This window comes from Vitis vinifera, chromosome 6, assembly GCF_030704535.1.
Source record: "Vitis vinifera cultivar Pinot Noir 40024 chromosome 6, ASM3070453v1".
Lineage (NCBI taxonomy): Eukaryota > Viridiplantae > Streptophyta > Magnoliopsida > Vitales > Vitaceae > Vitis > Vitis vinifera.
This window is the reverse complement of record NC_081810.1, coordinates 20,007,869-20,581,635: the sequence shown is the minus strand read 5'-3', so window position 1 is coordinate 20,581,635 and position 573,767 is coordinate 20,007,869. Positions and strand designations below refer to the sequence as shown.

The 573,767-nt window shown below is 34.5% G+C and overlaps 28 protein-coding genes, 2 non-coding genes and 1 pseudogene across 52 annotated transcripts; 17 read left to right on the top strand and 14 right to left on the bottom strand.

The window, feature by feature from the left end:
- Window positions 1-6,208: 6,208 nt before the first annotated feature.
- LOC100244768 (ABC transporter G family member 15) lies at window positions 6,209-16,412 on the bottom strand. Of its 2 annotated transcripts, XM_003632215.4 has the most exons (9): window positions 16,065-16,412; window positions 15,646-15,719; window positions 9,822-10,283; window positions 9,448-9,570; window positions 9,114-9,251; window positions 7,660-7,950; window positions 7,276-7,548; window positions 7,062-7,169; window positions 6,209-6,892 (listed from the first exon to the last, which is right to left on the bottom strand). In XM_003632215.4, exons 1-9 carry the CDS (start codon window positions 16,387-16,389, stop codon window positions 6,536-6,538), a joined length of 2,151 nt encoding a protein of 716 aa, XP_003632263.2. In that variant the 5' UTR covers window positions 16,390-16,412; the 3' UTR covers window positions 6,209-6,535. The 2 variants fall into 2 exon arrangements, with proteins under 2 accessions (XP_003632263.2, XP_010651815.1); XM_010653513.3 differs by lacking the exon at window positions 7,276-7,548 and having other exon boundaries at window positions 16,065-16,411.
- Window positions 16,413-26,719: 10,307 nt separating this feature from the next.
- On the bottom strand, window positions 26,720-32,359 carry LOC100267086 (ABC transporter G family member 15). The gene is made up of 9 exons (XM_002274073.5): window positions 31,868-32,359; window positions 31,159-31,238; window positions 30,041-30,502; window positions 29,749-29,871; window positions 29,141-29,272; window positions 28,636-28,920; window positions 27,975-28,247; window positions 27,770-27,877; window positions 26,720-27,354 (listed from the first exon to the last, which is right to left on the bottom strand). The coding sequence occupies exons 1-9, from the start codon at window positions 32,121-32,123 to the stop codon at window positions 26,998-27,000; spliced, it is 2,076 nt and encodes a 691-aa protein (XP_002274109.2). The 5' UTR covers window positions 32,124-32,359; the 3' UTR covers window positions 26,720-26,997.
- Window positions 32,360-60,465: 28,106 nt separating this feature from the next.
- Window positions 60,466-71,467, top strand: LOC100248187 (transcription initiation factor IIB). The gene is made up of 7 exons (XM_002277643.4): window positions 60,466-61,041; window positions 64,278-64,302; window positions 69,405-69,534; window positions 69,619-69,749; window positions 69,892-69,980; window positions 70,874-70,950; window positions 71,021-71,467. Exons 1-7 carry the CDS (start codon window positions 60,683-60,685, stop codon window positions 71,152-71,154), a joined length of 945 nt encoding a protein of 314 aa, XP_002277679.1. The 5' UTR covers window positions 60,466-60,682; the 3' UTR covers window positions 71,155-71,467.
- Window positions 68,440-68,511, top strand: TRNAH-GUG (transfer RNA histidin (anticodon GUG)). The gene has a single exon. It is a non-coding gene; the product is annotated as a tRNA-His (tRNA).
- A 4,144-nt stretch (window positions 71,468-75,611) lies between the features above and the next one.
- LOC132253891 (secreted RxLR effector protein 161-like) lies at window positions 75,612-76,376 on the bottom strand. The gene has a single exon (XM_059737236.1). It carries the CDS (start codon window positions 76,374-76,376, stop codon window positions 75,612-75,614), a length of 765 nt encoding a protein of 254 aa, XP_059593219.1.
- Window positions 76,377-102,700: 26,324 nt separating this feature from the next.
- On the top strand, window positions 102,701-108,581 carry LOC100258526 (uncharacterized). The gene is made up of 10 exons (XM_002274303.5): window positions 102,701-103,795; window positions 104,282-104,412; window positions 104,561-104,623; window positions 104,772-104,861; window positions 104,940-105,105; window positions 105,488-105,677; window positions 105,969-106,804; window positions 107,192-107,803; window positions 107,897-107,962; window positions 108,253-108,581. The coding sequence occupies exons 1-10, from the start codon at window positions 103,208-103,210 to the stop codon at window positions 108,358-108,360; spliced, it is 2,850 nt and encodes a 949-aa protein (XP_002274339.2). The 5' UTR covers window positions 102,701-103,207; the 3' UTR covers window positions 108,361-108,581.
- Window positions 108,582-109,798: 1,217 nt separating this feature from the next.
- Window positions 109,799-115,457, top strand: LOC100253387 (putative disease resistance RPP13-like protein 1). The gene is made up of 2 exons (XM_002274339.4): window positions 109,799-115,149; window positions 115,376-115,457. Exon 1 carries the CDS (start codon window positions 110,817-110,819, stop codon window positions 115,098-115,100), a length of 4,284 nt encoding a protein of 1,427 aa, XP_002274375.1. The 5' UTR covers window positions 109,799-110,816; the 3' UTR covers window positions 115,101-115,149; window positions 115,376-115,457.
- A 37,784-nt stretch (window positions 115,458-153,241) lies between these two features.
- Window positions 153,242-157,025, top strand: LOC100260228 (zinc finger CCCH domain-containing protein 53). Its single transcript, XM_002274451.5, has 9 exons — window positions 153,242-154,507; window positions 154,798-154,980; window positions 155,071-155,250; window positions 155,342-155,460; window positions 155,537-155,803; window positions 155,898-156,060; window positions 156,206-156,406; window positions 156,502-156,584; window positions 156,712-157,025. Exons 1-8 carry the CDS (start codon window positions 153,567-153,569, stop codon window positions 156,533-156,535), a joined length of 2,088 nt encoding a protein of 695 aa, XP_002274487.1. The 5' UTR covers window positions 153,242-153,566; the 3' UTR covers window positions 156,536-156,584; window positions 156,712-157,025.
- Window positions 157,026-161,922: 4,897 nt separating this feature from the next.
- Window positions 161,923-164,395, top strand: LOC100243073 (uncharacterized). 2 transcript variants are annotated; one of them, XM_010653515.3, is made up of 3 exons: window positions 161,923-162,149; window positions 163,841-163,883; window positions 164,024-164,395. In XM_010653515.3, the coding sequence occupies exons 2-3, from the start codon at window positions 163,853-163,855 to the stop codon at window positions 164,254-164,256; spliced, it is 264 nt and encodes an 87-aa protein (XP_010651817.1). In that variant the 5' UTR covers window positions 161,923-162,149; window positions 163,841-163,852; the 3' UTR covers window positions 164,257-164,395. The 2 variants fall into 2 exon arrangements, with proteins under 2 accessions (XP_010651817.1, XP_002278089.1); XM_002278053.4 differs by lacking the exon at window positions 161,923-162,149 and adding an exon at window positions 163,206-163,653.
- A 1,401-nt stretch (window positions 164,396-165,796) lies between these two features.
- On the bottom strand, window positions 165,797-167,053 carry LOC100249993 (glucan endo-1,3-beta-glucosidase-like). The gene has a single exon (XM_059737262.1). The coding sequence runs from the start codon at window positions 166,676-166,678 to the stop codon at window positions 165,830-165,832; it is 849 nt and encodes a 282-aa protein (XP_059593245.1). The 5' UTR covers window positions 166,679-167,053; the 3' UTR covers window positions 165,797-165,829.
- A 3,595-nt stretch (window positions 167,054-170,648) lies between these two features.
- On the bottom strand, window positions 170,649-172,557 carry LOC100265368 (glucan endo-1,3-beta-glucosidase-like). The gene is made up of 2 exons (NM_001397830.1): window positions 172,395-172,557; window positions 170,649-171,764 (listed from the first exon to the last, which is right to left on the bottom strand). Exons 1-2 carry the CDS (start codon window positions 172,468-172,470, stop codon window positions 170,806-170,808), a joined length of 1,035 nt encoding a protein of 344 aa, NP_001384759.1. The 5' UTR covers window positions 172,471-172,557; the 3' UTR covers window positions 170,649-170,805.
- A 10,227-nt stretch (window positions 172,558-182,784) lies between these two features.
- On the top strand, window positions 182,785-184,397 carry LOC132253904 (trafficking protein particle complex II-specific subunit 130 homolog). The gene is made up of 3 exons (XM_059737261.1): window positions 182,785-183,079; window positions 183,768-183,858; window positions 183,974-184,397. Exons 1-3 carry the CDS (start codon window positions 183,020-183,022, stop codon window positions 184,147-184,149), a joined length of 327 nt encoding a protein of 108 aa, XP_059593244.1. The 5' UTR covers window positions 182,785-183,019; the 3' UTR covers window positions 184,150-184,397.
- A 12,642-nt stretch (window positions 184,398-197,039) lies between these two features.
- On the bottom strand, window positions 197,040-199,176 carry LOC132252562 (glucan endo-1,3-beta-glucosidase-like). Its single transcript, XM_059737624.1, has 2 exons — window positions 198,933-199,176; window positions 197,040-198,155 (listed from the first exon to the last, which is right to left on the bottom strand). The coding sequence occupies exons 1-2, from the start codon at window positions 199,006-199,008 to the stop codon at window positions 197,197-197,199; spliced, it is 1,035 nt and encodes a 344-aa protein (XP_059593607.1). The 5' UTR covers window positions 199,009-199,176; the 3' UTR covers window positions 197,040-197,196.
- A 5,716-nt stretch (window positions 199,177-204,892) lies between these two features.
- Window positions 204,893-230,078, top strand: LOC100256902 (uncharacterized). Of its 4 annotated transcripts, none has more exons than XM_010653518.3 (11): window positions 204,893-207,589; window positions 213,921-214,160; window positions 214,771-214,900; window positions 215,006-215,158; window positions 215,299-215,531; window positions 215,690-215,768; window positions 218,603-218,809; window positions 220,791-221,026; window positions 225,918-225,996; window positions 226,075-226,212; window positions 229,253-230,078. In XM_010653518.3, the coding sequence occupies exons 1-11, from the start codon at window positions 205,134-205,136 to the stop codon at window positions 229,454-229,456; spliced, it is 4,155 nt and encodes a 1,384-aa protein (XP_010651820.1). In that variant the 5' UTR covers window positions 204,893-205,133; the 3' UTR covers window positions 229,457-230,078. The 4 variants fall into 4 exon arrangements, with proteins under 4 accessions (XP_010651820.1, XP_010651821.1, XP_010651822.1 ...); XM_010653519.3 differs by having other exon boundaries at window positions 204,894-207,589; window positions 215,302-215,531; XM_010653520.3 differs by having other exon boundaries at window positions 204,894-207,589; window positions 215,699-215,768.
- A 456-nt stretch (window positions 230,079-230,534) lies between these two features.
- On the bottom strand, window positions 230,535-245,473 carry LOC100251769 (uncharacterized). Of its 2 annotated transcripts, XR_786105.3 has the most exons (14): window positions 245,211-245,466; window positions 242,848-242,945; window positions 241,012-241,094; window positions 240,755-240,881; window positions 239,940-240,003; window positions 237,314-237,411; window positions 237,129-237,213; window positions 234,559-234,682; window positions 233,461-233,562; window positions 233,252-233,316; window positions 231,219-231,300; window positions 231,055-231,134; window positions 230,844-230,969; window positions 230,535-230,732 (listed from the first exon to the last, which is right to left on the bottom strand). XR_786105.3 is itself a non-coding variant. In XM_002274645.5 (13 exons), exons 1-13 carry the CDS (start codon window positions 245,411-245,413, stop codon window positions 230,912-230,914), a joined length of 1,269 nt encoding a protein of 422 aa, XP_002274681.2. In that variant the 5' UTR covers window positions 245,414-245,473; the 3' UTR covers window positions 230,535-230,911. The 2 variants fall into 2 exon arrangements, 1 of the variants encoding a protein (XP_002274681.2); XM_002274645.5 differs by having other exon boundaries at window positions 230,535-230,969; window positions 245,211-245,473.
- A 5,191-nt stretch (window positions 245,474-250,664) lies between these two features.
- LOC100249922 (ubiquitin-conjugating enzyme E2 20) lies at window positions 250,665-252,675 on the top strand. The gene is made up of 6 exons (XM_002278528.4): window positions 250,665-250,984; window positions 251,130-251,157; window positions 251,799-252,026; window positions 252,134-252,197; window positions 252,306-252,365; window positions 252,459-252,675. The coding sequence occupies exons 1-6, from the start codon at window positions 250,872-250,874 to the stop codon at window positions 252,497-252,499; spliced, it is 534 nt and encodes a 177-aa protein (XP_002278564.1). The 5' UTR covers window positions 250,665-250,871; the 3' UTR covers window positions 252,500-252,675.
- A 108-nt stretch (window positions 252,676-252,783) lies between these two features.
- Window positions 252,784-259,833, bottom strand: LOC100244787 (uncharacterized). The gene is made up of 7 exons (XM_002278564.5): window positions 259,449-259,833; window positions 259,234-259,353; window positions 255,417-255,911; window positions 254,325-254,464; window positions 254,107-254,227; window positions 253,260-253,400; window positions 252,784-253,124 (listed from the first exon to the last, which is right to left on the bottom strand). Exons 1-7 carry the CDS (start codon window positions 259,527-259,529, stop codon window positions 253,044-253,046), a joined length of 1,179 nt encoding a protein of 392 aa, XP_002278600.1. The 5' UTR covers window positions 259,530-259,833; the 3' UTR covers window positions 252,784-253,043.
- An 8,404-nt stretch (window positions 259,834-268,237) lies between these two features.
- On the bottom strand, window positions 268,238-277,470 carry LOC100263580 (hexokinase-3). Of its 2 annotated transcripts, none has more exons than XM_002274723.4 (9): window positions 277,021-277,470; window positions 274,926-275,076; window positions 274,651-274,833; window positions 274,143-274,217; window positions 271,930-272,085; window positions 271,722-271,820; window positions 271,519-271,646; window positions 269,082-269,163; window positions 268,238-268,975 (listed from the first exon to the last, which is right to left on the bottom strand). In XM_002274723.4, exons 1-9 carry the CDS (start codon window positions 277,290-277,292, stop codon window positions 268,550-268,552), a joined length of 1,572 nt encoding a protein of 523 aa, XP_002274759.1. In that variant the 5' UTR covers window positions 277,293-277,470; the 3' UTR covers window positions 268,238-268,549. The 2 variants fall into 2 exon arrangements, with proteins under 2 accessions (XP_002274759.1, XP_010651825.1); XM_010653523.3 differs by lacking the exon at window positions 277,021-277,470 and adding an exon at window positions 275,162-276,961.
- Window positions 277,471-285,120: 7,650 nt separating this feature from the next.
- LOC100253300 (uncharacterized) lies at window positions 285,121-291,914 on the bottom strand. Of its 2 annotated transcripts, XM_002274786.5 has the most exons (4): window positions 290,812-291,914; window positions 290,579-290,728; window positions 288,526-288,711; window positions 285,121-285,505 (listed from the first exon to the last, which is right to left on the bottom strand). In XM_002274786.5, exons 1-4 carry the CDS (start codon window positions 291,841-291,843, stop codon window positions 285,425-285,427), a joined length of 1,449 nt encoding a protein of 482 aa, XP_002274822.2. In that variant the 5' UTR covers window positions 291,844-291,914; the 3' UTR covers window positions 285,121-285,424. The 2 variants fall into 2 exon arrangements, with proteins under 2 accessions (XP_002274822.2, XP_059593605.1); XM_059737622.1 differs by lacking the exon at window positions 285,121-285,505 and having other exon boundaries at window positions 288,310-288,711; window positions 290,812-291,893.
- A 1,526-nt stretch (window positions 291,915-293,440) lies between these two features.
- Window positions 293,441-298,882, bottom strand: LOC100854476 (uncharacterized). Of its 8 annotated transcripts, none has more exons than XM_010653524.2 (9): window positions 298,859-298,882; window positions 298,227-298,274; window positions 297,958-298,027; window positions 296,337-296,427; window positions 296,192-296,253; window positions 294,934-295,250; window positions 294,812-294,845; window positions 294,598-294,729; window positions 293,441-293,968 (listed from the first exon to the last, which is right to left on the bottom strand). In XM_010653524.2, the coding sequence occupies exons 1-9, from the start codon at window positions 298,859-298,861 to the stop codon at window positions 293,778-293,780; spliced, it is 948 nt and encodes a 315-aa protein (XP_010651826.1). In that variant the 5' UTR covers window positions 298,862-298,882; the 3' UTR covers window positions 293,441-293,777. The 8 variants fall into 8 exon arrangements, with proteins under 8 accessions (XP_010651826.1, XP_010651827.1, XP_010651828.1 ...); XM_010653525.3 differs by having other exon boundaries at window positions 298,365-298,864; XM_010653526.3 differs by having other exon boundaries at window positions 298,648-298,861.
- A 1,040-nt stretch (window positions 298,883-299,922) lies between these two features.
- On the bottom strand, window positions 299,923-321,023 carry LOC100243048 (magnesium-chelatase subunit ChlD, chloroplastic). Its single transcript, XM_059737619.1, has 15 exons — window positions 320,669-321,023; window positions 318,171-318,349; window positions 310,471-310,555; window positions 310,077-310,393; window positions 309,749-309,872; window positions 308,344-308,436; window positions 305,760-305,855; window positions 304,277-304,414; window positions 303,864-304,061; window positions 302,831-302,986; window positions 302,239-302,346; window positions 300,888-301,022; window positions 300,454-300,615; window positions 300,248-300,368; window positions 299,923-300,151 (listed from the first exon to the last, which is right to left on the bottom strand). Exons 1-15 carry the CDS (start codon window positions 320,912-320,914, stop codon window positions 300,066-300,068), a joined length of 2,244 nt encoding a protein of 747 aa, XP_059593602.1. The 5' UTR covers window positions 320,915-321,023; the 3' UTR covers window positions 299,923-300,065.
- A 13,971-nt stretch (window positions 321,024-334,994) lies between these two features.
- On the top strand, window positions 334,995-393,838 carry LOC100265341 (nuclear cap-binding protein subunit 1). The gene is made up of 19 exons (XM_003632204.4): window positions 334,995-335,312; window positions 335,444-335,503; window positions 341,880-341,936; window positions 345,976-346,047; window positions 354,206-354,268; window positions 367,837-368,013; window positions 368,593-368,724; window positions 370,192-370,258; window positions 370,536-370,735; window positions 374,093-374,163; window positions 376,144-376,228; window positions 376,685-376,753; window positions 376,920-377,038; window positions 387,842-387,980; window positions 389,649-390,149; window positions 391,583-391,882; window positions 392,592-392,770; window positions 392,892-393,003; window positions 393,519-393,838. Exons 1-19 carry the CDS (start codon window positions 335,229-335,231, stop codon window positions 393,627-393,629), a joined length of 2,598 nt encoding a protein of 865 aa, XP_003632252.1. The 5' UTR covers window positions 334,995-335,228; the 3' UTR covers window positions 393,630-393,838.
- Window positions 393,839-397,291: 3,453 nt separating this feature from the next.
- LOC100260139 (DDT domain-containing protein PTM) lies at window positions 397,292-426,798 on the top strand. The gene is made up of 11 exons (XM_010653184.3): window positions 397,292-398,892; window positions 399,007-399,621; window positions 400,593-401,766; window positions 402,471-402,756; window positions 402,860-402,984; window positions 403,526-403,986; window positions 406,569-406,597; window positions 415,322-416,041; window positions 416,196-425,393; window positions 425,495-425,639; window positions 426,354-426,798. The coding sequence occupies exons 1-9, from the start codon at window positions 397,481-397,483 to the stop codon at window positions 417,026-417,028; spliced, it is 5,655 nt and encodes a 1,884-aa protein (XP_010651486.1). The 5' UTR covers window positions 397,292-397,480; the 3' UTR covers window positions 417,029-425,393; window positions 425,495-425,639; window positions 426,354-426,798.
- Window positions 426,799-427,294: 496 nt separating this feature from the next.
- On the top strand, window positions 427,295-437,536 carry LOC100255039 (uncharacterized protein At2g37660, chloroplastic). The gene is made up of 9 exons (XM_002274936.5): window positions 427,295-427,626; window positions 432,503-432,615; window positions 432,758-432,811; window positions 432,908-432,992; window positions 433,237-433,342; window positions 434,259-434,345; window positions 434,495-434,592; window positions 436,581-436,690; window positions 437,204-437,536. The coding sequence occupies exons 1-9, from the start codon at window positions 427,302-427,304 to the stop codon at window positions 437,267-437,269; spliced, it is 1,044 nt and encodes a 347-aa protein (XP_002274972.2). The 5' UTR covers window positions 427,295-427,301; the 3' UTR covers window positions 437,270-437,536.
- Window positions 437,537-437,870: 334 nt separating this feature from the next.
- On the bottom strand, window positions 437,871-454,063 carry LOC100267105 (phytochromobilin:ferredoxin oxidoreductase, chloroplastic). Its single transcript, XM_002278956.4, has 9 exons — window positions 453,793-454,063; window positions 452,293-452,412; window positions 451,352-451,446; window positions 440,365-440,458; window positions 440,156-440,287; window positions 439,883-439,987; window positions 438,682-438,732; window positions 438,440-438,608; window positions 437,871-438,222 (listed from the first exon to the last, which is right to left on the bottom strand). Exons 1-9 carry the CDS (start codon window positions 453,976-453,978, stop codon window positions 438,182-438,184), a joined length of 993 nt encoding a protein of 330 aa, XP_002278992.1. The 5' UTR covers window positions 453,979-454,063; the 3' UTR covers window positions 437,871-438,181.
- A 4,057-nt stretch (window positions 454,064-458,120) lies between these two features.
- LOC104879671 (F-box protein At3g07870) lies at window positions 458,121-459,077 on the top strand. The gene has a single exon (XM_010653362.3). It carries the CDS (start codon window positions 458,121-458,123, stop codon window positions 459,075-459,077), a length of 957 nt encoding a protein of 318 aa, XP_010651664.1.
- Window positions 459,078-460,867: 1,790 nt separating this feature from the next.
- TRNAF-GAA (transfer RNA phenylalanine (anticodon GAA)) lies at window positions 460,868-460,940 on the bottom strand. The gene has a single exon. It is a non-coding gene; the product is annotated as a tRNA-Phe (tRNA).
- A 986-nt stretch (window positions 460,941-461,926) lies between these two features.
- Window positions 461,927-463,846, top strand: LOC104879642 (pentatricopeptide repeat-containing protein At2g13600). Its single transcript, XM_010653188.2, has one exon. It carries the CDS (start codon window positions 461,927-461,929, stop codon window positions 463,844-463,846), a length of 1,920 nt encoding a protein of 639 aa, XP_010651490.2.
- A 10,249-nt stretch (window positions 463,847-474,095) lies between these two features.
- On the top strand, window positions 474,096-515,846 carry LOC100261898 (protein CHROMATIN REMODELING 5). 4 transcript variants are annotated; one of them, XM_059737615.1, is made up of 31 exons: window positions 474,096-474,373; window positions 475,357-476,149; window positions 476,321-476,388; window positions 481,862-482,308; window positions 486,125-486,349; window positions 486,510-486,593; window positions 493,174-493,233; window positions 493,346-493,449; window positions 493,697-493,748; window positions 494,158-494,221; window positions 496,713-496,806; window positions 496,920-497,007; window positions 497,166-497,300; window positions 500,596-500,787; window positions 500,974-501,041; window positions 507,013-507,106; window positions 507,251-507,375; window positions 507,463-507,526; window positions 507,832-508,044; window positions 509,051-509,293; window positions 509,376-509,486; window positions 509,657-509,743; window positions 510,002-510,181; window positions 510,434-510,514; window positions 510,634-510,870; window positions 511,148-511,303; window positions 511,423-511,600; window positions 511,715-511,896; window positions 514,111-514,470; window positions 514,561-514,654; window positions 514,742-515,846. In XM_059737615.1, the coding sequence occupies exons 2-31, from the start codon at window positions 475,453-475,455 to the stop codon at window positions 515,251-515,253; spliced, it is 5,295 nt and encodes a 1,764-aa protein (XP_059593598.1). In that variant the 5' UTR covers window positions 474,096-474,373; window positions 475,357-475,452; the 3' UTR covers window positions 515,254-515,846. The 4 variants fall into 4 exon arrangements, with proteins under 4 accessions (XP_059593598.1, XP_002275100.1, XP_059593599.1 ...); XM_002275064.4 differs by having other exon boundaries at window positions 474,096-474,475; XM_059737616.1 differs by having other exon boundaries at window positions 474,104-474,373; window positions 476,324-476,388.
- Window positions 515,847-518,651: 2,805 nt separating this feature from the next.
- Window positions 518,652-522,666, top strand: LOC100261927 (serine--glyoxylate aminotransferase). 5 transcript variants are annotated; one of them, XM_059737613.1, is made up of 7 exons: window positions 518,722-518,792; window positions 520,077-520,144; window positions 520,397-520,625; window positions 520,855-521,139; window positions 521,258-521,624; window positions 521,708-521,918; window positions 522,314-522,666. In XM_059737613.1, the coding sequence occupies exons 3-7, from the start codon at window positions 520,421-520,423 to the stop codon at window positions 522,449-522,451; spliced, it is 1,206 nt and encodes a 401-aa protein (XP_059593596.1). In that variant the 5' UTR covers window positions 518,722-518,792; window positions 520,077-520,144; window positions 520,397-520,420; the 3' UTR covers window positions 522,452-522,666. The 5 variants fall into 5 exon arrangements, with proteins under 5 accessions (XP_002279236.1, XP_010651495.1, XP_019076254.1 ...); XM_002279200.5 differs by lacking the exon at window positions 520,077-520,144 and having other exon boundaries at window positions 518,652-518,792; XM_010653193.3 differs by lacking the exon at window positions 520,077-520,144 and having other exon boundaries at window positions 518,664-518,792; window positions 520,400-520,625.
- Window positions 522,667-551,789: 29,123 nt separating this feature from the next.
- LOC100263673 (V-type proton ATPase subunit B 2-like) lies at window positions 551,790-552,503 on the top strand (annotated as a pseudogene).
- Window positions 552,504-573,767: the final 21,264 nt, after the last annotated feature.

Sequence of the window (573,767 nt, the reverse complement as noted above, 5' to 3'; positions counted from 1 at the left end):
TTATTTGCCTAATGAAAAATTTTCTACAAATATGATATATGTAAAGAAGAAACTAACGGAGTCATTTATAATAAATTTTGGTCTAGTACTTTCTAATATTATTGAGCTACATAACTTTCTAGTACTAATAAAATCAATTTTTGAGTTTAAATTTATTTTTGAAAATTAATAAATTTCATATATCAATTGATTTGGAATTTATTTACTTAATGACAAAATTTAGAAAAGTTAAAAAAAAAATAGAAAAATATGTGTAATTCAAAGGAAGATCACATGTGAAAATTTTTTATATTGGTATTGAATCGAAGACACAAAAAAGAATGATATCATGTTTTAAGTTTATTTGTTTTTTTTTATAATTTTTTTAATTTTCACCTTTCTTTTTTTCTTTTGTCTTAAAAAACATATGAAAACAACTTTTACTTATTATCTAAAAGTTATTCCTTATTTCATTTTGTTCTCAAAAATTAAAAATAGAAAACAATAGTCAAACAATATTATAAATTTTTAAAAATAGAAAGTTGTTTTTAATCATACCGTCAAACAAATTAATCAAATTTAATTGAACTTCATCGAGATTTGGAAAGCTTTATATATTCTAATTCTTGCTAGGTCTCATTTTGGAGGGACCGCGTGGGGGATGTTATGGATCAGCTCCATCCTCCTTTTTATTTTATTTTATTTTTTAGGGGATTATAATTTTGGAATTTGGCATTTGTGGCTGGATTACGCATCCATCATTATCATGTCACCGGCCTGATCACATGCCTAGACATTTTCTCTGGACCACAAGGATGAAAGGTCCCTCTGTAAGGATGAAAGGTCCCTTTGCAAAGATGTTGGATGTCCTTTTATATAGAAAGGTTCGTGTTGCCATTAATAACCACGTTCGACTTCTTAATTGGACTTTTGAAGTAAGATATTTTTCATGAAAAAAAAATTGTATGATAAAAATAAATAAAACAATAAGAAAAATATACAAATAAAATTATTTATATTAAAATATTTGAGGATACAATTTTTTGTAATAATATTCTTTGCAAAAATTATTTACTTTAATTCGATCACTTTGACCCCGACTCATAGGATGACAAAGAAAGTATTTATTTGAATTCAAAGTTTAGTTAAGGGTTTAACATGATTTGTTCCTTAATGATTTTGTTGAACTCTACAGATGGTGAAGAGTATGCATGTAGTATTTCATGCGTGTCCTTGAATTTACATCAACATTTTATGAAACATTTTTCTCCTTATGAAATCTTTTTTTCAATCATTTTATGAAGTTTTTTCTTTTCATTTCTTTTAGGAAGGTTACCTTTTTATTTATAAGTGAAGTTAAAAAATTATATTTAAATTTCTTTTTTATTTTATTGTTTAATTCAAAGAATTTGATTCATTGATTTTAACGATTTATCTCCTTCATTTAAGAAATTTTCCATTAAGATAATGTTATAACCCAATCACCATGATAGTCTGCTATATGATGGGAGAGCAGATCCATAAAATGAAGGTAATATCATTTACTTGCCACCAAAAGATCACTATACCTCAATACTCAAGGACAAATTGATATATAGAAGGACTACTTATTGGCATGGTGATGCTATCAAATAATAACATAGAGCCCCATCCTATAGAAGGAAAACGACCCGGAGCCAAGGAAGACCATGTTAAGCAATTGCTGCGCCCAAGAATTGATAAGTGTGAAACGTCAATGACTGAACCACCACCGGTTGTAATGGACCAATTTGAGGAAGGTAGTGAACGACAAGTGTTCCTAGGTGAAAACCTAGTTGTTGTGGAGAAACAACATTAATGTTTTCATTAACAACACTTGTATGTCAATAATTATATTACCATTATAATTTGACTTGATTTAAAGTATGTGGTCAAGAAAATACTACTGAAAAGTGATAATTGCTTTAATCCATATAATGTCTAATTAAGCTTATAAACTTGCTTCTCTTACATTTCCTTAATACATCTTAGTGATTGCTAAAAAAAAACTTCTTCAAATATACCATATAAGAAAGATGAGTTAATATCCATTTGGTAATTTTTTGACCTATTGAAACCTATAAGTGCAACTATCGTGTGAATGGTATATGGTTTGACAACCATATAAACTTCAAAATTAATCAATACAGTTTCTGTTTATAGTCTTTTGCTACTAACCTTGTCTTAAGTCAACCAACCTTATATCATTTTATACTTTATGTTAAACACCCACTTTATATTATTTAATTGGATTCTTTTCATGTATTATTTTTCCCCATTAATTGTATTTCTTTATTCTCTATTTGAACCCACCTTGCCTCTCATTACATGGTGTTTTTTTGTATGAAATTGGGTCATAGTATATAAATAAATTAAAGTTAACTAAACTATCATTAGTAATTTCTTAATCTTTCATAATTTCATAATCTTTAAATGTGTAAAAATAATATAAGAATGTTTTAAACATCCTTGTAATTCAAACTCTTGTCCTCTATTTGTGAAGAAGAATTTCTAATAGGAGAAGATTAATGTGCTTGATAAAGGCATATTTGCCATGGAATCATTCAAATGCCCATTATCTTCTAGAAACTCTTTCAAGTACTAGAACTCTTTTTTCCTCATTTTTTTGTTTGTTTATATTTTCTTACGAGTCTATGTCCAAATTTCATCCTTTAAAAACTGAAAATCTCAATCACTTTCCTTATTATAGCTAACAAAAATATAAAGTTGGCTTTTATCATGGATCTCCGCTCTTCTAATATATGGGATTAATATGTAATACACCAAAACTATGAGAAAGAAATATCTAGATTTTATAGTCTATACCATGATTTCTAGGATGTTCTCCCAAAAATTGCTTTCATAAGTCATATTGTAAATATGAATATTGTACAAGCTAAAAGGCATTTAGAATGGACTTGACTTTAACCATGATTCTTACACTTTTCATACTATTTTTGTTTTCAATTACTGTTCAGGTGTATAACTAGCTATCAACTACCATTGAATTCCTTCCACTTATGATATAATTATAGAATTTATTAGAGTTATATTTTTCTCTCTAGCATATCTCAATATTTTAATATTACAACCATTTTGTTTTTGACTAAATTTTTTTCACTTCTTTAAACTTGCCAAAAGCATTGGAATTTTCTTCTAATGAATAAATCCGAGATTTTCTTGTAAAATCATTTATAAAAGTCAAAGTTTGTTCTGACAATGAGATTTTACTTTAGTAAAGTGACGTATATTTGTATGCGCTAGCTCTAAATGTTTGTTGTTTTTCTTTTCTAGATTTCAAATTAGAATCTTTCTAAATGTTTCTCCTTCATAGACTAGTGCTAATGTTTCCAGACTAAAATTTTGACCTACAAAAATTAAGATGACTAAAATAAAATCTTAAAATCAATTGTTATCGTTCATTATTCAAACTTAACCAATTTTCCTAGAGAATCATAGGAAACATCATATTCTTATCCTATCCCCCTTTAAGATATCTTCTTATTTTTTACTTAAAACAGTGCAATTTTAGATAACACTTTTGTTGTGGCAGAGGAGAATAATTTTACCATAATGGGGACCTCCTAAGTCCCGAATAAGAAAACTTATCTATATGACAGCTCTGCAGACAAGAGATGAATGATATTTACTTTTAGAGCTTGAGCAAGCAATGTTGTGTTGCTTTTAGAACTCCAAGAAGTAAGATTCTTGGCAAGCAAGATAACAAAACTGTTGTCGCCTCGCGTATCCGATGGTCCACGTTGCTGCTATATGGATGGACACGTGATTCTCAACACACAAGGGGTTCTTGATTCAGTGGTTGCACCTGCAAAAGGCATCCGGACAGGGTGTCCGGACGCACCCTCCGATGGTTTTATTAGCCATGGTGAGAAAGAGATATATAAATCAGTTGGCTTTTTTCTAGGTATCAAGAGGTTACCAGGAGATCCCCTTTCTTCTTCGTGCGAAGGTATATATATCCAGCTTCAGGGGTACTGTTCCTCTCATTAATGGTGAGGAGATCTTTTCTGTTGTGATGATGACAATAGGTGTTAGTAGGAGCACTATCATCCTATGAATGGCTGTCAGAGACTATGGTAGGTGATGCGGCCGTCAGAGATCGTGGGAAGCGATTATGCAGAATGATCGTGGGAAGTGACTTGCTGTCACTTCCTCTTGTCTTCTCATTCTGCAGGTGATGGGATGTGGGCCATGGCTGCTTGTTGTGGTTGCGTGTAAGACTCGCTTTACTTTAATTGACCATCCAGAAGATTTATATCCGGATGGCTCATGCTGACTATCCGGATGTGTTGTGGAGACTATCCGGATGTGTACGCTCTGCCAGCGTCGTTTGCTCTTCCTTGGATAGGAGAAGATGAAACGTCGTTTGCCTTTCCTTGAGGCGGTCCGGATAGGATGTCTACACCATGCATATCCTTAGGGGAATCCGGATAATGATGGTCCGGCTGATAACACGTGCCACGCGTCACTATGAGCTGCGTGCCACGTGTTTCCCAAGGGGAGGGGTCCCTACAAAAACCAATTGTTGATCTTCGAGTATGACGACAACCATCCCCAATCAAAATCGAAGAAGGCATGGAGATGATAATTGCTTGAGGAATAACTTCGTCGTCCATGATGAAGAGTACCTTCATGTACTGCAAGAGAAATCTGGCTGCACGGAAAAAGCTTCTCCGTTGGGGACTGCATGAATTGACAAATACAATATTTAACAAGATAAGCGAGGCCAGGTTGTTTAATGTGAGAAGCAAGTCTGTCATATAGTGAAGGATTAGAAAATTTTATTCCCATTTTGAGAAAATTTTTGTCCAATATTCACTGGAGTATCTATAATGAAGAAGACTAAAATCTTCATTGAGAACTCCTGCAATTTATGAAAGAATGGGTTAAGGGACTTGGAACCATTTCTTGTTTTGATTTGTAGCTAGCTAGCTTGTCCTTTTTTGTAAGTATTAGGTCTTCAAAATGTCTTAAAACATAAATTTTCTCTACCAATAAGTTGAGACATAATTAAATAGACTTTGACATATGATGTAAACTTGTGCTGAATTAGAGATCAATTATGAAAATTGAATAATAATAGCAATAATCTTATTGACCTCCCATACTTGAATTAGGTCTTGAGCTACATGACTGAAAACAATAGCATCAATCTCACTAACCATGCCAATTTTGTCGTTCTCTATTTCTAGGCTGGCAGACAAATGGTGTATCTAGTCACACCATGACTAGTAAGATGTTCGGTTAATCTTCCAAACAATTAATGACTGCTTGTGGTCATACGTGTTTCATTTTGGCACCATACACAGGTGTCCCTGTGCTTTATCTTTCTGATTTCAATTAACTTTTGTTAGTGAGCTGATCACTACTTCCCACCAAATTCATGTACTTCATTTTAAGATGTAAAGAGTTGATATATCAAAGGAATATGGATGTCTCCTCCACTATTTTCGTACACCAAATTCCAGCCTTTTCTTTCAAGATTTTTTTTTTTGGACCTCATTCACCTACCTACTGGGTCCAAATTAAACACTGCAATTATAGTAGCTAGATGACTGTCTTAGGATCTAAGGTATACTTTCCCATCTTTGACATGTATCTTTTGTTTCTGTCTAAAACAATTTCAGATAATATTTGATTTCTTAGGGAAAAATGTAATAATGTCATCAACATATATAGGTAGAACCGTGATAAAGCCATCGTGGCAAAGCCTTACTACATCTGGAACCACAATGAAGAGGACGTCAACTAACTAGGTAAAAACAATGCTGTTGGTGCTTGCCATGAATTGTATATTTTTGTAATTTTTTTCCAAAAATGATTAGGTCTAAATGAGTCTTCATAACCAGGTGGTTGATCTATATAAACTCTCTTTAAGAAAAACATCAGGAAAAGCATTCTTGACATTAAGCTAATGAGTATGCCAACTTTGAACTGTGGCAATAGACAAAACTAAAACGGATAATGATTGGTTTGATCATCGGATTAAATGTATGAGAGTGGTCATTGAAAGTCATTATAGTGGGTACGTAGAATTGTTTTTCAGTCAAGTTCTCTTTAAGATATGGCTTCCTTGAATGCCTCATTGCCAGATGATCATATGGTAAACTTTGTCACTCTTCAGTTAACAATAATTATCTATTTGCTGTGGAAAAATCAATTCTTGAGAGCTAAGATCTAGTCGGCCACATAGTTGGAAAATATCTACAGTTTTGTACAACTTTCTTTTAAAATAAGGAATAAGCAAGGTAATTGGCCTAACTCGCTTTGAAATATTCCAAACATTTTCCCCAGTATCCATCCCTAAAGAATTACAATTAAGAGATCAAAGTTACAATCCCTGAAAGCTTAAAACTCTTAAGCAATTGGCCATCATTAATGTATATCAACCTTATTTGGGCAAGAGAATCCTAATATGCAATTCGTTGGTGACAAAGATCATCTTTGTGTGTTATAAGCAGCTGCCATAAAATGTAACAATTGCAGTTTCTGACTCAATATGTTTCTGTTGCTGCTTCTAGGCTAATGGAGAGCTAAGGCCCTCTTGAGAAGACAGCGAATGAGGAGGATGGTGTCTTTTGGAAGGGCAAGAAGGCTTCTTCTTCACTGAAGACTTCTTATCGAGATGTTGCAGAATTTTGTTGGCATGAAGTGTCCAAAACAATGGTGAAGCTCGTTCCTTGAGCTTTGCAATAACCAAGAAGAGAAGTCTATAAGAAATAAAAATGACTAGAATAGCAGTCAAGTCCCACCATTTTGAATGACTTAATGGAATTCCAAGCATAGTTCGCAATACCACCTCGCCTTTCAGTTTTGGGGTACCCGGTATTATAGGATCAAACTCAAGCCCGAGTAGAAGATTCTTGTACACTCCCTACATTTTACATTGTAACATTAACTATGAATCAGTGATTAGGCTATGTTTTACAGATTGAATAAGGAGAATAAACATCCACACTTTTAAGCTCTTGAAATTTCATTCTGTTGCCAAATTAAATCTTTAAAAAAAAAAATGTTGCAAGTTTGTTTACTTAAAGAGATACCTGCACTGCCCATGCCATGAAACTGATATATGAAATCGGGTAGCGCAAGAATGGCTTAGGAATATCGTCTAAACTTCGGTAATACCCCGATGCCAGCATCATAATGCCCTGCATAGAGAATAACTAGTCAGGGGATGGTGATAAACCAAAGAAGACGACGAAAAGAAAGAAGCCGATTATCAAATTAAACAGTTAGAAAGTAGTTGTTTCTTACACTGAATCCAACACCAACTACGATTCCCATCATATAGTTGGGAACCAAAGAAGCTACAACCATCATGCAGCTTTCTACAGTAGCCATGCAGCTAAGCAGAACAAGGCATAGGTATATATAATAATTAAATCCAGATCTAATCTTCCCCATGAAAAAGACAATTGTTATGGTAGCAAACGAGGTAACAAACAAGAAAGGAAACGAAGACAGGAAGTTTGATACAATATACACAGCATTTCCATAATGCCGGTTGAGCCTTTCTCTATTGAAAACCTGTTTTAAGAGAAAAAAAAAAAAAAGACTAACGATACTGAAGAAGAATATTACAGTATGTGTTAACTGGAATCATTTTGTTCTCATTTTTCCTATAAAATGATAGTCTACCTTTATTTCCTCTATGAAGGAAGGGAAGCCTCCGACTGCCATGATTGTCATAAACCCCGTTATGAAACCGCCACAGTTTACCCGACTCATGATAGCAGTATATCCTGTACTAGCGCCAACATCATAGAAGACGGTACCAACACATATTGATAGGACAGTATAGACTAGTATCCTAATCCAGTAGTATCCCGCATCTCTTGACATGTTCACAAAAGACCTTTGTGTTAGTATCAAAAGTTGCTTCTGCCATCCTGCTTGGCTCCCTCCTTTTTTTTCTATCTCAAGTCCATCCTACAGCAATTAAAGTTTTGAATATCATAAGAAGCTAAAAAGGATATATATTAGCAAAGAATACATTAATTGTAACAACTCAATCTCACCCAGGTAGATATTATCCACTCGGGCTATCTCCCATGTAGATAATGGAGTGGGTGGTTTTAAATGGTATCAAGGCATCAGGGTGTAGGACTGTGAGTGACTTCAGGACTCTAAGTGAGTACTTTGAGTATTCTAAGTGACCCTACATTCCTATGGAACAAAAGGATTGTTGTATCTGCATGTAGGATAATTGTGATATTCCATGTTAGCTATGAAAAGAATTTCCTCAAAATGCAATGAACTCCTGTATGTGCAGAAGTATTTTAAGGCCGAGTAAGTCCATTGAATTCAAAACGGATAATATATATATATAATTGGGAATGAGTTTTTATGTTAATGGCTAAATTTTTTTTTTAAGATAATATTTGTACAAGAAAATCGATTACCCCATATCTTCTAGACTAATCGGTTTTGTACAAAATGTGAACTCTGCTTGTAAGTGACAAGGCATGCTATAAGGCATGACACTGAACCTTCTATTAACATTGTTGGAGTTAGGTAGTGACCAGGCTAACCCACTTATACCTACACTCAAATAGGCAAATCATAGATTCTGATCACAAATTATAGAACTCGGTACCTCTACATAGTCAGGGTCATGTTCAAACTATCAATTTTCCTAAAAACTTAAGCTTTTAGCTAATGGACCTACAATGTATACAAGCCTAATAGACCTCCTTAAACACCACTTTGTATTTAAATCAAAATACAATCTAGAGGATAATTCTTCAAACACCAAATAGCAGAAAGAATGTCAATCATGAAAGAAAAAATGAACAAATATATATATTTACACTGGGAGCTGCAATTTGCATCTTACTAATCCATTTGGTGGGGTTCTTGTAAGATCCCATCTCCTTTTTATTCTTAAAATATGGTTTTCTATAAAGGATCTTCCAATGTTGAGAATTTTTTTTTTCCAGAAAATATGTATATAATTATTGTGTGTGTGTGTGACAACCGTTTATGTTTCTTATTTGTTTGTCCATGTTGATCTTTTTTCATGGTTTATCTGCAGAATTTTCCACTGTCTCCACAATTTAAACCATTCTTAAGCTCATAGTTGAAGCAGTTACAATGACGGAGATTTCTCTAATCCTGGATCTTGCTTTTGTTGCATACTTGGAGCACTTGTATTTCTCAACCAGTGTAGCTTTGATATCTGCTGTTGCCATATTCATCAAAGGATCTGATAATTTTTTTATTTCCTGTGACTACAAAAATGAAAAGTGTGAGTTTAATCAAAGAAATAAACCCAAAAAAAAAATCAATGAGAATTTACTTCTAAAATTTTTTTTCCAGATAAAATGTGATGGTAGTAACTAGCCCATTTTGCAGGCTGCCAAAAGCCGCTCACCTTTTTTCACATGTTCAACAAGAAAATAAAGAGTTTTAAATCTAATTACATACATGTGGTTTGTGAGATCCCATGGAAGTGTTCCTGATAGTGTCAAAGCTCGAGTTAATACAGCGAAGGAAGTGATCGGATGGATTTCTTCGACTTGGACATGGAAATCCGGCCTCCGCAAAGAACTGTAAAATTTAATATTCAGCATGTTCTTTTAGTACTTCAGTTCATATCTATGGAGAATATTGTTCTTCATAAAGGACTTCATAAATTCTCCATTTTAAAGCTGTAAAATCAATTAAAATACTCACTATACCTATATAGTTTCAAAGATATCAACAGGGTTTTCGAGAAAATGAAGTTCTGAAAGCTTTTTCCATTCCAAATTGTAAAAATAAAAATTGTACAAAAGATCATAGTAGGGCATTTTTGGTACCTCCACAGCCCTTTTAGCTTCTCCATGGTAGACAGTTTCGCCACCAGATAATAAAAGAAGGTGATCAAACAGAGCAAAAACTTCACTACTAGGCTGGTGAATTGAGGAGATGACTGTTCTTCCATTGCAAGCAGTATTCTTAAGAGTTTGAATTATGAAGTAGGCTGAGGCACTGTCAAGGCCACTAGTGGGCTCGTCGAGAAACAAGAGGCGGGGCTGTGTTAGAATCTCTAATGCAATACTAAGCCTTTTCTTCTCTCCACCGCTAATACCTCTTATATGCCAGTTGCCAATAAACCCATTAGCACAATTTTGAAGTCCCATTTCCAGGATTGTTTCCTCTACAATGCCATTAACCTCTTCTTTAGTCATGGTAGTAGGGAGTCTCAGATGGGCTGAGTAAGTCATGGTTTCTTTCACTGTCAAAGTTCCCAAAAGTACATCATGTTGGGTCACATAAGCCTGAAATATATAGTTCCAAAAATGGATGAGAGAGGGATGAATGAAACTAAATTTTCTTTTATAACTTTTTTTTCTTAATCAAAAGACATTGAAATTACCCCTTTTAGTCTTTTTCAATCTCAAGTCATCCTACCCAAGAACCATAAGATTCCCCACTTTCCCCTTTTCTCCTCCATCCTCTTCCCATACCTCATCTCATATTGTCTCCACTCTTTTCATTTTTTTATCCTACCTCACATTTAAAAAAAAAAAATTGAAAAAAGAAATGGGATATTAATTAATTCATCAATGGAAATGGAAAATAGTCTATTTTGTTCTAGTTAATTAGTCCCAATTTCATGCTCACATGGTCACATATCTTTGAGACTAAAAAGAATGAGATGTTCTTTTTCTATTAATCCAACTTTTGTTTACCCACCACATTTATCTTTAAATCTTGGTTCAAGCCCTTTACTGCCAAATGAAAGATGGTTTTTATCTAATTACATTTACTAGTTTTAATTTTTCTCTTTTCTTTCTCTACTCCATCATTCCTTAATTAATTCCCATATGTGAGTCAGATTCTACCAAAAATGTGAAAAGTTGTTAAAGAAAAATAAAGAAAAATCCATGCATGGATGTAATGGTGGAGCCAAGATTTCAATTCAGAGGGAGCAACTTCTAAGACATGTAAATTTTGTCAGTTATAAAATACGTGGGCTTTAGCCCAATGGCCCTATCTCTTGTCAAAAGTTTCAAGAGGACACCTGCCCCTAATCAGTCTTCATTTTAAGCTTTTGTGGTACTTAATTATTTTTTTTCAATTTAAATTTTTTTGTTGGTATGAACATTTTGTTTTAGCTAGTTTCTTGATTTTGCTTTTGTAATAAACCTTCTCTTTTTTTTAGATTTTTGACTTGAACTAATAAAATTTCATATTTAATATAATGACTCTTGTCCAATTTAAATATTATAAAATTTTAATTAAATTTAAGTTGTGTTTGAATTTATTCATGGTGCATATGAGATTTGTTTTTATTATAATTTGGTATTTCCTAATAATTTTAACAACTATAAATTATTAACATGCGTGAACAACTAAACAAGTACTAATTGAAGAAATAATATGATCTTGTATTGATAATGCTTGTAGGCTATAATTTAGATAAGGACAAAAATATCTAATGGATGCTCTAATTAAGCTAATCTTATGTACAACATTTTGGTCAAGAGTCATGCTCTAATTCTTTGCTCTAAATGGACTTCCTTTTTGTGTGCATGTCCCATTTTCAAAAATGATAAATAAATAAGAATATATATATATATATATATATATATATATATATATATATATATATATATATATATATATATATATATAAAGGAGAGAGATTTTATGTCCTTAGATAAGATATTCTAATAGACTCCCTAAGAGGACACACTCTCTAATTCAAATTTGGCCATAAATTAATTTTTGCCTCATTTGCCATCCATTCTTCTCAATTATGTCAATAATCTAGAGGTAGTTTAATAAATCAACTTAATGATTTAATATAACTTAATAACATAATTTAAATTTTTAAATAGATTAAACTTTTTTGGTTAGTATTAAATTAAAACAGTTAATTTATTATTAATCCTAAATCATCTTTACCTTATTTGCCCACAAAGTAAGAGTATTTTAGAATTATAATTTCATATCTATAACTTATTTTTCATAATAAATATTTTATGATCATCTTATGTATTTACAACATTTTAAATATGAATGTTTTGTTAATAAATTTATTCCTTAAAATTAATAAAAATAAATATGAATTGAAATCAATAAAAATAAATATGAATTAAAATCAATAAGGATAAATATTAGTTAAAATTAAAAATGGTAAATATGCCAATTTAATGACATAAAATTTAGTTAATTTTAACAAAGTAAAATAATTTAATTTAAAATTATTTTAAATTATTAAATAATAAATATTAAGTTTTATTAAATACCCACTTATTATCATCCTTTTTTATTTATGCGCTTGCATCTCATGTCCTGGATGTCCACAATCTTTAGTGAATTTTAAAGCAGTTTAAAGCAAAACAAAATAAAATAAAACCCTAACAAAAATCTTTAAGTATCATGAGCTAATTTAGGAGAACTTTAAAATTAGAGGATCATGTGGCCCTAGATCATGTTAGTGCTTTGACTTCATAGGTTCTTGGAAGGAATAGGCAAATTAAATACACTAATGTTAGTTCAATGTTTCACACCATAAATTTTGATGATCTCCAAACAAATTGAGGTTAATAATTTAATCAAGTGTTTAGATTGTTTTTGAGCAAGGCATAAGGTTAAAAAATCATTGTTTATAAGATAAAATAAAAATTAAAAAAATTTGAATTAAGGATGAAAGAGCATGCACCATGAAAGTTTAAGTTATATTTGTTTTTCACTAAGTTACGATTATATGCATGTTTTCAAAATCACTTTGTCTTACAATTTTTAGAAAATTCTTATCCGATTGGATTGTAAGGTATCTTAAAATTTAAAAATTAGATAAATTAAGGATTAACCAAAAATAACCTATCATCTATCATGATTAAAGCTCAAATGGTTATCAAGAATCATATAAAGATCAAAAGTAGTCGGTCGTTCTTGATTTGAAACTTAAAACTTGAAAATTTTTAAAATAAGAAAATTAAAGGGCATCAATTGACCAAGACTGAAAATGGCAAGTGGTTGGTAATAGATAATAGTCACTAAGCGATTAAGGCAAGACTTGACTATTTGAGGTACTAATCTACCAGTAATGCAACCAATTGATTTGCAATCTCTCAATGATCTCCTATAACATTTAATGACTAATTGAATAATCAATCATCAACCAATGTAATTATAACTTGTATCTAACTACTATTTTTAGGTTAAAATTTATATTTAAAGCTTGGAGAATTCATTTATAATTTTACCAACCATTGAAAATCATTGATATTATTTAGAAAAGAAATTTTATTTCATTATTTGAGTGCATTTACTCTTAAACTTGTGAAATTTATTTGGTGCAAGTTTTGATCCTAACTACCCCTTTTATCATTCTTAATTCCAAGCTAGTGGTTACAATCTTAGCAATCATCCGATCAACTAATGTAACTTTAACTTGTACCTAACTACTACTTTTAGCTTAAAATTCTTATTTAAAGCTTTGGGAATTCATTTATAATCTTACCAACCACTAAAAATCATTTATATTATTTAGAAAAGATATTATTTTTAATTATTTGAGTGCATTTACTCTCAAACTTGTGAAATTCATTTAGTACACCTTTTGATCCTAGCTACCCCTTTTATCATTCTTAATTCCAAGCTAGTGGTTACAATCTTAACAATCATCAAGTCAACCAATGTAACTTTAATTTGTACCTAACTAATACTTTTAACTTAAAATTCCTATTTAAAGTTTTGGGAATTCATTTATAATCTTACCAACCACTAAAAATCATTTATATTATTTAGAAAATAGATTATTTTTAATTCTTTGAGTGCATTTACTCTCAAACTTGTGAAATTCATTTAATGCACCTTTCGATCCTAGCTACCCTTTATCATTCTTAATCCTAAGCTAGTGGTTACAATCTTAATCAGAAAACTCCTTTGGTGTACCTTGAGAGAGGAAGATTTGATTAAGTGCAAGGGATCACTTAGAAACGTGTAAATGCCTATTGCAACCTTTAATCTAAAAGTCAGAAGAATTCAAGGGTTTTGGTTAAAAAGTTACAAATTTAGTAGAGTCGCCTCATGTTTGGGAAGAAGTATAAGGGAGTGGACAAGGGTCATTATTAAACTCTTATAAAAGCTTTGTTCACATCTCTTTCTACCTATATATATTTTCTTTCATTGTCTCAATATTTATTGGCGGTGACATCAAGGATCATCAACTGCATCAAATATTTTGCAAAATTAAAATTTAACCAACACTCAATTCACCTTCTCCCTTTCCCTCTCCTCCTGTTAGGAATATACTTAAGATTGAATTAGTCTTGATTTCACTACTAATTACCCTTAACTACTAATATCATATCAATAACAAAGACAGTTGTCATTAATAAAAAAGGAGAAAAAGGAAAAAAAAAAATGATTTAAGTAGACAAAAGGCTAATGTAGAAAATGAGTCATTTACATAATGGAGGAGGTCAAAATAGAACAAAGGGTATAATTGAAGAATCCATTGTATTTTCTAAGTACGATAATTTTTTAAAATCCAAGAAAACTTAAGATACCCATTTTCTGGCATAAAGTTTTCCAAAATCCCAAGATGATTTTTTGAAAAAAAATTCCAATTATTTTCTTCATCAAACTATTTTTTAAATATTATGTTTTGAATTTAATTTGAAAAAACACCAAACACAAAACCCTCCGGAAGGATTTAGGAAACATCTAATTTTGTGGACTAGGAATTGGATACGTGGGCGTTCCTTGAACATAAATTCCTAACTAGTTTTCAGCATTTAATTTAATGCTGAAAATGATTTTTGTTTTATTTTATTTTATTATTTTTTGTGTGTACTACTTTAACTTGGTATTGAATTAGGTCAACGTTGGCATATTGAATTGTGGGGTGCATGGCATCCAATCTTTTCTCTTCCTTTCCATTTCTTTTAGCTTTTTTTCATTTCTTTTTTAATGCCAAATTTTTGAAAATTAAACTACCATATGTCTCACACCCTAATACAATTACTACAATTAGGAATACCTAATGACTTTGAAGCAAAGGATCATTTGAAAAACAATTTGTTGTAGAAACATATTATATGTACCAACCATCTGCTTAGAGCATTTTGAGAAATAATTAAAAATATAAATAATATTTTTTTAATATTTTCAATTATTTCTCAAAATGCTCTAAGCAATATTATTTATATTTTCAATTATTTCTCAAAATGCTCTAAGCGGATGGTTGATACATATAATATGAGTATATAATATTTTTATCAAGAATAAGTTAAAAAAATTATTTTTTATATTTAGGTTTTAAATAAAATTTTACTCATAAAAATAATTGAGAATGATTTATAAGAATTGTCCTCAAAAAATTATTTTTTGATCATTTTTTAAAAAATATTATCAAATAAATCCTAAATATCTATAAAAATAATCATTTCATTCTTCTTTACAAAAATTACTTATATGATTTATTACATCGTTTTACAAAGGACATGAACTTTATGAGTTCATTAATGCAATTAGGTTAGGTAGTGTCAGTGTAATAATATGGCATTAACTCCCATACCTATTATTTTGTATAATTTATAACTTCCTACCAACATGAAATTCAAAAATTTGTGTCAATTTGGATTCAAAATTCTCATTGATAAAATGTTCAGGGTTACTTACAATACCACCATGCAGCCTCCTTTGCCCATTAATACGAACACTTCCTGTCATGATAACATTTCTTGATAGTCTACCTGTGACATGTAGAGGAGAAATCTTTTATTCTTCCTTTAATTTTATTTCAAACATCCTTCTTATAATTATATATACATAGAAAATTTTCTTAAAAAAATTGTTGAATTCTTATCTTAACACTAACTCCGAATTAAACCCCGAGAATTACTCTAATCTCTTTTATAATAATTTAAATATTATTTCTCGTATGGAAATAGAAAAGAGCATTTAACTCTTTTACATGTCTCTAATCAAACAAATTCATCAATACTAGAAAATATGTAAAAATAAAAAGAAAAAAAAATTACAGAAGATACTATTGTATTGTATCTATCATTGCACAGAAGAAGAGAAAAAGAACAAACCTGCTAATGAATCAAGAAGAGTAGACTTTCCGGATCCAGATGGACCCATAACAGCCATGATCCTACCAGGCTCGGCATACCCAGTAACTCCATGCAGCAGCCTCCTGGTGGCTCCACCCCGAAAGCTTGGCACCACCACTGTTAAATCTTCCCAAACCAAGTAAGCCACCAACCTCCGGTGATCATGATCACCTCCTCCATTACCACCAACACCGCCACCATCACCACCACCACCATTGTCGCCTTCCACTTCTATCTCCATGCTCCTGCAAAGGATATTCTGCTGCAAAGTGAAAGAAGATAAGCCAGAATTTATATCTAACATGTGGTCAAGTTCTAAACCATCTTATCTTTAAGGCACCCTTTATACGTGTACAGTTAAATATTGCTGAAAAGTAGTCAAATCAATATATGGATATGGATGGTATTTAATTTGAACATGTTCATGCACATTGAGAGTTAGTAGATCCACTGAAAAGTCTTTGTCCAAGGCCAGACATAGCATAGCAAGGTCACGAGATGCTATACATTCAAACCTACCACTGGTTTCCCACCGACAAAGTACAATATTAGATGAGATAAATTGTATTTGGGCTATATCGTATTTGGAAAAACATGTCAATCATTTTTATTTTTTATTTTTTCTAATACAAGTTAAACAAGGCTAGCTCTTTCAAAGCCCGATAATAAGAGGACTAGATAGGCCAAATCAAATCATCCATGAGACTAAAACTAAACTCTGATATTATATTAAATTTGACATAAAAAGCTTATTATATAATTATAAATTAATAATATGCATATCAAGTTTATTAGATTATAATCCATGATAATGAAATATGATATACCAACTAGGGACTTCTCTTGTATGTATCCATACTTTTTTTGCTCCATGTTTATCCAATAATGCCTTCTTCTATAGACCCTTATTTTGTTTTTCTTTTCTTCTTATTATCTATATATCAATTGAGTGATAAAGGAAATTAAACTGTCACATATACGACATTCTTTAGGGCTTCATGATTGTGATACATTCATAGGACTCATATATAGTACCAAACATACATAACAAAAATACAAAATAAACTAGCTTTAAATATAAAAAAGTAAAAGAAAAATATATATCATATTTTCTAATAAGAGGAATAGATAGGCTAAACGAAATCATTTATGAGACTAAAACAAAACTCTAATATCATATTAAATTTGACATAAAAAGGTTTTTGTGTAATTTTAGGTTAATGATATATATCAAGCTCATTAGATTATAATCCTGGATAATGAAATATGATATACCAACCCGCAAAAAGACAAAAGATCAATAAATTAATGACAAATACTAAGGAAAAAATCCTATATATATAACCAGGAATTGAATATTGTTTGCAACTTGAAGGAAAAAAATTGGTTATGTATCAGTATCATTTAAATGTATTTTGGAATGTATAGGACCTGATGACATAAATGTTGATGACAGACCATATCAATGAGAGTTACAGGCAACGACACAGTTGTTCTAAGACCCATCACAATGTACTACACGCAACATAAGTATTAATGATAGATCGTATTAATGAAAGTTACAGGTAACAACAAAGCTATTGTCAGGCCACCACAATGTATAGTGACTCCTCAAATGCATTAATTTTATTATTTAAATTTTTGCTTTCAGGTGACTTTACTGAAATTTGTATTTCTTTTTTCTTTTTCTTTTTTACAAACTTATGGTAAGAAAATGATTACTTCTCTTAACACAAAGTGAATGAGAAGAAATTAACCAATCTAAAAATTATAATTATATATATATAAAGAAAAAGAAAAAAGAAAAAAAGAAAAAAAAGAAAGAGTGAATATCCTTAGATTTTATTTTTATATGCATTAAACCATCTAAAAATACAAGAAATTTCAAGTCTTTCTCCTCAAAATAAGTCATTATCCAACCTTGTATTCGTACTTCTTTTTAATATTTAAAAAAGAAAAGAGAAAAGAATTAAAGAAAACATTCCTTACCTACTCTTAAAATTAATAACTTCTATCAAAGCATCAAACATCACACTACTTAGATGTATTGGATTTATTAATAAATATGGATGTTAAACCCAAATTCCAACACAGCCAAACAAATCATATACCAACACATATACAATATAAAAATTAATCTATTATCTAAGGGCAGAGCAAGAAAGTGATTGATGGAGGCATTATATGAACCCATCGGGGCAAAATAGCATCAAACTTCTAATATAACCTGGTGTTAAGATAATTAATTATTGGAAAACTTAAAGTCAAAGTTGGGGGGTTTGAATTTGTCTCATGTTTTATGAAGAATTTCTTATAAAGTTAGGAAGTCTTACCTGTAGGGAATTAAACCGAATTCCCAACCCGTGAGAAACAAAAAATTAGAGAAAAACACACGCCAAAGAAAAACAATCACACGCACAAGACAGTATTTGCATGGTTCGGCAATTTGCCTACGTCCACGGAGTTGCAGGGATATCACTATTATCAGGGAAGAATACAGAGTACAATATAGTGGCTACAATATTCTCTATATATATATATAGCACGACAACCCCACCATACTAAAAAACCCTAATTACAAAAGATGGTTCCACAATGGGCTAAACGGGCCCAATAGGCCTCAATAAATCTCCCATTAAAAAGCCATACAATATTATTTGGGTCGGGTCGTTAAACTGGATCAAACAAAACTAGGCTCCATAAAGCCCAACATTACCTACTATTGGAATTAATAATTTTGGTTTTTGAGAATTAATCAAGTTTAAAAAAAATGTAAATATGTGATTTAGTATTATTAGAAGTTATATTTTATGGAGAAATAAAAAATTTAATTTTAAAAAATGTAATAGTTTTAAAAATGTATACTATGATAAAAATAACATTTTGGGAATTAAATATGTTTGGGGATATGTATAAAAAGAATTAATATGATGAAGTTGTAAAATAATAATAATAATAATAGCAATGCAAAATTAAAAATAAATAAATAAAAAGAAGGAATGCCACTACCGGCAAAAGGAATAAGAAAAAGGAAAAAATTAAAAACAAAACGGAAAGAAAGAGGTGGCATGAAGTTGTGGAAGTGGGGAGATAACAAAAGAAGAAATAGAAGAAAAAGAAAGGGGAAGAAAAGGTCAACGGAGGAACCAAGAAAAAAACAAGAGGCCACGTACCATGGGACTTCTGACTGATCAAACGTATTCCGTTTGGCTTGAAACCTTATGAGGATATTTTATTTCATGTGGACAACATTAAAGGAGTCATAATTCAAAGTTAATGGTTGGAATTTCGGTTTATCCCTAAAATTTTTATTTTATACATTTTGAAAAAAATAAATAAAAACCTCATACATATTATCGTTGTGAGATTAATGTATTTATATTTGTGATTTCTACATGTCATTTGATATATATTTGTTTTTAAAATTTTATTTTTTGTTAATTTATGAATTTTCTATTGATGAAATTAATGAAATAGTAATTCATTGAGAAGAAAAATTATTTGTGTTAAAAGTTAAGTCGATTGGATTATATTTGAAAAAAAAACTAGTCTCTTTTTGGATACTGTGGACCCTGTATTTTTGTTCATGCGCTTTCACTCGATTGCGAGCTCACTTTTTTATTTGATGAAAAATATGATTTTTATAAAAGATTTATTTTTGTTATTTTTTTAAAGGGTAAACGAAATAAAAAAGAAAACCCTAAATATGACTCATTATTTTGAAAATGTGGTCTGTGAAAAATCAAATCAGGGTTCGGGGGTCAAGTTACCTATTAGGAAGGTATAGTAAAGACTGTAGCACTCATGAAAGTCTCTAAAAACCGGTCTCTACTAATGAGATGAAACAAACATGACATTTGACTAGAAGATCAATAGATACCAATGAAATAATCAAATAATAAAACGAATCATGCATAAGAATAAATGAAGTAAGAATGAGATCGTACCTTAGCAGCAATTAATAGTGCGCTATCATGGAAACAAGGTTAGCTCAAGTATAAAATCATCATATGCATATCAAAAAGTAAAACAAAGATTAAGTAATATTCCTTAAGCATAACAACTAACAATCAAAAGAGAAAACTCATATGTAGGGTCCCCACCAAAGCCCAATTGATTTTACATGAACCAATCTCATAAATTTCATTGTTTTTGGAGTTACGAAAATCCATTCATGCTTATTAAAAATCAAAGAAAATGAAAAAATTATTTTAAAATCAAAGAAAATTTGAAAAAGGGGCTTACCTAAAAGGAAAGGCAATAAGTTTATTTAAAAATAGGATTTTTAGGGACTTAAAATCTTAATGAATGATGAAAAGTGGTAGAATTAAAAAATATTTGAAAATCGGAGTGAAATTAAAATTATTTGAAAGAAAACAAGAGTTTTGAAATTTATTTGAAAATTGAGATCTCTAAAATTATTTGAAAATTGGAATTTCGAAAATTAAAATTTTGGGAATTAAATTTGAAAGAAATTGGAATTTTGAAAATTATTAGAGAATTGGAGTTTTGAAAATTAAATTATGAATTGGAATTTTGGAAATTAAATCTGAAAGAAATTGGAGTTTTGAAAATTAATTCAAAATTTGGAGTTTTGAAAATTAAGTTTATGAAAATTGGAATCTTGGAAATTATTTGAAGATGAAATTTTAAAAATAAATAAAATAATAATAATAATAATAAACAAATGTGAAAATTGGAATTTTGGAAATTGGAAATTAAATTTGAAAATTAGAATTTTGAAGAATTATTTAAATATGGAATTTTAAAAATAAATAAATAGAATAGAATAGAATAATAATAATAACAAAAATATAATGATTAAATAAATAAATGTGAAAATTGGAATTTTGGAAATTGAAATTAAATTTGAAAATCGGAATTTTGAGAATTGTTTAAAGATGAAATTTAAAAAATAAATAAATAGAATAATAATAATAACAAAAATATAATGATTAAATAAATGAATGTGAAAATTGGAATTTTGGAAATTGAGAATTAAATTTGGAAATCGGAATTTTGAAGAATTATTTAAAGATGAAAATTTAAAAATAAATAAATAATAATAATAATAATAATAATAACGAAAAATATAATGATTAAATAAATAAATATGAAAATTGAGATTTTGGAAATTGAAAATTAAATTTGGAAATTGGAATTTTGAAGAATTATTTAAAAATGGAAGTTTTAAAAGTTAGATTTGAGGATCAGAATTTCGAAAAATTATTTGAAAATTAAATTTAAGAAAAGGGAATTTTGAAGAATTATTTGATAATAGAATTTTTTTGAAAATTAGATTTGAAAGAAATTGAAGTTTCGAAAATTTATTCGAAGGTGGTATTCTTAAAAATTAAATTTTGGAATGTTTGAATTTTTGGAAAATTAAATTTAAAAATTTGAATCCTGAAAAATTAAATTTAAAATTAGAACCTTAAAAAATTATTTCGGGAATTGAATTTTGAATAATTAAATTTAAAAATGGAAATTATGAAAATTAGAATTTTGAAAAATAGTTTGAGAATTGGATTTTTTTATTTTTTATTTTGGAAATTAAATTTAAAAATTGGAGTTTTGAAAAATTAAATTAAAAATTGAAATGAAAATAAGATTATTTGAAAAACCCGAATTTTGAAAATCATTTCAAAGAGAATTTGCGAAAATAAGACTTGGGCGTGAGGATAAAGAATAATAAAAAAAATAAATAAATAAATAAATGAATAAATAAATAAAGGCACGTGGGCAATATATGGTGTTGTTTTCCTAACAATAATCATTTTTTCTATGGCCATTTCCAAGTGTAAACAGGGTGGAAAATTTGGTGGTCTCTTTCAAGTGGGTCCAATAGCAACTTTATTGTGGTCATCAAATTCAAGGAATATCAATTAGCTTCCATTCCAGTCAGTGAACCAAAAAAGCCATAATATCTAATAAATGCATTTCCAATGGCAGAGTCCACCGGAAAACCCTTGAGACCATTTCCTTGAATGCATTTCCCATCACTCCAAGCTTCATGTCCTCCAACATCCCTCGGGACTCATTTTTTTTGGTATTAAAGTCAAAGAAATCATCACCTCACAGCCTTTCCAAACACCGATGCCAGCCATGTCTATGTCATCTGACCCATAATCCACCTGTTCACCTTCACCATCCTCATTACCAAGGTCTTCCCAAACGCACTCAGTGGATTCCTTTAGTTTTTCAACTTCATGCTAAGAGCCGCATTCCGTAACAGAGGTTCTCCATTAGCTATGTCGGGAAACATAAGTATGAAGGAAACCAACTCCCTTACCTCAAACTTAATGGATTCCAACCCATTAAAGTCACTAGAGCTTCACAAATGCATGAAGGCTTCCCACATTTGCAAACTAAGATACTCGGAAAAAAAAAAAAAAAATCAATGTTTTAAAAACCGGACCGGTCATTGAACCAAAAAAGTTACCGGTTCACGGTTCACTGGTCGGACTGCCAGTCGAACCGCTATCGAACCGGTGACGTTATAAATATATATTTTATTATTTTATATAATATAAAAAATTAATAAATTAATAAATTCTATGTAAATTTTGACAACATCTACTTTGTTTATTGAGTAATTTGAGTTTTGTCACAAAATTTTTTACCTGTAGAAGTCATCAATTATCATATATGATATTTATAACACAATATAAGATGTTATACATTCATAATGTCAATAAACTCAATATTTATCAAATAATCAAACCATTACTATCCTATAATAACCAAATTATCAAAGAGTTGTTAACTTAACATATTGTCCATAACAAATAATACAAATGTCAACCATAGGTTCACAACACTTAAATAATTACTCAAAATAAAAACATAACATGTCAATGTTTGAATATTCATGAAGATTTTTGCATACTAATAAATATAAAATTCATGTCTTCATTTATTTTGGAAATTGGAATATGGAGATTGAAAATGAGCATTTGGAAAACCAAAAAAAAAATTAAAATAATTTGAACCGGTTTTTTTCCCTCAAAACCGGCCGGTTCGTCCGATTCACCGGTTGGACCGCCGGTTCAAGGGTTGGACCGCCGGTTCAAGGGTTGGACCGCCGGTTCAAGGGTTAGACTGCCGGTTCAAGGGTTCAATCCCGGTTTGGTCTCCATTCGGTCTAATGACCGGACCGAACCGGAACGATGACCAGCTGGCAGTCCAACCGGTAGGACCGGCCGGTCCGGTCCGATTTTTAAAACCATGGAAAAAACACACACAAAAAGACTGATGCATTGTAGCTTTCTTACGAATATCCAGAATAGGATCAGCCTTAATGCTCAACAAGAGCAAACCTCCTAATAGTGACATCACAAACTTCTCCAAAAAAACTAGAAATAGGGGAATGTAGAGAAAGAGCAAAAGAAAATAGGAGCAGAGAATAAAACATTCACAAAATATGCATAACCCCTTTTCCTTGTTTTATCCATGGGTTTATAAATGGTGGGGAAAGAGTAACTAAGACCACATTTATACATAAGCACAGAAATACGATCCCCAGGGCATAATGTAGTTGAAATGGAATCAGATTACTCTCACACTAATCCAAGGAAATGAGAGATAGGTAACCAACATCCATCTCACAAACAAAAACCAGCAAATGATACCCAAACACAACACAGAAAGTAAGAGAAAAGTGATATGAAATAGAACTAGGAGTCCATGACAAACCTACTTGAGTGTTCCTTTCTCTGCCCAACTCCTCCTTCCTCTGCCTTCTCTGACGGCTACTCCTTCTATCCCGCCTCTTTCTTCTCTTTCACGCTTCCACCCGTTCCCCTTCTCCAGCCATCATCTTCTGAAGCTTCAACCACCACCCATGGCCAATCATATTCAAGGCTACGCGTCTTATGTATGAAGCTTCATGAAGGCCGATCCCCCACTTGTCGGCACTGCTAGCTCCTCCGGGTGGTGAGAAAATATCAAAATATCCTTATAATGTTATTAATAAAAGCAATAAAAAAAACTAATAGCATTTGGTTTGCAAAAGGGTCTACAAATACATATTAATATATTTATTTTTCCTTATTTGAATTTTGATTATATTTTTTCCAATATGGAAATATTTTATTTTGAATATTGTATTATTGAAAATATGTATTGTTTTTAGTATATTTTAGAAAATATATGCGACATTTCATAAAATTTTGTACACAAATATCTATAATTTTTAGAGATTTCAAATTAATAAAATAATATTATTTTGATTTTATGACATGAATGTAAGAAAAAAAAATTGATTCTAGCATGCATATTTCAATTCCATGTTTGATTAAAATAAAGATTTTATTTTGATATATACGAAAACTTATACAAATATGTATAAAGTTTATATTTGATTTATAATTGAATTTTCTAAAGACAATTTTTAAAATCTTGACTACAAAATTTCTTTTTTGAACATATGTAAAATATATGACTTAGTGATCATATAATTAACAATTTGATTTTATATGTCAATTTTCTTGTAACATATGTTTTTCCATGTTGGAAAATTTTTGAGTTATATATTATTACATGTTGTCGTGCATAGTATTCTTATTAATGTAATAATTTTATTATTTGAGAATAATTTTAAAATTACAGTAAGTTTAATTATTATTTTAAATATGTTTTATTATATCATTACATATATATTTTTAGATAGATGTGTGATGTTTTAATTATAAAAAAAAAATTGAGTTATGGACAAATTGCAAGATGTTTTAGATCTTGATACACTCCCTCGAAAATTTGATCTATGAATTACTTTTTACAAATTAATTTAAATTATAATGATATTTGAATAAAAATGATCTATTCATCATTACAATTAAGGGGATTTGAACCCCAAATTTAGGGTTCACCTGCTTACCACCTGAACTAACTTGTCATTTGATATATAATATGCAATAAATATATATATACTTAAACTCATTATATAAAGAAAATATTAAAAGAATATTTTAAAGAGCAAATTAATTATAATTATTTTATAATTAAATGCAAAATCTATTAATTAATTACCAAAAATATAAAAATTATATAATTTTCTTCATAATGTTTTTAATATCATTAATAATTAATTAAATATTAAAAAATTATATATATATATATATATATATCATAATTTATTTTATATTGTTTAATACAATTGAATTAAATGGATCATATTTTAATACTAATATATATTTTAAAATTAGACATATTATAATTAAATATCATAATATTAGGTATAATTTAATAATAAATATACACTTATAAAATTCATATTTTTATTGATGCATACGATATTATTATCAAATATGATAAATCATATTATACATATATCAAAATTTTCAATAAAATAACTTTAAAATGTCTATTATACTTCTAATTATATTATTATGAGGTTTTCCTTACATTTTCATGAGTTTTTAACAATTTTAAGCTTACCGATATTTTTTTCCAAAATATCCGCCGATATATCTCCGATATATCTGTAAAATCGAAGTACCGATATATCCGTGATTACCGATATTTTCATCCTTGTATATAACTTTAAATTCTTTCCTAAATATTTTTTTTTGTTATATATATTATCATTATTTTTACACAATTTATTAAGTCGAGTCATCATCAATCATTAATATTTTTTGTTGATTTTAACTCTTCCTCAATAATAAAATTTATTCAATTCTATAAAAGTGAGATTTTTATGACACATTTTATGACTCGTCATTTTAATGAAATTCTTGTCTCATTAATTACACAACATTGATAACAAACGATAATATTATATAAGGTAATGAAAATAAAAACTTGGTTATAGTCTCCAAAAGATCTCACACTATGTTACTATCAACATTTGATTCCATGCAAATGATACTTTACATTATATTAGATTGAAAAGAATCTTGGAAAACCAACTTAGTTCTTCCTGCGTAAATAATGGTGCATTAACTCATTGTAAAGTCACATGGACATATATTATAAAACCAAAAGTTTTACTTGGTGACTATCATATTTATACACCGAAAAGGTAGTTTTTGAGTCCAATTCAACCTAAGTTCACTAACTTTTTCATATCTAAGAAATGATACCATGCAATGCAAACATTTGAATTAAACTTTGACATAATTATTATATTTTTTTGATAAATAAAACGTGACTAATCCTTACATATACATCATCAGCCCCTAACCACAAACCAAAACTTGTTCCATTATTTAAGTTTGGAAAAATATAAGGCATTGAATTAGTATCAATCTTGCAAAGTTCAAATTTGGATCATTCAAAATATATGATGAAACTTAGATTATTGAACGGGGTACAAACTTATTGATCATGGTACAATTTAATAAATAGAACCAATACACAAAATAATAAGATTAAGGTATAAATTAATAAGATCAATCGTGTATAAGGTATAAAGAAATAAGATTTGGGTCTAAAATAATGAACCCATACTACACATTTAACACTAATTGGTTGTTGATTCTTTTCAATAGGTATCAAATTAAAACTATAGCCATAATAAATCCTTTATATCAAGTGCAATGATCGGGCCTGGACCTAAAAATTGCTTTGTTTTCAGTTCTGTCATGTCCTCCTATAAGATATACAGATCCATCTTTTTCATCAAGCAAGAATACACACATCAACACGTGTCTCTTATATAGAAGTAATCAACTTTGTATCTTTGTTCTATTTTGGTCACAGGCTGGGAGTTTTGATCACCAGATTTTCTTTGGCACAACACCCCCCAGTACCCCAGGGGCTGTGATTTATGGTGTAATAACAGGGAGATTTATGGGGTTTACAAGAAAGATTATCTTTCTACAAGCAATAAATAGTAAGCTCATAAACTAATCAATACAAACAAACCGCCAGATAACGGTTATAGCTTGTAAAGTATAGGTATGTCACACTAGGCGATTGGGGAGCTGAGACCCTCTTGAGAAGACAGTGAATGGAGGGCCTGGTGTCTTTTTGAAGGAAATGAAGGCTTGGTATGGAATGAAGGCCTGCGATTAAGTTGCTGCAGAGTTCTGTTGCTGTGAAGTGTCTGAAAGTATGGCCAGGCTCTTTCCTTGAACTTGAGGATGAGGAAGAAGATGAGTCTGTAAGATATGAGAATGATAAATAAAGCAGTCAAGTCCCACCACTTGGAATGATCCAGTTGAATTCCGAGCATGTTTGTGATGATTTCTGAACCCTTCAGTTTGGGGTCACCAGATATAAGAGGTTCAAACTCCAGCCCAATCAAGTCATTCTTGTATGCTCCCTGCATTTCACATTACCACAGCAGTGAGTTCAAGATATATGAGCACTTCTTTTTCCAGGGCTACATGGCTTCCCTTACCATTTTTGGTTGTTTCAATGGAAGATGTTCCTGATTTTCTTCCATGGTTAAAGATATAAGAGTCTATTTAGGAACTGTTTCCGAGACTTGAAGGCTCGTTAGGTAATTTTTTTTATAGAAAATAATTTTTTGAGAACTTATTTGTCATGGAGACATGACTTTTCCTACCATTTTTTGTTGCTTCTCTGGAAAATGATTCTAGAGAATGACATTTTTCCATACTCAAACAGATGGTAAGCAATTTTTTAAGAAATTGTTATGAAAACAGGAAATCTATCATCAAAAACTGTTCTTCAATAAAAGTTTCTAATCCCCTCGTATTTTTCCATGGAGTTACCTGTAGTCCCCATGCCCCATAACTGATATATGAAACAGGATAGCGCCAAAAAGGCTTGGGAAGATCAGACAACAAACGGAAGAATCCCGAAGTCATCATCATGATTCCCTGCATTGACAGCCAAAAATGATGTTAACATATCTAAAGACTGATCCTGAAAATGAAAAATATGAAACTCATCAAGGAGTTCAGTGTTTCCACTTACAATAAGTCCAGCCCCAGTTATGATTCCCATCAAGAAATTTGGGACTAATGAAGCCACAACCATCATGCAGCTCTCAACAACAGCAATGCAACTAAAAAGATTGAGGCAGAAGAACACATAATGAGAAAATTCAGACCGAAACTTCACCATGTAAAATGTAATAGTCCCTGTAGCCACTGAAATTGCCACCAAGTATGGGAATGAAGACAAGAAGTTTGATAGTATAAACACAGCAACTCCATAATGCCCATTAAGCCTTTCTCTATAGAAGACCTGTATCAAAAAAGAAACATGAATCAAAACCTTAACTTATCGATTTCATCCCTTCAAAAGTTACAATAAACTATATGAGGTGGATAAAGATGTGAGAAAGAATAGTTGATAACTAATGGAGTGAGGGGCTCGTGGTTGAGGATGCATATACAAGTAGGAAAACATGAAATGTTTTAAAAACCCAATAATTGCATCTGATTTTTGTTCTCAATAATATTCTCTATTTATAGTGGAATGATTCTCTCACTCATATTAGATTGAATCATGTTAAAAACTTATGTACCTTTGGGTGGGTTGTTTTATCTTTCTGTTTTTAAACTAACATTGTTTGCATTAAAGCTTTTACCGACACAACATGTATGAGTACTTTTTTAGTAAGATTGTGTACCTTCATTTCTTCGACAAAGGACGGGAAGGCTCCAATGGACATGAAGGTCATGAAGCCTGATATGAATCCACCACAAGCACACCGAGCCAAGATTGCAGTATAGCTAGTGCCAACATCAAAATAGATAGTACCCACACAAATTGACACTACTATGTAGATCATTAACCTCAGCCAGTAATATCCAACGTCCCTAGACATGTTCAGAAAAGATCGCCGTGTCAATGTGACAAGTTGCTTCCACCAACTCGCTTGGCTCCCACTTTGTGATCCAGGCACAAGTCCTTCCTGCAATTCATGAACTCGTTCATAAACCATTTTCATGACACATTAATAAGAATGTTTTTTCTTGAATGATACACATCTGAATGTTAAGCAAAATATAGGTCACTGGTTTAGGAGCTTATAGTTCAATGAAGTGGTAGCGATCTATAGTTGTATTACATTAGGCATAAAGTGAACATGCTTAAGAAATGCAAACAGAATAGAATAAGGTTCAAATGCTTACAGAAGTTGATATTTCCCGAATCCTCTCCCCTGCCCGTCTTTGATACTTTGAGCCCCTGTACTTATCTGCAAGAATTGCTTTGATCTCTGCTGTTGCCAATTCCATGACAGAATTTGATGATTGCTGGATTTCCTATAAAAACCCGGAAATTAGTAAGAATCATGTTCAACATACCAAATAAAATAAAATATTGTAAACTTAGGATCTGAAAGGTAGAAACTATGCTGTCTTTAGTAAGGCATGCATTACTATTAAACACATTTTTGACATGCATAAATGAAGGTGTTTTTTTTTTTTTTCTCTTTTTTTCTTAATCTTTGGGAGTGAAGTTTGGTTGATGAGAAAATTGATGACCCATGAACCCTATTGGAAAAGGATCTGAAGCCCTCATTTGGCTCTGTTCTCGGATAACCAGCAAGTAAACAGTTGAAAAAAATTGTTGTATTACTTGTTTTCTAGCAAAATATTCAGAAAGCAGGGTGTTTGGTCTCTAAAGTACTGTTCTTCAAATACAAGACAACATGAACAAATGACTGAAAATGCAACCTAGTACAAAACAAAGAAAACTGAAAATTAGCATGGTATATATGGTGAAAAATAAGACATACACGAAGTCTTTGAGATCCTTTGAGGGTGGCTGTTACAATGTCGAAGTCTGAATTGATACAACGAAGGAAGTGATCAGAAGGACTTCTTCTGCTTGGGCATGGAAAGCCCGCTTCGGCAAAGAACTGTAAAAATTCAAAACCAAAAATTAGATTAAAATCAGACTGATACAACATCTAAATCTTTATAAAAAAGTCTTAAAACTATATATTACAAACATTAAAAAGATGTGCCAAGCTTTATAATTGTTATCAAAACTTTGATTATTTCAAGTTGATAATGATGTTTGCGTACCTCTAAAGCCTTTTTTGCTTCTCCAAAGTAGATTGTTTCACCACCAGAGAGTAAGAAAAGGTCATCAAAGAGGTCGAAAACTTCACTACTTGGTTGGTGAATTGAGGAGATAATAGTTCTTCCATCGCGAGCAACATTTCTAAGTGTTTGTATAACGAAGAAAGCTGAGGCACTGTCTAGGCCACTTGTAGGTTCATCAAGAAACAAAAGACGGGGACGCGTAAGAATTTCAAGGGCAATGCTCAATCTCTTCTTCTCTCCACCACTTATACCTCTTAAATGCCAGTTCCCAATCAGTCTATCAGAGCAATCTTGTAGACCCATTTCCATGATTGTTCCATCTACAATCCCATTAATCTCTTCTTTGGTCATGCTAGTTGGAAGCCTCAAATGTGCTGAGTATGTTATGGTTTCCCTAACTGTGAGCGTTCCCAGCAGTACATCTTCTTGGGTCACATAAGCCTGATTTCTCAAAACAACAACAAGGGCAACAAGAAAAAAGTTCACACTACCTGCAGAACTAGAAGAGAAAAGGAGAAGCAAAGACATGGCCATTTCACAAATATTGCACAAGTTTTTACAATGACTTTTTCACATTTTTTTTAAACTTCAAGACTGAGAAATTAGTACTCTCTTTTCAGTCCTCTTTCAGGATTAGAAGTAATGCAAAACCAAAGTTTGAAACTGTCCTGTTCTAATTTCTAGTTGCCCAATTCAGACTCGTAAAATTCTGTTCATATTAGCCTTCTTAGCAATTTTTAGAGTCATTCATGGGTCATTTTATACTAGAGGAAGCAGTAATTGCTGAAAGAAAAAGCCAAATGATCGGTGGCCTCCCTTCTTAAAGTTCAGTGTGATCACATGACGGTCATTTGATTACTTGTCCTATATAGCTGATATTTATTAGACTACTCAATTTGATGTGGAGGTGTGGATGCTTACAAATTGGACATGTTCCCACAGTGGGAAAGTCGGTATCTAGGAGAAACCTCTCTGGAAACTTTTGTGGATTACCCTTCTCCACGATATATATATATATATATATATATATTAATCTTATCTGAAACTTTTTAGGAACTGGAAAGACTTGATTTGCAAGAATACACAATCACACTTACAACAAATCCACAGTCTAGCCTCCTCTTCCTCCCATTAAGAAGAACATTTCCAGTCATTATCACATTTCTTGAGAGTCTACCTGTGAGAAGATTCAAACATCAATAAACCCTTGAATTAATCCAAGTATTTTAAGTGAATTACAACTTACAAGAATCCATATCTTCCAATCAAGACTAATTTGATGTACAAATCTAAAAGCAGACACACCCACACAACTAGCAACATCTGTTTCGTCTTTTAGGGGGACAAATTAGAGAGAGGCCTCAAAAAAATTTGTAAGTTCTCTTAGAAAAAATATTAGGTGATACTTAAATAGTAACAAAAGAAACACCTTTTTCTATTAACCTGGTAAGAGAATTTTCTCAGTTGATCATAATTGAGGAATGGTATTCCTAGGGTAACAAAAGACCCTAGATTTTTCTGGTTCAAGAAAATTTTCCTTCCTGATTTATCAGCTCTCAATAACCAAAAGGAAAGAATTCGGTTTTCCTGGAAAAGGAAAGGAAAGGAAAAAATGGTCACCTCAATTTCACCAAGACTAAAAAAGAAGCTACTGTATTTTCTAAAAAGGCCAAAACAGGTGCCCTTGACTACGCACCCAAACAATTTGCTGTGATGTAGGGTACAGGGATATGCCATTCCATTTGAAAATAAAACCCAAGAAAAACCTTTCTTGGCAACCAAACGGAAAGGGAGATAATTCCAAACCTGCTAGAGAGTCAAGAAGAGTGGATTTCCCAGAGCCAGAAGGACCCATAATGGCCATGATCCTACCAGGCTCAGCATAGCCAGTTAGCCCCTGAAGCAACCGCTTAGTGGGTCCCTTCCCGAAGTTTGGCAGCACCACAGTGAGATCCTCCCACACCAAGTAAGTTCCTCCCTCATGAGCTCTGCCTCTAGACCACCCATCCTCCACTTCCACACCGTCACTGCCACCACTGGCCATCTCTATCCCCCTCCCCATGTCCAAAGAAACAACAACACTGAAGTACACAACTGTGGAAGACAGGAGATGAAGTCCTACTGGAAGCCCATATACAGAGCTAATACTATGATAATTCGTGAATGAGTGATTGAGCTGTCACCAAACAACCACTCATCAATGCTATCATGAATGGGGCTACATGCACAAGAAAGAAGGAGAGCGAGAGAGAGAGAGAGAGAGAGAGAGAGAGAGAGAGAGAGAGAGAGAGTTGGTTGGTGTTGGAGAATTAATTTGGGTGCATGTTTGAAAAAGTGGAATAGCAGTTGCAATGCTACTGCCATTAAATGCCCACATGGGTCATGGGCCTTGTTGGATATGGGTGTCGCTGGCGACCTGTTGATCTTGGATTATTAGAGACGGTGGTGGCTGTTGGAGAATTAATTGGGTTAGAGGTTGAAACTATAGAATTATACTTGAAATAAATTTTAATGGAACAACAAAAAAGTGTCACAATTTTGCTTGAAATTTTGATCGACCATAAAATAATAATAATAATAATTAATCCCACATATACTAAATTTGATTTTCTAAATAATCATATCACAAAATAAACTTATGTATATAATGAAATTTAGGCAGTTAAATAAGGGTATAATCGAATAAATTAAGACATAAAATTATAAATAAATGAGATTGTGATATAAATAATAGAAACTAAAAATATATATATATATATATATATATATATTATATTATTTGATTAATGATATATTTTTTATAAATATAAAAAGAAACATATTTCAATATTACAGTCAAGCCCTGTGTATATATATATAAAAAATTAGGTTTCTTGTTAATCATAATTTGAAATTCTATATAATTTTTGTAAAGTACGATGATATCAATACCTTTAAATTATGGATATTTTGATAAAAATATAATAAAAAAATTACGGTACATATTTTCATTCTCACCTGAGAGCATGTTTGAACAAAGAACAATTGCAGTTGCAAAGCAAGTAGGCCATTGAATGCTCACATGGGTAATGGACCCTGTGCAATATGGGTATCCCCTTGTGTGGGACCGTATGAGTTATCTCGGATCATTAATCAAATTTCGTCGTCGGATTTGTCGTTATCACAGTGGAGCCAACCAATCTAACAGTATTTGATTTGGACCAAATAAAAAAAGACAAAAGAAAATGGCGGTGTTATTTATGCTCCAACCAAATATATTTTCCTAAATTAAATATTTTGAAGCTAAAATTTTGAAGTCCCATTTTTCTTCCCTTTGCGTTTAGTGGTTTTGTCTTCTTTTGGTAAAGGAATTAATCACCTACCCTCTAAGGAAAAGAAAAAAAAAACCTTTATTTTCTTTTAGATTTCAAATTATAATGATCACAAAGCTTATAATCATTGCAATCCCCCATTCATACATGTGTGTTTCTTGCATTTTGACAACAAAAAAAAACAAGTACTATAAAATTGAAAAACCTATCATCTTAAAATGTGTTTGATAGTAATTTTAGAAATTATTTTTAATATTTTTAACACTTAAATGATAAAATTTTTGAAATATTAAAAAAATTAAAAATACTTTTTAAAATCATTATTAAACAGACTCTTAATAGAATTAGTCATAATCCCAAATAATAATTATCAAGTAATTCACGTTTAAATAAGTTGAATGCGATCAATCTTAATAGAATAATTAAGTTCAGTTTAATTATACTAGTTGATAGTAACATGTTACTTTTAATTGAATAGAAAAAATTCAAATATTTTTCTATTCAACCAAACAACACATGCTACCTTAATCAACCTTAATAGGATAAATAGTTTTGGATGTATCTTTTTAATATGTTATTCTTTAATTTGTACCAGGTAATTTGTCAAAAAAATAAAATCATATGATAATATAAAATTAAAAGCTACTTATAATTAAAAGAAATTGGTGGTGGGTGCCAACTGCCAAGTCAATTTATGAGATGACCCATTAAAAATCTACAACTACAATGCTAAGTGACCTCATCTAACATTCATAAAAGGTGGTCTTTTCATTACGTTGAGGCCCAGATATTTAGGCTTGATAGCAATTAATAGTGCAAATAAAAGTCCAAAGAAAATGTGTGCTTGTGTTAAAGAGTGGTTGCATGATCCTGATTGAAAGTTTGTTGTTCAATAAATGCCTTATTCCAACTCCTAACCACTGAAAAAAAGAAAAGAAAATTCAACCCCATAGCCTAAGAAAAAGATTATGGGCCTAAAAGCATATGAAAATGATGTGTAATCCCATTTTGAATTTCTGATGCAGAAAACCCTGTCATTTTTCTTATGTTGTATCAAGTTTTTCAGGCCGAAGAGAACAGAAAGCAATAGAGATTGGGCCGGGTCAGGTCAACCAGCATGGGCATCCAACCCCACCCATATGCATATAAGTGGGGTTGGGTGTGACCCATGAACAAAATAATATCAAGAAGCATGTAGGAATGTGTTTATTGTACTTCAGATTTATTAAGTGACATTACTCCAAGTATACCTAATCCCTTAAAGGCTATAGCGGTGTGATGTATTAACAAAATAATATCAAGGAGAGGATGCATGCATGTGTTCAATGTACTTCAAAGTTATTAAGTTATATTAGTACAAGTATACCCAACCCCATAAAGGCTATACTTGACTTCATATAACTTCATCACATCTTCACACTATTGTAACTTCTTTAAATCCAAACAAAGATGAAAAAATCGAGTCATTTCGACAATATATTGCCAAAATATCGGATTTCAGTTGCTATCAAAGCAAAATATGCAAATATATATGGATGTGGCGATTTTTTAGCTTATTTGACCTTGAGACGAAATGTTCAAGCAAAACCATTAGCATCTATTAGAGTAAGGTAATGTTTTTTTTTTTGGGCAAATAGAAAAAGTCAAAATATTTGACTTTTTTTATTTAGTCAAAAGTAATTTATTAACATCAACTAACAAAACTAAACTAAACTTATTGATGACAAGTTCATTTTAATTATATTGGTTAATATCAATAAGGTACTTTTAATTTAATAGAAAAAACCAAATATTTTAACTTTTTTTATTCAACTAAAAAACAAACACCACCTAAGTTTATTCCTTGATAATGAATATGCACCAACATATATATAAAAAAGAACATTAAAGAATATTTTATTAAATAAATAAATTATAATTATTTTATTTTTACATTTTTTTCTTAAAAGGTTTTTTTTATATAATCTATATATTTATTAAATATAAAAATATATAAATATTTAAAAAAAATATTTGAGATCATTGAATGCATTTAAATTAAAATGAATCATAATTTTATGTCAAAATATTTATCCATATTTCTTTATACATCTAGTTATATCCATAAAAGAGATACTAATGTATATGTGAAAATCGATATTTACATCTTTGAATCCGATAATTGATTAGTAAACGTATGTGTCCAAGGTATGATAAAATAAAATCTTCCTCTCATACAAATATTTTTCTATCTTAGGCTAAACACTTTCTTGGACAGGCCTCGAAGGATGAATTATTTCATATCCATAGCTAACATACTTAAGCAACAATCATTTCTTCATTTTTCTTAATGGTCATATAGCACACATGATATGATCACATGCTACAAAGAAATACAACTATTCATCTTACCTAAGTATCAACATATTGGCTAAAATTTGTGACATTTGAATAATGATATGTCCAGTTTGAAAATATATTTAATATTAATAAAATTTTATTTAATTTAAATGTATTCAATGATGTAAAATAAATAATAATAAATGTATGATTTTTTTAATATTTATTTTTTATATTTAATTAATATATAAATGATATAAAGAAAGAGTTGTTGAGAAAATTATCATGGTAATTTTTTGTAATCAATTAAATGAAATTTAGAAATAAAATAATTAGAATTAATTTATTTATTAAATAATTCTTTTAATATTTTGTTTTTGTGATGGACTCCTATGTATATACTTTTGTGCATACATATCATTGAGGGTAAATTTGTCCTAGAGGGTATCAAAGGTTTACTTTGAACCTTTGTCATCTTAGGTTGATTCCTCACTCCCAAGCTAATTTCAATTTTACTTTTAAGGCTTTGACGAGCAAAGAGGGGGCGTTGACCAAACAAATGAGAGGAGAGGCCCTTGTTGATCAAGCCCACATGAGTGCCATTTAAATTATGTCTCATTTTAGCTCATTATTATAGAAACTATGAGGACCACTTGTATGAGAAAGTTGGTCGTAGAAACTATGAGGACCACTTGTATGAGAAAGTTGGTCATAACCTAAATATATACTTTTAATATTGTATGTGTACATGCTTAGTCAAGTTTGAGGCATATGGAATAAAGTAAACTCATCATAAAAAGAAAACGATAGTGTAGACCCCCCTTGAGGCTGCGAAGCAGGGGGGGAGTTTCTTTGTTTTTTTCTTTTTTTCTTTTTTCTCAGGCGGCTGATGGGAGGTTGGCTCGGGCAGAGGAGTGCGGCGGATGGCAGGAAGCAACGGCTGGCTTACGGAGGAAGACAGGAACAGAAGAAAAACAGTGGAAAAGAAAAAGAAGAGAAGAGAGGGAAGAGGAGGGGGGAGAGATCTCTGGGAGGGGGATACGGACGAGGGCAGAACGAGGTAGAGGGGAATCCAGAGAAAAAGGGGAAGCTCGAAGGAGGAGAAAGGAGAGGTACGGTTACCATGATCCTCTAGATTCATTCTATGTATATAATCTTCTCACAATTTTTTTTTTAATAGTTCCAATAGATCACCTGATCATATGTTTTAGTTTCATGGTTCACGTTTGAGTTAGGGGTTGATTATTGCTATCTCTTTCATATTTTTGGGTTGCTTTGAGAGCAATGAAGCTTCGTTTTAGCATCCCCCTCCATCATGCTCTGATATGCCCAGCTCCATTTCATCACCATTCCACGTTCCATGCATGACTGTCATCCCCGCACACCCTCCTCTACCTTTCTCTCTCTACACCACAGCATGCACCTCAAACCTTCTCGTCTTAGCATGGCCATGCGTGGCCACCTCTTGCCCATATCCACGCCTTCTTCAAGCCCATCTCTCTTTCTCTCTTTCCATCTCGGAGCTCCCTCTCTGGCCGCCTCGTACTCGGTGAGTTTCTACAGACAGGCGTTTTCGAAGACATGAGCTGCAGGGGTGGTCTTTCCGCCAAAGCCGACGCCACTATTTCCACCGCTGTTCCGGCGCCCGAAGTCCCCCACTCCGCGCCATTCCAGTCGACTATCTCCCTAACACCGAGATCCATGCACGCAAGCCACCCCACTCCTCACCTTTTCCCTGCATGCGCCGCGTCGATAAGGCGCCTACTCACCTCACCAGACGCCATCACCCGCTTCGGCCATGGCGAAGGACCTCACAGCCACCATGCACACGACGGAAAGTGGCCTCATGGACGCGACATCTGTTATGGTAAGGGACGTCATGGACTTGGGGAAGCAGCTCTCGGCGGCGCCGGTGATGGCAGTTGTGGTCATCCAGGTCTTGGAGGGGCACGACAAGGGACACACCGGCGAGGTAAAAGAAAATGCAAATGGTGGGGAAGGGCAGTGCATTCACGAAGATGGGTGTCAGTTGGGCCTAAGTTGGATGGTGCAACTCAAGCCCATGAGTGACCTTTAAGAGCCCCTTTCCATTTTTGGGCCCAGCCCAATAGCATAATCTCAATGCCCTTAGGCCTATTTATGCATTTGTGCATGACCCTTTATCTCACGTGACAAATTTAAAACCCTTCAAAATTCCGTTTTTCTTTAAATTTCTGAAATTCTAATTTTATATTAATTTATTTAAATCATTGTTATTTTATTTATTTATTCTAAAACTCCATTTTTATTCTATTCTTTAAAATTCCCGATTACCGAATTAAATTTCGAAAATTTCCATACTCACTTTAATTTATTTAATCACTAATATTTCATTCATTTATTTTTAAATTCCATTTTTAATCTATTCTTTAAAACTTTCGATTTCTGAATTAAAACCCGAAAATTCCCATACTCACTTTAATGTATTTAATCTCCAATATTTCAGTCATTTATCTCAAAATTCCATTCTTTAAAACTTTCGATTTCAAAGATTCCAAAATTCACGTTTATTTATTTAATCATTATTTTCGTTCCATTTTAAACAATTTATTAAAGTTTTCGACTCCCAATTTTAATTTTTAATTCCGAAAATTCCAATATTCATATTAATCTATTTAATTATTATTATTTTATTTATTTACTCTAAAATTCCATTTTAAACAATTTATTGAAATTTTTGACTTTCCGATTTTAATTTCTAATTCCCAAAGTTCCAATATTCACATTAATCTATTATTTTATTTATTTATTCTAAAATTCTATTTTAAACAGTTCATTTAAAACTTCGATTTCCGAATTAAATTTCTATTTCTGAAAATTCCAATATTCACATTAATTTATTTAATTATTATTATTTTATTTATTTATTCTAAAATTCCATTTTAAACAATTCATTAAAATTTCCACTTCCGATTTTAATTTCTAATTCCAAAAACTTCAATATTCACATTAATCTTATTTAATTATTTTATTTTATTTATTTATTCCAAAATTCCATTTTAAACAATTTATTAAAATTTCCGACTTTCTGAGTTAAATTCCTAATCCCGAAAATTCCCGTATTCCCATTAATTTATTTAATCATTAGTATTTTATTTATTTATTTTAAAACTCCAATTTAAATCAATTCTTTAAAACTTCTAATTTCCGAATTAAATTCCTAATCCCGAAAATTTCTGTATTCCCATTAATTTATTTAATCATTAGTATTTTATTTATTTATTTACTTCAAAACTTCTGATTTCCGAACTAAATTCCTAATCTCGAAAATTTCCGTATTCCCATCAATTTATCTAATCATCAGTATTTTATTTATTTATTTACTTCAAAACTCCAATTTAAATCAATTCTTTAAAACTTCTAATTTCCGAATTAAATTCCTAATCCCGAAAATTTCTGTATTCCCATTAATTTATTTAATCATTAGTATTTTATTTATTTATTTACTTCAAAACTTCTGATTTCCGAACTAAATTCCTAATCTCGAAAATTTCCGTATTCCCATCAATTTATCTAATCATCAGTATTTTATTTATTTATTTACTTCAAAACTCCAATTTAAATCAATTCTTTAAAACTTCTGATTTCTGAATTAAATTCCTAAACCCGAAAATTCCCACATTCTCATTAATTTATTTAATCATTAGTATTTTATCTTTATTTACTTCAAAACTCCATTTTAAATCAATTCTTTAAAACTTCTGATCTGCCAATTAAATTCCTAATCCCGAAAATTCCAATATTCATATTAGTTTACTTAATCACTAATAGTTTATTTATTTGTCTCAAAATTTTATTTTAAACAATTCTTTAAAATTTCTGACTTCTGAATTTAATTTCCAATTTCGAAAATTCCAGTATTCCCATTCATTTATTCAATCATTACTTTCATCCTTATTATTATTATTCCATTTATTTATTTGTTTCAAAATTCCATTTTTAAACATTTTCTTTTGAATCCCAATTTTCGAATTTAATTTCCGATTTCTAGACTTCTAATTTCTTTCAAGTTTGACATCCTAAAATTCCAACTCTTAAATTTAATTCTCAAGACTCCAATCTTCAAATAACTTTCGAGACTTCAATTTCCAAATAAATCTCAAAAATCCAATTTTCTCCCGAACAGTTTTAATTCCACTCCGATATTTAAATAATGTTCTATTTCTTTTAATTTATACACAAGCAAGAATGATGAATCTTCATAATTTCGAAATAATGGGATTCGTGAGATTAATTCATGCAATATGAATCGGGCTTTGGTGGGGCCCGAAATATGTGATTTCCTTATGACTGATTGATTGATTGATTTATTTATTTTGTTTGATTTATTCTGTCCCTTGACATGCGCATAATTTTATCTATTCGTGATTCACTAATCCTGTTTCATGATAGCGCATTCGTGACTAGAGGACCAGGTACGTATCCACTCACATTTTGTTCATTCTTTATACATGTTTTGATTCCCATATGTGCATGATCGCTTCGAGTATTCATTGATTTTCTCATTGATTGCCATGTCAGCTTCATTTTATTAGTAGAGACCCGACTTTAGGGACTTAGAGGGGTGCTACGGTCGTTACCGTACCTTTCCGATAAGTAACCTGACCCCCGAACCCAATCCGGTTTTTCACAGACCATCTTTTCCAAAGTAAGGAGTCACACTTAGGGTTTTTCTTTCTTATTTTGTTTACCCTTTCAAAAATAAAACAAAAATAAGTGGCGACTCCAAGTCAATTTTCTTAATCAAATAAAAATCAATTTTTCGAAATAAAATCGAGCTCGCCATTCGAGTGGGAAACGCATGAGCCGAAATGCGGGGTCCACAAAATGGCGACTCCACTGGGGATTTGTTTTTTTAGAGGGTCAAGCTTGAACTTAGAGTGAAGCAAACGTGGCATTTGATTGGACGATCAGTGGATGCTCATCTCTTGATTGTACATTGAGGATTTCTTGATGAATGCTTAGATGTCGTATTCATTTGAGATTTTGGCATGTTGGATTATTGATGATCGATCTTATTGCATTGATTAGCACATTGATTCTGATTTTGGCATGCTTGTTCTGATCACTTCACATGCATACACTCACCACTGTATATCACTCGACTTGACATGTTGATTCTCTGACTTGTAATACTGTTTTGACCGTCTTTGAGCATGATGCTTGTATCACTATTCATCTTGATTGTCGTATTCTCGCTTATCTTGTGTGTATATGAGTGATATATCCTGCTCTGCCTGACTGTGTGATGCATGACTGCCCTCCCTCTGCATGATTGCATGTCGCCTGTCTATGTGGGTTTCACTTCTATCCCCCTACCTCCAAATCTCTTGGTCTCGGTCATTCTTTTCATCTCGGTTCTCACTATTGCAAGTGTGAGACCTTCTGTGTGCTTGCTCTCTGACCGAGCCAGAGATTAGGAGTAGGGTCTAGCGACGGGCTATATCGATGCACGGGAGCATTCTGGAGGAGAGCAACACTTTGGTGTCGATTGGAGTCCGATCATTGAAGACCTGTATAGCCCCGAGCTAGGTTTCATGGATAGTCGTGCGACCAGTGTGTTTCCTCTTCTGCTCTAGATTCTTAGGGTTTTCGGATGCACCCACACCATTCACTGTGCACTTTAGTTGACCATTGAGCGTTGAGAGTTTGAGAGGTTTCACCATAGGAAACCCCCTGGGATGTCGAGGTAGTGCAGGTGTGGAAGTGATGACCACCTTGCATGGAAGCACCCCGTCTTTTTTTTTTGAGGTGTGCAGAGGGTTGCGTACCGCTGGAGGGTATGATCGCTTCTGCTAGGGATCTTTTAAAGTCCACCCATATCCATTTAGAGCCACCTTCACCTTGTAGGTTGAGTCGTAGATCCTTCAATTAGGACTCCCTCCCTACACGTGGGTGCATCCGTGGGCCTTCAGAGTTGGTTCAGTAGTAACAGGTTTGGTTACCTTCGCAGTAGTCTCTTATATATCTGCTCAGGGTTGGATATCGGTTTGTTCGCTTCCAGGCTACCTTTTGACACATTTGGTAGACATTCTTTGTGAAGTTTCCCTTACCCCGCACCTTATCTAGTATTTTCACTATCGCAGGAGTACCGATACGTTCAGTCTGGGATCGACTTCTTGGATTAGAGTTGGGGGTAGATTGATCAAGGTATCAGACCAGTTAGACCAGAGATCAGATCAGAGGGATATGGATTCACAGATAGTTACCGTCGATCAGTTCGCTGAGGCCATGGCTTCGATTCAGGAGGCTATAGCTAGCCTTGGCCGGAGGATAGATGGGCAGCAGGCCCAGCAGGCCCAGCAGGTCCCGCCCCCGGTTGGTGCCCAGTATGACCCCACAGTGCCACCACCTCCTCCACCCAGTCAGTCAGCGCCACAGGCCATGCCGTTCACTCTGCATAGTCAGACCGGGGTTGCCCCGCCTCCCATCACCGTGCCCACCCCGACCTCAGAGGACCCACATGCTCGCATGGATAGACTTGAGCAGGGTTTGAGACAGTTGAGGGCTTCAGACAGAGCCACTACTTGGGAGGGTTTTGATGGAGTGCCGGTAGCTAGCTTGCCGGCTAAGTTCAGGATGCCTGACATTGAGAGGTATACTGGCATTGGTTGTCCACGCCTCCATCTTCGATTATACAGCACCGTGATGAGGGCTCATGGACTGGACGAGCCCCAGATGATTACTCTTTTCCCACTATCTTTGAGTGGGGCGGCCCAGCGTTGGTTTGCATCTCTGGAGGCCTCGAGGCGCCGCACATGGGACGACTTGGCCCAGGAGTTCCTACGACAGTTTTCGTTTAACACTGTCGTAGATATATCGAGGAGAGAGCTCGAGGCTCTTAGGCAGAGATCGGACGAGTCAGTTTCTTCGTTCATTTCCCGCTGGCGCGGGAAGATAGCTGAGATTATCGATAGACCATCAGAGAAGGACCAGATTCAGATGGTTTTGAGGAGCCTGCAGCCGCGGATCGCCAGACATGTGGTAGGGGCCCCGTTCACAGATTTTGGGTCTCTGGTCATGGCTCTGTACGATGTCGAGGACGGCATCTCGAGAGGATTATGGACAGATTCTTCCCCTAGTGATATTAAGGGGAAGAAGCCCTTCGTAGGATCGAGGCCAGCAGATGTGAGCGTTATCGGTTCTTCCAGTCAGAGGCCTCTCAGGCGCCATCAGCCGATCCCCCAGTTTCCCGAGCCTCATTCGTCCTTTGCATCTCATCAGTACAGGCCACGGGCACCTCGTCCAGCTTATGATCAGACATATACTCCGCAAACTCTGGCTTTGCCTTATTATGCCTCCCAGGGCATTGAGAGACCCCCGGTTTCCTACACGGCTACAGGACAGCCATGCTATGCTGCTCAGTTCACTGCGAGACCTGCAGCGCCTTATCCCCGACCCAGAGCTCAGCAGACTTCTGCCCCCTTTGCTTTGAGGGCGCAGAGGCAGTTCTCACAGATAGGCATGCCGTTGAGTCAGGCTCTTCGGAAGCTTACAGAGGCTGGGTTATTGACTACTCTCACCCCTCGGCCACCACCTCAGCCGATTCCACCTCAGTTCAGGATGGATCTACACTGTGCATACCATCAGGGGCCTGGACACGAGACCGATCGATGTACTGCTTTGAGGCATGCCATTCAGGATTTGATCGACCAGGGTTTGGTACACTTGGGTCAGCCGAGTGTGACCACGAACCCGTTGCCTGCTCACACCACACATGCAGTCCCTCCACCAGCCGATGACATTCATTTCTTAGAGTTTGATGAGATCGATGATCACATCCACATGCTGAGTGATGATGATTCAGACCCAGAGCCCATCATGCCAGATGTGATTTATGAGACGAGTGGGGTGACTCTGGGTCCTCGGATGCCTGCTCCCTTCCGATTAGTTCCCGAGGCGGCGCCCGTGCAGGCTGCCACCGTTGAGCCATTGATTTTGCCGCATTACAGTGTCCAGACGCCTTTCATCTTGATCCCGGATGTTGAGGGGGTTCAGGCTCCGTACGTTGATGATTCTCAGACTCTGGACATTCAGTACGTTCTCCGAGGAGGTAGAGTGATGAGACAGCCACCTCCAGCTGCTGTCGCTAGACCCTTAGGGGGTACGTCATCCCAGGAGGAGGTCAGAGTAGAGGATGACGAGATTTTGAGGCAGTTGCAGAGCACTCAGACTCGTATTTCTATCTGGAGCCTTTTAGCGTCCTCCAGTACTCATCGGGATGCACTGACTCGGGCTCTGAGCCAGATCAGAGTTGATACCACGACGACTCCTGAGGGACTCATTCATATGATGACGGCTGGCAGAGCCACTTGTATCGTCTTTTCCGATGACGACTTGCCACCAGAGGGTTCTGGCCACACGCGTCCTCTCTATATATCTGTTGGCTGTTCAGGTCGCCAAGTTCCATCTATCCTTCTGGACAATGGCTCGGCCCTGAACGTATGTCCTCTGGCCACCGCCATCGCTCTTGGGTACGCACCATCCGACTTCGGTCCATCCACTCAGACCGTTCGAGCTTATGACAGCACCCGTAGAGAGGTCATGGGTACATTGGAGATTGAGCTCCTGATAGGTCCGACCACATTTATCACTATCTTTCAGGTTTTGAGGATTCCTACATCCTTTAACCTGCTTTTGGGCCGACCGTGGATTCATCGAGCTGGAGCCATTCCTTCTTCACTTCATCAGAAAGTGAAGTTCATCCATGAGGGCCAGGTAGTCGTCGTACAGTCGGCAGGGGACATGTTCATTTCCGCTGAGCCCGTGCTCCAGATCAGCCACAGTGACGATGATTTACTACTGACCGGGTTCACTTTTGATGAGGTACAGACTCTTGAGTTGGGAGACTTTTGCCGGGACTTCATCGCTATGTCCTTTGACCAGCATGGGAGCACAGTGGTGCTTGATATCATGAGAGGCATGTCCTATCTACCCGGCATGGGGTTGGGTCGACGTCAGCATGGACCGAGCGAGTTCATCACCATTCATGATCATGACGTACCATTTGGGCTTGGGTTCATCCCCACTGAGGCTGACTATCGATACATGGCGCGTTTGCGCAAGGAGAGAGCGAGGGCTCGACTGACCCACACACCTTTCGACTATCCTCTTCGCCCATACACCAGGAGCTTATCTGATTACTTTGTGAGGGCATCGGAGTCACATGCAACATCTGATGGGATCATCGGAGGACTCAGCACCACCCAGGAGGCCGAGCTTCAGCGCCTCGTCCAACGATTACAGTTGAGTGACGGAGCCCCTGGCCCTTCGGCTCCTGTGTTGATTGCTCCTCCTTCCCCAGATCGCACGAGCCTTATGACGCTTTGCTTCCCGGATGAGATCGATGATCACGGGACTTTTGCCGAGATTGGAGACGTAGCGGATGGAGCCATGCCGCGTGACGAGTACGTTGATGAGATGCTCGCGATGAGTTTGAGTCAGACCGAGGAGATGGCCCCGCCGGAGCTCGCTTCACCTTTTGATCTCTTTGGGGTGTCCGTCCTCGAGATCGCCGAGGAGATCCAGGTTGCCCCCACTCCAGAGGCCGTCGAGGATGTTGTCGTTGCTGTTGATTTGTTTGATGGCCCTGTTGGCCTAGTCGAGGGAGCGTCCGACCTTGTGGACCCACCTCTCCCCTTTGATGTTTTATCGGGATTTGTCTCCCGTCATGACTATGTTTCTGACTTTTCATCTATGGATTTGAGCACCTTTGAGTATTTGCTTGTCTCTCATGTTATTGATTTATCTGCACCATCTTCACCCACATCACAGATTTTTGACATTGATGATGAGATTGCGCAGCACGACTCAGACGATGATTCGTCTTCTGCTTCCGATTCAGACCCCGTTGATCAGAGAGTTTCACCTGCTGTAGGGGACACCGAGATTGTTAACTTTGGCACGGCAGATCAGCCTAGGGAGTTGAGGATCGGATCGGATTTGTCTACAGATGAGAGAGATAGCCTCATCCAGCTACTCAGATCCTACTTGGACGTTTTCGCATGGTCCTATGAGGACATGCCAGGCCTTGATCCATCTATCGTCCAGCATCGTTTGCCACTTCTGCCCCGGGCCTGACCGGTTAAGCAGAAGTTGAGACGATTGCACCCTCGTTGGAGCTTGCAGGTGAAAGAGGAGATCCAGAAGCAGCTCAGTGTAGGATTCTTATCAGTGGTTGAGTACCCGGAGTGGCTGGCCAATGTCGTCCCTGTTCCCAAGAAGGACGGCAAGGTGAGAGTCTGTGTTGATTTCCGAGATCTCAACAAGGCCAGTCCTAAGGATGATTTTCCTCTTCCACACATCGACATGCTAGTTGACAGTACGGCAGGTCATTCGATGTTGTCCTTTATGGACGGATTTTCCGGGTACAGTCAGATCTTGATGGCTCCAAAGGACATGGAGAAGACGTCCTTCATTACCGAGTAGGGCACTTATTGCTATAGAGTCATGCCATTCGGATTGAAGAACGCAGGAGCCACATATCAGAGAGCAGCGACCACACTCTTCCATGACATGATGCATCGGGATGTCGAGATTTACGTAGACGACATGATAGTGAAATCCCGAGATAGATCAGATCATTTGGCAGCTCTTGAGAGGTTCTTTGAGAGGATCAGACAGTTCAGATTGAGACTGAATCCCAAGAAGTGCACTTTCGGAGTGACTTCCGGGAAACTCTTGGGATACATGGTCAGTGAGCGAGGCATAGAGGTAGATCCGGACAAGATTAGAGCCATTCTTGACATGCCCGCGCCGAGGACAGAGAGAGAGGTCAGAGGCTTCTTGGGTAGACTTCAGTACATCAGTAGATTCATAGCCAGATTGACAGACATCTGCGAGCCCATATTTCGACTCTTGAGGAAGAGTCAACCTACTGTTTGGGATGACCAGTGCCAGCGTGCCTTCGAGAGGATCAGAGAGTACTTGTTGTCACCTCCTGTTTTGGCGCCTCCTACACCAGGCCGTCCTCTACTCTTATACTTGTCCGTATCAGACGTGGCCTTGGGTTGCATGTTAGCTCAGCTCGATGATTCGGGCAAGGATCGAGCCATTTACTATTTGAGTAAGAGGATGTTAGACTACGAGACGAGGTATGTCATGATTGAGCGTTATTGTTTGGCATTGGTTTGGGCCACTCGCCGGTTGAGACATTACATGACCGAGTATTCCGTGCATTTGATATCTCGCTTGGATCCTCTGAGATATTTGTTTGACAGACCCGCTCTAGTTGGTCGCCTCATGAGATGGCTGGTACTTCTTACTGAGTTTGACATCCATTATATCACTCAGAAGTCCATCAGAGGGAGCATTGTAGCAGATCATCTAGCCTCATTACCAGTTTCTGATGCCAGAGCTATTGACGATGATTTTCCAGACGAGGATGTCGCTGCTGTGACTAGTCTGTCAGGTTGGCGCATGTACTTTGATGGCGCGGCCAACCATTCCGGATATGGGATAGGCGTCTTGTTGATATCCCCTCACGGTGATCACATTCCCAGATCAGTTCGTTTGGCATTCTCGGATCGACACCCTGCCACGAACAACATTGTTGAGTATAAGGCTTGTATCTTGGGATTAAAGACGGCCCTTGAGCTCAGGATTAGACAGATGGAGGTGTTGGGTGACTCCAATCTGGTATTGAGACAGATTCAGGGCGAGTGGAAGACTAGAGATGTGAAGCTTAAGCCTTATCATGCATATTTGGAGCTACTGGTTGGGAGATTTGATGATTTGAGATATACCCATCTGCCTAGAGCGCAGAACCAGTTTGCTGATGCTTTAGCTACTCTAGCTTCCATGATCGATATTCCCGTTGACGCCACTGTTCGACCTTTGTTGATCGAGTCGAGATCTGCTCCTGCTTACTGTTGCCTGATCGATGATGTAGAGCCAGATGATGGTTTGCCATGGTATCACGACATATATCACTTTTTGAGACTCGGTATATATCCTGAGGCCGCCACGGCCAAGGATAAGAGAGCATTGAGACAGTTGGCCACTCGATTCGTGATTTGTGGCGAGACACTGTACAGGCGATCACCTGACGGGATGCTATTATTGTGTTTGGACCGCGCCTCTGCCGATCGGGTGATGAGAGAGGTTCATGCGGGAGTCTGCGGACCACATATGGGAGGACATATGTTGGCTCGTAAGATCATGAGGACAAGATACTTCTGGTTGACCATGGAGACAGATTGCTGCCAGTTTGTTCAGAGGTGTCCCGAGTGTCAGATACACGGAGATCTCATTCACGTGCCGCCCTCCGAGCTGCACGCACTGACTTCACCATGGCCATTTTCCGTCTAGGGTATTGATATCATCGGGAAGATTTCACCGAAATCTTCCAGTGGCCATGAGTTCATCCTGGTCGCCATCGATTACTTCACCAAGTGGGTGGAGGCCGCCTCATATGCGAAATTGACATCAGCTGGAGTCGCTAGTTTCATCAGATCACACATTATCTGTCGCTATGGAGTCCCTCATGAGTTGATTTCAGATAGAGGAGTGCATTTCAAAGCAGAGGTTGACACCTTAGTACAGAGATACAGCATCCGGCATCATAGATCGTCTGCGTACAGGCCGCAGACGAATGGGGCAGTAGAGGCCGCGAATAAGAATATCAAGAGGATATTACGGAGGATGGTCGAGACTTCTCGAGATTAGTCAGAGAAGCTCCCATTTGCATTGTGGGCTTATCGGACTTCTTTTCGCACCTCTACAGGCGCCACACCCTACTCCTTGGTATATGGCATGGAGGCGATGCTACCCGTTGAGATTGAGATGGGTTCGTTGAGAGTAGCACTAGAGCGGCAGATTCCCGAGGCAGATTGGGCTCAGGCTCGATTTGATCAGCTCAATCTCCTAGATGAAAGGAGATTGAGAGCAGCAGACCATGTTCGTGCGTATCAGAGGAAGATGGCCCGCACTTTCAAAAAGCGGGTCAAGCCCAGACCATTACAGATAGGTGACTTAGTTCTGAAAGTCATCAGGGGATTGATCAGAGATCCTAGAGAGAAGTTCAGACCCAACTGGAGCGGACCTTATTTCATCAGGGAGTTGACCCCAGAGGGCGCTGCATGGTTGATGGATTTAGATGGAAACCGATTCTCAGAGCCAACCAATGTGGATCAGCTAAAGAGGTACTATGTTTGAGACCATGGTCGCAGGATGGGTGGCCATCATTTCGGTTAGCCATTTACCTTGTTACTCTCTTTTGATACATAGTCCGTTGCTAGCCCATTGAGCCTCGCATGCGCATTATAGCCTTTCTTTCTTATCGCCTTGCTCACATTTTCGCACCGGGATAGGGGCCCTTTAACGTATGCATGCATTGTTTGGTAGTTTCATGAGCTTTGGACCTAGAGGCATGTTTTTTCTCATTGTCTTTTCCTATCACTACACCTTTGCATTTTCATCTCATCTTATTGGTTATGTTATTCATCTCTTCTTCCTTATCCTATCTACTATCTGTTTGTTTCATATTTCGCTTCACCCTGGGGGGTGATCCTCCTCAGTTCATCACATGGAGGGTAGTCACATCATTTCCGTCATCTATCTCGCGGACACTGATTTAGAGATCCTTAGTTTGAGAAGGTCATCTTGTCAGAGAGAGTTTGTTTGTTATCTTAGCACTTGGGGGTGTGTCCATTTGTTATCGATATCATCTTTGGGGTTCATTTGTTCATGTTCAGGGTACGCGTATTTGTATATATGTAAAAAAAAAAAAAAAATAATAATAATAATAATAATAATAATAATAAAAAGCGCATGTGTGTATGTGCATAGTGTTCATGATCGTTGAGTATGTATGTTGATGTTTAGGGGTCATTTTTATCGAGTATGTTCGTTATTGGGAGTTCGTATGTGAGCTCTCTGAGATCTCATGTTATTTGTATTGCTCCGTCATATCTATCTGTGAGAGAGATGAGTGACCTTCTCCTAAGGACTCCGAGTCATTGTCCTTCCCCTTATTACATTCATTATTGATGTGACTTCACTTCATGTTTGATCTGAGTCGATCACTACCTTTCTTCACATATCCATTGTTTCGCTGTCGTTTTTATCGTTGCTTGTGATTCATCTCATTCCCTTCACATCTTATTCTCCCCTTACAGCGACCCATCTCGGGTTCGATACTTCGCATCATCATTACACATATCACTACCAGTTCATTTTGCTTCATTTGTCTCCTTATCGATATCATATTCACGTTAGGCATTCTCAGGTCCATGGCTCATGGGTTTCACTATACGTGTTGCATTTCATATATGAGGGCATGAGTTTTGATCATTGGGTATTTGAGCCTAGTTTCCTTTCATTTATATCACCCTATCACCTTGGCCTACGTTACGTCCCGTGTCTTAAGACCACCCTGAGGCCATGGGATCAGATGTCGTCTTCGGCAGCCTCTACTTGGACAGGTGATTGAGATCTGGTTGATGTTTAGATATCGCCATGCTTCTTCTTCTGGGAGTCGTCTCTTTGATGTGTAGGTCTGATTCAGTTGTGTTCGGATTACCAGGATCGTGAGTTTGATGGTGATTGATTTGGTGTCACCTGATTTTTGACCTATCATACTTCTGGTGCCACACTAGGACATATCCCATTTCATTTGGAGGTTTATGGATCCTCATAGATTTGCACGATCATTATCGCTTATGGGATGCTCACTGAGACGTGGACATGGTCGTTACCTTACGGAGCCCCTGAGATCCATCCAGCTAGTTCCGCACTTCTCGACGCTTGGATGCCATCATGCCTCTCCATCCGGGAGGTCATCTTGGATATATGCGCATGATTCAGTTATGGATTCGGATGACCAGTATTACATGCGCGACGATGGATGATTTCATGACATTTGTCCTTCGGACCTGTCGCGCACCTGATGCCATACTGGGGCATATTCCGTTTCGGAGGATCTTTATGGATCTTCGCAGAGGTCACATGTTCGAGGATAGATGATTCCATGCTATCTGGTCTCCGACCTATCATACATTTCGATGCCATACAGGGGCATATTTCGGTTCGGATGAGATTTACAGATCATGAGGGAGTCGCGTGCTTATCCTTATTTGGCGAGATGTATGCAGAGATGATGATATATTCGCTATCCTCACGATGATTCCTTAGTGGAGCCTATCGAGAGCCATCTAGCCAGGCATAGATGACTTGAGCTTATCTGATTTTTCTCGATGCCACATTGGGGTATATTCCCCATCTTGATTGAGATTTGTAGATTCCCTACTGATTTGCATGACCACCCTCAGTTATGAGATACACGTCAGTTTGATGATTCGATTCCATTTTATCCTGATACTCCGAGGAGCCTCTTTTAAGTCTTTCAGCCAGATCTTACTCTCTGATACAGTCGCGGTTCTTGGACGGAGTTATGTCGAGTGCCTGGATCCCCACGTCACCATCTCAGTAGGGTACATATCAGATCTTTTACGCATCCCCATGGTGTTATTCTCGGGTTATCAAGACGGATCGGGTACATCTGATGCCATACTAGGGCATATTTCCTTCCTTTAGCCATGGAGGCGATCGTTCTCTCACAGACCCGTTATAGCTTTCGTCACTCAGTCGAGAGATATTGTGTTCGCCTCATTGACCATTATTCCTGAGCTCTTCATCGAGATAAGCTCTCAGTGGAGCGTTGATCGAGACTCGTAGAGTCCCTTTCGGCCATCTCTAGCGGTTTGAGATTTGCAGCGACATGCCACACTGGGGCATATTTCCCCCTCATTGTTTCCTTACGGTCTGGCGTTCAGGGCCGCCGTTCATTCACGGTTTACGACATTCAGAGTTATCATGTCACACTTTCAGTTCGGCGTTTAGAGCCACTTCTCTAGTTCTTGTCGTTCAGAGTCATCATCATCACTTTTAAGTTTCGGCGTTCCGAGCCATCATTGTCGCTTTTCAGTTCGGCGTTCAGAGCCATCATCGGTTTTCAGATCGACATTCAGAGTCGCATCTCAGGTTTCGGCGTTCAGAGCCATCATCACTTTTTAGTTTCGGCGTTCAAAGCCATCACCGTGTTTTCAGTTCGGCGTTCAGAGCCATCATCGATTTTCAGATCGACATTCAGAGTCGCATCCTCGGTTTCGATGTTCAGAGTCGTTATCACTTCTCAATTTGACGTTCAGAGTTATCATCATCACTTTTTAGTTTCGGCGTTCAGAGCCATCATTGTCGCTTTTCAGTTCGGCGTTCGGAGCCATCATCGATTTTCAGATCGACATTCAGAGTCGCATCCTCTGTTTCGATGTTCAGAGTTGTTATCACTTCTCAATTTGACGTTCAGAGTCATTATCATCACTTTTTAGTTTTGGCGTTCAGAGCCATCATTGTCGCTTTTCAGTTCGGCGTTCGGAGCCATCATCGGTTTTCAGATCGACATTCAGAGTCGCATCCTCGGTTTTGATGTTCAGAGTCGTTATCACTTCTCAGTTTGACGTTTAGAGTCATCATCATCACTTTTTAGTTTCAACGTTCAGAGCCATCATTGTCGCTTTTCAGTTCGGCGTTCAGAGCCATCATCGGTTTTCAGATCGACATTCAGAGTCACATTTTCAGTCTCGGCATTCAGAGCCATCGTCACTCCTCAGTTTGACGTTCAGAGTCACATTCCTGGTTTCGGCGTTCAGAGCCATCATTATCGTTTCTCAGTTTCGATGTTCAGAGTCATTATTACTCCTCAGTTCGACATTCAGAGTCGTATTCTCGTTCGGCATTCAGAGCTATTATTACTCCTCAGTTTGACATTTAGAGTCGTATTCTCGTTCGTCGTTCAGAGACATTACGTCATTTCTTCTAGCGTTCAAAGCCATGTTTCGCTTCGTTCGGCATTCAGAGCTATGTTTCGCTTCGTTCGGTGTTCAGAGCCACCATTGCTTCTCAGTATCGGTGTTCAGAGCCATCATCGCATCTTTGTTCGGTGTTCAGAGCCACCACTCATCAGTATCAGTGTTCAGAGCTATCCTCGTCGTATTTTCAGTTTCGATGTTCAGAGCCATCACTCATCAGTATCAGTGTTCAGAGCCATTTCATCATTCATTCCAACGTTCGGGGCCATGCTTTGCTTCGTTTGGCGTTCAAGGCTATTGTCCACTTCGTTTCGACGTTCAGAGCCATTACGTCATTTCTTCCGGCGTTCAGAGCCATGTTTCGCTTCATTCGGCGTTCAGAGCCATGTTTCGCTTCATTCGATGTTCAGAGCCACCATCGCTTCTCAGTTTTGGCATTCATAGCCATCACTATTTTCGATTTAGGCTTCCAGAGCTATTACTGTCATCTTGTTTAGGCTTCCAGAGCCATTACTATCATCTTGCTTAGGCTTCCAGAGCCATTACCGTCATCTTGCTTAGGCTTCCAGTGCCATTTTCGTCATCTTGTTTAGGCTTCCAGAGCCATCATTGTCGTCTTGTTTAGGCTTCCAGAGCTGTTATTTTCTAGTTTAGCTTTAAGAGTTAGTTTTTGGTTGGCTTCCAGAGCTGTTATTTTCTAGTTTAGCTTTTAGAGTTGTTTTTTTTGTTAGGCTTTCGGAGCCATCCATCACTGTCGTCTCGTTTATGGCTTCCAGAGTCATCACTGTCGTCTCATTTAGGCTTCCAGAGCCACCATTGTCGTCTTGTTTAGGCTTCCAGAGCTTTTATTTTCTTGGTATTAGTGTTTAGAGTTAGCTTTTCGGTTTGGCTTCCAGAGCTTTCATTTTCTCAGTTTAGTGCCTAGAGTCGGTCTTGTCATCCAAAGTCACAACTCCTGGCGTTCATGTCCATTGGCATTGCGCATCTTACCTTCAGGGTTTTGCATTCGTCCTCGGCTTTCCTCACTTCGTTACCCGGTGCTTATCCCATATTCATCTCGTACTCCAGGGTGGTTCGACCGTTACTCATTTTTGATTTTGATCTCTTGGGTCACTTTTAGAGACATCTTAGAGAGAGATTGGGTCCTTAGTGCAGCCTAGAGGCGTTTTGAGATGCGCTTTTCTTTTAGGGTTAGAGCCTTTGTGTTCATCTGTTGGCTTGAGTGAGTTCTTATTTTGCTAGTGTCCTTTTGGGGGTCTCTTTTGTTCTTCGATAGAGTTCACTTCGTTACACTCACTATTCACACTTTCTTTTCATTTCAGTATTCGTATTCCTTGCACTCGTGAACTCTACCGAAGAGGGGCATATTTGTAGACCCCCTCTGAGGCTGCGAAGCAGGGGGGAGTTTCTTTGTTTTTTTCTTTTTTTTCTTTTTTCTCAAGCGGCTGATGGGAGGTTGGCTCGGGCAGAGGAGTGCGGCGGATGGCAGGAAGCAACGGCTGGCTTGCGGAGGAAGACAGGAACAGAAGAAAAACAGTGGAAAAGAAAAAGAAGAGAAGAGAGGGAAGAGGAGGGGGGAGAGATCTCTGGGAGGGGGATACGGACGAGGGCAGAACGAGGTAGAGGGGAATCCAGAGAAAAAGGGGAAGCTCGAAGGAGGAGAAAGGAGAGGTACGGTTACCATGATCCTCTAGATTCATTCTATGTATATAATCTTCTCACAATTTTTTTTTTAATAGTTCCAATAGATCACCTGATCATATGTTTTAGTTTCATGGTTCACGTTTGAGTTAGGGGTTGATTATTGCTATCTCTTTCATATTTTTGGGTTGCTTTGAGAGCAATGAAGCTTCGTTTTAGCATCCCCCTCCATCATGCTCTGATATGCCCAGCTCCATTTCATCACCATTCCACGTTCCATGCATGACTGTCATCCCCGCACACCCTCCTCTACCTTTCTCTCTCTACACCACAGCATGCACCTCAAACCTTCTCGTCTTAGCATGGCCATGCGTGGCCACCTCTTGCCCATATCCACGCCTTCTTCAAGCCCATCTCTCTTTCTCTCTTTCCATCTCGGAGCTCCCTCTCTGGCCGCCTCGTACTCGGTGAGTTTCTACAGACGGGCGTTTTCGAAGACATGAGCTGCAGGGGTGGTCTTTCCGCCAAAGCCGACGCCACTATTTCCACCGTTGTTCCGGCGCCCGAAGTCCCCCACTCCGCGCCATTCCAGTCGACTATCTCCCTAACACCGAGATCCATGCACGCAAGCCACCCCACTCCTCACCTTTTCCCTGCATACGCCGCGTCGATAAGGCGCCTGCTCACCTCACCAGACGCCATCACCCGCTTCGGCCATGGCGAAGGACCTCACAGCCACCATGCACACGACAGAAAGTGGCCTCATGGACGCGACATCTGTTATGGTAAGGGACGTCATGGACTTGGGGAAGCAGCTCTCGGCGGCGCCGGTGATGGCAGTTGTGGTCATCCAGGTCTTGGAGGGGCATGGCAAGGGACACACCGGCGGGGTAAAAGAAAATGCAAATGGTGGGGAAGGGCAGTGCATTCACGAAGATGGGTGTCAGTTGGGCCTAAGTTGGATGGTGCAACTCAAGCCCATGAGTGACCTTTAAGAGCCCCTTTCCATTTTTGGGCCCAGCCCAATAGCATAATCTCAATGCCCTTAGGCCTATTTATGCATTTGTGCATGACCCTTTATCTCACGTGACAAATTTAAAACCCTTCAAAATTCCGTTTTTCTTTAAATTTCTGAAATTCTAATTTTATATTAATTTATTTAAATCATTGTTATTTTATTTATTTATTCTAAAACTCCATTTTTATTCTATTCTTTAAAATTCCCGATTACCGAATTAAATTTCGAAAATTTCCATACTCACTTTAATTTATTTAATCACTAATATTTCATTCATTTATTTTTAAATTCCATTTTTAATCTATTCTTTAAAACTTTCGATTTCTGAATTAAAACCCGAAAATTCCCATACTCACTTTAATGTATTTAATCTCCAATATTTCAGTCATTTATCTCAAAATTCCATTCTTTAAAACTTTCGATTTCAAAGATTCCAAAATTCACGTTTATTTATTTAATCATTATTTTCGTTCCATTTTAAACAATTTATTAAAGTTTTCGACTCCCAATTTTAATTTTTAATTCCGAAAATTCCAATATTCATATTAATCTATTTAATTATTATTATTTTATTTATTTACTCTAAAATTCCATTTTAAACAATTTATTGAAATTTTTGACTTTCCGATTTTAATTTCTAATTCCCAAAGTTCCAATATTCACATTAATCTATTATTTTATTTATTTATTCTAAAATTCTATTTTAAACAGTTCATTTAAAACTTCGATTTCCGAATTAAATTTCTATTTCTGAAAATTCCAATATTCACATTAATTTATTTAATTATTATTATTTTATTTATTTATTCTAAAATTCCATTTTAAACAATTCATTAAAATTTCCACTTCCGATTTTAATTTCTAATTCCAAAAACTTCAATATTCACATTAATCTTATTTAATTATTTTATTTTATTTATTTATTCCAAAATTCCATTTTAAACAATTTATTAAAATTTCCGACTTTCTGAGTTAAATTCCTAATCCCGAAAATTCCCGTATTCCCATTAATTTATTTAATCATTAGTATTTTATTTATTTATTTTAAAACTCCAATTTAAATCAATTCTTTAAAACTTCTAATTTCCGAATTAAATTCCTAATCCCGAAAATTTCTGTATTCCCATTAATTTATTTAATCATTAGTATTTTATTTATTTATTTACTTCAAAACTTCTGATTTCCGAACTAAATTCCTAATCTCGAAAATTTCCGTATTCCCATCAATTTATCTAATCATCAGTATTTTATTTATTTATTTACTTCAAAACTCCAATTTAAATCAATTCTTTAAAACTTCTAATTTCCGAATTAAATTCCTAATCCCGAAAATTTTTGTATTCCCATTAATTTATTTAATCATTAGTATTTTATTTATTTATTTACTTCAAAACTTCTGATTTCCGAACTAAATTCCTAATCTCGAAAATTTCCGTATTCCCATCAATTTATCTAATCATCAGTATTTTATTTATTTATTTACTTCAAAACTCCAATTTAAATCAATTCTTTAAAACTTCTGATTTCTGAATTAAATTCCTAAACCCGAAAATTCCCACATTCTCATTAATTTATTTAATCATTAGTATTTTATCTTTATTTACTTCAAAACTCCATTTTAAATCAATTCTTTAAAACTTCTAATTTGCCAATTAAATTCCTAATCCTGAAAATTCCAATATTCATATTAGTTTACTTAATCACTAATAGTTTATTTATTTGTCTCAAAATTTTATTTTAAACAATTCTTTAAAATTTCTGACTTCTGAATTTAATTTCCAATTTCGAAAATTCCAGTATTCCCATTCATTTATTCAATCATTACTTTCATCCTTATTATTATTATTCCATTTATTTATTTGTTTCAAAATTCCATTTTTAAACATTTTCTTTTGAATCCCAATTTTCGAATTTAATTTCCGATTTCTAGACTTCTAATTTCTTTCAAGTTTGACATCCTAAAATTCCAACTCTTAAATTTAATTCTCAAGACTCCAATCTTCAAATAACTTTCGAGACTTCAATTTCCAAATAAATCTCAAAAATCCAATTTTCTCCCGAACAGTTTTAATTCCACTCCGATATTTAAATAATGTTCTATTTCTTTTAATTTATACACAAGCAAGAATGATGAATCTTCATAATTTCGAAATAATGGGATTCGTGAGATTAATTCATGCAATATGAATCGGGCTTTGGTGGGGCCCGAAATATGTGATTTCCTTATGACTGATTGATTGATTGATTTATTTATTTTGTTTGATTTATTCTGTCCCTTGACATGCGCATAATTTTATCTATTCGTGATTCACTAATCCTGTTTCATGATAGCGCATTCGTGACTAGAGGACCAGGTACGTATCCACTCACATTTTGTTCATTCTTTATACATGTTTTGATTCCCATATGTGCATGATCGCTTCGAGTATTCATTGATTTTCTCATTGATTGCCATGTCAGCTTCATTTTATTAGTAGAGACCCGACTTTAGGGACTTAGAGGGGTGCTACGGTCGTTACCGTACCTTTCCGATAAGTAACCTGACCCCCGAACCCGATCCGGTTTTTCACAGACCATCTTTTCCAAAGTAAGGAGTCACACTTAGAGTTTTTCTTTCTTATTTTGTTTACCCTTTTAAAAATAAAACAAAAATAAGTGGCGACTCCAAGTCAATTTTCTTAATCAAATAAAAATCAATTTTTCGAAATAAAATCGAGCTCGCCATTCGAGTGGGAAACGCATGAGCCGAAATGCGGGGTCCACAGATAGCCTAATAATACATCATTACAACCTATGCAAGCATAGTGACTTACAATGTGTAATACATCTCTAGCCATAGGTTTAATAAAAAATGGTCTACTACCATCTAATACATAGAAATGTGGTGCACGGTAACCTCCTTTTGCACTATAATACTTTTCATGAAATTGCAATTTATCTCTATATGTTTCGACTGACTTGTCATGGTATTTAGGATTTCTCGTGTAGGTAATTTCTACTCGATTATCACAATATAATGTTATTGATTTAGATCCATTAGTAATGACTTCCATATCCCTTAAAAGTCTCTTCAACCAAATTGCTTCTTACACTGCATCTCAATATATATGTTATAAATTTAACCTCCATGGTTGACAAGGTTTTGCATGTTTGTTTGTTACTACTCCATGAGGTGGCATCATGATCAAGTAAGAACATATATCCCAATATTGACTTGCGCTCATCTACATCAACTTCCCAATCAACATTTATGTATCCAATAAAATGCAAATTACCACCTTGGTATCATAAAGAATAAGTTTACACCTCTTGTCAATGTTTGTTGAATTGCATTAAGTATGTTCACTTTTTATTGTACTTAGTGTTTATGTTCTCCAAATGCTTGTGATATATTGCGATAATGCTAGTGCTACTCATCTTTGTTCTAATCCGATCATTCATTCTCATATGAAATATGTTGCATTGAATTAACATTTTATTCATGAACAAATTCAAAGTGGTGTTTTTCGTGTATCTTATGTCTCTTTCAAAGATCAGTTAGTCAATGTACTTACTAAGCCTCTTCCGTGAGCACGATTTCTCACTCTTCAAATCAAGATTGGGCTCTCCTCCTGGAGCTCCATCTTGCTAAGTCATAATAGAGAAAATAAATTATTTAAATATTCATCCTTTATTTAACTATTAATATTTATTTATTTATTATTAGTTTAAATTAAAATAGAAGTCGATTATTAATTTGAATTAGAATAAAATATAAAACTTGAATTAGAATAGAAGTTTACTATTGGTTTGAATTAGAGTTGGAGATAGAGATTAAATTATAACAGAATTCAAATGTATTTGTTTATAAATATCTACCATCATCAATGATAATGCAATATCATAATTCCCAAAATTCTATTTACATCATTATTTAATAGATATTGATTCGGTAGTAGCAGACACAAACATAACTAACTTATTACACAAGTAACACAAGAATTTTAGTACATATTGATGCTTTTTATAAAGTATTGTTTTTAAAATACATTTTAGTTGCTTTTAAGTTTTAAGTTTTAATTTTTTTTTAAATCAATTAATTTATGAGTCTATGACTCGTGTATAAGATAAATTAAACCTTTAAATTTTGAACTTGTTTGGAATTTTATTGATTTATTTCCTATAAAATATTTTTAATAATTATAATTTTTAAAATATATAAACTTTTACTTTAAGTGGTTTAACTATTTATTTTTTGACCTATTAAAAATTAATGAATTTTAAATATAATATATATAGGTTAAACAAGCCATAATAGGATGTATCAATCACAAACTATTTTGACACAATTAAATAAATATATTTAATAAGATATATAGATTGAGGTATCAAAGTCAAACATGACTTATTTATTAAATTGATAATATATGTTGATTCAATGGATTGTTGTTGAAGTGCTTGAACCGATTGTCTTACCACCAAATTGAATGGGCCTACTAAAAGATGGGGATTTGAACCATGTAAGTATTGTTGACAAATGATCATTGTGCTACACAATCATTTTGATCAATATTATAAAAAATATTTATATATCCTCCTATTCAATTTTTGTCATATAAATCATTTACACAAATATAAATATTTATATATATACATTTATTTTTTTAATAATTATTAATGATAAATATAAAAACAATATGAATTAATTAATATAATAATTTTTAAAATTTTAAAATAAAACATACATAAATATGTAGATAAAATTAAATCTCATAATTTTCCTTTCATATTACATATATCTTTATATTTAAATATTATACATATTCTATTTACTTTAATACATTTATACATTTATATTTATCATTTAATTTAACATATCAAATATAAAAAAAAATCATTAAAAAAATTTAATATATAAATTAATTTCTTAAAATTATTTTTAAAGTTTTATAATGAAAAAACGATAAAATTTCAAAATTAAAATACTAAAAAAAATGTATTGTCTCAAATTTAAAAATATTTAAAAGTATTTTCTAAAAAAGAAATTATAAGATAAATACATAATTTTTATATAGGAGTTTTTATTTTTAATATAAAAATTTTATTATTTTAAATAACCACCAACTACAACTATTAACATTTTCTCTTTGCATGGAAAAAAATTGTTTTTGTATTTGTTTTTTTTTTCAAAAGAAAAATATATATTTTGTTCTCTTCATCTTCATCATTCTATTTTTATTAATATTTTAAAATATATATATATTTTCCTTATATCCAAACATGCCTAAAATGGCAAGAGAAAAGGACCCAGAAAAAAATGAGTTATCCAAAGAGCACACGGGGAAATGCATGAGATATGGAGAATGAATGCAAAGCATGAAATCGAGGAACTTGTGAAATCAAAAGCAAGCCATAAAAATTGAAGAAAAAAAAAAAGAAGGTCGGTGGTATGGCAGAGAGATGATTACAGTCTTTACAGAAACCCAGAAAGGCAAGTAAGAAGGTAATGACAGACACGTATTGCCCAGAGTGCAAGAGGTACACGGAGGTGGTGTTGGACCATTCCGCCGGCGACACTGTCTGCTCCGAGTGCGGTCTTGTTCTCGAAGCCCACTCCATCGACGAGGCCTCCGAGTGGCGCACCTTCGCCAACGAGTCCGCCGACAACGACCCTGTCCGAGTCGGGGGCCCCTCCAACCCTCTCCTCGCCGACGGCGGCCTTTCCACCCTTATCTCCAAGCCCTCCAATGGCGGACCCTCCAATGACTTCCTCTCTTCCTCACTGGGTCGGTGGCAGAACCGCGGCTCCAACCCTGACCGCTCCTTGATTCAGGCCTTCAAGACCATCGCCACCATGTGTGATAGGTTCGTTTGCTTTTCTTTCTTCTGTCTGGCTCTATGGGAAGTGTGGGATTTCTTTTTTCCCCAGGAAAATGTTAGTTTTTGAGGGTTTTGGGGGGGGCCCCGGTGTTCAATTTTGAGTTTTGTACTTGTATTTGTATTTTTTTTTTCCTTTTCTTTTCCTTATCTGTTTCAGCTTGGTTTGTTTTGCCTGAGAAGTGAAAATTTTGCCCATTTTCGGAGGTTCTGTTTGTTCCTATAGAAAATTTGGGAGTTTCCCGGGAAAATTTTTCGTTCTTTGAAGAAGGGTCTTTTTGTTTTGTTTTGTTTTTTTTTTTTTTTTAACTAAAAATAAAAATTCAGTGCCACTGTGTTGTAAGTTAAATTTTGAATTTTGGTTTGTTTCTATATTTAGGCTGCTTTTGTTATCCGAGAAAAGTATGGGCATTTTCTCGGGAAAATGGTAAATTTTGTGTGTGTTTTCCCCTCTGTCGAGGTTTGGTTTGTTTGGTAGCAGAAGTGGAAAATTTTCCGGGAAAGTTTCTCCTGAAAAATGTTAGTAACTTCTCGGAAAGTTTTCTCTTTAGAAGGAAATTGGCGTTGTCTGTTCTTGTTCCAACTGAGTGCCACTGTGTTGAATTTTGAATTTCGTCCCTTTCTCTGTTTCTTTTCCATTTGTTTTGCTAGAAAAACATAGAGCTTTTTTCTATAGAAAATGTGGGCATTTTCAGGGAAATATTTAGTTTTGAAACCGTATTGGTTTTTCTAGTCTTGAGATTGAGTTTCACATTGTTGAATTTTAAATTTTTGTTCGTATCTCTGTTTTAGGCTCGCTTGCTTTGCTAGAAAAGTGGAACAAGTTTCTAGGGAAGCTTCAATGGAAAATTTAGTCTAGTCCTGAAAGAGGCCCCTTTTCTTTGGAGAAGGTTTTGGATTTGAAATTGGCTCTCGTTTTTTCCAGACTTTTCTGTGTTAGGCATGATTTATTTCCCTGAAAAGCAGAAGAATTTTTCTGGAAAAGTTTCAACAGAAATTTTGGGAGGAAAACTCTTTGTTGGAAGGTGAATTTAGAAATGGACGCGTTATGATTATTATTCTTTTAATTCTCCTAATTGATTGCTGCAGTGTCTTGTAGGTTTGATTTTTTCCTCTCCTTTCATGTGGCTTGCTTTGCCAGAAAAATAGAAAATTTTCTCGAAAGGTTTCTTGAATGCTTTGAATTCAAACTTTAATATTTTCACAGGTTTGTTTTCAGTGTTTGCTTTCTAATTCTCTGTCACATTGTGTGGCAGTAAGTTCAGTTTTCTTTCAAATCCTACTATGACTGTTTGCTTGTTGAGAAAATTCAGGGCAAAGAAGAAAACTTGGATTTTGATGGATTGTTTTATGTTGTAAGTTTCAATGTCATTATTTTTTTTTTTTTCTAGTTGAACTGACTGTGAAGCATTGAACTTAAAATTAACTATTTGCTGCAATATTGCACCACAAGAATTGATAGGGAAAAAAAGTTTTGAATTCAGGATAGTGGATTAACTGAGGACCTTTTCTATGTTCCAACTTTTAATTTATTTTCGTGTGATTTCTCAACAATCAAATAGGGGAATTAGTTAATATTAACAATACGTTTATGGTGCACTGACCGCAAGTGCCTGGTACTTGTTCGGGCCAGTTTATGGTGCATATTGTTGTTCATTGCCCCATCTATGTTCGCTTCAGTGTGGGAGTCTATTGTGGGAATGTTTGAGTCTGAAAACTGTTGATGGCATGGCCATCCTGCTATTCATCTAAAGTGAGGAAGCTGACTTTAAGTAACACCTGTCAATACTCTTACTACATGTTTCATTTCACTTGTCAGAATCCCTTTCTCAATAGCAGAGAGATTTGAGAATGCATAAAGGAACTTCCCATGGATTGCCAAGGTGGAGGAGTTGAAGTATCATCTGATAAGCTGGGACAATTTGCACTTCTGTACAAAGACAGGGATTTGGAAATTTAATTGATCATAAATCTAAATTTGAAATTGGTGGATAAGTACTGTTAGGGAAGTTGGAGTGGATAATGAAAGTTGAAGATTACAGTAGTGGCATTAAATGAGTGCAGTGGCAATTAAATGGAGAATAGGTGTGTTTTTCTCTGATATGATTGTAGGCTTTGGAGGGAGGTTTCCCTACAATGGGGCATCCTTTTAGTAACACAACTGTGTAAAGATGGGTAGTGAGCATCAAATCAGGCTTCAAGAGGATGTATGGTGTGATAATATCACTCACCCTTCAGCTGAATTCACTAGCAATTGGATCAGATGAAAATGCTGCAAAAATAATCTTAGTGGCACTGGTGGAATGTCTCATTTCAAAGAAACTGGAAGGTTCATTCTTATGTGTATCCTAGGGAGGTTTATGACTTGGGATGACATGAAGTCTGTTACAAAACCTAGCATTGAGGGTTTTTAGCCAATTCTTTCAATATGTCTTTAGCTGTGAATGATGATGTCATGTTTTCCTTCAATGGTTTTTGGTGACCATGATTCCTTTCAAGTTTTTCCCCTTCCTTTTTTTCTGGTTAGCAGTTAATAATAATTTAGACTGTGGATAGCTTAGTTGAGAAATCAGATGGTTCCTACTTGGTGTGTTCTATGCAAGTTTCATCTAAATCAGTCAAGCATCTATCTCTTACTCTATCTTGTGAAGTTTTTCAAGGAAATTTGAGCTTCATTGCGTTATGTCTCCATCTTTAATAATGGTTATGAAACCATGGTCTGGAAGATCAATGGGAATGTGGGATAGGATCATCTGGAAGAATCACTTTTTGTCAAAAATTCTGTGGGCCATATGGATGAAGAAACTGAAAAAAAAAATTTAAGGGAAAGAAAGCACAGTAAGGAAGTACAGAGTAGTATTGTTAAATGGTGGCCTTTTGTGTTCTTGTTTGTCTCAGGTAGGAGTGTTGATATCCCTTGCTTCCATAGACATTGGAGCTTGTTGTGTTTTCTCTTATTCTTAGGTGTAATTGTAAAGGGGTTATGTTTTTTGTGCTCTCTCCCATCTTTCTTTTTCTTGATGTTCATCTCCTTCATTTTCTTTTGTTTGTATTTATAGATTAATTTTGTTTTCTTTTCAGAAAGAAGAAGAAACTGAGATTAATGTTTTTTCCCCTTTGAAGAAATTTTTTTAACTTGTTAGGTGTTCTTGTTTTTGTTAAAAGATTGCATATTGTGGGTTTATGGCTGCATTTGTAACTGATGCTGTAATTTGCTATTTCAGGTTGGGCCTGGTTGCAACCATAAAGGTATTGCTAATTTCTCACCTTTCACATATTTTTCATTCTCATCATGTGTTGGAACATTCATATTATTTAACTAGAATTTTCTGCAATGTATAAGGCATGGTGTTCTTTCCTGATTGTTGTTTATGCTGTATATCTTGTGTTGGGGGTTTTCCTTGAGCTTTCTATGATTGTATAGTGTGTATTAGGAGTAAAATGAACCCTATATGAGCTTGGCTGGAGTTCAGCCCACTAAAAAGTCAATTCTGGCTGAGGCCAGTTTGAAAGTGTTATGCTCGATAGTGTAAAAGGCCTAATTTGATTGGTCATATATATTGTAAGCCACATGAGTCCACTCTCATGTGGTAGACATGGATTGATAGGCAATAAATACTCTCTTTGAAGGCCCACCCCTTACAATATCAGTATTTGTTGGATTCTTTAGTTGCCTTATTTTGTTTCTTATATGATTCAGATTTTCTCTGAAGGGATTGGTGTTAGGGGCTGATATTAAATGGATCAAGGATGTGTAGGAGTGAGGGAAATCTTGGGAATAAAATTAGCATCTATAGGGTTTTTTCTTTAGTAGGTTTGAAGATAAGCTTTCATCCCAGATGGGGAAAGCTATGCTGAAATCAGAAAATTTTAGTGAAAAGAAGAAAAGGTGAGGATGGTTGGAAGAACGTTTACTTATCCCTAGGTGGCAAGATTACTCTAGTGCAGTCATGTTTATCCCTTATCCTGTTGTATTTTTTTATCTTTTCACAAAGCTCCAATTATAGTAGCCTTCAGGATTCCTGGATTGCTGAGAGATTTTATGTGGTCAGGTGTAGGGAAAGGGAGGAGAGATCACTTTGTTAGGCATTGGGAGAATATCCTTGAGGAATAGAACCCTTCTAAGGAAGTGGTTGTGGAGGTTCCTTAGGGAGAGTGATGCTTTATGGAACAAGGTCATCTTGGGTATCTTTCAAACGCTGATGGATGGGATGTCAACTATATTGTTAGGTGGTTAGATAAATGCCCTTGGAAGGCTATTACACAGGCCTCCTCAGAATTCTTTGTTTGCACTTGTTATTCTGTGTGTAATGATACAAAAATTCACTTTTAAAAAGATATTTGGTTAGGTAATAAATCTCTTAGTGAGTAGTTCCCAAACATCTATAGAGTGTTGAGGTTGAGAAACTGTTATTTCCTCAGTGCAAGTTTCTTCCTCCTTGTCTATATCTTGGAACTTCAAATTTCATCGTAATCTCTTAGCAAGAAATTGAGGGACTAGCTTGTCTAATGGTTGTTTTAGCCATGTCTATTTGTCACTCACTTTTCTTGACATGAGAGTTTGTTCCTGGACATCCTCAAGATTGTTTTCAGTTAGCTTTTTCTTTAATGCTATCCTGACTTTGACCATTTCAGTTCATTTTATTCTTGCATATTTAATTTGGAAATTCAAAGCTCCACCAAAAGTAAAGGCCTTTGCATAGCTTATGGAAAATAAGAAGTTCAATACTAATGACTTGCTCTAATGGGAAAAATCATATAAAGCACATAGCCAGGAATGGTGTGTCATATGCAGGGGGAGTGGAGAGTCTAATAGATCATTTTTTTTTTTATGTTGCCTTGAAGCACTAACATTATGGTGTAGATTACTTTGACTTCTAGGGATTGATTGAGTTCCACCCAGAAGGGTGATGGAAATGTTAATTATATCATTTAGAGATTTCGGTCGACTTTCCTTAAGGCAAGACTTTTTGGTGTATTGTTTGCCTCACTTTGATTTGGACCATTTGGTGGGAAAGGAAAGCAAAAATTTTATGGGACAGATGGACTCAAGAAACAGTTTGAGTTTTGCTTGTTTTACTTCCCGTCTTCGGTGTGGGCTTCTACCAGTGAAGCTTTTACTGATATTTCTTTGAGCCTCATTCTACTAGATGGGAATATGAGTTTTAGAACCATGAGGTTGACTAAGGAGACAGTTTGTGAATGACTACCAACTCCAGTGGGTTTTGTTTAGCTAAATTTTGAGGGATGACAACTCAAGGCATTTAGGGATTGGATGGTTGCTTAGAGATTATTGTGGCAGAGTGTTAAGACATTCTCTAAACTTGCAGGTTGGGGTTTAGCCATTGAGATAGAAATTCTAGCTCTTTTAGAAGGGTTGTTACAAGTGAAAGCTTTGGGTCCCTCCAATTTTCTAGTAGAAGATGATTCCACTACTATTATATCATGAGAACAAGTTTGATGTTCCTTCTCTTGGGCTCCTCGCTTAGGCAATCATGCAATAGATGTGTTAACAAAATATGGAGCTAGACACATGGTTTCTTTTATAGGAGAATTTTTACCTCTGAATTATAGCTAGATCTGCCTTTGTGAAGTAGTGTACACCAGTGTACTTTTTGGAAGGATTTCTCATCATTCTTTACACTTAATATTTCATTGCATTGAAATCATTGTTTCTTATCCAAAAATAAAATAAAATTGAAGATGGAATGTAGTAGAAGAGCAGGTGTAGGAGAAGGAAGAAAATGATGATGAAGATAGAGATGTAGTACTAGAACAGATATAAGAGCAAATTAATAATAATCTCACACTCTGAACAAAGGGTGAAGCTGAAACTCTCAATGTTCAGTAACTGGAAAGCGATGAGTACAACCCTTACAACAATTAATAGTAACCCTTAAATCAAGCTAATCTCAGTCATCAATATATAACCAAAGTAAAAGAAACTAAAAGGGGAAAAATGAAAATAAAAAACTAGTGTCTATATGGGTATACTTTTTATTTTCTATTTTAAAAATAAAAAAATAGTAATAAATTATATTTTTAAAATTTAAAAATTTAAAAATTTGACTTAGTAAAAAAATTTTTATACCTCGATTTTTTTAAATGATTTTTAAAACCATTACATTTTTAATGTAAGCATCTAAGCCTTCTTCTATCTTATATAAAAGTTATTACTATTTTCTAATTTTAAAAACAGAAAATAAGAAGTGTATCCAATGGAACACCTAGTAACTTCTTGCTAAGCTAGGGTGAACATTAAGTGAACATTAACTCATTACTGTAGCATGAATGCAGAATAGTACCCATTACAGTGACTCGTTATTGCATAATAATACCAACTACTTAACTCTTTTTCCCACCAAAGACGGCTTCTTGATAGGCATGCAGTCCACATCCTTGGGTTTGGGCTTCCGAATAATATTTATTTAATCAGTCAATAGCATCGATTAAAATGTTGGAATTTGTCAGTGAAATATGGGGCAGATATCTTGATTGGCCTATGTTTCCATTTTTTTTGCCATTTAGCATGCCTTTTCGACAATATACTGATATTTTAGTGATATTTCGATAATATCGCTGATATTCCGGTGCCATGTCAGCACCTTTTTACCATTTAATGATAAAATTAATTGGGCTGCTAGGCGCATAGTGCAGCGCAGTCCAGCCATCTAAGACTCAATGCTCCTAGGCCTAAATGCGTTCCATCAAGCCACCTGATGCTGTGCCTTATTAAATAAGGCATCTCTTTCCTTTGAAAATCCGATGTGGGATTCTCTCTTGAAGAGAAAAAAACATAAAAAACTGCAAGGGCCTTGGTCCTTAAGTGTGATGCATATGAACCCCCAAATGTGTTTTGTCACTAAAAACGCACATGTAATTTATATATTGAAAATCAATTAAAATAAATTCAATTTTAATTATATTATTATGTATTTTATATAGTAATTGCATACAGGAGGAATATAAATTTATAAATAAAGTTTTTAATATTATTAAATAAAAATATTAAATATATTCTCATTTTATTATTAATGTGTTTTCAAATTCAATATATTATTGTCTAATTTTATAAATTTATTATAAATATATCAATTTCTTCCTTAAAATAACTTCAATGTTATATTGTTGTTTTTTCTATAATTGAAAAGTTTTGATTAATTTTCATTTATCAATATCTTTTGTCAAAATATCCACTGATATTTCCCGATATACCCATAAAATCCAACTACCTATATATCCGTAAAAAGCAATATTTTCATCCTTGGTCAATAGGTCTATAAGGAAAGGAATATGGGTTTACTCTAACCAAAGCTATTGCATCCTTTGTCCTTTTTTGTTATCATCCATATTCTGATCAAGTTAAAGTTTTAATTTTCTCATGTGGTGGCTGTAGTTTAGTGGTGAGAATTCCACGTTGTGGCCATGGAGACCTGGGCTCGAATCCCAGCAGCCACAAGGTAGAAGTTAAATTTTCGAATTTTTAGGTTATCAAAAAAAGTTTTAATTTTCATTTTTACGACTCTCTTTTTGAAGAATATAGTTTGTAGTGCTCATTCTATTGATATTGGAAAAGCCAACTCATGTTTCCACTCCATTATATCAAGTCTCCTCTACTAATAGGAATTTAACTTGGCACATTAAAGGTGGTTCTAAGATGCCATCAGGAGGAAAGGTCAATTGAATGGGGAATGGACTCTTATTTTATTTCAGTGCATGTATATTTATGGGATATCTAAGAATATAATGAACCTCACCATTGGTAAATGAGTTGTGTTGACAAGCCCTGCTTGATGCATTCTTATATCCAAGATTGCAGTGAAGCATTCTAAGAAAGTGTGGCTTATGATTTTGTTCATCTTTCATTTTTATGGCTGATCATGCTTGGCCGAACTATCTTATTCCTGATTTTTTATTTTGTGTGTTTCTTTGACCTCTTTCTGCTTATTGCACGAATAGGAACTTATGGAAAAAACCATTGATTGGAAGTATGGTTGATGGTTTTGATGTAAATTCTTAAGCATTATGCCTATGCTTGCAGATTGGTGTTTAATATTTGCTACTAGTGGTTTGATTGGTCCTCAAATATTAGCGTGAAGCTGCATTCCTTCTTTGAACTTAATCTTATCTTTATCATTTCTCTAAAATACTCTGCTGTCTGAATGTGTTTTGAACTTAATTGGGGATATGTATTTGGTTCCACATGTTTATGTGGTGTTCTTGCATGTCCAAGGAATGATCACTTAAGAAAGTGTTTCTACTTTTGGATGCTTTGTGTCTATCTTGATCTCAACTGAAAGTCCTGGTTTAGACTGGCCATGTGTTGATGTATCTGTGACTTCCATATTAAGGACCTGGCCAATGAGATTTATAAGAAAGTAGAAGATCAAAAGCCCCTCAGAGGAAGAAATCAGGATGCAATTTTGGCAGCATGCATATACATTGCTTGTCGACAAGAAGATAAACCCCGCACTGTAAAAGGTATAATGCAAGTTTCCTAACAATTTGATACTTTGTGGTCATGTCTCTGTGTATGAGAGTATCTTAACATATGATTTCGACTAGAAATTTGTTCGGTTGCCAATGGAGCCACAAAAAAGGAAATTGGCCGAGCCAAAGAGTACATTGTAAAACAACTAGAGGTAGAGATGGGTCAATCCATGGAAATGGGAACCATTCATGCTGGGGACTTTCTGGTAAGTTTTTATTGAAGTAGCTCTTCATCTTTTTTCCGTGTTTCTGGTGTTTGGTATGTAGCATGTGTTTCATCTCCTAAATTTTCTCTGTTGATAATTTGTCTAGTCCAACCACTAATTATTCCCACCTAAAATTTTATAGCGGCGCTTTTGTTCCCATCTTGGCATGACCAATCAGGCAGTCAAGGCCGCCCAAGAGGCTGTTCAGAAATCTGAAGAGCTTGATATAAGGTAGTTTTTCTTTTTAACCTCGATTTTCTTGTTTAGTGCCAAAGATCAGTTTATTTTATGATTTTTTATTTTTTATTTGGTTTTATTTTTTTTATGTATAAAGAACTCTATGCTAAATGGGTGTCCACAACTTCACAAAATCAAATGTCTTTTACTTCAGGGAACTCCCGCTGTCACATGTTTGCCTGCTTGATCTCCTTTTAGCACATGAGCTGCCTGTTTGTGCCCCCCACTATGTATTTGCATTACTAATAGAGGGAAGCTAGTATACTTTTTAAATAAGCTGGATTGTGCTTTATTTTACAAAATTCCACGGTGAATGAAAAATAGATGACATAACATTCACCAAAGAAAGCATGAAGTGTCTTTAAGAAACTAATGAAATTTTGGCTATGCAACTAATCTTTCCAGTCCTTACTGCCTCTCTGAAATACTCTCTATCACATGCTGTCACTCGTTTTTGGTAGACTATAGATCTTAAACTAGTGGTGGCGTCTACACATAGTGCAACATTCCACACACGTGTTTTTAAATTTTATTTCTCAACATTTGCTTCAAAAAAGATGGTTGTTTTTTAAATGGGTGGGGGGAGATGTGATAACTATTTGTCAATAACTATTTATCCCTAGCATTAAAATTAAGGGTATTTTTTAGAATGGAATTGTTCTCGGGATGAAGCTGACCATATTTTCTTGTTGAACAGTAAAAGATGAAATATTCACATGCTTGGGCCTGTGAATGATAGAATTGACTGCCTTTCTTGTGTAGTTAGTTACTTTGTACAGGAAGAAGGTTGGGAGGGGGGGAAGGGGAATTCTGGAGACAATTAAAGGGAGGAAGATAAAGAGTTAGATGGCTTGTACAAACCCTTAAATCTCATTTACCTTTTGTAGGAGAAGCCCAATTTCAGTGGCAGCAGCTGTTATTTACATGATAACTCAATTATCGGATGACAAGAAGCTTCTCAAAGGTTAGCATGATATTTCTCAGTTCTTGTTGTTGATTTTACAGAGTTAATATGAGAAGCCCTATGGGTGCAGATATTTCTCTTGCTACTGGAGTTGCTGAAGGGACCATCCGGAACTCCTATAAGGACCTTTATCCTTACGCTTCCAGGATAATACCCAGTTCATATGCCAAAGAGGAAGACCTCAGGAATCTCTGCAGCCCTTAGAAATATACGCTATGGCATCATTTTTTAATGTTTGATGCTGCTTCGATTCGCGACCTTGACTTGCTCTTGTAGTCTTAATGTAATTAGTAGCGAGTGTTAAATGTATTCTTTGACCCATAACAGCAAGAATCGGTGCCAAGGGATGTCCTATTAGGAAAGGTTTGGGGAAGTTCTGCCCACCCCATGAAGATGCCTGTTGATAGATAGAGGCTGGACATCCTATAGCTCCTAAGTTTATATGTTTCAGTTCCTTTCTTTTCTGTTGCTGATAACATGATTGCCTGTTGAAACAGCTATCTGGTCTTTTCTTTTCTTCCCTAGGCTGAATTTGTTTCCACTCCAGGGATGTTAAGATGCTGATGAATATCTGCCTAGTAAGATCATCTAAGAAAAAAATCCGATTCCAATCTTAAGCTAGGCTAGAGGTAGACCTAGCTACTCTATGCAAACAGGTAAATGGCTTTCTGAGAGTATTGTTCTCTCCATTTGTTTGGGGTATGGTTCCAGCAGTTGCCATTGGTGAAGGACTTGTATCAATATCAGCTTCTGCTTCCTGTGACTTGAATTTTAAGGGTAATTATGCAGAAACTAGTAGACAATTAAACAAGAGTTGCCATCCCTTTCCAATCTCCATAATGATCAAAATCTTGCTCCTGCTCGTGCTCTTCTTCTAGACTTCTGCCTCCTCATCCTATTGAGCATCCATTTACCTGCTTCCGTCTGAGAATATCCCATCCTTGTGTGAGTCTAGAATGGCTGAGCATACGGTAAACCAGCAGTCCCTTCACTCCCACACTAATCGTCTGCCCTGTGATGATAATACACCAAGCCCACTCTCCATTACCTCATAATGCAGTCAATGAGGAGGGCTTCCAGGTAGCTCATATCATCTCTTTGGCCTCCCTTTGTTATGCAAATATAGATCATCATATGATGGATGACTTGGATGTTGTGCAATCGAAAGCTTTAATGTTAATATATTAGTGTAAGAACGTAAAGATAAAATAACCCACACATAAAATACTAAAACATAAGATTTTAATATAGTTCAACCAATCATATTTACGTTCACGGGTCAAAGAGAATTATTTAATTATCTCAAAGAGAATATTATGCAAGGGTGATAATAAGTCATATCATATTAAGGTAAGAAATAATGAAAATTTATTCAATTCAATTATGAACAATTTAATAAAGTTAGCAATTAAGCGGTGCAACTTGGGTAGGTTGATTTAGCCCAACATGAACCCAATCTAAATTTTTGGTAAGTTAACATTAATACTAATTGGCTCAAGCAAAGGTTTCAAACAACTCAGACTTTTACAATATATAATTTTTTTATTATCTTGAAATATTATTATTTAAATTTTAACATAGATATATAGAAAAATTTTATTAAAAGACATTATGGTTGGATTTTGAATTATGTAATATAAGCATAAAAAGTAAATTAAAATTTTAACTTTACTCTTGTTTATCATTTTATTTAATGTTTTAATTATAAAACATTTTTAATTTTTATAATGAAATATATAAAATTTTACTTGGTTAATTGTTTAATTTTTTTAAATGTATGATATTTATAATTAAAGAAAATTAAAATTTTAATAGTTTTAAAATATATATATATATATAATTAATAAATTTATATAGATTAAATGGGTCATATAGGTAAAAAGGTTTTATAATAAAATTTAATATCATAATGATATTTATAATATAAGAAATATTATATGCAATATTTTTTTTTTTATAAAAAACATATTAAGATTTTATTTTTGCTTTTTCCCTCCTATTTTTTCTTTATTTTCTTTTTATCATGTTTTCCTTCAAACCAAACATAATCGTCATGGAACGTTTTTCTACTTCAAGAACAATTTATGAATTTTAAAAAAATAAAATAAAATAAATACTTAATAATAAAAAGGTAATCCTTTATATTAAAAAAATTAAATAAATAATAAATAAAAGCGTCTCTGGTTTGAATAATTCCAAATCTCTTTAGGAGACTGCGTCAATGGAAAATTTAATGTTTCCATAGAAGACCCTAACATAGTTTGGGTAAGGCCTGTCTTCCAATGAAATAATGAGCACCAGCCCATACGTCCAATTAGATTTCAATTTCTTTGTCGTATAAAAATTCAACGTCACTGCCAATTGCTCTCATGATGAAGAGGTTTCAAACCTGAGCCAATGCTCAATGTTGTCCAAGAAACCCACATCAAATTCTTGAGAAGTGATTTTTGAATTAGTTGAATCGAACAATTGTAACAAAAAAAAATCACATTTAGAAAAGACATTTGATAAAATTGAATTCTTATTATTTAATAATTTAAATTTAATTTTATGGGATTCATTGATAAAAGTTAATATTTATTACTTAATGAATTAAGTTGATTTTAAGTTAAAATATATTTAAGTTATTGACTTAAAACTTATTACTTAATTCTTACTTTAAGTATTAAGGTTGTTTGATAAAGTTAACTTCAAATTTATTCTAAATCATCAAATTGATATATTTATTATCATAAATTATAATTATGACAAATCAAATAATAATGGAAGTTGTGGAGTGGTAAAAGAAATTGTGAAAATAATTAAGGCAAATGAGTATAAAAAAATAAAATGAAGATATGAACTTAAAAATAAATTAATTATTTTTACTTATTACTTAAAGTTGTTTTTTATTTGAAATCATAATTATTTTATCAAACATATTTAATTTACTTAATGACTTAAATTAAGTTGTTAAATCACTTTAAATTATTAAATTGGTTTACCAAACATCCACTTTAATTCTTTCTTAAGGTAGTAGATAGGGTGTATAAGAATTTATTTGACCTTAGGGCAATGGTTAAGGTGACGGTTACTTAATTGGAGGTGTTTAATATTATCAATAATTAGTTGAATTTCTTATTATTATTACTTAGTTCACCTTAGATTACGTTTAATTGACTATAGATATGATAGAATATGATATATAGGATATGCTATGTATATTCTAGAATGGACATAATATTTTAAGGTATTATATTCAGATATGTTACATTATGCCTTAAAATAAAAAAAATAAAATTGAAAACATATTATTTTTTTAATGTTTAATATTTCCTTAAAATAAAAACTATATTTCATTCTAATATTTACAATTAAATAGTATAAAAATTTTCATATGTTTACTATTATTTGGAAATCATTTTATAATTTCTAATTTAATAATTGATTTTTATTTTTTACTAATAATATTCATTATTTAAACTTTTAAAATTCATAAATTAAAAATATTATATTATGTTGTTAAATATATAAAATAATTCGTTTGTATTAAATATTATATTAAATAATACATATAATAGTATTATTTTATGGTCTATTTTATACATATTTTTTAAATTCTTTTTTAACTACAAATTAATTTTTTAATCAAAAGTTTTGTTTTACGAAATGTGTAATATAGAAAATTGAGAAAAAAAGAAAAAGAAAATAGCTAACAAATAAGTTTATGATTTATGAGATATTTATATCTCATATCTCAACTAATAATTATTATATCTTATGCATCGAGAATATAATATATTTATTCTATCTCATATTTGATTGATGAGGAGATATGATACATCAATCAAATATAGGACAATATATTATCTCATCCTATCACATGCTATACTAAGCAAATATTAACTTTATCCTACGTTTAGTTTACATGATATGATAAAATAAAATATGCATATTTTAATATATCATTTACAATGAAATATGCATAGCCGACGACACCATTCTTAATAGAGTATGTATATTTTAAATTTTCATTTCCAATGAGATATTCCTAAAAAGAAAAAAAAAAAAAAAAAAATCCTTCCTGTCAGCACCTTCCCAATTAACACATTCAGTAAACAGATATTCAACAAGCAGATTTGTCTCCTCACTTATTGTAATTCCTTGTATATTTTTGGAATATATTTTGCTAAAAGTCATAACTCGTAATCACCCATGATTAGTGATATAAGCAAACAACAAACACAACATTTTTCACTTTAACAATGGTAAGCAGACGATATGCTTTCCGCACATTTTATTGATAAACAAACAGCTTGTAAATAGGCTAATACATAACTGAAAGCAACATGAAAATAGGCACTATCCCACATTAAAAACAAACTTTTATGACTAAGTAAACAAACACACTAAAAACTAGGACAACTCACGTGCAAATTATTTAAATTTCCTCAACAATCCCTTCCTTAAACTGATGTTCCAAACATAACATCCAGTTTAATAACAGATAAACTTTGAAGCTCCATTCCTCAAATTCAAATATTTGAAGTACAAACACCAAGTAGCTTCCTGAACTTCTGAAATGTAGGAAACTTGAGAGACTTGGTTAGAATATCAGCGATCTGATCTTTACTTTTGCAGTAGATAAGATTAATGACTCCATTATTCGTGAGATTCCTCAATTAATGATACTTCACATCTATATGTTTGCTTCGACCATGTAAAACTGGATTTTTTGAAAGCTTTATTGTCAAACTGTTGTCACAATAAATCTGAGTAGGTCTCTCCTCTTTGAAATGCAGCTCTTTAAGGATCTTCTTTAACCAAATAGCTTGACAAGCACAAGCTATTGCAACAACAAATTCAGCTTCAGTGGATGATAATGTGACAATAGGTTGTTTCTTTGAGGACCATGAAACAACTCCAGTCCCCATCATGAAAACGTACCCAGATGTGCTTTTTCGATCATCTAGATCTCCTGCATAATCACTATCTGTAAAACCAAACAAATTTGATTTTTCTCCATTCTTGTAGAACAACCCAAACTCCTTAGTACCTTTCAAGTACCGAAAAATTCTTTTTGCAGCCAAGAGGTGAATCTCTGTAGGATATTCCATGTATCTGCTAATCACACTTACAACATGCATTATATCAGGTATTGTTATCGTCAAATACATTAAACTCCCCACTATTTGTTTGTAAAGAGTGTCATCAACCTTCTTTCCTCCATTATCTTTGTTTAGCTTCATACCAAACTCAGATGGAGTATTTACAGGATTACAATCCTTCATCTGAAACCTGTCCAAGATTTCTCCCACATATTTCTTTTGAGAAATCAAAATTCCAGTAGAATACTGCATCATTTCAATGCCAAGAAAATAATGCATCATGCCAAGATCAGACATCTCAAATTCAGCCATCATGGATTTCTTAAAACTTTCAAACATGGCCGTATTATTTCCTGTGTAGATTAAATCATCTACATATAAGCAAACAATGTGCATTTTTCCTCCATCTTCAATCTTTATAAAAAGTGTATGTTCATAAGGACATTTTTGAAATCCTTCCTTCAAAAAATAAGTTTCTATACGATTATACCAAGCTCGTGGAGTTTGTTTTAATCCATATAGAGCTTTCTTTAACTTATACACTTTATGCTCATTGCCAAGTTTTGCATAACCAAGAGGTTGATCGATAAATACCTCTTCTTTCAAATCTCCATGGAGGAATGCTAATTTCACGTCCAACTAGAAGATAAGCCATGAGTTTCGAGCTGCCATTGCAATCACCAATTTGATTGTATCATGCCTTGCAATCGAAGCAAAGACTTCTTTATAATCAACACCAAACTCCTGCTTGTAACCCTTAGCTACCAAGCATGCCTTGTGCTTGTCAACCTCACCATTCTCCTTCAACTTTGTCTTGTAAACCCACTTTACACCGATTGTCTTCTGCCCTTTTGGAAGATCACATAGCTCCCATGTATCATTTCTTTCAATGGCTGCAATTTCAGCATCCATAGCCTTTCTCCATTTAGGTTCTTTGACAGCCGTTTCAAAAATGATAAGATCACAATCTGAAAACATAGCAAAATATGTAAGTGGGTCCTCACCTTGATCAACTCCAGTTACCTCATGATTAGTCATCCATGCTGGTCTTTTTCGAACACGTTGAGGCCTTTGTGACTCAGTTGCAAGTGGGCTTTGATCAACTATTGGAACATTTTGAGTGACTTCCTCTTCTTGCTCATTCTCCATAGGTTGCTGCCATTTCTCATCATCATCAAAATCTACTGGAATATTTTCTTTAACACCATTTTGTTTCCATGACCAGGTGTCTTTTTCATCAAATACCACATCACGGCTTAAAACAATTTTCATGGTGCTAGGATTGTATAGTTTATAAGCTTTTAACTTATCACTAACACCAAGAAAAATGCATTTTTCTCCCTTGTTATCTAGCTTCCTTCTCTTCTCATCTGGAATATAGGCATAGGCAATACACCCAAAAATTCGGAAATGATTTACAACAAGTTTCCTTCCACTCCATGCTTCTTTTGGTGTCATATTTTGAACAACAAGTGTGGGACTTCTATTCAATATATGAATGCTCCAATTAACTGCTTCAAGCCAGAAACTTTTTGGAATGCCACTTGTTGTCAAAAGGCTTCGCACCATATTCATAATAGTGCTGTTCTTCCTCTCACATACACCATTCTGTTGGGGTATATAAGTTGCTGTAAGTTGTCTCCTGATTCCATGGTTCTCACAAAAATTTGCAAATTCATGTGAGTTATATTCTCCACCGCGATCCATGCGAAAAAATTTTATTGGGTTGCCAACTTCTTTCTCAACAAGTGCTTTATAGCTTTTAAAAGCTACAAAGGCTTCAGATTTTTCTTGCAAAAAATAAACCCATATCTTACGACTATAATCATCAATGAAGGTAATTATATATCTTTTACTTCCATTAGAATTTGGTATTATTGGCCCACAAATGTCAGAATGAACAAGCTCCAACGCCTTTTTTGCTCTCCAAGATTTTACTTGTGGGAATTGATTACAGTGTTGTTTGCTAACAACACATTCTTCACAAAATTGAGAAGAAGCTATAATTTGAGGAAGCCCCGTCACCATGTTCTTTTGTTGTAGTGTTTTCAATCCGCCAAAATTCAGATGACCATAGCGAAAATGCCATAGCCATGCCTCATATTTTAATTTTGCTAAGAAGCACAAATGAATGGTGTTGTGGAGATAAAGTGGGAACGTACGATTCACCGTCATGTTAACTTGAGCAATTATGCCCAACTTTGCATCTTGAATTTGAAATACTCCATCTTTGATAAAAATCTCGTATATTTTTTCTTGTAATTGACCCACACTAAGCAAATTGGTCTTTAAATCTGGCACAAAAAAACATTGGCAATAGTGTGAGTGGAATTTCCTTTGGTTTGAATTGTTACCTTTCCTTTTCCCATAACAAAAATTGTAGAGTTGTCACCAAACTTAACAGAGTTGTGAAATGACTCATCCAAGTCAGAGAATGCCTTCTTTTCTCCACACATGTGGTTGCTGCAACTAGTATCTAAATACCACATGTTTTGTTGAGTTTCTTCATTCACGTGGCATACCATAAAAAAAGACACCTCTTCTTCCTTTTTTGCAAAGTTAGTTTGATCTCCACTTTGTTTATTCAAATTAGTTTGACATTCTGATTTATAATGGCCGTACCTATGACATCTGTAACATTCAACATTGGACTTGTCTTTTGACTTTGATCTATAAGTTGTTGAGTGGTGGCCTCCACGTCTTCTGTCTCTTCCTTGAAATTGACTCTCTTGATGACGATGATGTTGTTGTTGGTTCCCACGATCATTGTTATTTCTGTCTCCTCTACCTCGACCTTTGCCTCTTCCTCATCCTCTATCAGCTCTATTGGGTGTAGAATGATTTTTTGATAAGGCCTTCAATGCTTGTTCTTCTTTTTCCCGTTGGTTAAATTTTTGCTCATGAACCAACAAAGAACCAACATCATTAGCTTCTTCTATAGTACAGAAAACAAAATTAAAGTTTGGTGTTAATGATTGAAAAATCTTCTCAACAATGAGAACATTCTCTGTCTTGTCGCCATGGATCCGCATCTTGTTAACGATTGCCGTCATTCTTGAAAAATAGTCTGTAACTGATTCTCCTGACTTCATTTGAAGCATTTCGAACTCCGAAGGAAGTGCTTAAAGTTGCTGCCTCTTAGCTCTTGTTGTACCTTGGTATTTCTTCTTCATGGAATCCCAAATATGCTTGGTTGTGTCCTTGCAAAGAATGGTTTCCAAGATTGAACGATCAATAGCTTGGAAAAGATAATTCTTTGCTTTAAGGTCCTTTAACTTCAGTTCTTCAAACTTTGTCCTTTGTGCATTTGTCAGCACAACACCTTCTGTTGGTTCTGCTACTCTAGAAACAACAACTATCCAATATTCTTTGGACCTTAAGAAGTTCTCCATGAGCATGCTCCAATGGTTATAGTGACCATCAAAGTGTGGAATGGCGGGCTGTACAAAACTTTCAGAAGCCATTAATTTCACTTTTACTCTCCCCAGAACCCTGCTCTGATACCACTGATATAAACAAACAACAAACACAATGTTTTTCACTTTAACAATGGTAAACAAAGGATATGCTTTCTGCACATTTTATTGATAAACAAACAGCTTGTAAATAGGCTAATACATAACTGAAATCAACATGAAAATAGACATTATCCCACGTTAAAAACAAACTCCTATGACTAAGTAAACAAACACACTAAAATCTAGGACAATTCACGCACAAATTATTTAAATTTCCTCAACAATCAATGCAGAATACCATTTCCACTCCTTTGTAATCTATATCTATTATATACAAGTCATACATGAATAAACAATTCCAATTTTCATCAAATCTTGTTAAGGTATCAGAGCAGTAACTCTCCAACGAGACTTAATCCTTCTCTTTAATTCTTCCTTCCAATCCAACCAAATGGCAACCAACTCAAACAACCTAGAAAGCACCACTCTTGTTACTTATGCAATCTCAAATCAAACCACCTTGATAACCATTAATGTTGTTGCACAGTTGCCATTAAAACTTGTCAGAGGCAATTATGCTTCATGGTGTGCCCAGTTTGATTCTCTTCTTTATCGATATGATCCAGTTGGTTACGTGGATGGTTCATTCCTTTGCCCTCTAGCCACCATCCAAGCCACACCAACATCATCACCTGAACCAAATCCGGCTTACAAGTTATGGATGAGACAAGATAATCTCCTCAGCCTTACAATCATCGGGTCCGTTGATCCCAACATTGTTCCTCTTGTCACAGGAACTAAGTCCTCTACAAAAGCTTAGTCTTGTCTTAAAAAGACCTATGCTAATGCTTCAAGAAGCCAGATTCTTAATTTGAAAACCACTCTTGCAAGAACCAATATGGACACTATGTCGGTTAGTGAGTATCTAATGACCATCAAGCATATGGCTGATGAACTTGCCTTGATTGGTGCTTCCTTAAGTGAAGATGAAATCCTACTGCATGTCCTTAATGGCCTTAGTCCAAAATACAAAGAACTTGGTGTTGTCATGTGTGTAAGGGATACTCCTATTTCATTTGAGGAATTACATGACAAGTTGATTGAACATGAAATCTATCTCAAGCGAGATATGGAAATGAAAGAAATTTTCAATGCCATTGCCTAATACAATCAAAGGACATCGAATAACAAATCACATAATAGCAATTTGCACAACAATAAAGGGAATTCATCAAGTTTTAAGTTTCAAAACTCCAATCAGCTTCAAATAAACAACAAAAACTTCAATCAAGGAAGTAACTCTAACAAGAACTACAACCCACAAGCCAATTGTCATTCCTCCAATCAACCACGAGTGCAATGCCAATTATGTGATCATTTGGGTCATAGTGCCAAAACCTATCGTTCAAGCCTCCCGCCAATTTCTATGAAGCCCAAACATATTGTGTCAATAATAATAGTCAAAACCTTAACAACAATTGGGTTGTTGACTCAAGTGCCTCTCATCACATTACTTTGGATCTGTAGAATTTGGTTATTTATTCAGAATATGGTGGCAATGAAGACATAACCATAGGTGATGGTAACGGTATACCCATAACTCATATGGGTTCTACTACTATTTCTACACCTACTCACAATTTTACATTGAGTGATGTTTCGTGTGCACCATCCATTCATAAAAATCTTTTATTTGTTTCTCAATTTTGTAAACATAATCAAGCTTTTATTGAATTTTTTCCTACTCATTTTCTTGTGAAAGACTTGAGCACAGGGGCATCAATCGTGTGCAAATTGAATCGAGGCAATGTGTATGAATGGCCATCACCAACCATCTCATCAAAATCTTCTCCACATGTTTTCATCACTACCAAAGTATACTTTAACCATTGGCATCGACGTTTAGGTCATCATGCTCTCAAAATTTTAAAAAATGTCATGTCAAGTCATTCATTACCTGTATTTGAAACCACATTTGACTTTTGTAATTCTTGCTTATGTAATAAAAGCCATTGACTTCCTTTTGAGATTTTTTCTTTGACTAGTTCTTGACCTCTTGAATTAATCTACACTAATGTATGAGGTCTTGCACCAGTTATTTCCTTTGATAATTATCGCTATTATGTGATTTTTGTCGACCATTTCACCAAATATATTTAGTATTACAATCTTAAATTTAAATTTGAAGTTCCCAAAATCTTTGATAATTTTCAAATATTGATTGAACGTTTTTTTAATATCAAGATTACCATAGTTTATTTTGATGGAGGGGATGAATATCAAGCTCTACATTCTCTCTTAGTAGATCATGGTATTCAACATCTCATTTCACCTTCCCATACTTCATAACTTGTTGGGATCGCAGAACGTAGACATCGGCACATTGTCAAGATTGGTCTATCACTTCTACATCAAGCCTCTGTCCCTCTTAGTTATTGGTCTGTTGTCTTTTCCATTGCAGTTTACCTCATCAACCGTCTCCCAACTCCAATCCTTCAACACCAATATTTATTCTTCAAGTTATTTTTCACTAACCCTACTTATCTCAAGTTCAAGATTTTTGGCTCATTGTGTTATCCCTGGTTAAAACCTTACACTACTCATAAGTTAGATCCCATAATGCCTATCATTGTCTTGATCCTCACACCAAAAAGATTTTCACATCTAGACATGTAGTATTTGTTGAGAATGAGTTTTCTTTTTCAAAAATTCACTCCTAAGAGTTAAGGGTAATTGAAAATGGGTACTCTGAAAGAGTTTAGATTAATTTTTCCACATATTCTTCACTCCCTCTAAACTAAGAGATTCTCATTCTTAATCTATCATCATCCCACTAGTCACCTTCTTCCCTTGCAAACCAAGAAACCATGCAACCATCTAGCATACCTCATGCACCAACCTCATCTCTGTGCTCGCAGAATGATGACTCTCATCCTCAGGTAACTCAACTTTCATCTCCATATTCTCTTCTACTAGAGTCCAATAGTCCTACTTGCATTATTACCCATTCTCATAACAATATTTTTAAGCCAAAAAACATGGACGATTTTTACACCTACCATGCTACCACCTCACAAACACTTAATGCATTTGAACCAAGATCATTCTTAGAAGCAAAAAATATTCCTCAGTGGAGTAAAGCCATGAGTGAAGAATTTGATGCGCTCTTGAGAAATTCCACTTAGACTCTTATATCTCATCAACCCACATAGAACATCATTGGATGTAAATGGATATTTCGAGTAAAGAGAAATCTTGATGGTTCAGTTGCTCAATATAAAATACGATTAGTTGCCAAAGGTTTCAATCAATGCCTAGGTGTCGATTTTCATGACACATTCAGCCCAATTGTGAAACCCACAACCATTCGTGTGATTCTTACCATTGTTGTCTCAAAAGGGTAGCACTTACGTCAACTTGACATTAATAATTTCTTCAAGGTACACTTGAAGATGAAGTCTTCATGGAGCAATCACATGGTTTTATTGAGCCCCAGAATCCTTCCTGTGTATGTAAATTGAGAAAATCAATCTATGGTTTATGTTAGGCTCCCCAAGCATGGTATAATGAGTTGTACGGGTTCTTACTTGATTTTGGGTTCATTAATCTTCGATTGGATACCTCTCTCTTCATATTTCATCGTAGCAACTTAACTATTTTGTTGTTAGTATATGTGGATGATATAATTCTTACAAGCACTTCTCATGGCTTCATTAATCAATTTGTCACTACCTTAGCCAATCGGTTCTCATTGAAAAATCTCGGTGCTTTAAGCTACTTTCTTGGAGTTGAAGCAATTTCTACCACAGAAGGCCTATTTATATCAAAACACAAATATATTAGAGATCTCCTTCACAAAACCAATATGGCAAGTGCTAAAGAGGTGACCACACATTTATCTTCTAGTGAATCCCTTAAGCTTAATGATGGGTCTCCTTCTATTGATCCAACTCTTTATCGACAAACCATTGGTCCCCTACAATATCTTGTTATTTCTGTTACATGCCCACAACACCTCTGAAGTGCTCCAACACCTCTGACTAAGTCTTCCACACATTTTCCACATTTCCTATAGTCTAGAAATGTGACCCACAACTGCTCTGTAATGGTGGCAAAAACAACGACATGGTTCTAATGGGAAGCCACAACTCTAAATATATTGTTTTGGTCCATGAACTCGTCTCTCAGTTGATCTCTTCTTCAGTGCTACACCATCTTCCATGAGAGATCAGAATTTGGAAAAACCAAGATTTGTAGCAAATAGTGAGTATCATAAAATCAAACATCAATGGTTAGAAGTAATAGCTTATCCTAAACTTTTCAGTTTTGATTCTTATGGTTTGTTTTCATCCATTTTGGATTGTATGTATTCCTTACATTTGGTATCAGAGCACCGAATCTTGCCTCTGCCTTGGTATTATTTTGCACCAGAAACTTAGTTAGTGGTCCATTTCTTCTTAAACGTTAAATTGGTGATGTGGTTATGAGATACAGTCATGATAAACATCATATTTTTATCTCTCAAAATCACTGCTTAAAATACAATACCCTTGCTTGCTGCCGAGAATGTCAAACCCGTCTCGACCCATTACCAAACATTCAAACCACACATCTGGTACATAAAAATAAACACCACATCTACATGAACTTATATGGCAATAGGTAACGGAAACCAGAGAATTTATGTAGTTTGGTAATGGGATCTGGCCTACACTTTGGGTTGGGACTGAGTAGAGTGGTAGGAGTATGGAGGTGGTTGAAGGTTAGTTTGGCTGGAGAGGTAGGGTGTTGATACATTCCCAATTGGTGTCTCAGCTGATTCATGTCCTCTCAATGGTCCCTGACAATGGTGTCATTTGATTCGTATCCAGCTACTTTCCCTTGATTGTGGTCCTCAAAAGGGAGTAATTAACAAAATTTATAACCTATTACACCATGTACTAGGATAGCCTTAGCTAGCATAGCATAGTGGCTCTAGGGTCGTTCACTGGGATGGGTTTTCACTCCACAATTGATATTACTTCAAAGATGAATTGGTGCTTTTTTATTTCAAGGTTAGCTTTAAAAGAAAACATAAAGATTTTTGAAAAAGGATTGGTTTTAAGTTAACCAAAAATAGTAGTAACTGATTTTAATTACAAAGAAAAGTGTTTCTTGGAGTTTAGATCACTAGGCTCAGGTTTCTATTACAAAAAGGGAGTTCCGGTCACTTGTTTCTTTTCCTCGCATTAGAGAATTAACATATAGTTAATTCTCTAATTGGTGTGGTATAGATGTTTCCCCTTAATGGGTTCAAACACTAAATCCCTCTCACTAATGCATCTTGCAATGGCTCATGCCTCTCACCTAGCACTTGCCATTCAAGGTGATCTTTAACCTTGGATTACCCGTCAAAAGCTCGCAAGAGATAATTAATGGATGTCTCCGTGGAGTCCAAAAGCTTACCAAGTATTGGCTATTCTAGAAAATCCTACCTTTAAACCACCTCCCAAAGGCTCGCAAGAGATAAACTAGTGTATCTCAATAAACGGAGACCACTTCCTTTATCAAGTGTTGGCCCAGGTGAATTGAAGGCGTTTTAAGTTAACTAAAAAGATAAAAATCATTAACGAGTTACACTTTCTCTTCATTAAAAACTAAAACAACAAAACTTCCAATTTATGCATGAGGAAACTTACCCGGCTTTCTTCACTCCAAGAGACGAAGAGCCTAGCCACTCATCCTCTGAGGAAAAGTCCTTAAAGTTTGATTGGCTAGAAAGAAAACTAACGAGAAAACAAAAATATGAAGGAAAAACAGAGCAAGTGCTCTATAAAATATATTTCTTCCTTCCACCGATTACATGATGATATGTGTAAAGAAAATTACAAACTATATATAAGAGGTTATTCACCCTTTGTTCTTACTTAAAGACTAAGGAATCCTATGATAGGTGGGTTACAAGGAGAGTTTGGGGATTTAGACATCAAATATCTAAAGCAAAATATCTCAAAATGTCGGTCGCAAATATCGGGAAGCTTCAGAAGAAATTCCACAGCAAGAGGGTTGCGTGCAAGAGGGCTGCGAAATTTCGCAACAAAAAGGACAACATTTCGTAGCCCAAGGCTGATTTCGCAGCCGTGCTAAATTTTCCTTCAGCTTGGAGTGATCGGCTTCTAATGGCTGTAACTCCTTCATTTCAACTCCGAATCCTTCACAGTTTAAAGCATTGGATTTTTGACTTCCTGAGCTTCGAAACGACATATAACATGCATAAATTGAACTGTAGGAAGTGCTCCAAAAGTGGCTTACATGACTGTCATCTAGAATGTTTCATGTTAGATTTCTCTTTGCTTCCCCTCCTTGCATTCCGGATTTGCTTATGGAAAAGGACTTCAAAGCTTCGATTTTTCATGTTTCTGAGCTTTCCATTGTTTTGCCATGGATTCCAAAGAACTCTCCTCAATCTCGGATTGCTTTGGTGATCAATTTACTAACAAAAACACCAAACCTTACACAATGTGATTAGAAATGATTGCAAAGGTCCTTAATATGTTAATTGGGTTAAAAGGTGATAACTACTACTCAAAAGTGTTTAAAAGAGTTAATTACAAGCTATCAAATAGCACTTTTTGAGTAGTAATCAAGTGTGTTGGGGTTGAGACATTGGTTCGCCCATTCCAAGTGGGGAATTGAGCCCCGAGATCCGGGCGAGAAGACTTAGGTGTCTAGGTTCCAAGAGCGGGGAGGGCACCTTGTGAGGCTGTTTTAACAGTGCACCATCTCCTCTCGCTCTCGTCGGTGGAGGGTTAACTGGTTGGCTGGCCCATGCCAAGGTGGGAGATGAGTCTCAGCACTCGAGCAAAAGCTTGGATGGCATGGCTTCTATAGTGGCGGAGATTTGAGGCTGGCTTCATACAACAACGTCCATTTCTCCCTCTCGTCGGTGGAATGATGGAGACTCGATTTCGTTTCTCAGCGACAGAATTATTTATGGGTTTCTTCCTAGTTTTAGTAAGTTGTTGGGCCATGAGGCTCAATGAGGTTGTGTGGGCCAGTTTAGGCCTTTATAACCCGTTTTGCAATAATATTGTTAGGCATGGACCTAGGTATCTAGCCTCAATGGACCTGGATTGTGTTACTATATGAGCTTGGGCATCCAATTACAATCTAACATCCACCTTTACAAATAAAAAAAAAAATTATTATGTGGTTTTTTTATACATGCAAATATGGTTAATTTGTGCTAATTTGTATGTTTGTATCATTCATGCCAATATTATGTTAGTATAAGTTATTGTATGTGTAAATTTATAGCTTTATATGCATGCAATATTGCCTAAATTGTGCTAGATAAATTATCGTTATAACATATAATTTTAGTTACATTTAGTTAAAACTATTTAGCACATTAAGATTCATAAAATGTTCACAAATTAATTAAAATAATTATTTAGTGTGAACAATTAAGTTATGAATAATTCATAAACTTTTTGTGGTTGCTTATTATGTTACTTCATAATTATTCTTAGGTTTTAAGTAGAGCCTAAAATATAGTTTTAATGTCTAATGAACCATATAATTTTAAATAATTAAGGAATAGCCACAACATCTTTAATTATATAAAATTATATATTAAGTGGATAAGGATCATATAATGAACATTAATTATATAAATATAACGATTTTATCCCACAGAGATTTCATTATGTTTATATAATTAATTAAGATAAAATATTAAAATTAGTTTTTCCTAATTTACCCATAGGAGTTAGGAAGAATTAATTTAATAGTTTATCATAAAGCTTAAAGATAGAAGATATCAAACTATTATCATAATAAAAATTAAAATTATGAATTCAGTAAAAATAGTTTGATAAAATTTGTCATAAAAATAATGAATCTGATTGAATTACAGATTTAGCCCACAGACAAAATTTAATAAAATTAGATTCATTTTTAAGCATGTTTTACATTGGTAAAACATGAATTTATTTAAAGCCTCAAATATTAATAAGCTTGTAATCTTTTTGTGTAGTTTTACCTAGCATTTTTGGTATTCGTTGTGAGGTTCCCGAACTCAAGGGAGATAACTTTAAGTTATAGAAGGAGATAGTTCTTCTTCAATTAGGGTGCATGGACATAGACTATGTCATCAGGAACGATGAACCACCTAAGATCATTGATAACAGCACACCTAATCAAATTCTATTGTATGAACACTGGGAGAAATCTAATTGCCTCAGCGTGATGTATATTAAGACTAAGATTAGTGTTGGTATATGTGGTTCAATTGAGCAGCACGAGAATGTCTGTGAATTGCTAAAGGCTACTGACGAGCAATTCATTACTTCGGATAAAGCCTTCGCGAGCACCCTAATTATGAAGTTCACATCCCTAAAACTCACCGGTATAAAAGGTGTACGCGAACACATCATGGAAATGAGAGACATAGTGGCTCAACTGAAGAAGCTCGAGGTAGAAATGTCTAAATCCTTTTTGGTGCACTTTATCCTCAACATTCTTCCGCTTTAGTATGGACCTTTCAAAATCTCTTACAACACACATAAGGAAAAATGGTTTATCAATGAATTAATGACCATATGTGTTCAAGAGGAAGGAATGTTAATGATGGAGCAAGGAGAAAGTGTCATGTCGGTAACACAAAAGAAATGAAAGAAAGGAAAATCTCAAGCCAGTCAGAAAAGGAAGCATCAAATTCCCCCCAAAGCTGACATTAAGAAAGATGAAAAGTGTTTTTTCTGTAAAAATAAAGAACACATGAAGAAGAAATGCCTGAAATTCTAGAAATGGCTTGAGAAGAAAGGTAACCCTACCTCGTTTGTTTGTTATGAATCTAATATGGTTAACGTAAATACCAACACATGGTGGATTGATTCTGGATCTACAATCCACATTTCAAATTCCTTACAAGGTATGCAAAACCTAAGGAAACTAGTGAGTAGTGAACAATTCATCTTATCTGGAAACAAGATAGGCTCACATGTGGAAGCAATAAGGACGTGTTATTTAACTTTAGATGGTGGTTTTGTTTTAGAATTGCAAAGGACCTTTTATGTACCAAGTTTCTCACGAAACTTGATTTCAGTTTTTAAACTTGTACCTTTTGGATATTTCTTTCATTTTTCATAAACATCTTTCAGTTTGACTTATAAATCTGATTGTGTTGGGAATGGTATTTTGTTTGATGGTCTTTATCGCATATTCTTACAAAATGATACCACTTATAATTCATTACATGTCCAAACTGGCTTTAAGAGATGTGTTGTAAATGAAGATGTCTCTACATTATAGCACTAGAGATTAGGTCATATCTCCATAGATAGAATCAAAAGGTTGGTAAATGATGGGATACTAAGTACTCTAGATTTACTGACTTTGAGACTTGTGTGGACTGCATTAAAGGAAAGTAGACCAACAAGTCAAATAAATGTGCTACTAGGAGTTCTGCCATATTATAGATCATACATATTGATATTTGTAGTCTAGACATAGACTCTCATGGTCATAAATACTTCATCTATTTCATAGATGATTACTCACGATACATGTATCTCTACATGTTTCACAACAAAAATGAAGCATTAGATGTCTTTAAGGTTTTTAAGGCAGAAGTAGAGAAATAATGCGGTAAACAAATTAAGATCGTGAGATTAGATAGAGATGGAGAATATTATGGTAGATATATGGAAGATGGACAAGCACTTGGGCCATTTGCGAGGTTTATTCAAAAGCATGGGATTGTTGCCCAATACACCATGCTTAGTTCTCCATACCAAAATGGTGTAGTAGAGATAAGAAACCGAACTTTATTGGACATGGTGAGGAGTATGCTAAGCAGCTCAAAACTTCCTAGATTCTTATGGATTAAATCACTTAAGACGACAGTGTATATATTAAACCGAGTTCCAACCAAAGTTGTCTCGAAAACGCCATTTGAGTTATAGAAAGGTTGGAAACCAAGTTTGCTACATATGCGCATTTGGGAATGCTCGTCTGAAGTGAGAATTTATAATCCACAAGAGAAGAAACTGGACCCAAAGATTATAAGCGGGTATTTCATTGGATATGCTAAAAAGTCTAAGGGGTACAGATTTTACTGTCCATCTCACAACACTAGGATTGTGGAATCAAGAAATACTAAATTTCTTGAATATGACTTGGTCAGTGGGAGCGATCAATTTAGAAACATAGTTTCTGATATTGATCATACAGAGTCCCAACCTTCCACTTCGAATGATAAATTGTTTGTTGTTCATAACACTCTTCAAGTTCAATCAATCACTGAAAACCAACCAGCCATTGAAGTTCCACAAGTTGTTGACAACATTTCAGTAGATCAAGTTGATCAGGAGTTGCCTAACACTTCTGAACAACAAGTTGAATCTCATACTTCCCTATAAGATAATGGTGCAACCTTAAAAAGGTCTACTCGAACTAGGAAGTCAACAATTCCTAGTGATTATGTAGTGTATCTACAAGAATCTGACTACAATATAAGAGCCGAAAATGATCTCGAATTTTTTTTACAAGCCATGAGTTGCAAAGAATCAAAGTTGTGGTACAAAGCCATGAAGGATGAGATGAGTTCCATGAGGTGCAACTATGTTTAGGACCTTGTTAAGTTGCCTAATGGTGCAAAAGTCATTAGTTGTAAATGGGTCTTTAAGACAAAGAAAGACTCATTAGGCAACATTGAGAGATACAAGGCCAAACTTGTTGTAAAGGGGTTCACTCAGAAAGAAAGAATCGATTACACAAAGACATTTTCTCCTGTATCTAAGAAAGATTCCTTACGCATTATATTGGCTTTAGTAGCCTACTTTAATTTGGAGTTGCAACAAATAGATGTGAAAACTACATTTCTTAATGGAAAACTAGAAGAGGAGGTTTACATGAAACAACCTAAAGGATTCCCCTCTAGTGATGGTGAGCAATTGGTTTGCAAGCTTAAGAAATCCATATATGGTTAAAAACAAGTTTCCCACCAATAGTATTTAAAATTCCATAACATAATTTCTTCATTTGGTTTTGTAGAAAATGTTATGGATTAATGCATATACCTTAAGGTCAGTGGGAGTAAAGTCTATTTTCTTATTTTATACGTGGATGACATCTTACTTGCAACCAATGACAAGGGTTTACTTCATAAGGTGAAACAATTCCTCTCTAAAAATTTTGACATGAAGGATATGGGTAAGACATCTTATGTCATTGGCATTAAGATCCATAGAGACATATTTCAAGGTATCTTAGGTCTGTCTCAGGAAACCTATATCAATAAAGTTTTAGAGAGATTTCGGATGAAGGATTGTTCACTTAGTGTTTCTCCTATAGTGAAGGGTGATAAGTTCAATCTAAACCAATGGCTGAAAAATGCTCTTGAAAGGGAACAGATGAAAAACATTCCATATGCTTCTGCAGTCGGAAGTCTGATGTATGCTCAGGTCTGCACAAGGCCTGACATTGCATTTGCTGTTAGAATGTTAGGACGATATTAGAATAACCCGGGTTTGGACCACTGAGAGCTGCAAAGAAAGTGATGAGATATCTTCAGGGAACCAAAGACTACAAGCTTATGAACAGACGGACAAGCAATTTAGAGGTTGTTGGCTACTCAGATTCAGACTTTGCTGGTTGTGTTGATTTGCGTAAATCAACATCTAGATACATTTTTATATTGGTCGATGGAAATATATCTTGGAGAAGTGTTAAGCAGACCTTGAATGTTACTTCTACTATGGAAGTTGAGTTCATATCCTGTGTTGAGGCTACTTCACATGGTGTATGGCTTAAGAGTTTCATTTCCGAGCTTAGAATTATGGATTCTATATCTAGGCCATTGAGTATATATTGCGATAATTCAGCTACTGTCTTTATGGCAAAGAACAATAAAAGTGGAAGTTGAAGTAAACAAATCGACATTAAGTAACTAATCATAAGAGAACGTGTTAAAGAAAAGAAAGTGGTTATTGAGTCCATTAGCACTGAATTGATGATCGTTGATCCTTTGACTAAGGGCATGCCACCGTTGAAATTCAAGGATCATGTAGTGAACATGGGACTTAGTTCCCTTATGTAGTTTCTATTGTACAAACTCTTATTATGATGTTTTTCTCATATTGATGTGCACCTTTATTTAATTTTGAGAAAATTTATCTTCATTGGACCAAGAATGAACAAAGGATTTATTCATTAAGTAATATTGCCGCATAAAGTATAATGTTAAGAAATAAATACACTGTAATACATGGAAGATAACACTCGTTATATAGAAGACTTATCGTCATGATTCATGTATTTGTTACTTAATGCAGATAATTAATGGACTAAGATGAGACATTAGGTTAAAGGTGTGGACCAAGTGGGAGAATGTTATTTCTATTACACGCCCACAACACCTTTGACCAAGTCTTCCACACATCTTCCACATTCCCTACAATCTAGGAACGTGACCCACAACTGTTTTGTAATGGTGGCAAAGGCAACGACGTGGTTTTGATGGGAAGTCAAAGCTCTAAATATATTGTTTTGGTCCTTGAACTCGTCTCTCAATTGTTCTCTTCTTCAGTGCTACACCATCTTTCGTGAGAGATCAGAGTTTGGAAGAGCCAAGACTTGCAGCAAATAGTGAGTATCATAAAATCAAACACCAATGGATGAAGGTAATAGCTGATCCTAAACTTTTTAGTTTTGATTCTTATGGTTTGCTTTCGTCCATTTTGGATTGTATTGTTCCTTACATGTCTATTCTTGACGAGATCAGATATTTCCTTTGCTATTAATCACCTATAATAATTGATGCACCATCCTACTTTATCTCATTGGACAACAATGAATAGGGTTCTTCGATATCTCAAACATAAACTTTTTCATGGGTTATTTATTCGTCGTCACTCTTCATCCACTCTATCTCAAACTTAAATTGGGTTGGGAATCTAGATGATAGAACCTCAACATTTGCTTACATTGTTTACCTTGGACCTAATCCTATCAGTTGGAGTTCAAAGAAACAAAAAAAGTGTTGTTTAATCATCAATGGAAGCTGAATATAGGTCAATTACATCCACTGCTGCAGAATTGAATTGGGTACAAAATCTACTTCGAGAGGTTCATTTTTCATTCACTACACCTCCGGTCATCTATTGCAACAATATCAGTGCTACCTAACTTTGTGCAAATCCTGTTTTTCATTCTAGAATGAAGCACATAGCTATAGACTTTCACATTGTTAAAGATCAATTTTCCAAGAAGGAGTTATGTGTTGTACATGTGCACACCTTTTATCAACTTCCTGATTCCCTTACGAAACCTTTAACTCGAACATCATTTACCTCTCATCATTCCAAGCTTGGAGTTCTCGACGGAACCCCAATCTTGCGGGGGCATGAAATGAAAGAAAAGAATCCTTCCAATCAACACATTCCCAATTAACACATTCAACAAGTAGATATTCAGCAAAAAGATTTGTCTCCTTACTGTAATTCCTTATATATTTTTGGAATATATTCTACTGAAATTCATAATCCGTAATTAGTGCAGAATACCATTTCCACTCCCCTGTTATTTGTATATATTATATATAACTCATACATGAATAAGCAATTCCAATTTTCATCAAATCTTGTTAATTTCATGATATATATCCACTCAAACATGACTTTTAGACTATGTTTAATTGGTAGGATAGGATAAGATATGCATATTTTAAAATATCATTTGTAATAGATATATAGGATATGGATATCTTACGATTTCATTTCCAAATAAGATAGATATGCATGTCCTAAGATATCATATCTAATTGGATAGATATGCACATCCAAAAATATCATATCTTGTTATCCTTGGAAAATATATACAATGGATATGTCATAAATGTTTATTTTTGGTTTGTATAAGAAATAGCAAATGTAATGGAAAAATAGCTTATATCTCATGTCTCAACTTACGATTGTTACCTATCAATATATGAGATATAACTAAGAGATTGGACAATATACCTCACTTATCTTATCTTATGTTTGGTTAAACATGAAATATAATTAGTGATATGATAAATTATCATATCATATGATCAGCCAACCATGAGATATAATATGTAATCTCATCTCTTATCTTATCACATATTTTATCCGGTTAATCAAATATAGTTTGAAGGTAATAGTTACTTAGTTCGAGGTGTTTTTGTTACTTAGTTGACCTTTATTTTATTTTATTTTATTTTTACTTTGTTGGAGGTATTTTTTTCTTCTTACTTAGTTGACTAGAGGGTAAGAGTTAAGTAACTTAACATTGTGGATGTCCGGGTCAGCTTACGTACACCTCGACTAATCCACGAGGCCCTGAAATTAACGACAGGGTAAAACCTTCAGTGGCCTTGAAGAGACTCGAACTGGTGACCATTGGGGAGCAAACCCAAAGTCGGACCAACTGAGCTACCCCTTAGGGTTAGGTGTTTCTATTACTTAATCCACCTTCTTCTTATTATTATTTAGTTGATATTAGTTTATATTTGGTTAACCATATAAGATAAGATAAGATAAGGTATATATATATTTCAAGATATTATATCTTACTAGATATGATATGTAATCTTAAGATATCATTTTCAATAATACGAAACTATTGCATATTATATCTGGGAGATATAATATCCTAAGATATTATAACCTGATACTTATATTTGATTTATAAAAATAATAAATATAAAATAAAATTGAAACATATTATTTTTCGAAGTTTGATATTTCTTTAAAATAAAAATTATATTCCATTCCAATATTTGCTATTGAAAAGTATGAAAATCTTCACATGTTTAATATTATTTATAAATTATTTTATAATTTATAATTTAGTAAATAATTTTTATTTTTATTAATAATACTCATTATTAAAATATTTTTTGAAATTTATAAATAAAAGATATTATATTTTTGTTAAATATATAAAACATTTGTGTATATTAAATATTATATTAAATAAGACATATATTTGTATTATTTTATGTATATGTTATACATATTTTTTAATTATAAATTTAATTTGCTAATCAAAATTTTTTGTTTTATGAAATTAGTAATGTACAAAATTAAGAAAATAAAAATTAAAAAAATAAGAAAAGTGAATTTATCACTTTCAGTATAGGGTTATTATATCCCATGGATAAGAGAGTGATCTAAAAAAGATGTGACATAAGGTCAATTACCCTATGCTTATATTTATACATTTATTTATTGTTTAATGTATTTTTGTTGTTTAGTAATTTATAAAATGATATATTTTTATCATCTTTTTACCATCAAAGTCAACTACAACACACATTAATAAAAAAAAATTTCAAAAAAAAAAAAAAAAGGTTTAGGAAATCAATCTGAATTTGAAACTTTTTGATATGATCTAAACTTACAATTACATGTCATAAACCATAAGCTCCAAAACCTCTCAAAAACAAATAGATGATGAGTGACCTTTCTCTAAGGTCCATGGTGAAATAATGGAGCAAATAAACCTTTCAAGCTTCCACTCATCACAAGTTGGTCACGTGTACCAATTAGAGACCAATAATGCACATGTAGGCAAAACCATAATGTCCAAAAGCAAATTCCATGGCCCCCTAGGCATATGCCCTTTTCCCCATTAATTTTTCTTAATTGACATGCAGGTTGGACACCTACTTTTCATGACATTGATGGTCCATGGTTTAATGGTACTATCCCTTTTAAGTCTATTATGAAAATTTTATAGACATTTTATGGTATTTTTGAGTAGTGTTATTTGTTTTTCAAGTTCAATTTTTTTTTCAAGTGTTCTTCTCAACAAAAAACTTTAGGTCATATTTGGTAATTGTTTTAAACACTGTTTGATAATTGTTTTTTAAATAATTTTGAAAAATGCTTTTTGAGAACAATTTATAAAAATTGTTCTATATTGTTTTTGTAAAATAAAAGTTTGTCTGGAATCTAAAATATTTTTAATCTATTTTTAATATTTTTACATATATTTTAAAATTATTTTTATATTTAGTATTTTATTTTTAATCATTCTCCATACTTAAATAATTATTTTTTGAAAAAACAACCTTAAAAAAAGTGACAACAACTAAAACCAACTAAAATATGTTCTCTCAAAACATCATATTTTCTATTTTTTAAAAATAGAAAATATAAAATAATTTTTTAATTACTAAAAGTATTTTATAATTTTTTGTTTGGGAAAATAGAAAACTATTTTTGAAAACAGTTGTCAAATAGGACATTACGTTATTGAACTTTTATCTAAAATTTTAAATTTTAATAATATTTTTGTATCAATTTTAGTAAAACTCTAAACCTGATAATTTAAGATTAGTTAAATTTAAAAAAAAAGGCTTAAACATTTTTATCTCATTTGAATATAAAAAATTTGAAGTGCATGTATTAATGAAAGACTACCATTTCAAATATAAACGAATTTTGGATTGAGGAGAAGAGGACAAGTTCTCAATATTCATGTCATTGATCTTATTTTCATGGAATTTAAAGTTGACTTGTGAAAAAGTTTTTCAGGGGAAAATTGCATAAAGAAATTAAGTGGTTGAATAAAAAAACTTAAAAAACAAGAATCTTTGTGTGAATCTTTCTCCCTTGATTAAAAAGGCCATAAAAAGTAATTGCTAATTTAATTGAAGAAAAATTATTACTTTCTAATAAAGTTGCTCTCTTGGAAAAAAGAAAATTATGAGTTTTATAAACGTAAGAATCATCTAGTCAGGAAAAATTTAGTCCCAAGAAAAATAAGAAAGTGAAGGAAATGACTTTGGACTGATTCAAAGTCAAGTGAGAGTAAATCATCGAATGAAAATAAGAATAATTAAAATGATTATCTTGCTTTTGTTGCATCTATTAATTTTGTACATGAGACTAAAAAGTGAGCATGAGTATATTGATGAATAGAATGTAAGTTTTCTCGAGAATATTATTGTTGATTATCAAAATCCGATTGAAAAATATTTGAAAACTCGTGTTTTTGACTCACAACAATCTAAAATTGATTTACTTAGTGAAGAAAAGACTAATTATCTTGAGAAAATTAAATTTCTTAAGTCTAAGTTTAATCTCTCCTTGAGACTATTCTAACCGGAGAAATTGAAAATAAAAAATCTTCATTTTCTTCCAATGAGGTTATTCATCCTAGGACTAAAGTTTTAAATTATATTCTTGATGAATGTAAGACCCATAAAGATAAACGAGGTCTAGGCTATATTAGTAAAATTGAGACTCCCACTAGTAGAGGCATAGTATTTGTTAAAGCTAAGGAGGAAACTCCCAACCAAACAATCTCATCTAGCACTTTCTCTTTATGCACATATTATAAGAAATTTGGACTCACTCACAATAGATGTTATAATAGACTCTTTGAGATATATGAGTTTCATTTGAATAGCCTAGTGTTGAGTCTTAACTTTTAAAAAAATCGGATCTTAAATAAAGGAAAAGGAAGAATAACAAACAATAAGCCTAAGAATAAATAAATAAATAAAAACACCCCTAACACATGTCCTGAAGTGAAGCAAATTTGGGTAAAGAAAGAAGATTGCCCTTCACTTTAAAATAAGGGTTTAAAAATGTCTAAGATGTTCCCTTATATTCTCTTAGGAATCCAAATCCTAGAAAATCTTTTGGAGCTTCTATCTCTACTTAGCTCACTACTCCATAGCCTAGGAGGCTTGCTTATCATTTTATCTTTTGTCTTAAAGCTATGTTTTATTCAAAAATCCTTTATTCTCTTAGAATTTTCTTATAATATTTTTTTTTTTTGTGACTCGTAGGGGGAGTTCTTCCTTCTTAAAGGTCAAAAGGTATAGACCTAATGTTTTGTGTTTATTTTGATTCTTATCTCTTCCTTTTGTTTATCTCATTTCTTCTTAAGAGATTTTTTTTTTTTTAATATCACTTTTTACTTACCTTATTAGTAAGGATTTCAATTTCTCTAGTTTTATGTATTGACAATTTTGTTCCTTTTCATTCTAGGATACGAACCTTTTTAGATAGTAACTTACTCTCCATTGAAGATTCAATTTTATTGCACATTCAACCAAGTTGTCATGGGTAAGTCTGAAAATGTTTATTAAAGAAAAGTTAGTTTTTTTAATAAAGAAGGATTGGATCAAAAGTTTTAGAATTGAGATAAATGTCTTTATTAATTTTTGACTAGTTTGAGATTTTATCTTTAAGAAAAAAAAATTTCGCAATTAACTTTTAAAAAGTTGATTTTTTTTTTTTAAGAAAATTCTTTTCTTAATTAATCTTTAGAAATTGATATTTTATTTCTTAATAAAATTTTGTTTCCAACTCTATAGGCTTTGAGGCCCACATGTACCCTACCAAATATGTTTTTGGGTTGGATGCTTCTATGAGAGAAAACCCTAACTTACTCTATAATTCCTTAATATCAGGTTGTTGGAAGGACTTACATCCCCTTAACGTTTAAAGCGAATCCATTAGAGCATTATAGGTATTGCGTTGCAGACATAGATGACGATATAGGTATTGGAAAACAAGTTTTTAGGATAAAATGGTCAAGTAAATTTATATATCATGATCTCATATAGTGGATTAGCATATTATACGTTTTAGGTCTCATGATTTTTTATCTCCACAGTTAGTGTAAAGGGTTTTCATGTAAAAATCTGTCTTCTATGCATGTTGGATTATTCTTTGATCATACTTAATTACTTCAGGATTTTTAATCCTTATATTATAATTTTTAAAAATCCCTTATTCACCCCTCTTAATGTTATCTTATTGGATCTTAAGTTATTCATCCCTACTAGGTATTCCATAAGTAAAATGTACAAACTTTCAAGTTTTACTACAATTTTTACAATTTCATATCTCCATTTTTGGTGTTGGATTTGCAAGGTCAATCATGTCATGCACATATTTGTACATTTATTTATTTCTTAATGTATTTTTTGTTGTTTAGTAATTTATAAGAATCATATTTTTATCATCCTTTTACCATGAAAGTCAATCACAACATACATCAATAAAAAAAATAAAAAAGAAAAAGAAAAAAAAAGTAATCAATTTGAATTTGAAACTTTTTTAATATGATATAAACGTATGCGAACCACAAGCTCCAAAACCTCTCCAAAAGCATATAGATGATGTAACTTTTCTCTAATCTCCATGATGAAATAATTGAACAAATAAACCTTTCAAGCTGCCATTCATCACAAGTTGGTCACTTGTATCAATGAGAGACCAATGCCCATGTATGCAAAAGGATCAAACCCACATAACATAATGTCCAAATTCCATGGTCCCTTGCTCTAAGGACATATGTCCTTTTCCCCATGAAATTTTCTTACATTGACATGCAAGTTGGACACCTACTTTTGATGACATTGATGGTTTATGCTTTTATGGTATTATCCCTTTAATTCTATTATGAAAATTTTATAGACAATTTATGGTATTTTTGAAAAGTGTTATTTGTTTTTTTAAGTTAAATTTTGTTTTCAAATGTTTTTCTCAACAAAAAAACTTTAGGCCCTATTCGAAACAGTTTTTAAAAATAATTATGAAAAATGGTTTGTAAAAACAATTTATGAAAATTGTTTTTTAATCTTTTATAATTAATTAGAAGAGTAAAATGTTTTTAACTTATTTTTAATATTTTTATATATATTTTTAAAATAATTCTTATATCTAGTATTTTATTTTTAATTATTTTACATATTTATATAATTATTTTTTAAAACAAACCTAAAAAATATAAAAATAACTAAAAGATGTTCTTTATTTTTTAGGGAAAAAAATATAAAATAATTTTCTAGTCATCAAAAATGTTTTTCAATTTTTTTGTTTCAAAAAACAAAAAAACCACATTCAAAATAGCTATCAAACAAAACCTTAATTTTTTGAACTTCTATCTAAAATTTAAAATTTGAATAATATTTTTATATCCATTTTAATAAACTCTAAACCAAAAAATTTGAGATTAGTTATATAAACTTTTTAATTAACATTAGACCGTATTTTGATCACGTGCTTTATTAAATTAAATTAAAAAAGGTTTAAATATTTTTAAATTATTTGAATATAAAAAAATTGAGGTGTATTACAAAGACTTCCATTTGAAAAATAAAAGAATCATTGATTGGTGAGAATAAGACAAGTTCATTCACAATCAAATCTAAAACACACAAGTAATCAAGATTCATAATCAAATACAAAAGGAAAAGGAAAGAAAGTCAAGCCACCTCCTTATCAATAGAAAAAGAATCAAGAATCTTTTGAGCCACATATTTAAATGGAGAGAATCTTCAAGCCTCAAGATTCCATTGGTCCAAGAAGAAAAATCAAAAGAGTAGGGTCCCACCAAATGTTCATCCACAACATCATGAATCATCATCACTAAAGGTGGGAACAATACATCAAATCAAAGGGCCCTTGATGGGATGATCAAATGTGGGTCCATGGAAGATGATGGGTGTGAGATGCAGCATATAATGATGATGATAATAATTATAAAAAAAAAAAATTAGAGGAAAATGCCACATCAAATCCCACTTGTGATGTGTCACTTTCAAATGCTAATGTCTTTTGAAGAAAATTAGTGAATGTCTCACCTCAGTTGACGATTATACCCCACAAACCAACTCCAATGCTTCCAAGTTCGACGTATCTTGTTGACTTTAAGTTTTAATTACCCATCATTTAGGCTTTGTTAATATGACTTTCACAATAAAATACCTTGATTAGATTGCTTTTTCATTATGCAGAAGCTAAATTTTCACTGTTCAAATGGGTTTTAATATGTCACCTAATTATTAATTAATTAATGTAAGATGAAAAGGATTGAAAATGCAAAAATTAGGGGTAAAAATACTTTTTCAGATATAGAAAATTGTTTTTAAAATAAAAATATTTAGGACAATAAAAAAATATTATTATTTTTAGAAATATAAAGGAAATTATTATTATTATTATTATTATTATTATTATTAATGTTTGGATGACATGAAAAACAAGGTAAAATATATATATATAGAAAGGAAAGCGTCAATAAAAGGGAAAAATGTGTTTTCTTGCACATGTATAAGAATGTAAAATTAAAAATAGGAAAATGTCAAAAAAAAAAAGATGTTTAGAATTTGATTTGCTATAGAAAAATATCAAGGGAAATATATATATAATGTTTGGATGACATGAAAAACAAGGAAAAAAATATAGAAAGGAAAGTGTAGAGAAAAAGGGGAAAAAATGTGTTTTTATGCACATATATAAAAAATAAATAAAAATAATAAATGAAAAATGTCAAAGACATCTAGAAGAGAAAAAGGGAAAAATGTATTTTTTTTTTTTTTTAATGTTTAGATGACATAAAAAAAACAAGGTAAAAAAAAGTATAAAAAGGAAAAATGTAGAAAAAGGGAAAATGTGTTTTCATGCACACATATGAAAAAAAAAAATTTTAAATTAAAAATTAAAAAAAAATCTTTTAATATAATTCGGCATGTATTCTTAAGTTAAAGTTAGTATATAAGATGGTAAAAAATAATACATATATTATTGAAAGCTATACCGGGATATAAGATGGAAAAAAATAACACGCTTTCAAAATAAAAAATGCATAAAATCCTAATTATTTATAAGTAAATACATTAAGTTCAAATTTTATAAATTTGAATTCCTCCTTCTTCTTCTTCTTTTCTTTTCTTTTTTAAAAAAACTTGAGTATGAAAATGTACTTTTTTTTTCTCTTAAGGAAAACACAAAACATATTTTCTTTCCTTAAGAAAAATATTAAAATTATATACAAGTTTGCATTTGGAAAAAAAAAAAAAAAAGTACTAATACAACTCTCTCCTCTTTTCATTGTTATTCCTTCTTCTCAATCACCTCCTGTCATGGCTTCTTTCCGGTGACCCTTCCAATGATCACCACCATCACAATGGGCACCTTCCAATGCATTCACTCGAAATAAAAATAAAAATACATTTGACAATCAAAAACTATTTTTTTTTGTTAATAATAGAAAATAAAATATTTTTAAAAACATATATTTAATTATTTTCACTTATTTTTTAGAATTATTTTAAAAACATAATTATATGAACATATAAAATGATTAAATACAAACTATTAGACATAAAAATTGTTTTCAAAATATATTTAAAAATATTAAAAATATTTTAAGTTTCCAACTAGATTTTTATTCTATAAAATATTAGAGAACAATTTTTAAAAATTGTTCTAAAAAATTACTTTTTAAAACTATTTTTGAAAATGTTACCAAACAAACCCTCTAAAAACATTTTTATAATATTAACAATGAAGTTCCTGCTACATATTTATTTTATCTTCCCATTCTTTCTTGCTTCCTTTCAACAAGAAAAATAGTATTTTTTTTAGAAATTTAATTATTTTTACCTCAATTTTTCTTTAGAGAACCAAATGAAGAGAAAATTTATATTATTTCTTCATTCTAGCTTTCCTTTCCTTGTTCCTTTGAACAATAAAAATAGTCCTTTTTTTAGAAATTTAATTATTTTTTCCTTGCAGAATTCAATAAAGAAAAATTTTGTATTATTTTTTTAAAAAATTCTTTTCTTTTATATTTCCTATTAGTAATTTTTTAATAACCAAATATAACTAAATTGCATTCAAGTAACTTAAATGGTAAATTTATTAAAAGAATATTAGATTTTATTTGGTAATTATTTTTTAAAACATTTTTTTCTTTCAAAAAAAATTGAAAAACATATTTAATGATATAAAATAAAAAAATAATTTTTTTACTCTTAAAAGAGAAAATACGATGTTTATAAACAAAATCTTTAAGTTATTTTTGCTTGCTTTTTAATAACTCATCTAAAAAATAATTATAAAAATATAAAGAATAATTAAAAATAAAAGTATATATATATATATATATATAAATTATTTTTAAAAATATAAGAAATAGGTTAAAAATATTTCCTTTTTTTCTTTTAAAAAAAAAATCAAAGAGTTGATGTGATTGTAATCTGTCTACATCTTATGGAACAGTGAATCCTTTTTTTTTTTGGGTGTAGGTAGAGAAAAGGGTATTACTTTTACTTTACAAAGCAACGGGTACAAATACTCCACCCAAAGTACCCCTTTTTTTCCACTTTGTTGATTGGATTATGGAAGAAATATAAGAACCTTACTCAAAGGTCATGATAATTAGGTAAGAAAAAGGTAATCAGGGCCGTGAGCAAGGTAATACCCACTGAAAAACAAAGCAAAAAATGGAAGACCCATCAACAGGCTTGACTGCAAATGCCATAATTACCGTAAGAGTTGACAATAAAAAACAACAGAGGCTCTGCCGTAGAGGTAGTTATGATCAAAGAAAATTGTATCTGCAATAACTGCCACCACCCTCTTCCCCACCATGGACCACTCAATCTATCTCTCTCTCTTTTCTCTCTTGGACGGAAGAGGCAGACGCCAAAGCTCTTGTTTTCTTTTCCAAAAATGGCAGTTGGCCCTTTGAGTGAAATTTTATATTGGTGTTTTTCCATCTTGGCTTATTTGATATATGGGGTCACCCAAAAGATACAGAACAAGGAGGTGTTTTTTCCTTTCTTTTTTAATATGAAAAATTGAAAATCATTCATGTGTTTTAGTTGCTGATGAGCTTGTTGTTGTATTCAGCTTTATATGTGGCTTTTTCTATCTGGGTTCTCTAGTAATCATGTGTAGGTTCCTTTTTATGTGGTTCATGTGGGTGTTTCTGTTGAAGAGTTGTTGGTCTGTTGCTTTTGGTTCCTCTTCATGGTGCCCACATGGCTTTGTTCAGCAGAGGAATCGAGAATTTCTGCAGAAAACTGATCGGTTCTGGGAGTTTGAGGAGCAATCCAACAGTTGGGTTGAGGTGAAACTTCCCTTTGATTTGGTTTCTTGTGTTGATGGCAATTGCACCAAGGTGGGATCCATTCATGGGACAAAGAAGAAGGAAGAAGACGAAGAAGAGAGGTTGGGAAGAGAATTTGGTGGGGAGGAGGAAAGGGGAAGCCTGAAGAAGAAGGATGGTCATGGGGGAGGGCCAGAGGAGAATCCTGATGTGGTTTTGCCTCGGAGGAAGAGACTTTCTTTGACCAAAATGTCTGAGACATCGATTTGGGTCACCGGAGAAAGTGGGGCAATCTACGAGAGGTTCTGGAATGGATTGCAGTGGGTGATTGCCCCCCATGACTTACCAATATCAGCTGGTCATGCAGTATCTGTTTTCATCATCAATCAGACGATTCTTGCTCTATCTGAACCTGGGAATCTATATCAGGTACTAGTCTGTAGCAGTTGCTTCAAATTGGAGTTAGTCTATCAGATAAAAGCTTCATTCGAAGTCTCATAGATACCGATAAAAGCAGCGAGAAAAGAATCCTTCATACACCCCAGATTGATTTGTCTCCTTTTACTGATACATTAGTCTAAAGTTAGCCTGAATTGATGTCAAAAATTTTCTGGGTCTGTTGTTCTTGTTACTTTGCTTTGGTTGACTTGCTAAATTTCAATTAGATCCATTCTACAAGTCAATTTTGTTCATTTAATAGGGGGTGTTAGGAAGGTGGTGAATGATAGTTTTTAATGACCTACTGATCCGCCAAGCACCTTAGATGGACAATTCAAAGAAGGACCCATGTTCGGAATCTGTTTGATATGGACCCCCAAGGATGAAAAATAATCCCAATTCACTGACCCCATTTAACTTTACAGATCATTAGTTCTACACTTATAATGATCCATTCTACGGTCTTTTCTTTTGCAGATGCAGCTGAGTGAAAGCTCACACCCGATTTGGGTTGATTTCACACCTACTGGCAATGACAGCACGAGTAAAAAAACAGAACAAGGTTCTGCTATCCATATAAAGTCCGGTGTTGTTTCACATGATGGGGTGTGAGTAAATCATATTAGCTTTAGTATTTTGTTTTAGTAGTGGGTTATATTTACTCGGAGAGAATAGTCAAATTCCAATACTGCAGAAGCTTATCCAGTTGAATATCCCCTGACAAGACCTCCTTTATTTTGCTGGATCGCCGACCAGGAGAGTTTATTTCTGCACAAAGAATGGATCACTGTTAGAACTTAGTGAGATTGAGCCTCCAAGGTAAGACTCACGTAGACAAACAGAAAATGGTGTTATAGCTTATGCTAATGCCTTTAAATTTTGATTTCTAGTATCATTTTACCATGTAGATTCTGAATGGGAAGACACTAATATTCACTTTGATGTTTCTAATGTAAACATAGAACAGGTGGGTACATCATGGCCGGCCACCTGGGGCAGATGTTGCAGCAATAGCCGATGCTGCTAACATCCGACCAGAAGTTGTCTTTACCATAAGGTAATCTCTCTGAGATACATTTATGAAGCAACTTGGAAGTTCTATAATGGGCTAAACATTACCCTCTGTCAACTGCAGCTCTACCGGGGATCTTTATGAATATGATAGGAGCTCAAAGCCATCATGGAAGAAGCATATATGGAAGGAAAAATTGGCACAAGATGCTTCCCTGATGCCATCTATGGCCAGTACTTTTCAAGGCCAGATTGGACTTAATTCCTTATCGCTCTATCTTTTAACCAAGGTACCACAGAAGTACTACTCAACTCATTACAAATTTAGTTTTAGGATTGGAAATTGATTAGCATTGGAGGTGATGCAAAGAATAAGATTGTAAGGATGACTCTGAAACAACATTGTTAGAAGAAGAGGAAGAAATAGTTGGGATGCCAGTTTTAATGGCAAAACATCATCACAAAGATGAGTATGATTGGGAAACATTTGTGTACAATTTGAGTAATGTCCTAGAACGAAATTCAGAAATCAGACTGTGTAATTATACAGGGTAAAATTTGGTTATACTCATTCAATCAAGAATCATGATATAGGGTATGCAGATATCTATAGTCATGACTATCTTTCATATCAACATGACCTGCACTTTTACTCACTAGATTTCTTACCAGGGTGGCAATTTGGTTGAAAGACGACTGCACCAAAGGAAGTGGAAATGGATAGTCCATGGAAGTCCAAAAGATCATCACCTCACATCTGTCACACCAGTTTTCCAAGATCAGTTCAATGAGAAAGTCCTCTCTTTGTTTTTTACTTCATCTGTGGGATATGTTTTTGAGTATCAAATACTGAAGCATCCAGGTGAGTTAAAGTCGGTGTTATGCAGCAAATACTTATCCATTATTTCTTAGTTCTATACTCAGAATGCTGAGTTTTCATAGACACACCTCACTAAGGCAAGCTTTTCAATGAATTCTTTATGACTACAATATACAAAAGAAGATATCGCTGACCATGAAGTTAAATTTTTCTTTTTGCACCTTAAAATAGTGACCGGTATGACTGCTTCACATCCAGGGTTACAGTTTTCTGTTTTACAATTAAAAACTGAAAAAACAATGGTTTGAATGAAAAACCTTCATGTGAAGACAGGTAGTACTCAAGAGAATCAAATTGAACAAACGTGGGTGAGACATATGCATCCCCTGGATGCAAAAGTTGCAAGAGGTATAGCAGGTTTACAGTTTCAAGTTGGCAGGATAATGTTTGTGCTTGATGATGGTAGGCTTGCAGAACTGCATCTATCAGGCCTTGGGGGTGAAAGTTTAGGCCTGGCTCAGGTTAATCTCCGGAGAAAAGCATCAGTTAAGTATGTATGGTCAATTCTAGATGCCCCAGAGACTGAAGGATGGAATGCAGAGTACTGCACAGAAGAACGAGGGCCATCAAATTGTATCACAGGTGTCAGAGATGAGACAAATGATGTGGGAGCCTCAAGGTCAATCACAAGAAGGCGAAAAGGGAGCCAAGAACAGCAAAATTACTTATCTCTAGGAGCATCAGGAAGTAGCCATGCAAAATCTTGGGAAGAATATAGTTACCCAGATAATTGGATCAATACTAATTTCCATCTTCGAGTAATGCATGGAGGGAAATCGTTTTTCCTCATAACAGACAGCGGCCTGATCTTTGAATATGTTTATGCTGAAAATGTATGGCTCTGGCTCAGGCACGAACACCCAACTGCAATGAAAGGTGCACTAGGAAACTACAATGGTAGTTTATTCTTAGTTGATGCTCATGGGAGTTTACTTATCAGAGAAAGGAGCAGCAATGACCTAACATGGACAAATTGCACTTCTATGAGGAAAGGAAGGCAGGTTATTGCAGGCCCACCATGGGACGGAATTCCAGGTAGAGCTATGAAAGCTACAACAGAAGATGCGCTCTTCTTTGTGAGCAAAAATGGAAAATTACTACAGTTCACGGTAAGTTGAAAAATAGATATTCATTAAGCTTATGTTCAGGATCAATTACATCAAGTATTGAACTAGAAAACATATTTAGGTGAAAAAAAAAAAGACAGAAGTGTTATGTTTACCATCATTTTGGAGAATTGGATTGTCTTTCTTTTTTTTTTATTGAAAAATTAAGAAATCATCATTATCATCATCATCATTCATATAAGGTTTTGTAGGAAATAGGAGAAAATAAGAATGCGGTTATGTAGGACAAAAATGTGAATTAGATACGAATATTTACGCTCTTAAGAGCAGTAGCCAAAATGAGAGAGCAAGGTAAAACACTTCCTGTCATTTTTTTCAGCTTAGTGGAACAAATAGATACCGACTGATGAGAAAAATACTGTTGTGCAGGTTGCCCTGAGGAAGTTCAAGTGGAAAGATTGTCGAAACCCTCCAAATACTAAAATTGCTAGTATAGTAGATAAGGAAGTGTTCAGGGAAAACATAGTGTTTGTTATTGGAAGGGATGGGCGGTTATATCAGTATAACAAAGTGACTGAATTGTGGCATGAGCATTACCAGTCTCAGCATTTGGTTCTGTCATGCTTGCCCGGAACTGCTATGAGGTCATCATCAGTATCATTAACAGGCTCTCTTTTCATGGTTTCAGAAGATGGTGGGCTAGTCGAATATCACTGGAGTGCAGTGGATGGGTGGAACTGGATTGAACATGGAACACCTTTCAAAAGTGTGACCCTGGTAGGCTCACCCGGCCCATGCTTTGAAGGTAATCAACTGTTTTTGATAGGTTCAGATGGAAAAGTCTACCTTAGGCATTTGGATCAAACAACATGGAAATGGAAAAACTGTGGTTTCCCATATATGGAAAATATGGCTGCTGAAAAACAAGAAAAGGTAGGACGAAACAATGGTGATGAAGAAATCTGTGTTGATGAAGATTTCGCAGCCAGCTTGGAGGAGGATGAAAACCTAAACAACCACAACAGAAATTGCAACCCAAAGGTTAGTCTATGTATGGATTAATCTGTATCATCTGAAACAATGGAGGATATAACCTCATACAGAGATAAACACTGAAAAAATAATCATATGCAGGTAGCATCAATACGGCCAATTCCATTTTCTGAAGATTCAGTGATTTTCGAGCTAAGAGATGGCAGGGTAAGCAATTACAAACTCAATCCCTTATGGTTCTTTCATTTTCCTAGTAGTCACAAAAAGGAAAAGCTGAATCTCCAATTTAATCCAATTCCTAGATAGGAGATTTGGTACTTAGACATTCAAGAACTTCAGTTACTAATTTTACTAAAAGCTTAGGCTGTTAGAATTTGGACCAACAATATATATCATGCTCTAACAGAAATATTTAGTGTAAAGAAGCATTTGAAATAACACTGTGAAAGTAATAGATAGAATATTTCTGATATCGAAATACCTCTACTTCATGGCAGTTGGCAGAAATGCTAAGGATAGAGGAGACACAATGGGTATGGTCGCGTATTATTGGCACTCCAACAAGCTTATGCATAGCAAATTATTGGACAGCTGTGGCATCATAAACTAAATACAACTTCTCAAATACAAAGCACAAGTTAGGAAAGCTACAATGTACAGACTGCTTATCAATAAAAATTTTGTACAGTTCATGAAAAGAGCCATGTAGGCAAATCTAAACCTCAGATGCTTGTACCATACAAGATTTTGATGTAGAAATCACAACAATTGTAGAACCATAGCTGAATAAATTATCATCCAATACACAAGGTCGTCCACATGATGATGATGAAGTTCCTTTTTGTGTGTGTGTGTGTGTGGAAAAGCCACAAATCGTTATCTGCCCTTTCATTGAGCATATGAATCCTGATAACCCACTTCATTATGTGATTCTGTTAATAAAATCGTATCCTTACTTTTCAATTCAGCCAATGACTTTGCCATAGAAAAGTTATGAAAGTAGTTGAGTGGATCAACTGTAATTCAATTTCAGAAAAGATGTTTGTTAGCTGGGCCTGCAAAGTGATTATCATTTTTGAGTTGCATGACATTAGAGTTATGTGGAGCATAGGTAATACTTAGGAATGATATTGTCGAACTTTATTTGATGTAGCTTTTGCCCCAATTCTGTATTACTGTTCATAACATGTGACATGTTGTCAACATACAGTTATAGGTGATGCTTAATAATTTCATTATCTTTATTGCTGTGGTTGTTGACACTCCGTTAGAATTGAACATTCTGCACAGTTGATTTGTGCTTCAAATTATTGGACAGAAGACAGAACGTATTGACTGCCACAGGCTGTCTAAACACTCGGAGCTATGTCATACTCATCCCTGAAAAAGGGGGAAAGAAAATAGTTGGAAAGTAGAGTAACCATTTAGGGATTTATGTATGCATATGACAGAAAAGTTAATGAAAATCATCCAGTTCAAACCCATGTAATGCCCAAGTTCAGGCTGCTGCAGAGCTCAGCCAGGCCAGGGCTCTGGCTAACCATTCAGATAGAGATATAGATTATGAAGCAATGAGGAATTGGTAATCATGCTAGCTTGACATGTAAAATCCTATGAAATAGGCACTAATTGACAAGCAGGGCTGGCTTCAAGGAAAGAGTCCAACTATGAACTCCTCCAGAATGAGAAGGATGCCTGCATGGTACATCTCCTACTAGGTGGAGGACGAGAACTTTTCCCACCCTTTCCCTGTCTTGCCTTTTTATTAAGCCTAAAACAAAGGGAGACCCTCAGTCTCAACCTTTAGTCAAGGTGGTAAGGGGAACTCATCTTGTTTTGGTTGATCTCCATAATCATAGGAGTCAGCTCCATCTCTCTACTTTTATGGCTTCTGATCACATTATTCAACATGAACTTCTATGGCTTCCTCAAATTCTAGGAAAATCTTGTTGCAACAATTGAATTTAAGAAATTTCAAAAAAAAAAAAAAAAAAAAAAAAACCATTAACATTATTACACACCACTTTTTTTCTGGAATCCGTCCAAAGTGTTTCCAACATTATTGATCAACTTTTCACTAGTATTTACTCTGTAACCTTTTCTGTGTTATTCCATTCCACATGATCGGTGATGGTAAACCCTGGGAATGTAATTCAGAAAATTATTTACTGTTGTGCCTAATATTTTAAAAGTTGGAAGACTGATCTTGGCTTAAAGTGTCTTTGATCCTTAATTTGGGAAAAGAAACAAAACTTTAATAGAAAGAATCAATTTTCAGACTGAACAGAGAAAATTGATACCTTCTAAAAAATTTTGGTAAATACAAACATATATTTTAAGTTCTCTATGAATTCTCTTGAGTTCTTGTTAAGCTATCCCGTGAAGTAAAAGCTTAAACTGTTAGGCAATGGATCACAATGTATACAGGCAAATCACAAATTCTCTATGAACTCTCTTGGGTTCCTGTTAAACTACCACGTAACTTATGTGTCGTAAGATCTTAAGCTACTAGGCTAACACCCTTCCTCACATGCAATAAATAGATGGGGAAATGTTAATAACCAGAGCTAAAGACCTCTAGTTAATTAGAGATTGGATACCATATTAAGCTATCATGTGATATAAAGGCTTGAATTGTTAGGGAATGGACCCATATTGTATACCAGGCTAACAGTTCCAAACAACACTATTGAATCTGATGATGAGGTTGAAAACCATTGCTAATAGATTGCAGTCCAGTGGCATATACTTTTGAGATAGGAAAAGCAAGTTGAGTGCGGGACCAATAATGAATTATTAGGTGGCAGCATTATGATCACAGACTCCTGTTAATCCTACAATTTTTGTGTCATTGTCACTTTTCTTGACCTTTCACCCACCATTCCAAGTTCGAAGTGATGCTCATCCACCTTCCCACCCACCATTATCCAGTCACCCTGAATAGTAGTCTTTCACATTTCACTGGTTTTTCTGGTCGATGTGTACTTTTTCAGGGTTTTGAAGATCAACTTTTAAGCATTCCTAGCACAACATCCCTCAATTCTGATCGCATAGAAGGAAAATGGCAGTGGGAGATGCATTTCTGTCTGCATTTCTTCAAGTGTTGTTTGACAGGTTGGCCTCACCTGAATTACTGAAAATTGCCCAAATATGGAGAGTTGATGTTGAACTAAAAAAGTTGAAAGGAACACTGCTGAAGATTCAGGCTGTGCTCAATGATGCTGAGTTGAAGCAAGTCTGGAATAATGCTGTGAGAATATGGCTGGAGGATCTTAAACACCTTGCTTATGATGTTGAGGATATAGTGGATGAATTTGAAATTGAAGCTCTGAGATGGAAATTGGAAGCAGAACCTCAATTTGACCCAACTCAGGTATGGCCTCTCATCCCTTTTAGTCCACGAGTTGTTTCCTTCAGATTTGCAGTATTGTCAAAGATCAATAAGATCATGGAGAAACTGGAGGAAATTGCCAGAGGAAGAAAGGATCTTGGTTTGAAGGAGAAAACTGAAAGAAACACATATGGAATCAGTCAAAGACCAGCCACAAGTTCTTTAGTCAACAAATCTCGGATTGTTGGTAGAGAGGCTGATAAACAGAAGCTAGTTGACTTGCTTCTCTCAAATGACACAAGTGAGGGTGAAGTCTGCAGAAATGGTGACAAGGTCTTTATAATCCCAGTTTCTGGTATGGGTGGCATTGGAAAGACGACGATTGCTCAGCTTGTTTACAATGAAGAGAGGGTCATTCAACAATTTGAACTGAAAGCCTGGGTTTGTGTGTCTGAAGAATTTGATCTGATGAGAGTGACAAGATCTATTCTTGAGTCCGCCACTGGGAGATCATCTGATCTTAAGGACCTGGGTCAGCTTCAAGTTAGTTTGAAGAAGGTGCTGAGAGGGAAAAGGTTTTTGATTGTCCTAGACAACGTATGGAATGAGAACTACAATAACTGGGATGATTTAATGGTTCCTTTAAGAGCTGGGGCACAAGGAAGTAAGGTTATAGTCACTACAAGAAGTGAAGCTGTTTCATTGATGGTCGGTAGCATTCCATCCTATAATCTGGACGGTTTAACGTATGAAGATTGTTGGTCTTTGATGGCACTACATGCCTTCGCAGGTAAAAGTTCCAGTGCTTATGCAAACTTGGAAGCAATTGGAAAGGAAATCGTGAAGAAGTGTGGACGTTTGCCTCTGGTTGCAAAGGCACTAGGAGGACTCTTGCGCAATAAAGTGCTTGATTCTGAGTGGGAAGATATCCTAAATAGTGAAATATGGAATCTACTGGATGAAAAAAATGACATTCTTCCATCCCTGAGATTGAGCTACTATCACCTTCCAGCACATTTAAAACCATGTTTTGCCTATTGTTCCATATTCCCAAAGGGCTATGAATTGGATAAGGAGAATTTAGTCCTACTATGGATGGCAGAAGGTTTTGTGCAGCAGAAACAAAAGAAGCAGATTGAAGACATAGGCAGAGAGTACTTTGATGAATTATTCTCAAGGTCATTCTTCCAAAAATCATGTAGCAATGCATCAAGCTTTGTAATGCATGATCTTATCAATGATTTAGCACGAAACATCTCTGGGGATATATCTTTCAGGTTGAATGATGCATCAGACATAAAAAGCTTGTGCAGAATTTCTGAGAAGGTTCGTCATGCATCGTATATTCGTAGCCCATATGATGGGATGACAAAATTTGAAGCGTTTTATGAAGCCAAGTCATTGCGCACTTTCCTACCACTGGATGTTCAGCAAAGGTACTTCGCTTGCAGCCTACCGCATAAGGTCCAATCCAACTTATTCCCAGTGTTAAAATGCTTACGAGTCTTATCATTGAGATGGTACAACATGACAGAATTTCCAGATTCAATTAGCAACTTGAAACACCTAAGGTACCTTGACCTCTCTCATACAAACATTGTAAGGTTACCTGAATCTATGAGTACTCTTTACAGTCTACAGAGTCTAATGCTGATTGATTGCTACCATCTGACTGGGTTAGTTGATAACATGGGCAACCTAATTCATCTGAGGCATCTTGACACAAGGGGAAGTTTTAAATTGCAGAAGATGCCAGTGGGAATTGACAATTTGACAAGTCTCCAAACACTGTCCAGCTTTGTTGTAGGCGAAAATGGTAGCTCAAGGATAAGGGACTTGAGGGACATGTCAAATCTTCGGGGAAAACTATGTATTTTGAAGTTGGAAAATGTAGCAGACATCATAGATGTTGTGGAGGCAAATATAAAGAATAAAGAGCATCTCCATGAGTTGGAGCTGGCATGGGGTTATCATGAGAACAATGCCCATTCACAAGACCGAGGATTTGATGAGAATGTACTTGATGAGCTACGACCCCATTGGAACATAAAAGAGCTCACCATCAAATCATATGATGGTGCAAGATTTCCTAGTTGGATGGGGGATCCATTGCTATCTAATTTAGCTAGACTGGAACTCATTGGTTGCACAAAATGTGAGTCCCTCCCTTCCCTTGGCCTACTACCTTCACTCAGAAACCTTGTCATTGATGGAATGCATGGTGTCAAACGTATGGGGCATGAATTCTATGGGGATGGCTGTTCCCTACAACCATTTCAATCACTAGAAACGCTAATGCTCGACAACATGCTTGAGCTGGAGGAGTGGTCTTCTGGGGTTGAAGAAAGCGGTGTTAGAGAATTTCCTTGTCTCCATGAACTTACTATATGGAACTGTCCCAATCTAAGAAGATTGTCACCCCGCTTCCCTGCCTTAACAAACCTGGAAATACGTTATTGTGAAAAGCTGGATTCCCTTAAAAGGCTTCCATCTGTCGGAAACTCAGTAGACAGTGGAGAACTACCTTGCCTCCATCAGCTTTCAATACTTGGGTGTCCCAAGTTGAGAGAATTACCCGACTGCTTTTCATCATTATTAAGACTAGAGATATACAAATGTTCGGAACTGAGTTCTCTTCCAAGATTGCCATTGCTTTGTGAACTAGACCTGGAGGAGTGTGATGGAACGATATTGAGAAGTGTGGTTGACCTGATGTCACTAACTTCCTTGCACATATCTGGAATTTCAAATCTCGTGTGCTTACCTGAAGGGATGTTTAAAAACCTAGCATCACTCGAGGAGTTAAAGATTGTTGACTGCAGTGAGCTTATGGCTTTCCCTAGAGAGGTCAGTTTGCAACTCCTTACTTCTCTTAAACGTTTGCTAATCTGGAATTGTCCACGAATTTCATCTTTACCAGATGGGGAGGAGGAGGAACTGCCCTCTGAGCTAGGGACCTTGGAAATTATGGATTGTAATAACATAGAGAGGCTGCAGAAGGGGCTTTGCAATCTCAGAAACCTTGAAGATTTAAGAATAGTTAATGTTCCAAAGGTCGAGTCTCTTCCTGAGGGGCTTCACGATCTCACATCTCTAGAGTCTTTGATAATCGAGGGGTGTCCAAGTCTCACGTCCCTTGCAGAAATGGGGTTGCCTGCTGTGCTTAAACGTCTCGTGATCAGAAAATGTGGGAATCTGAAAGCTTTACCTGCAATGATACTGCATACATTATCTCTTGAACATTTGGAGATCAGCGGGTGTTCGTCTCTCAAGTCCTTTCCAAGCAGTGGTTCAGGGCTGCCTGCCAATGTTATGCTTAAAGAGTTTGTCATCAAGGACTGTGTGAATCTTGAGTCCTTACCTGAGGACCTACACAGTCTCATTTATCTTGATCGCTTAATCATTGAAAGATGTCCTTGTCTAGTGAGCTTTCCAGGAATGACCAACACTACCATCACAAATCTAAGAACGATGTCTATAGTTCAATGTGGAAACCTGGTGGCCTTGCCCCACTCGATGCACAAGCTTTCATCCCTTCAACATTTGAGGATAACCGGCTGCCCCAGGATTGTGTCCCTTCCAGAAGGGGGTATGCCCATGAACCTGAAGACGTTAACCATTCTGGATTGTGAGAATCTTAAGCCACAGTTCGAATGGGGTCTTCACAAGCTTATGTCTCTTTGCCACTTCACTCTTGGTGGCTGTCCAGGATTGTCGTCCTTTCCAGAATGGCTGCTGCCCTCCACTCTTAGCTCTCTTTGCATTAAAAAACTCACCAACCTCAACTCATTGTCTGAGAGGCTGAGAAACCTCAAGTCTCTTGAAAGTTTTGTGGTTGAGGAGTGTCACAGGCTCAAGTCCTTACCAGAAGAGGGGCTGCCCCATTTTCTTTCTCGTCTCGTTATCAGGAATTGTCCTCTTCTTAAAAGACAATGCCAGATGGAAATAGGAAGGCATTGGCACAAGATAGCCCACATTTCCTACATAGAGATTGATAACAGAGTAATTCACTGAACAAGTGTGAGCTGATTATGTTATCTTTCACCCCCCAATATTCACTTAGGTACATCTCCACACTTCCACTTGTACTTGTTTTGTGTTACTACATCAATATCAATATCTGAAGATGTGTTTAATCTAGAAAATCCTATCCTTCTTTAACCCATCCCCAAGATTTCCTTAACATGGTGTCGAAGTTTTGCTTAATTAGAGATCTCGGGTTGGAGCTTTCTTCTTTGTAATCCATTTATTTGTAATTCATAACTGCTGAGTTTTTTCTCCATATGCAGGTACAGGGTAGTATGCGAGGAAGAGGGACGGTATTAGTCCGGTATAGATTGTGAACTTATTATCTAACAACTTAAGCTTTTAATAATATAATAAAGGCTTATTACATCTCATGTTTGCTTTTGAGGTTCTTGTCTCTTCGATTCACTACCTATAGCTTTGCAATCATTCACTTCATCACAAGGATAAAAATATCGGTAATCATGGATATATCGGTAGTTTAATTTTACGGTTATATTGGATATATCAGAGATATATCAACGGATATTTTGACACAAAATATTGATTGGCCTAAAATTAATCAAAGCTTATGAAAATATAAAACAAAACTCTTATAAATGAAATTAAAAGTATAATAGGTATTTTAAAGTTATTTTATTGAAAAAATTAATATATACCCAACCTTTTGGTTAAGGGGTTCAACTCTCGGGAGTAGCAAAACAACCCATTTTTGAGCTTTGACGCAGAGCGTTGATCGTCAATATCGTAGGGTCTAATTAGAGGTAACTTCAGGGAAGAAATAAAGATTGTACATAACTACAATGTTCAATGAATTAGATTTTTAAGTCATTTAGTGAGAAGCAGGGCACCATCTTAAAAATGTTAATCTCTTCAAACTTGTAATAGTGGAAACATGCAAGAAAAGGAAAATTATGGTATAACTAATTGTTGAAGTGCAATAATGTCACTCTTCAACTCAGAATGGATTACTCAAATGATAATGATGTTGATTGTCATGAAAGTTTTAATCTACCTTCTTTGATTGTTGATTGGTCTTTAAATGAGATGATTAAACTTGATTTAAATATCAGAGTCAAGGATATTGGTTCATGTTATGTGTACGTTGTTTTTAGAAAATAGAAGATCCATGTTTTGGGTTTCTTGGGAATTTGTAAATGGTTTTCTAGGATAACCATGAATTGAACTAGATATAAAAATGGTAAAGTTCACAAAGCATTATTTCACTACCTCATATGGTCTCATCAATTTAGAGGTTATTTAGGAATGATTCTAGTTAAAATGTTTTTAGTTTGGAAGAATTTTTGTTAGTAATACTTCCATTATAAACGTCTTTAAGAAAAATTATTTAATATTTGAATATATTGAAATGGTCACTTAGGGTCTATTTAGTTGTTCTTCTTAAAAACTGTTTTTTTGTTCTTGAAAACAGAAAACATTCCAAAATACGTTTGACAATTATTACTCGTGTTTTCAAATTTGTTTTTTGTGTTCTAAATTTGATGTTTTTGGAAAACAATCTCAAGTTGTTTTCCTTGTTTTCTACCTAAACAAAAAAACACGCAAAAAATCATGAAGAACACACAAAAAAAAAAATACACACAAAAAAAAAAGAAATCACAAACCCTCAAACCCTCCAAAAATGCATCATACAACAAATTGAACTAAATCCTAAATTCACACACAAAGAACAAACCCACAAACCCTTAAATTTGTGTTCTCAATTCTTTTTTCTGTTTTTTTTTTCCAATTTCTTTCTTTAAATGAGAAAATTGACTAACAACAATGTTGGTGATGGTGGCAATCCAATAATCACATGGGGCAATGGAGCTGGGTAAATATGTGTGTGAGAGAGATAAGAGACAGAGTGGGGAAATGGAAGTGATAAGATGAAAGAGGAAGAGAGGAGTGTGGATGCTAATGAGCACCAAACATGAGAGGAAAGAGGAAGAGATGGCGAGAGAAATCTCAGAGGATGAAGAAGGTGGGGATGAAAAAATAATTTCGGGATAAGGGATCAATATGCAAAAGGTTTAAAAAATGATTAAAAAATATTTTTTTATTTATATCTTTTTTTTTCATAAACTGAGAGGAGTTAGAAGAAAATATTAAATTAAAAAAAAAACAAAAAATAACTTTTAAACATGGTTTTTGTTTTATTTGTTTTAAAAAAAATATTTTTTTATTCACTAAACTAAATATGTTTTTATTTATTTTTTAGAACAAAACTGTTATTTAGAATTCAATTCTCAAATATAATTTTATTTATGAAAACATCAAAAAAAAAATTTAAGAATTGTTTTCCGACCAATTTTCAAAAATAGCAACCAAACATGCCACTAACTTTTAAAAACCAATTAACTCTAATCTTTCTTCCAGTTGTAAAGGGTGTTATAATCCGAAGTGTCGGTTGTCCCACCCTAATAAATAATGAGTAATTCAATATCCAATAGTTAAAAAACTGGGTCGACCCATACTTAGCCCATAATCACCTGTACTGGTATTAATTAAGCTCATATTTTACCCACTCTTATGCTTTTGGTTGAAGCATAGACCCGATTGCTATTTACAAACAAAAATAAATAAATAAATAATTAAAGAGCATTCAACCATTTCTTCTCCAAATGCTGCGTTGCGATCGATCGTTGAGTTCAAGGTACTGATCCAATCTCTATTTCCAATTCAGTTAATCGATTTTTAGGTTAGATGCAACGCTTGGCTACAATTGGTTGGATGCTGAGAGAATAATGAGAAACTGAAAGAAAATTTTGAATGGTAAAATTTGTCACGACAATGCAGAAGAAGATTGCACTTTACTAAAAATTCATATGACTTGTTGGCACTTTGGCTTGATTGCTCTAAGGTTTTTGGCTTTGGTTTTTTTTTTTTTTTTTTTTTGGGATTTTTGGCAGAAAAGAAAGTGGGAGACATGACATAGAAATCAAATGTGGTTTTCTTTTATTTTTCTCCATTTTCTTGGTTCCCAAACAGAGGGGTCGGAATTCACTCAAACTGAGAAGCTGAAAGAAATTTTTGAATGATAAATTTTTCACCATCTAGGGCGACAATACAGAAGAAGATTGCACTTTACTTAAAATTCATATGGCTTTTTGGCTCTTTAACTTAGTTAGTTGCTCTGAGATTTTTTGTTTGTTTGTTTGTTTTTTTTTTGTGTAAAAGAAAGTGGGAAATATGAATTAGAAATCAAAATTTGGTTTTCTTTTATTTTTCTTCATTTTCTTGGTTCCCAAACAGAGGGGTCGGATTTCACTTTTGAGTGATTTATGGCTTTTGAATGCTATGGCTGGAAGTTATGATCTAAGGTTGCTCTTTGAGCAACCTTGTAACTATTACAAGTTTGGATTACAGCTCAGAATTACTTTTTTGTTAGGTTGACGGTCTTTGCTATTTGGGAATGTTATCTTGGATAAAAATAGATTTAGTAGTGTGAAATAATTTTTTTAGTTTATATGGTGAGAAAATATGAGAAATTGAAAAAAATTTCACCATGAGGATTTAGGAATTCAGAAAAAATCTACTTTACTTAAAAGTTACATGAGTGTTTAGCTTAGTTGACCCCTATTGTGCGTGTATGTGGTGGTGGTGGGGAAGCAAAAGATGAGAGAGAACATAAGAATGAAAATTGTTTTCTTCTATTGCATTATTTCTTGGAAACCAAATAGAGGGCTAAGGTTTTTCTCTGAATGTTTTTAACTTCAATGGTTTTTTTTATTTTTTGATCAGAAACGAAGAAAAATGTATTAATAGAATAAAAGATACAGGAGAAAGAAAAGATACAAAAGAAAGAGAAGAAACCAAGGGAAGGATGAGAGGTCCTTCTTACACAAACTGAACAAAGGAGAAAACTCCTAACAATAGAACTCTAAAAACAAAGAGAAACCCCAACATTCTTCAAACTTTTTTTTTTTTTTGATAAGCAAGCACAATTCATTAAAGAGACTAAAAACCCCAATGTATACAGAACGTATACCAGGCAACAAAGGCCAAAACAAGCAAAAAAAAAACCAAAAAACAAACCACCCCTCAATTGGAGGCAATCCACTCCAGGAAATCTAAAAGGGAATGCGGCTCCTCTTCCATATACAATTTAGCCCAACCCCATATATTACAAACAAAAGAATATTTAAACCTCTAAATTTCTAAGACCCCCCCCCCCCCCTAAAGGCTAATCTATTCATTTCCTTCCAAACCGTCTAAAAAATGAATAATGGAATGGAATTGAACTAAATCCTAAATTCACACACAAAGAACAAACCCACAAACCCTTAAATTTGTGTTCTCAATTCTTTTTTCTGTTTTTTTTTTCCAATTTCTTTCTTTAAATGAGAAAATTGACTAACAACAATGTTGGTGATGGTGGCAATCCAATAATCACATGGGGCAATGGAGCTGGGTAAATATGTGTGTGAGAGAGATAAGAGACAGAGTGGGGAAATGGAAGTGATAAGATGAAAGAGGAAGAAAGGAGTGTGGATGCTAATGAGCACCAAACATGAGAGGAAAGAGGAAGAGATGGCGAGAGAAATCTCAAAGGATGAAGAAGGTGGGGATGAAAAAATAATTTCGGGATAAGGGATCAATATGCAAAAAGTTTAAAAAATGATTAAAAACTATTTTTTTTATTTATATTTTTTTTTTCATAAACTGAGAGGAGTTAGAAGAAAATATTAAATTAAAAAAAAAACAAAAAATAACTTTTAAACATGGTTTTTGTTTTATTTGTTTTAAAAAAATATTTTTTTATTCACTAAACTAAATATGTTTTTATTTATTTTTTAGAACAAAACTGTTATTTAGAATTCAATTCTCAAATATAATTTTATTTATGAAAACATCAAAAAAAAATTTAAGAATTGTTTTCCGACCAATTTTCAAAAATAGCAACCAAACATGCCACTAACTTTTAAAAACCAATTAACTCTAATCTTTCTTCCAGTTGTAAATGGTGTTATAATCCGAAGTGTCGGTTGTCCCACCCTAATAAGTAATGAGTAATTCAATATCCAATAGTTAAAAAATTGGGTCGGCCCATACTTAGCCCATAATCACCTGTACTGGTATTAATTAAGCTCATATTTTACCCACTCTTATGCTTTTGGTTGAAGCATAGACCCGATTGCTATTTACAAACAAAAATAAATAAATAAATAATTAAAGAGCATTCAACCATTTCTTCTCCAAATGCTGCGTTGCGATCGATCGCTGAGTTCAAGGTACTGATCCAATCTCTATTTCCAATTCAGTTAATCGATTTTTAGGTTAGATGCAACGCTTGGCTACAGTTGGTTGGATGCTGAGAGAATAATGAGAAACTGAAAGAAAATTTTGAATGATAAATTTTTCACCATCTAAGGCGACAATACAGAAGAAGATTGCACTTTACTTAAAATTCATATGGCTTTTTGGTTCTTTAACTTAGTTAGTTGCTCTGAGATTTTTTGTTTGTTTTTTTTTTTTTTTTCTTTTTTGTGTAAAAGAAAGTGGGAAATATGAATTAGAAATCAAAATTTGGTTTTCTTTTATTTTTCTTCATTTTCTTGGTTCCCAAACAGAGGGGTCGGATTTCACTTTTGAGTGATTTATGGCTTTTGAATGCTATGGCTGGAAGTTATGATCTAAGGTTGCTCTTTGAGCAGCCTTGTAACTATTACAAGTTTGGATTACAACTCAGAATTACCTTTTTGTTAGGTTGACGGTCTTTGCTATTTGGGAATGTTATCTTGGATAAAAATAGATTTAGTGGTGTGAAATAATTTTTTTAGTTTATATGGTGAGAAAATATGAGAAATTGAAAAAAATTTCACCATGAGGATTTAGGAATTCAGAAAAAATCTACTTTACTTAAAAGTTACATGAGTGTTTAGCTTAGTTGACCCCTATTGTGCGTGTATGTGGTGGTGGTGGGGAAGCAAAAGATGAGAGAGAACATAAGAATGAAAATTGTTTTCTTCTATTGCATTATTTATTGGAAACCAAATAGAGGGCTAAGGTTTTTCTCTGAATGTTTTTAACTTCAATGGTTTTTTTTATTTTTTGATCAGAAACGAAGAAAAATGTATTAATAGAAGAAAAGATACAGGAGAAAGAAAAGATACAAAAGAAATAGAAGAAACCAAGGGAAGGATGAGAGGTCATTCTTACACAAACTGAACAAAGGAGAAAACTCCCAACAATAGAACTCTAAAAACAAAGAGAAACCCCAACATTCTTCAAACTTTTTTTTTTTTGATAAGCAAGCACAATTCATTAAAGAGGCTAAAAACCCCAACGTATACAGAACGTATACCAGGCAACAAAGGCCAAAACAAGCAAAAAAAAAACCAAAAAACAAACCACCCCTCAATTGGAGGCAATCCACTCCAGGAAATCTAAAAGGGAATGCAGCTCCTCTTCCATATACAATTTAGCCCAACCCCCCCCCCCCCTAAAGGCTAATCTATTCATTTCCTTCCAAACCATCTAAAAAATGAATAATGGAATGGAATTGAACTAAATCCTAAATTCACACACAAAGAACAAACCCACAAACCCTTAAATTTGTGTTCTCAATTCTTTTTTCTGTTTTTTTTTTTCCAATTTCTTTCTTTAAATGAGAAAATTGACTAACAACAATGTTGGTGATGGTGGCAATCCAATAATCACATGGGGCAATGGAGCTGGGTAAATATGTGTGTGAGAGAGATAAGAGACAGAGTGGGGAAATGGAAGTGATAAGATGAAAGAGGAAGAGAGGAGTGTGGATGCTAATGAGCACCAAACATGAGAGGAAAGAGGAAGAGATGGCGAGAGAAATCTCAGAGGATGAAGAAGGTGGGGATGAAAAAATAATTTCGGGATAAGGGATCAATATGCAAAAGGTTTAAAAAATGATTAAAAAATATTTTTTTATTTATATCCTTTTTTTTCATAAACTGAGAGGAGTTAGAAGAAAATATTAAATTAAAAAAAAAACAAAAAAATAACTTTTAAACATGGTTTTTGTTTTATTTGTTTTAAAAAAATATTTTTTTATTCACTAAACTAAATATGTTTTTATTTATTTTTTAGAACAAAACTGTTATTTAGAATTCAATTCTCAAATATAATTTTATTTATGAAAACATCAAAAAAAAAAATTTAAGAATTGTTTTCCGACCAATTTTCAAAAATAGCAACCAAACATGCCACTAACTTTTAAAAACCAATTAACTCTAATCTTTCTTCCAGTTGTAAAGGGTGTTATAATCCGAAGTGTCGGTTGTCCCACCCTAATAAGTAATGAGTAATTCAATATCCAATAGTTAAAAAATTGGGTCGGCCCATACTTAGCCCATAATCACCTGTACTGGTATTAATTAAGCTCATATTTTACCCACTCTTATGCTTTTGGTTGAAGCATAGACCCGATTGCTATTTACAAACAAAAATAAATAAATAAATAATTAAAGAGCATTCAACCATTTCTTCTCCAAATGCTGCGTTGCGATCGATCGCTGAGTTCAAGGTACTGATCCAATCTCTATTTCCAATTCAGTTAATCGATTTTTAGGTTAGATGCAACGCTTGGCTACAGTTGGTTGGATGCTGAGAGAATAATGAGAAACTGAAAGAAAATTTTGAATGGTAAAATTTGTCACGACAATGCAGAAGAAGATTGCACTTTACTAAAAATTCATATGACTTGTTGGCACTTTGGCTTGATTGCTTTAAGGTTTTTGGCTTTGGTTTTTTTTTTTTTTTTTTTTTTTGGATTTTTGGCAGAAAAGAAAGTGGGAGACATGACATAGAAATCAAATGTGGTTTTCTTTTATTTTTCTCCATTTTCTTGGTTCCCAAACAGAGAGGTCGGAATTCACTCAAACTGAGAAGCTGAAAGAAATTTTTGAATGATAAATTTTTCACCATCGAGGGCGACAATACAGAAGAAGATTGCACTTTACTTAAAATTCATATGGCTTTTTGGCTCTTTAACTTAGTTAGTTGCTCTGAGATTTTTTGTTTGTTTGTTTTTTTTTTTTTTTTTTTTGTGTAAAAGAAAGTGGGAAATATGAATTAGAAATCAAAATTTGGTTTTCTTTTATTTTTCTTCATTTTCTTGGTTCCCAAACAGAGGGGTCGGATTTCACTTTTGAGTGATTTATGGCTTTTGAATGCTATGGCTGGAAGTTATGATCTAAGGTTGCTCTTTGAGCAGCCTTGTAACTATTACAAGTTTGGATTACAACTCAGAATTACCTTTTTGTTAGGTTGACGGTCTTTGCTATTTGGGAATGTTATCTTGGATAAAAATAGATTTAGTGGTGTGAAATAATTTTTTTAGTTTATATGGTGAGAAAATATGAGAAATTGAAAAAAATTTCACCATGAGGATTTAGGAATTCAGAAAAAATCTACTTTACTTAAAAGTTACATGAGTGTTTAGCTTAGTTGACCCCTATTGTGCGTGTATGTGGTGGTGGTGGGGAAGCAAAAGATGAGAGAGAACATAAGAATGAAAATTGTTTTCTTCTATTGCATTATTTCTTGGAAACCAAATAGAGGGCTAAGGTTTTTCTCTGAATGTTTTTAACTTCAATGGTTTTTTTTATTTTTTGATCAGAAACGAAGAAAAATGTATTAATAGAAGAAAAGATACAGGAGAAAGAAAAGATACAAAAGAAAGAGAAGAAACCAAGGGAAGGATGAGAGGTCATTCTTACACAAACTGAACAAAGGAGAAAACTCCCAACAATAGAACTCTAAAAACAAAGAGAAACCCCAACATTCTTCAAACTTTTTTTTTTTTTTGATAAGCAAGCACAATTCATTAAAGAGACTAAAAACCCCAACGTATACAGAACGTATACCAGGCAACAAAGGCCAAAACAAGCAAAAAAAAACCAAAAAACAAACCACCCCTCAACTGGAGGCAATCCACTCTAGGAAATCTAAAAGGGAATGCGGCTCCTCTTCCATATACAATTTAGCCCAACCCTAGATATTACAAACAAAAGAATATTTAAACCTCTAAATTGCTAAGACCCCCCCCCCCCCCCCAACTATATAAAACCTTCTTTACAGTATTAGGGAACACCCACTTGACCCCAACTAAGCCCAACACTAAATCCCAAAGCACTCTAGCCACTATACAATGAATAAGTAAGTGATCCATGCTTTCCGCTTCGCAAACACACAAAAAACACCTATTCGAGAGCTGCCAACCTCTTTTTTGGAGCCTATCAAGAGTGAAGATCTTTCCCCAAGTCGCTTTCCACGTGAAAAACATGATTTTAGTTGGGACTCTTCCTACCCAAATCTTATTTTTCGGAAAGTTGACATCCATAGACCTATCCAGCCAGCTGTACGCATCCTTCACTCTAAATTGCCCACTTCCCCCTCCCTTCCAAAAAACTGAGTCATCCTCCCAAGTTATCCTAACTCCTCTCAACGCTAGGAGCAACTCACCTACCAACTCCACCTCCCAATCATTGAAATCCCTTATAAAACACAAATTCCAGCCTCCTTCCCCAACATTCTGGTCCCACAGGTCCTCAACCTTTGCATTTCTATTGGCTGCCAAAATGTAGAGATGCGGGAACCTTTGGGACAGCGTTGCATCCCCGCACCACACATCAGTCCAGAAACTGATTTTATTACCTTTCCCCACATTGAACCCCATTTTGTCCCAGCACCAACCCGCTTCCTTTAGGATCTCCTTCCACACCCCCACACCACACGCACCCACAACCTTTTTGGTCATCCAACCATAATCCTCCTGACCATACTTAGCCTCCAGCACATGCTTCCAAAGGGCCTCCTTATCCGAAGCGAATCTCCAAGTCCACTTGCCAAGAAGCGCTTTATTCATGATAGTAAACTTCCTTATTCCCAACCCTCCATTCTCCTTATCCCCACACACCATATCCCACTTAACCAGATGAGTTTTCCTCTCCATGAGTCCCCCCCCCCCCCCCCACAAGAAGTCTCTTTGCAATTTTTCTAATCTTCTTGCCACATAAATGGGCATACGGAATAACGACATCTGGTACACTGGCATGCTACCCATAGTGCTTTTAATTAGAGTAATTCTCCCACCCTTTGAGATATATTGGTTTTTCCAAAGAGCAAGCCTCCTTCTCATTTTCTCTTCTACCCCATCCCATCCATATGCAGCCTTATTAGGCAGCCCCAGCGGCAACCCCAAATACACAGACGGAAGCTGCCCCACCCTACACCCTAACTCCACAGCCATCTCCTCTATCCTTTGCACCTCCCCTACTGGAATAACCTCGCTTTTAGCCAAGTTAATTCTTAACCCGGACGCGGCTTCAAACCAAAACAAAATCCAACTTAAATTCGTTAAGTACTCATTCTTTGCCTCACAAAAGACAATAGTGTCATCGGCGAAAAGCAGATGAGCAATGTGGACAGGTCGTCCTCTATCACGTTGAATTTTACACCCTGAGATGAAACCCCCCTCCATAGCCCTTCTGATTAGGACACTCAGCACCTCCATCCCCATGACAAAAAGGTAAGGGGACAGGGGATCCCCTTGACGCAGCCCTTTAGAACTCGAAAAGAAGCCAATTGGCGTTCCATTCACCATAACTGAAAATTTGGCTGTGGAGATACACCACCACATCCACCTCAGCCACTTAGCGCCAAATCCCATTTTTACCATGACTTTCAAGAGAAATTGCCAATTAATGCTATCATAGGCCTTCTCTATATCTAACTTGCAAATAACCCCCTTATCCCCTTTCTTATTCCAGTTGTCGATCACTTCATTTGCCATTAGAGAAGCGTCAAGAATCTGCCTACCCTTAACAAATGCGTTCTAATCATGGGAGACTACTTTATCTATAACTTTCTTAAGCCTGTTGGCCAACACCTTTGCCAGCAGCTTATAGAGGCCCCCCAAAAGGCTGATAGACCTGAAATCTCTAAAATCCTCGGCCCCTCCTTTCTTAGGAATCAGCACCAGAAAGGTGTTGTTAATACTCTTGAGGAACGTATTCTGGTCATGGAACTCCTTAAACATCTCCATAATTTCCTCCTTGACGAAATCCCAACAGCATTGCCAAAAGAAAACAAAGAACCCGTCAGGACCTGGGGCTTTATCCCCATTCATTTCCATCAGGGCCGACTGGACTTCACCCTCAGTGAAAGGATCCTCCAGCATCTCTGCCTCTTGCACACAAATTTGATTAAAAGGGAGGCTTCCAATGTCCGCCTTCCACTCCGAGCTTTCGGAAAATTGCTGCTTAAAAGCATTTACAATCCCCTCTCTGATTTCCCGCTCCTCTGTCAATCTAATCCCATTAATTTTAATTCTGTCCATGTGATTAACTCTCCTATGGGCAGACGTCATGCGGTGGAAATATCCCGTATCCCTATCACCTGCCTTCAGCCAAAGTTCCCTAGACGTCTGCCTCCAGTGAGTTTCTTCCAGATCAACCCACTTGGCATAATCCTCCTTGGTTTCCTTCTTACAAGTTAATTCCTCCATTGACAAGCTCCTTTCATCCTCTACTTTGTCCCAATACTCCACTTGCTGAATGGCAGCCTCCTTGTTACTTTCCAGATTACCAAACTCCTCCCTATTCCAAACTTTAAGCTTCTGCTTCAGATCCTTCAATTTCGCCGATAATCTAAAACTGGCACTGCCCCTGACCTCTATTCCCTGCCACCAACTCCGGATTAATTCCTTAAACCCCTCGTCTTTGAACCACATATTTTCGAATCTGAAGGAGGCAGACCCTCTCCTCCAACTACCCCCCTCAAGTAATACTGGAAAGTGGTCCGAAATCAGCCTGGGAAGCCTCCGCTGGCTCACCCTACTGAACTGATCAAGCCAACAAGGAGAGACCAGAAATCTATCTAGGTGAGCCCTTGACATGTTATTCAGACCCCCAGTCCACGTGAATGCACCCCCTTGCAATTGAAGGTCCATAAGGCCTAGATCATCTACAACTTCCGCAAACCTCCTCATAGCTGAAGTTATTCTCCCTTGCCTGCTTCTCTCACCTTGAGCAAAGGTAATGTTGAAATCACCACCTAGACACCAAGGCCCCTCCCAGATTCCTCTGATTGCCCCTACTTCTTCCCACAGCCATTCCCTTTCAAGTCTAGTGAACAGGCCATAAACCCCCGTAAAAGCCCAAATCACCCCATTCATTCTTCAAACTTTTGAAGCGCAAACCGCAATCCAGTTGAGTTGTAAAACACTTAGAGGAACTCCTCTAAAAGCTTCAGTACAAGAAGCCCATAGAGAATAATATAACCGAATCAAATCTCATAACATCTCTTCCGTTCTCCTTTTATCCTCAAAGATCCTATTGTTTTTCTCTTACCACACCATCCAAATCAAAGTAAGGCAAACGATTTGCCAAAGTGTCTTGCCTCTTAATGAGTTCCCCAAGCCTTTAAAAGCAATAACCAACATGTCCTCAAAACTCTTTGGAGGGACCCAAACCAACCCTACTAGATTGAACAACTTGTGCCAGAGACCAATGGTAACAGGATAATGAAGAAAAAAGTGGTCAATCGACTCTCCATTTCCTTTGCAAAGAATGCACCATTAAGGACAGAGGGATTTGTAAGGTCTTCTCAATTGCAACTTATCATTGATGTTTACCTTCCCATGTGCTACTAACCAAGTGAGGGCCTTAACCTTTGAAGGGGTTTTTGAACTCCACAAAAACTTGGTCGGAAGGAATAAGATAGGATTTGAGGCTTTTGACAATGCCAAGAAAAAAGATTTCATTGAAAACAATCCTAACGATGACAAAGACCACGCTCTTGAATCTGCCAAAGAATGAGAGAAAAGCACAGAACTAAGAGAGGACATTAATCTCTGAAGGAGATCAATTTCTAAATCAGTAAGATTGCAGCGAAAGTTAAAATTCCAAGACAGTGGAAAGGAATTGCCAAGGACATTTGAGACAATGAGGTTTTTCATAGAAATAACTCTATAAATATCAACAAATTGAGAGCACAAAGTTTGGTTACCCCACCAAAGATCTTCCCAAAAACGAATTCTCTCCCCATTGCCCACCACTAGGCAGACAAAAGGGGAAAAAACCTGGAAAACTTGAGCAATAGCCTTCCAAGGACATTCGTGTGACCATCTAACCACCATGTTGGCGTCCCATCCATTAGGATGTGTCCCATATATACTCGCAATAACCTTATGCCAAAGACCACTATTTTCTCTAGGGAACCTTCAAATCCATTTCCCTAAGAGAGCAATATTTCTCAGAGAAGTCTTCCCAAAACCCAAACCTCCCAACTCCTTTGGTCTATTAATAACATCCCATCTGATAAAATGATCTTTTATGGGCAAAGACATTATATATATATATATATAAACAAGGGCCAAAAAAACAGCACTCCGAGGTACATAAGACATATACAATTTTTTTTTTATAGATAGAGAAGTATATATATTAAAAAGAGGTGCCAAAAGAACGACTCAAGGTATAGAGGAAATATGCATTCATGGCCAAAAGGCTCAAACAAGAGAAGGATCTACAAAACAGGAAGGGATAGGGATACAACAACACCACCTTGAACAAGAGCCCAACCAATCAAAGGAACTAACTAAAGTTGAAGAGCCATCATCTATAAACATCCTAGTCTTCAATTAAAGAAAGCAAACAAAAAAGCTTTTAGCCTTTGGATCATGTCATTATCTTTCTTGCCTTCCAAACCATCCGAAAGATGCATCAAGGGTCTACTTTTCAAACCTTTTTACACTTTTTGCTCACAAATGAACCATGCCAACCCAAAGTGTCTCTCTAATCAATAACAGAAGCACCTAAGACACACCAAAAAGAGCAAAGAGCAACTCCCATAAAACCCTTGTCTTTACACCATGAATAAGGATGTGGTCTATTGGTTCTTCATCCATTTGACAAAGATAACATTTATTCACAAAATACCACCTTTTTCTCTGAACTTGATCCAAGGTTAAGGTTTTTCCTCACATTGCCTCCCAAGCAAAGAAGTTCACTTTAGGCTGCACCCACAGGCTCCAAATGATTCTTATTGGAAAAAAAACTGAACTGCATTGCTCTAAGGCATTGTAGAGAGACTTAACTGTAAACTTGCCGCTCTTCGTCTTGTCTAAAACACCCTATCTTCCTCTTCCCTATACACTCTCTTCCCTTGCAAACTCAACAGAAATCTCTCTACACAATCCACCTCCCAATCATTGAAAAGTCTTGAGAAATGAGGGCTCTCCCCCGAAGCTGGAATTTTGACTTGTCAATGCTATTGCTATTGCTAAACTCCTTGAATCCAGCACAGAATTCTGACTTGTCAATGCTATTGCTGAAATTTTTGAATTCTAGGTCATTTTGGGCTATAGCCCAAGCTAGAATTTGTATGAAATTAACTATTTGGAAATATTATCTCAGACAATTATGTATTAAAAAAAAATTGCTTAAATTAGCAATGACTAATTTCATCATGGAAATATAAATGTTACCCACAATGCTGCTAATAAATCCTAATGTAAATGGAAGCCTCTAGGAAAAAATGACCAAAATAAAAATAAAAATCTTATCTTAAAAGAAGAAAAGAAAGAACTTTAAAATGCAAAATAAGTAAAATGAATTTAATTTTTCTAGTTATAACCCATAAATAATGAAAAGGTGAATTTATTATATTGTTACAATCAAATAATAAAGATGTGGGATGAGAGGGGAAATAAGTGATGCTGTTCTTCGTCTTCTACAAAGGATTCTGGGTCCTTTTCTTCTTCTTCTACTGTTCATTTTTCCTTTTCAGGGGTTATTGGGTACCCAATGGGAGAGGTGGGTGAGGGAAGAAGAAGATTCTTCTGTCAATCCTTCAGAGAGTAGAATTGGAATATTATAGGGTCCCAAGTCCCTATAATACAGTGAGCCAATTTTCGCAAGTTGTTTTGTATTTCCTCCTTTCTTACCTCCATTCTCACTACGTTTTTGTCACTGTTCTTCTGTTTCATCACCACCTCCGCATACGATCTTTCCATAGCAAGGTTCCCCCCACCCCACTCTGACTGCTTTTGCTCCTTCCTTCTCATGAGGCCTCCCATTTGCTGTAGTTTCTCCGCCATGATCACCCATCCCCCTTTCTCCCCCTTCCCTTTCGGAATAATAATGCTATGCCGTTTCTTCTCCAGATCGACCACCCCCAGCCTGAGGAACAGCCCCGCTTTGTTCTCATTCCGCAACAGGGAGTAGGATCTCCCACTTTCTTTCCACTCCCTTTCCCATTTACCTCCTTTCCCGTTCTTTATACAATGGTCTAGGCTCTCCAAGAGAAACCCTAGACTCGCCGATCCCAGTCTAACCCAAGAAGAAATCCCTTTCTTTTTCTCCCAGATCGCGACCTGTATTTTTCCCTTTTTCTCTTCTGCATCGATTTCAAAAATCTTGGATTCCACGACGAAGCTGATTCTCTCCCTTTTCCTTCGCTTCGTCGCGCTCTCATCTCCCTCATCCCCTCCGCTCTCTCGCTCTCTCTCTCTCTCGCGTTCCCTCATCTCCCTGGGGCCAATAAGAAATTTTGAGCTTATGTAAAGGGGATTTTGAAATTAGGGGCAAACAGAAGATAACATGGCATTGGAGCTGTTGAAATTAAAAATGCTCTGTGTCTAAATTACATTTATAAATGTCTAATGGTTTAGATAGGGATTTCTCATGCAGGAAAATATAGAAACAGTGATTCAGTTATCAAGACCAGCATAATGAACACTTCAATTACTTCTCAATTCGTTGCCTCAAAAGACAGAGTGTTCTGGGGGTGGATCTTTCTTATCTTTGGCAGTATTTTCTTTCTGGGTTTTTTATATGCTGCAGTCATATCCAAACTTCTTCCGCCATCAGGAAATGTTATCATTTCAGCCATTCAAAAGGACAGGTAATGGTTATGTTACATTCACTGGCCATCTCTAGATAAATTATTGAGAATATTTGAAACTCCTCTCAGAGAAGCCTGGCTATTGTTCTGTGATTGTGTGCAATGATCTTGTTTTAATTTTCTACTGTATTGAATGATTGATGTTGGCTTTTTTATTTGTGAGTGGCTGTTTTGGTAAAAGTAATTACTTATAATGAAAGCATTAACTTCTTGTGTTCTTATTTCCTATAGTAGACTTGGATAGGATCCTTTTTTCAATTTTCTCTGTTGTTTTCAATGTAAGTTATCGGTAGGCTAGTAAGAAAACAACTTAAGGATGCATGGAAATGTAATTTAGCATAAACAGGACATTTAGAACAAGAGACTGTTAAGTCAATTCATGTTAAAATTGAAAAACCTGTGACATTATGTGAACTCATAAGGCTGAACCCTTGGCAAGAATTGTACTTCTTTTATGATTCTACTCTATTTGATGAATTTCTATCTTGGAATTGCATGTAGAATGTGATAGAGCAATTCAAATCTTCATGGACAATAAACTGTTCCATTAGAGTTATCATTTTCATTCACTGGGCAGTGTTTCCTCATGTTCTTCAACATACATCCATCTACTGTCTGATGGGAAGTCCATCTCATTCATCTGAACATGTCAGTACTTTTGGGTTCTGTCCACAGTGCCGCAGGAGAGACAAAGTTAAGCACTACTAATCTGATCCAACCTAATTTTTCCTCCTTTCCTATGCTTACCACCACATCCTCCATGCAAGCTAATAGCAAATTCATCATTTCCAACTCTCAGTCATGAGATGTTCCAATGAACCTGATGTTCTACTGATTACAGACCACTAACTCCTATAAACAACTAATGATCAACCACTAACTCCTGATGTTCCCCTGCAGCTTTTCAATTTGCTGCAATGTTGAAAAAAGTATGAAAATCAGGAATTGGCTCCCTATTTTCCAGATTAATTCTTAAGGCCTAAAACTGCTGCAAAGCATAGAAAGATAGAAGGCACAAAACTTATGTCCATTCACCACAAAACAAAACTAGGTGTCATCAACAAAAAGTAATTGTCTAATCTCATAGCATTGAATTCCCCTTCCTCCTATATTAAACCATGGCTGTATCCACCCTCCACCATCCTCATACTGAAAAGCTACTTAAAACCTCCACCACTAAGAAGAGGGAAGGGAATAGGAGAGAGGGTCTTGTTGTCTTAACGAAAACATTTTCATAAAAAATGAGAATATGAGAGAAGGATGAAAAATCCTTCCCTACATTACGAAGCCTAATAAAAATAGAGGAAAGGAAATGCTCTCAAATATACATCAAAAAACTCGACATTGCTATTTTAATCCTTTTGATCTACATGTCAACATCCTATCAAGTTGAACTATTCTATAACTAATTTGCAAGTGTGAGCCCGACCATCAAAGACTTCAGCTTAGAATCCATTGCTTCATTAGCTATCAGAATAGCATAAGAATCTGCTTACCTTCCAGAGACGCATTCTGATATCCTCATACAAGTTTCCTGGCCACCTAGTTGATTATTTTAGCAGGAACCTTGGTCAAGGGCTTAAACATGTTTCAACCAAACTTATTGGCTTGAAATCTTTTAACTTCTCCGTCCCACCTTTTTTTTGGGACCAATATTATGGTCAGAACTGTTATATTTTTATCAAAGCATCTTGTGACATGAAATTCCCTTTAAAAGCACATAACATCCTCCTTACCATCACCCAATCATTTTTTTAGAACATCATGGTCATCCATTGATCTAGATCATCATCTCCCCAAAGATCATGCAACCTTGCTTTGTGGATGATACATTCTAAAAAACATTTCTATTCTACAATTTAAGGTCCTCCTTTAAAATTTCCATCTTGTTAGCCAAAGCAAAGTTGGGGTGCCATTAAGCTAACAGGAGTCCCACTTATTTTAACCAATGCCTGCCTTCATTTAGCCATATATTTTCAGATCAAAAAGGAGTTTTACCAAAATCTCATCCTTCATCTGTCAAGAAGAATAAGAGAATGATCTAAAATTACCCTGGCTTTTTGGTGGTGGGTGTATAGGTTTGTATACCGTGCATAGGTTTGTATACCTTGAGTCGCTTTTTTGGCGTCTCTTTTTATATGAATTTTCTTTACTTATCAAAAAAAAAATATATACCTAAAATTACCCTAGATAGAATGGTCTGAGACACATTGCAAAAATCTTTTTCTACATTCTTCATTAGGCCAATGTCGCTAGGTTGGAACAGGTTCTATGTAGGAAAGAGGTGGAAGAAAGGTTGGTTGGCTGTCACTTTGTGGCTTTTGACTCTTTTCTGGACCATTTGGCGGGAGACAAATCAAAGAGCTTTTGAGAATGTGGAAACTATGGAACAATCACTCAAAGCCCATTTTATGCATAGTTTTTTGGAATGTGTTAGTCATCATAGAGAAGGATCTTCTTTGTCTAAGATGGATGTTATTGATTGGTTAGGTGCCTAGTAAATGTGGGATGGTGTTGTGCCCTTCTTTCGATTTTCTTTTGCTTTGCACCTTTAGTATACCCTTTGTCTACTTTAGCACGTCTTAGCTTCAACATTTTTGTAGTTTCTCTTTTCTTATTTACTAATTTTATTTATTGTGTGCTTATCAAAATAAATAAATCTATCTTTTTCTCTTGTTTCACAGATCATAAACTTGGGCTATGAGAGACATTGTGAGGGATGTCCCTCAAGACAAACTCTTATATATACATAGAAAAATTCCTCATAGCATCATAAAACCTCTTGCAGCCCCCAAGTATCCCAAAGTGCCTTCCTTTCATTCCCCACTACAGGACCATGAACAATCAGACAAAACCATCCCCATAACAAGCAAAGGAAATTACAGAAGCGTGATATTGAAAAAAAATCGACCTGCATCTCCAGAACTTCCACCACTCTTTTATCCCATACCACCAAAACCCACTGCAAACTGCCTAATACCAAGAGATCCCTAACCTCAGAAGTGTTCCACAGCACCACCATTAACCACTTCTTTGGAAACACTTTCCAACTTAGTTTCTTGAAAACAAAGTGGGCCTGCCATCCAAGATCAGTAAAGAATTTACAATCCTTTTTTATTTCTGAAATTTTACAACCCTTTTTTTTTTCTGCGTCATTCAGCCCATTTGACATTTAATGCAACAATTCTAGACTTCATGGATCAATAGCAATAGCCTAATCTTTTTCTTCCCTTAACTTCTCAATTGTCTCTCCCAAGGCCCCCTTTATTATCATAGTTGACCAAGAAAAAAAAGCTTCGGTTATCTATCCATTTTGGAAGACAAGCTCAATTTTCTCTCTTTCAAGCTCTTAAATGCCCCAGTTATTCTTAATCACTTCTATTGGAGTTGTCTTTTCCTCTTGAAATACTGAACAAGAAAGACCTAGAAATTTGTTGAACCCTGTAAATATAGTTAGGTCCATTTTGATGGAGCCTTCTTGCCTCCCACTGCTCCTTGAGATCAACTGAATCTTCCCTACCAACAATAAGTTAGAAGCTTTCAAAAACTCCTTTGTGCTCTCTCTAACTTTGGGCTAAAAAGTCTTTTGACAGTGCCTCTATGTCTATTTTAGATATTATTGATTGGTTGAGCACTTTTTGATGTGAGAGGGGTATTTTTTGTTAGTCTCTCCATTTCATCACCTTTTTGGCACCTTTGTATACTTTCTATGTAGTTTGGTGTGTCCTCTTTTGATTGGGCATTGGTAATAATATTCTTATTTTCCTATCAAAAGAAAGAAGTTACAAGTATATATATCAGCCCCTACTATACTAAGAAGTAGCACCATTCTCCAAAAGAGTATTTTTTTTTCCCAGAAGAAGAAGAAGAAGTTACAAGTAAATATCAGCCCTAAAATACTAAGAAGTAACACCATTCTCCAAAAGAGTATTTTTTTTTTTCCCATCAATTCTCATCTGTCCTCACATTTGGTTTGATACCATGATGTTGATGACAGGGTTACAACCAAATGTCAGCTTGATAGACATTATTAACTCATTACCTAACTGTAAGATTTTAGAAAAATAGTTGCTCAACATAGTATCAAAATTGGGTTTGGTGAAAGCATCCTCACAGTATGTTTATTTTCCCAACCTTATTAAGTCCACATGCAGGCCCAAAGAAGGTTGCTCATGAGGCAGCATGTTAGCATTAGGTTAAAGCCCAAATGTATGCTTGATATACATCATTGACCTATAACAGTTTAAGCTTTTAGGAAAATTGATTATCAAACAAATCTATCAAAAAAAATTGATTATCAAACAAAAAGTAGGACTTGAAAATTTTGACAAAAAATTCTGATGAAAAAAAAAATAACGAAAATGTACTGCTAAAATTTCAATAAGACCAGATAGTTGTAGATTAAAAATGGTCTTTGACTGGAATGGGATATCGATCAAACTTAATCAATAAGTGGGTGTATACTATGGAAATGAGACAAGTGACGAGTGTTGAAAGCAACAGGTTCAGGCTAGTAGCTAAAGGTCTTATCAGAACATGTTGGATGGATAGATTGCAGGAAAGCCTTTACTAGTCCAGCCAGGTGTCTATGATGAAGTTTGAACTCCAAAGTAATCCAGCATGATGCTGCAATTGGTAATTGCAAGAATTGTAAGGAAAAAAAAATAAGGATAGTGCCTTATGTATGCCATCTGAGTTTGGTAAAATATTGTACTAGAGGGATGCTGATGGATTTTGCCTAAAGTGAAAGCATTCTATCTATTAAATGACAAAATGAGATTCTGAGACCTTATTTCTCTCTTTCTAGCTTTCATGTCTATCATTTTTTTATCAGAGCTTTCATGTCTATCATAGCTTATGGGAAAAGGCTTATAATGGAGGATCCTGATGGAAGGATGGCCTGATGGTAAAGCTTGCACCTTAAGCCTTTAGCTCCCTTTTATATTTGGGATAACCTAATTCAAAATACGATGTTTTTAAAAGGAACCAATTGGCATCATTATTGCAGCTGACATATTTTTGGATGGCACTGTTAATTTTTTTTTTTAACTGCATTTTGGCTAGGAATGAAAATTTTCTTACCAGGGCCTAGAAAAAGGGAAATTTCTCAGACAATGTTTTTATCTTCCATTGAGTAATCATTTATTCTGATTTGCATTTCTTGGCCATGGGCTTCAGTTTCTTTAGTTGCACTTGTTTGCATATTTTTTTAAATAACGTTTGAATTGTCAATCTTGTTTTATGAGTTGTGTTCTTCTATCACAGGTACTACTGCTTCTTGGTGCCCTTGACAATTCCTATCCTTATTGTTGCTGTATATTTCCACTGGCTTAGCATGAAATTGTTCAAGCATGCTTGACTGTTTGGGCCCTGTCAGTTCAGAGCAAGCAATCTCTGCTCATACCTATGGAAGGAAAGGTTGCCTGGAGTTTTCTCCTTCTGGGGATCTGTTTTTTTTTTTTTTTTTTTTCACTTTATCCCCCTCTTTCACTTGATCTAATTTCAAGTTTGGGGATGGAAACTTTTCTGGCTGCCAACAGGAATCCAATACATCTATCGTGAAACAGTTCATGGACGGACAGATTAAGGGAAGAGCTTGTGGTAAGCATTGAGTGCAATGCATTGAAGCTTTCCCTACTTGAAGTTAAAACTCTCCCCAGTAAATCTAATTCTAACCTCAAATGGCTTCAGACTTTACTTTTACAGTAAACGTGGCATGGGGCAATTGTAATAAGAGGGGCTTGGTTTGGTTTGGGTGGGTGTCCTGCATTAACTTTTTCCTTGTTGTCAGTGACATGTGCATCATTTATCAGTGCAGTTTGTATAGCTGACAGCAATGTCCTCTGTTAATTATGACTGATACTTGACAGTTTTAAGATCATTCTACATGCTCCCAAATTGTGTTTTGCTTGTATAGTCAAGGAGTAGGCTTCATTTTGCATTCACTTGTGTAGTCATGGAGTTGGCTTCATTTGTATTCCATATTAAGATGTTAGAATTATATGTTAAAGGTACTCTTATCAATGTGATTTCCTGCTTCTTTTGCTGATTTGCATGTTACACTCTTTGGTGTTGAGGCTATGATGAAGAGATAGGAATCTGCATGGCCATTGAAAACGGAATTCCAGAACTGATGGTTACATTTTGTTTGTGTACATAGAATATTGTTGATTCATTATGAATATCGTAGTGCTTAGAGTACCTTGAGTTTTCTAAATGAATATGTATACTACTGTCAATGTGTGACAGGTAGCTCCCGTCCACACTATACAGCACAAAAACATGGTCATGAATTTCCGCAAACTTCCTGTGAAGGAATCTTTATGGGAAAAGGTACTCAAGGTGAAAGAAAATGTCATTTTTGTTCAAATGAATGACCTGGAGCTGTTGCCTCAGTAGCTGTAAGGGCTGTTACAAAGCGAATTTAATTATTTACTCTTTTCTCTTTTCAATACTTAATTGTAATAATATTGTGTTGCTCAATTATTGAAGTGCTAAAGTACAAATTTGATGCCTATCATGTATTGGACCTATAGATGTGTTCCATTATTATTTGAATAGTCTTACTATCTGCATATAGTAAGGTGTTTAAGATGTTTACTGCATAATCAATGTGGCATTTGATATTCATCCTTAAAACTGCCTTTTCAGTTGGTATGCATTCATTGAGATAGATATTTATATAAAGAAAGTCCCGGAGTCATGCACATGTGAAGTCAATAGGTGAAATATTTAATGCATGAAAATGATATGGAGCAACACTGAAAAACAGTAATTAAGATGGCATTGACGATTGTCAGTGCCAATTTGCAACTACAAAGACTCTGTAGGTGGTTGGTACAAAACAGGTGCTAGATTGATTAGTCTTTTCTTGGTACCTGGGTTGGTTTACCCAGCCCAGCAAATGAGAACTACCATTCCCAAAGAGGGAAAGAATCAGTTAGAGCTGCACTTCCTGCCCTGATCCCACCCTGAAGTTGCCCATCAAAGGCTGTCTTTGTTGTCAGCATTTTAACTTGCCTTCATCACCATTTTAACTCTAGGAAACACCAATATGAAGTCAAGGATTTTAGAGCCATTATTTTGCTTCTTTATTTTATCTTTTTCCCGCTGTCCCTTTTCAGCACTCCTTAACAGAGAGAGTTCAAAGTCATATGATTGATTCTAGTCTTTTAGAGACTCTTTATCAGTCTTCAGATCCTAATCTTTCAAGGCAGATAAGTCCAAGCTCCTTTCCTTTTTCTTTTCAGGGCTTCTTTTGCCCAAATCTTCACAAACTTGTTAAGGCCTTCATATTTCTAAAATGACAGAATCTTTGTCAGGCTGAAACTCATCCTACTGTTATAGATATGGTAAATTTAAGAGCTGTAGTTATCTTTCCCTCTTTCTCTCCCTCGCCCATGTCAGTATTATTTAAGAGACCAACCTAAACCGCCTTTTCCCTTTTGGTGGACCATGTTCCATGTTCCCACAGCTCATAGGGGAAAACAAAAATGACATTTCAGCCCTGAGTATGTGACATTGGTTTCTCAGAGTAGGGTCCACCAAATCGGGTTATTGGATTTGCTGCTATTACATTATGAATGTTCTTTAATTTTCGCCCAGCATTGTAGGCCCTTTCCTCCATCACTGAAAGTGACTCTCGCAACACCACTTCCTTCTTTGAAGATAGTCCTAGTGGGGGCATCTCTGTATATGCATTTATGTTTCTTGTGTTGATTATTCTGCTAGAGCTTTGAAATTATGATTCAATTTAAGATCGTTGGAACTGGAAATCTCAAGATGAAAGAGTCCTGAGAAGTGGGTGCAGTATAATATTATCTTCTCTTTGGATTTTTCTTGTTTTAGTGCCTTAGCATATCTCCTGTGTATTTGAGTTCCCTCTGAGGTGTCGTTCAGTGGCAGTGTCCTCTGACAATGAATAAGTGGTTTTAAGTTCGAGACTGGAGGAAGACTCATAACACCCAGGGGGGGTTTGCTTTACTGGCAATTTGGATAAATGTGTCAAGATTGATTCCTGCTGTTGTATGTGTTTGCATAGAGGTATACATTGATGTTTTAGAAGTTGTTTACAAAATGCTTTAGCTCAAACTATGTTGTTGATATTGCCACTTGAGTTTGTTCTTAAAGTCTGTAGTAGTAGTGGTAGAAGTTTTTGCAGGACAACTCTTAAGAGGAAGTTGGAAAAGACACTTCACAGCTGTAAGATTGCTACAAATGATCCTGAAAACAACACTCCTATGGGGTTGTGAGGCGGGTGGCTCCTCCTAACATGGGTCCCCTTCAAATTTAGTTTCCTTTTCTAAAGTGCTAGGAAAGTTTTTCTTTGCTTTTAGAAACAACAAAGAAGGCAAAAGCTATTTAAAAATATCAGAATTATCTTGTTGACACTATTATGAGCTTGGAAAGTAATGGAGTTTAGAGCAAATGAGTGGATGAAAGAATGCATAATAGAGTTTTACGGTAAAAATTAAAATGTCAAGGAAAATGATTTTTTCATATTTGGTTTTATCGTGGAAAATATATAAAAAAAAATTATATATATTTAGAATTATTAGGAAATTTATATGTTTTCAAATTATTTAATCTTGATATAAAAAAGTTAAAATAAATTAAATAAGTTTGAAATAATATATAAAAATAATTAATTAAATTTAAATCTATTTTTATTTTCATTTGCTTTTATTTTTTCTCAATACTTTCTTTTTATCACATTTTCCCTCAAATTTTTCAAAACCAAACATAGCCTTAAAGAATGTTGCATAGCTACCATAATTGAGCATGGTTACATTATTTATATATAGAATCGTTTTCAAATGATCAAGATTAGTCACAATCTCTCCATGATAGGAAATAATTGCATGTGAACTAACTTCTAACTAGCTATAATTAGCGACGTACTTAAAATGTCATTTCATCCCTTAACTTCTCCCCTCAAGCTCATTGTCTCGGAAGAAGAATGAGCTTGGGTCTTGTGTGAAGAAATGAGTTTAGGCAAGGTTTTAGTCATGATGTTTGCAATATGATCTAGGATATGGTGAACAACAAGAATCTTTTGGGTCCCGTTCTCTAACAAAGTGAGAGTTTCTACATTTAAATTTTTAAATATAGAATAGGATTGATTGTAAGATAAGTTGCATTGATATTATTTTAGAGAAGTAATAGTGATTGAGTTAAACGCAAAGATAACTCTTGCAAAATATATTGAATCCACTTATATTCAACTATTATATTTGCTAAACCTTTGGTATTGAACTTCAATTGAAGATCAAGGGACAATCTTGTGCTTGTTGGAGGGTCATGAGATGAGATTGGAACCAAGATAAACATAATAACTCCACTCAAGGATAAAATGACTTATATCAAGCCTTGTAATATTGTATGACAATAGAAAGACTCCTATGATTTGTAATATCCAACAGGGAATTACCCTCATTTAGGGAAATTAATACGCTAGATGACATGGGTGTGGGCATAGGCTTTGTAAGAAGCATATCGACCTTTTCTAATAAATCACAAAAATACTTGGCTTGAGCTAAGTGTCAAACCTAATATGAAGACCCTCATTTGAAAGGGAATTACCCTCATTTAGGGAAATTAGTGCACTAGATGTCATGGGTGTAGGCATAGGCTTTGTAAGAAGCATATCATCCTTTCCTAATAAGTCACAAACATAATTGGATTAATTAAGTGTTGATCCTAACCTTAAGACCTCAATTTCCTAAAAAAGTAATTCAGCTGACTAAGAACTTATAAAGCAAATTCATCATTGAGAGAAGAAATGAGCACTTGAATAAAGAATTAATTATTTCCTATAAATTGAATATCATCTACATAGACAGGTATAATGATGATGTCAATATGTTTTTTGTAGACAAACATAGAAGAATTTCATTTGGAACCATGAAAACCCCATCAAAGGAAAAACATACTCAATTTCATATACCAACCATGTGGAGCTTACTTAAAACATACTCGATTTATTGGAGCATTGTTTGAAGAACTTGTTGGTTCTATATAGAGTATAGGTGAAATCATGTTTGTTGTTGAGTCATTCATTGTTGCTACTTTTCGGAAAATTGGCCCTCATATGATAAAAGAGTTTAGAAAAAATGAGTAAACGAAAGAATGCAAAGTATAGTTTTAGAGAGAAAGGTGTGTAATAAAAGGGATGATGCATAACTACCACAACTAAGAGCAATTATATCATTTATATAGAGAGAGGTTTTTAGATAATCAAGATTGGAAACAATCTTACCACAATAGAAAATAACTACATATGAACTAACCTCTAACTATCATCATAACTAAAATACACATTACTCCATCTCCTAATAGAAAGCAATGGAAGTAGGATCAATCTATAAAATGATGAACCCTAGGAGTTAGTATGTAAAATGATGAACCATAATTAATAATATAAATGACACAATCACAAGATGATTCATATGATTCTTTTTATGATGATGTTGTAAATATGATGAATGATATTATTGTAAATATTTCAATATCACTCATCCAAACCTTACTCATTTTCTGTAATTCAGTTCTTTTTTTTTTCTTTTGTTCCTTTTCTTTTCTTCTCCTTTATCTTTTTCCTCAATTTTTTTAATACTAAAACAAGAAAAAAAACATGTCCTTTTTTAATCATTCCATTTGTTAAAGGGATTGTGAACGAAATTACTAGTAAAATAAATAATACGATAAGGATAAAAAAATCTAGGAACAATTACATTTTTGGCAGAGATGAGGTGATAGTAGCTTTAAAGGGTAGATATTTTGCATAATTGTTATGAAGTCCATGAAATTTTTTGAACAAAAATGTCCTTTATCATTCACACAGAGTGATATTTGCATGTTTTTCTTGAGCATCATAATTTGTTTTCGATGTCAAACCATTGAAATATTGTTTAAACATGTATATATATATATATATATAGACAAGACACTTATACTACATATAATAGGTATTTGTACTAGTTGTACCAGATCTATACAAGTCTGTCTATTATGAATATATTTATGTGTTTTTATAAATGTTAATAAAAATATGAAAATCTCTTATATATTTAATATAATTATTTTGTACAAATGTAAACATATGAAAAAAAAAATTATATTTAGCATTTTATGCATCTGTGTAAATTAAGGGGACATGATATGAAGTTTATATAGGGGAGGGGGCAAAACAACATTTAGCCTAATGGTAGTTGTCTATTTTTACTCAAAATCTTAAGTCAAGGATCAAATCCCTTCTCTTATACATCTTTTTTCCAAAATTTCAGAGGGGACATTTGCTTCTGTTAGGCACAAAGTGGCTCCACCCTGTGTGTAAATAAAATTTCTACGGCACAAGGTGGCTACACCCAGGTGTGTAAATAAATTTTTAAGTAATTTGGTGAGGAAAACAAACAAAGAAAATAAGATATAAAAAAAAAAAAAAAAACCCATATGCATAGGTGGCTCCACCCGTGTGTAAATAAATTTTTAAGTAATTTGGTGTGGAAAACAAACAAAGAAAATAAGATAAAAAAAAAAATACCATATGCATAAATTTATGATCTACAACTTTGTACATGTTTTATACTATTGTTATTTAATTAAATTTTTAAAAATAAAAAAGTAAAAGAAAAATTCAATAATAATAATAATAATAAAAAGTTATATATATATATATATATATATATATATATATATATATATATATATATATGTCTTATACGGTTGTTAATTAAATTTCAAAACTAAAAGATTTACAAAATTTTAGAATAAAAAATACTAATTGAACGATAAATTAAGATAAACATGTTTTATACCGTTTTTACTTAATTAGATTTCAAAAATAAAATTGTAAATTTAAAAATAAATATAAATATAAATAATAATGGAATGTTAAATTAATGAAAAATTAATTAAGATAATAGTTGCAACTTAAAAAAAAAACTATATGAATATTAGTAAAAATAATAATAATAATAATTGAACCTTAAAATGAAAAATAAATTAAAATAACAATTGCAAGTTGAAAACAAAATAAAACTATATGAATATTAAATAGATTTTGAGATTTTTTTTTTTTTTTTGTAATTTTTCTTGAAAAATCTGAATATATTAATTATCATAAATACTTGATTGTCCCTTTTTTAAAAACCCTTTTAAGGGTATTTTGGGTATTTTCAACCGACAAAACGAGTTTATATCCTGCCGAATAATTTACCAAGTTCCCCTACCTCTTTAGACCAATTATCCAAAATTTGTACCCTTTAAAGTCATTAAAGCCATTATCAACTCCATCTCCCCCTTAAACATAATCATGCAAAAAATCTTTCTATTAGGCATAATCAATTATTATGAGCATTGAATATTAACCATAAAATTGAGTATGCTTTCAAGTATGATAAGACAATAGATGTTGAAAGTTATGGTGATAATCATCCTAGAGTTGTGTAATAAAGGTTAAAAGCAAAGGGATAAAAAGTAATAATTTGAGAGGAAAAAAAAAAGTATATCAATAGTATTATCATTATAATATGATAATATGATGTAAGATATTATTATTTTCCATGATTTATTTTAAGTCTCTCGTTTGAGAACTTAGGATTTTTGAAGAACTACAAATATCTTTTATTAATATTTGAATGTTAATTATATAGTTTTGTCATCATTTTCCAATCCATCTCAAATATGACTTTATTAATACCTAAAAATTTGACTTCAAACATTTATTGCCTTAACCACATGGGAAAATTTGATTGTTGAATTTGCAATGCAATGAGGGAGATGAAATAGAAAATATATTCATTCCTAAAACTTTAGAACTTGTTTAATAACTGTTTTTAAAAATAGTTTTAAAAAATAGTTTTTGAGAACAATTTTTTAAAATTGTTTTTTGATGTTTTGTAGAATACAAGTCTTTTTTAAAATCCAAAATGTTTTTAATATTTTTAACTATGTTTTAAGAATCATTTTTACATCTAGTATTTTATTTTTAATTATTGTACATATTTATTTAATTATTTTTTAAAACAACCTTTAAAAAATAAATGAAAATAACTAAAAGATGTTATTAGAAAATATTATATTTTTTATTCTTAAAAATATAAAATATAAAATAGTTTTTGATTGTCAAACGCATTTTCCTGATTTTTTTTGTTTTGGAGAACAGAAAATTATTTTCAAAAATAGTTCTCAAACATACCTTTATATTCTAGAAATATTTCCATTTGATATTTGACCACTTCACCATTTGATATTTGACCACTTCATCATTAGAATTGTATGAAAGAAGCAACTTAGTAAGGAGATGGAGAGGAAATAAAATAAAGAGGTGGGAAGGAAATGTATAGAGAACACTTTTTAGATTCCTTCGTTCAAATTGTCCTTTTTTTTTTCCTTTTCTATAATTAATGTTTTAAATTCTTAAATTAATCTTCTAATTTTTAAGGATAATTCGAAATTCAAAAGATTGATTAATTAATTATAAATTAAATAAAAAGTTTAGATTTCTATGTTGATATAATGAAAATGACTTGGCTCATTCATACCTTCAAAAATTAAACTTCATTTTTTTAATTCATTTAAAATAAAATAGTATAGCAATTATTAATTTTGAATCATTATTATTATTTATTTTTAACAAGATAAATCAATTATGCATTTATGAGAAGCGATGTTAATATCCATATTATTGTTTATATTTTATTTGTAATAATACAATTACTTTTATTTTTAGTAAGACTAGAATTAAATTCAATTTATATTATATAAATTGAATTTAAAATTTAAAATAAATTATTTTTAAAAATAACTTATCCGTTTTTGGTTTTTTATTTTTTGAAAAGTATTTTTAAAACAACTTGCATTAAAGGAATCAAACTACCTCATGCAACATAAGAATTAAAATCTCATTTAAAAGTGAGATTTCATTTTCATTGAAATAATTTTTAATTTATACCATTTCTATTGTGACTTAAATTATCCAAATATGAGAATAAATTAAAAAAGAAATAAGATATTCATTCTCATTATTTATTCTTGTGTACCATTTCTTTTGTCATTTGAATTATCCAAACATGACCTAAAGGAAATAAAGTATGGAGTTGTATCGAGAACTCTTTTTAGATTCTTTTAATCATTGCATGTTGAAAAGCTAAATATCATAAAATAAAAAATACAAAAAGTTGAAGTTAAAATCAAAGTTATAATTTTAAAAAATATAATTTATGATTTTATTATAATATTATTATTCCTATTTTATTAAGACCTATGTATTTTTAAATTTATTTATAATTATAAAATTACTTTTATTTTTAACAAGACTTTAATTAAATTCAATTTATATTATATAAATTGAATTGAATTTTTTTTTCTTACAAAATCAAATAAAAAATTATTTTTAAAAACAATCTATTCAAACTAGTTTTTGGCTCTTTATTTATTAAAAAATATTTTTAAATCAAAATACCTCATAAATTCTAAATGGGATTTTATTTCTATTTAAATCTTTTTTTTTATTCAATTCCGCTTCTCACTTGAATTATCCAAACATCAAATGGATGAAAAATTGAGATATTAATTCCCATTCTTCATTCCCCTTAGTGAACATGGCCAAAGGAAATGTATAGAGAACGCTTTTTAGATTCCTTTTGATGTTGATATTGCACCAAATTCATCAATATTTAGATTTTATTTTATTTTATTTTATTTTATTACCCAAAAGTTAAAATTGAAATCAAAATCATAATTTAAAAGATAAAATAACTTCTTACATAAATTAAAATATAACTTAAACAAAAAAGTATTATTTTCTTATTTCGTATTAATTTCCTTTTTAAAGTCATAAACATTTTCAACAAAATTATCCAAACAAATATATATATATTTTTTTAAAGCTTAAAACAATACTTATGACTCCCAATTTAATAATGTCCTAATAATCAATACTATGCAAAAATAATTTAAGAATCCATCCAAATGATTGTAATCACTAGTGGAGCCAACTTAAGCCTTGGAGGGGCACATGCCCCCCTTGAAAAATAAAATCAAATAGTGGGGTAGATTCTTTTATCTCATGTACAGGAGAAAAATACAATCTAATACTATGGAAAAAAAAAAAAAAAAGGAAAACTCTAATGCCTAAAATTAGGGGAAAACAATTGGGCATTAGACCTGCAAAAATACCATGATGTAACATAGAGACCCTATTCCTCAATTCCTAAGTAGATTTTGTTGGATATTTGCCTTGTCCAACTTTTTAGAAAAAGAAGAATAAAACAAAAGGCTTGTCTACACTGTTGCCTAGCAGACTTGATTCTTTGTCTTGTCACTTGTTTTGTCATATTTATTTTTTTAAAAAATTATTAATATTTTAATTTTAAAAGTATATGAAAATTTCACTACTTTTTTTTTTTTTGAATGAAAGAGACCGTGTTGGTCTCAAAACTATAAAAAGGAAATTTATAAGATTTTTATTAAATGAAAATTTTAAACTTTTTTTTTTCTAATTTTTTTTAAAATTTTAAATCTTGCATGATTAAAACAGTGTAATCCTATTTTTTGAAATCAATACAAAAAATAAAACACAAAAATACACAAGATTTACAATGATTCATTCTTACATCCACTTGTAGGTAAATCCTAAAATGTTTAACCCCTCGGGTTTTCCTTTCGTGGTTTTTTTATTTCTTTCAATATCCCAAAATATAAAACTCTATCTCAAAGTTAGCTATCATAAACATAATATAAATAAGATAATCAAAATATGGTGTAAAATCTTCAAAATACCCTAACTTAAAATACCATATTATTAGGATGATTAGGCTCCACACATCTTAACATACACAATTTTTTTTAATACTAAAAAATAAATAAAAGAAATATTTCCTACTTATTATTATAATTATTACTTAAATAGTTCCTACTTATGGTTGATTATTATTATATTAGCCAAAGTTCTTTTGGTTAAAATATGATGGGGTGGCAGATTTATGTCTTATGTGGCTACTAAAAACAAAATGATAGGTGAGCAAATTATGCCCAAAAAAATGATAAGACATAAAAATTTATTTATTTTAATTACTTTTAGCTCTAAATTATGGGGCCCACCCCACAAGCCCTAGATGAAAAGTTCTGCCTCTTTTGATAGTAAAATCCACCAATAATAATAAAATATATTTTGGCAATATTAAACCAATAATAAGAGCAAAGATCCAAGGTGGGTCCTTGCCACTCTGTGGGTGAATTATAAGTTTTAACTTTTGCAAGTGATTGATTCCCCTAATTATTATTTTTTTTTCTAGGAGATTTTTATAACATTTTTGGAAATATCATTAAAAAAAATTAAACATTGGGTGATTAAAAATTAATTTTAATTATTGAATTCACTGATAAATTTTATTGGTTGGCTAATAAATAGAGCAATATTTTTACATAATTAAAAATTTTGGAAACAATTATGTTTTTTATCTTTATTAAATTTGATTAAGAGTTGATTTGAATATGTTTGCACCATGCAAAAGGGAAAAAAAAAAAAAGAGCTTAAATTCTTTTATTTGTTTATCATAGAAAATATTAAAAAATAAAATATAATGAAAATGGTTTTTTTTATCAAATTTCTATTGTTTATTTTTTTATTTTTCTCTTTTTTTTTTTATAAAAAAATAAAACATAATAAGAATGATTTGAAAACTTACACATTTTCAAAATTTTAGCTCTTTATTTAAAATAAAAAATAATTTGAAAATTATGATGATTTTAAATTTGTTCTTATATTTTTCCTCACTTTTTTTTTCTTTCTATTTTTCCTTTTTCCTCTTTATTTTTCAATGTTTGTACTTCCCTTAAACTTTACATACCCATGGAAAGACTCAAACTCCATTTGAATCCCAAAAAGCATAAAGAGAAGGATAAAATTATAAAAATTATTTAAAATTTATACTCTTTCAAATTCTTCATTCTTCTTGTGAAAAAACCAAAAAGATAAATTAGAAAAGCATGTAAAGGTATTTTTCTTTGATTTTAAATTCATTAACTTTTCTCCTTTTTTTTCTTTTTTCTTTACCTTTCATTATGTTGTGTTTGGTTCTAAAAAATATTATAAAAAAAAAACTATAGAAAATTATTTTCTCATATTTAATTGTCTTATAGATAATATAAAAAATAAATATAATTAAAACTAGTTACAAATTAATACATTTTTAAATTATTTAATCTTTATATCGATAAATTAAAATAAGTTAAATGAGTTTAAAGTAGTAAATAAAAATAATTTATTGACATTAAATCTATTTCTTATCTTCTTCCACTTTTTCTTTCCTTCTATTTTTACCTTTTATTTTCTTACTCTTACATTTTCCCTCGAACTTACCAAGAACTAAACATAGCCTTAAACTTTTCCCGAATCAAACCTAAACACAAGTTATCACTCTTCCTGGTTTGCTACTTCCCATTGATTCAATCCCCATCTCATGATGAGGCCACGGCCCCAGTTGGGCTTTGCCTAGCCTCATTTTCTCAATTCAATCTTTGATGGGTTTGGTTCATCTCACCCTCACTGCAAATTCAGCCCACTAATCTTGTTGGATAATGATTGATTAGTCATTTTTTATGAATATTTTGACATATCTCTCTCTCTCTCTCTCTCTCTCTCTCTCTCTCTATATATATATATATATATATATATATATATATTATGGTTAAAAGGTACTAATCATATAGTTATTTTAACACAAATTTCTTTAACAAGACAAAAAATGGGCCCAACTTGCCATCTTTTCTGCAGGCCCAAGGTGGGTCCTTCATGCTTGGTTAAGAACATAGTACCAAACTTGGTGTAATTAATGGATATACAAAAAAACAAACAAGTAAATAAACAATTGTGCCTTCATGCATACTTGTGACTGCCAAGATGGGGGGCTAGGGCTAATCCATTTGTTTAATTGCTTGTGTTGTCTTGATATGAGTCATATGACTATGGCTTATATGCAAGTCATTTAACTCATATACTTTTCTTTATCTATTTCAATTTTAGAAAAATATTTTTGATAATTATTTTAAATAAAATGAGTTAAATAAGTCATAGACATTGATTGACCCATGCTACTACATTGGTCTTATTAGCTTATACTAGTTTATATAACTTATTTATTAGACCGATGTCGTAGTTTTATGTTACATAATGTGAAATTATGAAATGGTTGAAGTTTAATACCCTCAAATTAATATGGCATACCTAATATGGTACCCTTTGATACAAACATACAACCATTATTATATCTCGAGCCTTTTATATCAATCAAAGCTTATAAATTAATAAAATATTTTAACAAAATGTCGTCTAGTGTTTATAAATCAATCTAATATATGATTTGAAGCACCATCATGTCCAGATTAATCTTATCCTTAAGTGAAGTATAACCAACTGCAAATATGTCTTATTTTTATTTTTAAAATAGAAAATAATAGTAACTTCCATATATTTATATAGTAACTCTTGTATAAAAAAGTACGAACTTACTTTTTATTTTTAAAATTGTTAAATTTAAAATGGCCAAAAAAAAATTATACCTTAATTTTTTAAAACAATTTTTAAAAATCATTATTTTTTTATAGTAAGTCTTAAAAAAATCATTTTCTTCTTTTTAATTGAAAACAATAGAAAACAAGAAATGCATCCGAATGAAAACTCAAGATTTATTTCAAGTAATAATTTGAGCTAGAGATTATTATTATTATTATTATTATTATTATTATTATTATTATTATTATTTATTTATTTTATTTTTTCATTATACAACCTATTTCCATTGACTTGGGTTGGGCTAACCCAAGCCCAACCCAACTCCCCAAAACATGGGCTCAACACTCCACCTCAAAAAGGGGGTTGGCCCACTTGAAAGGGACCCATGGTGGATAGAATTATACACTTCAGAGTTCTGAAAGTGAAAAGTGATATGAAAATACCAGTTTGCCCTTAGGGCAATGATGTCCTTGAGGAAAAGGGCAGTGACCTTGAGAGAAGGTGATTGGAGGCCATTGACCCAAAATTGAATGGAAATTTTTCCACCATCCTCCTCATGTGCACGTGCTCATCAAATCCCCAGCATTGATTCCCCCAGTGGGTATGATCGAAGGGTGGAGAAAGTGGGAGTCCAGAGGAGTTGGGAAGGGGTGAGAAGTAGTGGAATGGGGCTCTGAGCATCAATCTAAATTAAATTACATCACACAGTACTGGGATGAGAAGTTTGTCAGAATAATGGCAAGTGAACGTGCACTATTTGAAGCAACTTGGACCCTCCATCACGCGCTTTCCTCCCGCGCGTGCCGACACTCTCCTCAATCATTTTTCTTTTTCCTTTTTTATTTATTTATTTTTTTATTCATTCATATCCTACTAACCCCTTCAAAATATTATTTTTAATATATATATAATTTGAATTATTTTTAATAGAATTATGAAATATTTTCTATTTAAAAATAAGATTCAAATAAAATAAAATTTATTTAATATATACTTAATATTTTAATATTAAAACTATAATTAAAAATCATTTATTTTATCTATTATGAAATAGTAAAAATAGAAGTATATCAAAGCCCATCTAAATAGTTCACATCATTTCCTTAAAATCATTTTTAATTAATAATTATAGAGAAAATAATAAAGGAACAAACTAAGGTATGGCTTTGACACATTTTTTTTGTTTTTTTGTATTTAAAAAATGTAATATGATAAAATACAAATACTTTTAAAAACTTTAACTATAAAAAAGAAAATAATTTTAAAAATAATTTTTGAAAATAAAAACATTCAAATTTTTATTATATTAAATTTTAAAAATTTTAAAATAATATTTAAAACATAAAATAAATATATTTTTTTTTATATAAAAACTAACTTTTTTTATGAAATATATTCAAAGAAGACTAAGTTTATTCATGAATAGATTTATAAGCCAACTATAAAATGATTATTTTATTTTATTTTTTTATTATAAGAGAAAGTGATTATTTCTATCTAAATATGTGAAAATTATTAATTTTCAATTTGTATAAGCTCTTTTTCTTTTTCTTTTTTTATCAAATATCCTTTTTACATTCTTTGGGCTCCTCACCATGTACATGTTATGTCCCTTTCATCTATTATCCACTCTTATTTTTCATGAGAATTCAATGATTTCTCCTCTACCTACCCCTATTTTCCTTTTATAAATATTGTTTTGATAATTCAAATTTTAAAATCTTCAAATTTAAGATGTTGAAATGTTGGAAATGTGTTTCATATAATAAATCGTAAATCAAGAGTTCATTTAATAATAATTCTAAGAAACGCTTTTAACTTAAAAGGTGTTTTTAAAAAAAAAAATTAATATTTAACAAAATTTTAAAAACATTTTCAAAATTTTGAAAAATTACTTTTAACATTGAAAAATAATTTATGATATTATAATGTTTTATGCTATTATCTTAAAAATACTTTTAGAAGAAGCATTTCAACTAAAAACGCTTTAGGTATAAATATTACCAAATGCATTTAAATTATGTTTGGTCTCTTGTTGTATCATATTTTTTAAATTATTTTTATGGATTAACATAAACAAAAGTTACAATTCTAACATTTTAAATATTTAATTTTATTTTACTTTTTACATTGTTCCTAACCTATATTTTTGTTTCATTTAATAATTCAATTACTTTGTTTGAAGATTTCATTAAAGGCTATAATGATTGAATGCAAATTTTTAAAGGAAAAAAAAAACACAAAAAATATAGAATATGAATAGAATATATAATGTTATAAATAGTATTTCTACAAAAATGGTTAAAATGTAATAAGATGATAAATTGTTTGTGAAAATGTGAAAATATTTAATTTTAAATAAATATGGAGAAAAAAAACCATATTCATCTCCTTAATTTTTTTTTTGAAATAAATTACAAAATAGAGTATCCACACATTCTATTAAAAGAATAATCATAATAATCTTAAAATCCAAACTTTATAATATCGTTAGAAAAATCCGATCTCCAAGTGAAAGACTTTAAATTATAAATACCTTTTTAAGCTAAATAATTCGTTATTCTATTTGCTTCTTTATAGATATGACAAACAAATAAAAACATCAAGACATTTAAGTTATCTTCAAAATATTTTTCATTAACAATATAATAGAATTAGGAATGTTAGTTTTTTGTTATAGCTATGCATTGTCCATAATATGCTAGCTGATAACCATTGGAATATATGATAAACCAATTTGATGCACTTCTATTCTCTACCTTTGAATCATCAAAGTTTAATTTGAAAATTCTATTAATGGGAGGAATCCAATGAATCCATTTTTCAACCACTTGAGGAACAAAATGTCTTTTGTTTTAAAGATGAGGTTCAATCATATATTCTTGTAAAATCTCCTTAACTTCAATCATATATTCTTGTAAAATCTCCTTAACTTCTATCTAGATGCACATGTCTCGATATTTTATTTGTGAAATTATAAAGTTATTTAGGTTGAAAATTACAAAAATGAAATGTATAATTCTTATTTTATCTGGGTATAAAAAGAGATTAAACACCCCTTTATCTTTTTGCGTTTAATAGTGAAAATTTTGTATAAAGAATTTATAAATTGGAGTTAAAAATAGAAAATAATTTCACCAATAAAAAAAGAAAAAAATGAAGTATAAATGATTTATTATTTTATTTTATTTTGATAAATTTAAATATTATCATAGGAACATGATAGAAAGATAATATTTTTCAATTATTTTATTATTTGATATATTCAAATATTATAAATCTAATTATTTTCACAAAAAAGTAAAAAAAAACCATTTAATAGCATTTAAATAAAAAGGAGAGCAGCCAAAATAATGCCAAATTTAATATTAACTTTTTAATACATCATAAATAATTTGAAAATTATATATGAAAAAACTCCCCACAAATATTTCTAAACATAAAGTAAAAAAAATAATTAGGAGATTTTTAAATTTCTTTTAGAAAAGGAGAGTGATGGTGGGTGATATTAAAGAGGAGAGTGGTGGAAGTGGAAAATGCAAACCCTTTGCAGCAGATCTGAATCTACCATCCCACTCACTCTTGTTTTGTCCAATTCTGTAAAGACAAACCCTAGGAGAGAGAAAGTAGAGAGAGCAATAGCAAAAGAAAATGTAAAGGAAAAAAAATAAAAAATATACCTTTTTTTTTTTTTGAAAAAAAAAAAGGGTTTTTACTCTCCCAAGGGACCTTTGCAGGTTTGCCACTGCCACCAAAAGTTGTGGTTGTAAGAAAGAGGCACCACCACCAAAGCTCAAACCTCACTCCCTTACTTCCTTACTTTACTTCCTCACTGCCTCACTCGGTCTTCAAAACCCTACTACTGCTGCTTCTTCTGTGTCTTTTCATGGGGTAGTGAGCACAAACTCACCTCCATTTTCATCTTTCTAAGGATACCCATTATTGTACTTCATTTTTGCTCTCTGGAAGTGGAGAGGAAAGGGTTTAGAAGTGAAGAGAAAACCCTCCGGATAGTGGAAGAATACCTCTATATTATCAGCATAGTGTCCATGGATTCATATGAGGCTACTAGGATTGTGTTCTCAAGAATCCAAGCTTTGGATCCAGAAAATGCCTCTAAAATCATGGGGTATATTCTTCTGATACAAGATCATGGTGAAAAGGAGATGATTCGCTTGGCTTTTGGCCCTGAAACCCTTCTCCACAACCTCATCCTCAAGGCTAAAACTCAGCTGGGCATTTTGTCGAACACCCCTTCCACACCCACGTCTCCTTCTCCTTTCAACCCCATTTCCAAACCCACTAGGCTCCCCACCAACAATGGCTTCAACCCTTCTTCATCGTGGCCAGTTTCGGGATTTTCGGATCTCCGCAGCCCCAATTCCACCACAGCACAGCTCTCATACGCTGCCGTTGTCAATGGCGCCACCAATGTGAGCGATTTAGGTACTGTGTCGTCGTCTCCGGCTTCGATTCCCTACTACAACAACTGCAGCAGCAGCAACAACAGCAGTGTTGTCTGTAACGACAACGTCATGGACGATTATCAGCTCCAGGACCACCTCTCCTTCCTCAATGATGCTTCAAAACCTGAAGATTTGTTTGACCCGCGTCTGGAATTGGCGATGAGCCCTTCTTTTGGCGAGACTCAGCTCCACAGGCGGAGCTACTCTTTCAACGATGCTTGCTATGGGTCTGATGACGGAGCTTCTGGGTTCGGATGGAAGCCGTGTCTCTACTTCGCTAGAGGGTTCTGCAAGAATGGGAACACTTGCAAGTTTCTTCACGGTGGTTTCGCGGATTCTGTGGAGGCTTCTTCGGCGGCCTCTGCTGCCATTGTTGGGTCGCCGGGCAAGCTTGATGGGTTTGAGCAGGAGATGCTTAGGTCGCAGCAGCAGAGACTGGCCGTGGCTTCACAGCTTATGGCTGGGCTGAATTTCCCATACAACAAGTGCATGAATTTTTTTATGCAGCAGAATGAGACTCAGAGGTATAATAATGGGGAAGACCCATAAGCGATTCAATTTGTTTGCTTGCTGAGATAACCGTAGAAAACAAAGGAAGTTCAGTTGTTTCTTCTTAAGTTTGTTGTGTGTGAAGAACGCATTGCCTGCTAGTGGTTTTGTTTTATATAAAGTTTAAATCATTGTTTGTTTTATCTTTTTCTCATGTTTTCCAAGCATCCAAACCGATGATTAGGTGATTATGAGTTTGTTTTGATATGGGTTTTTGGTTTGGATTGGTTCGTGATGGTTTTGATGGCATTGTGGCGCATTGTAGATCCGCTGCGGCAGCATTGATGATGGGCGAAGAGCTGCACAAGTTTGGGCGGTGCCGGCCAGAAAGGAACGATTTTTCCGGGATGGGATTGGGGGGAGCAGTGAACCCAGGGTCCAGACAGATCTACTTGACATTTCCAGCTGATAGTACGTTTAGAGAAGAAGATGTTTCCAATTATTTTAGGTAATTGCTACGTGTTGGTTGGAAATTTCTTCAATTTGGGGTTCGTGTTGTGAAATTTAGTTAACCTAGTTGGCTTGTGTGCTTTTGAAGTATTTTTGGGCCAGTTCAAGATGTGAGGATTCCATACCAGCAGAAGAGGATGTTCGGATTCGTCACTTTCGTCTACCCCGAGACTGTGAAGCTCATTTTAGCTAAAGGGAACCCCCATTTCGTATGTGATTCGCGTGTGCTCGTAAAGCCCTATAAGGAGAAGGGAAAAGTCCCGGAAAAGTATAGGCATTTTCTCTCTTTTGTGCTTTTGTTTTGTGTGTGTTACTCACTTCATATATTGATGTTAACATTGTTGATTGAACAATTGCAGGAAGCAACAGCATCAACAGCAGCAACAGCAGCAGCAGCAGCAGCTGGAGAGGGGAGAGTATTCGACATGTTCAAGCCCATCTGGAATTGATCCTAGAGAGCCCTATGACCTCCATCTTGGTAAGCAAAGAAAAGCTAGTTATCATGTTCTTTTAGAGCTGTTTCAGCTGAAGCTCCTTTTTCTTTGTCCATATAGGGGCAAGAATGTTCTACAATACCCAAGAGATGTTGTTGAGGCGGAAGTTAGAAGAGCAGGCTGATTTGCAGCAAGCCATAGAACTCCAAGGAAGGAGGCTGATGAATTTGCAACTCCTAGACTTGAAGAACCACCAACACCAGCACCAGCACCATCTGCACAATCTCTCTGGAGGAGCACCAGTTGCCTCCCCTAGTCAATCCAGCATTCACAATAACCAAAGTCTTGGTCTTCCATCTGATGGCAATAATCAAGAAGTCCCTGAAGGTTAACACACAAAAAATTTGGTTGTACTTGTGATTTCTTGTTTGTAGAAAATGGATAAGCTTTATGGCGGTTAATTTGCATTGTATTGTTGCAGAGAACAGCAGTAGTCCAGCTGCAACCACTTCTCCAACTGCAGCAGCTGATAAGCCACTGAGGCAGGAAGTGAATATATCTTGCAATAGCAACAGTGGCAACGACAGTGGCAATAATAGCACAGAGGAGAGCTCCAATCCCGCAGACTTTGACCTCCATGAAAGGTATGGTAAACACCATTCTCCCTGTTCAGTTTCTATTCAATGCTTATTACAAATTGCTTTGGATTCCCCGGTTGTCACCTCTTTTTAATGATTTTATGTACTGTGGTTGCTTTCTCATTTTCTAACTTCTTTGTCATTTGAGTAGCTTGGAGCACATCCTCCCTGATAGCCTCTTTGCCTCTCCTACGAAATCAGCTGGCGACCGCTCTGTTTTCTCCACAGCTTCAGCCTCTGTTGATGAAAGCACCACAATTTCAATTACACCTGCTTCTAACAACAACCCGGTGCTACCCGGAACCACTCTTAACATGGCCTCTCTTAAATCATGTTTCTTCGAAATGCCAAGGTACTGCGGGTGCAATGGGTGGTGCTTCCTCTCTATCTTTATCATGCTATCCTTGTATGAATAAAGAGAAACTTAAAATTGAAATCGGTTTTCAGGTTTCCTTCTGGGCATGGAGCCATTGAAATGTAGGTGATAAAGGTGATTGTGGGCAGCAATGGAGGGATGTGACTGTGCTTGGGTAAGAAATTATCATACTGTTATTCCTTGATCATCTAAGCACATACCCACAAATGGAGAAAATTTAGTTAAGAAATAGATTCCTCAAGATGTTGGGCCTTTTTTTATTCTTATGTTCATGTATGCAGGAGTGAGTAGCATATACAAGGAAGAAAAAATCCTCTAGCTGTATAGCCAAACCATATCCACATCAAAGAAAAGATCTGTAGAGAAGATCTCATCAAGATCATCATCATCATCATCACCATCATCATCAATACATACTACTTACAACAAATACATAATGCACACGTTAAAGGACAGATGAACTGATTTATGGGAGTGGGGTCTCTCTCCCTTTCTCTACTGTGTACCCTCTGTGTAGGTGTGTGCTGGACCACACAAAGCAAAAGTATAACAAACAAAAGGCTAGTAACTCTTTATTATATTGTAGTTTTTCTCATCCTTTTTTTCTATTATTTTCTTTCTTTCTTTTACCATCCTTCTCTCTTGTCAGGTGAAAAAAAACTAAAAAATAAAAAAATAAAAAATGAAGCCTGTGTAGAGTAATAGATTTATGTGTACAGAAGTAGACCCAGAAGTATAAAAGGAGCTGAAACAGAAGTATAACTACTAGACTGATATGAAGACCCAAAAAGGAAAAAGAGGGGGGTAGACTTAAGGGGAGGGTAAAAGCGAGGTTTCTGGCCCTTTTTTGTTTTCATTGTTGTTGTTATTTTACAGTCCCTGTCATCTATTAGATCATCAAACCAAGCAGAATAGAAAAGGTGTGGAGGGGGAAAGATAAGAAAAAAAAAAAGAACAAAAAAAAAAAGAGGTAAAGAAAAGGGTGTTCTTTTGTGTGATTAAAGGCAACTTTAGGGGACTCTTTTGTCTCATCTTATGGTTTCTTTTAGGTAGACATGAAGGAGGGAGGGGCCACACTATCACATGGGTGCTGACACCATTTGAATGGTACCAGGGTATCACTCACTCCTTTCCCTTTCAATCACTTAACCTCATTCAGACTAAAATACTTTGCTTTACTGGTTGTCATTTTGTTTTGTGGGTGTTGGTTCCCCTTTTGTTTTGGAATTGTTTTTAATTATGGTAGTGTTCCACATGTGCCCTATTTTTTCCTTCTTGCACTCCCACCCCCTTGTTAAAATTGCCAGCTCAACTACATTTTGGTGTTCATCCAGGAAAACAATGGTGCGACGGGTAGATCTTGTATGGATGTTGTTTGCTTAGGGCTTTGTCGTCTTGGAAATCACTTTTGAGGGTCATTTCTGGTCCCAAACTTTGTGTCTAGATGGGTTGTTCATTTGGCTTTGCAGCATGTGGACTGGACCACTTATTTGGTAAAAAGTTTTCCACATTTGTGCAAAGCCATCCCATTTATGATGGGTTTGCAGGAACATCTTTCAATTAGAAGGTAATCCCTCATTTGTTTGCACTGCATTTTGTGAACATATAGAGAAGCATGAGGACCACCATTTCACTTTCAACTTCCTTTGTGGGTTATGAATTGGCATTGATCTTGGATGTCTTCTTCACTCCCCACTCCCATGTACACCCCCATTTTCTCAATCTACTTTATTCCATACCTGCCCATTCTTTCTTCTCCCCAAGGATAGAGAACCTGAAACTTTACAGGTAGGTGATCTGAGTCACCTTTTCATAACCATAAAGAACATAGCTGTTTTGACATTCCCTTTTTCCCTTAAAGGAGGGGTTCATCTTTCAGGACTTGATAGTGGATGAGTTGCAGCTACTGCAAACTGGGACAAGCAGCTTCCCGTTTCAATCAAGAAGGATTGATCTCCTTAACACTAACAATAATGTGGGTTGGTTGGTTGGTGGGATGGGAATAGAAATGGAAGTAGGATGAGAATGGAGGTATTTATTTATTTATTTATTTTTGATTGGTGGAGGTATTACAAAATTATGTAGAAGAGGAATCAAAATCTTGATGAAAATGTCATTTGGTTTTCATATTAATCAATTTTTATTTCTATTCTTATTCTAAAAAATCAATGTAAACACATTAATAAATGACAATTGAATGGATTTCTCATTCTCTACTTCAATGTTCCAAACATTACTTAATGTGGGAATAAGAATGAAAATAGTATGGGAAAGGAGGTGAATTGTGATGATAAAAATCCGAGTGAAAGATTTGTTATCATGTTAATAAATTTTTTATTCCAATTTTCATTCAAAAAATAATCCAAACACATTAACAAGTGAGAATTGATTTTTCATTTTCATTTCTTATTTCTCTCAGTCAAATGTGATTTAAGAGTGATGGAAAATGAGGTTTAGGGTTGCTTTCCAAATGCCCAAAATCTTGATTGGTTGTTTTATCGATGAATTCTTTATCCCAAATCCCAAGTCGTGAATAGAATTATAAAATGAGAATCATCCTATTTCCACAGCATAAGTGCTTTGATCTTTGTTTTCATGAAGAAAAACAAAATAAATTCAAGAGATAGGATTTTCATTAGAAGTGTATTATTTCAGATGTTTTCAAAGAGAATGTAAGAGGAAAGAACTTATTTATTTATTTATTTTTATTATATTTATAGTGGTAGTTTTTGAGTAGTTCTAAAAACTCTCAAAAACTATTCTCTCCTCTCATTTCTCATTTGTTGAGTCGGGTCAGATCAATCCACTTGGACACCCAAACATAACTTCAACATAAAGTAAAGTAGATTCCATTGTCTCTTGATTTAATATATATCAATCATTTGTTTGTTCGATTTAGATTGTGTTGGTCTTATCTTTAGTTAATGCGATCAATGTGCATGCTTAAGTTTGAAAGTTCAATTAAGACTTGTTTTCATTTATGAGATAGAAGGGTAAAATCTCTGAAACACGGACAATGATATGTAATGTAATTTTTTATATATTAAATTATTGAGAAGCTCAAATGATTTTCTCATATTTTTCATATCCTACAATCAAGGTTATCATCCTCCTTTAAGCCTTTAGGGTGGGGGCACAAGATGATTATTAAGAAGACATTGTTTGGCCATGATGATGATGATGGTTAACAACCCCCAAAAAGACATTATAACAACATAAAAGAAGTGTACTAAAAATATAAAGTAGTGTACAAAAATATAAATGTCATCATCGAAGTCAATAATGATTAAGATTTTTAATTAAGTAATGATTTTCTTTATTTCCAAGAGGGCCCTTTTAATTATTTTGATGAAATCGATGTATTTGGAGCGTAGTCATTAAGGAAAGGATTAAAAATTTAATTATTAAGAAAGGAACTATACCTTGTGATGATGGGAGAGCACTTTTGTTAAGCTCAATGGAGGATTTACCTCACACTTACACTAAAAGGGATGTTTGATTGGATGTGATTAAGAATTTGCTTTTCCATAATTTGTGTTCTCAAATTAGGGCATGGTGAAAAAGTGCTATAAATTCATATGCTAAAATACTTGTTTTGTAAGGCAAACCAAGAAGAGATTACAATTAGTAGCATGTGAGGTCACACTCCACTAGTAACATAGGAAGTCATTTTCATGGGAAGTCATTTTCCCACTCCACTTCTTATGGAGTTTGTATGAAGATTGATTGGAATTAGAACTTGGAAAGTCTACTATGGATGGAACTCATTTGAAAGCGATTTTAGTCGATTTGATTATAGTTTATAATGTTATTATGAGAAATGCTTTTAAAAGAATCATATTTAGATATACATAGAAAACATGTTTTATCAATCTATTAAGTGCTTATTAAGAAATTTTAAGTATTTGGATTTGTAATAATAATTTTTAATGGTTTGCCAAACATTTAGGCTTTGTTTGATAAGTGTTTTTTAAAAACGATACTAAAAAATAATTTTTTTAAAAACAGTTTTTGAAAACTGTGTTATAATGTTTTGGACAACAAAATTCTATTTGAAACATGAGATATTTTAAACATATTTTTTATATTATAAAAATAACTTTTATACGTGTCACTTTATTTCTAAAGATTTTCTATATTTACGTGCTTATTTTTTAAAATAGTCATCATAAAACAAGTAAAAACAATTTAAAATTTTTCTCAAAAAATATTTTTTTTTTGTTTTTAAGAACAAAAAAACTACTTTATTATTTTTTATTGTCAAATGTCTTTTTTTTATTTTTTATTTGTTTTGGAGAATAGAAAACTATTTTTGAAATGGTCACCAAATATGACCTTAATTTTTATAACAAAATCCTTTTAAGGAGTAGGTAACATATTCTAATTTTCTTAAAATCACCCTCAAACGAGCTCTTACAGAAGTTTATAATAAGAGCCAAAAATTTCAATTTGATGTTGAAAGGCTGAAAAGTGAAATAATAAGACTTTACTTGATAAGTGTTTTTAAAAAGTGTTTTAAAAAATAATTTTTAAGAATAGTTTTTTAAAACTATTTTTTTTATAGAATAAAAGTTTATTTAAAAATTTGAAATAGTTTAAATTTATTTTCTACATTTTTAAATATATTTTAAAAATGACTTTTATATGTAGTGATTTATTTTTAATTATTTTTTATATTTATATAATTATTTTTTAAAATAGCAATTAGAAACTAAGTGAAAAAAATTTAAAACAACTAAAAAATATTATTTAAAAGCATCACATTTTATGTTTTTACCGTTTTTTTTAATTGCCAAACATATTTTCATATTTTTTTTATTTTGAAAAATAAAAAAACATTTTAAAATATAATTACCAAATAGGGCTTGAGAATCTAAAAAACTCATCGAATGCATTTGCTTGATGGCATGATCTATGCATAATTGTCTCATGTGCATAGATAAAATTCTTTTTAGTATCTTTTTAATACATCTCTTTTCATTCACTTGGTACTCATTTGTTCTAAAAAAGTTCTTACATTTTATATAGAAATTATTATTATTTTTTATTTTTAAAAATAGAAATAATATTTAAATGCGCCTTAATTAAATATCTAATATTAAAAAAATATATATTATTTCCTAAAATTAAAGAAATAAAATATTATTAATATTTAATTGTTCGAAGACTTAGGTTCTACCCTCCTCCTTGACATATCATGAATATATGGATTGATTTTAGTCCTTTTTTTTCTCTAAAAAAATAATTAAAAATAATATATTACGAATAAAAGTTATTTAAAAAAATTATTGAATTCATAAAAGCTAGTGTCTTTCAATTGTACGACCACCTTGAGAATTCATAATAAGTGAAGCATTGAAATTTATAAGAGAACAAAATGGAAGATAAGGAATCCTATCTCAAAATGAATGAGAAAGTAGAAAAAAATGAAGTAGAAAACAAAACTGACAACAATACCAAAATGGTTGTCTCCTCTCAGGCCTTCACATAAGAAGATGCTTTTCAGTATAAGTCTCCATACTTTTTCATGGTTAGGGTATCAAATAACTCATTCATGATCTAGGCATTTAGTGAAGGGGGCTGCTGAATCTCTATACAACATCTTCAATCCTCCTAATTGCTACCACCATTTCCATTTTCTATACAAGGAAACTCAAGAAATCAGTTGAAGAATTTCCTTGATCAACAGGGTCACTAGAGATCTTCAAGAAATTTGTTGGTAAGTACTGTTTATGCTTGAATTAGAGTGATCTGCAGTCAATGAATACCCACAAAAAAGGCAGGAGAATTTGAAAGCAGCCTCATGTTAACATACCCTATTGAGATTTTACTTGAATCATGGAAAATTTAGTAGAAAGAAAAGGAAAGTATTAAAAATAGCTTAAAAAAAGAATCAATTCTAGTAGTGATGTTTGGCATTTTTCCCTTTTCCTCATCTTCCAAATATCCAACCAAAATTCTGGAATTTTTTTTTGGTAGAAAACACTGGGTTGGTTCTCACACAGTCTGGCTTTACTGAAAGTTTCTCTCATGCCAAAGAAAGTAAAAGTGGAAATAGATGGGGAAACGAAGCAGTGGACCAAGCCCCATTTGGGTAATTTTGGCCCCAATAAGTTGGGCCCAACTTGAAGCAACCCATTACTAAGAGACAGTTTGGAAGTGATTTTTGAAGAAATTTTATTTGTTTGGTAAAAATTAGGTGTTTGACAATTATTTTTTTTTAAATTACTTTTAAAAATCTAGAGACTTGTTGAACTAATTTAAAAAATGATTATCTTTAAAAACAAAAATAGAAAATATGTCCAAACATGCACTAAGCGATTATCTTTAAATGCATTTATAATAGAAGTATCGGTAATAAAAATGTTACGATAAAAATGTTTTAATTAGAATCACTCCTAAAAGTCCTTTTGGCAGTGATTTTAGAAAGTGTTTTCACCATTTTTAATATTTGAAAGATAAAAATTTTAAGTGTTATAAATATTAGGAACATTTTCGAGAATTACTATCTAACACACTTTTAAATAAAAGGGTGCAACCCTAAGCCACACATGGGTGATGGACCCACTGTAGCAAGAGGGGTTCAACCCTAGCTTCCATGGTTCTCTGATAATTCTCAGTGGACCCTAAAACATTCCAAACCCTGCCCATGTTTTCACAAATGTACGTGGTGGTTCTATGATTGTTCATTGTATGCATAAAAATACAAAGCAAGTTGTTAATTCTGTAGACCCTTTACAAAATTCATGTGCCCCATGGTCTCATCTTCTTTGAGACGCCCTCTGTCTTTTGCAGAATTGCATTATTGTGATTCCCCAGCCATTCTTGTACTACCAGTACGCGAGGAAAATGAAACTTTCTTGTCAATGGCCCAGCATATCTGTCCTCAAATCTGCTCTCATGATTCGGTTTCCTTCCAAGGGAGATGCTCTCATCATCAAGCTTTTGCTTTGGTTCTGTGATGGGTTCACATGCCAGACTGTGCCACTAGGTTATATAAACTTCCATGACTCATGCTCACACAGCCATAGTCCACACTGTAGTACTGCATCTGGTTATGTCCATGGGAATAGTTTAAGCATTCCAAATCAACCTATTCTGTTGACCTGTAAACAGGTCCTGGATCAGGTTCTTGGCACTTTTGGAACTACTACTGCAGATCTTTCGTAGGTGTGCAGTTATTTTCTACAAGGGATTTCTGTGAAAAAGAAGGAAAATAGAAAGTAAGTGAGGGAAACTTGGTGTAATGTAGCGATGTATAAGCAGCTAGCATTGTATGAGAGATGTTTGGCAGTCAAAAAAATTTAAGGGAAATTAAGATTAGAAGGTTGAATGCATGGATATATGCTTAATGGTTTATCTTCTCTACTATTACGAAACCGCTAATTTGAGACGATTTTTTTCTTCCAGGAATCCGAAGTCATGGAGGGTGGCAGCTCACTCATTCCTCAAGGTATATATAACCCTAGAATTCTATGTTTCCCATCCCTTGTTTATACCTAGAAAAGTAATGGTTGTACAGTACAATGACTTACTGTTTATACTGTTTGATATTTGATGATCCCAAAGGCATATAACTCTCTGGTAATGCAGCAAACAGTAAGGCATCGGAGTTGGAAATGCTGCAGAAACAGCATGAGGAGAAGACGATGAAGATTCAAGAGCTGAAGAGACAAATTGAATCAGTGAAGCTCCGTTTGGAGAAGAGAAAGAAGGAAATACCCGAGGAGAAAATGGAAGCGTTCAAGGTCTTGAGTGAGAAATATAACAGCCTGAGAGATGAATACAATGCACTGCTGGCCGAGAAGTTGGGGGAAAATGAGTAAACCGACATCGCTACTACTCCAGTACTAGTTTTACATCTTTGAAAAAAAATGTCTAACTTGAATGCATTTCTTTTCAATGCTACAATGTTACCATTCATCTTGGGCTAGACTGATATGTAGTTAATTCCGGTTTCTCTCATCTTATAATTCGGAAAATCATTTTGATTCGATAATTGGATAGCCAAAGTGCAGGAAGAGGAAAGCTAAAATCAAGAAATGTTGTTGGAGACCTGGTGCTTGGAATAGAGTCCAAGCAATTGAACCAGAGGATGATCATGCTTGTTCATATAGCAAGGGAAAAAACATATTGTGCAATTAACAGATTCCCAGGTAAGCAGAAGATAATAAATTAGACAAAATGTACTAATAAAAGGACAAGAACAATCAGTGAAGGAAGTTGGTAAATTTTCTGCGGTCCTGAGTGTAGCAGAGAAAAGGCTTCTTGTTTTTTCTCGGGAAAGTAAAGGACCCTGCCATTTTCCTTTTATGCTCTGTTTGGTTGCAGAAAGGACGTCTGAGAGGAAGAAGAGAATTTTGGAATCTCACTAGTATATGGAAATGGAATGGTAGGTGTAAGATGCCAAATTCTCTTTCCTGGAAGCCAAACAGTGCATTAGAAGAGAAAAGAAAAAGGAATACAATGAAGATGTTTAGTGTGGTGAAATCTATAATAAAACAAATGCTAACTCAAATTATTTTCAATGAATTTTGAAGAAAACAATTGGAATGTGTATTCATGGAAGCCATTGTGCTAGTTCAAAATTATGATCCGAATTCAATTAGTGTAAAAATGCTTGTAATCTATGATGACTTCTGCATATGACACTTGGAAAAATTAGGGCTGCTGTGAGACATCTACCTGATTTTCATGTCCAACTAGAAAAGGGCACAGAAGAAAACTGAGTAAAATGCTTCCAAAACAGAGCTAAGAAGTACTACTACCCTAGCTCATTTGATTTCAGCAGATGTGGGGTTCCATGAAAGTTCAAGAAACCTCAATAATTTTAACTTATTTCAGACTGATACTTATTCGGGTTTGGCTACTAGTGAATCGCATCCGATTAGGCTTTCGAAACATATAGTCGGTGCAATTTGGCTGTTTGCAGATGACTAGATACCATTTTTCAGAAGAACAGACAATGAACAACAAGAAGAAAAGAAAGAAAAAAAAAAAAAAATTTCTCCTCTTGTTAAAATTATTACTTGGATTCTAGTGCTTTAATTCAGTGATCAAACAATATGGGCAATGATCACTATTCATTATTGCCTTGTGTTTGGGCTACATGTTTCTAAAACTCCCCCAGAAGTCATAGAGAGGAATTGCCACTGTCTTCAAGGCTGCTCAGTACTTCGTTTACATGTCCTTTCCAAGGTTTTTTGACATTTGTTCAAGATTAGGTATTCCCTAGAAGAATTTATGCCTCTTGTTTCATTTCAATTTCTTTTAATATCAACATTTCATTGCCAGATAACGCAGAAGATATGAACAATAAAATTAGTATTTGTTCAAACTGCTGATAAACAAAAGGATTGAAATTCTGAATCACACATTAGTCTTTCCACTGAAACTCATTCAGTACTTGGGAACCTCATTAGGGAAAAAGAGGCCAAAATGGCGCTCTGATTCAGGACCAGGCTTTTGGTTCTCATCAAACAGTGCAAACAAATAGGTATCTAAAGCTTTTTCTGGCCTCTTTGGAGTTCCACGCATGACATGATAAACCAAATTGGTATAGTAAGTTTTAGCATTCTCCATTGTTGCTGCAACCCCTCCATCTGATGGCCAACCAGACTCTGATATAACTATGTCTAAAGCCGTCCCACCTGCCTTCTCAAGGGCAGCATAGAAGGCATCAACCATGGCATCAAAAAGGTTCTGATATCCATATTGGCCATCGTGTACAACCACCCCAGGTGAAGTGAATAATGCATAAGAAAGTTGGACGTTCACTGGGTCACCAATGTGAGCAAAGTAGGGATACACATTGGCTAGGAATGTAGAGTTGTTGTTAACAAGGAAGCCGATGATCGGATCAATGAATGAGCTCGCGCCATCACTGAAAGCTCCTTGTGATGGAGGGTAAGAACTACCAAGTAATTCAGCAGAAGATGCAGTGGACACTTTGATTTGCCCTAGGCCTGCAGCTACCAATGCACTTTGAATATTTTGCATGGCAGGGAGTACATACTGAGCAAACTGAGAAGTGGCACCATTGATGGGGCTAACTTCATTTCCAACAGCAATACACCAGATATCGACGTCTGATGCATAAGTCACCACGTTGGATTTTACCCAATCAGTTGCAGCATTAGGGGTGGACGCGAGGGCCTGCAGGTTTACATTAGGGACACCGAGGATGAGTCGAATACCAGATCCTCTCAGGGCTTCGAGGGTTTCTGGTTTTGGATCAAAAATTCGCATTTTGTCGATGCCACGTCTTTGGCACAGTTGCACAACTTCAGGTGCACTTGGTAAATTGTCAGCCAGTGTTCCATAACAAACCCCTGTGGACTGTGCGCCTGCATTATATTCATAGCAAATTAATCAAAAGTCAAAAAACCCACTAGTAAAAACTACTCACATCAATGGTAATATTAACTTCTTTTCATCGAAATAATCATTCATATGATATATATTTATGCATGAGAGCCACAGAGAGACCTGTAATGGTGGGCATCAACAACCCAAGAAATAGGAAGATGGCAGCCATAAGAGGCATGCTGCTTTTACAATAGGACAAAACCAATGGGAAGACAGTAAATGAAGCAAAAATTTAATTTATGGACTTGTTGATCCCATGCATTTATATCCAAGTTGGAGTAATGCAGAAAAGGAATTGATGAATCCATGGCAGCTGGAAATGTACAGATCAAATAAGAGATTTCGTTAATTTTGGTATAATAACATATATATTTCTTTAATTTTATCAAATAATATATTAGTTTAGAAGGTTAATATTTTTTTCACAATCCTACGTGTTTTTTCATTTTTTCAGATTGATTAATGCTTTTTGAGTCTAAATAAGTTTGGAAAGTTGGTGGTTTTGGAATTATTACAAATATTTTTTCCCTTTTGAATTTCATGCATCAAGTTACTAAAGGAAGTTTTAATTTCCTGATCTATTCCGATTCCCAAAATTTGCTCCGAGATTGTGTCCAACTTGTCGCTAGGCTCCATTAAAACCATATCTCAATTATATACAAACATTTTTTTATTAAAATCATAGTAAAAAGAGCTAATTAAAAAAAAGGGTTGCTATTCGCAATACCCTTTTTGTTAAACATAACACTTTTTTGTCATTTTTTTTTCTTCATATATACCCTTTTTAATTAAAAAAAAAAAAACTCTTTCTAACCTTCTCTCAACATATTAAACCTAAATTCTAGTTGATTAATACTGCGAATCACATACGAAATACAATGAATGACAAAATTCAATCATCCAATAACAATTTTCAAGTAAGATTTATAAGTCTTTACTTCGCAAGTTCGCATACACAAATAATTATTACATTGCTCATATTTTTAATCAATCTCTAATTATATGCAATATTTTTGTTTGGGTTACAAAAAAAAAAAAAAAAATCATATTGAACACAATTAAAAATATATTTTTTTTAAAAACCATTCCAATTAAATATTGTTTATTTTAAAATTTTAATAATAATTTTTATTTTAAAAAATTGAGTTATGAATTTCACATTAAAACATTGAATATAATAAAATCATTTTACATAATATACTTTTGGTGAAAAAATCATTTTATAATTTATTATTTAAAGAAATTATTTTGTTTTAAAATATAAGAAAAATATGAAAAACAATTGAGTGTGAAAAAATAAAAGAAATGAAAAGAAAAAAAAACAAAGTTTACGTGGGGTGGGGGGTTGGGTGGGTAGAGATAAAAATAAAAGAAAAAGAATGTTAAAATGTGGGGTGGGGTTGAAAAAAAAAAGGCGGTACAATTAGGACGTGAGGTTGGGGAGAAGAGAGGAAATAGAGGGGGAAAGAATAAGGGAGGATAGTTTAGGAATGTAAAATACTGTATTAGTAAAAATGATATTGCGAATAGCAATGGGTTAAAAATTTTAATCCATGGTCCAGTGTTAACAAAAATTTGTTGGGGTTGTGGGTCCCCATGTCCATCTAGACATAAGCTTCTCTCCTACTTAGGTCTTAGACAGTAAAGTGTTATCCAAACATCATTCATATTTATTACGTAAGAACAATCATAAGTATAAACATCTGACTTTAAGCTTAGAAACTGTTATTTGCAAGGTTAATTATTAGCATCTAAAGTAATAAAGACGCACATGAAATGTTACAACTCGAATAAAAAGTGATCCGACATCGAAATTCAGGTATATAAGAATTCTCTAAAAAGCCATAGTTTGTTTCTTTCAAAAACTAATTTAAACTTCGAAGAGACGTATTGGAAAAAAACCATCTAGACACGTATTATTATAGGAATGTTTACCGTTTACTTAGACAAAGTTTGTTGGAGAAGACATTATTGCAAGTCTCAATGGAAATCAATTCATGGGTCCTAACTTTCAAACTCAAAAACAAGGCTGACCCGGTTTCTTAGTGTATTGGACCATCTCCCTATCTGGCCAAGGCAAGAAACATAATAATGTCATTTTGGGACCACTAGAACAGACGATCTTACAAGTTGTGTCCATGACATGGTCCTTGGATGGACAATAATTAATTCCATAACCAAGAAATATCATTCAAGGGCTGGAAAATGTGTTATGATCAAATGGGTGGTTTTGAATCTGTGACCCTGACTCTTGTTTGCCGTCCACATGGGGCTGCGGACGCGTCATTAATTTATGGGTTGTAGGGCATGGACAAAGAAAAACTTAGGTGAGAATACCAGAAATTGTGCAAATCGACAAAGCAAGCTCGCTATGCAAGTGGACGTATCATTCATGTATGAAATGTGGCACATTGACAAAGGAAACGTAGCGAGAAGGTAAGAACTTGTGTAAATGGATTAATGCAAAGGTTTGAAATGTGAAGGTATATGCAATTAATTAATAAGTTTGGTTAGAAGAAACATAGCAAGTTCGAAGGGGCAAAAGGAAAAAGAAATTGGTCAATAGTTAATCACGAATGACCCCAGTGCATTTATTGTGGGACACTTAGGAATCGTTCTTCTTCCAAGTACAGTGTTCATAGTCTAGTCCTTGGAGGACTATTAATGCATGGTAACAGTGCAAACCTAAGACCTGGAAATTTTCTAGTACGACCTTGGTTATCTTTGCCGTTTGTGTGGGGGTAGACTCATTCTAAAGACAAAGCCCTCAGCAAGAAAATTTGAACTTGTAAGCAAAAAAATAAGATTAATTGATTATGTGGGGTAATTAAACATAATTTTTTGTGATAAATATATTGTTTGATGTGTTTATACTAGGGTTTTAACTTGGGAAAATTTAATTGGGTTGATGAAGAACTTAAATCAAATTTCAAAGTAAGAGATTCGAATTGACTTGCAAGTTAAGGTATTCAATTTAACTTTATTTTTATAAGCTCTTTCTAAACTTGGGTCTTAATAATTAAAAATATATATTTATCTATCCATCTAACAAATAAAATACTATATAATTTAATTGTTATTTGACATTTTTTTGAGCAAAATATTTAAAACATGAATAAAATCGATATTATTAACTAGTTCTCAATTAATGGTTTGGTCTAAATTATACAATGGAGCTCTTGATCTTGAGTAAATCTTCTCAATCCTTATTGACTCTATGCATGGAAAGGGATCGAAAACTAAAAGATCTTTTTTCCTAAAATTCCCCTTTGGTCTATCATACTTACCTAGAATAAATGTACTATTTATATTCTAATATTAAACGCCATCTCAATTTATCTTATTGTATAAAATTCGGGATATATATATGCATGATATGGTTCCAAAGGATGAACCGGATATGAAGAGTTCCAATAAAAAGGAAGGTTTACAACTTCAAAATCTTTTCTCTTAGGTAATCTACTATTTTTATACATGAAGATAATCAATTTAATAGTTATGGTCACACTCTATCATAGATTTTTAATCACATTCTCAATATTACAAAAATATTAAATTGGTTTCTATTAGCCTTAACTCAGCTCAACCAAAGGTCAACTTGGTTAAGTTACTTGTTAGTACCCTGGTAATCCCTATATATCGATTATATATGACATCTTTTAGCTTGTAAAATCCATCTTAAGACAATCTCCTGTGATAGTTTTTATCTATTTACTTTAATTCATTAGTCTATATATGCATAATATTGCACTTCTATTGTATGTTGATGGACAAATGTTGTCCTTGACACAAAGTGACGTATAGTTCTTCCATTTTCCCAAGTACTATTAACAATTTATTTTACATTACATAGAAGAAAATTTGCTTTATTTATTAGAAGATCAATAAGCTTACAATATCATTGTAAAGAAAAAGAAGCATACGTGCATGGGCATGCACTCTTATTTCCATGACAATTACTCAAAATTAAGTATGGATATAGGATTATGTTCCAATCCTGCATCACTTCAACTGAAACTGATTTGGTATTTGGACTCTTGACCAGGGGTGAAGAGGCCGAAATGTTTCTCAGTCTCAAGTCCAGTCTTCTGGTTTTCATCAAACATAGCAAACAAGTAGGTCTCTATGGCTCCAGACTTCCTTGGAGTCCCTCCCTTCACATGATTAATCAAATTCTTGTAGTAAGTTCTGGCATTGTCCACTGTCGCTGCAGTACCTCCCTCGGATGGCCAGCCACTCTCGGATACAACGATCTTCAAGTTAGACCCGCCCGCCTTTTCAAGAGCAGCATAGAGGGCATCCAACAAGGCATCGAAAAGGTTCTGATACTGGTAGCTCCCGTCTTGTACCACAACCCCTGATGCAGTGAATAAGGCGTAATCAAGCCGAATGTTTTGTGTGTCGCCAGTGTAACTGAAGTAGGGATATATATTGGCCAGGAGTGGGGAGCCATTCTCAGCGAGGAAGCTTATGATTGGGTTTATGAATGAAGAGACATCATCACTGAAGGATCCTTCAGATGGAGGGTATGATTTGCCGAGGACGGCTGAAAATGTTGCGGTAGAGACCTTGATTTGGTCTTGCAGGCCTGCGGATGTTATTGCACTCTGAACGTTTTTCATGGCAGGAAGGACGTATTGGGCGTACTGAGCATTTGAGCCGGTGGGTAAAACTTCATTCCCAACAGCGATGTAGCGGAACTTCACTTCTGATGCGTAGTTTACTACGTTGTTTTGCACCCAGGTAGCTGCAGCTGAAGCATCGGAGGCAAGGGATTGAAGGTCGGTGTTGGGGACGTCGAGGATAAGTTCTATGTCCGATCCTCTAAGCGCTTGGAGAGTATCTGAATTTGGATCATAGATTCGCATGCTTCCAATGCCATTGCTTTTGTAGAGATTTATAACTTGTGATGCGCTAGGCAAGTTGTTGCCATTCCTTCCATAACAAACTCCAATGGATTGTGCTCCTGCATTAGATTCACCCAAAATACGATTAGCTCAGGGAAGAAAATAAATATAACATATACAGATTCATGCTCACGGCCTAGCTAACTACTTGGTGAATGAACGGCCTTCCAGGGTGATCAATTTTCATGTATCGATGTGTTTCCAATTGTGTAGCCCTAATAACCTTAAAACACATTTATAAGAGTAAGAGAAATTAATTCATACCTAACACCAAGAAATTTCACATAAGATATCACAATTAATCTTATATAGATATAATGTATTTGTTGTGTTTCACAATATTATGAAGTTAACCAGATAGATACCCTTGTGGGGACAAATTAAATAAACTCTCCCATCAAAATTAAGGATTAATTAATTCTTATATTATTTATAATAATTTATTTCTAATCATGTAGACATTATCAACTCTAAGTCTAAGACGCTCTCATAATTTTAAAACAGATCAACAAATCACTTGAAAAGAGTTTATACATACAATATTAGAAACTTTTTTCTTATCCAATAGTGGGATATCACATTTCAAGATCTGTTATTATAATGACTTACTGCTAATAACAATATAAAAAGAATATATATATATATACATACACGTATATAACTACAGGCGGAGTGAGGGAAAAAGAGACCTATTGTGATGGTGGACATGATGACAAACCCAAGAAGCAGCACCACAACAAAGGGCCTGTTCCTTGTTAATGCCATATTGGAGAATATTCAAAGGAAGACAAAAGCACAACAATTTTGATGAATCTATGGAGGGCTGGCCAAGCTCTCAAAATTCTGTGATGTCCACCACCCTCTTCTTGTAGCTTTATATAGAGGGACGAGTTCTCAGTTCCATTGCCCCGGTCAATACTCCATAGCAATTGGATGATCATGGTAGGCTGCCTAAATGCTGCCCCTAGTCAATACTCAACGGATTGAACACTCCCGGAAAAGTCATCAAGATAATTACCAGAATGAGAGAGACATTATTAACGTTTATAAGACAAGATTTAGAGCTTTCACATGCTATATATTCTATCAAATTACAGTGATAAAAGAAAAATTCTTATACGTATACTCTACAAGTCCCCAAAAATTTGGTAATGTTAAGAAAAATAAGAGAAGACTTGTAAGCCTTGGGGCTTAGATTTTTCCACGTATGGACTTTGACGAAAGCTCATTTCCCACCAATTAAGGGAGAGAATAATGGTGCAATGAATTAGGAGAAAGATGATCACATGTTTTAATTAGCTAATTTATGTTGTATTTTAATTTATCAACTTAGGTGATAGTGCACAAATTCAAAATAAATTTATTATTATTCTAAGGAATATTTTAGTGATTTTATTTATTTATTTTTATTTTTTTAGAATTGGAAAGATCAGCTAGATAAATAAATTAGAATAAAGAGTATTTTGGAGAAAGATTGTTACTTTAATTCCAATGGTTTTGCATATGCATGTATGCGTTATTAGTTGCATTTAATTAGAATTTTGGAAGGTTTAATTTTGGCTACTAGTGAATCTCATCCGATTAGGCTTTCAAAACATATAGTTAGTGCAATTTGGCTGTTTGCAAATCATAATTTTGCTTCCCTGTTGCACTTTTGTGGATTAGGAATGTGAGATTACTAGATACCATTTTTCAGAAGAACAGACCATTAACAACAAGAAGAAAAGAAAGAAAGAAAAAATTCTCCTCTTGTTAAAATTATTACTTGGATTCTAGTGCTTTGATTCAGTGATCAAACAATATGCGCAATGATCACTATCCATTATTGCCTTGTGTTTCTGCTACATGTTTCCAAAACTCCTCCAGAAGTCATAGAGAGGAATTTCCACTGTCTTCAAGGCTGCTCAGTACCTTCTTTTACATGTCCTTCCCAACAATGATACCGAGGTTTTTGGACATAACAGTCGATGCATAGGTCAGCTCGTTGGATTGTATCCAATCAATTGCAGCTTTAGGAATGGACGCGAGGCCCTGCAGGTCTTCATTAGGGACACCGAGGATGAGTCGTATACTAGATCCTCTTAGGGCTTCGAGGTTGCAGGATTTGGATAAAAAATTCGCAGTTTCTCTATGCCAGGCCTTTGGTACAGTTGGACAACTTCAGGGGCACTTGGTAGATTGTCACCCAGCGTTCCATAACAGACCCCTATGGATTGTGTGCCTGCATTATATTCGTAGCAAATTAATCAAAGTAAAAAATACTTACTAATAAAAACTCACATCGATGTTAATATTAACTTCTTTTTATTGAAATAATTGTTCATATGATATGCATATGTATATATGCATGAGAGCTAGTGTTAGATATGTATAATAAAGGAAGTTAACATATTTTCTTTTAATTATCACTAGTTTGTTTCCTTTCGTAAATAATTTATCTCCTTTTATAAATAACTTATTTGGCTGTAAATTAGTTGTATTCTAGTTATAATTTTAAGTAATTAGAAAACTTTTCATATTGATATTCTTTGTACATGCAATAATTTGCCAATCTCATTCATCTTCAATATGATATCAAGGCATTGAAACTCCTTGGCTTGAAAACCCTAGCCACCGCTAGTTCTTTCTTCCTGCTCTTTTCTCTTTGCCAAAGTCATCTAGTGCTTCCTCGCCCTCGTAGCCTCATAGCCACCCAAGACGCTATCACTTCTACAACTTCTACTCTCAATATTCATAACACCTGTGATTGCTTGCACCAAACACTCATCTCAATAAATGTTTTTACTAAAGTCCCAGTTAAACTAACCATTACCAAATACGTATCATGGAGGCTTCAATTCTAAATTAAACCTTGTTCATTAGCTATGACCTCTTTAGCTATATCGATGAAACCAAACCTCGCCCACCTACCTTGGCTATAATGAATTAAACACTTCAATTTATAATTTTTATATATAAGATAAAACTTTCTTCCTAAAGTGTAAATCAAACTAAAGGGAAATAAATAAGAAGTAGAACACCTTAAAAAAAAGTGTTTTTCAAGACTTAAACTTCATAGGATTTCTTTATAAGGTTATTGATGTACTAGATTTTGCATACATTACATTCTTTACTTATATAATTATCTTGTATCATTTGAGCATAAAGTTTAGTGAGATTATTTTCTATCTTCATTTGTAAATATTTAAGAAGAAAAATTGAAATATAAGATATCACTTAAAGGGTTATCTAAGAGTGAGGAATCTATTGAGAATTGCAAATGGTGCTTAGAGCTTATAAAAGGGGTATCCTATTTTCTCACGTTCCATCGTGAATGGTTATTTAGAAAACATCTCAAGTAACCAATAGGATTTTAGTGCTTAATATTATTAACTATAATTATCTTTTAAATTAAATAAAAAATAATTAATTAGACAACCATAATTATCTTTTAATTAATAATAAGTCACGTGAGCCACGTTAAAAATAAATAAATAAATTCTAACATTTGCACCCAATTAGCTGCAGCCGAGGCATCGAACGCAACGGCTTGAAGGTCAGGATTAGGGACGTCTAGAATGAGTTGTATGCCGAATCCACTAAGGGATTGGAGGGTTTGTGGATTTGGATCATAAATTCTCATTCTTTCAATGCCAGTGGCTTTGTACAGGTCTACAACTTCTGACGGACTAGGCAAGTTGTCACACCACTCCTTCCATAGCATACACCTATGGATTGCGCACCTGCATTAGATTCATCCAGAACACCATAAGCTCAAGGAAGAATTAATATAGAGGAAAACAAATACTAACAACCTAGAAACATGGAATGGAAGGATAGATTTGTTTTGGTTCTAATGGTCTGTTTTGTTAAAACTGTTTAGAGGTTAATATACATGAAGACATACTCAACTCAACTTCATTCCAACCCATTAAGAAAATGATCAACTACAAAAAGTAAACTCATATGATGGAACGCAACAAAAGACTGTCAAAAAAAAATGATAGCCATGAATGGATCGAGGAAGAAGAGGGAGAAGGGGAAACCTATCATGCCTAGGGTGGACATGGCATATCGACCCAAGAAGAAGCAGCACAACAGCAGCAAGAAGCTTATTGCTTTTATCATATAATGGAAATGACATAATGGAGAAGGGTAAAGGAAAAAATATAGCACAAAGCTTTTTGATCCACCCTCTTCTTGTAGCTCTATATAGAGGTCTCCAAGTTCTCACAGAGTTGAACTGTTTCATTGCCCAGTCATCACTCCATTTATAAAATTGGGTGGCCATGGCAGGCTGCATGCCTAAAAACTTCAGGAAAAAGACTCCATACATTCTCCCAAAAATGGAGTACTATACATAATAAAGTCTATCAAACATCAAGATATGCACCAAAATAAAATTGATGTAAAACAAATTAGGATAACAAATTGGTCAATAGATAATCATGAGTGAGTCGAGTGGATTCGTTGCAGGACAATTAGGACTCAATCTTCCAAGTTTGGCATCCATAGTTTAGTCCTTGGAGGACTATTAATGTAAAATCAAGACCTGAAAATTTTCTATTGAACTTAGCTATGGTAGCTGTTTGTGTGGGGCCCGATGGACTTGAAAAGGTGAATCTCAATAATGGACTACACCTAAGGGGGAGGGGGTGAATGGGTGTTGGAAATTACCTAACCTTAGACTTTCTCAATGTCACGAAACTTCTCTTCTAACAACTATTCAACAAAGCATAACATCCACAAGTAAGAATGTATGCACCAACACTCTCCTAACAATTCATAAATGCAATATACATGCAAATGCTTGAACAATCCTAAAAAATAAATCAAAAGAACAAGTATCCCCTCAACGTAACTCATATCAATTTACTTCATTATATCATTAATCAAAATGAGTAGAAAAATTATTAAGGATATTCCATGGATCATCACACTTATATCACCTCATATTTCTTCCATTCAAAATGTTTGCCCAAGTAATCAATGATATCAAAAATAGAAATTAAATCGAAGTGTAGAGTGAGAGAAAAAGATAATTAACACTGAATTTTACCTAGGAAAACCTCCAAAGAGATCAAAAACCACGGGTCTACCCTCGATTGAAAAACTCCACTATGAAGAATAAAAACTAAATACAAGGTTTTATCTAACTCAAGTCAACTAAGCACGGTCACAAGATTGTGCACTCAATGAATTCAACAAATCGATTGACACCTTATTGAAAAATGACTTAGGCAAAAACTGACGATAAAACGCAATAAACACACCAACAAGCTTTCCAAAAGTTGAAAATTTGATTCACCAAAGCTAAGATTCAATAGGATGACATACTTATCTTTCAATCAAGGAGTTAAAATTGATTCTTATTGAACAAGAATGCTACCAAGAGCTTAACTTTAGACAAAATTAATAAACATAAAGATTGAAGAACCTTCCAAATTTATCAAATGAATAGGTAAAAAACAAATTATTATCAACACTCTAACAAGGAAGCTTAAGCTCAAAGAAGACTTACTCATGACACCATACAATAGTGAGAATGTTAATTTCTTTCCATGAATAAACCTATATCCGGGTATAAAGCAAAAAAAGAAAAAAAAAATTCAAGACACACTTTCTTCCTAGAGAAATTCAAGATAATGTTCCAAGAAGTCAATTTGCACCTCTCTTGGCCGGATTTCTGTTTAACACGACCTATTCACATCCCAAAAAATATTCATTCATCATTTGTTTTTCACATTGAGCATTGAAATGAATACACAAACATGAGCTTCACCCTTAGGATCAATTTTTTACTTGAGGATCACTAAGGTGGCCTTACCAACAACATAACAAAAGGGATGTCCCAATTTTGCAATGGAGGCTTTTTAACTCTTGAAACATTGCCAATGAGCCATAACTATTCCAGGAAACCTAATTTTTTTTATTTTTCTTTTCTTTTTCCTTTTTCATTTTTTTTTTTTAAATTTCAAAGAAAGGGAAAACAATCAAGGAAGAATAATCTTAAACACTCAAGGATATTCCAGGTGACTTTGCTCACTTTTAATGTTCATTAGATAAACATAAGTTTGCATTTAGACTATAAAAAGCATTACTGATCATTTATGTAATCACAAGGTTCAACCATGAGTTGTAACTCACTTAAAAGAAATGAAGCTAACCTTTTATGGTTTATCTAATCAAATCAAAATAGCAAGGATTCAATATCATGTTTATCAATCAAGCTATGGTAATAAAAACATCTTGAAGCTTTTGACCGAACTTCTCTGTTGTACCAAAATACTTAGCCTTTTTACGTAGCAACTCTGGTCAAGAAAAACTAGGGAAAGAGTTACTACCAATTTTGTAGTATTCCGGGTATCTTCCTCAAGGACTGACTTATGAAAATTGTCAATACTAGAATAAATGAATTGCTTTTGTTTAAATCCTAAAATGGAAAACAATATGTGAATAATGTGAAACTAAGTAAAAGAAATTAAATTAATAAAAAAATGAATATTGATTTTAAATTCGATTGATTCAAGTTTGGGGTTTTCCACAATCCAACCTAGGGTATAAAAATTAGAGAAAACAAGGGTCTTTTAAGTAATATGATCTTAGGGTTTTGGGATCCTTGGTTGTTTGCGATCAAGTTGAGTTCTATAACTCAAAATTGCATCTGAAACCTAATTTTTCCTTTTTAAAACAGATTCCTAAAACCATCAGATGAATGAGATTGATTACTAGTTTAAGATTTGACTTTTTAACTCTTCCTACTCCTTATAACTTTGTTTTGGGACAAATAACGATAGGGAAGACGGGGATAACCAATGATCAAGAATTACCAAGAATCACTAGTATCAGGTAATAACCTACCGTATCATTCCCCAAACTAACTCACAAGGATAGAATAAAAAAAATTGATAAATTGTAACCCAACCAATAATTAATCTCATTGTTATAATCATTTACCCATTATCCTCGTAGGTTTCCTAACCCTTAGGTTTTCATGCTTCAAGCCCCAAGTTGACTCTTAGCCTCTCATGGGGGTGATGTTACATTCACAATCCATAATAGGGTAAAAATCCATAATTTGAATCAAAAGAAACTAAAAACAATATATTTAATAAAGAAGAAAAAGAAAACAAACCAAAGTTCTCATCTTTTTCCACCTTCAATGTCAAACTCTCTGGAAAAAAAAATCCAAGATCCTTAAAACCTAGAATTGAGAGAGTTTATATAATACCATCAATTACCTACCATGTGACATACTCTCATTGGCCATTAATTACAAAATAATTTCCTAAAAATGATTAAAAAATAAAATGGTGATTTCTAGTCGTGTGGGGTCCACTTAGGGCGGATGGAATGCCCTAGATGCAATTCCTGAGGTAAAGGAGGTGAAACATCAAAGTGGCAGTGGGTGAATTCGAAATTGGTGTCATTTCGAAATGGATTTCGAATTCATAAGTTGAATTTCGAAATCATTTCGAAATGACCCTCCAACTTGGTGCACATGTCTTCAAATGACCATAACTTCTTCATTTCAACTCTGATTTGCACACGGTTTGGAGCGTTGGACTCCTGACTTCCCAAGATTCAAGACAATATATAGTATGTATACAATGGACTCTAGGAAGTGCTCTAAATTTATCCTCAAAGTCAAAGTATATAATGTCATCAGATTTTTGAGTTCTAAATGTCCATGCAGCTGAGTCTTGCTCCATGCCTCATTTCCCATGTTTTATTGCCTTCTTTCTTACTCCATAATGGACATTTATCATCTTCTAAACTCATGATTTCCTCGTCTTGCCTTTCCTTACTGTCCATGAGTCTTGACTCACTTATTTCCTCATTTAGCCCTTTTTTGATCTTTCAAAATCTAAAGTGATTCAACTTGCAACATTTTCTTCCCTTGAATCTGAGATAAATCTCCAAAATACAAATTAAACTCATGGCTAGGGCCTTAACATTGATTTAGGTCAAGTTGGGTGGGTGATTTGAATGTCCTTTGGTGCACAAATCATATCAAATATGTGTCATTAGAGCACATATTTTGGCTCCAATCGGCTTTTAAGATCATTATGAGTCAATTTAACTTTTAAACAAAAGTGTAAGCATGTCACTCTCATGAACTCAACAAATGTTGAAAATTTATAAAAAAAATGAAGAAAATATTGAACAAAAACAAAAAAAACACTACCATAAGGACACTTTGGAACTTGAGAAGACACCTAGGACTCAAAGATATGCAAGAAGAAAGTCCTAGACAAGTTCTAGAGGTAGTTAATATAGAGTATATAAACCTATGGGGCTCCTAAGTGATTCAAACCTAGAAACATCCAAAGGTTTAGTAACATTGTTAGCATTTTGACCCTCTATAGGGAAAAACTCTAGTGAAACAACCTTGTTTTCTACCAAATCTTGAATGAAGTGATGCTTAATGTCCACATGTTTTGACCTAGAATGAAGAACATGGTTCTTTAACCTATCAACAACATTGGCATCATCAAATTTTCTCCTCCTATCAATCCTAACTTTTACAATGGGATGTTATTTTTCATTTTGCAACAATCTATGTTGCAATAAGTGATTAACACATGCAATTTTAGAACTTCCACACATAAGAGAAGATAATGAAGGAGATTTTTGACTAACAACATAACAATTATCACAAGTTCTCAAGCCAATCATCACACATGCATCATTCGAGTCAAACACCTTGCAAAGATTTTGTGAAAATTGGACATTGAACTCATTCTCACACATTTGGCTTATGCTAATTAAGTTAGCCTTTAAACCTTCAACATATAATACCTCTTCAAGATTGGGAATGTTGGGGGCACAAATGGTACCTTTGCCTTTCACTTTAGCCACATTACCATCTCCAAATGTCACATTTCCTCCATCAAATTCAGTGAATGAAGTGAACAAAGATTTATTTCTTGTCATATGATGTGAACATCCACTATCAAGATACCATGAGTGTGAGTCACTAGCTCTAAGTGCGGTATGAGCAATAAAACATGTTGTGCCTAATGGCACATATGATGTGTACACTTCAACTCATTCTTTTTCACCCAGATTTGTTTAACATTTGAGACTTTTGTCTTTCCATTCAAAGTGCTTCCTTTCAACTCATCATTATGAGAGATCTTTGAGCTCTTCTTAGACACTCTCTTATTCTCATTCAACAACCTATTCTTCAAAGCATGACATTCATTCATTAGGTTGGTCAACTTCCTTTGAAAATTATCAAACAATCTTGCATAACATCTATCAAAAGTGTGTCCCATTTTTCTACAATGATTGCAATGAAACTTGATTTGAGATTGAGTTTTCTTAGGAAATTCTTTTTCACAAGGCTTAACAAAAATTGTTTTACTACTACTTGGAGTAGCATTTCCACCAAGAAATCCTAAGCCTCTTTAGCAAAAGATTTACGCCCTAAATTAATCAACTCATTAAGTCTTTTAGAGCTAGGATGTAACTCTTCCTTCCTAAGACTTAACTCATCATTGAACATTTGATTTTCACTTTTCAACACATCACATTTTTCCTTCACTTCCAAATGTTCATTTTCAAGAAATTCAATTTATCAAGCAAGACTTTCTTTTCTCCCTTTAAAACATCAACCTCATTGGTTAAAATCTTCTTAGAAGCCTTCCACTTAACTTGTTCTTGTTTAAGGCTCAAACACTCCTTATACAAAGTCTCATATGTTGTGTCAAAACTCATGTCATCATCATTGGAGTTACTTGACTCACTTAACTCACTTGAAGCTTCTTTTAAAAGAGGTTCCTCATTGACACTTGCAGCAAAGGCTATGAATTAAGTTAGTGCATTCCTCACTTCCATTGGATTCTTTTTCACTTGATTGATTAGACTCAGAGTCACTCCAAGTAGCTTGCATGGCCTTCTTATATTTTTTCTTTGAGGGACATTCAAATGCATAGTGACCATTTCCCCCACATTTAAAGCACTCAATTTTCAACTCCTTTTTCACACCTTTCTCCATCTTTTTCTCTTTTCCAATGGAGTTCCTCCATTTTTTACCATCATTTGATTCTTTCTTGGCTTTTCTGAATTTCTTGTACTTCTTGAATTTTTTAGCAAATTTAGTAAGCGCACCCTCCGATATTTTCTCATCATCCTCACTTTCGGAACTTATGGACTCTTCTTTAATTTATGTTGTATTTTAATTTATCACCTTAGGTGATACCGCCAGCTTGCGCAAATTCAAATTTTATTATACTTCCAAGGAATATTTTAGTGATTTTTTAAAGAATTGGAAAGATTAGCTAATAAATAGATTAGAATAAAGATATTTTGGAGAAGGATTGTTATGTTAATTCCAATGGTTATATATGAAGCGGAGGCTTAAAATGTATTTGTTTTATTAATTAGAGAGAATGTGCATTTGGGAGGAGACAAATCTTGGAAAAGAAAGTAAAATTTTAAAGATTTTCTCTTCAGGAAGTAAATAATTTATGTCTAGTTTCACGCATGATGTCCTATAGATATAGGGCTGCTGTGAGACATCTACCTGATTTTCATGTCCCGCTAGAAAAGGAGGACACAGAAGAAAAAGGGAGAATTGTGTTTTGGGCCCAGCTGGGCCCAAAAATTAACAAATGGTCCATATATGTTACAGAATTAAGCCCAACACCCAGACAAAGTCTCAAAATTGATAAGAAGGCTATACAATTTATAATATGCCGAAAATGCCCTTTGTTGGCTAATGTTAAAAAAAAAACAAAATCCATGTTGGATTTGTAATTTGTTTTCCCCAAAATTGAGAGGCGTTTTCACATTCCTGAGTGTTTCCCTCGTTTCCGCCCAAAGAATGCCCTAATCTTCTCTTCATCTGGAGTTTGCCGACCATCCGATTAAAAACAAAATCAACGTTGGATTTCCATTTCGTTTTCCCCAAAATTGAGAGGCGTTTTCACATTCTTGAGTGTTCCCTCGTTTCCGCCCAAAGAATGCCCTAATCCTATCTTCATCTGGAGTTTCCTGGGCATCTGATTTTAGGTGTAAACGGTGGAGTTTTTCATCTCTGTCAATCCATTGGTGTCGACGATCACCACCGGATTTGGGTTCTACACAGGATGAAGCCAAGGCACCACAACCAGAGAGTGTGTTGAACATCAGATATGGAATTGCTGGTAATAGAACAATCGGAGCTCATACGCCTGTCACTATGGAACCTGCTGGATCTGAGGGTTCTACACAGGATTTAATCTTCAGGAGTGCTCTTGTTTTACAGAGACATGTGATGGATCCGTGCCTTGCAGTTGGTTTTCTTCCTCTTTCTTCAGGAGGCCTTAGAGTTGGGTAGCTAGTAACCATGAAATGGAGAGTTGAAAGGTTGAAGGATTTTGATGAGAATGCAGTTTCTCAAAACAATGTAAGTGAGAAAACTTTTCATTCTAGATTACTGCTCAAAATGATTGATTAATTTAGGACACCAGGTGTTCCTTTGGTACTTAGGGTTTAACTTTGAGAGCATGATCACTCTCAAGCTAAGTCTGTGCCATGCTGTGGTAAATCATCGCCTTAGTCATTTCATTTGTGAAAAAAACGGCTTATCTATTAATCTCCTCCTATTCTATTTTCAAGTGAAGTATCCTTAAATACACTGATGTTTCACATTTTTTCCGACTTTGCTAAAGTAAACTAAGTTGTCTGTGGCATCCTAATTTAATTTTTTTCATCAAGATAATTATATTTTTAGTTAAAAACTAGCTCTAGCACTATTTTTCAATTGGTTAACACTAGCTCCAGCACTCGATCCATGAAAGTCTTAATGCTCTATTCACAATATGAAATTCTTTTCCCAGGGTAACACTAGCTCCAGCACTTGATCTATGAAAGTCATAATGCTCCGATCACAATATCCGAAGTTCTTTTACCTAGGTTCAATGTTAAGAAAAATTAGATAGTAACTCAAGTTGGGGTATTTTGTGTTTGCTGTTAAAATCTAAAACTGTGTTTGGGTATTATCCTATTACTTACTGTAAGGGATATGTGACTTTAAGAGGAACTGTTGTGCACATTTTTCGAACGGATGACATAAACCTTTCCTTGTGCAACAGGATGAGGTATTATACGAAGTCAATGCAAATTCTGAGAATTGGATGATTGTCGAGAGAAAGAGAGGCCATGTATCACTCTCAACAAAGCAAGGTTATTGAATTACTTTTTATTGATTTGTGGGTTTTTGTTAAAGGAAATCATCATAGGATCTTATTTGTACTTAGCATTTTTTATGACATGTTAAATATCTCTTTTACTGTTACAGGTTCGAGGATAGTTATTTCTATTTTGTGCATGCCACTGATGGCCGGATACGTACATCCCCCAAAGCTTGGGCTTCCAAACGTTGATGAGGCAAATATAAGTTGTAACCCTGTTGGCCCCCACCTGGTCTGTGTTTTGCCTCCTGTTTTCAGCTCTTCTTTCTGTATTCCAGCATGATTACTCAAGTTCATCATCCATTTCCATTATGGTTGGATTAGGGTTTTTCTTTTCTTTTCTATTCATTTCATAAAAAAATTATAATGATAGATATAGATATTAGATATCCGATTTTTGTTTAACGTTGAGATTTGTAAATCTGTAATTTTACCCCCAACAGCCCACCAAGATCCACACCTCCCAACTGCTTGGTGGTTGATTGTATTTTTGTTTGCTTTTCAATTTTTAGAAAATCAAGAGAACTCTCATTTGAATTGAATTTGGGTTGGGTAACTATCTGGGTGTTTGAAACATCTGTGAGTGGTGTAATTTCCTAGCTCATGTACAGTGGAACTTTGGACTATTACAATGTTGTAAACAGGAACAATTTTCTTCTTAGTTGATTTTTTTGTTGTCATTCTTCTCTGTTTTCATTTTCTTTTCCAGTGAGGATTGATGATTGACTCTTTGGGTTAAAGAAGTAAGCTAGTTGATGGCTCATTTCCTTGTTTATGGTGTTATATGCATAAACACATATATTCTACCTAAGCATGCTGTGCACATACATATATGGAAAGAGCTCATGTTTCTGCAAACTTTTAACAACTAAAATGAACATATGGTTTGTGGTTTTAGAAATTCTGTTTTGAACCTTCTTTTCGGAAAAAGAAATGTGTGAGACATGAGCACAAGAAAGTGTTTTAATACTCATTTTGAATATATGCATAAATATATGTACTTGCATGCTTACTACATATATAGAAAGGAATCTTGTTTCATCAGAACTTTTGATGGCTAAATGAATTTATGTGTTGTGGGTTTTAAATTCTGTTTGAGGGGCAAGACATCACCTCAAGAAGCATAAAAATACCCCTTTTTGAATAATACCACAATTAATGAGTAAAATGCATTTTAATTGACATCCTAACTAGAAGGTTGGTCGAGTCTTGGGGCTCCAGATGAGGCACAATCACTTTGATCTGCTGAACTTACAAGATATTTGCCTTTGCCTTGACATTGGATGTGATAATGCTGCAAAATTATTCCTCCCTCATGATCTTAAGTGTTTGGAAGTAAAACTATGAAAAAAGCTGGGTTTTCCCAAACTTAAAATTTTAGTGTTGAATATCAGGACTCAATTTCAGTGTCTTTCGGTGGATACTCCTCATAGCAAGAGGACCTCTATGCTTGGTTTTGTTAGAAATATTGTATATGCATCAAGTACTACAATATACTAAAATCTTCCTTCAAATTTTTATGTATTGTTGTATGGTATATGGTATGGGGTTGTTGATTCTCATTTTTATGTATTGCCCTATTTATAGGCACGATGCACTATTTTGGAATTTTTCTTATTTAGAGTTGCTTTTAGTAACCAACTTAATTGAAAGTGCACTTTGAATGTGGTTTCTTTTTAGTTGTTATTTAATTCCATCTCTGTGTCTACATTATCGAGCATTTCTTATTTGGAGCCTCATTAAGGATGACAATTTCTGTTACATTATTTTACGTATTGGGGTGACAAATTTTTTTTTTCAATAAAGCGAGACTTCCCCTATATTTATTTCCAAGTTGTGAATTAGTCCTGTTATCGCATTATCTTTTGGTTGCACCTATTTCAATGTGCCATCAATTTCTAAGACGTCATAAAAATTGTCTTTCAATTTGTCCTCAATTAGATATACTTGTTACACACGTTGTCCATATGGTTATTATCTAGTAATTTATCTGGTTGCCGGTTGGATAATCGATCATACACGTGTTTGCTTCCAAACTGTAAGCGTTTTCCTAAAATGCCATATTGTTATGTATTTCATTTATTTTTTCCTTACAACTATGATTATGGAACACCATTACCAAATTAATCAAACAGATTAATTGTCGAAATAGTCAATTGACCTTTCCCTTTATTATTAGTTTCTTCAGGTCATCAATAACTGCTATAACACCCATTTCCAAGTGCCCATTCTTCCAAGGTTGAAGCTTACAACAATCATTTCATTCTTCTATGGCCACTACGGAGGTGATGTACGCTAAAACTACTTGTCACTTTACACATTCAATCCATCTGAATCACATTACAATTTGGTTATCATTGCTATATTGTTAATAACTTCTAATCAATTTTCTTTTAACTAGTTTGAAATTAAATTTGCCTATGCTAATTCGTTAACATGTGACAGGAAATCTTGGAGAAGTACTATGCAGCAGAATGCGCAATAAATTCATATCAAAAGGGCATTCAGCAGCAGCTTGGCATCATGCGTGGTCTGATCCATAGATTGGATGCTCGAAGAGAAAGAAGTGTACATTCCCCTACTGCTGGTCACTCGGACTATGCAGCGAATGACTTTCCCGAGGCCGAGCATGATTCACCCTATGCCCGATATGACATGTCATTCCATCGCACTGAAGAAGTACCAAACACTCCTATTCGACATCTACCTATTATTGGGGCTCGTATGGAGGAGGTTGCTGTTGTCAGCGATACTCGATTGTAATGATGTATTGTTTCATAATGTCATGTTTTTCAAGGCTCCATTGTAATGATGTATTAGATTATGACAGAAAATGTTTTTTTGGTCATTTACAATGCAACCCTCATTCTTCTATACAAGATTGGTTCACGATTTTTATCAAACTATAACAAACAAGGACTCTTGTTTACTATCATGCATTCATCTTGAGATTGAAGGATAGGCAAGGATGTTAAATGTTGGTATAGTTACTAGAGCCCTTTAGATATCAATAGTAAAATAATGAAAGAAAAATGGTAAGAAAAATGATTTTCCCATGTTTAATTATATGATAGAAAATAGAAAAAAAAATTATATTTCTCACTAGTAAAAAATTTATGCATTTCAATTAATTTAATCTTAATGTAGAAAAGTTAAAATAAGTTAAATAAGTTTGAAGTAATATATAAAAATAATTTAGTGATTTTAAATCCATTTTTTATTTTTCTTCACTTTTTATTATCTTCTACTTTTCCTCTCTTTTTATTTTCTTTCCTCAACTTTTTTACTCAGATTTTTTAGAACAAAACATAGCCTAAGAAAATGGAATGAATTGATCACTTGGTTAGAACTAGGATGATGACTCATAACCAAAAATTCTAATCCCACATTACCAATATTAGTCATTTCATTGCATTGTTTAACAAGTTGATTTTCTTAGAACATCCAATATAAGAAAAAATATTTCATTCTCTCATGAAATGTGAGTTCTCAAAATAGTTTTAGAAATGATAAAATTTTTGAATTAATAACTATTAAAAAATTAACAAATTTGCATATTTTGGAACTATTTTATTAGTGAGTTGGCATACTTGGATTAAATTCATAAATGTGTACCATTGGTTGAAGTAGTTGCTGACTTCCTAAAAACAAGTTTTGATATATTTCCTAATAAGAGGAAAAATCAAATGAAGGCTTAAAGAGGAAAAATATAATCAAATTAATTAAATTGACAAGGGAATTAAATTAATTATGAGCTACCCGTAGATGGTCGACCGGGGATGGATCCGGTCGACCGGTTACCATCGACCGGTCGACATCCGGTCAACGATATTCATAGCAAGTAGAAAGGGCAACAACCGGTCGACCGGTTATCATAGACCGGTCTATGACCGGTCAACGGCCGGACGATGATCGGTTGACTACCGGTCGAGGCTAAGTATGTGCTGCCAGGTCTCTGTCCATGAAATAAATACTGGGTGACTGGATATCGGTTTGCAGTCGTGAACTGCTCGCCGATTCTGGCAGAAACCAATATAACGCATCCATAAGCATTCTCTTCTCGGTTGAAGTGAACTGTTGGACTCTCAGAAGCCGAACGTGCTCCGATCGAGTACGGGTGAACTAAAATAATTAGTTAACAAATAATGTTGGTGAAACGGGTATGAAACTGGTCGACATTTCTATAGTACCGGCTGAGTCTGGCATTTATCTTTATTACTCTTTAATTAGTAACTGCTTTATTACATATTCATAATTAAAGTTTTGCAAACATATAGTACTACACAATATTGACTATAAAAATTATGTAATAAATATGAAGGTGTACATATAAAATGATATAGAGATATAAATAGTAAATAATTAATGAAATGAATTTAATATTAAAAATATGGGCTATGAAATTATCTTAACAAACATGATTAATGTATTTAATGACTTAATAAAATTATCAAGTAAAGAAATTCTTCAGCAAACTTGGAGAATGACATGAAATGAGAATGAACCATTATTTGTCTAACAACCAATATAAACGGAGGAAAAACAAAATTTAAAAACAAGAAACATATGTTGACAAACTACGAAATAACCAAAATTTAAGTTCAATACATTGGAATTTTAATTGGAATGAAATGTATAATTACATGTCTCGAAACGTATATGATACTATTTGATGAAAATAGTTACAATGTAAAAACTTAAAAGAAGGTTGGTATCTTATTATCCAACTCTTAACATAGATTGGCTTCCTATAAAATAAACTATCTTGATCATCTAGACTTCTTTGTTTTTCTCTTCTCATCTTTCATTTGATGTTAAGCCTCTTATTTTGAAGTATTTGTATTAATCGTGACAAAGCTCCCACTTCAAGAATCAACCCACCTGCACACATAAAGGGAAAAACAATTAGTTCAAGGATAAAAGATCATTTATTTGCTTCATCTAAAAACGAAAAGGAAAAGGTGCAATTCGACACCCTCATGTACTCATTTGAGTTCTCCTATTATCCGTCACTCCATACTGTGCACATAATTTTCCATTGATGCAGAGTCATAAATCCGTCTTACAAACAAAAGAAGTGAACATACTTATAATTTAAGAATATTGGAAGGATGAAAATTAAGAGAAAATAAACCTCTAAAGCCATAGAATGTGAATTAACTATCTGATTTTGCATGAAGCTGTTGAATTAGATACCTCAAAGATATTTGTCCTCACATCAACATCAAATGAGAGTTTTTCATAAAGGCAACAAACTGGACTATTGAAATTATGTGTTGTTACCCAAGATAACAAGGCGAATAGAGGGAGACAGAAATTGTTTGTCATAACACTTACCAATAATAAGTAAACACCACCATCAACGAATTTTTTTCAAAAAAAATTGAAATCCTTCAATGTAGGTAGGGTTGTACACACTTGTACAGTTAACACTTTTGGATTGTACAGTTAGTGTAAATGGCTTGTACAGTTATGCAATCCACCAAAGGGACGACCGAACAAGTGCATATGGGTGGGGCAACAATGTTTCCATTATCGTGGATAAGGGAAAAGGAGGAAAAACTTAACCCTCATTTCGGTTCCTACGCCTAAGTAATGTGGGGGAACTAAAACAATGAACTAACATTGTACAAATAAAATAATATACGTGGAAGGAGTGTGTTGTCAACCGATATGTGTGAGGAATGTTCACGACGAGTTGAAAATGTTGATGACTAAGTTCTTCAAAATCACTTGAAATACCTTAAGATACACACCCTTGTACACCCTTGTACATTTAGTACATTGCCATTGTACACTTGGTGTAAAGGCCTTGTACAGTTGGAGCAATTCCACTTAAACACAACTGAAGGAGTGCATATAGGCGGGTTAACCACATTCCAAAGAAATGGTTGAGTGAAAAATGGGAAAATGAAACCCAATTTAGGTTCCTATGCAACATAAGTGTGCTACCACAAGGCATTTGAACGTGTACGAAGGGAAATGAGGAATGACTGTGAAGGATGTCCTCCTAGTAAAAAAAAGAAGGAAATGAGCAACGATTGTTTTCAAAAAAAGTTAAAATCCTTCAATATAGGTAGGGTTGTACACACTTATACAGTTAGCACATTTGGATTGTACAGTTAGTGTAAATGGCTTGTACAGTTATGCAATCCACCAAAGGGACGACCGAACAAGTGCATATGGGTGGGGCAACAATGTTTCCATTCTCGTGGATGAGGGAAAATGAGGAAAAAATGAACCCTCATTTCCGTTCATACGCATAAGTAATGTAGGGGAGATAAAACAATGAATTAACATGGTAGATATCAAATAAAATGCATGCAATGAGTATGTTGTCAACCAATAAGTGTGAGGAATGTCCCCCACAATTGGAAAAAGTAAATGAGCAAGTTCTTAAAAATCACTCGAAATCCCTTAAGATACACACCCTTGTACACCCTTGTACATTTAGTACATTACCATTGTACACTTAGTGTAAAGGCCTTGTACAGTTAAAGCAATTCCACTTAAATACAACTGAAGGAGTGCATATGGGCGGGTTAACCACATTCCAAAGAAATGGCTGAGTGAAAAATGGGAAAATGAAACCCAATTTAGGTTCCTATGCAACATAAGTGTGCTACCATAAGGCATTTGAATGTGTACGAAGAGAAATGAGGAATGACTGTGAGGGATGTCCCCCTAGTAAAAAAAAGAAGGAAATGAGCAACGATTGTTTTCAAAAAAAGTTGAAATCCTTCAATATAGGTAGGGTTGTACACACTTGTACAGTTAGCACATTTGGATTGTACAGTTAGTGTAAATGGCTTGTACAGTTATGCAATCCACCAAAGGGACGACCGAACAAGTGCATATGAGTGGGGCAACAATGTTTCCATCCTCATGGATGAGGGAAAATGAGGAAAAAATGAACCCTCATTTCCGTTTATACGCATAAGTAATGTTGGGGAGATAAAACAATGAATTAACATTGTAGATATCAAATAAAATGCATGCAATGAGTATGTTGTCAACCAATAAGTGTGAGGAATGTCCCCCACGATTGGAAAAAGTAAATGAGTAAGTTCTTAAAAATCACTCGAAATCCCTTAAGAAACACACCCTTGTACACCCTTGTACAGTTGGTGTACATACCTTGTACAGTTGGTGTAAATGCCTTGTACAGTTGCAGGAATTCGACCTACCTACAACTTAAAGAGTGCATATAGCCGGGTTAACCACATCCCAATGTCATGGCTGACTGAAAAGGGGGAAAATGAAACCCAATTTACTTTCCTATTCATCATAAGTGTGCTAACTAATCCCCGCATCTCACCGTCTCCACCATACCCATTTATTGCCTACACTATACAGCCAACAACCAGATTATAAAGTGAAGAATTTTCAAACAGGTGAAATGTCATTTAATAGGAGATCTTTTCGAAAATATTCATTGTAAGTTTCTTCAATTTACTTACCTCATGCTTCATTCCTATGACCCAAGATGAATATGATCAAATCAAAATGTGAGAGAAAATAATTTACACCCACCGTCATTTGGATTTTGAAATGATGATGATGATAAAATAGATGCAAGGCTTTTCTGATTTCTGACTTGCTCACAACCCTCGCTCGCCGAAGAAATCGGTTGGGAGACATGCAGCAGCAACTCCCCACACCATATATCATGACAAAACCTAACTCTTCGCCAATCACCCAAAGAGAAGGAAATGAACCTCATGAACTCATCCCACCCTTGATTGATGCTCTTCCATGAATCTTTACCATTGAAAGCTCCTTACTAAGTCAATAATATGTACTTCATTGATAATATCCAACCATTACAGCCAACATCTAATGTAAACAGGTTTCACCATCTTTTGCAAGACACTTTGACTACATTTGGCTAACATGATAGGATAATATATACATATCCTAAAGATCATTGTCAATGTAGAATATGATGTTCTTGGATATTATATCGGATAGAAACGATATTCTAGTTCATTATATCCAATCAGAGATGTTATAATATGCTCATGTTTGATTTGTAGAAGAAATGAAAAATAAAAAGGAAAATATATTGCATATCCGTATTCGATATTTTTAAAAATAAAAAATATACCAAGTGCCATTAAAAAAATGAAGAAAATGGATGAGAGGAACGAATTTAGGATCCATGGGATGTATATTTTTTTTTTTTGATAGGCAGATCCATGGGATGTATATATCTCATGAGATTTAAAAAAAAAGTTGGATAAATTATCTCATCACTTATCATATCCTATTAGTTGAACATAAGATATGAGAAATGACGAGGTCTTTGATTATTATAACGAATAATCAAGAGGTTTACTTATCTTATCCTATTTCTTATCACCAATGAGAGTTTCTCTAAACCATTTTATCAGCCACCTTCATAAATATTTCTTTATGGCCAATCTCCCAAGCATGAAGCTAATCTTGTTTTGTAAATTCTTGTCCCATATCTTAGCCTCAACTCAAACAGTAATTAAATCTTGCCATTAATGAAGCCTTAATAAATAAACTATTTTATCGGTCACCTTCATAAATTTTCTTTATGGCCAATCTCCCCAAGCATGAATCTTATCTGGTTTTGTAAATTCTTGACCCATATCTTAACCTACGGAGCTTTAACAAATCCATGGCATCTAATAACAATTTTACGTGAAAATTAAAATGGAAAAATCCATGCAAATGTCTTAGGTACCAAGTTCATTTTCATTCTCCACTAATCAAGCATATCATATTCAAATTTTGTGTATGCAGTTTCCCAGGAAAAAAAAGTTCAATGATAATTTGTTTTCTAGAAGGAACAACCTTAATTTTCTGGAAATGGGGGTAAGTGAAAGACAATTTTGATGCTCCATTTTCAGAAATAGACAAAAATCAACATTAATACTAAAACATTTCTTGAAAAACAATAAAAACAACACTGCGAATATAAGCGGAAGAAAAGAATCATAACCGCTGAAACAACTTCTCGACGGCCTCGGTCTCTCTGGCTTGATACATTGCCTTCAACACTAAATTAAACGACGTCGTATTAGGAATGATGGCGTAGTCCTCCATCTGCGCCACCAGATCCAGCAGCTCCCCAACAGAGGCGCCGATCATCAACTTCGCCCTCAAGTAATGGTTATACAAGTTCACATCCGGCTTATTCGGCTTCCCATTCTTATCAAGCGACCAAATCCAAAACTCGAACAGCTGATTCATATCCACCCACTACTGCGACGTCATCCAGTCGGCGAACACGTTCATCAGGCTCGGCACATCCAGCGTCTGCGACAACGCCTACAGCCGCCACGAAGAGGACTGGTGTAGAAATCCTAGAGGAATGATGGACTGAGCCTGGGGGATGGGGCTCCGCCAGTTCTCGTTGTAGAGCGGGCTCCCTGAGGCGGGGTTGGGAGGAAGTGGAGTGGGAGATGGCGGGGGAAGGCTGGGCTCGGCGAGTTGGGGTTCCTGGGAGAGGAATGTGAAGGTGGAAATGGAAGCTTTAAAGGGATTGTTGTGGTGGTTTAGGGTTTTGAGGAGGGTTTTACGGGCTCTGGAGAGGATCGCCATTTGGGACGCCATTGATAAGCTCCGCTCAGTTCAGAGGTTTCATCGAGAGTACTGATAGAAGCGAAGGTGACATGGCATTTCACATTTAACACAATTCTCCCTTTTAATTTACAGCAATCTGACTTGGAAATTTGAAGGGTATATAGGTCACTCAATATCTCATAGCCTTTCTATTAATTTTGTAACATATATGGACCATTTGTTAATTTTTGGGCCCAGCTGGGCCCAAAACACAAAACTCATGTCATCATCATTGGAGTTACTTGACTCACTTAACTCACTTGAAGCTTCTTTTAAAAGAGGTTCCTCATTGACACTTGCAGCAAAGGCTATGAATTAAGTTAGTGCATTCCTCACTTCCATTGGATTCTTTTTCACTTGATTGATTAGACTCAGAGTCACTCCAAGTAGCTTGCATGGCCTTCTTATATTTTTTCTTTGAGGGACATTCAAATGCATAGTGACCATTTCCCCCACATTTAAAGCACTCAATTTTCAACTCCTTTTTCACACCTTTCTCCATCTTTTTCTCTTTTCCAATGGAGTTCCTCCATTTTTTACCATCATTTGATTCTTTCTTGGCTTTTCTGAATTTCTTGTACTTCTTGAATTTTTTAGCAAACTTAGTAAGCGCACCCTCCGATATTTTCTCATCATCCTCACTTTCGGAACTTATGGACTCTTCTTTAATTTATGTTGTATTTTAATTTATCACCTTAGGTGATACCGCCAGCTTGCGCAAATTCAAATTTTATTATACTTCCAAGGAATATTTTAGTGATTTTTTAAAGAATTGGAAAGATTAGCTAATAAATAGATTAGAATAAAGATATTTTGGAGAAGGATTGTTATGTTAATTCCAATGGTTATATATGAAGCGGAGGCTTAAAATGTATTTGTTTTATTAATTAGAGAGAATGTGCATTTGGGAGGAGACAAATCTTGGAAAAGAAAGTAAAATTTTAAAGATTTTCTCTTCAGGAAGTAAATAATTTATGTCTAGTTTCACGCATGATGTCCTATAGATATAGGGCTGCTGTGAGACATCTACCTGATTTTCATGTCCCGCTAGAAAAGGAGGACACAGAAGAAAAATGAGTAAAATGCTTCCAAAACATAGCTGAAAAGTACTACTACCCTAGTGTTGGATTGCAGCACATTTGATTTCAGCAGATGTGGGGTTCCTTGAAAGTTCAAGCAACCTCAATAATTTTAACTTATTTCACACTGATAGTTATTTGTGGTGGTGTTTAGGATAATTAAGCTGGTAAGTTACTGGGTTCGGGCTTTTCTATAGAAGATGGGCTTGGGCTAGGCCAAGTATATATATATAAATTGTAGAATATTTAAATACAAAATGTGGATTATTCAAACTTGGATTGAAAAATAAATTCCACCTAAACCCTCAATTAAGTGGCACTTTAACCCAATTGACTGCAACTTCAAGGCTGCTCTGTTTGCCGTCAATCTGGGGGTGTGGACGCATCATTCATGTATGAGATGTGGCACATTAACAAAGGAAACGTAGCAAAGTATATGCAATTAATTAATAAGTTTGGTTAGAAGAAACATAGCAAGTTAGAAAGGGAAAAAAAGAAAAGAAATTGGTCAATAGTTGATTATGAATGACCCCAGTGTATTTATTGTGGGACAATTACGAATTGCTGTTTTTCCAAGTACAATGTCTATAGTCTAATCCTTGGAGGACTATTAATGCATGGTAACAGTGTAAACCTAAGACCTGGAAAATTCCTAGTACGACCTTTGCCATCCAAGTGGGGGCGGACTCATTATAAAGACAAAGCCCTCAACAAGAAAATTTGAATTTGTAAGCAAGAAAATAAGATGTGTTGACACTAGGGTCGTAGCTTGGGCAGATTTAATTGGGTATCAAATTTCAAATTAAGAAATATTTAATTCAAACTCAGTCTAACTTTAATTCTCAGTTAAGATAAACTTGAGCCAAAATAATTAAAAAATATTATAATATATTTTTCTATCCATCTAACAAATAAAATAATCTATGATTTAATTGAAGTTTGAACATTTTTTGAGCAAAAAATTTAAAACATAAGTAAAATCAATATTATTATATAATTAAAATAATATAAATTATTAACTAGTTCTTGATTAATGATTTGGTTAAAGCATACAGTACCTATGGATTGCACACCTGCATTAGATTCATCCAGAACACCATAAGCTCAAGGAAGAATTAATATAGAGGAAAACAAATACTAACAACCTAGAAACGTGGAATGGAAGGATAGATTTGTTTTTGTTCTAATGGTTTGTTTTGTTAAAACTGTTTAGAGGATAATATACATGAAGACATACTCAACTCAACTTCATTCCAACCCATTAAGAAAATGATCAACTACAAAAAGTAAACTCATATGATGGAACACAACAAAAGACTGTCAAAAAAAAATGATAGCCATGAATGGATCGAGGAAGAAGAGGGAGAAGGGGAAACCTATCATGCCTAGGGTGGACATGGCATATCGACCCAAGAAGAAGCAGCACAATAGCTGCAAGAAGCTTATTGCTTATATCATATAATAGAAATGACATAATGGAGAAGGGTAAGGAAAAAATATAGCACAAAGCTTTTTGATCCACCACCCTCTTCTTGTAGCTCTATATAGAGTTCTCCAAGTTCTCACAGAGTTGAACTGTACGTTTCATTGCCCAGTCATCACTCCATTTATAAAATTGGGTGGCCATGGCAGGCTGCATGCCTAAAAACTTCTGGAAAAAGACTCCATACATTCCCCCAAAAATGGAGTACTATACATAATAAAGTCTATCAAACATCAAGATATGCACAAAATAAAATTGATGTAAAACAAATTGGTCAATAGATAATCATGAATGACTCGAGTGGATTCATTGCAGGACAATTAGGACTCAATCTTCCAAGTTTGGCATCCATAGTTTAGTCCTTGGAGGACTATTAATGTAAAATCAAGACCTAAAAATTTTCTATTGAACTGAGCTCTGGTTGCTGTTTGTGTGGGGGATGGACTCATGATGAAGACAAAGCCTTAAGCAAGAAAACAACATTAATTAATTATAAGAGGTAATTAAACATACTTTTTCGCGAAGCATATGGTTTGATGTGTTTTATACCAATTTTTATACTAGGGTTGTAACTTAGGCAAATTTAATTAGCTTTACGACCAATTTAAATCAAATCTCAAGTTAAGAAACATTTAATTAATTGAACTCGAACTAACTTGACTTCTAAGTCAAGGTATTCAACCTAACCTTATTTTTATACACTTCTATTAAACTCGGGTGAAAGTAATAGAAAAAAAAAGTAAAAAATAAATTATCTATCCATCTAGAAGATAAATCTAATCTAAGTACTAAAAATGATTATCCAACTTAGCCCGAAGGTGGGATTGGCTGCAAAGAACTAGTTAGTACACGGGTAATTTCTACATATCACATTTGACATCTTTTAGCTTGTAAAGAACATCTTAAGAGAATTTCTTGCGATAGTTTTTGACGGTCATGAAATGTTGTCCTTGACACAAAGTGACGTATAGTTCTTCCATTTTCCCAAGTACTATTAACAATTTATTTTACATTACATAGAAGAAAATTTGCTTTATTTATTAGAAGATCAATAAGCTTACAATATCATTGTAAAGAAAAAGAAGCATACGTGCATGGGCATGCACTCTTATTTCCATGACAATTACTCAAAATTAAGTATGGATATAGGATTATGTTCCAATCCTGCATCACTTCAACTGAAACTGATTTGGTATTTGGACTCTTGACTAGGGGTGAAGAGGCCGAAATGTTTCTCAGTCTCAAGTCCAGTCTTCTGGTTTTCATCAAACATAGCAAACAAGTAGGTCTCTATGGCTCCAGACTTCCTTGGAGTCCCTCCCTTCACATGATTAATCAAATTCTTGTAGTAAGTTCTGGCATTGTCCACTGTCGCTGCAGTACCTCCCTCGGATGGCCAGCCACTCTCGGATACAACGATCTTCAAGTTAGACCCGCCCGCCTTTTCAAGAGCAGCATAGAGGGCATCCAACAAGGCATCGAAAAGGTTCTGATACTGGTAGCTCCCGTCTTGTACCACAACCCCTGATGCAGTGAATAAGGCGTAATCAAGCCGAATGTTTTGTGTGTCGCCAGTGTAACTGAAGTAGGGATATATATTGGCCAGGAGTGGGGAGCCATTCTCAGCAAGGAAGCTTATGATTGGGTTTATGAATGAAGAGGCATCACTACTGAAGGATCCTGCAGATGGAGGGTATGAAGTGCCGAGGACAGATGAATATGTTGCGGTAGAGACCTTGATTTGGCCTTGCAGGCCTGCGGAGGTTATTGCACTCTGAACGTTTTTCATGGCAGGAAGGACGTACTGGGCGTACTGAGCATTTGAGCCGGTGGGTAAAACTTCATTCCCAACAGCGATGTAGCGGAACTTCACATCTGATGCGTAGTTTACTACGTTGTTTTGCACCCAGGTAGATGCAGCTGAAGCGTCGGAGGCAAGGGATTGAAGGCTGGTGTTGGGGACGTCGAGGATGAGTTCTATGCCGGATCCTTTAAGCGCTTGGAGAGTATCTGAATTTGGATCATAGATTCGCATGCTTCCAATGCCATTGCTTTTGTAGAGATTTATAACTTGTGATGCGCTAGGCAAGTTGTTGCCATTCGTTCCATAACAAACTCCTATGGATTGTGCTCCTGCATTAGATTCACCAAAATATGATAAGCTCAGGGAAGAAAGGAAGAAAATAAATAGTATAACATACACAGTTTCATGCTCACGGCCTAGCTAACTTCTCGGGGAAAGATAGGTCTTCTAAGGGGGATCAATTTTCATGTATCGATATGTTTTCAATTGTGTAGATATTATTTGATCTGAATCCAAGTTCTCACAAAGTTAAGAGGAGTTGATTTATATATAATAACGTCAACTTTTTCTCCTAATTGATGTGAAATATCACAATCAATCATATATAAACATAACATCTTTGCAATGTTTTACAAGATTGTAGAGCTACACAAATAGATACCTTACCCTTGTGGGACAAGCAAACTCTCACATCAAAATTAAAGATTAATTCTAATACTATTTATAATAACTCATTTTCAATCATATAAATATTATTAATTCTAAACCTAAGACGTTATCACAACTTTAAAACGCATTTACAAATCAGTTAAAAAAAGCTCATATGTATAACGTTAAAAACTTTTTCCTCATCCACTTAGATATCACGTTTCAAGAGGCTTAATGCTAATAACAATAATATATATATATATATATATATATATATATATATATATATATATAAAATCAGTTAAAAAAAGCTCATATGTATAACGTTAAAAACTTTTTCCTCATCCACTTAGATATTACGTTTCAAGAGGCTTAATGCTAATAACAATAATATATATATATATATATATATATATATATATATATATATATGGTGGGGGAGTGAGTGAGAAAGAGACCTATTGTGAGGGTAGACATGATGACAAACCCAAGAAGCAGCACTACAACAAGAGGCTTGTTCCTTGTTAATGCCATATTGGAGAAGATTAGAAGGAAGATAAAAGCACCACAGTTTTGATGAATCTATGGAGGGCTGGCCAAGTTCTCAAAACTCTACGACCCACCACCCTCTTTTTGTGGCCTTATATAGCAATTGGATGACCATGACAGGCTGCCTAAAAACTTCCCCCCCAATCAATAGTCCACAGATTGAACATTCCCCGAAAAGGCCCATATATAACAAATTCTGTAGTCATCAAGATAAACTTAAAACCAAAACACAACATGCCAAACTTAAGCTTTGGGAATCAAGTTCAAACCAAACTACCAGATGATAGGGCCCCAAAAACAATTAACAACCTCTAGATAGCCCACCTCACGCGGCATAATTGGTGACTAATTTTCAGAACGAGAGAGACATTATTAACGTTTATAGGAGAAGATTTGGAGCCTTCACATGACATGAAGAAAAAATGTTATACGTAACTCTACAAGTCCCCCAAAAATTTGGTAATGTAAAGACAATGAAGGGAAGACTCTAGGTAAGCCTTAGGGCAGAGATTTTTCCGCGTATGGACTTTGACAAAGCTCATTTCACAACAAATTAAGGGAGAGAATAAAAACAAAGTCTGGTTATATGGGACATTTTAAGTCTCTATCTTAATAATAAGACGACTAAATATATATATATATATATATATATATATATATATATATATATATATATATATATAATATATAATATAAGTAGGGGAACTCACAAGAACACATCACAAATATCGTGTCTTTTTTTCAATGGTGCAATGAATTAGGAGAAAGATATATGATCACATGTTTTAATTAGTTAATTTATGTTGTATTTTAATTTATCACCTTAGGTGATGCCATCAGCCTGCACAAATTCAAATTTTCTTACGATTCCGAGGAATATTTTAGTGATTTTTCTATAGACTTGGAAATATTAGTTAGATAAATAGATATTTTGGAGAAGGATTGCTACTCTACTTCCAATGGTTATACATCAAGCGAAGGCTTAAAATATATAGAAAAGTGGGTTTTAACTCACTAATACGAAAATATACGAAAAAAAGAATCTCAAATTTTTAAAAGCAGTATTATCTTCATCTATTTAAAAATAATTTGAAATACATGCATTTTTTAATGATCATCTAATTATTCCCTAAAATGTCTCTTTTACTTGTTATGTCCTCAACATCAATTGATAACTAAACTTCTTCATATAAATGTTTCTCTTCTTTTTAAATCTATTATTATTATTATTTGAGATTTTTTTTTCTCCATGAGCAAACATCTATAACAAAAGTGAGGTAGATTGAAGAACATGGACATTAGAAGTGGTGAAAAAAAAAATCTCAAATAAAATAGTAATAATAATAATAATAAATCTAAAAGAAAGGGAAATATTTACATTGGAAGAGTCTAATTTTCAATTAATATTAATAACATGATAAATAAAATGACCATTTTAGAGAATAATTAGATGACTCGTTAAAAAATACATGTATTTTAAATTATTTTTAAATAAATGAAAAAATATATTAATTTTAAATTTTAAAGGTTCCTTTTCCATACAATTTTATATTAGTGAATCAAAATTCGCTTGCTTTATTAATTACGGAGAATGTGCATTTGGGTGGAGACCAATATTGAAAGGTAAGTAAAATTTTGAAGATTTTCTCTTAAGGATGTAAATAATTTATGTTTAGTTTCACGGATGATGTCCAGCTAGAAAAGGAGGAGGACACAGAAGAGAAGAAAGATGAGTAAAATGCTTCCAAAACAGAGCTAAGAAGTACTACTACCCTATCTCATTTGATTTCAGCAGATGTGGGGTTCCATGAAAGTTCAAGCAACCTCAACTATTTTAACTTGTTTTTCAAACTGTGAGTTATTCGTGGTGGTGTGTCTGATAAACTGGTAAGTTACTGGGTCTTTCCTTTTTGGGCTTGGGTTCGGGCTTTTCTATTTAAGATGGGCTTGGGTTAGGCCAGATGGGCATATATTTGGGAACAATTTGAATGATTCATGAGATGTGCTTGAGGTAGGCCATATGGCAAACACCTCATAGTTTTACAATAGGACAATACCAATGTCATGGGAAGATTCATGGGAAGATAGTAAATTAGGGTCCGTTTGGGAACTGCTTTTTAGAATAATTTTATGTTTTTCAAAATAAAAAACATAGAAAAAACGTTTGACAATTAAAAACTATTTTCTATTTTCTCTTCTTAAAAATAGAAAATAAAATATTTTCAGAAAACATATTTTAGTTTTTTTTTATTGTTTTTACTTTTTTTTTTAGAATTGTTTTGAAAAATAATTATACAAACATGTAGAGTGATTAAAAATAAAAAATTAGATATAAAATTATTTTTAAAACATATTTTAAAATATTAAAAACATTTTAAAAACATTTTAGGTTTCCAAACAAACTTTTATTCTATAAAATCTAGATAACGGTTTTCCAAAAATATTCTCAAAAACTATTTTTTAAAATTATTTTCAAAAATAGTTATGAAACAAACCCTTAAATACTATGCTTTTATATCCAAGCTGTTGGAGGAATGCAGGAAAGGAATTAATGGATCCATGTTAGAGATATACAAATTAATTAAGAGAATTTATAGAAACTTATATGTTTTTAAATTATTTAATCTTTAGATAAAAGAGTTAAATAAGTAAAATTTATTATTATTTTTAGGAATATTTTATTGATTTTTTTTATAGAATTAGAAATATTAGATAAATAGATTGGAATAACAAGGATTTCGAGAAGGATTGTAACTTTAATTATAATGGTTTTGCATGCATGCATAATTAGTCAAATTTAATTTTCAATGTTTGTGTGATTACATAGTTGTACTTGATATAAAGGGCATTTTCATAATATCATGATAAAATTAGGTTGAATTATGTATTAAATTATATATTTTCTTCAATGAGCCAATTTGGTTAATTTTGTGAATTCTTTAATTAGAATTGTTGTGGGTTTAATATTTTGTTGTACAATTTTATTTATCTTAATTAAATTATATAAATCAAAATTTATTATGATAACTTTAGATGTTATATTATTTAACGTTTAGAAATTAATTTTAATTTTAAATTTTAAATAATTAGTTATGATTCTATTATATCATTTAAATTGGTATCATTTAATGATTTTTTTTAATATAAAGATTAAAACTAAATCATTAATATAAATGTACCTAGTATAGCTAGAGTTAGCTAGAGGAAATAAAGTTTCAAAAACCGATTAGTGATTATGAAAATTTGATTTTATTATTTTAAATGCATATCTTGTCTACCCTATGACTCCTAACAAAGTTCACAAATTTCATACTTTAGGGTAAAAAAGATTTATAAATTTTCTTAGAACCTTCTCCTTGTACATGAAACTTTTGCGAGTTTATTTTTTTTTATCATATTTAATAAAATAATTTAAATTAGGTTTGTGCAAAAAGGAGTAAAGCCTCTATTGACTTTAAAACAAAAGTTTTTGGTCAATTGTTTTTTAAAAATCGTTTTTTAAAAATAAGACACAAAAAAACTTGTTTTTTTTTTTAAGAAAATTTTTAATTTTTTTAAATTTAATGCATATTAATATAAAATCACATTCAAGTTAAATCTCGTTGAAAATAAATAAATAAATAATTAAATTATATATAAATTAAAGAAAGATAATTGTCTTAATTATTAAACAATTTTTTATTCTAAAGAAACAAAAATTACTATAAAATAAAATAATTTTAATATTTATTTTTTAAGAGGAGTTAAATAAGTAGTTGGATTGATTTGTTTATAGGAAAAAAATTAAATTAAAAGTGCCTAATAAATATAATTGCAAACAAAGTACTTCAAGTCAATTATGATAGTTGAACAATTTTCATATATCTTGTATTTGCTATCAGAGAAAGTTAATGTTATTCTTAATTTACATATTAGTATTTATGTATTTATTATATATTAGTTTGAATTAAAATAAAATATAGAATTTGAATTAGAGTAGAAGTTTACTTTTAATGTGAATTATAGTAGGGGATAGAATTTGAATTATAGTAGTACTCAAATGTATTTGTATATAAATCTCCATTGTTGTCAATGAGAATAGTATGCCATATTTTCTTTCTTTATAGGGTGTCAAAGCCTTTGACTTAGGCTCTGCACGCCTCCCTCTCCCCTTACCACAAATGGTAGTGACCTTGCTATGCCTATGCGTTGTCAATGTCTCATTCTCCATGGTCTCTAATGTAATATCCTGGTTTCAATGTCTCTTTCTTTACTATCTCTGATGCAATATCTTGATTTCAATACCTCTTTACATCCAAGAGCTCCAAGTTTTCTTGATTCAAACCTACCAGAATTTTCTTCTCATTTGCTTTCTACTAGTATTAGTTCCCTAATTTAATATATATTTCCTTATTAACTTCAACTCTACCTATCTCTCTTTCTCTAAAAGCTTCCTCAAAGATTTGATTGTTTTCTTGCATTTTTTGGGAAAACAAATATGCTCATGTTTTGTTACCTCTACTTGAAATATGCCTTATACTTTACCTCCCATATCATCTACTACATTAGCTTAAAAAACATTGTTTAGTTTGATGTCAAATAAGGCTCATAATAATATTCCTTGGAATAAACTTTCCTTTTACAAGTTCCTCAAAGTTTTTGGAAATTTGGCTTAGAAAGATCTCACTATTCTTGTCTAATTTTTCAGTCATCAAGTCGAATCCCCTTATCGTCTAGATCTAGAGACACCGTACTTCACAGAAACAGGGAGATTGACCCTCACAGTAACAAGAAGATCACTCTCCACATAAACAAGGAGATCGCCCTCCATGGAATTCGAATACATCACAATCTATTTTCTTTCTTTCAAGATCAAGATTGGAATCTCCGATTGAAGCTCGGGTATATCAAAGAAAGTTAGTGTTATTCTTAATTTATATATTGATATTTATCTATTTATTATATATTATTTTAAATTAGAATAAAATATAAAATTTGAATTCTATTAGAAGTTTACTATTAAGTGTGAATTATAATAAAAGATAGAATTTAAATTATAGTAGAACTCAAATATATTTATATATAAATATTCATCATCATCAATAAAAATAGTATGTCATATTTTCTTTCTATATATTTGCTTCATACATTAACATGATTATTTAATTACCAATATTTACACACTATTAATATAAATATTTTATATTTGCTATGAAATACGACAAGTTGCCATAGTTATTTCTGCTTCACATGATAAATTCATTGTATAACTTGTTTAAGTTCACTTAAGAATGAAATTATGAAGACTACAACAAATTATAACTATTAATGAGTATCTATTTGATTTGTAAAATGATATCATTTTTAAAATTGGAAACGTACTTTCAACACATTAAAACAATATTCAATTATATTTCTAAGTGAAGAATTCTTTATAAGTCTTTTGACAAACTTTACTTCAATAATCTTGCAAATAATACCTTCACCTCGATATTTTTGGTATGATAAAATATAATTATATTCCAATTTAATCTAACATTAAAAATCAATTATTGATATGAAATATATTATATCATATTCAAACATAATATTCAAAACCAATTATTGATAAAAGATATATTTTCCAATTTGTTATATATCTCGATATTTAGGAAAAAGTGAGTTTTCATACCCTTGAAAAAAAATGACAAAATAGGAAGTGAAGTTTATAAAATACAAATTTTATATAAAAATAATTTTATAAAAAAAAAAAAGGCCGTAACAATTTTTTTTCCTTTCCTCTTTTTCCTAACAACCAAACAGACCCGGAAAAAAAATTTCCATTTAGAGAAAGAAATCTGAATCACCTTGAAGGATGAATTTGAGATAGTAGTTTCAGAAAAGAGTTTCCAAAAGGAATCCCCTAGCAGTTACCCATTTTCCTTTGTTTCCAAAAACAGAAAAACTGTTTTTGAAAAAAAAAAAAAAAAACCAATCATACCCCTAAAACCAAGGCTTCAAGCCCAAACATATCAGAAAGATCATCAGATACTCAAAATCTTCTAAATAAAAATCCACGCCAAAAGTGCATTCTCCACCGTCCGATCACCGCCACTTTCTCAGCCGTTCGATTTGATGACTACCGTGTTGTCATGTCGCCGGCGTTGATAGACTCCGGCACCTCGTCGATTGTCCTGCACCTGCCGTCCGTACACTCTCCGCGGAACCCTAACCCTAACGGTCAGATTTCTCATTCTCCGCTTGTCGATTTTTCTGAGTTTTGTTCAAAGGAGAAGATGAAGTCGTCAAACGCTGGTAATAGAGCTTCTGGGTTTCCGAACTCGAGCGAAATTAATCAGAATTTTAGCTTCAATTCGTGGGTGATGCAGCGATCGGGATCAGAAAATGCGGCATTTGGGTTGAGTTCGGGTGTTTCGAAGCCGCGTCTCGGGAAGGCGAGGAAACACTTGAATTCTCAGCATCCTAGGTCATCGAATGCAGCCCAGGAAACTCGGGTGGGCCCTGGATTTAATCCATTCCGACCAGTTTCCGATATGTCTTTTGAGGGAGAGCCGAGTGGTGGAAATGAGTCATTTGTGTTTGGTGCAAATAGGAGTAATCCAAACCTAAATCTGAATCCAGGTAATGAAATTCTAGATGAAATGAGGAAGTTGAAAATTGCGAATGAAAATGTGGGTGGCAGAGCAAGTTCTAGTGTTTCAGAGGGATTGGTTGATGGCTCTGGTTTTGATGAAAGTTTGGCATCAGAGCTGCCGAATGAGATGAGGAAGTTGAATATTGAAGCTGCAGTGAATCGGGAATGTTTTGAGAAAAGTAATAATTCGAACATTGACTCAAGTGTGACAGATAAAACCCGATTCACCTTTCAGAGAGGTGACAATGTGGGTGGTTCCTTAGGCAGGAGCCTGGGATTTCAACGCTCAAATGAACTGAAGAAATCAAACAAGAGTGAAGATGGTAATGTTGCTATTAATTTGATTGATGCAAATAAATTTGTGTTTGGAAGCAGTAGGAAGGGTATTGATTCTTTCATGGGAAGCTCATCAAGTACACTTCATGATCAGATGAAGAATTTGAACATCGAGGAGTCTGTGAATACTAATGTTGTTGAGAAGGAAGAGGCTGATAACGAGACAATTAACAAGAACAGTTTTCTTTTTGGAAGCACTGGAAGTGCTAGGGGTTATTTTAGTGGAATAGCAGAGAATTCATTGGCTGATGACATGAGGAAGATGAAAATCAGAAACGGGGTAGGAGATACCTCTGGTCAAACAAATACAGAAAAATTGGGTGGTGAGAAATTCCACAATGTTGGTAATTCAATTCCCACAAAATTCACTTTCCAGGCAGTGACAAGTGTTAAGAATTTAAGTGGCAGCCAAGGCCCCTTAGACCAATCAAATGATGACATCAAAATGAAAGGAAAACCTGGAACATTTTCATTTTCATCTCATGACATTCACTTGCAAGCATATGAGAATACTTTTCAGGCACCTTCCATGGACAAATCTGAGGACAGGTTTAGTTTTGCTAATAAACTTGAAGAAAGAGGGACACCCCATGTAGACTTCAGTACACCAAACCCGAAGGTTGACCTATTTTCTAGTGTTAATAAAAAAATAGAATTCAGTGCGAAGAGGGCAGCAGTTGGTGACACAAGAGTCAAGAGAAGGAAGGAAAAGTTGAAGCAACCCAACCCAAACCAGCGGTGGCTTGGGCAAGATTTTGTTTTAAGAGAAAGCAGTTCCCAAGAAAACCCAGAGGCTTCTGAATCTTATTCTCCAATGGATGTTTCCCCGTATCAAGAAACACTGGCTGATAATCAGTTTTCAAGAGAAACCTCTGAGATATCGGTGGAGTCTATTCATCTTGACAACAGCTATGCATCAACTGATTCTCATAAAACAGTTTCAAATGATGCAATAGATGAAGATTTGGTTGTTGCAACACAATGCTTGAATATCAATGTTGATGATGTGAAAGGCAGAGAAACAAAAGAAGGTGATGAGGATTGTTTTGATCAAAGCGTTGGTGCTGGAGGTTCTCTAGAAGAGTCTGTTTCTGGGACTGAAACTGAAAGCTTCAAGTCTCTGACAGAGCAATTTGACATTAACAGTGATATCGCTTCTACTTCAGCAGAAACTGAAGTTAGTTTAATCTCAGACATTGACAAGCAAGTTAATGATGGCAGAACACAATTTTGTTTTGCCTCAAGCTCAGAAGATGTTGGCAGCACTAATTTTACCTTTGCTGCATCTTCCTCTGGTCAAGATCAGTCAGCAGCAGCAATGCGCTACCATAGAAAGAAAAATCGTATAAAAGTTGCTCCTGATTCATACGATTCAGCTCCAAATTTAAAAGTTCCATATACATCATCCTCTGTGCAGTTTTTCCCACTTTCTGGTACCTCACCACTTTCATCCCAAGGGCGAGGTCAAAAGGGAAACATATCTACTTCTCTATGCAAAGGGAGGAATGGTACTGATTCTACCGAAGTGGATAAGCAAAAGGATATCAAGCAAGAGTTTAACTCTACTTCTGCTGCAACTCTTGCAGCTCAGGAAGCCTGTGAGAAATGGCGATTGAGGTATTTAGTATATGCATTCAAGTTCTTGTCATTTTATTGATCCTTGGTTTGAATTTTTTTTTTTATGGATTTCGTTTTGGTCTAGATGGTTTTTTGGTTATGTGGCTATGATTTATGATAATTAGTCTCACCAGTTTTGCAATTATCATTTTTCCTTCTCTTTTTGTTTTTTTGAAAGTGTTTATATAAGAGGAAGAACAAGAAAGGATTAGGTATAATTGTTCCCTTGATTGATTAGAAAAATTTACAGGGGTATTAATACACACTGTACTACTTAAAAGGAAATAATCAAAGAGTATGATACAGCCATGTGAGCCCTGGATTCACTCCTTAATCTGCTATGTATTAAAAAAAATACAAAAGATTCTGGATAGATTTTGGGACATAATTAGGTGCTAAGAATCTGCTTTAATTCTAACTCTTCCCCATAAGCTGGTGTGAAGATGTCATGCATTCCCAACTTGCTAACTATGGAGTCAAACATTGTTCTTGAGATTCCTTTTGTGAAAATGTCTGCTAACTGATGTTTGGTTGTCACAAAAGATGTGGAAATTTGTCTACTCTTAATTTTTTCCTTGATGAAGTGCCTATCCACCTCAATATGTTTGGTGTGATCATGTTGAATTGGATTATGCGCATTGTTGATTGTTGCTTTATTGTCACAATAGATCTTCATAGGCTCTAATTTAAATGCATTGACTAGAATTTTAGTCCACAAAAATTTACTGGAATTCAGCTTCAGCATTAGATCGTGCTACAAGCAGATATGTCTTACTTCCTCATGCAACAAAATTGCCTCCCACAAAAGTACAATATTCCAATGTTGGTCTTCTATCCATAAGAAACACAAACCCAGTTTGCATCAATATAGGCTTCTACTTGGAGATGGCCATTCTTAAAAAACAGAAGTCCCTTGGAGTAGCTTTTAAATATCTTAGAATTTACGGAACTGCATCCATGTGGCATTCCAATGGTGACTGCATAAACTGACTTACCATACTTACTACATGGGCTGTATTAGGCCTGGTATGGGATAAAATAGAACAATTTTCCATCCAACCTTTGACCTTCTTTTGTCAATAGGATTCTCTTCTATGATGGACCCTAATTTATGGTTGGGGTTAATGTGTGTGTCCGCTGGTTTGCAGACTGTATTCCGGTTTCTTTTAGTTAAGTTTTGCACATATTTTCATTGAGACACCATAATATTGTTGTTTGACCTTGCTACCTCCATTCCAAGAAAGTATCTTAGATTCCCCAAGTCCTTTATCTCGAATTCTTTGGCTAAGCAATTCTTCATGCCTTTGATTTACCCACATTAGCATTTGTGACAATGATTTCATCTACATAGATAATAAACACAGTAATTTTCATACGTGGTGAGTGTTTCAAGAATAAAGTATGATTCGCTTGACTTTGAAAGTATTCATAGGCGCGTAGAAACTCAACAAATCTTTCAAATGAGGCTCTCAAGGATTGTTTCAGTCCATATAGTGATTTATTTGATTTACACACTTTTCTATTGTGAAAAGGGTCCTCAAAACCAGGTGAAAAAACCATGTACACCTTTTCCCCTAATTTTCCATGTCAAAAAAGCATTTTTATCATCAATTGATGTAATGACTAGTCTAGATTAATTGCCAATGACAATAGGACTTTTATGAAATTCATTTTTGCAATGGGGGAAATGTTTCTTAATAGTCAAAACCATCAGTTTGGGTATATCCCTTCACAACCAACCTTACTTTATACATCTCAATGGACCTATCAACCCTGTATTTGATAGTGAACACTCAATTGCAACCCACTGTTTTCTTTCCTCTTGGTAGTTTAATTAGTTAATCATGTTTTGTTTTTATGTAAAGCTCTCATCTCCTCAAATATAGCTTCCTTCCACCTTGAATCTTTTAGAGGCCTCGTATACATTGTTGGGAATAGAGATAGAGGTTAATTTAGTAGTGACAGCTTAAAAGTTGGAATTAAGACAATGAAATGACACAAAATTTGAAAAGATGATGTTTTTAACGTCTTATAACACTCTTCCTAATAGCAGTAGGGATATCAAGAACGGTATCAAGAAAAGGTTTAGAAGAAGGAAGAGTAATAAAATTACTTGTTTCCAGGTTTGAAGATTGGCCATGAGAAAGAGATGGCCTTCCTCTGTTTCCTTCTTGAGTAAACCAGTGAACTTGACACATTTTCAACCCTTTCCAACTTTGCGTTGCCCTCCTTGTTGTTTTCTTGATTCCTGGTATCTCTTTGGTTGCTAGGCTGATCAGGAACACTAGTAGGAACACTTGAAACAGCATTTGGTATTGGATAGACGAGACTCAACTAACATGGGGAGTGGGACAGATCTTTTACATCACTTGTTTTCTCTCCTTGAAGATCAGTCTTACAAAAATATGAAAGTTCTTCAAAGAATTTGATGTCCATGGGTACAAATTTTTTCTTGGTAGGAGGATGAGAACATTTCAATCCCTTTTGAGTAGGAGAATAACCTAGAAAAATTGCACCTAAGAGCTCTAGGATCAAGTTTAGATCTTTGTATACTCGGGAGATGAACAAGGGCTAAACATCCAAAGACCTTAATAGGAAGGGATCCAAATATGTTGACATTAAGAGACAAGGTTTTTAGGACCTGAATTGAAAGAGTACTTCAATAACATCTTGGGGATTCATTTTCTTGAAAATGGGATTATAAACCTTTCCTCATGTACAAATACACCCCAAGAAAATGAAGTGGTTGAGAGCAAAAATAGGCATTTGTTAGTAGTTGCTAGGGCTTTAATGTTTACCCATAGTGTCCTAAAGATTTATTGGAATGATGTTGTCTAAACTGCTGCCTATTTAATAAACCGCATGCCTTCTAAGACCCTTAATCTGAAACTTCAATTAAAATGAGGCAATTTTGAACTTATCTTTGAGAAGATAAATCCAAGTCGTGCAAGTACAACCATCATTGAAACTTATGAACCATTTAAAGCTGAAATAAGAACTAACTTGAGATGGACCCCACACATCACTGTAAACAATGGAAAAAGGAATCTTTGATTTTTTTTATTACTCACTAGAAATGGAACACAATGACTTTTGGATAATTCACAAATTTCAAACTGGAACTCGGCATTTCAAGACTAGAAAAAATTGTATAAAGGAAACAAAAGTTGGATGACCTAACCATATTGCAATAGCTAGATTTTCTTCTCTTTATTCTTCAATGCTTGGGTAACATGAACTTGAGGGTTTTTCTTCACTTTACTACTTAGGAGATATAACCTGATTTCTCTTCACCATTGCCAATCCTCTTCCTTATAGCTAGGTCCTAAAAAACATAGTGAGTAGGAGAGGAAGTTATAGAACAATTTAATGCATTTGTAACTTTACTGATAGAGTAAAAAAATGGATATAGGAACTTAACCTTTACCATGAGTGGAAATAAAGGAGCCATTGGCAAGCTTTACCTTGTCTTTTCTTGGACATGGATTATAGGTTAAGAAAACATGTGAATCACTAGTCATTTGATTTGATTTGATTTGATTTTTGCTTTTTTTAATAGGCAAATAAGAAAATATAATAGAAGCACCCAAGATGAGGTGTGCTAAAGTATATACAATGTAATATGCACCTAAAGGCTAACCTAGGAAAGAGGGGGAAAAAACTCCCTATCCTTACTTAAGGTTCAACCAATCTACAAAGTCTATCATAGACATTACGTGGTCCTTTATACTTTAAGCCATTCCTAAAAAATAGGTATAAAATAAGAATTGATTGTTTGGTCCTGTTCGACTCCATTAAAAAACCTCCTATTTCTTTCCATCCATAAATTTAAAACAAGTGCCCTTCAAGCTTTCTTTTGTTTATTCCCCACAAATGAGTCATGTCAACACAACAAGTTTCCTTTAATTGTAGAATGCATCATCCAAACCACCCCAAATAGAGAGTAAATCAACTGGTTCTTCATCACCTTTGCACATGTAATATCTATTTGGAAAAATCTATCCTCTCCTTTTGAGCTGATCTAGCATCAGGAGTCTTCCCCATGCTACTTCCTAAGCAAATAAGCCTACATTTGTACAGATCCAAGGATTCCACAGTATGATTGCGAGGAAAGGTCTCTACCTCCCTTAGCTAAGGAGGTGTATAGGGATTTAATAGTGAACTTACTGCACTTAGTCTCCTTCCAGCTCAGTTTATCTTCCTCATCCTTTTTAAGCGACAAAGAATGCAATTCCCTTAAAAAGAGCACTTCCTCAAGTTCCCAATTATTGAATTGTCTTGCGAAACAGGGACTCCATCTACCCTCCTCCCTGACCAGCCCCCACACCTCTGCTTCCCAATCATGTTTGGTAGTTGCTATAAAGAATAACATTGAGGACTCTTCAAAGGATAAGTCATTGCACCATCTATCTTTCCAAAATTTTACCCTCCTGTCATTCTCAACAATGAAACAAGACCTACTTTTTACAACCTTCCATTCATTTCTGATTGCCTTTCACGCTTCCACCCAATAGTTTTCCCACACGCTCCCACCATTCCCAACAATGAAACAAGACCTGTATTTTATGACCTCCCACTCATTTTTGATAGCTTTCCACACCCTCACCCCATTGCTGTCCCGCACACCCTATAAACACCATCCCCTTCCCCTTCTCCAAACTTTTCTATTATAACCAATTTCCATAAGAACTCTCTTTTTGTTGCAAACGTCCAACTCCAATTTTCGAGTAAAGCCTTGTTTGAATTGAAGAGATTATGAATAGCACGATCCCCATCCTTTTTTTCCAAACAAGCAACAGACCACTTACCCAATCATGTGATTTGTTGCCTTTGAATCAATGATCTATAGATATTACTTGATTAAGTGAAAGTACATGAATGGTTAGAACTTCCGGTTTATCCCAACATTTTGTACAAGGCCTCCAACTGATTTTTGGTGAATGGTGCATCATCTGAATGCTAAGTAGTACCACCTGTAGGTTCAGAGTTCTGAGTGGTTACACTTTTCTAAGCTTTCTTGTAGTGTTGCTTGTTTCCTTTGTCACTAAGAGGAGGTTTTCCATGCAGCTTCCAACACATTTCTCTAGTATGTCTCGGTTTGTAGCATTAATAACACAAGTGAGTGTCTTTTTCTTTATTTTTCTTCATTCCTAGCTTAAACTGATCAGTAGAATTGTGGCTTATGGGGCTCTCCTGAATAGTTTTGAGTGCTGAATTCTTTTGCGGATTCAATTTCGTCATCACAATCCTATGGTTCTCTTCACTATGCATATAGTTCTTGTATGGAAGGAAGAGGTTCTTTACCGAGTATATGATCCCTAACTTGATCAAACTCTGGATTGAGTCCAACAAGGAATTCAAAAACTCGATCTTGTCCAACATCCCAGCCAGCTTTGCTGCTTCCACAGAAAGTGTTGATAAAGTTCAAACTCTTGCCACAGGGCTTTCATAGTGCTGTAATTGGCGGTCACAGTGAGTTCCCTCTATTTGGTGTCATGGATGTCATCTTCAACTCAAAAATTCAAGCAACATTTCCCTTCTTTGAATACGATTGGGATACCACATCCCAAACTTCCTTGGCCGAAGAGAGGAATAGAAATGGTTTACTAATTTCTGGTCGCATAGAGTTAATCAACCATGATATAATCATGGAATTTGAGCATCCCATGATTCAAAGGAAGGATTAAAAACCTTTTGGTTCCTTAATAGTACCAAGCAAATATCCTATTTTCCCTTTTACAAAAGAGTTTTGTTGACAGCAACCACTCAAGGAAGTTTTAACCATTTAGTTTTTCAGAAGTAATTTGTAGAGATGGATTTTCATAATGGATGATTGATTTTGGCCGAGGGATGTTCCAGCAGTAGTTTTTGACAGACTTCTGCCATTGGTAAAGAACTAGGCAGAAAGACAAGAAAAAGTGGCTATAAATTCCAAACTTGTTACAAAAGACCAAAGAAGAATTTTGCAGGATGAGATCAGCGATGAAGGCCAAATAAAAACACCAGGAAAGCAAATTATTGGATTCTTTCCTGCTCTGGTACCATATGAGTGGAAGAGCAAGAAAAGATTATGAATACTTCTTCCCTTGATTGATTAGAAAAATTTACAGGGGTATTAATACACATTGTACAGCTTAAAAGGAAATAATCAAAGAGTATAATACAACTATGCATTCAGAGAATCACTCCATAATCTGCTACCTAAAAAAATACAAAAGATTTCTTTAAATTATTAACTAAACCATCTTATATGAATCTAGACAGATTCTAGGACACAATTAGATACTAAGAATCTGCTTTAATTCTAACAGTTTAATGTGATTTATATCAGGGGAAACCAAGCCTACACAAATGGGGATTTGTCTAAAGCTGAGGACTGTTACACACAAGGGGTGAATTGCATTTCTCAAAGTGAGACATCTAAAAGCTGTCTCAGGGCTTTGATGCTGTGTTATAGCAACCGTGCTGCAACACGGATGTCTCTTGGAAGAATGAGAGAAGCACTGGGAGACTGTTTGTTGGCTGCTGGTATAGATCACAACTTTCTCAGGGTGCAAGTTAGAGCTGCAAGGTAAGGCTAACACTGCTTTTTGTTACTGATTTTCTATTCTGAGTGCACGGTGATTAGAAATTGTGTATCTATGCTACAGCAATGGGAAATTTCAATTGTCACTGAACTTATTTATTGCTTAACTTACAAGTAATTAGTTCATTTTCTTGTTGATGAATGATATCACAACACACACACACACACACACACATATATATATATATATATTCCTGAAAGGAGTTATATATACAATTATATATAATTAAGCAAGGAGATCAAGATAGAAGTTCCATGCAATCATTTTCTGTAATTACAAGTTTTATACTTCTTTTGTGTGTTGAACATCTAAATTGTTGTTTGATTTACGCATAATGAAGGGGATAGTGGTGTAGAAAGTGAGATACTCAACATGACATGTCAATTCCTGAAGAAACTTGGGATACTATAGCAAATTTTTTTTATGCATACATGTTCCAGGACTAGCATGCAATCAGTCTGTCTTTTCCACTCCAAACTTTGCTTTTAGTGCTGTTGAGCTGCTGCACTGGCTACATTCAGTTTCATTGTGTGCTTAATACCAACAAAAGATTAAATACCCTGATTTGGTACATCTCTTTTTTTTTCTCTTTAGTTGTTACCTTGCCCTAGGGGAAGTTGAAGATGCATCTTTATATTTCAAGAAGTGCTTGCAGTCAGGAAATGATAGCTGTGTGGACCGGAAAATTGCAGTGGAAGCATCTGATGGCCTTCAAAAGACACAGGTATGGATTGTTGCTTGAATATTTCTTTTCAACATACTGCAAAATCATCAATATGCTCCATGGTACAGGATATGGTAACCTACATTTTTTTTCCCTGATTCACAGAAAGTATCTGATTGCATGAACCATTCTGCCGAGCTTTTGGAACAACGAACATCTAGGGATGTAGAGACTGCTTTGGGAATACTTGATGAGGCTTTGATAATTAGCTCATTCTCAGAGAAATTACTTGAAATGAAAGCAGAGGCTCTTTTTATGGTTTGCGCTGCTTCAATTTTCCATGAAAATTTTGCTCATGATCTACTTAAAAATGAGAGTCAATGATACACTATTTGTCTAACCAATTAACTTGAACAACTATAGCTCACTAGACTTGGGTTAATTTTTGTGGCATCTAGCAGCTGCGGAAGTACGAAGAGGTGATTCAGTTGTGTGAACAGACACTTGGTTCTGCTGAAAAGAATTCTCCTACTTTAGGTTCTGATGGTCATTTAGCAAATCTAGATGGTTCTGGACTCTCAAAGGACTCCTCATTCAGGCTCTGGCGGGTCCGCTTGATTTTCAAGTCTTACTTTTATCTAGGAAGGCTTGAGGATGCTCTTACATTACTAGAGAAGCAAAAGGAATTTGGGTATGTCACAGAGAAGTAATCAACATGATCCATTGATATGTTGAACCTTAATTTTTTGTTTTCTTGTCTTTTTTCCCTTCTCTTTTCATCCCTTATAATGTGTTACAATTCAAATTGGGGAACTGTTCACTGGGGTTGAAGTTCCTCATGCTACTTAGACTGTGCAGGAATGGGAACAAAACTCTGGAATCATCCATACCCTTGGCTGCCACTGTTCGTGAACTACTGCGTCATAAGGTACACCATTCTATTTTTTTTATTTTTTTGCACTTAAAAAATAATATTATTTCTGACTTGTTTTACATGGATGCTACAAAATGGATCAAGTATTTGTATCAAACCCAATGTTACATGGATTTGGGTATAGGATATGTCTCAGACGTGAAATTACTGGACATATTTGTTATTGACTAGCCCAAATAAGGAAAGAGGAAAACAATCATAGTCACTACAAGCTCGTATCATATATATGTTACCGATGAGGAATGAATTCCTAGGGTTTATTCAAAAAGAAGGAAGATAATGGTAGTTTAGTTTCATTGTCCTATAGAGATTTTTTATTTTTTATTTTTTTATTGATGGAATCAATATTAGTAGTTTACTTTTGTTAAGCTTGTTATTTTAGGTAGTGGCTGACTTTTTGTCAAGCTTCTATTCCTATCATAGCCCTTTTTATAGAGGAGAGACATAATATAGACTTGACTAGAGGAATTATTTCACAGTTCATGTAGCATTACATAGCATCATAATTGTTCCATCCAAAACCACAAAATGAGACGGTAAGATATCCCATTTCGCAACATGGTTTCGTAAGAGGCTTTCATTATGGAAAAGACAACACCTCTCAAAAGTCAGGAGACTCACTTTACTTCGCATTACCCTTGCCAATTTACTAATCTATTTTATGTCTTTGTTCACCATCCCAAGAATTGTAAGGTTGAGATTAGAGAAAATTCAAAGGGATTTTCTATGCAGAGGAGGGGCCTTAGAGAACAAAATGCACTTAGTCAAGTGGTCTTCCATTTGTAAAGCAAAATCAAAAGGTGGACTAGGTGTTCACTCTCTTTCTTTGCTTAATAAGGCCCTTCTTTGCAAATGGTGTTGACACTTTTTTAGTGAAAGAGATTCGTTGTGGAAGAAAATCATAGAGGGAAATTTTGGGGAGGAAGAAGGGGGTTGGAGGTCAGGAGTGGTTATAAAGCCCTTAAGGGTTGGGGTTTGGAAAGAGATTGGGAAGCAGTTGGATTTTTTTATACAAAGACTTCCTTTAAGGTGGGTAACAAGAGCAGAGTGAAGTTCTGGAAAGATAGATGGTGCAATGAGCAACCCTTATGTGAGATCTTTCCTTTCCTATTTGCGCTTTCTGATTCGAATGAGGCATGAGTAGCTGATTTTTGGGAGCAAAGTGGGGAAAGGGTAAATTGGGACTTTCATTTTGTTACGAATTTGAACGATTGGGAGTTAGGTGTCATAGAGAGGTTTCTTTCTAAGCTCCAAGGACAGACAATAAAGATGGAGGAGGAGGATAGAGTGGTGTGGAAGGAAGATAACAAAGGGGTTTTCTCTGTAAGAGAGTTTTACTCTTTGATAGAGAAAAATTATACCATCCCTTTCCCCTTAAAGATAATTTGGAATTCGTGGATTCTTGTGAAGGTAAGTTTCTTTACTTGGGAGGCTTGAAGGTACGCTTCAAGACGCCAATCTCTCTTTCTCTCTCTCCTTCTTTCTTTGAATGCATTTTTTTTTTCCTTTATGTAAATTTTTTTGTTCCCTCAAATGGCATGTTTACTTCCAAGAAAGGGAATGGAAGGAATGGGAGTGATTCCTTTTCCTTTCCATTTCCTTGTTTACATTAATATAGGAATGAAAAAAGGACGGCGTCCCACTATTTTCAAGGAAACCCATTCTCCAAAATGGAGGAATGAGTTTCCCCTCATCTAGTTGAGGAATGTGATTCCTAGAAAGGGAATCACAATAAATTTTCCATTTTGCCCTGATATTAAGAACAATTATTAAATATTTGAATATTTAAAAATAAATATTTAAAATAAAAATAAAATTAAATAATTTTACATTTGAATATGTAAAATTAATAAAAAGGTTTACAAATTTTATATATTTATTAAATATTTAAATCATGGATTTTTAAAAACTATAATTACAATGTCTCAAATATTTGATCTTAAAAAACCCTTGCGGTTAAGATTTTTCCTTTGAAAAGTAAATTTTAATTTTTATCATGCTAAAATTAAAATTTGTTAAAAATCAGTGTGATGTCTAATTAACCCCCTAACAATAAGTAATTTAAATTTTTTAAAAATAATTTTATAATTTAAATTAATGATTTTTTTTTCTTTTTTAAATGCTAGTGTTACAAAAGTAAATTATTAATTTTCAGTTCCATTTAATAAAGTGTTTTAAATCTTTAATAATATTATGAAAATTGTGTGCATTAGGGTAAAGTGGTAATTTTATACGCTTCAAAGGCAATCATATTCATTCCCATTCCATTTCCTACATTACAAGTAAACACTTAAATAAAATTTCTGATTCTGATTCTCATTCCCTTTCCTGCCCTTATCCAATCCCCTTTCCTTTTTTTTGTGTTTTGATAATCGAGGAACCTTCCATGGCCAAGCCCTTAGGACTCTCAGAGACCCAAACGTTGTGCTAACCGGCCCGCAAGAAATATGCAAGAAGATAGTTATCAGTTAAATTTCTCAATACTTAATTTTTTAACTTAACACATGCATATGTGCAAGGTTATCAAATATGGTTCTCTAATCTGCACACCAATATCTCCAGTTTGCCTGAATGATTATCAAATTCATGATTTATTTTGGAAAACCTGAGGTCTTTATTTGTTATTGTGGATGCTGTTGCATCTGGAAATGAGATTTCTCCATTCCACCATCAATGTGCTTAACAAGATTGGAATAAGCACATGGTCTAATAGCTTGTTATCTTTCAATATTTAAAATTTTAAGCCAAGTACTACTACACTGAAAGGCATGCATGATTTACAGTTCACCAATGTTTTTACTATTGAAGTACATTTTTGTCAACTGCAGAATGCAGGAAATGAAGCATTTCAATCAGGAAGGCATGCAGAGGCTGTTGAACACTATACTGCTGCTTTGTCATGCAACATTGTGTCACGTCCTTTTACAGCTATTTGTTTTTGCAATCGTTCTGCTGCCCACAAAGCGTTGGGCCAAATATCTGATGCCATTGCAGATTGCAGCTTGGCCATAGCTCTTGATGGAAATTATCTAAAGGTTTGCCTCTAAAATGATATAATTTTTATAGCTCCTTTACATAATCTTGCTAGTCTAGGACTTTTGGGGGTTGTTTGAACATCCTGAGGAAAATTAGACTCTTTTGTCTTTCCATTACATTTTCATGTACTAGTTGGTAAAAGTCACTATTAAAAAAAATGTACAAGTTAATATTCAGTCTGTAAAAGAGAACAGAAATGCAGAGAGGAGAAGTCATGTGTGAAGAACATGGATTCATTCAAATATGCATGAAGCATCCTGACACCCTAGTAGACAAGAAAATTGTGTTATACCATGACTAACACATCAATTCTACTAGCATATAGTGCTCTGGTATTTGGCTTTTTCAGAACAATTTTTGTGAAGTTGGTGTCCTTTTGGATATTGCTACTAGAAATGGTTCTTCCCTTTGATTGGGGTAAGTGGATTTTCTTGTAAAAAAAGGGTCTTGTCAAAATGGAATTTATCTATGGGAATTCCATGTCACACCCCTTGGTTATATTTCTGCCCTTATTTTGCTTTTGTGGTTCTTTCCTTATCCAAAAAGATCCTTTATTTTCTTTTCAAAGAAATGAAACCGTATAAATAAGCAAAGAAGGATGATGTATCCTTTAAGCTAAGCGAAAGATAAAGATCCAAAACTAAAACAAAAGATAGAAGAAGATTAAGCCAAAATAAATATCAAGAATGATTGATATGATTCGCTTAGTGCCCGTTTGGTTACACTTCCTATTTTTTTGTTTTTTAAAATAAAAAAATCATACTAATTTGTATATAACATACAAGAATTACATGAAAAAAGTAATGTTTTTAAAAACTGTTTAAAAAAATTGAGGTATCAAAAAAATTTTACTACCTTAAATTTTAAAATTTTTGAAAGTGATTTTTGAAGATATAACATGAATCTATACTTTTTGTGCAAGATGCTCTACTTTTATATAGAAGTTTCTAATTTTAAAAATAAAAAACAGGAAGTGTATCCAAACGGACACTTATTAATTCCATTGCAAAGCACTAACTCCACTCTTAGTTATCAGCCACATGATTGTAAGATCTAGGCCTTCAAGAATGGGAGGGGACTATGTTTTTGCCAAGTAAACATCCAAGGACCTTCCTTCACTTAAGGAACCCGAGAAATTACCACTGCAGGTTTCCCTACTAGAAGAAGGTTCCTGATACCCATACAAGGCCTCTAAGAAATGGAGAGTACCATGTCTTTGCCAAAGTAAACATCCAAGAACCTTCCCTTCCTAAAGGAACCTGAGAAATAACAACTGCAAAATTCTCTTCCACAAGAAGGTTTCTGATGCCCATACCAGGAGCTAAATCTGGCCCTCCAAAAGTACTAGAAGGTTAGCTTCAATAGCCATTCATCCTATCCAAGAGAGATCTTCTCTAGTTGTATATTTCCTCTTTGTCAGTAAAATTCATTTCCTATAAAAGAGAAATTATGAGTTATTCATTTCCTCAGCTTGACCTTCATTTTGTATATACAGACTCTTCCACTTCACTCAACATAGTTGTGTTTTGTCAGATACTCCAACTTTGCTTCAGAAATGAACTATTTTGATTTTTTTTTTAAATAGGGATAAAAGAGAAAAGAAATAGAGTTTTTTTTTTTTTTTTTCTAATTGACTTCTAATTAATTTTTTTCTTTATTATTTCATTTCAAAGTACCGTTCAAGGTCATTTTTAAGCCAAGTCCATGTATCCTAAAATTTGGGATGTGAGATGTGAAGGATCAAACACCTATAAACACTCCTCCACCTGTACCCAAACCCATGTAACATCGATCATAATCATAAAAAGTAGAATAAGGTATTCCTCCAAAAAATATCCTTTTTTAACTTCTAAGTTTAATTTGTGTGCATTCTTCATGTTGATTTCATTTCTAGTAGCTCCGCTATAAAAATTTTCATACTCTCATTTCAACAGCTGTATTGGTAATATTTGTAGATTAATCGTGTTTACACTTTTGCAGGCTATTTCTAGACGAGCCACTTTATTTGAGATGATTAGAGATTACGGACAAGCAACTTCTGATCTTCAGAGACTTGTATCTCTTCTCTCAAAGCAACTGGAGGAGAAGGTGAATCAGCCTGGAGGATATGACAGATCAACAAGCTTTGGAAATGATCTTAGACAAGCTCAGTTGCGACTTTCCTTAATGGAAGAAGAAGACAGAAAAGACATCCCCTTGGATATGTACCTCATTTTGTAAGTTTCTCCATTTTTTTTTTCCAAATTTTTGAACAGCTTAAGCTTATTAGTGTTTTTTTTTTTTTGAATGTGTGGGAAAAGCCATATGTATTAAGCTAACTTATAGCAACAAGCATGGGTTTGAATCCTAACAGATCTAATAGGTTTACTAGGTCTATTTAAGGGTTAGGTTTTCTGGTTCACTGAAATCTAGGTAGCTAGTTCAGTCCCAAGCTACCATTTTTTTCCAACATGTATTGGGTTAGAAATCTCATGTCACTAGGTTAGGACCTCAATACTAATGGAGGAAGATGAGTTTCCAATCATAATTTTGTATAATTTGATGGAGAATCAAGTTGTCTAAGTCTTTTCTTCTTGTCCTTCCTTTTCTTTGAAGTTCAAGTAAAAATTCTAAAGAATTTTATTTTAGAAAGTCTTGAAAATACTTCACTACTATTATAAGGTTATATAGTGTATGTGTTACTAAGAGTTTCTCTTACTTATTCGGGAGACGTTTAAAGTGAAAAGAGAAATTTTAAAGTTCCTCCATTTCTTTCCATGAACCAGATGGTGCTACCCTTTTTCCAGTAGGGATTATCTAGAATCCTTGGGCCCTCTCTAAGATGAGGTTTTTTGTTTGGGAAGCTTGTTGGGGGAAGGTGTCGACTTTAGATCAATTCCAAAGAAGAGGTTGGTCGCTAGTCAACAGGTGTGCTCTTTGCAAAGAGGAGTTGGAACCCATTGACCACATTCTTCTTCATTGTGCTAAGGCAAAGGTCTTATGGCTCTTAGTGTTCTCTTTATGTGGGATCCAATGGGTTATTTCTGGTTCAGTTCGGAACACCCTCTTAGGGTGGCTAGGTTATCCTATGGGAAGAAGGCATAGGAAGGCTTGGAGAGCGGCCCCCTTTATGTATTTTTTTGGAGTAATTGGAAGGAAAAAAATCGAAGAGTATTTGACGATAAGGAGATGTTAGATCAAAGTCTTAAAAGTTCTTTCCTTTACAATATTGCTTTGTGGATTCAGGTGTACATTCATGGGAATTCTTTGTCCTTAATTGATTGTGTAGATTGGTTTGGTCCTTCTTGAGGATGGGAGTTGTTTTTGTTTCCCCCCTTGTTTTTTGTTTTTGTTTTGTTTTGTTTTGTTTTTAGCTCATTGTATACCCCCGATGTACTCTTGTGCGCTTTTTGCTCTTTAATACAATCTCTTACTTATCAAACAAAAAAAAGATTAACTAGTGATGAGTAATGCTATTATAATTGAAATCCTTGCTCCTTCCGAAGGATCTCTTTTGGGTCCCTACTATGACATGACTCATTTATTGAATGGAAAGACTTTTTTGTGGTTATTGGTTGAGCAAGATGTGGAAGTCAAAGATCTTGGTGAAATAACTATTTCTTTCATGACATTTTGAAACTTCTTCTTTAGGGGTTAAGTTAGGCTGGATGCTTAAGTATGTGAACAAGAAGACAAACTCTTTGGCTAAAGGAGGTGTTGATACTTCATATTATTTTAGAGGCACCTCTTCAAGTGTTTGGCCCGATTTCTTGCACTTAAGGACACAAATATATTTAGAACCTTTGATAAGAAAATGACATTTATTAAAAAGTGAAAAATAACTAAGAGAGGGAAATGTATCCTTCAAAACAAAGTAGAGGAAAAAGAAATCTCCCTCATTTTGTTGGGACTTTGTTAAGAGTAAGGTAATAGGCTTTTCCATGAGGTTCAATGAGTTGGGTTCTTTTGAAAGAAGCTTAATTGTCACCTTCATAGTGCTAGTCCGAAAAAAGGGGATGCAAAAGATTTGAAAGATTTCTGCCTTATCAATTTGGTGGAAGGCTTTATAAGCTCTTGGCTAACAGACTACAAAGGGTGGTGGAAAAAGTGGTATGAATTTCCAGCATGCATTTATTGAGGGTAGACGAATTTTGGGTGCAATCATCATAAAAAGTAAAGTCATTGACTCAAGGATGAAAAGCATAGAGAGTGAGGTAATTTATAGGATGGATACTGAGAAAGCTTATGATCATGTCAAGCTAGCAATCGTGAAAACAAATGGGATTTGGAACTAAGTAGTTAAGATGGATGAAGTGGCGCATTTATTCAGCTCATTTTTCAGTTTTGATTAATAGGATCCAAATGAGAGTCTATTAAAATTCCAAAGGCTTGAGACATAGTGACCCTCTTTCCCTTTATCTCTTCATTATGGCAATGGAGGCACTATCCTATACCTTGAAAAGGGCAAAGAAAAGGCTTTATAGAGGGGTTCTTAACTTGTAGGAGAGGAAGAGAAGCTATAGAAGTGTTCCACCTTTTATTTTCTGATGACACCCTGATTCTTTGCAACTTTACCAAGGAGCATATGGAATGCTTAAGTTGTGCTTTCATGTGATTTGAGGCAATCTCAGGTTTAACAATTAGTTTGTAGAAAACTAAGTTGATCTCAATAAGGCTATTGTTGATTCAAAGGATCTGACTAGGATTTTGGGTTGTAGAGTGGATTCTATTCCCACCAACTATCTAGGCCTCCCATTGGGAGCTCCTTTCAAATCAATGGGAGTTTGGGATGTATTGGAGGAAAGATTTCAAAAAGGGCTTGTCATGTGGAAGAGACAATACTTATCAAAAGGAAGTAGATTGACTTTGGTAAAAAGCACTCAGTCTAGCTTACCAATATGCTACATATCATTATTTGTCATTTTGAGAAAGGCGAGTTTAGGGCTTCAAACAAGGCCTCATCTGGTGAAACGGTTGACAATCTGCATGGAGAAAAGGGATGGAGGCTTAGGTATCAAAAGTTTGTCAAATTCTAAACAAGACCCTCCTTGGAAAGGGTGTTAGAGATTCACAACTGAGAATGCTTCCCTATGGAAGCAAGTGATCATAAGGAAGTATGAAGAGGAAGGAGGGAGATGGTCTTCAAGAGCATTGAGGGAAGGATATGGAGTGGGTTTGTGGAAGGCTATTAAGAGAGGGTGGAGGAGTTTCTAATTAAGATTGGGTTTAGGGTATGAAGGGGTAGGAGATTAAAATTTTGGAAGGATAGGTGGTGTGGCAATGGCTCCCTCAAAAAGGCCTTTCTTGAGTCGTTCTCTATTGCATGTACTAAAGATGCATGGATAGCTGATTTGTGGAAGCTTAACAGGGAGGAAGGTTGTTGGAATCCTTTGTTCATGAGAACAACGACGTGGAGTTGGGAGAGGTGGAGGCTTTTTTTAGGAGATTGCAAGTGTAGACAATTAGAAGGGGATGTGGAGGATAATATGATTTGACAGATATCAAAGAGTGACAAATTTACAATTAAATCTCTATATTCCTCTTTAAAAAAAATAGTAGAATGGAGGAGTTTCCATTCAACATTATGTGGAACCTATGGGTCCTAATGAAGATTAGCTTTTTTGCTTGGGAAGCTTCATGGGGAAGAATTCTGACCTTGGATCAACTCAAAAGGAGGGTTTAGAGGTTGTGGAGTAGGTGTTATTTGTGTAAAGGAAAGGAAGAAATTGTGAATCACATCGTCCTTCATTTTTCCAAAGTAGTCATGCCTTAGCAATTAATTTATACTCTATTTGATGATTAGTTGGTGATGCTCTCCTTAGTTAGAGATGTCCGTCTAAGCTGGCATAGATCCTTTGCAAAGAAAAAGAGGAAGAAAGCATAGAGAGTAGCTCCTTTATGCTTATTTTAGACTACATGGAAAAAGAGAAATAGGAGAACTTCCAAAAACATGGATATGTGGATCAAGAAATTAAACTATCATTTATATATAATTTTTTGGAATTAGTTTCAGTGCACATAGGAGATAGCTCCTTGTCAATGATTGAGTTTATCTTTAAATAAGGAAATGATTGACTTTTTTGGAATGACTTTATCTTTAAATATGGCGCCATGTGTACAACACCATGTATACTTTTGTGCACCCTTTTGGTAGCCGCTTTTAATAAAATTGATCTTTACCTATACAAAAAAAAAAATGGCCTTGTTATTTAAACTAGCATCCTACATTTTGCTTGAAGGCCATACTTCCTTTTGACCACCAAATGCCATGAGGATGAGTTTTCTCTCCAGTGAATTTCCAGAACCATTTTCTGGCAAGGGCTGTATCTCAAGGAATCACCTTACTAAACCTAACCTCCTTAGGCTTAAGAACAACCATATCCATCTAACTAAGTGGTCTCTTTGTTTCTCCTTAAACCCTGCTCCAAAGATGATCCCTTAGTGTCTTCCCAACTCTATTACCTATTGTGGTTGGGATACTAAAATGGGGAAGGATGTAAACCAAAATATTGGAAATCCAAGCTTGTATCGGTGATGCTCTCCCAAAGAGATGTAACCTTTTTTCTTCCCTTAAAGGTACTTAATGACTTTTTAGCAATCAGGTCCCAAACTCAGTAGCCCTGGAATTGCTTCACAAAGGAAGCCTTGATACCTGAAAGACCACTTACCTACTTCAAAACCTAACAATTGGCAAGTGCTAACCAAATTACTGTCAAGTTTGAGACCAGAGGCTATTGAGAACATCTTGATACTGTAGTTTCTTTTCTCCTTTGTTGTTTCTTGGATTCTTCTCACAATCCAGTGTGGGTTTTTAAGAGCACTTTCAATTTTGCTTGGTACTTTTTCTATGTGCTATTTCTCTGGCATGTACTCAAATGAATTACTCTTCAAAGATAAATATGCCCTTAATCAGTTCGTACTAATACCCTATGTTTGACATATTTGGTCATTCCAATGTGTATGTGAATTAAGTGTTATTTTTTTCTGAAGGACATACTATGTGAGTTGGCATTTGGATGAGACAATGCCTTTAAAATGCTTGTGTTAGTGCAACTTGCTTCCTCTGGAAATTGCGATCAGTTAATCTTGTGATTCTAAAATCATGTGATGTCCAAATCTTAATGACAGGGGAGTTGAACCATCTGCCTCGGCATCAGATATTAAGAAGGCATATCGGAAAGCTGCACTTAGACATCATCCTGACAAGGTCTTAAACTTCAGTATCTGCTGCTTGTTATGCACATGACAACCATTGACCCTTTTAACAAATTCTTTATTGATGTAGACTGGTCAATCCTTGGCAAAAAGTGAGAATGGGGATGGTGGGTTTTGGAAGGAAATAGCAGAAGAGGTCCACAGGGATGCGGACAAGCTTTTCAAAATGATTGGAGAGGCATATGCAATCCTTTCAGACCCATCAAAGGTTTCACATACTTATTATGCTGTGCATTATTTATTATGCTTTTGTGCATCCATGAGTCATCTCCCATGGAATGGTCACCTGGGAATTGCCTGTTCTTTCTGGTAAAAGTTGTCAAAATCATTCCTAGCTCTAGATACAGCATTTGAACTGTGTTATAACTCAGGAAGAGCTTCTTTCTATTTCTCTAGGCAAAATTTGGCTGTAATCTTTTGTTTGAGGGGGTTTGTTGTGAGGAAATATGCATTAGGCAAATAGACTATTCAATTGCCTGGAATGTCTTTTTTTTTTTTTTTGTGATAGACAAATAGAGATTCATTAACAAGCATCAATCAGAAAAGAAGCACCACAAGTATACAAAGGATGCCAATAGGCTTGAAAGAAAAAGAGCCAAAACCATACTGGTGAGACCCCATAGGGTCAATGAATTCAAGCTAGGGCCAACAACAGTACCCAAGCAAACTCTGGATTAAAGAAGAAGGGACTATGTAAGAAACTGAACACTCCATATAATTGAACATCCTATGGTCCCACTCCGGCCAAATAGTCCAAAATTAACACACTAAGGCTGTCCTTCCACAGTTTTCTTCTTTTCTTCCCCACAAAATTCCCATGCCATCCCAAGAAACCAAAAGGCAAGAATAACAAATGCCCAAGCACCCAATAACCTTATATGCTTATTTTGCTTGTTCTATTTGTACATGTTACTAACAGAACTTTTAAACTTTCCTTTGTTTTGCCCTTCTTCATTACTACTGGTTTCTTATCATAGATTAGTATTCAGTTTTTCTGTCATACATCACAAGTTGCTTCCAAATTAACAATATGAAAGCACTGGATGATGTAATATGAACACCTGGCAACTGTATAGCACTAGTCTAGCGCAGGGCTATCAACTTGTCTTGCTTTTGCATTATCATAATAGCTTTGTGTCAGAACTCTTTGAATTTCTTGAAGTTTCTTAACCTAAGTTAAATTTCTTCTATATGTTTAGTGATTCACTCATTTGCATTAGAGGTATGTTGAGTTCTCAGTATTTTGCTATCCCTGTCATATCATTTAGGTATGTTATTGTTCCAACACTTTAATGGATGAGTCCAAGAGAGTGATGTACTTAGCAAAAGGGATGGATTAGTAATATAATGACAAGGACTGACATAGTTTGTTGATAAGAAATTAAGTTGGATGTAAGAAAAATCTATGCAAATGGAAAGCATAGGTATAAACTTTGGGTTCACAGGAAAAAAATTTAATGATGCAGGAAAAATTGTAGTTATTCAATTGGATACTGTAATAAATTTTAACCGACATTCAAAAGGAAAAAGGAGAGAAATTTAATGAAGCCAGTTCTGGTAAAAGAGACATAGTATAATCAGTACATATGCAGCCCCAGTATGATCAGATGAACTGATTGAACAAAAAATTTGGTGGTGGAATATGAAGGTATTTTAACAGTTAGTTAAAAGATTATTGTGAAGCTTCATATAGATGTAAGAGTGAGAAAACTTTGGAAAGATGTAGCTTGACCAAAAAGAGAAGTCAAGGAGGTGAAAAATAAAGTCTTGTCAGGTGGAGGATGGTTTATTAGGTATAAAAGGATAGGCAGAAAGATATATAATAACTTGACAGGATACAGAGAACAGGGTTTAGTGACTTAATTATTTTGATATGAAAGATGAAGATATGACTTTGCCTCTATTGGGCCTTCCAAGTTGAGTCAGGGAAGAAACTCATTCAGCCCAACCACCCACCCCACAGGACACACAAACCCCCCACCCACCCAGAGGTCTGCAAATTGATGTCTAATCATGCAAATTGATGAGTGAACTTGATGACTTACATCCAAAGGGTCATGAGATAATATAACTGCCCTGTAAATCATCCATGGATTTTTTTTTTCCTACTCTCAAAGATTCAAGCATCCTCACAAGCCAGACAAAATCCTTGCCCGATCATCAAACTGCTTTTCTTTTTGAGTAAAATGATACCTGAGGAATGCAGCTGAATTCCTTGATGACTTACATCCAGAGAGTTGTGAAATCACATTAGCTCTCCGATAAATCATCCAGGGGTTTCTTCAGTCCTCAAGAATTCTAAAATTGCTCTCAAGCCAGACAATCCACAAGGTAGCTAGGAAGGCCCCCCTCCATAATGCTCTCCCCTTAAGCTTCTCGATAACTATAGAAAAAGACAGCCAAAGTATCTGCAATGCATCTATAATCCTATGGTACATGTCATTTTCTAAAGAGTTTTAATTCAGTATAAGCTAATTTTAAGTAATAGCCATGAAGGATAATTTAGGATCTAAAGTTTTTAGATAATTTAGGACTGATCTATATATATATTGTATGAATATGATTTTCAGCAAAACTAGAAATAGAATTAGAGCATTTTTAAATTGATGGCCAAGAGATACCTAAAAGTGGTCAGTTATGTTATCCTGATGGATGAGGTGGAAAATGCTTCAGAGTGTCATGTGGTAGTAGAATACTATTAAGCTAAAGGAAAATTTCACAAGATGGGTAGAACATTTATCGTACTTTATGTTGCCAAATGTTGAGCAACTAAGATACAAAATGATTAAAAAAAATGACTATATCTGAAATTACATTGCTTAGATGGATGAATAGCAGTGGTACAAAAGATAGAATAAGGAATTAATACACTTGAGAAAGTTAGAGGCGGTGGCATATATCAAAGATGATGAGGACAAGTTTGAAATTTCAAAATGAGCCAATTCAAAGGAGTTACTTAATTCAAGTTGAAGGTTGGACAAAGAACAAGAGGATTGCTGAAAAGTATGTGGGTTCAACCATTCAAGTAGTGAGAAAAATGTACCCCTAAATATAGCCAAATAGCAAAAAGGATTTATGCAGCCAACTGCAAATAACTTGGTTTGCCTATGCAGTTGAGTTCAGTTGTATTCATCTCCCACATCCCTACTATGTAAAAATACACTCCTAGTTAGCAGCAACTGTTAATCCCTTGATTTTTCTCCTTCTGAAACTTTTTTGTGTATTGATCTACTACTGTCTATGTGCAGCGCTCACGGTACGACCATGAAGAGGAGATGAGGAATGCACAGAAGAGAGGAAATGGAAGCAGCACATCAAGAGTCCATACAGATGTCCAAAATTTTCCATTTGAGAGAAGCAGCAGCAGGAGACAATGGCGGGAGGTTTGGGGATCATATGGGCACTCATCCTCCCGAGGGTCCGAAGCGGCTCGATCAAATAGGTACTCATGACTACTGTGTGCAAGGTACATGACAGGAATCCTGAGATGTCTAGCCCTACCCAGAAATTATGGATTTGTGCAGTTAGCAACAGTCTTCATGTAGCTTCCTTTTAGTAAAGGAGACCAAGCAAATGGGTAATCACTCCAGCTGGATTACAAGGAGGACAGCCATGTAGATGGAGGTTCCACATTGTCACTGGAGTGAGAAATCTGCTTCCAAAGGGCTCTGGAACCATGAAAGAAAAATGACTGAAACTTTCATTTTTTTCTTCATAGAAAAAAAAAAACATTTTTTTTCTTCCAGAAAATTACACAAAGGCTCAAAATCATGATTTTGATATCTGATAATCTAGGGATAGAGGATTTCTTTTCTTTTCCTCTCTCTTTTCCTTTTTCTTTTTCCTTTTGTTAAGTTAAAAAGGTTTGTTTCTTCAAACAAGAAAAAAAAAAGAAAAAAAAAAATGGTGTGCCCTGAGAGTGGTTTAGTGTGAGAATGTTCCTGTTTGTTTGAGCTATGTAAATGCACCCGGCAACATGTACAGATGCAACTAAATATATATTGATGGAGTATGGTGATGATATGGAAGGTTTTTCTGTGTGAAAAGAAAATTGTTGATTATTTTGATTAACCATTCTTTTGGGAACCATCTTTGTTGAGATCATGTATCTTGTTGATCTTACTGTTAGTGCAGCAGTGGCATGCAAGTAAAAGATGTTTGATTATTTGTAAAGATTCAATCAATGACAGAAAGGAGAGACTTAAAAGAAATCCAAAGAGTGGCATTGTGGATGACTGAGTTATGACATATATGCTTTTAAAGGAGCTTAATTGATTTGAACCCCCATATATCTCAGAAGTAAAATGTGATTGGTTTGAAAGGATCACAATCTAGATTTTAGTCTAAGTAGTAGCTATGTTTCTTTCTGTAATTGAAGTTTGATCGCAATCTGGATTTCAGCTCAGTTTAATTAGCTGTGATTGTAGTTATAGACGTCTCTAATCCTCTTAAAATCACTCCCAGCCAGATTAGATGAATGAAATGGTCATATTTTGGTTAAAAAGAAATTAAAGCTTATTCACCAGAAGATAAAACACAAGGAATTGCATGTTGTTTTTTAGTAATCCATCAAATTATGGGAACTAACACATTTACAAAAAAGAAATAAAATGTAATTGCTAATACAATAAGTTTATCACATAAAAGGTTTCATGATATTTTGATCACTTTCCTCAAGAAGAATGATGAGTGAATCATCATGTGATCTCCCAAAAATGGTAAAGCTCTCTGCAAATTATGTATCTATCAGCACCTCAGATGTAAGAAACACTTCAGATATTAGATCTTGAAGCCACTTCTATGAACCATAACATCAAAAGCAACATTGAAGACTTTTACCACTGGGTTGGGTTGAAAAGCTGAAGAAAAATTTCCCAACTGTTCTTGGAACTTCTTTGTGAGCACCCTCATACGTATATCCCCAATCCAAGCTCCTTTGGATCCGTTTCCACCATCCATGGGGGCCTGATGAAAGTAAAAGGTTAACCAAACCTACAACCAAATAAAAATTAAGTGAAGAAAGTGATTTTTCGGATTAGAAAATCTTTACTTGTTCATTATAAAGTTGATTGTTCCTTGGGCAGCACGTTTGAGAAGAATATCCCTCGCGTCAATTGCAATTCCTTCAGGCTATGTGAACAACATAAGAGAAGGTTAACAGTGTGTGAATTCAAATACTGCTGCTTTTAAATCCTTGTGCTGTTGTCAACATACCTCTTCTGGAAACCAGACACCAGGTTGTGTGCTTCCCTCAAGCACGGCCAGTGCAAATGCAGCTGTGGCAAATCCAACTGAGCTGAAAGATATGAATCCTATTCATATTACTAAAGGAAACTGAATACGACACATGCTGATATCATGTCATTCTTATAAAATAAGACATGGAACTAAATTGAGAAAACACACTGATATAAAATCTTAAGATATAGATGTAATATTACAAATTAAAAGGCTTTAACTACTAAACCCAATTGTGGGAGAAAAATAAAATAACTAGGTTAGAGATCAAGAAAATAAATATTACCTCACAACTAATTTACAACCTCAAATCAAGAAAGTCCTAAATCTTTACCACTTAGAATCATTTACATGAATCCTTCTTCAGCATCAAGTGACAAAGGTTTATATAGTTTTTCTGTCTGTGAGTCATGAGCTATCATATATTTTCATTCATTGCTTCAACTCAATATTCTTCCTCTGTTCCTTAAGTTGCTCATTTGTGCCCAAATCATACTTACAAAGATGTTAAGGCTGTGTTTTAGACATGAGAAATGGGTCAAATCACTACCTTCAGATTATATTTGTGTTGGTACCACCTGTGAGGACTAACACATTATTTTTTGAGTAAAAAGACAGACAATGGAGAAAATGTGAGATGTTTGCTGCAAGCCCAGCATGTGAGATGGAATGGAGGTACAAGTATGCTTGAGAGGAGCCTTGGTAGTGTACCAAAGAGGAGAAATGCAGGAAAAGTCACAAAGGCATGGGAATCAATTTTGGAATCAAGGCAAACAGATTTCATAAGGTGAATGGATTTCAAGGATGGAAGTGTTAACATAAGGCAGCATGTGAAATCAGTTTCCTGATTTGAAAATGATTTGGAGACGGCATGTAAAGGAGCAACCAGTGCATCATGTCGAAATTTCAATTTGGAAAACCTCAAAACTGATTTGACAGTTTCAACCTTGAGAAGAAATTGGTTCCACATCAGAATTCTGATATCAGGGATGCTGAATCCAGTTTGGCCAAGATCCTTGCATTTTTCAAATCGAAAATCTTGATTCAAAGATTTTTTTTTAGCAATTTAGGGTTTTTAAACAATATTTTGGTTTAAATGGCCAATGAAAATGTGCCACATGTTATTTTTAGGTTCAGGATATAAATACTTTACAATATTAGGTTAGAGGAGACGATTATTCATTCCACATTTTTTTTTTGGATACATTGGACACTTCTCCCATTTTACTTTTTAATATAGATTTTCTTATGAAATCTGTGTGTAAAAACTACTCCATGAAAGGCTAAACCCTTCATTCTGGAGATGTAGCATGAAGGTGGAGGAACAAGACAAGGAGGAGGAACAAGACAAGGAGGAGCAAATTAAGTGTAGTAATGTTGGATTGGTAAATGAGGGTTTTATTATTTAAACCTGAAAGAAAGAAATCCTGTGTAGTTTGGATTAGATGCAGTATTAGTTGATGTTTTCAGAAATCAGAGGTATTAGTGATACTTGGACATCACTTGAGCTGCACTCATTCTCTTGTTGCATGTGGTCAAACCACCTTACAGAAATTCTCATCCTATCATCTGTCACAGCTACCTCTACCAACTTTGGAAAGTGTATAATTTCTCATTCTATCTTATCTGCAGTGACGCTTATCTATCTTAGCATCTTCATTTGAACCACATTCATTTTACAAACATTATGCTTCTTGACTGAAAAACAATATAAAATTATTGAATTGAAAGAACCTATAATAGAATAAACATGCAAGAAATTAATTCAAACAACAACCAATTTAGACTGGTGATTGGGAAGGCAAACAACTTCACCAAGCCCCTTATAATTATGTCAAATTGCAAGGCCCTAGTGAAGACATTGCTTCATCCATCCAAGAAATTAACATCAGAATATAGCTTTACTAGCACAAGAATGGAAGGTTATGAAGGCATATAAAAGCCAAGAAGAAATAAGTGAAGGTAAGGCAGAGTTTCATGCAGCGAAGTTCCAGAAAGCAAAGACTTACACAGAGAGTCTACGGTGACTGAAAAGACCAACTGTATTGCGGCCATCTGAACACTCCAAATCAACCTACAGTCAAAATTAGGACAAATCAATACTTGGCTTGATAATATATTATTAAATGACCAGAACTCCACACCCCCTCCCCTCATCAAAATATAAATAAGTTAAAAAACTGGTAGGAAAGTAAGTAAAGCAGTTCATTTATCTCACCCTCATTGACACACGCTCTCCTGCAATTCCATCCATAGCTCGGACTATGGGGTCAAACAATTGAACCAATTCTTGGACTTTGCTCCTATCTCTCAGAAATTCCTGCAAGATTTACTTAAAATTAGGGATAACAATTCGTGTTGATAGGTCATGTTCATGTCATGTCAAAGTTGAGGCATTCTACTAAATAGGTCAAACCAAACATGACACAAATAACAGTCGGGTTAAAAACATAAACCCAAATACGACCTCATTATTAAATGGATAATACATCATGTAACCCATTTAACACATTTAATAACTAGGTCCTTCTGTTTAATAATCAAGTTGAGTTAAGTCTTATATAAATCTATATAATTAGTGTCCAAACCAAACATGTTTATGCCTCAATTGACCTATTTATTCAAAAGCAAATTTAAATTGAATCAAATATGGGTGAAATAGTTTAAAGTTATAATTAGGTTAATTAGCACGATTATTAAATAGGTCAATTCGGGTCAAATTCATGTTATGAGGGTTGATCCAAAAACTGCTCATTTATTAAACGAGTTATGTAAGTCGACACAGATTTGACCTAAACATAATTATACTCAACCCAAACCCACGAAAAAAGTGTTAGGTTCGAGTTGTGTTGGTGAATTGTATCAGATTTGCCACCCCTACTTAAAATTACACTTTTCTATTATAAGCAATGTTTTTTGTTTTTTTCTTTTACGCTTTCTTTTTCTCCCTTTTTTTCCCTCTTCCCATCAGAGCCCATTCCCACTTGAGATGGTCCTCAAGGACCACAAAACCATTCCATGGCATGAGAGAAATCATCAAAAAAGAATAGGCACATGAAACAGAAGAGGCTTAATTGATTATCATTCTAGATGAAGTAACTAGACTAAATTCTCTCTACCAAGGCTAATATCAGAAGCAGCTGATAACCTGGTTTTAAAAAAAATCAACATGCAACTCTTAGAATTGTATATACATACCATTAGTCGTCAATAAAAAGGTTAATATTGGTAATTCAAACCATATGTGGGCAGAAACATCAATAAGTAACTTGATGATTGAAAAATCAATAACATGGTTTCATGTAAGAGCTTTTACCACAGGAAGAAGATTTGTCATAGCTTCCATTCCCCAATTCCAGAAGAATGGTGCAGTTCCAAATCGAGCACTGACAGTAGGTACTCCAAGGATCTCATGAGCACTTCGTACCTCAGGCAAGTGCCTGAAAACAAGTTTTTGTTGAATAAAATTGTTGTTAGAGAAAAAGCAGGTTCACAGTGTGACCAAATAGTCAAACAAAATTAAGTTGCTCTATCTAATGTTATTCATAGTAAACAATGTTATTAAAACCAATCCAATCTCCAATAGGAAGTTGATTCAAGGAAGCAAGTGCTCACTGGGAATCAAATACCATGAGAATGACAATTTCTTTTATGGGAAACAAACAATCCATTAATAATGAATCATGACAAGGAAGGAAGAGCAATTACTAAATCCAAAAGCAACAAAAAAGTACTTTGGGAAAAGAAGAGACAAAAAGATCCAATAGCTATGTGGGCTCCACAAAGGATCCAAATAGTGGTTCAACTCTTAGGGGAATGGCCTACTTGGCTGATCTAGGAAAGCAAATGAAAATGCAAGCTTTTTTCTCATGATATGCGGCCTTTCTAGTGTAAAATATTTGCAACTACTATACACTTAAGTTACCTATACAACTAATTCTTTTAATATGAAACAAGAACATTTTATTGAAGAAAAAGGAAAACTAACATAAAGAAGGACGAAATATCCTCCAAGAGACTCACATGAAGACAAAACTTGACAAACTGCTGCCAAAGAGCCAACAAAACCCAACAAAAAAACCAAGAAGCTCTAAAGAGGGAGTTTCCAAAAAACCCTCCAACATCTAATATTAGCTTCTCAACCTCAACTCTATGAGGTTCATGTGCACCTTGAAGTTTAGGTGAAGCTCCTCACCATTGGCCATCCTATAAGCAGGGGTTGTATTCTCATGTACTGTTGTCACTCATCCATTCAGGATAAGGAATCAGCAAATCATATTCTCCTTCATTGTGAAGATATGATCTATGTGCCTCAGTATACCCTTTGTGTGAGCTTTGCCTTGTTTGGTCAAAAGCACTTTCCACCACTATATATCTTGGTGTATCTAGAAGAAAAGAAATTGGGAGTGTTTTAAGGGTTATAGCTTTTTGCATTGATGATTAAAGATTCTTTCCTTAAGTTCTAATTTCTGGTTTTGGGATTCTCTAGGGAAAGGAAATCTGTTTTTCCTGGATTATGTTAATTGGGCAGGGTTAGCTTTAGGCTTCAAGCTTGGCGCTAATTTGCTTATCATCTTTCTTATCTGTTTAGCTCTTTATAAGCTATCTCTTGAGTACATCTTGTTTACTAAGATTGGGCCCTGTATTAGCATTTTAACATACTCACTCTTTACCTATAAAAATTGAATGCAATGAAGAAAAATGTTCCTTCTATATGTCCATTATGAATCTATATTGGCGATTTAAAATACAAAAGAATTGAAAAAAAATTGAAAAATAATCCCAACCTAATTACAGAACTGATTTCTAGGAACTAAATAGAACAACAGCTACATAGAAAGTTAATACAAGTACAGCTATACAAGTCAACCAGACAAGACTAATTATAGAAAGAAGTGTGTGTAATTGAACCCTATTAATTCACAAAAGTTCCGACAAAGATAATAACAATAATTGGAGTTCAACATGGCATAATACAAATTTTTAAGAAGCTGTTGTTATGATTTCAGCTTCAAAACTTCATTTAGGTTATAGAGAATGATGTTTGTATATCAGCTATTCTAATTTTGCAATGGGTCAGGAAAAAAAAAATGAAATGGACATGGTGGATAAATTCACTTCTATCTGCGGTGTTGTTCCCATTTAGGGTTCTGAAGATTTGTTTGTCATCAACATCACTGTAAAAGCTGCAGACTTATCTCACCATTATGTTCATGAATTTTATTGTATTTGTAGCCAAAAAAAAAAAAAAAAAGGAATAGGACATGATGGTTACATAAGCTAAGTTTGAGGTAACATTGCTAAAAAAAATAGATAAAAAATCAAGTAAGAACTAGAAAGAGAGAGTTTAATGGAAAGAGCAAAATTTTGTTGGGAGCAGCAAATAGTAACTCTTCTTTGAGTAATAAAGTTTCTGTTGTTGCAGTAGATGACTTTTGTATTCTTCAATGGCCATTGCATAAGTATGTTGCAGCCAGATATAACATAAACATCAGACATTTGATATGCCCATGTTGTAAACTTGAGATAGTCCAACCTAGCACAGATAAATTTTGCCAACAAGCCACACTAGAACTTTTCTTTGTTCAAAATAATCCTGCTCTATTAGTAGAAGTAATTATCAGTAAGGAAAACCATAATCTTAACTAATAGGTATCAGGAAACCATAACCATTTCAAAATGCCATATTTATAGGAACTTGAACACAAAAATATTGGAAAACTGTCCCAGAGATTTATGAGGGTATGGCCTGGAACTGTTTCATTGCACTGAATAGTAAGATGAAATTCTCTAGAATGCAGGGCATTCTCCTGTTGCCATGTTAATGGGACAAACTGACATATAAAAAGTTACTGTTGTGGAGAATTTCTTTCATAAAGAACTTACAACAGATAAACGTCTCTCTTTCCAATCCCTTTTCCAAAGTCAATGTTGAGCATTCCACTATAAGGCTTTAGTTTGATCTTTTCTCCTGATTAAATAGTTAGCTATCATGGTCAGGCATCATGACAGAAAATGGATAAAAGAAATTTATACAAAAAAAAAAATGTGAAAATGCTGTCAAAACTGACCTTTATTATATGCAACAACCTCTTCCCCCAGAAGTAAAAAGCTAGTGGCTAATATTGTTGGACCAGCACCACCAGTACCTGCTGTGTAGTAGTAGAATCTGAGAAGAGCATATTATCATGTGAATTGCCTAAGCATTTGCTTGGTAAAAAAACTGCCCCTTGTAGCTATCTAAGCTCATCTCAAGATAATCAAAGATACCATCAAAGATGATGCATTTAGTGTTATATTTGAATTTGATAATTTCTTTCTAAGATCAACATAAAAGTATGTTTAGTCTTGCATTACAAAACATGCATAAAGACTGACTTGGAATTAACACTGACAAGCAATAGATGTTCCAGAAGGACCAATCTGGGTATCCTATCAAAAAATTTTAAAAAAAAGAAAAAAAAAACTTGGGGAAAAATCAACATAAAGAGATGGATATAAAGAGGAGGATTTTTACCTGGGATCTACAGCTCTAGTGTCAAAAGAAGGTTTAAGGAGCTATATGTGACTGGTGTATACTATCCAAATTAAAATGGAAATTCCATTAAGACAGAAAAGGGCACCAACAAATTTCACCCATCAAATAAATAAAAAATACAACAGAGATGAGAATGGCGAGATGGATAATTGGAGATATCAGTGATGTAGTGTATAAGAGCAACCCAATATTGGCACAATCAAGTGATAACATAAGGGATTCTTGATTGTGATGGTAGTCAAATGCAGGCAGGAAATACAACATCATTGAGGAGCTGCAGTTATAGGTAGAAGATTTATAACAGACAAGGAAAAGATGGAAAAAGAGAATGGGTAGATGGATCAAAAGCACACGTAAAATGGTAATAATATATGTAAAATTTCAACACAAGCTATTGGCCATATGTAGAAGAGACTGGTAGGAAGAGGATTCCCTGCAGACTGTAGAATGATTTTGATGACAACTTATTATTTATTGTGCCAAAGGGGAAAAAGGATAAAAGTTTAACCAATATGTATTTTGATCATTGCCAATGATCTCAATTAAGAAATTGAAAACGAAAAGAATTTGAAACTGAGAAAATGAAGAGGAGAAACAAAATAGGGGGAAAAAAAAGATGGGAACCTGGAGTTCTCATCCAACTAACACAAAAAATCTAAAGAGAAAGAGAAATTATGATGTTCAATTCCTGCTAGCTTTCAGCTGAGAAATATGGAATGAACCCTCAAACACTGAAAGTTGGTCAATAAACTGATAGCTAATCAACTAAGAATGCATTATACAAGTGTGCTTCATCTATGCTTCTATGTCCAACCATGATATGGGAAACTTATTCATTTGAACCAGCAGTAGCCTTATTAATCTTTTGTTAATATGCAGTATAAAAATGACATATGCCTCCTGTTTGTTTGCATACCCTATACCTCCCTAGCATTCTAGCACTCATGCTTAGTACACTGTTTAATAATATAAAATTGCAAATCCATGAGAACTCAATAATATAGCGTATTCTCACGGACTTAGTCGTTTACTAAGCTCGTGCAGCACTTAGACAAGTCAAGACGTTTGATCTTGCAAAGTCAGCCTTACTCCCAATGCTTAGCTTGTTAGGCTAAGACGCTCGCGACTCGGGAGTTGTAGAAGGAGTAGTAGGCAACTCTTAAAGAATAGAAGCTCTTATTACTCAAGAAAGCCTTTACAAGTGCTTTGAGGACTCACTTGCTTGGTTAGGAAGTGATTTGAGTGGTGCCTTGGCCAAATGAGGCCCTCACCTATTTATAGGCACCAATGGAACTCTCTGGAACCTTGGAGTGTTCCTTACAAATCAAGAATATTCTAGAATGTCCTACATCATTCTATGTACAAGCCTATGTACAAGAGATCTCTAGAATTCTCTAGAAAGCCCTGGACTCCTCTCATGCCTCCCATCATAATGTAGAGATGTGTAGACTTCTCTAGGCATTTCTAGAATCTTCCACACTCTTCCCACCAATGGCTAAGTGTAGGAGTCTCCAGAAGCTTCCTGGGCTCTATATAAACCCATGGGAAGGCTCATTTGAAGCATCCTATGATAGTATGCTCTTGTAATGCTGATTCTGTTCCGCTACACATATAGCCTAAGAAACAAAAGAAAACCAGAACCAGAACAGGTTAATATCTTGTTAGAACAACATTTCATGCATTGGATTTACAACCTCTCCAATACTATGGCAAAGATTCTCAAAAAGGAAATTGCTTAGCTGACAGAAAAATGTTTACCTAATACAGATTTATTAGAGGAGGAATTCCATATCTATTTGCTATCTGCAGTGCCTTTGCCTCTTACTCTTCCTCATTTAGAATCCTCTCAACAGATTTTTTATTTTCAAGTTCTGTTTCAATGCTTGAACTTAATGTTCCATGCTTCAAGTTTTCAAAGAGTTGCATGCACCAAGTGTTCATTTTTTCCAGAAAGGGAGGGATAAAAAATTCAACTCACAAGTACATAACTCCTCATTTTTATTGCGTCTGTTAAATTCATGTATCCTTTTTAAGTTTAATGTAGCAGTTAATGATAATAGTGAAATTTTCATTGTTGTTACTTCTCAGATATCACTTACATTACTCAACAAGGAAACAAGTCTTGGAGCAGCAATCAAGAAATAATTTGGAATGATCACCTTAGTCTTTCAGGCTTGCCCTGGCTTTCACTTCTTGCAACACGAACTAGCTCTGCTGCCATTACTGGAATGACAGTCAGATAAGGAATTAACATTTGAAATCCAAATGAAAGAAGCATGGCAGCAGATTAGAGAAGCTTTTCATTATTCTAAAAAAAAAAAAACAAAACAAATATAAACAAAAAATCTGGCTTTACTTCAAAATTAAATGTGAATATTGAGATGTAAGCTTGTAACTTATAACTCAGCCAGGCCTTATTTAAACAGAAGAAGACAGAAGAGGCTTATCTCAGGTTGGCAGGAACATAAAACTTTCAGGCAAACCCTGACATGAAGATATTTGTGTAGAAACTCAGACAGACAATGTCAAAATAATTCGATGAGGCACAATTAAGTTTTAGTTGAGTTCGCCAAAAGTAATATATGCCAACAAAAGACATAAAAAGACAATTTACGTGATTTCCTTTTAATAGACCATGATTCAAGATATTACAGACTCAACTTTGGATTAAGGAGCTACAAATCCAACATTAAATGCAATTTGTTGATTAGAATAGTGGGGCACACAGAGCCAAGACAATTGTTCAAAGTAATGTGTGCTACCCATATATGATACTCATAGATCTGAAGACAAATCAGAAAACACCACGCATGTCCATTCCATGGTAACACATAGATCTGTTACAAAGTGTTTAACTGGTTTTAGTTCCATAGTTATAAGTCAAGATCTAGGTTAAGCAGTTTTATTTAGTTTAATTAATTGTTCTGCTTTGTGTATATCTAAGTAATTGTGATAAATATGTGTATAACAGCACCATTGCTCACTCCTGGATAAATTCCACCAGTTGTTATGGCTGGAACATTTGCAGATAATGCTTTTTCCAATAAGGACTTTGCACGCCATGCGTAGGTTGTATCATCACAAACATCAACATATGCTGTCTGTCAGGACATTAAAAACATTTTTTTAGTATTAATAACACAAACACACACACAAAAATTAGATAGCTAGATAAGACAATGTTATACATATGCCAAATAATTCATTTGCAGAAAACACAATTTTCCTCACCTTGGTCTCTATAGCAGCTTCCAGTACAGTGCACTTCTCTGCCTGCTGGAAAGGTCCAGCAGTGTGAATTACAAGATCCACATCTGCAAAGGAGCTGATATAGTTTCAGTGTTGGAAGTTATAAGAAGCTTGAAGGATGCTATTACAGGATACTAAAAATGGCTGAAATCCCTAAGAACATGTAGTTCTATGTCCATCACCTTTTGATTTTCCCAGCATTACAATCAAGATTGTTCCATTTTTCTTTTTTTGGAAAAGAAATGAATAAAATCATTCATTTTATGGGTGTGAATTATAATTTTACCATCCCATTCTTGTCATGCTGTGTTCTAAGAGTGAAAAAGTTGTGGTTGTAAGTCATGAACTCTCCACAAAATGCTAATAAAAAAATTTTCATTTTAAGAACTTAAATCATTCAAAATAATGAACCTGAATCTAAATAGTGTAAAAATGTTCTTGAAAAGGAAATTAAAATTTGAAAACAAGAAAGACAAACAGTAATAAGAATGAAGAACTGAGGATGTGTAGCCAACAAAATGGATATTAGGATAATATTGGAACCTCTGGTTCCAAATGAATTTATTTACCCTTAAGGCGGAATCATTTTTTGTTAAGCTCCAGCTTGTGGAGAGACAACTAGCAATTATGGAATACAGATAGATTGGGGGAATAAACAATAGAAGAAACTCATACTCAAGACCCCTAGTTAGCCATTGCTCTACTACCATGTTAAGCTACCAACTTTCTTAAAAGCTTAAGTAACTAGGATATGGGCCCCCATAGTGTCTACCAGACTTCATAGCCATAGCAGAATCTTTTTATTTCTGTTGTATATTGATGATGGAAACATTCATATGCAACTCATAGAATTGAACATAAAAATGCTTCTGTTTAAATGATATGGATATATAGCTCATAGAATTGCATACACACACTTCTCTTTAAATAAGGGGTTTTCCTTTGTTGTTATATCCCTCCAGGCTAGTGATCATTGATACATATCCAGCAAGTGTAGGACAAGGATTTCTTTCTTTTAACTTCTTTTTTCCCCTAAGGCCAAGTATCACATTTGCAAATCGAGCTAAAAGATGATGCTCCTCGTCATAAATGAGAAGCTGTGATTCAATTTCAACTTCATGAAGAAAACAACTTATGAAATATCTTTTACAGTCATAATGAAATATCAACAGAGATATGCACTCACTATACTTGTGCATTAACCGATTCCAGAATATAGGGATGTCTCTGGGAGTTGAATGACTAAAGTTTTCAATTCTAAAGTATTTTATATTTGTTTGAAGTTCCCACTATGTCTTGTTATATGATCAATTTAACTAGTTCAAAAGGAAAGGAAAATTTATTTCAAGAAGCAAAAAGACCCCACTAAAAACTTCCCATTATATATAGGTATCCCTACAATCAAAATAGAATGGGGAATCAAAAACTTCATTAAAAAATGCATAAAAGAATTCCAATCAACTCAATCATAGAATCAAATACACAGCCCATGTAATACAATATTTATCAAAGTTCAGACATCAGCTATGTACAAATCCATGAAATCTGGGGTATGGCAGAGAAATAAAGGATCCATGGCAGTGGATCTATAGATTCCACAATTTTATGGATACAGTTACAAACTTTCATGAACATAATGGACAATCAAATGCACTAGAATATAGAAAAAGTGACAAAGAATTTAGGAAAAAGACAGTATGATTAAATCATAAAAATTCACAAATTCAAAACCACAGGTAGCCAACCAAACTCCTAAAATTTTATGGCACTAAAATGACCTTTGTTAAAAATTTAGAATTATTAGAAGAATCCAAGAACCATTTAGAGCTGCTTCCAATGACTTCACATTATCGATGTTGACTTCAGCAAACTCCGAGTTCTCTCCAAGTTTAGCCAACATAGCAGCACCTTTTTCCCTGCCGTAACACACAATTTAGACAATTTAACCTCTACAGGTGTAAACATAAAGAATCTCAGATGACTTAAGATAGTCTATCTTCATGAATCAATTTTTTATGCCATGCCATACAAAATGAAAGCTGCTAGGAAGGGTTTGAAAATTTATATTTTATTCAATTTCTGGGTATGATTACAAGGCATTGAAAGCCAATATTTGACAGGTGTGAACATCACATCCAAAAGATTTAGCAAACATGCATGTGCTCAACCTCAAACTAGAATGGAGCAATAAAGCATTTACATAAGAATTATCTCAAATTCCCAAAGTATCTTTTATTTTTTAAAAGCTATTTTTTGGGATATTCCTTGTTAAGAAATTTAGTTTATAAGAGATCGGCAATGGGTCCCCTTGTGAAGTGCAAGTTGGGACATTGTTTATGAAGCTCTTGTTGTTAGAGTAGGATCTTGGAAATTTGGAATGCATTTTTTTTTCTATTGTGGGCTATTAAAAACTTTGGAAGTGACTTTGCCAAGGGTAGTTCTTTTATGGGTTTTATAGAAAATCCATAATCTAGCAGTCTCAATCTCAACTATTGGTAAAGCTTTTGATTATCGTCTTCCCCTTGCATGTAGCCATGTGTCCTTTACTTCTTTTTTTCTTTTCTTTTTTTATTTAATTTCCTTTTTTGTGGTTCTCTTGCAAATTAACCAAAGATTCACTATTCACAGAATGAATTATATTAGCACTCCAACACCTGGAAAAATGAGATTCAGTTCATCTTCATCTATATTGTTACAGTGATCAACCTTTCTTTTTGCAACCAGTTTCATTCCAAAAATATCCATGTTACATCCTCCAAACTAAGTATAAAAGAGAAATTCAAGCATCTTAAATTCAAATTCAAAAAACAGCAGTTTACACCTTGAATCATTCTTCACAGCATCCACCTGATAGAATCATTCTCTTCCTAGTTTTATTAATATTAAAAAGCATGATATACATTGTGGACCCAAATTATACAAGCTTAAACTTTTAGAAAATTGGTTGTTCAATATCATATTAGAGCGTCATTTGATGGAAGGTAATCTGTTTGAGCTTCAACGCATAATATTTATTAAGCTCATGTGTAAATCCAAAAAAAAAGGCTAATTGTGGTTGTTTGTCTATGGGCCTATGTGTCTCTCCACATACTAGAACGGGGCCGCACATGAGGAAGGGTATTAAAAACATGATATACATTGTGAAATCAAATCCTATAAGCTTAAGCTTTTAAGAAAATTCATAGTTCAAGAATTAAAACTAGAGCAAGATAAGACACTAGGCTCACAATTTTATTTTCTTTTCCTTCATTTTCTTGCCAAGAAAACAGAGCGTTAGGTTTCCTCACAATCATATCCATTATCACATTTTCCTTAGAAACCAGACCTAAATTCTTTTCCCTTTTCCTCCATTTCTTTAGGAGTCAAAGAGACTATAATTTTTTGTTTTCTTTAGTTTTACACTAAAATATAATATAAAACACAAGAATTAGAATTTTCCTTTTCTTTTCTTTTGGTGGAAAAATAAAATGAACAGTTATTTAGCTTTTTCTACCACCAGAGAGCCTTAACCTCATGCTACTTTATTAAAACAAAACCAAGACAAAACATACGACTCAGATATTCCTTTATATTTCTTCTCATTTTCCATCACTTTTTTAGCAACCAAACAGAGGGAAATGCTTTCAATTATCATATTCTTTTTTTTTTTGATAGGAATTATCATATTCTTCTCGGAAATGAAACCAACAAACAACAACCGAACCAAAATCTTAAATGACTTTCTTTTTCCCCCACATTTTCCCACAACAAGCAGAAAGATATGTATCCTCCTTTTACCTGCTTCTACCACCTGAAAACTAAAGCAATATAAAACACAAGATTTCAAAATTCTCTTTTTCTAATCCATTCTTTTCCTTCATTTTCTCAGCAGCCAAAAAGAGGGTGAGGCTTTTTAATTGTCGTGTTCCGCCTAGAAACCAAACAAACAACACGAGAATCAAAACCTTATATTATTTTTTCCCCTCCATTTTCTAGGCATCAAAAAAGAACAACAGGTACCCCTTTTACCTGTTTCTACCACTTAATAGAATTATCCTCAATGCCTCATACCGGCTCTATCAATATTAAAACACAAGACTCAAAATTTTTCCTTCACTAATCCTTTCCTGCCCCTACATTTTCTCGGCAACCAAACACAATCATAGGTTTTCATTTCCTTTTATTTATTTATTTATTTTTACCTGTTTCTACCACCCACGGTGATCCGAAGGTCAGGGCAGAGCTTGGAGAGAGCAATGGCAGTGGACCCACCGACCCGACCCGTTCCTCCCAAAACCAGGACTCGACGATTCGCCGTCTTCTCTGGAAGATGAACCCTAGGTTGGTTCTCTTGAAGGCTGGCGAGTACGGTTGTGCTGTTCAAATGCAGTGAAGCTCCCGCCATCTCTCTCTCTCTCTCTTTTCTATTCTCCAATCTCCCCCTCTCTCTTCACTACCTTCACCCACTCCACTTATCCTATTATGGCTATCGGTTAATCGTTGCAGATTACGTGGCATCGTCTTTTGAAGATGACGTGGCATCTTGTGGTGGAATATGATGTGGATGGTTTATGTGCTGCCAACGTGGCAACTTCCTGACCTTTTGAAAGTCCAACCTGTAAAGTATGGTGGATAAAACTGAAAATTTCTTGTATTAATTTTGCAAAGTAATTTTCGAAACATGCTTTTAAAAGGGTTAAAAATACTTATATACTTAGAATAATTTTGAAATTTTCAAATTATTAAATATGATTTTTTTTTAATAAAAATATTATCCATCATATTTCTTTTATCTTCATTTCACATCCAAAAAATTTTAAAAATAAATAAATAAGTGTAAAAATAAAAATATCAAAAATTAAGGTTATATTTATAATTTTTACAAATGAAAGTTTTTTTTTTTTTGTATATAGGGATTATTTCGTTTCTTTATCGTTAAAATTTCATAAAAAAATCTCCTATTTTTTCCTTGTCTTCTCTTTTTCTTTCTTTTCTTTTTTCTCTTTAGGAAAAAATTAAATTAACATACAATTCTAAAAAATATAACTTAGGGGTATTTAATAAAACTTAATATTTATTACTTAATAAGTTAAATTGACTTTAAGTTAAATTATACTTAAGTTGTTAGTGTAAAACTTATTACTTACTTATTAATTTAAGTATTAAGGTTATTTGATAAAATTAACTCAAAATTTATTTTAAATCATCAAATTGACATATTTATCCTTATAAATTATAACTACTATAGAAGAAAGTCGGTTGTGGAGTAGTAAAGGAGATCGTGGAAAAAATTAAGACAAATAGGAATAAAAAAGTAAAATAAAGATGTGAACTATAAAATAAGTTAATTGTTTTTATTTATTACTTAAAGTTGTTTTTTACTTTAAGTCATACTATTTAAGTTATTTTACCAAATATACTTAATTTACTTAATAACTTTGATTAAATCATTAAGTCACTTTAATTTATTAAGTTGTTTTACCAAACACCCACTTAATTAAATCAAACCAAATTCAATTAAATAAAACCTAAATTTAATCATTTTATATCAATTTTGAAAAACAAATTATTTTATAAAATCCAAAGACGAAGCCCAATTGGTTGGACTCAAAAATCTTTGTTAAGGAGTAGACTTGCCATGAAACCAAACCTCATTCAATAGGCGCTAGGAGCTCTTTAGGGTTACAGGGTTAAGGGGCCTAGACTTGAATTAGGTTAATCCCTTACCTTGATGCCTAATACATTGGCAATAATATGTGGAACTTGATTACAATGATTCATGTAATAGTAATAGGTCTTGTAATGGCAAAGTGTCTACCTCACCTCATTCTAATCAAAGCGAGTTAAATGTTAGGCAATTCACTTACCTCAATGAACCTTTGGTTCCATTCACTCAATTAATATCATTGAATAATCCCAAGTACTTAACCATGCGACTCAAGCCTAACATCAAAGTAAATTAAGGTGGTGTTTGTTTTTTAGCTGATTAACAAGTTTACTTTAATTATATTGGTTAATATCAATGTTATTTTTAACTGAATAGAAAAAGTCAAATATTCTATCTTTTTCTATTCAACCAAAAATTAAACACCACCTAAGTCTATATACCATTCCTAAATAACATCATGGTATTGTGTCCCAAGTTGAATATTTTTAAGAGAGTACAAAGACAATGAGAACTAACAAAGAATAATAAGCTTGGAGGAATGCATATTGGCATTTTTGGAGGAGAGAGGCGCCTTAACTCTAGTCTTACTCAAGGAATTCAATGTAGACTTACCTATCCATGGAGTTGGCACCATCCTTATGAAAAGGTCCCAATGTGATTCCTTTTTTCAACTAGATTAAACCCATAAAGGATCTAGGAGATCATCTTCTTTATATGCAAGAATTATGTAAGCCATGAGAGTTTTTGAGAAGGCTATCTTCATTAACTAAATGGAGTTGACCTTTTCCCTTTCTCATGCATGGGGAGGAGGATTAGCACTCTCGAGTATCCTTCTAATTAGATGTGATAACAAAACTTTCCCAACATTCATAATTGGTTGTTCATCTACAAAAAAAAGGTAGGTATTTGCCCAAAGTATATATGTCAACTTCAAATAAAACATGTTGATATAAAGTAGGTACATTATGATGAACTATGGAGTCCCATAAATGAAAAACTACTTAATATTCATGGTAATGTATCAATATATTTGAATAAAATTCAAAATATATTAACAAAAAATATCCAATCATAGATATGTATATATATGGTTTTAGGGCTTAGACAAGGTTTATTGTAAGCAAAGGTGAAAATATCCGTTTTCATGGATATATTAAGATACATTAGCAAATATCTATGAGACGAAAATTGATCCCTATGAAAATATTAGGAAAAACTCTAAAAAATAATAATAATATCATGTGCACTAATAAGAAATATAAATTTTGTAAGTGTACACTTGATATTAAAGTACATTAAATATTTACTTTCATTAAAATTAACAATTTATATATACTACATTGTAATGGTATGTCATAGTTAGATGAAAGTATCTCATATTATTGGAGAAAATATGGGTATTAAGATACGACGTTTTGATAATATTAATTGTAAGTACGAACATGTCATTCATAGGTATCTTTAAGTCTTGCCCACTAACTCTCCATGCATGGGAAACTCAGAGTTTTCTCATGTGCCTATTTCAAATTCTCCTTGGACCTGATAAAGAACGTCATATGACATTTGGGTAGGAGGAAGATTGTTACATTGGGAACCTCGGATTACTCTATTATCTGGCTCAATATCTCATATGGTGCCTACATTCTATCATAGGCTTCTCTAGATCTATCGCAACAAAAATATATAGCATCAAAAACCAATAATAAACATAGATCTAGAAGTAAAAACTCAAACCTTCAATGTTCCCAAATCAATGAAGTCGTCGAGGAAGATTCTAAAACTATAGAGAACACTATGAAGCTTATTTACCCGATGCTCTTCCATCCAATCACTCCTTACATGGATCTAGGCACAAGATTCAGCCCACTTGAATCATAATTAATTAATTAGCTCTATTGAGCTCTAATTAATTAATTAGTCAAGTCCAAAAGGACAATTCATAAAATCCAATGCAATATTGTACTTTTACTAAAACACCCTTATACACACTTACGAATCTAGAATCCCAAATCCCTCAAATAAAATGTGTCAACATGAACTATAACAATTATAGCAATATATAAAGTATTTTGGGGCTCTCATACAAAAACATGTGTTCACTTCCCTCATTAATCCAAGTATAGATCTTCCCAATGATGTTTTGGGTCTAGTACTTTACCCTTCTTTTTTTAAGGACTCTCGTCTAGGAATCATTCCTCCTATTACTTTTTACCTTTCTTTTAGACCACCTATCATGGTGCCTTACAATAAGATATACCAATACTTTTAACACTCTCTACGTCACTCATGATGAATCAACAAGTTAATACCAACAAAATAGATTATAGTTCATTATAACAAAGTATATATCAATCATAAATAACAAGTTTCATTCAGAATTTTCCATATTCAAGTATTATATATAACCATAACTTCTCATAACTTCATATCTCAATTTATTTTAAACACTATGTATAGTAAATATGTTTGTTCAAGCTTTGTATAAAAAATAAAACAAAGTTTTTTGATACCATCTATTATAGCAACTTAACTATCTTTAACTTTTAATTTCTCCCCTGGTTTCCTTCAATTGAGTCTTAGGTTTTCCTCAAAAAATGTTTTGTCATGTACATTCCAATTTTTCTCAAAAACGGAGAGACTAAATCTAGTTGTTATTATTCTTAAGAAGCTATTGTCAAATGTTCAGTTTTGAAACACTTTGTGTCCCACAATTAATTGAACTTTCACACTTGTTTCAACCCCGTTCTAATTCAATTTTAAGGTAGCAAATGGCATTTGTTGCAACCAAGTAAATTAATAAAATTTGTTGAACTCTCAGTCATTCACTCAAACAAGCAATTAACTAAGTGAGTATTTGGTAAAACCTAATATTTATTATTTAATGAGTTAAATTGATTTTAAGTTAAATTGATCTTAAATTATTAATTTAAAACTTATTACTTATTTTTTACTTAAAGTATTAAAGTTATTTGGTAAAATTACCTTAAAAATTATTCTAAGTTATTAAATTGACATATTTATCCTTGTTGATCGTAATTAATATTTATCATTAAAATTTTTAATTAATACTTTTTCATAAAATAAAAAATAAAAATGGGTTATGAATGCAAGGTCATGGTTGTTAAATATGTTCTCATTAGATGTGGGTAAATGAGACCAAAAAAAAAATTGAAATTAAGAATAAGTTAACTATTTTGACTTAATACTTAAAATCTTTTATGATATTAATTTATTTTATCAAAAGTGTTTAATTTACTTAATAACTTAAATTAAGTTATTAAGTCACTTTGAGTGATTAAGATGATTAACCAAACACCCTCTAAGTTGCCAACTTACAAAGTACCAGAAAATATTAGAGAGAAACCTCACTTACTCTTAATCATCTTTTAATTAGTTTAACAAGTTTATTAATAAACTAATGGACTTCTTTAATTTATTAATCAATCAATTCATTAACCAAATCATTTATCTTTGTTACGAGATTAAGCAAACTTAAATTAATCTTTAGTTAAATTCGAGTTATTACAAACATTTTAACATCCAAAGGAAAAATTGAATGATATCGTATTTATTATGTGAGAATATTATTTTCGGGAAGATTAAGATCCACGATGGTTCGAGAAAGTGAATTGAGAATTAGAATTTGTTGAAAATATAAAAAAGCAAATATTGTTGTTAATTATATAACTAGAATTAGGAAAATATCATTTTTAAAAATTTCCCTAATTATTTCTTGAAAATAAATTTTGACACCTAAAATAATAATAATAATAATAATAAGGACCTTAGTTAGTAACATCCATGATCCAAATCTTAACAAAATAACTGAATAGGATTCGGCGGACGAGAACGCATTGGGCGCACATTAGCAGGATACACGAATTCAAAATACAAACTAGCCGTTGGGGCATGGTCGGTGAGCCATCGTTCTAACGTTCGAAAAACCCTTTCTTCTTTTCTTTTTTAAATGGTCACCCTATTGCATCGAATCCTAAATTCATAATTTCCTCATCATCTCTCTCTCTACAATTCTCTATTTCTCTCTCTAGAATTCTTGGAAGAAGGAGAAGAGAAAACCCCCAGTAATTCAGAGGTCTCTTCTCTTCTTCTTTCTTCTGATCATCTGTTGTTAGCCTCCCTTGCTTTCTGTATTCTCTGTGTCGGAATCATCATCTTCATCAGAAGAAGAAGGAGAATGACTACTGTTAACAACAGCTACCAAGACAACAACAACAACCCGGCCGTCGCCGCCACCAAGCAGCCTCTGCCGCCGGCCAAGAGCGTTGATACGCAGTCTGTGCTTAAAAGGTAATATCTTTTGGTATTGATTCTCTGTGGGTCTTCTTATTTATTTCTATCTTTTATTTCTGGATTTTCTTGGATTTTTAAATTGGATCTTGGTGAATATGGGGTTTCTGATTCTATCTTTCGTGTTTCTGTTTTTGTAAAACAGGTTGCAATCTGAGCTGATGGCCCTAATGGTAAGAATTTTGAATGTACCTTTTCTTTTCTTTTCTTTTTAATTTATTTATTTTTTGGTTTTTGTTGTAAATTCCAAAGCCCCTTTTTTTCCTGGGAAAACAGAGGAAAAGACCTGGAAAATCTTGTTTCCTAATGTTTTTGTTTCTAAAAAGGTGAAAAACTCCCAAGTCATCCATATTCAGCTCAGCCGATGGGAGAAGGATTAATTATTTTTCCAAGATTTTCCCTCGTGTTATTTTCTTCCATGTTCATACCAACCAAACAGGATCCGAATTTTCTTTGACAATGCCGGAGTAGTAACCCTTTTTTCCTTTTCTTTTTTTTCTATCAATCTTGAAAACCCTAATCAACAAAGCCAAGTATACCCATTTGCGGCACGCCTGGATGGAGAAAGTAATATTAACCCTTTTTTCCTTTTCTTTTTTTTTCTATCAATCTTGAAAAACCCTAATCAAGAAAGCCAAGTATACCCATTTGGATGGAGAAAGTAATATTATCCCAGATTTTCACTGGTGTTCTTTTTCTTCCATTTTCTAACCAACCAAACAGCACCTTTAAATTTTTCTTGAGAAATTCGCAATCATGTTGATATACGGTTGCTCAATACTGCTTTCTGCAATTATGGGATGTTGAAATACAGATGAGTGGTGATGGTGGAATATCAGCATTTCCTGAAGAAGACAACATCTTCTGCTGGAAAGGCACAATCAATGGAAGCAAAGACACAGTATTTGAAGGAACTGAGTATAAGCTCTCGCTTTCATTCCCTACTGATTACCCCTTTAAGCCTCCCAAAGTGAAGTTTGAAACAGGCTGCTTTCATCCTAATGTCGATGTTTATGGCAACATCTGCTTGGACATTCTTCAGGTATCAATCATTTATAAACCCCCCATTCTCATTGATTTTTAGCTTTGTTTTTTGTGCATATGTGGGGTAATAATGGGCCTTTCTTGTCTGCAACTTTGTTCTTCTAGGATAAATGGTCATCTGCTTATGATGTGAGAACTATCCTCCTATCCATCCAGAGCCTACTGGGAGGTAAAACCAAAAAAAAAATCATTTTATTTTGAAGGTGTGTGCGCTTTAATTGGAGAACCCCCCATTTGAAAAATGTGGCTAATATTCTAATTGTAAAATCAATTTCAGAGCCCAACATAAGCTCACCTCTCAACACTCAAGCAGCAGCTCTATGGAGCAATCAAGAAGGTATCCAGTGTAATTTTTTACCAACATAGAGGCTTCAAATTGGGTTTTCTGTTGTGTTCTAGTTGTGTAAGGGGGAATTTCCTTCTTTTGCAGAGTATAGGAAGATGGTGATGAAGTTATACAAGGCAGTTTGAGAAGAAGTGTAGAAGAGGAAAAACAACCACACAATTTTTTGTCTTTTCTTTTTTTTAATGTGCCTTTAATTCCTTTAATTTTTTTTTTCTTTTCATCCCTAAACTTCTTGTTGGCCCATTTGCAGACAACAAAATCTTCTTATTAAGTAATGTTGGCGTATTTGACATTGGCTTCATTTCTTTTGCATTTGAATTTCTCCGCTACTACTTTTAACTTTCTCATATGCAACCTTCACCACAAACTACAGTGTTGGCCCTATCATCCAAATAACATATATAATTCATGTCCCAAACATTCATTCTTCAAATCATGGGAATTCATCAAGAATTGAAGAGGACAGCACATAGAATTTAGAAAAAGTGTCCAAGTGTTTCTAAACTTTCCTAGTTTTTTTCCATGCATGGGAAGCAGCAATTTATATCATAAATTGTGACAAATACATAAAAACTGGTCTCAACCAATCCAAAAACTGGTCTCACTTTTTAAAACTCTTGGTGTGGTTTCCAAGCCAAAACTTGTGAAATGCCTCACTTCTTAAGCCGGCTATTTTGGTGATGTAAGCTGCCTCAGGTTGTACTTGGCCAACTCCTTGTACTTCTCAAGGAACCCAATCAAGCACACGGTCTGTCAGAATTCAACAAAAGCAAATAATTGGGCTATGTCACAGTTTAAAAAAAAAAAGCTTCAAACCTGATAAAATTATACCATGAGAACAAGAATATTCAAGTTGTGATTATAGCAGGGAAAGTAGAATTTCACCTTGACAATTTGCACCACAATTGTCATATCAGGATTGCTAAGATCAACCTTATGAGGTCCAGGAACTGATTTTGCAACTGAATTAATGATCTTCATCCTGTCAATTCCAGTATTTGAGCGAGCTTCATATAGTACAGCAAACTGCAAAGCAGATGAGACCAAGTTACAGACTGTCTTCATGACACAATAATTTTAAACTTGCTGTGTTGTGTTGGCCCATCATCCCCAAAACTTGGATTCCGGTTGGTATTTTGAGCAAAGAACTAACTTTTCTATCATATGTTAATATGCACGTTTATATTACCTTTCCTATCAAATTATTGTACAAGCCTATGGCAAAAGAGGCTTTTATAAAAATTTCCAATATCCCCCCACCCACTTGTAAAACTGATTGTTTATCTCTTAATGAACTTTATCATTTTCATATTAATTGCATTCAGAACCTATGTCCTCCCAATGCCAATGGCCCTTGCACTCCCAACTTACAACATACCCAAGTATGGATTTGGCCCCTCTCAAGCAAGCATGTTTTTGTATGTTCTAGGAACCACCAATGCCCTAACTCGGTTCAAATGAAATGGAAGAATTAGCACTGGCTACATTTGGCATGCCAATTCCTAGTTTGCTAAAAGGTTCTGGTTTTGGCAACATTGAGGAAATATGGAAAAGTTAATTCAACATAAAAGAAAGGGGAAGATACTTGGTGAACTCCTTCAAAAATTAGTCCAGTTAGACATATTTTAGAGCAAAATTATCTATCACACTTTAGTAGCATTACAGACTTATTGAAATTTATTTGTCACAAACAGGTAATACAAGGAAAGGCAGTGTAAAGAAATAGTAAAACCTTTTTTGGGTTTTGAGTTTCAACTGGAAAGTACTGCTCCACAAGAGGTTTAATTGCTATCGAAATTTCTTCTTCTGAAGCATAGCATGTTGCTTCAACTGGCAATACTCTTAGGATGAACCTATATACCAAAAGCAATGCATGTTTTAGCTAGCTGAAGCCATTTGCTCGAGCACTTTCAAATGATTTAACCAAACAAGTAAGCAAAATGTATGGACCTTGACATGTGTTTCCTTGTTGAGGCGGCAGATGTCATCATGTGCTGCACGATTTCTTTGGGGCTAGGATCTCCATCTTTTTTACGCATTTGTACAAAGACAACACCATTGCAGCCCGAATCAAGGTTGCCAAAACGCCTCTGTCAATAGTCCAAAATTTGAGGGTGGAAACCACACTTTTCAGTTCATACTAAATGGAAAAGAAGCCATACAACAGTGGAAAAAGGAGCCATAAAAAAGAAAGGTTGATAATTTGATAAACCAAAAACATATGGCACCAACTTCATTCTTCTTTCCTTTCTTTTCTTAGTGAAATCTAAGAACTTCAGCACAAGCTAATACACCTGAGAAGCACCCATTGATTTCCCTCTTTGGGAATAAAAAGCCGCCATGACCTTTCAATTAAGTTCACCTACAAGCTAATACAGCTAAACTAACCCTTGCTTTCAACTGAGGTCACATGGCAAGCCCCTTGGATGCCACTGGACCAACCAGTCTTACCATATGCTGAAAACTTAAACCTGCCCATAAAGAGTACACCCTATGTTCACTCACAGCTTCAAGAAATGTGATTTGTCATGGACAGACTCGGTTAATATGGCTAATCTACTCAACAAGGAATTCAAGAAGAATTAGTAGTAAAAAGTAACTTGTCATAGACAATCATGGTTAATATGAACAATCAACTGAAGAAGAGAATTCAAGAAGAATTAGTAGTAAGTTTGAATATTTGTATTTTTCATTTCAAATATTCAGCAGAGAACACATTTTTAAATCAAGATCATAACATAGTAGTGGTAAGATTTAGCAATCCAATGCTGTGCCAACAATTGAATCATCATAATAATCTCCTACATAAAGCTTTTATGGCCACAGTAAATCCAGTATAGGTTACTGCTGATATAAAAAATAAGATGTGACTGCTCACATACACACACACACACAGAGTATATATATGTAATAAGAGATACCACACAAATAAGCTAAAGAGCAATTCAGACTAAATTAGGTTAGGTGTCAAGCCAATCTGAACATGTAGATTAAAAAAGAACAAAATAAAGTTGCAAATTTTAGCGGCTCTGCTAATTTTACCTTGTTTCTATCTCCCAGTTCTTGGAGTTCGGCTTCAATTAACTTATCAATGGACTTTTCCTCAGTTTTCTCGTGGATTATATGTGTTGATGCATCTGTTTCTAGGCATTGCTTCTTTGCTGATGGCTCTTCAGCATCAACTTCTTGATTTTCATTACCATCCTCTGTATTCTTATCTGCCTTTTCACCATCAGCATCATTTTCTTGATTTTCATTACCATCCTGTGTTTTATCATCTGCCTTTTCTTTGTTTTGATTTTCACGACACACATCATCATTTTTCTGAGGATGTGACTTTTCATTTGATGGATTCTCATCATTAGCATCTTTTTCTCTATGGAGATCTGATTTATCCTCCTCATCATCAATGTCATCATCATCATCATCACTACCTGAATCAGAATATGAGAATTTAATCTTTTTGTTCATAGGTTTATTAGGTAACATGGAAAGCTTCACGCCTGAATCCTTTCCATGTACTAGCTCTTCAAAAAACTGCAAAACAAAACAATCATCAGCATGATGAGAATATATAATGAGACTCCACATACACAAGCAAAAAAAAAAAAAGTAGCAGGAAAAGCAGGAAAAGAAACACCAACAAACAAATAAGCGGAACAGCATATTCAGTATTTGAAGCTCTCTCTTGCAATGCTTACAGCAACCAATATACATTACCTAGTTGGAGATCCAAACCAAAAGAAATGTTTTCCAGTGTTTAATCAAACTTTAGATATGAAAGTAATCATAAGGTGACCACTATGGAATTAAACTTTTGGAATTGAATGCAAACTACAGTTGATATCATAATCAAAGAATCATAAGAACAGTAAGAATAACAGAAAAATGTTAAAGATGACTTCTTTTATGCAGAAATTGACGGAGCTGAATCTCCAACATTCTATTCAGAATGGGGAATGATGGGAAAAGAGATTACACAGAAGAAAAGAAATGAAAGGAATTAAATAACTTTCAGTGCTTTTATAAGCAAAAAACTTGATTGCAACGAACACACCATTCATTCACTGCTATCATATTTAAAACATTTGATATTTTTATAAGCCAGTAAACAACAAATAGCAATCTTTCTATAGTAATTCTATTACAATATGCTATCCCATAGATCTAAAGTTTGCTGAATGAAATTCCATGGACTGGAATTTAAGGTTCCATACACATTTAGGAAAAAACAAAGCAACGGAAACAAAAAAATGCTGAAAATTTACTTGCTGTTTTCAGCAGTTTCCTTGCTTTCCATCATTTATCCAAACACTTTCAAGTGATTTGTTTATCATTTTCCTCTCCTTCACTACCATCAAAAGGAAAACTGCATAACACTAGAAAAGTGTTTTCATTTTTGAGAAGGCAGAGTGCCTTATGTTTTATCAGCAATCACCTAAGTATTTTTGGTTTATTTTGAAATTGAGTGTGTACACTGCTCAGCTTTTAGAGAACTAAGTTCTTTGAAGGTTTTCCAAGTCTTGAAGGTCACCTCATTGTTTACTATAAAAGCTGAGTTTTAGTTGCTTATTTAGCTCGTACACTTTGTTTTCAGTTTATTTTGTTAGTATGCTAAGGTGAACTTAGCAGTGAAACCGTTGCATTTTAAGAACTTTGATTTTTGGAACAAGTCCCCAGTCCTCTTGGAAACCAAAAAGGAAAAAAAAAATAGCGAGTCTAGTCAACCCAATCTTGGGGTGTCGGCCATATGAGGCCCAACAATTAGTAGGGTCAACCCAGCTTCATGGAGGGGTTTACCAAACCACCTCTTTGGGTTGAACCAAGCCATGGCTTGGGTTGACTGGACTCTAATTTTCTATTCTTTTACATCTGTCAGGTCAAAAGTCAACCTGTTTTTTGTAGGACACTGCATTTAACAAACTGTTTACAGTCGTTGGTGGAGCGCTCTTCCTCTTTACAGTCGTTGTAGGACATTCTATTCAGAATGGGGAATGATGGGAAAAGAGATTACACAGAAGAAAAGAAATGAAAGGAATTAAATAACTTTCAGTGCTTTTATAAGCAAAAAACTTGATTGCAACGAACACACCATTCATTCACTGCTATCATATTTAAAACATTTGATATTTTTATAAGCCAGTAAACAACAAATAGCAATCTTTCTATAGTAATTCTATTACAATATGCTATCCCATAGATCTAAAGTTTGCTGAATGAAATTCCATGGACTGGAATTTAAGGTTCCATACACATTTAGGAAAAAACAAAGCAACGGAAACAAAAAAATGCTGAAAATTTACTTGCTGTTTTCAGCAGTTTCCTTGCTTTCCATCATTTATCCAAACACTTTCAAGTGATTTGTTTATCATTTTCCTCTCCTTCACTACCATCAAAAGGAAAACTGCATAACACTAGAAAAGTGTTTTCATTTTTGAGAAGGCAGAGTGCCTTATGTTTTATCAGCAATCACCTAAGTATTTTTGGTTTATTTTGAAATTGAGTGTGTACACTGCTCAGCTTTTAGAGAACTAAGTTCTTTGAAGGTTTTCCAAGTCTTGAAGGTCACCTCATTGTTTACTATAAAAGCTGAGTTTTAGTTGCTTATTTAGCTCGTACACTTTGTTTTCAGTTTATTTTGTTAGTATGCTAAGGTGAACTTAGCAGTGAAACCGTTGCATTTTAAGAACTTTGATTTTTGGAACAAGTCCCCAGTCCTCTTGGAAACCTAAAAGGAAAAAAAAAATAGCGAGTCTAGTCAACCCAATCTTGGGGTGTCGGCCATATGAGGCCCAACAATTAGTAGGGTCAACCCAGCTTCATGGAGGGGTTTACCAAACCACCTCTTTGGGTTGAACCAAGCCATGGCTTGGGTTGACTGGACTCTAATTTTCTATTCTTTTACATCTGTCAGGTCAAAAGTCAACCTGTTTTTTGTAGGACACTGCATTTAACAAACTGTTTACAGTCGTTGGTGGAGCGCTCTTCCTCTTTATAAATTTCTTTTACATAGGGTTGTTTATTGAGATCTTCTGATCAAAATTTTTAGAGAGACTTGAGGAACATTTGATAATATCAAGATAGCAAAATCTCTCATAGACTCCTCTAATCTAGTGTTGACACAAGTAATGCCTATCAACATGTGAGTAATACCCTTAGTGTTTTGAGAACATTTAGTGGGCAAGAAGGAAAGCTTGTGGATGACTCTTGGAAGACTCATCGACATCAAGCCAAGGAAGAGGTTATTGCTTGTAGGGGAATGTTTAATTATTTGTTTACAAATTGATTTGAATTCAGGAGTAAAACGAAATGATTTCCTTCAGTTTGACAGATCTTGATAAAGCTCAGCAATGTTGATAGGTTTTGGGTGAATCTTAAAAATAAAAATAAGAATAATAATTGTACTCGTTTTAGGTGAATCAGGTAAAATTTATTCGATTAATGAACTAATATCAGTATGTGACCTGAAAGTGGATGTAAGCTTGAGGCCAAACCACTATAAGTTCTTGGGCCTACACCATTAGCTCTGTGCCTCTATTTCCCCATTTTTATATTCCAATTGATACAAATTGACCGAATACTTGCTTGTGAGGTGTTCGATGAAATTTATCATAGAGTTTCATGTAAAAATTTGTTGATATTTTGTTTTTCCGAGAAAACTGGAAAAAGGAAAAGAAAATTGAAGTCTGAATAACATATTTTCATCTTATACGGCCTCCAAAACAGTTGCATAACGCTCAATTGAGTGGAATTAACCTCACTCTCTCAGGGTCCAAACACATCAGATATGAAAAATATAAAAAGAAAGCATTTTCTCGGAACCAAACAGAGCAAAAAGAAAAGAGAATGAAGGGCGTACGGAATCAATAACATTGAGGGCTTCACGAGAAGCTTGGCGTTCCCTGCCACCATCGCAAGTGATGAAGAAGCCTTGCACTCCTGGGTGTAGTGGGTATCCACCCTTTTTCTTCACTGGTTTCTGAGGAAAACAATAACACCAAAGAAAAATGAAATTACAAATTGAAAGAAACTTGAAAAAAAAAAGGAATAGAGAGATTTGGAGAGAGAAAGGACATTGTGGGGGAGATAGCGTTGCTTCCTCTTCTTGTTCTTCGTAGTGTTAGGGTTAGGGTTTGCTTTGTTCTCAGTTGCCATTAGAGTTAGAGTGACCGAGTGAGAAAGAGAGAGGGAAGATGTCTGCACTGAAACCCTTGCTCTTTTCTTGTTATAATCTTTTGTTTCTTTCAACTTCTAGGGTTCCAAACAGCTTTAAGAAAACTAAAACAGCTGTTATCCTATTTTGTTTATTTCTACTGCCACGTATTTACGATTTCGTTGAAAACACTTTAAAAAACAATTTAGATTATATTAATATACCATATTTTCTACAATTTTATTGGTTAAAATCGAGTTTGAATTGTTTCTTAAGTTGATTTATCTTCGAATTTGTAACTTTCTGGTTTAACAAAATTTGGGCTCAACAAGTTATGAGTCACACACATTTCGCATGTAGCATATATTCAAAAGGTGACACATCACGAAGATTACAAAATTTAGTTTTTTTGATCAAATTAAATCTTTCAATTCTAAATTAAAAATAAATATTCTCTTATTGGCAACTAAATATTGGGGATTCCAAAATTAATTCTCTAGTTTCACTTATAAATAATAGTGACTTTATTCAATCAAATTAAATCTTTCAATTCTAAATTAAAAATAAATATTCTCTTATTGGCAACTAAATATTAGGGATTCCAAAATTAATTCTCTAGTTTCACTTATAAATAATAGTGACTTTATTCAATGAAAGAGACTTCAAATTGATCAGCAAAACGATTCTACACCAGAAAAAATACTTCACAAAAAAAAAAAAAAAAACTTCATAAAATTTTCCTACAAGTCCAAGAAATCGCAAAAAAACTATACATGCATTTTTCGTCTTTCAACAAAGTCATACGATAATAAGTTATTTTAGGCCTCTGATTGACTATAAGTGTTCTTCATCTTTTAACAGTCATTCAAGAATAAGCTACTCTAAGCTCTCGATTGACTACACATGTTCTCCACGTTTCTGATGACAAAAACAAATCATTCCCCCAATTTGGATCTGGTGCATTAAAGTTTCAAATTGATTGTTTAAGTCCATAAACCGACTCTGAATATTTCATCAACTTACAAGAATGCGTTATTTGGCTTTTTTGTGTTAATTTGAATGTAATACAAAGTGATACAAACCAGAATACTCAAATAAATTTTAATACAAACATAGGTAGAATAGTAGAAACAAAAATGGTAATATATATATATATATATATATTAATGAAATCTCACTTTGTTAAATCATGTCATACTTTGAAGATTCTAACAATTGCTAACTCTATATAATACACCTCATCATTCTCACAAAATTTCTTTAATTTGTTCAACCTACTAAATGGGAAAAGTTACAAACTTCCATTTCCTTAGTCATGCACTAAATACACTACACCTCCTCAATTAGTTGTTGATGTGTTGGGTGCAACCCCCTTTTCTGTCTCTAAATGGTTTTTGGTATTATGTGTTGTTTGCTTATGCTTACTCTTAAATACACATGGATATATTTTCTTCAATTTAAGGTTCAGGTTGAACTATAACTAAATTAGAAAATCAAAATTGTACAAACTAAAATGAGAGGTGAGTTTTGAGGCTCTCACCTCTTTCCTTAACTCTTGTGGAAATATTCATAGGCATTCTTGCCCTCGTACTTCTAAGAAAAATGGTCTAATTAAACATAAACATCATCACATAATTGAATTAGGACTTACTCTTAAAGTTTCGATCCAAATCATTTATCATAGATATGTTCCTTATTAATAGGTTGTCATGCACAATCTTACAGTATGGATCATCTTTGGAAGTATTTTTTCACATTTAACCTGATTATAATTTCTTAAAGGTATTTGGTTGTACTTGTCATGGATTAAAATGTCCGGAAAAATTGGCAAAATGATCAAAATATTAGTGATATATCGGTATGGGACCGATTTATCAACGAATTCTCAACATTGGTATAGCACACACGCATGGAATGAAGAAAATGGGCTATTAATTGCCAAAAAATTGATGATTTTTCAGCAATTTCTCAAAAAAGCCAATTTTTTTAATATTTATTCGTGTTTTTTTAATTAGTTTTTTCTAATTTATCTTTTATTTTGTATTATCCTTTTATTTTTAATTATTTTTCATATTTATCTCATTAATCCTATTTTAAAAAATTACTATCACTTCACTTGAATTTTTTTTATATTTATCCTTTTAATTTTATTTTATTTTAAAATATTAACTTCTATAAATTTATTCAAAAATTGCTAAAATATAAAAAAAATGAAATTCTAATATTTTATAAATTGAAATTAATTTGATAAGATAAATTATTAATATAATTTTTAATAACTTTAATTGTTTAAATAAATTAATGTTAATAGCAAAAAATTGTCACCACAAATTTGTAATAAAATTTTAAAAATTAAATCTCAAATAAAATATTTTATATAAGCCTATTTAAAATGTAATAAAAACATGTTTCAATAAAAGTAGTTTTTGATTTTTAAATAAACGAATATAAATATATTAAAGAAATTTAATCTAATTGTTTCTAAAAAAATTAATAAACATTATTCTTGATCATACATATATCAATTACTTTTATAAAATTATTTTATTATGTGTATTCTTGCTTATTTTATCTTTCTTTCTTTTTTTTTTATTAGTTTTTCTAATCTATTTTTTCAAAAAGTCTATCCTTATTTTACCAATATTTTAGATATTTCTATAAATCCAAGTACCAATATATCCGTATTTACCGATATTTTCATCTTTAATACTTGTTATCCTCACATAAGGCCTCATAGTAATCATAAATTACAATAGTGCCCTTGTATTTGATGATTTTACATTTCCTTTTGCTTCAAGACCACCTAACGAGGCTTCTTCCTCATCTATCACAATGCATCTCCTTTCATCTCTTCTAGTGTAACTGTAGACCCCCATTTTGGGGCTCGGTTTCTCACTTTCATGCAGCTTGTGTTGCCAAGTGTCGCAACCCTAGGAGACCACATGGCATCTTTTAGTTGGCTACTATGGAATCAGATAATGCTTTTTGAGGAGCTATCAAGAGGCGACACCTGTGGGAGGATATGCAGAGATGGGTACGTTCTGTTAGAGAGGGAGCATCTTCTGCAGAGACAGGGTGGTGCTTTTTCAGGGGGGGGAGGAGATATTTTGAGGAGGAAAAAGGAACCGGAGAGGGGAGCTTAGGGAAGAAGAGAGGTTTTGGGTGAGATAAAAGATTTTGGGCTGCTTGTGAGAGAGTTACAGTGAATATCAGGTTGGGAGTTGCAGGGAGGTATAGTAGGTTTTTAAGGATATTCTGTGTAGAGTTACAGGGGGATATTCTCGTTTTCCTAAGGAGTAGGTTTGAAGAGAAGGGATTTTTGAGGTTGCTTGAGAGAGGGAGTTGCTATAGGTGAAATATTTTTCTGGGCAAGGTGCCAAGAAGAGCGTAAGAAATCAGCTGGTTCTTCTTTGTGAGAGGAGCCTGGTAGTTGCTGGAGTAGGAAAGAGGCCTTCAGGTATGGCCATTTATGGTTTTCCCGTATATTCTCACCTTTCATATTTCTCTTATCTCATTTCTCTGTGATTTCATCTTAGCTTGTCGGGTTGTCTTGTTTTGATGATTATTGGTTTAATATTTGAAAAGCTTGCTGCATTTTTATGTTTTACCCCAGCAAACCTCTTCCATCTTGACCCACTGATTGTTATACCCCTGGATAACATAATGAAATGGTTTCTACATATTTTTTAAATATCCCATGCTCTGTTCCTGCTTCTTTTCTCTTGTTCCTCTGTTTTCCTTTGAAAGAGACTTTCAAGCATTAAGATTGAGAATCTAGGGAGATTGGCTGATAGAGAATGATGATGTTATGAAGAGGAGATTGGGACAATGAGACTGTTACCTGTGCATTTCAAGCAGCTTACAACAATCCAAAGTGAGCTGTGGATTACTTATACTCAGAGATTCCAGAAGCGGCAAAAATTATTGTTCCAGTGGCTCGTTCCCCTGCAGCTTAAGAAACCGGTGGAGACGCTTCTTGGTGCTGCTACTGGTGGATTAGGATCTCTTGATTTTCCTCAGAAACAGCCATCAGTTTCAAGCACTGTGCGCGATGGTATAAGCAAACCAGCAAGTTGTATAGTCTACGCTTCAAGAACTGGCTTCCTGGTGAGCATCGATCTCGTGGTGGCTGGTCTGGTTCAGATGGTGTTAGTGTTGGTGACCTGAGCCACGGCATTGGGAATTTTACATTTGGCTCATATTTTCTTCTACTCACCACTGCATGTACATCACTCAGTTTTATGCTTTGGCTGGCTGCCACCCCATTAAAATCTGCTAGTGCTAGATCAGATGCACAGGCATGAAACTGGGATTCACCAAAGGCTGTACCTGAGCCATCCTTTGAGAGAGAGGAAATCGTTTTTTTATGGGCTCTAGATATCATGGAGAGGATCCTGTTCACAAGCAAGAACCAGCACCAGCGTCGGAGAAATCCTTTGGGAGTCCTTGGGATATGCCAGTGGAAAACTTTGATCTTGATTTGCCTGAAACAATCATGGATTCTGATCACGGGCCTATATTGACTACTATTGAACAGAATTGTTCTAATATTACATTTCCCCAGCTCCCCAATATGTCACGCAGAGAAACCAGAATCCACAGTAGAGTCAGTATCACCCACCAATGTGGTTAAAGAAGTCTCGCATGTTGACTTGTCGGGTACCAGCACCTTGAAGATTGAATCAGTGGACCCAGTTGAAAAGACTGTTGGAATAGAAAGAGACTCACAGATTGAGAAGGATGACGAGGAGGGAGATGCTTGGGAGCCTGAAGAAGCTTCCAACGAGATTTCTGGAAACAACCCTTCTTTAACATCTGAGGGTCCAGGATCATTTAAGAGTCTCAATGGGAAAAGCGTTTCTAATGGAAGTTCTAATCATGTACTCGTCCATGGGTCGGCTGCTGGTGATGTTAACACTATCCCTAAAGATGATCCAGTTGTGATCATTAATAAATCTGGCAATGGACCGCCTGTGCTAAATGGTGGTGTGGAATGCCCTCCTGGTACCATGCCCAAGCATTCTTTTGCATCTGTAGTTGGAGTGAACCAGGGAAGCTCTAATTCAACTTCTCATACGACTCCAACATCTGTGTCAGGCGTTTATTCATCTGCTTCAGATTCTGTACTGGTGCTATCTCCCAGTTCCTATCTCCCTGGTACTATGGGTACGATTAAGCATGAAGAGAGCCAGTCATCACTGCAGTTTACTGGTCCATCAAAAGGTTCAGAAACAGAGGTTGCAACTATGGTGGCTGAAGCTAATTCTCGGTTGATAACTGAGTCAAATGTTTTGGTTTTGGAATAAGCTACTTCAAACCTGCACATCTCTGATGCCCGTCATGTCATCTTCAGAAACCATCTTCAAATCCCTGAAGCTTTAAAAAAAGGTTTGGTTTTTGGAAGTTTCGATTCTAGTTTTTCACTAGGCTCGAAATATGCTAATGGTCCTGAAGTTGAAAAGGGCCCTACGCCAGCAGAATCTTCTCAGGAGAATATTGAAATTACTAAGGGGCCTTCTCTAAGCAATCAAAGTGTAGCCTCAACTGCACAAGAGGAAGATTATCCTGATCAACCTCAATCTTCTTCACATGCACCAGAAAATTTATCACCTGCAGTGGGCAGTGTCTCATCTGGAAGCGTTTGGCAATGCCAAAACTGTTAGAAACAATAACTTGGGTCTGTTTTGGTAAATTTGTTGAAATCCAATTTGACAAGAGTGGAAGGATATCTGGCGCAATTGTGAGAACTTATCTTCTTGAAAGGTCTCGAGTATGCCAGATTTCAACTCCGTGAGAGCAACAACCAGAAGGTTCACCCCAAACCCATATGTGTTTCTCCTCAAGACGCTTGCTTAGCTGCAAAGATTCAACGACAACAGTCCTGTGAAAACTCAGATTGTCCATCAAAGTTTCTCATTCTGTGCTTGAAGTCAATCCAGAGTGCATTGCAGCAGGATGTTATCTTCAATTTCAAAGAAGATAAGCCTTTATTTGTTAATGAATGGGGAGTTGAGTTCTGGAAGTGTTATTCATCCGGTATTGATGTATTGGAGACAAGTGGAGCTTGTTCTACCTTGGAGCGAATTGCTTGGATGATTTCTACTGCTGCTGATACTATTGCAAGAAAAGAGAAAGAAGGTATATTCCTCACTGGTCTCTTTCTTCTATTCCTTGTACCATCCCAAGAGGAAGCTGCCAAGGCCCGTGCAGTATGCAAGCCTTTGAAGGCTCTAAGAATACATACAATGAGTTTACATCATGGTGCCTCCTTGGATCAGCCTAGTTGGACAACTTCAGCTTCTTTCTTCGATGGCAACCATGTGGGTCGTACCATCCTTTTCTTTAACAGCCACGTTGTCCAGAAGGGGAAATAGTCCAGCTGTAGCAATCCCACTGGTTGCTTTGGGAACTCAAAATGAGACAAAGGTGTTGACTTTATTGAAACTGTGGATATTTTGAGTGGACATGCTCGTCTTAAAGCTGGAATTCTCGTGCATGAAGAATCTAGCAGCAATGGGGAGTGCTGAGTATGGACAGCTGGGAAGTCCCGTAGCTGATGGAAAGATTCCAACACTTGTTGAAGCAGTAGGAAATCTCTGAAAACTCCTTTTTGCTCCAAACATGAACAAGCCATATTGCGTGTGTGATGATTGCTTTACCCAGTTGAAGAAGGCCCTGGAATCTGGATCTGTTCTGCGCATTCCTAAAGCGAGGAGTAGTAATATACTTCAGAAGTCCAACGAGATAGCAGAAAGAGACACAATGGGTCCTAGAGTACAGGGACAACTGCCCAGACTCTCATCAGTTGACTCATTCAGTCTAGCTGAAAGCAAAGCCAAGTACGAGCTGCACTCAAGCTACTGGCTTGATCGCTATGCAGATGAAGGTGATTCCTTTCAGAATGTTAATAAATGATATGTTGCTTCTACGTCTTGGCACCGAGCACTGCGAATTCCTAGCACTTCCGTTATCTTGGAGGATAAGAACCAACTTTTTGCTAAGGTTTTAAGTCAAAAGGATAGCAAAATCAAAGGCAAAGTGCAAGCATCAGGATTGGCCTCAACAAATGAGCAGCTGATCGGAATGAGTGTTAAGCATGCTGTTTCTGGTCTGCTTTCCCCGTTCATATCATTCCGTCCTCTCAAACTAATCATTCTACCTTAGACCCACTTCTGTTTGTTTCCAGCTTACAAAGCCACTTTTTGGGCATGTCATTTTTGAGCCATGTGCCACCCCCCCTCAAACTCTTTCCCTTTGATTTCAAAATAATAATTTCCAACCCCGTTTTGAAATGATTTTCCAACTTCTGATTTTTAAATGATTTCAAGTCATCGCATTTTCCATCCTTAAGGTTTTTAGATACCAACATCCCATTTTTAATAAAATTTGATCGTCATTTTTATTTCTGACGAGCCACTTTCGAATTTTCTTTGATTTTCAAAATGTTTTAAAATAAGTGTGAATTTATTTTTCGTAATTCTTGGTGATAAAATTTACGAAATTAATTCATACAAAAATAAACGGGCTTTGATGGGGACCCCACATCAAATAAATTTTCATCAAAATAAAAGTGAATTTGAAATAATACCATACATGATATTGGTGTTTCTTTATCTAGTTGGGTGATATGAGTGATATACTTTATGTTCATTACTATGCACTAACCCCATTTTGTGATAGCGCGTTGCCATTTGCTAATCAGGTATGCATCCACTTCCACTTTAGTTATTCTCTATGCATATTTTGATATTCATATGTACATGATCGATTCAAGTATTCATTTATTTTCTCATTGATTGTCATATCAACTTCATTTTATTAGTAGAGACCCGACTTTAAGGACTTAGAAGAGTGCTACGGTCTTTACTGTACCTTCCCGATAAGTAACCTAGCTCTCGAATCCGATCCGGTTTTTCGTAAATCACCTTTTTCAAAATAAGAAGTTGCACTTAAGGTTTTCTTTCTTATTTTGTTTACCCTTTTAAAATAAAACAAAAATAAGTGGCAACTCCAAGTCATTTTTGAATAAATAAAATCATTTTTCAAAATAAAAATCGAGCTCGCCATCAAATGGGAAACGTATGAGCCGAAATGTGGGGTCCATAGTAACCTTTGCTCACATCATCTAATGATTCACCTAGTCTCCAACTTGGCCACTATCCTATTGAGTCTCCCACTATAACACCCATTGCTTCCCCTTCATTTATGCCAACTCCTGAACTTGATTCTTCATTAACTTCTATACATGTTTTATCTAAGTTCGCCCATGAATGTAGTAACGCTTTATTATCTTCTAACTTACATCCTATGGTTACCCATTCTAAAAGGGGAATTTTCAAGCCTAAAGTCTATGTTGTAACTAATCTCTTCACAAGAGAACCCACTTCTTTTAATAAGGTTCTTACACTCGTTTTGCCAAAAGATAAGAGATTAGACAACTTGATATTCATAATCATCTCTCAATAGGATTTTGCAAGAAGATGTGTTTTATGGAGCAAGCACCTGGTTTTATGCGACAATCAACAAGTGCAAGCCTCATAAAGCATCATATGGCTTGAAACAAGTAGATCACTCATTGTTAATCTAATTTATTGCCAAGTCTCGTGTTATTGCCTTAGTCTCTCTGGACGATATTATAATCACATGAAATGATAGTGCAATTTCAAGGATCATCTCTATTAGTAGTACTCTATTAAATATGACCATGAGGTGAGGATTGGAAGCGCTTTTGGCTTGATAGCCCAAATGAATTAGTGAAGCTTATGAAAATTGCTGAGTTTTATCTCTTTGAAGACTACAGAGCAACAGGACAAACTTCCCCTCAGGTATTGAGAGATGTAACAAGGATTAAACAAAAAACCAACAAGGTTTCTGCACAACACCAGAAATTTTCTTATATGGATATATGAGATATGGAAAATGAATTCTATATTTTACAAGGGGGCTTTATAAATATATATATAAATCATATTATATATATATATATATATATATTTATATATATATATATAGATATATATATTTATGGCAACCTTTGACTATCAACAACACTAGAAGATGACGATGATGATGATGATGATGATGATGATGAATGTGAAGAATGTGAAGCAGCAAGGAGAGCCGCTCCAATGCCTGATCCATCTTCTGTCACCTTTAGAATCACATATTGGGCAACCTCTTCACCTAAGATTTCACACAAGGCTTCATGCAAGTATTCTTTGAACATTGTATATCTTGTATACAAACTCCCATCCATTGCTACCACCGTTCTTCTCATCTTACCATCACTTCCACGACTCCTTCCGCTTGCAACGCCACCACTGCCATCCCTCCCAATCTTCTTCAGGATCCCAACAATGCCTGCGGCTGCCAATCGGGCAGCCCTGCGGGTCACTACATCACACACCTTTACGACGAGCTTTCTCACCTTTAAAGGGACATCAGGAATCTGAGAAAGGTGAAACCCACTAAACAGTTAAAACAGTCGGATACCCCAGTAATGTATCAGTTTCAGGTCATTTGATGATATGAAAGATACTGTGTCTTATCTCTACCTGCAGGTCCTCTTTCAAGATTCTTGCGACTTCCATCAATTCGGGGGACTCATCCGCATGCATGTCAGCCATTGATGGTGTACTGAAATCATTCAGTAACAGTTGGAAAATTAAGACAAGGATAATTGAGTTCAGAAAACAACAAAATGCTAAGACAAGACACAAGATTGTTATAAACTCGCTATTTGACGATTAATTCCTTCTGTTCTCTGAATTCCCTGGAGATAATGTAATAATTTTTCTATGGGGCAATGTTATTTTGCAAGATCTGTTTTCACTGCTTCCATGGCTTCCCCCACATGCAGCTGTCCAATGAGATACTTGGACTTACCATGAAAGCAATCAAACAACTTTGACGACACTGCCCTGTTTGAGAGTTCTCTACATTTATATCAGCTCCTTGCGCCCCAAAGAGTGCTTTAATATCTTAGACACCAGCAAAAAGCAAGCATGCCTTAGCCAAAAGGGATATGCTGATAACAATTTTCAAAATCTATAACAAAGATTTGAAGTACCAGCAACTAAGACAACCTTGCTCCCTCAGATTATCTGAGTGGGGTCAAGTATAGAATAAATATGGTAGCTTAACCACGAGAGTAATTGAACAATCAATGGAGTAATTATCATAATGTAAGAGCCAACAGACACTGACATGTCAATGTTTCCTTTTACACCTACATATAAGGTAAGATGTGTTCATGCCAAGGAAACTGGGCTGCTTAGCATACCGTGCTCCATTTCAACAGTGTCAAACTTAATTAGTTGTATCTAACCTCCAATGTTCCCACTTTAAGTCAGTAAAAAGAAAAAAGCTATTGTAACTAGATCCTTTAACTTCACCCCAGGTACTGTGTCCACATGACAAGGACAAGGGTGTGGGTATCAGATCCTTACCAGGTACTCTTATTGCTTTGGATCTAACCATTTGATTTTGATTGATTTTTTTTATTTTCAATTTTCCTAACAGATGATTATACTGAAAAAGAGAGTTTGCAATTTCTACAAAAAAAATTTAATAGGTAAATGAGAATATGTTAAGAAGAGCCAAACAAAAAAAGGGACACCTAGTACAATTTCTACAAAAATATATCAGAATAGAAAAGGAAAAAAAAAGATACAGATAAAAGAAAAAAGGAGTTCTAAGAAACTATTTTTTATTCAACATTTAATTGATTTTTCTTTCCCTTTCCTTCTCCTTTTATTATGCGGTATCCAAGTGTCTATGTCCATTATTGAGATCGTTTTTTAAGCCAAATCACCATATCCTAAAATTTGTAGGTGTAAAGGATCATGCTCCTACACATAACTGTGCATGACACCAACACCCAAACCCATGCAACATTAGAAAAAAACAAAGCTCAGATTCTGTAACTTGGTTAATATAGATTTCATATTTAAGAAATGATATCAGTTGGTTAACAAACATGAGCACATTTACCTTCACCTCTATAATCAAATATTGACATGATTGAGTGCATTAATATGAAGAATCATTGCACTTGTAACCTGTCACACAAGAACCTAGACCTAAGTGTCTTTGGGTATGAGCCCCTTTTTTGTGAAGCGCTTTTAATCTCATTATTTTTGCCTATTGAAAAAAAGAACCTAAAAGAAAGTATGACTTTGACACCAAGATTTAATAGTTCCAGGAAACTTTTGATGGGAAAGGTTCTTTAAATAAAACTTGCAGCCAAGCCACCAGAAAGATACAAATGATAGAAAACAAATAGGTTCACTGCTTCAAGCATTGATCAAACTCACTACTAATCGTCCGAAACACAAAATTGAACTCCAGAACACGATGTTAAAGATTAAACAAACTAACTAGAAACTAGAAGTTACTTCACTTCATTGATTAAATTATTTCCCATTCGGTCAAATCTTCAGTTGGAAATGCAACAGTCATTTTGATTGAAAGAGGCAACCTTGACAATGGACACATCAATCTCTGACCAAATTTATCCAATACATGACTCTATCATAAATATTTCATATATCTACAAAATGTTATTACTTTGACAACATGATACAAACTTGTTCTTCAAACCAAAAATTACACCCTACATAAAAGGTAATATTTAGCATTTCTGTTTCAATTGTGATGAAACCATTTGTAATAATATTTCATGACTCGATTTATCAGAATTTAAGCTGCATGTCCATTAGGATAAGAAACACCAACTCTTTCATAAGCAGCCCAGCCATTTGTTTGAACATTTTATTTTTATGTACCACCCTATACAGGGGCACTTTCCAAAGTGTTTGTTATATTTCTTTTATCATTTTATGTTTTCTGTACATTTAAATAGTTTACTAGTTAGACTTTCAAGGATTTATTAACGTGGAACTCCACAACTTCCCAAGAATTTTTATGATAGGAATATAGAAGAGAACAAGAAGATACAAGAACAATGCACAGTGATCCACAGAAACATACCTCAAAATAAAGGGCATAGATAACCTAGAAGAAACAGGTCCAAAAATGTCTGACTCCTGTGACATTCTGAGAATAACTCTCCTCACAATGTCACCCAAGTACATCCCTGATATCATTTTCTCAAAACCCTGAAACAAAAGCCTCAAAATCTTGATTTGTTCACTGGAACATCGAAGAGACAAGGGCAAGTAATTGAACTGTACCTGATCATTTGGATTAGGACTATCACCATCTAAATCAATATCGTAAGATGTTCTTGGCAAATGTGATGACCAGAAATTTCCCCATTCCATGTTGACAACCTAACGAATGGAAGATGACATGAAGTCAAATAATAAATAGAAGAATCAGTCTTTATTCTCAAAAATGCAGTGTTAGGTAATGTATGACTAGAAAATCAAGAAAGGATACCATGCCTCCAGAAGTTGTAAGAAGGCCCTGACACTTAATAATAGCATCTGTCCGTTCCAAATAGCAGGCATTTGTACCTGTCCCAATTATCACTGCAGCAACAGTGTCTGGATCATTATAATGTCCAAGAGCTAATGTCCCCACAGTATCATTTACCTGCTTAAAAGAATAGAGAATTATACTCCTGAAATCTAACTATGCTACTTGCATGCGGCTTTAGTTATACACAAGAAGTGCACAAACATAGAGACATGCAGACATGTACATCATGCATTTGTGTGCATACATATTTATATTATGATTATCCGTTTGCATCCAATAGAAACATGTGTAATAGCCAAAAATCTCAGTGCCATTGATCAAAAGTACTCTTAAACGAGGAAAAATGGAAAGAAAAATGGAAATCTAGAAAGCTATGACCTTAACCATATACCTTACAGTATTAGTGTGAAGGCTGTTTGAGCATCCAGACAGAAAGAATCAACTAAAAGAATGTCCTCAAGAAAATATTTTTGCTTGCCTATCAAGAAAATATGGGATGTGAAAATATGGGATGTACCTTACAGTATTAGTATGAAACCTGTTTGACCATCCAGACAGAGAATCAACTAAAGAATGTTCTCAAGAAAAATATTTTTGCTTGCCTATCAAGAAATTATGAGATGTCCTCCAGAAAAAAACAGGTCTCTTTTCTAGAGTGAAACATTTAGAGATACTAAAGGAGAATCTAATTCACTGATGCAGAAAGCTGTTTGGCTGTTTCCAAAGAATGTACTTCAAATTCAAGCAGAACTATTACAATCAATCAAATATTCAACTTCACTTGCCAAGCAAATCATTTCAAACCACAATAAAACCTCCTAAAATTATTGAATATTTCACAAATTGAAATGATAGACACAGTGCAGAAACATGTGAAATGAATCTCAAAATCCAGTCTCATTTTGCTGCATAAGCATTTTATGTTAAAATGCATATTCACAGATGTGGAGTATATTAAACAATTACAGTTTGTAGTCAAAACTTTCATTTAACATAAGACTGGACATGAATCCGAATTGAATGACTTTCCAAAATTCTATGACATGAATGATGAACCTACCAAAATATGAACAACTTCAATTATTGTTCCCATAATCAAGTAGCTTAATAAAAAACCTAGCCAAATGCCCAATTGTAAACTCATCAATCTTTGAAAAAGCTGACAGGTAAAAGAATAAGCACCTATAAAGTTATCTACATATTTATTGACTTCAATTCAAAGCATCCTTCAATAATTATGAAAGATGTGATTAGAATTACTAGTAGAAACCATTCATTATTATAGCAATGAACATGCACATACACACACCTATGCAAGCATCATTCCTTCTAGTTTGTACGGTCCCAGAAGCGGCTTACCCGCCATCTCACTTAGTTAAGAGTGGCAATGATAGGAGATACCGGTTCCATAAAGGTCAATTTTTTTCTCCAGGTAAAAAAGTCAAAAGGATTTAAGCCAAGCTTATGAGCTTTTCTATAGACTTAAAAAGTCTCTGTTCAAATCTGCTTGGGAAACTATCCATCATAAGGGTGATCATGTTTGGTGGCACAATATCACCTGGTTTAAAGGCATCTGATGATCCGGTTCAACTCACTAGCCTAAGTGAAGCGCCCACGTCTTCTATCAATTTCTCAAGAATTTTTATACTATTATTTTAAATATTGCTTTCACGAATGCACAAGGATTAAAATAACTTGTGGTGAAAGAGGAAGAGGCTCTAGCCCTTATTTGCCATTATGATGATCATAAATATACTTAGTATCGCGACATCAGCCATTGTTTTACTTCCAGATAATAATTAAGAATAAAATGTCTTTACCAGCTAGCATGATACAAGCTTTACAGATGTACCCAAAAGACATAATTGAACATATGTGAGAATCAACAGACCAGATCCAACACAGAACCATGCCTGTGTTCATTATAACTTTGATTAACACAGGGGCAACCACAAGCCTACTTTCCTTTTCAAGACTCTAAAACTTGCTTATGCCCAACTTGAAAACACCAAAACAAGAAGAAGATCAAATGGATTTCCCCGCACAACTCTCCTAATAAAATGTCAATGATCTGCCAAGATCTAAAACAGACATATATGATCAGACACACAGTCAATGTTCAAAGACAATCAGATAGCATAATAACTTAAGCTTGTACAAAAAGAGCCTACCAGAACTGCTACTCGCATATCTAGTCCATTTCTTGTCATTGCATGTTGTAAACATTCAGACACATCTTTTCCAACCTGACAACCAAAAAGTAGTTGACATACAATTATCAACAATGTAAACACCCACCACATTAGTCACTTCAACAAACAAAAAACTACATCCAGTTCTGATTTTTCCCTTGCAGTTATATTTTTTATTCCATTTAATAAAAAGATAAATACCATAATCAGGTGCGAGTTTGGCCAAGTTGAGATGAGCTTGTGCTCACCCCCAATGTCATAAACTAGGCCAAAGCTCAACTAAAGCTACTCAGCCCAAACAATTGAAGCGTTGCTCCTTGGAATGGTACCACACTGGCACAAACACAGAGCCAGAAGAGCCCCATTCATTCTCAACATGAGAAATGAAGGAACTTTTCAAAACAACTCTATCAGTCCCTTCCATTAAAGTTTAAAATTGTTGTGGAGCAATCAAGAGTATAAGTTACTAGAACATTGTCTCACTAACCATGTCTTTGACGGAAAATCTTTTTGTCCATTTAATTAGAATGCCTGATGAAACAGATGTTTGCTTCACAGGAAAAGAGAATGTAAAGCCAAGTTCCCTTCTTTTAACAGGTGAAAACTCTGAATTTTGTGCTTCCCTTTCAACAAATTGCTTAAGTGATGAAGCAATAAAATCAAAGAGATCCTGCAAGCAAAAGAAACATCATTTTTTGAATTATCCGAATATGGCAAGATTTTGAAGGCAAAGAAGAACTTGTGAGCTACAAAATAGGCAACCTCGCTTGTGCTGGTCATTAAATCTTGTGGAATGGGTTGGCGTTCTACATCACATGAAAGAATTGAGGACGTTTTACCTCCTAGCTGAATCTGCAAGACCCTGAAATTTGTACCTCCAAGATCTAGTGCATAATACTTCCCTCTCTCACTCCTGAAGAAAAATTCACAATCAGCTTCATAGTATGATACACACACAAACGAAATAGAAAATGCAAGACTCAAAATAGTTGCATAACATTGATTTGCTGAGCTCGATGTTGCAGGTGAGAGTTGTTTTTTTGTGTATCCCTCCGCTTGGTATGACCTTTTAGTGCCTTTGTATACACTATGTATACTTTAGTGCACTCCTTTGTTAGGAGCTATTAATTCAATGGAAATTTACCCATCAAAAAATAATTTCTGAACAAATATCATAGCCATGACTGAAGCATGTTATCACCTACAAGCTAGTACTGAAACGTAATAAATCCTCCACAAACATGTTTTCCTTTATCAATGAAGTTTCGAATGTTGAGAATTGTTTCTAACAACAGTCACTTGACACAGTGGTGGCCTGCACCGTTTGACAACAAGATGCTATGCAACATTGTTGAAGAACCAACCAAATCTCGTAATAAGTGGAAAGTGAAAAGAATTTAAATATATAACTATAACTAAGCCCATGGTTCAACTCCAAGCAACATAGTAATAGCTGAAGCATATTAGCACCAAAGAGTCGCAGTAGAAGAGAACATGTGCAATAAAAGCTGACCATCATCGTTGCTTCCCATCAAAGCTAGCCAGAATCACAATTTTCAGAATTACAACTCAAAAGAACGATCTTCAGATTCATTAAATAGCTATGCTTTGAATGGAAAAAGGGACTGAAAGACAACCAAGTGACCCCACTTGTGGAACCCTTGGCACAATATTCCTGAAATAGTTTGACAGCACTTCCATCATAGGAGAATAGAAGGGAATATAAGAGGGAACCAATAAATTCCATTTTCCAGGTGCTTAAAATTTAAATACAAAAATTCCCAAATAAAGTGGCAAAGAGATTGAATGAGACAAATGTCAACAAGCACAAGGCATCGACTGAATATATCAAAATGAAAAGACATGGATAGAAGGGCAAGCCCCAGGAAAGAACATCGAACTTGTACAAAGCAACATTTAGTATTAAACACCACCAAGAATCAAGAATCAAGAGGAAATAACAAGATTTCAAAACAAAATAAAGTAAACAGGAATAGACATTGAAAGAAACCCACAAAAGGAACAAAATGTTTGACAAAAGAAAACACCATTAACCATCCTGAAACAAGAATAAAGCAAGGAGTCTAAAACTTCAAATTATGAAAAATGCATGGAATGGAATATAAGAAAAAAAACATCCACAAAAGAAAAGCAATATTTAGATGAAAATAAACGCCATCCTGAAACAAGAATCAAACAGATGCAAACTTAAGATTTCAGGGAAAAACAACACTGGTAAATGGCCATAGACGGCATTCATATACAGAGAGTTAAGAGGAAAACAAGAGTCAATGGCTCCTGTTGACATTCAAACCAAGCCACGTAAACCCCGCAAATAAACCTCTCAAAAAACCATCATAAGAAATAGCAAAAAAATACCATCCCAAGACAAGAACAGACTATAAATGGACACAAAATGCAGAAATTGGAAAAATATAGAAAAATGGGCAAACTAAATTTTCAAGTAAATGGAAAGGAGGTACAGCGAGAAACAAGAAAGAGGAAGAGCCCATTCGTTCAAGAAACACTAACCCCAAATGCCCCAAAACAAGAATCAAACAAACAAAGCCACAGACTCAAAATTGAAACAATGGGCAAAATACACACACAGCGGCAGACCCACCAATAAACAGCCCAAAATAACTCAAACCCATCAACTAAATCCAACAATAGCATCAAAAGTGAATACCCATTTGAAAGTTCATCAAATGGATATGACCACAAATCTGAAAATCGGAACCATAGGCAAAGTAAATACGAGCACGCAAGAAGATACTGAGACGGACCCGGAAAGGAACAAACCAAAAAAAACATAAAGCCACCAACCAGAAGCACCAAAAGTTTCAGAAGGAAATACCCATTCGGAAGCTTATCAACAAAGGTGAGGAGCATTTTGAGCTTGGAACCACCCTCAGATGCCAAACCCGCGTGCATCTCCACAGCCATAGCGTCCACCACCTGCCTCAGCCTCCCCACCGACGTCTCACACGCCTCTTCCAAGTCCCTCAAGACACCCACGACCCTCCTCCACTTCCTCCTACTCCTCACCCTCTTCCCCACCAGTATCGCCGCGATCGCGCACGTCGCCGCCGCGCAGCTCACCGCCAATCCAAACCCCACCTTCCCCATCTCCCTCAGAACTCCCTCAATCAACGCATTGAAACGACGCCCCTCCCCCCTCCGGCGAGAACTCGCCGGCTGTCCGATGACCCACTACCTGTTCGAGGAAACGCTGAATAGAGAATTTCCTCCCTTCTTTTTCCCTTTTATTTCCTTTCTAGAGGTTTTTGCAAACCATGTAGTGTTGGAAAGTGAAGTGATGGGTACTTATATAGAGAGTAAAATGACTGATTTGCCCAGAAAAAACCCTCAAATTCCTGATTTGTTTATCATATCTTTGCAATTTATGTGTTTTTCTTTTACCAATTTCATTCGAGAGTTAAAAATGATTTTCAATACAATTAAGCTGTAAATTTGACTTATGTTGGCTTAGGACTTTTGCCCTTATCTTGGTGAGATATTTCACTTTTGCCATTCAGCTTTTGGAAAAGACTAAAGTTGTTTGCCTTGTTTGAAAGGTACAGTTGATTAATTGACTCCTTGATTATGACCTTAGCCTACATGACAACCAAAGAAACAAAAAAAAAATTAGTCTTCTTTTTTCATTTTTCTTTTTTCTTTTTTTTTTGTTTTTTGAAAACAAAAAATAATTGTCTTCATTCAAGGTTAATATATAAGCATGTGCTGAAAATTAAGATTTATTATAAATTAATTTATAGTTTTTTATTTTGAATTAATCAAAAAGGCCAAATCATCCATAAAATAACACGATTTTAACTAAGATGACATTATATATTTTCAATTAAAATGAATCAAGTTTACGCAACATCTTAAAAAAGTTAATACTTAAAAATCATGAACTGACTCATTATGCTAAGATGTCACTCTACTTCTGTTATTGAACCTCATGCACAAAGTACCCTAATCCTTTAACATTCACCAAATAATTAAATTACGAGTCTATTATAAATGTAAGACGTAAAATTATGAAACATGCACCTCGTTGAATTAATTAATCATGAATTTAAAATACACTTGTTTAATGTGATTAATGTAGGTCAAATGTTCGTATCATAAAAACATTTTTACTACCATTTTTTCAATCTTTAAATTCCCAAAATATTGGCATAAATTTAAAATTTTCAACAACCATTTCATACCCTAAAAGGGAAGAATAAACCCACACTATTCATTGTCCCATGATTCCTTGTAGGGACAATATGGTAAAAAGAAAAACGAACTTTCCAAAAGTAGCCACTAAGAGCAGGCAAACAAAAAAGGATTATTTTGATCAAGTGCACTGGATACATATGGCATTCGGAAAAAAGGAGAGGGCAAAATCATCATTGCGAAGCGTGATTTTGATTCTGGGGACAGTGCGTCTACAGTTCCAGACAGTGGCACGGCGACGGTAGCTGCGTATCCGCCGCCGTACTTGCCAGCTGTCTTCCGCTAATTCCAGCTAAGCAAAAACCTAATCTCCACCGTACGATCTGAATATTTTTCAGAGATATTTTTTTATTAAATAAAAAAAATTATTTAATTTTAAAAGTTGGCATTTATTATTACTTCTCCAGCCATAGGGCTCCAGTTTCTCGTTTCTCCCGAGAAATTGAAAAGTCGTCGTGTGATCCGCGATATTTTCTGATGACTGATCTTGGCCGTTAAATTGATTGAATATTTATTATTGACTCAGAGCAATTAAAGCCTGCGCGTGTGAGTGCCGTTTTAATGAAAATTAAAAAGCACGTGCGTGTTGCGGACGGGCGTGGAGCCCACAATTTGAACGGTCGTTATGGTTGAATCAATCTCAACCGTTGGATTACAATACTTTTCAACTTTATTGAACGTTATTGAACTTTGGCGGCAATTGGAGGATTATATTAGAATAGAAAGAATGGTGTGAAAGATGTGCCACCCCAATGAGTTTTTATAATATAATTTCTTAGTAATTATAATTGATTTAATAAATAATATTTTATTTTTATTTTGAATTAAATAAAAATAATAATAAATAGTTAAAATGTTAATAGCATTTTGATCCCCACCCATAAATTCTAATGATCACAATTGATTTTTAATTGTAAACATACAATTAATTAATATTAAAATAAAATAAAATAAAATAAATGCAAGGGAGTTCAAGGATCGGGGTTGTTGGTAAATTGAATAAGAAATTAAATAAATTATTAAGTCAAAGTATGATTAAACAATAAGAACAATCAATAAAAAATTTGATGTTAACACATTAATCACGAATCACATTTTTCGGTATTTTATTAATTAGTCATAACATGATTTGACGAAACTTGGCATCGCACCAAACCATTTTGAAATTTAAATTAATCCAACCATTCAAATTTGTAGAGGGCATGCCTACCCTAGTGATTATTTTTCTACCTTGACCATGGCACCTTTTTTAGAGCACCCACCTTTTTTTTTTTTAATTGACTTTAATACCTTGGTCTTTCTTTAACATATATGTGGAGTTGGAAGAGGGCCTATAACAACTATCATATAGTTGTTACATAGTGTAAAGTGGGGTCATTTTTTTTTTATTTAGTATAGAAACACTATGCTCAATAGCATTATAAAAATAACAATAAGAATAAAAAAATCATATTTATTTTTACATTTTTGTGTATTAAATTAGTGTTGAGGATTTATCATTTATGCACATACAAAATAAATAAACCTTAAAATCATCGGAAAAAATGAATTTTAACTCACTAATTTAAAAAATATATAGAAAATGGAATATTAACTTTTACAAATCAGTTTTATCTTCATTAATTTAAAAATATCTTATAATACATATATTTTTTCATAAATTAGATAATTACTTTTTAAAATGATATTTTACTTATCAGGTTAATAACACTAATTGATAATTCTTTTTTTTAACATGATAATTGATTTGAAATCAATAAACAAGATATTTAAAAAAATTAAAAATACAATTAAAACTAAAAATATACAAATAAAATATGTACTTTTATTTATAAATCACAGTAGTAGAAAATATAGATTCAAAAAATAGTTAAAAATATAATGGGACTCAATACTTATTTTTAAAATTTTAAATTTTTCTTTGTTTTAATTGTATTTAATTTTTAATTATTTTAGTTTTTATTGTATTTTTTATTTTATTGTTGATGTCAATCAACAAAATTTGTAATCAATTTTATTTATAAAAGAAAAAAAGACACGAAGGTAAGGGTACTCATGTAATACAACATATAAAATTATTATTAATGAGGGAATTAACAAAATTTTATTTATCATTTAAGAATTCTAAATTTTTTTAAAAAATAAATTGTATCTCATATTATATTATAAAAAAATTATAATACATTTATTTTTAAGATAATTTTATTAAATTAAAATAAATATATTTTCTATAATTTTATTTAATATTATATGATAAAATGATATTTTAAGAAATAATTATTTTACTTATAAAAAATGTACTTCTTTTAAAATATTTTTTTATCGACCGACACCCGCTATTCCCTAAAACCCTGGTCATATTGGGTGTCCTCAAGAGGTCAACAAATTTGACCCAATGGCTGCCATTGTATTTAAAATCTATAAGTGGAGTAACATCATGAATGTCATTATCAATTGGTCATGATCATGGCTAGCAAAACAGTTCAATATGAGATTTGGTAGTTGAAAAGGACAGCCAAATGAATTTTGAAAAGGGGAAAAACCATGACATGGCATTATGAAATGTATTTTAATATAAGCTTTATAATTTTGGGTTTTTCTAAGTATTTTGTCAACCATGGATGGAAGCTCTAGTTTTGTAGAACCTTTGAAAAATAAAAACTATATATTATAAACAAAGTGACAAATATGATAATATTCATCCACATGTTTCAGTTAGTATCAATGTAGTCCTGTTAAAATGTATAATTGAGTTAATAAATGGGTGATATTTGAGTTTACAAATTTGACCCACTTGTCCATTTAATTAATTATACGAAATAATAATGATGGGATGATTTATAAGTTATAACTGGTGTAATTTATTATGTAGACATAATTATGATGTAATTTATTTACAACTTAATTAGTATGTATAAATTTATCTATATTTCAAAATATTATTAAGGTAAAAAACATTTAATGATTAAAAAAAACTTTACAATAAAATTTTAAAACAAATATGCACTTAAAAAGTTTATTTTACTTTTAATATCATTAACATGATTCAAAAAATTAAATAATTAAAATATCGTTTAAATACTGCTGGTACCAACTAACAATGTCTTTTTCGACTAACTTCTTCAAAGTGAACAACGAGTATATCTGTAATAAAGTGTATTTGGATGGTTTGTCTGTGCACACCCCTTCGCAACTTAAGTTAAAGTTTCGAAGAGAAGGATAATAATATATTTTGGAAGCTTTTTTCTATATTCCGATGTTAGGTGACTATTTACCCTGATCAAGCTGCAACATTTCATATGCGCCCTTATTACTTTAAATGTTAATAATGGACTTTATGAATAATGGTTTGTTGAGTTTAAATTCGGATATTTTGGTCCATAGACCTAATGGCTTGAATGGTGATTCATATCAGTCAAAATAGGAGATCCCATAAAGTTGTATTTTGTATAAAAATTATTATTATTTTCTTTAAAATAAAAAAATCTAAACGAGTACTAAATAAATCATATTAAGCAATTATTTTTACCAAATTCGTACTCAACATATTTATCAAACGAGTTGCATGAGCTAGATCTAATACAAATACAATTATTAAAAAATAAAATTTAATTTAATTAAAATTTTATATATGTGTTTGGTTTGTGACAACATGGCATTGCCAAATTAAACAAATGACCTTTATAGCACCTTAAAAAAGAAAAAAAAAACGTGGGTAAAAATGGAAAGTTTAGAATTTGATATTTATATAGGAAGACCCAAAAAGAAGGGAAGGAGGGTGATGTGGATGAGAAATGGGCACGTGGGCAAAACATGGGTGTGATTGATTTGCAAAGAAAATGATAGGTGTTAAGTAGGGATTATGTGAAGGAGAATGATTGACCTTTGGGGTTCAGGGGGGGTTTGCTCTTTTGAGATTTGAAAGAGTAAGAACCGACCAAAAGTGCAAATGGAGTATCCATTCAGATATTTAAATGTTTTGGCACCACCTTTTTCATAATTCCACTTGTTCCCATGTCACTTTCATCCTTAATTATTTCAATATTTCATATTTCATTTGCCCCCAAATTATTCATCTAATTTATAAATCATTCCCCTGATAATTTAATTCATAACCTAACATTGCATTTTAATTTTATTTTATTTTATTTTACGATAATTAATTTATTTATTAACCCATCTATGTATAGATTTTATTCACCCTAAGTTTAATAAAATTTTATGATTTTGAAATGTATTTACTTAAAAAGGGAAAATATGAAGAAAAAAAATTACAAAATAAAAACCCAAATTTATAAAATATAAAATTTAAATAATTATTTAAAAATAATTAGCATTTTTATACACTTTTTGGTCAAAAATAATATATTTGATAATTTAAGTACTATCTTTTATCGGTGAGGTATAAAACTTGAATTATTTTTAGACGATTTTTATTTGATAATTTAAGTACTATCTTTTATTGGTGAGGTATAAAACTTGAATTATTTTTAGACGATTTTTATTTTATAATTATTTTTATGCGAGTATGTCAAAACATATTTTTTCCATTATCAAGAACTTATATCTTGGAATTCTATTGATCTATGTGAAATATTATTACTTTATTATATATACATATATAAAAAATTCCTTTAATCAAAGTATCGGTATTTATTTTCATCTTTTATTTATTTTAAAATGATACTATTTAAGGATTTTTTTTTTTAATTTTATCCTATTTATATCCAAATTCAAAATATAATGAAAGTTTTACGTGTATTCTTACACTATGACCAAAGTAGAAGTAATTATAGAAAAAATGCGAAAATAATGCATAAAAACAAATGAAAATTAATTATAGAACAATGTAAAAATGATATATAAAAAGTAAAAAAATTTAAAATAAAAGGGTATGTTTATTAATTGTTTTTAAAAAGAATTCTCATAAATGGTTTTTAAGAATAAATTTTTTAAATTGTTCTTTAATTTTTGTAAAATGTAAAATGTTTTTAATATTTTTAAATATAATTTTGATATGGAGAGTTTTATTTTATTTTATTTAAAATTTTTAATATTTCTTATCGTACACAACCTGCGCATATTGGGACCCACCGTCGAAGACGTCGCTGTAGAAGCCATCTTCGCACGTTGCCAAAATCACAGCTCGTGTCGGTTTGAGGTGGGACCACTCCAGTTGTATATCTGCCACGTGTCACTATCCCCAATTTGACAGCGCACAGCCTATGATTAAGGGACCACATGCTCCGCCCTTTGAAATTCCGCTTCTGCCCCTTCACCTTCGCTCCTCGGGGACTGCTCCCCAGCACCTTTTCCAGGGTGCCACGTCAGCGCTCACGTAGAGGTGATCACGTGAGAGCTCACGCCATCCACAGCGTCATATTTTGGGAGTGGGATCCACTAGACTGGAGAGTTTTGGGTGTAGTGTAAGTGTAACCACTTGTACAGTTGCTTGTGTACGAGCGAGTCTATGACCTGCTTCTAAATTATTCTTAAAAATAATTTGAATATCTCCGTATATTCCACATAATAAATAAAATATACTTTTAATTATATTTCTAGTTGTGTGATCATGTATCATCTTTGATCCATTTGATCGTGTGAATGATGGTGCCATAGCCGTTGGATTGTGACAACGAATTTTATGGGTCAGCATTTAAGGTCCAACATTCAAGAAACTTGAATGGGCCTGAGTAACCCACCTTATTCATGGCCCCATAAGTATAACCGCAGTAGCCTGCAACAACTAGAGATCAATAGTATTATCATAATTATTTTCAAATGGAAGTAAAAGTGAAAAAGATTAAAAAAATTAAAAAAAAAATATTTTGATGTGGGTTCAAAACATGATGAGCATTCAAATGGTAGGATTGAGGATAACATTGAAAGCACTTTGGGTAAGCTTGAAGTGACCTAGCATTCGCAATAAGGCATCTCAAAGAATCAACGACCACTCAAAACCCCAAAGAAGCTGAAAAGGAGTGTGTTTCGATGCATATCCTTGTTGTAGTGGGTACATCATTTCCCCAATAATTGGTGGATTCCCCAAAAGTAGAAAGGCCCATATGGGGGAGTCAAAGCCTTGTGGGCCGTCCAATCTGCATCCAACCTTTAAACACCACCGATGGTGGCACTCTTATGGCTTTAGGGGCTGCCTTTGAGTTCAAGTTGTAACATCCAATAGCACAAAAGCGTTGAAAGTGATGATTCAAGACATTGACCCTAGCTTTTGTTAGATTTTTGTATTCAAACTGATTTGAGATTGAACTCCATGGAATAAATTAAACCCTTTTAAGAGCTAATTCAAAACAAAGACATTACACGTAGATATTGCCTAATAAAAAGAAAAGAAAAGAAAATTCTCACCTTGGTGTTTATGTCAGAGATGAGTGATATATAAAACAAAATTAACAAAAAAGAAAGAATCAAATTAAATTACATTTTCCCAAATCTCCCATAGGCATGCATGGACCACCTGCAACTTCTTTTGAAAGACAACTATTTCTTCAAATTAACAAAATTTGGGCACTACTTTGAACTTTTTAGGAGCAGCAGCAGCAGCAGCAATTGCAAAAGCTTAAACCCTTTGAAGAACATCACAAGAGTGAGGTGTTTCTTAAACCCTAGGCGACAAATGCATGGTACTAATTCCTGTATTTCTACTCTACAAACAAGAACTGCACTCAAGATTCTGGAGCAATCACCTTCAACCTAAAACTCCAAAAACTCAAAAATAACATATGTTGCTTTTCTGAAAAGCTTATGGGGTTCATCATTAATGGTGTACTGCATATACTAAATCAAAGAACCTCCAGGGATATGCAGCACCACAACTGTTACAAAAGAATTATTACACGAGCAAAATCACTGCAAAATTCTAAAACTACAGAACTGAAACAAAATCCATTTCAGGTCATGTCTTACACCTAGCTATGTTTACGAGTTCATGCCACAGCAGACTCTTGGTGACAAGGATGCTGCAAAACCTTCCACTGCAACATTGTCCTGTCATGAATGAGCTTTCATTGAGTTTATTTGTAATGCTGTGAAACCTCCCACACTAGCTTATCCATGAACTGGCATTTCTTGTCAAATCCCCAGCCAGGGTTGCTCTGCATTAGTAGAATTTGCAAAGATGATAAATGTTTCCTTCATGGCATTTTAATCAAATAAGTACACTTTCATAATTGTCACCTTCTATGATTTCTAAGATACACACGCATATGCAACAAAGCAAATAAACCATATCCAACACATGGTAAATTCCCATGTCACAAGTACATGATACATGGGCCCATATATTTTTTATGTAAAATATTTATTTGGGCCTTAACACTGAAAAATACGAGTTTTTCTATCAAAAACCACACAATCATAGATAACACAGGTTCCATGAAAAATGGTTCAACAAAGTGATTAAGGGATTTTCTGTTCACTGTCTGCAAAGAAAAAAAGAAAGTCGGTTTGGCTCCTTTCACTAAGCTATGATGAATAAGCTAAATGGTAGTCAATCAAATCAAGTATTGTAGCATCAAAATAATAAGGATGGGAACTGGGACCATACTCTGTATGGTAGATGGGTCAGACAAACAACAGATTAGTTAAATAAATTTAACTATATGTTATCAGCAATCATTTATTTGGAAAATTTATTTTATTTTATTTTTTTTTAAAAAAAACACCATTCCAAGAGTTTGGCAGAAATTGAATAATTAAAACCTAAATTAGTATGATTGTTTGTACAACTGTTTAATCAAATGGGTCCCACCAGATGCTACCTTGATCCTGTTTTTTTTTCTTATACAATAGGGTTTAATGTAAAGGAATTTGATGCTTTTCTTATTTATCATATCTATTGAAGTAGCTCTAATTTAAAAGTCATGATGATAATGAACAATAACTGAAACACTTTGAAGTGGGAATGAGATATCATCCTTCATTTACTGGAAATTTTAGAACAGCTTCCATTATTGAAAGCTAATAATCAATTTTATTTTTGTTTGGGGGATGGCTTAGAAATTGAAGTTTCTGCCAAAGTCATTGACCCAGACATTACTTGAAAGGTATATTTTTTAATCAAATTATCATAAAAAGCTTTGATTTTTGGAAAAAATCACATGGGGGGCTAAGCTTATTGCTAAAGAATTAATTTATAAGTAAAAGCAAACCATTGAGCTCCTTTCAAGGTTCTACTTGCTCACACAAGAACAGAAGCCAGACCCAAAGATTGGTTTTGATTTCAAAGTTTAATCTCAAAAACACCTTTTTTATTTTATTTTTTCCCTTGGTGGAAAGCAGTCAGTGGTAAAGGTGCAAGTGTTGTTTTGTTTTAATTTACAAATTCCTCTCATGTTCCAAACTCCTGACTACATCATCTGAGCCCAAGTCACCACTCCCTGTATGAATGAAGAATAAACCCTCCCAGCCCCCATTCCCTGGACTTAAAACAGGAGTATGATATAACAAAAGATTGGTTTTCCAAAATTGGTTTTCCGCTTATCAATATTGACACTAATGGGGATTGAAGCACTAGAGGCTTCTACATATGCTATATATATTCTTTTTATCAGAAACCATATATATTGATAATAATAAAGTACAAAAGAAGGATGAAAGATCCTTCCCACAAAAACAAAACCTGATCGAAGTGAAACTAGACTCCCCCACTAAACAAAAACTGTACACAAAGTCAACCACCAACTATCTCAAACCCCAAAAACACAACCCCACTCAACATCCGGAATCATCTCCTCTCACTGTTATCTACCCCTTTTGAATCACAAACTGAAAGCCAACTGAGCTGTAAAACATTAAGTGGAACTCCTCCAAAAGCGACAGTACAAAAGGTCCACGGTGAGGAGTAGAAGTGGAGTAAATCCCACAACATTCATTCCGATCTTGGCTTTTCCTCAAGAATCCTAACATTTCTCTCGTCACACCAACCACAGTAAGGTCAGGCAAGCGATTTGCCAAAGAGTCTTTCATCTGATTGAGGTCCCTAATCCTCTAAATGAAATGATCAACATATCTCCAATACTTCTAAGCGGACCAATCTATCCTTGTTATACTGAAGAGCTTCTGCTATAGCCCCAAGGTGAATGGGCAATGTAAAAAAAGGTGGTCAATCGATTCTCCATCTCCTTTGCATAAAATTCTATATTGCTATGTAGGGTATTTTAATGCTACACTTTTTTCAGTTCAATACATAATATGAGTTGTCACTTCTTATTAGAGTATTGTTGTTCGTGTACACAACAGTTATTACATATTCACATTAATTTTTTTACAATTCATGAATGCATCAATACACATAACTTATTGGAAAATGTTGAATTTTGGCCCTCAAACATCTATAACTACTCTAATATGATTCCATTTGATTAAAAAATTAAATAAATATTAGGAGACAAACACCGGAGAGTCCCAAGTAAGGATATACTTTCTTTTTTTTTAAAAAGGTATCTAGTCATTGGGAAATACTTCTCAGCCAAACTAGATGGGTCTGCAAGTAATTAGCAACCATCTTTCCTATCCCTATTTTTAGGTAGTCTAACAGGCAGCTTACTTATCGCTTTCTCCTACTCTGTAAATGTGATTGTTTTGCATTTAGACAATCAATGCCTATCTCCTGTATTTCAGAGAAGGATACTAAGAGAGAAGCTATTTTTGGCACAAATACTCCATTCTATTTAGTTTATCATATATAAAAATCCCCCCCATCCACAGATGCATGTGTGTGCAAACACAATAGAAAACAAAACAAATAAGCCAATAAAAAAAAAATAGAAAACAAAACAAATAAGCCAATTAAAAAAAAAATAGAAAACAAAACAAATAAAAGACCTTGAAAGAATAAAAAAAGATAAGAATGAAAATGAATTAAAAAAATTTAATAACCTCAAAATAGAACCCGCCTTTTGTTTGTCTGCCACTAAACATAGTCCATTTGTGAAGATATGGTCTCAAAATGTATAGCACACAAAGTATGGATGCAAACTGGACCTACCACAGTCTTTTGGACAAACATAGTGAGACAAGTTTGAGACGGTATATCTGTTTTCCCATTCTTCAAGCACACTCCACTATACACATTATGCATAAAAAATAAAAAATAATGAGGAGAAGTAAAAACCTGGAGAGAAAGAATGGCACGATCAGTGAACCGCTTCACTGAATTAGGTGCAGTTTCTGGTAGAGTTTTTGCAACTCTTTCTAACTCTTCTTGTTGTTTCTTTGCAGTTACTCTATCAGGTCCACTGTAGTAATCTACAAGTTCTTTCAGATATGGAACGTTTTCCATTGTTTCCTTCATGACTTCCTAGTAAAGTGGAAAAGGCCATCATATAAACAAATTAATTCTAAAACTACATAAATGAGGATAAAGCATGAAAAACCATACACTACAAGCACAAACCACATTATATTCAAGAATCCAGGTACCTAATTTGAGGTATTATGATATTGGTAAAACAGGAAAAATGAAAAGAAGAGTGCAAAGGTTAAACATTGGAAGCATGAAGACCATATAGTGCAAGAAAATTTAATTTTTCCATGTAACAGAAAACAAATGCAAATCTGAAAGAGAAAAAAATAATATCACAACCAACAAGTATTCTGCAAAATAACAAATAGAATTTCTTTACATCAAATGTGCACATTTATCTTCTTAAAATTTCTTTTGCTCATGGTAGAGTCACCTAAATATGTCAGTCTCTCAAGATTACTACAAAAGCCTATAGGGAGAGGGAAGTGCTCTAGAACCACACTATATGTCCTAAACTTCCAAAGACATGCACTACTAAGTCACATATCCAAAATTCCCTGTAGGTTTTCAAGGTTCAAATATTTCTATGTACTACAAAGTGGATGCAAAAGCAAAGAGATTAAACACAATTATCACAGATATTTCTAAGCAGCACAAGAAAATTCCTTCAAAAAAATCAAATGCATGATTATCATTTCAAATATATATATATATATATATATATATATATATATATATATATATTTTTACCCTTTCTAAGGTAGTCACCTGATCTGCTATGGATCTTCCCATGCTAGCTGGAAGCACCTGTAGTCTGTGGGAAGTGTGATGAAACACTTCGCCCTCAACATTTTCGAAGACACACTATGGAGTTATATTATTTTCCCTTCTTACTTACAATTCATCTTAATTCTTTCAAAGTTTATAAAATATATGATCAAACTTCCAATACTTCAAAATCACAGGTACAAGGATTGCCTAAACTCATTTTCTTTCAGTAGGAATGATAATCATGATTACAATTAGTTCACCAATCTATTCTAAGATCAGTAGTAGGCCATGATTAATCCTTTTTCAAAACATGTTTACAAGACTGAAGCTTAACAATATACAACTTATTTTGATGAAGGGAATGTTTATGCAGAAGGAAAGTTGGGAGATCGAGCCAATTGAGAAAGATGTTTACAAGGCAAGGGTGAAATTGCTAGCTGTTTGTGCAGCGGCCATAACCAGTGTGACTTTGGCAGAAAATACTTTGGTAGCAGTGTAGCACTTAAACACAGACTCCTCCCTTGGTTTCGAGTCCTAGGGTTGCTTTTGTATACTCCCTGTATACCTGGAGGGCACTAATTTGGTGTTTCCTCTTCCCGTTTAATATTATTCTCTTTATCTATCAAAAAAAATAAAAATTGTGGGGTGTGACTGTGGAAGAGGACTAGAAGGAAATGCTGAGATGGGTGAGTCTTCCAAACATATCTGCAATAAAGTAGAGGTTGAGTAATAGGTGTTATTTTAACATTGAGAGAAAAAGCCCTTGAAGCTGTAGTAGTAGGGGCCCTAGAAAGAGTAATAGGTGTTATTTTGGCATGGCAAATGGAGCAGGAAGACCTTCAAAATTGAGTTTTCCAAACTACTTTGGACTTACAAGTAACAAAGAAGCAAGGGTGGTGGATGATTCAGTTTGGAAAGAGATGGATGGGTACTGTGAAGTCCAGGATTCAGAAGGGATTACAAGATTGGAAGGCAGAAGAGGTGACATCCTTCTCCCATCATTTATCAAGTTGAGTTAAGTGGAGGCAGAGAAGATGATAAATGATCCCACTGAGAGTCAACAAAATCTCAAATCATAAACTTATCAAAAATGAAAATAAGAAATGCAATGAGGTAATGTTCATAGGACATTAGGGCAAGAGTAGATTACCTCCCACTCTTCTTGACTCTGAATTCCCTCATACTGCATCAGGAACGGCTTCATCTTCTCGAGTGCATCCCGCAGAGGAATAGGAGGGTTCTCATCGATATCCGGATTAGTACCGAACTCCTCCATCAAGTACTCAGGCTCAAACTCTATCTGCAATCCAAAACAAAAGATAGGTCAGTTGCACTAACTCATTAAGCCCCACAAAAACTATTCATCAACGTTCAGAACTTTACCAAACAATTGGTATGGAGAGCATCCAAATAAGCATCCTCAATTGGTGAAGGCAACACTCTACCACTCATCTCCTCAAATGCTTCATCCAATTTACTCATTTTCTCCAACCCAATCTTATTACTCAATTTCTCAGCATCAGCATTGTCTCCAAGGTAGAGCCCAGCCCCGTAGTCATCCTGGGCATCACCTCCACGACCTCTCCGATCACCCATTCTCCCTCTCCCTCTCCCTCTCCCTCTCCCTCTTCCCATCCAACCCTGTGCCCCTCTGCCCCGCCCACGACCTCTCCCTCTGAAACCTCTTCCTCTTCCGCCTTCATCGCCATCGCCATCGCCACCGCCATCACCACCGCGCGACAAAATCCCCACCGCCTTCTTCACCGCCTCTTCCCGGCTCAATCTTGGCTGCGGCGGCCCAGCGACCGGCTGCTGCGGCGACCTGAAGACCGGCTGCCGCGGCTGCCGGAGGTGCCGGTTCTCTTCTTTGGGCGGCGCTGGTGTTTGCTTCAGTGGCTGTCCACGCCCAGCACCACCAGATAGCGCCGAAAGTATGCTCACCGGAAGATTGTTTTCTTCCGGCGGGGTTGTACCGAGTTGAGATTGGGGTTTTGGTGCCGAATCTGCGGCATCTTCTTTGCTGAAAAAGATAGGCTTTTTGGGTGCAAAATCAGGGGACTGTTGAGGAACTGAGTCAGTTGGGTGAGCGGTGAGCCGCCCACGACCACGCCCAATGCCAGTGGACGCGAAAGAGGAAAATGAAGGTAGGGTTGGAGCAGAAGGTTGGGAGGGCGGTTTTCCACGGCCATGGCCGAGTCCCAATGGAAATGGCGATTCAGATGACTCGGAGTTGGGATCAGCGGTGGGTTCGGTTTTTTCTGGGGCGCCGGAAGCGAAATCGAAGGGGGAAGCTCCGCCGAGGCCGCGGCCCCGGCCCCCTCCCCGGCCGGAGGAAGTGGAGAAGGAAGAGGATGATATTAGGGTATGTCTGGTGACATTGGTAAGACTCCTAGGGTTTGGCAATCTTCCCCTCATTGCAGAAGCTGGATCAGACTGCACTCACAGTAGAAGAGAAGTCACCAAACAATATTTGTAATTTTTTTTTTCATTTTTTCAATTTTTTCTATAATAATATTTATACCATTTTATTATTTGATTTGTGAAATTAACAGAAATTAAAATAAAATTATTTTTAAAATAAATATTTAATATTTAATATTTTTTTTAAATGTAAAATCTTTGTCACATTTAATATTATTTAAAAGCATAAAATAGTTTTAGTTTTATATAATATCAAATATAAGAATTTTTACCATACTCACATTGAAACCCCAATGACTTTACAAAAAGGATTAGGATATGAACAAAAATTTTCACTATCTCAAATTTTATAAGTTTTCAAAATAATTTTTTAAAATGTAAAGTAAGTCATATGTTTTCCTATAAAAGATTATTATTTTTTTATGCAAAAATTTTTATTTTTTAAAATCAAAAATAGAAAGTGTATCCAAACAAAAACTTTAAGGTTTGTTTAGAAACTGTTTTTTAGAATAATTTTTTATTCTTCAAAACAAAAAAATATTAGGAACACGTTTGACAATCAAAACTAGTTTTCTATTTTCTATTTTTAATAATATAAAATAATGTTTTTTAGATGATATTTTTTATTTTTTATTTTTCTGTTTTTCACTTATTTTTAAAGGTTATTTTAAGAAATAATTATATAAACATGCATAATAAAAAAAAAACATCTCATATAAATTTTATTTTTAAAAATATTAAAAACATAATAAAAACATTTTAGGGTTCAAATAGATTTTTATTTTAAACAATTTTCAAAAAACTATTCTTAAAAACTATTTTTCAAAATTGTTTTAAAAAATAGTTATCAAACATACCCTTAATATATGTTTAGGAAAATTTTCAAAAATAGTTTTTAAAAAAGCCTTCAAAAAATAATTTTCAAAACAATTTTATAATGTTTTTTAAAATCCATTTAGAAACTTAAAATGTTTTCAACTTTATTTTTGTATTTTCAAATATTTTTTCAAAGAAATTTCAATTTCAATTATTATTTTTAAGACAATTAACAGAAAATAATTTAATATAACTAAAATATATTTTTTTTAAACAATATCTGGACAACCACCATGTCTATGTTTTTTCCTATAGAAAGTGCATATCCACTTAATAACTCTTTGAACAATCAAGAGGGAAGTAACAACTAAAACAAATAAGAAAAAGTTCCGTTGTTCCTCATTGTCCATATAAAATTCTGGTAAGAACCAGTTCATGCAAATAAAAAATTTAGGAATAATAGAATTTAAATTTGGTTGGAATAAATTTCCTATATTTCCATAATATACTACATAGTATAATTAGTTTCATTTTTGAAAAGTATTAAGAAAAATAATTTTCTTACATTTAATTTTACTATGAAAAATATAATTAAAATTAATTTAATACTTATATATTTTAAAATTATTTAACCTTCACATAAAATATAAAAAATAAATAAAAATAAATTTAAACAACTATAAAAAATAATTTAACTTCATGTTTAATTTTTATTTTCCTCCACTTTCTTTTCTTCTATTTTTTTTACTCAAACTTTCCATTAACCAAACATAAAGATTGGAAGTCCACAATGGGTCATCTTAATTTTTCACATTAAAACAAGATTTAGTTAAGAATACATTGAAATAAACAGCACAAAAGTGTTTCCTGCTCAACACCTTAAATGCAGAAGGGACACCATGCACTTTTCCTAGGTTTATCTTTCCTAGATTTGAATCCATTTCTTAAGGGTTAGACACCATATATATTTCATATTAGAATCCATATCCTCCCTGCTTACAACCCAAAATCTATCACAACTCAAGCAGAAAAGAGCAGCAACTTCAGTCCTATTTTCCAGAAAGGAAAACTGCAGAAACTTATATGGTCAGGAATTGGAGGGGAAAGGCAAACTAGGGATGTAGCTTGATTACACGAGACACCCGCTCAAAGAAGACCGGGCACATGTTTGTGCTGAACATCAGCACGTCCCTCATCCACCCTGGTGCCACTCTCTCAAATGTCCCCAAGGATTGAACCCGGTATAACAGCTCCATTTCCTCTCCAGCTGCTTTGTTTACCCATGTTAGGCTAAATGAATAACCTGCAATCACAACTATAAACTTGTAATTTGAAAACATAAAGAGAGTTGATTCAAGCTCAACTTAGAATTGCATCATGATACTCAGGACCAATGAAGTGAAACTTTCTTGCCAAACATCGACTCAAACACAGCTGAACACTAAACCATAGTGATATGTATGGAAAATTCAATCATGATGAAGAAACATTACAATAACTAATTTTTCTGATGCAAACTCCTCATTTGAAAAGAAAAGAAAAAAAAAATCATCAACAAAATGATCTTGTTTGTACATGTAAATTAACCACTAATGAATAGATTACTGTCAACCGAAAGCACCAAGTAACTCCAAGCCATCCTCGTTTTTAACTAGAACACAACTTTTGGTAGAGTTTCAAGTAATAACAGTTAATCAAATAAAATCAGATGACTTAGAATCCTTCTGACAAAAAATCATTCTTCAAGAATTATATTATTTTAGGAAGCCAAAATTGGAAATCTATGGTGGACATTTAAGAATGAATGAGCCAACTGAAGAATATGTCAACAGAGTAAAATGAACTATAAACTGCCAAATAAATACTGAGATATAAAAGAATGATTACAGGACCTGAAGTTTTGTAGGAACATCAATTAGACATAAGAATTACCACTTGATTGATGAAGTGCTGAAATACATTTTCCATCAGGTTCACGAACTGCAGATAATTTCATGCCTACTAAGAACTCAACAAGAGCTTGAAACAGGCAGCTGGCGGGGCTGGTGTCATTTATATCATCACCTACAAATCACAGTCAACACATTAATTAGATGTACAACATGATACCCAGGTGGAATCACCGAATTGTATTTTTAATACACACCTGAACTGTCAATGTTTCTTCTACAGCATCCTGCCTGAATACTTACACTAAAATGGTCAGAGAACAGAAAGAAAAGAAAACCAATACCTTCTATTTAAAACAGGTTGGATTATCAGATATACCTGCTGAACATCGACAAGAATCCCACTGGACAAAGTTTCCTTCGATAAGTCCTTTGCTGATTCTCTTTCCCTTGAAAGAACAACTTGACCACTGACAGATTGTGAACTTGCACCTTCTTTTTCCTCAGGCCCAGAACGTCTCCTACGTTTTCTTGCCATGCTTATGGCTGAGGCATTCGATGTGTCTACTCGTCCAACCTGGGCAACTCCAGGTGTGCTCAGCTGTCCATTTTCATTTTTGTCAATCTTTGAACTGTAACAAAGTCCCACCCGTTGCAAGTTCCGTAGCCTCTCAATTTCTTCAGAAAGCTCTTTATCTGCCATAAATTTGAGCTACTCAAAATGAAAAAGGAATTAACTGAAATATATGAATGCTGTAAATTTGGGCACCAGAAACCTTGGTGGAAACAATTTGATTATGTTGCAGAAACTCCTAGGAACCTTTTCATAGGACTGCTGAAACTTGTGAGAAACATGTTTATCATAAAACTCTCCTCTTTCTAAACATATGTCAAGTCTTTTTCTCCATGAGGATTTATGAACTATATCACAAGTGTCTTCAATCAATCCTTTTCAATTTTGTTTCAAGAATAAAAAATCCCTCATGGGTGCTTTTGGTTTCCTTGTAAACCTTTTTGGCTTATGCCAAATTGTTGGAAACTCCATTAATAGTTTAAAAAACACCCCAATCTATTTTAGATCTTGCCTCCACATTTGAATGTTGCAGCTTTTTTTTTTTTAATTTATTTATTCATTTACATGTACAGGGACAAATTGTGATGCAAATATTATGAAATCATTACAGTGTGAATGCAGGTAATACACTTCCTTTACACACATGCACACATAACCTGCACAAAAGATGCCAAGAGAAATACCACCCAACAAAAAAAAAGAAAAAAAAAAAAGGTTTTTAGCCACATTTTCAAAACCGGAGTGTTTATCAGCTTCAAAAAGTGATTGCTTCACAAATCAGAAGCTCAAGCATCCAGGATTACGCGTTAAAAACCATGACCGACATCATAGATATATAGTTAGTAAACATACAGAATAATTTTTTAGAAAAATTACCAGTAAATTTATAAAATTAGCTATTAACCAGACTACACTAATAGTATGCAATTGGATATGTGCATACAAAGAACAATTCCTACAACAAAGCCAAGAAACTCAATGATGCAGATGCTAAAAAGAGAGAGTTCCAACAGTTAACATAAGAGTTAGCTAGAGAAGCTTCAAACAATTGATCCCAGCTTACTTTTCTGGTTCTCTTCCATTAAAATATTTTGGTACTTGGAATACTCTTCATCCTTGGTGGACCTGCACTCAAAGTAAAGAGACATTTTACAATTCTAATACTTTGGCTCTCGAAAAACATCCAATGGAACCTGGTAAGCGCATGCCTGATTGAAGCCACTTCACTTCTCAATTCAGCAACTTGTTCAAGCAACTTTCCATTTTCATTTCTCAAGTGTTCTATCAATTCATCAGCTGCTGCAACATCAAATTCAGAAAAAAGGAAAAGAAACACTTCAATTCCTGAAGAAGACTAAAACCTTGAAACTAATTCTACCTATTTGAAACACATCAAACCAAAGTTATTACAGAACCAGAACCAGAACAACTAAACCCTATCCTAACTACCCATGTAGGAATTATGCACCAAAATTCAATCCATCAAGGTTTAAGCTTACATCTGAATCAATGCCAATTCCTAGGAGGCCTGTGTGTGGCACTGGTGGGAGAGACCACTTGGACGACCAATTGATCATGCAGTCCAGACTCTAAACTCATGCAACTGAAGGGAAAGAAGGAAGAAGATCCATCTTGAGGTAGGTGTTAGCCCATTGACACGGACCATGCGGCACTAAGGCTTCATGGGGCGGCACCTTGGCCTCATGAGTGACCTAGGACAGTAATAAGGTGGCACAAGGGCACAATGCCTTGTGCAATGAGATGATTTGGTAAGCCATGAGCACAATGCCATGGCAGGTGCAGCACCAAGAGAGAGACTTGGATGGGGCACATTGATGCAGAGCAGCAATGCCAATTCAGATGCAATACACAAGAGCACAATGCCTTGTGCATAGGGAGTCATGGGCGCAATGTCATGACATGTTACTGCACCAAAAAGAGGGCTTGGGCAAGGCACAGAGCCACAGCAGCAACAAGGCGGATGCTGGAGCATGTTGCCTCGACATGAATGTAATCTGAACGTGCAGGCCAAAAGAGGGCTTGGCATGCACATGAGCCACATTTATAGATGCATGCGGCAACGGCATGAAGAGTTGGACTTGAAGGGGGATTGCAAGTCAAGCACAAGTAGGAGTCTTGATACCTATTGTAATTGTAGTTTGAGTAAGACTAGAACTCTGAATCCTAGTAGGAGTGGCTGGTGCCACAACCTATCAATAAGAGTCCTAGTAGAACTAGGATGTGTACTCCTAGTCTGACAAGGAGTGGGTGACCGGGACGAGAGAGAGAGAGAGAGTGAAATCCAAAGAGGGAGATCATGAGGGGGAAGTCTGAAATCACTAAAGTTATTGTGGGAGTTCAATGATCCAATAAAATATAAGTTGAGGTTGGTACTCTATAAACCTCATATGTGCCTAGGCACTTTGCCATCTCATGAGACACGAAAACTTGTGTGGGAAAAATTGTGCTTGTGACAATAGGGGACTACATTTACCAAATTAGTAACTTATAATGAAACACATAAATAAGATTTTTATAGGAAATACTATAATATATAACTTGCAACATAATTCTCTTATAATTTCTTGAAACTAATGTTAATCCAAACTCAGTCCTGGACTCCTGGTCAAAGATAATGTTAACTCATTTTACTACAATTGCACAATTGTGCAGTTACACACTCTGTCTTGTGAAGCCTCATTGCAACGCCTCGTTTTAATCCCCAAATTCTCTCATAAACATATTGTTGACTGAAGAACTACCACGAGTTTGGCAACCATAAATAAACTCCCTGAGCTACGAATTGAAAATGATAAAATAAAAGCATACCAGACACATAAGTCAAAAACTTTACTTCTTGTTCCCGATTGAGCTGCTCGATCTCAGTTTCTTTCCTTGTCTAAACACCATAAGAACATGAATCAGTTCAAAAAAAAAAAAAAAGAGGTTGTCTATTCCAACAAAATGATTGCTTTTTTTTTTTTGGCCACAATTTCTTTTTCTAGAAAACAGTTAAAAAAATTTAGAAACCATTTTCCATGGAAACAAACAGACCCAAAAAAAGGGGGAATACATTTGAAAAGAGAAAAACTAAGAACCTTGAGTTTAGTGTACTTCTCGTAGAGCTTCTTGTAAAGGGCCTCCATCTGCAAGCAAAAATCAGCAACCCCATTAAAATCAAGCAATCAAATTAAAAAATAAAAAAATAAAAAAATAAAAATTGAGTTATTCACAACCCTAAATTTTAGATATTTTGGAGTATCCCGTCACGAAGAAAGATCGAAGCCGGAAAACTAATCCTCCGTTTGGTTTCCCAGAAAGCAGAGAAAAACAAGCGGAAAATTGGGACCTTTGGTAAAAGGGCTGAATTAAGTTCAGTCGAGATGTTCCGTTTCTAGGAATCAAACAGCGGAAATGCTTGTTTTCTTCGGTTGTCCTTACTTTTCCGAGAAACCAAACAGAGAAACAAGAAAATAATTTTATTGGCAAAAAAAAAAACCCTAGCGTTCAGAAGCTGACCTCTTTAATTTGCAGCAACAAAAATTGGGAAAAAATAATAATAACTTACTATATGTTTGAAAAATAGAAACTTAAGATTGGGAAGGGCATTTTCGGGAGAAAAAAAGTGTCATCTCATTTATGATTTATGCCTGTGATTTTCAGAAACGCGGGAAAATGGAATTTCAAATCACCAAGAAGACAGAGAGAACGTTGGAGACAAAAGACTCACCATGTTGAGTTTCGAATGGAAAGTCCATCCTTCCAAATTTCAAAATTTTATTAGATAATTTTAATAAATAATTTTATTTATTTATTTAATATGGATAGATTAACTTAATAATAAATTAATTATTTTACTTATTATTTAAAGTTGTTTTTAATTATAAATTATACTATTAAGTTATTTTATCAAAGATACTTAGTTTCTTAATTTATTAAGTCACTTTAAGTAATTAAATTGATTTGCCAATTATTTATCGATTTTGAAACTAATAGGGTCACATATGTTTGATCCAAACATGAAAACCAAGTGAAATTAACTTTTATTTTATTAATATCTTAATATTGTTAAATGTTAAATATATTTATTATGTTTAAAACATATATAAAATTAATTATTCCATTTATTTATTTTAATATAAAAACTAATAAATTATTACAAAAATAATAATTTAATATATTTCCAAATATTGACAAAAGGCATAATTTATTACCATACTAAAAAATTTATAATGAATTTTAACATTTTATTTCTTTAAAATAATTGAAATTGTGTGATTCCAATGAATATTTAGATGAATGTGAATTAGGGTTAGGAGTTCTAGTTTAAAATTTTTTATGGATAACAATTTTACTAATTTATAGTAAAATAATTTTTCATTCAAATTGCATGAAATTAAAATAATTTAACTAGTTTTTTAAATAAGAGCTATTCAAAATTTAAAAAAAATAAATTTAACCAATAAATCTTTCATGACCAAGTCCTTAGGACTTCTTACGGGGATCCAAACCTTACACCCGCAACAACCAGCACCACTTAAATCAGGATATCATCAATGACAAGATTCAAACCCGAGATCATGTGCCTCTAACTGGTACCATGTGTCTATAAAATACATAATAGGTTAAAAAGTTAAAAATCGAACTATCCCAACTATTTCTACATACAAAGACATTACGTGTTTATAAATAAATAATTACCGGTTTGGTTCAGTTTTCAGACCACTCATTTTTTGGCATACCCCTAGAAACAGGCTACAAGCTTGCAATCAAACTGAACAAAAGAAGAAAGTATGATGAGAAAGAAAAGTTTTTATTACAGAAGGAATGGCTTACTACATGTCCATGTGGTTCAGACAGAAAAGCAAAGATTCATACTTGGTTCAACCAAAATTGGCATACAACAATTGGAATTCGGTTGAAACAATCTGGAGAGATCATGAATTTTTTAGGACTGAAAGAGCTTCCTTTGTGGTGGCTGAGATGACCGCGTCGGAAGCATTTGGCAAGTAGTAGTATTTCCCTGGCCAATGATGTCAGATTATGAGATTTTGTTTGCAGAATAGAATTGCTTGAAGGCAATAGGTAAATGGGTGTTCAACTGTTCAAGTATACCAACCTTGAGCAATTCTTGCAATCTCCTTGGCAAAACCAGTTGAGACGAACTTGTTTTCAGTGTCGATCACGAGCAGAGACATCCCTGCTTTGTATATTTTCCCAGCAACTTCCAGAATCTCATCCTTGAAAATGTCGATTATGGATAAATTTAGTTGACAGGGAAGATCTTGAAACTGAAAATGTGCCTGGTTATGGGTTGAGATTTACCTTTAACTCTTGGGCAGAAGGTCTGGGGGCATCAGCAGCAGCAGCAGCCTCAGGGTCAGTAGATCTTTTCAATGATATGTTGGCTCTACCGTCAGTTATCGCAACAATCATCACACGCCCAACATCACCACTCTTCTCTGCATTTAGCCCAACCCTGACAGCCTATGCAGATTTAAGTTAATCAATCAGTTAGTTCAGGGAATTATCTAGTGCCAAAGGCTAAGTTGTGATGCTAACAAGATAGATCAAGCAAGTTCCTGCAAGTTAGGAAAAAGAAATGTATACTAATGTCATTCTAGAATCATTTGAAACATGATAATCTTGCAAATATTTTCAGTCATTTGCAATATTCATGAAAATACACCAACTCCAATTGTATATGCAATCAAATATGCTAAATGCCGGAGAATTCTTCTCAACCGAAAATGACGTACTGTGGTTAGACCATGAGCTAGGGGGGAACCTCCACCACAAGGAAGTCTCTCAAGCCGTTTTCTTGCCATTGCAATTGATCTGGAAGGAGGCAGGAGAACTTCTGCAGAGTCTCCACGAAATGGAATGATAGCAACCTATTTAATATTAGTAATAAACAGAATTAGAAAGGTGACCACAAGAAAGAAATATGAAATAAGCACATTCTGTTGATTTAGATTTTAATTACTACTAGAACCCAAAAAGTAAAAGAATTTAAATTCTTGAAGAAGTGTTTCCAGGAATAGATGAACTTTTCTAAATGAAGTAAAAAGATTCTATCAGTAACATAATACAGTGACTAATCTTGCATGGAATAGTCAATGCTATTATAGTATATTACTTTTTTTAGTTATCTCCAAAACTGAAATGCCTGATCCGTCGAACTAGACCTCCACAAGAAGGAAAAAATCAAATATTTTTGATAAATCTAGGATCCAGAGCATCCATTGTTTGCAACTCCAAGGTCTTCTCCTGTAATGGCTCACTCCATTTGGTGTAGATATTGTCCGCTTTGGACCTAATGGATCCTCAACACTTTAAAATGCATCTAGATAGTTAGAGAAGTTCATACATATGAAGTGTCAAAAACTTATTCCCTTATTCGATGTGAGATATTGCATCTCCTATCCCAAGGAACCCATCATAAAACCTCCACAAGTAGCTCTTCATAAGAGGTTTCTAACCCCCATTGTGGCAGCCTCTTTCAGGCTTTCCAACAAGGCTAACATATCAGCCCCAATGGCCAAACCAATACCAATAGGGCTTAGTAAAATTTTATGGCGTCTGAGTAATCCTCAAACCAGTTGGCACAGGCTACCCAGAAAGCACTGTCAAATTTAAGCTTGAGACAAACTGTTAAGAAGGGACCCACTGACCACCATCCTGCATTATCTAGCTAAAGATGTTCTCTAGAGGGCTTTCTCAAATAAAAGTGGCAATGCATAAAACATTCACTGAAAGACTTCTGAATTTAGTAATTACTGTCTGTATGGATATGAACATGCATAGTCATAATTCCAATAGTACCGCAACAACAATGTTAGGTGCTTTTTCTTCCCAAATGATTAGAATAAATAGCCTCCTATGTGGAGGAGCTCCAATATTAGGGGTTTGATGCAACTAAATATGTTTATTTATTTATGATGCTTCATGTAGCCAGTAAGTGAACTTCAGAAGATTAAAAAACAAAAGCACATTGAGATTTGTGGTAGGAGATGCTGCTTAAAAACAAATTCTTAACACAACTAATAAGCCACTAACAAGCAACCTTGATCAGAATGTATCATGTACTTATGTCTAAATAAAATTCACCTGATCTCTGCTAGTATAACTCTCTGCCAATAATTTGAGTGCTGCACCTTTTGCATTCTGCATTCGGTTCAGAGCCATGCTGCCACTTGCATCAACCACAAATATCACCTGCCATGAATCAAATACATTAAAAACTAAATGCACGAAAAGCTCATCAGTAATTTTATTGAAGATAAAACCTCCGAGTGTCTCTAAACAAAGGCATTCACAAATGAATCCGAAATCTGCAACATTTGGAGTTCATTTCAGTATTAGGCAATGCCAGGATTTAAATTTTTTTTAAGGTTTCATTAAGTTTAATGATGTTTTACAACAACTGAATGATAGTGACTGACATGTTGCCAATTCAAAAAAACCCGAACACATCATTTCTGTTTCTTTCAATACAGCAACTCATCCCGGAACTGATATTTTAAATTGAGGTCATCAGAACTTCTATGCAAAGGTGTACTAAACCAATTAGAAGTTAAAAAAAAATGAAGCACCAACAAAACTGAGTCTGTACTAAAACAACTGCAGGGGTGACTTTTTGCAAGGGAAAACAAAGCACTAGTTAAAGAAAAGTGAAGTAACTAGAGTAAACTGACAGTACCAATGCTCCAGCTTTTCGTGCCATTCTTTTTGCTCTCATGTCAGTTTTCTCTACAAAAACTTTCCTACCCTTCTGGGCATTTTTTTCCCTTCGCAACTTTTGATATGGTGCTGCTGCTCTAAGGGTTGCATCAACAGCTAATCTCTTTACAGGACCCTGCTTATGACAATGGAGCTTGTTGAGAACAGATGGAATGAGAAAGTGGACAATTCATAGAAAATACAATTCCAGAATATCGAGGCTCCAAAAGAGGATTACTAGTTTCTGTTATCTTTTGCAATATAAAGCCAATCAAGGACAATCAATGAATCGGATATTTTTACTGGAAACAACTCTCACTAAGTGCTCGTTTGGATACGCCTCGTGTTTGTTTTTAAAAATGAAAAATAATAGTAACTTCTATATAAAATATTACAACTTTTTTATAAGAAGTATGAGCTTACCTTCCATCCTTAAAAATCACTTCTAAAATTTGAGGTAGCAAAATTTTTTTAGTACCTCAATTTTTTTACATAATTTTAAAAATTTTAAGTATCAAGGATTTCTTATGTTTTATATAGTAGCTACTATCATTTTTTATTTTTAGAAACAGAAAACAAGAGTGTATCCAAACAACACAGTAAGATATTTATAAAACACAACCCAAAAAAGGGATCAAACCCTTGTGCACAAGATGCATATAAGGATCTTTCAAAACAAACGGACAATAAAAAAAAGGAAAAGAAAAGATTCCTTACAGCTTAAACCAATCCAAAACATCAATAAAATTTAGAAAGGAAAGCCTACCATCTCCTACTGAGCTACTGGTCCAATCAAAGAAAGAATGCAGAAAAACTATTTTCAGTTACAATTCATTGATAATGAATCAAAGGTTATTAAAAATCAAATTCAAAATGAATATCTCTCCCTGTTGAATTTGTCAAGACACAAGACATACAGGTCAGGAGAGGTCTTTAAATTCTATAGAACATTTTGTTTGTCTTGAGGAGGAAAAACAGAGAAGGCAGAAAGGATAAGAGGTAGACAAGCTAACCTTTGGAAGCATGGGCTTAATATATCGTCCTCTATCCTCAGAAAATATAACATTCTTTGCTCTCCCGGCCCTCCCACGTCGTCTCTGTGCTTGTTGTGCAAAGAAGAGAAGTTTCTCATCCACCAAACCACCTTCTGCATCAAAGATAAACTCTTCAGGTATTTGTTCCTGTTGTTCATTTTCCTTATCATTTTCATCCTGATCACAAAGAGAAAAGTCACATCATAAGCAAATGAATATTCATTTTCAAATTCCACCTGGAATAGAAGATGAAAGCTAAGTCAAGAATTATACAACACTTTTTTCCATCTTTGGGTAGGCAAGACGTCAATTGTATAACATGGAAATATTCAGTTGATAACTGCCAAACATCATAAAGAACCTAGGTATAGTTGTCTTCATAAGTCAGTTACCTCTTGATTTTCTTCCTCATTCTGCTCTTCTCCAGAATCTTCATTTTGGGGAGGAGGTGGTGGAGGTGGAGGCTGTTGGTTTTGCTGGTCTGGTGGATTCTCATTGATGATTGAACGGGGGAGAATGACCAGTTCTACCTGTACCAGATAAATTATCAAAAACGAAAAGTCTGATATTTTCCCAGAAGAAATCATTAATGATGCAGAAAATGAAGAAAAACAGTATAATGATCTATATGGTTTACGGCATTATCAGGATTTGTACTTTATTTGTGGTGCTGTAGATTATGGCAGTTCTTACATAATTATTAATGGGGATCTTGCATAGCAGTTTTCAGAACAGACATTGCTACATATGTTTCCATTTTTTCAAATTAGATCTCAATTAAAAGGGACTTGGTGCTCTTGGTCTCTGTCACTAAATTCATACAGAAAATAGGTGCTATTATTAGGACTGAAAGCAATATTGCCAAAATTCAAAAATATTTTGGGTAATCATATCAGTTTTGTTTCTAAAAGAGAAGTGCAGTAGAATAATACACCAGAGACTTTCTTTTGAAATACTTAAAACATCCATTCCACACCAAATAATTACATTTTTGTGAAAAATTTTCTTTAATAGCATATGGCATAAATATTAAGGACAAAATTCTCTTTATGCATCTTTTTTATGTTTAACAAATAGATTACCTTAAATTGAAAGGCAACTCTAGCATTCCTTAGAATTTAACAAAGAGTAAATTTATCATAAAAAAAATAAAAAAATAATGCCTTAAAGACTGAGGTTGAAAAACAGCTCTCAAAAACACTTTGAATTTAATTATGAGCTCAAATGAGAAGGCCAAGGAAACAGGCAAAACTATACCGTAAAAAATATATCATTAAAATGAAGGCAAATAAACCTGGATACATCTCTGTCCTAAATATTGTTGACATAAATAGGAAAAAGATTTTTATCACAGAAAAAAAATGCTAGAAAAAGGAAAATCATAGTAAAGTTACAGCATGATAACATATGGATGCTTAAATACTATACCGTAAAAATTAAACGGCTTCAGAGTACCTCACAGAACATGGGCAGCACCCGTTCTATTTATGCCCAGAAAAAGGGTTTTGTAAAATTAGCCAAATACTGAATTTATTTATTTTTTTCTTATAGTTAAAGTAATTTGCACAATACTTATTTGCTTATCTATCACCAACAAACCTTGAACTAATTTTGTGCACCGTTTAGGTGGATATGATTTCCTTTTGGATGATGTTTGTTGTTTGTCCTGCATTATTTCTCCTCTTCCAAAACATTTCTACCTTTTATGTTAAGAATTCAAATCTGCTTGTTCCATGCTTGGTATAATACTATTGCATATAGGTGTATTCCAACAAGGCATTTCAAATGAAAATAAAGCACCAAAATTGTGCATTGTCAATGAAAAAATATATAAAGGAAACAAAGAGGAAACACTGTGCATGAAAAATACTTAACAGCTTTTTTCAGATCATCCACATTGACTTTTTCACGTCCTTCTAAAGCAGTTAAACATTTTGCAACACGAGCAGCATACAGCTCAGCTCTGTGTCCCTGTAATTCATAATAGGCACTTGCTAAGTATGTAGCTGAAACCCAGGCATAATGACAAGCTAAATTGTTACCAAGTCTTTTCAGAGCATACATCCTGTATCATGTAGCATATTTTGTCAACAAATCGAATAATGATTTCAAAAAAGCAAAACAAACACTACAAATCATCACAATAAAGTGGGTACTTCTTTTTCATCTTTATTAAGTTTTCAAAACTGTACAAGTAACATCTATCTTAAGTTTTCACTCTCAGTTAAAGCATATTTCTGGTGAATTTACTGCAGCAACAGAAGTTGACCTAAACTTAAATAGGAACAGGCGGGAGATGCAGTAGAGAATATTATTCAAAATAGTCCTCACACCTATCAAAAAGAAATATTTAAAACAGTCATCAGTTCCCCTTTTTGTAAGGATAAATTACTTGAACTCTTATGCTTTGTTTAGTTTGACTCTTTTTTCTGGGACAAGGAAGTGAGTTCAACAAAAAGAAAGGTAACATACAAGATCTGCACGCTGATGCGCCTAGGAAGGGCACAAGTACATTGTTGACTAATGCAAAATAGAAGCCTAAACTAAATAAGAACTTAAGAGAGGAAACACTTTGAATTGATGATAAAAGAACACCAAAAGGAAGCCATTTTTTTGATAGGTAACACCAAAAGGAAGCCATGCTGCTGACAAACCAATTAAAAACCTCTATTAAGGCCTCAAACCCATAGCATATCTTCTGATTTCTCCCCCTTCCAAACTGACATACTAATCTGTCAATCACACATAAGAAAACAAGTGTGACTGTCTCTAATATACATTGTTTCTTTAGATGCTGATTTGACAAGGACCTATTTAAGATGGCAAGCTAACCATGAGAACCTGGGAGACAGCAAACACAGCCAAAGCAGGAAGTTAGTAATTACAGAATTCTCCTATCAAAAATTTAGTAAAGGTAATATGGTTGAAAACCTCATAGACATGAAGATATGCTGATAGAATAAGAAAAGAGTAACACTATTTTTGTGGCCCAGTGGTATCAATAGCTTCCCCATTCAGGTGAGACTCTGGAATAGAGTCTCCAAGTCTCTTAGCTATCTAAAAGAGGTGCTATGGGAGCATACTGCATGGCCTGTGGAATACACTTAGGCTTGCTTACTCCAAAGGAATCAATAAACCTACTTAAAGCAAAGTTTTAAAAACTGGACTGGACTGGCCAATCCAACCAGTTGGGCTGTCAACCGACAGCATCTCCAGTCTGGCTAGCTGAGTTGAACCAGCACCGAACTGTCTGAACCGGCAGTTAAACTGTCAAACCGAACAGTTGGGCCAGTTCTCTAAAAACTGGTCAAGCTTGTTTGACCTGAAATTACAAAGGGTTGTTGCCCCCTATTGACCCAAAAACAGTAACTTCATTAAACAGCAGTTGTTGCAAGATATTTGTACAGCAGATGCAGATTAAGTTAATATTCTTCCTGTGAAATCCAAAAAGATTCAAAGAAAAAAAAAATCTAGAGTTTCTTATTCTGAACACTCTTGAAAATAGATACAACACCGTTAGAGTTTAAATAGACCTAATAAAAGAACATAAAGACTAACTTACCCCTACTCATAAACAGAAAAATAATAATTTTAATATAATAACTAAATAAGAAAGAGAAATAGTAATGAAATAAAACTAAATAGATAACTAACTAACACTTCCGATGTGGGATTGTCATATAAAACAGTCGTTGTTGCAACGTATTTGTAGAGCAGATACAGATCAAGTTAATATTCTTCCGATGTGGGATTTTCTTATAAGGTGAGGAAAAGAGTTTTTGCCCTAGGAGGACTTGAGTCATGGACCTCGCCAGTTGTAAAGGGGCAAGGGAACCATTAAGCTGTGTGAGCATTTTCATAGATGTTGTTGTAGATGATATATATAGGAATATTGATGTTTTTCAAATTTTTTGCTATTTAAAACCATTAAATAAATATAAATATTTACCTTCACATGTATTTTTAATAGCAATTATACAATGATAAGTATGAAAATAATATAAGTTAAATAATATAATAATTATTAAAATTTTAAAATAATAAGATACATAACTTTTGACATGTAGATAAAATTAAATATTACAATTGTCCTTCCATCTTAAATATATCTTCATACATAAATATTATATATTTTTATGTAATAAAATTTAAAATATTAATATATTTATATTTATTCTTATTATCTAATTTGACAATATCAAATATAAAAAATGAAATATTACTAAAATTTTTGATATTATATCTATCTATCTATCTTCTTAATTTTTTATAATTATTTTATATTTTATATGATATATAAATTATATATTTATTATATTAACATTTCAACCACAATTAAACTATTGGTCCAACCATTGAATCATAAACTAATAATTTTTTAAATTTATTGACCAATCTAATTCTGAAAATATTGACTTCCTGTTCAATAGAAAGCAAAGAAAAGTTTCATAGTAAGAACCTGGCAACCACCTCGTAGGGCTTCCATAACCAGATACTTTAATTGGTCTCTGCTGATACTAACATCCTTCAAATATTCCCTAGCCAAAATGATCTGCAACACATGAATATATGCAAACAATCAATTCTTACTATAAAGCAACTGATATGTTTCCTTCTTTTAATGCCAAAAGGTACCATAGGAGCAAAAGCATTAGATGTGATAATAAAAGGCTTTTTCATTCTATTAAAAAAGGTCCCCACCTCTAAAGTTTATGGGTACAAACGCAATATAATTTATTTGCTAAAACATCAAGTCATCAGGTTGTATGAGTAAACTAAGTACTGTGATTACATGAATCCTCCTTGAAAACTAATGGACAAATTGCCTACTTTTGGAGAATGTATGGAAATATCATGAGACTTACTGAAGAGTATAAACCGTAGAAAACAGTGAAGTGCTGATGCACCATGGAAATGGATGGAAGAAAATTTTGTCCAAAGAAGATGCAAGGGAACTATTCTCTTTCCTTTTTTTTAACATATTGATATGGTCCAAGTGGATTTATCATTATCAACATATGGGAACATTATTAATGAATAGTGTACTTGAATCTTATATGCTGAATAAAAGCCCTTGAATGTTCTGAGAGATATAGATTATGATGAATGATGATAATGCATGAACCAGTACTTAGTGGAAAACTAATGCAAGAAACATTGAGAACGAGAAACTTGTTACACATATCCTTCTGCTCCCTTGATGATTGATGGACAGATATGTTTATCTATCAGTCACAAGGCCAGACTTATAGATGTAGTGGGAGTTCACTAATGAGTTTGAAGATGTACAAAATCATAAAGTTCTCCCTGTTGAAAGTAGAATGAACATTTTGATGTTGTGACCATACTACCAAGGTCATTAAAAAACTCAGTTTTCTACTTCATCACATTTGATGTCCCTTCAGAGGACGAGCCTAATCTTTGGGACTTTTCAAACCAGTATGGAGAGCTAAAAGTTTTGGCCTCAGGTGACCCACCCCAAAACAAGGAATTCCAACTCTCTATGATTTTTCATGATACCCCTGATATGGACCTTGTCTAAAAAACCAACCACCAAAATACAGAATAAGTAAGCAGGGCACTTAATCACAATTATATAGTTTCAGATGGGACCCATCCACCTAATATATTTTCTTTTTGCCTATCAAAAAGAAAAAAAAAAGGGACCCATTCACCATTCTTACATGCAATAATAGAGTCAAAAGCAACACATTGTGCTTGATTCCATATTACACCACTTAAGAAGAATATTTAGGGTAAACAATAAAGTTTTGGCAATATGATCATGAATCATATCCAACTGAACTTCCAGACTTTCAAAATCCAGCTCACAAACAAACTACTCAAACTCACTGCAGAATTACCTGAGTCTTTGCATATTCTGTTTCTTCCTCAACCATTTGAAAAACTTCATTACTGCGTTCCTGAAATTGTGTGGCAATTCCTACAGCTGCAACACGATCTTCAAAGCTCATTGGAAGATCTGCACTGCAGAAGTTGTGCATCATTAGTGGAAAGAGAAGAAAAACACAAAGATATGTAACTGATCCAACAAATGCACGCATCTGTATTTTTGCAGTTAGGAAATTTTCTAAACTAAACAAAACGTTTCTTTCCCCATTAACAAAGCAAACCTACTGAACATATGTGAACAACATTTCATTTGAATAACTAAATGCAGATGGTCTATACCTCAAGTTAATTGCAACACGATCTAGTAAGTGTTCACGTACAGCACCCTCTTCTGGGTTATAAGTGGCAATCAGAAGTGGCTTGCATGGGTGCCTGAAGCTGATTCCCTCTCTTTCCACAATATTAACTCCTTCTGCCAATACATTAAGAAGCAAATTACTGATACCCTCGTCCAAAAGATTTATCTCGTCAACATAGAGAACACCTCTATGAGCTTCAGCAAGAAGGCCCGGCTGGAAAACAGTAGTTCCAGTTTTTACAGACTCCTCAACATCAACAGATCCAACTAGTCTGTCCTCTGTGACTCCAAGTGGAATCTGCAACATGAATATTAGTAGAGAAATTAAACCATGAAAATAATCTCAATATGGAAGTTTTCTTTACTGAAAAGCACCTGGACAAAGGGAGATCTGACAATCTGAGTCTTGATGTTACCAGCAGAATCATATTCCACTTGTTCAGCTAGTCCATCTTCCCATCTTCAAAAATTTTATTCAAACTAGTCATTTACCTTGGTGAAGGAATGAATGTGCACAAATGTTTTTGCATGCATTGGATAAAATGGAACATTGGGTTAAAATATTGTACATTATTTAGGCTTTCTAGAGGCCAAAGATAAAAATATATATCAATTAATAATATGTTTTGACCAAATTTGATCTTTTGAGTGCATAATATTGTTATAACTTCTTCCATTTTCTCTACTTGATAATTGGGTTGCTCTGTAGGTTTGGTACTAAAGAAAATGGATTAAAGTGCACCACATTATTCTGGTCTATATAGTGAAATAACTATTTATGGTTTTTCTATATATAATTAAACATATTTTAAGTGTCCTTGTTCTCAAAATTGGTTTTGATGATCAAAACCACAAGTTTGTATGGTTGTGAACCTCTGTTCTGGGAGAATCTGCAATGATGTGTTGTGATACTCATCAGCTAACTCTGTCCCATCAGCATGTGGTAATACAGAGGGTGCAAGGTACCCATTCCACTCACCACTAGTAAAAGAACCACTTTTGCTTGCCTTTCTTCTGGCTACCATGATTCTTGCAGAAGTTTCTAAACATGTTATGATTTCTAAAAGCAGAAAAATAAAAATACAGATACCTACTTGTAAGATCCCTCATCCTTATTTTTTGATAAGTGCGCACAAATATATTAAAAAAGGCAAAAAGCCACAAGGCATACAGGACGTATACACAGTAGCCAAACCAACAACCACCACTCACCACCCCTTAAGGCGCGGCGAGCCATTCCAAAAAACCTATAAGCGAAGAGGACTCCTCTCCCATATACACCCTAGCCCAACTCCACAAGTTACAAACAAAAGAATTCTTTAGCTTCTGAATAGCTAGAGAGCCCCCCCTAAAAGCTAATCTATTTCTCTCCTTCCAAACCGTCCAAAAAATACACAACGGAATGGAAGTCCAAATCCTTTTCCTCTTTCTCCCCACAAAAGGGCCCCTCCAACTGACTAACATATCTTTGACTCTCTCTGGGAACACCCAATTAGCCCCAAACAAGGCCAAGACAATCTCCCAGAGAGCCCTTACAACTATACAGTGTAAAAGTATATGATTTACATTTTCCTCTTCACAACCACATAAGAAACACCTGTTAGGAAACTGCCATCCCCTTCTTTGAAGCTTGTCCAAAGTGAGAACTTTCTCCCAAGACGCCTCCCAAGCGAAAAAGGCAACTTTGGTTGGAACCTTATCCACCCAAATGCCCTTTTTCGGGAAGCTAATGACATTAGACCCTGCCAAAAGCTTGTAGGCATCTCTAATCCGAAAGAGGTCGTGATTCTCTCCTTTCCAAATCACTGCATCCTCTTCAAGAGAAGTCCTCAAATCCCTCAACACCTGCATCAACTCTCCAAAAGCGTCCAACTCCCAATCATTAAGGTTTCTGGAGAGTCTTATATTCCAACCTCCTTGGCCGAGGCTAGAATCCCACATCTCATTTACCGAGGCGTTCCTTTGGACTGCCAATTCAAACAACTGGGGAAAGGTTTGAGCCAGCACCTCATTACCGCACCAATGGTCAGTCCAGAAACACACCTTAGTCCCCTTTCCCACTTTGAAAACAATATTATCCCAACACCAAGACGACTCCTTCAAGATATCCCTCCAAACCCCCACCCCAAACGTTCCGCGGGCCTCCTTAGTTCTCCAACCAAAACCCAACCGACCATACTTCACCTCAACCACCTTTCTCCAGAAAAAATCTTCCTCAATGGCGAACCGCCAAATCCATTTCCCCAACAGAGCCTTATTCAAAAGATCAGTTTTCCGAATACCTAGGCCCCCATTCTCCTTTTGGGAACACACCACCGCCCAGTTGATAAGATGAATCTTTCTTTCCAAACTTCCCTCTCCCCAAAGAAAATCCCTTTGAAGCTTTTCAAGCCTTTTAACAATCAGCTTCGGCATGCGAAAAAGAGACAATTGGTAGATCGGCATGCTGGCCAAAGTGCTTTTGATGAGGGTAATCCTCCCACCCTTTGACAAATATTGTCTTTTCCATAGAGCAAGCCTTCTTCTCATTCTTGCTTCAACCCCATCCCACATAGCCATGGCCTTGTGCTTGGCTCCCAAAGGCAGCCCCAAATAAACCGAAGGGAGGGTCCCCACTTTACACCCTATCTCCACCGCCAACATCTCAATGTCTTCCACCTCTCCAACCGGGATTACTTCACTTTTAGCAAGATTTATTCTAAGACCAGAGGCTGCCTCAAACCATACCAAAATCCAGCTTAGGTAAGTAATGTGATCTTGCCTTGCTTCACAAAAGATAATCGTATCATCAGCAAACAGTAAATGGGACACATTTATCTCCATTCCCCCTCTCCCTTGGATTCTACAACCTGAAGTGAAGCCCCCATTAACAGTCCTTCTCAACATAGTGCTTAGAACTTCCATGCCCAACACAAAAAGGTAGGGGGAGAGTGGATCCCCTTGGCGTAACCCCCTAGAGTTGGAGAAGTAACCAGCCGGCACCCCATTAACCAGAATAGAGAAGCTTGCCGTTGAAATACACCACCAAATCCATTTCAACCACCGGTCCCCAAAGCCCATCTTCCGCATGACCTTCATGAGAAAGTTCCAATCAATACTATCATAGGCTTTTTCAATATCCAGTTTACATATCACCTCTTTCTCCTTGCGTTTAAGCCAATAGTCAATTACCTCATTGGCTATGAGTGAAGCATCTAAAATCTGTCTTCCCTTCACAAAGGCATTTTGGTCCGGCGAAACCACCTTGTCTAGCACCTTCTTAATTCTGTTGGACAGCACTTTGGCCAAGAGCTTATAAACACCCCCAAGCAAGCTGATTGGTCTGAAATCCCCCAAATCCTCAGCCCCCCCTTTCTTAGGAATGAGGACAAGAAAGGTAGAGTTAAGGCTCTTGGCAAACGACTTGTCTTCATAAAACTCCTTGAATACGTCCACAATTTCCTCTTTCACGAACTCCCAACAAAACTGCCAAAAGGCCACTGTGAACCCATCCGGGCCTGGGGCCTTATCACCATTCATTCCCATCAGAGCCAAGTGAATCTCTGCCTCAGTAAATGGCTGCTCCAATCCTTCAGCTTCAGCATGGTTTAAGCTTTTGAGCTGCAACCCTTCTATATCAGGTTTCCATGATTGGTCATCTGACAACAAACATTGAAAGGCATTCACAACCCCCTCTCTCACCTCCCTCTCCTCCTCCAACCACCTCCCATTGATTTTAATCTTATCCATGGAGTTATTTCTTCTATGAGCATTAGCCATCCGGTGAAAGAAACCCGTATTCTTATCACCTTCCCTCAGCCACAACTCCCTAGAAGATTGTCTCCAATGCATTTCTTCCAAAAGGACCCAATTTTTGAAGGCCTCCTTAGCCTCAGTTTTCAACTCTGTCTCCCTTTCAGTTAGGCTCCTGTCACTCTCCACCCTATCCCAAAATTCTACCTGTTGCAAGGCTAGATTTTTATTGACTTCCACCCTACCAAACACTTCCCTGTTCCAAGACTTAATTTTATCCTTCAGAAACTTCAATTTGTAAGCCACTCTGAAGCTAGCCCTCCCCCTCCCCCCCGCCTCCTGCCACCACCCCCGAAGGAGATCCTTAAACCCCTCAACTTTGAGCCACATGTTTTCAAACCTAAAAGGGGAGGGGCCCTTTCTTACCCCCCCGCCTTTCAGTAAAATGGGAAAATGGTCAGAGACGGGTCTGGGCAGCCTGCACTGAAGGACCCCACTGAAACAGTCCAGCCAATCTTGGGTCACCAGAAACCAGTCCAGTCTCGCCCAGGCTTGGTTATTCCTTCCCCCACTCCAGGAAGCCACCCCCCCATGCACAGGAATGTCCAAAAGCTCTAACTCATCCGTCACTTGGGCAAATCTTCTCATAGCGCCAGTTAGCCTCCCCTGATTACTCCTTTCCCCAAGGTTTAGAGTGACGTTAAAATCACCCCCAACACACCAAGGATCATCCCAGATTCCCCTAATCGCCCCAAGCTCCCCCCAGAAGGTGTCCCTGTCATCTTTGGAAAACGGCCCATACACACCCGTAAATATCCAGGTCTTCCCATCCTCAGCATTCCTAATTCTGCAAGAAATAGTGAATTGGCCCATTTCCATCTCAAGGATTTCTAGGGTTCTTTTGTCCCAGCAAATTAGAATCCCTCCTACTGCTCCCTGAGCATCCAAGGCACCCCAATCCAGGAACCTCCCTGACCCCAGACTCCTAACCATACCCTCATTCATGGATTGAACTTTCGTTTCCTGGATACAAAACAAGTCTACTTTATGCTTTCTAATCAATGCTTTAATCACTTTCCTCTTGGAACTATCATTAGCCCCGCGTACATTCCAGCTTAAAAGCCTTATTTTCATTGGACTTCCATAATTTGACACCCTCGTCCTTGCACAGTACCCTTTCTCTTCTTCCCCCCCTCATAGTTGACTGAGCATTCAAGTCTTCTCAACTCCCTTTCAAATTTTGATTTCTCCAACATAGCTTTGCTGTGAATTCTTTCTCTTCTCTTCCTAATTTTAACCATGAACTCCAGAATGTCTTTCTCTAAGCCCTCTGTCGGAAATCCCAGGAATTGACTAAACCTAGCCAAATCACTTTCTTCCCATCCTACATCCACCCATGCACCCTCTTCTTGAGAAATAGGCCGAGCTAGGCACAGAGCCTTTCTATCATCCTCCATGCTATCGTTACTAATCTCTACCAAGTCCCAGCACTTCCCCACTAACTGCTGTGAATGGCCACTTTCCTTGCAAAAACCATCCCCCTTGGTTGACTCCACTAAAATTCCAGAACGGTCGAAAGACTCCTTCCTTGGAGTCCGACCAAAAGAATAAAAGAAAGGGGGAGAAGGGTCCAAAATCTCCATTCCAGAGGAAGACGGAGCATACCTTGCATCTTCCTCCAGCAGAGCACTATCGGTTCTGGAGATCCCCCCCCACTGTGTCTCATCTCCACGTCTTAGCCCCCACTGATCATCCTCCCCCCAGCATTTAGAGATGCCCACGTCTGGACTCCTCAGTGGGCCTCGGATGCGCTCCATAGCAGAGGAGCCCATCTCATTCTGTGCCTTAGAAGAAGTAGGAGAAGCTGAGCTTCGAGATGCAGGCCCATACCCTTTTAGTAGACCCACCGTCCCAGCCTTTTCTTTTTCCTTGGGCTTCCCATTGCCATTCCCATAACACACCAGCCCAAACAGACTTGGCCCATTGGGGATGTGAGCTTTAGGCCCTCTAGAAGTTAATTGGCCCAACAAACCCAGCCCACCCGATGCATGGGACCCGACTGGCGGCCCGTCTTCGCTCCGAATTGAATCCGAATTCTGACCCGACCCGCTAGCCTGGCTCTGCATCCCATCCTCAGTCATCAGGCAGTCCTCGAGCCTTGAGCCCTCCATCGCCCCCGCCACGCGCCCCCCCGCGCGTGCACTCGCGTCACCCCCTTCCTTCGCAACTGTCACGAAGGTCTTCCCTTTCCTTCCAGTCGCCGGAACTTTGAGGACTGGCCTGATTTCCCACCATAATGTAACCGCGTAACAACACCCATCACTCCAAACCTCCACTAAGCTGGGAAGAGACCCACCGTTCCGCTTCACCAAGAGACGTGCCCACTGTAAATCCTCCATTTTTTCCGTTTGATGATCGATCGCAAGGAAACCCCCACACGCGTCCCCTATCTTCCTCAAAATATCCCGTTCCCACAGGGAGACAGGCAGCCCCACTACCCGCACCCATGCTTCATTGCTCCTTTCCCCTTCCTTCAAACATCCCGTCTCCGGATTCCATTTTTCTAAACAAAGATCTACCCCCCCAAGCAAAATGTTCCCCATCTTAGATGCTTGCTCCGCCTCTGCCGGGATCTCAAATTCCAATAACACCTTTCCCCTCTCCATTTTAGCCAGCCCTAAATTCCCTTTTAGCCTCCATATTTTCGCTAGCTGGGCTCCCCACCCTCTGAGATCATCACCCTTCGCTACATTGTGATTCCAAGTCCCAACAATACAGTGACTAAGTTTGGACAAATTTCTTCCCACCTCTTCCTTGGAGACATCTACCCTAGCTACTGCTCTCTCCTTTTCCTTCGCCATTTTGGTCGCCTCCAAAAACGACCTCACCATGTTCGGCCTCTTCTGAGACACGTCTGTCTTCTGGTTATTAGGGCAACTTTCTGCGCAACCCAAACTCCTCAGTGTGTCCGCCATTGATGCCCATCCGCCCCTTTCTCCTCTTCCTCTAGGAATAAAGACTCTAAACCACTTCCCCTCCAAATCCGCAACCCCCAAACGAAGAAAGCAGCCCCCTCTGTTGTAATCGCGCGACAGAGAGTACATCCGCCCGTTTTCTTTCCACTCTCTTGCCCATCTACCCATTCTTCGGTCCTCAATACTCAGATTCAAGCATTCTAGAACTATCCCGAGGCTCACCGGACCTAGTCTGACCCACGACGAGATCCCGCCTTTCCTTTCCACAATCATGGCATGCAATCTACCCCTTCTTTCTTCCACCTCGACCTCAAATCTTTTCGATTCCACGCCGAAACCCCCCCTCTTGACCTTCTTCCCATGCCTCGACTGCCTCGCGTCTTCTGCGATTTCCGTCGAGCCCTCATCGCCACCGCTCTCTCCCTCACTCGCGATCTTTCTCTCTCTAACCCTCTCTCTCTCCTCCATTTCCTTTCAATATTAGATCCCTCATCCTTATTTAAAATTAATTTTTTGTATTAACCACTTTTGCTTGCCTTTCTTCTGGCTACTATGATTCTTGCAGAAGTTTCTAAACATGTTATGATTTCTAAAAGCAGAAAAATAAAAATATGGATATCTACTTGTAAGATCCTCATCCCTCATCCTTATTAATTTTTTGTATTAACTATCACGTACTGTAATTATTTCTTATTGTATTAAAAGGACAATATCCTATTTCCAAAATATTTGCAACATTTGTTGTTCCTCAGAAAAGAAAATTGATAATGTAAAAAAAAAAAAAAGGCCATCAGACTTACATTCTAAGTAAAAGACATCCTACGTAACATAAAAAAAATATTTCTCTCCCTATCCCCTCCTCAAGATAGAGTGGTAACTAATTTAGCTCTCATTATATTCTTCTGATCTTTTCTTCCATTCTTCAGTTTCTCTTTTTCTTTCATTATTCTCTCCTCAGGATATGGTAGGTGTTGGTCTTGAATCCAACCAAGAAGAGAGGACCATTAGTCATCACCTCAGATTCAAAGCTGTTTGTCTCCACCATGATTCCCAAGCTAATTCTTTAACATCCCGAAGAAGTTTGCACATAAGAAATAGTAGCTCTTAGTTTTTCAACATAACATCTCAACTATATTCATCTCCATTTATGGCAAGGACATGACGACATGACAATAGTTAACCATTGTTTCAAATTAGAACTCAATAATTTATAGTGATGACAAGGTTTCCTAGTAAAAATCTCAGCGTACTTTTTATAGAATAACACATTGCATATGCAATGGTATACACAAAAAGATTAATCCATAACCTGTGATTGTGCTTTTTCTTTCTAACTGGAATTAATTTATTAGCATTCAGTGGACTTACTCTTCTGGGCGGGTGGGATCAGCATTTGCTATTGAACCAACAACAACATCAATTGGGGGCAAAATTGCATGCAGTCCACGTGCCATTACTGTCTTGGCAGTTCCTCTTTTCCCAGAGATGGCAATCCCTCCGATCTCACGGTCAATAGCCCCAAGCAACAGAGCAGTTTTAATAGCATCCTGTAGAACAATTGATTCGCACAAAACCCAAATTGATGAAAAATTTTAAGCAAAACATCTGACAACCAGGAACTACTTGTTAACACTTGAAATTGATTAACAGATTTAACCGTAGAATTCATTATAGAAGCTTGTACGTTGCATATTTCTAGAAATAGAGCAAATCATAGGTATAGATCAGAAGCTCCTATCTAACAACTTTTGACAACAAAAATGCAGTGAGGTGCACCAAGGGAAATGCAAAATCTAAATAAGCTAGATATTATTGCTAAGCAGCACTATATAAAACTCTGATAACTCAAACATTGGGTCCGACAAATAGCAGACAGCCTCAGAGCCAAAAAGGGGTGAAAGCACACAACATGTGAAAAGGGGGAAAAAGAACACAACATGGATTGCAGGTTAAGATGATTTGGCCTATCAAACGTTCAATATCCAGGAACCTTTTCTTTTTCCAACTTTTGCCAATATCCTGAAGGAACCTTCTCAGATAATAAATAAATAAAAAAATTGAGAACTTTTTTAATTTTTTGTGCATGTTAGGAAAAAAACAATTCAATGATAAAGAGAATGAGTGCAACAAACACATAGACTCTTGAATGAATTGTTCTTGTTATGATTCTTTTTTCTTTTTTAATAGGCAAAGAAACGAGGTATACTGAGATCACAAAGAGATATACTAAAAAGCACCTGATAGAAAAAGAGGCATAACCCAAGTATACAACAAGTATATTCACAGTATCAAAAGGCAAAAAAGAAACAAGTTCAGTAGAAAAGGCAGCATGCTGAATGCCCAAATACGATCTATTTTCTTTTAGTTTTCGTTCACAATGAAAATTCAAAAAATTTATCATGATTAGTCTTGACTGATATTTTTAAACTAAACTTTTTACAAATAAACATGATATTGAAAAAGAAGAAAAGGGCAAAGGCCTTTATTGGGTTGTCAAGTTTTCTCAAAAAATGCTCACTATTTTCTGGATCAAACAGTCCAAAATCTGGACTATGAAAAAATACTAGTAAATTGTGGTAACACTGGACTCTTTTCTAAGGGGGTCAACATTTTTGCTCCATCAAGCATGCTAGGCTTGCTACCATTTAGATAATTTCTCCTTTCCTGTGGAAATAATGAAGAAATAACATAAGAAATGCGAAGATCAAATAAATCCCAAAAGCACACACCACGTTAGCTGAATATTCTGATCTTAGTGGCTTACCATGCCAAGGTGCTAGAAAGGGCAACCTAACATTGCTGTCTCATACAAATGTCAACCACTAAGGATGAACATCGGAGGATCAGGTTGAGTTAACAGTCAACCCAGGTTAGGGCTGAACACAGGGAACAGGTTGAGTTGAAGTTCAAACAATGTTCAACCTGAACCCATTGCCACCTTGCTTCGCATTGAATATTCCAATCCCAGGTCTGGGTTAGGGCAGGCTATTTCAGGTGGATCCAATTGCCAGGATTAGATGAGTAATTAATTCTTCTCATGATACACACATTTCATCTTTCATAACCTTCATTACTTTATGAATTATCACACATTTAAAAACATGTTTTACAAATATTTAGCAAAAACAATCCAAATCAATTAAAATTAAGGTTTCAACTTCTAATTTCTCAAAACTTTGAACATCTTACACGTATAAACATAATTTTGTAACATGAAAAATAAGTGAAATACGTATACTAGTTTAGTATTTAGGGAAGAACATGGCTATCAGTAAACCCGAATGCCAGAATGGTGAGAAGAGATGCCGCTTCAGCCGAATCCTAGTACTTGGCACAAAAGCTTTATTGAGTTATGTATTGACTAGTATTTTGATATTTTCTCATTAACCAACAGAAGGTTTCATTTGGTCATACTGCATTACATTGCTAAAGTAATCAGTGTCACATCTTTCAATTCAAGCCCCCAAAAACAAAACTACACCGCGATTGCCTCTTATAAAATCAAGATTTTCCAGGGTGGGGTTTTTCTCGATTTTGGGATTATGGATGAGTTCCAAACACATTGATAGAGAAAGACATTAAACTGTGACTATGACATCATGGCCTAAAGCCCAACTCTGAAACTAAACACTACCTCATTTTCAGCACGTCCCATTTCAACAACAGAATAATAAAACAACAAAAACCCACCAAATTCAGCTTTAATAAACTCATTTGAACATAGCCCACTTGAGGAAACCCATAAAACAGCAATACCCATGAACTTCCAAGATCAGACACTCCAATTACACACTGACCCACCAAACCATTCAACAAAAAGGCCAAAATCAAGCAGCCTAAAGGTACATAGAGAGAAAGAAAGAGACCTGACCAACCACGGCAGCCAATGGGAAGAACTGCCTTCCATATGAAGTGCTGTTGTCGGACTCTTCAGCAACAATGGCACCATTGCTGGACTCAAGAGTTGCAGATGCCTGAACAACAAAACGCCTTTGGGCGCGCTTTGGCTTGGAAGAAAACGAAAGAAGAGAGCGTGATTTGAAGGAAGGGAAAAGGGAAGAATGGAGGGTAGAGAGAGAGTAACATGGCGGTGCTGTTGATGAAACAGCCATGAGTTTGTAATTTGGTCTTTGTGAGGAGTTGAAGAAGTCCGCCTTCTCTTATCTGCTACCCAATCAGCTTCATTGTTCAATGGCGACCTGCCACTTTGTGATTGGGAATCACAGTTACAAAGCTACATATTTGGATAAAATTGAAAGTAAATGTTTTCTTGAGAGTTGGGACCCATGAAAATGGTATATACCTTTCCCTACTTTCAACAATATTTCTGTTTTTCAAATTGAAAGTAATTTATATGTTGATTTTGGTGAGTAATTTTCAATTATTAGGGGTTTGTTTCCTGCAATTTATGCTTGTTTTTTAAAGTTGTTTTTAAGGTCGAGAAATAAAAAATAGTTTTTTAGAACCGGATTAATAACTGTTTTAAAAAACTGCTTTGGATAACAATTTTTTTAAATTATTATATAATGTTACGTAAAACGAATGTTTGTTTACAATCTAAAATATCTTTAAGTTGTTTTTAATATTTTTAAATATACTTTAAAAATAATTTTTATATGTGTTTTATTTTTAATTATTTTATATATTTGTATAATTATTTTTCAAAATACTCAAAATAATAGAAAATAACTAAAATATGTTATTTGAAAAACTGTTTTTTTGTTGTCAAATGCATTTCCTTTTTTTTTTTTTGTTGTTCTCAAAAACAGTTCCACACAAGCTTGTTTTTGTAAAAATAAGGATGTTTGATAAATTTTTTTTTTAAATAAAAAATAAAAACTTATTGAGAAAAAATATTTTAAAATTTTATTTTAATATAGTTAAAACATTATAAATTCAATTTATATAATATTAATGAATTTAATTTAGATTTCGTTCAAAATTAAAGTAGTTATGACATTGTAAATAAATAAACAATTTTTAGTAGAATATGAATAATGATATTATAATATAATTATAAATTATATTTTTTTATATAAAAAAATATTATTTAAGTATATTTTAGAAACATAAGGATTTTAGGGTTTGTTTTATAATTGAAATAAATATTGCTCAAATAGAGAGTCAACTTCATAATTGGTCAATTCCTCACATGAAAATTAATACAATATATCAACAAGGAAATTTTGAATTTAATCAAAATTATTCAATAAAAACTGAAGAAAAAACTATATCTCTTAATCAAAATTTAGAAAGTCTTCAATTATTAAGTCAAAATACTATTAATCATCATAGGAAGAAATTCAATTATATTCATATAGGATTAGTTCAAGTTGCTATAAAACCTTTATTTAGGCTAGGATTAGATATTCCTGTATTTACATGCCTTAGAGATGCTAGATCTATAAATTTTACTGATTCAATACTTAGCATGATAGATTCAAACCTTGCTAATGGTCCTATTTATTTTAATTGTTTTCCAAACTTTTCTATGAACATAAATGATCCTAGTATACTTTCTAGTTTAACTTTAAATATTAAAACTAAAAATATGAATTTTGTAGAAGAAGCTCAAACTATAGCAATAATTTATAGGATATATTATAAAGTCATGACTACTCAATTAAATCCTAGAGCCATATGTCAATCTGTCAAGGATGAAACATTATTATTACAATATAATCCTAATAATACCCAAGCTTTTGTTCCTAAGAAATTAAAATGGAATGAAATTACTCAAGGGAGTCAATGGGCATTAAAAGATTTAACTCATCCAAAACCTATTAAACCTTTAACAACTCCTTCAAAAATTATTCAACATACTGATGGTACTATTCAAATAGAATTTTCTCCAGCATCTAGATATTCTTTCAATCAAGATTTCGTGTCTTCAAGACCTTCTACTTCAAATGCTAGCTTAAATAGTGTCAATTTTACTCCAAAAATTCCTATTCCTGTTTATCAACAAAATGAATCTCCTCCTGTGTCTCCTACTCATTCAGATATGTTTCCTAATCAAGTCAACATAATTCATAAGAAAAATTACAAAAAGACTCCTTTTACTCCTAATATAGAATGGATAAAATCAGATTATTTTTCTCCTAAAAATGATTCAAAAAGAGTTTATTTTCAAACATTTCCTCCTCAAACTAGAAATGCACTAAGAAAACAATATGAAAAATATATGAATCAAAAGAAAATTACTATTCCCTTTTTCTATTGGTTTTTCAAACTTAAAAAACAAAGAAAACAAATTATAACTTTAAGAGATAAAGAAGGACACCAATTAGCCTTAAAACACTCAGAAAATATTCAAAAAAGAATTTTAACAATAACCTCAGAATTAGGTTCACAACCACCCTTAAATAATCATCAATTCAATTTTGACAACAATTCAATTTCTGCATCACCCTTGAAAATTCCAAGAACTAAAGATGAACAAAGTCCCATAATTTACAAAGACATTAGACAAATTCAACAACAATTAAATTATACAAATCATTCTCTTCAACATGTGAATCAACAGACAACAAAAATTTCTCAATTTTTGTTTTCTTCTGTCCCGAGAGAGAGGATAGGAGAAACAACATCAAAATTACAATTTTCTTCAAAAGTTTCTTCAACTTTATCATCATCATCATCTTCGTCATCATCATCTTCTAAGTGTTCAGATCAACCTTTTATTATTCCTATAAATGCTGCAAAATCAAATATTCAATTAGCCACACCAACAGAAATAATGTTAAAAGAAATACAAATTAGATTAGATAAACTCAATATTAATGGTATTAATCAAACTAAGAATCAAATTCAAACCATAACAAAAGGAAAATCAGAAATCAATAAAATAGAAGAACAATTCAAAATGTCTCCTGATTCAATAGTAAAACCTCCTGCAACAGTCAATGCAATTTCTAATAATTTTGTAAGTAGAAAAAATTATTATTCAAAACCCTCTTTTCCTGATGTCCAATTAGAAGAAAGAGATTATCAATTAGCTGCTAGTTATGATGGTAGTAGTTTTTATGAATGGAATATAGATGGAATGAGTGAACATCAAATAATCAATCTGCTTCATGAAATGATGATGGCTGCAAATGCATATAGAATCAAGACTAGTAATTCTGACTTTCATGCTGCCGGTGCCTTGGTCATAGGATTCACTGGTTTGCTTAAAGGATGGTGGGATCATTATTTGAGTCAAAATGATAGAGAATATATATTAAATGCAAAAAAGACAATAATCAAAGAAGAAGGAACATCAGTCCAAACTTATGAAGAAGATGCTGTCAATACTCTAATATTTGCAATAACAAAACATTTTATAGGAGATCCAGTCTATTTTCAAGAAAGAACTTCTGAAATCCTTAACAATCTTAGATGTCCAACACTTCAAGATTTTAAGTGGTATAAGGATATGTTTCTAGTCAAAGTTATGTCAAGACCTGATTGTGGAAATCATTATTGGAAAGAAAAATTTATATCAGGATTACCCACCTTATTTGCAGAAAAAGTTAGACAAAGAATAAGAAATATTCATAATGGTAGGATTCCTTATGAGTCATTAACTTATGGAGAATTAATTACTTTTGTTAATAATGAAGGTGTAGCTCTTTGTACAGATCTTAAATTAAAGAGTCAAATGAAAAAAGAGAAACAAGATAACAGAAAAGAATTAGGAAAATTTTGTTCGTATTACGGTTATGATACATTAGTTGCCCCTTCAAAAAGAAAAAATAAACAAAATAAAATAAAAAGTAAAAAACCTTCAACAGAATCAAAATTTCAAAAGAAGTTTGTAAAATCTACTCCTAATAAATCAAAACCTCCAAATAAATCAAATTTAAAAAAGAAAACACCTACTTGTTATAAATGTGGAAAAGTAGGTCATTATTCAAGAGATTGTCAATTAGAAAATAAAATCAATTCATTAGAAATAAGTGATAAACTCAAAAATTTAATGATAGGATTAATGATTGATAAAGAAAATGATGAATCAAGTGAAAATTATGAATCAGAAGAAGATAATCAAATCCTCATAACTCAAGAAATATCAAGTGAAGGGTCAAGTCTAGAAGAAGAATCAGATAATCAAAAAGATTGTGATGGTATTTGTGCATGCTCATATAAGTCAATAAATGTGATTTCAAAATATTCAAAGACTCATTTTAATATCATTATTAGAAATTATGTTCCCCTCATGAACTCAATATATTTTCAAATTTGGTATGATAAAGACAAAACCATTAGATATTTGTTTTATTCTTCAATAAAGATACTAACATTTAAACTTTGTGTACAGATGGAGCAAGAAAGAATTACATTTGGGAAATTTACTCTTCCAGTATTTCCTAAATGTAATCTGTCATTTCGGATTCATAAAGATATTGAAGGTTTAGACAGATCACAAAAATGCATTTTAGACAACCTCTGGAATGCAAAAAGTGATATTCAAAAGTTGGAAGCTTTAAATGCCTTATCTTTCTATTTTAAACAGTTAAATGATAAATTAGAAAGTTTTTCTAACCCTTCAAGTTCTGATATACATTGCACCCCAATGGATACAGATCTTGAAAATTTCATTTGCAGGAAAAAAGCAAAAGGATCCAAAGATGCATTTTCAAAAGATTTTCAAAATGAATTTCAAAAAGAACTTTCAAAACCAAATGAAGATTCAAAACTTTCCCAGGAAGGCCAAGAATGTCAAATTTCCAGATTTTCATTTTTCAAGTTGAAAAATTTGGACCTTCTTGAAAGTATTAGACAGATGATATGTGAAAAGGCTAAAGCTACAGGAGAAGCAAAGCAAGAGCATATCATGCAATTTCTTGCTGACTGTAGCACTTTTGGAATTACTATTCAAGGGATGAGCTTCACTTGGATTTCTTGTTATGACAATACTTATAATAATTGTCCAAAGACCGATCCCTTGTGTAGAGAAATTCCATTAGAAAGGCATGACTGTAAGTGTGCTCTTACTTACAGTATATGCAAAGCCAACATTGACTTAGACAGTTATAAACCAATAGTCATTAAATTCAACAATGAGTCAATAGAGCTAACTCCAACCCTTCTCATGGACTATGGAGTTCTTTATCAATTGATTTTCTCTCATCCTGATCAAACTGATAAATTTGGAAGAAAATTAGCTATTTGTGTTTTAAATGCCTTCATCAATGATTTCAAATCTGTTGAACTCATCATAGAAAGTAAACCTCCTGAATGGTCGAATGATGGAGGAGTCTACCCTGCTCAGCATCTCATTTTACTCAAAGCCAATCAGAGAAAACATCAGTTGTTTGGTACAGAGGACCCTTGGCCCTGTACTAAATCCAGTCTCAAAAAAACAAATCAGACATTGGAGATCAAGAATAATTGCAAGAGACCTTGATTCTGAGATTTATAGTTCTTCTAACTATAATCTCATTACTGAAGATAATATTCAAAAAATCATCTCTGCAAATAACTTTCATGAAGTCCCTCTTTTGTTTCAAACTCAATTTACTTATCTTGTTGATAAGTATAAAAAAGAATATGTCCTTGAAGAAGAAGCCAGAAAAACTTTTGAGAAATATCTCTTAGAAATGCTCAACTAAGAGATATCAAGAATCAAGAATCTTTTGTACATCTGTAAAGTAGCTCTCTTGTGATTATCCAGTAAATAAAAAAAAAAAAAAAAAAACAGTATATGAAGTCTGAAGAAGTGCACAGTGCACAGTTTGTAAAAATAAAAAAAAAAAAAAAAAAAAAAGTGAATAGTGTTTTGTGAATAGTAAAATCCGTCCTTTAAAGTAAAAAGCAAGATGACTCATCACCCATGTGACCAAATGAAGAAGAAGAAAGCAAATTTACCTCCTGCATACACGTGGAAGACATCCAATGCATAAAGCCTTCAAGCCTTTGCTATAAATAGGGCTCAAAGGCTTCCTACCAAGGCAGAGCTCGGGAAGGGGTTCCAAGAGTGTTGTAAGAGTTAGCTGCAAGAGAGAAAAATATTAGAGAGTTGCAAAAAATATTTTGAGAGTTCAAAAATTCTCTTTTAATTTTCTTAGAGTCATTCCTCTGCTGTCAACAACTTGTAGTCATCAGCTCTCTGTAATCAAGGTATATTTTCAATAAACAATATTTTCAGATTCAAATATTTGTGTTATTATGCTGCAATAAATTAGACAGTATTAGACATTAAATATTTCTGTTTTTATGCTTGGAGTTAATTAGACAGATTTAATTACTGCGTGCACGAACTGTTGTAAGTCGTTGTCTGTTGATTCACATGTTGAAGAGAAGTTTGGAGATCAAGAAAATGAAGAAACAACTGAAGATGCAGTCTTATCAGATGATTCATACGTAGACCCTGAGTTTATCCTTTACGGAGGACATACAACAGTTCGTGCACGCAGTAATTAAATCTGTCTAATTAACTCCAAGCATAAAAACAGAAATATTTAATGTCTAATACTGTCTAATTTATTGCAGCATAATAACACAAATATTTGAATCTGAAAATATTGTTTATTGAAAATATACCTTGATTACAGAGAGCTGATGACTACAAGTTGTTGACAGCAGAGGAATGACTCTAAGAAAATTAAAAGAGAATTTTTGAACTCTCAAAATATTTTTTGCAACTCTCTAATATTTTTCTCTCTTGCAGCTAACTCTTACAACACTCTTGGAACCCCTTCCCGAGCTCTGCCTTGGTAGGAAGCCTTTGAGCCCTATTTATAGCAAAGGCTTGAAGGCTTTATGCATTGGATGTCTTCCACGTGTATGCAGGAGGTAAATTTGCTTTCTTCTTCTTCATTTGGTCACATGGGTGATGAGTCATCTTGCTTTTTACTTTAAAGGACGGATTTTACTATTCACAAAACACTATTCACTTTTTTTTTTTTTTTTTTTTTTTTTTTTTTTTACAAACTGTGCACTGTGCACTTCTTCAGACTTCATATACTGTTTTTTTTTTTTTTTTTTTATTTACTGGATAATCACAAGAGAGCTACTTTACAGATGTACAAAAGATTCTTGATTCTTGATATCTCTTAGTTGAGCATTTCTAAGAGATATTTCTCAAAAGTTTTTCTGGCTTCTTCTTCAAGGACATATTCTTTTTTATACTTATCAACAAGATAAGTAAATTGAGTTTGAAACAAAAGAGGGACTTCATGAAAGTTATTTGCAGAGATGATTTTTTGAATATTATCTTCAGTAATGAGATTATAGTTAGAAGAACTATAAATCTCAGAATCAAGGTCTCTTGCAATTATTCTTGATCTCCAATGTCTGATTTGTTTTTTTGAGACTGGATTTAGTACAGGGCCAAGGGTCCTCTGTACCAAACAACTGATGTTTTCTCTGATTGGCTTTGAGTAAAATGAGATGCTGAGCAGGGTAGACTCCTCCATCATTCGACCATTCAGGAGGTTTACTTTCTATGATGAGTTCAACAGATTTGAAATCATTGATGAAGGCATTTAAAACACAAATAGCTAATTTTCTTCCAAATTTATCAGTTTGATCAGGATGAGAGAAAATCAATTGATAAAGAACTCCATAGTCCATGAGAAGGGTTGGAGTTAGCTCTATTGACTCATTGTTGAATTTAATGACTATTGGTTTATAACTGTCTAAGTCAATGTTGGCTTTGCATATACTGTAAGTAAGAGCACACTTACAGTCATGCCTTTCTAATGGAATTTCTCTACACAAGGGATCGGTCTTTGGACAATTATTATAAGTATTGTCATAACAAGAAATCCAAGTGAAGCTCATCCCTTGAATAGTAATTCCAAAAGTGCTACAGTCAGCAAGAAATTGCATGATATGCTCTTGCTTTGCTTCTCCTGTAGCTTTAGCCTTTTCACATATCATCTGTCTAATACTTTCAAGAAGGTCCAAATTTTTCAACTTGAAAAATGAAAATCTGGAAATTTGACATTCTTGGCCTTCCTGGGAAAGTTTTGAATCTTCATTTGGTTTTGAAAGTTCTTTTTGAAATTCATTTTGAAAATCTTTTGAAAATGCATCTTTGGATCCTTTTGCTTTTTTCCTGCAAATGAAATTTTCAAGATCTGTATCCATTGGGGTGCAATGTATATCAGAACTTGAAGGGTTAGAAAAACTTTCTAATTTATCATTTAACTGTTTAAAATAGAAAGATAAGGCATTTAAAGCTTCCAACTTTTGAATATCACTTTTTGCATTCCAGAGGTTGTCTAAAATGCATTTTTGTGATCTGTCTAAACCTTCAATATCTTTATGAATCCGAAATGACAGATTACATTTAGGAAATACTGGAAGAGTAAATTTCCCAAATGTAATTCTTTCTTGCTCCATCTGTACACAAAGTTTAAATGTTAGTATCTTTATTGAAGAATAAAACAAATATCTAATGGTTTTGTCTTTATCATACCAAATTTGAAAATATATTGAGTTCATGAGGGGAACATAATTTCTAATAATGATATTAAAATGAGTCTTTGAATATTTTGAAATCACATTTATTGACTTATATGAGCATGCACAAATACCATCACAATCTTTTTGATTATCTGATTCTTCTTCTAGACTTGACCCTTCACTTGATATTTCTTGAGTTATGAGGATTTGATTATCTTCTTCTGATTCATAATTTTCACTTGATTCATCATTTTCTTTATCAATCATTAATCCTATCATTAAATTTTTGAGTTTATCACTTATTTCTAATGAATTGATTTTATTTTCTAATTGACAATCTCTTGAATAATGACCTACTTTTCCACATTTATAACAAGTAGGTGTTTTCTTTTTTAAATTTGATTTATTTGGAGGTTTTGATTTATTAGGAGTAGATTTTACAAACTTCTTTTGAAATTTTGATTCTGTTGAAGGTTTTTTACTTTTTATTTTATTTTGTTTATTTTTTCTTTTTGAAGGGGCAACTAATGTATCATAACCGTAATACGAACAAAATTTTCCTAATTCTTTTCTGTTATCTTGTTTCTCTTTTTTCATTTGACTCTTTAATTTAAGATCTGTACAAAGAGCTACACCTTCATTATTAACAAAAGTAATTAATTCTCCATAAGTTAATGACTCATAAGGAATCCTACCATTATGAATATTTCTTATTCTTTGTCTAACTTTTTCTGCAAATAAGGTGGGTAATCCTGATATAAATTTTTCTTTCCAATAATGATTTCCACAATCAGGTCTTGACATAACTTTGACTAGAAACATATCCTTATACCACTTAAAATCTTGAAGTGTTGGACATCTAAGATTGTTAAGGATTTCAGAAGTTCTTTCTTGAAAATAGACTGGATCTCCTATAAAATGTTTTGTTATTGCAAATATTAGAGTATTGACAGCATCTTCTTCATAAGTTTGGACTGATGTTCCTTCTTCTTTGATTATTGTCTTTTTTGCATTTAATATATATTCTCTATCATTTTGACTCAAATAATGATCCCACCATCCTTTAAGCAAACCAGTGAATCCTATGACCAAGGCACCGGCAGCATGAAAGTCAGAATTACTAGTCTTGATTCTATATGCATTTGCAGCCATCATCATTTCATGAAGCAGATTGATTATTTGATGTTCACTCATTCCATCTATATTCCATTCATAAAAACTACTACCATCATAACTAGCAGCTAATTGATAATCTCTTTCTTCTAATTGGACATCAGGAAAAGAGGGTTTTGAATAATAATTTTTTCTACTTACAAAATTATTAGAAATTGCATTGACTGTTGCAGGAGGTTTTACTATTGAATCAGGAGACATTTTGAATTGTTCTTCTATTTTATTGATTTCTGATTTTCCTTTTGTTATGGTTTGAATTTGATTCTTAGTTTGATTAATACCATTAATATTGAGTTTATCTAATCTAATTTGTATTTCTTTTAACATTATTTCTGTTGGTGTGGCTAATTGAATATTTGATTTTGCAGCATTTATAGGAATAATAAAAGGTTGATCTGAACACTTAGAAGATGATGATGACGAAGATGATGATGATGATAAAGTTGAAGAAACTTTTGAAGAAAATTGTAATTTTGATGTTGTTTCTCCTATCCTCTCTCTCGGGACAGAAGAAAACAAAAATTGAGAAATTTTTGTTGTCTGTTGATTCACATGTTGAAGAGAATGATTTGTATAATTTAATTGTTGTTGAATTTGTCTAATGTCTTTGTAAATTATGGGACTTTGTTCATCTTTAGTTCTTGGAATTTTCAAGGGTGATGCAGAAATTGAATTGTTGTCAAAATTGAATTGATGATTATTTAAGGGTGGTTGTGAACCTAATTATGAGGTTATTGTTAAAATTCTTTTTTGAATATTTTCTGAGTGTTTTAAGGCTAATTGGTGTCCTTCTTTATCTCTTAAAGTTATAATTTGTTTTCTTTGTTTTTTAAGTTTGAAAAACCAATAGAAAAAGGGAATAGTAATTTTCTTTTGATTCATATATTTTTCATATTGTTTTCTTAGTGCATTTCTAGTTTGAGGAGGAAATGTTTGAAAATAAACTCTTTTTGAATCATTTTTAGGAGAAAAATAATCTGATTTTATCCATTCTATATTAGGAGTAAAAGGAGTCTTTTTGTAATTTTTCTTATGAATTATGTTGACTTGATTAGGAAACATATCTGAATGAGTAGGAGACACAGGAGGAGATTCATTTTGTTGATAAACAGGAATAGGAATTTTTGGAGTAAAATTGACACTATTTAAGCTAACATTTGAAGTAGAAGGTCTTGAAGACACGAAATCTTGATTGAAAGAATATCTAGATGCTGGAGAAAATTCTATTTGAATAGTACCATCAGTATGTTGAATAATTTTTGAAGGAGTTGTTAAAGGTTTAATAGGTTTTGGATGAGTTAAATCTTTTAATTCCCATTGACTCCCTTGAGTAATTTCATTCCATTTTAATTTCTTAGGAACAAAAGCTTGGGTATTATTAGGATTATATTGTAATAATAATGTTTCATCCTTGACAGATTGACATATGGCTCTAGGATTTAATTGAGTAGTCATGACTTTATAATATATCCTATAAATTATTGCTATAGTTTGAGCTTCTTCTACAAAATTCATTTTTTAGTTTTAATATTTAAAGTTAAACTAGAAAGTATACTAGGATCATTTATGTTCATAGAAAAGTTTGGAAAACAATTAAAATAAATAGGACCATTAGCAAGGTTTGAATCTATCATGCTAAGTATTGAATCAGTAAAATTTATAGATCTAGCATCTCTAAGGCATGTAAATACAGGAATATCTAATCCTAGCCTAAATAAAGGTTTTATAGCAACTTGAACTAATCCTATATGAATATAATTGAATTTCTTCCTATGATGATTAATAGTATTTTGACTTAACAATTGAAGACTTTCTAAATTTTGATTAAGAGATATAGTTTTTTCTTCAGTTTTTATTGAATAATTTTGATTAAATTCAAAATTTCCTTGTTGATATATTGTATTAATTTTCATGTGAGGAATTGACCAATTATGAAGTTGACTCTCTATTTGAGCAATATTTATTTCTTGACTATTAACTATATTTTGAGTGAGTGATGATGCAGTAAATGATGCAGATGATGATGCAGAACTATCATTAGACCCAAGTGTTTTGGAAGAACTACCTCTACTTAATCTCCTAAAAATATTACTCATTGTCACAGAAAATAATCACAATTTTATCCTTAATTAATTCAGATAATTTCCTGAACAGGGACCACCACAAGCGGATCAACACGGGACTTACGCTCCTTCTGCCCTTAAACACCGCTTAGTTTGATCAATTAAGTACTTGATTGATTTACTAGTTGAATCAACATTGGTTTAGACCGTTGCGTCGATAATAACTTTACTACAAACATGTTAATACAATAACAAAAGTAATCATTGATGTATTCATTAACTACATCAATGAATACTATAGATTATTTCACAAACCCGTAACTTGAATCTTGTGTCTAACTCATAATGTACTAAAGTCATGTACAATGGAGATGATAAATGTGTGAATGCTCAAATAATAATTAAAACAAATAAAGATAAAAGAAGATAACTATAATCATTAAAAAAAATTATCAATAAAACAATATTTTGTTTTGTTATGTTTTCAAGGGATCTATCCTAATGCTTGTATTGTATGCACACGATTCAAAACATCACAAAATACATGAAAGAAACGATAAGAGAGGACAATAATGGTTTTATTGAAAATTAATGGGAGAAGAAGAACCCTCTCTCTAGGCTCAAAATGATCCAAAAAATCAATAAGAGATAGAGAAATAATACATTGATGTTTCAATTGATAATTCGTGAAAGAAGAAGAAGCTTGTATTTAAAGGCTAAAATGGATAACGTCTATTGATTTTAGGATTATATTTATTCTATTACCATCTTCTTATTAGGAACTTTGGATGACTTCATTCCTTAATCTCAAATGATATATGGTGTATCAAATTTAATCTTAGGTTTTTTAGATCTAATGTAATGGAAAACAATTATAATAAAAACCATATTATTTAAACATGGATTTAGAAATAGAGAACTCGTACTTATGATATAAACGTTCCTAAGTCAAATTCATTCATAAAAGATGTTGAAGATGTCATAAAACTTTTCTATCAAATGATCTATTACTCAATCTTTCATTCGTGAACCTGACATAAGAAAAATGAGAATGTTAAGTTTTTTTATTTTTTATTTTTCTTAAGGGTGGCACAAGAGTATTTTAAGATGTTGATGTTAAGTTTGTCTCATCATCCATAAAACGAAATAATGAAAGTTTAAAGTCATAACTCAAGGTATTTATAGGTTTTTATGTGAACGTAAGTCACTTAAGCCTTCAACTTGGATCCTTATTAACTATTTAACCTCATTGGGTTCATATTAATTGATTAATCTAATCTATAAAATTTATTTAAGAGATATAGTACAACATTACATTTTTAATAAAACACATTTTATGCAAGCTTATAAATTATAAATCCAAATTATTTTAAACACACATGCCATGATAAAATGGGAGCTCGAGTGGAGACTACATCCCTCAAATAATTTTTTATTTTTCAATAAATTATTTTTGTTGTATTTTAACTATTAACCATTTAGGTGTATTATAGAAACTAGTTTTCAACAAGACTCAAAGAAATTAGAATGCTTCATGTATAAAACACAAATTTGTTCATCACAAGGACCGTTTTATGAGAAGTCTTACTAAAAGCTAAAATAATGTAAAAAATAACGATGATAATTATATAAAATCTGTAAAATTTACTCAATTCAAACACCACATGCCTAATAATTATGTCATATTTTTTACTAAATATGACTCATCCATCCATTTAATAACTAAATCAAATAAAATCGAGTTTATTTCTATTAAATTAATACAAAATCATGGTAAATAATTAACATACTTGTATATTATTCGAATGCGATAATAATCCATTTAATGTGACTATCACGTATTTAACTTATTCAATACTTCAAATTTACATGAATTATCAATTGGTTTATTTTCTAAATCGTTTATAAAAACAATAAAATAATATAACTTATCAGTAAAACATTGTTTTATTTATAAATATATTTTAAAATCTATAACTATACAAAAAAGCAAGTGATGTATAGATTATGGCAATATTTTGCAACAATTAAACGAGTTCTACATGAGTCGAAGTCATCAACATCACACTATAAATTACTTGTGTAAAAAAAGAATTATGTTGTAGAAACTTAATTAATAAATAAGTTGGGTTAGTAATGTTAACACTAAGGTTATATTTGGTAATGGAAAATATTAGAGAAAGAAAAAAAAATGTTAAGGAAAATGGTTTTCTCATGTTTGGTTATACAATATATAAAAAATAATTAAAATTAATTTAAATTTGATATATTATAATTTTATTTAATTTTGCTATAATAGAGAAAAATAAGTAAAATGAGTTTAAAGTAATGCCAAAAAATAATTTATTAAATTTAAAATTATTTTTTATCTTTCTTTCTATTTTTTTTTCTGTGACATTTTCCTCTAAATTTTTTGGGAATCAAATATAGCGTTAAAATCATATGATATTAATTTAAAATAACTTTGGAACAATTAAAAATCATTTAATTTTTTAAATTTGATTTATTTCTTTTACAAAGCTGCATCAAATAAGACCCTTTTGAATTAGAGATTTATTAATTTCAAAATATATCTTACAATTGAGGGAAAAAAAAGGGGCAAAGCGGACGGGTGGGCATGAGGTAGGGTGCTAGGGTTTTACCCGTGTGATCCACGCTCCATGCTTCAATCTACCACCGGATCCAAAACCCTGCAAATTTTCTCTCTTTTTCAAAACGCATCGTTTCGTCCCTTCCTTCGTCTCTCCGAAACGCAGAGTTTCGTCTTCCTCCCCCTCTCCGCAAGTAGGTGGAGATGAGCAGCTGGAGAACTATTCTTCTCCGGATCGGCGACAAATGCCCCGAGTACAACGGCAACTCGGACTCCAAGGAGCACATTGTCCGTAAACCATTAATTTTATCTAAAACCCTAATTTTAACCACATTCCTTTGCTTTCAATGTGGCTTTTCTGAATTTCTGGTTGCTAATCACACTCTCTTCTCACTGTTGACTTTCCTTTGCACTTGCAGGAGACATGCTATGGCGTGCTTCGCCGCGAGTTGGAGCACTATGGGAATGATATTTTGCCTGTAGTTCTCTTTTACTTTCTTCCTATATTGTACTTTATATTGTTAATTTATATTATTTGACTAATTTTTGGCCGCTGGAGACGAGGAAAAAGAGAAAAAAAAATTCAACTTTAAATTCGTTATTTGTTATTCACAGTTTCAGGGGTTTTCTGATTCTGTTTTTTAAAATCCCACCCCACCAGCATTTTTTTTTCGCTTGAACTTATTTTTTTGGTTTTGGAATATGCGGATGTTTTTTTGGGAATTACATTCCAACTGGATTCTCTGTACACTTTCACATTCTACCTTCGGAAAAAAAAAAAAAAAAAAAACATTCTACCTTCGTGGAAAACAGATACAGTTGTTGAAAACAGAGCCCAGCAGACACTTAGTTTCCGAAGAGAAATTAAAATCTCATCTAAAGTCTGTTGAACAGTTGGCCATGCATAGTTGTTTTTGTTTTTGGTCCCAAATGACAAACCAATTATGCAAGCTTCTAGTTCTTCTGTTATTATCTATGTTGCATGGTTTTGGGTGAGACTGTGTGTTTAGCTGAATATATCATATTAAAAGAAGAAAAAGGAAAATAAATTAAAAATCAATCAAAAGAAAAGATATCCTCGACAAGACTTCCTCCTATTTTGACTGTACCATATCGATGTCTATTGGAGTGGGTTTCTCCTCTTCTTTTTTGCTGATCAGATTTTGTAAATAGAGAAGGATTTCTCATCCTTCAGTTGTATTTTTTCATTATATTTTGTTTCTGATTTAAAAAAAAAACCTTCCTCCTTTTTTTTGTTTTTTTTTTTCCTTCTCTTTTCTTTTCATCCTTTTGTTCTTGTCTCTAGATATCCCATAGAAGTTCACTCTTCAACAAACTCTTTCTTTCTTCAACGTAACTATAAACTATATGGTAAAGAAGTTCCTTTGTGCTTATTTTGGATCATATGGGAAGAAAGAAATAGGGGAGCATTTTATAATACTGGAAATGTGGATCAATCATTCAAACAACCCTTTATGCTTACTTTTTTGGAATAGGCTAGAGTGTATATAGGAGATTGCTCTATGTCTATGATGGATTGTATCGATTGATTGAGCTCTAAGTAGTGTGAGGGGGTTGTTTTTTGTGTATCCCTTTAGTTGGCCTTTTAGCATCCTTGTATCTTTGTATACGTCTTGTATGCTTTTGTGCGCCCTTTTATGTAGGTGTTGTTAATATATTAAATTTTGTCTATAAAAAAAAAAAATCTATATTTGTACAACTATATGGCAAGGATCCCCCTACTTGCAATCATGTTGTGGTGTGCTAACATGGGTATGTTGGATGAATTTGGAGAATCCATGTAGCATAGATTATTAATGGTGTTGTTGTTGTTGTGATTATTATTATTATTATTATTATTTTTTTATTTTTTTGATAGGAAACGACAAAGGAATATGTTGATAAAAAGGAAGTACAAGAGAAGGATGAGGAATCCTCCCACCAAAGAAAAATAAGACTACAAGTAATCAAATATAAGAAGATACAAAGAAAGAACTAGCAAACACTCTAGTTAGACCAACCCATTGGGATTACACACCGCTAACCAATCAAGTTGTAACACGTTAAGAGGTATCCCCTTAAAAACCTTAGAACAAAAAGCCCAAAGAGAAGCAAGAAAACGAATAGAATCCCAAAGATACTCTGAATTCCTTGCTTTATCCTCAAAAATCCTTGCATTTCTTTCCCGCCACACCACCCACATTAAAGCGATGCACGCGTCTTACCATAAAACAATCCCTCTCTTAGAAGATCCAAAACCATTAAAATTAGTAGATAACATGTCAGAGATGCTCATTGGGGGAACCCAATCCGTTCTTGCTAATTGAAATAATCTGTGCCACAACCCCATCGTCAAAGAGTAATGGAGGATAAGGTGATCTACTGTTTCTCCATGTTTCATGCACAACTTACAAATGTCGGGACTAAGTGCTTTGTGGGGTCTTCTCAATTGTAGCAAGTCATTAGTGTTAACCTTCTTGTGAGCCACCAACCAGACAAAGGATTTGACTTTGAAGGGGACTTGAGAATTCCAGATGAACTTAGTAGGGAAAACTGGAGGCGAATCAGAATATTGAGATAAGGCAAGAAAGAAAGATTTGACTGTGAGAAATCCTGAAGGAGATAAGGACCAGGATCTCACGTTTGGAACCGAAGGTGATATGTGTAGACGATCAAGAGACCGCATAAGGCCTTCTAAATCTTCTATCTCAGAATCGGAAAGATTTCAATGAAAGTTGAAATTCCAAGAGAATGGGCGGGTTGTGATTATTATTATTATTATCATTATCATTATTTTGCATTTTTTTATCAACCAAATGGAGCATTTAGAAAGAACATAGCTTTTAATATGAGAGAGTATGGGTATTACAATGCTCTCCATTTGTTTGCTTTTAAATATGTTCACCATTAGTATGTTATTAACATGATGATCTGCCCATTGCTTGTGAAAGATTCGTCACATGCTTTAGAAGGTGGATTCTTGGTCAAGTGTCCAAGTTTGTGTTGAACAAAGGTAAATAAATTGTGAATAAGTGTCAGACATGCAAAAAACTTTGATGGGGAGAAGTGTCCCACATTACTATGTGAGTTTGAAAGCTGCCTCTTTGGGAGCTCAATAGGAGTCAAGTAGATATGAAACTAACACTCTATGTTGGATTTACCAGGTGCTGCGATTCAGAATCCTCTGTAGGGGATCTATGACATATGAACATAAGTGTCTGGTCTTTGTTTACTGCTATTATGCTTATTAAAAAATAGTTATTGGAAGTAGAATTTCATGGTATAGGACAGTAGGGGGATTATCAAGCAATAATAGTCAAGTGCTGGTGTGAAGAAAATTCAGGGCTAGGATGCTGGAAAAGTGGGGTTTAACACTGGGGGCTTGTTTGGCCATAATTCTGGCTGTCAATAACTGAACAATGGCTAATTTAGGGTTTTTGGACTATCGATGTAGCTATTGGAAGTGTAAATGGTTTTTAGAAGTTAAGGTTTAGAAAATGGGTTGTGGCATTAAAAAAAAATAAAAATTGCATGGAAATTGGTGGCTGTGAGTTATTCATACCTGAATATTGCACATGAATTCTGGTTGAAGTGATTCTTTCATTTCTCTACTCCAATATTCTTTGCTTATGAGAACCATCAAATTTCTAAATTATTTAATTGAACAGCTGATAAGGGACCACAATGATATTGTGATTAGAGCTTTTTCAAAATTGGCAGGAGAAGGTTGAGCCATTGTGGCCGAGATTTTAGCCCTTTTAGAGGGCTCGCTACAAGCCAGGGCTTTTAGCCTTTCTAACATACAAGTAGAAGGGACTATGCCATATTGTTATAATGAATGACTAAACTAAAAAGATAGCCTTGGGGGTACAGTGGGTGGCTCTGTGAATATTATATGTTGCATGCATCCTAGTCTACTCTTTCTCTTGGTCTCCTTGTTCAACTAATATTGTTGCTGATCTTTCAACAAAGAGAGGAGCAATGCTTTGGGTTCCTTGTGTAGGAGATTTTTTACCCCCCTTGAGGAGCATCAAGTCACTTCTCCTTGTATAGTTTCATGTTGTATCCATGCAATGTATAGCTCTCCTTATGTTTTTGGAGAAATTTTCTCCACCTTTTATTTTGATAAGATTCCACAAATTTTGGAAGGATTCCTTGTCCTTAATTTGTTCTTTTGAATTCATATAAGTGAATTTGTTTGTTTTTTTTTATCAATTGTGTATCTTTGTTTCCTATTCCTTGAATTTTTTGTTAATAAAAAAATGTTTGTTTTTGACATATATATATTTTGCAATAAATGCATTGCCAATTGAATTGTACTTTGACTAGATAAATAAAATGCTTGACGCTAATTACTTATCTTGAACTTTGGGTCCTCTATAATACATAGTTTATTCCATGTTTGGTTTTTGTTAATTTTGTCCTATGGTATGTGAGACATTTTTGCTTATTGAGAAATAGTGTTTATGAGACTTAACAAGAGGAGACAGGTGTTTGTACATGTCCAATTCTATTCCATGCCCTCCGTGCTTCACTTGTTTTTGAAGTGCTTGGACTAACATGTGTAGATCACTTTTTAGTGGGCAACATATAAATCTTTTTTTGTTTCATAAGTATTTGAAAAGTTTTAGTGAATCATTGTCCAAGTACATCTAATGTGTTGGGTTGCAGGGTGGGGAAACCAACCTTTGCATACTTGGGGCTTCTCATGAGTCAATGGGGGTTTGGGATGCAATTAGGAGAGATTTTAGAGAGGGCTACCTATGTGGAAGAGACACTATCTTTCAAAAGAAGAGAAACTCACTTTGATTAAAAGTATATTGTCCATCCAACCTTCCTATTTATTTCATATCTTTGTTTGTCATTCCAAGAAGGGTGAGCTTAAGATTTTAGAGCAGATACAAAGAGATTTCCTTTGGGGTGGGATTTGGGGGGGGGGGAGGCGCTCTTGTGAAAAAACTTCATTTGGTCAATTGGGCTATTGTTTGCTTGGATAAAAAGTATGGGTGACTCGACTTTAGAAATATATCCCTCATAAATAAGGCCCTCATTGGCAAGTAGGGTTAAAGATTCACAATAGAGAAAGCATCTCTTTGGAAGTGTGTTATAGTAGGAAAGTTTGGGGAAGAAGAGGGAGGATGGTTCTGTAGGAATGTGAGGGATGGTTATGAGTGGGTTTGTGAACTTGAAGATGTGGTTGTCTTTCTTTAGAGATTACAAACAATTCATTAGAAGGGATGAAGAGGATAGAATGAGTTGGAAGGTTTCTAAAGGCGACAATTTTTCCATTATATCTTTTCTCCTACCTTGCCTAGGTTAGAAGGGAGATCTTTCCTGAAGGTATAGTTTGGAATCCTTGGGAGCATATGAAGGTAGGTTTCTTTGCTTGGGAAATTTTTTTAACGTGAGATTAGCTTAAAAGGATGGGATGGATAATGCTGAATAGATGTATTATGTGGGAAGATGATGAATTATCAATTGATCACATCCTCCTTCATTCTTTAAGGCAAGTACTCTATGGCGGTTGTAGGTTTCTTTGCTTGGGAAGTTGCTTAGGAAAGGATTTTAACGTTAGATCAACTCAAAAGGATGGGATGGATAATGTTGAACAGATGTATATGTGCAAAGATGATGAAGAATCGATTGATTGCATCATCCTTCATTGCCGTTAGGCAATGAAAGAAACGGAAAAAGGCTTGGGAAGTTGTAGGTTTCTTTGCTTGGGAAGTTGCTTAGGTGTTGTATTCTACTGTTAAGGGGAACCCTTCTTAGTTGGCATAGATCTTTATATGAAAGAAACGGAAAAAGGTGTGGAGGATCTCCCCCTTGTGTGTGTTTTAAACTCTATGGGAGAAAAGAAACAAGAGATCTTTTGAAGACGCTGAACAGTGGACCAAGCAATCAAATCCATTTTCATGAGTACTTATTTGGAATGTGTTAGTGTATATAGTAGATCATTAACCATGATAGGCTTAGCTCCAAGGAAGGAGAGGAAACTTTACTCTGTTTGCCACTTTTGAATGGTGCCTTTCATTTGTGTGCGTGTATGTATGTGTGTGTGTATAATCTTATTGGTCTATCAAAAAAGGGAAGGAGAGGAAACTTGTTTTTTGTTTTTCTCTCTTGCTTTGTTCACGTGTTGAAGCGTATTGTATACATTGCGTGTACCTTGGTGTGCCCTCCACTTAGGCTGTATTAATACACACACACGCACACATTCCATTCATAGTATCCAAAGGGTATTGTAAAGGCTGTCTTGTACCTATCCTTTTTTGCAATCTGAATCTGCCAAAATCTTGACTTCATGTCAAACTTAGAAACTATTTTAGACTTAACTAACCTTAAGATCTCTCTTATTAGGTATAGGATACCTAATCCATCTTAATGCATCATTGAGAGGCTTATAATTAATTACAAGCCTAGGTGTTCCTCTTTCTAGTTCTGCTTGTTTCTGAACATAGAAGGCTGAACATATGCTTCTAGGTGTATTGTACATATATATATATATTCATTGTTTGCCTATAAAAAAAAGTACATGCACTGTGTTGTTCATGCTATGACTGGTATAAGTTGGAATCTCACACACATACAAAATTTCACATACACAGTTATTATTGTTTGTGAATTTTATATTCCCGTCGTTGGGACTATTTTGGTGTCAAAATACCAATGCCTTTACCTCTGTGAGTTAATATTTTTAGATAGAACACTGGAGAATGTGTGAATTCAACTTCTATTTATTTGCCTTAGCTTCGATGAGACCCAAATACTGGTTAGATTTTATTTTCTGCACCACAAGATTGTGCTGCTTGCATATCCATGTTGAGATATTTACATTGTTCTCCACCCTTGCAGTTTCTTCTCCAATGTGCTGAACAATTGCCTCACAAGATTCCTTTGTATGGGACAGTGGTAGCGTTTCTACATCTTTTGCCTTTTTTCTTGGCTCCTTTTTCATGCATTTGTTATAGTTGATTCCCCTTTCATTGGCACATGCACACAAACACACACAGGCACACAGATTTGGTAAAAATGAGTGCCAAAAGTTCCTTAAATTAATCTTAATTCTGAAGTACTGAACTCAGATGATTGTGTGCTCACATAGTAAGGGAAATTTTTTCGGTTATAAGTATGGACTTCAAATTTTTAGTACATTAGTCGTAAAACTCTATTCAAGGTTGAGCCACATCTCTTTTGTCTTTTTTCTTTCTTAGTGCATTTCCGTTGGTTGCTCCCCCTTTCATCTTTAACTGGTTACACACTTTCCATAGGTGATGCTAGAAATTGCTTCAATTCAAAATGATTCCAAAATTGAACTTAGAGTGTGTGTGCTTTTATAGATGCTGGAAGAAAGATGTGCTCTAGTTTAAATATGGACTTTGAATTACCGATTGAATCACTTAATTGTGCATGGTTAAACCTAATAGAGTTTATTAGCTTCTTTGAGATCAGGATATAAATTTTTTTTTTGATAGATAATGAAGAAAATATATTAAGAAGAGGCGTCAAAAGAGCGACTCAAGGTATACAGTGCCTATACACCCACTGCCAAAATGGCAAAAAAAGAAAAAGAGCCCAACCAATCAACAAAACTAACTAAAGTTAGAGGATAATCATCTATAAACAACTTTGTCTTTGACTAAAGGGAGTAAACAAAAGAACTTTTTAGTCTCTGGATCAAAAGCATGTCATCATCGAAGGCCATTCTATTCCTAACTTTCCACACCGTCCAAAAGATGTATAAGGGAGCTTCTCTTCAAACCTTCTTGCGCTTTTTGCTCACAAAAGAACCATGCCAACCCAATAGAGTCTGTCTACTTGACGAAGGAAGCACCTAAGACACCTCGAACATAGTAAAAGGCAACTCCCATAAAACCCTTGTTTTAACACAATGAATAAGGAGGTGATCTATGGTCTCTTCATTCTCATGGCATTTATAACATCTATTTGCTAGGGCCCACTCTCTTTTTTGAACTAGATCCAAGGTTAAAGCTTTACCCACGTTGCCTCCAAAGCAAAAAAAAAAGCTAACTTTAGGCTGCACCCACGAGTTCCAAATGCTTCTCAAAGGTAAAGAAACAGAGTTGCCCGACTCTAAGGTGTTGTAGAGAGATTTAATAGAAAACTTGCCAACCTTTGTTTTAGTCCAAAGCACCTTGTCTTCCACATCCCCACACACTCTCTTCTCGTGCAATCGTACTAAAAAACTCTCTACAACATCCATCTCCCAATCATTGAAAGGTCTTGAGAAGCATGGATTCCAAACCCCACTTCCCCCTTCAAGTGAGGAGTCCCAAATAACCTCTACCCACGCCTCCTTTGAGTTATCTAAAGGAAACAAGGACGCAAAGAACATACACTAAGGAGTTCCCCACACTATTTATCCTTCTAAAATTTCACACTCTGACTATGACCCACTAAGAAAGAGATCTTACTACTCAAAAGATCTTAATCCTTCCTTATCACTTTCCACAACCCAACACCATATACCCCTCTCACTCCCTAAGAACACCACCCCCCTCTTTCTTTCCCATACTTCCGTATGATAACTTGATTCCAAAAGGCCCCTCTCTCATTTGCAATCGCTAGTTTCACTCCTTCCCTTCGCTTTACTACCCAATAAAAAAACCTCCATCCATTGCCCTCTTTAAAAGCTAATTGAACGCCTCTATTGCAATCACGAACAAAAGGGTTAGAGAAGGTCCCCCATGCCTCAAGCCCCTTGAGCTTTGAAAAAAGCCTATAGGAGTGCCATTGACCAAAACAGAAAAACTTGTTGTGGAAATGCACCACTTGATTCAGCCAATTAATTTATCCCCAAAACCCATTATTTGCATAATCAAAAGAAGGAAAGACCAGTCTGTTGATAGATATTAAGTGGGTCCTCCCAGAAACTGTAAAGAAGGCTTTAATCTCCTGGAGGGGTTCATTTGTAGGGAAGAAAAGGAAAAAGATTTGGAAATCCATTCCGTTGTGTATTTTTTGGACGGTTTGGAAGGAGAGGAATAGGTTAGCCTTGAGGGGGGGTGCGTTGAATATTCAGAAATTAAAGAATTCTTTTGTCTGTAACTTATGGAATTGGGCCAAAGTGTATTTAGGTGAGGAGTCTTTCTCCCTTATAGGATTTTTGGAGTGGATAACTTCCACTTAAGGGGAGGTAGTTCTTTTTGGTTCTTTTTCTCTTTTTGAGGCTGTAGCCGTCTTGTATACTCCCTGTATGCTTTGCGGCGTTTAGCCTTTTCTAATGCATATCTTGTTTACTTATCAAAAAAAAAGAAGGAAAGACCAGTCCACATGATCATAAGCGTTCTCTATGTCAAGTTTGCACGAAATACCACATTTATTATTTTTCAAAATTGAATCAATGACCTCATTAGCAATAAACATTGTATCCAAAATTTGTCTTCCCTCCACAAACGCCTCTTGGGCCTTATAAACCACTTTTCCTACCACCTTTCTTAATCTATTGGCTAACACCTTAGGCAACCACTTGTACAAACCCACCCACTAGACTAATCGGCCTAAAGTCCCTTAAATCTTCAACACTCCCCATCTTTGGAATTAAAACTAAAAAGGTTGCATTCACGCTTTTAACAAAATTGCTATGCTCATGGAAATCTCTACAAAAGCTCATCATGGAAATCTTTGAAGCAGCTAAATAGGTTGCATTCAAGCTTTGAGAGCTTTGAGATAAGGATATGAACATCATGGAAAGATTTGGATGTGGGGATAAGACAACTAAATCAAGTGACTAGTTTGGAAAGAGGAAATTGGAACTTTCATTTTGTTAGGAACCTGAATAATTGGGAGTTGGGTGTCATGGAGTGGTTTCTTTCTAAACTCCAAGAATAGACAATGCAGAGGGAGGAAGAGGACAAAGTAGTTTGGAAGGAAGATAGCAAAGGGGTCTTCTTTGTAAGAGGGCTTTACTCTTTGTTGGAGATAGATCATACCACCCCTTTCCCTTTAAAGATAATATGAAACTCGTGGATTCCTTTGAAGGTGAGTTTCTTCACTTGGGAGGCTTGCTGAGGAAAGGTATTGACTTTGGATCAACTTCAAAGAAGAGGGTGGACGTTGGCTAATAGGTGTGCATTGTGTAAAGAGGAGTCAAATTCTATTGATCATAGCTTTCTTTATTGTGACAAGGTGAGAATTTTATGGCATCTGGTATTCTCCATTTTTGGTATTCGGTGGGTTTTATTTGAGTCAATTAGAGAGACTCTCCTAGGGTGGCTTGACTCTTTTGTAGATAGACGACGTATTAAGGCTTGGAGAGCTACTCCTCCATGTATTTTCTGGACGATCTAGAAGGAAAGAAGTAGGAGATTCTTTGAATGCGAGGAACTTTTTGGTCAAAGGCTAAAAAATATCTTCCTTGACAATTTCTCTATGTTGGTATATAGGTGGAGGATATACGCATTTGGTTGATTTCACAGATGGGTTTGGGCTTGGATGAGGGAGGGAGTATTTTTTTGTGTACTCTCTTGTTATTTTGTCTAGTGCTCTTTGTATATGACTTGTGTACTCTTGTGCGCTTTCAACATTTATTAATTCTCTCTTACTTATCAAAATAAAAAAAGCACCTAAATCAAGTGAGTAGAAAACCAACGGATCCTTGTTGCAGAAGAGATCAGCATAGCAATAGAAGAGTCATTTATGTGGACCAAACTTCCCAATTCGTCAAAATCCATGGGCATGTTTCATTGGAATATATACCATAAAAAAAGCCAGGAAAGACCTATAAGATATGATTTCTGCTAATAAGCCATCTCTTGCTATAATAGATGTAAAGGAAGGCAACAGGTGTAACAATTTTCTGTGTTTTCTTTCTTATAATTCTTTATTCTTGCACTGTCTTTGTTATTTGCAGTTCTTTAGAAAACAACTTTTGTGCATATTAAGTGAAATTTTTGTGCTTATCTCCTGTCTCTCCCTCTCTTTCCCCCAGGTCGGCTTGTTAAACTTGGAAAATGAGGAATTTGTTAAAAAAGTAGTGGAGAATTGTCAAAATAATTTGCAGGTGAGCAATTCCCTGTCTGGATGGCTATAAGGGTGTCTCGTTAATGCTTTTACTTTTAAGCTCACAAAACTGTTGATATGTTCTGTACTTTTGTTGAATAGAAAATTAAGTTGAACTGCTTCCATGTACTGATCATGCTATGTTATTCATTCAGGAAGTTGACTTAACAATTTTGAGTCTTTGCTTTCTAATACTTTATTGCTTTTGCACTTCAATTATGTGTTCTCAACTGTAATCTATTTTATAATTGACGATTCACACAATTTTTTTTTTTTTTAAATTGTAAGTTGTCCTTGTATATATTTATTCTGAAGATGGACTTGTGTTGTGTGGTATGCAAGTGCATCACCTGTCTATCATTGATAATTCTGGTGGTGCTTGGATACCCATTGGTCTGGCTAGTCTTGTATTCATGCACTCTGTTCTGTTGGATTCTGACTTGGATAAAGATTTTTGATATGGTTAAGTGTTAAAACTTGAAATCATGATGATCTTATAGGATAAATATGACCTATTAAGATCCACTTATAATAGCTTGGTGCCTAGAATGATGCCTGGTGAGTGGTGGTCGGATTTTAGTGAGAATTTGAGGCTCTTTGCTGTAAAAAGGAGTAGGAATTTAGTCAGAAGTGAGGGTTAGATGGTTTGTACTCTTTTTATTTTTATTTTTTGGTAATTAAAGATATTGTGGAGGCCTTTTTTTGAGATGGGTTGTGATAGGGCTTAGGCTCAAATTGTTTCCCTATGACAATTTTCCAGCATTTTAATATACCTTTGAAGGGCCTACTGATTCTTTTGAGAATATAATTTTTTTTCATAAATAAAGAAGTACACTTGGAAGACATTTGAGATGATGTGGGACTTACTTCATTTCTTTGTTTTTGTTTGGGCCTCTTGCATTGATGTTTTTAAAGCCTTTCCCTTGAATGTCATTCAGCTTAGTTGGCTTTTTGTATGTACACCTTAGGGTTGGGCATACTTTGCAAGGAGCCTAGATGAGCTTTTGGTGATGTTTTTTTGATAGACAAAGGGAAAAATAAATTAAAACATGCCAAAACAGGGGGCGCTCCCTACGTACACAGACAGTATACAAAGAAAGCCAAAACAAGGCAACAAAAGAAAGAAAAAACCCAGAGAGGAAAAAGCTAACCAACAAGCCAATCACCCAAAAAATTCAAAAAAGAGAGAGAGTCCAAGTCCAAAAACTGTTGAGATCACTTTTTTCTATCAATAAATCTTTGTGTCGTTTCCAATCAAAAAAACTGTTGAGATCACTCAAGAAGAGACTGAAAAAAGAAGTTCCTCAAGCAAGTATTTGACATCTCTTCCTCTTGGAACGTTCTTCGGTTTCGCTCTCCCCAAATACACCAAAAAAGACAAATATGCGTCAATCTTCAAACTGCTCTCCTTTTCTTCCTCCCTAGCCCCTTAACTTTCCATTCTAGAAGCAGATTTCTCACTGAAGCCGGGAACACCCACACCACCCCAAAAGAAGAAAGCAACAAAGGCCAAAGCTCCCTTGTCTTACCACAATGAATTAGGATGTGGTCCGCCGATTCCTCATTCTCTTTACAAAGACTGCACCTATTAACCATAGACCAACCTCTTCTCATTAATATATCTACAGTAGAAATTTTACTCCAAAATGCTTCCCATGCAAAAAAACGAGTTCTAAAAGGGGCATACGAACCCCAAACCTCTTTGGCTGGAAATAAGGGGCTATTCTCATCCTTTAAAGACCTATAATAAGATTTAACATTAAACTTTCCCCTCCTCTCTATCTTCCAAAATAAAGAATCCTCCCCTTCTTGAACCTTTACTGTAGAAATATGATAAAAAAAACGAGTCACCTCCTCCAATACCCAATCTTGGAAGGAACTTCTAAAGTGCACCTCCCAACCCCTGCCTCCACCTCCTTGTCTCCCCCAAAGATCAGCCATTACAGCAGAATTATGGGTTGCAATTCTGAACAGCAAAGGGAAAAGATCCTTCAGCTTAGAATCTCCTACCCAAATGTCCCACTAAAATCTTGTGCGTCTGCCATTTCCAATACGAATACTAATTCTAAGAAGGAACTCCTCCCAACCCTTTCTAATGTCTTTCCAAAGGCCCATCCCATAAGACTCCCTTACCTCTTTAGTGGTCCAACCCCCTTCCTCCTTTCCAAATTTACCAACAATGACTTTTCTCCAAAAACTCTCCCTCTCTAGAGGAAATCTCCAAAGCCATTTTCCTAGTAAAGCATGATTGAAAACCTTCAAATGCCTTAACCCCAACCCTCCATGCCTCTTATCTTTGCAAATAACCGCCCATCTTACCAAGTGGATCTTCCTTCTCTCCTCCAAATCTCCCCACAAAAACTCCTTTTGAATTTTCTCCAATCTAAGTTTCACTTTCCTTGGGATTACAAAAAACGACATAAAATAGATGGGGAGTGTTAGATAATGTATAGTTATTTAGGTTATTTACTTTTCCTTTTCCTTTTCTTTCCTTACTGTATTGTGGGTCCCACTAGTATGTATATATATACCCAAGTCCAATGTGTATTCTTTACAGTTTTTCAATAATAATAATTAGGGATTCTCCCTTTTTCTTTCTCTCTCTTCACAGGGAGATTTGAGAGAGTGCTCTTAATGAGGGTAAGTTGACCTCCCTTAGAAAGATATTGTTTTTTCCACGTAGCCAATTTCCTCTTGAATCTTTCCTCTACAACATCCCAAACTCTACACAAATTATGAGAGACTCCAAGAGGTAAACCTAGATAAGTAGTAGGGAGATTCCCTAGTTTACACCCAAAAACCGCAACTGCTTTGTCCACATCCTCCACTCTCCCAATTGGAATAATTTCACTTTTTTACATGTTTATTTTTATGCCTGATACCACTTCAAAACAAATAGCAACCCACTTCCAAAATTCCGACTGACCCCTGTTATCCTCGCAAAAAAGAAGAGTGTCATCTGCAAACAATAGATGGGAAACCGAAACCCCTTCTCCACGTCTCCCCATTACCTTGAAACCCCTAATGAAACCTTTCTCCCCAGCTCTTGATATTAAACTGCTAAAAGCTTCCATAATTAGCACAAACAGATAAGGTGAGAGTGGGTCTCCCTGCCTTAGGTCTCTAAATGTTGAGAAGAACTCTGTGGGAGTGCCGTTCACTAAAACTGCCATTCTCACAATTGAAATGCAGAATAAAATCCAGTTTCGCCACTTGGGTCCGAAACCCATTTTCTCCAAAATTGAAAGAAGGAACCTCCAGTTTACGTGATCGTAAGTCTTTTCAATGTCCAATTTACACACTAAACCTACACCGATGCTTCGTTTCCTTGAGTCAATCGCCTCATTAGCTACCAAAACTGCATCCAAAATCTGCCTACCTCCCATAAACGCATTCTGACTGTTCGAAACCACTTTTCCCATCACTCTTTTCAGCCTATTTGCTAGGACTTTGACAATAATTTTATAAAGACTCCCCACAAGATTGATGGGCATAAAATCCTGCACGTCACTAGCCCCCTCTTTCTTCGGGATAAGCACTAAGAAGGTTGCATTAAGGCTTTGAAAAACAACGTTCTGCGAATGGAGCTCCTCAAACACTTGCATCACTTCCCCCTCAACTATAAGCCAACAAAAATTCCAGAACGCCAGCGTAAAACCATCCGACCTTGGCGCCTTATCTCCCCCCAAATCTGAGAGAGCTTTGGAAACCTCCTCCTCCGAAAATGACCCCTCCAAAGTCTCATTATCCAATGAGTCAAGAGTTCTAAAAAGACCTGACTCCACAGCAGGTCTTCTCACTAGAGATTCTTCAAACAAGGATTTAAAGTAGGATCCAATCCCTTATTTAAGCTCCTTCTCTTTATCCAGCCGAGCACCCCTAACTGTTAGGCTATTGATAAAATTTCCCCTTCTCCTTGCATTATCCATACGGTGAAAGAACTTGGTATTGCTATCTCCCTCTTTTAACCAAAGAGCCCTTGACTTCTACCTTCAAGAGAATTCTTCAAGGATGGCACAATGACTAAATTCATCTCTGGCTATCTGCTGATTACTCCTATCTTCCTCAGATAGAGATCCAAGCCTTTCTAAGCTATCTCAATAGTTTAACTTCTCCAAGGCTACATCCTTCCTAGCTGACACATTGCCAAGGGTCCCTTTATTCCATATCTTCAAGTCGTATTTCAAAGTCTGTAGCTTCTTTGCAAGCACAAAACTGGGTTTGCCCCTAAAATTGTAAGACTGCCACCATTCTTTAATCTTATCCTTAAAAATCTTATCCATAAAACTGTCCACCCTTAACCACATGTTTTCAAATCTAAACGGGCTTTTACTTGTTCTTATCTCACCGCAGTCTAACAAAATCGGGCAATGGTCAGAAACAGGTCTTGGAAGAAGAATTTGCATTGCCCCCGACACAAGGTCCTCCTAGTCTCTTGAAAACAAAAAGCGGTCTAACCGAGCCTTTAGGGAACCTCCTTCCCCTCCACGCCAAGTAAATGCTCCACCTCCCAATGGTGGGCTTACTAATTTAAACTCGTCAATAAAGTCTGGAAACTCTCTCATCGTGGTTGACATTTGCTTGCCATTGCTCGCTTCAATTGGAAACCGCACCATGTTAAAGTCCCCTGCTATACACCAAGGTTCATTCCAAAGCCCCTTAACAGCGGCTAGCTCCTCCCACAACTCCCTTCTCTCCCTTCCTTTGAGCGGGCCATATAACCTAGAGAAAACCCAAACAAAACCCTCCTCGCAATTTCTACAGCGGCATGAAATAGAAAAAGAACCCACTTCGACCTCCAATCCTTCCAAAACTCTCTTATCCCACAGTACTAGCACCCCACCCGCCGTACCCCTTGCATCTAAAGACACCCAACCCAAGTTCCTACCAATCCCCAAACTTCTAACAATTCTATCAGACATTTCCTTCATTTTTGTCTCCTGAAAACAAACCATATCTGGCATATTGGTGATGTAATACTTGGATAGTCTTTCATGTTCCTTTTGTACAAATTTCCTTGTAAAGTGGAGGTTCTTTTTGGGTCTTTTGATCAGGCTTTGTATTTTATGAGGATGATTTCTCATCCTTCTCATAAGTTCTTTACAGTAATTAATACAACTTCTGTTTCTGATTAAAAAATAAGTATATATATTAAAAAGAGGTGCCAAAAGAGTGACCCAAATTATATAGAACTTCTTTTGAGATTTTCATGCTGATAGGATCATTAATACCATCTCAAACTCCACATTTATTGCCATTATATCTAAGCAAGAGAAGATAATTTTGATCAAGGATTTCAGACCCACTAGTTTAATGAGTGATTTATTTGTTTTTCCCCTACTAAGAAACAAAGAAACCATTTTAAATAGGGAAAAGTTTAAAATGTAAGATTAGAAATCCTTACAAGTAGAAGTAGTTATAAGAGGAAAGAAAAAAGCAAGAATGACAACATAAAAATAAGCACTGACATGTAGCCTCTTCTCACAACTGTGATGCTGCAGAGTTGATTCTCAAAAGGATGTAGTTAAAGGCAAGGGCCACATGCATATGGTCTCAATGGATAGAGGATCTCTCGTAAGGCTTGTGGTGGAAGGGTTTCCTCTCTTAATCAGGTTATCTGCTTTTGATTAGCTGCTCTAGACTCCAAGAGAAAGAGCATCCTACATATCTAAATGACTCTACCATCCTTGACAACCAATGGCAGTGGTCTTATGGTTCTCTTTTATTATGGCTTATCCACGAAAGAATCGTAACTGAATCTTCATCTGCATGATCACAGAAACACCAAGCAATTTTGCTTCTTTTTTTGAGAAGCTTGGAGAGATACTCAGAAGGCTGAATATCATGAGCAGTGAAATAGTCTTCTATAAATCTTCCATAGATCCCCTATTGTCTTCAAAGATTCTAACTTTTCTCTTTGTGGCAGACAACTCATACGGTAGCCAAGAACCCATAGAGGAGATAGCCATCATATCAACAATACTATTAGGGATCGTTTATACAGTCCCAACAAAAGGTGGTTGATACTCAAGTGTCCTTGAGCACAAAGCACATAAGTCCAGGCTTATGGATTTATATTGACTCCTAGTCCAAAGCAAATTATTGGTATTAACTTTTGTCCCCAACCAAGCCAAGGCTCTGAGTTTGAGGTGAGTTTTAGATTTCCAAACTAATGTGGTTTGAAGGAACACTGGGGAAAAACCATTTCATGAGGGAGCACAAGAAAAAGATGTGTGAAAAAAGAGAGTATTAAAATTCAGTGTCCAACATCTCTCATTCTTAGATAGGTGAAAAAACAAACTTGGTCTGAGCTGAACCCAAGTCTTGTACATTTCTTTTTTCATTTTTTTTTTTGTTTTGTTTTGTTTTGTTCTTTTTGCACATAAAGGGACTCAAACCTTAGATGCCACACCAGTGCACCCCCATACCTTACCTCCTTAAATAAGTCAAAGTGCTTTTCTGGATTCAACCCTTTTTCCTTTCTTTTCTATTTCACTTGACATCCAGGCTTGTGCCTACTGTAGTTTCATTGTTTTCTATTAGCTTGTATTGCTCCTTTTCATTCTTCTTATTTACTATGCTTGAGCTGTTTTCCTTTTTGTTAGATGCTTTCATCAATATGTGCTTCTTATTTGCCTATTAAAGATGAAAGAAATAGCTCATCAGCATTTCCAATGCTTGGCTCCAGCTTGGTCTCAACACAAATGGCTTAAACTGTGTCAGAGCCAGTTTGATTGCCACCCCTGGGTAGAAGACACGGTTTTTCCTTGTCGTTATGAGAGGTAGCATAAGATCAATGCTAAAGCTTTTACATCCTAACCTAGTTTTCCTGAAGCAGGGCCTTCCAATAAGGCAAGAATTTTTGCCTCTATGGCCATCCCCATTGAAGCAGGTTTGAAGAAGGCTCTAGCACTGTGCCTGATGATTATCTATGTGTGTGTGTGTGTGTTTGTATTGTACAACATGTACTTTATTGCATGCAATTGGTATATATCATGTACAGATTTTCAATTCTTTAAAGACGCCCTGTGGAGTGCTCAGAATAGATGCTAATCATGAATTTATGATGCCCATGGGATGTTGATAAACCTCTCTCCACTCCTCCTCTTTCCCATTACATATGATGCTTTCCTAAGAATCAACCATCTGTGAACCCCTCCTTTTTGGGCACTCTCTTACATTCAAAAAGGCGCATCTTGATGTTTTTTTTGTGTGGCTTTGGAATCTTTTTATTATCTCTACATCTGCAGTCTCTGCAAGTATAGATTCACAATGATAGCATTTCAATTATTGGGGACTAATTGAAACTTTCCTATGTACTAGGATTTAGTGGCAGACAAATTGAGACTACCTGAAGTGAAAAGTTTGTGAAGACAATAACAATTATAATTTCTTTTCCCCCAAAAAAATTGAAGTTCAGAAAGTAGGTGTGGATTTTGAATGAACCAATGCAAAGCAATAAAATGTCACTTTTCTTAAATTTGGTTTATGGAAACTCTAGTTCTCAATGCTTATGTATGTATGATATTGATGGATTTATTTCTTTGTCCCTTGATCTTTAGTATTATCTTTCATGAAATTGATTATATATTACTGGATGCTTTATTCTTGTCATATATATCTATACATAAGTCCATTTAAAGGTGTATGCCCGTTCTTTCTTATCTATTTACCAAAATTTTAAAGTATCTTATGACGTGGGATATTATATAATTCACAATATGGAAAAGTAGGAAAACTGTTGTGGACTAGATATATGAGTTGGCTACAATAAGTGGAGATTCTTTTATTGGTGGGATTAGAGATATGGAATGAGAAATTAATAACTTTTCCTCCTAAGCAAAAAAGAAAAAAAAAAAAAAACCATTAATGATAATAGTAGTTTGCCTTTGTCAGCTTGGGAAATTGTGTGATGTTTCTAATGTTGACGTCTGGTCCGCTAGGGAGAAATATATGCAAACTACCCTCGATGAACTTGGGAACCCGTGATTTAGTTTCCCACGGAGAAAAGGGCCTTACTGTTTCATATGATTGTTCATTGAGGCTACCTTGGAAACAAATAAGTTAGGGGAGGGAAATTTTTTTTAACCTTGTTTGGACTTATTCATACCATTTGAGGAGTAACCTCTCTCTCTGTCTCTCTATGTTCAATTTTCCAGGGTGCGCTGGATTCAGGAAATTGCAACAGGATTCGTATTTTGATGAGGTTTCTGACTGTTATGGTATGTATGGTATTTTTATATTGCTGTTTTTCCATCCCTGAATTATCAATTTTACGACTTGAAAAATGGTTTTGGAAGTAGGCAAAGAGTTCATTGTGAACATAAAAACTGTTTAGGATCAGTGATTTGTAGTCAAGAATAGAAAAAAAAAAAAAAAGGTAGTTCTCCTTGTTAACTCCTATTTAAGAGGAAATGTTGGAGAGAAAAGCAGGAGTGGAAAAGAGAAACTCCTATACTATTTTGATTTTTCTCCAAATTTAGAGAGATTTTTGGAGTTGAAAGAAATAAAAGAGTTTCTAATTTACCAGCCTAGCTTGTTTTTAATAAAATCTAGGGATCAAATCAACAAATTGTCAATGCAAGTACTTACTCTATAAATGTGTTTGTGGCTTTCATTGATAGTCTAAAACCGTGGATAGTTGGTTTTGGCTTTGCTTTTTTTTTTTTTTTTTTGATAAAAAACAAACAAATGTATTAAATTACGGATAAAGAAATACAAAAGGAAGATGAGGAATCCTCCCAAAATACAACCAACTAATCAAAAGTATGTTCAAACATCTAAAGTACTTAGTAAACCTATACAATAGGTAAGTACCACATGAGAATATATATATATATAAAAAAAAACTCCTAGCTCTATTATTTGAATAATTTCCTTCCAAGCAACCTCTCCTTGCTAACCCACACCTTTCGAACTACACATTGAAAACTAATCATGCGGGACCATATTAAGGGGAATGCTCATAAATGCTGTGGTGCAAGAAGCCCAAAGAAGGCAAAGAAATGAATGATATCCCAAAGAGCCTTTGAAGTCTTGGCCTTGTCTTAAAAAATCCTAGCTTTTCTTTCTCGTCAAAGAACCCAAATCAAAGTGAGACAAGCAGTTTTGCAAAGAACCTTGCCTCTAATGGAGCTTCCTAATCGCTTATAGGAGATGATCATCATATCACAAATACTCCTAGGAGGAACCCAATCCAACTTAGCTGATATGAAAAGTTTGTGTCATAACCCTATAGTCATTGGACAATGTAAGAAAATATTATCCACCATTCCTCCACTCTCCATACACAACAAGTAAACATTAGTATTAAGGGTTTTGTAGGATCTTCTCAACTCTAACATGTCATTAGTGTTTACCTTTTTGTGTGCCACAAGTCAAGTGAAGGTCTTGGGCTTAGACGAAACTTTAGATTCCTAAATCCTCCCTAGATTTTTGCAATGATTGGGAAATGAGAGAGGTGGAAGTTTTTAGAAGGCTGCAAGGTCAGGTGCTTAGAAGGGGGGATGATGATATCATGACTTGGCGCGCTTTGAAGAAAGGCCTCTTTACAATTAAATCCTTCTACTCCTCTCTAGCCTTTTTTGCAATGCTAGGGTGTTCCCTTCTGGCATAATTTGGAATCCTTGGGTCCCGAAGAGGGTTAGTTTTTTTGTTTGGGGGAGAATTCTAACTTTAGAGTAGTTAAAAAGGAGGGGCTGGTTTTTACCAAGCAGGTGCTATGTATGTAAGGGAGAGGAGGAATTAACAAATCATTTGCTTCTTCACTGTCCTAAGGCAACCATAATTTGACATCTTATTTTTGCTCTTTTTGGTGTTCAAGGGCCTTCTTCAATCAAGGATGCCATACTTAGCTGACATGGCTCCTTTTTTGGGAATAAAAGAAAAAGAGTTTGGAATGCAACTTTTTTGTGCTTACTTTGGACCTTATGGAAGGAGAGAAATAGAAGAGCCTTTGAAGATTCCAAGTTGGCGAACCAAACTATTTTACGATCCTTTTTGTATATCTTTTTAGATTAGCATGTAGGTTTTAGCTCATGGTCTTAATTAGATTTCATTGATTGGTTGGGTTGTAAGTAAGTTGATGGTGTTAGTGTTTTCCACTTTTTGGGCTTGACGCATTGCATACATCGTGTATTCCTTTGGGTGCTCCTTTAGACAATCTTAATACAATTGCTTTTACTTTAAAAAAAAAAAGATTCCTAAATAAAATTAGTTGGAAAGAACTAAACCAGATCAAATTGATTGGACAAGACTAAAAAAAATGACTTTACTATAAATACTCTTGATGGAGATAATCACTAGGCTATCGCATTTGGAATGGATGGAGATAAATACAAAGAAGTAAGAGAGGACACGAGTCTTTCAAGATTTTCCATCTCCAAATTAGAAAGGTTACGACGAAAATTAAAAGTTCTAAGAGAAAGGGTAAGTGAAGCCAAGAATAGATGAGATATGAAGGTTTTTAATTATGAAATTTTTGAATTGACTTGGGAATTGAGAACACAAAGGTTAATCCCCTCATCACAAATCTTCTCAAAAACAAATTTTTGCCTAATCATCCACTACAAAACTAGTGTACTTGATAAAATCCTAAAGGACTTGTGCAATGACCTTTCAAGGACAACGATGTGACCACATGACTATAATGTTGGCATCCTACCCATTAGAATGTGTCCTATAGATGCTTAGAATAACTTAATACCAAAGAGTAAAACTTTCCCTAGGAAACCTACATAGCCATTTCCGTAGTAAAATATGATTCCTTAGAGAAATCTTCCCAAACCCTAAATCCTTTTCTTCCTTAGACTTACACACTAGGTCCTAACTAATGAGATGGTGTCTCTTGTGCTCCCTAGTCCTTTGCAATGTCTCGATCTTTAACGCCACTAACGAAGACATCTTAAAAAAGGAGAGAAAATAGCTAGGGATATGAGACAAGCATGATTGGATAAGAGTTATTCTTTCACCTAATGATGAAAAGACTTTTTTCCACCCATCTAATCTTCGCGAAATTCTCTCATCACTGGATCCTAAAAAACACATGCCGTGGGTTCCCCCGTAGTGGGAGACCCAAATAAGGGAGAAGCCAACCAGAGGCCTTACAACCAAGCAACAAGGCCAACCTAGTGATTTGATCCTAACCCATGTTGATGCCAGGGAGAGTAGTCTTATCAAGATTTTTCTTAAGTCTAGATATGTGTCCGAAACTAACAAAATTATCTTAAAATTTTGCAAATATTTTGAATAGGCTTTAGAAAAAGATGGCGCCATCTGCAAATTGCAAATGAGACACATTAGTCTTACTCTTGCCCACAATGAAGCCTTCTAATAACCTGCTCTCCTTAGCTCTCAACAACATCCTACTTATCGCATCAACTACAATGGTAAAGAGGAAAAGGGACAATGGATCTCCTTGTCTTAGATCTCTAGTTGCTTTGACCCAATCTTTAGCATTTCCATCCATTAAGATTGCAGAAGTTGCCGAAGAGAAATAACCTTTCATCCAAGTCCTCCATCTAGAACCAAACCCCTTCCTTTCAAGTGCATGGTTTAGAAAACTTTACTCCACATGATCACAAATCTTTTCAAAAGCAATTTTGAAAACTGTCTCTTCCTCTCTAGAGCGTCTTTCCTTATCCACTATCCCATTGGCTATTAGCATTGCAAATAAGATTTGGCTTTGCTTTTGTCGGGTGGTTGTGTAGTTATATTTATTTATGTTTTGGTGCCTGTTTTATGCCACTTATTTACATAGGGTGTGCCCTTTTTTTTTGTAGATGCCTATATTAATATATTTTCCTTTTACCTATTGAAGAGAAACACCTTTTTTTTTGTTAGATTCCAATTCAAAATTAAAAAAAGGGTAAAGAAGAAGAAGGAAGAGATTTTCATTGATAAAATGTCTATGCACTTCCATGTACTTAGTGCGATCATGTTGGATGGGATTGTGTGTGATGTTAATGACTGATTTATTATCACAATATAACCTCATAGGTCCTTCCCATTTGACTTTGAGATCCTTTAAAGCAATCTTCAACCAAAGAAATTTGCAAATCCTTTACGCCATGGATATTTTGCCTCTACACTCAATTTGGGTATCACAACTTGTTTCTTACTTCTCCATGTAACTACATTACTGCCTAAGAGTGTATAGTACCCTGATGTGGATCTTTGATCTATGACTAAGCTTGCCCAATCTACAAACTATGTATGTTTCCAAACCTAGTTCTCTATTTTTCTTGAAGAGAATACCCTTCCTAGGAGTGAATTTCAAATATCGGAGAATTCTATACAATGCTTCTAGATGGCTCTCTTAGTGAATGCACAAATTGACTAACAATGGTTACGACATAGGATATATCTAGTCTAGTTTGAGATAAGTATATAAGCTTCCTAATTACTTATCAAAAAAAAAAAAAGTATTTAAGTTTCCTAATTATCCTTTGATACATTCCCCAATCAACCATTGTCTCCTTTTTATCATCACCAAGTTTGTGATTTGATTCAATTGATGTGTTCATTGGTTTACTTCCCGATTTTTTTTTTTTGAAGATCAATTACATACTTTTGTTCTGATATAAAGATACCTTTCTTCGTATGAACTAACTTGATCTCTTAGAAATACTTGAATCTTTCAATATCTTTGATCTCAAACTTTTCAGCTAGGTGTCTTTTTAGTTGTTCCATCTCTCTAGATCATCACTAGTAACTATTATGTCATCTACATAAACAATAAAAGAAGTCAGCTTTCTTGAGGTTGAGTGTTTAATAAACAGGGTATGGTCTCCTTAACTCTACTGATATTTCATTTTCAACATGACTTTAGTAAATCGCCAAAACCAAGCCTTGGGAGATTGCTTGAGTCCATATAGTCATTATTAGGTTGGCATGCATGGATGTTAGTGAGATTTCCCTCAAATTCTAGTGGAGTTTCCATATAAACCTACTCCTCCAAATCACCATGTAAGAAAGTGTTATTGACATCAAGCTGTTGTTATGACGAATTCTTGGTAATCGACCCCATATGTTTGAACACATCCCTTAGACACCAACACAACTTTAAATCTTTCTAAGTTCTGAAGAATTTCTGAATTCCTTTATTGATTTATTCGGTACACATCATACACATATATATATACACAAATGACTGAATAAGAAAATATCAATCTAGCTTGATTCTCTCCTAAAAATTAGGAAACTGAATCCTAAGGAAATATCCTAAACGATCTCTCCTTTTTTATTCCTAAAATACTTTCCTAAATTAAAACCCTAACTTTGAATGCCAAATTTCAACACTCCCCCTCAAGCTGGAGAATATATATCATATAATTCCAGCTTGCAAGTTAAGTCTTCGAAGTTAGGCTTAGGTAAAGCTTTGATGAGGATGTCTGCGGTTTGGTGCTTGGTAGGAACGTAGTTCAATTTAACCGTCTCACTAGTCACCTTCTCTGTGATGAAGTGTCTGTCAATCTCAACGTGTTTGGTCCTGTCATGATGCACGGGGTTCTTTGCTATGCTTATAGCTGCCTGATTATCACACATCATCAGAATCGGAGATGAACTCGTTTGTCCCAGTTCACTAAGAACCCTTTTTATCCAAATCCCTTCACAGATTCCCTGTGCTAGAGCTCTATACTCAGCTTCTGCACTACTTCTGGCTACAACTGATTGCTTCTTACTCCTCCAGGTAACAAGATTTCCCAGACAAAAAAACAGTATCCAGAAGTGGACCGCCTGTCAATGATGTTTCCTGCCCAATCCGCATCTAAGTATACTTCAGTGTCACGATTCTCTGTCTTTCTAAAGAATAGACCTTTCCCTGGTGTCATTTTTAAATATCTAAGAATCCTGTAGACTGCTTCCATGTGTTCCTCAGTGGGGCTGTGCATGAATTGACTTACAACACTTACTGCAAAGCCAATATCTGGTCGAGTGTGTGAGAGATAAATCAAGCGCCCGACGAGTCGTTGATATCTCCCCTTGTCTACCGGTGTATTCTCTTTCTCGATACCAAGTTTCTTCTGACTATTCATAGGAGTATCAATTGGTTTGCATCCAAGCATACCGGTCTCCTTAAGAAGATCGAGTATGTATTTTCTTTGAGAGACTAAAATTCTCTTTCTTGATCTAGCCACTTCCATACCAAGGAAATATTTCAAATTTCCAAGGTCTTTAACTTCAAACTCTTCTGACAAATACTTCTTCAAATTCTGTAATTCCTCATATCATTCCCAGATAGAATAATATCATCGACATAGACTATCAATATGGCCATTTTCCCGGCATGAGACTTCTTGACAAATAGAGTATGATCAGCCTGACCTTGTTTGTAGCCCAGCTTCAATACTGCCTTTGTGAATCTATCAAACCAGGCTCGGGGAGATTGTTTAAGGCCGTACAAGGATTTTTGGAGTTTGCAAACCTGATTCTTTGCCATACTTCCTTCGAAACCAGGTGGTATTTCCATGTAGACTTCCTCTTCTAGGTCACCATTTAGAAACGCATTTTTTATGTCCAGTTGTTGCAAGCACCAATCTTGATTGATAGCCAATGAGAGAAGAATCCTGATAGTGTTCAGTTTTGCAACAGGAGCAAAAGTCTCTTGATAGTCTATCCCATAGGATTGTGTAAACCCTCTAGCTACCAAACGAGCCTTGAATCTCTCGACTGATCCATCTGCTTTGTATTTTATGGTGAAAATCCACTTGCACCCCATGGGCCTCTTCCCAACCGGCAAATCTGTGATAGTCCATGTCCCATTCTTCTCAAGTGCATCAATCTCATCTTGTACTGCCTTCTTCCATTCTGAAATTTTGAATGCCTCTTGTATTGTGTTGGGAACCTGAGTATCATCAAGAGAAGTAGCAAATGCTCTGTAAGATGGTGATAGCCCTTCATACGTAGCATAATTCCCAATTGGATGATTTGTACATCTCCTAACACCCTTCCTCAATGCAATCGGCAGAGTAGAATCATCAATGCTGGGAATTAACACCTCTCCAGCCCTATCCTCACCTATGTTCTCTTCAGGGAGACTTGAAATGGAGTCAATATATTGGCCACATGTTGGCTGTGATCCGTGCTCTAATTCCTGTCTTTTCCTCCTCCTGATGTAAACTTGTAAGTTCTCATTAGCAAGTTGTGGGGCTATAGGTTGAATGGGCATGGGAGACTGGATGGTCACGGGAGAAGGAACATTTGTGGGCTGGGCTGATTGGACTGATGACAGCATGGGTGTGGACAACTCAGTGGGCGCGGATTGGGAAGGATTTGGTGACTCTGAGTGAGAAAAAGGTACAGCCTCAAGAAGAGACTCCCAAACTTGATGTTCATTCATGCTCTCCCCCTGAACATGAGATTTGGGATAGAAGAAGACATGTTCAAAGAAAGAGACGTCCATGGTGGTGCAAAATCTTTTGTTGGTTGGAGAATAGCATTTTTACCCTTTTTGAGTTGGAGAATACCCTAGGAAAATGCACTTATTGGCTCGAGGAGCAATTTGCTACGATTGTGAGGATACACATGAATGAATGCCGTGCAACCAAATACTTTGAGTGGTAAATCAGAAGAGGCTGCACGGGTGTGAGGGAATTTTTTTAAGAGAAGTTGACGTGGGGATTGAAAGGTAAGCACTTTGGATGGCATACGGTTAATCAAATAGGTAGCTGTGAGAATGGCTTCCCCCCAGAAATAGTTTGGAACATTAAAGGAAAACATAAGGCATCGGGCAACCTCCAAGAGATGTCTATTCTTGCGTTCAGCCACCCCATTTTGTTGTGGGGTGTCAACGCAAGAACTTATGTGGATATTGCCGTGATTTTGAAGATAAGTACTGAGACTACTAGTAAAATATTCCTTTGCATTATCTGACTTGAGGACTTGAATTTTGAAATTGAATTGATTTTGAACCATAAGATTGAAGGTTTGAAAAATGTGCCCGACCTCTGACTTTTCTTTCATAAGGAAAACCCATGTTACCCGTGTATGATCATCAACGAATGTCACAAACCATCGAGTGCCAGAAATATTTTTTATCTGTGAGGGTCCCCACACATCACTATGTACTAAAGAGAAAACAGTCGAAGGTTTGTATGGGATTTGAGGATATACTGTTCGAGTATGCTTTGCAAACTGACAAATTTCACAGTGATAAGATGCTGGATTTTTATTGATAAATAATTTGGGAAACAATTTTGCAAGGTAAACAAAGCTAGGATGACCAAGGCGATAGTGTAACATTATAATCTCACTATCTTTATTGACCTTAGATATTGACACAGAATTGAAAGACTCTAAGATACTCTAAGACTGTACGCAACTTGCTTGAGAGACTTGGTTTGAGAATTGGCCACATGGGAGGAGGTAGAGCCCGGAACACAGTTTAACACTGCCAATCATCTTCCCCGATTTCAAGTCCTGAAAAACACACGAGTTTGGATAAAATTTAGTAACACATTGGAGATCATAGGCCAATTTGCTAATGGACAAAAGATTACAATCCAAGTTTGGAACATGGAGGACAGAGTCAAGATACAAGTCTTTAGTAAGTTTTATAGAACCTATCCCGACAATTTTTGACTTTGAACCATCAGCAATATGGACGGATGAATGACCATTACTTGGCTTGTAATTTTGAAGAATGGCAACATCTCCTGTCATGTGATCAGAAGCACCTGTGTCTATTATCCACGGCTTCATTCCTCCTCGATTAGCAGTGAAGGCTATCCCGGTAGTACTGCCACTGCCAACTTGGCTTAATAGTTTCTGTAGCATCTCCATATGCTCTTTGTTGAATGGACTCGACTGGGGAACAGATGTGTTCTCAGAGTTGGCAGCCATGTGTGCTCTGCCATCTCTGTCAAACCGTGACTTTGGTTTCCAATCAGCCGGTTTGCCATGAAGCTTTCAGCAAGCCTCCTTATAATGGCCTAGTTTCTTACAATAATCACACCAAGGCCTATCCCGTTTCTGACGATCTCCACCACTACTATTAAATGACCAAGCAGCAAGGGCAGAGGCATCCAATGTTGGGGCAGGTTGCTCTTTGGATCCCATCATCACTTTCTTTCTACTTTCTTCACGCCTAACTTCTGAAAAAGCCTCCCTGAGACTTGGTAGGGGTTTAATGCCCATGATTCAGCCTCTAACATCATCCAATTCCCTGTTTAGTCCTAGGAAAAACTTGAACAATGTCTTTTGTTCCACAATTTGCCTGTATGTTGCTGCATCATCCGAACATTTCCATGAGTGAGTCTCGAATAAGTCAAGTTGCTACCAATACCTTGTGAGTGTGTTGTAATACTGACTAACTAACTGCTCTCCTTGGCGGAAGTCATGTAGGGCTAATTCAACCTGAAAAAGTTCTGAAGTATTTTCAGAACTTGAGTAAGTTTCTTTGGCTGCATCCCATATGTCCTTTGCAGTCCCAAACAGCAAGAAATTTTCACCTATGTCATTGTTTATGGAATTGATAAGCCATGACATGATCATGCTGTTTTCAATCTTCCACTTCCTGAAACTCGGTTTTGTAGTTTCTGGCATGACTGCTTCTCCAGTGAGGTACTCATCCTTTCCTTTACCGCAAATGAACAGCAACACAGATTGTGACCACTGTAAATAGTTATGGCCATTTAATTTGTGTCCTGTGATGAGAATAGGAGAGGAATCACTGCCACCAAGGTTTGGAATTTTAGAACTGCCCCCTGATTCTGATGCCGTGACGCTGGATATTTGTGATGATGCCATTCCGTATTTTGTCATGGAGATGAGGAAGAAAGCCGAATATGGTTGCTGGAAAGTGGGAAGAGGAGAAAACCAGAGATACCGGCCTAATGGAAAAGAAAAACAACCGTGGCACCACCGGAAAGGTAGAAGAACACTTCCCAAGGCACGTGCAGGGATTGGGGTTGAGAAAAAATAGCCGGAGGACGCCGGAAAAACTGTTCGGAGGGCCCGTGGAGGCAAAAGAACCCCAAAAGAGGCACGTGCAGGGCTAGGATGGCAGAAACAAGTATGAAGGGTGGCTAGTCGGCGTTAGGCGAGGCTGGAGGAGGAAGCGCGTCGCCGGAAAGTGGCTCACGCGCCCTCACACGTCGGCCGGAAAAAACGCGCGTGGCCGGCGCGTGGGTGGTTTTCTGGCTCCGGTGCTTTGGGAAAAATTGGAGATCTCCTCCAGGCGCTCCTTGCGGTGTGGGAAAAAGACGTCGCCGGAAAAGTCGCCGGCGGTGAATGTTTTCTAACGACGATTTCGGTTTTTCTCCCTTGGCTCTGAGAACAGGGACTGATGGCCGGAATGAGAGATGGCCAGAGAGAGAGATGGTCAGATTGAGAGATGGCCAGAGAGACTTGGCCGAAATGAATGATGGCCTGAATAAGAGGCGGCCAGAAGGGATTAGGGTTTCAGAAAACTGGCTCTGATATCATGAAGAATTTCTGAATTCCTTTATTGATTTATTCGGTAAACACCATACACATATATATACACAAATGACTGAATAAGAAAATATCAATCTAGCTTGATTCTCTCCTAAAAATTAGGAAACTGAATCCTAAGGAAATATCCTAAATGATCTCTCTTTTTTTATTCCTAAAATACTTTCCTAAATTAAAACCCTAACTTTGAATGCCAAATTTCAACAAGTTCCATCTGCCTTATATTTCACAGTGAACACCCACTTACTCCAAATTCATCTCTTCCCCTTAGAAAGCTCAACAGCCTCCCATGTTTGATATTTTCAAGTGCTCTCATTTCCTCATACATTGCTTTCCTCCAATTCTCATTTCTAAGTACTTCTTGGAATATTTTTGGAATATCAATGGGATTTAATTCACATAGGAAGACTTTATGAGATGGTGACAACCTATCGAATGAAATGAAGTTGGAGATACGATGTTGAGTAGTGCATTTTCTGATCCCTTTCCTAATGGCAATCAACAAATCTAAATACTCGCATACGATGATCATCATGGGGACTCTCCTACACTCTTGCCTTTCCCATATCCCAAGCTACTTCCTTTCTTTGTTTAAGATTCCAGCTTCAGTGGCTGCAAAAATAGAGAGGTTACAAAGGGACTTTCTATGGTCAGGGGTTGGGGAAGGTAAAAGAGATCATCTTGTTAGGTGGGAAGCAGTATGCAAGCCGAGGATTATAGGAGGTTTGGGGATTGGGAAAATTCCTTTAAGGAATCGTGCTCTTCTAGGGAAATGGTTGTGGAGGTTCTCTAGGGAGAGTACATCTCTTTGGCATCAAGTCATTCTTAACATATATGGGACACACTCAAATGGTTGGGATGCCAATACTATAGTCAGATGGTCACACCGCTGTCCTTGGAAGGCCATAGCACAAGGCTTTCAGGATTTTTCCAAGTATACTCGGTTTATCGTAGGAGATGGGGAAAGAATTCGCTTTTGGGAAGATTTGTGGTGGGGGGACCAAATTTTAAAAGACCAATATCCAAGACTATTTCGAGTAGTAATGGATAAAAATATTCCAATATCTTCAATCCTTGGTTCGTCTCGCCCTTTCTCATGGAACTTTAATTTCCGTCGTAATCTAACCGATTCTGAGATAGAAGATCTAGAGCGCCTCATGCACTCTCTAGATTGTATGAACTTATCCACTTCAGCTTCAGACGCGAGATCATGGTCCTTATGTTCTTCAGGTTTGTTCACAGTCAGATCTTTCTTTACAGCCCTGTCCCAAATGCCTGATTCATCTCCATTTTTCCCCACTTAGTTTGTTTGGAAATCTCAAGTCCCTTTCAAAGTTAAGGCCTTTATCTGGCTTGTGGCACATAAGAAGGTGAATACCAATGACTCGTTACAATTGAGGAGACCCCACAAAGCTATTAGCCCTGACATATGTAAGTTGTGTATGGAACAAGGAGAATCAGCAGATCATCTCTTCCTTCATTGCTCAGTTATGTTGGGGTTGTGGCACAGACTTTTTCAGCTAGCCAAGATGGATTGGGTTCCTCCGAAAAGCATTTCAGACATGATGTTCATCAATTACAAAGGATTTGGCAAGTCCAAGAGAGGGGTAATTCTATGGCAAAACGCGAGTATAGCGTTAATCTGGGTTGTGTGGCGTGAAAGAAACGCTAGGATATTTGAGGACAAGGCTAGGAATGCAGGGAATCTTTGGGATTCCATTCATTTCCTTGCGTCCCTTTGGGCGTTTTGTTCAGCGGGTTTTAAGGGCACCCCCCTTAACGTACTACAACTTGATTGGCTATCAGTGTGTTGTTCAAATAGTTCTATTGGGACGGTCTAGTGCTTTGTTATTTTTTCTTGTTGTCTAGTTTTCTTTTGGAGGGAGGATTTCTCATCCTCCTTTTGTACTTCTTTTCTATCAATATATTCTAGTGTGGTTTCCTATCAAAAAAAAAAAAAAAAAAATGATCATCATGGGTACTATCATTTTCCAGTATGTTCTTGACCTTCAAAGAAGGCAAATTAGAAGGGAACAATTCAGTACTTATTATGGGATCCGAGTCTTGGACTTGCTTTGATTTAGGTTGTGGCTGTTTCCTTCTTGAATAAATGCTTTCTTTGTAAAGGTTAAGAGGAATCGGTTGATTACATTCTCCATCATTGTGTCAAAACAAGGTTTTCATGGTGGTTTCTCTTCTCTTTGTTTGGTGTAGTTTGGGTGTTACCCTCCATGGTCAAAGAGACTCTTTTAGGTTAGCATGACTTAATCCTTAATGGAATCCTTGTTTTTCTAGACATTTGAAATCTCATTAAAATACCAAAATGTGGAAGAACATGTAGAAAAAATGTTTTTATTTTAATAGGTAAAGACCAATTATACTAACAACGCCTAACAAAAGCATACGTGATGTGCAAAAGGCACCAAGGCACCAAAACTCTCCTAATTTTCTCTCTCTAAATAGTCCAAAATAAGCACAAAGGAGCAGCCTTCCAAGCCAATATGCAGAAAAAGGATGAGAAATTCTTTGAGGGAAACAAGGATAGGAAATGAAAGCCTACAAAATAAGCTTCCAAATAGACGAAGAGAAGCTGTCCCTTTGTAAATGAGGTGTCCTTACTGCAGTATTGGCATCCCATACATTGCTATGCAATTCATTATGCACTGATGGCATTACACCATAAAGACTTGCGTTCCCTGTGGAACTGTTGCAGCAACTCACCTTGGAGAAAACCGTCCCTATTTTATGCACCTGACTCCATCCAACCATGTCATCTCGGGTCCCTTCCCCCTCACTGGACCACATGAAGTTCCTCTTGATTTTTCTGAAGTCTACAGGTTACCCAGAGAGAGAGAGAGAGAGAGACTTCTAGGCTGGGGTTTTGCATTTGGGAGCAGTGTTTGGTTGCTAATTTTGTGTTCTTGTGACATCTCTTTTTTCTTGTGCCTCTGGCTTATAAAGGATCATAATGTTGTTACATTTCCTATTACATGCTTACGTATAAAAACTTAGGCAGTGCACTTAATATTCTTAAGCAATGCCTGTGCAAGTTATCTCTCTAACAGGGATGTTCCCTTGGCAACACCTAGAAAGTTTGTATTTTGGCTGTCATCTGGAAAGTGCATGGGCAGTAAAGAAACACACACACACACACACATATATTTACATTTGTAAAATCTTCATGTGCATTCCAATGCAGTGCTTGATAGTTGTCAGGACTTTGGGGAAACAAATTATCCTCTGCATTCCAATTCTCAGCTGGTTGCTTATATGTAGTTTTTTTATTTTATATATATATATATATATATATATATATTAAACGTGGTAATTTGGTGTGGTCTTTTATTATCTACAGATGTGCAGTAAAGTTATCCAACCTGGTCCTTTAGTGGTTGTATTTGAAACATTATTATCATCGGCTGCTACAACAGTGGATGAAGAGAAAGGAAATCCCTCTTGGCAAGCATGTGCTGACTTTTATATAACTTGCATTTTGTCTTGCCTCCCTTGGGGAGGTGCAGAACTTGTTGAGGTAATGTTATTTTTGTGGTAGTTGGTAAATAATTTGTTTGTTTTCTGTCTGCATTCTTAAGAAGGATAAATTGCTTATTTCAAAAGATTCTATCTTTTTCATTGCTTCTTCTTCTTCCTCTTCTTGTTGATTAAAATGCTTCTGGATCAAATATTTATTTTCTGATGCATTCAAAAGCTGATATAATTATTGATGAGTTCTTATTGGAATTTATTAATGGTAACAATCTATTGCAAGAAACAAGAAAAGATTTGGGTGTTTGAATCATCAAACATCTAGAGAACAAGTTGATTTATTGCATGATAGCATGCTTATGGAACGGTAGGGTCTATTGATATGGTGTTGCCTGCCTCTCTACTGGTAGTTGGCTCATTCTTTTGGGTTCTGCTTACATCATTCCTGAAGGGTGCTGGAAACTGAATGTTTTCATTAGTGGTTTAATTTTGAGGCTGCTCTTCCCTTTTTTCACCTCTACTCCAAATTCATATTCTGTATGGTCTCATCGTTTTAGTTATTGATGCATTTAAATACAAATCTGTTAGCTCTCTCCATTTGGTGACAAAGCATATCTATGTGCAGCAAGTTCCTGAGGAGATTGAGAGAGTAATGGTTGGTGTAGAAGCCTATTTAAGCATTAGAAGGCACATTTCTGACATTGGTTTATCCTTTTTTGAGGATGATGATGAAACTGAGAAAAATCCTGATGAAAAGGTATGATACCCCAAAAATAAAATTCCATTGTTCTATTGATATTAGTTGCTTTGATTTTTGTGTAGTTGTTCCAATGTTTCCTTTTCAAATGAAATTTTGGATGTTTGCTAGCTGCATCCACAACACTGCCCCTACTGGAACAGCAATCTAAGCACTGTAGCATTCCTTGTCGTGTGTTTACAAGTAACTTAGAAACTTGTTTGTTGTTGTGGTCCTGTGGATGGTTGACTGTTAATGCCGGTTGGGCATGCAAGTATGGAGTCATGATGCTGGCTTTGTTAGTTCTAATGATGGTTGTTTGATGCAGCTGGACGCTTATGCATTTGTGTTGGTTTTGGATCACGGGTTTTGTGGCAGCAATGGGTTGATCGTATTGCACATTGTTAAATTGATGTCATAGATGTGATCAAAGCACAAGAAGTCACTGTTATATGGAAAGAATTGATATTAATAACTACAGGAATAGACTAATAGTTTTGAGGGTGACTTTGATGAGGATGCATCTCAAAGGTCTTTTTAAGAAAGAAATGAAAGGAAATAAAGAATCCTAAATGACTCTATCAAGGGTGTTTAGGTAATTTCGTATTTTTAGGTTCTCTATTATTCTAATGAGTTAGTAGTAAGTTGAGTTTTAGTTAGAATTTGGAAAGTTTTAGAATTCTCCTTAAAAGAAGTTTTTAACTTTTTATTTTCTAAATTAATCTCTTTTTTTAAAAGTTCCTATTTTGAGTCTTTAGAATCTAAAGGTCTTCTTATTCGAAACTTTATTAGAAGTTTCTATAAAATAAGTTTCTAATTGTAAAAATAATGTTTCTAATTTCTTTTAATCTCTTTTCAAAGATTTAATGGTTTTAGGAAAAAAGTAAAAATCCTAATTAGCTACCACATAGGTTAGGTTCACTTTCTCATAATTCTATTCAAATTCCAAGGTTTTCGAAAGCTTGTAAATGAGGCTAATTGGCATAAAACGTGATTAAGTATTTATGTTCAATAATATTAAGCTTGTCTTTGCATACCTTGTAATTCTCAATAGTGAGATTGTTAATTTTTTTCTAGGTGAAATTTATAGAATAGAAGGCCTTAGTGAGATTCTAAGATTTCTATCTCGTCTTTTTTATCTTTCTCTCTATTTCTTATTTTACTTTTCCTTGCTACCATAATTTTTATTCCTCATTTCTTTCCTTAAACCCTAAAAGGTTAAAGCCCTAGCCTACCTAGTTTAATATTTGTATTATTAATTTTTTATCATTTCTCAAAGTTTCATCCAAAATTTCCATTTTTTTGGTTAATTTCTATGTTTTTTTTGTTACTTTTTACCAAAATTTCTGTCAATATCAATATTTTCATCAATATCTCCTTAACCATGTCATCTATCAAATTAAAAACTTATTGGTGGACAACTTTTTACCTTTGAACTATCCATGTGGCTGCTTTCATGCCTAACTTTGCCTTTGAATTTTTCTTCAGGATTTTCTAGAAGATTTATGGGGCAGGATACAAGTTTTATCTAGCAATGGGTGGAAACTTGATAGTGGTAATATTACTTTTTGCCTTCATATTTTACTTTGGTTCATTCCTTCTCATAAAAGAAAGGAAACTTCATCCTGCAACACTATAAGGGGGAATAATGCGCTATTTTAATTGATGTGAACAAATTTGGAATGTTTAGTTTTCTATCATATGTTTATTACACTTGCCTTGTGTATCTCTTCTTCCATTATGTGGTTTGTGTTGGTTATTTTGTCGTATTAGTTTTTTACTTTATGTCGTTTCCATTGCTTGATCCATATTCTGCTTTTTTTACTTGCTAGTTCCCAGACCTCATCTTTCATTTGAAGCTCAGCTGGTTGCTGGAAAGTCTCATGATTTTGGGCCTCTAAGCTGCCCTGAGCTACCTGATCCACCGTCAACACTTTCTGGAATCACTTGTGGTAAACAAAAGCATGATGCAGAGTTGAAGTATCCTCAAAGGATTCGCAGGCTTAATATATTTCCTGCAAATAAAATTGAGGTATTTTACTCTTTCAAGACTTAACGCTAGTATACCTTTTGAAGTGTTGTTTTCACTCTTCAGGTTCATTGTTTGCATGCAAATTCTCATTTTGTTAACCCTGTGGACTTTGTGGTACTATGCATATCATTATCTCCTTTGCCAATGTTATTGCTATTGTCTTCCTATGCCTTTTCTTTCAGCTGGACTAGCTCTATGAATATCTTAAGCTTCATGTCCCCAAAATGCATATAACCTTTCTAAACTGAATGTAGCGTGGAAGGATTTAGTTGATTTGTAGAAATGCAAGTTTTAGCTGACTTTCTGGAGGGAGCTTCGCGTAACAATTAAGCATCATTGAAGTTGTGCCTCCAGCTTTCTTGAATCTGTTGTGTGCATTGATACCTTAAACATGCATATGTTGATTGAACTTTTCTGTCAAAGGGGTTGATTTGTCTGTGTTCTGGTAAGGGTAAAATGGTCCTTGAAAGAGTGCTGCTTATCTCATTGTTAAAATTGCAGCATGTCTCTGACCCAAACTTTCATGATATTTTATAACCACAGATGCTGATTTATCTCACAATATACTGTGTTCACTTGTTAGTTTTCATTTTTTCTTTTTCTTTTTTGCCTTATTGAAAGGGAATTCTAAAAAATTGCATAAAGTTTCGTGAAGAACCTGTTTATATTGTTGCTTTGTTGGCTTAATATGCATGAGCATCACATGATGTCACAGAAATGATACTGTTGCCATGAATTAAATGTGAAATCTACAATTTTGAATCTATATTTATTCAGTTAAGAGGCTCTCTTATTTAACCTTGGTGCTTTTAAATTGTAGTTGTGGAGATTCAGTGAGAACATGGATTTTTCTTTTGTTTCTAAAATTTTTTGCCTGGCTTTTTGAATTGAACTTTCAAAATGCTGGGATCTGTTATTGACCATTTCTTTACTTGGTTGATTAAGCTTGAAAGAAACCTCTAAAGTGCCAGTGCAGATTGTAATTTATTTTTTAACATTATATTTTAATGCATAGACTTAATAACAACATTGGTGTGATATTTTTTAATTTTGGGAAAACAACTACTCATTGGTTCTATGAATGGCAGTTAGTATTAGGTGTAATTAACTGTACACTTTTTAGATGATGAGATAATTGAATTAAAAGTTATATGATCTATTATATGTCACCTAGAGGGGGTGAATAGGTGTTTGAACCCTTTTTAGCCCAAAAATAAAAACTTGAATTATTTAACTCTCTTTTTAGATTAGGGATACCCAAAGAGCAATCAACACATAAGAGACAGTTTTTATGTGGAAAGCCATGCACACAACGTGCAGATGTAAAAACCATGGGGTCGGAGACTTCAAATCTGCAATCCACTATATAAAAGTACAGTACACAGTTTTACTTGGTGGAAACTATCCCTAAGACTTACTCTTTAGTACCTATATTGCACTTCACATCCGTGACGTAACACCTCATGTGCTCCCAGTAGATGTCACCTCAGCGCCTGAGAGGATGTAGATCTCCTTCACAACCTAGTAAAAGCGAATATGAACTTCTTTGAGAGTTTTGGGAACAAGAAGACAAATTAGGTTTTTTTAACTTAGAAGCATCATATCAAAAACCTTTTTAGGCAAGGTATTTATAGGCCCAGGGACCCAATGGACTGGATTTAGATAACTCCTGAAAATAAGCCTTCTAAAAATGCAAAAGATGGATCTCCAGAATTCTGCCATTGGTGCTCGAGTGCCCTTAGAGAGCTTTAGCGCGCGAGGAGGCTTTCGAAAACAATTTGAAATTCTTTTAACTCAATTTTAAAAACCTTGGTCCCCACCATGCCTAATAACCACTAATTTGCCTTTCCTAGACCTTTCTTTCCTTACCTATGTCATCCCGGTTGATTACGCAACAATCTTGAGTCTTCAATGGAGAGTAAGACACAATTTAGGAAGATCCTAAGGTAGAATGAATGAAACAAAATTGCCAATCTTAAGATACATAGCCTAATGCACCAATAGAATCAAACACAAACCAATGATAATTCCGTTCTACTTGGCCCTTGAGGCGTGGCTCAACGGGTAAAGGGTGGGGAGGGTTTGTCAAAGGTTCTAGGTTCAAGTCCCAGTGGGTACAAAAGTTTATTTATAAAAAATGGGGATAATTCAATTCAACTCATGAAAACCTTCACAGCTATTTTGGTTGGCTACAAGGATCCTTTTCTGATATCCAGCCCTATTAGAGCCACGTTTTCCATTGAATCCTTGGCAATCTTGTTGTTTCTCACTACCTGTAAGTGAATCTTTTTTAGCCCACCTCTTGTCATTTTAGTGCCTGACATAAATCTAATCACCCTTGTAATGGCACTTCTATTATTAGCCTGCTGTGATTTATTACAAAGAATAATTTACTTGTTAGTTTGAATAGCTGTTTTACCCAAAAAAATTCTATTTGAGAATTTGACAAAAAAAATTTCAAGTTACATTTGAGAACATGTCTTAATTGATCAAAATATTTTAACCTTACCCTTTTAGTAGTACACCATCTCTGTAATTGCTGATCTGTTTAGTATATTCTGAAAAATTGAAGTATTATGATTATGAATATACCTTTTTTTTTTTTTTTTTTTTTTTGAAAGTCTGGTAGAGCATAATCTGGTTCCTTTCCTTTAGAGATGTTTGATAAAGTTCAACCTTTGACCTCATTACTTTTATAGGCTGTAAACATCTCAAATACATTTTTCTTATGCATGGAAGATGAGACAATGAACTGAATTGGATGCTAATTGAATCCTGTTATTTTAAAGTTCACCATACATCACATTTATTTATTCTTTATTTTTATTGTCATACCGAGGGTCATTATTGTACTATTTAATTGCATCGTTGTTTTCAAGTATGCAGCCTTGCAACAGGATATTTTTTAAAAATTAATAAAGATTTCAGAAGTAATAGGAGGTTTTGGTCTGACATTATATCATTTAGTAGGCTGATAAGAAATTCTTATTTATTTGATTACTGTTTTGTGTTTATGCAATTTCAGTACTCCCTTTGGTACATTGTCTGTGTTTATTCTAACAATGACTTTTAGTAATTGTTTTAGTGAGAACTAGAATTTGTTATAACATTCTTACTTAGTTTGCATTTCAAATATTTAGTAATATGAAGTTATTCAGGAGCTCTATTGGTATGTCAAGTTCAGTCCTGATTCTTTAGCAATTCTGCTAGTAAGGTTTGGGCTCATGTAAAGTTTGAAGAAGTGCATATGTTAAGTCTTTTGCATTTTAATTTGGTTATTGATCGTCAGTGGAGTCTATTTTGTTTGTTCTTTCCTTTAGGTGCCCATCCTCACCTTTTCTTTTCTTTTGATGGCAGGATCTACAACCTATAGATCGTTTCATTGCAGAAGAGTATTTGCTCGATGTGCTTTTCTTCTTCAATGGCTGGTTTGTAAACTTCATTGACTTTTATTTGTGAAGTTAGATTAGTGTCACACACTCATTGTGTAATGACTGTTATGAATGTTAGACTGAGTAAGCCCACTTCCTTTCATATCTTTTTTATGCGGTCGAAAGTTTGTTAACAAAATGACGCAATAGATTTGAATGGGGAAATGGTGTTAACTTTGATGTGTATTTATGCTCCTTTGTGTTTGCTTTGGACCACTTGGAAAGATAAAAATTTAAGGTTTTTCGAGAATGTGGAGCATTCAGATCAAGAGCTTAAAATCTCCCTTATGTGTAATTTTTTGGAGTGGGATAGAGGAGAGGAGTAATCTATGTCTATGTTAGACTTAGTTGATTGGTTAAGCTGCAAGTGAAGATAGGGTTTGGTCTTTTTTTTTTCTTCTCATTGGTCTTTGCCTTTTGACTTCCCTTACACTTTGGTGTGCCCCTTTGCTAGGTGCTTTTAATATGTTTTTTTGCTTATTAAAAAAAATGTCTTTATGTTGGGATCTCCTTGAAAGCATAATTACTGATTTGATTGACGATAAATTGTATAATATGAGTTTGATTTTTCTGGTCAAATTTATTTATCATATATTTTTGCTTGTTAGTCTATATGGTTTGTTTGTTTTTTTTTTTTTAATTATTATTATTATTATTATTATTATTATTATTATCATTTTCTATTTTTTTGGTCAATTGGAGGGTGGGGGTGGAATTTGGTGTTATGGTTTGTTTTTATGGCGGCATGGAATGCTTTCTTGATGTGTCATTTGCAAAGTCAATAACATTCATTGGATGGGATTTTAGCTTTAGTCATTACTGGAGATAATTCTTTACAGTATCTAAGATACATACCTTTTGTTGACTTTTGGTTTTTGCTGTACCTTTTCTCTGATATTATAGCTTAAAGTGACTCTTTAAGCTATATACACTTTGTTTGACGCATGAACTGAAAATGGATGTTTAATTTGTGTCAAAGGTTAACTCCTAATACATCACATTTGATTAGTGGAATTGAGGAAGAAATTAAAATATGATTTTCAATTTTTGATATCAAGGACAGACTTGCTGTGTGGGGATTCCCTGGTGGTTTATTGTGTAAGGGAGGGGATGTTTACATAGGATGCTTATGGGAAATTATATAGCTTACAATTTTGTACTCAGTGCCAAAATGAACAAGGCTTACACAAGATGAACTTTGGTAGGGAATTTTTTAGTAGTAGAGTTTTGTCTTTTACTTATGAAATGCATATAGTTCGAAACATGAATTCAAAATGTTTGACTTTTATGATGACTTTAGCACCATTCTTTGGGGATGTGTTCCAAAACTATATAAGATTAGATGGAGGGAGGAAAATGAGAATTAAATTATGATTATATCATCCATTTGTTGTATTCGAATACGTGTGCACATAGATTTCTGTTGTGTAGTTTCGATATTGTGTCCTGTTTTTTGTGATTCTTATGCACTGAGTAATTGGAGAGTCAAATGGAGAATGATCTCTTATTCCAGGGGAGATTGGTTCAGTCTGAGTTACTTTATTATCTAAACGAATATGATGATAATCAGGACCATTTCATTCATGCAATTTTTCTAGTGATACAAATGAGTACCAGTGGGAATTGGGCCAGAAAAATGGTGGTCTCTTAGGTTCTTCATGTTGCGGGCATACTCATACAGGACATTACACTAACTGGATGTTTTGATATGGTGCCAAAAATAGGCTTTTTAGAGGATTTATTTTATACAGCAGCGATTAATTTTTTTCTGCCCGTCACATTACTTATGTTACCAACTTCCTGTTGCTAGTGTTTATATGTGTTGGATCAACTTGATGTTATTTTGTGGGTTTTATGATCTTTCTCTTTGGTTTTTATATGTACTAACCTTACTCATCCTTGTAAAGGTTTTTTCTAATCCTGGTTATTTTGGATTTAATTGTTCTTATTTTTGTTTCTTCGTTCATGCAAAGCTAGTCGAAAGGAATGTGCTTCATACATGGTCGGTTTGCCTGTGCCTTTCCGTTATGAATATCTTATGGCTGAGACAATATTCTCCCAGGTAAGATTTTAACACTACCAGTTTTTCTGTTTGTAAATAGAGCAACAACCTCTACATCATTTGCTCCACCTGATTTGTGCTTTCTCTTTTCAATTGTAACATGTATTGGGAATAAAAAATCTCTGATGACTATGATATATGTTGTGATTATTATACATGTTACAGTTATGCTCGTGTTGTGTCTGTGTTTTTTGTTGAGTCTTTTAGATAGTAACCTTCAATATACGCATAAGGTTATAATTGTGGAGTAGATGTTGTTGATATTGACACTTGTACAAGTCTAAAGGTTCCATATTGTGTTTGAAGTGTGTCAGTAGGGATATGATATATTAGGTTCATGCTTTTTTCTCTGATAATTTCCTTATATTATCTTTATTAATTTTACATGTTAATTATGTTGGTTTACCTTTTTAGAATGTTTGATGCAACTATGATTTATTTACAACTTTCCTGCAGTTGCTTTTGCTACCACAACCCCCATTCAAGCCAATGTATTATACACTGGTTATTATTGACCTCTGCAAGGTACTATAGATGATATTCTATTGAACAAACCATGTTTTATTCATTAATTTCATTTTGACCTGCTGCTTTTTTGAAGGAATATCTTGGCAGCAAAATGATTGTTATGCGGATGAATTGAGTTTTCTCTTTTACGTTAAGGTTTCTGACTCACATGTTTAATTCTTAGGCTCTTCCTGGGGCCTTTCCTGCAGTTGTAGCTGGTGCAGTCCGTGCTCTTTTTGAGAAAATAGCCGACTTAGATATGGAGTGTCGGACACGGCTTATCCTTTGGTTTTCACATCACCTGTAAGTTTAGGCTTCAAAGTGATGCATTTTGAATTGAGCATATACAGAGCCTTTCTTTTTTTTTCAAAAAAAAAAATAATAATAATAATTTGTGGTAGGCGGAATTATTTATATAACATGAAAATGATTGTAAACAATGTACTTAATGTTGATTTGTGATGATTGTTCTCTCTTTGCTTACATGCTATACGGATATTGCCTTTGTTATAATCTTCTTGCATTGAAATGCATGCTATCTTTTATTTAATCAAAGAGGTAACTAGAGTTACAATAAACTAGTTGAATTTTCACCCATGTTAGTAATGGCAATATGGAGATGGTCATTTTTTTTGATAGGTAAAGATAGAATATATTAAAAGCGCAAATGGCGCAGCCATGTACACAATGAAGTATACAACCCACACCAAAAGGCTAGCAAGGGAGGGAGAGAAGAAGAAAATGCCAACCATCCCAAACCACAAAAACCTAAAAAACAATCAAACTTTCCTCTATGGGAAAGAACATCACTGAACGCACAACCCACACCAAAGCAAACCCATAAAAACCAACAAGGGCCCAAATCCTGCCACCAAGCTGCCACACGAAGAGTGCGACCTCAAATAGAAGGGGCACATACCCCGCAACCCCCCTTCCCCTGGATGAGTTGGGAGAGCCACTGTAATTGACTGATCATTCTAGCTTTCTGATCTCCTTCTCCAAACAAGTAGCCAAAGGTGATTTCTTCTTTCCCCCAGCAATCATAACACCATGCTCTCTTCTGGTCTCCAATTTTTTGAGGGAGTTGATCTCCTTCTCAAACCCTGTCACTGGAAAACCCAAAAAGTTGTTGAAGGCAACAAACTTATCTGAGAGACACTCAAAGCCCAGATTGGCTTTCAGTTGAAGCCTTAGAAGAGAGGGCTAAGGCCTGGCCCAAAGAGGAGCCCAAGCTCCCTTCATTTCCCCTGCTGTCTTTAAAAGGCCTTAGGCCCGCCTCCACAGAATATTGATGGTCATGGGGATGATATTGATGGTATTCCATGCTATATTTCATGATGCAGAATATTTACTTAGCTTGATGCTAACAGTTTTTATCCTTAAAAGCTTTTGGATGGATCTGCCACTGGTGATTTGATGTTGTAACCCTTAATAACTCCTGGAATAAGAATTTTAAAAACCAGCGTTAACTGGATTTTGGATTGCTGTTGACTGCAAGTAATGGTTTCTATAATAAGAGGAAAGAGAAAATACAAAGTAGAAGATTATGCAATATTTTCTTAATCTCTTGTTTGTATTTTCTTCCTGTTCAGCTCGAAGGATGCTTCATTTTCTTCATTTCTATTTTTCTTTTTGAGATGAAATCACAGTTATAGTCATCATATCTGTAGTTACTAGCTGAGGTTAGGAGAATATATAATGGATTTTAATTTGAGAGACAAACAAAATACATGTTAAGACCTGTTTGGGTTGACATTTTTGAAGCCAAAGAACTCTTTTTAAGGCCGACAATACTTTTGTATGTATTTAGGTCATTTTATCAGAAAGAACTTCTGATTTAAAAAATAGTTAAATAGGAAGTAAAGAAAAATGTTGGTTTCATGGCCTTCTTTTTTGCTTATGTGGAAAACTGTTTCATGTCAATGAAACTTTCATAGTGCCAGGCCTCTCACTTTATAATTAGGGCCATATGTCATAGAATGCTTCAAATGAGCCTCCTCATGGGTTTATATAGAGCCCAAGAAGCTTCTGGAGACTCCTGGAGCCATCTACACTAGGCCATTGGAGGGAAGAGTGTGGAAGGTTTTAGAGATGCCTAGAGATGTCCCCACATCTCTACACTATGGTGGAAGGCATGAGAGGAGTCCAAGACTTTCTAGAGAATTCTAGAGATTTCTTGTACATAGGGTTGTACATAGAATTGTGTAGGGTATTCTAGAATCTTCTTGATTTGTAAGGAACCCTCCAAGGTTCCAGAGAGTTCCATTGGTGTCTATAAATAGGTGAGGGCCTCATTTGGCCAAGGCACCACCCAAATCACTTCCTAACCAAGCAAGTGAGTCCCAAAAGCACTTGTAAAGGCTTCTTTTAGTAATAACAACTTCCATTCTTTAAGAGTTGCCTACTACGCCTTCTAAAGCTTCCGAGTTGTGAGCGTCTTAGCCTAGCAAGCTAAGCATTGAGAGTAAGGCTGACTTAGCAAGATTAAGGGTCTTGGCTTGTCTAAATGCCGCACGAGCTTAGGAAAAGACTAAGTCCGTGACATTTAGCTTTAGATTCAGTTTTCAGGTAAAGCCAAAAACAAGAAACTATCCCAAATGAGTTAGAGGAGATGATGTGTATGTTGTTGGACCAACTAGGCAATGCATACACCAAGTCATTGAGATTCAATCTTTGTTAGGTTGAATTATGTAGAATTATTTGGAATATCTTATGAATAGGAAAACACTTTGGAAACTATTGTTTATTTGGGATAATTGTTATGTTTTCTTCATCTGATAAACTAGTTGGGAACAATAGTGAATTTTAGCAATAAGTGCATAAATATCCCTAAATTGGTTTACCATGACGGTTTTGCATGTAATTATGTGACTGCCAATATGCTTTTACTAATCATTCTGCCATGCTCTGTCTACATTTGTTTTGGGTGAAATGATCCTTTCAATACACTGGATGATTCAATCCAGCCATGGACTATCCTTAAAAGGGCCTGCATCTAAGTGATTCTCATTTGATATGGATAATCCATGATTGAACTTGACATACTGCTGTATGAAGTAGCAGTTTCTCATAAGTTTCTGTACTATGCCCATGAGATGTTCTATTTTTTTGGTAATAACAAATATTTAGTGTGTTTGGGTTTGAGATTTAGAGATATCTTAACAAATAGTTAGTGTGTTTGGATTAGTTGGTGCATGTCAACTCCAAGGTTCTTGGTGTTAGTAAATGGTACTCCCTTGGGGTTTTTTCAAAGCTCTAGGGGCCTAAGGCAAGGGGACACGTTATTTCCGTACTTGTTTGTTCTAGCTAGGCGCTTAGTTGCCTTCTTGGAAGGGCAAGAGAGGGTAGTTATTTGTCTGGTTTCAAAGTATTAGGGAGAAATGGGGAGGGCTTGTAGATTTCCCATTTGTTGTTCACAAATGATACTTTGGTTTTTTATGAGGCCACCTGATGCAGCACACAATCATCATTAGTGTCTATTTCAGTTTAGTTTCAATTTCCATTAGTTTCTATTTTTAGTTTCCTACATCATTAGTTTCTATTTTAGATTAGTTTCTATTTTCTACATTATTAGTTTCTATTGTAGGTTCATCATTAGTGTCCTATTTCTTTCCTAGTTTTCCTAATTTCCAATTACCTTGCTTTCCTGTTTCTGGTTTCCTATTTCAGTTATTTCATTTATTTTTGCATTACAAACATTATTTAAAGGCTCATTGTAATTGTTAAAGAGAAGTTCAATATATTTTTTTGAGAATTATTCTCTAATTTTCAGATCCTATTGTGATCTTTGTGTTGGTTCTTGAGTGTTTTTCTGTTTTGTTTTGAAACAAACCTTCTATTGCACCACTACCTCTTCCCAAATCACTTATTTGAATTGGTTACTTATGTGGTTTGAAACCATTTTGGGTTTTAAAATCAATTTTGATAAGAGTGAGCTTATTTTGGTTGGGAGTGTGTTGAATGTAGTGGAGTGGCTGCTGTAATTGGTTGCAAAGTGAGTGTGCTCCCAACCACTTATTTAGGGCTCTCTCAAGGAGTTGCCCATAACTCGGTGGTGGCTTGGGACGGGGTCAAAGAAAGGTTCAGAAAGAGATTAGCAATGTGGAAAAGACAATACATTTCTAAAGGGGGAATTCGGATTTTGATCCGGGAGTTAGAGGTTGGGGCGGATGAGGGGTCGTTCCCGAGTGGGCCTAATGGGTCCAATGTGTGCATTAGCCTTAGGAGGGACGGGGGGCCTAGCCCAACTCCAATGTCTGGATCAGATGCAGTTAGCAGTGGTGGGCTTGGGCCGAAGGGCAGATCGAAAGGCCCAAAAGGCAAAGAGAAAGTTTTAGAGGAGAGCTATGGGCCACGTGCTGGGTCATCTATGGACCAAAGAGTGTTCAGTGGGCCGTCTTTGAGTGGGCTTCAGCAGAAGGGGGCACAACGAGGTGGGCCGCCATAGAGAATAGGTCCGAAGGTGAGCAAGCCTAATTCAGGCCCGTTGGAGGCCTTGGCTCAGTCTGAGCTGCTTGGAGATGCCAACATTGAGTTAGAATTCCTAAGAGTAAGGGAGATGGAAACTGAGATCGCTCAGAAGGCCAATACACTCGAGGAGGTGGCGGACAGTGCCCTCCAGAATGAAGTTATGAGGTATGAGGCCCTATCATTCTCAGGGGGTTTATGGGTATCCGGGAATTCTTCTTCTTCTTCTATGCTTACTCTTGGTCGGACTCCTGAGGGGGAGTTCTTTGACCATTCTGGGGATATTAGGGAGATCTGCCAAAATGATAGAGATTCTCAAGGGCAAGAGGCAGATGGCACCATAGCGAATGATAGTGTTTGTTGGGAGCTGGTTGAATTCAAAGGATCCCTAGCAACGACAAGGGAGCAGGAGGGGGGGTCTTCTCAGAATGAGATTCAAGAAGAAAGGGGGGAAGAGGACCTGGATTGGCAAGAAAGCAGCCTAGCAAGATTTAGCCATTTCCTGGGTTTTTCGACTGATGGGCTGGAGAAGGAGATTTTAAATTTCCTGTCTAAAATCAGGAAAAGAAGGGAAAAGATTCATAGTAAAGGTTTATTGGAAAAATCGAGGTTTGAAAGGGAGCTAAAAAGGCTGGAATGCTCAGTGAATTATGAGGGGGATGGCAAAAAGAAGGGCCCTATTCAGGGCAAAGGGGTGCAGATGGTGCCTGTTTAATGAATCTCAAATTGATAAGTTGGAATGTAGGGGGGGTGAACGACAGTACGAAAAGGAAGGTTATTAAGTCAGTTTTTAGGAAGCAGAAGGTGGATCTCTTTTGCATCCAGGAGACAAAAATTCAGATTATGTCTGATAGGGTGGTGAGAAGTTTAGGGACGGGTAGATTTTTAGATTGGAAGGCTTTGAATGCATGTGGCTCGGCTGGGGGTATCCTGATATGCTGGGATAAAAGAGCTCTGGAGTTGCTGGAGTGGGAGGTGGGTCAGTTCTCTTTATCCTGCAGATTCAGGACAATGGAGAATGGGGTGATTTGGGTTTTTACGGGGGTTTATGGCCCGTTTACTAGACTTGAAAGGGAGTGGTTGTGGGAAGAAGTAGGGGCAATCAGAGGAATCTGGGAGGGACCTTGGTGTCTAGGTGGTGATTTCAACATTACTTTGGCTCAAGGTGAGAGAAGCAGGCAAGGGAGAATAACTTCAGCTATGAGGAGGTTTGCGGAAGTTGTAGATGATCTAGGCCTTGTGGACCTTCAATTGCAAGGGGGTGCATTCACGTGGAATGGGGGTCTGAATAACGTGTCAAGGGCTCGTCTAGATAGATTTCTGGTCTCTCCTTGCTGGCTTGATCAGTTCAGTAGGGTGAGTCAGCGGAGGTTGCCCAGGCCGATTTCAGACCATTTTCCAATATTACTTGAAGGGGGTAGTTGGAGGAGAGGGCCTACCCCCTTCAGATTCGAAAATATGTGGTTCAAAGTCGAGGGGTTTAAGGATTTAATCCGGAGTTGGTGGATGGGTATAGAGGTGAGGGGAAGTGCCAGTTTTAGATTATCGGCGAAATTGAAGGAGCTGAAGCAAAAGCTGAAAGTTTGGAATAGGGAGGAGTTTGGTAATCTGGAAAGCAACAAGGAGGCTGTGATTCAGCAAGTGGAGTATTGGGATAGAGTTGAGGAGGAAAGGAGCCTGTCAATGGAGGAATTAGTTTATAAGAAGGATGCCAAGGAGGATTATGCCAAGTGGGTTGATCTGGAAGAAACTCACTGGAGGCAGGCGTCTAGGGAACTTTGGTTGAAGGCAGGCGATAGGAATACGAGGTATTTCCACCGTATGGCGTCTACCCATAGGAGAGTTAATCACATGGATAGAATTAAAATTAATGGGATCAGACTGACAGAGGAGCGGGAAATCAGAGAGGGGGTAGTAAATGCTTTTAAGCAGCAATTCTCCGAAAGTTCGGGGTGGAAGGCGGACATTGGAAGTCTCTCTTTTAATCAAATTTGTGTGCAAGAGGCAGAGTTGCTGGAGGCTCCCTTCTTTGAGGGTGAAGTCCAGTCGGCCCTGATGGAAATGAATGGGGATAAAGCCCCAGGTCCTGACGGGCTCTCGGTCTTCTTTTGGCAATGCTGTTGGGATTTCGTCAAGGAGAAAATTCTGGAGATGTTTAAGGAGTTCCATGACCAGAATATGTTCCTCAAGAGTATTAACAATACCTTTCTGGTGTTGATTCCTAAAAAAGGGGGGGCCGAGGATTTTGGTGATTTCAGGCCCATCAGTCTTTTGGGAGGCCTCTATAAGCTACTGGCAAAGGTGTTGGCCAACAGGCTTAAGAAAGTTATAGATAAGGTAGTTTCCCAGGATCAGAACGCGTTTGTTAAGGGTAGGCAGATTCTTGACGCTTCTTTAATAGCTAATGAAGTGATTGACAACTGGAATAAGAAGGGGGACAAAGGGGTTATCTGCAAATTAGATATAGAGAAGGCTTATGATAGCATTAATTGGCAATTCCTCTTGAAAGTTATGGAAAAAATGGGGTTTGGCGCTAAGTGGCTGAGATGGATGTGGTGGTGTATATCCACAGCCAAATTTTCAGTGATGGTGAACGGAACGCCAGCTGGATTCTTTTCGAGTTCTAAAGGGCTGCGTCAGGGTGATCCCCTGTCCCCTTACCTTTTTGTTATGGGGATGGAGGTGCTAAGTGTCCTAATCAGAAGGACTATGGAGGGGGGTTTCATTTCAGGGTGCAAAATTCAGCGAGACAGAGGACGGGCTGTTCACATTGCTCATCTGCTCTTTGCCGATGACACTATTGTCTTCTGGGAGGCAAAGAAGGAGTACTTAACGAATTTGAGTTGGATCTTGTTCTGGTTTGAAGCCGCGTCCGGGTTGAGAATTAACTTGGCTAAAAGCGAGGTCATTCCAGTAGGGGAGGTGCAAAGGATAGAGGAGATGGCTGTGGAGTTAGGTTGTAGGGTGGGGCAGCTTCCGTCTGTGTATTTGGGGCTGCCGCTGGGGGTGCCTAATAAGGCTGCATATGATTGGGATGGGGTAGAAGAGAAAATGAGAAGGAGGCTTGCTCTTTGGAAGAGTCAATATATCTCCAAGGGTGGGAGAATCACTCTAATTAAAAGCACTATGGGTAGTATGCCAGTTTACCAGTTGTCGTTATTCCGTATGCCCATTTCTGTGGTTAGAAGATTAGAAAAACTGCAAAGAGACTTCTTATGGGGGGGGTCTCATGGAGAGGAAAACTCATCTGGTTAAGTGAGATGTGGTGTGTGGGGATAAGGAGAATGGGGGGTTGGGAATAAGGAAGTTCACTATCATGAATAAAGCACTTCTTGGCAAGTGGACTTGGAGATTCACTTCGGATAAGGAGGCCCTTTGAAGCATGTGCTGGAAGCTAAGTATGGTCAGGAGGATTATGGTTGGAGGACCAAAAAGGCTGTGGGTGCGTGTGGTGTGGGGGTGTGGAAGGAGATCTTAAAGGAAGCTGGCTGGTGCTAGGACAAAATGGGGTTCAAGGTGGGGAAAGGTAATAAAATCAGCTTCTGGACTTACGTGTGGTGCGGGGATTCAGCGTTGTCCCAAAGGTTCCCGCATCTCTATACCTTGGCAGCCAACAGAAATGCAAAGGTTGAAGACCTGTGGGACCAGAATGTTGGGGAAGGAGGCTGGAATTTGTGTTTTATAAGGGATTTCAATGATTGGGAGGTGGAGTTGGTAGGTGAGTTGCTCCAAGCGTTGAGAGGAGTTAGGATAACTTGGGAGGATGACTCTGTTTTTTGGAAAGGAGGGGGAAGTGGGCAGTTTAGAGTGAAAGATGCATACAGCTGGCTGGATAGGTCTATGGAGGTCAACTTTCCGAAAAACAAGATTTGGGTGGGAAGATTCCCAACTAAAATCATGTTTTTCACGTGGGAAGCGACTTGGGGAAAGATCTTGACTCTTGATAGGCTCCAAAAAAGAGGTTGGCAGCTCTCGAATAGGTGTTTTTTGTGTGCTTGCGAAGCGGAAAGCGTGGATCACTTACTTATTCATTGTACAGTGGCTAAAGAGCTTTGGGATTTAGTGTTGGGCTTAGTTGGGGTCAAGTGGGTGTTCCCTAATACTGTAAATGAGGTTTTATATAGTTGGGGGGGGGGGGTTCTTTTGTGGGGAAAAAAAAGAAAAAATTATGGAATTCCATTATGTTATTCATTTTTTGGATGGTTTAGAAGGAAAGGAATAGATTAGCCTTTAGGGGGGGGGGGGGGGGGGTCTTAGCAATTCAGAGGTTTAAATATTCTTTTGTTTGTAATATTTGGGGTTGGGCTAAATTGTATATGGAAGAGGAGCCGCATTCCCTTTTAGATTTCCTGGAGTGGATTGCCTCCAGTTGAGGGGTGGTTTGTTTTTTGGTTTTTGTTTGTTTTTGGCCTTTGTTGCCTGGTATACGTCCTGTATACGTTGGAGTTTTTAGCCCCTTTAATGAACTGTGCTTGCTTATCTAAAAAAAAACATTGGTCAAGAGCACGCTAGCTAGCTTGCCAATCTACTTTATGTCACTATTTCGGATGCCGAGGAGAGTTCGCTTAAGGTTGGAGAAGATTCAAAGAGACTTTTTGTGGGGAGATGGGGCTCTAGAGAGTAAGCCTCATGTAGTGAAGTGGGATATTGTTTGTTTAGACAAAGGAAAAGGTGGCCTTGGATTTAGACATCTTAACTCTCTAAATAAGGCTCTCAGCCTTTGCAAATAGATTTGATGCTTTGCTAAGGAGAGGGATGCCCTTTAGAGAGAACTTATTTGTGGCAAATTTGGGGAATTGGAAGGGGGTTGGTGCTCTAAGGATGTACGAGGCAGCTATGGTGTTGGGCTTTAAAAGGCTATAAGGCTTTTGTGGGGGTTAGTCTCTTCCAGAACTCTCTTCATGGTGGGCAATGGGAGAAGGGTCAAGTTTGGAGAGATTGATGGTGCGGGGATGAACCTTTATGTGTGTCCTTTTCCTCGTTCGCTCTAGCTAGCTCAAAAGAGGCTTGAGTGGTGGATTTGTGGGTGCACTCTTCTGAGGGGGGTGGATGGAACTCGAGTTTCTCTAGACCTCTCAATGACTGAGAGTTTGGGACGGTGGAGTGCTTCTTGTCAAGGATTCAAGAGAAGGTGGTGGTTGAGAAGAGGGAGGATGAGGTGTTTTGGGTAGATGCAAAGAGTGGATCCTTTTCTATTAGGTCCCTCTATTCTATCCTTGAGGAAGAAAGGGTAGACCCTTTCCCTACTAGTGTTGTGTGGAATGCTTGGGTTCCTCCTAAGATCAGTTTTTTTCCTTGGGAGGTAACATGAAGGAAAGTTTTGACTTTAGACCAATTGCAAAGGAGAGGGTGGTTTTTAGCCAATAGATGCTCCATTTGTTATGTTTATTAGGAGTCAATTGACCATATTCTCTTGCATTGTGGAAAGGCAAGGCTGTTATGAGAGCTCTTGTTCTCTTTGTTCAAGGTGTGTTGGGTGATTCATTCTTCAGTTAGAGAGACCCTATTAGGGTGACATGGCTCGTTTATTGGAAGAAAGTCTGGAGAGTATTGTCTTTGTGCCTCTTCTGGACAATTTGGAAGGAGAGAGAAATAGAAGATCTTTTGAGAATAGGGGCCTTTCTATTCAAAGGCTGAAGTTTTTGTTTTTGTGCAGCATATTATCTTCGACAAACTTGTTTATAGAACATTCTTCTATGTCCTTAGTTAATTTTATTGATTGGTTGGGGTCGGATAGAGGGAGGGAGTATTGTTGTTTTTTCTATCCTTTTAGGCGGTTGTTGTATACACTGTATGTACTTCGGTGCACCCCTTTTGGTGTTTTAATACAATTTGCACTTACCTATAAAAGAAAAGATTTAGAGATATCTTACTGTACATGGTCTTGGTACTTTATGCTAGAGTATCACTGTACCTGTGTTACCGCAACACGTATGCATGTGCAAAATATGATTGCTGTGCTAGCTTAAATCAGCTGCCATGTCTGATCAAGGGAGCAGAAAGATAAGATGAATGTAAGTAGACAAAGAAAAAGATGAAAAGAAATGAGAAACTAGAAAAATGCATACCTTTTTATAGTTTCCATGTCACTTGAGTCATTGGAGGGTTGCTGAAAGTGGAAATTGGGACAAGTCCCCAAAAGGTTGCCAGTATTGGATCTAGCTCTCTCCTGCAGTGGTCCTTGAAACCCTTATCTTACAGTGAGGGATTTGCAAATAGGGTCTTTGATTCTTATATCATAAAGAAATCTGTTATTTGCTATGTTGTCTGGAGACCTCATTATCCATATTACTGTTAATCAAACCCATATGATATATATGTTTAGTAAATCAGTCCTTTGTTTGAAAACCGACTTTTCAAATAAATATTTTTACCTAATTTGGGACAGGCTAACATATTTGCTGCATTCTTGTATATTAAAAGGATCTGGTTCCACAATTCTGACTTCTAGTCCTGCACCTCCACTGCACCAGATGCTATGCTATGTGACGTAGTGTGTATAGCAAAATGTTGATGTTTCAATCATTTTTAGATTCATTATGCTTGAAAATTTAATGAATGTTTTTTCTAGTATCACAAGTTGGATACTTTTATTGGTTTGTGTGCATTTAAGTTAATGTTCACTTCCTTATTTTTCAGATCAAATTTTCAATTCATCTGGCCTTGGGAAGAATGGGCTTATGTCTTAGACCTTCCAAAATGGGCACCACAACGTGTGTTTGTTCAGGAGGTTTTGGAAAGAGAAGTTCGTTTGTCATACTGGGACAAAGTTAAGCAGGTAACCAGATACACTAAATATCGGTGATATTTTAGATCAGAGTTTTAAAAGGTTTTTTGTGGCTCATGCAAGAGACTAAGAATGAGGTAGTCTTATAATGCCTCAAAATCATGGTAAGCTTATGTCTCATGAGCCAGGGTATTGTCTAAGGCACACCTTTTTGAGCTGCTGGCTCAAGAGCTGTGTGCATCATGTGAATGGCATTTTTCTCTATTTACTATGTAATCAGTAATATTTCTTTTGTTATATGCTTATATTTATGTAACTTTCAAGCAGTGATCCCTCTCCCTCTCTCCCTTTCTCCCTCTGTCCACACACACACTCACAGAGACGGGTGGTGGTTGGGGAAAGGAGAGGAACATATTTCTTGACTCATGCTTGTCTGTTTTGGTATTTATATATATGGTATTCATTATATGTCATTTGTGAGGAATAGCAACATCTCTCTTTTTATTTATTTACTTACTTTTTTGGGTTTAATCATGCTAGCATGGAACTAATATTTGAAAAATGACCAAGCATGTTTTTCAAATTAATTTGGTATTATCATTTCCTGTATCTTAATAGCTCTACTTATGTTTATGTTTTCTTTTAAATTTAAGAATAATATATCAACAGGCCTGCACTTCATTTCTTTGAGTAGAACACCTTGCCTTACACTTTTACATAGTGATGTCATCAAATGTCCTCATTCTTCACATATTATGTTGGTATCCTCCTTCAAACAAAACCGAGAAAAAAATCAAAATAAATTGCTGCAGAAGTTGGAATTTGTTTTAGTGAATACAATAACCATTTGGTGCATTCAAATATGCCTTTCTTTCTTTCTTTCTTTTTTTTTCTTTTTCTTTTTTCTTGTTTGGGGGTTGCAGGGTGGGGCTGCTGGCTTCCTATTTTATATTATATATAAATTCTTAGGGGTTGGACCCGCTAGGGTAGCCTAGTTGGTCAGGGTGAACCTGGGAAGTGTGGTCCTAGTAAGTGGCATATGGTTTTGGGTTTGAATCCTACTACTGATGATACCTTGAATTTAACCGGTGCTGGCTGTTGCGGGGTGGTCAGCCCCCCAAGGTTTGGGTCCCCATGGAGAGTCCTAAGGACTTGGCCATGGAATGTTCCTCGGTTATCAAAAGAAAAAAAAAAATCTTGGGGGTTGGGGTGGGGGGTGTTGTATTGTTTGGTGTTGGTTTATGAAGGATTCTGTCTGGAAATTCAGTGTACTCTAGAAGCAAATGATGGAAAATTTTGCTGTTATTTCTTTTGGAAGTAGAAAATTTCCTTTTCCATATTACAATTTTAGATATCACACACAATCTTCGAAGCTTCTTCTGCTCTGCCACCACGATCTGATTTGATTGCTACTATCTATTGCTACCATTTTGCAAAATACAAGAGACTGGATTTTACATTTTGTTGGGATGCTATTTTTCTACTGGGTTTCTTATCGCCTATGACTGTTGTTGCAAACATAATATTGTCTCAAAGTGCAATGAAGGATATCTTGAAGTTTCATGAAAGGGGAATGAATCTCTCGCCCCCCCTACCAACCCAGCACACACACACAGGATATAGTGAAGGATTGGTGGGGAACTGGTTTGTGCTTCTTACTGGTGATTGGCATGATAATATCTATTATTGACATCTTCCTTCTATAATATTATCTTTTAGAGCATTGAAAATGCCCCTACTTTAGAAGAGTTACTCCCTCCCAAGGGTGGACCAAGCTTCAAATACAGTACAGAAGATGGTAAAGAAAGAAATGAACAACATGCCCTATCTATGGAACTTAGCAGTATGGTGAAGGGAAGACAAGTTTCTCGTGAAGTAATTTCATGGATTGAAGAAAGTGTAATTCCCGTTCATGGTTCAGAGGTTGCCCTTAGTGTAGTGGTTCAGACCCTGCTTGATATTGGATCCAAAAGCTTCACTCATTTGATCACTGTCTTGGAGAGGTATGGACAAGTCATTGCAAAGCTATGCCATGATCAAGATAAGCAAGTTGTGCTGATAGATGAAGTGAGTTCTTACTGGAAGAACAGTGCCCAAATGACAGCTATAGCCATTGACAGAATGATGGGTTACCGACTTATATCTAACTTTGCCATTGTGAAATGGGTCTTCTCTTCCGAAAATATTGAACAATTTCATACGTCAGATCATCCATGGGAGGTATAATGCTATGTTTTCTAGTTTCTACTGACAATATTTTCCATAATGCTGTATGATTTCTGGTACCTGTTGAGTATATATGACCGATGCCTTCATGTGGGTGATTACAACATCAAAATTAGAAAAATCCCATAAAATAAGTTTAGAAAAATATTAAAGAGAAGATAAACTCCCTCTGCAAATAAGACTAGAAAACTGCCATAAACGAAGTGAAATATTTTTTTGCTTTTCTCATATGTGAAGCATCTGCGAATCAATGAGCCAGCTTCTCTTGCCAGTATTTTCTAACCAGTGGATAAAAATATTGGTTCATTTCTACTAAGCTTGGGACATATTTATCTTTCCTTGTAACCTTCCCACCCTAGAAGTTACCTTGTTGGTAATATCCATGCTCTATTCCTTTGTTCTTTGCTGTCTCATTATACTCTGGTATATGATTTATTGAAGTAAATTAAAGACTAAATGGTGTTTTTGGCTCTTCTTTTTAAACATCTATATCATCTCACAAGAAGGAAATTGACATGTCTAGATGAAGCTGGACTAATTTTTTTGTTGTTCTTAATTTATGCACTGGTTTGGTTAAAGCACTCTGCTAACTTTTTGTAGCACATATGTATCGTATACTGGACTACATGGTATAATTTGTTTATATTTGAATCATGTTATAATGCTTTTTGCTCCATTCAAATAACACTTTGTCAGCCTTTATGAGCTTGCCAAACTGCTTAGTTAACCAAGAGAAAGTAATAATCTTTCTTGTACTTCTAACCTTAGCTGGACTACCATTGATCTACACCTTCACTTTCATTTTCTTGTAAAGAAGGCCTGCTTCGATTTGCTTCTTGGAAGCAAAGGCTATTTTTTAGCCCCTATAAGAGCTTTTGGATGTGTTCAGTAATTTCAGTATAATAGCTTCTAGCTCAAAAAAGACATGTACAGTGGAGCAATTGCAATATGCTTCTTTTGGAAGTTCATTTTTGGCTTAGGCAAGAAGCCATTTCATGTTTAATGGATTTTTATAACATCAAGATTGTCCATTAAAATCATGATTTAGTTTCAGCTGCTACTTCTAGAAAAAGCCAAAAAAAAGCCATCCAAGACAAGGCCATTCATTAGCTTAACATGTCTTGACTGTAGCAAATACTTCATGTTTTTGTTCAGGGCAAATTTTAGTCTGTTTTTTAGTGTAATAACTTTTAAAGGGGATTGTTCAAGTTTTTGCTGGAGATTGAATGTGATCTTTACTTGCTTTCCTGTTTATCCCATCGTAATTAAGTGAATAAATAGAGAGGATGAAGAATGGAAATTACGGTTTCTTATTCTCCTATCCCTGTTGCTTCTTTTGGATTTGATTTCCCCTCTAGCGTTATTTTCAAATATTTGTAATTAATTTTTTAAATGTGTAGCTGGACACACTTTTTTCTTCATTACAGATTCTTAGAAATGCAGTTAGCAAGACATATAATCGTATTTCTGATCTAAGGAAAGAAATATCTTCCCTTAAGAAGAGTCTTGCATTAGCTGAAGGAGATGCAGTAACAAGAAAAGCGGAGTTGGAGGCTGCTGAGTCAAAGCTTACTCTTGTAGATGGTGAACCTGTTCTTGGCGAAAACCCAGGGAGGTTGAAACGTTTGAAATCGTATGCAGAAAAAGCTAAAGAGGAGGAGGTATCTGTACGGGACTCTTTAGAGGCCAAGGAGGCTCTTCTTGCTCGAGCCTTGGATGAAAATGAGGTATTAAATATAAAATTAACTAGCAGTCACTTGTTTTTCCCTTTTGGAACCTCAGAATTCTTTTTCATCAGTTGATAATGTGTATCTAAGAACATGGAATTATTTTCTATGATTTTCGCCAATTATCAATTTGTAGAATCCATTGTTCATCTACCTGTTTATATGCATATCTAAATGCATTTAAGGTGGCCTGACCATAAACTTCAAGCAGATTGATTATTGATTCTGAAAGTTACAAATATTGACTTTATTTGGATCTCCAATAGAATTATATATGACATGATAAATTTGCTTCCAAGATCTCATGGAAAGATAATTGCATTCAAACTTTTCCTTTCTTACCATTCATATACAACATTCTTAATCAATCAGCTGGTTTAGATTTAAATATTTGCTCCTCACTGTGGATATAAAGTGATGAAGTCCCATGAAGTCATGAGTTCCCAATCCCCAATCCCCAATCCCCAATCCCCTGCTCAGGCTTGGAATTTAGCTATTTTTCAATAGCAGTAATGAAATATCATTTGTGTTACTTTCAGAATGATGGTTCTTTTTCCTTTAACTCATATGCCCCAATGCTTCTTAGCAACTGGCAGGAATCAGATTGGGCTATAAAAATGAAGGATTGACACTTTGTTCCCCCCCAGTTTTGATATTCCAGCTTCCAATTCTATGATTAATATGGCAAACCTCATTGTCTGTCTTTCAGGCATTATTCCTTTCTTTGTATAAAAACTTCTCAAATGTGCTGATGGAACGCCTGCCTGATACATCTCAAGCTGGAACATTGCGAGGACTGAAGACCATTCAGGCAGATGAGATGGCTGTTGACCTTGAAGAATCATCAACTATGGATGTGGACAATGAGAATGGAAGACCCCAAAAAAGGTTTTTTTTTTTTTTTTTCAGATTCTTTCTTCTTTCTTTTCTCTCAATTTACATTGTCATGTAATGATTTCCAAGGAGACCGTGTCTTGAGTTTAACTATGTTTTTCTTTACTTTCTGCAGTCAGACAAATGGGGGAAAGGCAAATAATGGCTATAACGTGGGTGAAAAAGAGCAATGGTGCTTATCAATTCTGGGCTATGTCAAAGCCTTTTCAAGGCAATATGCTTCAGAGGTAGCTCTAGTTTCTAACCTCTGTCTCTTTGTGATTTTATGGTTTTAGTCACGCCTGTCTTTCTGTGCTTTTAATGGTTTTGGAAAAGCTTCTTTTCCTCCTTTTTTCATCCAACCACCACTACCCTTTTCTCTCCCCTCAAGTGCGGGCTAAAATCAAAATAAAAATAAGGAAAAGAAAAAAAGAAAAAGAAAACAGCTAAGGTAGTAGAGCTTTTGTTGATTTGAAGATCTAACATAGCTGGTTCTGTACATATTCCCATTTAATTGCATACCAATATATCTAAAATTTACTTTATTACCTTTTCAATGTGTACATATAAAATTTTGAATGTTCTGAGCTTGGCTTGTCCTTGAGCCATGTTTCCATAAACTGGACATTTACAAAACTCATCTGGGTATGTACTAGATTCATGCGATGGCTGTGAAGATGTTAAATGAGTCAGCTCGGACCACATGAATTTATGATCTGACATTTTTTTCTCTTTTATGCATTTGTGATTTGTATTCTGGCAGATATGGCTTCACATTGAAAAGCTGGATGCAGAGGTGTTGACCGAAGACGTGCATCCTCTTTTCAGGAAAGCAGTTTACGCCGGTCTGCGTCGACCAATCAATGAAGGGTGATCTGGTCTCAACCCTTCTTGTAACTTGTAATATCAAGTGTTAGTTTTCTCAATGCTGGTTAATGTAAATGAAAATGTAGAACTGCTAAGTTGAGTTATGGTCAGCCTACAGAAGAACTGTGTAGAATGAGGTAGATTTGAAGTTGTCAAAGCAACCCATTGAAGGTTATGGTTTCTGACAATGCATGAACATATACCTTATTTTTCCTTGTTCTTTTCCTTCTCTCATATAATTTAGTTGAAAATTGGAGCTTAAAAAAATTGTTAGAAAAAAAAATGGAGCTCTGACTTAGTCTCCAGAAAGCTGCTAGGACTTCATTGAAAGTACTGAAAGTCTAATGCCCACTGAGCAGCCGTGGACATGGGGTGCATGAGACCATCCCATGTGTGCACTCACCAAACTAGGGCACTTTTCTCTTACAAGACCTGCAAAACCAAATTTATCTAATCACATTAATCTACTAATTTTTCTCACGGAATTGACTGATTAAATATATACGTTTGTTTGTTTTGTTTTGTTTTTTTTTTAATTTGAATCTAAATAGATATTAATTTAACTTAATTTTAAATGCTATTTAATAGTATTAAATATTAAATTATTATTTTATTTTTGTTAAATTATTAAGTATTATTAGGGTGAGGTTTTTGTTGAGATAATATTTTAGATGTTTGAAAAAGTTATTTTTAGTATTTAATGAAAGTTAAATATTTTGGTTTTTAAAAAATAAGTAATAAATAAAAAAAGTTAATAATGAACTATTTAAAATTTGAAAGTAAATTATATTAAATAATAATAATGAAAAAAAGCACCACCTTACCCAACAAAAATTACTTTGGTTATCATAAAATTTGTGGAAAAATTCTAAGGAAATAAAATAAGAGAAAAGAGAGATTCTATGCAAGTACTACATGAAGATGCAAGGTGAGAGGTACTTTAGGTACTAAGTACGAAAAAAATATATATGTATATATGCTATAAGGACAAAATAGAGGCTACAATTACATTATTTTATTTATTTATTTTATGTTTGGTTATAATAAAATTTGAGGAAAAATGTAGAAAAAATAAACATGAGAAAAACATGCATAAAAATATAAAATAAATATAAAATTAATAAATTAATTTTACATATTTCTTCAATTTCATTTTACTTATTTTCTTCTTTTATAAGTAAATAATTTTAAAATGTATAAATTCATAACTAATTTTAATTATTTTAATTTTTTTATATTTTCTATTATGTGGTCAAATATAGAAAATAATTTTACTGGCCATTTAAAAAAAAGAATAAAAAAGGAAAAATTAGTAAAAAAACATTTTATTTTCAGTATTTGAACTGTAAAACATAATTTTATTTATAAAAATAATTAAGAAGCATTTTTAAGAATTATTCTTAAATTTTTTTTTGAAAATCAATTTTAAAAATCTTGTTTGACAGACTTTAGAAATATGTTTGGTTGTTGGAAAGTATAAAGAAAAATACGATAAAAAAAGTTAGAGAGGAAAAGTAAAAATGAGGAAAAAACGGAGAAAAAAAAATTTTAAATCAATAAATTGTTTTTATATATTATTTTAAATATTTTTTCAAAAATTAAACTCTTTTATGTAAAGAATTAGATAGTTTAAAAATATAAAAATTTCCTAATAATTTTAATTATATTTGATTTTTTTTCTTCACATTTTGGTAATAAAATCAAATATAAAAAATTTAGTTTTCTTAATATTTCCTCTACTCTCCCGAACCAAACATGTGGTGGTGTTTGTTTTTTTGGCTTTTTGCTGAAAACCATTTAGTTTTAGAATTTAGGTTGTTTGTTTTTTTACTTTTTCATGACTTATTATAAACTTTTTACTAAATAGAAAAAGCCAAAATATGTGGCTTTTTCTAAATAGAAAAAATAACACAATGATTTTTTTTTTATTTTTTAATACTTAATAGAAATAAAATACTACAAAAACAAATAACTTAATATTTAATACTATTAAGTATTAAGGTTCTATTTAGAATTAAGTAAAAAAACAAACACCACCAGAGTCTAGAAGTTTTGTAAGATTATAAACGAAAATCCTATTTTTTCTAAAACCCTAGTTTTATTTTTAAAAAAATCAAAAGAAAAATGGAAATAGGGAGGAAGGGGGAGTTCATGCAGGGAACGTGTTTCAGTTTCTTTCATTTACTTAGGGTTTGTCCTTATCCTACCTTTCCCCTTGTCCAATTTCACAACCGCTTGCTTCACCTCAACCTCCCCTGTCCCCTTAACCTGCGCACCGCCTCACCCCCACCATTCTTTTCCCTCCTATTCAAGAATACTTTTTTTTTTTTTAATTCTTTTCTATTTTTCTAATAAGTTTTTGTATAAATAAATTTATTTAATAATGGAAATAATTCTTTCCCTAAATAATTGAAAATCCAATCCCTTCCTATTTGTTAATGTGTAATTTTTCTTTTTTCCTTTTTTTATAAGATTGACCTTTCCACATTTTGAAGAAAATTATTTAATTTTTAATTTTGTTAATGTTCTAAATTTTGTATAGATAGAAATATTAATTAAAAAAGTTTAAATTCACTATAATATTTTTTTGCCTCATAAAAACAACATTTATGATTCTTCCTACAAATTTATTATTATTTCTATAAATGTGGGTATGAGTTAAGTTTTATTTATTTATTTTTAAATATTTATTTATCATTTCATAGTTCTAAATTTTTTTCTTAAATAGGAATATTCTAAAGGGTTAATTTTATTAAAATCTCTGTTAAGTTTAGTGTAAATATACTAAGGTAATTATTTTAAAAAACAGTTATGAAAAATAGGTTTTAAGAACAAGATTTGAAAATTGTTCTATAATTTTTGTGAAACAAATGTCTGTTTGCAAACCTAAAATGTTTTTAACATATTTTTAATTTTTTTAAAAAATATTTTTTATTCATAATGTTTTATTTTTAATAATTCTATATGCTTTAAAGATAACTATTTTTAGTTGTCAAATATATTTTCTATGTTTTTTTGTTTTGAACAACATAAGACTATTTTAAAAAACAATTCTTAGCAGACCCTAAATCTTCGTAAATTTTAAATTTTATTAATTAGCACACTTACAAATTTTCAGAGAATTATTAAATACACAGATCTAAAACATTATTATTTGAAATATCTTTTAAAAAAAAATGTTATAAACAAAATAATTTTTTAGGGGTGCTAATTACACTAAACCTCGGGTTTCAATGAAATTTACCCTATTTTAAAAGATATTAAATATTTGTAAAATCACAAAGATTTGCTATTCTTCTTTGTGTGAAATAATTATTATTTTTGAATAAAATTTTATTTATTTTGTAAGAAATTATATTCCATGTCAGCATAATATTATAAATATAATTTTTTTTAAAGAATTTTTGTAAAGAGGAAGGTTTTATTTATTTTTTGTTTAAAATATTATACATTGTTAAATTTTAATTTTTGAATTTCTCTAAAAGAGAAAAGAAAATCCTTGGAGGGAGTTTTTTTTTTTTTTTGAATTGAAAAAATTGGTTTAAATGGTATAATATTAAAAACACAATTTCCAAACATGGCAATTTTCTCTTTCTATCCCTTTTTCTATATCTATCTCACCAACCTTTCTCTCTCTAGACACTTTAAATGCATATATAGAGAGAGAAAGTGTTTCAGATATTTTGCTATCTTGCGCCTCTCTCTTTCTCTCGACGCTTTTTGTATATAAGGCAGTAGCATCATTTTCAGAGAGAGAGAGAGAGAGGAGGAAGGAAGAAAATCTCAAGGGTTTAGGCCCAGATATCCTCTGCAATAACCCTAGCTTTCTTCTTCTTCTTCTTCTTTAACTTCTTAGAAATGGAGTTTGTGGGAAGACCAGTGAAGAAGGAGTTTCATGGGTTTGGGATTTTCTCGGGACTCGTCAAATCCTATGACCCAGAATCTGGTTTCTTCGAAATACTGTACGAAGATGGCGATTCTGAGGAGCTGGAATGGTCTGAACTTGCTTTCCTGTTGGAGGGTGAGGTGGCTGATCCTGGTCTGGTCGAGTTGACCCAGAAGCCTCGGGTTGGTCGCAAGCCCAAGAAACGGCGGAGAGTGGAGATTAAGCCTGAAAATCCGGAGAATTCAGGTAACACTTCTGGACATTTGGATAATTTGAATGGTGGGTTTTCGGAAACCCTAGGGAAATCTGGGGAAGGTGTGGGAAAATTTGGGGTGAATGGTGGCTTTGATTTAAATGATGGGTTTAATTTTAATAATGGGTGCAGTTTGAGTGTTGATTGTGAGGAAAATGTGACGAGGAGTAATTATATTGATTTGAATTTGAATGTGAATGGTGATTTTGATGAAAGCTCAAAGGCGATTGAGTTGGGTTGTGCTGTTGTGGAAACCCGGAAGAAGGGATGTTCTTTTGATTTGAATTTGGGGTTAGACGATGAAATGAAGGACGCAGATGTTGAATGTGGAGGACAGTTGAAAGAAATTCATGTAGATGGTGGTGGTGGGGGTGGTGCAAATGGGACTTTGGAGGGAGGTGTCTCAGCGAAGGGTGTCAATGATTCCAGAGAGTTTGTGTTGGCAGATTCTGGTTTGTGGCAGGTTGGAGTTCCAAGGGAAGATGGTATTTCAATGGCACTTTGGATGGAAAATGCTTCTAACTGTGTAAATCATAGTGCATTTTCTGAAGTTCAATTGGAGGGTCTCTCTGGAGATAGCATTGCCGTAATCAGTGGATGTCAGGGAAACTTGGTAAGCCCATATAACGAAGGAAAAAGAGGTAGAAAGAGAAGAAAACTATTAAATAATTTGACATCTGGGACAGAAACAGTGTTGAGAAGAAGTACTCGAAGAGGGTCTGCCCAGAAAGGTAATGTTTCAAGCATAATGGTACCATTTGCAGTCAGTGATGGATCCCCATCTGCAGCTGTTAGTCTAGTATCAGAGGGGAAGCCTATTATCTCTGGTCATGCAGGAATTGAAGATTGCATTGGTCTTCCCCCAAAGCTGCAATTGCCCCCTTCATCACAGAACTTGAATTTGGATGGAATTCCCATATTTGACTTTTTCTCTGTTTATGCCTTTTTAAGGTCATTTAGTACATTATTATATTTAAGTCCCTTTGAGTTGGAAGATTTTGTGGAAGCATTGAGATGCAATTTTTCTAACCCTTTGTTCGATTCTGTCCATGTTTCTCTATTGCAAACTTTGAGAAAGCATTTGGAATTTCTATCAGATGAAGGTTCCCAATCTGCTTCCAGTTGTTTGAGGTACTCTTTTTTTTTTTGTTTTCATGACATTCCTGCAAGGTTGAACCATTTTGTTATTTGAAGCTTCTTTCCCTTGGTACTCAATATTTTTATGATCTTTGATGTTGAGTGCAGGTGTCTTAATTGGGGTTTGCTGGATTCAGTTACATGGCCAGTGTTCATGGCTGAATACCTACTGATTCATGGTTCAGGTTTGAAACCTGGTTTTGATTTTAGTTGTTTGAAGCTATTTGACAATGACTACTGCAAACGACCTGTGGCTGTAAAGGTTGAGATACTTCGATGTCTGTGTGATGATGTGATTGAAGTGGAGGCGCTAAGATCAGAGCTCAGTAGAAGATCATTGGCAGCTGAGCCTGATATGGAATTCAATCGGAATGTTAACATTGAGATCTGCAAGAAAAGGAGGGCTATGATGGATGTTTCAGGTGGTTCTTGCTTGGCTGAGGAGGTTGTTGATGAAATCAATGACTGGAATAGTGATGAATGCTGCCTCTGCAAGATGGATGGAAACTTAATATGCTGTGATGGATGTCCTGCTGCATATCATTCAAGATGTGTAGGTGTTGCTAGTGATCTTTTGCCAGACGGTGACTGGTATTGCCCTGAGTGTGCAATTGACAAGGATAAGCCCTGGATGAAGCAGCGAAAATCACTTCGAGGAGCAGAGCTGTTGGGAGTTGATCCTCATGGTCGTCTGTATTTTAGCAGCTATGGTTACTTATTGGTGTAAGTTTGTTCTTTATATAGACTTTATCTGCTGTTCATTACAACTTCTACTATATATTGGCTAAAAAATGTGTGTTGGTTATTTCTAGCCTGCTTGATCTCAAAAGGATGATGGTGATGGTGATAATGATGATGATGGTGGTTATTATTATTGTTGTTGTTTTTCTATTATTATTATTATTATTATTATTATTATTATCATTATTATTATCATTATTATTATCATCATCATCATTGTTATACGTGTGTCTCAGGCTTGCTTGGGCTCAGAACAGTTCCAACTTTTAGCCCAGGAGAAGTGCTTAAAGTCGAAATTTTCTGTGGAGAGCTCTTTCACTATATTATTTTATCAAAGATAAAGTTCCTTGATTTGTTATCTGGAAAGCATTCACTGAAAAGGCCGGGTATACTGTGGGATATACTTTTGAGTTGGTAGGGCAAGAAATTTCAGTGTAGCTCTGCAGAATTGGGTTGGGTCTAAAATATAGGTTTTAGGTTTACAAGTGAGTTGCATATGTTCAGTCACTTCTCCATGTAGCATTCAATAAAGGAAAATAATAACCACATGACAACTGCTAAATATAAATTCACTATTTTTTTTCTATCTCGTACTCTTTTTATTACTAAAATCACTACTATAAGCATTTTCTTCTACTCCTTACTTCCTATTTGTCACAAGTAAAATCACCACCATATGTTCAGTCACTTCTCCATGTAGCATTCAATAAAGGAAAATAATTACCACATGACAACTGCTAAATATAAGTTCACTATTTTTTTTCTCTATCTCATACTCTTTTTATTACTAAAATCACTACTAAAAGCATTTTCTTCTACTCCTTACTTCTATTTCTCGCCAGTAACCGTGTGCTTTATTGATTACATTGTTTCTTGTCATCAGTTTCTTTTTAACATAAAAAGCATGCGATTGATTTAGATGTCTTGGATGTCATGTTCTGCTGAATTCTCAGGTCAGATTCATGTGACACTGAATCCTCATTCAATCATTACTCCAGAAATGAATTGAATGATGTTATTGAAGTGCTGAAGTTTTCAGAGATTCATTACGGTGAAATAATAACTGCAATCTGCAAGCACTGGGGATCCTCTGTTAATTTAAATGGAGCAACTAGCAGTTTGGACTCTGAGAACCATGCTATATTTTCAGATATGGTTAGGAAAGCACAAACCACTGCCATTTGTATGACCCCGCTACCTTGGACACCTGAAACCTGTGCGGTTAAGGAGGAGAGCACTGATGAAAGAAAGCCAGGAGAGAAATCTGTTGCTGAAGTTTCTCTCAGCTGTGGGGTTTCAAAGTCTATTACCTTGTTGAATTCAACGATTGTGAACAGTTCTATGGAGATAGAAAATCCTATTGCAAGTTCTGAACAATCAGCAGAAATTATACAATCGAGCACAGGCATTCAGAATTTCCAGAATCATGGGTCAGACTGTTTAAATACATCTGCTAGAATCTCAAATCAAGCTGAGAGTCCTGAAAAAACCCCACCTGTTGGGAACTGTTCTATATCTACTAGCATTGATGTTGAACAAGAAAAAAAGATAGAATCTGCAGTCGATGGCCATACTTCATCTCCCATACACACGAGAAAAGAGGATGTATCACAGGTACAGTGTGGAATTGATTACACAAACTATTACAGTTTTGCTCAAACAGCCTCATCAGTTGCAGAAGAGTTAATGCATAAGTCATCCGACAAGAGCAAAGAACACTCCACAACATCAGCTGAGGAAATAATTTCAGCACAGATAAAAGCCATTTCAAAGAATTTTACGAAGTTTTGTTGGCCAAATGCTCAGAGTCTAACCATGGATGCTGAGAAAGAAAATTGTGGGTGGTGCTTCTCTTGCAAAGATTCCACTGGTGACAAGAATTGCTTGTTTAAAACGAATTTTATGGTGCCTGTTCAGGAAGGTTCTAAAAGTGAGGGGGTTGGCCTCCAATCAAAGAAGAATAGGAAAGGCCATCTTGTTGATGTCATAAATTACATCCTCTCTATTGAAGTTCGCCTGCGTGGGCTTCTCATGGGTCCATGGATGAATCCACATCATGCTAAACTTTGGTGTAAAAATGCTCTCAAGGCATCTGATGTTGCATCAGTAAAACATCTGCTGCTCACAGTAAGAGTTTTCCTTCATTTTCTAGTATTGAATTAAGATTGTGACTTTATAATTTTTGGTTGCAAATAGGGATTTGGTCAATTCTGCATGAAACTCTAAATTGAACTGGTGGTTTAGTACAACACTCTGATACTTTACCCAGTTTGAGCTTAACTAATTCTTTCAGTTAACTCCAAGTTGACTCAGTACTGAACTTCTCCATCCAATATGAATTTTCTAATTTCAATTTGGGTGTCAGTTTGAAGCATTGATATGCTTAGATTTGGTTTTCTGAAAATGGATATTTGTTAATATATAAGGCTGAGAAATGGGTAACACCATGGCACATGCACATCCATTTATCAGTTTCTTCTTGCATTACATGACCCTTTGTTTCAGTTATAATGACACCTGATCGAAACTTGGTTCTCACTTTGTCAATCCATTGGAAGCCAGCCTGTGAAAAACCCCTTCAAACCAGCCTGTTTTTAGGTTGGATCACTTGGTCGGTCTTGGTTTGGAATGACCAAAGTTGCCACCAAAACCACCTATTACCTCCAAATATTTATCTGGGCTCACATTCTCTACTATTTGAATTTGCTAAGGAAGTCCTTGATCTAGAACGGTTCAAGTTACCTTCTATAATTGTCCTTAAAGTAGTTATTTGCATTTTGGTTCTCTGCTATTGTTGGCATTAATTATTGTTGTTAATGGACATTTGACAGTTAGAGTCAAATTTGCGTCGCCTTGCACTCTCTGCTGATTGGTTGAAACAGATGGATTCTTTTATTACAATGGGTTCAGCTTCTCACATTGTGATAAGTTCGCGTGCATCTTCAAAGCTTGGGGTTGGGAAAAAACGGACTAGGTGTTCTGGTTTTGTCTCCAAACCTTCATCAAATGCAGCCACAGGATTGAGTTTATTTTGGTGGAGGGGTGGTAGGCTTTCACGTAAGTTGTTCAATTGGAAGGTTTTGCCTCGCTCTTTGGCTTCCAAGGCTGCTCGACAAGGTCTGCAAATTTTCTTCTTCTATGTAGCTTAGAGTGTTTGTGTTTACTGTTTTAGTAAACTGAATAATCATTCTGAATTTGTTTGAAGTTTAAAATTCTGCAGCTGGATGTACAAAGATACCGGGCATATTATATCCTGAAAGTTCAGAATTTGCAAAAAGAAACAAGTATGTTGTCTGGCGATCTGCTGTTGAGACCTCAACAAGTGTAGAGCAGCTTGCTTTGCTGGTATCATTACCTGTTATTTGAATCTTTCTATTGTGTTTAGCTGTGGCAAGAAGCCTTCCTTGCTCATCCAGCCTTATCGGCTTGAGTAGTTTGAAATGTAACTTGGTAAACGTTAGTGGGCTGAATGCTTTGAATAGACAAACCCAACCAGATCTGTCTCATGCTTGCCTATTACCACCTCCTTTCCTGAATGGTTTTGTATGTTTTGTTTATGTTATAATGTATTTTACTGTAGCATTTATGGCATGATTCTACAACTAGATTTGACATATAACTACCCATTTATTGCGATGCCTTCTTGACTTTCTGGCTAAGACTAATTTCAAATTATTAGGGTTATACCAAAGCAGCTGAATCTCTTTCTGTTCTTAGCAGAACTGGCTCTTAAAAGCCCAAATTCAGGCTGTAATCCAATGTTCTATGATTGGCCCAACCTGAGTAGTTACCTGCCTTAGAGATTAGAAAGATCTGTTTGTAGTTCATGTTCATGAATGTATCACATCTTAAATCCTTGGTCCATTACTTGATGTCATGTTTGCAGGTTAGAGAGCTTGATTTGAACATTAGGTGGGATGACATTGAAAACACGCATCCTCTCTTTAAGTTGGACAAGGAAGCTAGAAAATCTATCAGGCCATTCAGGAAGGTTATAATCCGCAGAAAGTGCATAGAAGGAACAATATCAAAGTATCTACTTGATTTTGGCAAGAGAAAAATCATCCCTGATGTGGTCGTTAAGCATGGGTCTATTCTTGAAGAGTCCTCTAGTGAAAGGAAGAAATACTGGCTGGATGAATCTCATGTTCCCTTGCATCTCTTGAAAGCCTTTGAAGAGAAGAGAATTGCTCGCAAATCCAGTAATATTAATTCCGGAAAACTAAATGAGGGTGGTAGAGAAATGAAGAAGCCCTCCAAGGACAAGGGTTTTTCGTACCTTTTCTTGAAGGCCGAAAGATCTGAGAATTATCAATGTGGACACTGTAAGAAAGATGTCCTGACCAGGTAATGCAATAGTTGTTTTATCACTAGAAACTATTTTCTGACATGTCTTAATTGCTCTTTAGTGAAATGATATCAGCTATGACTATTTGCCTTGACTACAAATTCACCAAACATGCAAAATACTAATTTTTGAAATTAATTAAATCTTAAGTTGAGGATGGAGATATTAATATTTCCAATGGCCTATGATATGGAAGAATAATAAAAAGGAAAGAGAAATGATATGGAAAATTGAAGACACTATAATAATGTAGTAAATGTGCTTTGATGAGCTCTCATGATGTTATGGTGGAAAATCATTATAATTACAAAGATACACATTTATGAAAAATTCGGGATGGTATCTGATGACATTCGATGTGTAGGTCATAAGGGTTGGCGTGGAGGCAGAGATTTGTTCTCATCCTATTTGATTGAGATGTTGGTATTCCTCATGGATGTTAAGATGTGTAAAACCTCATTTGATTGAGAGGTTTTTGTATTGATTTTTCTCTTATGGTTCTACATAGGTGTATCGGTCTTATTAGTATACTAGAGTAAGTGAATCTTTCTTTCTTTGTTTAGCTTTTGCAAACCTAGGGAGGATTCCTCATCCTTTTCACGTTTTTGTTTTATCCGTTTCCAATGCATTCTTGTTTATGATAAAATAAATAAATAAATAAATAAATAAATGCAAGATTGTATAGTAGTTTGTTCCAAATCTATGGACCTATGCTTGTAATGAAAGGGGAAATAAATTAAATATTATATTTTTTGTTAAATAACTAAATATAGTTCATTCATGAATTCATGGTTTCAAATTTAGATTGGTATTTGGTAACTAGTGGATGATAGAATAATTTTTGGATTTGGGTCGGATGAGGAGTTCTTATGTTCTATTCCTTGCCAGAAAGAAGTGATGGGGAACAATGGGGAAAGGGACCTATGAAGACTTTTGAAAGAAAAGGAAAAATATTCTGAAAAAATAGTCTTAATAATTACAGTATTTCATAATTTTAGTTGGAATCTATTTTTTATTTTATTTTATTAGAATTGGTTTAGTAGGTAATATTTTAGTCAAATTTATATATATATATATATTTTTTTTTGATAGGTAAAGGAAAAATTCATTAAAAGCCAAAGAGGCTAAAGAGTATACACGGAGTATGCCAGTGACAGTCAAATTTATATATATTTTGAGTTTCTTTCTTGATTAGCAAAATAAATATTATTCTTACTAGGAAATAAAGTCTTAGTTTTATTAGGAAAAAGAGTTTCATGAGTATGTAACCTCTTTTGATTTTAACAAATAGAATTTATTAAGATTCAACAATTTAAGAGCTATCTAGCTTCTTAAGATGTGATTGCCTTCCCTAAGTGTGATTGCTTAAGAAACCCTAGGTGTGATGGCTGAAAAACCTTGGTGTGATTGCCAAGGATCTATTTTTCTTTTCTATCATTTCATTTGTCCTCTTTGATCTCTCATCTCATTATACCAAAAAGAAAAAATGTCAATAATGCTGGATTTTTTGACATGCTGCATCAGGAAGTCACCTATAAAAGTAGAATTATTTTTTTTAGGGTAAAAATATAATAAAGGTTTAGAGCAATGAATTTGGCATTGGTCCATGAAGGCAGGGACTGAGTAGCATAAAAGAAATTGAAGAGTCTTATTTGAAGTTTCAGAAAATATATTTCATTAGTATAATCTAGAAATTTTAAAAAGGATTAAATATATATATTTTTTTATAGGAGACATAAAACTGTATAAGAATGAAATAAAGAAATATAAGATCAATGTAGGATCCTTCTTACAGGAGCAAAGATAAAGAGAAAGGGAAAAAGAAAAAGAGTATGGGCCTTTCTTACTGAGGAAAATCTAATGAAAGTAGACCTTACTAAGAATCCATCTCAGTCTCAGGAGTATTAAGTGAGAAGAAAATCACATCTAAAGTCAAGATAGGTGGAAGCTTACCTCTTAGCTAATTAGCTAGATTGTCTACCTCCTTATTAGCCTATCTAGACATCCATGTGAAGTAGGGAACTCATCCCTTTGACAAGTCAATAAATCCTATCCATCCCAGGATCATACCTCCAAGGGCTTCTGCTCCCCTTAGATGGATGCACTGGAAATAATCATGATGAGTTGGTTTCCACCTTGAGGATCCTAGCCCTCACCAAGATGTCCATTTTTGAATCTAGTTTAAAGCACTAAAAATAAATTGCCCCTGTTCTCCTGAATGCTCTGAGAAGTTTTTTTCATCACAGAAAACCTTTTTTTCTTTAGTTATAAGTCTGTTTTGATAACTTCACAAGTTCCTCAGGCTGGTTGAAATGGTGTATGGTAATTATGTGACAGGGAATTAAGAAGTAAGGGCAGTAATTAATATTGATCTGTTATAATTAGTTGACAGCCAAAAATAATAGAAATTCAAAACAATATTACAGAGTGATGAAAGGTTAAGGACTGAACTGCATGATTTGAGTATTGCCTTAGCTTTCTGGGGGGTTATTGTTGTATTTTGAAATGATAAATTATTACATTGTTCTTGCCTTTTTGATTGTTATCTCATTGATTTGATTTCTTCTCCCCTCATTGGCAGGGAAGCTGTAAGCTGCCAGTACTGCAAAGGTAATTTGATTTTCAATAAACCTTACTTATTTGTGCCTTGCTACTTCATTTATGGTTTTGAAGTGACACTCGTTATAATGCCTGGTACACCGATTTTGTGCAGAACAATTCCTGGGCACTTAAGTGTGTTTTTTTTTCCCGTGACATATTTGTTTACTTTCATGGTGAATTGTGAATTTGTTAATGATTTTTCTCTCTCTTTCATATTGCATATCATATCTTGCATTGCAAGAACAGTTATTTTTTGGGATAGAGATGTGAAAGTATGTATGTGTTAAGAGCTGATATTTAACCAATCTTATAAATCATACTATTGCTTAAAGAGGCAAAGATATGAATTCATTGATATCATCATATGCAGACATTAAAGATTGAGTGGTAGATGAAATATGTTTAATAGAATATGGCTTTCATTACATTAATTTATCAAAAAATCAACAATTATAAACCTTAAATACTTTTAGCTATCCTTTCAAGTTTCCACTAGTATACTACTAATTGTCAATGTATCACAAGTTCCAATCATTTCCCAAATCAATGCATCAAAAAGAAACCATTGAGCATGTACAGATATACATATGGTGCCTGCATGAACAATGGCTGTAGAAACCTGAAAGAGGTCTTCAAACCTTGTAAAAAAACTGTCAAATTACTTGCCTTCAAACTTAAGCATGTGAAGAAAATGGACATATGATTTGGAGATTTATAAAGACAATTACCATGATTTTTTTTGAAAAAGGGAGAAAGTTCAACATTGCTTTAGATTCTAAGTGCCACCTAGAGAAGATTGATTATTTAAATTATCTGATAAAAAAAAGATTAGTTATTTAAATTTTGTTTTAACAATAACATCAAGTGTGCTTGTGCATATTTTGTCTTTAATACCTCATGTCATGTAATGTGAGATTGGTCTAAAGTGTGATACATATTAGTGCTAAAAGATTTATTGCATTGCAAAATTATCATTTAGTTTGTGTTCTATCATGCATCATAATTTTTAACTACTTGTGAGCATTCAATTTGTATATGGTTGAATAGGTTCCTCTTTGCTAATGAACAAAATTCAACATTTTCCCTAACTTGATTCTACTCCCAAGTTTGACTTCCATTGTGGTGGACTCTAAATTGATTAGGTAGAATTGTTTTGGTTTGCTTAAATGTTTGTGGAATAAGAATCTTGATTCTAGAGACACTTTGAATAGGTATTGGCTTGAAGATCAAGTCTTGACTTCAAAAGGTCTAGAATCCATGGAAAATTTTGGTCATTAAAACCAAGCCTACAATGTGGAATGGAGATAGCATTGATCTTGGAGATAAGAATGCTTTAGGATGTGGGTCATTTGATGAATAATCTTAGTGCACTTTTGAGTTTCCATGAAAGCTAACTATGAGGAAATCCTGGTTTATAGGGGAAGTTGGTGGCAATAAATGGGATTATGGACTAAGGAATGAGATTGCAATTCTTAACTTAATAGCTGGGTAATGATTTGAGTATAAAAACATTTTATCAAATGTATTTGATCTAAGAAATGATCTGCCTTAGATAATTGAGTATTAATTTAGGAAGAGATTTGAAAATTCCCTAAATGTGTAATTGGTGGGACTCAAAGAGCTTTATAATTGAATTTGATCAAAAGGCATGCTTTGAGTATGCTAAGACATTTGACACCATGATGATTGTTGTGGTATTGCCTAGCTACGATGCCTTGCTCAATGTTAGACTACATTTGGCTCGATCATGCCTTTCTAGCTAGGCAGGGGCATGTTGAAGGCAATGCTTATTTATTTATTTTTTTCCACCAATTCTTTTTAGGAAACAAGCAAAACAACTCTTACCTTAAAGTTGAACATGAAATGAAGTCCAACTACCATATATATATATATATTAAATAGAAGACAAAACAACATTTTGCCTAATTTTCTAGAGGAAGAAAAAAATCTTAATCCAAACAAAACCACCTCCATTTTTTTTGGATAGGTAAAATAAATGTTTTGAAAACGTTATCTAAAGGCACACCAAAGTACATAAGTAATAAAGTTCGTGGAAATCGGAACAAGTGTCAAAAGTGTTCAAGAGCAGGTGACAAAAGTCAAGATATGAAACTTGGCTGGACCAAAGCTATGCTACTCCGCATATACAAAGGGAGCTAAGAAAGCTACAAAAAAGAAAGGGCAACACAGAAACTTGCTTCTCACGGAGATTAAGTAGCCTCCGTCTATGTGCATCTTAACTCATATCATAAGATTAGAAATAAAAGAGAATTTTAGCGTTTGATCAGGCATTTCTTTGCTTCAAAAGATCTCTGGTTTCTCTCCTTCTATCATGTCCAACAACACATGACGAGATAACCCTCCAAACATTCTTTAGTTATTTTACCCATGAAGGAACCATGCCACCCTAATAGAGTTTCTTTTACTGAATGTGGCATCACCCATGCCACCCGTAACAAGGAGAAATCAAATTCCACAATCCTTGAGCTCGGGTGCGATGAAAGAGTGGTCTACTAACTCTTCCTCTTCCATACAAAGAAAATATTCACAAAGACCAACCACTTCTTGCAACTAATTCAATGTCAAAACCTTTCCTTAAGAAGCTTCCAATGCTAAGAAACCAACTTTGGTTAGGATCATTAGGTTCTAAATAGCTTTCTTAGGGAAAGTAGCTACTCTTTCCCGCCCCCGCCCCCCCTCCCCCCTCCAAAAAAAAAATAATAGAAGGATTTTACTATAAATTTTCCTTGCTTAGCGTCCAACAATTCCAACCCATCTTCTTTAGTCCTTTTGACCACCTTTCCTTAGAGCCCTGAGAGAAACTCCTCAACCCTCTCCAAGTCCCAATCATTCCAATTCCTTGAAAAGTTGAGATTCCAAAGCCTTCATTCGTCTTGTTGGTCTTATACATTTGCCACCCAAGCATCCTTTGACAAGAATATGGAATATAAAAAGGGAAAAGATTCTTTAAGATTTGATTCACCACATCAAATATCTTTTTAAAACTTCACCCTTCTATCATTGCCCACATTGAAAGAGATTCTCTATCGAAGATGTCACCTCCATGTCACCTCTACTTTCAAGAAGAGGGTAATGAAGATCACGCAGATGAAGAGCACAAAGAAGAAAATGGCCACACACCTTTGAAGCACCTGCAATTTCCTTAAAGGGCATATTTTCAAGTTCTCTTGATTCCCATGACCAGCATTGTATGAGCTATTTGAAAAATTACTATTTTATTTTAGTTTTATTTATTTATTTGAAAAAACTACTACTACTACTACTACTATTCAGCAATTTGTTCTTTTGTTCTTTGTATAATTTCTTTTTTTCTTTCAATTTATTATAGTGTTGCTGAGAAGTTTGAAATTGTTGGACAACCAATTTTCTTAAAGCTTAAGCTTGTAGTATTTGGGTTTATAATGTATATCATGTTCTTTCACACCTTCTCTCAAGTGTGGCTCCATGCCTGCACATGGAGAGACACATAGGCTTGTAGGAAAATAACAACAATCATCCTCTTTTGGGTTACATGTGGGTTTAATAAATTGAGGAAATAAATATTATGTGGTGAGACTCGAAGACCTTTTGACAAATAAAGCTCTAGAACCATGTTGGACGACTAGTTTTTCTAAAAGCTTGAGTTTGTAGGATTTTGGCCCATAATGCCTATCATGCTCTTTAATAAAAATAATATACTATAAAGTTTGAAATTTTTTAACAATTTTACATAATTCCTTTTTTTCTTAGATGCTTTTTTTTAAATGCTTGAATTGAATTTTTAGATTATATATAGTGATATATGAGTTTGAGGAACATTTGAATGTCAAAAGTTGCAATATTCCAAAATTGGATTAGAAACAATTATAAAGTTTCTCAAGCAAATTAGGTGCAAAGTTAGGTTGCTCAAGCCTCTTCTCTAAGGTTTGAGCCATGTGTTGCACCTTTTGCCTTGGCCTTACAAGAACCCTTGTGCCTTACATGTTCTTTTAGCCTTTCAAAACCATGAATGGGGTGATGAATAAAGTCTAAATTTTTTTAACAATTTTATATAATTGCCTTTTTTGTTTTTTTAATAAAGTCTAAAATGGTTGGATTGGAATTTTGGATCATATATGATGACACGAGTACTATGAAATCTTTGAATGTCAAGATTTGCAATATTTTATAAAATTGCCATAGAAACTTCACAAAATTTCTAAGGTAGGATTCTAGACCACTAGAGACCTCGTCGTCTCATGTGTGTCTTTTGAGTTATGAGTGATGAATTGAGTCTCAAATATTTTTAAAATTTTTATATAATTACCTTTTTTTTCAAGATGATCCTGTTTTAAAGTTTGAATTGGAATTTTGGACATATATAGTGATATGAGTATTATGAAATGTTTGATGTCAAAATTTGCAATATTTTATAAATTGCATTAAAAACATTTACAAAATTTCTCATGCAAATTAGGTTGCATCTCATTTCGCTAAGGTATGAGCCTTGGGTTGCATGTTGTGCCCAGGCCTTGGGAGACCTTTGCGCTTTAGGTGTCATTGTGCCTTTCAAAACTATGAATGAAGTATTAAAATATACTATCAACTAAATTTTGATGGATGATCTTTAGGTAATTCAACACAAATTTGGGGAGGAGAGTCCTCATTGATCATATGGACAACTGTAAACTGGTTGCAAATGCTTTTAGAGCCAAGGTTCATGTCTTTGCGGAAGATCTCTAAAAGCGATCAGTTGGAAGCATTGCAAGTTGATGATGGAAGGGTGCTCCACTACTATCGTAATTGGCCTAAGACTAAAATGGTGGGTTTTTAGTGGGTCCTCTAACTAAGGAGAGAGATTAGACTAATGGAACCTATCGTGCACAAACAACTTGAACTTATTGCCTTCTTAACGGTGTTCACCCTTAAGTGGGTGGTCTTTAAGATGTGCAAATAAAGAAGTGGAATTGCTAGCAAAAATAGGGGCCTTATTGCTAGATCAAAGCAAATTAAATTTTGATGGTGGCTCATTATGGATTCTATAAAAAACCCTTCATAGGAGCCTCAAAGGGTCATATGGGTGCTGCTGTTTAGGCATATGCTAAACCGGATTGAAAATGGTTTTAAAACTGAGGTTCTTGTAAGCATAGTATGACCCTTTTTATAGGCTCATTCTCTTGTCATGAGATCACTGAAGGGCTCCTAGTGTAATACTTTCACATGATCACAAAATCATGCTAAAGCAACTAGATTACCTTCTAAAATTGAACTCTTTAACATAATTGGAAATTTTCATATGATTTTCCTTTGCAAAGTAGCCAAAAATATGAATCTTATAAATAAACTTCGAATGAAGTTAAAATTCTTCCTAGAAGTCCAAGTTTTTAATCATATTAGATTGTTCACACTTGATATGGAAGTGTCATAGCACAATGCTCCAACATTATTCCCCATAGGTAAGACAAAGCCTTTACCTTTTCTATGTTGCAATCTTGAAGGCTGCTAAAAGGAGATGTTTTTTTACCTAGTTTCACATGATTATTTTGTACCAATGATTAAATTGGAATCTTGCCCTATGTTACATGAACGTGTCAAAGTATATGAAGTACTCGTGTCGGGCATAACATGACATGACTAGGCCTTTGGTATGGGACATGCGTTTGGCATTGCCTATTGGTTAGATATATATCCAATAGGTATCTCCAACAATGAAAAAGAAGAACAAATTTCTATTTGACTGTAAGTAATATCGTACTCATATCGAGCATTCTATTTGAGTCATATACTTTAGTTTGGTTGAGGGGACTAAATGGGATGGGAGAGAAATTAGATTATTACCCGCTATGGTAGCATAGTTGGTCAGGGCGAACACTGGGAATTGTGGTCTTAGTGAGTAGCACATGGTCCTAGGTTCGAATCCTACCACTAATGATACCCTGAATTTACTCGGTGCTAGTTGTTGCGGGGTGGTCAACACCTCGAGGTTTGGGTCCCCATGGAGAGTCCTAAGGGCTTGGCCATGGAAGGTTCCTCGGTTATAAAAAAAAATAAAAAATAAAAAATAAAAAAGAAGGGGAAATTAGATTATTATAGCTTTGTCCTTGTGTATGAAGATCTCATAATTAAATAAATTTGACATTTGGGACATGCACTACTATTGGGTACTTCTGCTTGGGTCTATTTAACATAAATTTTTGTAATGATAAGGGTCAAATGAATTTTATGTTTGCAAATAATTGATGACCCAACTAGCACTCTCATAAGAGTTATATGATTCTAGCCCTTTAGGCTTGCTTAAGTGGCAACCTAATTGCAAGAATTGGAGCTATTTGGTCTTACCCTCATCCTAGTCTTCTTGGAAGTTGAATTGGTGAAGGTTTACAACAATGGTAGGATGAGTGGTGTTTTTAGGATCTAGGTTGGTGAGGAATTGAACAACTAGGGAAAAAAAATCGATATAGAAAAAGAGACAAGTCCAGTTGCTAGCTATAGTGAATCTTAAAAGAAAATGTTACCCTTTAACAAAAGTTGATATGATTTTGTCACAACATTGAAGTCATAGTATGAAGACTAATTATAATGACACATTAAAATCGGGAATTTATGTGGAGTATTACTAGTTTCATTTTATGTGCATTACTTAGCAGGAGAGGAATACGAGGACTTTGAGGAAGGATGGACCATTTTGGAGGCGGTTTGCATCTTGGCCGGTTATTGTTTTTTTCTTTGGGTTTTTGCCACCAAAGCCTTTGCAAGCACTTCTTTGAATCTTTGTTGCTAGTTTATCTACGGTACGGTTTGAAGAATTTATTGAGGAGACATAACCCATGTGGATATTGCTACTGATGGGTAGTGTAAAGTTAAATTTTGTTAAGTGTTTCTTGGGTTAGCAAGGATATTTAGAAATTGGAGGAGTGCTTTGAGATCATTGTGGTACAACATTGCAAGCTTTTCTTGACCTAATGGTGAATGTTTGATCATTGAGGCAAAGGGCTCAGCTTTGTGGGATGGCTGGCCCTTACATTTTCCAATCTTTTGGTGGATAAGGATTCTACCATGGTTGATGCATGGGCGTCTAAAAGGAAAACGGTATATGAAAGTTTGAATGGTTTTGTTAAATTTATTGATATTGCAGGAGATCTGGGATGCTCCTAATCATATGGTGAATCATATAGTCAAATGAGGAGCCAAATTTTTCTTGAATTATGTAGAATGGCTTTTTGGATTGTACATTATTCTATAACCTCTTTCAGTTGTGTTTCACTTTTCCTAGAGTTAACTTTTCTCCATTTTTGATAAGATTTTATGCATTTTGGGAGGATTACTCATTTGTGATTATTGATTCATTGCAATGAATTTGTTTAAAAGCCTATAACTGTAATTAATGGCAGAACGCCAATGCCCTTGATTTTGAAGTAGAATTGGAAAAATATTGTTTCCAATTTGTCATTTGCAAGGCTATCTAAATTCTTGGGAATTGGAGTACTTACCTTTTAAGATACTTCTACCCTAACAACGTTACTTGTATCATCAAATTTCTACTATTTGCAATTGATGATTTAAGTAAATATTTGGATCATGATATTCGAATACTCATTAAAAACGAATGGATATTTCAAATTTGAGATTGATAGTTCTTCCCATAATGGGTGTTAAAGTTTGCTATTAGAAATTTGGTGTGACTTTGATAGGGCTTTGTTATAATAAGAAATAATGGAGAAATGAAGAGATAAAGGGAAGTTTCAAGAGGGAGGTCTCTGAGCACCTTCCAAGCTCATTGATGGTAAGACTTGATCAAATGCAAAGAGAAAAGGAGGGAGATGGGAAAATGCCTTTATATAGACTTGTTTTACAATTCTAAGAACGGAAAAAGACAACAAAGTAAAATCTATCTCCCAAAGTCTATTTTTTTTCCAGATATTCTTAAAAGCAGACTTCAATTTGCATGGACATTTTGAACTGAATTTTCATTCACAAAATACTCAAACTATACTGTGGAAAATGCTACTATTACCACCCCCTTTTACTGCCTCACTAGGTGGTGATTGGATGAAAAAAAATATATCTGTACTTTTTTGTTCTTTTCTTATTCCTTAACCTAACAACAAATCCCAATCCCAATAAGTCCTGTACATACACTTGAAAAAGATGGTTCTTTTTATTGCTCATCCTATTTTGATATCTTGATTACATGTCAAATAGATCTACAGTAATAACTCATATTTCCATGATTCCTCTCTTTCAATATTGCAAACTTCGGAGAATATTCAGTCCAGTTTATTATGTCTTCGTTTTTCCTGTTAATGTTGTAAAACTTTTGGTATTATTATTTATCCTACTGACAATAGACTTCTGCAGTTTTTTTAGCATGCATAGAATTTCTTCATGTTGATTTTATAGATTGGTTGGGTTCTCATTGAGGAAGTGAGCTGTTTTTCATGTTCTCTCCTTTTTTGCTATACCTTATGGCACCCCTTGTATATGTCCCGTGTACTCTGGTGTGCTGTTTCTTTTGGCGATTATTTATGAAGTCACCTTATTTGCCTATTAAAAAAATAAATATCTTCACATTGACTTTTCTGTATTAGTTATATTCATTGTCATGGCCTTAATGACTGGTGCGGTTAGCCACAAATGATCCTTCTCTTGTCACCTTTTTAATGTGATACATTGTAACTATAGCTTCAGTTTTTTTGCCTGAAGCTTTTCTGTTTTTGGTTGATTATATATCTGATTATCATAATATAATTTCAGGCTATTTCCATAAAAGGCATGTCAGAAAATCTGCTGGTTCCATCAGTGCTGAATGTACGTATACATGTCATAAATGCCAGGATGGGAAGCCCATGAAGATCAACGCAAAAATTGGGAATGTCCAGTCTCAAAAGGGTAAAAAAGGCTCCACAGATTTGTATAAGAAAAAAGGAAAAGCCTACAAAAATTGCAGGCTATTGGGATCAAAAAGTGGTAAAAAAATTTTCACAAAGGAACAGCCTGTGCGTTCATGTAAGGGTAGAAAACCCTCCACAGGTAAACGGCCTGTACGATCACTTGTCAAGAGAGAAGTTTCCACAGTTGTTCCTCTTCGGCGTTCAGCAAGGAAAATTAAATTTGTGTCTCTGCAAAATAAAAATCTTGAAGAACAGGACAAAGGCAAACAGGAAAAAGGCAAACAGGAAAAAGGTAAACAGGTTAAATCAATGAAATCCAAAAAGAGGACACCTAAGAAGCCAAAGAAAGAGACCTCTTGGAAGAAGAAGAAGAGGAGGACACTGGTTTGTTACTCTTACTGGCTTAACGGTCTCCTATTGTCTAGAATGCCAAATGATGATCGAGTGATGCAGTTTAGGAGGGAAAGACTTTTTGTCCCTTCTGAACACTTGAACGTTGTCATTGATAAACCCACCTGTCATCTTTGTGCTGAAGCAGGACATACACCAATGCTAAACTACATTAACTGTGAAATCTGTGGAGGTACTAGTTTTCGGTATTTCTGATAACCTATTTTCTTATTTTGTTTATTTAGGTAGTTGATACTCATTATTAACATTGTTATTGAAGGACAAAATTTCTTCTGCCTCTAGACTCACTATAATGTTTCTTTCAACCATCTATGTCCATGATGCAGATTGGTTTCATGGAGATGCTTTTGGACTTGATGTGGAAACTATTGGTAATCTTATCGGTTTTAGGTGCCATGAATGCTGTAAGAGGACACCCCCTGCATGCCCACATTTGCAAGGTATGAGCCGCGATGAGGCACAATTGGATGAGGTGAAAAGTGATGTAGGGATTGACTGTTTGGTTCCCCAAAGTGAGGCATATGTCAGACAAGAATCTCAGTCAGATGAGGATTCTCCAGGTTTATTTGTGGTTGATGAGTCCATTCATAAGGAGGAGCAAGTAGGTGCAGTTCCAGGTTCAAATCAGGGGCCCATTTTGAAACCTAAGTTGGAAGGTGAAAACGGGCACTTGCTCGCTTTTGAGATGCAGAAAACAGATGCAACTGAAAGTTCTGATGATAAGGATTTTGAAGCTGGTGTACCAATGAAAACTGAAGAGAATCTTACATTGGAAGAGAATACCATTGAGTTAGGAAAAGAAAATGTTACTGTGGAACCCCCATCCTGTGAGGCTGATGTTGATATGACAGACACAGAAATTGCATCATCAAGGCATGAGGAAGCAACTAATGGTTTGTTGAAATCAATCATTCTAGATGAGGCAGTGGGGGATTCACTTTTTCAGGCGAAGCTCCTATCCTGCAAGGCTGATGTGGATGTGACAGACACAGAAATGGGATCATCAAGGCATGAGGAAGCGACCAATGGTTTGTTGAAGACATCGGTCATCCTAAAAGAGCCAGTTGATGGAACTCTTGTTGACTCATCTAAGTTGCATCAGACAATTCTGGCATCAGGTGAACTATTAGATATGGGAGAAAAAAAATGTTTAGATTAGATTCTGAGCTGTCCTTCAACTGATGTAACAAGGCTGCCAATACCATAGAGGCTAGAACCATTTGTGAATATTCTAATGTCGTGGAGATTCAGGGCAGAATTAAAAAGCTATATTGGGATATTCATTTAAAACTGAAAAATAAAGTCCCCATTTGAGGAATGATTTACATGGGCAAGAGCAAGAGAACTGCTTCAATCTTCTTCTTTTTTTCTTTCTCTCTTTTTCTTTTTCTTTCTTTATTTTATTTTTTTTTGGAGTTTTTTTAAGGTGGGAGATTGCTCCCTTTGTTTCATTTTTGATGTTTGATTCAGAAATGGTTAGCAGTTTGTTCTTGGGATGGATATCTGGTAGGCGGGTTTTTTGGTATATGGTTCTTGACCAGGTCTTCTAATGTTCTTCGTGTGCCCCAGACAGCTTATCCTATGGCTGGCTTTTTCAAACTATTCAAATTAGTTTTGTTCTTCAAGGGATCTCAGAGGCTTGGAATAGCTTGCAATGGGTGTATTGAAGGCTTACTGTAACATGTTATTTTGTAGCCAAGTGAGTAGTGGTAATTTTACATTTGGCCCTGACTCTTCAATTTCTTGATTCAAAGGTATAACAAGATTCATACTCCCTTGTTTGCCTGAAACATTTTTCAAAAAACTGTTCATATTAGATGTAATTTTGTTCAGTGATTATAAGAAAAAGATAGATATATTCTTTTTTAGTGCACTGATTCTAATTACCAATGTAATTTTTTTATCATGCAGTAGTCATATGATGCTTTTATGTTCCATCGTTTTTGTGGTTCATCCCCTCTACATGTCAGGCTCATAATTGACTGCTTTCTTACATGTTGAATGTGGTTTGATATGCTTCAAAGGTTGATAAATCTGAATTTAAGTTTAATCTCAGGAGATTGTTAAGTCAGCAGTGAAGTTTAAATTCAGGCTGCTTTTGTACATCTATTTAGCCTATCATTCCACAACCCTGCGTTTGATATCCGATGGTAGAATGATCTGTTACTTGTTAAATGTTTCCTTCCTTGATGTTGATTCCTTTTTATCAGAGACAAACATATTCATTGACATGTTTTGTTCCTTTATGTTGATTCTTTTTTATGTGAAATAAACAGCATTATTCAACTTCATTCTGGCATGAATTCAACTAAGTTTCCACTCTGAAATTCATCTGGTCCGTATAGAATTAACTCAGTATTTCAAACATTTAGTAACTCCTTGCATGGAGATGGATCTCTTTCTTCTCTTTCTTCTTTTTGACTTGGCAATAAGCATAGAACATATTTTGAAGAGCGTGAAAAGGGGTGCAACCCTAGTGCACAGGCAGTATACAATATGTATCTAGGCACCAAGAAACAGAAATGACTACTGTAGCCTTCACTAATCTGTCAGTGACCTCCTCGAAAGATCTTCTGGCTCAGTAACCTTTTCTCAACGAGGAAAATAGGATCCCTTCATATTTTCCTTAAGTTTCTATCATAGTTTTTAATCCCTTTGAGTGTTCTATTACATATAAAAAAAAACTGTTCTTACTCTTTTCTTATACTCCTAGCAGCAAACTTCCCATGCCAACTAGATAGGGCTTGTTTCATAGTTTACAGGAGCATCCAATTCACACCAAAGAGGATGAAGGAAAAACAGGGGCATAAATCATAGCCACTATACGTGTAAAAGAATGTTATCAGAACTTCCAATGCCCTGAATAAACGAAACACCAATTTGAAATTTTCCTCTCCTACAATGTAGTCAATGCTAAAATTCTTTTTCATACTACTTGCACATAAAGAACACCATCTTTATAGGTGTCAAAGTAGCTGAGCTTTCTTTTCATTTGTTGGCAGTGGGCCTCACCCCTTGTTATGCAAAGCCCTGCAGAAATAATTAAGGGTGTTATATTTGGAAGGCAAGTTCCCTTGCATAATGTCATCTCTGTTTCTACCAATCTCTACTTTGTATAGCTGGTAAATAAAGTAAGCATTTCCTCTTCCTCCCAGTCTTGAACATACCTGGAGAAGCTTGGATTCCAATGACTTCCTTTCTCCCTTACCATATAATCTGCTATTCGCATCACCATAAGCTCTGAACAAATTGGGGACCCATACATGCCCATTGCCTACTAATATAAGTAAGCGGGTTAGGAGAAAGCCAAGTTCCAATTACCCTCTTGCTTACTCCTGGCTCATTAGTGCAACCGTCCAAATTCGCCCCATAAGTACAATTACTTGAACAATCTATCTCCCCTCCCCCTATCCCCGAAAAATGCTAGTCCAGTGTTGATGCCCAAAAGGAAGCATTTGACAATGGCAATATGAAAATGGTTTCAAGTGAAGAGCTGATCTCCCATGAAGTTCGAGGAAGAGCTCTCAATTTGGTTAGTAATAACTATCCTAAAGTTCATATCTATCTTTGTGCTTTTGTGAAGGATTTCTCATCCTTCACATGTATTTTGAATTCTTATTCATTGAATTTTTGTTTCTGATTAAACAAAAAAAAAAGAAAAAAAAAAAACTTGCATTGAGAGAATTGCAGTAGGAAGCTATGAGCCAGTAGCTGAATTCATCTTCCTGTACACATGGATGCATTGCCAGGATTCGAACTTTCAGGATTGTTGTTTTGTTGAGACATTTAAAACTGTAGGAAATTACACAAGAGGAGCTGATAGGTTCAATAAAGTTTTCTTGTGTTTTAATGATTAATCTGAGTTGAATTAATTACTCTGGAAATAACTGAAAAAACAGGTTAATAAGGAGAGTTGGAAAAGATTATGAAAGTTTAGTATCTTTTATGTATATATTATTATTATTGATCAGACCTTTTATGTATACATTATCAGGTGTGCTTCATTTTCGAAAAAAGAAAAAAAAAAAAAGAAGATTATGTTATTCAAGATTATGAAAATTTAGATATTTCTAAAACATTCTTGGTAAGATATACTGAAAACTTTATCATATATTACTGCCTGGTAATAAGAGAAGATGAGGCATAATGCAGGTCTTTAGTGGAGTAGTATCATGAAACAGGATCTATATTGAAATGTGTCACCCTGGTCCTTTTGGTATGAGGGGCTATTGTTTCAAAATTGCTCAATAATATGACTCTAGCTGACATTCCATGATTATTTACTGAAACTTATCTGATTTTGGGATTTGTCATGTGAATCATTTAGTGTTGCTGGTACCTGCTAGCATCTTTCATAGTTTGCAGTTATTTTTTTTATCAGATTCATACTTCTTAGTTATGACCTGTTCAAAGGGGTACAAGCCAATAATATATTTGTAAATTGGGATGAAATTATATTTTATAGTTTATCAGACTATTATTTCCTGAATGTTCTCCTTTTTTCTTTTGCTCTTCTTGTATTTGGAAGAATGCTTTTTCCCTCTTTTTATTCTTTTCTTTGGTAAATTATTTCTTTCTGAAAAATGATTTAGAAATAGAGGTAGCAGCATCTGTTATATGTTGAGCCTACACACTTTGTACAAAATCTTTAGAGTAAGAGGAGAATTGTAGAGAGACGTGGAGTTTCAGTGAGCCATGAGAAGTCCTTACTCTACATCCAAGATAAGTGGTAGGCAGGTGTCTAACTCCACAACCATAATCAAATGTCAACTGCTCCACATTTTCTACTGTGCGTATTGGATTGAGCTCACTTTTCTCCAAGTTAATTACTTAATTCAATCTTGAACCCACTAATGAAGCCCCCGACATCTGCCTAGAAATAAATCTACTCAAAACTTCCTTCTCCAGAATGAACAAGTAGGGCGAAAGAGGGTGCTCTTGTCTCAATCCTCACATGCTCTGAGGGGAAAAAAGGATGAAGTCCCATAATCAACTTTGAGAAGTGAAAAATGGATGTACGAAACCGGATTTTTGTTTTTTTTTTTGATAGACAAAAGTTAGTATTTAGAGATGCCAAAAAAGGGGGCGCACCGAATGCTCCTCCCTTTGCTCTCCTAACCCTTTGATCTACATACCCTTTTCAATCAAGTTGAATCACATATGGGAGTACCTTGAAAGCCTTAGTAGTAGAGGCTCATAGGGAATAATACAAATAAATTAGGTCCTATATCATCTTTAACGACCTCCATTTGTCCTAAAAATTCTTGCATTTCTTTCTGCCACACTATCTAAATCATCATAAGGTAGGTGATTTGCCATAAAATTTTGCCTCTTATAGTACTCTCCAAATATCTAAAGGAGATGGTTATCATGTCACTTATACTTCTAAGGTATCCAGTCTAGCCTGTTTGATCTAAATAGCTTGTGCCAAAGCCTCAAAACTATCAGATAGTATAAAAGATGATAAATCGATTTTCCAATGCCCATGCGCATGGTGCAATGATCATAACTAAGGACTTTGAAAGGTCTTCTTGCTTGAAGCAAGCCATGGGTATTGACCTTTTGGTTGGCCATTAACCAAGCAAAAGCCTTGGCCTTTGATGGAGCTTTAGATTTCCTTGTAAATTTTGTTATGGAGAAAAGAATTGAAGTTGATTGCTTGGACAAGGTTGATAATAAAGATTTTATTGTGAATAAGTCTGGAGAAGATAATGACCAAATTCTCACATTGGAAAGGATGGTGAGAGGATCACACGAGCAAAAGATGACATGAGTTTTTCAAGATCTTCTATCTCTAGATTAGTGAGGTTTCTACGAATAGATGAAATAAAAGAATTTCTAATTGTGACAACTGTGAAAAGATTTAGAAATTGAGAACAAAGAAGTTGATCTCCCCACCAACAATCTTCCCAAAAATGAATCTTTGCCCCTTCTTCTTACCTTATAGCAGATGTTATAGGCAAATTCTTGGAAAACCTATGCAATGGCTTTCCAAGGACAATAATGCGACCACTTGACTAAAATGTTGGCATCCTTAACCATTAGGATGTGTCCCATAGACACTCAATATGACCTTATGTTAAAGAACAATACTTTACTTAGAAAACCTCCAAAGCCACTTCCTTAAGAGAGCTCTATTCCTTAAAGAAACCTTTGAAAACCAAAACCTCCTTCCTTCTTTGGCTTTCGCGCTTTTTTTTTAATAGGTAAATTTTTGTCCCCATTGGGACTTGAACATGGAACCTCCTACAAACCCTTCCCATCTCTTGACTTACACACTTGATCCCAACTAATAAGGTGATATCTTTTTCCCTCCCCCAACCATTGACCAAAGAAAGGCCCATTGCATGTTCTTAATCCTAGTCGCTATTGATAATGAGATCTTATATATAGAAAGGTAGTTCTTATCAAAAATATATAGAAAGGTAGTGACTAGGGATGTGAGACAAATAAGAAGGAATTAGCTCTATTCTCCCTGTGAAGGACAAACAAGCTTTTTTCCATCCATCTAGTCTATGTGAAATTCTATCAATCACTAGCCTTGAGTTTTCCCCTAGTGGGGGACCAAGTAGGTGAACTTAAGGTTATACAAATCTTTCCAGCAAACTGCAAGTGTGACACCCTAGTTCAACTCTGCCCTACTTGGAAGCCTTCCAAGATGCATCACTTCTTTACTCTCAACAATATCCTACTTAAGGCATCAACTGCCATGGTGAAGAGGAAAGGGGAAAAATGATCTTCTTGCCTTGAACCTTTGGTTGCTTTGAATGATCCTCCAGCACTTCCATCCACTAAGACTAAAAAATTTGTTGAAGAAATGCAAACCCCCTCATCCAAGATCTCCATCTTGGATTAAATCCTTTCCTTTCTAGTGCATGATCTAGAAAACCTCAGTCACATGATCATAGACCTTTTCAAAATCGATCTTAAAAACCACTCCTTCCTTTCCTGATTGTCTTTTTTCATCCACCATTTTATTGCCTATCAGTACCACATTTAAAATATCTCCATTCAATGAAAAATCCCTATAAGACATGAATAGTTTCCTGAAGGACTCATCAGATACGATTAAATAAAACTTTAGCTATGATCTCATACAGACTTGTGACTTAATTAATAAGCTTGACATTTGAAATTTTGTTGGTCTAACTTCTTTTTAGCACAGGTGCTATAAAGATGGAATTGGTGCTTTGGTTTTATTATTGCACTATTATGAAACTCCATAAACAGTCTTAATAAACCCTTTACCACATCCCTACACTCCTGAAACGCAACTATGGTAAAACTATTATGGCTAGGAGCCTTTTCCTTGTCTAATTGAAAGTTAGCTTATCGACCCTTCTCTACGGAAAAGGGTGATTCAATCAATTAGCACTCTCTTTTGAAACAGGATACTTGTTGAGCTCTCCTAACCTTCAAGAATCTCTAAAGGGCTTGGAATATAACTTTTAAAAAAAAACTCAGTCTCTCCTTGCTTTTAATATTATCTCAAGTTGCCCCTCCTTATGGAAAAACTTAAAGAGTTGCAATACCCTTCTTTTACCCATCTTACCTTAGCCTTTTGTCTCCAATGCACCTCTTCCCTTAGCAACAAATCCTCCATCTCCCCCTTAAGGCCCTAAAAGTTAGAATCTTGGGAGATTAATTTTCTTCTTGTTTGCTGGCATCAATGTTTGCTGTCTTTGATTTTATTCTTTTTCGTCTCCTTTAAATCTCCAAAAGATACCTAATTTCATTATTTCAGTTTTGTTTTGACATACTATAGTCTTTTCATGAATCTATGACCTTCCTACTCCTCAACCTGAAATTCTTTCCATCATAAGCTAATATTTTCCTTGAAATTGGGTGGAGTAGCCACATGTTTTAAAACCTGAATGGAGCTGGTCCCCACTTGAATGGACTGGTATCTAAGACAATCAGCCAATGGTCAGAGGAAAATCTCAGTAAAGCTTCTTGAAGACTCTGGGGAAAACTTTGCTCCCCTTCATTTGACAATAAAATCCATCCAATTTCTTGCAAACAAGGGATTCTTGCAAATTGGACCAGGTAAATGAGGCACTCCTAAGAGGGGGATTGGCTAACTTGCTTTCTTTAACGAAATCATCAAAATCTCTTGTGCTAGGGGTTAATATAGAACCTCCCAACTTCTCTGATATCCTCTTGATGACGTTAAACAAACCAACCCAACCCTCACGAAGGTTAAACCATGGGTATGTAGGAGCCTTATTTAGCTGTCTTGAATTTGAAACGACATATTTTTTAGGTTTTTTAAGTTAATATAAAAGGGTGATACAACAGTGAAAGGATAGAAGAGAAAGAAATTTGGTGTTCACTTTCTTTATTGTATTAGATGAATGAGGGAAAACGTCTTTGCAGCATTTCTTGTATATTTCCATTAAGTTAGTTTACATAGTCACAGACCTTGTACTCCTGCGGGGTTCTCAAACAACCCTATATTAGAGGGAGCTCAATTATGATCACCTCTATGAGTATAATATTTTTTTTTTGGTTAGGAAACGACAAAGGGATATATTGATAAAAAGGAAGTACAAGAGAAGGATGAGGAATCCTCCCACCAAAGAAAAACAAAACTACAAGGAATCAAATATAAGAAAATACAAAGTAAAAACAAACAAACTCTCTAGGTTAGACCAACCCATTGGAATTACACACCGCTAACCAATCAAGTTGTAACACGTTCAGGGGAGTCCCCTTAAAAACCTTGGAACAAAAAGCCCAAAGAGAAGTAAGGAAATGAATAGAATCCCAAAGGTTCTCTGAATTCCTTATTTTATCCTAAAAAATCCTTGCATTTCTTTCCCATCACACTACCCAAATTAAAGCGATGCACGCAGCTTGCCATAAAACAATCCCTCTCTTAGAAAATCCAAAACTGTTAAAATTGGTAGACAACATGTCAGAGATGCTCCTCGGGGGGACCCAATCCGTCTTGACTAACTGAAATAATTTGTGCCACAACCCCATCGTCAAAGAACAATGGAGAAAAAGATGATCTACTGATTTTCCATACTTCATGCACAACTTACAAATGTCAAGACCAAGTGCTTTGTAGGGTCTTCTCGATATCAAGTCATTAGTATTTACCTTCTCTATGGGTATAATATTATGAGAGTTAGACAGACATGCATTGCTTTATTTGCAACTATGATCAGTAGCTACTTTACCTAGCTTTGTCTATGGCAGGCATCTTGTTGCCAAGTACGTGTTGTCAGTTTTTATTTACAATTAGCAGGTACAGGCTGGTTTGCCAGATTACCAGGCAGATTTAGAAGCTGAGGATGGAAGTATCAAAGCATGCTCAAGAATAATTTAATTGTTAAGAACCAGTAATGAGTTGAAGTTGATAAAAAGATTGATGCTAATAGTGCTACAGTTGCTGGGGAGTGGCCAGCAGGCCTGTATTGAACTCATCTTGGTAATATGTGAGATTTTCTTGGTGTACAGAGTGTCAACCACTGCTGATTCCTCTCAAGATTGGGTGCACATATCCCATGGTTTATGAGGTGTTTCCCCTGTGACTCGAACTTCATTTTCTCAGTGATGATCTAGGTTAAAGTGTATTAGGTGTGAAGTGTGAGTATTAATGTGGTTTGTTCTGGTGCAGGTAGACTGCAGGTTGACAGTGTAAACTGGAAATGCTTGCCCTTGTCAGAATGGATATATTGCAGCATACTTACCAAAACCCAGGTTAAGACTAATACAGCATGCTTGCACAATCTAGGCCATTGCTGGGTGCCTGACTCAAGGAGGTACTGAAATAATTAACATTTCTCAGGTCCTACAAAGAGGTCACAGAGGGCAGGGCAGGTGTGTGTTGTTTTTTGTACTAGAGACTTCTGTTGGTCCTACCTTCATCAAGGCTAGAGGGTTTATGGGTATCAGTAAAGGCTAGTGATACTACAACTATAAAAACAAGGAAAAGAAGTTCTAGAGGAACACCAATTGGATAGAGAAAAATCACCATCCTTAGGCCCCAATATGACTTTGAACTCACTACTGTATAGAATCAACCCAAGTGATAAGAGTTTAGAGAACAAAAGCTACTTGCATAGTAATTCTGCCCAGATTCATGCTAGTTTTGTCCCAAAAAGTATCTCAAAATCTGGTGCTGCTCTCCCATGAAGCTCGGGAAATATTTGTAAGAATTTAAAGCTGCTTCTGTTCTGGGCTCTGAGCCAGATGTAGGGACACTTCTGTGGCAACTACCACCTATTTGTATCAACCTATGCTTTCTTTAAACCAAAAATGGTTCTGTAATTTTAAGGAGTACAACTTGATTTACTTTCCAAGATCAATTGGGTTGGGAGAGACTAAGTTCTATGTTTGCAGTTGTGGTAGCTCCAGCTCCAACAACTCAAAGCGTATTTATGTTTAATAAGATTCTGTATAATTGTTGTCATTTTTTGTTCTTTGGTGTCAATTTCCTGCAATGACAGATTTCTCTTTTTTGTTGTAACAAACAGCAACATTGAAATGGACTTGTGCCCCAGAAAGAGCAATGGAAGCAACATTTCAGGACTTGCTGCTGGGGTATCTGAGGCTTCCTTGTGATTGCTTTGCATTGATTGGCAGAAGTAGTGGAGTAGGGTGAAGTGAAGATATATGCTATGGAGGAAAGAAAGAAACACTGGAAAACAGCGGGTGAAGTGAATTTGATCACAATTTATGTCATATAGATGCATATTCATGTTGGTTGTACTTGGTCTTGTTTCATTTCTTCTACTGCATGTTACTAGAAAGTTAGGAGTTAAAAGTTTGTTATTGTACAAGTGTGTTTGTGTTGGTATCGTAGAATAAATTCCAACGAATGTCTTATTAAGTTATGATCCACTAGTTAAAACCTTAAGTTATTTTCAATTTTATTGTAATTTCTCTTTCTTCTAATGCATATAAGAGATTTTGTCGATACACTAGTACACTTCCCTATTCCCGATTCTATTATTTACTGAAATAATTTTATTGGAATATAGGAGGAATCCCTTGGATGGGTAAAAATACAAAAAGCAAGCACGATTTTAAACCTTTTGTTTATGTACAAAGTAACAAACAAACATTCCAATAATTGGATTAATATAATAATGGATCATTTTCTAGTCATTCATTGAAGGATGACTCACTACAAGACATAAATGATTTAAATATGGAAAAATTCAATATTTTTAAATTGTATGGGAAAGGTGGAAACAACATCATATATAATTTGATTATATATATATATATATATATATATATATATAACACAATAATTAAAAAAAAAAAGACTCATGACCATATCAGCACCATACGGTTAATTAATTACAAAATAAACTAATATATGCAATGCAGGTTGAGGTACAGTTAAAAATGATATATTATTTTGATACACGAGGGTAATTTGGTAATTCAACACCAAATATAACCACCACAGCCACATGCTTTGTCCCCCTCCCATTCCTCACTCTACCATGGCTACCAATCTCCAGCTCCTTCCGATTCATGGCTTCCCTCTCTCCAGCTGGAAGTGCCCGAAATACCCTCAAAGAGTCCCAGTATTTTCCCTTCAGCCACTCAATCCTCCTCCTCCTCCTCCTCCTTCTCCCAAGAGCATCTTAAGCTCAAGAAGAAGAGCCTCAGTTGCTCATGCTGTGAAAGAAGAAGTGATTCAATCCCCAAATTCAGACCCCGCCCTTGATTCCAAAACCTCCCCTCCTGCTTCTTCCAAGCTCGTTCTCGTCGTTGGCGGCTCTGGCGGTGTCGGTATGCACCTCCTCTTGCTCTTCAACGGCTGCCAATTACCTTCTTTATTGGTGTATATAATGTGAGATTTTTCGTATGTGGAAATTTTCAGCGGTTTTTGTTGTTATTGATATTGGGGGTGGATTGTTTGACGTGTCGTCTTTTGTGTATTGTTGTTTCTGGGTTGCCTTTTGTAGATTTGTTCTTTGTTGATTGATATGTTCGGTGGATTATTGAAGCTGGTGTCCACTTTAGGGATACCTACAAGGTTAGGAACCTGGATTGATGTCAGTCTTAATTAAATGAGGTGTCAAGTAGTTCTTTCTTACTCCACAAAAATATTCCACCACTCTAGTATGTAAACCACCTCCGGAACATCCTGTTAAACCTGCAACCAGAGCGCTATGTTTAGACCTTGAAGGATAAAGGAGGAGCTTGTGAGTGCAATTTCTTCTCAGGACGTCTTGTCTTTGACTTAGTTCCTTGACTTTTTCTACCTCCAAAATTTTTTGACTGGAAATACTATGCTACTTTTATCAAACTTGGACATCATCTGAAAACATTCATACAGGGAAAAATATTATCTTCGTAACCAAGAGTAAGACAACTACAAACATCTGTGATAGCCACTTCGATGGTAAAGGTTACCTACTTCTTGGTACACCAACTTCATAGTTTATTTCAAATCTAAACCCATGTCCCCTTTATACCAGTCTGAAACTGGAGCCACCTTCATAATTTTGCTTAATTTGCACCTTTGTTTTACATCAATATTCTTGATACTTAGTCATCTAATACATGCATCAGCGGAAGTCATGCCCCAGCTTCTTTTCATGGCTGGTTATGCACCTATTCGGCTTTCCTTAGTGAGAAACCTTCAACCCTGGATGTTTTTGTGCATATAAAGTTAAAAACTATATAATTCAAAAAAATTAATGGACAGCAATTGCAAGAAAAAACAAGAGATAAGAAGAAACAGGAACCTATCAAGTAAACACTCAACCCAAGGAAGAAGTGACAGCAAGTCTGGAAAATCTCAAGGGTGCAAAAGGTCCCCAACAAATTCAGTGGAGATAGGACTCCTCCCATGGCCAGTCTATCAGCTTCCTGATTTTCCTGTTTGGACTTCTGAGTGAATGAGTAATCCATTATCTTCCACGACCATTGGTTATAAGTCCATGACCATCTCCTGTCTTGGGGCACCCAAGAAGGAGCTTTCATTAAATTCTCCTCCACCATAAGGTTAGAGACATTCAAGTATATTTTTCTTATCCAAATCTTCCAATAAAGCTAGGATGTTTTCCTTAATGGCTTATCCAAAACGGGATGACTTTGAAAATACCTTGGTTATCCCTCTTCTGTGGTCCCATAAAAGCTGCTACTACCCATCTAACCCAGGTTACCCAAGGAGTATCCATCAAGGTTGAGCTTAAGACTTCTAGCAAGTGAAATTGTGAAATAATCAACTTAGCCTTTTCAACTGCTCCCTTATGGGTGTGATATATGGATCTTGAACAAGAAAAATGATATTAAAAGGAACCCCAATAAACTCATTGGTGATAAACATTCAAACAGTTGTGAGATAAGAAATACTCTCTGAAAAATTGCAAATGCCTCCTTTTTCTCTTCAAGACTGTGGCATTCCTCTCAGGCAAAACAACCCACAAGGTAGCTAAGATGGCTCCATCCACAATGTTCTCCATTAAGACATGTCTGAAATGCCTATGAGGGTAGTCTATGCTATCCAGCTTAGGAAAATGGCCTCTCCCATAACCAATGTTAAAGGAGCAATGGAGAGCAATAAGCAACTACTCACTCTCTGATGAGGTATTGACTAAGTTGAAAACTGGAAGCAACTAGTCAGGAGCTTTGTTGAGTAATAAGCAAGCTGTGCTTACCTTAGTTATAAAGTCCTAATACCAATTAGTCCAGGCAGAAACCAACACAACGTAGAAAGCACAGGGCTAATGAATTTATATAGTCTTTTAAAGTGGAAAAAATCATTTGCATTAAGCTTCTTATTTGGCTACCTACTAGGTTAAGACCCAAATCTTTGGAGAAGTCTCAATGTGAGAAGGGGATTGGTCTTTAGTGTCTGTGTAGGGAGCAAAGCCCTAGAGAAAGTGGGTTTTGCAGTTTCTTAAGGAAGAGTAACTTATAGTGGCATAATATTGTTAGAAGCATCTATGGTTGCATTCTAATAGATGGGTGCAACTTTCTGGTTAGGTGGTCATATATCATTTTACTTGGAAAGCTATCTCCCAGGACCTGTTATGTCTCTCATTTTATTTGTCTCATTGTCGGTGATAGATAAAAAATTTGGTTTTGTGAGGATTTGTAGTGATGGAATGAACATCTTTAAACTTTTTATCTTTCTTTTCATTTTTTTAGTCTCCTACTCTCTCTTTTTCTATTGTGCTCTTCCAAAGAGTAGCAATTCATCGGTACTTTTCTAGGATGTTATGGGTGTTGGGTGTGGTTACGTGTATGGGCATTCGATCCTTCACATCCTAAAATTTTACATTATAGGGACTTGGCTAAAAAGACATCTAATGATAGGTGAAAATACATGGTGACATATAATAAAAATTAAATTAGGATTAAGTAACAAACATTATGTTTTTTTTTTTTAATATGTGAATTAAGCAGGAAGCACTCTATGATGTTAGGGACTATTTTTATCTCTCTCTCTCTCTCTCTCTCTCTCTCTATATATATATATATATAAACATTTACTTATTTATTATTTTTAAGAAGAATATTATTGTGGTAAATTTTAATATTAATTGGTGGTGCTATTCTATTTTGTTGTAAATTTGAATAAGATTATTGCTTGTTACAAAAAAGTCTTTGCAATTATTATAAATGGTACCATAATGACATAATCTATACAAACAATATAAGATTATATAGTCATATAACACTCTAAAAATTGTAGGGTTATTATTTTGATTAACTGAAATGGATTTACGGTATAAGTCTATGATTTTCACTAAGATTAACTAGATGTAAACTAGTAAAATCAATAATTATATAAAAAATAATGAAAATTGCGAATATTATTCTATCTCCAATTCATTTTTTCCCCTATCAAAATTCATTCTCTCCTTATCCTCAACAATCTCTCGTATCCCTAACTCATGAACCTCAACTTCTAATAAACTCTCTTGTTCTCCTCTCTTCTTCAACCATACCTCACTTATTTTTATTTCTTCATCGACCTAGCTACTAGCTACCAGATGCAACAACATGATATATGGGGAAAAAAAAAATCTTAAAAAACGCATCAATTTCATTAGTTGAAACAATAATCATCTAAAAAAGAAAAGAAAATAGTGATTTGAAAAAGAAAGAAATGATTTGAAGAAGAAAACATGATTTGAAAAATAAAACAATTATTTGAAAAATTAAGGTCCTCTATTTGATTTAGACACTCAAGATCAAAATAGCATAATCCCTTTCCATATGTAAGTTAAAGCAAAGAGCTCTAGCCTACAGTAAAAACTTTAAAAGGGTTAAAATATCCCCTTGATGGTGAAACACTTTTCTTGTTGGTTTTGAAATAGGGATGTAAACGGGACAGGACGGGGTGGGGTTGGGGAAGACTCCGCCATCCCTGTCTCTGTTTACAAATTTATTCTCCATCCTCGCCCCATTCCTCATTTTAAATTAGGCAAGGCGAGGATGGGGAATCCTTGTAAGGATAATGAATTCTCCATCCTCGATGGGTAATCTCCGTTAGCTTGTTTAATTTCATAATTTTTCATTTAGATTTTTGAATTTTTAAATATAAAATTATATACAAATATATATAATATAATTTAGACAGGGAATAGGGTCCTTATCCCTACCTAGTTCCCGATTTTTTCCCCATCCCTAACCCTGACCTTAATTATTACTCCCCATCCTCGCCCTATTAGGTGTGGATCCCCATAGGGCCCCACCTTGATGGGTTTTTTTGTTATCCCTATTTGGAAAAGACTCTCACCATTGAGCTGTAGTCTCTGATCATTTCTTCAATCCCTAATTGACATGGGTTACCTAATGCACAACCATAGAAATTTAACTTGAATGAACCTACTGAACGACAAACCAAAAGAGGAAACAACTTCCTTTTTAACCCTTTCGATCTACATTCCGATTTCCAATCCGATTTCCAATCAAATCGAAGAGCACTCGGAGGAATACTCTTGAAAGTTGTAGTATTAGAGGCCAAGAAAGAGAGGTAAAAGCAAATTAAGTCCCAAAAAATCTCAGTAGTTCTCCACTTGTCCTAAAAATCCTTGCTTTTCTACATTTTGTTGAACTTCTTTCTAACTTATATAATTTGTAATATAAAATTCTAGATAAATAAATCAAAATACATGTAAATTGTATATAATTAAGTACAAAACATATATTCATGTGTATTTGTTGCCTTGTCTTACTTGTTCAGGGTTTTCTTTGTTGTGTTCTACCCATGTGTCAGCTTGGTATTCACTGTTATCCTATTACCTAATAACTTAACCTTTTGGATCAAATTGTAGCTTAAGATGATATTAGAGCTTTGGTTAATTAGAGGTCTTGAATTCAATCCTCTCTACCTATTTTTTTTCCCCATTTGTTTATCTATGATTTGTGATTTGTCTCTCCATATGCTGGTATGGGTTGCATATGATGGAGGGTATTAACCTGGTGTACATTGTTAATATGTTACCTAACAGCTTGAGTTTTGAGTCAAAGTGGTACTTAACATCATATTTATGGCTTTTCTATACAGCTTTAAAATAAAGTATGGCAGTGTAGAAAATCAAATAGGAACTGCAACTAGGATAGTTAGGATTTTGTTTTTCTTTATTTAGTGAGTTTTGTCAAACTTCTCTTGTCATGTATAATTATAGTTCTTACCTTCTCTCAGGGCAGTTGATAGTAGCATCTTTGCTTGACCGTAATATTAAGTCCCGCCTCTTACTACGGGATCCTGAGAAAGCAACTAGCTTGTTTGGTAAACAGGATGAGGAGACATTACAGGTTCAATTCCTATTCTCTCAGTTCATTAACTTTCCCTCTTTTAATGATATTTATGGAGTAAAAAAAAAATTTCTTCCATCAAAATTTGTCCCTTCCGGAGGATGTAAAAATTTATACATAAAGAAGTTTTGAAACTTGATAGGTATATAAAGGGGACACCCGGAATCTGGAGGATCTAAATTCATCTATATTTGAGGTTTGCTCTTTTGATATACATTTCAAAATTGATTTTCTTGACGCTATGAAACACTTCAAATCTAAGTGTTTATTTTCTACAAAACTTCTCTTGCAGGGAGTCACACATGTGATTTGCTGTACAGGAACAACTGCTTTTCCTTCAAAGCGATGGGATGGGGATAATACACCAGAAAAAGTAGGTACGGAATACACTTTATGAAGTAGATTTTCAGGTGAATGTGTCCATACATCTATGAGTTTTAGTTTTAGCCATGAAACCTGTTTAGTAATAACTCGGGCTAGGAATATAAAAAATTTATATATGTATTACTGCCTGTGTATATCAGATTTCCTTTCTGTATTTGACATTGATGGAAACAGCCTGGGATCCTGTCTAGACTTCACACACATGATAAAGCTTTTGACTATATTTTTTCTTTGAAGATTGGGAAGGTGTTAGAAATCTTGTATCAGCACTGCCTTCATCACTGAAGAGAATTGTTCTTGTTTCATCCGTGGGAGTAACCAAGTTCAATGAGCTACCATGGAGGTAAGACTATTACTTGACTGGATAATAAACATGTATCATAAGCAATTATTCTCAAGTAATTTGAGTTTAAATTTATTTGGAAATTCAAATCAAATAATTTGGACACCAAATATCAGTAAATTTTTCTTTGGTTAGCACTAAGTCTTTTGAGAACCTGATGTGGAGCATGATAACAAGAAAACAGAAATTGGGGTTAATCTGGGATATTTTTGTATTGGATATCTTGCAAGGCATGTCCATGCATTTACACAAGCACACACTGAGAGCCACTTTAATGGGACTAGGAGCTTTCAAAGTGACTTTACCCTAAAAGTGTAAGCTGTTAGAGAGTGGCCACTTTATTGGGAATGAAACTCATCCTTTTCCCTCCAGGTGGTAAAGAAAGTGTTTTAAATTACAAGGGGAGGACTTCATGCTATGTAGTCTGGAATAAAGATTGCTCTAACTCTAGGTTCGTTAAAGACCATTATTTCATAACTATGGTTGAAGGTTCCCAGTTTCTCCTGTATCACGTAGGGTGATTCTTGTTTGGTTATTTGATAAAGTATATTGTGGCCTTTAGGATTTTTTGCTTTATGAGCCAATAAATTCTGAAAACATGGGTACATAAGTATACTGCAACCAACTTCTAGATTTTCAAGCAGACATAAATCAGTATGCATAAATTGATTATCTCCTTGCAAACATAAAGTTCATTGATTATCTATTCAAACTGTTAAACATTGAAGTCACAATGCTTGAGCACTCATGCACTATGGTTCCTATATATGTTTGTGAATAAAAGATTATTTGGTGCAAAGTTAAAAGTGGGCATTAACCCCATAGTGTCCTTGATTGGTCAAGAAAATAGCAGTCTGTGCTTGTTTCCTGATCCCATTGCTTAAACTTCTCTTTCTTTCTTTTTTTCCTTTCAAAGTATCATGAACCTTTTTGGTGTTCTCAAGTATAAGAAGATGGGGGAGGATTTTCTTTGCAGTTCTGGTCTTCCATTTACCATAATCAGGTTAGTAACAGTTAATTTTGTATCTTTTACTTGATGCTTACCATATGATAATTCATATGGGGACTAGTCACTAGGGAGAAACATCAATTTTGAAAAATGCAGTTGTATGTCAATTATTTATGCATATACAGTGTTTATTTATGCACCAGAGCAGGTAGATTGACTGATGGACCATACACATCATATGATCTGAATACTCTGCTCAAAGCTACAGCTGGGCAACGACGTGCTGTCCTCATGGGTCAAGGTATGTTATTGTCAAGTTTTCTAAATGGGCAAACGGATGGGTGTTGAATCATTCAAATAACCTTTCATTTAAAGAATGAAAAGAGAACAAAGTAGAAAGAAGATATCATTTACTTATTAGATACAAACTTGAATTGAAATAATAATAGCAAATTATCTTTAAATTCATTGAACGACACTTTCATATATTATTTTTTGTTTTAAATAATAAAAAGTTTCTTTTGATGCAAGCTAAATAAGTGGATGGTAAATGCATCATGGAGAAAAGCAGTTCAAACAAAAAAAAAAACTTGAGTGGTTTTTCTGGCTACTGGCTATCAGGATTAGTGTTTCAACTTTCAAAACCAGTCAATGCACCCAAACGAGCTGGTCAAACTGTCATTGAGGATTTTCACAAGCTTAGTCGGGGTGTATCTCATAACCCTTATAGAATAAAGGTAGGGTTGTGCATCTCTTACTGTGCCTGCCAATATCAGGTGCTCGCAACTATTTTGGACTGAATGCTGCTTACACATGTTGATCTAGCATGTAGAAACTTAAGAGTCTAGCAGGATGACTTGTGAAGGGTATGCCAAAAGTAAAACACCAACATAGTGGATCTGATCAAACACCTAATCTAGAAAACACAAAACCTAGAGGGGTGTAAATAGGTAGTCCAACCAAGATTAAGACAATTTTTTAATTTTCCCAATTGGATCAAGTTACTTTTCAAATTAATTAGATATGATCATAAAAACTGAACGAAAAAAGTAATAAGGTGAGTTTCATGATATACATGGAAAACCCCTCCGAACTTGTTCATCAAAGCAAATCCAAGTAGTCAACTATAGAGAAAATTCGCAAAATATTAGACAACCTTTTTCCAATAGATTTATTCTAACCAGCTCCTGTACTATTCTTCATGTCTTCAACATGGCACCCTTGTGCTCCTTGGTGATCTTCACCTCAAGTCCCTCTGAGGCATGCAACCCAACTAACCTTGTATGTCCATTGAAGGAACATTTAAGAATCTTCTTGAAAGTTTTTTGAAAATTTTGGAACTTTGTAGATAGAATAATCATAAAGATTTTTCTCACCCACAAGTTACAAAAATATTTGCCTTTATATAGGCACAAAACCCTAGGGTAAACTAGAGTAGGAAGTCTAATAACTTTGGTACAAATCCTGAGGAGCGCTTAAGCCTATTTTGCTATTTTCTCATGCTTTGAGTTTGCTCAAGCCCTCCTTTGAGCATTCAAGCATCCTTGAAACCTTTCGACTTGTTCATAAATCATAATCCCATTTTTCACCTACCATTACTTAACCAATGCTCATACTACATTCCTACCTTACTTTGCTTGACCACCTTGTATCTTTGCTCTGAAGGTGACAAGTGCCTTTGAAATTAAATAGCATTGGACTAGTGCTTTTGGACTACAATTGTCAACTTAATCTAGCTATAGTATCACACTAACAGAAATATTTCAAAATATTTAATTTCTAATTAGGGATGTAACAGTAGAGTTTCTTCAGTAAAGCTTATTTTCCAACCAGAAGGAACTTTGAGAATGGAGTTACTTTGGTGTAATACAGTATGTGCATGTAAATAAATACAGTAAATCCAACAATTTCAATGATCATGCCAATGGGCTGACTTTGGCTGGCCCATGATCAGAGTTGGCTGAACTAAACAGTCCTGTCACCAGATCAACCTCCTGTCTGAGTTTTAAAACATTTCTTAGGACTTGACACCATCTCGTTTGGTACTCGGTAACAAATTAGTGAATTGATATATTTCAATCTACTATAAAACAAGAATAGTTTCCAATTAATCCATGGCCACCATTCTGATGGACGCCAATATAACAGTATTAGCATAGAAGCATGGAAAGGGACAATTGGTTTTATATTGCCTTTAAATTATAGTTTGCTTCCTCAGCTTTTAGGACATTTTCCTCTTTTATCTTATCCATATCTCTTTTGATTTAATGCTTTTGTTATTGGTCTCAGGAGATAAACTTGTTGGAGAGGTTAGCAGAATTGTAGTTGCTGAAGCTTGCATACAGGCATTGGACATAGAATTTACTGAAGGCAAAATTTATGAAATCAATTCAGTTGAGGTAATTATATTATAATATTTGAAATAATATTTAGGGGTTGCTTGGATATGCCATGTAAATAAGGTAATTATATTTTATATTCTATACCGGTTGAATGTGAAAAGCTATCCTCTTAGGTTCATTGCAAAACAAAAATGGAGTCATTTGAAATTGGATTTTCAAGTAACTGGAATGATGATTCCAATTCCCTGAAACAAAAATGGAGTCATTTGAAATTGGATTTTCAAGTAACTGGAATGATGATTCCAATTCCCTGAAAAGCTGGCAACGGATAGATGCATCCATTGCTATGGTGAACAAAATGAATTCATTTAAAAGAGCATTGGAATGGAGAAATTTTTCAGTGGAGTTTATCCCATCTCTTCCATGTATGTTTTGAATTTGATGATTCATGTAATGATTTGGATACCATTTGGAATAATTCCCACACCCCCACCCCCCACCTTGATTTTTAGCATATTCTGTTCTGCTTGAAACATCACCATCTCCCTTGGCTGATTTCGTACCTTACAGGGAGATGGTCCAGGAAGTGATCCGCAGAAGTGGCAGGAGCTATTCAAAACTGCTGAAGCCAAATAATTGAAACCCCAAGCTCACCAGCTTCTTTCATTTGTACCGTACAAGATGTTCTGAGTTGAAAGAGGTCAATTGTCACTCATCACCATGAATTGTATATAGTTGTAATATGCGTCGTTACATTCTCCATTCTTTCCCAGTTAACTCTTGTACTTAATCTTCCTTCAAGTGATTTGTATAAAGTTTTTGGCTTTGTTTCCCTTTTTTCTTTGGATAAACGTGAAAAGTGTTCAAGTACATGTTACAATAATTTAATCTTTTTTCCCTAAAGCTTTTCATTTTTTATTTTTTTTTGATCAGACAAAGCTTTTCATTTTCCTTATCTTATTCTTTCTTTTTATATATGCATGTTATTTTATTTCTCCCAAAATTTTTTGAAACCAAACATAGCTTTAGAGCTAAAGAAGTTCATGATTATTAGAAAGAGTGATCCAATGTTTGGATTAAGATACTTCATTTTGAAAGAAAGAAAAAAAAGAACACTAAAATATATGCTTTGAAAACTTTTGTATAGTGTGGTTTTGATTCTATCCCTTCTTAATTAGCCCCTGAAATTGAAACCCTTCGCAAAATTTCTTTCTTGAGTTTTCAAAACAAAAAGGTGTTACCCATGAATCATTGATACAGTTCTTTATTTTGAAATTGAAAAAACTGCAGTATCACCAACACAACAGAGTGCCCTTCAGAAAAAAGGATTCAGAAAATTACATAACTCAGCTTAATGATACGACCACCTAGGCCAAACGATATGCGGTTGGTAGCAGACATCCCGTTTCACCATTGCACTCCATCTAGGGCCATAACCAACATCTCTTCTTCTATTACTACCATTAATCCCATGCTCTTCTGGGTATTCTCCTTACAGCTGCAGCTGCTACATCTAAGATTCATGTTCATAGGTTGCCCCTCAGCTACCTATGACAAACCTCTTTCTTCATTCAAGCTAGGGAGAGACCCTGGCATGTGTCATATTGCACATTGATCAGACATTTAAAAAATGGAGAGAAACAAAGGTTAAAAATCACATCAGTACACTAGAAGAACTGAGAAATGTTTGACAGTAGTTGCAGTGCACACTTAGGACGGGAAATAACAAGGGAAGATGAAGAAAGCAGTAATACAAAGGCAACAGGTTAAAAGCCAGTGCTAAATTATAGTTTTTGAGATGGTTACCAATGAATTCTCCTGATGTATCCCAGGGCCGACTTTCAAAAGACTTTCCAATGATACTGCGTTTGTCATTTATAGTTCCATTCTCACAGCAGTACTCAGGAAAGTAATCAAGAAATGTTTTGGTTCCTAGTTCATCAACTCCATTAAAAAGGAAGCTCCTCACCAGGTCCTACATAATAAAATATGAGAAACGTGCAATAATTGGCAGAATATCAGAAAGCTCACTAGTTCAGAAATGATACCTTAGAGAGGCTCTCACCAATCAACTTTTTCAGAATTCGATGACCTGGATCCTGGTTTTCAGGAGTTGCATCAGCAAATGTATCAAGGAAAAGCTTAAAGGGCAGTCCAGATAGTTATAACCACAAAAAGACATACTATGATTTTACCTGTGCCAACTATTTCTGATCCCTTGCCTCTATACCCATTAATATTTGTTTGGAAAGATTTGATTAATAGTGAATCAGGAAAACAACACTATAGGGCTTCTTAATAGATCATTTGGATGCAGAGCTTCTTTTAGTGAAAAAGGGGAAAAAAAAAAAAACAACGTAATAATCTTCCAGTTATCCACTTTAAGGATGTCAACTTCAGTCCTGTTGTGGTAAGCACATCCCTTCCTGAGTTAGTCCAGTTCTATTTATTCTTTTCAATTATTTCTTCTAGTGACCAGAAAACAACCCGTACACATCTGGTATGCAAGAAACATAGATACACCAAACAGGAAGGAAGCTGTACTAAAGAAATAATAAGGAAACAGTTTTGAGTTTCAGCACTGACAATCAATATAGACCAGAGGAATCAGCCCTCTGAATGGCTCCTTGTTCACAGACCCAACAGCAACAGAAAGGCTCCCAACTCATGGGCAACATAATGAGATTTGGACAACTCTCTCTGCTTTTTAGCACATACACCAGTGGTTGGTAAGAACAAAATCTCTGTAGTGGTTTTACTGATCAAAAAGATCTCTACAGCAGTTTGTCTCACTCGTCAGCAAATCTCCATTGACCATCTACCATAAAAGAGCTAAATTGAACAAACCAAGACGTCTTAACCCCAGTTTTAATTTTAGATGCAATTCTAACACTAGTAGGCTATAGCAGTCTATCAATCAGCATGCACCCTGGATCTTCTCCACCACTCCAACCCCCCACCATGCGTGTGTGCGGACGTGCTAGCACACAGAGAAAGACAAAAAGGGACACTGAGATGGGATCCAAACTGTGGTGGTGGATTTTGCATTCATCCCAACAAACCTAGAGTTAACCTGCAGCCATCTTTTCTAGTGCATTCATGCATTCATGTACTATATAGCCATCACGGACAAAGAGAGACATTCATAAATTTTACAAGCAAATATGCAGTGGAGCCTTCAAGCCAATCACAAAGGTTTCACAGATATCGGCTGAATGAAACAAAGCTGGTGAGAATACCAGTGACTACCTTTTCTGCTCTCCATGTTAGATACCTATGCTGTGCTTCACGATTGCAAATAATTTGTGAAGTGTCTCTCTCCTCTGCAGCTTGTTCCATTAACTCAAGCCATGCCTAAAAACGCAACAGAAAGTGATAACACAAAATTGGATTTTGAATTATATAGCCAGCCATGCAAACAGGATCTAACAAATTCAAGTAAATTTAAATTCTTATAAACAGCATGCAATTGGGAATTGACCTCAAGACAAAGCAGGATGCTAAAACCTTTTACGACTATACCTTGTAGTAATCCATGAAAGCAGAATATAGGACACCATGCTTGTATTGGCTTGAAGTAAACTTAGTCCATATCACAATTGGTGAGAAAAATCTCAATGACTCACTTGTAAGCTTTCCTCCCCAAGGTAAAAGCTGCATAAAATCTGTGTTAAGTCGACATGAGACTGGGATTAGATAGTGATAATAAGCATTTTTTTTTTCTTCAATACCTCTGCATACTTGAGACCAAGAGGCATTAAGCTTTTGTAGTACTTCTCCTTGTAATCCCTCCGGTTGATGACATCATGCAAAGGGTTGAGGTCCCTATAAATGATCAATCAAGGCTAAGTTCCAGATTCTTGAGTGCTCTACAAAATCCAGGAAACCAAATTGATTCCAAATTATAGGAATAGTAATATTTCAGCCATTAGATAATAAAACAGAGGCATGCAGAGTTAGAAAAGGCAACATGCTTATGTTGAAACAAAGAGCAACCAGGTTGGTGTAACTCCATAAGAGATAAGAAAAAAAACTAAATCTTAGGTAAGTTTCTAATATTTTTGTTTCCTTCTGCTAATCAGAATCATAAGAAACACATGGGAATGACGTGTAGGACTAGAACGATAAGATGGGTGAAGAGTTCAATGGCGAGATGATAAGAAAGGCAATTCTGGTGCTTCAAAAGGAGGAGAGGAATCGATGATAGGAAAAACTTTGTTGTGGCCTCAATCAACAAGCATACTGTTTTTTTTTATTGGAAACGACACAAAGATTTATTGATAGATAAAAAGTACAAAAGAAGGATGAGGAATCCTCCTGCCAAAGACAGCTAAACTATAGAAAAATACACTGAAAAACAAGCAAACACTCTAAAAAGACCACTCCTTATGGAGTACACACAGCTATCCAATCAAGAAGTATCGCATTAAGGGGAGTCCCCTTAAAAACCTTGGAACAATAGGCCCAAAGAGAAGCAAGGAAAACAATAGAGTCCCATAGAGACTCTGAATTCCTTGCTTTATCCTCAAAAATCCTCGCATTTCTTTCCCTCCACACAATCCGAATAAGAGCGATGTTTGCAGCTTGCCACAAGGCTATCCCCCTCTTAGACGAACCAAATCCATTGAATTTGATGTACATCATGTCAAGGATGCTTCTCGGGGGAACCCAATCCATCTTAGCTAACTGAAATAACCTGTGCCATAACCCAATCGTCAAGGAGCAATGAAGAAAAATATGATCAGCTGATTCCCCATGCTTCATGCACAGAATACAAATATCCGGACTAAGGGCTTTGTAGGGTCTTCTCACTTGTAGCATGTCATTAGTATTCACCTTCTTGTGTGCCACTAACCAGATGAAGGACTGCACTTTGAAAGGAATTTGAGAATTCCAAACGAATTTAGAAGGAAAAACCTAAGGAGATCCAAAAAATTGGGATAAAGCTAGAAAGAAAGATTTAACTGAAAAAAGCCCTGAAGAAGACAAGGGCCACAATCTGGCATCTGGAACCGAAGGAGATAAATGCACTCCATCAAGAGATCGCATGAGGCCTTCTAAGTCCTCAATCTCAGAATCTGACAAGTTACGACGGAAATTTAAATTCCAAGAGAAAGGACGAGTAGGACCGAGAACTGAAGAAATAGGTATGTTTTTATCCAAGACTACTCTAAATAGACTTGGATATTGGGATCCCAAAGGTTGGTCCCCCCACCACAAATCTTCCCAGAAACGAATTCTTTCCCCATTTCCTACCACAAATCGAGTAAACGAGGAAAACTCCTGAAAGACTTGAGAAATAGCCTTCCAAGGACAGCGATGTGACCATCTGACTATTGTGTTGGCATCCCAACCATTGGAGTGTGAACCATAGATGCTTAGTATGACCTGATGCCAAAGAGCTGAACCCTCTCTAGGGTACCTCCACAACCATTTCCCTAAAAGAGCGAGATTTCTCAGAGAAATATTCCCAAAACCCAAACCCCCTATTTCCTTCGGTTTACACACGACATCCCACCTGACTAAATGATCCTTTTTGCTTTCCCCAATCCCTGACCATAAAAAATCCCTCTGCAACCTCTCGATTTTTGCAGCAACTGAAGCGGGTAACTTAAATAAAGAAAGATAGTAACAGGGCATATGGGTAAGGCAAGATTGGATGAGAGTTATCCTCCCTCCGAATGATAGGTATGCCTTTTGCCAACCATCTAATCTTCTTGAAATTCTCTCAATCACAGGATCCCAAAAACCACCTGCCCTGGGGTTCCCGCCCAAAGGAAGACCCAGATATAGTATAGGCCAGCCAGAAGCCTTGCATTCAAGTGTCTCAGCCAATCTTGAAATATGAGCTTGATCCAAATTGATGCCATAAATATTACTCTTGTCTAAATTGACCTTAAGTCCAGAAATATGCCCAAATGCTAACAAAAGACTCTTGAGAGTCTGCAAGTCTTCCTCCCTAGTGTTAGAAAAGAAGATGGTGTCATCGGCAAATTGCAAATGAGATACCCTAGTTCTGTTTCTACCCACCCTGAAACCCTCCAACATATTTCTCTCCTCTGCTCTCAAAAGCATCCTACTCAATACATACTATTAGGATAGAGCCCTTAAAAGCATGACATAATGTAACAAAATTTGGAATTCATTATTTAATGATATTCCAGTTTCACTTTTATCTATTCTTATGTCATGCATTACGCTTTATGAGCATTCTTGTCTCCATATTTTGCATTGTATATGACTTGAGTGCATTAGGAGTTGCACGGAAGATCCAAGTCATGGGTTCCTTGCAAATAGATAACTTGTTCATAGCCGGTTCATGGGTTTAGGCAACCCATTAGAAGTTGTAGTACACCACCTTCTAATTGGAAGGATGACTAGTCTTGACTATCAAAATAGGTTTCTCATGGTATATGCCCTAGTGTGTATGATCACACATTAGACAAGACCTACGGTGAGTCATGACTTCACCAAGCTACTTCATTATGTTGTCTCTCAACCTTGAGAGAATATTGAGCTTATGCTAAAATTAGTAAGTTGATCATATATTCCCTATGGATTGGGTCACTATTGATGAAAGTCGATAACAATAGGTATTCTCAATAGAGGCACTATGATATCTCATAGAATTAAGACAAAATGTCCTCTTGGGTGATTCTAAGGAGGTGTGTTCATGGAAATTATGACCATAGTAGTTCCTTAAGTGGAACTTGACATAGGCTCTTTGAGAACTAAGACATGTCAATTAAACATATAATAAGAGGATTTGTAACTCAATGATAATAGAGGAAGTCTCAAAAAACTGATAGCTTTCATCTTATTAGACCACGGACACCAGTTTATGGGGAGACTGAATGCAATGGATAACAAATCACAGATCCAAACACATAGTGTTTTGTTGTTATTTACATAGAAAACTGGAATTCGGTTAATTCTTTGTAGTAGGATGTTGAATCAACTTCGGAATTGAATTTTGAGGGAACCAATACTCATATGGATCCTAATGGTCCCTGCTTTGAACTCATATGCCTTGTTGGCATGAGTTATAAGGGTTGGATTAACTCTAAGTTCACTTTTGTGCATAAAGACATTTTGGTAATTACGCAAGGTTGTACAAGGGTAAGTGAACAAGTCTCTGGATTTGGCTAATTGATATCTATTATGACCCAATTTGGACTAGATTAAGTGACCCAAGCTCATGTAGGCTCAAATCACTTAAGCCCAGTTAAGAACCCTATAAATACCCCTTAGGGGTTAGGGTTTCCATCACTTATGGTCTTCCACCATCTAGAGAGAAAAAGAGTCATAGCCTCCACCCTTCTTTCCGCTCCATCAGAAGTGTGCCAAGAACAAAGTTGAGTCATGGGGCCGAAGATCGTGGGTTACGAAACTCCTAACAACTTCAAGGTCGTCTTCAACACTTAGAATTTAAGGTTTGGGAACATCTAGACCTAAGGTTAGTACTTTAACCCTAAAGATCAATTTTGAAAAATTAGTATTTGTTAGATAAGTGTATAGTTATTTAGGTTATTTACTTTTCCTTTTCCTTTTCCTTTTCTTTCCTTATTGTATTGTGGGTCCCACTAACATGTATATATATACCCAAGTCCAATGTGTATTCTTTACAGTTTTTCAATAACAATAATTAGGGATTCTCCCTTTTTTCTCTCTTCACATGGTATCAGAGCCAAGGGAGAAAAAAAAACCCTAATTATTTCCGGTTTATCCGTGAATCCATTCTGGGAAATCTTTCAGTGACCGTGTTTCATTCCGGTCACCCTTCCCATCTCCTAAAGCTTTCCGATCAATCGTATCACCGTCAGAAAACCCTCACCGCCGGCGACTTTTCCGGCAACGTCCTTTTCCGACACCGACCATACCATCAGGTGTGCAAGGAGGAAATCTTCAAGTTTTCTCAAAGCACCGGAGGGAGAATCTCAGCCACGCGCATTCCTTCTCCGGTGGCCTACATCTCACACACCGGCGGATGAGGGCGCGTGAAGCACTTTCCGGCCACGCGCTTCCACCTCCAGCCTCGCCTGACGCCATCTAGCCACCCTCCATCTGTGCTTGTGTCATCCGAGCCCTGAAAGTGCATTTTTTGGGGTTTTTTGTCTCCGCAGACCCTCTAAACAGCCTTTCCGGCGACCTCTGGTGACTTCCTCTCCACCCCGAGCCCTACACGTGTCTTAGGAAGTCCGCGATAAGCCGTATTAGGGCTCTCTTTGATCCAAACGTATTTCATTCACCAGATAAGTAGATATGGCTACTAAAAGTTCCACTTTTTCCTCTGTCATATCTGGATCTCCTATGATTACTTAGGAGAAATTGGTTGGAAGTGAAAATTATTTGTCCTGGTCTGCCTCTGTGGAGCTTTGGTTTATGGGTCAAGGTTAAGAGGATCACCTTGTTACGCAGGAGGCGGATATCCCTGAGGTTGACAGAGTACAATGAAGGAAGATAGATGCACAGTTATGTAATGTGTTATGGCAATCAGTTGATCCTAAGATTCTGCTTCATCTTCGGGTCTACAAAACATGCTTTAAATTTTGGAATCAGGCGAAAGGGCCATACACGAATGATATCCAACGTCTTTATAAGGTGGCTTCTTCTATTGTCAATGTCAGACAACAAGACATGGATTTATCTACTTATATTGGTAGATTGCCTCTCTTAAGGAGGAATTCTTGACCGTGATGCCTCTTACTACTGATGTTGGGGATCAACGAACACAGATTGACAAGTTCTTCATGGTTCTTACACTTATTGGCCTCCGTCCAGATCTCGAGACCGTCTGCGATCAGATTCTTGGCACTTCCTCCGTTCCATCCTTGGATGATGTGTTTGCTCGCCTCCTCCGTACTCAGACTTTGCCATCTGATAACACTTCAAATTCTTCTGTGTTAGTTTCTCAAACTAGCTCTCGAGGAGGACGCAGTGGTAACCGAGGTAGAGGCCAACGTCCTCATTGCACCTATTGCAATAAGCTTGGCCACACTCGTGATCGGTGTTATCAGTTACATGGGCGGCCTCCCCACACTGCCCACGTGGCCCAATCATCTGATCCTCAGTCGCCTCAGCCTCCCAGTTCCTCCACATCTCAGGGTATTTCCCTCACTGACAGTGAGTATGATGACTATCTCCGCTATCAAGCCACCAAGTCAGCTTTTGTTGCTTCTGTTGCCCAGACTGGTAATGCTTCTGCTTGTCTTACCCACACATCTTCTCTTGGACCTTGGATTCTAGATTCTGGTGCTTCTGATCACATATCTGGTAATAAGAATCTTTTCTCTTCTATTACTACTACCTCTGCCTTACCTACTGTTACTTTAGCTAATGGTTCCCAAACTATGGCTAAAGGTTTTGGTTTCGCTCATCCTCTCCCTTCCTTACCTTCTATTCTGTCCTTTATGCCCCTGAGTGTCCTTTTAATCTTATTTCCATCAGCAAAATAACTCGCACTCTTAACTGTTCTATCACTTTCTCTGATAAATTTGTGACCTTGCAGGACCGGAGTACGGGGAAGACGATTAGCATAGGACGTGAGTCTCAAGGCCTCTATCACCTCACCGCACCTTCAACTCCTGCAGTTTGCATTTCCACTGATACTCCCCTCCTCATCCACAGTCGCCTGGGCCACCCTAGTCTATCCAAGTTCCAGAAAATGGTCCCTAGTTTTTCATCTTTGTCGTCGCTTGCGTGTGAGTCCTGTCAGCTTGGGAAACATATTCGTGTCTCGTTCCCAAAGTGTTTGAATAATCGGGCAAAGTCTTCTTTTGAACTTGTCCACACTAATGTTCGGGGTCCTTGTCGGACCGCGTCTACTTTAGGATTTCAGTATTTTGTCACTTTCATTGATGACTATTCTCGATGTATTTGGTTATTTTTAATGAAAAATCGAGCAGAGTTATTTTCTATTTTTCAAAAATTTTATGCTGAAATCCAAACCCAGTTCAATATTTCTATTCGTGTTTTGCGCAGTGACAATGCCAGGGAATATTTTTCTACACCATTTACTTCATTTATGTCCCAACATGGGATCATTCATCAGTCTTCTTGTGCTCATACTCCTCAACAAAATGGGGTAGCTGAACGTAAGAATCGACATCTTGTTGAGACAACTCGTACTCTCCTTCTCCATAGTCATGTTCCTTTTCGTTTTTGGGGGGACGCTGTTCTTACAGCATGTTATTTGATTAATCGTATGCCCTCATCTGTATTACACGATCAGATTCCTCATTCCCTTCTTTTCCCTGACCAACCACTTTATTTCCTTCCTCCTTGTGTTTTTGGTTGTACTTGCTTTATTCATATTCTCACTCCTGGACAGGACAAACTTTCTGTCAGAGCCACAAAATGCATCTTCTTGGTATATTCCAGACTTTAAAAGGGTTATCGTTGTTATTCCTCTGAGACTCATCGCTACTTTCTCTCCTCTGATGTCACTTTCTTTGAGGACTCACCGTTCTTCTCCACCTCTGAGTCTCTTCCTATCCCTTCGGCTTCTCCTGCCCCGGCTCTGCCTCCTTCTGCTAACTTACCCATTGCTCTTCGGAAAGGTAATCGATCTACTCGTAATCCTCATCCCATTTACAATTTTTTGAGTTACCATCGATTATCTTCACTCTATTCTGCATTTGTTTCTGCTATATCTTCTGTTTCTCTTCCCAATAGCACCCCTGAGGCTCTTTCCCATCCAGGCTGGCGACAGGCAATGGTAGATGAAATGGTTGTTTTACACTCCAATAGCACTTGGGATCTTGTTGTTTTACCCTCTGGTAAATTTACAGTTGGTTGTCGTTGGGTCTACACAGTTAAGGTTAGCCCTGATGGTCAGGTTGATCACCTTAAGGCCCACTTAGTTGCTAAAGGCTATACTCAGGTTTATGGTTTTGATTATGGTGACACTTTCTCTCCTATTGCCAAGATAGCTTCTGTTCGTCTATTGCTCTCCATGGCTGCTATGCGTTCTTAGCCTTTTTATCAGTTAGATATTAAAAATGTTCTCCTTCATAGGGATCTTGCTGAGGAAGTTTATATGGAGCAACCACCTGGTTTTGTTGCTCAGGGGGGGTCTGGTTTAGTGTGCAGGTTATGCCGTTCTCTATATGGCTTGAAACAATCTCCTCGAGCATGGTTTAGCCGTTTTAGTTCTGTTGTTCAGGAGTTTGACATGTTCCGTAGTACAGTAGACCATTTCGTTTTCTATCATCATAACTCTTCGGGGCAGTGTATTTATCTGGTAGTTTATGTGGACGACATCGTCATTACAGGCAGTGATCAGAATGGTATTCAGAAACTAAAGCAACACCTTTTCACCCACTTTCAGACTAAAGACTTGGGGAAACTCAAGTATTTCTTAGGGATTGAAATAGCTCAATCCAGTTCCAATGTGGTTCTTTCCCAAAGGAAGTATGTTTTAGACATCTTGGAAGAAACCGGTATGTTAGACTGTAAACCGGTAGACACTCCTATGGATCCAAATGTCAAACTTATACCAGGCCAGGGGGAGCCTTTAGGAGATCCTGGGAGATATCGGCGACTTGTAGGTAAACTGAACTACCTCACCATTACTCGTCCAAACATTTCTTTTCCTGTAAGTGTTGTTAGTCAATTCCTACAGTCACCATGTGATAGCCATTGGGATGTTGTAATCTGCATTCTTCGATATATCAAAAGCACACCAGGCCATGGTGTGTTGTACGAGAACAGAGGTCATACCCAAGTTGTTGGTTACACAGATGCAGATTGGGCTGGCTCACCCATAGATAGACGTTCCACTTCTGAGTATTGTGTTTTTATTGGAGGTAACCTAATATCTTGGAAGAGTAAGAAACAAGATGTCATGGCCAGATCTAGTGCTGAAGCCGAGTATCGAGTTATGGCTCTGGCAACATGTGAACTCATATGGCTGAAACATCTTCTTCTGGAGTTGAGATTTGGAAATGATGAACAGATGAAGCTCATCTGTGACAACCAAGCCGCTTTGCATATTGCATCCAATCTAGTCTTCCATGAAAGGACCAAACACATTGAAGTTGATTGTCACTTCATTAGAGAGAAGATCGCATTAGGATGTGTGGCGACTAGTTTTGTCAATTCAAATGATCAACTAGCAGATATTTTTACTAAATCTCTCAGAGGTCCTAGAATTAAATACATTTGTAACAAGCTTGGTGCATATAACATATACGCTCCAGCTTGAGGGGGAGTGTTAGATAGTGTATAGTTATTTAGGTTATTTACTTTTCCTTTTCCTTTTCTTTCCTTATTGTATTGTGGGTCCCACTAACATGTATATATATACCCAAGTCCAATGTGTATTCTTTACAGTTTTTCAATAACAATAATTAGGGATTCTCCCTTTTCTTTCTCTTCACAGTATTGTTTTTGTTGCTTAGATCTAAGATGCCAACACATACATGAAGGTGGTGGTGGCTAGCGGCTAATGGATTGGTCTAAACTCTAGAGAAACTAGGTTGGCTGCAGTGAATGTTGGCCTTCATGGAGGAGTGCAGAACAATAAAATACATAGCCTTCTATGATTAAGGGTTTGAAGAAGAGGTTAGGGAAAGCAATTACAAGATTTAATCCATGGCGAATGCTATCATATAGACCATTCATTTCAAGTTTATTTTAGGCATAGAGGATAAGAACAATTCGTATTTTCATTCAAATTAAAATTAGGATTTCTATTCTTATTAAATTAGCTTTCTGTTTAGTTCTAATTCTTATCACTTTAGTTTAGTACTTCAAACTGCATTTAGTATTTTATTTCCTTTAGGAGTAGAATTTTATTTCTGATCGATTCTTTGAATTGCTTATCAATAAAGTTGATCACACTAATGGAGGGATGAATTATTACATTAATTATCCACATCCAACATATGGTTATTGCTTGGTGGTTCTTATCAAGAGTGTGCTCAGTGGCTGAATGATGAAATGTTGAGTCCTCAAGCCAAAGGATCACAATTTTAGTACTTGACAAGAGTCAGGTGTCATTTTTCCTCGGGCATTGACAGTCATGGATACTTGGTGCAAATGGTAGTGTGTTAGGGAAGGGATGTAAGAAGATGATTAACCAATGGTATTTTGTTAAGAAAATGTGCAAGAGAACTAGAGAATCTCAAGGTTCAGGAGGTTGAGAAATTATCCTACCTAATTTGAGCACTGTGAGTGTGTGTGGCCCATACCTTGGATAGGCATCACCACTGAACATTTTTCCAGTCCTCACTTTCTTCTACTATATCCAATAACTATTGGCCAATTTGAGTCAAATTACAAAGGAGGCTCCACACACAGCTGCTACTCTATCATCAACTTCCCGTCCAAGGCTTTCCAAGCAACTAGGGAGTAGTGATAACAGCAAGAGGTTGGTGCTAGTTCATTGTCTCAACAAGCTCAAACTCAGCACTCTAATAGCTGAGAAAATTCAGGAACATGAGGCTATGAGACTCCCTTAGATGCTGAGAGCAGCAAGATTGAGATGTCTTCACCTCCCTACACCTTGACTTTTGGTTTAGCTACTCATGGTGAAAATGAAAAGAACAGAAGGAATTTTATAGAGAGGACAACATGATGGACTTCAAATTCTTGAATTGTCTTTCTAGAATTCACATATGTACAAAGCATAAGTTAACCTAACTACTCTATCAACTATTTAACTCTATTTTTGCTTTTTGTCCACTTGCCCCCAAATTAGCTGTTTGTAGGATTTTTGCAGCTCAAGTCTACAATGGGGTGAGGTGGATTTCCTGAGATTTTTGGTTGCCGCATTGCTTCATAATTTGCAGAGTAGCAGAGGTGTCATGCATGGGCTTGTACAGTTGTCATAGGTGTCAGGGGGAATGTGTTCATTTCGAAGGATTGAAGCTAGGATGATTTAAAAAGGAACAGTATCTTTGCGAGGGGTGACTTGTGAGCTTATTGGAAAAGAGGACCAGAAAATTCTGGTTTAACTTTTCTAGGGGTGTCTGCAGGCCGATTTGCTAAGGGAGCAGAGGTAGTGGACATCAGGGTTGTGGAGGCTTCGCTAGGGGGCTGCTGACTAGTTAGGTAAGGGGGGTAGCAGACAGCAGTGGCTCCTGGGTAGTGAACCTCCCAGGTCATTTCACTGGGGGGCCTGTTAATCTCACCAGGGGGGCCTAGTGAAATTAATGAGACCAGTGGGGTAGTGAAGAGTCCTTCCTTTAGATTTTTTTCCTTCATTTAACTTGTTTTCCGTCTTGTTTTTCTTGCAAAACTTGTACACACATGCCAATGGATCATCAAGCAATAACATTAGCCAACTAGGATGTTTTAAGGTTGATAAATTGTGCAATTTACAGAAATCAGGCAAGATAAATCAAGCTTTTCCTATACCAATCAGTTATCTCCACCTTGTCATTCAAAAAGACATGTATGCATGCATGCATATGCATATAAGTACACATGAAATTGGGCTAAATAAAAATTTAAGGCAAACATAAACTTAAAATAAATTTACCGAAGTTATAACAACTTTCTAGAAATTCAGGTTTTCAGCAGGAAGCATGACATTGCCTTGCACAAGTGTTTCTTATCAGAAATGCGTTTCCATAAAATTTTTGGAGAGGCTCCATCATAATTTATGAAAACAGTTTTTTTTCTGACTATGTAACAGAATGTATTTACTTCTAGAAGACAGTGGCAGCCAGCTTAATCATGTTCCTTAGCAGAAAAAGAAAGAAGATAGCTTACAACACAATAATGTTCGTGGTAGGAGTGGTGAAAAAATTGGCGCAAAATATAGGTAGATCAAACTCTTGTTCTGGGAACACAGCAAAATCCAAAATCTGCATACATATTTTGAAGACAGAATTACGACAAAGAACACCATACATATTTATTACAAAGAATCTACACACTATTATAGCACAAGGTCTGAGCAAATGAATTGCAATTCAAGGTTTCCAATCTGAAAATCTCTGCTTGTATGCATCAGAGAAAATCTATATGATAATAATATCTTGGTCATTTTATGAACTTACCTTTCTCGACTATGAGCACATTCATCAAGATCACATCTGAGTTCCCAAACCATCCAGGCATCATGTTCAATATTGGATTAGCTTGATAGTTAGGATAGACCTTCATATAAAATCATTTCTAACAAAGAATCATAGAGAAGAATAGCATACTGAATTCTGATATTAGTAGAACTCATGCATCAAGAAACTAATAAGCTGCAATATAACCAACTCAAGCTAATGAGGATGCTAATACAGAAGATAGTATAGTAGATCAGGAACCAATCGACCTCTTAGTGAAGAGACTAACATGTGTGGGACTAAAGCGCAATGAAGGTTCTTGAAATCCAAGATACATGCATACATCATGAGTAGATGATGAATGTACCCAGATAATTATAAAATAAAATTCTGTGTGGATGATGTCATCCATCAAAGTTGGTGAAAATTGTTCTGATAATTCTGAAGTCTTAGAGCAGACTAAATTATTGACGTCACATTAAAGAAATATTCTTACACCAAATCATAGGAAGTCCATGCAATTGCAAGTTCCCACAGTTGCATCAAATAGTTATACAAGGAAAAAAATTAAATGAAATAATATAATGGAATCACGCTCCATAAAAGACAATGTCACAATACATGAGCAACAGAAATATTGAAGAACAATACCTGCATTCCTTCACTAGCTTCAATGCTCAAATTACGGAGGAGTCTAATCTTGGGAGCTTGGAATGATACCATTTGAAGCTTTGCTTTTCCATCCATGGCCATCATGGAATTGAAATTCTCCTTATGTCATAAAAGCATAATGTTGAGAAGAATAGCAGATGAGAAGGACTCCATGAAAAAAGAAAAAAACTAACTGATATAAACTCTATGCACACTTGTAGATATTTGAGGTAGGACAGAGATCTTGACATATTGACAGACAATTAAGACCATAGTAAGAACACATAATGCAATATATGATGGCCAATGACCTGTTGACTACGGGTTCCAAGGAGGGTTTATGAACTGACCTCAGTGTAAAAAGACCAAGTGTTCAAGCCATTAAGTATCCACATTTACGGTTAAAACAGAAAAAAAATGAATAAACTAATCATTACAATGATTTCAGACATACACATACGTCAAGCATATATCTTGCATCTTAACATTTCTTGCAAGCAATAATGTAATTATGCAATCATATACATTCCTTTAACTAACAAGTCCCTATATTGCTAATGTAAAGGTAATTTTTTTATCAGAAACAAACATTTTCATTCATCAAACAGTTGATAAATACAAGAAGGATAAACAATCCTTCAAAAATGTACAAAAAATGGTAGAAAGTGACCAAGAAATAGAACCACAAAAACTAGACCCTCCCCATAAAAAACCCCTCACATAACTAGGAGCAAAAAAATTGGACCCGAAAGGGGAAAGTAAATCTCCAACAAAGGAGGCCATATACTTTGCTCCTTGTTTGGCTAACTGATCCGTGACTTGGTTTGCTCAAGAAGGAATCCAAGAGAAAGAACAACCCAACTCAGTTGCAGTAACGTAAAGCTAATTACTCCAAAACTTCCAGAAATTAAAATGAAAAAAAAAAGGCAAAACAAACACTCTGGCACCCTAAACCCGGTTTGATAATTATCTATGACTGAGTATTATATAATCTAACAATTTATATCAAAATGTGTACTAAAATAGATGCAGTGATCTCTGGTTCTCATTTCAAAGTAAAAGATGACCACCACTATTCTGATTCCAAACATTTTTTTTTAGCCACATCACTTAGCATTGATTTTTAGAGCAAATGGTCAACATCAAAAGCATTTGCTTTTAATTATAGAACATGGAACCCATTCACACTCAGAATCACACTAATCATAAAAAAAATCCATTAGGGCTTACAGGATCACAAGCTAGTTCTAATTTCAATACCCACTTGCAAAAACGCTTAAAAGTGGAGAGGGTAAACAAACCCTCATTCAGCCAAGAATTTGAATACACATGGAACCAAAATCTGAAATCAAGACAAATAAGCTAATGACAAGACAATACAAAGAAGACACTAAGTTCAAATTTCAGCATCCTTCTAGAGAAGTGAAGGCACATTTCTTGAAGCAGTTCAAAACTAGAACAAACCCATATTCCAATATTCTCTAGGCAACCAAACAGTACCTGCAAAGGGGAAGGAAGTAAATGGGTGCGGCGTTTGGTTTCATCCAAAGCAAAGTGAAGGAACTTCTGGTAAGAGCAGGCGGAGACTTCCACAAGAGCCCCTTTGGGTTTGAAGTTATTAATGTTACTACCTGTGCTTAACGGACGCTTCAGTGTGGAGAAAAAGCTCAAAGAAGAAGACTCCATTGAAGAGAAGCAAAGGGTACCTCTACTCAGTGTTCTTCCCAGGGATTTCCCTGTGAATAACCGAAAATGGCTTAGTTGTAAATTGTAACTTCGAACTTTGAAGTTTAAACTGATGGGTTTTTTCATGAGTTTACTGTTTTTGTAAAATTTGAGGTTTTCATAAACCGACATTGTTTCTTACCTTCAATTGTACGAAAAAATCAATTGGTATCTCATGAATATATCCGACGGTTATCATATTCAATGGAGATGATATCCAAAAGATCTATATCTAATAATATATTATATTTAATTTATAAAATAAATAAAAAATAAAATGAAAATATATATTATTTTTTAATATTCTATATTTATTTAAAATAAAATTTGTATTGCATTCCAATTAAAAATATGTTTAATATTATTTAGAAATCATTTAATAATTTAAAAAATTAGTAAATAATTAATTATTTATTTATAAATAATATATATGATTCAAATATTTTAAATGTATATTGGTTGCAAAGTTTAATACAATTCACTAATATCACATGAATCCAATATGATATTCGTGGGTTTGAGTTAAATATAAATGAGTTTGGATAAAATTCATGTCAATCTATCGTTTAATAAATATATAATTTTTTTATCAACTTGTATAATATAAATTTAATCTGAATTGACTCATTTAATAATCTCGTTATTAAACTATTTAATTCATATTTGTCTCATTTTTAATTTATTTTTAAATAAATAGGTCAATTGAGTCATAAACAAAGATAAAAATATTGGTAATCACTAATATATCGGTAGTTCGATTTTACGGATATATCGACGGATATTTTGATATAAAATATGGATTGATTTAAAATTGATCAAAACTTTTGAAAATGTAAAATAAAGTTTTTAGAAATGAAATTAGAAGTAAAATAAACATTTTAAAGTTATTTTGTTGAAGAAATTAATATATATATATATTGATTATTAAATTATATCAAATATTATTCGATAATAATATTGTGATATTTGATTATAATATGTTTAATTTTAAAATATATTTAATATTAAAATTATGATATATTTAATTTAATTGTATTAAATGATATCAAACAAATGATGATAAATGTATAATTTTTTAATATTTAATTAATATATTAATGACATTAAAAACTTTTTGTTACTTAATTAAATGAAATTTTTTTATTTAATTATAATTAATTTGTTGTTTAAAGTATTGTTTTAATATTTTGTGTAAATGAAAACTTTTAATATATGTATATATGGTGCAAGATTATTAACAAGGGACAAATTTGCCCCAATGGTAGTGTGGATGCTCCTGCGTTGACCATCGATATTTTTGTGGAAAATTTCATTTCCACATGCATCGACACAGATATTTCGACGATATATCGTCGCAATATCCCGATATTATGATGTGAATCATATAAACATATATAGAACTAATTCAACATAATTATTAAATAGAAAGACCTAATTATTAAATAGGTTAAATATGTTACAAGATAATGTGTTACCTGTTTAATAATTAGGTAGTACTTAGGTTTATGTTTTTGACATGATTATTACTTGTGTCAAGTTTGGGTTGAGTTATATAGTAGAATACCTAGGGTTTAATATAATATGAACACAACCCGACACAAATTGATAGCATTCGATTTATGTTTTTAACACAATTATCATTTGTATCATGTTTGAGTTGAGCTATATGATAGAATACCTCGACTTTGACATAATACGAACACAACCCACCAACACGAATTGTAACCCATATATATATATAAAGGCAACCAAATATAGCCTTAAAGGATGATGGTCTTTATCTTGTTGTCTAGATTCTTTATTTTTCTAAGTTGTTAAAAACAAGAGCTTCAAGTCTACGTTAAATGGTTTGAGCTTAATTTGAGGTTTCACTTGATTTAGTTTTAAGTTTTAATTTGATTGGAGTCTTACCTTGAGTTAGCCTTGACTTGCACTTTAGTATGACTTGGGCTTTTGGTGTGACTCAACTTTGGATTTATTTCAATTTTGATGTGACTTGAACAACACCGACTAAGGTTTGAGCAAACTTGATCCCAAATGGAAAAGGTCTTTCAAATTTCAATATCAAAACTTGAAGCTTGGGGCTTTGAAAAAATTAAAATTTCCTTGAAGTCCATTTTGAAGATTTGAAAAGGTTTTGAACTCCTTTCTCTAAGTATTATCCATTGAAATAATTTTTCAAACCTCCCTCCCACTCTTGTCTTTTGAATTGTCTTTGGAAGTTGGTATCTAAAAAACTATACAATCTACTCTATTTATAGGGAATGAAAACATCATAGTTAATTTTTTTTTATTCCTATAAATATTATTATTTAATTAACAAGAGAGTTAGATATTGAAAAAAATATATAAAAGATAAAAAAAAAAACAAATGATGGGAATTAATGCTTTATTTATTTTTAATTATATTTTAATATTTTTATTTCATAGGTAATTATAATTGAGTTTATTTAGTGAATAATGACATTTTAAGGTGAAGTTTGGTTTTAATGAAAAATATAAACTTGAAGGGGCAAGAAAAACAAAGTTTGAAAAGGAGTGGGCTTTTGGTGATCAAGGCCTCTCAAGCATTCAACATGCGTCAAATTTTTCATTTTTTATTTTTTATTTTTTATGATATTGGTCATTATAAGGGTTTTAGAGTATAAATATACCTTACGAGGATGATGATAATGTGATTGATGGTCATAATCTTATCAACATTTCCAATACTTTGATACTAATAGGGTTTGATATGGGTAAAACTATATACTCATTCTTTTATTTTATTAATAATTTTTAAATTTATAAATTTTGTGGGAGTGGCATCATCTCAGGATGACCAAAGAATATTTATATTCTTGAAAATAAACTAAAATTTTAAATTAAAATATAGGGAAAAGTGAGTTTTGACTCATTAATTTAAAAATATATTAAAAAAATTATCTCAAATTTTATAAATTGGTATTATTTTTGTCTATTTAAAAATATTTTAAAATATATATTTTTTTTTCATAAATCAAATAATTATTATTGTCATTGTTTTCAATATTTTTGTTAATTCGATACATTGAAAGCACCGAACACTTTGAAATATGAAGATCTATTTATGTATATTATAATTCACAATTTATATACTTTGTCACCACTTAGTCACTAACAAAATTTAGTAGACTTTGTTCTCAAATAATAATAATAATATATGGGAATTCAATGAATTTAGGTTAGGCCCTCAAATTTTTTTCCCATATTAAAATAAATCCCTAAAAAGAAAATGACCAATATTGTTATTAATTCTTTCGGTTTTAATTAATTATTTATCAAATTCCTTTAATATGAAATAAAATCAATGCTATTATCCCTATTAATAAAATCTTAAATTAGATTTTGGTAAATAAAATATAAGTTTTTGATATATATTGTTTTTATTTTAAATTTTATTAAATTTATTTAAATCCTAATATATATTATATAATAAATTTTAATAAAATGAATTTATTGTAATTCTTTATTTGATACTTTATTAGATTTTTTTTAGTGATGAGTTCTCTTCAATTTGATTATGAATTTTTTTATCAAATTTAATAACAAGAAAAAATATATATAAAAATAAGAAGAATAAAAATAAAATGGTAAAAATATTGGTTTTTGCTCAAAGCCCATTATTTAAAATATGAAATATGAAACATGAAAATAAAATAACATGATATATTTTTATACTATGATCATTTTTTATTAATATATATATATATATATATATACACAAATATACTTGATGCAGATTAGGTCCAATCGGAATTCATAGAAGTCCCTACAACGTCTTTGCAAATAGAACTCCTTCACAAATAAGGCAACTACCCCGATCCTGTGTTTCCTAATCCTAATAGACTTCAAAGAAAGGCAACTACAACTAGTAACATCTCTCCCTCTCTCCCTCTCTCCCTCTTTATATATATGTAAAGGCTTAGCTCATAAGCCATGGAAAAACAGGAATCATGAATGAAAAAATTCCAAGAGAGCTTATCTTGGAGATCTTTTCAAGAATACCCATAAGGTGGCTTTTCCAATTAAGCCGTGTATGTAAACAATGGTGCAACTTGATTGACGACCCTTGTCTTCCCAACATGCACTTAGCTCAAGCCACTACTCGTGAAGAAGCTCTGGTTTTAATCCATTGGTTTCATGCCAAGCATAGAAAGAGCAGCCTGCAGTTGATGAAAGAACATTACCGGTCTCCCAAGGCTATTCTTGAGTTTCCCAACAGAGGGAGGTATGACTTGGAGAATTCCTGCCACGGTTTACTTTGCTTTGTAAAATGTGGCAAAGAGGAGGAAGCCTTTGTATCTAATCCTCTCAAAGGAGAGCCTCTCATGCTGCCACGGTCCATAATCGTGTCCCGCTGGCCACACTTGGACAGGTATGGATTGGGGTTTGATTCTTCAACTAAAAGGTATAAGATTGTTCGCGTATTTTTTCGGGATTTTGATCGGGCCAACCAAGGGTACCAGTTGGGTGCTGAGGTATATACAATGGGAACCACAAGCTCATGGAGAGAGATCAGCCAAGTTCCTTGTTATCCTCTTTATAAAAAGGGTGTATATGCAAATGGTGCGCTGCACTGGCTGGTTAACCATGAATTCAGTCCTGATGATTTGAAGAGCATGGTGATTTCTTTTGACTTCAGACAAGAGGAATTTAAGTCAATCCCTCATCAAGAATTCTCCTCAAAAGTTTCAAAGTGGTTTGAGTTGGTCGACCTGAGAGGCTATCTGGGTATGGTTGATTTTTCATTGGGTACACACATTGAGATATGGAAGTTGAAGGATTACGAGAAGAAAGAGTGGGTGAGAGAGTATAGAATTGACATAAAACCACCACATGGAGTGCCTATTAATGAATACATTGAAGTGGTAGGTCTAATGGAAGATGGTGAAATATTGCTGAAACACTATGAGACGTTGGTGGCTTACAATTCAAAGATCAATGGTCTAAGATGCATACAGATTCTCAGCGGCGGTCTTCAGATGGATACAACACAAGTTTATGTCTATACAGGGAGCCTAGTTTCACCCTCGCAGTAATAAAGTTTTTGCTGTTAGGAGGAGTTAAAGTCTCATTGTCATGGCTTTTATAATTTTGGTGTCTAATATGTTACTAATTATGATTTAGTTTAGTGGTAGATTTGATATGATTTCTTTCTTTCTTTCTCCCTTTTGATTTATGGAAGCTTCACTTAAATATGGTAGAAAATTGTATTATTTTCTAAATCAATTTGTTTTTTTTTTAATTATTCAATATTTATGTATCATCCCAAATGGTGGTGGTTGATATCAATTTTGGATTCTATTATCTATTTTTTCTTTTTATAATGATAAATTTTAATTTCATTTAAATATTTAATATTTTATTAAATTTGTTCTTAGGATGAGTTATTTCTAGTTTGATTTTGAAAATTTTTAAATGTCTATGTTTGGTTTGGTTCTCACAAAATTTGAGGAAAAATATAAGAGAAAGAAAATACAAAGGAAAAGTAGAAGGAAAATAAAAAATAGATTAAAAATTAATAAATTATTTTTATTTACTATTTCAAATTCATTTTATTTATTTTAATTCATCAATATAAAAATTAAATAATTTAAAAATACATATCATTTTAACTCGTTTTAATTATATTTTATTTTCTTCCATATTTTTTATAGGAGAACTAAACATGAAAAAAAATCATTTTTTTTTCTTTTCTTAATATTTTTTGGGAACCAAACATGGCCTTAAATTTTTTAAAGTTTGGTCGGTTATTAATTTACAATTGAATACCTAAGTTTTAAATATGGTATTATATTAATTTATGTTATCCTGTGACAGATAACTTTTTCAATAAAATATTTATGTCTCAAGTGATTTATATTTAATTATTTCAAAACAAATTCTAAAAATTTATTAGTGAAATTGTTGAATTTATTTTAAAAAGAATTATTAAAATTTTTATTGACATTTCTCACTATTTTTTAAAATTATTTTGAAAAAATTCATTAAATTCTTTTGATAATTTTTTTTTTGTCAATATTTTTAATATTTTTCAATTGGATAAATTATAATTATTCATTGCTTTTATCTAATCCTTATATCAAATAACCAAATATTGGGAAATAAATATATTTTCGTATCCAGTCTTTAATTCCTTTGACACATCCAAATTTTAAAATATAATTAATTTCATTTATACCCTTAAGGTTTAGTACGCACACATCAATTTTGTACAAAATTCGACTGTTTAAACCCTATGGTTCAAAAATTGAGCTATACCCACGTGTACAAGGCACTAGTCCTCCATGCTTCCCTTCTCAAAGAAGGGCTGATTGCCCATGTCTATCAATGCAACATCCTCCTTCAGGCCTGCATCAATCCCAAGCCTTGTCTGGAGCCCACAAGCTTCTTCACTTATGCCGCAACCCAGTGTGGTTTCATATAACACCATCTTATCAGGCTACTTCAAATTTGGTTTAGTCTCTGAAGCTATTAAGCTCTTTGATGGAACCTCCCAAAGGGACTGCCATTCATGGAATATAGTTTTATCTGGGTGTGTTAAAAGCCATAAATTGGGAGAAGCTTTGACCCATTCATGAAAATGCATTGCATGCACTTCTGTTAGGCCTGATGGTTTCACGTATTCTATTGTTATTCCTTGTTGTGATTTGGGATTTGGGCAACCAGTGCATGCAGATATTGTTAAGGTTTGTTCAAATTTGGATGCTTTTCTAGGCACCGATGTTATTAGGATGTAAGCAGAAGTTGGGAAAATTGGGGGTGCAAGGAAAATGTTCGATGGAATGCCTAGCAGAGATTTGGTTATTGACGGTAAAAGACGTAAAAATGCGGTGAGCGTGGATCGAACACGCGACCTTCAGATCTTCAGTCTGACGCTCTCCCAACTGAGCTATCCCCGCGAATGTACATGAGTACATAATTGGGTTTGAAGGCAGCAGAAGAAAAGGAATCCTTGTATTCTTCTTGTGCATTGTAAGTGTTTTGATTGTGTTTTTACCTTTAATTTTATTGTTTATAAAATTAATCTTATTTAAATTTAATATGTATTATAAAATTTAATTTAATTAAGATGATTTTATCGTAATTTTGTATTTGATATTTTATTAAATTTTTTTAGCGATGGGTTCTCTTCGATATGATTAATATTCTACTATAATTATGTTTAGATTTCTATTTTTCTTAGACTAATAAAAAAGAAATTTTTTTTCATCATTTATAAATTTACTTCACCTAATTTATATTAATATGAAAGATAATTATGATGAATTTAATTATCAAATAGATTTCAAATAAAATGAATTTTGATTTATTTTGACAATCAAATTCATTATAATTTGATTTTATTTCTAAATTATAGTTAATAATTATTTTATATTTTAATAATATTTTTCAACTAACATGATTTGTAATTTTAAGTTGATGCTAAGCTTATTCATGTTGAATCCCTTACAAAAACTTCATTGAATGCAACTTACAATATATTCTTTAAATTGATTTATACATACACTAAGAGGCTGTGTAGTAAACTAATTTAATAACTTAAAGTAATTTAATAATTTAATTTAAGTGATTAAGTAAATTAAGTATGTTTGGTTAAATAATTTAATGGTACGACTTAAAGTTAAAAATAATTAATTTTTTTAAGTTCACATATTTATTTTACTTTTATTTGTTTTAATTATCTTCACGATTTTCTTTATTATTCTACGATCTTTATTACTCTACCTAAAATTTAAGATGATAAATATATCAATTTGATAATTTAAAATTACTTTTAAGTTAATTTTATCAAACTGTTTTAATACTTAAAATAAAAATTAAGTAATAAGTTATAAGTTAAAATATAATTTAACTTAAATTCAACTTAAATGATTAAGCGGTAAGGATGGAGTTTTACCCAACATGCGCTAAGCCACTTCACTCAACTCCCCAACATAAATATATTCGAAGTATTGAGCTATACTCACATGGTCACATGTACAAGGCACCAGTCCTCCATGCTTCCCTTGTCAAAAATGGGCTCATTGCCCATGTATATCAATGCAATATCCTCCTTCAGGCCTACATCAATTCCCAAGCCTTGTCTGATGCCCACAAGCTTCTTCACTTCATGCCTCAACCCAGTGTGGTTTCATATAACACCATCTTATCAGGCTACTTCAAATTTGGTTTAGTCTCTGAAGCTATTAAGCTCTTTGATGGAACCTCCAAAAGGGACTGCCATTCATGGAACATAGTTTTATCTGGGTGTGTAAAAAACCATAAATTGGGAGAAGGCTTAACCCATTTCATGAAAATGCGTTGCAGTTCTGTTAGGCCTGATAATTTCACGTATGCTATTATTATTCCATGTTGTGATTTGGGATTTGGCCAACAAGTGCATGCAGATATTGTTAAGGTTTGTTCAGATTTGGATGCTTTTATAGGCACCAATCTTCTTAGGATGTATGCGGAAGTTGGGGAGATAGGGGATGCAAGGAAAGTGTTTGATGGAATGCCTAGCAGAGGTCTGGTTACATGGAATGCCATGATCTCTTGTTATTCCAAGTATGGAAGGGGTGACAAGAGTATAGGGCTATTTAGACAACTTAGTAGAGAAGGGATTTCTGCTGATGAGTATACTTATGCTATTGTTTTGAATGAGTTTGCAGCTCGCTGGCAAGTTTTTGAAGCAATGCAAGTCCATTCATTGATCATTGAACGTGGGTTTTGCTCTGATCGATTTACTAACAATGCCTTGGTAAACTTATATTCAAAATGTGGTTATGTAGCTTCAGCTTCTCGTTTGTTTGAGGAGATACCTGACCAAGATGTTGTTTCCTGGACAGTAATTATTGTTGGGTTCTTGCAAAGCGGGCACATGGAGGAAGCAATGTGGTTGTTTTACCAAATGCAGTTAGGTGACATAGAGCCAAATTCTTTCACTTTTGGTGGGTTGCTTGGTGCTTGTGCTGATGCTAATGCATTCCAAAAGGGAAGACATTTCCATGGACTTGTTTTGAAGTTTGGGCTACTAGGGGCTGATGTTGTTGTAGGAAGTGCAGTTGTGGATATGTATTCAAAGTGTGGTGAGATGGGGGATGCATTGAGGGCGTTCCAGGAGATGCCAGAAAGAGATATCGCTTCATGGAATGGAATTATATGTGGGTATGCTCAGAATGGCGCGGGAATGAAGGCCTTGAAGCTTTACAATGAGATGGTGCTGCTGGGGCCATCCGGTATTGCCCCAAATGAGGTCACTTTTGTTGGTGTGCTCTGTGCATGCAGCCACAATGGCCTGTTAAAAGAGGGTTATAGTTACTTCAAGGAAATGGTTGACAAGCATCTGATCAAGCCCACAGCTGAGCATTATACATGTATGGTGGATTTGCTGGGACGAGCCGGGCTATTGCAGGAGGCTGAGGCACTTATTTTAGCACTGCCCATTAAACCAGACAATGTGATGTGGGGTGCCTTGCTAGGAGCTTGTAAATTACATGGGGATGTACAAATGACAAGGCGTACTGCAGAACATCTTTATACCAATGAACCGCGCAACTCTTCAAACTACGTGCTTCTTGCCAACTCATACACAGATATCGGTGAATGGGGTGAAGCAGTAGAGATCAGGGAGGTGATGGAAGCAAGAGGAGTTGAGAAGACTGCAGGATGTAGTTGGGTTGAGATAGGAACATGCATGCATTCATTTCTAGCTGGTGATGTGCTACATCCTCAAATTGAAGTGGCTTCTCAAGTTTTACAAAGATTGTATCTCCAAATGAGAGAGAGGTATGAGCATGATGAGGTGATTTATTCATTGAATTGATCATTTGAAAACACCGATGATGTTCGAATTGTAGGATTTTTTATATAAATATAAAGTATAAAACCTCAAAATTTCCTTTTGTGAAAATGGAAGAGTTAGCTTTATGATATTATATCTTCTAGCAACGAATAAGTCAAATGAAATTATTGACTTTTACTCAACCGAACGTTGGGTTGGATTTTATAGCCTTTTATAGAATTGACCATTTTGAGATAACGAGACTCCAACAATGGTCATCTTCTTGCTCCATGAAATGGTTTTTCTTTATTTTGAAAAATAATCCAAAAATATTACGAAGATCATTCTCTTCTTTCACACCTCACGAGGTATTCAGAATTTATAGTTTTATTTTCATCCTTAATCTTCATATTGTTTGGGCGACTAGATCATGTACCCATAGAAAAAAAACGTTGTTGCGAGCCAATTGGGGTTGTTTCTTGGAGTGCCTATCGTTTGTTGACACCGCATGTAGGAAGCTCATAGCAGCTTTAGGACAACATGTGTGATCACTCACGTGCCTCAACAAACCATGGTAGTTCTTCTTAGCTCTATTTTCATTATTTTTCTTATATATTCACATTTTATAAGGTTCCAATGAAAGTTTTAGATAAGAGTAAATGACAGAACAAAGAAGAAACCAAACTAACACATTCAGTTTCCATGACACAAATAGCCAAGGAAATGATTTGAGAGGCATATACTTGGGAAGCTGGGCCTAAGCTGGCCTTTCAACCTATAATTGGATGTGAACTCAGGCCCAATATCAAGGCCTGAAAGTAAGTTTGGTCTAGGTTCAAGATGGCATGGCATAGACTACACACAGCAGTTGGAAAATATATTAGACTTATATTTGGTCTCATTCATTAATATCTAAATCTTATATTTATATTATATTTCTATATAATATTTGGATTTATATAGAAAAGGAATGAGTTGCTAATTCCGACTCCTTATTTCCATGTACCAAACACGCCTTAATATCGTAATAAAGAAATATCAATAACTTCTTAGAAAATTTTCTAACTTTTTCTTTCAAAATGGGTGGCTATTAAAAAATGGTTTTTTTTTTTTTATATTCACAAAACTAGTTTTCATCTTTTTAAATCTTCTTTATCTACAAGAGAAATGAATATATAGAGTGATTTTTTTTTAACCTTTTTTTTCGAATTTATTTTTAAAAATAAAAATAAAAATATGAATTAAAAATTGATTTTTATTTTCTATTGTTTCCTTTAATATTCCCAAAAATTTGCTTCCACATACACATTTGAAAGAAAAAAAAACATAAAATAGAAAATTTTAAAAATAATTCCAATTACATACAATTGTCGCTCAAAAATACTCATTGAGATAATCAAATATAATTTTTATATTATTAAAAATAATACTTAAATGATTAAATATAATACCTTGACTAAAAAAAAAGGGAAAAGTAGGTTATAATTCACTAATTTGAAAATATATATATAAAATAACCTAAAATTTTATAAATAAAATATTTTAAAATATATACATTGAATAATTATTTTCTGAAATGAACCTTTTATTTTATATAAATAACACAAATTAACAAGTAAATAGTAGATATTTAATTATAAAGAATTGGTCTCCCTTTTAGTTATATTTTTTTTAAGCGTGAGAACTTATTTAGGATTTTTTTATTTTTTATTTTTTATTTTCCATTCAAAGACAAACATCCTCACTAATATCAAACAACAACAAAATAAGAAATTTAAAATATAATTAAAACTAAAATACTTAAAAATTTAAAAATTAAAAATAAAATAAAATGAACCCTATTGTATTTCTCTTTCTTGATATCCCTATTTTTAACTAGCGTACTTATTGAAGTATGAAAATAATTTCTTTTTGTGAGTTTAACCTTCTATCTATGGCATGACATTTTTAAAATCTTCAACTTACGGTATGGCATTGTTTAAAAATAAAGCATTGTATGCAATGTCGCATAGAAATAAAAATGTATTATTTAAGTGAAGTGGTTAAATCTTTATTTAATTATACAATTTTAAATATTTGAGTTAAAAACTATATATATATATATTCATAAAATTCAAAATATTAATTATAAAAATAAAATTAATTAAATAAAATTTTATTTATAATTCTATTTTTATTTCATATAATAAGGACTTTATTTAAATAATTCAAATGATTCAATATGCTTCTCATAAATTCAACTCTTTTGTTACTATTTTTCATCTTAATTCATAAAATTTAATTTTATGTAAACATATGATTAAACATAATTAACTTTACCCCAAAAAAGTATCTCATAAATGGTAGATAATAATAATAAAATAATAAATTATTGAATTTGCTTCATCCTAATATGTTTTTTTTTTTTAATAAAAACTAGTTCAAGTCTATTAGGTTCTTGAAAAATGATAGGAAAAGTGAAAAAATATTTAGGAAAATTATTCTCCGGGGATAGAAAATGAGATAGAAAAAACATAAAGTATTTCAAAAATTTTAAATATTTTCCCCAAAAAAAATTTAGAAAAATGCATTTGCTAACAATTTAAATTTCCTTCTCTCAAAATTTTTTATACATATTTTATTATTATTTACTTAAATTAAGTTTTATCATTTTTAGTAAATAATTAATCCTTCTAACCTAAGAATAATTAAACATATTAAAGTTGATCTTAGAGAACGACAACCTAAAATGTTATAAAGTCTTGAAATATTATAAAGTCTTGATAACTCTTTTTTGTTTTTTTTCTTGACCAAAGTTGTCACATATTTAGGTTTTAATATTTTAATGCAATCAATCCTCCCTTTGAGCATTTATCTTTGATTGATTAGCTTATAGTTCTAACCATTAGTATTAGAGTAACCATTTTACTGAAATAACTAATCAATCTCTCTCACTTATCATGGAAGGTTGATTGTCGACTTTTCAATATCAAAACTAAATATATAACCTAGTTTAGCAAAATTACGTAATCAAAAATTATTTTCAACAAAAGTTACAATAGTTGTGGTGTTGTCCACTATGATGAAATATTTTTGATAATTAAGATTTAAATGAGAGGAAAAGAAATAGATATGATCAACTAAAAATAAATTGAAAATTTATAATGAAATTAAAATAATAATGAGTTCAAATTGGAAAGAAAAATTTACTTAAGAAAAACTGGAAAAAATACTAAACAAAGATATATGGGTCTGGAAACTAACATGACTTAGTATTTATTTTTATTTTTAATCTTGTTACAAACAATAATGTTGGCTTATGACTATGGATATACATAGTTAATAAAAAATAGTTTTAAGTATTATTATGTTAAAATGACCTTTAACAAAAAGAAAATAGAAAAATTTTGAAGAAAAAAATAAAATTTTGAATATTTCACAATGTCATTAGTTTTTTCTTCTTTTTTTTTCTTTTATGTAAAAAATAAAGAGCTTGAAATAATATAAATTTTAAAATAATTTTCTTTTGGTTTTTAATTACAATTAAACAAAAAAAAAATATTTTATTATTTTAATAGTTTAAATAGTAAACTATTTTTTTTTAAATAGTTTTAGAGATTAAAGGGTTATATATTATATATTATGTCATTATTTCTTTTAAATTTATAAAAATATCAAAATGAGAGTACTTTATTCATTATATTAATATCCTTATGAAGAAAAATAAAAATACCTTTTAAAAATTTTAAATTGAAAAATAAAAAGTTAATTTTATTTTATTTTTAAATATTTTCATCATATTACACCTTATTCCAATTTTCAAAATAATAATAATAATAATAATAATAATAATAATAATAATAATAGTGCATGAATATATTTTCTATTTTTTGTTTTTAAAAATAGAAAATCTTATATAAAATATAGAAATACTTACACAAAAAACAGATAAATACTAGATAGCTTGTAAACTTAAAATAATTTTTAAAATTTTGGAAATAATTTTTAAAATTTTGGAAATAATTTTTAAGAATACAAGATAAATTTTTATATTTTTACAACATTTCTTGTATTTTTTTTTATGGTAGTTTATATTTTTGGGTTTTAAGATTTTTTCTATTTTTATCCTTTTGGGATTAAGAAAAGAGAAAATTGTTTTAAAAAACTCAAAAGTAAGAAATAGTCAAATAAAAGATATGCAGAATGTCATTTTCCTCACATTCTTTATTCTATTTATAGTCATACTTTAACCACCTCACTTGTCCACATTCACCATTTTCTCCCATTTCTTTTAATTAAGGCAAAAATGTAGATGGTTGACCAATGAAAGCATCTTTCACTTAGACTAACACATGTATTAGTTTGCTATAGATTAACTAAGCCTATCAAAGTACTAAGAGAAGGGTACCTATCCAAGTACTATGTACATCATTCATCTATCTAGCATCTTTATGTCATCAGGGATCTAATATCTGCTTGGGTTTAAGAATGCATGCATCTAAGATCCTAAGTATAATGGAAGTGATGAAAGTAAAAACTTTGGCCCCATATGGTTTGTTAGAAATCACACATATGATTTGATTGTTCTCAAATCTAAATTCTTTCTTAGAAAAAATCTTGAACTTGGATGATCTTCCATTTGATAGTTCCTTCTTTGTCCATTTGCATAAATATAAAGTGGCTACACATCTTGAGAGGAGACAGAAGAGGAGACTAGGTATTTGGAAGACTAATAGTTTGAAAAGTTAGAGCCCAACCCTAAAACTCTTAGAGTGTGTTTGGTTGGCCGGATATAATATGGAATAGGTTAAGAAAGGGATATTATATCATATCCCATGTTTGATTGATGATGAAATATAATAAGTTCTTCCATCACTTATCCTATCATATACTCAATCAAATATGAGATAGTATAAATGGTAGGATATATTATCCACTTTTTGTTTTTTGTCCCTTTTATATGGGATATGTTCATCACATGCTAAAATATGAAATACGCATATCTTATGTATCATAATTTTTTTTTTTATCAAATTTTTTTATACTCATTTTACAAAATAATTTTTTTATTATAAATTAAATTTATGTTTCAAAAAGAAAAAATAAAAAGAATTTATAAACTAATATTAATATATAACATATAAATTATTTTTATATATTGAATAACATAATATAAAAAAATTTATTTATAAAGTTTGAATATTTTTATCATGAATATTGTTAAATATAAGAGATTTAAAAAATAAAAAATAAAAATATTGGAATGTGATATAATTTTTATTTTAAATATTAAAAATAATATATATATATATATATATATATATATATATATATTTCATTTTATTTTTTTCACAAATTAAATGTAAACATAATATAACATACCAAATATGCTAATTTAGAATATCATATCCTAGGATATATATTTCCTATTCAATTGGATATGATATCTTAGGATATACATATCTTATTCTATTCTATTATATCCCACCAACCAAACATAGTCTCAAGGTTTATATAGACTTTCTAGTGAGCTTAACTAACTTTGACCCAACTTGAATTTGGGTCACTTAATCTATCTCATTGGATCTTAATTAATTAATTAACCTTAATATATTTTAATTAATTAATTAGTCCAATCTATAAATCAAAATTAATTAATCATAAAATCTCATCCAACCTTATGCTTTTAATAAGACATTCTTATGCACATAAATGATTAATTTTTCATAAATCCTCAAAACCTTTGTTATAACAAAGAATATGAGTTTGAGGGGGAGGGGGGGGGGGGGGGTCATTTAAGCTAATAGAAAAATATTGGCTCCCTCAAAATATAATTATAGAGTTGTCTTAACATTCTACTAAAGAAAATCAATTGCACTCCAATATCCCATGTCATTACATCAAGATAAATGTTGATTAAACTAAATAATCAACTCCCCCATTCTATGACTTACTATCCATTGCATATAGACTTCTTATGAATGAATGTTTGTAATCTAACAAGATAGATGATATCAACCTCTCAAGATTATCTGTATGATTCTTGTGCCTCAGATCTTCTTATTATGTGATCAACCGATATATTCTAACTTACCAAGAAAATATGTCAAATTCCACTAAAGGAATTATTACAACATCACAAATTTTATGATCACAAGTTCTTAGGATTACCAAAAGACACATTTTCTCAAACTCGTGAGATATTATAATACTTATCTTGAGAATATCCATTGTCATATACTTTAATCAATAGTGATTCAATTCACAAGGAATGTGTGACTACCTTATGGTCTCACTTGTAGGTTATAACTATTGAAGACCTCAACACCAACTTAATATTCACTATAAGTTTTGTTTAAAGTGTATTTATACATACTAATGCACTCACCATTGGAAACTCATCTTAATGAACAAAATAAATGATCCTTCTAATTAGTAGGTAGTATACTACAACCTTAATGGATTGTCTAAGTTCATGAATCAATTGTGAACAACTCATCAACTTGCAAGAAACCTATGACTTACATTTTACATGTAACTCGTAATGCATCTATGTCATGTACAATATAAGTAGTGCAAACTTGAAAACTCAAATAAATTTTAATGCAATTAATGAATAGAATAGTGGAAACTCAAGTTTAAATTTATTACATCATGTCTCACTTTTAAAGGCTTTATGCTAACACTATACATTTATCAAACTGTAAATTCAACCATTTCTAATGATAGATATTTGGCATTGTTAATAGAATAACAGTCTCCCACATTGCTTTCATAAGAGCAAGTCATATTTTTTGAGACATGATAAGGGAATCAATAAGTATTGACATTTTTTAGACTTCTACCAGGTATGATGTCACTTGGTAATGGCAATGCCATTACTATTAAATGCCAAAGTTCTTGTAAAAAAGCATTACCTAAATGTTTTTGAATTTCAAAACTGATAAGCCCCTTGAACTGTTATAACACTTCAAATCATGTCTATTAATGTTTAATGTCTCAGAATACTGACAGACACCACAAAAGAAGAAAAACCACTTTCATAATGCACTACATCCATTTGCTTTCTTTATCGTCTTCATCAAGAAATCCATGCTACCATTGTTAGCACAAACAATCTTTGGATTCCATTTTCCTTCATTGATAAAGACTTAGGTTACAACATTGACCATGAAAACTACCATATCAAATATGCTATTTCACTATCTTCAAAGACTGGAAATTTAGGTGGAGAAAGTGAAAAAGGGAATGGGAATACAAAAGTATTATCAAAGGAGCCACATAGCAATGCTAAAAAGGGATACTAGAAATCATGGAGATTAATTGAATCTATCCAGATACTACAATGTTTCTTGTTTTAAAAAAGATAAGGAAGTAAACATATAATAGTTATTACACACATTTTGAAAGGTTTAAAGTGTTTCACTTATTTTATCTATCATGTTTTAGTTACTCATCATGCACATACATACAAATCTAATAGCTTATGGAATATCCTATACTTTTTAACATTCTACTTTCTTTGCAAAAGTGTTCTTTAAATCGTTCGTGAAATTTCTCATATAGTTAGAGCAAGTAAGATACTCTCCACATCATGACACATTTACTTTTATTTGGCAACTTTTTAGTACTATAAAGCCAACTAGAATTTTAAACCTAGAAATCATGACCCTTTTCCTTTAGGTGCATCTTTAAATTTTCAATGTTCCAAGTCTATGCATTTATTTCCTTATGATCCAATCTATGGTAGATTAACCCTTATGAATTTGCTTTTAGTATAACAAGAATTGTCCATAATTGAATAATGCTTTTAGAATAGTAAAGAAAATAGTTTATATAGCAACCTTCCAAACAAAAGAAACATCAAAAGTAATATTTCTTAAAGTTTATTGTGTTCCATGGTTTCACCAATTACTTGCCAAAGAGTGTTTGTAGTAGATATATACCTTGGTAAAAGAAAATAGTTTATATAGTAACCTTTCAAACAAAAGAAACATCAAAAGTAATAATTCTTAAGGTTCATTATGTTCCATGGTTTCACCAATTGCTTGTCAAAGAGTGTTTACAGTCGATATATAGCTTGATCAACTTTATCACATATTCAATAAGTGCATTCCTAAATAGTCCTTGTTTTCTATTGTGAGGATTCTTAATATTCTCAAAGACTGATCCCAAAGACAAAGCCCTTAATGTTTAGAAACTTCCGTTTAACTTTCTTATCATACTCCCTCATCAATGTCTATTGGTGAGTTGTCATTTTAACTAATGTTCTTTCTCTCTTTTCCTTTGTGAAGTCCATGACGGATCACATTTCTATTGAATTGTCGAAAATATTTGTTGATTGATTTATCCTTGGGATTGAGAAACAATCGCTAGGGCAAGCCTTGTTTAAGTTTCTATAATCCACACAAACATGGCTTGTCCCATTCTTTTTTTTTTTTGAACCACCATAATATTGATACACCAAGTTGGATAATGTGCTTGTTTTATAAACCTAACATAATGCAACTTGAAGACTTCTTAATTAATGATCTTCCTCTTCTTTGCTGCCATCTACCACGTCTTTTATTGAATAGAAGCAAATTGAGGATGCAAATGAAGTTAATGAACTCCCACAATACTCTTTATTTAACAACCTTCTTTCTCATATAGCAATAGGCTTTTGGCAATAGGAACATACCTAACTTGAAAGAGAAATTATAGGCTTTGTGAAGGCATAATACTAATGGATTCAAAGGTCATTCAATTACAAATATACCAAGAATATCTAAGAAGGTTGTCAACTATAAAAAGACTTCATTATCAGCTACACTTCTAAGGCAAAAGTGCTATAGCAAAGATATGGATCTAGAGATGGATAATTAGCAATTTAATAAAAAAAATTTAATCCATAATATATCTTGCTTTTTAGAAAGGAAGTTAAAGTGCTCAAAAAAGGAAAAAAAAAAAAAAAAAAACTAAAGTTGCCTTTGGCCATCAAAAAATTTGATGGAAAGTATAGGGAAAAGAAAATAAAGAGGAAACAAAATAAAAGAAACCGAAAAGGAAAATAAAAGTTAGATTTAAAATGGATAAATTATTTTTATATGATATTTTAAATCCATTTCATTTATTTCAACTTTTTTTATATAAAGATTAAATCATTTGAAAATATAAAAGTTTTTAAATAATTTTAATTATATTTAACACTTTTTTTTTTTCAATTTTTTTTGTAGAAAAATCATTATGAGAAAATTATTTTCCTTATCTTCGTTGTTCTTTCATGAGATTAAACATTGTTTAAGAAAAAAGATTTTCCATATGCTTCAAATTTTTTAGAAAAACCTTAACAAGAAAATCATTGTTAATAATTAATTTTCTTAACGACTTAAGTGAAACTTGATAAAAAATTTAAAATATATAAACATAATTTATTTAGTAAATAAAATAAATTTGAACTAATGTATAACAATAATTTATTAATTAAATTAAATTTTTAATTTTTAATTTTTCAATTTTTCTCAAATTTTAAAAATCTTTTCAATTATATTTGACTTCTAAAAAATTTGTAGAAAAATGTGAGATAAAGAAAATTAAAATGAAAAAAAACCTAAATAAATAAAAAATAGATTTAAAATTAATAGATTGTTTTTATATATTTATTAGAATTCATTTGATTTATTATTTAAATAAATAATTTTAAAATACATAAAATCATACATGAAATTAATTTTAATTATATTTTATTTTCTTTTGTACTTTTATGAAATCAAATAATAATTTTTTTCTTTCCTTAGGGCAACAAATATAGAATTCATCAGTTAATTTGGAAAGCACTAAATACATAAATCAAAATCCAATGGTACAAAAGGAAATACCCTTAGATAGGGTATTAACATTGTAGCTTTTGAAATTGGGACCCTAACCCATACTTTTAGTCCATTTTTACATTTGGAGTTTCAATAATAAGTTAATAACCTCACACATCAAGGCCCAAAATTGACCCCTTTTGGGGTAATTTGGTAATTTCAGTCAAATATATCACCCGCCGTTTCAACCCCAGAACCGCGTGAACGCCCCAAAAGACTCGAATAACCCTCCGCCGCCAGATTCATCGGCCCCTCCCAAATTAGGACACATGGCCGAATCACGCACCCCCGGCGAGACTGAAGCCGGCCAGTGAAATACCTAGAGAGAGAGAGAGAAAGTGTATCGTTTGGCTTGGAGACTTGAAAGAGCGAGGAGGCTCCTCTATAAACACGTTTCTCCAATTAAAAAAAAAATAAAAAAATAAAAAAAATAAAAAACTACGATACTGGAAATCACCCTTTTTTATTTTTTTTATTTTTCATTTTTGCCTCTTGGCAGCCTCTCTATTATCTCTCTTTCTCTCTCTAAAAAAAAGGTTCTCTCTCTAGACTTTCTCTCTCTCTGGACATCGCCGAGTCGCTAAATCCGAATTAACCCTATAGCTTTGAACCGGAATCGGATCCTTATCCTCACCACCCCGTGCAGATTAGCCACCGCCGCCCCCTCCCGATATTATCTCCCGGAGGAGACCGAAACTCTGCGTTTCGTCATTTTCCGGTGCCGGCGGTCATTTCCGGCAAGGTCCGTCCGCACGATTGCTAACCTGCGCTCTCTTTCGTCTCTTTGTTTATCCATATATATTGATTGATCTGTAATCAGTCGAAGTTTCGCCCCTCTGTGGAGGTGAGTGTCTCCGATGAAGCATCGGCTTCGATTGCTTTGCTTCAGTGTGGTTTGGTGCTGATTTAGGGTTTTTGATTGTGGATTTAGGGTTTGAATGCGGTCTAGGGTTCGGTAATCGGAATTTTTCTGGGTTTAGCGATTCAATTTATTTGATTCCACTTTTGAATTTATGGATCCGTTGATGAGTCTCTTTAATTTGTTCATTTAATTTCTTTTTGGGCATTGGTGAGTTTTTTTGATTTCATGATCAGATTTGCTTGAGACTTTGAATGTTTCGGCCTCAAATTGAGTGTTGAGTTTGTTCCAGTGCTGGCTTCATTTGAACTGTTTTGGATACTGAATTCTGATTGCAGTTCCTTGTTTATGATTATATTTGGGGCGAGAACTTGGTATTTTGAAGGTTTTGTTCTTTGTATCTTAAATGTCTGAGTTTTACTCTAGTATGGCACCCTTTGTCAGTTCCAACAATGACCAGAGCTCACCTCTAATTTACTTTTATTTCTGGCATGGTTATGTAGCTTTGGTATTCAGGCAATGTAAGCTTAACTGAGGGGGGCATTTTCTTTCTCTAGGATTGCTTTGTGGGTGTCCAATTTCAAGTAGCCTTAAGAGCTTTCATGTTGTTTTGGTATCTTAAAGATGAAAACCAATATCAACTGAGCCAGTTAGTCATGTTAGACTCCTTGATAATAAACTAAAATCTAGGATCAGAAATTCTTGTTTCTTTTCTTTCTCCAGCATTTTTCTAATCCAAATAGAAAGTTTGGAGTCAGCTTTTCTTGCTTTACTGGACTATATTGGCTTATGTGTTTTTCCTATCTAGATTTGCATGATGTTCATTCAGGCTTCAACTGACTAATTGCCGTTTATTTGTCATGCAGGCTTTCTGCAGAGACTGGGAAATAACTCTCTTTGAAGCACTTAGTTTTTGCAGTATAGGATTTGAAGTGACTATCAAATAAGTTCCATGTAAAAGGATGGCTTTCTTTAGAAACTACTCGAATGAAACGGTAGCACAGAGTGTCCTGGATGAGAAGGGCCAAGGGCAAAACATTGATAGAGTTCACAGTTCAGTAGCAAATGAATATGTAGATGCGACTTCAAGTGAAAAGGATTTTGAATCAAAGGTGGATGGGCAATATCAAAGTGATGGTGATACAAATGATGCTGGGCTGCAAAATGAGGCAGCAGCTGCTGATGATATTGGTTTGAGAATATCAAATTTGCAGCCCTCTGGAAGGAGAACAGCTATGGCAGGGAAGTGGGGTTCAACCTTTTGGAAAGACTGCCAACCCATGGGTCATCGGAATGGTTCTGAATCTGAGCAGGATTCAAAATGTCGTTTTGATTGTAAAAATGAGGAAGCATTGGAAGACAATTCATCTGATGGCAGGGAAGTTGACAAGGTTCAGAAGGGTCAAAATGATGTTCCTGCAGATGAGATGTCATCTGATGATTACTACGAACAGGACGGGGAAGACCAAAGTGACTCGTTACATTACAGAGGTTTAAATCATTCCAGTGTCTTAAACTCACAACCACAGTCAAGACCTGTTGCTGTAAACATGGCTCGGAATTCAAAAGCTTCAAATGATAATGAATATGATGATGACGAGGATGGTGATAATGATGGTGATGCTGATTATGAAGATGAGGATGAGGAAGAGGAAGATGGTAATTGCATTTGACCTTTTGTTTTTGTTATAAGTCATTTAGTTAATATTTAGTGTGTGCATTTTTTTTTCAAATTTTTTTTTTATTTTAACTATACATACACTTTTATTCTATTGCAATGCATTAATTTTCTTCATGACATGTGGTGTTTGTTTCTCTTGTTGGCTGCAGAAGATGATCCTGATGATGCAGATTTTGAACCTGATTATGGTGTCACTAGCAGCAGAACTGCCAACAAGGTTCAGATTTTCTGTATTATTTTAATTAATTATATTTGAAGTATTAGTTGGATATCGTTCTTTTTAATTGTTGCACATAGTACTAGATTTAGGTAACACTTGGAACTGGACTTTAAGGGTTCTGGATTTGGGTGTGAGGCCCCAAGCCAATATGTTGATTTGGTAAGACTTCTGAAAATGTGATTTTGATCTTAGGACAAATCTGTAAATGGATGTTAAGTTCCCAAAGATATGGATTTTAAATAACAATTATATGTTGTTATTTAGCAATCCATGGCACCTACAATTTAGAAATTTATTTGGTAATGGGGTTTTGACTTTAGGACAAATCTGCATCTCGATGTTCAGTCCCAAATATGCGAATTTTAAATAAAATGCATATGAATGTTGTTTAGAAATTTATATCACATGCGATTTAGAAACTCAATCCTGTTTATATATATATGTATATATATGTGTGTGTATATCACTATTTTTGTCTCTCAAATAAAAACAAACCCCAATAATAAAATTCTGGGTAGGGACATGGATCTCGATTTTAGTTTAATTTTTAGGATGAAGGGAGCATTTTTTTGACTACTGTTATAAAAGTTATATTTGTTTTTTGAAACTACTCATATTGGAAAATTGAAATTAAATCACTTGGACGATAACTTTCAAAGCACAAAAAATAGTCAAGGAAAACTTTGGAAGAGAAATTAATCTGTTTGAAAAAATCTATCCTAGCATAATGCTAAATCCTTTTTCTGAACAGAGGCTTAACTCTAGATCTGCCATTTGTTAACATAATATTATGTGCTTCTATTAGTATGGTGGTAAAGTTGGCGGTAATAGTTTCCTTTTCCAACTTAATAAATGCAGCAGTGGGTCATAATTGTGCTAGGAATTGAAACTAGAAAATTTGAAATAACTAATTACGAAAAAGTTAACAAATATATTTTTTGATCAGTAAACAGCTAACAAATATGAAGTATGATCAATAAATATAAAGTGATAAATGCATAGGATCCTGATCAGTAAACAGTTAGCAAATATAAAGTAAGATCAATAAATATAAAGTGATAAATGCATAGGATCCTGAATAGTAGAGCACTTGGTAAGTTATTTCCCTTTATGATAACATCTACAGAATATGCTTCATCTCATGTCTCCATACTCATTTTTCATATAAGAGTGATATAATAACTGAAGAGGGTGTTCTCTCAAAGTTCTTCTCCCTTCCAGCCAGAGGAATTGCAAAAAATGAACTTTTGGACCCTAAACATGACTAACCCACAAACCGTTGGTAGTCTACAATTAACCATGCCAGTTCTTAAAATAATATTCCAATCCAAGCATGAGTCAAACCCAGACATGGCTGGCTATCATAATTCCCCATTTTACCATAGTAAACCCGAACTCCTACACTAGTTGCAGTCAAATCCCTCATTGTTTTTTGATTTTTCCAGACTTTGTCTTGTTTTCAGAGATATTTTGGAGGAACAGTTTACAAATATATGTTTTTTTTTTGATAAGTAATGATGAGATATTGTAAACATGCACCAAAGAAAGAGCACATCAAGGCACATAGGAAGGTTTATTTTTATTTTTATAGGTAAAAGCAATTTTATTAAAAGCGCCTAAAGAAGGGCACACAAAAGTATACACGATGTATACAAGGTACCAAGGCCAAACACAAGAAGTATATGAAAGGTGCCAAAGAAAACAATAGAAAAGCGAAGGAACAACCAAGGCGGGATTACCAAAAAACAACTCCCTCCCTTACCAAAAACTCAACCAGTCAACAAATTCCATTAGAGACATTGTGCCTTCACCTAGATACAACTGTACCCACAGAGGGAGATTATTGAGGAAAATGCTCTTCAAAATTTGGATATACTGCTCCTCATTCTCCAAATCTGCTTTCTGCTTCATTTATTTGTCCTTCCTTTTTTCCTTGGTAAAGGGAGATGAGCTTTCTTTGCTAGAGGCAAGTGGGACCTTAGTTTTCATTTATGTAAAGAAGTTGCTTCAATTTTTGTTAATCTATGATGCATACATTTGTTTGTCCCTTAGCTTTGGTTGGCCTTTTGGCACCTTTGTAGACACTGTGTATACGTTTTGCGCCCCCCTTTGTTAGACACTTTTAATATATTTGATACCCATATATAAAAAAAATATGTTGCATACATTACACAACATTTGAGTTTTGTGGTCAGTTATCCCCCTGCCCTTTGTCCAAGATGACCATATATTTGTGAAAAATTGTTTTTGGTGTCTCCTCTTTACATTTTAGACGACTTTTCTTTACCTATAAATATATATAAGGCTGTCCTAGCACAGTTTTAGTGGAGAAGGTGTTCTTGAGAAAAGTTTTCAGCATGAATTTGGATTTTGATGGGTTTGTTTAGATTAAAGGGTGGTGGACAACAATGTGGAAGAGGATGAGGGCAATGAACCCAAGGTAAGGCTTTGGAATTACATGTCTAAGGCAGAGGCAGTTTTAGGCTCTATCTAGTTTTGTTGGATTGCACTTTCCCAGTTTGTTTATGACAGGCAAGTAAACTTTTTTTTTTATTTTTATAAAATGCCTACCAATGAGGGAAGTTTTTGATCCCAAACATCTGTGAACTATCAACTGGAACCTTATCTTGGATGTTTAAAATTTTGTGAAGTTATGTTTGCTAATTCCTTCTCATGGATAATTGAAGTTCAGAAGAATTTTTTTTTTTAATGGAAAATAGATTTCCCCCCCTTTTTTAGCAAGAAAAGAGGTTGAAGGGATGATTTAGGATGACCAAACAAATAAAAACAGAAGAACAACACAAAAGTAAAGCCATAAGATCTCTAACTCCAAACAACCCCCACAAGATTCCTACTACAAACTCATGGGCCTAGAAAATTCCTAAACTCTTGGTGTAAGAGAAGGCATCAGAGCCGATCCCCAACCCCGGTGTGGGGGTTTGTTTGGCCCCGTAAGGGGTGTTTGTTTGTTTAGCCCCGCAATCCCATGGGACATAACGAGGACGTTGTGTCTGTATGGGGGGTGTTTGTGATGTCCCACATCGGATAGGGGAGAATGTTCCTAGTGCTATATATGTAGAAACTCCTTTTAACCAAGTAGACGCGTTTTAAAGCCGTGAGGGTTCCCTTGGGCCCAAAGCGGACAATATCTACACGGTTGGGTATGGGTCTTAACTGATATTATTTAAGTTAAGTTTTCCTCTTACTAGTTAATTCTACCTTTAAAGCAATCGATATTCAATCTAGAAGTTAACTTTTGTTAACCTGGGCTTCTTTTTCATTATCACCGTTGTTTGGGAACATCAATTTAAGAGACTGTCCATGACAAAAGCTTGGTTTTCATAAGTACATTTTGAAAAAGCTTATGTTTCTAGTCTGAGCTTAGATACTGTCATTTGTGTTAATGTAGTTTCAATGGACATGTTGAGGCTTATGCTTCATTTTGCGTTGATGCTTATCTCTCTCCTTATTTGGGCAAAACACCTCAAAACCACCTTTAGCTTTTAAAATGTTTGTTGGCACTTGGTTTGTTGAGCTGGATCACTTGATGCTTCTCTAAAAGATTGTTTGAATGTGTAAGCATGACGTGAGCTGTATGATGATGGGCAACTATCTCCTGTGATTTGGAGAGGACTCAGCTGTTAGTAATGGATATATCATATTTTTTATTATTTTTACAAAATGTAATTTTTTTATATTTTTTTTATACCTATCAAAAAAAAAAAAAATCATATTTTGTATTATTTTTATTTCTTTGAATGTCATGTAGAAAAATTCAGGCTTAAAACTTATGTTTTAGTATGTTTTTAGGTGTTTGACTCTTTTTGGGTCTATCCAAATAAGTCTATCATATTAGAACTCTATTTATCTCATTGGTGGGAAGAAAAGATAAAGAAAACCCTGTTATGCAATTCCATTGTTCCTTATCCATGTTTTAAAAGGCTATTGAGGCTTACGCCTTGAGGATCGCCTCAAGGTGAGGCTCTACAAATTAGCCTTGAGGCTATCGCCTCAGTTAAGGTAATTGAGGCTTAAGCCTCACTTATCAAGGCTTATAGCTTTGAGGCTATAGCCTCATGGCTGTTGAGGCCTTAGACTTGAATATTCAAAGGGTTTTTGGCCTTTATGGACTTTTGGTATATATTTTATAAGAGGCTTAAATCTTAATATTCAATGAGTTTTAATGGGTTCAATTTTCTATGCTTTTGTGGATTTCTAATATAGATTTCATGCATTTTGTATTGGGTCCCTACTTGGTTAAACCCTTTACAAAATGAAGGCTTAATTAACTTTCAGTTAACTTTTAAAATGTAAATGGAAGGGAAAACGAGGTTGAGAAGAATAAGGGAATTGTTGACACTCTTAGTGTTTGATCTCATATATAATTTAATTATTGATGGATAAAAAAAGATACCACTACAATTGGTGGACAAAGAAGAGGGATGGTTGGATATTAGCGCAAATGGGGAGGATATTATAGCAATTTGATATTATTATATTCCTTGGAGGATCTTGGTGATTGTAATAATAATGTTAAAAATTATTTGGTAAAACCATGAGAGAGAGCTAAATTTTATGAGAGAAAAAGGAACTAAATTAGAATTATTAACAATGAAAAATAATTAATTTAATCATTATGAAGTTTATGCCCAATTTTATTGTGATTTTATGAGATTATTTATTTATTTATTTATTGATAATTATTTATTATTTATTCGTTTAAGTTGAGGCTTATGCCTCATTTTGCCTTGAGGCTTACGCCTCGCCTCATTTGGGCAAAACGTCTCAAGACCACCTTTATCCTTTTAAAGCATTGCTCCTTATGAAAAAACAATGTCATTTCTCTTCATAAGAGACATGGATCTATAAAATTGAGATGGATTTTGTTTATGATCAGTTCCACTCTGAGGGAATTATATTTTGCTAGGTCTATATGGGCTTTTAAGCCTATAGCTACACTCTATTGTCTGTCCATAAGTTGGTTGGACACTAGTATTCTCTATGCCTTTCTAGTTTTCTGATGTTTGCTGCTACAATTTACGTACACATTTGTGAAGATAAATATGTGTTTATCTTCTTTACCTTTTTTTTTTTTTTTTTTTCCCCTCTTATAGGTATTTTTTTTTTCTTTTTTTGTCCCCATTGGGATTTGAGCCTGAAACCTTTAATAAACCCACCCCAACTGTTTACCACTTGAGCTAGGCCTCAAGGCATCTTCTTTACTTGGTTTTTTGTATGTATATGATGTACTTCATTGTCCCTACCATGTGCTTGCTTTAAAAGCCTAGTGCAATGCATAGTTTTGGAAGCTTATTATACTCTTTTTTTTTTTTTAGATCCTTGTTGTCTTGGAAGGATTTCTTGTCCTTTTAACTTATTTCAGGGAATTTATTTCATTATTAAAAAAAAGGAAAAAAGAAAGTGAACTTTCAGTGAACTAACATTTTTTTTTCTCTTCTTGGGGCAACAGTACCAGGATAAGGACTGGAATGGTGAAGATTCTGATGAAGATGATAATAGCAATGATGATCTAGATGTCTCAGATGAGGATGATGCATATTATATGAAGAAACCCAAGGGTAGACTACGAGGTAACAGTGGACGTGGTTTAAAACCTACGAAAGAGCATAAATCATTCCCTGCACCTGGTCGAAGAAAAAGAGGCAGAACGTTATTGGAAGATGAAGATTCTTATGAAAAGGATTCTGAAAATGATAGTGATGAGGATTTCAAAAGCATGACAAGGAGAGGTGCACATCTCCGAAAAAGTAAAGGTGGTCAGTCCAGTACTACAGCAAATATCATTGGACGGAACAGTGAGCTCCGCACCTCAAGTAGATCAGTGAGGAAGGTATCATATGTTGAAAGTGAGGAAAGTGAAGAAATTGATGAAGGCAAGAAGAAAAAGAGCCAAAAGGTGCATTCTGCTTGCCTATTACATTATAGCAATGTACTTATTATTTTCCCTTTTTAGTTTATGCCTCTAATGAAGCTTGTGTCAATATCTTCTGTTTTGAAGTTTACATAGTTTAGAATGTTGATGTAAGACTACAAAGGAAGTGGCAATGATAGCAATCAAAAGCTGATGTAAAGAGAATTTAGGGCTATGGGTGCTAAAAAATTGGAGTAGACTGGGATTTAATTAAAGTTTAATCATTTCTTTTTTATTCTTTACAGGCAAATAGTATTTTATAAACAATTGCCTAAGGAAAGGTGGTACAACACCTGTACATTGGAAGGAGTGTACAAAAATCACCACAAAAAGAAAAGAACATGGAAAACTACAAAAGCTACGTTCTAGCTCAAATTCAATCCATCAATATAGTCCAAAAGAGAGCAGTTCACCAGCCCCAAAGGAACTTTAGACCATTTCGAAAGGGATCCGTGAGAAACCCTTTCAACTTCTAATCAGGAAGCTCCTCTTCCTTGAAGACTCTTGCATTCCTCTCTTTCCAAATTTACCAATATAGGCACAAAGTTGCCATTTCCGTACTTCTCTTTGTGTTTTGTCCAAGCCTTGCACATGCCATCGTAAGGTCGTTTACTTTCCATGGTAACATCCACCAATCAAGGTTTAATGACTTCCTTAGCTTCATAGTTACTATTATGGCAAATGCTTAATGCCTTGCACTGTCTTGGCATTGCATTTCTTGTCCTTAATGCATTTTTCCAGTTTTCTGAAAAGAAAAGATTTAGTAAAGGAGGCTTGTTTGGATATGGTTTAGGGCTTTAAATAGATCTTGGCTGCAGTGGGTGTTGGCTATGGAAGTAGCTAATTGAAGGTTTAAATGGTGATTGACAATGAAAGTTTAAAGATGGATCGCAGATTTTTTATTATTATTATTTTTTAAAAAGAATTAGAGAGAATTGAGAACAAAATGGAGAAACTACTAGAATGTTTTTTGATAAGTAAAAAGGTAATTTGTATAAATAACAAACAAAGATGCTATATGCTAAGGTATATAGGACATATCCAAAGGTTACCAAAAGGCACAACCGAAGAGGGCAATCAAAAACAGCCGCTCTCTCCCTCACCAAGAACCTGCCCAATCTACAAAATCAATAAGAGACATTGAGTCTACTTTTGTAATAGCTACTAGAATAATACTAGCATCACACCTTGCAGTATCACACCTAGTTTTAGGGTTGTATCACTTAATTCTTAATCTCTCCAAAGCTGCTGAAAATTCTGCTATACTATTATTAATATCCTTTAAAGAAAAGATTACAAGCTTATACAGACACCCCTAATTGACAAATCCTAGCAGAATAAGGATGATGGCTAGGTGCTGATAAGAAGAGAATTTAGGGCTATGAGTGCAAAGTTATTTATTTATTTATCAATTTTTTGGAAGAGAAACAAACATTTCATTACTATGATTAGTGCTGAAAAATTGGGGGTTAATAATTTCCCTAGGAGGTCTATTGTGCTTACAAGTATCCATGGACTGTTCTTCATCAACCTCTCTATCCAACACACTTTGTAACTCTCACTCCCATTTACAATCAACAGCTAAACTTTCTTCTCCACATAGGTTTCCCCAATAGATTCTTATCTATTGTTGACATGCTGAACTATAGCTCTGATTGCAAAATAACGTAGGATGACAGTGGACATAGCAAATAATAGTAGTGAAGTGCTGATACAAAGAGAATTTAAGGCTATTAGTGCTTGGAAGGAGGGATGCACAGTTTCAAATATACCATTTGGACGTACTGAACTTGGGCAAGTTAGAGGTTTCAAAGTGCAAAAAAGCTAACATGGACTGAAGGATGGTTCTTCTTGTCCAAATTTGATATTCTTCCTGTCCAAATTTGATAGATAGATAGACAGATTTTCCCATTTTGTTAAAAACCAAAATGACAATCATGTTCTCTCCCCAGATAGATAGATAGATAGATGTATTTTCCCATTTTGTTAAAAACCAAAATGGCAATCATGTTCTCTCCCCTATGTAGCCTATCAAAAAAAGGGGAAAAAAAAAATCATGTTCTCTCCTCTATGTTGATTTAAAGTTTTAAAGCAAGCCTTTGCTTCGTTAAATCAGCACCAAAAAAAAAAAAAAAATTTGATTACTGGTGATAATATTCTGATTGGAAGCCCTAAAAGTCCCATTATTCAATAGTGTATCTTGTGCAAAGTGGAGTAGTTCACTGGTTGATTAGTGTTTTATTAATTGCCTGGTTTTACATCGTTTTGGGTTATGTATCTTTTATGTTTGAAATACTGTGTATCAGCTATGAAGTGCGATTTTGTGGATTTATTTGGATGAAAAGAAATCCTGGGATGGGAAATATCCCAATGTGAGAGCTATTTGGCAAAGAATCTAACTCAGATGTCCTTTTTGGGCAATTCCCCCAAGAAATCATAGGCCTAGCATACTTGTTACTACCTGGGGTTGTGGCTAATTCCTAGCCTCATTGCATAGCTTGTGATGGATTTTTCTTTTTAATCGTCTTTTTCATGATAATTTGGCCAACTTGGGACGAGGGGCATACTTAATCACTTGTGAATACCATTTTTTCCACTTCAAACTAGCAAGCTAAGGGGATGCATTGAAGAAGTATTATGGAATTGTTGATGGGGTTAAGGGAGATCTCTTGGAATGAAATTTTTGGGTGTACCATCTATTTTGTTTTATTGAACATTTGCAGTCTCACAAGTTTCATGAGATATACTTGGGTTGTACTTGAGATTTTTATCACATGCTATCACGTGTTTATGGACTCAGTTATTGGCTGGTCTGTAAGCAGATATCTTGATGATAGAGTGGTGATTTTTTTTTTTTTTTTTTTTTTATCATAAACAATATATATTGATAATAGTAAAGTTGAAGAGAAGGATGAGAGATCCTTCCCACAAAGTACAAAACCTGATCAAAGACTATACTCCTCTACTGTACAAGGAGAACTACTGATAAAAGCATGTACAGAATATCTCAAAAACCAAAATCAAACTCTCTCAAATGTTATCCACCCCTTTTGAATTACAAACCAAAAGCCAACTAAGTAGAATAACATTAAGTGGAATTGGCAGTGATATTTTGAAAGACTATATGGAAGGCTTTTACCCAAGTTGAATTCTGCTTTGCTGCTCTTTGATATTTTCCTCTCTTTGCCCTTGATGATGTTTTAGAGACATATTGTCCTTTTACAGAGAAGAAACATAAAACATGCAACATGTTGAAGACATTGGAAAGTGAAGTATGATTGTGGCTAGGGTGGAATATGATGAAGTCTAAAATGTGGTGAATTTTAATTATGAATAATTAGGAACTGGTTTCTTGTCTTGGTGCTGTCATCTGCTTGTGGAGTGATCTTGCATGCTAATATATGTGTGTGTGCTTTCGTGTATGCATGTGTTTTGATAGGCAAATATAGATATATTAAAGAGTTGTTAACAAATAATGGGGGACCACTTATATACAGAGGGACTACAGAAAGTATGATAAAAAATGAATTAGAAATACAAATGACAATTACACTCTAGTGGATGAGTGCTAATAAATTTTTTTAATTTTACCAATCTAATGAATGACAGTAGTTCTGTTATTTATGTGCTAGCCCAGGCCATATACCTTGTGTGAATGTGCTTACAAAGAGAAGGCCACCCCCTCACCTTGGGACATGCATGTGCACACACAGAATTTCACCCTTTTTTCCTGTTTCCTTTCCTATTTGGTTTTTATCAGTGGAAGGACCTCTCATCATTTATTGTTATTATTTTCTGAAGGAGGAAATTGAAGAGGAAGATTGCGATTCAATCGAAAAGGTGCTTTGGCATCAGCCAAAAGGCATGGCTGACGAGGCTCTAAAGAATAATAAATCAACAGAGCCCATTCTGTTAAGCCACTTGTTTGACTTTGAACCCAACTGGAATGAGATGGAGTTCTTAATAAAATGGAAAGGCCAGTCTCATTTGCACTGTCAGTGGAAATCATTTTCTGATCTACAAAATGTAAGCCTTTTGAACACTCTGTGGGTTTTTTGTATGTGTTAAGATGTTTTTAGTTGAATGCATTTTTTTGTAGAGCTTTATTTTATACTGAAACTCCTTTCTTGTGTCTCATAATATATATATATATATGTATATGTATATTTGTCTTTGTAAATTGCAGCTTAGTGGTTTTAAGAAGGTTTTAAATTACACCAAAAAAGTGATGGAGGAAGTGAAGTACAGGAACATGTTTTCACGTGAGGAGGTAATGTCTACCCTTCGTTATTTTTGTATTTGCAAGTTTAGATATGAGACTTTCCTTCATAATGTCTACTTGTGCATGAATTTCGTTAAAGCAATGAAGTTGCATCTTCAAATGTTTAGCCGTAAATGAGGGATGCTATAGAAAAAAAAGGATGAAATGATTGGTGTAGAATTCTGTTGCTTCTTGGAAGGCAGATTACTACCACAAGTGGAAACAAACTGTTTTGTTGTGTAAATGTAACAAAGAAGTGGCATATATTTCTTGAAACTTATCTGTTATCTTGCATATAACGAAAGCCTGCCTGTTTATCTTTTCCACCCCAATTATTTTTATGAAATTTAAGATGGCAAATTTGTCAAATATTGTCATAGCTCATTTAATAGAAGTTCAAACCACCTGATTTACTGTTTCACTGTGGACTATGGTTTGGATGCAGGGCTTATGAGCCTTTCATTGTTTTGTGAAAAATCTTTTATGCATGTTCTCCACTTCTCCCAACTGTTTCAAGGATGAGAAAAAGAAATATGGTGCAAAAAGTTGCTTGGTTTATGGTGGAAAACTGAGTTGTGCTTTTGTGTAAACTTCACTTTTAATCACCATTTTAAATCTTTATAAAGCACTCATTATGGTTTTCTTCATGTCAAATCTTGCTAAGAAATTTCAGATTCACTTTATGGTTTGCAAATTAATTTGAAGATAACAAATTTTATGTTTCAAATGTTATTTTGTGAGAAATAATTGACTATCTTTTCCATAGGGGAAAAAGTTACCCCTTAGGGTATGGATAGGTTGTGAGGTCTCTTGAGGCAAAAAGACACTGCTGTTGTAAACCTTTATACTTTCTACTTCGATATCCTTAGTGGAGCTTGTCTTATGCAATATTATTAATGATTGGAAAATTGTTGACTTTTCTTCTCTAAAAAGTTCGTGTCTTTATTTACTGCACATGAGAGATGTTGCTTCTTCCTATATGTAGGTAAAAAAGTATATTTATATTGTATTGATAAAAGTAGGTAAATATACAAAAAGATGTTGCTTCTTTTTACCCCCTTGAGATGTGTAGTGTGGTCTTGGGTTGTCCTTTGTTTTTGGTTCCTCTATAAGATGTGCAATTGGTTTTTGCTTATATTTGGAGTTATAGTCATACTTTTTCTTTTTCATCAGTGTTTTTGTAAATCTTGGAAGGACTCTTATCTTTCATTGTATTTACCAAATTCTGATGAAATGAATAATCTTGTTTCTAGTAAAAAAAAAGTATAAAAGATGAAAAACCCTTGTAAATGAAAAATATTTAGGACTATAGAAAGAGAAGGAAAATGAAATTCTTTGTTGCAGGACACCTTTTTCTTTCCATCCCTGTGGGAATGAAGTATCAAAACTCAAAATTAACAAGAGAAAGGACTCATATCTTAGCCAACCGTTTGAACTCCTAAGAAACCTCAAATCTCAGTGTCTGCTCCCATCCTCAGAACATCTGAGGACAAATAAGATTTTTTCTGCTCATTAAGCATCCTAAAAATTTCTTAACAGTCGGGTTCCAAAATTGATATTTTGGGTTTAGCAGCAAGAGGAACATGCAAATGGGTTAATCTTAAGGGTTGCAACCAGATTGAGGACTTTCCAGAATGAGTTTAAGATTGGAGACATTCTCAATCAAATCATTAGAGAAGAAATTAGTTCCATCAACAAATTGCAGATGAGACATCCTCACAGGATCCCTTCCAATGTCAATGTCCTCAACAAGACAACACTTTAGTTCTAAGAATCATCCTAGTAGAGCATGCACCACTATAGTAAAAAGGGATGGTGAGAGAAGGCCTCCTTGATGGATACCTCTTGTGGTCTCAATCCAACCCCTAGCTTGCCCATTAACAAGCACTGAAACTGACAAGCATTTTTTTGAATCCACCTTAATGATGACCCATTTTGCCATTAGGATGCCCAGAAGATTTTTTCTACTCTTGATGCAGGCTCCTTAGCAATGGGACATTATCTCATGGAGCACCTTATAGGATCATTTAGAGAGGACCTTAGCTAGAATTTTTTACATATGGGTCTAAAGTCTGATTGCTAAAGATCTAACTTTCTCTAGGAAAAGGATAATGAAAGTTAAATTGGTGATGCAGTTAACAATCCAATCTTGGGAGAGCTCCTGATCAACAATCTTTATTGAGTTCTGTAGTTAAATTGTTTGGAGTTCTCCTCCTTATCTATTAACTGAAAAATGACTTTCTAATTTCCTCATAGAAAGGCCATCCCTTCCTTGCCACCTAGGAGAATCACCCAAAATGAGCAACCAGTTTAATATTTCAATCTTGCATGTCTCCGATTCCCTACTGTTTTATATGAGCAAATAACCTCTAAATCCCTCTATTTTGACACTTTATATATATAATAGCTTGCCCTATAAAAAGATGTGCAAAAGCAGCTCATGGGTGGCATGTTGAGGGAATCAGCTGGGTTATTGGGCAGCATTATTGGATGTGATTTGACGATTTTAGTTATGGAGGTTTCTCCATCAAAGCTCTTTATTCTATCTTGGAGCTAGGTTGTGCCATTCCTTTTCCACTAGGGATACTTTGGAATCCATAGGATCTGTCTAAGGAAAGCCTTTTTGCTTAGGAGGCTGGTTGGGGTAAGGTCTTGACTTTAGATTATCTCCAAAGAAGAGGATGGTTGTTAGTGAACGGATGTTTTCCTTCTTCATTATGCCAAGACTAGGATTTTAAGGTAGTTGTTGTTCTCTTTGTTTGGTGTATCCTAGGTTTTTTCTTTCACGGTTAGAGAAACTCTCTTAGATTGGCATGACCACTTTGTTGGAAAATGAGAAGGCATGAAGGGTTGTGCCTGTTTGCATTTCTTTTGGATAATATGAAACTAAAGGAATTGAAGATTGTTTTAAAATGAGGAGAAATCTGACCAAAGCCTTAAAAGCAATTTCCTTAGCAACCTCTTATTGGGGTTCTAGTTTTGCATAGATGAAGACTCTTTGCCTTTAATTGATTTTGTAGATTGGTTGGATGCTTGTTGAGGGAGTAGTTTTTTTGTATTCCCTTCTTTTGTTTTTTTGCTTGGCCTTCTAGCGTTTGTTGTATATGTCCTTTGTACATTGGTGCGTTATTCATTTTGGTGGTTTTAATATATATTCTCAATTTGATCAGGCTTGTACTTTATGTGGAGGATTCCTCATCCTTCTCATGTTTCTTTTCTCATTTAATATGTATCTTTTGTTTCTGATTTTTTTTATTTTTATTTTTAAATTCTCACTTTATTTGCCTATCAAAAATGGAAAAAAAAATTGTGATCAGTGTGTGTGTGTGTGAGTGACAATAATGACACAATGTTAACATTTTTGTGTATTGTAGTCTCTAGAATTGCTCCGTACTAATTGTCGAACAGTTGGTAATTAATGTGAGATTATGGCATGGGATTGTTCTTAGTGATCATTACTCATTTATCTCTTTTCCTAGTTTTAAGTTCAATGCTGTTTTCCTCCTCTTTTTTCTTTTTTCTTTTTGATTAGAAACAAGAGAAGCATATATTTATTAATGAAAATATGAGAAGGATGAGGAGTCCTCCCCACTATTACGAAAAAACCTGATCATAATATGATTGACCTCCTTTGCCATAAAAGGAATCGATGCAAAAGGTTTATACCACAAACGCAACTCCTCTTAGGGATGTCCAAACCATTTTGATTTATGCACCAAAAGCCAATTGAGTTTGATTACACTAAGCAAAATGCCTTTAAAAGTAGTAACTCCCACAACCCCTTTGTCATCCTTCACTTATCCTAAAATCTTGACATTTTTCTCTTGCCACACAATCCAAAGTAATGTGTGACAAGCTATTTGCCGAAGAGTCTTGCTTCTAACAGAGTTCCCCAAACCTTTATATGAGTTGATCATTATATCGCGGATTCGCATATACTCTTGGGTGGAATGCAAACAACCTTGACTTGTTTGAATAGATAGTGCCAAAGCCCCGAAGTTATCGGACGATGTAGAAAGAAATGATCACTACACTCTTTTCTCCCTTAAATAAAATACATTAGTCAGGCTTGAGGACTTGAAAGGTCTTTTTAATTATAGTATGTTGCTGGTATTTACCTTCTTGTGTGCTACTAACCAAGTAAAGACCCTTAACCTTAGATAAGACTTTAGATTTCCATATAAATTTAGTCGAGGAGAAAAGAACAAAATCTGATGTATTAGACAAAGTCATGAAGAATGATTTGACAATAAATAATCCTGAAGAGGTCAATGATCACACTCTCGCATATAGGGTGGATGAAGACAAGTGCATGAGTGAGGGATGACATGAGTCTTTCAAGATCCTCAATCTTCGAATTCGTAAGGTTGCGGAAAAAATTAAGATTCCAAGAAGAAGAAAAAGAAGAGTGGCTAAGGATAGTTGAAATGGTAAGATCTTTTACTATGACAACTCTATAAAGAGATGGAAATTGTGAACACAAAGGTTGATCCCCCCACCACAAATCCTCTTAGAAGCGAATATTCATCATCACCCACCACAAGACGAGTGTAACTTGAAGAAACCTGGAACACTGGAGCAATGGCCTTTGAGAGATAACTATGTGACCATCTGACTATAATATTGGCATATCATCTATTAGGATTTGTCTCATAAATGCTAGTAAAGAATCTTACTAAGCTTAACAAAGCCCTTTAGGTAAATGGAGCTAGTGGTTTGCAGAGGATAGGGGGGCTTTGTGGAAGCAAGTTATTAATGGCAAGTACGGGGTGGAAGAGGGAGGCTGGTGCTCCAAGGTGGTGAGAGAAAGTTATGGGATAAGGTTATGGAAAGCCATTAGAAAGGAATGAGAGCTCTTACATAATAAAGTTGATTTCTTGGTTGGTAGTGGGCAAAGGGTGAAATTTTGGAAGGACAAGTGGTGTGGTGATATGGCACTATGTACTTCTTACCTTGCTCTTTATGCTATTGCTGATTCTAAGGAGGATTGGGTGGTGGATGTTTGACACTCGACAATTGAAGGGGGGTGTTGGGCCCCTCATTTTTCTAGGGCCCTTAATGATTAAGAGCTGGATTTGGTGGAGTGGTTTCTCTTGAGTTTGCAAGGGAGGAGCACGTGCATGGAACAAAAAGATAAAGTGATTTGGACAGGATTGAAAAATGAGAAGTTTTCTGTTAAAGCCCTTTATTTGACCTTGGAGATAGAAAGTACAATGCAGTTTCTTGCTAGTGTGATTTGGAATTCTTGGGTTCCCTTGAAGGTGGGTTTTTTTTGCTTGAGAGGCTTCTTGGGCAAAGGTGTTAACTTTAGATTGTTTAAAGAGAAGATGGTGCTCTTTAGCAAATAGATGTTTTCTTTGTCTTGAAGAGGAAGAAACAATTGATCACATCCTTAACCATTGTGTTAAGACAAGAGTGTTATGGAATCTTTTGTTCTCCCTGTTTGGTGTGCTTTGGATACTTCCTTCTGTTAGAGACACGCTTTTAAGATGAAATGGTTCTTTTGTTGGTAAAAGGAGAAAAAAGGTGTAGTGGGCAGCTCCTCTTTGCTTATTTTGGACCATTTTGGAAGGAAATAAACATAAGAGTTTTTGAGAATGAAGAACAGTCTGTTGAAGGACTAAAACATGCTTTTCTTTATAATCTATGGGATTGGTCTGGGTTGTTTTTAATTTCTGGTCCTTCTTCAATTGCAGATTTTGTGGATTAGGTGAGTTCTTTTTGAAGGGAGCGTAGTTTTTGTTGGTCCTTTTTTTGCACTTTGAAGCGTTCGTTGTATACCTCTCATGTACTTTGGAGCGCTGTTTTTACATTTTTTGTTTATAATACACTCTTGATTTACTCATAAAAAAAAAATAATAAAAAAAAAACAAAAAAAAAACTTGATGCCAAAGGTTAAAACTTTCCCTAGGGAATCTCTAAGGCCATTTCCTTAAGAAAGCACAATTCCTCAGAGAGATCAATCTAAAGTCTCAGACCTCCATACTCCTTAGGCTTACACCTTAGGTCCCAACCAATGAGATGATCTTTTCTACCCTCCCCAACTCTCGTCTAGAGAAAATTTCTTTGTAATTTCTCAATCTTAGAGACTACTTACACTGGAATCTTTAAAAAAGGTAAGAAATAATTAGGGATGTAGGACAAGCAACTTTGAATTAGAGTAATTCTATCCCATAGAGACTAAAAGACCTTTTTCAATTCATCCAGTCTCCTCGAGACCCTGTCAATCACTGAATTAGAGTAATGCTGTTCTCTTTTTGTAGGCGGATTTTAATTTCATTGTGTGCACTCATGTGACATAATAATGATGCAACCTTAACATTTCTGCCTATAATTCTCTTTGGAACTGCTTCATGCCAACTTGCCAACAGTTGGTAATTAATGTGAGATTATGGCGTGGAATTGAGTAATTACACATTTATTTCGTATGCATTACAACCCATTAATCTCTTTTCATAGTTTTAATTCTATGTTATTTTTTATTCTGTAGTGGAGTTAAAATTGATATGAAATAAACCTGATTCTTGAGTTATATATATGAAACCCATTAACCTTTTTTTTTTTCTTTTGGCGTTTGTTTACCTATTAGATTGAAGTCAATGATGTAAGCAAGGAAATGGACTTAGACCTCATTAAACAAAATAGTCAGGTTTGCTGTACTGATCTTATTTTTTGTTTTTTGTTTGTAACCTTGTTACTATTTTGGATTACTTCTCCAAGTTTGTAATTCTCTCTGCTTAGTTTCTCAAATGCATTTGCAGGTGGAGAGAATAATTGCATACAGAATTGGTAAAGAGGGCTCAGGTGATGTGATGCCAGAGTATTTAGTCAAGTGGCAGGGACTCTCATATGCTGAAGCAACATGGTATTTTGAAACTTGAACACACCCACACACTATAGTTATTTTCAACACACAACTCCCCCAACCCCTCCTCCCTCCTCCCCCCACCCACCACCCTCCGAGAAAAAAAAGAAAAGAAAATAAAAAAAGCTACTAAATTACTTCTGCTTCTATTCCCTGCTGGTATCTTTTCTGGCGCTTGCAATATTTTGTTCATTTCTTTCTGTGGTGGAAGCTGTAATGCTTATGATGGTGATTTGTTTCATTTTAGGGAGAAGGATGTAGATATTGCATTTGCTCAAGATGCTATTGATGAGTACAAGGTAGCATGCAATTTAATGTTTTTATTTCTCTGCCAAAATACATGCAAATGGTTGTTTTTTTGGTCACATACTGTTGAATTATAGAAGTGCTTTGCTAATTTTTCTTCTTTCTAGTTGCCTTTATGGCTATAGCTTTTACATTCGTTTTACCACTAATCACTAAACTAAATGTATTTAGATTCATAACCTATGGTAATTCAAGATCATCTTAGTTATATTAGAGCTCCCCAGTTTTCTTTATGATCATACAGTTCATTAATTTTGCTTGTCATTGATCTCTTTTTAATTACTGTTCCATTCTTTATTTTATTTGTATTTGCTGCAAGTATCAATATAGATGATTCTCTTGTTAAATAAGAGCATGGATGTTATACTCTTTGAAATCCCTGATCTGTCATTTTTTAAACAGGCTCGTGAAGCTGCAGCTGCCATCCAAGGAAAAATGGTGGACATGCAGCGTAAGAAGAGTAAAGGTCCGTATAGTTCCTTAGTCGCATCTTATCTTGGTTCAAATTGTCGGTTTTATGTCTAGGTTTGATAACTTGCAGAATAATAATCACCGTTTTTGAGGTGAAAACTGAAAAGTGGCTTACTTGCCTATCTAATTCTATTTCTGTTAGTTGATAACTGAAGCATTTCCTCACAATGCCTTTATAACACTAACAATGTGGAGTATTGGTTCTTCTTTCTATTTTATATGATAGTTGGCAATCTGGCATTATTTTTAAGAAGCTATTGATCAGTTGGGGTTATCTTTGAGAATTGTTTGGATGAGGTTGTCGATGTGTTCTCAGAGCTGGTTGTTGAGGGGGATTCTGTTAGGGCTGAGGTGTTGGCAATCCTAGCTGGCCTCAGGAAAATTACCAGTTTCCAGGTTTCTGGAGTGCTTTTGCTAGAATACCTAATAAACAGTCATCGCATGGGTGCTTTCTGATGCCCTGGAATCTTGGAGGCTTGTTTATCCATCAAATGTGATCATGGACCATATGATAGGATAGAAGTGGAGCTCAATTGTGGCGTCCTTGGGGGTGTTTTTTAATTTTTAATGAATTTGGTGTTTATTTATCAAAAAAAAATAAAAAATGGAGCTTAATTGTGTGCAGTTAGCTTGGTTCAGTAAATGAAGTGGAATTCTTAACTTAGGAAGGAGACATATCCCTGGAGCACCATATGGGCCATTTTAAGTCACCAATAGGAGTTGGGTCTTCAGATCTTGAGGGTAGTGTTGTTGTCTTCATTTTATTTAATTATTTTCTACTTTTTTTTTCCTTCTTGACCTGAATATAAACCATCCTGCTTGCATTGTTTTGTTTTCTTTGTCAGTAAAATGTACTCATTTTCTAAGTAAAGATTGTTTTGTCTGATTACTGTCAAAAAAAAAAGAGTGTGGTTTGGTCAGTCTCCAATCTGGTTACAGCCTTACTGGTGATGTTTTGAAGTCCCCTGTAATAATTGTAATGTGTCTGGCAATAAATGTTAGGTTTATTCATATGAAGCATGGCCTCTATGGGTTGTTATGGGTAATGCTCATCTTGAATATTGATTGGTTATGAGCCAGGCAGCTCAAGTAGTTGCCAAAATTTCATGAGTAATACCTCTGAGCCTCTGAAATCACTGACAGCTTCAACCTCAAAAAACATCAACCAACTGGTGTGTATGGGTTTTGAATTCTCCAACCTGACTAACCTACTAGGAAATATTCAGACTTTACCTTGGACACTGTAAAGAGAACCTCTGCTATGGATTGCTATGCAATATTGTTCAGTGTCTTACTGATTAGGAAAGGCACAAGAATCATAAGAATGCTTCTAATGGTCTAATAAAATTCAAAAGATCTGGAGCACTCAGTTCAACTGTATTTAAAAGCTTGTTCTGAAGGTTTGATGGAGAACCTTTTTAGTCATTACTTTCTGTCGGAGGTTTGCCCTAGATCAAGTTGAATTAGTTAAATTGTATTCGATGGTTGTTTTTGCATGAACAACTGGAAGAAGGAAGAAAGAAGAGAGTAGAAACCATACAGTACAAATAAAATGGTGAAGGAAAAGTTTATGCCTCTTTTGCCCAACATTTGTTCTTATTAGCATCAATGACAAAAAACTGGAATTACTGCTGAAGTATCAATCACATATCAGTACATTGGTGCCCAACAATTTTGTAGAACTTGAATTACTTTTTTTAAAACCTCTGTAGCGTTTGGAGATGTTACTGCTTCCTGCTTCAGATAATCAAGCTTAAACCCATTTGCTTTCTGCTTATGATGAATGTGGGAAATTCATTTCCTTCCTATCCATTTTCTACTTCCTAATGATCTTGAGATCCTCTATTCCTTAATGTGAGGATAAATTTCCTATGATTCTCATCATGAGATTTTGTATGGGTCTCAAAGTGAAACTTTCCTACAATTATTGCTAGTGACATATATATATATATATATACACCCTTATCCCAAAACCTAGTTATAGCAGCTATCTATGTCATCCGCTTGCTGCAAATTATGTTCTGTATGCGATGTGAATGCTTATCATAAGCGAAGAGTTCGCTCATGTGTCTTTCATTCTTTGATAATAAAATTTCCTTTATTCTGTAAAAGGGAAAAAAGTGACTGTGATACCATAGCATGTGAGAAACTAACTCAAAATCTTCATTAAGGTTGATTTTTATCTTAAATCTATCTTATATCATTTACTTTGATTTTTATCTTTAATCCTTAGCCATTTTTACCACCAAAATTCGACAAAAGCTTGAGCCATTGAGCCAAGTGATTTAAGTGTGGAATGGATTGATTGATCATTAATGGTATATTCTCATATTGTTTCTCAAACACCAACATTATTTTGTTAATAAAACCTTCAAAATTTTTCCTCCCTTTTTTTTCCTTTTTCTTCCTTTTCAACCATATGGTACTTGCATGTCTGATCAAATAACACAAATAATATATAACTTGAGAATACTCTTTCTGTTTAGCAAGTTTAAGGAAGCTTGATGAGCAGCCTGGGTGGTTAAAGGGAGGACAACTTCGTGATTATCAGCTTGAAGGCTTGAATTTTCTTGTTAACAGGTATGCTGGTTTCTTTTGTTTTAGAATGATCAGTTTAAACTAAAAAAATGTACTTTAAATATAATATTCTAATTTTAGCATATATACTAATCAGCTTCTCTTTCATAGAACAGCTGGAGAAATGATACTAATGTTATTTTGGCTGATGAAATGGGTCTTGGCAAAACTGTGCAGTCAGTTTCTATGCTTGGGTTTTTGCAGGTAAGCATCTAGTAGTTATTATTAGTAGTATTATTATTGCTTTTGTGTTTATTATCATTTATTGTTATTGTTGTTGTCATTATTATTATTATTATTACTTTTTTCTTGTAGTTCCTTGTAGACTTATAATCCAAGGAAACATTCATTTGTTCTTACAGAATGCTCAACAAATATATGGACCATTTCTTGTTGTTGTACCATTATCGACTTTATCAAACTGGGCAAAAGAATTCAAGAAGTGGCTTCCTGACTTGAATGTCATTGTTTATGTTGGGACCCGTGCTAGCCGAGAGGTGAGTCATACTTTGTATTGGGTGGGTTGATGTTGATATGCTGTCAGGATTTATAGTTGTTTGTTATCTTTGGCATGTACAGAAAGAATTGCCCCCTGGCCAAAAAAAAAAAGGCATTTTCTGGACCAAGCAAATTGTGTTTCATTATTTCCTAATTATGGTGACTATGTTATTTTTTATTTTATATTTTGATAATTAAAATAGTTTGTTATCAATGGAAAGTTTGAGTTTGGTACATATACTGATTTTATTATGGGGCCACATGACTTGAGAAAAAAATTATCAGAATTCTAAAAAAACAAAAAATTCCTGCTTGACTCAAATTATTTTAATAACCTTGAAAGTGTTAAATTGCATTCCTTTTACTATGTGTTCAGCATAAAAGGTAAAAACCCAATAGCCATACAAATTATACAATACAATAAACCGTAAATGTAATCCATACACTGCAAGGAGGGTAAATGTCTCTTATCAACACAATATATGTTGTGGCTTTCTTTCATGAGATTGTCAGTTTCTTGATTAGTGGATCTGGGTTGCCATGTAAATAAGGAATCATGTCTTGCCCAGTCTCCAGGGGGTTGAGACAAGGGGCCCCCTTTCACCCTATCTTTTTGTAATAGGTATGGAGGCCTTGAGCTGTTTGATCAAGAGAGCGGTTAGTGGGGGCTTTTTGACTAGCTGTAGGGTTAAAGGGAGGGGTGGTGAGGGAGTTCAATTCACCCATCTGCTGTATGTTGATGACACGCTGATTTTCTGTGATGCCTTTGAGGGCCAATTGGCTCACCTAAGCTGGGTGTTAATGTGGTTTAAAGTCATATTTGGTTTAAGAATTAATCTGGATAAAAGTGAGATTCTTCCCGTAGGGAGGGTGGAGAATTTGGAGGAGCTGGCTCTTGAGCTTTGGTGTAAGGTGGGGAAGCTCCCTTCCTTATATTTAGGGCTTCCTTTGGGTGTACCTCACAAATCAGTGGTGGTGTGGGATGGGGTGGAGTAGAGGTTACAGAGGAGATTAGCTTTGTGGAAGAGGCAATATATATCTAAAGGGGGGAGACTTACTCTTATTCGAAGCACTTTGTCGAACATGCCTATTTACTACATGTCAATTTTGCGTATGCCTAGATCGGTTAGATTGAGACTTAAGCAAATCCAAAGGGATTTCCTTTGGGGTGGGGGGGCTTTGGAGAGGAAAATTTATCTTGTTAAATGGAGGGTTGTATGCTTGGATAAAAGTAAGGGGGGATTGGGTGTAAAATGCCTTAGGTTGCCCTTCGGGCTTCCTTTTCTATTTAATATATTCTCTTCTGTGTTTACCCATCAAAAAAATGATATGATCCATGCATTAGGAGTAGGCCTTAGGGTTTATATGCCTTGTCCACATTCAAACAATTGTCACTGTGGACTTCTTTCTATCCATCAGGGTATACAATTGATTAAGGTGAATGCTAGGATGTGTGGTAGAGGCACACGGTCCTAGGCTCAATTCCTGCTATTGGTTGAATGCCCTAGATTACCTGGTGTTGATTGTGGTGGGCATAGTCAATACCTTGACATTTGGGTCCCATTGAGAGTTTGAAGAGCTCGGCCATGGAAGGTTTTGCGGTTATATAAAAAAAAATCCTTTAACCCTACACCTCTTTCTAAGCCTCAAATGTGGCTAATAACTTCATTGCTATAGTGAATCCATTACCACTTTTGTAGATGAGCTAACAGGCTCATTCCTTTTATTTCAATATTGCCCTAGGCACCTGCTTGACCTGATGTTCAGATGAACATTTATTGAAATTGAGCTTAAGGTGGTCCACTGCAGATATGAACCATTGACAATGATACCCCACTCAGTTTTGTTTAGTTGGACAAATATATCCCAATCCATTGCAATAGTGTTTATAGGGATGTTAGCAAACTCTTTCCTTATAGATACCCTTTTTTTGATAAGTAAAACAATTGTATTAAAAGTGCCAAAAAAGCTGCTGAAGTATACATGATGTATACAAGGCCAAAAAAAGGAGGGATAGGCAAAAACAACACCCTCGCTTCACTTACAGCCCAACCAATCTATGAAATCTGAAAGGGACAAAGAAGTAGACTCTATATGTACCCTAATCCATTCCACAAACATGTACATGAAGAAGCGTAAAATCGTGTAGTCTGTTAGTTCAAAGGTTCTTTGGTTTCTCTCCTTATAGATACCCTAAGAGTTTTCAAAGCACATTCTGTCCCACAGCTCATCAACGGGTCACTCTTTTTCCTGAAAGAGACAAACATTTCTATTGAATCTAATCTTCCACAAGGTCTCCTAACTCTCCTACATAACCCTGGGAGAAAACACTGTAAATATTTGGAATATCTCTTCAGAATGAATCCCTGGAAAAACTCAGAAATAGTGCAGTGATAAAACAATGGATCTAAGACTGCACTTTTTATACAAGTATGTCTATCTGGAGAGATTGTCTTATATGGGAAGGCCATCTTTATTAACTCTCTTTTCAGTTGCTACTGGTGGAAAAAGCTCCAACTTTAGGTGGTTTTGTGTGTGATCGGAGAAGTATTGTCTTCTATAAACTTTTAATAAATGCTTGACATCTAGAACAATTGTGTTTATGAAAATGTGCTTGCATTGGTGGAAGGAGCAGTAGTGTTGACAAGGGAGTTGGTGGAGTTGGCATTAATCCAGTTAAATAGTTCATCACTGCGTGGACAAAAGGATGGGGAGGAGTTGTTCCTTTGAGGCAGGGTATAGAGAGTGTTTGTGTTGACTTTGTGTGTGCCTGTGTGTTTGTATGGTGGTGGTTGTTGTTTTTGTTGTGGAGTGAGAGGAGGTAGATAGATGGTTGAAGAGTTATATTTATGCGCCTCCAATAAATTTTTGTCGCCTATAACAATTGTGTTAATGAATATTCTCTTGCATTAGTGGTGACTGGCTGTCTTCTTGGCAAGAGAGTTGGAATTACAGTTGATCCAGTTAAATGGGATGAGGAGCAGTTAAATGGTTTTTGGTGTGTCGATAGAGTTGTTGAGGGAGTTGGTAGACTTGGGTTGATCCAGTTAAATAGTTTATTGCTTTGCAAATGAAATGGATGTGTGGGGGGGGGGGGGGGGGGAGCAGTTGTTCCTCTGAGGCAGAGTGGAGGCATTGTGTGTGTATGCCATGTAGTCCATACTTATGAGATAAATGAGAATTTTCTATTTACAATTCTGCTGAATTGTTATTTCCCTATTATACTTGCGTCCTTATCAAAATATCTATTATTTTGTTTTATTTATTTATAATTTTGCTACTTTTTATTTGCAGGTTTGTCAGCAATATGAATTTTACACTAATAAGAAAACTGGCAGGACTATTCTATTCAATGCTTTATTGACTACTTATGAAGTAGTTCTGAAGGACAAGGCTGTGCTTTCTAAGATCAAATGGAACTACCTCATGGTTGATGAAGCCCACAGGTTAAAGAACAGTGAAGCACAATTGTATACAACCCTCTCGGTATGCTGTATTTCTTAATGATATGTTTACGTTGGCCTTTTATTTATGAAGCACAATAGTAAACAATCCTCTGGGTACACATATTTCATTATAATTTTCTGGCTTTTGTCTTTTCAATAAATAATATTTATTTTTGTTGATGAGTCTTATTTGGTTAATGCTAGATGATGCCTTGCTTTTCTGCAGGAATTCAGTGCCAAGAACAAGTTGCTGATCACTGGTACTCCATTACAGAACAGTGTTGAAGAGCTTTGGTAATTGGTTTTCCCCTCAAATTATTGTGAAGATTGCGGGTTCCGGTGCTCAAAGTTGTTTCAAATTCTTTGATTGATTTTTATAGTTTTTGATCATAAGTGTCACATGCATATCTATAAATGTCATTTTATAATTATGCCTCCTTTTCTAATGAAGAGTCAGTGGGTCAATCCACATAGTTTATCTACTGTTAGAAGGGCAATAAATCTTTCTGCTGTCTCACTACTCCTGTTGTTTTGGATAACTTGCAATCCATGTTTAGTTCAGTTGATTCTAAAACATTACTTTGAGGTTAAATCTGTCTTCATAGTCTTCGGTAGTCTTCATTTTGCTTTAATCAAGATACTCAATCAGATGCAAAGGACAGCCCAACACCTAACTAGTTAGCTTTCTATATAATTCTTTCATTGCTGCAGCTCTAAGGCTTTATCATTGGTTAAGCCACATGCCATGGTGTTTTTCTTCTCTCCTGCCCTACCAATCTTTTCCCATTCAAGATGTCTTCAGTGCTTTGTATATCTTGACCAAACCAACTAGGCTTTCTCATGGTGTCCTGATTTTTTGTACTATTGTCTTTTTGTAAGTGCATTCATCTCTTATTCTAGGTTTTCTTGTATTGCCACTCACATTATTTTTTAGTAAAAGTGCTCTGGCTTCAAAAAGAGTTTAACATGGAAGTGTTGCTTCTCCCATTTTTAGCTTATTTGGGAGCCATTTTTTGTTTAGCGTAAATTCCATAATCTCAAGATTGCCTGTTTTTTTATAGGCAAATAGCATAAATATATCAAAGATGCCTAAGCAAAGGTGCAGCAATGTACACATGGTGTGTGCATGTGACACCAACAAAAGGTGTGCTGAGAAACGAGAGAAACACAAAAGACAACCTCCCTCTCCTTACATTAAGCTAAGCCAAGCAACAAAGTTTATCATGGACAATGAATGGTCATCTATGTACACTGTAATGCATTCCAAAAAGGAGTTCCTGAAACAAGATCTGATTTTCTGATCAGATTCTTCTGAATTTTCAAAAGACCTATTTCTTTCCTTCCACGCTCCCCAAAACAAGCATAAAGGAGCAGTCCTTTAAGCTTTTTTCCATTTTTACCCACGAAAGAACGTGCCAGCTCAAAAGATTTTCTCTGATGGTGGAATGCATCACTCAAACAACACCAAAAAGAGAGAACCAAATGTCATAGGCATGTGAAGCAACGATTAGGCATTGTCCATCCCCTTCTTTTTAAGCTGATCAGTCATTAAAATCCTCCCCCAAGTTGCTTACCCTGCAAAGAATCCCACCTTCACAGGTACCCATGGATTCCAAACCATGCTGAGAGGGGAAAAACTCATTTTTTCTTGAACTGAAGAATGGAAGAAAGATTTCACTAAAAACACAACACTTTTGGACTCCTTGCACCCCAATTTGTCCTCTTCCTCACTCTAAATTGAGCTCTTCTGCAATATTTGTAGAAAGGTCATCACTTCTTTAATCTCCCAATCATGAAAATGCCTTGAGAAGCAGGGGCTCTATAGATCACCCTTTCCTCCTTGCTCCTACTACCTAAGAGTCTTTATCATTGGCTAAAGATAATAGAGACGGAAACGATACTTCCAGGGATGAGTCACCACACCATCTATTTTTCTAGAATTAGTCCCTTCTTCTATTGTTGCGAGGAATGGAGTGAGTTCTAACGAAGGACTCCCACTCATTTCTAATAGCCTTCCACGCACCCACCCCATGACCATCCCCCATTGCCTTTGAGCACCATCCCCCTTCTTCCTTGAACTTCTATGCAGTAACACTCTTCCAAGCGACTCACATTGAGATGTGAATCTCTAGCACCACTTGCTAAGGAGTGCCTTGTTTATAGAAGAGAGATTCCTAATGCCAAGGCCCACATTCTTTTTATTTGAGCAAACTATGGACTAATTAACCAAATGAGGCTTTTCCTTTGATGCAGCCCCACCTCAAGGAAGTTCCTTTGGATATACTCCAATCTTAGACTCACCTTTTTAAAGGTTATGAACAAGACATGAAGTAGATAGGAAGACTCGACAATATACCTTTAATTAAGTTAAATCTCCCTCATTTGGAAAGATATTGCCTTCTCCATATGGCAAGCCTTCTTTGAGATCTTTCTTGCACCTCGTCCCACATCTCATAGTAGCGGTAAGGGCCTCCATGTTATCAGTTCCTTCAATTGGAATTAGCTCTGATACTCTAAATGCTTTTGATTAGTCACAAAAAAAAAAAAAAAAAAAAAAATTAAAGTATCATTAGCAAATAGAAGATGAGTCAAATCTAACCCCTCGCCCCCTCTACCACCCACCTCGAAATCCATGATGAAAACCCCATTCCTAGCTCTCCTTAGAATCTTACAAAGCACCTTCATGACCAAGATAAATAATAGGGAGAAAGTGTGTCCCCCTTTCTCAACTTAGTTCAACTGGGGTCCCGTTAATAAAGCACATATATATTTTCTGATGATATACACCATTTGATCCATCTCATCCACTTAAGACCAAAACTCATTTTCTCCAAAATTGCCAATAGGAATTCCCAATTGACATGGGCATACTCCTTAATATCCATTTTGTAAATAACTCCTTTATTGGAGCTTTTCAACATTGACTCAATGGCCGCATTGGCTATGAAGGCATGTTGATAGTTTAAGCCCACTTGTCCCACAACCTTTTTTGAGTCAGTTAGCCTAGACTTTTATCAAAATCTTAAAAAAGCCATCTGCTAAGCTAATTGATCTGAAATTTTTTCAGTCCTCCGCATCACCATTCTTCGAGATTAAGACCAAGAAAGTTGCATTAATACTGATCTGAAAAAGCTATTATAAAAAAATTCTTTGAAGAACCCCATCACCTCCTATTTAACAAACTCCTAACAGAACTGCTACAATGCCGTGGTGAAGCCATTTGGTCTCGGGTACCCCTTAGCGTTGGGCCTACATTGCGAGGAGCCTAGATGAGCTTGTGGAGATGTACCACTTGTATAGTCTTTTCCCTTTTTTTGTCCAAATCTTTTTGTAAAGCGGAGATTTTTTTGGTGTTTGATCAGGTTTGTATTTTATAGAGAGGATTTCTCATCCTTCTCATGACCTCTTTATAGTAATTAATACATCTTTTGTTTTTGAACAAAAAGGGCCATTTGGTCTTGGAGCTTTATCCCCACTCAAATTGGATTGAGGGCCCAAACTTCCACTATTTGGACAGGATTGTACACCCTTGAGAAAAGCCAAGTGAAACCGTCTTTGCAGTTTCTGAATCGACATGAAATAGAGAAAACACCAACTTCCATATCAAGTAGGTCAAGCTCCCTGCTGTCCCAAAAAACGAAAAACCTCCAAAACCTCTGGCTTCCACAACTCCCCAATCTAGAAATCTACACACACCCCAACTTCTCACTAACTGAGAATTCAATTGCTGAAGCTTTGTTTCTTGCAGACACACAAGATTAACCCTATAAGATCTAATCAGTGCCTTAATAGTCTTTCATTTCTCCATATCATTTCTCACATTTCAGGATAAAATCCTTGATTACATGAATAGAGAGTAAAAAGTTCCTCATCGCTTTTCGCTTTGAATCATGGTTTTAACTTCTAACTAATTCCAAAGGCAAGAAGTAATCCCAAACAAGGTGTAAACATCTAGGTTTTAGAATGCTTGTATGTTGAACATGTTTCTTGAGTACGAACATTTTCCCGCGTTCATCAAGTGCAGTTAGTCTGTATGTTTAGCCCTGTTCTTGCTAAAATAAACCTGAGTCTCCTTGGGTAACTTATTCCAAGTCAAGCCAATCTCCTTGGTTCTTGCTAAAGAAACCCATCATCTCACCTTTTAAGAAGTTCCAACTAAATTGCCAAAAAACCATAAAGAACCCATCAAGGCTTGGATCTATGTCCCCAATTAAATTTGAGAGGGCAGTGAATACTTCCTCCTCTACCAATGGCCCCTCTAAACCATCTGTCTCTCGTCTTTCCAAAGCATTGAAAGATATGCTATTGATGTTTGATCCAGATCTAACTATAGAACCGGGAAAGCCTGTGCCACTTCTTCGTTTATCTCATTCTCCTTAGAGAGCCACTCCCCATTTAGTTTTATCTTGGTTAAAAAAATTATCTTTCTATGCACATTAGCCATTTTGTGAAAAGACTTGGCATTTCTATCCCCCTCCAACCAAATCTCTCGTGTTTTTTGCTTCATCCAATGAGGTCATCATGCATATTCTTCCTTTGATACCCTTCTAGTTTCAACCTCCCCTTGAGAGAGGATTAATTCCCTCTCTTTGTAGTGCTAGAATCCCACCTGATTTAAGGTCAATTCCTTTTGGATTGCAATGTTGCATAAGACTTCTTTGTTCCACACATTCAAACTTGCCGTCAAGTCTTACAATTTGGAAGCCAAAATGAAACTATAGAAACCTCTAAAATGAAGCCCATCTAACAAAGCTTGAGCAAGTCTTTAGATCCCTCCACCTTCAGCTGCTACCTATTCTCAAACTTGAAAGGTGAGCTGCCATTCCTCATCCCACTCCCATCTAACAAAACAGTGTGATCTGACGTAGGCCTCGACAAGGAGCACTACATCAACACACTAAAATGACTTTTCCACTCTTTAGACACCAAAAATTGATCTAATCTTGACATGGATTGATTGCTCAAGTCGCCACACCAAGTAAATGGGCCTTGCGACAATGGGAGATCATGTAAATGAGCTCCTCAATGATCTCCGAGAATCTTTGTATGGCTGTAGACAACGTTCCCCTCTACTACACTCCCTCGAGAACTTGATGAGATTGAAATCTCCCCTGGTACACCAGGGATCATTGCACAACCCTTAATTGCCTCTAACTCAGCCCACAAACTCTATTTCCCTCCTTATAGTTTGCCCATACACCCTCATGAAGATCCAAACAAAGCCATCTTCATAATATTTTAAATGATAAGAAATCGAAAGACCACCTGCTTCCATACCAACAAGCTCTAACATCCTGTAGTTCCAAAAAACTACACCACCTCTGGCTGTATCCTTATCATCCATAACACCCCATTCTAAAAATATTCTCACCCCTTTTCCTTCTCTTGTATCTTTTCTTTTATTAATACATTTTTCTTCGTTTCTGATAAATAAAAAAAAAAAAAATCTCACCTCTAAACTTCTCACAATCTTCATCGACATTTTTTGGATTTTCGTCTCTTGTAAACAAACTAGGATTGCTTTTTGTGCTCTAATAAGAAGACATTAAATTCTCTCTTTTCCCTATTGTTGGCCTCTCTAATATTACAAGAGAGAATTCTCGGCTTCATTTACCAACTGAAACCAGCTCCCATCATGCTGAACAATTATTGCTTCCCCTTCCTTTTGCTCCATTATAGTTCACTGAGCACTCCAACTTCCATAACTGTCTTCTAAATTTTGAAGTGTATACTTTCCTCCTCTTTGCATTGACTTGGCCCTTCGACTCCATTCTTGCCTTCAATTTTCTTAGGAGAGTCAACATTTCTACCTTGTAGCCCTTGATTGGCATGCCCAAACACTTGCTAAAAAAATAGCTAGGCTACTGTTGGACCAATCTTCTGAGGGAACTAACCCCTCCTGGTCCCTCCCACTATCTGTGACCCCTACTCTCACCTTTAAACCCATTAGGCCTTCTTCAACCTTTTCCAGAGGACCTGAAAGCTACACCCTACTGCCATCTGCCAGAGCCCTTTTTAGTGGGCCCTCATCCCCACATTATACCTCTACTTCATGGCCTTCTCCACAATATTGTAGTAGTATTATTTTTTATTATTTTTGGTAAAAGAAAGTTAGTGGCTCCACTGATTTTTATTTTCCTTTTGTCTATTTTTTTTGAAAGGATTCACTGGCTACTATTGATGCCATATATATCTCCTTTGCACAAGCATAGGTACTTGGTTCTTTAGTTTATCTCTTTTATTTTCTTTTTCTTTTGAATTTTAGGGCTCTACTTCACTTCCTTGATCCTGATAAATTCAAGAACAAAGATGATTTTGTTCAGAATTACAAGAATCTTAGCTCATTCAACGAAATGGAGGTACATTTATGGTTATCTACATTACACAATTTCTTTGCCTCGCTCATCACCCAATAAATTTTAGTTTCATTCAACAAAGTACCAATTTCACTACACCTAGAACTGGAATTTAAATTTATTTTTTGTTTTTATTTATTTTTGTAGCTTGCAAATCTTCATATGGAATTGAGGCCCCATATTCTTCGAAGAGTTATCAAGGATGTAGAGAAGTCTTTGCCTCCAAAAATTGAACGTATTCTTAGGGTTGAAATGTCCCCTCTTCAAAAACAGTTAGTATTATCCTTAACTTGTATGAAGTAGTATCATTTCTGGTTATATCAGTTTTCTCTATTCTCACCTGGTACTTACATTCATAGGTATTATAAGTGGATTTTGGAACGCAATTTCCATGACTTGAACAAAGGAGTTCGTGGGAATCAGGTTAGTACATATACAACATATTCTTATTTAAATTGTTTAGGTTTGGGTACTTTTGTCACAGCTCCTTGACGAAGTTAGATGGTGCCTATTATCTGTATATGTTATTATTGTCTATGATTTTTAGCTTTAGTTGTTATCGTGAGATTCGAGCATGACCTTGCTAAAATGATCAAAATATACTGCTTTTATGACTTGACCGACCAGAGATTTAACTTTCTGAATAACTCTTGATTTACTCATGGCTATTCTTTCCCCATTCCATTGTAATTGAACTTTGACATATATCAATCCTTTCAAAATTGCAGGTTTCACTTCTAAATATTGTTGTAGAATTGAAGAAATGCTGCAATCATCCTTTTCTATTTGAAAGCGCAGACCATGGTTATGGTGGGAACAGAAGTACCAATGACTGCGGTAAACTGGAGAGGCTTATTTTAAGCAGTGGGAAGCTTGTTTTACTTGATAAGCTACTTGAGAAATTGCATGAGACGAATCATCGTGTTCTAATATTTTCTCAGGTTTGTGTTGCCAACTATTGTGCATTTTGACTAATGTATTAGCAATTGTTGGGCCAGGTATTACATGGTTTTTGGTAATAGCTGATATCATCCTTTCTCTTGAATTAATCTATTCCACTTGGGAGTCATGAAAAGAGACTATGATTTTATTGTGCATAATCCCATTTATGTTTTTTTTTTGCTGCTTTATCATCTTAGTTTCTGTTGGAAGTGGGTAATGCTTATAGTACCCTATATGATGCTTATACAAACCTGGTTCTGGCAATGCCATATCTATTCCAAAAGGAACAAGATGGGTGGCTTAACTAAATATTCCATTTACATCCAAATTATGCCTTCTGCATTGAAAAGGGACATTAAATTTTCAACTCTCCTGCTGTTTGGTGTTGTACTTACTGCTTATTAGAGAAGTGGTGTAAAGAGGGCTTCTTCCCTCTTCTACTTCATAATCTTTTGCTCTTATATCTCCATACGAAATGGGAAGTCTTAAGGATTGGTATACAAAGTTGAAAATTGTTTAATTAGAAGAGGATTTAAAATATTTCATAAAAAAAAAGATATGAAATATAAAAATGAAATTAAGTTTTGTAAGGTATTTAGTGAGTTACCCCCTTAAAATTATACTCAAACAATTTGTTCTCCTCTTTAGACCACTGAAGGAAAAAAAATCCATTAAATTTTCTTTGAAGCATGCAATCATCAACAAAATTGCACCTTGGTGTCATGTAGGTCTTTTTGTTTTCCTTATTGATTAGGTGTGTGCTTGCCTATGAGATCATAACAATATTTGGCTAATATTTATTAGGGTCAACTATGCTTACAGTTTACATACATAAATTAATTTTTTTTTTTTTATGATTTATTTATTGTACCATGTGTCCTTTATATTTAGATGAAAGTTGATCAAGATTAGTCGTCTATTGATCAAAATTATGTCTTAACAAACTATCTTTATTTAGGGATACAATTGTACTGGCTATTTAAGTGACAAGATTGTTTTATGCAGATGGTTAGAATGTTGGATATACTGGCAGAATATATGTCACTTAGAGGGTTCCAATTTCAGCGGCTTGATGGTAGTACAAAGGCTGAGTTGCGTCAGCAGGCAATGGATCATTTTAATGCACCTGGAAGTGATGATTTCTGTTTCCTCCTTTCAACCCGTGCTGGTGGCCTGGGCATTAACCTTGCAACTGCAGACACAGTTATTATATTTGATTCTGACTGGAATCCCCAAAATGACTTACAGGTTTTGACTGGATGTCCCTTAGTTTGGTCATGTAGTTGGTTATATTTTTCTCAATTATACTTATTATAGCTTTATGCACTAGGCAATGAGTAGGGCTCATAGAATTGGGCAACGAGAAGTAGTTAACATCTACCGATTTGTTACAAGCAAAAGTGTTGAGGAAAATATTCTGAAGCGAGCCAAGCAAAAGATGGTAAACCAAACATTTCTTTGTCTATGCTTAAATCCTTTTCTTTTCATACTGTTTATATTTAAAAGCATGTCTGTTTGCACACATGGTGGATTATATGGTCTCTACTATTTCACTAATTGAGGCCAAACAATTTACATGTTTTTTCTTATGTTCCCATTTTTTCTTTATAGGTACTTGATCATTTGGTGATTCAAAAACTAAATGCAGAAGGTAGACTGGAGAAGAAAGAATCGAAAAAGGGGAGTTACTTTGACAAAGTAAGGATACATTGTAAAACAATTGTTCTTATTGGATTACATTGGAGATGGTTTTGGATTTTGAAGCTTTGTTGGTGTTGTTTTTTAATTGAAGTCATCATCATTGCCATCATCTTCTCGATTTCTCTTTTGTTCATCTTCCTTGCAACCGTAGTTCTTCCTATGTCATTTTATATTTTTAGGAACATGTTGCATTGCTGTTTTTTTTGGTTGTATAGTGTGATTGCTCCATCCAACATTTTCTTTTCTTGATTGCAGAATGAGCTGTCGGCTATTTTAAGGTTTGGGGCGGAGGAACTTTTTAAGGAAGACAAAAATGAAGAAGAAAGCAAAAAGAGGCTCTTAAGTATGGATATTGATGAAATTCTTGAAAGAGCAGAGAAAGTAGAAGAGAAGGAAACTGGAGAGGAAGGGAATGAATTATTGAGTGCTTTTAAGGTAAGCATATAGCAATCACCCTTGGGGCTTGAAACTGTTCTGTGCTTTATTTTTTGTTCTATTTTTCCCATCTCTTGAGGTGGGTGGGGGTTTGGTTGGGTTAGAGGAGGTTTTAAGTGTGGTTATTTGTTGCTTGTGTTTGATTTCTTGTTGTCTCTGCTTTCATGTTATAGCAAGTCGGTCCCTTTGCATTTTCCTGAGGAGATCTCTTTTTTTTTTTTAATTTTTTTTATTTTATTTTATTATACCCAGGTTGCAAATTTCGGTAGTGCTGAAGATGATGGGAGTTTCTGGTCCCGTTGGATAAAACCAGAAGCTGTAGCGGAAGCTGAAGTATGAACACGTTGTGTTGATAAGATTGAATCTGAAATGCAACTGACTATTCTCTATATTTGTCTGAGGATTCTGTTTCTTACAAGTTTTCTGTTAAATTTTTTTTTACTCCCTTTTAGGATGCTTTAGCTCCACGTGCTGCAAGAAATACCAAGAGCTATGCTGAGGCTAATCAACCTGAGAGAATTAGTAAAAGGAAAAAGAAGGCTGCTGAACCACAGGAGAGAGCTCAGAAGCGCCGCAAAGCAGATTATTTGGTTCATTTAGTGCCAAGGATTGAGGGAGCGGCTGCTCAAGTAAGGGGTTGGTCTTATGGTAACTTGCCAAAGAGAGATGCATCACGTTTTTCTCGTGCGGTAATGTCCTATTCATCAACCTTGTCTTTGGGGTTGCACCTTACAGGAGGTTGCTAGAAAATTGGCTTTTGATTAATTAGTTTTGACTATTCCTTGCAAGATGTGCAAGTATTTGGGTTAAAATCAGAATACTTGTGTCATGGTGGACAAGGATTCTGCATTTTCATCTGTGATATACAAAGCTGGATCTTTGGTCACATGCCATAAAATTTTGTTTTCTTTTTGCATTGTACACTACAACTTCAATTGCTTAATTTTTAGTTCCTTTTGAAATCAGGTATTGAAATTTGGAAACCCCAGTCAAATTGGCTCAATTGTCATGGAGGTTGGTGGTACAATTGAAGCAGCTCCAACTGAAGCACAAATTGAGCTTTTTGATGCATTAATTGATGGGTGTAGAGAGGCAGTTAAAGAAGGAAATCTAGACCCAAAGGTTGGCTGTAAGATTGTTTCTGGAGTCACAGATTGTTACTTGAATTTTATATCTGCATCTTGTTTGTTTTGGAAGCATTTTTTAGTGGTTTAACATTTTCATGTGGTATTCCTCTATAGGGGCCTATGTTGGACTTTTTTGGTGTCCCGGTAAAAGCTAATGAAGTACTTAACCGTGTTCAAGAACTTCAGCTCCTAGCTAAGCGCATCAGTCGCTATGAAGATCCCATTGCCCAGTTCCGGGTGTTAATGTACCTCAAACCTTCAAATTGGTCTAAAGGTTGTGGCTGGAATCAGAGTAAGTGTTATCATTTTTCTATTATATTTTTCATTTCTTTATTTTTTTGATAGAAAGGAAATTCAGTTATGTTTTTCTGATTGTAATACTTTTAACTATTGATATTGTCATTAGTTGACGATGCCAGATTGCTTCTTGGAATACATTATCATGGATTTGGCAATTGGGAAAAGATAAGATTAGATGAAAGGCTGGGTCTCACAAAAAAGATCGCTCCAGTTGAACTTCAACACCACGAAACCTTCCTACCTCGTGCTCCCAACCTGAAAGACCGTGCTTCTGCACTTCTGGAAATGGTAGGCAATCACTTATGCCCATTCCTTGGATGAATGAGAGTTGCTTCAGCATTGTTTGTCAACTAAAATCTTTTATGCTGAATTATAGCACTAAACACGTAAACATACCGAGGGTAAATTTGTTGGTAGGGTAATAAAATAATAGGAAATGGGTACTCTGCATAGGCAGTATAAATTACAGAGGCAGTGAATTTAATGTTCAGCATATGTTAGCAATCTCCAACTTTTGTTCTGTTGTTAGCAGAAAACAGATTTTAGTGATTATTATGTTAGGAAACGGATCAGCTAGGAAAGAGGTTAAAAAAAAAAACACAATGTTATAAAAGATGGTTTCAGTGTTTACCTATAAACTGTGTTACTGAATGGCCCATCTTCTGCTTAAAATTCACATTGATCGCCTGTAAATGTACTTTCTCTGGAGTACTTTGTTGATTCTTTATGATTGCTAGATATTGGCTTCCCCTGAAAAGTCAAATATTTAAGTTGAGAGTCAAAGCAATGTACTAATTTGCTGCTAGCGAACTGCTGCTTTGCCCCACTGTGCAGTGCAAAAAGGAGTCTGGATTTTCATTTCTTATTTTATTTTTGTTCTGTCATTCATTAATGGTTTACTTATTCCAATGGCTTCATATGTTGAGAGCTAAATATCGGCCCTTTTCTAGTGAGAATAAATTGGTTTGGAAAATAGTAATCATCCCTGATTGGGTTCATGCTGTATGGGAGCTGTGATAATCTCAACCTGTTGAAGAATTTAGTTCATGGAATGGAGAATATGGGCGAAAAATTCTATTAAAAATGAAAACAGAATATGGGTGTGAGAATTGACTGCATAATTGGAAGCACCACATTTTAAATGATTTTTAGTGTATGTCTATTTTAATAATCAATAGTTCAAAATGCTTTGCAGGTCAATCTATTAAAACAATTGATACAAGTAATCTGTAGTTTGTTGCTCCTGACTTGCTGTCTTAAAGAAGATTTGTGTAAGAGCTTTTTTTTTTTTTTTTTTTAATCAGTGAAGATTTGTGGAATAGTTATTTATAAAAAAACAGAGATGTTGGTATAAGGAGTCTACAAATCATATTCTCATTCATTGTCATTAGGCTAGTTTGTTTTTAGGACCTTTTTCTCTCTTTGTTTCAAATTCAGTGCGGGTTTCCATGGTTGTTTAAAGAGTTACTGCTGGGGTGGCATGGTAGAAGTGTGGGCAATCAGTGTAGGATGGTGCAAGATTCAGTCCCTCTTTGTTTGTTTTGGTGTGCATTGAGAGTGTATAGCATGATTTAAGAGGAGTGCTCTGATTAGTTGCTGATATGTTTTTTTTCCTTGAATCTATGTTTCAGTGGTCTAGTGTTGTTTTTAGGAATGCCAATATTATGCTATTGGATTGCATTGATAGGACTGACTAGGAGCTACAGCTTGTATTCTTTTGCGTTCTCCCTTCTTTTCTTGTTTCACCCTTGGGCGTGTTTATATCTTGTGTTTAGGACTGACTAGGCCCCTTTTCTAATAAAATTTTTGTTCAGTTTTTGTTTGCTATGAACAAAAATGCAAAAAAAAAAAAAAAAAAAAAAGAAAAGAAGAAGAAAGAGTGAGAGCCTAGTCACTTGTAACTGATGAACCTGCCTAGAATTGGTCCAGGAGTTCAAAATGGTGACAAATTTTGGAAAAATGCTCAATATAGGTCTTACATGCCCCAAACACATTGGGTGATACTTAAATGCATATATAAATTTAGAATATAACTATAAAATGGAAAATAAGGTTTAATTTAAAATTATTGACATTTTTTACATGATGATATCATACTAACACCAACATGTGCATTGGGCAAGAGCAGTACAAGGATATATTTCTGTTGTACCCCTTCAAAAATTTTGAATTATTTCTGTGTTGCTTATGAAAAGAATTGTTGAGAACTTGGAGTGCCATTTTTTAGGATAAAGGTGATTGATGATAAGATTGGGTTAGGAGGGATTTATGTGTGTGTACATACACTGTCCATGTTGGTGGTTATGCCAGAAATGTACATAAAAGTATCATCTCAGCCAACTTCCTCAAATTTTCTTTTCTTTCTTTTCTGTTTTTAACCTAAGGCCGTGCCTCTAGGTTTCCTGGAATATCTTCATTTCTCCTCTTATCCGTTTCCATCTTCCCACAAATTGCTGCTTTGATTCTGGATTGCAAGAACTGACCAGAGGTGTTTTTAATCAGGAACTTGTAGCTGTTGGTGGGAAGAACACCAATACCAAAGCTAGTCGCAAGACTTCTAAAAAGGAGAAGGAGAGAGAGAATCTTATGAATATCTCAATATCTCGCAGCAAGGACAGGAAAGGAAAACCTGGTTTTCCTGTAACTAACGTTCAAATGAGGAAGGATAGATCCCATAAACCCCATAGAGTTGAACCTTTAGTGAAAGAGGAGGGTGAAATGTCCGGTAATGAAGAAGTATATGAGCAGTTCAGGGAAGTGAAATGGATGGAATGGTGTGAAGATGTCATGAAGACGGAGATTAAGACCCTGAACCGTCTTCACAAATTACAAACTACTAGTGCTAATCTTCCAAAGGATTTGGTACATCTCATTTCTTGTCTACCATTTTTACTGGCCATTGTCTTTATTCTATTACAGAACTATGTATTTATCGGGTGTATTTTTCTTCAGGTGCTTTCAAAAATTCGGAAGTATTTGCAGCTTCTTGGACGAAGGATAGACCAAATTGTTCTGGAGCATGACAAGGAACAATATAAACAAGACAGTAAGCTTTTGTTCATCCTGATTGAATTATTTGTTCATCCATGCTTTTGATGCCTTAACATGCTTGCTCACACTGTTTCATTTACAGGAATGATCATGAGGTTGTGGAATTACATCTCAACTTTTTCAAATTTGTCTGGGGAGAAGCTTCGTCAGATTCATTCAAAACTTAAACAGGAGCAAGATGAGGATGGAGGGGTAGGATCATCTCATGTCAATGGTTCTGCATGGGGCCCTGGTGACAAAGACAGTGATCCTGGTCAGTTCCCTTCTTTTCATCGCCATGGTGAGAGACCACCAAGAGGGTACAAAAATATGTCTGCCTATCAAACAGCAGAACCAGTTTCTAAGAGTCATGATGCTGGGAAATTTGAAGCATGGAAACGGAGGAGAAGAGCTGATAATATTAACACTCATTCCCTGACTCAGCCCCTGCCTCAAAGGCCAATGAGCAATGGTTCCCGTTTACCCGATCCAAATTCTTTGGGGATTCTTGGATCAGGACCAACTGATAACAGACGTTTTGGTAATGAGAAGCCTTCTAGGATGCGTCAAAGTGGTTATCCTCCCCGACAAGGTTTCTCATCAGTTATCAAGTAGTCTTAGGATGCTTTGATTGGATGAGAGCCCGCTAATTAGAGAGTGAAGCAAAAAATTGCTCACTCAGTTGGAATTTATTACTTCAGCCATTGACATTCTCTGGATTTTTTTTCCGTCCATGGGAATAAAACTTTGAATATCCCTTTCGAGAAGTTGGATACGATCAGTGGGGAATTGCTACAAACATGAAACATGGTGGCTGAGAGAAAAAGCCAAAGATCCTTTTATGTGCAGAGACTAAAGGAGGAGATGGGAGTCTCGCCAAAATTTTTTTGTTTTGTTTTTGTTCTTTTTCTTTTTAACCCTTTTCAAATGAGGCCGGTGATTTGTTTACGTATATAGGGAAAATTTAGGAAAGGATTTACTTCTCACTCATTTGAATTACATTTACATGAGGGAGACATTTATATGTATTATGCCCTTTTCAGAATTGTACATTATCAGTTTTGAATCATTGAAATCTTGATCCTCTCCTTTGAAAATTTTCCTTAGAAATGTTGATATATGCATTTTCCTCCGTTGTTGTATGTAGATGTTTGTGGAGGAAATGGCATGTTAAACTCATGATATAAATACATTGAATTATTATCTTATTATCATCTTAAACTCATGCTATTAAGTTTCATCACATGCAACTTATCTTCCCTACCAATAGCTTTCCTCTATTTGTTTTTTTTCTGATTTGACAGAAGGTACCTGATAAATCTTGATTTCCATTAGCCTCTCTCATTAGCTCAATTAGCCCTGAATGGGTCTTTATGAGAGGACTGTCGAAAGTTATGTAAGGTGTACCTAGAAATTTTGCAGGCCTAAAGTTCAACTAAAAAGATGAAATGATTTTCCATTATCATAATTGAATGATTGAAGTAAGGGAGGTGATGCCTCAATTAGTCCCATATTATCTCTTAGTTGTTGCAAGGATTGTATATAAGATGGACGACTATGAATCTATAATAAAATTGTTCTCACATTAACATTATGGTAAAATAGCTCCTAGATAGGAAACAAGGGAATTTCATACATCGAACATTCGATAGTAGTATTTCTAGTCTTTTTAATACTTGAAAATTTTTATTTTTATTTTTAAAAAAATTTAGAAACACTTTTTAGAATCACTACCAAATGCGCTTATAGTTTCTTTTATATGCAAGAATATTTTGGATGTCCATCACCAAATGCAAGAGGGTTTGGTTCATAGGATGAGTGGCAAGGTAGTTTCTTTTGTGTGCAAGAATATTTTGGAAGTCCATCTCCAAATGCAAAAGGGTTTGGTTCATTGGGTGAGTGGTTGCACTATATTTAGAAAGTACTTGTAAGAACAATTCTGAAAAATAGTTTTTGAAAACAATTGTTAACGATTTCATCTATGACTTTTGGCCAAATAAAAGTAAAACCAATTTTAAAATTGTTTTCTATGTTTTAAAATAAATTGTTATTTATAATATTTTTAATTATTTTTTATATTTGTATAGTTATGTTTTAAAATAAATTTTAGAAAATAAGTTCAAACAATTGAAAACAACTTGAAAACACTCAATTTTCCGTTTTTAAAAACAAAAAATAATTTTTTGGTTTTTTGGTTGCCAATCGTACTTTTCTTTTCTTGGAAAGAAAATTATTTAAAAAAATAATTGGTAAAGAAACTCTTAAATGTTGTTTGGATAAGCTTTTTATTTTTCATTTTTAAAAACATAAATCAAATTTATCTTGTGTTTTTAAAAGTTATTTAAAAAAATGTTAAAATTTAAGACATGTTGTAAAATAAAGGACCAGACAAAGAAAAAGGCGTGCTGTTTGGCTGAAGATTCCTTCATGATACCAGAAGTTTCAGTGGATTCTGAACCATTCACATTACCTGATTGCATGCTCTGACCCTCACCTTTAGCCATGGAAGAAAAAAAAATATAAATAATTACTTTTCCTTGCTCTATATTTAGGATAAAACATTTTTAATTAAAAAATGATTTTGATATTTTTAAGATTTTAATTACACAAAAATACCTCCTTAATAAATTTCAAAAATGTAAAATTTATGTTGTAAGTTGGATGGAAAAAAGATGTACTAACACTATCCAACCCTAAGTCTACAATCAAAGTAATCTTTTTGTTTTTTTTATTATTTAAAAATCTCCATCTAAATTTGCATTAAAAACATTCATCAAATAATTCCTCATGTCAACTTCCACTTTGTTATTTTTATTTTTATTTTTTACGATTTTAAAACCACAGTTACCAATTGTAGTACATCATCACCTTATTTTTCTACCAACCTATTAAGCTCTTTACTTAAATTCTTAAATGTAAATAATAAAATTTAGATCAAGCGTCAAAACAAATTTGGATTAAGTTATAGGATACATATGAATGGACTTGAAGATGTACACATGACATCGTGTGGGTATGGACTTGAAGATGTACACATAACATCGTGGGATTGGTTATCGAATTTGGAACATATAAAAAAAAAGGGTCCATTTGGTGATTTACTAGACCCATATAAAAAACTACCATTTCATTCCAAAAATAAAAGGGGGCCACATAGCCACATGTTCACACACAAGACCTGAGAAGGCAAAGAGGATGTAGACAAAAACAATCCAAGATGAGGTATGCATGTGGCCTTGGTTCCCACAAGTGAGGGTGTGGCTGACACAGCCCTTTATCATGTTATCTTTTCATATTTCCTTCTCAGCCTCTCATATTAAAAACTAGTAGAATTTTCAATTTTCTGCCAAGTAATCATCTTTTGGATTTGGACTCCCCTTCTTTTTCAATGTTTTAGCATATTTGCCCCTCTCTTCTCTCTATTTTCTAGTCTTGCCTATTACTTCATTCACTTTGTTTCCTTTTTGTCCTTGGTTTAAGAAATAAATCATCCCTTAATTCTATAAACTTCCCAATAGGTTGGAGCTCACGTTTGCTCGTTTGTAGTGGAGGGAGAATATCACCGATTCATAAATAAGAAAAAAAAGGTGACAAATCTCGTACACTTTTAAATAAATGTCAATTTTAATATCATCTATCATGATTCTTTATCATATATAATCATATTTTATATATACATGTTTTAAGACCGTGAGGATGTATAAATTGAATGTAGAATGTGTCTATACAAAAGACCGGGTGGGTGATAGTTTAAATAAATATATAAGATTTAAAATTTTCTTTTGAGGTATCTCGAACATTGCATGATAACATAGGGACCTCAATGAAAATTTCAAAACCTAGAAGGAAAAACAAAAACAAAATAGTTAAATATGTTAGTGCAAATCCAAGGAAAAAAGAAAAAGAAAAAAAAAGGCACAGTAGTATGCTGCCACGTCATACATGAGATTATTGAATGGCAGCCCCAGGATTCTAATAGAAGCCAAGTCTTATCTGCCACACTGGAGGAAAGTGGGGGCCAGATGCAATGTTGATTGGCCTCCCGCCTACTTATAAAATCAATTCCTCTTCCTCTTTGGCCTTTTCATATCTGAACCCTCTTTTTCTATGTGCCTCTGCCTAACTCCCTCAACCCCCACTCTTTTCACCTTAAGGTATAATCTATTGCTCTCCTCTTCTCAACTCTTTATCATTCATTTCTGTGTCTTATTTCACTATCTTTTTATTCATTCTGATTGCTTTCAGCTTGAAAAGGTTGTGTTTTATGTTCTTTTGTTCTATTTTTCTTTGGGGTTTTGGTTTAATTTAGACTGGTATGTATGTTGAAGTATACTTAGCAAAACTTTTGGTGATTTGTGGAGAGTTCAGGCTTGTTTGGGTTCTTCCAAGGTGAAGATACTACTTTTTGTCATGTTGGGAAAAGGCTATGGAGGCATCAAAACCTGGTTGGGAAATAGGAAAGTGTGTGCTCTTGTAAGATGGGAAATTCTTTTTAGGGTGTATTGAAATGATTGTCTTTTATTCATACAACATAAGAAACAGGGGCTCTGATCAGTGGTTTGTTTGATGTAATTTATTGTCTTGGTACCAAACAACAAGACCCATGATTTTTGCCCCCTTTTTTTTGGCTGAGCTATGATATATTTTTCTTGAAACTATACTTAATATGATTTTGAACTCATGAGAAATGAGTACTTTGATTTTTAGTCATTGGAGAATCATATTGCTCCTTGCTCAGTTGTTATTGCAGCTTCCACTAAGTTTAATTTCATGGAATGTTCAGGATTTCCTACTTCTTCAATCCATTTAGTTCTCGCTAAAAAGGTCCCTCACTTTTCTGAAAAGATATTTCTTGAGAAACAAACAGTTAATTTTCTTAGTGTAATTGTCCCTTTTTTCTTTGATAGAATGATTTTCCAACCTTCTTTTGTTTTATTAATGTCATGTAAAGGTTGATAGGTGTAGTTCATGACCATTCTGATGCATGGTATAAGTCTAGATAATTACATTTCACCAGGAACTAAAGCAAAAACTGGAAGTTGCAGAATGATTTTTGAGTCATTTCCTGCTGTTTATCAGAATTAGATTATTTATTTATTTATTTTGTGTACATATTTCATTCATTTACCCGAACGAAATTTAAGAAAAATTTGATCTAAGAACTTGGGTCTTGTTCCAACAATTATCCACAATTATATGGTTGGTAAGTTCTTGGCTGGTCATATCAACTAAACTGCATGAAGTCTCAATCTGGAAAAAATAGGAGTCATATTCTCCATTTAGGTCCTTGACATGGTGTTTTTGTCTAAACTGTCTCTACCCATTTCAGTTTTTGTATTCTTCTTATCCTTTTTGCACTCTTCCAAACTAGTACTTGTTGTTACATATGTCAGAAGACTCAGAACCAATATAAATATGCACACAATCTGAATTTGCAGACCAGGATTTGGATTTACAATGAAATTCTCTTTTGAAGAAGTATTAGCTTCTTTCTTGTCTTATCTAGGTAACATCTGATTTTACTTCACTTCAAAATTTCTTTATGTTTGCTAGGCCCCTGATTGTAATGGATCGAGGGGAGAGGAAAATTCTGGTTTTTTCTTTCTAGCTCTGTTCTTTTATTAATACAAACCTATAAATGAATGAAAAGACAGATTTTCTTAACAGACTTTTGCGGATTTTCAGTTGGTTTTTCTCTTTTTTTCCCCCCTTAATTGGTTCATTGTAGCTAAGGTGTTCTCTCAAAATTTTACCTCAGCAGTGAGATTTCAAGAAGGGCAAGATGGACCGCTATTTTGCACCAGGAACAAATCATCTCTTTGTTCCGGGGCCTGTCAATATCCCAGACCATGTCATACGGGCCATGAACCGGAACAATGAGGATTATCGTGCTCCACCAATTCCAGCATTGACCAAAGACCTTCTTGAGGATGTTAAGAAGATCTTCAAGACAACTACTGGAACCCCATTTCTCATTCCCACCACAGGTACTGCATTCACTAACAGTCTGCTTTCTTCAGAAATCTTAATCATCAGGATGGTTTGAAGCTTCCATTTCTCTGTGGCATCCTTTGATATTTGCATGCATAGATCAAACGATCGTTTGGCTATGGCAGCACAATATAACTCTCCTTCTGGTTCTCCTTTTCTGTCATTGGAAGATTGATAATTTACTCTTCATTTATGTTACATATTGTTGTTGCTGTCTTGGCTCAGGTACTGGTGCATGGGAGAGTGCACTTACAAACACATTGTCTCCTGGAGATCGAACTGTATCATTCCTGATTGGGCAATTCAGTTTGCTGTGGATCGACCAGCAGAAACGTCTTAGGTTCAATGTGGATGTCATAGAAAGTGAATGGGGCCAAGGTGCTAACCTTGAGATTCTAGCAGAAAAAATTGCAGCAGACAGAGCACACACTATTAAGGCTGTTTGTATTGTTCACAATGAGACCGCTACTGGAGTTACCAACAATTTGGCTGCAGTAAGGAGAATCCTTGGTAAGAATTCATTTTCTAGGCCACATCTTCATCTGCAAGGAAACTTCACATTAGGATTCTGTCATTTTCCACTATTGGGTTCTCATTTTTAACGTTCTTTTTTGTATTGAAATATCAGATGAGTACCGTCATCCAGCACTCTTTCTTGTTGATGGGGTGTCATCCATATGTGCCCTTGATTTCCGTATGGATGAATGGGGAGTGGATGTGGCGTTAACCGGCTCTCAGAAAGCTCTTTCTCTTCCCACTGGAATGGGGATTGTATGTGCAGGCCCCAAGGCTCTAGAGGCAAGCAAATCTGCACAATCAGTGAGATTTTTCTTTGACTGGAATGACTACTTGAAGTTCTATAAATTGGGAACATTTTGGCCATACACCCCTTCCATCCAACTGCTGTATGGGATGAGAGCAGCTCTGGATATCATCTTTGAGGAAGGACTTGACAATGTGATTGAAAGGCATAGCCGTTTGGGCAAAGCAACAAGGTGAATATTCTTCCTCCTAACACAATGTGAATGTTCGTTGTACCTGAATTATAAATTCTATGGGCCTTCTCTTGATACTGCAGGCTTGCTGTGGAGGCATGGGGCCTGAAGAATTGCACCCAAAGGGAGGAATGGTTCAGTGACACCGTCACTGCTGTGGTTGTGCCTCCATACATCGATAGTACGGAGATCGTCAAGAGGGCATGGAAGAGATACAACTTAAGCTTAGGTCTAGGCCTGAACAAAGTTGCTGGAAAGGTTTTCAGAATAGGCCATCTCGGCCACCTTAATGATGTATGGTTCATTTCCCATCTTCCTATATGATATTAGATAGCTTGAATCTTAAAAGTATTACTAGAGATTAGTTGGAAAACCATAAGATTGCAGGCCAAACAAACTCCCATACAGGGTCAGGGATGTATGGACATTGTCTGTTCTAGACTTGAAGGACCCTTATAATTTTATAAGACATCTATAAGGTTAAAAGGAGTTCATACATACAGAACTTTTAACCCCATCCGATGTGAGTAAACCCCAAATGCTTAAACTTTCTTTCTTGGTTGTGAAGGATTAGAAAACTTAACTGACAAGATACAAATGCTTTGCAGCCTTCAATAAAATAGGTAATTTTCATTTCATTCAAAGTTTTATAGGCTTGTAATTAATGGATTGAATGATTTTTTCTTCAGGTGCAACTGCTGGGGTGTCTTGCTGGGGTGGAGATGGTACTTAAGGATGTGGGATACCCGGTGAAGATGGGAAGTGGGGTTGGAGCTGCTTCTGCATATCTGCAAAACACCATCCCCTTGATTCCTTCAAGGATTTGATGCGTGCCTCCCAACTGTCTGTCCATGTATCTATTTTTCTTTCTATAATGTGCTTCAGGGTACTATGTAAAAAGTTGATAATTTCCTTTCTGTGCTAGCACTCTTTTGAAGCACAAAAAATCCCAAGAGATACATTTCTTGCTGCATTGTCCTGTATTTATAAGCCTGTTGAATCCATCTATTGCTTATGAAAAATGCCCTAAATTTTCTACCCATATCACTCATTTTCTCTCACAAAAATGAAGCTTTTAGAATGAATATCAGTCTAGCTTGTACCCGCACATGGAGAGACAGACATTCATATCCAACAAATAAATAGGGAAAATGTAAATTACGACAAATCAAGCTTTGATATCACGTTAAACTAACAATTTTCATTAAAGTTTAAACTTGTAGGATTTGGACTTGAAATGCATGTCATGCTCCTTAACACTAGTTTTCACGCTATTTGTGCATCCAAATTATGGTAGGGCTACAAGTGTACAAGTCTTAGAGCTATTTGGTTTTAAAAATATTTTTTTTTTTTGCTTTTAAAAATAAAAAGTTGTTTTCAAAATTCATAATATTATTTTGTCATTGTTCTCTATTTCTATGTTTTAAAAAACAAAATGAAATAGTTTTCATCTATTTTTAAAAATCAAAGGAAAATATAGATTTAAAAAAAAATTCATAAAAAACCAAATAAAATTAAACATACTAGCGTTCTTTCTCTCTCTCCATATTCAATAATATCATTTTTCTTCTTTCTCCATGATCCAATATCCATGCTAAAAATCTCAATATATCTTATATGATCTTTAAATTAGATGTGCTCTTTAAATTTTCTTTAGCTTATCTAAATTTTTTCATTAAATAAATAAATTTTAAATTAAATTATATTTGATACATAGAATTTATTAATTTTTTTAAAAAATTTAAAACTCAAAAATTGTTCAATTAGTACTAGAAAGTCATGAAACTCATAGTATTAGAAAGTCATAAATTAAAATTCATTTCGAACAACTTGTTTAGTTTCTTTTTAGCATTTCATCATATTTTTGCAAAAATATTTTACTAAACAAATAATCTCCAAATTAAGCAAGACTTAATGCTTTGAGTTCATAAGGAGTTTAGAAATTTTCATAAATAACTTGAAACTTAAATATTGATTTAATTAATATAAAAAAATTATGGATAAAAATCAGTTTAAAATGAATATATTGTTTGTCCTTTATATAGAACCATAATTCTCTCTTTTTTTTTTTTTTTTTTTCTTACAACACAAATAAACTACAACTTAAACAAGATTGAATGCATTGAATTTTTAATGAGCCTAATAATTTTTAGAAATAACTTAAAACTTAAATAATGATCCAATTAATAAAAAAAATTATGGATAAAAAGGATTTTGCAATGACTTTTTTTATTTCTTTTTTGCATATAATTATATTTTTATAAATTGTCTTATTAGAAAAATGAATTTCAAAGTAAGTGACACTTTATGTTGATAATGAGTTCAATAATTCTCAAAAATAATTTGGAACTTAAAATAAATCTAATCACTACAAAAAATAATAGACCAAAACCGATACATTATAAATTTTGACTTTACTGTTTCTCCTATGAAATACCATATTTTCTAAATTTTCTCACTATATAAATAGGTTCTAAATTAAGTGATACATAATTAATACTATAAATTATTTAATAAATCTTCTATTCTTTAAAAATAGTTTAGAATTTAAAAAACTAATCCAACTAATTACAGATTAAATCAATTATACTTTTTTTATGAAGACGTTAATATTCATATTTTTCTAACATATACCAAAATATTATTTTTCTAAAAAAATACAATAATTTTTTTATTTTATTATAATAGTACTATTTATATTTTATTCAAAGCTATTTATTTTTAATTATGGAATTATTTTCATTTTTTTATAAAACTTAAATTAAATTAAATTAATATTATATAAATGAAATTTACGGTGCTATGCATATAACATAATTAAGCATTGAAAGCATCATAATAGTTTAGCAAAAACATAGAGCTCTCAGAAGCACAAAACAAACGATAGTTACTATTATTATTTAACACTAATTTTATCATCTTCATTTCAAAAACATTTTAGGGTCACTATCAAAATTTGGGCATGTTCTAAGATTATGTTACCGGTTGAATTGAACAAAGAAAACAAAAGTTTGGGCAAAAACTTTGTAAATTGAAATTTTGGAGTCATTGATTTGAAAGAATTAATGAAATATTTGAAATTTATCACTGTGAAAATGTGAGATATATATTTTATGCCCAAAAATACCTAACAATCATATACCAAATTATTTTTTATTTTTTACTCCAAGGAAATATTTTGAAGTCATTGACACTAAAAATTTGGTCAAATAAATGACATTTGTCATAGTTAAAAAATAGGTTAAAAGAAACTTTTATTTACGTTACAGAACAATAACCAACAATTTTCCTTAAATAGTTAAAATAGTTGTCAAAAATTATTTTTCTAAATCATTTTCCAACCATTCAAACAAAAGGGTTTTGCCCTTCTTTATTTTAAGCACTTCTTCTATATTAAGACATTCGACTCCCCAAAGGTCTCCATATCCAAAATCTATATAAACTCCCTTCACATGACTAGCCACGCATTGGAAGCTAAAGAAAAAGGAATTTAACATAGAGATCATGGGACTCTCCATCATGAAGAAATGGCTCATATGTCTGACTCTTGTCAGCATGATTTTGGTCATGCACGTACATGGTGAGGCTGACATTGATAAGTTCCTAAACCCATGCCATGGACCGAGTCCACCAGTGGGTTGTCGCGAGAATCCCAAGGCTCCACCTCAAGAAGCCCATCGATGGCAAAGGGGTTGCTCACCCATCACCGGATGCCGCGGTAAAGGTTCCCCAGGTCTAGGAACTCCTGGAAAGTCTGCATGATGAATAGAGGAAATGTTTCAGGTTGCAGAGATGACAATCACACGTGACTAAATAAAGTGGTTTTCCATACCATGGATAGAATCTTCAATCTTGTTTGATGTTTAAAATATTTACTACTTTATTATTATTTATTTTATAAATTATAAAACATGTATTTTTATTTCCTCATGTACAATTTTTGGATGGTGATATGTTGTATTTGGTTTGAAAGAAAAGTAATAATTATCGGATATATTTTTAGTTAACACTGTCGTATTAATGTATTCAATTATATTTGTTTAGAATAAATAAATGTTTTTTTTTTACCTAGTTAATTGGACACTATTTGATAGCTGTTTTCGAAAATAGTTATGAAAAACTATTTTTGAGAACATTCTTTTTGATTTTGTTTTTAACCCGTTTTTAATATTTTAAAATATGTTTCAAAAATAGTTCTTATATCCTGTGTTTTATTTTTAATCATTTTATAATTTTTTTATGAGATAACTTTTCGAAAACAAGGGAAAACAATATAAATAATTAAAGATGTTATATGAAAATATCCTGTTTTTAGATCTTAAAAAAAGAAAAAAAAAATAGTTTTTGATTATCAACCATATTTTCTTATTATTTTATTATGAAGAATAGAAAACTGTTCTAAAAAACAATTACTAAACAGACCCTAGTCTTTCACTCTTATACCGATGTATTTAATATTTGTTTAAGGTAAGATAATTATGTTCGGTTTATCCAATCAAAATATAATTTGTGTTGTATTTAATATATATTCTTCAAAAAAAATTTATATCTAAATTTACTTAAGAAATAAGAAAAAATGATTAAAAGTCGAATATATGTTAATTATATTATAACGTATCTTAATTATATTTGGTTTCTATTGATAATAAATTTACTAATTTATAAATTGCATAAAATCTAGGTAATATAATTTATTTTTAAGTTAATAATTAATGAAAAGTTTAAAAGTGAATTTGATTGACAAATCAACTTTTAAGTATTGTCTAAATTTAAACTTTAGATTCATATGTTGGCAATATTTCAAATTTGAATTGAAGTGTCAAATATAATGGTCTCATTATTTAAACTTTCTAAAACATAGACAAACTATCCTTGATTTCAAAGGGAGGTAGTGCAAGTAGGGAAGCTGAAGTTTATGGCATGAACATTTAAAATGAAACCATTATAACATTTTCTTTAAGGAAAAAAAAAATTGAAGAGTGGACAAAAATTCATGGAGTTTTTTAAACAAGAGTAGCTCATGTATCCTTTTGATGGAAGTTTGAGTAACAAATGAGCTTGAATAGTGAACAAATCTTCAACAAGTTTGAACATCCTTTACTAGTTCGATATTTTTTGCAAGCCCATGAAAAAAAATTAAAGCAAAAAATAAGTAGTTTTCTTTCATTCTTTTAAAGATGAAGACCACATTTTATGTAACAAAGTTGAAATCAAGTCTAGTTGACCCTTAGACTACATTTTTATTCAAGAATTTGTGTCATCGTGAACTGAGATCAACAAGATCAAATTAAAGCACATGATCATATTATTGACATTTATTTTTCTTATATATTAATATAAATTTGTTTTACCTTTTTTTTTTCTTCTCATCTTTCTTAGATCATACAACATGAAATGTATGCATACAATTGTATTTAACTTTCAAATAAAACTTGAATGTGAAAGGGTAAAAAATGCCCTCATCCTCTTCATCCCATCCCATATCCACAAAAATCCTAACCTCATAAGGATGCAACTTATGCAAGTTGGCTTGGTTTGAGTCAAGTTGTTAATTAATCCAATCGCAACCTATTAAAATAACCACATATACATAAGCAAAAATAAAAGAGAAAAAAAAATTTAACATGGTTCAACGATTATTGTGATTCATACATCCACAGAATGCACTAACACTTAAAAATCCACTAATGAAATGAAATACAAAAGTTACAATGGTGAAAACTCTCCTCCTTTCAATTGTGGCCATGCTATTTTCTTTTCACTCTCTAACTAAACCTTGAATCATAAAGGGTTAAATACAATAGGGGCAAACTCGTCATTCAATCTTCGACATCTCCTGTGTAGCATGATAAGATTGATTCAAACTTTATAATCCAACAATCTCCCACTTAAAAACTAAAGTACAAGTAAATATCTTCCTTTAATGATTAATGAATATGGTGCACACTTAAACAACCCATCCTCACCCATGATCCATTAAAGCTACATACAACTCCAGTTTCTCTATTATCACTATTTTGGTCAACATGTTAGTTGGACTCTTGCTACCTTGTATCTTCACAAATGTCGACACTCCATCTTCAAGTAAAGACTTGATGAAGTGATAACAAAGTACAATATATTTAGTCATTAAATGAAATATTGAATTAGCCAAATGTCTTTCACTTTAATACATTCATCATATGTTTGACTCATAAATTTGCTAATGAATGCTGCAACCAAATCATCTTTTTGCTAACTTTTATCATAACCATGTACTCCGCTTCAGTTGTAGGCCTAAAGTGTGAAATCCAACTAATGGTTATAAGCATCCCTAGTAAACACATACTTTGTAGAGCTCCTCTTGTGATCTATCTCACTAGAAAAATTCATTCAAATGTTGCTTAAAATTTTTGTTCTCAAGCATTTTCAAATTAAAGAGCTTCATAATTAGGTATACCTTATTTATTGTAGAAGGTTGTTCATACATATTGGTTAGGGTGGCCATGAGGGACATGTTGTGCTCTTTATATATATATATCTTAAAAGCAACTGATTTTGATAAGGTTAACCTAATTGCAACAAAGGCTTGGTAATCGAGCAAATCCCATTCATTTTCAACCATAAATTTTGGTTTCTTTCCCAATGATAGATACAAATCTTTTTGGTGCAGAGAATTCTTTATCTATATCTTTTAGAAATCGAAATTCATACCATCTTTCATAAACTTATTTTTCTAAACTCAAGTTTAAATTTGCTAGTTTCAGATTAATAGATTTATATTCAGGTTAGTCAGGCTAGTCAAGCTAATAAGCATAAACTTAATATCCATTTCCCTAAATATTTTATAAATCAAACAATATTTAACAAACAAAAAACTATTAAAAAATTATTTAATTAAGATTCTAGAACCTTTGCAAATCAATACATCAATATGTGAATAAATAACATTCATATAACTAATCAATCCAATATTTACAACCCTACCTTACAATCAATAAAATGAATAAAAAACTTTAACAAAAAAACATCAAATAAGATTAAGTGGCTTTTTTTAATCGATTTCCAAGTCAACAATCACATTAGAAATGTGTTTAAAAACGTGTCCAAACACACCCTTAACATTTCTATAGCAATTATGTAGACGAGGGTATGAATTTTACAATCTAGGATTGACCCTTTTTTTGGCTTTGCATTTTAAGTTGGGGTGGAACATTAACAAATGAGAAAATCCACATATAGCAGTCATGGATTTTATCCTTATGATTGTTAGTTAACCACCACCCAATGAGACTCTTGGACAATAAAGTTGTCATCATGACCGCTAGCCATCCTCAGCATTTCCCTTGTGAACATATATTTTACTCTCTATTCTCAAAATCCTAAATGGATTTCAGAAACGGTTGACTCATGTTTTCATTGCTCCACCGACTAGAAGACAAATTAAGATGACAAACAACCGTCTTTCAACCTTTTTCTTTACAAAATATCTCCTTTTATATACACATATCTCTCCACACCTGCAATCCCATCATCTTCCTTTATTTGTTGAACTTCTCTTTCTTGATGCCCATTGTTCTGCAAATGCCCATTTCCTCTAGTTTTGATGCCATGGCCATCTTGCTACTGAGGTAACCAACAACTTTATTACATAATCTATTTTTTTTTTTTTTGGCTTATTTGAACAGGTGACTCAAAATAAAGGTAAAATTATAAAAGTAACCTCACTAGTCAATTGTTTTGAGAGATGATCTAATTTAGACATTTTTACCCTTATTTATTTCCCTCTAAAAACACATAAGATTCCCACCAAAGACATGATATCCCTCCAAAAGCAGAAAACTTTAGTTTTACCTCTCTCTTCGGTACTACATCTCTCTCACCAACATTGTGAGTACATCCCTATACACCATCTCTGTAACCCACCAATAAAGCTGAGTGAAGAGAAGTAGAAAAGAATAGAGAAACAGAGAAGAGTAAGATCCCCCACCAAAGACATGATATCTATCCAAAAGCAAAACATTTTAGTTTTACCTCTCTCATCGGTACTACATCTATCTGCATATCTCTTACTAACATTGTGAGTATGTCCCTATACACTATTACTGCAACCCACCATCAAAATTGAGGTAATAGAAGTAGAGCAGATTTAAAAAAAAAAAAAACATATGGCAAGGTCGAATGAAGGTATGTAAACCCATTTGGGAAAAAAAATTACCTTAGTTTTGCTATTCTCAACATTATTTGGTTGTAGGGGAAAAAAAACGAAAATTTTAGAGTAAACATGAGTGAAATTTTTTGTTAAAAACATTTGTATGAAAAGAGTAAAGTTCGTATTTAACATGTAAAAACTAGATGTAACTAGTGTTAAGTTCTTTATATATAAAACTTGAAGATAGTTGAGTACAATTCAACATGTTAATCGACAACTTTGCGGGATTGAGTTACTTATCCAAATAACTACTGTTTTAATATTTTTTTTTTTGTATCAATAATTCAATTTATTTATTTACTTATTTATTTTTGTTACAGTGATTGATGAAATGGGAATAATGCTTTTTTATGAAGGAGATTGGGTGCAAAATCGAAACATGTACTACTTTGAAGGTTGCCAAGGTAAATTTATTGAACTTAAGAAGACTATAACATATGAAGAATTATTGAAGATTATTTGTCACATTTTGAAAGTAGATCCACCAGAGCACAATCTTTAGATGAAGTATGTATTCAATGGCAATATACCATCCACTCTTATACAGCTAAGAGATGATGGAGATGTGAAAATTTTCATTTGTTTAAATTGTACAGATAGTAAGTTGCCAGTTCCATTATGTATCACAATAGAGAAAAAGAAGTGGCAATCATAGGTATGAATCAATCATCAACACTGATTTTGGCTCTCATACTTTATCTAGGGTTGAGAAAGAAATCAATATGGACCCAATATTCATAAATAGTAGTGAATCTTTGAGTGGTTTTGATGATGAAAATAGAACAAGGTTGAGCTATGATCCACTTAATTGTTTTGATTCTCATAACTTGAATATGAACAAGGATGATGAAGATGGTGGAATGAATGTCAACCCGAACAAGGATTGCCAAGTAATGCAAATTGATGTAATGGAAAATGCAGCAATGGAATGTGAAAGTCATGCAAAAGAAAGCATAGAGGAACCATTTATAGTTGGTTATAGTGAAACTGGTGATGACTACATGGAAGAGCACCAAATACTCCAATAAGAAAGAATTGCAGAAGAAGTTATGCATGATTGCTTTGAAAAGAGAGTTTCAGTTGAAAACATTAAAATCTTTGACCAAGTTATTATATATTGGATTGTCAATAAAGAATGCAAGTGGCGACTTCTTGCAATCAAGTTGGGAAATTCTAATCTATTTCAAATAAGGAGATATCATTCAACACACACTTGTAGCTTGGATATGATATCTCGTGATCATCGTCATGCAAGTTGTTGGTTGATTGGTGAAAGCATAAGAGAAATATATCAAGGGGTTGGTTGTCAATATCGACCAAAAGACATTGTAGCTGATATTCGAAACAAGTTCGATGTGGGGATAAGCTATGGTAAGACATGGAGAGCTAGAGAATTTGCTCTAAGTTCTATTAGAGGATCACCAGAGGAGTCCTATAGTGCTTTACCATCTTATTGTTATGTGTTGGAGCACAAAAATCCTGACACCATTACTGGTATGGTTATTGACCACGACAATCAATTTAAGTATTTTTTTGATGGCTCTTGGTGCATGTATTTATGGGTTTCGTACATCAATAAGACCTGTCATTACAATCGATGGAACATTTTTGAAGGCAAAGTACTTAGGAACTTTGTTTGTTGCTGCATGTAAGGATGGAAATAATCAGATATACCCTTTATGTTTCAGAATTGGTGATTTTGAAAATGATGCTTCTTGGGAATGGTTCCTAAAAAAAATTGCATGGAGCAATTGGCCATGTTGATGATCTTGTGGTGGTTTTAGATCGTCACGACAACATTGAAAAATTTGTGCGAAAACTTTTCCTCATGCAAGCCATGGTGTGTACACTTATCACATGAAGAAAAACCTCAAAACAAAGTTTAAAAACGTTGAAGTCCATAAGTTGTTTCATGATGTTGCTTATACATACCAGTTGTCAGAATTCAATATTATATTTGGGAAACTACAAATGATTTCTCTGAGAGCAGCAACATATATAATAGATGCAGGTGTTAAGCGATGGACACATTCACATTCTACCAAAAAAAGATATAACATTATGACCACAGGGATTGCTGAAAGTTTGAATGTTGTGTTAAAGGATGGTAGAGATCTTCCTATTTTGCAATAAATTGAAGAGTTAAGAAATTTACTTTAAAAATGGTTTGCAAATTGTAAACAACAAGCATTGTCAATGACAACTTAGGTAACAACATGGGCTGATGGAGAGCTTCGTGTAAGGTACAATACATCATCAACATATGAAGTTGAAGCAATCAACTCGATGAAGTATAATGTTAAATATAATGGTGTTAGTGATCATGTGAATTTACATAATCATTCATGCACATGTCGATGGTTTGATCTTGATCACATATCGTGTTCACATGCTATTGTTGCTTGTAGATATGCACATATGTCATGCTATCCTTTATGCTCCAAATATTGCACAGTGAACTCATTATTATCTTCATATGTTGAGTCCATCTATCTTCCTGGACATCAAAGGGATTGGATGATACCTGATGATATAAGCAGTAGAGTTGTATTACCACCGAAAACAAGGTAGCTAGTAGGAATACCAAGGAATGAAAGAATCCTTTCAGGTGGAGAGAGTAAACACAAATGGCGGTGTGGTCGATGTGGTGATTATGGTCATAATTGAAAGTCATGCAAATGACATATCCCTCTGCATTATCAGAATGATAATAGTGGATACACTGAAATAGGCATGCAAGATTTCTCCTTACAATCAGAGAATGAATGAAACTGTCACTAAGCCAATTTTATGGTGAATTTTTTGTTGTTTTTTGTAGATGATGATTGGCATATAAAATATTTGATATTGTAATTTTTTTTGTATATTGTGAATAGGGGCACAAAACGTATAATTGTACTTTGATTTAGTCTCTTTTAATTAAATGATGAACTTAAAGCTTAAAAATGAAGTTTAAGTTCATCCCTCAATACCAACTCATTTGAAATGACAAGTAAACTCTTTTTTTTTTGAATACTAGTCTCGTTAGTATTTGATCATACATATTTGGATATGTTTTAATCTTTTATTGATGTTAAGATCAAACACATTATATATGTCGAGATCATTCATATATACAACTTTAATTGAGGACATTCACCTAAACTACACTAGGGTTAAATTTCTTTTACAAAGAATTTAACAATGGTTAAGTTTAAGTTATAAAAACTTACCTGAACGAAAGTGATGTTAAATTTTTTTAATTAAAGAACTTAGTAAGAGTTAAGTTTTAATTGAGGATATTCAACTGAATTGTACTAGGGTTAAGTTTATTTTCCAAAGAACTTAATAGTAGTTAAGTTTCAGTTAAAAAAAAATTACCTGAATGAAACTAAAGTTAAGTTTTTTTAATAAAGAACTTAATAAGAGTTAAGTTTTAATTGAGGATATACACTTGAACTGCACTAAGGTTAAGTCTAATTTACAAGTAAGTTAACAATTAAGTTCGAATTAAAACAAATGTCTTGAACTTAACTGAAGTTAAGTTTTTTTTTTAATAAAGAACATAGTAGGAGTTATGTTTTAATTGAGGATACTCACCTGAACTGCAATAAGGTTAAGTGTAAGTTATGAGTAACTTAACACTCGTTAAGTTTGAATTAAAACAAACGTCCTGAACTAAACTGAAGTTGAGTTTTTTTAATAAATAACTTAGTAGGAGTTAAGTTTTAATTGAGGATGTTCACCTAAAATGCACTAGGGTTAAGTTTGAGCAAAAAAATATGAGCTCTACATTGAAATATAAGTTTCTATTATTATGCTTACTACAATAAATTCAAACCTGTTAACAATCATAACATAGTCATATTTATAAAAGTAAATAAATTTGCAACCATTCATTTCTCTAGATGTATGAAAAACATGTAACTATTTAAATACGTGCTATAACATAGGAATTTGCTAAACAAAAAACTTCAATGTCATTACATAGAAACATTGTCCACTATCCAATTACAATCCATTTACAATAGTAGGATCACATAGGAAGTTCTTTATGGAAAAATAACTCCATTGCCATCTTCTTACGAAACCAATCCATTTGCTCGCCTATTAGTGTATCCATTGGATGGCTGTGCATCAGGTCTTTTGCAAATTTGATTAAAAAAAAAAAACCACAATCACCACTGAATGAACACAAAAAAGTGATGTTAACAATGTTAAATATTATTGTATATATAATGAAATATGTGTGTTGGCATGGAAAATATTGTACTTACTCCTTTGTTTGTTGTGGAATGTTGTTCAATCTCTCAATGTCCCACGCATGTTCACCCTTGGGGTCACCATTCTTCCCATAGTATTTTGTAGCTCTTAAGATACGTGGTAACAACATTGCAATGGGTGTGACAAGTGTTTTCAATCTATTGGGTTTGTTAATTGACTTTATGGAGTCAAATGTAAATTCTCCTACTACGAAGGTGGACAACTCCCAGTACCAAATGTGTGCTCCTTAGATTGATAGGAACATATATGACATCAACCTTAGACCATTTCAAAAAAAGGCCTAAGATAAAGAACCATGGCATAATCGATGAGGATGTCATCTTCCGGTAAAATGTATTTGTTCCATGTCTTTTGATTCATCTTCCAACAACCATCTACTTTTTGTTACATAAGGAAAAAATAATCAGAAGTTGTGAATATAACTTTAAAAATAAAGTAAAACAAAGTTAAAATGCACTAATATGCATACCCAAAATAATGTGTCAGTGGTGGTGAATTTTTGTGTAAACACATCAGAGTTTAGTATCCTCTTTTTTTCGAAAAAAAGTATAAAGTGGCATCAATATGTTGATAAGGAATAATAAATAGTAATCCAACAATATCTGTATATTATTGAATAATGTAGGCAACAGTCATAAACGGAGTCACTGAGCCATTCTCCAGGAATCATTATTTTCTGAAACCATTTTTGGTCCACCTTCGTATACTCGATGTTCACTTCAAACCTTTATGTCATATAAGGAAATAAACCATTTTTCAACTTCATAAATTACATAAAAAAAATTAATCGAGTCAATATTGTAGATAACTTACTTTTCCTTAATCTAATCATTAATATATTCTGTATAAGCCACCTTTGCCTCCATTGATGGTGGCCGCAATGGATCAAAGATTGATGATGTTATGTCAGTCTTACTCATTAATAACTTCCTTCTCTTTGTGGGATCTGTAAATGGGTATTGCAGTAGATGAGATTTCTTTACCTCTTTTCTTCGCTTAAAGATATTCGATGATAGTTGATGTGGGAAAACATGAACTACTGTCACATTAGGTGGGTCATCCTTCAAAACATCCTTATCATTGTCTTTTCTCGATGTCTAAATTTTTTCTAACTTTGATTTGAAGTTCAATGTTGTTTCATTTCCCATTGTTGTAGTATATGGCTCATTACTCAATTTTCCAACCTGAAATTGCATAGAAATATATAAATATATTTGAAAAGGCATTGTTAGTAATTTAAAAAATATAAAGAATATAAGATCATGGAAAAACATTAACTGGTGTTTCATTCTATGCATCATCCATTGAAGCCTCCTTCTTATTGTCTTTTCCCGGTGTTTCAAATTTTCCTAACTTTGATTTGAAGTCCATCGTCATACCATTCCCCATTGTAGCATTATATGACTCACTTCTTGGGTTTCTAATCTAAAATTGCATAGAAATATATTAATATATTTTAAAATGTGTTGTTGGTTTTATAAAAAAAATAAAGAATCTAACACATGTTACTAACATCCAACAACAACTCACTCAAAACCATCAACCTTACTTTTTTTTTTTTTTTCAATTTTGTTTGGACTTCATTAAAATTTTCTTCTGTCTTTTCTTGAAAGTTGATGAACATCATAACCAATTCCTTTACATAAGAAAAAACATTATAACATTAGTCAAACATTCTTAAACATGTATAGTGAAATAATATTAATAACTTTCACTTTAGTTACCTTGAATGAAGGTAATTTAGAACTAACACCATCATTTCCACCTTTCATTATTGCTACTACTGCTGCAGTATAAGCCTCAGCTTCCTCATGATCTTTATATTTCTCCCAATCATTCACATTATCTTGTAAGGCATCATCCGACTAAGCTTCAAATTCAAAACATTTCACATACTTTTGTTTACCCTCTTCCAATGTCAGAATGAGTATGGAATGCAAAGATAACTAATAATTCAAGATAGAAAGAAAACAATTAATAATAAGAATACGGTTATGTAAATAAGAAAGTAAGTATAAGCAAAAATTAAGATATCACTCACATTTGACTCTAAAAATAATGATTGAATCTCAGTGTACTTTGTAGTTGCAATCCCTGTCCAATTTAAAATTCTGGGAAAACTTCTACCAATGCAACTTGCATATTTCATTCCAAGCAATGGAATGACTTCACATGCCCAAATTTGAAAGGCATATGGAAATCCCACAAGTGCATGCTTCATATGATGCATTCCTTTTTTTTTTTTCTCTACATATTTTGATTGTCTTTTGTCCAAAGCCCTTTTCAACCCAAATAATGTTCTTTCATGGAAAATTTTCCCACTGGAATACTTGTTGAACTCCTCTAAATTATTAAAAAGTTGAACTCATTGTAAATCTATCAAATTCTTCCATTTTTTTCTTAGTAGAACATGCTCAACAAAGTACAACAATGCTAAATTCACAATGTCTTCATCAAGATTTGATTTCCCATTTAACTTTTCCTTATTTTTTGACTTCTTTGTGCTCATTCTCTTTCTTTTCTTACATAATGCAATGAAAACCTCTTCCAATCAATCATTGCGAATCTTATTCTCTCTATTAAAATACTGATCTCTTATCCTCAAAGATGTTATGTCAAATTGTGAAATTTTCCCAAATTTCAACCCGATTATCAATGCAAACTTCAACGCACTAAAACTCAAACCTTTAGAGTTTACAAGTATCCACATATCATTTTTTTTTTAATGTCACATTGGCGTAACAACATATTATGAACAATTTGAGTAGAAAATTTCAAATCAACCATACCTAAGAAGTGGGCAAAACAAGATGTTTTAAACATCTCTAGTTGGGTTTCATTCAAGTTCTTCTTTATGTTGTCAATGACAATAATTTGGGATAATCAAGCCACCTTAGATGGGAAATGATCTTCATTACGTATTTTCTGTATGAAGATTGTTGAAGAAGTGGTAGCCTACAAAGTCACATACATTATGCTTCACATTAAGAAAATATATTAAGAGTTACAAACATTCTGCATGAACTAAAATATATTACAAAAAATTTAACTACTTCCACTAAAATCAAAATACCGATTCAATTAATTATATTGTAAGCATGTTTCAAATATTTTAACTGAGAACTTAACTACAGTTATGTTATTTGTTGATGAGACTTAACCTTGGCTAAGTTCAGGTGAATTTTTACTTTTTAATAACTTAACCTCGATTAAATTCTTTCTCTATAAAACTTAACTATAGTTTAGTTTAAATGAATATTTTGATTAACATATAAAAAACTTAACTTGATAGGTTCATTATTTATGGCAAACTTGAGATATAATATCATCCATAGACTTATTATCTAGGCTTAACTTATTTGGTATATTTTTAGCATATGAAATGCAATAGATATATATTTTGCTATTGAAGGAGTGATCTCATATACAAGAATCATCAACACATTAACATCCCAAATATACCAAAAATACAAACCTTCTCATTAGATTCTTCAGTATTTGCCCTTAAAGATGATTAGTTCACTTTCTAGGATGATCACTTTTGGAGTTATACTATATTGCAAATCTAATTTTTTTTTTCCTTGTCCTTAAAAAATAAATATAAAAAAATTCAAATAACAATCATCCATTTACTTATTAAAATCCATAAGTTTATACTAAGTATATGTATATATATATAAAGAGAGAGAGAAATAGAGACCACTGTATAACATTCTTTTACATCACCTTAGAAACAATTTTTAGAAATTTACATTTTCATAAAACTTACACTACATTTTTCATTGAATTCTTTTAAATCTTTTATTGATGAAAGAGATTGCATGATGCACATGATTTTCTAATGAGTTCAAACACTTTGGTTATTCATGCCTAAATTTTAAGAACTAATCATGAGTCCATGTCATATTACTTTTCCTTGCATCTATATCTAGATATAAATGAAGTTCTAAAGGACCATCCTTACTAATAGAAAGCATATGGTAGAAGTATTTTGGCTATGCATATGCATCATCTCACTCAATATCTTAGTTGTGAGTAATATTTCAGTCCTTAGTTGGGATCATTCTTTGTCATGACTTTTGTTAGAGATTACTATTTCAATGTTGTGGTTTGCATTGTAGGACCAACTAGGTCCCAAATTTAGCAAATGTCACTTATGATCTAGTAAAAGCAAACTGGGTTTAGACCTTGATGGGGTGATTCTTAAAGTTGGTTCACATCCAAGAGAGAGCAGAGATTTAATTCTCAATCTAGACAAGTGAAATGGAAACTGTAGATAGGCAAGGGATGCAAACTGTTTGATGAAAATTGAGGTTTTCAATTAAACCAACTTCCTATCCCTTGGGAAAAGAACTACAAATAGGAAAAAGAAAAAAATTCCCAAACTGCTAAAAAACTAGACACCCAATTGGCAAAGACTACAATGATCTCCAATTTTGTCATTACTAGAAAAGAATGACTATTCATGTATATCATATTGGTTCAATTACTTAAAAGTTAAGCAACACAAAAGGAGAATAATTGACATGAATGCTCATAGAAGAAGTATTATTTTTACTTTATGATATAAGCCAAAACTACTCTAAAAAAAGGGTTTTGAATTTTGGAAAAGAAATCAAAACCATTCTTCCAACACTGCTCATGGAAAAAGACTTCAGCAACACTTTCAATATCTCTACCTGCGGGGTTTAAGGAAACAAATTCATTTTCCAATTAGACGAATGAAATGTTTCTTCCAATCACCAAGGAAGAAATATCAAAATGGGGACAAATTCTATTTCTCTTATTATGATTCAACTCTTTAGAAGACCAAATTGGTCAACACATTTGTCACTTGAGGAATATGCTAACAAATTAAAGAAAAACCCTTATATTTATGCTTAACAAAAAGTGAACATATAAACCCATTACTTTTTCTCATATTTTTTCTAAAACCATGCAGAAAGAAAACACACACCTCAAGCGAATGTATGAAATCAACAAAGAGAGAATCCAAAAAAACAAACTATTTCAAAGTAATAAACATACTTTTCAAGATCCTTTTCAGTTTTCTTCCATTCCATTTCGTTTCGTTCTCTTCCTTTCCCGCGTTTTTTCAGAAATTAGAGAAAAAAAATTCACACTTCAATCAAATGAATAACCTTTTAGAATCCTTTTACACAGATAATCAATAACAATACGCAAATTGCAATACATATATATATATATATATATATATATATATATCAGAAGACCATAGAGTGTGTTGTAGTCTACCATTCAAAAGAGAACCCTTGGTTTGTTCTCTTTCTCTTCCTTTTTGCTTTTTTGAATTTCAAAGGTTTTTTTTTTCAAGGGTAATTTAGTCCAAAATAGGGCATTCTTTAGGTTTTTAAAAGGCGGAGGTCATTTTTCCAAATACTAGCTTATTTTGGCACTTAATTGATTTAAGCTAATTAAGCAATACTTAATGCTTTGAATTCATAACGAGTTTAGGAATTTTCATAAATAACTTGAAACTTAAATATTGATTTAATTAATATAAAAACATTGTGGATAAAAATTAGTTTAAAATGAATATATTGTTTGTCCTTTATATAGGACCATATTTCTCTTTTTCTTTTTCTTTTTCCTTACCACACAAATAAACTACAACTTAAACAAGATTGAATGCATTGAATTTTTAACAAGCCTAATAATTTTTAGAAATAACTTAAAACTTAAACAATGATCCAATTAATAAAAAACATAATTATGGATAAAAAATATTTTACAAGGACTTTTTTTATTTCCTTTTTGCATATAATTATATTATTATAAATTGTTGTACCAGAGAAATGAATTTCAAATTAAGTGACACTTTATGTTGATAATGAGTTCAATAATTCTCAAAATTAATTTGGAACTTAAAATAAATCTAATCACTACAAAAAATAATAGACCAAAATCGATACATTATAAATTATGACTTTACTGTTTCTTCTATGAAATACCATTTTTTTTTAATTTTCTAACTATATAAATAGGTTCTAAATTAAGTGATACATAATTAATAATATAAATTATTTAATAAATATTCTAATTTTTAAAAATAATTTAGAATTTTAAAAACTAATCCAACTAATTACAGATTAAATCAATTATACCTTTTTTTTATGAAGATGTTAATATTCATATTTTTCTAACATATACCAAAATATTATTGTGGACCCCGCATTTCGGCTCAATGCGTTTCCCACTCGATGGCGAGCTCGATTTTTTTTATTTTGAAAATTTGGTTTTTATTGATTATTTGAAAATGACTTGGAGTCGCTACTTATTTTTGTTTTATTTTTAAAGGGTAAACAAAATAAGAAAGAAAAACCCTAAGTGTGACTCCTTATTTTGGAAAAGGTGGTCTGTGAAAAACCGGATCGGGTTCGGGGGTCAGGTTACTTATCGGGAAGGTACGGTAAAGACCGTAGCACCCCTCTAAGTCCCTAAAGTCGGGTCTCTACTACTAAAATAAAGCTGACGTGGCAATGATGAGGAAATCAATGAATACTCAAATCAATCATGCACATATGAGTATCAGAATATGCAATAGAGGATAACCGAAGTGGAGGTGGATGCGTACCTGATTAGCAAACGGCAACGCGCTATCACAAAATGGGATTAGTGCATAGTAATGACCACAAATTATATCACTCATATCACCCAACCATATAAAGAAACATCAATATCATGCATGGTATTATTTCAAATTCACTTTTATTTTGATGAAAATTTATTTGATGTGGGGCCCCCACCAAAGCCCGTTTATTTTTGCATGAACTAATTCCATAAATTCCATAATTTGGAATTACGAAATTTAATTCTTGCTTATTTTTAAAACATTTAAAAAAACGAGAAAGATGTGGAAAAGAATTGCCGAAGAGAAAATGACAATTTGTTTTATGGAGAATGGGATTTTGGGACCTAGAAACTCTGAGAATGAAGTTAAACATGGAGTTGGAATTATTTAAAAACTAAAACCCAGAAATTTATTTGGAGAAAAGGACTTGGAAAATTATTTTTAAAAAGTTAAAGATGGCAAAATGGGAAATGGCACTTGGATCAAAGGTGGCCATGCAAGCACCTGCCTCAGAGGCTTGACTGGATGCAGACATCCCACTGCAGTTACTGCATCCCGAAGAAATGACACGTGTCTAAAATTGAGAGACTCCGCTTCTTTGCTTCCTAACAAAAAACTATCTCAGGATGCGTATAGACAACCTTAGAGACCATATCATAGTCCACATGACCTTCTTTGCCTGCTATCACCTCTACACATGCCACCTCATCCTCCTCTGTCTTGTGAGTTAACATGGAACCTGGAATCACTTCATCAATAGCTCAGACGCCAGTTGGGACAGGAACAAAATCAGCTTTAAGTATGTTCTGCTCACCACTAGCTGCTGGTTCAAGTGTCAACTTAACAATGTCTCCAGATGTGTCAACATTTGCTACCTTTGTTCTGAGCATGAACTTCATCTTTTGTTTCTCGAGAACACGCTGAAATTGCCTTTCCATGCTTGGAGCAATGTCTAGAACAATGTATATATATCCCATGGAATTGCTTAAGATCATTCAGCATTTCCAAGTCAACTAGTATCATTGACAGAAGAAGTTGGTGCAGGCTGGATGTTAAGGAAATGGTGATATGCACCTCATGATAAGGCTTAGGAAGAATGCTGGAGGATGCATGCACGTGGGAGAATATGGGATGGGTGAGTGGGAAATGAATAGCGGAGGATGAATGATGGACTTAATGGATATTGAAGGGTGTAAACCTAGAGAGAGAAGTGGGTTTATTGACATAGCTAGGTGAATGGTGGGGGTAATAGGATGCAGAGATCAAGAAGCAGGAATAGCTTGATTTTCTTTGCTGAAGAACCAGTCAACTTGATGGAGGAGACGATCCCACATAAAAATAAAGGGCATGAAATAACCCAGGTGGGTCCACCGTTCTTAATGAGACGTCATTGTTGAGCAAAGATAAAGTGCCTATCTCACACGGAGCTCATGACCACGACCTTCAGCTGACAATGAACATGCTCTCTCAAAGCAGGCAGCATAAATACTAGCAATGGTTCAGGCCAATGATGGATCCACGTTCTAGAAACATCAAGAGGCAGTCATCTATTGCAATTCAAAGTCAACCGACGGACAAGGTATCAACACTGTTCTCATTTTTCAACTAGAATTGTAGGAACTCTAGGGGAAATCCTGAGCTGCATTCACCTCTAGAAGCGTGCCTGTCACTTTAACTGCCATCCCATGCTCCCACTCAGTTCGATATGCCTCTAAAATGCCAATATTTCCCATGATTAATCCTCCAGTTGGAAAGTCAGGTCCGGGCATGTAGTGACCTTCTGACTGATGAAGGAATTTGACCCGGTTTACATCAAATATAGAAATGGTGTCGTCCATTGAGCCATAAGCCAGTCACCTTCCATCAGGACCCCATGCAACTGAAACTCGGTAAAGACATTAGGGTAAAAAAAACATTTCCTCACACGATTCAGTGCTTTCAGCATGTGCAGAAGCAGAGTCTGGGGCAACCTCAATCTCATCAATTTTCAATTCCATGTGCATTAAAAAAATGCATAATCCCCACCAAGCCATGGGCGGCACTCCAATACTTTTCCCCATACCAGCATGAAACTAGCCAAGAAACTATCCCCTCGAGACAGGCCCTGACGCATAGTACACCTCCACATCTGTGTACATCTGGGCATCCTAAACAATGCATAGTCTAGTATCAAAGCTGATGATTTGATTCCTAGTCTTACAAGTATAAGAAAGGCTTCCGTCTTCACCTATGTGTTAGCTGCTGCTTGAGGGATTAGAACTCGACTGCGATGACTGAAGTTGGTGTGGATGATCAGAGTTTGGATGCTCAAAGCCAGAACTCTGGAAGGCCTGCTGGAGATGAGGTTAGATAGAGCCCCATTGATCCAGCTGGTTGTTGGTCATTGGGCCCTCTGAAAGCCCATGCAAATACCTGTTGTTATGCTGGCCAATATCTCTAGGAGACAAATTAAGTGCGTCTCTTAAACTGTTGGTGGCTGCACCAGTTTGTTTTGAGAAGCAAGTTCCTCAAGATTCCGGTGATAGCAGAGGCATTTCGCCGCCTGCATCGTTCGAGGATAGCTTTGCTTGGTTTATTATTTTCTCAATTCCTCCGTCAACCCACTTTTTACCATGTAAAACCTATGGCCTCCATAGTTCCAGCCTGTGCTTCTTATGTTTGCAAAGAAATGTCGAGCTTCTTAGGCCTAGGAGTACTGGGTGAACTCCTTCTTAGTGAAAACAATTCAGAAAACCCATGAATTCTGTAGTGCCAGCGAAAGCTTTGATGCCAACAATGATAGTTCAAGAACACAAAGATAAACACAATCACACATACGAGGTTTTAACGTGGTTCGGCTAACCATGCCTACGTCCACGGATGAGAGAGAATAATTCCACTATACAATAGAAAATATTACAGAGGATAGAACCAGATACAACTATTGGGTTCCCGAAACATCCCATGTTTCCCCACTCCTTGTATCCATACCTTACTACGAGCCCTCTCGCTCCACCAGGTACCTCCCGTTCTTCCTCACATCTCTATCCACCTCGTATAGTCTCTATAGGCTCATCTCCATCTCATAACTTTTTCCCCTCATGACCTAGAATATTTATAGAGATATTTCCAACAACCTTCCTTATTCTATAAGGAAGTCTAATATTACAATAATATATCAACCTAGAAATATTCTATACAATATTCTTTACAAAAAGGAATATTTACTAATTAGGAATTTGGGACAATTCCCAACAATCTCCACCTTGGACCAAATTACATGAAGTTAATCTTCAATCTCTCCATGACACAAACCTTTTTGTATCATATCACCACGAAAGAGAAATTGACTCCACCTTCAGTGAAAATTCCTTTTGTTTTCATCTTATGTGCTTTGTGATTTTTTACTCTTCCAGAAATCTTCAACCCAAGCTCTGATACCAATTGTAGTGCCAGCGAAAGCTTTGATGCCAACAATGATAGTTCAAGAACACAAAGATAAACACAATCACACATACGAGGTTTTAACGTGGTTCGGCTAACCATGCCTACGTCCACGGATGAGAGAGAATAATTCCACTATACAATAGAAAATATTACAGAGGATAGAACCAGATACAACTATTGGGTTCCCGAAACATCCCATGTTTCCCCACTCCTTGTATCCATACCTTATTACGAGCCCTCTCGCTCCACCAGGTACCTCCCGTTCTTCCTCACATCTCTATCCACCTCGTATAGTCTCTATAGGCTCATCTCCATCTCATAACTTTTTCCCCTCATGACCTAGAATATTTATAGAGATATTTCCAACAACCTTCCTTATTCTATAAGGAAGTCTAATATTACAATAATATATCAACCTAGAAATATTCTATACAATATTCTTTACAAAAAGGAATATTTACTAATTAGGAATTTGGGACAATTCCCAACAATCTCCACCTTGGACCAAATTACATGAAGTTAATCTTCAATCTCTCCATGACACAAACCTTTTTGTATCATATCACCACGAAAGAGCAATTGACTCCACCTTCAGTGAAAATTCCTTTTGTTTTCATCTTATGTGCTTTGTGATTTTTTACTCTTCCAGAAATCTTCAACCCAAGCTCTGATACCAATTGTAGTGCCAGCGAAAGCTTTGATGCCAACAATGATAGTTCAAGAACACAAAGATAAACACAATCACACATACGAGGTTTTAACGTGGTTCGGCTAACCATGCCTACGTCCACGGATGAGAGAGAATAATTCCACTATACAATAGAAAATATTACAGAGGATAGAACCAGATACAACTATTGGGTTCCCGAAACATCCCATGTTTCCCCACTCCTTGTATCCATACCTTACTACGAGCCCTCTCGCTCCACCAGGTACCTCCCGTTCTTCCTCACATCTCTATCCACCTCGTATAGTCTCTATAGGCTCATCTCCATCTCATAACTTTTTCCCCTCATGACCTAGAATATTTATAGAGATATTTCCAACAACCTTCCTTATTCTATAAGGAAGTCTAATATTACAATAATATATCAACCTAGAAATATTCTATACAATATTCTTTACAAAAAGGAATATTTACTAATTAGGAATTTGGGACAATTCCCAACAATCTCCACCTTGGACCAAATTACATGAAGTTAATCTTCAATCTCTCCATGACACAAACCTTTTTGTATCATATCACCACGAAAGAGCAATTGACTCCACCTTCAGTGAAAATTCCTTTTGTTTTCATCTTATGTGCTTTGTGATTTTTTACTCTTCCAGAAATCTTCAACCCAAGCTCTGATACCAATTGTAGTGCCAGCGAAAGCTTTGATGCCAACAATGATAGTTCAAGAACACAAAGATAAACACAATCACACATACGAGGTTTTAACGTGGTTCGGCTAACCATGCCTACGTCCACGGATGAGAGAGAATAATTCCACTATACAATAGAAAATATTACAGAGGATAGAACCAGATACAACTATTGGGTTCCCGAAACATCCCATGTTTCCCCACTCCTTGTATCCATACCTTACTACGAGCCCTCTCGCTCCACCAGGTACCTCCCGTTCTTCCTCACATCTCTATCCACCTCGTATAGTCTCTATAGGCTCATCTCCATCTCATAACTTTTTCCCCTCATGACCTAGAATATTTATAGAGATATTTCCAACAACCTTCCTTATTCTATAAGGAAGTCTAATATTACAATAATATATCAACCTAGAAATATTCTATACAATATTCTTTACAAAAAGGAATATTTACTAATTAGGAATTTGGGACAATTCCCAACAAATTCATCTCTTGTTCCTTTGCTCCGTTTCAATTTCTCTAGTTCAGTAGCTCTATCTCCCTGTTTGCCTGCCACTCTAGCTCCAAACTTCCCTTACTCTTGTTGTTCTCTTTCTCCTCCAGAAAGGATCCCCTCTCTACAGCCCACTAATCTCTGCCACACGGATCACTGGCAATAATGGTATCCCCTGTGTAGACCACTCTCTGTTCATATGCTCAAACACTGATCTACCAAGCCCTTAGTAGCCTCTACAGGACAAACGGATTCAAGGAGTCCAAATCCCTCACTGTCTCGTCATCCCATAGCCTCACTCCCCATTACGGCTTCATATCCAAGAAAGTCCAAACACGAAGAGCAGAGAGAAAAGTAGCAAAAACAGAGCCATGGAGGAAGAAAAATGAGATGAAGCATTAAGGACTATGCTTCACCTCTTCATTAGTGGGTTTGCAGATAGGTGAATTAAAAGGTCTTTTTCTTTCTTTAAAATGCCACAAAGAAGGTAAAAATGGAGTTAAATCAATTTTTAAACACAAACAGGAGCAAAAGAGGAATAGTCAGCCATGAAGAACAAAGCATAAATTGCCAAAGATCAACAACAATGCATCCCAATAATAATATATGAAGAGAAAAAGAAAGAAGCAGAAACACAATGGAAAACTTACTCTCGGGAAGAAAAATGTTAGAGACCCTTTCTTTCTGGCTCTCTCTATAACCTCCAACTTGCTTCTAGCTTCCTCCTCAAAACTCTGGTTTTCTACCCTTCTCTCTGGCAGCTCCCCTCGAAAAAGCATCACCTCCTGCCCTCTGTAACAGAAACGCTCCTATATCTCTGCCTCTTAGTTTTCTCTCAAACTAAACAGGCACAAAAATCCTCCCTCAACCTCTCTGTCAAAAACCCTCCTCTCAAGCTCCCCTATCCTCCTCGCCAGCCTCTCTGTCAAAAACCCTCATCTCAAGCTCCCCTATCCTCCTCGCCAGCTTCCTGTGAATCCCCTCTCCTCTCTAGTTATCCTCCTCTAACTCCCGAAACTCCCCCTGGAATCCTTCAGTAGCCTCAAACCTCTCTTTTCTTTTAACTCCAGGATCCCCCCTAAAAAATATCTCTCCCTCCTCTCTAAACAACCAAACAAAAGCTCCTCTCCTCAAAGATCTCTGCAGCCCCCCTCTCTAATGGAAAAGCCCCACCTGAAAAGCACTCCACCTCCAGAAAAACGCACCACCTCTGTCAACGAATCTCCTCTAACAGAAAATATACGCTCCTCACTAACGGCCAGAATATCTCCATGCCACGTGTCAAACTCTCACTCGCTCCTCAATTCCACTGTCTGATTTTATGACCACCAACCACGAGACGACACGTGGCCCTATGGGACTGTGACACTTGGCAAAACAGGTTGCCTGAGAGAGGAGGCCCCAAACGGGGGGTCCACAATTATTTTTCTAAAAAAATAACAATAATTTTTTATTTTATTATAATATTACTATTCATATTTTATTCAAAGCTATTTATTTTTAATCATGAAATTGTTTTCATTTTTTATAAAACTTAAATTAAATTTAATTAATATTCTCTAAATGAAATTTTTAGTGTCATGCATATAACATAATTAAGCATTGAAAGCATCATAATAGTTTAGCAAAAACATAGAGCTCTCATAACCACAAAACAAAAACAATAGTTATTATTATTATTATTATTATTATTATTATTATTATTATTATTATTATTATTATTACTTAACATTTTTTATCATCTTCATTTCAAAAACATTTTAGGGTCACTATCAAAATTTGGGCATGTTCTAAGATTATGTTACCGGTTGAATTGAACAAAGAAAACAAAAGTTTGGGCAAAAACTTTGTAAATTGAAATTTTGGAGTCATTGATTTGAAAGAATTAATGAAATATTTGACATTTATCACTGTGAAATGTGAAAGATATATTTTATGCCCAAAAATACCTAACAATCATAAACCAAATTATTTTTTATTTTTTACTCCAAGGAAATATTTTGAAGTCATTGACACTAAAAATTTGGTCAAATAAATGAAATTTTTTATAGTAAAAAAATAGGTTAAAAGAAACTTTTATTTACGTTACAAAACAATAACGAACAATTTTCCTAAAATAGTTAAAATAGTTGTCAAAAATTATTTTTCTAAATCATTTTCCAACCATCTAAACAAAAGGGTTTTGCCCTTCTTTATTTTAAGCACTTCTATATTAAGACATTCGACTCCCCAAAGGTCTCCATATCCAAAATCTATATAAACTCCCTTCACATGACTAGCCATGCATTGGAAGCTAAAGAAAAAGGAATTTAACATAGAGATCATGGGACTCTCCATCACGAAGAAATGGCTCATATGTCTGACTCTTGTCAGCATGATTTTGGTCATGTACGTACATGGTGAGGTTGACATTGATAAGTTCCTAGACCCATGCCATGGACCGAGTCCACCAGTGGGTTGTCGCGAGAATCCCAAGGCTCCACCTCAAGAAGCCCATCGATGGCAAAGGGGTTGCTCACCCATCACCAGATGCCGCGGTAAAGGTCCCCCAGGTCTAGGAACTCCTGGAAAGTCTGCATGATGAATAGAGGAAATGTTTCAGGTTGCAGAGATGACAATCACACGTGACTAAATAAAGTGGTTTTCCATACCATGGATAGAATCTTCAATCTTGTTTGATATTTAAAATATTTACTACTTTATTATTATTTATTTTATAAATTAGAAAATATATATTTTCTTGTACAATTATTGGACGGTGATATGTAGTATTTGCTTTGAAAGAGAAGTAATAATTATCGAATATATTTTTAGTTAACACTGTCGTGTTAATGTATTCAATTATATTTGTTTAGAATAAATAGATGTTTTCTTTTTACCTAGTTAATTAGACACTATTTGATAGCTGTTTTCGAAAATAGTTTTGAAAAACTATTTTTGAGAACATGTTTTCTGATTTTGTTTTTAACCCGTTTTTAATATTTTAAAATATGTTTCAAAAATAATTCTTATATCATGTGTTTTATTTTTAATCATTTTATAATTATTTTATGAGATAACTTTTAGAAAACAAGGGAAAACAATATAAAATAATTAAAGATGTTATCTAAAAAAATCATATTTTCTTATCTTAAGAAAAGAAAAAAGAAAATAGTTTCTATCAAACGTATTTTCTTATTATTTTATTATGAAAAATAGAAAATTGTTCTAAAAAACAATTACTAAACAGATCCCTAGTCTTTCACTCTTATACCGATGTATTTAATATTTGTTTAAAGTAAGATAATTATGTTTGGTTTATCCGATCAAAATATAATTTGTGTTGTTTTTAATATATATTCCTCAAAAAAAAAAAATTTATATCTAAATTTACTTAAAAAATAAGAAAAAATTTACTAATTTATAAATTGCATAAAATCTAGGTAATATAATTTATTTTTAAGTTAAGAATTAATGAAAAGTTTAAAAGTGAATTTGATTGACAAATCAACTTTTAAGTGTTGTCTAAATTTAAACTTTAGATTCATATGTTGGCAATATTTCAAATTTGAATTGAAGTGTCAAATATAATGGTCTCATTATTTAAACTTTCTAAAACATAGACAAACTATCCTTGATTTCAAAGGGAGGAGTGCAAGTAGAGAAGTTGAAGTTCTGGCATGAACATTTAAAATGAAACCATTATAACATTTTCTTTAAGGAAAAAAAAAAAATTGAAGAGTGGACAAAAATTCATGAGGTTTTTTAAACAAGAGTAGCTCATGTATCCTTTTGATGGAAGTTTGAGTAACAAATGAGCTTGAATAGTGAATGAATCTTCAACAAGTTTGAACATCCTTTACTATTCGACATTTCTTGGCAAGCCCATGAAAAAAAATTAATTAAAGCAAAAAATAAGTAGTTTTCTTTCATTCTTTTAAAGATGAAGACCACATTTTAGGTAACAAAGTCAAGATCAAGTCTAGTTGACCCTTAGACCACATTTTTTATTCAAGAATTTGTGTCATCTTGAACTAAGATCAACTACAAGATCAAATTAAAGCACATGGTCATATTATTGACATTCATTTTTCTTATATATTAATATAAATTTGTTTTATCTTTTTTCCCATCTTTCTTAGATCAAACAACATGAAATGTATGCATACAATTGTATTTAACTTTCAAATAAAACTTGAATGTGAAAGGGCAAAAAATGTCCTCATCCTCTTCATCCCATCCCCTATCCACAAAAACCTTAACCTCATAAGGATGCAACTCATGCAAGTCCGGTTGGTTCGAGTCAAGTAGTCAATTAATCTAATCACAACCGATTAACATAAGCACATATACATAAGCAAAAATAAGAGAGAGAAAAAAAATTAACATGGTTCAACGATTATTGTGAATCATACATTCACGAATGCACTAACACTCAAAAATCCACTAATGAAATGAAAATACAAAAGTTACTATGGTGAAAACTCTCCTCCTTTCAATTGTGGCCATGCTATTTTCTTTCCACTCTCTAACTAAACCTTGAATCATAAAGGGTTAAATACAATAGGGGCAAACTTGTCATTCAATCCTCGACATCTCCTATGTAGCATGATAAGAATGATTCAAACTTTATAATCCAACAATCTCCCACTTAAAAACTAAAGTACAACTAAATATCTTCCTTTAATGATTAATGAATATGGTGTGCACTTAAACAACCCATCCTCACCCATGACCCATTAAAGCTATGCACAACTCCAGTTTCTCTATTATCACTATTTTGGTCAACATGTTAGTTGGATTCTTGCTACCTTGTATCTTCACAAATGTTGACACTCCATCTTCAAGTGAAAACTTGATGAAGTGATAACAAAGTACAATATATTTAGTCATTAAATGAAATATTGAATTAGCCATATGTCTTTCACTTTAATACATTCATCATATGTTTGACTCATAAATTTGCTAATGAATATTGCTGCAACCAAATCATCTTTTTGCTAACTTTTATCATAATTAACCATGTACTCTGCTTCAGTTGTAGGCCTAAAGTGTGAAATCCAACTAATGGTTATAAGTATCCTTAGACATACTTTGTAGTGCTCCTCTTGCAATCTATCTCACTCGCAAATTCATTCAAATGTTGCTTAAAATTTTTGTTCTCAAGCATCTTCAAATTAAAGAGCTTCATAATTAGGTATGCCTTATTTATTGTAGAAGTGTACACCCTTATTTTGGCCTAGTTTTGTTATTCATTTCAGAAGCATTTATTGGAAGAGTTCTGTTTCAATCAGAAGACTCTATCATCAGACCCTCTTAATCCAAGGCATCAATTTGCCTCTGAAACACGTGACAGCTATGGAACCATTTTCTGAGACAAGGGTCCGAAAGAAGAGAAAATTCAGGTCTGTTCAGGATGTGGCAAACCTACAGGAAGTCGAATCTTTGACTATTCATGGAGCCTTCAAGTCTGGAGGTCATAGAGTCTCAGTTCCCGACATGAAGGAGGTTGCTTATGGGGCTCTCCATGTCCTTTACGCTTTGCCAATCACGTCGGAATTGACATGAGCAGACACACCTGGCTCCCTTATCGTCCACGCGCGTCAATGCATGCGGTGATGATCAGCGAGGATCCCAACTTCGTGGCTCTCTCACCATCAAGATTTGCAATTGTTCTGGATGGTTCTTCCCCTCTAGATACTGTGACATCAATGGATGATGAGGGGACTATCGAGCTTCACGTTCGGGTTGGTTGAGTACATGCTGAAGATGTGTTGGCGTTTCCACATTCGGATATAATGTGAAGTCTGGAAGTCTCCTACAGGACGTGGAAGAGGACAACTTTGCCATTGTTTTTTTTTTGCAGCTATGGGAGGAAACATGGAGACTGCACAGCTTTTTTTTTCAAAAACGTGATTTCGAGGAAAATAGATCAATGGAGAGAGTGACTCCATTCCTCAACCTGGTCAACGACCCCACCATTGAACACATCATCACTCTTCGCATTGCTCTCACCACTGCTGAATATTTAGCATATGAATGTGGCAAACATGTTCTTGTCATACTAGCAGATATGAGTTCTGATGCAGATGCTCTTTATGAGGTATCTGCTGCCCGAGAAGAAGTTCCCGGAAGGCGTGGGTATCCTGGGTATATGTGTGCTGATCTGGCGACAATTTACGAACGTGCTGGAGCCTGGACGTATTGAAAGAAGGAAGGGTCCCATTACACAAATCCCGATTTTAACTATGCCCTATGATGATATAACACATCCCGCTCCCACTGAGGACCAGATTTACATTGACAAACAGCTCCACAATCGACAGGTATACCCACCAATCAATGTCCTCCCATCACTGTCTCGTTTAATGAAGAGTGACATTGGTGAGGGCATGACCCGATGTATCCAATCAGCTCTATGCAAATTATGCAATTGGGAAGGATGTTCAAGCAATGAAAGATGTGGTTGAAGAAGAAGCACTCTCCTCTGAGCATCTGCTATATCTGAAATTCCTAGACAAATTTGTGACTCAGGGCATAGACGCTGTTTCGGATTCTCCCCCATGAGAACGTCTCCTACTTGAATCATCGGAACTTTAATCAGAAATCGTCCATGTCATGCCTTCAGACCATATTGTTTAAGTTTTTGAACTCCATTGAATAGAGATCCTTAAGAAGATTGAGAAATGGCAGGAGCCACCTCCTGCAAAACAACCTAAACCTTTTCCAGTTTCTGATCCCGAGCCTAAAGAAAAGAGAGGTGGTCATCGGCTAAGAAAGATGAAGGAGAGGTATGCCATAACGGGTATGAGGAGGCTAGCCAATAGGATGCAATTCAAAGGTTATAAAATAAATTTATAACACATACAGCGGGAAATTGATCTATTTTGCATTCAAAATATATACCGCAGCTATCAAAAAATTTAAAATAATAACCTGGATATCAATTCTTCAAGCATAAATTTTTCTCCAATTGTATGAAGACTCTACGTGTATCCACACCGAAATTAATCTTTGCTATCAACCCTTTGATACGCGGAACTTAAAAAAAAATAGAACAACACTTTGTATTTCTTTGGCGTAAAAACAAGGAGGATAAAGATAGATCGATCCTTATTCAGATTGTGTATATATGCTATATAGCATATCCGATACAACTTCTGTTTTAAGTGATAAGATAACTCAACTAATTTGATTTTTTTGATTTTATCACTTAATCTATCTCTATCGTGTCCTCCTTTTTTTTGGGCTACTAAGAGATTCTATTGGTCCATTTGTTTTTCTTTTGCTATTTTCAATAGCATTTGAAAAACACTTTGACCAAGTCTTGTAAGTTAAAAACAAAACCCACATCCCTCCTGTAAGTTGCTGCATGTACCCATATGTTTGCAAATGTTTAGCAAACATTCTCGTGGACTAACTTCCACGTCCAAAGAAAAATATTTTATTTTATTTATCTATATATTAATTATATTCTTGGTGCTAGCAAAGAATATAATAATATTCCACATAGAACATATTTATTTATTTGATTAAAATTAAATTCTCTAATTTAATTATCAAATAATAATAAATAGCTCTTTGCAAAGATTAAAACACTCGTTTGTGTGTGACCCCGTAGGTTCATTACTAAGCTGGTAGTAAATTAATCAAATCAATTTACTAATTAAGGTAGGCGTCTAGCAACACTCCTTAACGTCCAGATAGTATGAAGTAATATCTTTTACTTTCAAGAACCGGTAGAAGAATAATGTAATATTTCCTTCCATCATTTACAGCTCTGGGCTAACTCTAGAGTATGGTATTACTGTCAAACTCTAATAAGTCAACACATTATTTATTTAGTGAATGACTTATGACTTAAGAAACTCATTTCTTCATTCATTCAATTGCCCTTGGCCAAGGTCTTATTTTTATCATAGAGCTCAAACTCATTACCACGAGTTGATGGATTCCTTCTTGATTAATCATTAATTCTACAAGTATTTAATTATATCCAATATCCATTCAACTAGTGCCCTAAGGCATTAGGTGTCCGGGATTAAAATATAATAAATAACTTGTTAATTACTTTGATAATCTCAGGTCAAAGAAAACTATTATATTTCTTCTTGAGAAATTCCTATTGACAATTTAAGGTAAAGATAACCATTAGAAATTCTCAGTTGAGTCAGTTCAATGATCACATCTACATGTGCATCATCTATATATGTAATTTAACAAATGAGATATATCAATCTTTATCCAATAAAGACCATCACATATATATTGATCTATCTGGATTATTGATGTCCTGTTGACAATAATCCTATGATCAAGAACAGTTTAGATTAAAATTATTAAAAGAATTGCTTCTCATTATCATAATCTCTATCATGATAACAATTTTCAAATTTTAATCAAGGACCTTATCATATAAACTATTTTAAACAGATATGATAATGAAATAAAGAATTAATACCTTATTAAAACTAAAGTTGATTACATGATAGATTGGATCTTGGGCATACATTTATCCCCAACAGCAATTTGGTATTTCTTGAAGAGAGTTCATTAGGGGATGGACTGGGGGGAGGATATAGAATGCTTAGTCCGGCCGGAAATAGGAATTTGCGTATCAGTTGGTCAGAGGAATTGAGCTGTCCAACCCTAGGCTCATGCAAATCAGCTTGGAAGTGTCACCTACAGTACCTACTTTTTCTGAAATAGAAACCTCTTCAAAGGTCAAGAGGATCTGAATGAGCAAGATTGAAGCATTTCTTTATGGAATAATGTAGCCTGCCCGAGTATCATTCTCATCTCTGTCTTGTGTCCATCCAGCAATCTGAACTTTTCATGGCCTGGGTATCGTACCCCCAAAGAAGAATTGATGCCAAGTTCACAAGGCTCCTCATTCGCATGGTCATTTTGGGGTTTTTTCTTGGTCAGTTCTCACTCATCTCCAGTTTCAGTACACTCATCACCTTCTTGTATTTTCCAGCTCCATTGGTGATTTCGGAAACGGCGTACAACTAATGTACAAGGTGCGCACCCCTATGTTCCTTTTTTTTTTTTTTTTTAAGTGCACTTGCTTCCTTTGTTTACTTATTTTTATGCATGCCTCCAAAACTCGATTTTCAAAAATCTTGCTTCCAAATCATTTTAATTCTTCAATTTTTCTCTCTTGGTTTTAAATAAATCCCGTTTTAATAAATCAATTGCTACCATTTTTCACTTAGCATGCATCTTTTATTTTATATTTATATTTATTTTATTTTATTTTTATTCTTATCATTATTTTATTATTATTATTATTATTATTATTTGTTAATTTTAAATTTTTCCCTTTTTTTAATAAAATTGGTTGCCACATTTCTTTCCAGCAAACATCTTTCATAAATTCTCCTTGATTTATTTTTATTTTTTCTGATTTTCACATTTTTAATAAGCCCGAATAATTCTATAATTCAAGTAATGAAATTTATGGAATTAATCTATGCTAAAATAAATCGGGTTTTGGTGGGGCCCCACATGTGTGATTTTCTCATTGACTAATTAATTGCCATGCTTGGTTGCCATGCTTGCTTGATTTACTTTGTAATACATGCGATTATTTCGTGTTTGTTTGCTAACCTTTGCTTCCCATGAAATAAATTAGTTCATCACTTAGGTACGTTCTTTGCCTCTTATATTCATTCGGGCATTTTGTTTTGATTTTCATTCGGTATCCATTGATCTTCTTACAAATTGCCATGATTGCTTCATCTTATTAGTAGAGACCCGATTTTAGGGACTTAGAGGCGTGCTACGGTCTTTATCGTACATTCCCGATAAGTAACCTGACCCTCGAACCCAGATCAGGTTTTTCGCAGGCCACTTTTTCCAAATAAGGAGTTACACTTAGAGTTTTCTTTCTTATTTTGTTTACCCTTTAAAAATTAAACAAAAATAAGTAGCGACTCCAAGTCATTTTCTAAAAAAATAAATCATTTTTTTAAATAAAAAAGTGAGCTCGTCATCGAGTGGAAACGCATGAGCAGAAATACGGGGTCCACAAGAAGGTTGTTCATACATACTGGTTAGGGTGGCCACGAGGGACATGTTGTGCACTTGTTTTTTTATCTTAAAAGCAACTGTTTTTGATAAGGTTAATCTAATCGCAACAAAGGCTTGGCAGTCGAGCAAATCCCATTCATTTTCATCCATAAGTTTTGGTTTCTCTCCCAATGATAGATACAAATCTTTTTGGTGCAAAGAATCCTTTATCTACATCTTTTAGAAGTCAAAATTCATACCATCTTTCATAAACTTATTTTTCTAAACTCAAGTTTAAATTTGTTAGGCTTAGATTAATAGATTTATGCTCAGGTTAGTCAGGCTAGTCAAGTTAATAAGCATAAACTTAATATTCATTTCCCTAAATATTTTACAAATCAAACAATATTTAACAAACAAAAAACTATTGAAAAATTATTTAATTAAGATTCTAGAACCTTTGCAAATCTATACATCAATATGTGAATAAATAACATTCATATACCTAATCAATCCAATATTTACAACCTTACCTTACAATCAATAAAATGAATCAAAAGCTTTAACAAAAAAACATCAAATAAGATTAAGTAGCATTTTTTAATCAATTTCCCAGTCAACAATCACATTAGAAATGTTTTTAAAAATGTGTCCAAACACACCCTTAACATTTCTATAGCATTTATGTAGACAAGGGTATGAATTTTACAATCTAGGATTGACTTTTTTTTTTTGGCTTTGCTTTTTAGGTTGGGGTGGAACATTAACAAATGAGAAAATCCACATATAGCAGTCATGGATTTTATCCTATGATTGTTAGTTAACCATCACCCAATGAGACATTTGGACAACAAAGTTGCCGTCATGATCGTCAGCCATCCTCAGCATTTCCCTCGTGAACATGTATTTTATTCTCTATTCTCAAAATCCTAAATGGATTTCAAAAACGGTTGACTCACATTTTCATTGCTCCACCGACTAGAAGACAAATTAAGTTGACAAACAACCGCCTTTCAACCTATTTCTTTACAAAATATCTCCTTCTATATACACATCTCTCTCCACACCTACAATCCCATCATCTTCCTTTATTTCTTGAACTTCTCTTTCTTGACGCCCATTGTTCTGCAAATGCCCATTTCCTCTAGTTTGGTTGCCATGGCCATCTATGCTACTAAGGTAACCAATAACTTTATTACATAATCTATTCCTTTTTTTTCGTTATTTGAATAGGTGACTCAAAATAAAGGTAAAATTGTAAAAGTAACCTCACTAGTTAATTGTTTTGAGAGATGACTTAATTTGGACATTTTTACCCTTATTTATTTCCTTCCAAAAACACATAAGATCCTCACCAAAGACATGATGTCCCTCCAAAAGCATAAAACTTTAGTTTTACCTCTCTCATCGGTACTACATCTCTCTCACCAACACTGTGAGTACATCCATATACACCATCTCTGTAACCCACCAATAAAACTGATTAGAGAGAAGTAGAAAAGAGTAGAGAAATAGAGAAGAGTAAGATCCCCCACCAAAGACATGATATCTCTCCAAAAGCAAAATATTTTAGTTTTGTCTTTCTCATCGGTACTACATCTATTTGCATATCTCTCACTAACATTGTGAGTACGTCCCTATACACCATTACTGCAACCCACCATCAAAATTGAGGTGATAGAAGCAAAGCAGATTTAAAAAAAAAAAAACATATGGCAAGGTCGAATGAAGGTATGTAAACCCATTTGGGAAAACAAATTATCTTAGTTTTGCTATTCTCAACATTATTTGGTTGTATGGAAAAAATGAAATTTTTAGAGTAAACATGAGTGAAATTTTTTGTTAAAAAGATTTGTATGAAAAGAGTAAAGCTCGTATTTAACATGTAAAAACTAGACGTTACTAGTGTTAAGTTCTTTATATATAAAACTTGAAGATAGTTGAGTACAATTCAACATGTTAATCGACAACTTTCTGGGATTGAGTTTCTTATCCAAATAACTACTATTTTAATATTGTTTTTTTGTATCAATAATTCAATTTATTTATTTACTTATTTATTTTTGTTATAGTGATTAATGAAGTGGGAATAATGCTTTTGTATGAAGGAGATTGGGTGCAAAATGGAAACATGTACTACTTTGAAGGTTGCCAAGGTAAAAGTATTAAACTTAAGAAGACTACAACATATGAAGGATTATTGAAGATTGTTTGTCACATTTTGAAAGTAGATCCAATAGAGCACAATATTTTGATTAATTATGTATTCAATGGCAATATACCATCCACTCCTATACAGCTAAGAGATGATGGAGATGTGAAATTTTTCATTCGTTTAAATTGTATTGATGGTAAGTTTCCAGTTCTATTATGTATCACAATAGAGAAAAGAAGTGACAATCATAGGTATGAATCAATCATCAACACTGATTTTGGCTCTCATACTTTATCTAGGGTTGAGAAAGAAATCAATATGGACCCAATATTCATAAATAGTAGTGAATCTTTGAGTGGTTTTGATGATGAAAATAGAACAAGGTTGAGCTATGATCCACTTAATTGTTTTGATTCTCATAACTTGAATATGAACAAAGATGATGAAGATGGTGGAATGAATGTCAACCCGAACAAGGATAGCCAAGTAATGCAAATTGATGTAATGGAAAAAGACAGTAATGGAATATGAAATTCATGTAGAATAAAGCATAGAGGAACCATTTATAGTTGGTTATAGTGAAACTGGTGATGACTACATGGAAGAGCATCAAATATACTCCAATAAGAAAGAATTGCAAAAGAAGTTGTGCATGATTGCTTTGAAAAGAAAGTTTTAGTTCAAAACATTAAAATCTTTGACCAAGTTATTATATGTTTGATGTGTCGATAAAGAATGCAAGTGGCAACTTCGTGTAATCAAGTTGGGAAATTCTGATCTATTTCAAATAAGGAAATATCATTCAACACACACTTGTAGCTTGGATATGATATCCTGTTATCATGGTCATGCAAGTAGTTGGTTGATTGGTGAAATCATAAGAGAAATATATCAAGGGGTTGGTCATCAATATCGACCAAAAGACATTGTAGCTGATATTCGAAACAAGTTCGGTGTGGGGATAAGCTATGATAAGACATGGAGAGTTAGAGAATTGCTCTAAGTTCTATTAGAGGATCACCAGAAGAGTCCTATAGTGCTTTACCATCTTATTGTTATGTGTTGGAGCAAAAAAAATATGACACCATTACTGATATAGTTATTGACCACGACAATCAATTTAAGTATTTTTTTATGGCTCTTGGTGCATGTATTTATGGGTTTCGTACATCAATAAGACCTGTCATTACAATCGATGGAACATTTTTGAAGGCAAAGTACTTAGGAACTTTGTTTGTTGCTGCATGTAAGGATGGAAACAATTAGATATACCCTTTATGTTTCAGAATTGGTGATTCTGAAAATGATGCTTCTTAGGAATGGTTCCTAAAAAAATTGCATGGAGTAATTGGCCATGTTGATGATCTCGTGGTGGTTTTAGATCGTCACAACAACATTAAAAAAGTTATGCGAAAAGCTTTTCCTCATGCAAGCCATGGTGTGTGCACTTATCACATGAAGAAAAACCTCAAAACAAAGTTTAAAAATGTTGAAGTCTATAAGTTGTTCATGATGTTGCTTATACATACCGCTTGTCAAAATTCAATATTATATTTGGGCAACTACAAATGATTTCTCTGAGAGCAGCAACATATATAATAGACGCAGGTGTTAAGCGATGGGCATATTCACATTCTACCAAAAAAAGATATAACATTTTGACCACAAGGATTGCTGAAAGTTTGAATGTTGTGTTAAAAGATGCAAGAGATCTTCCTATTTTGCAATAAATTGAAGAGTTAAGAAATTTACTTTAAAAACGGTTTGCAAATCGTAAACAACAAGCATTGTCAATGACAACTGAGCTAACAACATGGGTTGATGGAGAGCTTCGTGTAAGGTACAATACATCATCAACATATGAAGTTGAAGCAATCAACTCGATGAAGTATAATGTTAAATATAATGGTTTTAGTGATCATGTGAATTTACATAATCATTCATGCACATGTCAACGGTTTGATCTTGATCACATATCGTGTTCACATGCTATTGTTGCTTGTAGATATGCACATATGTCATGCTATCCTTTATGCTCCAAATATTACACAGTGAACTCATTATTATCTTCATATGTCGAGTCCATCTATCTTCCTGGACATCAAAGGGATTGGATGATACCTGATGATATAAGCAGTAGAGTTGTATTACCACCGAAAACAAGGTGGCTAGTAGGAATACCAAGGAATGAAAGAATCCTTTCGGGTGGAGAGGGTAAGCACAGATGGCGGTGTGGTCGATGTGGTGATTATGGTCATAATCGAAAGTCATGCAAACGACCAATCCCTCTGCATTATCAGAACGATAATAATGGACACACTAAAATAGGCATGCAAGATTGCTCCTTACAATCAGAGAATGAATGAAACTGTCACTAAGCCAATTTTATGGTGAATTTTTTGTAGATGATGATTGGGCATATAAAATATTTGATATTGTAATTTTTTTTGTATATTGTGAATAGGGGCACAAAACGTATAATTGTACTTTGATTTAGTCTCTTTTAATTAAATGATGAACTTAAAGCTTAAAAATGAAGTTTAAGTTCATCCCTCAATACCAACTCATTTGAAATGACAAGTGAACTTTTTATTTTATTTTTTTGAATACTAGTCTCGTTAGTATTTGATCATACATATTTGGAGATGTTTTAATCTTTTATTGATATTAAGATCAAACACATTATGTATGCTGAGATCATTCATATATACAACTTTAATTGAGGACATTCACCTAAACTACACTAGGGTTAAATTTCTTTTACAAAGAATTTAACAATGGTTAAGTTTAAGTTATAAAAACTTACCTAAACGAAAGTGAAGTTAAGTTTTTTTTAATTAAAGAACTTAGTAAGAGTTAAGTTTTAATTGAGGATATTCAACTGAACTGTACTAGGGTTAAGTTCATTTTCCAAAGAACTTAATAGTAGTTAAGTTTCAGTTAAAAAAAAAATGACTTCAACGAAACTAAAGTTAAGTTTTTTTAATAAAGAACTTAATAGGAGTTAAGTTTTAATTGAGGATATACACTTGAACTGCACTAGGGTTAAGTCTAATTTACAAGTAACTTAACAATTAAGTTTGAATTAAAACAAATGTCCTGAACTTAACTAAAGTTAAGTTTTTTTAATAAAGAACATAGTAGGAGTTAAGTTTTAATTGAGGATACTCACCTGAACTACACTAGGGTTAAGTGTAAGTTACGAGTAAATTAACACTTGTTAAGTTTGAATTAAAACAAATGTCCTGAACTAAACTGAAGTTGAGTTTTTTTAATAAATATTTTAGTAGGAGTTAAGTTTTAATTGAGGATATTCACCTAAACTGCACTAGGGTTAAGTTTCTTTTACAAGTAACTTAACACTCCTTAAGTTTGAGCAAAAAAAATATGAGTGCTACATTGAAATATAAGTTTCTATTATGATGCTTACTACAATAAATTCAAACATGTTAACAATCATAACACAGTCACATTTATAAAAGTAAATAAATTTGCAACCATTCATTTCTCTAGATATATGAAAAACATGTAACTATTTAAATGCGTGCTATAACATAGGAATTTGCTAAACAAAAAAATTCAATGTCATTACATAGAAACATCGTCCATTATCCAATTTCAATCCATTTACAATAGTAGGATCCCATAGGAATTTCTTTATGGAAAAATAACTCCGCTGCCATCTTCTCACGAAACCAATCCATTCGCTCGCCTATTAGTGTATCCATTGGATGGTTGTTCATCAGGTCTTCTGCAAATTTGATTAAAAAAAATACCACAATCACCACTGAATGAACACATAAAAAGTGATGTTAGCAATGTTAAATATTATTGTATATATAATGAAATATGTGTGTTGGCATGGAAAATATTGTACTTACTCCTTTGTTTGTTGTGGAATGTTGTTCAATCTCTCAATGTCCCACGCATGTTCACCCTTGGGGTCACCATTCTCCCCATAGCATTTTGTAGCACTTAAGATACGTGGTAACAACATTGCTATCAGTGTGACAAGTGTTTTCAATCCATTGGGTTTGTTAATTGACTTTAAGGAGTCAAATGTTAATTCTCCTACTACAAAGGTGGACAACTCCCAGTACCCAATGTGTGTTCCTTAGATTGATAGGAACATATATGACATCAACCTCAGACCATTTCAAAAAAGGCCTAAGATAAAGACCCATGGCATAATCGATGAGGATGTCATCTTCCGGTAAAAGGTATTTGTTCCATGTCTTTTGATTCATCCTTCAACAACCATCTACTTTTTGCTACATAAGGAAAAAATAATCAAAAGTGGTGAATATAACTTTAAAAACAAAATGAAACAAAGTTAAAATGCACTAATATGCATACCCAAAATAATGTGTCAGTGGTGGTGAATTTTTGTGTAAACACATCAGAGTTTAGTATCCTCTTTTTTCGAAAAAAAGTATAAAGTGGCATCAATATGTTGATGAACATCATAAGCAATTCCTTTACATAAGAAAAAACATTATAACATTAGTCAAACATTCTTAAACATGTATAGTGAAATAATATTAATAACTTTCACTTTAGTTACCTTGAATGAAGGTAATTTAGAACTATCACCTTCTTTTTCACCTTTCATTGTTGCTACTACTGTTGCAGTATAAGCCTCAGCTTCTTCATGATATTTATCTTTCTCCCAATCATTCACATTATCTTGTAAGGCATCATCCGACTAAGCTTCAAATTCAAAACATTTCACATACTCTTGTTCACCCTCTTCCAATGTCAAAGTGAGTATGGAATGCAAAGATAACTAATAATTCAAGATAGAAAGAAAACAATTAATAATAAGAATACGGTTATGTAAATAAGAAAGCAAGTATTAGCAAAAATTAAGATATCACTCACATTTGACTCTAAAAATAATGATTGAATCTCAGTGTACTTTGTAGTTGCAATCCCTATCCAATTTAAAATTCTGGAAAAACTTCTACCAATGCGACTTGCATATTTCATTCCAAGCAATGGAATGACTTCACATGCCCAAATTTGAAAGGCATATGGAAATCTCACAAGTGCATGCTTCATATGATGCATTCTCTTTTTCTTTTTCTTTTTTTCTTTTTTTCTCTACATATTTTGATTGTCTTTTGTCCAAAGCCCTTTTCAACCCAAATAATGTTCTTTCACGAAAATTTTTCCTACAGGAATACTTGTTGAACTCCTCTAAATTATCAACAAGTTGAACTCATTGTAACTCTATCAAATTCTTCCATTCTTTTCTTAGTAGAACATGCTCAACAAAGTACAACAATGCTAACTTCACAATGTCTTCATCAAGATTTGATTTCCCATTTAACTTTGCCTTGTTTTTTGTCTTCTTTGTGCTCATTCTCTTTCTTTTCTTACATAATGCAATGAAAACCTCTTCCAATCGATCACTACAAATCTTATTCTCTCTATTAAAATACCGATCTCTTATCATCAAAGATGTTATGTCAAATTGTGAAATTTTCCCAAATTTCAATCTGGTTATCAATGCAAACTCCAACGCACTAAATCTCAAACCTTTAGAGTGAACAAGTATCCACGTATCATCTTTTTTTTTTTTTTTTTTTTTTTTTAATGTCACATTGGCATAACAACATGTTATGAACAATTTGAGCAGAAAATTTCAAATCAGCCATACCCAAGAAGTGGGCAAAACAAGATGTTTTAAACATCTATAGTTGGGTTTCATTCAAGTTCTTATTTATGTTGTCAATGGCAATAATGTGGGATAATCAAGCCACCTTAGATGGGAAGTGATCTTCATTACGTATTTTCTGTATGAAGATTGTTGAAGAAGTGGTAGCCGACAAAGTCACATACATTGTGCTTCACATTAAGAAAATATATTAAGAGTTACAAACATTCTGCATGAACTAAAATAAATTACAAAAAATTTAACTACTTCTACTAAAATCAAAATACCGATTCAATTAATTATATTGTAAGCAAGTTTCAAATATTTTAATTGAGAACTTAACTATAGCTATGTTATTTGTTAATGAGACTTAACCTTGGCTAAGTTCAGGTGAATTTTTATTTTTTAATAACTTAACCTCGGTTAAATTCTTTCTATATAAAACTTAACTATAGTTTAGTTTAAATGAATATTTTGATTAACATATAAAAAACTTAACTTGATTAGTTCATTATTTATGGCAAACTTGAGATATAATATCATCCATAGACTTAATATCTAGGCTTAACTTATTTGGTATATTTTTAGCATATGAAATGCAATAGATATATATTTTTCTATTGAAGGATTGATCTCATATACAAGAATCATCAACACATTAACATCCCAAATATACAAAAAATACAAACCTTCTCATTAGATTCTTCAGTATTTGCCATTAAAGATGAGTAGTTCACTTTCTAGGATGATCACTTTTGGAGTTATACTAGATTGAAAATCTATTTTTTTTTCCTTGTCCCTAAAAAATAAATATAAAAAAATTCAAATAACAATCATCCATTTACTTATTAAAATCCATAAGTTTATACTAAGTATATGTATATATATAAAGAGAGAGAGAGAGAGAGAAATAGAGACCATTGTATAACATTCTTTTACATCACCTAAGAAACAATTTTTAGAAATTTACATTTTCATAAAACTTACACTACATTTTTCATTGAATTCTTTTAAATCTTTTATTGATGAAAGAGATTGCACGATGCACATGATTTTCTAATAAGTTCAAACACTTTGGTTATTCATGCCTAAATTTTAAGAACTAATCATGAGTCCATGTCATATTACTTTTCCTTGCATCTATATCTAGATATAAATGAAGTTCTAAAAGACCATACTTACTAATAGAAAGCATATGGTAGAAGTATTTTGGCTATGCATATGCATCATCTCACTCAATATCTTAGTTGTGAGTAATATTTCAATCCTTAGTTGGGATCATTCTTTGTCATGACTTTTGTTAGAGATTACTATTTCAATGTTGTGGTTTGCATTGTAGGACCAACTAGGTCCCAAATTTAACAAATGTCACTTATGATCTAGTAAAAGCAAACTGGGTTTAGACCTTGATGGGGTGCTTCTTAAAGTTGGTTCACATCCAAGGGAGAGCAGGGATTTAATTCTCAATCCATACAAGCGAAATGGAAATTATAGATAGGCAAAGGATGCAAATTGCTTGATGAAAATTGAGGTTTTCAATTAAACCAACTTCCTATCCCTTGGGAAAAGAACTACAAATAGGAAAAAAAAATTCCCACACTACTAAAAAACTAGACACCCAACTGGCAAAGACTACAATGATCTCCAATTTTGTCATTACTAGAAAAGAATGACTATTCATGTATATCATATTGGTTCAATTACTTAAAAGTTAAGCAACACAAAAGGAGAATAATTGACATGAATGCTCATAGAAGAAGTATTGTTTTTACTTTATGATATAAGCCAAAACTACTCTAAAAAAAGGGCTTTGAATTTTGGAAAAGAAATCAAAACCATTCTTCCAACACTGCTCATGGAAAAAGACTTCAACAACACTTTCAATATCTCCACCTGGAGGGTTTAAGGAAACAAATTCATTTTCCTATGGGACGAATGAAATGTTTCTTCCAATCACCAAGGAGGAGATATCAAAATGGGGACAAATTCTATTTCTCTTATTATGATTCAACTCTTTAGAAAACCAAATTGGTCAACACATTTGTCACTTTTCTACTAGATTTCTACACTATAGAAACAAAGCATTTGCCACAACATCATGCTTCAAAATCTTAACAACTAGACCAAAACATCAAAATAAAATAGCCAAGAAATCTAATTAAAGACATTTTTTTTTCAATTTAACTAGATATCTTCTTTGGTAGACTAATGTGTTTTCAGAGTTCAAAATCAAAGAGGAATATGCTAACAAATTAAAGAAAAACCCTTATATTTATGCTTAATAAAAAGTGAACGTATAAACCCATTACTTTTTCTCGCATTTTTTCTAAAACCATGCAGAAAGAAAACACACACCTCAAGCAAATGTATGAAATCAACAAAGAGAGAATCCAAAAAAAACAAACTATTTCAAAGTAATAAACATACTTTTCAAGATCCTTTTCAGTTTTCTTCTATTTTGTTTCGTTCTCTCCCATTCCCGCGTTTTTTCAGAAACTGGAGAAAAAAAAATTAACACTTCAATCAAATGAATAACCTTTTAGAATCCTTTTACACAAATAATCAATAACAATACGCAAATCTACAATATATATATATATAAACAAAGAAGAGGGTTAGAAAATACAAAAGATATCCTACAATGAAATTTAAAGAGAAGGAACCAAAAACTTGTTAGTTCATAATAAGCTTAAAACCGACCATGTAGGCGATACAAAATAAAAACATAAAACCGACCATGTAGGCGGTACAAAATAAAAAACTTAAAAATAAAGCTTAATTAAAACCATCCATGTAGGAGGTATAAGAACATAAAATGAAATGAAAATAAAACTTAATTAAAAACCATCCATATAGGAGGTAATCAAAACATACTTATATTATATATAAGGAGAAATATCTTACAATGAACAAAGGTAGGAAAGCTTGAAGAAAGATTGAAAGCTTGAAGAGGTTACATGATGAGAGAGAAAGAAGAGAGAAGGGAGAGCATAGGAGCCTAAAATTGAACGTGCTTACAAATGAGGCCCGAGCCTCCTTAAATAGGCAAAAAAGGAATCTTGAATAGTAACCATGAATAGTGGACCCGTGCTTGAATAGTGAATAGTGAATAGTGAATAGTAAGATTCACTTTTATACTGAAAATCCCCGAAACACCCTTTTTTCGGCTGAGAAGACTTCTGGCAAGCTACTTTATACTGTGTAGACACATACTTGCTGCTTTTGGAACAGATACTGCAAAGCTTGTAAAATACTCTTGATGGAAGACAAAAGGCTGATGATTACTTAGATCTTCTTATTGGAGGAAGGATTCATTCACAGTCATCACCATTGTCTGGAAGGTAGCTTGTTGAATCGTCAGACTCTGCATAAGAATTTTCTTGGGAGAAGCTTGAGCTTCCTTCATCAAGGATTTTCTGAAACTCTTGAGGGGTCTTAGCTACTGCAAGCATGGCTTGTAACTGTTGCTTTTTGAGGAGAAACTGAGACATATCATCACTGGTTGAGACTTGTGAGGGATTCTTGAGGAAATACTGCTTGACCGCATCAATAGATGCATCATTTTTCAATGCATCCCACCATTTAGTTTTAAAAGTCCTTCCCAGATATGGAAAGGCTGCTGATTCGTCTGTAATAATAATATAGTCCCACTGGACTATCCAAGCCAGGCCAAAATTGCTAAAAAAGAATAGTAAAGGAGGAAAAGCTGAAAGTTCTCTGGGAATATTAAAAGAACTTCTGAATAGCTCAAAGCCATCCAGAATGGGCTTAGGAAGAATCTTAATAGTTGGACCGTAATAAGTCCACCAACTGTAGAACCAAAATGGGAAAGAGGAAAGCTGGTTCTTAGATGGAAAATAGAACATCCATGAATGATGGAAGTCCCTATTCTGGATCAGAAAAGCATTAAACCATGCTCTCTGATAATCCCAATAATTAAAAAACCTTGGCTTAGATGGTTCAGAAAATTCCCTTGAAAGATTAGGATTTCCACCCCATTGCTTGACTGTAAGGATCTTATAGATATGGCAGGTGAAGAATGCCAAGCCCATATTGCTGAATTTATCAGCGTTATGCTTAATCTTAACAGAACCAGTTTCTATAAGGACTGCTTCATAAAACTCTCTTGTTTTTAAAATATCACCAGAGGGATAATGAAAATTTTCTTGAAATGATTTTGCAGCAATCTCTCTGGGGTTTTCAGAGAAAAATTCTCTTTCAATAACTAAAAGAGATTGATTTAAATCATTTTGCCAATATCTTGATTTTGTTGAAAGAGGTGTGGGGTTGGCAGCCACCACAATTTGTTTACTTGAGAAAGAAGAGCTTGTTGCTAATTCCTTTTGAGAGGGATTAGCCATAGTAACCTGCTTAAAGGTCTGAGACCCTGAGGTAGCTGGATATTGTGTTGCCTTAATTGGTTTAGAATGATCAGAAGGATCATAGTATAAGGTTAACATTTTGTTAGGCATATGACTGGATTCATGCATAGGTTTAGAAGAATGAAGCTTTGCCAAAAGTTGTGCTTCTTCTTCTTCAACTTGTTGACTCCAAAACATTTTATGGGTAGAAGGAGATTGGTTAGCTTGACTGGATTGGGGTTTTTGAGAGCTAGAAGCTTGGTTATTCTTTTTAGGGGCCATGATCTCATGAACCCTGCAAAATTCACGAGATAGCTGATTAGGGTTGAAATAATCTCCTTTAATAAAGTAACTTTGAAACTTAGATTTTAAAATAATATACCAGTTAATTAAATCATACTTAAAAGTTATATATTTAATTTTTTCAAAATCTTTGAAAATAATTTTTAGTAAAAATTCTTGATTCAAAATCCCAATTTGAAATTTTGAAATGCATAAAGAAATGCTTAAAATATCATTTATAATGATATTATGAATGAAATGGGTTCCTAGTATCTCAGGTGGCTCATTAATCTTAACAAGATTAATTCCTTGATCACAAGGAGTGATGTTTTCAATAGGATTAGCAAATTCAAAAAGAATTTCCTTATCAAAAAGCTTTGTTCTTATACCTTGGTTATCTACCCACAAGGGATAAATAGAGCTTAAGAAGGGTATTCCTAGAAGGGTTTTTTCCTTAAGATCCTTAACAAGGATAAAGGTTTGCTTAATACTGATGTCATGGTTACGGATATGAACATCTGTTAATTTATACTTAATGACAAGTCTTTTGCCATTGGCTCCAAATAGAGACTGACTAGTCTCTTCGCATAAAGAAATAGGTACAAGACTTTCTTGAAGGCAATTTTCAGCTGCTCCTGAATCAATCAAAGCAATAATATCAAAGACAAATTTATCTTTGACTACTATAGTAAGGGAGACTTCCCACCTCTGGAAGATAACCCTACTCACAGTATTAAAAAAAGTATCTGTCTCATTATCATTAACATGAGAAGATTCTGGAATATCCATATGGTTTTCTTGGTTGCCAATTCTATTGATTTGATCTTGGAGATCAGAGAGACCTAGACTTATGAATTGTCTTAACTCCTTAATCTTCTTTTTATGCTGCTTAACTTCTTCATGAAGTTCCTTAAAGCTGACATCCTTGGGAAACTGCTGGTCAAACCTGTTTAAGATATCGTTAAGGTTATAAGGATTAACAGTCTTCTTGGCTTCTACCTTAACCACAGATTTCTTAAAAACTTCATAAAGATTTTGCTTAGTCTTTTCATCTTCAACTTTTCTTAAAGTATCTAGGATGAACTCCTGATCCTGGCTTATGACATTTATGGTTTTAGGACGGAAATTACAATTACCCTTAATACAAACATCTTGGTCACTAGAAGTTTGGCTAGAAACATCGCCACTGCTATCTAGTTGATTAATATCATCTTCATTATCTGAATCAGTCCTTGATTCAGAATCTGAGGAGTTTAACATTACCTTACAAAGCATATTTTTTAGGTCATCTGAGACACTTAAGTTGTTAATCTTTTGCTTAACTCTACAATCTTTCTTATAATGGCCAACTTTGCCACATTTAAAACAGATAATTGGCTTGACGTCTAAAGGAGTTTCTATCTTTTTATGGGTATCTTTGTTGACCCTTCTTTGGACGTGCCTTGAATGCTTAGTATCATTCATCCTATAGTTGTCATGGGTACCTCTCTTACTGTGGTAAAACTTATCTTTGCTAGGCTTCCTGCTTGGCTTTTGCTTAGAGGGAGGCATAGTTTCTTTTTGGCTGAAACCAAACTGGCTACAGAATGATCCAAATTCATTCTTGTAGATTTTTTGTTCATTCTTCATTTGTTGCTTAAGCTTAAAGTCATTGCACAACTTAATCCCTTCAGCTGTGACAATGTTTATAATCTCACCATAGGTTAGCTTATCATAAGGGATTTGACCATTATACTGTTCCCTTATCTTGATCCTAATTCTCTCAGAGAAAAGCTTGGGTAATCCTGAGATGAATTTTTCTTTCCAAAAAGACTGGTTACAATATGATCTTAGCATGACTTTGGTTAGGAAGACTTCCCTATACCACCTAAAATCATGAAGCTTGGGACACTTAAGGTTGGTTAAGAGATCTGCAGTTTTATCCTTAATTTTTGCAAGATCTCCAATGAAGTGCTTGGATATTGAGTAGATTAGAGTAGCCACTGCATCCTCAATATCTTGGCCATCTTCGTCCTTAACAACTTCATTACTCTCATTAATCCTATAGGCTTTAAGGATACTATTCCTATCATCAAAAGTGAGATAATTATCCCACCAACCCTTAAGCTGACCTATAAACCCAGCAACAATGGTCTGAGCTACAGCATGATCTGGCAGTCTATTGTTTAATTTATAGGATGTACTTACCATGGTCATTTCTTGAAGCTTAGTGAGTATGTTATACTCGGTCATACCATCTATGTTCCATTCATAGATAGTACCACTGGTGTAAGAGGCTTGAGTATACTGATTTCTTTCCTCAAACTGCATGTCAGGAAAAGTAGGCCTAGGATAGTAATTCCTAGTCTTAAAGGTTTCCAAGTTGTTAATAATTTGATTATGGGGTCCCTCAAACATCTTAATTAGTTCATCAGCTTCTTCTTCTGAACTAATTTCACCTTTAACCATATTGATTCTCTTATCAGGCTGAACAGTCAAAGGGGCAACAAGATTATCCTTAATCTTCTGATTAATTCTATCAACAAAAGCCTGGTTGATTTGGGGATTTTCTTCGAATTCCTTAGAAAATTCAAAGGGCTTAGTTTTATTAGTGCTCTTAGTGTTATCTACACGCTTACAAGGATAATCTGGATATTCCTGTTGTTTGAAGAGTTCAAACCAAATCCAAAACTTAATGTTTTTCTTTTCTTGTCTTAAGTAGGCATAGAATTCTTTTTGGTAAATGGTTCTAATGACCTTAGGGACAGTGCTAAAGAACCAATCATTTCTTTGCTTATTGACTTCAGAATAGAAGTCCTTTCTTAAGAGATCCTTGTTGATCTCAAAGTCCTCATCACTTAGGCTTATTGTGTTAATCATCTGGGAATAGGTAGGAGACATAACAGGGGACTCATCCTGTTGGGATTCCTGAGTAGACTCATTTTCCTCAGAGTAAAATGGTCTAGCCGCATTGGTGTAACTTCTGACACCTGTTAGCTTAACATTATTAGGATTTCCTGAGCTGGATCCTTCTTCTTCCCTAGTGGTTCTAACTGGGATGGAAGAGCTTGAAGCTCTAGAGGATTCATAAACAGAAACTCTAGGGCTGTTAGAATGTCTGAAAGATTTGGAAAAAATGAGTTCTCCTCCTCCATCTGGATATTGAACTATTTGTTCAATACTTTCAGAACGTTGTGCTATGGCTGGAACAGCATTAGCAAAATGCCAATTTTTCAAGGAAATCAACATCTTTCCACAAGATCTTCTTGGGGATGATGAAATCTGACTTATCTAGCATATATGAGTGAAAGTAAGTGGTCTCTCCTTTAGGACTGGTGCAAAGAGACCCAGATCCAACGCTTGTGTTCATGCTCTTATAGGCAAACCTGGTTATGATTGAAACAGGACTGTTTCCTGGTTTGATCTTAAAGCCATGGGTCTTAATGTGCAGGACAACTGAATCTAAGATGTCTGCATCTTTTAATCTAACTGTGAAGTTAGGATAGCACTGGAAATAAACTGGGCCATCATTCAGTCCAGCTTGGACTGCGCCTATAATAGAATCTCGATATTCGAGATGCCTATTATCTCTTAAACACATGACAATAGCGGTGTTTAAACCTAATCTTGTCAAAGGCTTAGCTGCTACTTGAATCATACCAAAGTGTATGAAATTATAGCCATCTTTCTTATGCTTTTCAACGGATCTGTTATCTAGAAGTCTTATGACTTGGTTGTCTTGTTCTAAACTGACTGTCATTTTAGAGGTCTTAATGGTATAATCTGTGAAGAACTTAAAGGTTCCTTTCTTATAAATTTCTTGATTAGACACCTTGGGTAACTTCCAATCATCTAAATCATTTTGGATCTTAGGATAATTGATCTCTTCACTGTTTACAACAGTATCTTGAGAATCACTGGATCTCCTAGACATGGTTCTGAAAATTGAACTCATTTTAGGGTTTTTGATCTAGAGCCTAATAGCAGATTGACAAACCTTATGAGACGTCACCCCAACCCTCTTACAGCCTAACAAACGCCTATCCACGGCTAACAACGGCTCAACCGGCAGGGCTCGCGCTCCTAAGCACACTGCTACCTATCCTAGGATAGGCCAAGAACACCCAAAACAAGACCCAACTTCCCTCCCACATGGCTCTGATACCATAGACACCCAGGACAAGGTCATGTGCAATGAAAATAGGAATTATGCCATGATTCAAAACAAAGAAAAGGGTTAGAAAATACAAAAGATATCCTACAATGAAATTTAAAGAGAAGGAACCAAAAACTTGTTAGTTCATAATAAGCTTAAAACCGACCATGTAGGCGATACAAAATAAAAACATAAAACCGACCATGTAGGCGGTACAAAATAAAAAACTTAAAAATAAAGCTTAATTAAAAACCATCCATATAGGAGGTAATCAAAACATACTTATATTATATATAAGGAGAAATATCTTACAATCAACAAAGGTAGGAAAGCTTAAAAGCTTGAAGAGGTTACATGATGAGAGAGAAAGAAGAGAGAAGGGAGAGCATAGGAGCCTAAAATTGAATGTGCTCACAAATGAGGACCGAGCCTCCTTAAATAGGCAAAAAGGAATCTTGAATAGTAACTATGAATAGTAGACCCGTGCTTGAATAGTGCTTGAATAGTAACAGTGAACAGTAAGAGGGAACTGTAACACTATTGACTTTTGACCCGGAATCTTGCTTTCGGCTGAGAAGACAGATGACAGGCTGCTTTTGTTGCTGAAAACTGCTTGGCTAGAAAATATTCTTGTTGACAGGCCATCAAGAGTAATCCTTACGATGTTCATCAAGAAGCTTGATATCTTCAGTAATAGTCAAGGCTGGAAGAGGGTCTAACTTTTTGCCACAAAAAATTTGATGACAGGAATCTGCAGCAATAAGATGTCCCATATTTCCTGGAAAAGCCTCAAAATCCCTGCAAATAGTTCTAGCTCTCCAGTGTTTGATTTGCTTAATAATGGGTTCAGCACAAATATCAGAAAATAGCAGAGGGTAAGATAGACGAGTAGGTCTCCTATTCTGATAGTGAAGAGAAACAATGTGTTGAGCTGGAATAAGCTTGCCACTAGAAACCCACTCAGGAGCTTTGCTGATGATGATGGCGTCCGCGAATTTCTTATTCATTTTAAAACCTTGGGTTAGACCAAGAGCAATTTTTCTTCCAAACTGGGAAACTTGGTTGGGATCAGAACAGATGATTTGATGAACCAAACCATGGTCCAGAAGCTTTTCTAGAGTTAATAATAAATCTTCACCCTTGAATTTGATGCTAATTGGCAAATAGTATTGTAAGTCCAAGCAAACACGACTGATTGTGAAATTTCTGTTGCAGTTGCAAATCA

Bases quoted from the DNA above. Each gene is read 5' to 3' on its own strand.
- LOC100244768 (XM_003632215.4), bottom strand. From the start codon at position 16,389: ATGTTAGATATAAATTCTGGCTTATCTTCTTTCACTTTGCAGCAGAAT. The intron at 15,720-16,064 runs GTTTGTTCTTTT...TACATGTCACAG, and splicing joins TCTTCTTGATTCATTAGCAG to GTAGACTATCAAGAAATGTT. The intron at 10,284-15,645 runs GTAAGTAACCCT...TATATATTTCAG, and splicing joins GGAGGCTGCATGGTGGTATT to GCTTATGTGACCCAACATGA.
- LOC100267086 (XM_002274073.5), bottom strand. From the start codon at position 32,123: ATGGGGAGGGGGATAGAGATGGCCAGTGGTGGCAGTGACGGTGTGGAA. The intron at 31,239-31,867 runs GTTTGGAATTAT...ATCTTCTCACAG, and splicing joins TCTTCTTGACTCTCTAGCAG to GTAGACTCTCAAGAAATGTG. The intron at 29,872-30,040 runs GTACGCAAACAT...GAATTTTTACAG, and splicing joins AAGCAAAAAAGGCTTTAGAG to TTCTTTGCCGAAGCGGGCTT.
- LOC100248187 (XM_002277643.4), top strand. From the start codon at position 60,683: ATGACAGACACGTATTGCCCAGAGTGCAAGAGGTACACGGAGGTGGTG. The intron at 69,535-69,618 runs GTATAATGCAAG...GATTTCGACTAG, and splicing joins TAAACCCCGCACTGTAAAAG to AAATTTGTTCGGTTGCCAAT. The intron at 69,750-69,891 runs GTAAGTTTTTAT...AAAATTTTATAG, and splicing joins TTCATGCTGGGGACTTTCTG to CGGCGCTTTTGTTCCCATCT.
- LOC132253891 (XM_059737236.1), bottom strand. From the start codon at position 76,376: ATGTTTGAAAGTTTTAAGAAATCCATGATGGCTGAATTTGAGATGTCT.
- LOC100258526 (XM_002274303.5), top strand. From the start codon at position 103,208: ATGTGTAGGTTCCTTTTTATGTGGTTCATGTGGGTGTTTCTGTTGAAG. The intron at 104,413-104,560 runs GTGAGTAAATCA...ATCGCCGACCAG, and splicing joins GTTGTTTCACATGATGGGGT to GAGAGTTTATTTCTGCACAA. The intron at 107,804-107,896 runs GTTAGTCTATGT...AATCATATGCAG, and splicing joins ACAGAAATTGCAACCCAAAG to GTAGCATCAATACGGCCAAT.
- LOC100253387 (XM_002274339.4), top strand. From the start codon at position 110,817: ATGGCAGTGGGAGATGCATTTCTGTCTGCATTTCTTCAAGTGTTGTTT.
- LOC100260228 (XM_002274451.5), top strand. From the start codon at position 153,567: ATGGATTCATATGAGGCTACTAGGATTGTGTTCTCAAGAATCCAAGCT. The intron at 155,461-155,536 runs GTAAGCAAAGAA...TTGTCCATATAG, and splicing joins GCCCTATGACCTCCATCTTG to GGGCAAGAATGTTCTACAAT. The intron at 156,407-156,501 runs GTACTGCGGGTG...ATCGGTTTTCAG, and splicing joins TGTTTCTTCGAAATGCCAAG to GTTTCCTTCTGGGCATGGAG.
- LOC100243073 (XM_010653515.3), top strand. From the start codon at position 163,853: ATGGAGGGTGGCAGCTCACTCATTCCTCAAG. The intron at 163,884-164,023 runs GTATATATAACC...CTGGTAATGCAG, and splicing joins CAGCTCACTCATTCCTCAAG to CAAACAGTAAGGCATCGGAG.
- LOC100249993 (XM_059737262.1), bottom strand. From the start codon at position 166,678: ATGCGAATTTTTGATCCAAAACCAGAAACCCTCGAAGCCCTGAGAGGA.
- LOC100265368 (NM_001397830.1), bottom strand. From the start codon at position 172,470: ATGGCATTAACAAGGAACAGGCCCTTTGTTGTGGTGCTGCTTCTTGGG. The intron at 171,765-172,394 runs GTCTCTTTTTCC...AATCTAATGCAG, and splicing joins CATGTCCACCATCACAATAG to GAGCACAATCCATTGGAGTT.
- LOC132253904 (XM_059737261.1), top strand. From the start codon at position 183,020: ATGAAATGGAGAGTTGAAAGGTTGAAGGATTTTGATGAGAATGCAGTT. The intron at 183,080-183,767 runs GTAAGTGAGAAA...CTTGTGCAACAG, and splicing joins ATGCAGTTTCTCAAAACAAT to GATGAGGTATTATACGAAGT. The intron at 183,859-183,973 runs GTTATTGAATTA...TTACTGTTACAG, and splicing joins ATCACTCTCAACAAAGCAAG to GTTCGAGGATAGTTATTTCT.
- LOC132252562 (XM_059737624.1), bottom strand. From the start codon at position 199,008: ATGGCATTAACAAGGAACAAGCCTCTTGTTGTAGTGCTGCTTCTTGGG. The intron at 198,156-198,932 runs GTCTCTTTCTCA...AATCTAATGCAG, and splicing joins CATGTCTACCCTCACAATAG to GAGCACAATCCATAGGAGTT.
- LOC100256902 (XM_010653518.3), top strand. From the start codon at position 205,134: ATGTCGCCGGCGTTGATAGACTCCGGCACCTCGTCGATTGTCCTGCAC. The intron at 215,532-215,689 runs GTATGTCACAGA...CATGCTACTTAG, and splicing joins GAGAAGCAAAAGGAATTTGG to ACTGTGCAGGAATGGGAACA. The intron at 218,810-220,790 runs GTTTGCCTCTAA...ACACTTTTGCAG, and splicing joins TTGATGGAAATTATCTAAAG to GCTATTTCTAGACGAGCCAC.
- LOC100251769 (XM_002274645.5), bottom strand. From the start codon at position 245,413: ATGGCGGGAGCTTCACTGCATTTGAACAGCACAACCGTACTCGCCAGC. The intron at 237,412-239,939 runs GTGATCATTCCA...TGCTCTTCTCAG, and splicing joins GGCAAGCCTGAAAGACTAAG to ATTCTACTACTACACAGCAG. The intron at 231,135-231,218 runs GTATGTTGACAA...TTGTTCACATAG, and splicing joins GTGTCTGGTTTCCAGAAGAG to CCTGAAGGAATTGCAATTGA.
- LOC100249922 (XM_002278528.4), top strand. From the start codon at position 250,872: ATGACTACTGTTAACAACAGCTACCAAGACAACAACAACAACCCGGCC. The intron at 252,198-252,305 runs GTAAAACCAAAA...AATCAATTTCAG, and splicing joins CATCCAGAGCCTACTGGGAG to AGCCCAACATAAGCTCACCT. The intron at 252,366-252,458 runs GTATCCAGTGTA...CTTCTTTTGCAG, and splicing joins TCTATGGAGCAATCAAGAAG to AGTATAGGAAGATGGTGATG.
- LOC100244787 (XM_002278564.5), bottom strand. From the start codon at position 259,529: ATGGCAACTGAGAACAAAGCAAACCCTAACCCTAACACTACGAAGAAC. The intron at 254,465-255,416 runs GTAAAATTAGCA...GACTATTGACAG, and splicing joins AACTGGGAGATAGAAACAAG to AGGCGTTTTGGCAACCTTGA. The intron at 254,228-254,324 runs GTCCATACATTT...TTTGGTATATAG, and splicing joins ACAAGGAAACACATGTCAAG to GTTCATCCTAAGAGTATTGC.
- LOC100263580 (XM_002274723.4), bottom strand. From the start codon at position 277,292: ATGGGGAAGGTGGGGTTTGGATTGGCGGTGAGCTGCGCGGCGGCGACG. The intron at 272,086-274,142 runs GTAGGCTCTTTT...TCTTTTAAGCAG, and splicing joins ATATGCGAGTAGCAGTTCTG to GTAAATGATACTGTGGGGAC. The intron at 271,821-271,929 runs GTATCCTTTCTT...TCCATTCGTTAG, and splicing joins TTACAACTTCTGGAGGCATG to GTTGTCAACATGGAATGGGG.
- LOC100253300 (XM_059737622.1), bottom strand. From the start codon at position 291,843: ATGAGGGGAAGATTGCCAAACCCTAGGAGTCTTACCAATGTCACCAGA. The intron at 290,729-290,811 runs GTAAAGTTCTGA...TTTGGATTGCAG, and splicing joins CTCTCCATACCAATTGTTTG to ATAGAGTTTGAGCCTGAGTA. The intron at 288,712-290,578 runs GTAATCTACTCT...CCACTTTACTAG, and splicing joins AGAGTCAAGAAGAGTGGGAG to GAAGTCATGAAGGAAACAAT.
- LOC100854476 (XM_010653524.2), bottom strand. The intron at 295,251-296,191 runs GTAAGCTGGGAT...AATTTATGGCAG, and splicing joins AATGGAAGAGAACCAGAAAA to ATAAAGAGCTTTCTGAAGAA. The intron at 294,730-294,811 runs GTGTGTATTAAA...TGTGATTTGTAG, and splicing joins AAGAAACATTGACAGTTCAG to GTGATGATATAAATGACACC.
- LOC100243048 (XM_059737619.1), bottom strand. From the start codon at position 320,914: ATGGCTGTTTCATCAACAGCACCGCCATGTTACTCTCTCTCTACCCTC. The intron at 304,415-305,759 runs GTTAAGTATTTT...TATCTGGTACAG, and splicing joins TGGATGATCTGAAAAAAGCT to GTAGAACTGGTCATTCTCCC. The intron at 301,023-302,238 runs GTGAATTTTATT...AATATTAAATAG, and splicing joins GTTATACTAGCAGAGATCAG to GTTGCTATCATTCCATTTCG.
- LOC100265341 (XM_003632204.4), top strand. From the start codon at position 335,229: ATGAGCAGCTGGAGAACTATTCTTCTCCGGATCGGCGACAAATGCCCC. The intron at 376,229-376,684 runs GTAAGATTTTAA...ACTTTCCTGCAG, and splicing joins CTGAGACAATATTCTCCCAG to TTGCTTTTGCTACCACAACC. The intron at 391,883-392,591 runs GTATTAAATATA...TCTGTCTTTCAG, and splicing joins GAGCCTTGGATGAAAATGAG to GCATTATTCCTTTCTTTGTA.
- LOC100260139 (XM_010653184.3), top strand. From the start codon at position 397,481: ATGGAGTTTGTGGGAAGACCAGTGAAGAAGGAGTTTCATGGGTTTGGG. The intron at 403,987-406,568 runs GTAATGCAATAG...CCTCATTGGCAG, and splicing joins AAGAAAGATGTCCTGACCAG to GGAAGCTGTAAGCTGCCAGT. The intron at 416,042-416,195 runs GTACTAGTTTTC...TCCATGATGCAG, and splicing joins TAACTGTGAAATCTGTGGAG to ATTGGTTTCATGGAGATGCT.
- LOC100255039 (XM_002274936.5), top strand. From the start codon at position 427,302: ATGCTTTGTCCCCCTCCCATTCCTCACTCTACCATGGCTACCAATCTC. The intron at 432,616-432,757 runs GTTCAATTCCTA...GAAACTTGATAG, and splicing joins AGGATGAGGAGACATTACAG to GTATATAAAGGGGACACCCG. The intron at 436,691-437,203 runs GTAATTATATTA...CGTACCTTACAG, and splicing joins ATGAAATCAATTCAGTTGAG to GGAGATGGTCCAGGAAGTGA.
- LOC100267105 (XM_002278956.4), bottom strand. From the start codon at position 453,978: ATGGAGTCTTCTTCTTTGAGCTTTTTCTCCACACTGAAGCGTCCGTTA. The intron at 439,988-440,155 runs GTATAGTCGTAA...TTGCGTTTTTAG, and splicing joins CTTTCATGGATTACTACAAG to GCATGGCTTGAGTTAATGGA. The intron at 438,733-439,882 runs GTAGTCACTGGT...CCTGAAAACCAG, and splicing joins TAACATGGAGAGCAGAAAAG to GATCCAGGTCATCGAATTCT.
- LOC104879671 (XM_010653362.3), top strand. From the start codon at position 458,121: ATGCACTTAGCTCAAGCCACTACTCGTGAAGAAGCTCTGGTTTTAATC.
- LOC104879642 (XM_010653188.2), top strand. From the start codon at position 461,927: ATGGAGTTTTACCCAACATGCGCTAAGCCACTTCACTCAACTCCCCAA.
- LOC100261898 (XM_059737615.1), top strand. From the start codon at position 475,453: ATGGCTTTCTTTAGAAACTACTCGAATGAAACGGTAGCACAGAGTGTC. The intron at 496,807-496,919 runs GTATGCTGGTTT...TTCATAGAACAG, and splicing joins TTGAATTTTCTTGTTAACAG to CTGGAGAAATGATACTAATG. The intron at 508,045-509,050 runs GTTTGTGTTGCC...TGTTTTATGCAG, and splicing joins GTGTTCTAATATTTTCTCAG to ATGGTTAGAATGTTGGATAT.
- LOC100261927 (XM_002279200.5), top strand. From the start codon at position 520,421: ATGGACCGCTATTTTGCACCAGGAACAAATCATCTCTTTGTTCCGGGG. The intron at 521,140-521,257 runs GTAAGAATTCAT...TTGAAATATCAG, and splicing joins TGCAGTAAGGAGAATCCTTG to ATGAGTACCGTCATCCAGCA. The intron at 521,919-522,313 runs GTATGGTTCATT...TTTTTTCTTCAG, and splicing joins ATCTCGGCCACCTTAATGAT to GTGCAACTGCTGGGGTGTCT.